Source organism: Mustelus asterias, chromosome 1 (assembly GCF_964213995.1).
Source record: "Mustelus asterias chromosome 1, sMusAst1.hap1.1, whole genome shotgun sequence".
NCBI classification, from domain to species: Eukaryota; Metazoa; Chordata; class Chondrichthyes; order Carcharhiniformes; family Triakidae; genus Mustelus; species Mustelus asterias.
The window spans coordinates 89,867,147-90,395,117 of record NC_135801.1 but is presented as its reverse complement, the minus strand read 5'-3'; the positions used below and the strand labels follow the sequence as shown (position 1 = coordinate 90,395,117).

Sequence of the window (527,971 nt, the reverse complement as noted above, 5' to 3'; positions counted from 1 at the left end):
AATTTCACAGTAACTTCATTGTAGTGTTAATGTAAACCTTATTTGTAACGAATAAATAAACTTAACTCAAGAAATCTCACAACACCAGGTTAAAGTCTAACAGGTTTATTTGATAGCACGAGCTTTCGGAGCACTGCTCCTTCATCAGGTGAGTGTAGGATTTGGTTCACAAACAGGACATATATAGACATGAACTCAATTACAAGATAATGGTTGGAATGCGAGTCTTAACAGGTAATCAAGTCTTTACAGGTACAGACAATGTGAGTGGAGAGAGGGTTAAGTACAGTTTCAAGAGCTGTGATAGTTAAAGTGACATGTCACACTAGTCGTGGGGGTTACCGATAGTGTGACTGACATGTCACACTATCGGTGACCCCCACGACTTGCCTGGGCTTGAAAAATCTCACTAACTGTCCTGGCTGGAGACAATTCACACCTTTTTAACCTGTGATTATCCCTCTCTCCACTCACATTGTCTGCACCTGGAAAGACTTGATTACCTGTTAAGACCCGCATTCCAACCATTATCTTGTAATTGAGTTCATGTCTATATATGTCCTGTTTGTGAACCAAATCCTACACTCACCTGATGAAGGAGCAGTGCTCTGAAAGCTTGTGCTACCAAATAAACCTGTTGGACTTTAACCTGGTGCTGTGAGACTTCTTACTGTGCCCACCCCAGTCCAACGCCAGCATCGCCTCATCACATCTCCCCATAGCCTTGCACATTCTTCTTTCTCAGATAAGAATCCAGTAAGCACTTGAATTTCTCAATTGAAGCTACCTTCACCACATGCTCTCAGGCCATGCGTTCCAGATTTAACTACCTACTGCATAAGAAAGCTTTTCCTCCTCATGTTGCTGTTGCATTTTTTGCCAGTTACCTTAAATCTGTGCCTCTGATTCTCATTCCTTCCACTAATGGGACAAGTGCTTCCCTATCTTATCTGTCCAGACCTTCATGGTTTTAAATACCTATATCGAATCTCTTAATGTTCTTCTCCAAGGAAAACAGTCTCAACTCCTCCAATCTATCTACATAAATGAAATTCCTCATCCCTGGAATCATTCTTGTGACTCTTCCTTTTCAAATACCTGGAGAAGCTTTTACTGACTATTTCTACATTTCTTTCTAGTTTTCTCTCATTCCAAATTCTTCCTCTTTATTTTAGTCATCCTTTGCTTATTTCTAAAATTTCCAAATCTTCTGGCCTACCACTAATGTTTGCAGCATAGTCCGTTTTTTCTTTCAACTTCCTAAATTAGCCACAGATGGTACCATCTTTACCATCTGATCTTTTAACCTATTTTCCAATTCCAATTAAGTCACCTCCCTTGCAGTTACCTTTATTTAAGTTTAAGGCACTAGTTTCACACCAAAATTTCTTATCCTCAAACTGAATGTTCTGCCATTTATCTGGCTCAGTTAAACTTTAATTGTTGAATACTAATCCCAACAGCTTCCTTTGATAAATCCAGTTTTATTATAAATAGCTCCATGACCAAACTGTTACCATAGGAAATAAGATCCCTTCAACAATGAATGTCTTCAATACATGATCCTTTGAAGCAAGTTCGATAAGTTTATTATTCTTTAAATGATTCCTTTCTAAAATTACACAAAATAATGAATTCTACCAATGAATTGTTCCAAAAGTTTCACTTGACATATTGAATCTGCAGAAACCCAAATATATCTTCCCTCCTCTCAAGCTCAACAATTGTCTAAAGATTTGCAGGTTAGGTTGATAGGCTATGCTAAATTGTCTTAGGATGTGTAGGTTAGGGGGATTAGCGGGATAAGTACATAGGTTACGGGAATAGGGCCTGAGTAAAATGCTCTGTCAGAGAGTCAGTGCAGACTTGATGGGCCGAATGGCCTCCTTCTGCACGGTAGGGATTCTATGAATTATTTTGATCTCAAATACATTGGACCGCCAGTTGTGTTTAATAAATCCATAGTTACCCTGCCCCAATGAACTACGATGTGGAGATGCCGGTGTTGGACTATAAACACAGTAAGAAGTCTCACAACACCAGGTTAAAGTCCAACAGGTTTATTTGGTAGCAAAAGCCATTAGCTTTCGGAGCGCTGCTCCTTCGTCAGGTAAGTGGGAGTTCTGTTCACAAACAGGGCATATAAAGACACTAACTCCATTTACAAAATAATGGTTGGAATGCGAGTCTTTACAGGTAATCAAGCCTGAAAGGTACAGACAATGCGAGTGGAGAGAGCGTTAAGCACAGGTTAAAGAGATGTGTATTGTCTCCAGTCAGGACAGTTAGTGAGATTTTGCAAGCCAAGGCAAGTTGTGGGGGTTACAGATAGTGTGACATGAACCCAAGATCCCAGTTGAGGCCGTCCTCATGTGCGGAACTTGGCTATCAGTCTCTGCTCAGGGACTCTGCGTTGTGTGTCGTGAAGGCCGCCTTGGAGAACGCTTACCCAAAGGTCAGAGGCCGAATGCCCGTGACCGCTGAAGTGCCCCCAACAGGAAGAGAACACTCTTGCCTGGTGATTGTCGAGCAGTGTTCATTCATCAGTTGTCGTAGCGTCTGCATGATCTCCCCAATGTAACAAGCCTCGGGACATCCTTTCCTGCAGCGTATCAGGTAGACAACGTTGGCCGAGGTGCAAGTGTATGTACTGTGCACCTGGTGGATGGTGTTCTCATGTGAGATAATGGCATCTGTGTCAATGATCCAGCATGTCTTGCAGAGGTTGCTGTGGCAGGGTTGTGTGGTGTCGTGGTCACTATTCTCCTGAAGGCTGGGTAGTTTGCTGCGGACGATGGTCTGTTTGAGATTATGCAGTTGTTTGAAGGCAAGATGTGGGGGTGTGGGGATAGCCTTGGCGAGATGTTTGTTTTCAATGAACTACCCCATGAGGTACTCAATGAATGAAATTCATCTCCTATTAGGTTGATTCCTGGGATGAAGGGATTACTTTTTTGAGAAAAGGTTGAGCAGAATGGATCGATATTCATTGGCATTTAGAAGAATGAGAGTTGATCTTAGTGATACATGAAGGATTATGAGGGGGCTTGACAGGGTAGATCCTGAGCAAATGTTTCCATTCATGGGGGAATCTAGAACTAGGGGGCACAATTTCAGAATAAAGGAGATTTAAGGAGATTAGGAGCACTTATTTTCTCAGAAGGTTGTTTATTTTTGGAATTCTCTACACCATAGAGCAGTGGAATAGCTACCTGGAATAGCTACATTGAATATAGACAAATTTTGATCTACAAAGGAAGTCAAAAGTTATGGGGGCGGTGGGGGGGCTGATAGGCAGGAAAGTGGAATTGAGGCTGTGATGAGATCAGCCCTTATTGAATTGTGGAACAGACCCGAGAAGCCTGATGGCATATTGCTCATATTCTTATGTTCCTATTAATAGACCTCAGTAATTCAGCTTAGTACACTGTGATACTCAGTGAGACTAACTTTCCATTCTGACAATTGTTACAGATATGAGATTTATAAGAATATGTTTCAAGACTGCGTCTTTAATTTAGGGTAAAATGAAGAGAGTCATGTGACCTGTTCTGAAGTCTGCCTGACAACAGAGCTAGGTGATGTGGCATTAAAGACTAAAGGAAGGTCCGGATTGTTTGCTTAAAAGAATGTGTAAAGTGTTCACACTTGAAGACAATGATTGTGTTTACTGTCATGAGATTGCTCATCTCAGAAGTCCCAGGAAGGTGTTGAGAATGTCAGATTGTAACCAATTACGCTTTAAACTGTCCATTGATTTCCAAGATAAATGAGAGTTAGGATCTCAAGGATAGCTAATCAGCATTTCTATCTAGGTACAAGACCCATAAATTCTCAATGCCATGTGAACTTGTGAGGGGGAAAGCCTTTGAGAGACAATTTGTGGGACTGGGTTACAAGTTTTCCTGAAACTCACAGGCACAGGCAGTGTTTCATGATCTGGGAGAGAGAGTGCAGCTGGAGGCCAAGCATTTCTATGGTTCACCTCACAGGAAAAGAATAGATAGAAAAGAAAAGGATAGAAAAGATCCAGTTCATGTTGATTTGAAGTGCAGTCGGAAGATTCACCTCGCTTGTGCTAGAAGGAAAGGAAAGGGACAGAGATGTAAACACTCGGAGCTAAGAACAACTTTGGACCAGACTACTTAAGGGACAGTGTAAAGTATACTTATGAAGTGGGTTTTTCAGTTGTGTTAAAAGTAGAAGAGGAAAGTTATTTTCTGTAGTTCAAAGCAGTGTTTTTCAAACTTTTTTTTCAGCAACCCATTTTTACCAGATGGCCAAGCCTTGCAACCCACATCACGTGGATGTGTAATGAAACATCTTTTCACTTTGCACAAACATTATATTGTATATTAAACATCCGGGGTCAGTTTCAGATCCATTTTCCAATTTATTGGGCCATATTCCGGCACAAAGAAGATTGGTGTCAGTATTTTGCAAACTCGTCAACATGTACATTCAAAATACATGTCCAAAATTAGGCAATACACTAATTTACTGTTCATCAGCCATCCACAGAAAATTGACTGCCATTTATTTGTGACAGATTTCTCGTTTACAGAATGCAGAGCTGACCGAATCAACATACTGCTTTTCGGTGGAAACTTAACAAGGCAGTCACCAATTATCTCTATCTGTTATTATCATCCCATCAATAAAACTCCCTGGTAGGTGGGATATGTCATATCAAAAACTACATTTTGCTGCATCCAATGAAGTCTGTGGTTAGTGTGTTGATTATCCTTTCTCTCGCACAGCCATGATTTTAAAAAAATCCCAGTGGTTTCCCTGTTTTTCAGACATCATCTCATTTTGAATTTGATTCAACAGCAAAATATTTTTATGCACACAAGGAAAAAACAATGAGTTGGTAAGTTATGTTTATTTATTAACCACAAATAGGCTTACATTAACACTGCAATGATGTTACTGCGAAAATCCCCTAGTCGCCACACTCTGGCACCTGTTCGGGTACACTGAGGGAGAATGATCAAACTCTGAAGTTATAGCCTGCCTTCATGGCAGGAAATTCGAAACTCAGGCTGAATCCATTGACCAGGCAAGCTGCAGTATTGTTGCTGCAGTATTGTTGCTGCAGTCGCAATCTAAACAAGGTTTACTGTACATTTAAAAATACATCTCATTCCTAATTCTTACCTTTTCCTTTCATAAAGTACACATAACTTGAAATGAATCAGGTGATACTAAGCTTTTCCTCTACGTCAAAAGTCCTCATGCTGGCTATGTTATCATCTGAGAGGTCTTCATTGTCATATCGCCTTCTACAAAATACACACACAACTATAAACAGAACATCCCATGTATTTTTGAACGGAATCACAGAAAATCCCGCATTTTGTTTAGCAGGATCAAGAACATGCCATGTTTTTTTAAGAGGATGACGGAACATCCCTTTTTTTTGAATAGGATCAATTTATAGGACAGTGAGAATTTATGTGGTGACCCATTTTTAACATTCCGCAACCCACCTGAGGGTCGCAACCCCCACTTTGAAAAATTTTAAAGCATAAGTTGTCTACAACAGTTTAGTTAATTGTGTTTTTAGTCTTTTTGTTGCAGTAAAAGCCTTAAAACGTGAAAACTTCTCGTGCATAATTTCAGTTATCAACTGAAAGTTTGAATTTCATTTTTAAAATTAATAGTCTCTATGGAGATTATGGGGGAGGGGGGTTTATGGCCTTGCTTGTCCCGAAACTGTAAAATCCCGCCCCCGAAGTCAATAGATATTTCCATTGTCCGCCCCTCACCGGCTCCGATTCCGTGGCTAGTGGGGCGGTAAAATTCCGGCCTGTAACTCCATTCTGCAGAATACCGAGGTTGTTCTGGTCCATTTTAAGTGAGGAGCTGTGTTGAGGATGTTATAAAATAATAGGGTATTTTGATTGATTCAATTTGAGTTTTTCTTAGTGAATAACATAATACAAATGTAAATTGTTTAATGATAGAACTGACCCAGAGCTAAGTTGATCTAACACCAGGTAGTGTTGATATGTTAGAATGAAAAATAAACAATGCATAATGGCACAGACTTTATTTAACTAGGACTTTGTTCTGAAACATTGTTGTGCTAATCTTTTACTTAACAAGAGCATAAACAGAAAATTCTGAACATCAAATGTCTCATTTGTGACCCTTAAAAGTTCCACATCATAGTCTTCAATTATATATATTTCAGTAAGGACACAATACTATCATATGAAAAGAAAGACTTAAAAATATACATTCTAGCAAATAAATTATTGGAATACTAACTGAATGTGATTTAAAGAAAATAAGCATTTAACTTTTAAACTCTTATACAGTAGCAATATATAACCCTGTTGAAAACACTATACTTCAGTAACAAAATGCTTGCTTTCAATTTTGAAATATATCACAATTTTTATATTATTTAAAAGTTCTTTGTCCCATAGTGAGCAAAATCCATATGACTCCCAGAAGCTGTTTAATCTTGGTAAGATTTCCAACAATGTGCTCCTGTATTATAACTATAAGATTTGTTTACTAATACATTAGGTCTTCAGGTGTGACATTAGCTTCCTCTGTTTTGGTCTTTAATGTTGGGAAACGCACTCCACTAATGCCGACCACTAAAATGTTTGCTATGTGTACAACAGCACTTGCCACACACAGCCAGAAGGAGGTGTCAAAGTATTCCTGAAGGATAATGAATTTAAAAACACGTTCACGAAAATTGGCAATTCGTTCTGTATGCTCATGAAGCTTCACAGCAGCAATAAAGCAAACAATTGCAAATAGTCCACATAGACCTGCAAAGAGAAACCAGTGTAAATGGAACATAGAATTCACAAAGATTTGACTGACATAGAATATCTGTATCTCTCTGGAAATTATGTATAATATGAAAATGATCCAATAAAATTAGTTGAAGTGAAGTGTTAAAAATTGCAATCATACTTAGCTGATACTGCTTTAATAATGCACTAATCTATTATTCTAATCATATGATTTGCAGTGTACTCATTTAAAACTTTTGTTTGGCTCTGCTAATAGCTGGGCTGCTTAAAGTCAATGGATAGCTGAGCGACATAAGATCAGGCATATCACAGATTCAAAATGCTGATTTAGATCATCTTAAATTGGATAGGTGTTAGGTGTGCTGCAAGGGTCTCAGCACATCATGGATGAAGGTTATAAATTCAGTCGGTGCTCTTGCATCTTTCCATTATCTAGCAACCCCTTATTGAGGTGTGCATGGGGGTATATGATTACTCAGCTTGGCTATGTTGCCTGCAAAGTTGAATAATCTACTAACTAGGCTTGCACATTAGAAATTATATGACAGGATGAGCAGCATCTTTGGTACTAAGACCAGCATGTTGTTTAAGTTTATTTATTTGTGTCACAAGTAGGCTTACATTAACACTGCAATGAAGTTACTGTATGTTGATGCCTTAAGGAAAGAAAGGGCGATTGAAGATCAACTGTTGTTCTCTTTGCTAAGTTAAGGGTGAGCAGATTCAGCAACTGTTTACTATGCTACGAGTTGAAAACATTTGCTTCTACCTAGTTGTACTTAAGTATAATACACAGTGTTAAGCAGATGTGGGCATGAGTTTAAATTATATCAATAACTACCTGTTAATCAGCATAGATGTGGGAGGGAGAGGGAGATACAGCCTTCTGAAATATTGTCAAAAGATCTTAGTGAAATCATCCCATGGGGATCCATGGAAAGGGAGTCAAGTGTCCCAACTGGCAGGGATGAGACTACCTATAGTGCCTAGTCAGCCTGGGGTCGCTGGAGTGATCTTTCTGATCCTCCTCTTCCATTTATAGTGAAGCAATGTGGAGTGATCAAAGGGAATTCTCATTTGTTCCTGAGACCTAGTATGCAACCTTAAAGAATATTTAAAAATCTTTAAAATGCTTTTTTTTGTTCTTAAGATCCGGCAACACTGACAAGCTCACTTTAATTTCTCACCCCTAGTTGCCCTGTGAAAGTGGTAGTGGGCCTTAACTTTGAAGCGCTGTAGTCCTTGCCCTGGAGGTGCTGTCCCATGTTGACCCAGCATCAATAAGGGAACAGTGATATAACTATTTAAGGCTGAGTGGAGCACAGTTCCTGACTTTAAAAAAAATGTCTTTATATATAAATATTTCAGACAAGTACTTTTAAATCATCATTTCATTGAATATGTCACCACAGAGCCCCAACCAAATAATGACATTCAACCTAACTACTTACAGAGCCTTGTGTAATAATTGCACAGATATCCTATTTAGTACCATATGGAATGTTGTAACTACAGGACCCTCACTATATAAACTGGCAGGCATTGTGTAATCTGCAATAAAGCATGTCAAAGTGTAATCTGAAAAGCACGTGAATTTTTTCCACAAGCTATCATGAGATAGAATTGCCTTCACAATAGCAGCCACTTTGGGAATACATTGCATGTGAATAATTTTCAGTATTATTTAGAAATCCTAAAATATTTCTTGAATAGATAATACAGTCATCATTTGCTGAATCATTTTAAAATTAAAATTATATTTTTAAATTGAGATCTGCATTATTAAACAGTTATAGTTTTTGAAAATGTGTGCAACTTAATAACTGCATCCATAATGGAAAATAATTCAAAATGTTCACAAACTTATCCCAGCCACTAAATTATGAATTAATAAAGCAAGGATGTATCCATTGCACTATAAGAAGAATATTTCAATCTCTGAAAGAGTTTCTTTCAGACATATGCAATTTTATGTTGAAATATTAAAACTAATTCAAGGATGGATGATTTATGAAGATATTTCATATTACCCCATAATTCATGCACCTCAGTTTATGGAATATATCACCAACCTTTAATTTCGAAGATTGTTTGAAAGGTTTGTTTTCAAATTAATATAAATGAAAGACTTAATATTAATGATGTTTAGTCATGTTAAAAATAAGATATAATAGGAAAGGAACGCCATTAAAAATATACGGTTACATACACTTACTTGCAATTGAGTTCCAGAGGTAGATACCCATTGGTCCTTTTATGGCTTGGTAAGGAATTTTCACTGCATTGTAAATACAAAACCCAAAACTGACCAAAGCAAATGCAATTGCTAGGCAGATAAAAAATATAACCAACACATGTACAGCTGCATTCAGCGTTTTCACCAACTGTGGAAAAACTGAAAAAATAGAACAAAAAAGGTTATAACAAGACAGGAATGATAGTAGTTTGTGCATGCACGTTCCTACAAAAACATTAATATTAATGCGCTAATTGAGCCTGTTGTGTGAGTAACAGTGTTATTGTATTCAAATTAAATATAGTTCCTTTGGCATTATAAGTTAAATTCCTTCACAACTGCCTTTTTCTTTCATATCTAGGTTGACATTAGAACTATTCATTATTTTCCATTATTTTGCACAAACTGCCTTTTGTTCCTCCTGCTCAGTGAGTTTAGGAAAGTAAACTCGAACAAGAAGGCATGAGGTTTGATCTGTCGTCTCAGCTGTATCGTTATCAGATGTTATTAACTAGAGCTGCACGAGACAGCTTCAAATTAGACTCCCACAGTTTATGAGAAAAACTAGCAAGGATTCCAAATCCTAAAGAACATTTTTGAATAAATGTTGCATAGGGGCTGGTATTTTTATCAGTTTCCGGATGGCCTACAGATGGAAAAAGAGAAAAAGAGACATAATAAATAGGTCAACCTTTTCAAGCTGTTTCTCCTGATGGTCAGCCACAAATTGTCATTCGGGGTGGCTGGAGAGAAATCTTTAGTGTTGTTATCTTTCGGCCTGTAAAAATGTATTTAAAACATATAGAGGAAAATCCATTGAATATCACTCGGTGGTGAAAGAGTAACTGGAAACAGGTGATGGATTGGTTTGACCATCATGAGTTTTTATGTGCATTTAGAGCTACCTAACTAACTCAAACACACAGATTTGAATAAAGCCACTGTCCCATCATATACACCTCTGAGGTTTCTCAGAGTCAGACATTTTATTAGAAATAAAGCAGTATACAGGATGTGAGAACATTGTGGTGACATTGTGGTCCATACAGCAGAGTCCAAAGTTCAAAGGAATGGCATGTCACAGAGCCCAGAAATTTCTACAGCAGATAATAGATGCGCTTGCATGACATCCTTCTGTGATGATTTAACTTGCACATTAACTCTTTATTTGAAATGTAATAATCCCTCTCTAAAATAACAATAGACGAAAGTGATGTTGTTATGGACTATAATTTAAACAGCCCTAATTCCTCTTCTCATTGTCCATCTGTAACAGAAAGATGGTTTTGATTTTTAATGCTGTCCTTTATAAATGTTGGTTTATTTGCCCCAATTCAGGATTGGCATGATCCAATCCTCTGTTAATAACACCACAGCAAACATCAGGTGAGGTAAAATAAGAGGCGGCATGGTTTCACAGTGGTTAGCATTGCTGCCTCACAGCGCCAAGAACCCGGGTTCAATTCCCAGCTTGGGTCACTATCTGTGCGGAATTTGCACATTCTCCCCGTGTCTGCGTGGGTTTCCTCCGGGTGCTCTGGTTTCCTCCCACAGTCCAAAGATGTGCGGGTTAGGTTGATTGGCCATGCTAAATTGCCCCTTAGTGTCAGGGGGATTAGCAGCGTAAATATGTGGGGTTATGGGGATAGGATCTGGGTGTGATTGTTGTCGGTGCAGACTCGATGGGCTGAATGGCCTCTTTCTGCACTGTAGGGATCCTATGATTCTAAAAAAGAGGGTTAGCTTATTTGAAATATTTTTATGGTTCAGGTCAGAAACTCCAAGTGTTTTATGGAGCCCATCTGGATCAGAAGTTTTGCCTCTTGAATTTGGCTAGGATAAGCATGACATGTTCCACTGCAGGTATGATTCAAATGACCCACCAGGGAGCTTTTATCAAACAAAGCTTGTTTAAGAATATAGTTAACACGTGTAGTAAGAAAATTAGCAAGAACTCTTATCAGTTATAAACAAGAAACAAAACAACCACTATAATGTATAACCCTTAACAAACATATCTAATGTGTTCCAATCAAACCAATCCCATAGACAAAAGATCCTTTTTGCAGGTTTAATACAGCAAAGACTAATGCTGACGTGATACTGGACTTGAGACCTTTGGATGAAGTCTGCAGTTCTTTGGATAGACTCAGAACAGTTTGAAGTCAGAACAGCTTCCCAGACCAGCGAGACTCTCTGGTCAAGCCACCAACAGCAGATTTTCGACTCCAGGAAAGCTATCGGCTAAACAGCAGAATTTCCCAAAATTCTGGTGCAGCGTTATGGATCATTTTAAATAAGCTGGTTAACTCTGTCCAGTCACTTTGCAATTCTGCATTATGGTGGGTGAGCATGGAGTCTCTCTGCTGGTCAGTTGTGGGTAAGCATTGTGTCTTTTGGGACACTTCTGCCCTCTGGTGGATTGTCAGCTCTTGCTGCACCCTGTACATAAGGCATCACGTTCACTTTTTCTGGACCAATTTGGGAACTTTGCTGCTCCATGGTTAACTTTGCCACAAAGGTGCACCTGGTCGATCAACAGCTTCCTAGCTTGGCCTTTGGCTTGGGAGAAGGAGCCCTCCAAACTGGTTCAATGTCCCTTGGAACCCTTCTGTCCTCAATTCCAGCCACACACCCTTCTGGCTTTTTGACTGGGGGAAGGCATGTTATTCCCTATCTCCTCATTGGTTTGGAACTCCCTTTCTGCTGTATTTAATGTCAGAAAGAAGGTTTCTGTTAGCCATACTTCAGTCATGTCATCAGTCTTTCCTTTCCAGGCTTCCTGTCTAGTCTTTTAGGCACTTCTGCATGGTGGTGCCTCTCCCTCACTATTTTTCCCTGCTCTAAGACATTCCTGGCCTTCGGCCTTGCTACCTTGGAGTTGCTCTCACTTGAGGTCTATGGGTGCTACTCCTCAGGACTGTCCCCAGATTTCTGCCTTTTTGCAGTTTTCTGCTGCTTTGTATTCACCTCCTTTCTTTCACTGGCTAGCACCTTGCTGGCAGCCAGATTGTTCCCAAGAGGAAAAGCAACTCCTGCTACTTGTAATTTAGGGACAAATCCTAATGTAACAGGGCCTGAAACAAGGCCACACTCTAGGTGGACCCAATGGAGGGGTGCAAACACAGGTCCTCCTGTCATTTCATTGATCAGTGCTGCGGCCTTAAGGGAGGTATCAGGCCTTAGGTTTAGTTGCCCTCCAGCATGGGTGGCCCCTGTATGACGGACTTACTCACATTTTGGCACAGGTGAGGTGGGAATACTGCCACTGAAAGGACAAAACACTGGAAGCTCTGAGGGAATTAGTTTGGCTCAGATACACAGGGAGGGACAATCTTACCAAAAATATCTAAGTGGCAAACGAGCGTGAAATGGAAGAGCATTGCACCGATTTTTAAGCGAGATAAAAATTCAATCATACCACACTCTGAACAAAAAATGAAGCAAGATCTGTTTCCTGCCGGCAGGGGGAGGGGAGGGGCAGGGCCTAAACTCATCCAAAATCTGGCAGCTTACAGCTGAGGGCGCAGTTGCACATGTGCAAATCTTTCTGTCCTGTGCAACAGTACGGAACAGAGAGATCTGTCACTGCCTCCCCCAATGAATATCACCAATCGTCATCCCCCTCTGATCTCCATTGCTGAGTATGCAGCGTTTCCCCCCCAACAATCCCGGTTGCAGAGTACGCAGCATCCCCTTAGGCCTTGCTCCCCTCAGGCCCCGCCCCCCTCAGGCCCCACCCCCTCTGGCCCCATCCTTTGGCACTGCTTGGTGCCCAGTGGGCACTGCCCAAGAGGCATATCCCTGACCGTGACCTCCCAGGGGACCACAACAGACTCCGGTCTGACCAGTGAGGCCATCGCACCAGGCCTCCATTGATGGGGGCGCTACGTGATCCTCGCCGGTGAGGAACTTCACTTGCGAGGCCACAGAGGCAAGTGAGCCCGGATGATTTCGTCCTGGACTCAGTTGTAATATTTAAGTTCTATTTACCATTGAATTTAAATATTGAGATCAGTCTCGTGCCCTTTTTGGGCGTTAGACTGATTTTGTCAGATATCTGGTGCTGGTAAGATCATGAGAGACAAGAAATTGGGCGAGAACCCAATTTTCTGCCTCTCTCGCGATCTTACTGGCTCTACCCGCCCATCGACCGCCGGGACGAGAAGGTAAGATTGCCCCCACAGAATGCCATGCCCTCTGAAGGGTAGGTTTCTTAAGTGAATGACTCTGCCTGCTCTGCTGCACTATCCATTGGGGTATTCTTCAGGACGCTACACATGTGAAGCCCTAATATGGCTTGGTCAACTGGCTTGCCTCAGCATCTCCAACATTCAGGTCTGGAATGGCCTATTTTGTTGCAAGGAGAATACAACAGTCCTCTGGGAATTCTCCTTTCAGGCTGCGGGGGCTTCTCGCACTTTCTTTGGCATTTTCTTTTCTAGATGGAGGGCATTTCTTGTCTAGGTTGCCCTGCCTATCTTTCTAATGCTCGTGGGTATGATTTGAAAAGGCTTTGCCTGAGTTTACAGGCCTTTGAGTGAGACCTTAGCTGTCTGCTCTGGAGGCTGCATCCCTGGCTGTGAGGAGTCTGGAGGCTGCATCCCTGGCTGTGAGGATTCTGGAGGCTGCATCCCTGGCTGTGAGGACTCTGGAGGCTGCATCCCTGGCTGTGAGGATTCTGGAGGCTGCATCCCTGGCTGTGAGGATTCTGTGCTCCTCTAGGTGTATTTGCAGGTTGGAGCATAGGGATTTTTCATATTCCTCCAGCAGTACTAGTCCACAGAATTGCTGGTGGTATGCCTCCAGAATTAACTCCTAGAGACTTGGGATGGCAGCCTCAGTCTATTCATAATTCAAAGAACAGTACCGTGCAGGAACAGACCCTTCGGCCCTCCAAGCCTGCACTAATCATGTTGTCCTATCTAGACCAATGGCCTGTATCTTTCTATACCTGTTCATGTGCCTATCCAGATAAGTCTTAAATGGCACTAATGTATCTGCCTCAACCACCTCACTTGGCAGTGCATTCCAGGCCACCACCACCCTCTGTGTAAAAGAAATTCCCCCACACATCTCCACTGAACCTTTCCCCCCTTACCTTAAACTTGTGCCCCCTTATGATTGTCATTTCTGCCCTGGGAAAAAGCTTCCAACTGTTCACCTTATCTATGCCCCTCATAATTTTATAAACTTCTAGGTCGCCCCTCAGCCTCCGTCTTTCCAGGGAGAACAAACCCCGTCTATTCAATCTCTCCTCATAGGGACACATTGGGAGGCAACATGCAGTAAACCTCCTGAACTCTTCTGGACAGCTGCCCTTGAATTATAAATGTCCAGACATCTCAGAGCCATTTTAGCTGTCCTGCTATTTTCTCAAAGGTGGTAAAAAAATAAGATCACAAGATGCAGGAGCGGAACTAGGCCATTCAGCCCATCGAGTCTGCTCCACCATTCAATGAGATCATGACTGATCTGTTATAGTCTTCAGTTCCACTTTCCTGCATAACCCTTCATTCCCTTACTGATTAAAAATCTGTCTATTTCAGCTTTGAATATACCTAATGACCCAGCTCTACATCTCTTTGTGGCAAAGAATTCCACAGATTCAACACCCTCTGAGAGAAGAAATTCCTCCTCATCTCTGTCTTAAATGCATGACACCTTCCTTTAAACTTATGCCCTCTGGTCCTAGACTCTCCCACAAGAGGAAACAGCTTCACAGCATCTAACTCATGCTCTTCAAATTTGGGAAGGAATCTCACATATTTGAGGGCCTCAGAGAGTGGTTCCAAGTTAGGGGGATAAGGGTTGCTGTCTGGGGGAGTAGCGGGGGGCGATATTGGAGATGAGGGGTCCCAAAAGCTCTGCCTTTATCCCGAGCTGGCTGATGCAGATGCCTTGTCTACTAGCCCTTTGTGTTAGCTTGGCTGGAATGCTTATTCAAGGCAGGAGTGTTACATTCCAGGAGTTTGATGAGTTCACCGTTGCCCATTTTAAACTGCTCAGAAACTTCCAGAACTACCATCATGTGGTCAGCTGTGGCCATTTTATCAGCTCATCAGTAAAGCCATTTGTCCTTTCTATAAGAACAGAATTTAAATGAGAAAATGGGAGATCAATAAATTTATTTTTGATTTTTTGTCTTCTTGCCTTCTCTGCGGGGCACATATAAATGTCTTCAGTTCTGAATACTAATAGCTTGTATTCTCAAGGCATGTACCCTTGATAATTGTTTTCATAAAAATCCAGTTTCATTTTTAATTTATTGATATTTTCCATTTCCTGGCAATCTGTTCCACACATTCATTTCCCTCCATGCGAAAGAATCACATTCAAACGGTCTGTTTACTTTCTCATTCGTGTCAGTTCACACCTCCCAGTTCCTTAGTTTCTTGTTACGCCCAATAATTTGTAATATTTATTTTTATTATAACTTTCAAATCCTATGATAATACCTCATTCGATCTTCTTTATAATGTGAAAATGTTCATTTTTTTTATCTTTTAGCTCAGCTGTCACATTCTCGTTATTAGTTGAGTTGCTCCCTTCTGTACCCTCTTTCTAACCTGCAAAACCAGGATGTTTCCAATGGAATACAATGACCAGAACTATACAATGCATTCAGGATGATTCTGAAGCAGTTCCCTCTATAATTGCACAATTCTTTGTGGGATTTAAGCTCTATCCTCTGACTATGCATTCTTGCTTCCCTTCTATAGTTCCCTGTTTCTAATCACTTTAGAAAGATAGAAAGCTGGTTAGCAGATAGGAAGCAAAGAGTTGGCACAAATGGGTCTTTTTCTGATTGGCAGGCAGTGACTAGTGGGGTTCTGCAGGGGTCTGTGCTAGGACCCCAACTGTTCACATTATATATTAATGATTTGGAAGAGGGAACTGAACGTATTATCTCCAAATTTGCAGATGATACAAAGTTGGGTGGGAGGCTGAGCTGTGAGGAGGATGCAGAGAAGCTTCAGCGTGATTCGGACAGGCTTAGTGTGTGGGCATGTGTATGGCAGGTGCAGTATAATGTAGATAAATGTGAGGTTATCCACTTCGGTAGCATTAATAGGAAGGCAGATTATTACTTGAATGAGTGTAAATTGAGAGAGGTGGATACTCGCCAAGACCTTGATGTCCTTGTGCATCAGTCACTGAAAGTAAGCGCGCAGATACAGCAGGCAGTAAAGAAGGCAAATGATATGTTGGTCTTCATAGTGAGAGGATTTGAGTAGAGGGATAGGGATGTTTTGCTACAATTGTGTAGGATGTTGGTGAGGCCACATCTGGAGTATTGCGTGCAGTTTTGGTGTCCTTATCTGAGGAAGGATGTCCTTGCTATAGAGGGAGTACAGCAAAGGTGTACCAGGCTGATTTCTGGGATGGCAGGTCTGTCATATGAGGAGAGACTAAATCAGCTAGGACTAAATTCATTGGAGTTTAGAAGAGTGAATCTTATAGAAACTTATAACATTTTAACAGAGTTAGACAGGGTAGATTCAGGATGAATGTTCCCAATGGTGGGGGAGTCCAGAACTAGGCGTCATAGTTTGAGGATAAGGGATAAATTCAACGTGGGCAAGTGCGAGGTCTTGCACTTTGGAAAAAAGAATAGAGGCATGGACTATTTTCTAAACGGTGACAAAATTCATAATGCTAAAGTGCAAAGGGACTTGGGAGTCCTAGTCCAGGATTCTCTAAAGGTAAACTTGCAGGTTGAGTCCGTAATTAAGAAAGCAAATGTAATGTTGTCATTTATCTCAAGAGGCTTGGAATACAAAAGCAGGGATGTACTTCTGAGGCTTTATAAAGCACTGGTTAGGCCCCATTTGGAGTACTGTGAGCAATTTTGGGCCCCACACCTCAGGAAGGACATACTGGCACTGGAGCGGGTCCAGCGGAGATTCACACGGATGATCCCGGGAATGGTAGGCCTGACATACGATGAACGTCTGAGGATCGTGGGATTGTATTCATTGGAGTTTAGGAGGTTGAGGGGAGATCTAATAGAAACTTACAAGATAATGAACGGCTTAGATAGGATGGACGTAGGGAAGTTGTTTCCATTAGCAGGGGAGACTCGGACGCGGGGGCACAGCCTTAGAATAAAAGGGAGTCACTTTAGAACAGAGATGAGGAGAAATTTCTTCAGCCAGAGAGTGGTAGGTCTGTGGAACTCATTGCCACAGAGGGCTGTGGAGGCCGAGACGTTGAGCGTCTTCAAGACAGAAATTGATAAATTCTTGATTTCTCGAGGAATTAAGGGCTATGGGGAGAGAGCGGGTAAATGGAGTTGAAATCAACCATGATTGAATGGTGGAGTGGACTCGATGGGCCGAATGGCCTTACTTCCGCTCCTATGTCTTATGGTCTTATGGTCTAAACTTTTTGGAACTGACGTGAGGAGAAATTTCTTCACCCAGACGGTGGTGAAGTGTGGAATTCACTACCACAGAAAGTAGTTGAGGTCAAAACATTGTCTGATTTCAAAAGGAAATTAGATTTAGCTCTTGGGGCTCAAGGGATATAGGGGAAGGGGATCAGGATATTGTATTCGATCATCAGCCATGATCAAAATGAATGGTGGAGCAGGCTCAAAGGGCCGAATGGCTATTCCTGCTTCTTACTTCTATGTTTCTATTCTGCTATCACACACAGAGACCCTGATCTCAACAAATTATCCACGAGGACTCCTGTAGTATTATGCAATGCATTTCACCACTTCTTATTCCTGTAAGAATTTGAAGGCATATTGAGGAAAAGTCAATGAAATAGGATTAGAATGAAATACACTGAGATGAAAAGATTGGACTGTTGTTGACACACTGGCACTGGCAGAGATACAATAGATTAGAATGGCTCCTCGATAGTAATAAATTCTATCGCTGGGAAGTTCCTCAGAGTTCCTCCCACTCTGCCAGCATTATTTGACCAAAAGCACCATGAAACCCATTTATATCACACTTTCTGTGAAATAATGGTAGCAAGATAGGAACAGCTCCAAGGAATTTCCCAGAGTTTATGAAGGTCTAACACTCTGGATAGGGAACTCAGCAGATCAGACAGAATGCTGATTCTACAGCATGCTAAGAGGGGCAGTTGAGAATTTGATGCAGTGTTGGTTTTACCTGTTGTCAACTGATTATCATTCAGGGACAGAAAGATTACTCCTTGTGGCATTTTTTTCAGTTCCACTAGTTTTTTTGATCTTGACAGTACAAAAAATGTTTATAAATTATATTTTTTAATATACAATGTGTGGAGTGCAATAATTGCTTTTCCTCTTCAATATGTAGCAAGTACTTTACAGATTTGACTGTTTTTAGATGCTCGATGTAAGTAATGTGATACAAGTTGTGCCCAAAAGCTAGTTCCTCTTAAAGTCCACTTAATTTCCTATGTAAATGAATGTCTTTTTGCATACAGTAAAGATAGTGCAATTTTGCCAGGCAAATGGTTTACTCACGTTGTTGAAACGATTAACTCCAATAGGTTAATAAGACTTTTTAAACCATTAGACATTAAAGCACTGACAGACCTACCAGCATTAAGTTAAATTACTTTTGAAACAAGCTTATGAGTTAACAAGAGAATAGTTTACACACATATGAATGCAGTAAGTGATTATGATTTTAAAACACATATTCTGACATTTTGAATATATTAATGAATGTTTTAAGGTATTGTTCATTTTAGCCAACAGCGATTTGCTGCAAAGCATCATGGTAAAAAGGCATTATGGCAAAGTCATATTCCAAGAGAATGTTTAGACCTTGGGAATATGCAAGATTTATCATTAAAGTTTCGGACGGAGAGAACATCCAGGACACTTAATCACGTTTCATGAATGGGGTTTATTCACTGACCAGGCAAGATGAATGCATGCTCAGACATGGAGTCATGTGTTAATCTGGTTTGGCAGTGACCTTTATGGGAACCCATGAGAACATTCATTTGAATTTTGGATTAGGGTCTGAGATTACTAGGCAACACAGGAACTGGGTTCAGCCAAGACAGGCGTTAACTTACGGATTTTATGGACCAATAAAATGCCATTATGTCAGAGGGTAAGATGCAGTCAGCTAAGATTTATTATTGTTGATTGGTCTATATTGAAGATGGTTGATTTTAAGCTAATGAAAGGCAGGAGTTATCGATAAGAAAACCTATAATTGATCTGTTTTGAATTGTAAATGTCAGATTTCATCGGTGAGGTCTGACTGCTCTATCTCAGAGCTGCCCTGACCCTTTGATGGTCTCCAAGCAGCTGCTGGTTAAATAAAGTTACATCTTTAAACGGAGACACTGGCTCAGTGAGTCTTGTATTGTCTGAACTTTAGGCAGTACTGGTCATCTCGGATACCCCACCAACAATCTTTTGACAATTAGAATAATCCAAAATTAATCTAATTTTAAACACTGAACGCTTCCACTATTTTTCACCTGATTTCATCTTAACCAGCAGTTCTAACTAATAGACACATTGAAGAATGATAATAATCTTTGACAATTTAATTTAATTCTGGGCTTTCTTAAAACTGGAGTGTTAATAAAAACTTGACACATTTCATAATTCTCATTGCACAGTAACCAGAAAGAAGAAAAAACTATGGAGGAAAGTTATTTTTTGATGTAACACACACAATACCTTCTTTTGTTTTTCATTGTGCTCTTTATGGTAAGAAATGACAGTGTCAGAATGAAGCATTCACAATGCAGGAATAGCATGGCCTGTTATAGCACACCTTGTTTTATATTATGAACATACCAACCAGCAACTTGGTTAAGTGAGATTGCCAATTTAATGCCAATTTGTGCTATACTGTGAAATTTAGTGTAGTGAGCCACTATGTTCACTAGGAAATTGGTTCAGGCTGTTCAGACACACATTTCACATTAGGCTTTAACCTTTTTGAAATAAAGAAAACTTTCATCCTATCATTCTGGGCTGCGATCATGAGCTACAGAGATGGAAGTTTGTTCCCCTCTGTACCTTCTTTGTAACCTGCAGTCAGGTCAGACGCCCCATCTAAATAGCAAACCAAAAACAACAAAGCTATTTATTATCTGCAAACCTGGCAATAATTACTTGTGATTTTAGAGCACCGTCCTCCAAGACCACAGTGTCGTATTTTTTGTCCCCGGAATAGTCCATAGTAAAGATGTCCCATAAACTTTGCCATCTCTGGATCAGTGGCATTTACAATATCTGCCCCAGTTTTGCACAGCATAGAAGCAGTCACCCATTGCGTTGTCCCCAGTGCCACAGTCAGCAGGATTACAGAAACAAAACTTACAATAGCAGCAATGGAAAAAAGAGCTTTCTTCAGGTGACTGGGCATCACATCAGATGTAACTTCAACACCTGTTCCTGTGAGTCTTTTAGTAAATGTGTGGCTTAGTGAGGCCTTGCAGGTGCACTTGAAGAAAAGTTGCTTTTGTACAATTTCACTTCCCGGCCAGCTTCCAACCAAATTCTGATGCTTTGAAATTTATGGCTGGAATAATATAATAATTGAAAAGAAATCAACTCAGATATATTTTATCCAGTGTTCCATTCATCACATTTTTGTTGTTTTCAGCTGTCAGTCATATTTTCCTCTAAATGTTCTTTTTCATATTTAGTGCAACTTGCCAACATAGAAGATGTAATAATCATCGCAGTGTCTCTTACTGTATATGTACATATCCCCTCAGTGTTGCTAATATATAAAGTAATTAATATAGAAAGTTCCGACCATCCCTTGTCTGATATGGTCACTTGTCAACCTATCAGTGCTTCCAGTTCAATTAAGTAAGCATCAGTAACACCAGGATATGTTCTGTGCAAGAACAGAGTGAATATCAGTATGACTGTAAAAGAAAAAAAAGAAAATAGAAATAAGATATAAATCTTTTTCTTTCACAAAATTGCATTTCTCAGTTTTTTAAATTCATTTGTGAGACGTCACTGGCTGACCAGCATTTATTCCCATCCCTAGTTGTCCTTGTTCAGAGGGCAGTTGAGAGTCAACCACATTGCTGTGGATCTAGAGTCACATGTAGGCCAGACCAGGTAAGGATGGCAAATTTCCTTCCCTAAAGGAGATTAGTGAACCAGATGGGTTTTTCCGATGATCGGCAATGGTTTCATGGTCCTCAATAGATTCTTAATTACAAATTTTTAAAAATCAAATTCAAATTCCACCATCTGTCATGGCAGGATTTGAACCAGAACATGTGCTGAGTTTCAGGATTAATAGTCTAGCGATAATACCACTAGGCCATTGCCTCCCCTCAGATGTGTTTATTGACAGGCATTGTATATCAAAATCAAAGATTCAGTGACTTAAGTTTTCAGGGTAAGGAACACTTCTTCAATTGAGGTTCTAGCACACTGGGAGATGGAGTTGAGAACTTTAATCTGCTATTCCTGATGCAGAAAATGCTGTTGCCCAAAATTAAAGTTTATGGCCAGAGTTCTCTGACCTCACCCATGGCTGGGATTCTATGGTCCCACTGCATTAAACAAAGATTTAGCGGTGAAGGGGTGTGTGAGGCTGGAGAATTCTGGCCTACTTCATTCCCCAGGATCAGCATAATTTTGATGAGCATAAGATTCGCAAGAAGTAGGAAAAATGTACAGATTTTTCCATCCCCATCAATTCATATTACTAAATCAGTTTTTTAGCAGCAGGGCAAAAATGGAACTAAGCTGCACAACACTGTCACATTCAGAATGGCACTTTCTATATGAATATGCAATTTGTTACTGATATGTACTAAATTACAGATGATACATATTACATTGAAATACACTGAAATTCAAAAATAAATTTTGGCTCAGAGTTTTACAGTTCCTTGAACAAAGAGTACACCATATTTTTTTCTTTGTACCCAGCTCCTGTTAGACAATTAGGGAGTTGAATTGTTTATAATCATGGAATCGTTTGCAGTTCAGGCCATTCTATTCTTCTGGCCACATGCCAAAATCCACCTCCCGTGGGGATATTAAAATAAATTGAAACATTGGGAATTTAAGGAATAATTATTTCAAAAATAAAACAATTAGCATGCTTATTTATTTCAGAATTTACCTTTCATTGCTTATGTAATCCAAAATCCATTCTGTTCAAATTGATCTTTCTGAATTGTTTTTCTTTTTCAATGAATAAAGTCCAGCTTCATTTTAGTTGAAGTATCTTCATTAAATATGTTAGTGCAGTGGAAATCAAACACTCTGGATCTGTGGTAGCCAAAGGCATTTTTCTTCAAAAAGTCAATTCTCATTAAAGGAACACTGTAAGTGAATGTGTAAGCTGACTATAAGTGATTCATTAGGAGAGAAGTCTTAAAGCAGCACACGTGACTATCTCCTAGGTTACTGTGCTGCTTAGTTTGCACTGCCTTACGATCCTGTGCTTATCAAGAGACATATAAATAATGAAACTTCTGCAACAAGATAGGCACTGTGTCAAATTCAGAATAAAATTATCTTTGTGATATAATCATATTATTTTGTTTAAAGGAGAACAATAACTATCAAATTCTGCAATTTCAATCCCTGTTATGTGAAAACCAGATTTTCAAAATCATAATTTTAGAAAAATGGTCTAACGAAAGAAAGTAAGGAGTCTAACAACACCAGGTTAAAGTTACATAACCAGTCTAACACACTTGACCAATCTGGTGTAAATTAAGCTGATAAATCACAAGCACACTATAGATTTGTACATCTGAAGAATATAGCTGGTCAGTGAAGTTGGTTTTGACTTTCATGTCTTTCAGGAAGGGAACTATTGTGTTTAGTCACTATGATATGAACTAATTATGAGAAGATTTAATTAATTGTAACCCAGCGTGCGTCTTATACAAAAACTCTATTATTTATATGAATACCAGAGGGATAATGTAGCAGTTCTGTGTGATCCAATACAGTGATGCGGGACATAGCAAACTGGAAAGTTTGGCAGGAATCCAGCAGCAACAGTATCTCAGTTTTCTGCTGTGTGGCTTTCAATTCTCTACCTTCAACATTGACTTTCAGAGCATCCTCCTGGTTTCTCCCATTCACATTCCCAACTACCTTGGTGCTGTCTTACTCAACTTTTGTCATTATTTTGCCTTCTTGCTATTTTTGTGAAATGATCTCTATGCACCATCCAGCACTTTTCACCATTGCATTAACGGTTAGAAGGTTCTGCACCACCAGTTGCCTGTGTTCTTAACCATATCAATTGTTCTCCCTGTGTCTTTGTTTTGATCTGTAACCCATAAAAAGGTTGGCTTACCTCCATATTCTTCCAATGAAGGGCCATAACAAAAAATGCTAACTAATCCTTTAGATTATGATGGAAATTGTATATATTTCCAGCATTTTCAGTTGTTTGCCAGATTTCCAGACAAAATGGCCATCGATTTTTGGGTTTGAACTGGGCAGACCTATTTCTTGGTACAAACAAAGAATAGAACTGGAATTCCCTGTTCGCCAGTAAGGGATTTTTTTAGAACAAGTATACATAATCTAAATATAATCGATATTCAGAAAATGGAATGATTGCACACATTTTGGGTAAGCTAGTGTTGCGACTGTTAAATTGGGTTAACAACAAGGTCATGCGTTCAAATCGTGCCATAGAAAGTTGTGAAATTGAATTCAACAAATCTGGCCATTACAGAAACAAAAACAGAAAATACTGGAAAATGCTGTGCAAATGTTACAGTGAAAATGCCCAGATGTTGTAAAAAAAAAGTCAATTAATTTGCAAGTTAAATTATATTTCTTTAATTGAGGTAAAAGCAATTACTGCGGATGCTGGAGTCTGAAACAAAAACAGAAAATGCTGGAAAATCTCAACAGGTCTGACAGCATCTGTGGAGAGAGAACAGAGAAGGGTCATCCAGACTCAAAACATTACCTTTATTCTCCACAGATGCTATCAGACCTGCTGAGATTTTCTGGCATTTTCTGGTTTTCTTTTTTTAATTAAGAACATTTTTGTGTAAAAAAAGGGCTACCATTAGAAGCTTTGTCATTTGATGCTTTTTCGATTTTTGATGCAATGTGACAGATTTGCTAAAAGTATGGGGAATAGAGGCCAAACAACAGGAAAGAAAATGCTGCCAGGATATTAACTGTAAATAACTGGAATATGAAACAACACTTTTGTATTTATTTTTAGCATAAAGTTAAGCTGAGAAAGTGAGAAACAGAGATAGAAACAGTGAGAAAACAGATAGCTGGCTTGCCCTCTTGAAGGTGTCGATCACACGCTACTGAAGACACTGGGGCTACCAAATATTGTGTAGTGAAAAGCAAAAGTACTGAAAACCTAAACAGAAAAAGCTGGGCCACACAATAATTCAACTAGCATCAAGGTGCCATCCATAGATCCATGTTAGTAATGCCCAGTGGGGGTGGTCACTTTGACCGCCTCCATCATAGCAAGAATCATAGCAACCCTACAGTGCAGAAGGAGGCCATTCGGCCCATCGAGCCTGCACCGACCACAATCCCACCCAGGCCCTACCCATCCAAAGATGTGCAGGTTGGGTAGATTGGCCATGTTAAATTGCTCCTTTGTGTCCCAAGGTGTGTAGTTTAGATGGATTAGCCATGGGTAATGAGTGCAGTTACGGGGAAAGGGTCTGGGTAAATTACTCTGTCAAAGAGTCAGTAAGGACTCATAGGGCCAAATGGCCTCTTCTGCACTGTAGGGATTCTATGATCTCTTCCACCATCTTGTCCACGGTCAGGAGGTCAAGTCTTCCCATGACCAGGGACTGGAAGGCATATGTGAAACACCAGGAATAATACTGTTAAGTTTACATTTCCTTTGTTTTCTGATTTAGTTCATTCTTCATTATGCCCTCTTTGTTTCGTTTGATGACACTTGAGGCCACCAATTGTCCTTACTGGTTGATTTAGAAAAGGCCTCAGTGGAGAGAACAGTGACTCTGACTTTGTGCTGTTACCAGCTTTATATATACACACACACACATAGTAGTGTGTAGTGAGGCCTCCGGAGGGAGGGTGGTGCTAAGACAGGATAGAGTCGGTTCCTCTTGCGGGGTGGGCTGGGATTGCTTCTTTTATTAAAAGTCTTTAGTTGCCGTTTGCATATCTGTCGCCAGAGAGAGAGAAATGGCAATGGCAGCAGCTCATAAAGTGATCGTATATGGAGGAAAGGGAGCTCTGGGAAGCAAGTGTGTCGAGTTCTTTAAATCCAAACACTGGGTATGTAGCAAATCGAAGGAACGAGGATCTCCCAGGCAGGCTGGAGGGGCGCGGATAATTTAGTGAGAGTGAAAATAATGCTGCATATGGTTTCAGATTGCAACTTGTCATTTCCCATTTTTAACAATGAATTAAACGTTAAACTGTGTCACTTGCCACCACACTGAAAACATTCCGGTTGGTTACAAGTGAAGCTCTAGCTTGGTTACAAACCGGCCATGTCTTTCAGATTGTGGTGGAGTTTCATTCCCGTCTGAATCCAATAACTTTTCTCGGTTGCAGTGGGTTGCTTCCATTGATCTCGCGTCTAATGAAGAAGCGAATGCGAATATAATTGTGAAGATGAGCGAGTCCTTCACTGAGCAGGCGGAGCAGGTAATGCATGTTATTGCAACTTACTGACAGATACAATAAAGGCACAGCAGGTAATGAGTGTTACTGTAACTTATACAATACAGGCAGCAGGTAATGAATGTTATTGTAACTTATACAATACAGGCAGCAGGTAATGAATATTACTGTAATTTATACAATACAGGCAGCGGGTAATGAATGTTACTGTAACTTATAGAATACAGGCGGAGCAGGTAATGAATGTGACTAACTTATACAATACAGGCGGAGCAGGTAATGAATGTTACTGTAACTTATACAATACAGGCAGAGCAGGTAATGACTGTTACTGTAACTTATACAATACAGGCAGAGCAGGTAATGAATGTTACTGTAATTTATACAATACAGGTAGATCAGGTAACGAGTGTTACAGTAACTTATACAATACAGGTAGAGCAGGTTATGAATGTTACTGTACCTTACTTGCAGATATGGTACAGGTGGAGCAGGTATTGAATGTTACAATAACTTACAGATACAGTACAGGTGGAGCAGGTAATGAATGGTAGAATAACTTACTAATAGATGCAGTACAGGCGGAGCAGGCAATGAATGTTACAACAGGCAGAGCAGGTAATGACTGTTACAGTAACTTACAGATACAGTACAGGCAGAGCAAGTAATGAATGTTACCATAATTTACTTGACATACAGTACAGGTGGAGCAGGTAATGAATGTTACAGCAACCTGTTGACAGATGCACTAGAGGTGGAGCAGGAATGAATATTACAGTAACTTACTAACAGATACAGTACAGGAACAGATCGTTAATGTTATAACAAATGTCACTGCCAGATCCAGGCAGAGCAGATAATACATTATATCTTAGTTATAGATTATAATGTGGATGTCTATTAATTTTAACACGCAACTCTCATTTCTATAGGTTACCATAGATGTCGCCCGTCTTCTTGGGGAACAGAAGGTGGATGCCATTATCTGTGTAGCGGGTGGATGGGCAGGTGGTAGTGCAAAGGCAAAATGTAAGTGCCTATATTTTATACTATTAAACAATAAGATATGAATGTAAGCTTTATGAGCAAAGAAACTTTTTTAAAGTAACTTCCATAGTATTCATAAATTCCATTGCATCAAATGTTCGTGAGTTCTATTATCAATCATATCTTAAGATTCTTAAACCTTCTCACACATGGCTTGAGTCAGTGATGGATTCATCTTAAGTCAAATTTTTAATACTGTACTTGTGCATGGAAACAAGTACTGTTGTCTTCATTCACCTCTAATTTACATCTGCCTAAATTTACATTGTTTGTTCATGATACACCCAAAATCATTTCGGCCATTTAGCGATCAAATGTACACTTTAGCATGGAAAATAATAGTAAATATATTTTGTAAATATTTTAGATAGTCATTTACAGACATATGTAAATAAGAATTAACGTCAACCTGTCCTACACAGTGTAGAAGAATTGAACAGTTCCAGTCCTAACCCATGGCTGCACAGCCTTATGTCAAAGAAAATATCTTTTCTGTAAAATATTTGGATTATCTTCACTGTATCCTTGTAATGTACTAAGTAAAAAATAATTGTGTAATGAATTTATGCTACCTCAGAAAACATGATTTCTTTCCCTTTGATTTTTTTTTTTTGCTGCAGTATTTCCCCTGAATACATATAACCAATTGGTGGACTAATGTTGTTTATTTCCCAAAGCTCTTTATAAAAACGCTGACTTGATGTGGAAACAGAGCATGTGGACATCAACAATCTCCAGCCATTTAGCTACAAAACATCTCAAAGATGGTGGCTTGCTGACACTGACAGGTGCAAGTGCTGCTTTGAATGGGACAGCAGGTGAGCAGACACTATGAGCTGAACTCTTCCTATCATCAGTGTTAGCACCCGCAGCTACCGACTGTTAAATATATTGAATTGGCTGTTAAATTCTGTAACATGAAGTGCCACCCCCGTATAGCATTTCTATCATTTAAATGTTTCTTGTGCACATTCACATTTGTGTACGCATTGGACATCAAGGTGGAATTAGGCTCATTAATTCATCACTCAGATCCAATTTTCATATTTGGACAAAAGTATGATAATCTTGTTTTCTGCTTTATAAATTTTTTTAAATTTTCTAAATAATTGTCATAGGGCATTGAACTTGTTTGACACACAGGTTCCCCTCCCAGTCACACACCATCCTGCCTTGGATATTTATCACCGTTCCTTCACTGTCGCTGGGTCAAAATCCTGGAACTCCCTCCCTAACAGTACTGTGGGTGTACCGACAACACACGGCCTGCAGAGTTTCAAGGAGGCTGCTTGCCATCACCTTCTCCAGGGCAATTAGGGATGGGCAATAAATGCCAGCCTAACCAATGAAGCTCACACCCCTTGAATGAATAAAAAAACAAATTCAGCCTCTTGTGGTAAATGGTGGAATAAGCATTTTGCTGGGTAAGCATTTTATAAATAGATAACAGAGCAGAAACATTGGCCTCAGTGTTTCCTGGGCTGAGTGGGATTTAAATGCTTGGGGATAGCAGTGTGAGTGGCGAGAGTTCTGATGGAACATTCTGGTAGCCTGGGTTTCCCAAATCACTGTGGAGTTTTTTTTAAACCAGTTCCAAGGTCCAGACGCCAGTATGGTTGACAGGCTGGGCTCCTGTTGTGTGGGGAACATTCCAGAAAGGGCCAAAATCAGGGACAGGCAAATGGAAATCGTGAAGCAGGGGATGGGTACAGTGTGGTTCATGAGAGTCGGGGTGATCATGGAGGCATGGGCGAGGAGGGGGTGTCAAACAGAGATAAGGGAAATCAGAGGTGCCGGAGATCATAGGGTATTGAGAATGTGATTGTTAAGGGGAGGGGGTCCTAACTGCATGGAATGAGAAACAGGGTAGGTTGGAGAGATCACAATAAGCACTCATGCTCATCTTGGCCCGGAGCAGTGCTGGAAACTGAGAAACCTGGCTGGCCAGTGTTGGAGCTGAAAAAGAGAAAATCTGAGGCATGCAGATTCATTAATATGTTTAAATTAAGCTGCCTCCTGGGAATGGGCTGGTTGCCCACCTCTGTCAAGAAGTGTGTATGTTTGAGGCAGGTTGAATTCGGGTTTGAGATTTCAAAAAGCTTTGGTGGAAAAAGCTAGTTCCAATGACATTGTAGATTTACTCTGACTTATGATTGAATTATCCCTTCTGGAAGATAGAAATTAATGAAAGAGCAATATCTACTATACTAATCCAGAATGCAGACTGGTCTGGATACAGAGTTGTGAACGTGAATCATTATGTGAAAGTTTGAGTCTCCCTCTAACCTTACCATCTCTCTAATGCGTAGGTTAGAGGGATTAGCGTAGGTTAGAGGGATTAGCAAGTAAATATGTAGGGATAGGGCCTGGGTGTGATTGTGGTCGGTGCAGACTCGATGGGCCGAATGGCCTCCTTCCGCACTGTAGGGTTTCTATGATTTCTATGATTTCTAATGGCTTCAGATAGAGTAGCCAATTTAACAAAACATATTAAGAAATGGTTGTTTTAAGTTTAAAAAAAAATGGAGCCAAAGAAATTTAAATATTTGTTTCTTCAATTCATAGAGCTGTCAATAAAATGTATGTTAAAGCAAAACCCACAAATGTTTTAATTTTAATTGAATGGCCTGACCCTGCCCTTGGATACATGATTGTAAAGTCCATTGATCGAGATCTATGTACGTCAAGGTAAATAATTTAGTTTAATAATTGTCAGAATTACACTGCCAAGCTTTGAAAACTCCAGTAGGATTTCTACACCAAAACTGAAAGAAAATCTAACTCAATAACTCCATATTTATTATAGTCAGCAGAATATTTTTGTAGAAAAATATTGTACTGATTACAAGATGGAGAAAGCGCAGAGTTTTAAAATCATTGAGCAAACTTGTGTGAGTCAAAAGTCTTTAAAAAATCTTTTTTCGTGTTTGTTACAGTTCTGAGAAGATACATAGGAAATAAATTTACAATGCTAGTGTAAGTTTAACCACTAGTTCCTGACTGATCAAGAACCACACAAGTGTGGAATAGATAAGCAAAACAGATTTATTCAATTTAATGTGATAAATTAACACTAATCCCCTTGGATTTGTGTTGCCCAGTTAGATAGAACTTATGTGCAAGCAATATGATTGGGTTAAATTACTTCATTGTCCATCCCTAAGCACAAAGCAGGCGTGCACGTTCCTCACATCATTTTAACAGATCTTTCTGGTACAACAGGTAATTCAGATACAGCTACCCCAGGCCTGCAACGTGCAGCTTGTGATTTCACATCTGATAGTAACAGCTTACAGGTCAACTTGCTACATACATCTTTAGCTAAACTTAACTGTCATGCCTTGCAGTTACATTCTAACATACATCCTGAACAAACATGTTCTGAACAATCATTAATGAAGCAAAATAATTAAGATACAATAAAAAGAGTAAAACAAGGTAAACACAAGAAGAACATTACTCAGTGACTTAAATTAACAGTCATACATTGTGAACCAGTCTTATATTTGACATCCTAAATATATTTATACAGCACATTCTTGAGTCTACTTGACATTAGCAGAGCATGGCATTATGGTTGTTCTTTCAGAGTGTACAGACAGGGATGAAAGAAGACTGAGCTCCACATTTCCTTTCTTTACTCTCCATGATCAGTGTGTTTTTATTTGGAAAGATGTGTGTGTTTTTCAACTTGAATGTGTGGTCAATATTTGAAGAATCAGCAGCAGGATTTCATGAGTTTAAATAAAGAATATTATTTATTCTCACATTCACCCCAGAAGTCTAACACTGTGTAGATCACTTGTCACTCGCAAACTCACACATGCAAAAAATATTAGGTAAAGAGGATAGTGCACTTTTACTAGTTGTAAACAAAAGAATAGTTCCTAATTCACTTGTCGGAACAGTATTAATTGCAGGTCTGTTGAAGGTGTTTGAAGGATCGTCCGCACTAGTTCACCACATTCTCTATCTCATTCCTGCACTCTGTCTCATCATTGTTTGAGATCTGAAGGATCGTCTAGATAGTTGTATATCAAGATGATTGCAGGATTCCCTCAGCAAGTTATCAAGTGAGACACATGTAGTTTCCTTAACAGGATGTCAAGTTTCTGTACTGGTAAACTCTGAAAAGAAACCAGGCTGGGAAACTTTTAAGATGTAGCACTCTCCAGGTTTAAAAAAGTGTGGCCCTACAGCCTTTTTCTTGTTGCTGATGTCCTGTAGCAGGAGTTCAGTACAGACTGACTAGTTTCTCTCTCGTTCGTGGGTTTGTGATCTGAAACACTTCAGATTTATGATCTGAAGTCAGTTTCATTCACATGATCAACCGCAATTGTCCACCCAGTTTGGAAATGGAAAGCCATTGCAATAAAATGGGAGACAGATATTGGCTTTTCACACCAATGAGTGATTAACTAATTTCTGCAGCTTTGCTTTGTGAAATATTGAGCTCAAAAACAGTGGGTCTAGGAGTCTATAGGTTTCGAGTTTTGGGTAGTTCCTTCAAAAGGAAATGTTGTTGTCAGTGGAAACCACTATGTTGGCCATAAATAAAATGACTAACATCTGTATCCAGACCTTTCAGACCTTTTTGATGATAAAAGCATTATTGTGCAATGATCTTTCTGGTTGACAGATTCTTTTTATTTGGAAAAGATTTCCTGAGCTTTGAAAAGTAGTATGATGTACAAAATATTGTATACTACTTAAAATATGCATCCAGTTTGTGATCGCCATATTTCATTTATAATATTGTGTGAATAAACAGCTGGATTTTAACCTATCTTTTACAACAAATCTATTGAGACTGGTTAAAATAATGTGAACTTATTAAAAGAATTAAAAATGCTTGGTGTTTCTCTGTCTAATGAGTTGCTAGTCTCGTTCAAACTGTTGGGCGTAGCGGGTATAGGGATGGTCATCTGTTTCCTCATGGATGGTCTTGGACACATTCCTGATGGCCAACCAAGAATAAAATAAACATTCAGCTTCTATGTACCAGCAAATGTTAATACTGGTTCCTGGATTCTGCGATCATTTTCAATTTTTACTCTCGACTTCAGGAACATTCATGAAAGAGATCTATCAAAAAGAAAACTCAGTTTTGATTTGATTTGATTTATTATTGTCACATGTATTAACATAGAGTAAAAAGTATTGTTTCTTGTGCACTATACAAAGCATACCATTCATAGAGAAGGAAATGAGAGAGCGCAGAAAGTAGTGTTACAGTCATAGCTAGGGTGTAGAGAAAGATCAGCTTAATGCAAGGTAGGTCCACTCAAAGGTCTGACGTCAGCAGGGAAGAAGCTGTTCTTGAGTCAGTTCGTATGTGACCTCAGACTTTTGTATCTTTTTCCCGACGGAAGAAGGTGGAAGAGAGAATGTCCGGGTGCGTGGGGCCCTTAATTATGCTGGCTGCTTTGCCGAGGCAATGGGAAATGTAGACAGAGTCAATGGATGGGAGGCTGGTTTGCGTGATTGATTGGGCTTCATTCACAACCTTTTGTAGTTTCTTGCGGTCTTGGGCAGAGCAAGGAGCCATACCAAGCTGTGATACAACCAGAAAAAATGCTTTCTATGGTGTGGTGCATCTGTAAAAATTGGTGAGAGTTGTAGCTGACATGTTAGATTTCCTTGGTCTTCTGAGAAAGTAGAGGCATTGGTGGGCTTTCTTAACTATAATGTTGGCATGGGGGGACCAGGACAGGTTGTTGGTGATCTGGACACCTAAAAACTTTGAAGCTCTTGACCCTTTCTACTTCGTCCTCGATGATGTAGACAGGGGCATGTTTTCCTCTACGCTTCCTGAAGTCAATGACAATCTCCTTCGTTTTGTTGACATTGAGGGAGAGATTATTGTTGCCGCACCAGTTCACCACATTCTCTATCTCATTCCTATACTGCCCCACTACGGTGGTGTCATCAGCAAACTTGAAAATCATAATGGAGAGGAATTTGGCCACACAGTCTTGGTGTATAAGGAGTATAGTAGGGGGTTGAGAACACAGCCTTGTGGGGCACCGGTGTTGAGGATGATCGTGGAGGAGGTGTTATTGCCTATCCTTACTGATTATGGTCTGTGAGTTAGGAAGTTCAGGATCCAGTCGCAGAGGGAGGAGCCAAGACCCAGGCCACGGAGTTTGGAGATGAGTTTCGTGGGAATAATGGTGTTGAAGGCTGAACTGTAGTCAATAAATAGAAGTCTGACATAGGTGTCTTTGTTATCGAGGTGTTCCAGGGTTGAGTGCAGGGCCAAGGAGATGGCATCTGCTGTGGACCTGTTGCAGCGATAGGCAAACTAGTGGATCCAGGCAGTCTGGGAGGCTGAAATTGATTCGTGCCATGACTAGCCTTTTGAAGCATTTCATAATGATGGATGTCAGAGCCACCAGCCATTGTCATTAAGGCACGCTGCTTGGTTTTTCTTTGGTACCGGGATGATGGTCATCGTCTTAAAGCAGATAGGGACCTCAGATTGTTGTAAAGAGAGGTTGAAGATGTCTGCCAATACCCTGCCAGCTGATCCATGCAGGATCTGAGTGCTCGTCCGGGTACCCCATCTGAGCCAGTCGCTTTCCGTGGGTTGACCTTCGAAAAAGCTGCTCTGACACCTGCAATGGTGACCCCAGATACAGGTCCAGCCAGGGCTTCCAGGGTGGAAGGCATGTTCTCGCTGCCCTCGCTGACGGGCATAGAATGCATTGAGCTCATCAGGGAGGGGTGCATTGGAGCCAGTGATTTTACATGCCTTTATCTTGTAACCTGTTATGTCTTGCAGACCTTGCCATAGTCGACGGGGTCTGTGTGGCTAGCCTGGGACTCTAGCTTCGTCTGGTACTGTCTTTTGGCATTTTTGATGGATCTCCTTAGATCGTGTCTGGCTTTCTTGTATAGGTCAGGGTTGCCTGACTTAAACACCTCAGACCTGGACTTCAGCAAGCAGCGGATATCCCTGTTCATCCATGGTTTCCGGTTGGGGAACACACGGATTTGCTTCTTTGGCACACAGTCTTTTGCACACTTACTAATGAAGTCAGTTACTGCAGTGGCGTACTCGTTCAGGCTGGTCGCAGAGTTTTTAAATACTGACCAATCCACTGACTCCAAGCAGTCCCGTAGGAGATTATCCGATTCCTCAGACCAACATTGCACGACTTTCTTTGATGGATTTTCCCACTTCAGTTTTTGCTTGTAAGCCAGGAGCAGGAGCACAGCTTTGTGGTCTGATTTGCGTGGGAGGGCGATAGAGCAGTAGGCATGTTTGATATTTGTGTAGTAGTGGTCTAGGATGTTTGGTCCCTGGTGGAACAGGAGATGTGTTGGTTATAACTTGGTAGTACACTCTTGAGCTTGGCCTGATTGAAGTCCCCGGCCACAATGTTCAGGATGGTATTGAAAAATGCAAGAAAGAATACAGCATGATTGACTTTTCCTCCCTTGATTGAATGCAATAAAACTGGGATCTCACTGCTGAATTGGCTCTCCTCTATACACTGGATGGAAGGTTAGGATGAACTTCTTACTGCAGACCTTCATAAATCCTTCCCTTTAAAGTCTCTTTCCTCTACTTTTCCAGCTGCTTTATTTTCTAACTCCTTCATTGCATGGTTAGATCAATCATGAATTAATTGAATGATGGAACAAGAGGTTGAACAATCTGCAACTATTCCTGCCCCTCTGCTTTGTTCTGCTCTGCAATTTTTAAATTAATATTGGAAGTGCAAATACATATAAAAGCATATTTTTTCACATTTTTGCCTATACATAGAATAGAATCATAGAATTTCTACAGTGCAGAAGGAGGCCATTCAGCCCATTGAATCTACACTGACCACAATCCCATCCAGTCCCTATGTCCATAGCCCCATGTATTTACCCTGCTAGTCTCCCAGACACTAAGTGGCAATTTAGCATGGCCAATCAACCTGACCCGCACATCTTTGGACTGTGGGAGGAAACCGGAGCACCCGGAGGAAATCCACACAAACATAGGGAGCATGTACAAACTCCACACAGACAGTGACCCAAGCCGGGAATCGAATCCCGGTCCCTGGCACTGTGAGGCAGCAGTGCTAACCATTGTGCCACCCACGTCATGTAAACTTTGATTAGCATTTTAATACATGTTTTCAAAACTGCCAACTTTTTGTTTTGTTTTGGGAGCTAATAATTCTAACAACTCCATGTGAAAACGATTTATAGCTTGTGGCACGATCCTGATGGTGAGTTGATTTTAGCTCCAGTGTGCTTAATCACACAAAAATCCAACCCAGATATTACTTGGTGAGTCTTGCTGGAATTTGTGGAAAACTGGTGAAGATGGTGTGATGCTTGTCTGTGATTCTGAATCAGCCATTGATGTTTGCTGTTCAATTTCCTATATAGAGAACAACAACATGGGTAAAGTACCAAAAGCTGCCAGTGTCATGAAACTGGCATATTGGTAGGCTTGTAAAGTTTGAAACTGAGAGTTTTTTTTAGTGCCTTTCAACAGTGAATAAAACAAAGCAGAAAAAACATTTACCATGCAGCTTTCAGTTTATGTTGGAATCATTTATTTGACGTAAAAGATTATTTCATACAAGATCTGTTTGAGAAACGGACGCTAATTGTTGTTTGAACAATGATTCGCAGTGATCTTTCCGGACCATTTGTAGTATATTTGACTGCAGTCAGGTTTAAGTTTTTAAATTCCTTTCTTTTAGGGATGGTGGGATATGGCATGGCAAAGGCAGCTGTTCATCAGCTCTGTCGGAGTCTAGCTGGAGAAAAAAGTGGAATGCCCCCTGGATCTTCTGCTCTTGCAATTCTCCCGTAAGTGTCGATAATTACAGTCCTACAAGACTCGATAATGTTCGCTTTCCCATTAGAGGAGAAAATTACTAGTGGCTTTCATAATAGCAGTTGGCATAAAGTGACAGAGGTCGAAAGCTGATATTTAGAGTGTTATTAATGTTTTTTTTAAACTTCAAAAATGCTTAAGAGTCAAAACATTTTAGTGCTGTTCAAACACCTTTTCAGTGTGTTAATTATTCAACAGTTCTCTGAGAAGGCTGTGTTTTATGTGTATATGTGTGCAAAAATGAGAGAATACACTTGTATTTATTTCATGTTTTATTGCACCCTCAGGATTTACTCAAGTGCTTGAAGCAAATTAATTACTTTTGTTACATATTTGCTGGGAGTTAATTGCTTATTAGTTTCTCGTCATCTGTGTAAGACCAGAACATGTCTCTTTAATCTGTAACGCCTCTTCTAAGCATTTTAGCTGCTGTTCTTGCCCCGAAGCCATCACTTATGTTTTTCCCTCTTAGCACATATAGGATCATTCATTCCTTATCCAAAACTCTGCTCCTTGTGTCCTATCCTACACAAAGTCCAACTCGCCCATCATGACTTTGCTTGTTGACCTAGGTTAGTCAATGTCCCCCAGTGCCTCAGAATTAAAAGTCAGAACCTTGTATTGATCATAGTTCTTGTGGAGCATTTTGGAACATTTAATTATATAAGAAGTACTATATAAATGTGATTTGTTATTTGCTTGCTGTGGCATTGGCCTTGCCTTTCTCTCTTTCTGTAACCTGCTTCAGCCTTTCAACTTTCCAATATCTCTGTGTTTCTCCAGCTCTGAACGCCCCCCCCCCCCCCCACCTCTGCTTCGCAGTTGGTTGCTCTGTCTTCAATCGACTAGGCCCTAAGCTTTGAAATTTGTTTTGAGCCTCGCCATCTCTCTCTCTTTTAAGACCCTCCTTAAAACTCTCCACTTTGTTCAAGCTTTTAACCACCACTCCTTAACATTGGTTCTTCTGCAGGGAGGAGGTTAAAGCTGAAGACCATTCTGAATAGCACAAGATGAGTTAACAAGAGCAAACGCAATTACCATGATTCTTTTTATTAATTCATGTGATGTGAGCATGGCTGGTGAGGTTAGCATTTAGTTCCCATCTTTAATTGCACTTGAGTAGGTGGTGGTGAGCCACTTCCATGGACCACTGCAGCCTATGTGGTAGGTACACCCACAGTGCTGTTAGAGCAATGAAGAGTGGCATTATGGTTCCAAGTTACGATGGAGTGGAACTTGGTCCCATGTATCTGCTGCCCTTGTCCTTCCCAGGTAGAAGCGGCTGCAAGTTTGAAAGGCGCTGTCGAAGGAGCCTTGGTGAGTTGTAGTTGGTGCACACTGTTGTCACTATGCATTGAAGGGTGAAGGGAGTAAATGTTTACGGTGATGAATGGGGTGCTGATCAAGCAGGCTGCCTTATAGATGGTGGATCCTTGAGTGTTGTTAGAGCTGCACTAATTTTGGTAAGTGGAGGGTACTCCATCATGTGGTGTTTCATCTTGATATCATGGTATGAATCGAATTATCTGAAGACTGACATCTGTGATGTGAGAAAGGAGGAGGACAAGATGGATCATCCACTCGACATTTCACTTCTGGCTGAGGATGATTGCAAATGTTTCTGTCTTGCCTTTTGCATCGAAGTGCTGGGCTCCCCCATCATCAAGGATGGGGAGGTTTGTGGAGCCACCATCTCTCGTTAGTTGTTTAATTGCCCACCACCATTTGCAATTGGATGTGGCAGGACTGTAAAGCTTTGATCTGATTGTGCGGTGGTTTAGCTCTGTCGATAGCATGCTGCTTTCACTGTCTAGCATGCATATCATACTGTGTTGTAGCTTCAGCAAGTTGGCACCTCATTTTATGTGTGCTTGTTGCTGTTCATGGCATTCTCTCTTATGCTCCTCATTGAACCTGGGTTGACCTCCAGCTTGACGGTAATGGTAGAATGAGGAATATGCAGTTCCGTGAAGTTACAGATTGTGGTTGAATATAATTCTGCTGCAGATGATGGCCCACAGTGCTTCAGGAATACTCAGTTTTAAGCTGGTAGATCTGTTCTGAATCAATGCTGTTTAGCATGGTGACAGTGCCCTCCATTGTGAAAAGGGAACTTAGTCTCCACCACAACTGCGTGCTAATTATTTCTATCGCTACTGTTGTGGACAGACTAATCTGTGATGGGTAGATTAATAGATGTCAGTAAGGAGGTCTGGTATCTAGTATCGCCCAGTGCTGGAACCACCACTTTGCTAGTTTGGCACTGTCAGGTTTGGACTGCCAGGTTGGCACTGCCCTGCCAAGTCCATGACCACCCAGGGCTGCACTCAGTGCCCCTGGAGTGGTCATCTCGACTGGCTGCAGAGTAGCAGTAATTCCAGCTGGCATGATGTCATGCCGGCAGGGGAACATTTGTCATCCCTGGAAGATACAGCGTTGGCATATATAACCGTATTTAAATTGATGGTAAAAGCAAAATACTGCGAATGCTGGAATCTGAAACAAAAACAAAATGCTGGAAAATCTCAGCAGGTCTGACAGCATCCGTGGAGAGCGAATAGAGCCAACATTTTGAGTCTGTATCAAAATGGTCATTCAGACTCAAACATTGGCTAAAGATAGTAATTAGTTTCTCACCCTCACTGGGCTTGAACCTGATTACATCGCTGGCGGGATCTGCGGAAGATTTCATTCTGAGATTTCCCCTGTGCAAATCCAGTTATGGTCCTCTCGCAAGAGTTGGTGGTCATAACGGAATTTACACCTGCTTCGAGTGGGCCATGGAAAATCCCGGCCATTATCTAGTTACTGACGTATTTCTGTTTACAAGAACTTTCCATGTGCAAATTGGCTGCTGTGTTTCCTACATTACAACTGTGACTGCACTTCATTCACTGTAAAACACTTTGGGACATGCTGAGTTTGTGAAAGGCAATATATAAATGCAAACATGCCTTTTTTCTACCCCACTGTTAACGGCAGGCAGAGATTAACTGTCTCAGTTCTACTCTGGAGCTACTTCCCTAACCATTCCCACCTCCTTAACTTTTCACATTTACTTTTCACATTTAAAGTAACTTCCTCAAAACCCATCTCTTTGGCATAGTCTTCAGGTACATCATCTAATCCCTTTCTTCCATGCTCTGTGTCCATTTCCATTACATTTATTTGTGTTGTACCTTTTTTGTGAAAGGCTAGTTGTTGAGACAGACACATTCGCTAAATTATCCTTACAATATTGCAAGCGTCATTGTCTGGGGTCAGTGATGTTTTTAATCTGTTATATCCTGGTAGCCTTGTTGAAGTAACCAATCACAATCTGCTTTCATCCTGCTTTCCAAGTGCTGTAAATGGAGCAGGCATAAGATAAATGGACTTACAACACAGACTAAAATTGCAATGCAGGAAAAATAGAATTGAATTCATTTTCAATTTGAAATGGGTCAGTGGAAGCCTGATGTGCAAGTATACTTTTACATTGCCAATTTCTGGGCAATCTGGCATTATTAGGTCTTCACCATGGTAACGTAACGTACGTATGACACAAAGGGCTTTCAACACAATTTAATTTATTTTGTAGTGTTACCTTGGATACACCGATGAACAGGAAATCAATGCCTACTGCAGATTTCAGCTCCTGGACACAGTTAGAATTTGTTGCTGAGTGAGTATCCAGCTAAATCAAATTGTCTGTAATCATTTCATGTCTATTTGTTACTATCTGGCTTTTGTTTGTCTGTCCAATGTCCAGGCTCCAGTTAAGAATTTTATTTGTCTAGCCTGAGGAAACGCTACAAATTGTACACAATATTATCAAGGACAGCTGACCTTTTGACAAACATTTCTTATCTTTGGTGACTCATTTACAGATGCCAGACTGATTGAAGGAAATTAATACCTTTCCATCAGTGACAGCAAGTGGAAAATCAAATCATCTTTTTGCATAAGTTAAGATCATCTTTTAAAAACACGTTGAAATCAACGGCTTATGCCCACAATTCTTTAGTTTTAATTAGAACATAACTTAGATTTTTTTTGTTGTGTTCCTTGAATAAAAATTAAAATGAACTATTCCATTTAAATCCTGTAAATTCAAAAAAAATTCAACTTCAGTGCATCATCCACCTTCATGCATGAGTTTAGAGTGATAGAAGGATATTTGACCACAGGAATCATCATAGCTAAGTTGGAGGATATTTGAACGCGGGAGGCATCGTATCAAGTCAGGCCCGATGTTTACCGAGTGCACTTTGCACCAGGGCTCACAGTTTTTATCTTAGCCAAGAACATAGACAATAGTTGTAATGCCCTTAGCTGAGATCAGTGAACTCAGCAAAGACCTGGAATGAAGTCTAAGATCTTCGTGGTCTATGTAGCTCAGTTCTGCACTGGACATTGAATTTACTGTAAGGCAGCGTTGTGGTAGTGTGGAATGCAAACTGGTACTGCCAAGGGGGAGGTGATGGCACAACGGTAATATCGCCAAACTGGTAATCTAGAGGCCCAGGCTAATGTTCTGGTAACACTGGTTCGAATCTCACCACAACATCTGGAGGCATTTAAATTCAGCGAAAACAAATCTGGAATTTGAAAAAAAAACTAGTCTCGGTAATAGTGACCACAGGAGATATCCTTCCCATCCTTATCTGGTCTGGCCTACATGTAACTCCTCACAACAATGTGCTTGATTCTTAAATGCCCTCTAAAATTGTTCAGCAAGCTATTCAGTTCTATGAAACCACTACAAAGGCAATGGCAAACCCAGCCCCGTCAAGATTGGGAGAGCTGTCTCACAGACTAGTCAAGCAACAGTCCAACATTGTCATTCTCACAGAATCATATCTTACAGATAATGTCCCAGAAACCACCATCATCATTCCTGAGTATGTCCCATCTCACCAGCAGGTCAGACCAACCAGAGGTGGCAAGAGGGTGATATACAGTCGGGAGGGAGTTGCCCTGGGAGCTTTGAACATTGGCCCTGGACGCAATGTAGTATCATGGCATTAGGTCAAACGTTGGCAAAGATTCCTTTTGCTGATTACCACTTACTACTTACTACCCTGATGAATCTAAACTCCTCCATGTTGAAGATTACTTGGAGAATGGAAAGGACACAGAATATAATCTGCATGGGGTACTTCACCAATGATAGCTTCGTAGCACCACTACTGACTGTGCTTGCCAATTCCTAAAGGATATAGCTGCAAGATTGGGTCTGCAGCAGATAGCGAGGGAACCAACAACAGGGAAAAACCCACTTGACCTTGTGCTTACTGATCTACATGTTGCAGATGCACTGTCCATGACCGTATTGGTAGGAGTGACCATCACACAATCCGTGTGGAGGCAAAGCCCTGTCTTCACATTGAGGATACTCTCCATTGTGTTGCATGACACTATGGCCGTGCTAACTGGGATAGATTTTGAACATAAAATCATAGAATCGCTACAGTGCAGAAGGAGGCCACTCGGCCCATCGAGCCTGTAACGACAACAATCCAACCCAAGCCCTATCCTTGTAACCCCACGTATTTAGACCATAAGACATAGGAGCAGAATTAGGCCACTCGGCCCATCGAGTCTGCTCCGCCATTCAATCATGGCTGATATTTTTCTCATCCCCATTCTCCTGCCTTTTCCCCATAAATCCTGATCCCCTTAATAATCAAGAACCTATCTCTCTCTGTCTTAAAGACACTCAATGACCTGGCCTTCACAACCTTCTGCGGCAAAGAGTTCCACAGAATTACCTTGCTAATCCCCCTAATACTAAAGGCAATTTATCATGGCCAATCAATCTAACCTGCACATCTTTGGACTATGGGAGGAAACCGGGTATGTGGAGGAAATCCACACAGGAAGAACGTGCAAACTCCACACACAGTCACCCAAGGCCAGAATTGAACCCAGATCCCTCGTGCTGTGAGGCATTTAAAATTTAAAACTGGGCATGCATGAGACTCTGTCATTAGGGTTCTGAACCAGAATCACAAATTACATTATGAAGCCAGACTAGGCCCCAACAATTTTTCTATTTTGGTATAAATGTGATGATAGGACGCTTCGCTCCAGGAGTATTTCCACTGACAAATTAGGAATATTTTATCAAAACAATCCGTATTCATAACACAATTTAAGTCTAACTCTAATAAAATGAAGCCGCTTACCTCTTAACAGTTGAACAATCTTTAAACATGAAAAGAAACAACTCTAATTTCTAACTCATTACTATTTCATTTCCAAGTAAGCAACGTTCTTCTTGCAGACTTAGAACCCATTTTTAATATAGTTAGCAATCACAAATATATTTGCTATAATGAGTGTAAAAAGGTTTGGAGTTTTCAGAGAGACGTAGAGCTTTTAGAAGCCTCAAATTCTCCTAGAACAGCCAAACTCTAATTCCTTTCTGCAAAAGCCTGTTTTTTTTCTGCCACAGATCCAGAACTGTATATAAACCACATCATCACATGACCCTGTCAATCACTCTAATCTAAAATCCCAGAGGAACTTAAGTAACAAAAGTCCATTAATTCTACTTAACATAGCCACTTACAAGGTTGAAATGAGTAATTATTCTGCTCTTCCAGGATCTGAGCTGTATTTCTTCCACATATACTGACTACCTGTAAAAAAAAAAAGCTGAACATGTATATATATTTGCACACTTTCATCACACTGTAAGCCACCTGTAGCAGCTGAATTGTATACAACCACAATATGTAACCTCGTGACCTGGCATTTCCCCCATGCTGCCATTACCATCAAGCCAGAGGATCAACCCTGTTTCAATGAAAAGCACAGGAGATGTTGCCAGAAGCAACACCAGACATACCTAAGAATGAGCTGTCAACCCAGTGAAGCTACAACACAGGACTATTTGTTTGCCAAACAGAGTATTCAGCATGCAATAAACAGAACTAAGTGATCCCATAACTAATCAATCAGATTTAAGCTCTGCCATGCAGCCATACCCAGTTGTGAATGTTGGGGTTAAACAACTCACTAGCGGAGGAGAATGATGGGGGAGCCCAGGAGGTCAGCACAAGGCACAGGGCTGAAGCATTTGCAGCAATTTAAGTTGGAACTACCGAATGGATGATCTATTTCTGCCTCCACTGTAGGTTCCTAACATCACAGATGTCAGTCTTCAGACAGTTCAGTTCACTCCACATGATATCAATAAACAGCTGAAGGCACTGAAAACTGCAAAGGCCATAGGCCCTGACAATTTTCCAAAAGTAGTACTGAAGACTTGTGCTCCAGGATGAGCCGCACCCCTAGCCAAGCTGTTCCAGTACAGCTACAACACTGGTATCTACTCGGCAATGTGGGAAATTGCCCAGGGATGTCCTGTCCACAAAAAGCAGCATAGATCCAATTTAGCCAATTAGCACCCCTTCAATCGACTCTTGGTTATCAGCCAAGCGAAGGAAGGGGTTATCGACAGAGTTATCAAGCAGCACTTTTTTTTGCATGTTCGTAGTTAACTAATCTAAACTATGAACAACAGAGAATAGATATTTTTGGAAACACTTCCTATTTCGACTGTTATCTGTAAAGGAAGAATGTGCAGAGTTACAGAGAGATGGCAGGGAAATGGTATTATGTGATTTGCTCATATGGAAAGCCAGTGCAGACATGATGGGCTGAATGTCATAGCAATTCTGTGAATAACCCACTCATTGACGCTCAATTTGGGTATTGCCAAAGCCATTAAGCTCCTGGCTTCATTACAACCATGATCCAAACATGGACAGAAGACCTGAGCTCCAGAGGTGCCTTGACATCAAGGCAACATTTCACTGAGTGTCGCATCAAGGAGTCCAAGCAAAATTGAATTAATGCGAATCGGAGAGAAAACTCACCACTGTTTGAAGTCAAACCCAGTACAAAGGAAGATGGTAAAGGCTGTCAATCATCTCAGTCCATGTGCATCACTGCAGGGGTTCTTTAAAGTAATTTTGAAGGCCCAACCATTTTCAGCTGTTTAATCAATGACCTTCCCTACGTCATAAGGTCAGAAATGGGGCTGTTCGCTAATGACCGCACAATGTTCAGCATCATTCATGACTCATCAGATACTGAAGCAGTCTGTGTCCATTTGCAGCAAGACCTGGACAACATTCAGGCTTGGGCTGATAAATAGCAAGTAACATTCATGCCACATAAGTCCCAGCAATGACCATCTCCAACAACTGAGATTCCTTGACATTCAATGGCAATACCATCACTGAATTCCCCACTGTCAACAGACTGGGGGTTACCATTGACCAGAAATTGAACTGGACTAACCACATAAGTACTATGGCTACAAACCAGGTCAGAGGGTGGGAATTCTGCAGCGAGTAACTCACTTCCTTTTGTTTTGATTTTGATTTATTGTTGTCACGTGTATTAGTATGCAGTGAAAAATGTTGTTTCCTGACTCCCCAAAGCTTGTCCACCATCAAGTCAGTGATATGATGAAATACTCTGCAGTTGCCTGGATGTGTGCAACTCCAACAACACTCAAGAAGCTTTACACCATCCAGGACAAAGCAGCCCTCATAATTGGCACCCCATCCACCATCTTAAACATTCACATCCTCCATCACTGACGGACAGTGGCAAGCAGTGTGTACTATCTACAAGATGCACTGCAGCAACTCACTAAGGGTGCTTCCACAGCACCTTCCAAACCCATGACCTCCACCACCAGCAGGACAAAGGCAGCAGATTCATGGGAACACACCAGCTGCGGGTTCCTCTCCAAGTCGCATACCATCCTGACCTGGAGCTACTTTGCTGTTCCTCCATGGTCGCTGGGCCAAAATCTTCGAACACCTTTCTTAACAGCAATAAATGCTGGCCTAGCCACATCCCACAAAAGATTAAGTAAATGATAAAAATTGTTTATAACTTTTAAAGTTTCCCTTGCAGAACTTTTCAGAACCATTGTGCTTGGAAGTACAAGCATCATAGAATAATAAGGTTGTGGTTGATCAGGATGCCATTTTGGCTGTGCTCATTGTTAGCTTTTGCACACTGACCACTGAGCTCTCAAATCCCATGTTCCTGTTCATTCCCCCTTAGTGTTTTTAATAGGCATTGTTTGTGCTTTTTGCATTATCCATTTCCTACTTGTCTTGATCTTCAGTTACTGCATCCTAACACCTCATCCCCTCTCACTTCGAGCATGTGACAACCTGAGGTGTGCATTGGACTCTTCTAGTCAGTGCAGTGTTTTGCTTGGCTAAAAGAAAGCTGTTATTTGTTATAGGAGGACATTTTCCCTCTCCTTGAGATTAGATATTTTACAACTACATTCTGATCAATCAGTAGTACAACTGAGAACTGCCCAAACTTCCCCAGCCAGAGCAGACCAACCAGATGATCAGTTTTGGGGTGCCAACTCTCCTGAGCAACAGCCTTGGACCAATCTCAAATATGATTGATTGACTGCCTTTATATTTTATGGAGCAATTTTGGGATAGTTCTCTCACTATCTTACTCAGAAGTTTGATAATCCAAAAAGGAAAATGAAAAGTATGGCATTCTCAGGCCTTTTTTAAAAGTTGAGAAAATTAATTTTGAAGCTTTGGTGAATCTCCCTCTTTTGTGTTTTAAAAAACTATTCTGTTTTGCTTAATGAGTATTTTTGTATATTTTTTCCAGGACCTTATTTAACTGGATGGATAAAGAAACCAGACCTACTTCAGGAAGCCTTATTCAGCTTATTACAACTGAAAGCAAAACTGAACTGATTCCTGCTCAACTTTAAGATGGAATTTCTATTGCAAAAGCATTAACATGGAAATCAGTTTAATTGTTTCATGAAGTGCCATTTAGCGTGTTCAGTAGTAGTTGAATTTTACCAGTCTCAATTTGGTGGGTGGCAGGGTGGGGTAAGAGGGAAGAATCAAACACTTGATTGCAACATTATTGGTTGGTTCCCATCTCATGCCAGTTTCCCCATTTAATTATTTGGACTCTCTTTTGCCACTTTACTTTTCCTCTTCTTTTCTTTAACTTTATCTCTTTTCACTGCACAATGTGTCCACAGAGTTACTTGAAATCAGAAAGTAGTTTGTCAACCTTCACTGCCCTAAACTTTCTCATGTCTTGTTTACTTGTGAGTTGGGTATACAGTTTAACGATCACCATTGGGTGCTTTTCTGTAATAAACACTGCTCAATATCAAAATGCCCTATTTAAATAACAAATTAATTTAAACGAATGGTGCAAGAACAATCCTCTAGCATCTCAGAACTCAAAGTAGGATGAGCAGGTTGAAGAGAATCTCTACTGAAAATCTGGTGACAAGAATTAATGCAACATGTTATTTTAAGTGGAGACATAACATAAGAAAGATAAATTTGCTCAATTCAGTTGAATCAATCAGAATTGCATTGAAGTGTTACCCTGATTGTAAGGGGAGCATTGATGGAGGGCTATACCAAACATTCAGAAATTTTCAAAACCTTCTAAAATGTCAAAATATGATTCATGTTTGTATTTGTAAATGATTTCAATGAAAAAAATAGTAGTTAAATATAGGAGGTGTATATTTTATTTATCGATTTCCCCAGTCCTGTTTTCCAACTAAGTGGACAAGAAAGTAACTTGCTGCGAGGTATATGCAATTATTCTAGAATAGTTACCAGAATGTTTGGGGCAGATACTTGGGTTAAGATTCTTGTTAATTATTTTTTAATTGTTTCCTCTTTCTGGGGAAATTCATCCCATTCCCTTTTCATGCCCCAGATCAGCAAGTGGAGGTAAATAACTTGTGTGGGGAAACTGTTTGGGGGAATCCATTCTTATTACATGGAAACATAATTTTAAAATTATCAAAACTTACAAAAATGTTATCTAGTGTGAAAATAACCAATAAAACCAGGGAGGTGACCTATTTGCAGGTCTCTGCTATTGCTGTTCCTTGTCTGTCTGTTATTGGTACAATAGTATTAACCCTCCTGCCAGGAAATTAACATTTTGTAACAAAAATCCAACTTGTGTGCGTTTTATAGGGTAGGAAGCTCAAATAGGTGTGAGGAACAGAAAGAGGCAAGTAGCTTTCAACTTGAAACTGCTTGAGCTTGGGAGTCCACCAGGTGGAGTGTTGAAGGAGCACAGTCACTTCTTGCCACTTTCGCCCAGAGATTCCAAAGAACAGGGAGCAGACTGTACGCCCATTGGCAGTCCTGTTTATTTCTGTTGGTACCACATGTGAACTGGCAACTGAACAACATAGCGAAAAATTTCACTCTGATGGTCTTACAGTCCATTCTATGTATCAGATGGTGATACATTTCCTTTTTAAAAATTCTTAAGCACTCTAGTTTTGTTTGCCTGTATAACTGTATGTGAGTGCTTCTATGTATGACAGTACCAATACAAACATCATACTGCTTCACACAAATGTCTTTATGTACCTTGTTGCCATGTGCACCTTGACAATGTGTTGTATAAAATGGAGATATTAAGATCACTGATATTTGTATTTGAGCCTTGTAGCCCTGCCATAAATAAAAGTATCTATTTCCTTGTTGATTCACTTTTCAATGCGTTGAAGATATTTTTGGGGTCTTGTGGGGAATGTTTGAGACCATTACACTGATTCAGCAGAACTGCCAGTCCGAAAGATGATACTTCAAATGTTAGCTGCTCTATTCATGCTTCCTAACCTATAAAATTAGAGGTGAAACATTTTCCTTCTCATAAAATAGTTTATTGCATATACAGTTCCTAATAGATGACAGTACATGCAAAGAAAGGCAATCTAATTGGACATTTATTTGCAGCATTCTCTGTTCTTGTTTCTAATTCCACATTTGTTGACTTAACTCTCTTGCTGTGTATTTTTGGGCTCTTTACTGCCATTCTTTAAAATTGAGAAACCTTATGTAGTATTTTCTCCTTTTTCACTTCCGTCTCGAGTTTTCTTGCCCAGAGCACCATCCCCGACGTAGATGACAGGGAGGTGACCTATTTGCAGGTCCCTGCCATTGCTGTTTCATGTCTGCTGACCATTGGCACAAGAGTATTAACTGTCCCATCAGGAAATTGCCATTTTATTGTAATGAAAATCTATCTTGTGTACGTTTTATAGGATAGGAAGCTCAAATAGGTGTGAGGGGCAGAAACAGGTAAGTTGCTTTCGACAGGAAACTGCTTGAGGTTGGGAGTCCACCAGGTGGAGTATTGAAGGAGCACAGCCACTTCTTGCCACTTTCGCCCAGAGATTCCAAAGAACAGGGAGCAGCTGGATCCCATTGCAGTCCTGTTTATTTCTGTTGGTGCCACGTGTGAACTGGCAACTGAACAACATACTGCAATGCAAAATTTGCATTTATATAGAACCTTTAATGTAATAAAATGTCCTGAGGTGCTTCACAGGAGCATTGTCAAACAAAATTTGATACCAAGTGGGAGATATTCTGACAGGTGACCAAATGTATGCCAAAAGCAGTAGGCTTTCAGGATCATAAGAGAAACAGAGAAATTTAGGTAGGGAATTCCGGAACCTGAAAGAACAAGATTGAAATCAACGGTAAAGACCCTTGAGAATCAGGTGCAGGGTAAAGCAGGTTACTGATTCACTATGAGCTCATTATGCACTCCTGTCTGGTAATTTCACAATGTGGAGATGCCGGTGTTGGACTGGGGTAAACACAGTAAGATGTTTAACAACACCAGGTTAAAGTCCAACAGGTTTATTTGGTAGCAAAAGCCACACAAGCTTTCGGAGCTCCAAGCCCCTTCTTCAGGTGAGTGGGAATTCTGCTCACGGGCATTCGGCCTCTGATATTCGGGTAAGTGTTCTCCAAGGCACCTTAGCGACACACGACGGCGCAGAGTCGCTGAGCAGAAACTGATAGCCAAGTTCCGCACACACGAGGACGGCCTCAACCGGGATATTGGGTTCATGTCACACTATTTGTAACCCCCACAGAGTTTCACTGGCTGTCTTGTCTGGAGACAATACACATCTTTTTAGCCTGTCTTGATGCTCTCTCCACTCACATTGTTTTGTTTCTTAAAGACTTGATTAGTTGTAAGTATTTGCATTCCAACCATTATTCATGTAAATTGAGTTTGTGTCTTTATAGGCTCTGTTTGTGAACAGAATTCCCACTCACCTGAAGAAGGGGCTTGGAGCTCCGAAAGCTTGTGTGGCTTTTGCTGCCAAATAAACCTGTAGGACTTTAACCTGGTGTTGTTAAACTTCTTACTGGTAATTTCACCCCATGAAAACTGCTCTCTAAGCTTCCATTAGCAACAAAACAAGTTCAGCCATGATCCTGTTCACAAGATAATTATGGGTGATAAAGGCCATCGAGCCCAGCTCATCTCATCCACTCTGAATGATAAACAATCATATGTATTAGGAGCAGGAATAAACCAGCAAGCCCCTCGAGCCTGTTCTGCCATTTGTTAACATCTCCTACGTTTATACTACTTTTTTTATTAGTACCTTTCGGTACTTTATTTCCAATCTAAAACACCAATTCAAATGAAGTCCAATCATGGTCCTCACGTGAGGGACAAACTAGATCCAAGCTAACGTGACATTGCATCCCATCTTGGGCTCGATCCAACAAGATCCAAGCTGACAGGATGAGGCATTTCACCTGCACCCGGGCTTGATCCAACGCTTCACCTTAGCCAAAGGCCGAGATGGCTATGAAAAATTGCATCAGGCAACACCTCAGTTTAATCTCATTGTCTATCCTGACCCTTTACTCAAGCCTAGCCAGGGCAAACCATGATCGCAGACGTCAGCATACCCCAAGTGCAATGGGCTAATCTCGTCCCCTGCCTACGTTTATGCCAGTGACTACAATTCAATTGTCTGTCAAGTGCTTTGAGACATTGTGAAAGGTGCTGTATAAATGCAGATTTTGGCCGGGATTCTCCCAAGAAAATTCTAAGCCCCCAATTTGCATGAAAATGGGAGTAACTCCCGTTGGTTTTTTCAGTGGGATTTTCAAATTGAATCTCCCTCACTCTGTGTGGGATTCCCTCTGAAAATCTGGGGCGGGGCCTATTCCCGCAGGAGAGGCCAGCAGCATAGTGCTGAGCGGGTCACTATGCATGTTCTGATCTGTCAGCACGGATATCGGCACATGCGCAGTGGCCCTGCACTGCTGGCATCCCACTCGGGCGGCACAGTGGTTAGCACCAGGGACCTGGGTTCGATTCCCAGCTTCAGTCACTGTCTGTGTACGTTCTCCCCATGTCTGCGTGAGCTTTCTCCAGGTGCTCCGGTTTCCTCCCACAGTCCGAAAGATGTGCTGGTTAGATGCATTGGCCATGCAAAATTCTCCCTCTGTGTACCTGAACAGGTGCCAGAGTGTGGTGACTAGGGGATTTTCACAGTAAGTTCATTGCAATGTTAATGTAAGCCTACTTGTGACTAATAAATAAACTTTAACTTTAACACTGCTGGCCTCCCAATCGTTGGCCAGCATTAAAGGTTTCCTCACAACAGGCCTTCTCTGTGATGTGAGAAATGATGGGGAACAGAATTAAAATTTTCGTAGGGAAATCAGTTTTACCAAAACCCATTAAACTGTTTAAAGTGGTCAGATACAGGAATTTCTGGAACTCTGGGTTGGCAGAACTGTGGCAATTAGAAGGTGGGGGGGGGGGGTGGGGGGGGGGGGGTGGCGAGGGTTTCATCACGATGTACTTTGCTATGGGTAATCGCATCTGAGAAAGCTCAGGCAGAGTGGAGGGATTGCCGAAAGACACTGGAAATTATGGCAGGGTAGGGAGAAGTGACCCTCCATTGGAGAACAGGGAATGACATTGGAATAGTTCGCATCACAGAGAAGGCCTGTTCTGAGGAAGCTTTCAATGCTCTCCTGCCTGTGCCTCCACAGCAGTTCTTTGTTCTGGAGATACTCTGAAAGGCACTAAAACTGCTACCTTAAATCTCTAATGAAGCTTCCAGGCTTCATGCTGTGGCCAAACAGTTTCCCAACAACAGTTGCACATGTATGACATTTACTGGGAGTTAAAATTAGGGAAGAATGCACATAACATATAGTGGCAGACAAACCATTCACTGCTACTTTGTTACATGCTTACAACTATAACTCCCAACTATTACGTATATTGGTGAATATACGTAAATTGGTCAGTATTTGACTGAGTACACAACTGTATGCAATATAAAGCATAATAGCTATTTCTAAGAGCTAAAAGATTTTTCAGCAAAGAACAGAAGAATCCCCAATTTAGCCTCTTGTTAATACAGTCATAGAAATAAATGCCTTTGTAACATGATTTGGGGGAATATGATTTTCTTAGTTTGCCATTAATTTCAGATGATATTGTATTTTACTTTCAAAAAAGAATTTCACCAACTAAATGAATTATTAGGTTGTAATTCCATTGAATATTTCAAATTATGTCATAAACTGTGAAAGATGAACTTGTTGTTGTTGGAGAAAAGACTAAGGGCAATGTAAGAAAATGTAAAACAAAATTGGAATTTTTAAAAAAGTATTTCAATGCTAATAGACTTGTGCGTATAACGGAATAGGTTAGTTACTTTTAGTGGTGAAAAAAATGATAAACGTAATGCATTGACCACAGTGGCCAAATAAGATCTACGTTCATACCCTAATAGAACAAGGAATCAAAAATATTGAGGACTGAGAGTTCTGATCTGGTAACAAACTTTGAATTGGTGACTGCCACTACTGACATTCCCCAGTGGAAAAAATAGTCCATTCCTATTCAACCTATCAAAACCCTTCAAAATAGTAAAAACATTATTAAAGACCCTCTTAGTCTTAGAAATAGTATTAGGATCTCAATTCTCTCCTCATATGTATAGCTTCTCATATGTGGAGTAACTTACCTCCCAACTCCCTAGAGCCTGGCCAAAAGTTAACATCTACTTTGTAACTTGTATTTTTTGCATGCTTGTGTGTGTATGTTGTTGTCCTTGAACTCAGGTCAACTGATGCAATGAATAAAGACACTCAAACTCTTGAATTATTGTACAACAAATCTCCTTTATTGTACTGTACCAAGTTACCACAAAATTACACCCAGCATCAAACTTTGTTGTACACAAAGTAACTAAACTCTGACTTACTTCTTACACACAAAGTAACTAACCTATTCCGTTATACGCACAAGTATTCAAAAGGCATCAAAACTTCACAAAATATCCAAACTAATGACTTGGACTTTGAGATACTACACATGGTGAGGTGAACTAATCAGATTCCCTCCCAAGGTTCCAAGGTCTCTGAATCCCTGACTTTTCCTACAGTGGTTTGTTCCGGGTTACTGCTGCCAATGTCTCTTTTTCTCTTCTTTTGATAGAGATCCTGTTAGCGTTGATCATGCTTCCAGTTACATACTCACCGGGAAGACACTCATTAATCATTGTCTTTTTGGTCATAAATATTGGGAATTATGCCTCTGCCAGAGATTGTAATTCTCTCAGGAACACAACACACAGGGATTTGCGTTCAATCACTCTCTGTTCAAGACTCAGCAACAGCCACTGTCCAATCAATTCCCATACTTGTTCAATAGCTGCCCATCCTGTTCTTTGCTACTCCCATAGTCCTTAGCCTGTTACAGAGTTAGCCCTTTTAACCATCAGGCTTTGTTGGTGTCTTCACTTTGCTGGCATCTTTATGAATACCAATCAGGCCTCAATGTGTATGTGACACTGGGGATTGTGACAGATTTACAAAGATTCTTAGGCAAAATATAGCCATTAAGTAGAATTCATATACAATTAGGACATTATATTTTAGAATTGAGAAATGGTTACATGCTAAGATAGCCATTTTACCCAGAAGCCTCAAAATACATACATGAGCACCACAGACCTTAATTAAAAACAGCTCTGATCTTAATTTGAAACAGACAATATTACTTCATATTGTAGCACCCACTGGAATTATTTAGTGCTCTTTCCTCTTTTTGGAAATAAGTATACTTTAGTTGCCTTAATCACGAGCAAAAGAGTAATATGTGATAACAAATATTAATAATGGTACCGTATGGGATTGACATCATTACCTATTAAGAAGGCATCTTTAAAATTTAGCTAAGCATATCATGAAAGGTTCGTGGACTTGTACAAGTCAGAATTGAACATGATTAGACACTGGTCTAATGACAGCTTGCCAATCAGTTTCTGTGCTTCTGGCCAGAATTCCATTTTTCCTCCTCAGGAGAAAGACAAAGTGGTTATCTCTTCCAGTATAATAAGTTTTGACCTCTCTCTTCATGATAATCATGTTTAGCTCACCAGTTTGTGAGTACTTACTTTGCTTTCATTGATTGCAAGGGGTTTGTACAATGAGATACGAGATTCCACAGGCTGAGTGAAGAATTATTTTGTTCTTGTAAATTCTGGTGGTAGTCAGAACAAAAGGTCAACCTTGCAGTCATGTGACTTGTAGCAACCATTCTCTTTGGTTCAGGAGAAAATCCATTGAAAATATCATTAAGAATAAAGTTTTTGAAAACATACTGTGTTGTATTTCTTTTCATGTCATTGGAACCCAACAATAGGCACAAGTGAAAATCTACCCTGTACTCCTCTCTATTTCCAGGTTGCTATACGTTCAGCTCACATTGTGGATGGTGGACGGACAGCCCTGATGCAAGGGTTAAAAGTAGCTCCTGCAGAAAAGGGCAAAGGATTTGCGTGGCTGATTCACAAATATATTCTTGAATGTGTAAGAGCAAGGTGCCCAGAGGTGGTGAAGCAGAGTTGTTTTGCAAAGAAAGAGATCTTCAGGGGATTTCCTTTGTTAGGCAAACAAGTACAATTAGCATGCAGTTATAGTCTTACATTCATCAGCAGTGTGGCGTTACTACCACATCACTCTTGCCTCTGTGTTACCAAGTCCTGGGTTCAAGTCCCACTCCGGCACATGAGCATAAAAGTTATAGCTGACAATCCCAGTGCAGTGCTGCACTGTCAATGGTGTTGTATTTTAGATGATCTATGAAACCTATCTGCCTACTTGGGTGGATGCAAAAGAAAAGATCACATGGTGCTATTTCAAAGAAATGCCCCTGGTCTCCTGGCAATTTTTATCCCTAACAAAAATTTATTCTCTGATCAATATCACATTACTATTTGGCTGCTGCATTTCTTACATTACAACAGTGACTATGCTTCAAAAAGTACTTCATTGGCTGTAAAGGTCTTTTGAGACATCTGGTGGTGGTTGTGCTAAGTGCTACATTGTCCAAGTCTTTCCCTTCATATTTTTTATTTAACACATCGAATTCTCCTGGATTATATTGCAGCTTACCAATCAGTACTTCAATACTGACCAAAAGCTGTATCACTAGAAAATACTTTCAAATGAAGTTTTTCAGAAAAAATCGATCAGCAATATAAATGTAACAGAGGGGCACAGTGAGAAAACTTTTCCCACAAAATATTTTAACCAGTGAAGAACATTAGTTCACCTTCATTTCACATTTTATTACCAACCTTTTCTCCAATATCCTTTGTTTCTGGTCATTGATTTCTTTTTGATTTTCTTTGAAATGTGTTCTCACTTTGATAAGCAAGGTGATCAATAAAATGAAGAAAAGTGGGGATGGATACTATGAACCGGTTTCTCTCTAACCGGATGCAGAGGGGTCGATATTCCTGAACAGAACCATGATTGACACAGTGCTGACAAGCAGAAGAATCATTCAGAGAGGAGCCATATTCAAACAACTGGAGGGCAACCTGGATATTTTATTGAAGTGAGATATTGTCTGGAGAGCAGACTGAAAGGAGAACACATGTGCTGTGAGTTTGGGTGCAGCTCCCTATAGACAACCAATGGGGAATCATGCTTTTGGAATCAAAATGTTTGGAAAGGATTTATCAGCTGTGAGAAGCTTGTCTCCTTTACAAGGCAATCTAATCTGTCTGCTAAGTGTAAACACATTGCTATCTTACCAGTTGTGAAAATTCTCTACCAAACAGTGGGGTTGAGAAAGGAAGGCAATATTGGAAGGAGTTGTACATAATAGAGGGGGATGTGGACCAAATTATGTCAAATAATCAGACCACTATTAACCTTAAAATAAAAGCAAAATACTGCTGGAAATCTGAAATAAAAATAGAAAATACTGGATAAGTTCAGCAGGTCTGTGGAGAGAGAAACAGAGTTAACATTTTGAGTCTGTCCGACTCTTCTTCAGAGCAGACACATAGGAAGGAATTTTATGACCTCTTTATGCCTGTTTTGTGGCAGGAAAATGTCATAAAATTGGGTGTAAGCGGCTTGCACTAATGGCGCTGGTTTTCACGGGATTTTACGACACTCAGATTTCCAGCACAGTCAGCCTCTCGCCGGAAATGGGCGAGAGGCTGATTAATTTATTTAAATATTGATTTCAATGTGTTTAGTGAGCCCGGCGCTCAATCGTCTGGGCTCACTTGCCTTTATGGTCTTGCCAGGAGAGGTTCTCTCCAGCGAGGAAAACACCTACTCCCTATGAACAGGAAACAGTCATGTTGGCCTCACCGGTGGAACTCGAAGCCATTGAGGCCCCCCGGGAGGTCGAGTGCAAGATGGGGGTGCCCCTTGGGCATTACCAGACTGGCAGTGCCATCCTGGAACCTGGGCAATGCCCACTAGGAACCTGGGCAATGCCCACCGGGCAGTGCCGGGGGCAGGGCTGGTGGGGACAGTGCCGGGGGGGGGGGGGGGGGGGGGGGGGAGGCGGGGGGGACCAATGGGGTGGATCAGGAGGTGGGACCAAAGGAGATGGGCCAATGGGGGTGGATCAATGGAGGAGGGGGGCCCGCTGCCATTCTGCATGCCTTCAATGGGTGAGGTGGGGGGGGCGGGGGGCCCGGTGCCACTCTACATGTGATCGGTGGAAGAGGAAACGGGATCCGCGATTGGTCTAGGTGGCGGGGGAGCGGTGGGGAGGCAGCAGGGGGGTGGCGGGGCTGCATCTCAGGGCGCGGGCCTCTGCGATTGCAGGGGGAGGGTAGCTAGTTGAGGGTGCCTGCAATAGCAGGGGCCTGACAACTCTCTCTATGTCTGTCAGATCCCAACTATTGTTAATATGCATGTGCAGCACCAGAGGTCTGCACATGTTCAATACCTTCCTCTGCAGGCTGTCTGGTGAGTTAATGCCCACCTACAGCCTCTCCAGCTAGAAACTGACTAGCCCATCTTTTCAGAGACAGAATGCATAAGATTGGGCGTGAAAACTCACCCAAAAAATGGATCTGGAATTCTTCCATTTTCAGACTAGCTGGACGCTTAGAAAAAATCTCGTAAAATTCCACCCATAGACCCTGAATGAATCTCCCGCTCGCCCAGACAATGCAGTTTGTTCCTCTGATTCTACCCCATAAATTCAAAGTTCTAAGACTCTATCTCCCTCATTCAGACAGTTCACAACCATCAGATTTTAGAAGCCAAATTGGAGCTCCTAGTCACTTGCGCCTTCTTTCCAATCTTGGTTCCTTAACAAGGTGCTTTGTTCTCCAAGCTCATTTCTCAAAATGGAATATTGCTGCTATTATCAGTCTGTCTGAGGTCCAGGTGATTCAGAAACCAAAATAGAGGAGCAAATCTGCAAACTTCCTGATTCTTTGTGCCTTCAAACCACAGATTGTCTACAGAGTATTTACCGTTAAACAAGTCTGTGCAGATTCTACATCGCATTCAATTGTCTTTATCTCTTTCTTGTGTATAGTCCACCTTAACTCTGTTGGAAACGTGGACCTTTAAAGAGAGAGACACACTTCCAATTTCTGGATTGCTACATTCCTTGTGAATTCATTTTCTGCAGTTCTGTACTTTAATCCTGTTGATGAAAAGAGTAATGAAGTTTGTGATGTTCTTCTAGAGGTGAAAATATTCAACAACAACTGATTTTAAATTGCTGTTTTTGGTGATTAATAAATGACTTGTTAATGAGAGATAATTTGTGAAATAGAGCACCAAGCAATTTGCAGCAATGCATGTGCTGATACTGGTTCAGTTCAGTAATTCCCTTACCCTGTCAGGGACCAATTAAAATCAATACATATCTACACTTCACTTCAAATATGTTTTAAATTACAAATTCATATTTTCATATTTTCAATTTATTAAATATATATTGAAGAATATTGACTGGGGAACAGATCTCCAGGAGTTACAGCAAGTGTACTGGACAAGCACATCACCAAGTACAATGTTTTAGTAAATGAGGAGGCACCACACAGGAAAGGAATGTGAGAGGAAAGGTCAGAGATAGCCTGGTCTGTAAAAGAGACAGGAATGTATGAGATAGAGTGACAGAGATATGGACACAAAGACAGACAGAAAGACAAAGACAAGAAGATACTGGCAGATACATAAACACAGGAATGGGCAAATGGACAGAAAGGTAGCTTCCACAAGATTGAGAACTTTAGGTAGGAATGAATGTAGAGAAGAACAAAAGCAGAAAGAGCACAGAAGAGAGAGGATGGATTTATTTTGTTCCATTTTACAGGACATGGGCGCCACTGGCTAAGCCAGCATTTCTGCCCATCTTTAGTTGCACTTGAGAAGGTGGTGGTGAGCTGTTCTCTTGAACTGCTGCAGTCCTTGAGGTATAGATCCACTCACAGTGCTGATGGGGAGGAAATTCCAGGATTTTGACCCAGCGACAGTGAAGGAATAGCGATATATTTCCAAGTCAGGATGGGTGAGTGGCTCAGAGGGGAACCTTCAGATGATGGTGTTCCTAGGTATCTGCTGCTCTTGTATTTCAAGATGGTGGTGGTCATGGGTTTGGAAGGTGCTGTCTAAGGAACCTTGGGAGTTCCTACAGTGCATTTTGTAGATGGCACACATGGCTGCCACTGTTTCTTATTGGTAAGTGATTGAATGTTTGTGGAAGAGTTAATAATCAAGTGACTGATTTGTCCTGGATAGCGTTGAGCTTCTTGAGTGTTGTTGAGCTGCACTCATCCAGGCAAGTGGAGAGTATTCCATTACACTCCTGACTTTTGCCTTGCAGATGATGGACAGGATTTGCGGGGTGGGGAGGGGTGGTCAGGAAGTGAGTTACCTGCTGCAGGATTTCAAGCCTTTGACCTGCTCTTATAGCCACAATATTTATATGGCTAGTACAGTTCAGTTTCTGGCCAATGGTAACCACCAGGATATTGATAGTGGGGGACTCAGCAATGGTAATGTCACTGAATGTCAAGGGGTGAAGGTTAGATCCTCTCTTGTTGGAGATGGTCATTGCGTGGCACTTGTGTGGTGCAAATGTTACTTGCCATTTGTCAGCCCAAGCCTGGATATTGTCCAGGTCATGCTGCATTTGGACATAAACCACTTCAGTGTCTGAAGTGTCGTGACTTCTGACCATAAGATGGAAGGAAGGTTGGGTCTAGGACATTACACTGAGGAACTCCTGCAGTGATGTCTTGGAGCTGAGATGAATGACCTCCAACAACCACAACCATTTTCCTTTGTGACAGGTATGACTCCAACCGGCAGAGATTTTTCCCTTTGATTCCCTTTGACTCCAGTTTTGCTACCATACTGGGTCAAATGCTGCCTTGATATCAAGGGCAGTTGCTCTCACATCATCTCTGGCACTTAGCTCTTTTGTTCATGTTTGAACAAAGACTGCAATAAGGTCAGATACTGATTGGCCCAGGTGGAACACAAACTGAGAGTCCATAAAAAGGTTATTGCTGAGTAAGTGCCGTTTGATAGCACTGTTGATGACACCTTCCATCACTTTGCTGATGACTGAGACTGATGGGGTGGTAATTGGCCAGGTTGGATTTCTCTTGTTTCTTGAATACAGGACATATCTGGACAATGTTTTTCCCCCTTATTGATTCCCTCACCACCTGCCTCAGTTCTAGTCTAGCAGTTCTGTCCTTTAGGACCTGACCAGTTCAGTCTGTGGTGGCATTATCAAGTCACTCTTGGTGATGGACATTGAAGTGTCCCACCCAGAGTAGATTTTGTGCCCTTGCCACCCTTAGTACTTCCTTTAAGTAGTGTTCAACATGGAGGAGTACTGATTCATCAGCTGAGAGGGAAAGGTATGTGCTAATCAGCAGGAGGTTTCCTTGCCCATGTTTGACCTGGTGTCATGAGACTCCCTCCCAACTGTGTACCATTGTGCCACCACTTCTGCTGGATCTGTCCTGCCGGTGAGACCAGTTAAGGACAGCAGGTTACTTTCCTTAAAGGGACCAGTTGTGTTTTTATAATTGTTTCATGGTCATCATTTGACTTTTAATTCTAGATGTTTGATTGAGTTTAAATTCCACCATCTGTTGTGGTGGGATTCAAACCCAGGTCCCCAGACTAACCTGGATCTCTGGATTACTAGTCCAGCGACAATATGAATGCACCACCGCCTTCCTAAAGGCAGATAGAGGGAAAGCATAATAGGATAAAGTTAGACAGGTAGACAGTAAGAGACAAAGGCAGAGAAATGAAATAGTCGGACACAGAGACTGAAACAAATAATCAGGGAAATAGCCAGAGAAAAGTCACAGAGAGACAGAGGGAAAAAGAGACAAACAGGAAGGCATTGGGTGAAAAGCAGAGGAAGACACACAATCAAAGACCAACACCTTAAAGAAATAGGTAAAGAGGGAGAGTCAGGTAAACAGAAGTCAGAGGAAAATGGACAAACTGGGAGGCAGAAAGACGCAAAAACACAGTTAGTAAGATAAAGGGACAAGACAACAAGGTAGACATGACAGAATGATATGGGAGACACAGAGACAATGAAAGAGATGGGGCAGTCAGGGTGAACTGCTCTTATGAAATAAGGGACACTTTGATTGTGGGATGAGGGGAGTTCAAAATGAAAGGGATTGGAGTCAGCGAGTTGGGACCACAATAGCATTGACAACTACAAATGTAACTTATCTTGCTGTGTCACAACGTTATAATCTCTGTTCTGCTCACTCACTTGCAATCCAGTCAAAATAGAGAAACCCATCCTGGAGGGTCATTCCCTCGCAGGCTGTCTTCGAAATATGGGACAAAAGAGGGACATGGGACAAATAGTTAAAATAAGGGACAATGTCCTGAAAGTGGAGACAGTTGGTCGTTGGATGTGTAAACCTTGTTTATATGTTGAGCATTAACCTGTATCTGTATTGTGTATATCTGTGTGTTAATCTGTGTATATATATGTGTGTGTGTGTGTGTGCACTGAGTGCGCGCTGGCCCTGGATGCCCCTGCCTCTCTGGCGCGCCCCCGGCAGTGCTGTCAATCAGCTGCTCTCCGGCCGCCAGGTGATCGATCCCAGCCTGTCAGTGAGGGAAAGGCCCGGCCGGGGAGAAGGAGCAAAGGTAAAAACAAAAGGGGGCGGTGAGCGATTCGCGGTGAGCTGCAGCTAAAGGTGTGAGTTTGAATGATGCAGCCTCCGCCTGGCGCAGGGCGGGGAGGGTCAGCTCAGGGATTGAGTGAAACTTGCGGAGGTCAGCCGTGCAGCACATACGGTCAGCTGATTAAATCCACACCCAGGCTTATCCCCGGGCCTGCCTCTGGTAGATTCCCCCCCAGTTTGCAGCCTGACCGGGAGGGGAACCAGCTGCTCCTCCTCACGCTCGCGAGCTGCTCCCCGATCGACACAAAGTTCCAAAGCCTCTGCAACTTCCAGTGTGTGAAATAGGGCAATGTCTGCATCAGTAACACTCCTTGTCAATTGTATCAGCATAGGGTGTTACTCTGTTTAAATCAATGCATTCCTTAGACTTCTGCTGAGCTGGAGGTATGTGACCACCTTCTGAGGAGTTAAAGCTTTCCATTGCTTAAGTTAACGGCACCAAATGCAGAACGAATTTCTCCAGCGAAAACTTTGGAGCTCACTTCGAATGTTTACATTTTTTGGATTCAACCTTTGGGTGTCTTCCCCCCCCCCCCCCCCAGTTATTTATAATTCTTTATTAGAGGTACTTTAGAAAAATATGACAAGCTTTTTAAAAAAATGATTCTCAGGTTTGGTTCGTTTTACTGTAAAGTGAGCCCTCTCTTGGGCAGAAATCTATGAGTGCAACCCTTAATGCACAGAACTCTTGGATTTTTAACTTTTGCCTTAACTTTTTTTTAAAAACTTGCTGCCACCAAGCTGTTTCTTAACCTAAAAGAAAATACTGCGGATGCTGAAAATCTGAAATCAAAACAGCAAATGCTAGCAACAGTCAGCAGGTTGGGCAGCATCCGTGGAGTGAGAAACAAGAGTTAATGGCCTCAATGTTTACAGAATGGCGCGTTTGGAGTGAAGTAAAGGACCCTGAAGTGTGGGTTTCCTGGACGTTCTGCAGATATTAATTGAAGATTTCTTGTACGGCAACTAACCTGACTGACAGGCTGACTGCTGGGAAAGTCTGCAGCACAAGGGTGCAGTTTAGGAGCGTGGGGAGAAAGGGAAATATTGTACATGGCAGAGAGAATGATCGTGCTAGGGGCAAATATTGTGGTGATGGGGTGAAAGATCATCATGGGAAAGAATGGAACTAGTGGAAGGTCGGGATTAAGAGAAAGATGGGGGTAACATCGTGGAAGTAGCTATGCTGTTGGGCTGGGGAGGTAGTCCTGTTTTTCCTGGCCCACAAGCAGTGCTGTAAATCTTATGGATTCAGTCGTTGTTGGGATCTCTGAAGCTTGGGAAACCTGTCTGAGATTAATTAAAAACATAGAAAATGTGTTAAGAGAAAAAGAAACCCTTGACCTGGGATTGTGCTGGAAGAAAGGCATGTAGACCCCAGCAGTGTGGACCACCTCGCTACCCAGGAATATATCGAGAATCCCCATCTTAGGGGATTCCCACTTTAATAAGCACACCTTTAGTTAATGGAGCAACTCATGAAGAAAATATTCACAAATTTCTTGTAAAAGGAGGCAATCCATGACAATACAGTACTAGAGACATCTGTCCCCAATTGTTGATTCCAGTTGGTACCTAAAAGACTGGGTGATACTAATTTTGTTATGGGCTCCCCTTCACAATTGCAAAGAGTCTTAGTATTTTCTTTTTGTTCTTGGTTTGTGGGGCATTATTGACAAGCTGTGCACTTACTGTCTGTGGTGAGTTGCCCTGAGAATTTGATAGTGGATCTTCTATTTGATCCACTCTGATAGTGTTTTGATATAACTGAATGATTGGCTGGGTGACTTCAGAGGACAGTTAAGAGTCATTCACATTATTGTGGGACTGGAGCATTTTAAATCTGATTGGTTTCCTCAGGTCAGATATCTAGTGCTAAGTAGAAACCTGATGTTAAAAGTTGCAGTATAAGTGCAAGCTAAAATCTTGACATGGAAACACTTATATTCTGCATAATCCATTTTTTTCCAGGGAAATCTTATGGAAGATATTGACTAAGTGTCGCTTTTGGAAAAAGTTATTAGCAAATTTGAAATGTGTGTGCTTGCGATGAATATGTTGTTCATAGATTGAGGTTGTAATGATTAACTAAAGTCAAATTTGTAATTTACCTGGCTTAACATGTTTTGAAATTGTACTGCTGGTTTAAACCTTCCAGTTCTAATGTGATATTTTTTCTGCTGTTGTATTAATAATGAAACATTGAAGGCTACCCTTGTCCTATGGTTCATTACAAGGATAACTGGTGTCTACTGAAAATAATAATCCTGGTTAACTGATACTCATTCTTCATATTAGCACATCACTGAACATATGCTTAACTAGAAGAGTGTTAGTTGTTATGAATGAATGTAACTGACTATTTGGAATTGATTAACTGTTGGAAAGCTTTGCTATGTAGAATAGTGTACATTAAACTTGTAAAATTATTGAAAATTCTGAGTCTTTCTGTAGGAAAATAATTACCACAAGCATACTTGTTTAAAAACAGTACATAAAAGCATTCTTTTGAAGTCCACAAATATTTTTCTTTCTAAAACTGTAGTTATTTTGTTACCAAATCTAAGTATTCATAAGTTATTGATTGCTCCTACTTAAACATGGGACAGTTGAAACTTTTATTGTTGCGGTAATGTCTTTTAGTTTTCTGGACCATATTTGCATTGGCTTCTCTTCCTGATCCCAAATCATTACCTCTGGTGTTCCTAAGGATGTATTCTTGGACCTCTCCTATTTCTCTTCAACATGCTACCTCTTAGTGTCATTATCTGAAAGCAGTGTTAACTTTCACATGTATTCTGCTAGCACTCAACTCTATCTCACCACCTTTGACTCTTTCATTGTTATATTATCAGACCGTTTATCCAAAATCCACGACTGGATGAGTACAAATTTTCTCCAGTCGAATATCGGGAAGGTTAACATAATGTTTTTGGTCCCCACTTCAAACTCTGTTGCCTAGTCATGGACTCGGTCCATGTCCCTGATAACTTTCTGCGATTAAGCCAGTCTTTTTGCAACCTCGGTGTCACATTTAGACCTGAGATGAGCTTCAAACTGAAATTTTGCACCATCGCTATGATTATTTCCATGTCTATAATATTGCCTGATTTCACTGTTGTCTCAGTTTGTGTGTTGCTGAAATCCTCATTCATGCTTTTGTTATCCCTAGGCTTGACTGCTGCAACACATTCCTGGCTGCTGTCCCGCATTCCATCCTCTATAAACTTGACGCCATCCATGTCTTAACTTGCACCATGTCCAGTTGCCCCATCACCCCTCTGTTCATTGACCTACATTGTTTCTAGTCAAGTAATGTCTTGTTTTTGAAATTCTCATCTCGTCATGACCTCACCCCTACCTATATCTGTAATTTCCCCCAGCCTCATAATCCTCTAAGACACCTGCCTCCTCTGACTCTGGTCTGTTGACCAGTCCTGATTTTAACTGCCTTAATTTGGTGTCTGGTCCTTTGGTTGTTTAGGCCCTAAGCTTTGGAACTCCCTCCTTTAAACTTCTCAAGTTCTCAGTCTCTTTTCTCCTTCACGACACTCCTTTAAAAACTATGGCCAGGATTCCCCAAAAAAAATTCCAAGTTCCCAACTTGCAGGAAGATGGGAGTAAATTCTGCTGGTTTTTTAAAGAGTGATTTCCAGAATGAATCGCCGACACTCTGTGCAGATTGGTCTAGTGTGATTTGCTCGCAGAGCTGATTATGGTGAAACTCTTGGTCCTGGAAACGTGCGGAGGCCATGATGCCCAGAGGGAAGCCCGCGAAATGGCCCTGCTGATGTTTCTCAGCCCACTGCGCTACATGAGCAGCACAGTGGGCTGGGAGATTTGCCCCTATATCTTTAACCAAGCTTTTGGTCATCTGACCTAAAATCTTGTTGCGTGGCTTGGTGCATATTTTGATTATAACTGCCCATGGGATATTTTATTATGTTAAAGGGCATCATATAAATATAAATTGCTGTTGTTTAATAGCACATTCAACTTTATAAAATGCAGGCAGTGACAAGGTGTGTACTGTCTTTTTCCCCAGAGGGTTATATGGGAATGAGTAGATTTGCTTAATTTAGTCTGGTCAGTGATGCAAAATCCTGGAAATGCTGTTAAAATATTTGTCTAATGTATCTTGAGGATTACGAGTCAGCTGTACATTTGTTTATGTACAATCGATATAGAATCATTGATTTGTTGTAACTTCAGCTTTTTATGCACTATTCTCATTGAAAAATAAACCTTACTGAATGCATGTTTCCTCGAAGCTGCATACCTCTGTCAAATCCCCTATTAACAATGTAGTCATGAAAGACTACCAGGTTCTCCAATCTGTCCACATAACGGAACTCCCTCATCCCAGGAACCATTCTTGTAAATCTTTCTGCACCTTCTTTAATGGAGCAATGGACGTTATGTTCAACATGACACTGAACCAGTGTTTTTTAACCCCAAATATAAATCCCAGGATCCTGTACGCCATTTTAACCACTTTCTCAACTTGCCCCGCTGCTTGCAACAATTTTGCACATATGCCCCAGGCCCTTGACTTCTGTGCCCCTTGTGGAATTGTATTCTTTTTCCTTTTGCCTGAGCTTGCTCTTACTACAAAAGTGTATTACTTTATACTTCTCTGCGTTAAATTTCATCTGCCACCAGCATTCCACCAGCATCTCTATGTTCTCCTTGAAGTCTGTCACTGCCCTACACTCAGTTCACAATGTTTTATATCGCCTGCAAATTTTGAAACTGTTCCCTGCACACACGTGTCTAGCTCATGAATGGAGATCAAGAAAGGTACTGGTCCAAGGACTGACCCCTCTGGTAATATCACTGTATATCTTCCTCCAGTTCATAAAACAACTGTTCACTACTCTTTTGTTTCTTTTCAGTGAACTTCATATTCATGCTGCCACTGTCCCTTTTATTCCACGGGCTTCGACTTTGCTGCCAAGCCTGTTATATGGCAGTTATCAAATGCCTTTTGTAAGTTAATGCACACTTTATTAATCTTCTCTCTTGCTCATCAAATAATCCAGCAAATTAATTAAACACAATTTGCCTTGTTCAAGTGACTATTCATTTTGTCCCAGATAATTATTTCAAAAACTTCTCCTGCCACTTCAGTTAAATTGATTGGCCTGTAGTTCCCGGGCTTATCCTTATACCCCTTTCTGAACAAGGATGTAACATTTGCAATTTTTCTGCCCTCTGGCATTGCCCTTGTGTCCAAAAAATATTGGAATATTATTGCCAAAGCTTCCCTAATTTCCACTCTTTCTTTCCTCAGTATTGTCGGACACATCTGATATGGACCTGGTGATATTTTTCCAACTATCAGCCTTTCTATTACCTCCTCTTTCAATTCTTAACGCATCCAGCATCTCAATTACCTCTTTCATTATGACTGTGACAGCATCATCTTCCTTGGTAGAAAAAGATACAGAGTAGCCATTTGGTGCCTTAGCTATGCTCTGTGCCTCAATGGTCTCACCCCTTTTACCACTCTTTTACAATTTATATGTGTATAGTATTCTTTTCGATACCCTTTATGTAGCCTCCAGCCTCCTCTGAAATTCCCTCTTTGCTTCTCTTTTTTTACTTCCCTTCTGAACTTTTTATGTTCTGCTGGGTTCGGACTTGTATTAACCTGAAGCCAGTTATACACACCATTTTTTGCTTCATCTTACTTTCTATCTCTTTCATTATCCTTTGATGGTATACTAAGTCACAATTACTGTGAACAACCTCTCTAGCCCTGGCAACTAATTTTAGAATCTGAAATGTCATTCCCTCCATTCCATGATTAAAGAAAATATATAATCTTAAAGCAAATCCCTTGATTACAGTTTGTTTATGATTTTCGAGATTCCCCTTTAATCCCCTTTATATGCCTCTATCTTTATTTCACTTGCTGTAAAATAATTTAAAAAGTGAAATATAATCAGTGCTTTTAACTTCTTGGTTTGTTATGTGAAAATTCTTTGGTCTAATTGGTTGCTCAATCTGCTTGATGACCTCACTGTTCATCAATGCCAGAGATCTCTATCAATGGTTCTAGAATTAAATAACGTGGTCATGGAGGAAATGGATGCTACAGCACCTACTAAATTGGTGGTCAGCTTTCATTGAGGTCGACAGTGACTTTGCTGCTGACTGCAAAATCTAGGCCAATTCTATTTATTACCAGAGTTCTAAACCTTTTGTGTAAAACAGCATTCCTACTTGAAGGAAAGGAAATAAATGACAACAATAGTTTAAGTAGTGTAGTTACTTTGGGCATGGTTATAGATGGTTTCAAGCAAAATCCAGATTCAGTGATGTCAGCAGAGAATACATTTCCACTTTATTCTTGTAGGTTCATTTCAGAAGTTATTTGGAGAAAAATACTTCAAATTACAGTACAAGTTTTAAAAAGGTATTTGTTTTGTTGCAGACTGACTTGCATAACATTTCTTTATTTTGGGAAATAAACATTTTTTACAGTTTGTTTATAAAATCGCTATAATATGCTGTTTCAGTCTGGAATTAGATCATGCCAAGTTTCTTGTTGGTAAATTGTAAGATCATTGCTATTGATGTAATTATTTGTTTAAGCTGATAGTATGGTGTGCAAACAAAGCTTTACATATCCTAAAATACAATATAGTGCAATTTCTTTCAATACATTATGTGGCACTCTGAGGTGCCTCATTACACATGCAATTACTGGTGTTATGACCAATCCCCAGATGAGGTTCCCTAATTTGTTAATTTCCTAAATGAGGCCCCGATCCTTCCGCGTGAAGAGGAATGACTTGGCTCCCCTTCTTTATTCAACCCCCTCGATTGATCATAAGGTTAATTTTAAATGGGATCTCTTCCCCTGTGTATACCTTTTCCCAGTCCAAATGTATTTTTTTTAGAAGGAGCCAATTTACCAGGCTTTCTTGAGCTAAAGAAAGAGTAAGTTTATTTGTTTCCCTTGGGTTTTACTAACTACGAAAAATGTAATGCACACACACTGATCAGAAATGAAAAGTTAAGAGTCCAAATAAAAGTTTAAAAAATGTACAAATTAGACTTTGGTTTGTCTGTGATATGTAGCTAGTAGTACGTTGCAGCCGATAAGTTGGGTCATTCTGGTAGAGCTGACTTTGACAGTTTTGCACTTAGCTGGACACACTTGGTTTGACAGGATAGCTGAAGAGGCTGTCCGATTTTTCTTTCGAGTGTGGCTTCTGATGCTCTTTCTCTCCTGCAACAGAGAGAGGGGTCCTTGCCCTGAACGTTGCGGGGGGTTGGTGTCTGGTTTTTCACCAACCCCAGCAGACCAGCTTTTCCACTGATTTTTTTCTTTCCTCTGTGTATTCTGGGAGGGATAAAATTATGACTCTCACTCAAAAACCATATTCTTTCATCCCAGACTGAGATATAAGCCAACAGGAGATTGACTTTTTGGGATGACTTCTGAGACATACAAATCAATATTTTGTCAATCCAACCAGAGGAAATTTAAAGTTCAGTCATCTGCATCTTTCCTATCTCCCTTTCAAGTTTCTGTTTGAAGAAGACCATGACATCTTTCAGGTACAACATTCCATTCCCTCCCATTTGGTCAACTGTAATTCACATAGGAATTTGCAAATTTTGCAATTTTCCGGAAAGTGGTCACTTTACATTGTGTCACCTTTGGCCCAGTGTCTTTGCTTGTATATCTTCTTTAAAAACACAGGTTTTCCTTTAAAAGTTCAGTATACCCCGAAGTAATGTGTGGCAGAAATCTGCTCTTTGTGACGCAAGTTATATTTAGATTGTATGTTTCATTTTAAATGTACAGTCCGAGGAGTTTTGCACGCATTGTGGCACCTCCATATACTATGGCAGGAGGGTCATGGACTCTCGAGTGTGGTCTTTGCAGCAACTGCCCCAAACAGTGTGTCTCACTGTATCGCACTGGACCTTTGAATGCATCAGTCTGCATCATTTGGTTGTGAACAGTTCTTTGCACTGGAAAACCAGCATGTTTCAGGCATACTGAAGAGCACGTTTCATTGAGCTGATGGCCTTTCAGCAGCAGTTGAAGTTTGTATTAGTGTGTCCTTGGGAACAGCTCATAGAGCACAGAGTCAGTTAGTTCAATTGGCTAGATATCTAGTGTGTGATGCAGAATAATGCCAACGGTGTGTGTTCAGTCCCTGTACTAGCTGAAATTGTTCTGAAGCCTGCATTCCCAATTTGTCCCAAAGTGATAATATGACATAAGCTGTGATTAGCAGTCCTCAGACAATGAAGACACTCTGCATGAAGAGAGGGAGAGTACTCATTTACAACACACTGCCTTTCTTATGATGCACTAAATTCTATTTTAGAGTCATTTGCAAATTTTTAAAATTTTGTCTTTCCCCAAATTATCAAGTTTTCCTAGAGGAATGTTATAATCTGCAGATTTAGTTCTATAAAATGTTAATTGTGATCATTTATAAATATGACTCTGCATCAGAAGTCATGGATCTGATTTATAAGGTACTCCAGAAGGATCAACTGTCCACAGTTATTGTTAGTGATCACTTCTCTCTTATGCATTAAGTAATTTAGAAACTATTTCACAACCTTTGTACTCAAACCTTTGACTTTAAATATGATTTTATTTAAAATTCACGGTATGCAATAACCATTGCATTAGCATGATTTACCAATTATTCAGGAAACTCTTAAATTTGTTGGTGAAATATTCTCCATAAATTTATGTCACTGCAAATTATTCCATTCACTCCTGTTAAGTGGTCTAGAATTCCATTCCATAGAAGAAATCATAGAAACCTTACAGTACAGAAAGAGGCCATTCGGCCCATCGAGTCTGCACCGACCACAATCCCACCCAGGACATCGAGTCTGCACCCACACAATCCCCCGTATCCCTACATATTTTACCCACTAATCTATGCATCCCAGGACACTAAGGGGCAATTTTAGCATGGCCAATCAACCTAACCCGCACATCTTTGGACTGTGGGAGGAAATCCACACAGACACGAGAAGAATGTGCAAACTCCACACAGACAGTGACCCAAGCCGGGTATCGAACCCAGGTCCCTGGAGCTGTGAAGCAGCAGTGCTAACCACTGTGCTACCGTGCCGCCTCTAGATATCTAGCAGACAGGCTTGTAATTTCCAAGATGATGTTTGACATTTTAAAACTTGGAACAGTTTTAATTATTTCCAATTCCAATTCCAATCCTTAAATGAGCAGGAACTATTCAGTTTTCAGCCTGGCAGTGGGAGTTGGGGCTTTTAATAGTGATTTTAAATAGATTTTTCCCATCACACACTCTGGGTTTCTAAGCCAGTAAGAGAAGTAATGGTTATCTTCATCTCATCAAATTTAACATTTGTGTAATTACTGATGTATTTGAATCAAGAGATGAAGAGGAATTAAAGTGGCAGCATTTTTCTCAAGAATGCAACTTTAAAAAAAAAATTGGCATCATATGCATTATGTTAGCATGCTGGAAATGTGGTTAAGTAATCAAAATAAATCAATCAGATTCTAAATATTCACCACATCCAACTAAATGTGGGATATTGTTGATTATCTGTAACTTTTTATGCTGGATACCACATTTTCTGAGAGTCAAAATTTCCCTGAGATGTATTCCTCTTCCATTCTCCTAGCTCTCTTATCTTTAAGAAGGCCAAATTATTCTTATTTGAAAAAGTTCCGTATTACTTTCCTCCTAGTGGTATTATAGCAATTGAGTTTATTTATTTTCTTTATCACAAATTTGTGATCAGAATGACTTTAGTTTCTCATTGTCCAAAAGCTAAAGATAAAATGCTCTCCATCATCTACATAATGGTTTCCTAAAAGTGTGCACAGTTTTAGCTGAATAGACTTATTAGTTAGTTTCTTTTATTTCCTATAAATTGTTATGAGTAATGCCTTCAAGAGATCTGATTTTTTTTTTGAAAGGGGCTGGTAACTGATGTTAATGGTAAATGCAGTTGGTCTTTGCTGTACAGTAAGTGAGAGAAACCAGTTAATTATTTTTAGGAGCATTAGCATGACATACCTAAAAATGAGGCGTTAACCTAGTGAAGCTACAACAGGACTATTGCAGGCCAACTAGTGTAAGCATCATGCAATTGAGGTAAGCGATCCCATAGGAGGACTGCAGAACTAAGCTCGGCAGTTCTCCTACGTCCAGTTGTTTAATTGTCATCCAACATTCACAGCTAATTAGAGGAGGAGGCTCCACAAATATCCCCACTCTCTGCGATGTGGAAGCCCAGCACCTCGGTGTAATAGACAAGGCAGAAACATTTGCAGCCATTTTCAGCCAGAAGTACTGGGTTGTTGATCTATCTTGGTCTCCTCTGGAAGTCCCCAGCATCACAGATGTCAGTTTTCAGCCAATTCGATTCACTCCATGTGATCTCAAAGAATGGCTGAATACACTGGATTCTGCAAAGGCTATGGGCCCTGACAACATTCGAGCAAAAATATTGAAGACTTGTGCTCCAGAACTACCCGTGCCCTAAGCCAAACTATTCCAGTACAGCTACCACATTGGAATTTATCCAGCAATATGGAAATTGACCAAGTTTGAACTGTCCATTAAAGGCAGACCACATTTAATCTGGCCAACTCCTGCCCTATCGATGTCGTCTAGATCATCAGTAAAGCAATGGAAGGTGTTGTTGACACTGCTATCAAGTGGCACTTGCTGATGTTGGGCCACTCTGCTCTTGACCTCATTACAACTTTGGTCCAAACATGGACAAAAGAGCTGAATTACAGAGGTGAGGTAAGGGTTACTGCCCTTGACATCAAGGCAGCATTTGACTGGATGTGGCATCAAGGAGCCCGAGCAAAACTGAACTCTATGGGAGTCAGGGAAATCTCTCCACTGGTTGGAGTCACACCTAGTGCAAAGGAGAGGATGCTTGTGGTTATTGGAGGTCAATCATTTCAATCCCTAGACATCGTTGCAGGAGTTCCTCAAGGTAATGTCCTAGGCCCAAACATCTTCAACTGCTTCATCAATGACCTTTCTTCCATCATGAGGTCAGAAGTAGGGATGTGAAATCATCAGGCAGCAGATACTAAAACTGTTCATCTCCAAAACCTGGATAACATTCCGGCTAGGCAAATAAGTGGCAAGTCATTGGACACAGGTGCCAAACAAAGGTCATCACCAATAAGAGAGGATCTAACTCGTTCCCATTGACAACTGCATTAATTTTGATCCAGCGGCAATGAAGGAACACCAATGTGATTTATCAACACCACACAGATTGCAGCTTACCATCACTTTCTCCAGAGCAATTCGAGATGGGAATAAATACTGGCCGAGCCAATAATGCCCACATCCCATGTATGTGTAAATTTTAAAAATAATCCACTTTCCTGTCTGCCTCCTTTAACTCTTGACTATCAGTTAAAAATCTGCTTTGAATATATTCAATGATCCAGCCTCCACTACTCTCTTGGGAAAAGAGTAATGAACTTCTGAGAGAAGAAGGTCCTCTTCATCTCTGTCTTAAATGGGAGACCCATTATTTTGAAACTCTGCTTTCTAGTTCTAGATTACCCCACAAGGATGAGCATTCACTCTGCATCAACTGCCAAGCCCCCTTAGAATCCCATATTTCAATAAGATCACCTCTCATTTTTCAGAACTCCAATGAGTAAAGGCCCAGCCTGCTCAACCTTCCCCCCCCCCTCCGCCCCCCTAAGACAAACTCCTTCATCCCAGGAGTTGGCTGAATTAATTCTCTTTAACCTGCCTCCAGTGCAAGTCTATCCCTCCTTAAATAAGAACAAACTGTACTCAATGTGATCTCAGGTTTTAGCAAGACTTTCCAACTCCCGTACACCGTCCACCTTGCAATAAAGGCCAACATTCCATATATCTTCCTAATGACTTGCTGCACTTGCATGCTAGCATTTGTGATTCATGTACCAGGACACCCAGATCTCTGGAATGCAGCATTCTGCAATCTCGCACCATTTAAATACTATTTTGTTTCGCTATTCTTCCTGCCAGATTTCATTGGCAACCTCACATTTTCCCACGTTATACTTCATCAGCCAATTATTTGGCCACCCACATAACTTCTATCCCATTACAGACTCTTTGTATCCTCATCCCAATTTATTCTTTCACCATCTTTGTATCATCAATCTGGCTACAAAGTAGTCACTGATATAGATTGCCGATGGTTGAGGCCCCAGCATGGAACCCTGAGGCTCTCTACTAGTTACAATTTCCCAATCTGAAAATGGCCCAATTATCCCGATTGTTTCCTATTAGTTAGTCAATCCTCTAACCATGATGGTGCAACAAATGTTGGTCAAACCAGTGATGTCCACACCCAATGAACTATTTTAAAAAACCCGCATGATTTGGCAAACACTTTCCCTATCATAACCATGCTGACTATGCTTGATTTTTATCAAGATTTTCCAAATGTTATACTAGTTTCTTATGGATATTAAACTAACTGGTCCCTTGGAGGGTGAGACTTAATTATGGGAAACAAGGAGATGGCAGAGACTTCGAACAATTATTTAGCATCTGGCTTCACAGTAGAAAACACACAAAGCATCCTGAGAATAGCAAAAGATCAAGAAGCAAAAAGGAGGAAGTTAAAACAATACTACAAGAAAAAAAAACACTTGGAAAACTAACAGGACCACATGTTAGCAAATTCCCAGGACCTGATAACATACATCCAAGGGTTTTAAAACAAGTGCCTGCACCGATAGTAGATGGCTGTAATCTTCCAAAATTCCATGGATTCCGGAAAGGTCCCACCAGCTCAGAAAACAACAAATGTAACACCTATGTTTAAGAAAGAAAGGTAACAGAAAGCAAAAATTCATAGACTAGTTAGTGATTGGGCAACATTGGCGAAATAATCCTCAGTGTGTGACAAATTACACTGACAACCAATTTAAGAACAGAAAGAACATGTACATTGTGCCTGTTTCAGCTAAACATAGTGAGTCATTCACTGATTCATTGGTCAAGGCAACACCTTGACCAATCAGAGTCAAGCTGCCTGATTTAAATTTCAAACAATGATTGGCAGTTATCTGTCAATCACCATTAACTGCCACATTCTCCACGGCAATGGCTCTAGCAATCAGAGCCCACTTGCCAACCAATTACTGTTTTCTTCTCATACAGGATAAATTGTTGTTCTTTCCTTTTATACTGCTTTTTTGCGACGTGTCCTAATGAGGGCAAGACAAAAAGCTTTGACGTGTCTCTTTTGTTAGCAATACTTAAATATTTTATTCTTTGTGTTAAAAGTTAGTTAGACTCCTGTGAATTTGTATAGTAACTTCCCTCCATGGGATCTAATGTGCCAGGTTTCACTGTCTGGATCGTACTTCTCCAGTATTAACATCAGCTGGGATTGTAACTATTTGTAGAAGCTTTTATTATCAGTTTTTATATTTGTCGCTTTTTTTCATATTCCCAATTTTTTCCTCTGTATTTTTTTAAGTCAATCTTTACTGGTTTCTAAAATTTTCCAATCTTCTGGCCTACACTCAGCATTGCATGTCTTTTATTTCAATTTATACTATCTTTAACTTCCTTAGTTAGTCCTGGATGGTGCATCCTTCTCATATTCATTTTTCCTCAGTGGAATAGATCTTTGTTCTGAGTTATTCCTTAGTCCCTTGCAATTGTCTTTAATTAAGTTTAAGACTCTGGCTTCAGACCCACAATTCTCACCCTAAAACTGAATATGAAATTCTATGATGATATGATCACTCTTGCCCAGAGGATCCTTTACTGTGAGATCATTAATTAATGCTGTCACATTACCAGGTCTAAAAGAGCCTACTCCTTCGTTGGTTTCGGAATGTATTGTTTGAAAACAAATGTCCTGGATACAACCTATGACTCATCCTCCAGGCTATCTTTGCCAATTTGTCCAATCTCAATGAAGATTAAAATCAGATGCAATTATTACATTACCTTCCAAACATTGTACTTGTTAATGTTTTGTAATGACAAGAGGTTTAAGTTACATCTTGGAATAACAAGCATTTTTCTCGTTGCCTCTTCAATTGTATTCACCTGTTTCTCTTTGCAAATAATTCATTTCTTGGGATTTGGAACAGAATCAGGGCTTGGACAGCATTGTAGCCACTGGATTTCCTGTTTCTCAAGGAATTTCAGGTTTCTTGTGTCCAGCATCTAAAATTCTCAGATTTCTCGATTGCTTTCTCTTCGATTCCATCCTTTCATCAATAGTAATACAAGCTCCTTTTTAACTGAGTGGGAGACAAAAACAAATGGAAATGTTCGAACCTTTTGGTTGATCTGAGTGTCATGTGCTAATTGAAGTAGATGTGAACAATAAAACTGAATTCACTCCTGACATGTACAGTTTAGTAAAGGTCAATGTAATCCCATTGTTCAACACCTACAAGCAGAGAATTGTAAGTTGTTGCCTGTCATTTTCCACACCAGAGTAATTATAGACAGTATGGAGCCCCAGGCCACATTCCTTCAAAGACTGCATTTCAGAGAGTGAAAGAGAGAAGAGTAATTTAAGGCTTTGTGTTCAGATAGCTTACTTGACATCAAATAAATTATTTGAAGTATGCTTTTAAAAAACCTATTCTGAGACCACTTATTGCATGTCTCTTTTTTTTTTGAAATATTCATTTATACTCTGGGTCCACTTCATGCTCTGCAGCTTTAGTTGCACAGTGTGGCTTCATGGATCATGTGCTCAATGGAGAAATCAATATGTTAATTACAAATTCAGAGCAGCAGAATAGGCTTAATTGAGCACAAAGTCAGGAAATGCACCGTCATTTTCTTCACAAATGGCTGTCGAGTGAAGTTTGATGAATTGTTGTAGTTCTAGGTTATGCTGTGCAAGGGATGTTGCCCCCTGAGAGATACTTTGTTCTTTCATTTATGGAAGAGATTTTTATCTCTGCCATTCCATTCTGTCACAAGTGCCACTTTGATCCCAGCTCAGGGAGCTTGAGTGACTCTCCTGATATTGTACAGCCCTCTGTTACACATTCTCAACATTGCAGAAAAATCACATTCCACCCTTCTGCTGAGATCACTTGCATCTGGAGATGGAAGAGATGATTATGAACTGCTGCTCTGGACTTAACCTGACAGATTCAGGTAGAGTGCTCTGTGGAATATGAAAAGATGATACTTGACTTTATGTAACCGATTTGTGTTTCCTGAAATACATTATCTAACTGGAAAGGGCTTTCTTCACTGTTCAAAAATACCTTTTGAGAGCTTGTGCAAGATAATGTAGCGTGCTGTTATTTCTGCATCTTGTGGAGCTTGGTCTGTGCACTGTTCCTCTATTCCTTTGAGTGTTGCAGATGAATACATCAGGTAAACTTCAATCACTGATGGTGTTGCTCTCTTTAGCTGCATATTTATTGTACAAGACAATTTATGATCATAGTAAACCATCTTTATTAAGTACAAAACTGTTGGAGCTGTAAATTTAGAACTGTTGGCTTGATCATTTGTTTTCATTCCCTTCGATGACTATAATGGTTCCAGTGCCCAAGATTAATAATTTGTCAATTTGTTCAGCACTGATTATATTTTGAGTTATTTCTAACCAGGTCCTGATTATTAGTTTATAGTGTAAAGATTTTTCATAATTAGGCTTTCATGTTTTACTTGTGGTTAGTGAATTTAAAATGCCAGTTGTAATATCATGCTTCATTTTGTTGTAGGCGGCATCTGTCACATGGTTTCAGGGTGTGGTGTGTGACTACCTCTCACCCATTGGTTTATTTGGACTGTGTACTTCGAGCATTAGAGTATAGTGTTACTTTTGTAGCTTGTGTTATCCTTAAAACCTGAGTAACCCTGTTAAGAAATAGTTGGCCTGAAGAAGTAATGTATTACAGTGTGACTTAGTGTACCTTTAAGAAGAGTTTTTCTTTTAGTCATGTATTCTGCTCTTTTTTTTTTGCTGCTTAAATAGGAGTTTGTTTATTTTTACTGGGATGTTTATGACTCTGAATTATTAGGAGAGAACCTGGTTGGCAGGTCAGGTGACAGGAGTTCTTTTGTTTTCAGTTTGAGCTGCTGTTTAGGTTGAGTTTTAGTTTTGAAAGGGGCATCAAGCTGAAAAGAAGTCTCTTTTTCACGCTCTCTTGCCCACGCTCTCCCTCCCTCTCTTCCTGGTTTTGGAAATCCTGCTGGTTAGCTAAAAGCAGGATCTTTCTGAAGGGGGGAATTGGCTGTTGATGGCTTGCCTAGAATCCCTGGTGTTTTGGGAAGCTGTTCTGACTTCAAACTGAGTTTGAGTCTATCCAGAGAACTGCAGACTTCATCCAAACATCTCAAGTCCAAAAACGAATGTGAGCGTTAGTTTTTGCTATGTTTTTGTCTCTGGTATTGGTTTGATTGGAACACATTAGATATATTTGTTAAGGGTTATACATTATAGTAGTTGTTTTGTTTCTTGTTTGTAATTGAAAAAAGTTCTTGCTAATTTTCTTACTATACATGTTAACGATATTCTTAAATAAACTTTGTTTGATTAAAAAATCCCTAGTGGCTCATTTGAATCATACCTGAAGTGAAACATCTCAGACTTATCGGAGCCAAATTCAAGATGCGAAACGTATGATCCAGGCGGGCTCCATAAAATACTTGGGAGTTTCTGACCTGAACCATAACAATAGTTAATCTTATTTACTAAATGTTTTATTCATTCGTTAAATGTTAATTGGCAGTCCTGTTTATTCAGGTCTCTAAACCAAACAAAAGTTCCAATCCATTGAGCCGGGGTCCACATTCGGACCTGAATGACCAGTAATAACATCAGCTGGGAACGTAACATGAGGAAAATGCTGGAATCTATAATTAAGAAGGTTATAGCAGGCTACTTAGAAAATCTCAATGTAATCAGGCAGAGTCAACATGGTATTGTGAAAGTGAATCATGTTTGACTAACATTTTACAGTTCTTTGAGGAAGTAACAAGCAATGTGGATAAAGGTGAACCTGTACTGTACTTAGATTTCCAGAGGCATTTGACAAGGTGCCACGTCAAAGCTTACTACATAAAATAAGAACTCTTGTTTAGAGGGTTGGAAATTAGTATGGATAGAGGATTGGTTGGCGAACAGCAAAAAGAGAGTTGGCATAATTTGTTAATTTTTGGGTTGGCAAGATGTATCGAGTACAGCATCAAAGGAATCAGTGCTAGGACCTCAAGTGTTTACGGTCTATATTAATGACTTGGATGAAGGTTCCGAATGTATCGTTGCTAAATTTGCTGATGACACCAAGCTCAGTAGGAAAGTAAGTTGTGAACTGGACATGAGTTTTCAAAGGAATATAGATAAGCGAGTAGGCAAAAATTTGGCAGATAGAGTATAATGTGGGAAAATGTGAGGTTGTCCACTTTATCAGGAAGATGGGTGAGATTGCAGAACTCGGGTGCAGAGAATGTGTGGGCCTGATGCATGAATCACGTGAGGTTATATAGGTACGCCAAGTGATTAGGAAGGCAAATGGAATATTGTTTATTGCAAGCGGAATGGAATATAAAAGTAGAGATATTTTGCTATAGTTTTTTTGGATTTGATGAGTGTGGTGTATTTTGGTCTCCTTTTATAAGCTAGGACATAATTGCATTAGTAGCAGTTCAGGGAAGATTCACTCGACTCATTCCTGGAATGAGGGGGTTGCCCTTTGAGGAAAGGTTGGACCTGTATCCATTGGAATTCAGATGAATGAGAGGTGATCTTATTGAAACATATAAAATCCTGAGGGGACTTGACAGAGTGGATGCCGAGCGGACATTTTTCCTTGTGGGAGAAATTAGATCTCGGGCCTAAGTTTAAAAAAAGCGGCCTCCTATTTAAGACAGAGATGAGGAGAATTTTTTTTTCTGAGAGTCATGAATCTGTGGAGCACTCTTCTCCCAGAGAATGGTGGAGGCAGGGTCATTGAATATTGTTAAGACTGAGTGAGCTAGATTTTTGATTGACAAGGGAGTCAAAGAGTATAAGGGGCAAGAAGGAAAGTGGTGTTCAGACTGCAATCGGATCAGCCATGATCTTATTGAATGGTGGAGCAGGCTTGAGGAGCCGAATGGCCTCCTGCTGCTCCTAATTTGTACGTATGGGCAATAGATTCTTGGTGCAGAGGCAATCCAGAGATATGGTGAAAGGAGGGTGGAAAGTGGAAGTTCAGTCATGACCTTATTGACTGATGGATCAGATTGTTTTGAGGAGCCATATCGCTTAAGCCGTCTATTATTTTTTTTATATTCTCAAACATGTCAGATCAATGAACTTCCATCAACTGGAAAGAGTTATAGATTTAACAGTTTATGAGCAAGACTCAGGAAAAACAATGGGATCGAGGGGGCTGGAGGAAAGCAAGCAACCATTACCGTCATTTAAAATTTATTTCAGTTTGACCGGATCAATGTAAGTGAGGTCAGAGTGGAAGGACGATGAAAATGGACAGATAGTTAAAAAGACAGGTAAACAGAAGCTCAAAGTCATTCTTCTAGACTGAACAGAAGTGTCAGATAGCCTACGTACATTTTGAAATCAGCACTTACTCTTGGGATTGAACAAGATCAAATGAGCTGCTGACTGATTTTGGGATATTATTAGGTTCCACGGGCATGAACAGGGAGATTGGGATGATTATAATAGCTGTGCCCTATTAAAATATTTCCTGTTGACATCCTGACCTAAACAGCTGGGGGGTGGGGGCTTGATCAGAAGCAGCTGCCGAGTTAATAACATCTGCTTGCTTGGAGGTCATGGCTGGGATTTTTAGGAATGGCCCCAGCACAAGGTGAATGCATGTGAAGGGCTCGGCACAGAAATCATACTTGGGTGAGAGTGGAAATCCGGAGCCAGGCAAGCTCAAGTGCTACCTTGTGGGACAAGGAGGTGCTGCTACTCCACCTGCCATACATGGAAATTTGAACAAAATTATAAAACTCTATTTTAGTGCTCTCTTCGATACCAGGCATCTTTGACATGGCAGAGAAACTGCCATTGATTTCCTGTTTGGACCTTGGGTATAAATAGCAGTTTGTCACTTGACAATGTCGTTGGAGACTGATCTGCATTTTAGAGGTATCCTGCCATCTTTCTATTTCTGCAACCTCCTTCAGCCTTGTATAAGTCCTCCCCTTCCCCTCCCCAGAATACCTTTCTGACTCTGGCTATTGTGCATCCCAAATTCCTTTGTCTTGCCAATGGTGACAGAGCTCTTCAACTAGGTCCAGATCCCTCCTTTCTGTTTTTCTTCGTCTTTTTTCTTGATCTCATTCTCTTATTGTCTCCCTGTTTTTCTCTCTTCCTTTGTATGTTCACCTCTCAGTTGTCCCCTTAGTTACCCCTCCTTATGTCTCTCCACCCCCATCTCTGCCTCCTTCCCTGGCATCTTGTTTTGAAACAATTAAGTACAAAGGCCCCTGGGGTATTTGTCTTGCATTAAAGTCACCATATGGGTGTGTGTTGTTCAGTAATAATCTTCCAATCTCATCAATGTGACCTCCTTTGAAACAGGTGTATCAAAACCACAGCATTCAAGTTATGGTTCCAGCAAGGTTCAAAGACATAATTTTGAAATGATTTATTTCAATGTATATGACTACTGTTATGGTATGGCTTATTGCAAATACCAAGCTGCCTCAAATCCTAGGGGAGGAGGGGAGGGGGGGAGGGGAGGGGAGGGGGGGGGGGGGAGAAACTTAAAACAGCTGCTTAAACATTTTTTTTCAATTTGTATAGTATGAGGAGAGGTCCTGAAATCCAGAAATGAGGTCCTTGACTACTTGTGATGATTTTATAATCAAGTCAACATTAAAAAACAAAAAGAAAAATAGAATTACATTTAAACACAAAATGGCTTCACACGGTAAACAATTTAAAACTGTCCCAAAATTCATAGAAACCTTACAGTACAGAAAGAGGCCATTCGGCCCATCGAGTCTGCACCGACCACAATCCCACCCAGGCCCTACCCCCATATCCCTACATATTTTACCCACTAATCCCTCTAACCTACGCATCTCAGAACACTCGGGGGCAATTTTAGCATGGCCAATCAACCTAACCCGCACATCTTTGGACTGTGGGAGGAAACCGGAGCACCTGGAGGAAACCCACACAGACACGAGGAGAATGTGCAAACTCCATACAGACAGTGACCCGAGCCGGGAATCGAACCCAGGTCCCTGGAGCTGTGAAGCAGCAGTGCTAACCACTGTGCTACAGTGCCGCCCTTACTACCTTAACTACCTTCAGAGCTATCCTTCTCCTTTTCTGCTCAGCAAATCCATATAGATTTTAAAATCTCTAAAATCCCAGTAATTTTTACCATTGTGCCTTTGTTTCCTTCTAGGTTGTCCTCTAAGGTTAACAACAGCTGGTACTTCACATCAGGCTTTGTTCACACTGCTTTCTGAGAGCTCTGATGAGCTATTCCTGCTGTCTGCTGTGCAATCTAAACAGTTATCCCCTCACACATAGTTTTCAATATCTTCTTAAATACATTCTTTCCCTTTGACCACAACAGTGTCCCACTCAGCCTGTTTGGAAATGCTCTCAACCATAGTTTACTTTAGCTCTTAGGATTTAAAAGAAAACTTATTCTACTTTCACGCACCTTTTTATTTACAACCTGTATATATTATACTTTGAACCAAAACAACCCATTGAAATCTACTCCTGTCTTGTGCAAACATGTTTGAAGTCTAGGTTCATTGCCATATCAATCACTTCTTACTGTTATTTAGATGCTTATTGCGAATCTGTCAAATGCTGTCATACTGTCAAATTCTCAACGGTTATTATCAATAGAGAAGTATTGCAATTTATTTTGTTTTTTGCACCTGGCTATACAAGACAGCATTCTATTTGTTTGATCCACTAGTTGGCCTCACTGAACTGATGATGTTAATAGTGAATAAAAGCAAAATATGGCAGGTGCCAAAAGTCTGAAATAAAAACAGAAAATGCTGGAAAAAGACAACAGGTCTGGCAGCATTTATGAGAGAAACAGAGGCCCGAATTTTCCAGAAGTTGTCACTGGCGGGATCTTCCAGTCCTGCCTTTGGCCAGTGGTGAGCTGCCTTTGCTGCTGCATCACATGCTGCAGGGGAGTGCTGAAAATCCCACCCAGAGTTAACGTTTTGTGTCCAGATGGCTCCTCTTCAGAGCTAAACATGGGAAGAAATGTGATTGATTCTAAACAGTTTAAGTTGTGTTGGGAAGGGGAGAGGTGTGGAGCAGGCAAAGCAAAATATGAGGTCAGGGAGAGGTGGGAATGAGAGGAGATTGGACAAATATGGTGAGCACAAGACAAAGGGAGTGTTAGTGGTAGTATTAAAGACTAAAAAATGCTGCTGATAGTGACAAAATTGATGAACAAGTGACAGATGGCCCTATGGTGGTGGGGGAACATTAGGACAAAAATGGATTTAAAAAGAGGTTAAGATAGAGGAGAGAGTTCATGTTCTTAAGTTGTTGAACTCAATGATACGTCCAGAAGGCTGCAAAGTGCATAATTAGAAAATGATTCAGTTTGTGTTGGGCTACACTGGAGCATTGCATCATAGAATTAGTACAGTGCAGAAAGAGGCCATTCAGCCCATTGAGTCTGTACCAACAACCGTCCCACTCAGGCCCTATTCCCATAACCCCACATATTTACCCTGCTAATCCCCAGACACTAGAGTTAATTTAGCATGGCCAATCAACCTAACCCGCACATGTGGGAGGGAACTGGAGCACCCGAAGGAAACCCATGCAGTCATGGGGAGAATGTGCAAACTCCACACAGACAGTGACCCGGGTCCCTGGGGATGTGAGGCAGCAGTGCTAACCACTGGGCCACCCCAGGCCTAGGATGGACATGTGGCCGTGAGAGCAAGATGGTGAGTTGAAATGGCAAGTGGCAGGAATGTTGGGGTCATGTATGTGGACTAAGCAAAGGTATTCTGCAAAATGGGCACCCAGTCTGCTTTTAGTCTCCCCAGTGTAGGGGAGACTGCATTTGGAGCAGTGAATACAGTGGACCAAATTGAAGGAGATACAAGTAAAATGCTGCTTCACCTGAAAGGACTTTTTGGGGCTTTGGATTGTGAGGTGGGAGGAAGTAAAGGGACAGGGGTTACCGTCTATTGAGAAGGTGCCATGGGAAGGGGATGCAGTGTTGGGAATGATGGAGGAGTGGACCAGGGGGAGCGGTCCCTGCAGAATGCTGATGGGGGGGATGAGGGGAAGATGTGTTTGATGGTAGCAGCGAGCTGCAGTTTGCAGAAATGGCAGAGGATGACCTTTGAATGCGGAGTCTAGTGGTGTGAAAAATGAGGACAGGCGGATCCTATCATAGCTCTGGGAGAGAGAGGAAGGGGTGAGGGCAGAGGTGCAGGAGATGGTTCGGACACCGTTGAATGCCCTGTCAAGCACAGTAGCACCTTTATCGAATTACATGGGGCATACGTCACAGAAACAGGCTATTCAGCCTCACCAATCTATACTGGTACTTATACTCCATGAGCGCCTCCTAACCTTCTTTATCTAACTCTATTATGATAACCCTCTATCCTTTCTCTCTCATATGCTTATCTAGCTTCCCATTCTAAGTAATTGTGAAATAGGCATTCCGTACAATTCAAAATTGTTTTGAGTTGTGTGTTAACATAAATTGTTTATGTGAGGGGAAAAAGGGCTTTTTGTGATGTAATTTGAATGGTTAAATAATTCATACCTTTGCAGGCTGAAAATCAACTGAATTAAAAGGCATAGATTAGATAAGTTTTTAAACAATCATAAAAAGATTGTTCGTTATTCCCCTACCCTTTGAGAACAGAGTGAAATAGTGGAAGGGTTCACAGTCTGATTAACAGGCTGCAATGTGAATCCAAAACCATGATGAGCTTTGAGCCAGTTAACGTGATGGTTAGTTCTATTGCACATGGGTTTTATGGGCTCTGACCCAAATGATGGGGTGAGGGTTCAGTCACCCTCAACCCACCTGATGCAGGTATCACACTGGATGAGCCTAGAATTCAAAAGCAGAGCTTCAATCTGCAATCACTGTCTGGAGAGGTGTTCAAATCTTGTACTTTTGCTGCACAGGAAAGAATGCTACCATTAAACGAAAGGCTTGTTTCCACAAATATATAAATATGTTAGTCTAGACTTCTTTCCCAATTGCCACTGATTTATTTTTCTTCCCCATCTGTATTAGACCTGGAAGAAGATGAACTGGGTCTGGCATCTGTTATGTGAAGGTTCTGTCCATTTTTACAATTGCCCAATATCCTGCTGAAAGTGACTAGAGATGTAAAGACAACTTATCTATACATGGGTAGACATATTGTGCATGCAGTTTTTATCAATTGTGTCTTAGCAACACTGAGTGTAAGAAGTTTTGGCATCTGGCGATGCTGAGTGGTGGAGTTTGAAAGAGCAAAACACTACTGCAAGCAGTTGAAAACTGACCACTGGCATCTATCTGTATGATGTGGAGATGCCGGCGTTGGACTGGGGTAAACACAGTAAGAAGTTTAACAACACCAGGTTAAAGTCCAACAGGTTTATTTGGTAGCAAAAGCCACACAAGCACACAAGTAGAGCTTCGAAAGCTTGTGTGGCTTTTGCTACCAAATAAACCTGTTGGACTTTAACCTGGTGTTGTTAAACTTCTTACTGTATCTATCTGTATGCCTTTATTAGAAGAATATTGAACTTTAAAAAAAAAAATCATAGCAATGTGGCTGAGAGGCATAGCTAATCAAAGATCCCACCAACGTGATCTTTCAATCAAAGATCCCACCAACGTGATTCTATTAACCCTGTCCACAGAAACACAGTCAAGATGAGGGGTCTGTCTTGATGTCAGTATCACAATTTGCCCATCAGGGAAACAGGAAAAGAATAAGGTGATAGGATTGGGAAATATAACTTGCATGGCATTACAGTTAGCACAGGCACAATGATCAAATGTGCTAAATATTTTGATTTTGTGAGTCTATCCCTAGGTAACACCCTCTTTATTTGCCTGTGATAAGACTGGAAAAAAAGTTGCATTTCCCTTTTTTTAATAATTAACTGCTTGGACGGTGGAGAGGTTTCATTTCCAACATCAGTGAGGGATTCCCCAGGGAAATAATGTCCTGCTCCACTTTATCTCTTTGACTTTCCAGTGGATCTCATCAAAATCAACAAATTTCTCTTTTTGGGTGGCACTGCTTTCAAAACTGTGTGGCAAATAAAGTATCAGAGTTTTTCATTTAACATCATTGTAATATGTTGCTACACTGGAGTGCTTAATGCCAGTGATACTAATTTTATTGCTGCACTTTGTTTATTGGTCTGTAGTGCTGAATAATAATTGTAATACTGTTGTTCAATGAAACTAAATCTCTTTAATTAGAAATGAAATTAAATCAATAGCACTAAACGACATAGGGTCAGACGATGTGGAGTCTGTGTGGGTAGAGTTGAGGAACCACAAAGGCAAAAAAACCATAATGGGAGTTATGTACAGGCCTCCTGACAGTGGTCAGGACCAGGGGCACAAAATGCACCACGAAATAGAAAGGGCAAGTCAGAAAGGCAAGGTCACAGTGATCATGGGGGATTTCAATATGCAGGTGGACTGGGTAAATAATGTTGCCAGTAGACCCAAAGAAAGGGAATTCATTGAATGTTTACAGGATGGCTTTTTGGAACAGCTTGTGATGGAGCCCACGAGGGAACAGGCTATTCTGGACTTAGTGTTATGTAATGAGCCAGACGTGATAAAAGATCTTAAAGTAAGGGAACACTTAGGAAGCAGTGATCATAATATGGTAGAATTCAGTCTGCAATTTGAAAGAAGGAAGGCAGAATCAGATGTGAAGGTTCTACAGTTAAATAAAGGTAATTACAGGCGCATGAGGGAGGAACTGACAAAAATCGACTGGAGGCAGAGCCTAGTGGGAAAGACAGTAGAACAGCAATGGCAGGGGTTTCTGGGAGTAATTGAGGACACAGTGCAGAGGTTCATCCCAAACAAAAGAAAGGTTATCAGAGGGGGGATTAGGCAGCCATGGCTGACAAAGGAAGTCAGGGAATGCATCAAGGCAAAAGAGAGAGCCTATAATGTGGCAAAGAGTAGTGGGAAGTCAGAAGATTGGGAAGGCTATAAAAACAAACAGAGGATAACAAAGAGAGAAATAAGGAAGGAGAGGATCAAATATGAAGGTAGGCTAGCCAGTAACATTAGGAATGATAGTAAAAGTTTCTTTAAATACATTAAAAACAAACGGGAGGCAAAAGTAGACATTGGGCCGCTCCAAAATGACGCTGGTAATCTAGTGATGGGAGACAAGGAAATAGCTGAGGAACTTAATAAGTACTTTGCGTCAGTCTTCACAGTAGAAGACACGAGTAATATCCCAACAATTCAGGAAAATCAGGGGGCAGAGTTGAATATGGTTGCCATCACAAAGGAGAAAGTGCTAGAGAAACTAAAAGGTCTGAAAATTGATAAATCTCCGGGCCCAGATGGGCTACATCCTAGAGTTTTAAAGGAGATAGCTGAAGAAATAGTGGAGGCGTTAGTTATGATCTTTCAAAAGTCACTGGAGTCAGGGAAAGTCCCAGAGGATTGGAAAATCGCTGTTGTAACCCCACTGTTCAAGAAGGGAACAAGAAAAAAGATGGAAAATTATAGGCCAATTAGCCTAACCTCAGTTGTTGGCAAAATTCTAGAATCGATCGTTAAGGATGAGATTTCTAAATTCTTGGAAGTGCAGGGTCGGATTAGGACAAGTCAGCATGGATTTAGTAAGGGGAGGTCGTGCCTGACAAACCTGTTAGAGTTCTTTGAAGAGATAACAAATAGGTTAGACCAAGGAGAGCCAATGGATGTTATCTATCTTGACTTCCAAAAGGCCTTTGACAAGGTGCCTGACGGGAGACTGCTGAGTAAAATAAGGGCCCATGGTATTCGAGGCAAGGTACTAACATGGATTGACGATTGGCTGTCAGACAGAAGGCAGAGAGTTGGGATAAAAGGTTCTTTCTCAGAATGGCAACCGGTGACAAGTGGTGTCCCGCAGGGTTCAGTGTTGGGGCCACAGCTGTTCTCTTTATATATTAACGATCTAGATGACGGGACTGGGGGCATTCTGGCCAAGTTTGCCGATGATACAAAGATAGGTGGAGGGGCAGGTAGTATTGAGGAGGTGGGGAGGCTGCAGAAAGATTTAGACAGTTTAGGAGAGTGGTCCAAGAAGTGGCTGATGAAATTCAACGTGGGCAAGTGCGAGGTCTTGCACTTTGGAAAAAAGAATAGAGGCATGGACTATTTTCTAAACGGTGACAAAATTCATAATGCTAAAGTGCAAAGGGACTTGGGAGTCCTAGTCCAGGATTCTCTAAAGGTAAACTTGCAGGTTGAGTCCGTAATTAAGAAAGCAAATGTAATGTTGTCATTTATCTCAAGAGGCTTGGAATACAAAAGCAGGGATGTACTTCTGAGGCTTTATAAAGCACTGGTTAGGCCCCATTTGGAGTACTGTGAGCAATTTTGGGCCCCACACCTCAGGAAGGACATACTGGCACTGGAGCGGGTCCAGCGGAGATTCACACGGATGATCCCGGGAATGGTAGGCCTGACATACGATGAACGTCTGAGGATCGTGGGATTGTATTCATTGGAGTTTAGGAGGTTGAGGGGAGATCTGATAGAAACTTACAAGATAATGAACGGCTTAGATAGGATGGACGTAGGGAAGTTGTTTCAATTAGCAGGGGAGACTAGGACGCGGGGGCACAGCCTTAGAATAAAAGGGAGTCACTTTAGAACAGAGATGAGGAGAAATTTCTTCAGCCAGAGAGTGGTAGGTCTGTGGAATTCATTGCCACAGAGGGCTGTGGAGGCCGAGACGTTAAGCGTCTTCAAGACAGAAATGGATAAATTCTTGATTTCTCGAGGAATTAAGGGCTATGGGGAGAGAGCGGGTAAATGGAGTTGAAATCAACCATGATTGAATGGTGGAGTGGACTCGATGGGCCGAATGGCCTTACTTCCGCTCCTATGTCTTATGGTCTTGTGGTCTTTACCAGGCCACAGGAAATCAAGCTTTAAGGCAAAAATACAGATTGATCGATATCTCTGACATATTGCTTCATTAAATACTGTACATGTACATTTTTTACAGGGAAGCCTCGATGCAACGTACTACAAATGGCAATATCTCAGATAGTGGACCGGGGCAATTGCTATTAAGGACCTGGATTGTTCTGCAGTACTGTCAGGAGTGCAGAAAAGATTTACTAGGATGCTACCGGGACTTGATGTTTTGAGTTATAAGGAGAGGCTGGATAGATTGGGACTTCTTTCTCTGGAGCGTAGAAGGCTGAGGGGTGATCTTATAGAGGTCTATAAAATAATGAGGGGCATAGATCAGATTAATAGTCAACATCTTTTCCCAAAGGTAAAACTAGAGGGCTTTAAGGTGAGAGAGGAGAGATACAAAAGTGTCCAGAAGGGCAATTTTTTCACAGAGGGTGGTGTGTGTCTGGAACAAGCTGCCAGAGGTAGTAGTAGAGGCGGGTACAATTTTGTCTTTTAAAAAATGAAGAAGGGAAAGGGTTAATGTTTTTTTGTACTCAATGTATTTTGTGCCTAAAAGGTTGAACTTTGTACCTGGAATGTATCACAAACATAACTCTTCCTTATGGCTAGCCTCCCCTTTGTTTATATTGCTCCTGGTAGTAGTATAAGCCATTTGTTCTTGGTTCCCTCGCTTGTTTATATCATTCTGATAAAACAGACAGTTAAATATAGATGTTAGGGGGTAAGTCTTTCTTTCTCGTAGGCTTGTGTATGATTTAAACAAAGGAAGCAAATGGTAGAGTGCGAGAATGGCCATTTGAAGGAGGACTCCCACTGGGACAACTGCACTCGTACTCAGTCACCTCAAAGGAAAAGCTGCGGGAAGAGCAGGGGACCAGAGGTGACACCTTGACTGCAACGACCAGGAGAATTGTGCTTTATGACCCAAGGATACCAGTTAGTCTCTGGATCATGGTTAGAGACCATCAGAAGCTGTTAAAGGAATTATAATTTATGATCAAGGACTGTTAACTGGACTTTGCTTTATGGCTTGTATTGGGAACCCTGATGTATAAATATCCACGCTTCTTGTGTTCAGAGAGAACTTTGGCTTCCGCTTTCAAGGGGTCAAGTTCTCCCATAAGCTTGTGAGAATAAAGCCTGACTGTATTTTGACTCATACCAGCCTCAAGAGGTATATTTTCCGACTTCAAAAGCATTTAGACAGTTACATGGGTAAGATAGGTATAGAGGGATATGGGCCAAATGGGATTAGTTAGGGGTTTAAAAAAAAAGGCAGTGCGGACAAGTTGGGCCGAAGGCCCTGTTTCCATGCTGTAAGCCTCTATGACTCTATACATCCTGTTTATGACTTGTCATTTGAAGAATAGGTTTTAAAAATGTCTACTTGAAAGAAAACAACGTACTACAAGTGGCGATATCTCAGATAGTGGACCGGGGCAATTGCTATGAAGGACCTGGATTGTTCTGCAAAACTGTCAAATAACAGATTTCCTACAATTTAATAGAATTACCAGCATTTCTGGTAATCATTGACTTTTTTAACCGTCTGCATATGTGGACGGAACTGCAGGTGGATCCTGTCTGGCAGAGTCTCGTGATCAGCTGAGTGATTATTAGGTATTAAGTTGTAGCACTTGTTCTCAAATTGTGCATGAATGGTTTGCTGAAGTCTCAGCAACTTGTGTGCTGCTGCTCCAGTCTCAACCTTGTGGAGAAGTAATAGCTTTTGATGTAGTTTCTGCTGTTGAGCAGATTATCTTCATGAAGTCCTCAGATCTGCATCAACCTTTCTCATGATGTGGAGATGCCGGCGTTGGACTGGGGTAAACACAGTAAGAAGTTTAACAACACCAGGTTAAAGTCCAACAGGTTTATTTGGTAGCAAAAGCCACACAAGCTTTCGGAGCTCCAAGCCCCTTCTTCAGGTGAGTGGGAATTCTGTTCACAAACAGGGCATATAAAGACACAGACTCAATTTACATGAATAATGGTTGGAATGTGAATACTTAGAGCTAAACAAGTCTTTAAGATACAAACAATGTGAGTGGAGAGAGCATCAAGACAGGCTAAAAAGATGTGTATTGTCTCCAGACAGGACAACCAGTGAAACTCTGCAGGTCCAGGCAGGCTGTGGGGATTACAAATAGTGTGACATGAACCCAATATCCCGGTTGAGGCCGTCCTCATGTGTGCGGAACTTGGCTATCAGTTTCTGCTCAGCGACTCGGCCATCACGACACACGACGGCGCAGAGTCGCTGAGCAGAAACTGATAGCCAAGTTCCGCACACATGAGGATGGCCTCAATCGGGATATTGGGTTCATGTCACACTATCTGTAATCCCCACAGCTTGCCTGGACCTGCAGAGTCTCACTGGCTGTCTTGTCTGGAGACAATACACATCTTTTTAGCCTGTCCTGATGCTCTCTCCACTCACATTATTTGTATCCTAAAGACTTGATTAGCTGTAAGTATTCGCATTCCAACCATTATTCATGTAAATTGAGTCTGTGTCTTTATATGTCCTGTTTGTGAACCGAATTCCCACTCACTTGAAGAAGGGGCTTGGAGCTCCGAAAGCTTGTGTGGCTTTTGCTACCAAATAAACCTGTTGGACTTTAACCTGGTGGTTTTAAACTTCTTACTGTGTTCAACCTTTCTCAGCCAGTTCACAATTTTTTATCAAGGGAACACCAAATACAATTTTTATAGTTTTTTAGTTAGGATATTAAAGTGACAAGCCATGCTCCAGGATTCAACAAAAGAGCATATTAACTCAGGAAATGGGTGACATCATCCTTGCAGTGTGCTATTTTCATGAATTCTCTTCTAAAATGGCCTACCGTAAACTATATTTGGTTGACCTTCTGAGTGCAGTTATTGACCACCAGTTATTGAACTGCCTTACAAATGACCTACTTTTGCTCCCAACTCGTATGTTCAAATGTATGTAAACATTAACCACATTTCTAATGGGTTCAGCACTGTAGAATGGCTGTGCATTATTTGGCAGTAACAGGTCCTGTGGCCAACCCTGGCTTTATTATTATTTGTAATGAAAGTTGTGAATATTTAGCATTGAGAGCTAAGAGATTTTAAGCAAAATATTACTCTTGCACTAGTGTGAAATGAACTAGCCTATGTTCCTTTGCATTATTTTCATTTCTATGAACTACAGAATCACCACTCCTGTAAATTAGCCATCTAATTGAACCCGCTGTGGTCCCTTGACATAAAAAATGGGCTTTAAAGATTTTTGAAGTACTTCCTGATTTATTACTATTAGCATACAGAAACATGCAGTTCATTTAAATGGGGTTCTACTGTGATGCACACCTCCAAATTGTAGTTGGTTCAGCACAAATTGATTCGGACATATTTCTATCTTGGGAACAGATGAATTTGCATTCCCACTTAGCCTCAGAAGCCCCATTGTGCAATGATTCATGGACTTTTAAAGCAATCAAAGATTTCCATTCACATCTCTACCCAATCAGCTTGGTAATCATCACCCCTTCTTTAAAGCTGTAGTGAGAACCTTTGCAGAATAATAGCGAACAAGAATTCAGGTGCTTATTATTCACTCTTTAAGCTTCAAATGCATAAATTTGCTTCTTTACCAAAGGAACTGGTCCATTTGTGAAGTTATATTTTAAGAGGTAGGTTATTTTTCAGCAGTATGGAAAAGGAGATAATTTTAAGCTTATCATTTTTGATTTGTGATTGGTGATGCTAAGTAAGCTGCTAAGATCAATGACATTTTGACCTCGTCACAGAGATCTACAGTAACTTCTGCTCCTCGTAAAATTGCTTATGTTTTGTTTAATTTATCCCTGTGGAGAAATGGTTGATACTCCTTAGGACTGAAGTGGATGCAAAAGCCTATGATTTACATGAAATGGGAGCTCTTGGTGAAGACTAGGCAGACATTGAGGTTTACAAATTGTGAATGTTGTCTTGCTTTTGTAGGCTGCTAACTTTTGAAGCATTCCAAACTGTACTCGCCACAAGAACTTGCAGCTACCATCCCAATCCCTTTTTCATTCGACCCCAGAGCGATGTTGGACAGAGATATGGGGTAAGTGTGATCATTTTGTAATATGCTTTCTTGACTCTTTAAAATTCTTTGGGATGTGGGTGTTGTTTTTTTTTGAAGCTCCATTAATTTCTGGAAGTGGTGCTTCATGATTCTACACCAGTTTAGCTCTAAAGATGCACTGTTATTAAAATCTTTTTGTGTCATGAAGTGACAATCAATTTATTGGGAGGCTTGTGTACTCAGGTGCTGCACCACACAATAATATGACCTAAATTCTCTTCACACATTGAGATGCCAGCTCACTTAAACTGCACTGGAAAATGTTGAATCAAAACAAGGTACTTTCTCAAAGGGAAGGGAAGATAGGTTGCCAGAATAAACTAGGCTGATCTTGCACACCATGGAGTTGGCAATGTTGGAGTGGGAGTCATTTATTTAAAAAATAATTTAAAACTTCGATTCCATTACTCCAGTAAACCAAATTACTTATTTATAATAAAAGCTCCACACTGGAGATTGACTGGTAGAAGGGTTGGCATGCTGTTCGATTAGCAATGAAATTTTGATTTGAACTCAGCTCAGCATGAATGAGAGTCTCCTCTTCTTACTGATTGTACTGGTTAATAGTGCACCTGAAATTTAGTATGTGCAAACTCAACACGTGTCATAAGATCAGAGATCAATATGGGACAAGTTGGCAGTCTTGGTTGAGTGACTAATGTGGAGAGGGGAAAAATATATAGCAGTGTATTAATGAGTGCTCTTAGAGTTGGGACTAAGGACACAATTATATCTGAATCTATGAACATTTGATAGTGACAATTGGTTGTAAAGATGCAAAGTGTTCTCCCCAATCTATCAACATGTCTAATCCTGAGTGTAATAATCAAAAAAGGCACTTGGTTAAAGTATTGTCACAGATCATCTATGACATTGTAACCACTGTAGATATTTTGGTACGGTAAATTTGTACTAAACTCACCACGGGAAGTTGAATCTTGCCCTTACAAACATAAGTACCCTTTCGGTGACATAGTTATTAATTACTTCCCATCAACCTCCAAGGCACTAAAAAGTAACTATTACCGTGTGGAGTCTAATTTCTTCGGCTATTTAATTATTGGAAATTTTAAAATTAGAAAACTTAAAAAAATTTTCTTCTTTGTCTTGTGTTCCTCTTTCTTTCTCTCTCTTTATTTGACTTTGTGTACCAGAATGCTGAGACTGCTCTGTTCGCTTCATAATCTTTAAAACTGATTGCTTAAAGAGATACACAATTGGTTGTCCTGTTAACTTGGATCCCAGAAGTCCTGTTTCCCTCTATGTAATATTTTTAACATATTTTGGGCAACTTTCTACACACAAAGTATAAATTCCTAAATGTACAAGGGCAGATTGAACTAAAAGAAGATGCCTTACTTAGTGAATGCAAATGTGGGCCACCTAGAGGCGGAGACAGGAGAAATGGTAAGGGGGGGAGTAAGGAAATGACAGACATAGTCAAATACTTTGCATCCATCTTCACAGTAGAAGACACCAAAATATTCCAGAAACAGTAGGCCACCCAGGATCTAATAAGAATGAAAAAAATAACGAAATTGGCACTAATGAAGAAATAGTACTGGAGAAATGAATGAGACTTAAAATTGACAAATCCCTTGGATGTTATAGCCTGCATCCAATGGTTTTAAAAGAGGTAGCTGCAGAAAAGTGGATACATTGTTTTTGATCTTCCAGAATTGCCTCGATTCCAGAAGAGCCCTCATGGATTGGAAGATAGCAAATTTATTCAAGGAGAGAGGAAATGTGAAAGTACAGGCCAGGTGGTCTAACAAACATCAGTGGAATCTATTTTTAAGGAGGTGGTAACAGGACACTTAAAAATCATAGAATAATTGGGCAGATTAATAATTAACGCAGATTTAAAACAGAAAAATCTCCTCCTGTGGCATCCACCATTTACAAGGCACAAGTCAGCACTGTGATAGAATACTCTCTCCTTGCCTGGCTAAGTGTGGTTCAGACAACACGAAAGAAGCTCGGTAGAATCCAGGTAAAACAGCCCACTTAATTGGCACCCCATCCGCCACCTTCAACATCCACTCCCTCCACCACCAATGCACAGTGACAGCAGTGTGTACCATCTACAAGATACACAGGAGCAACCCACAAGGCTCCTCGACTGCACCTTTCAAACCTGTGACCTCTACCACCTGGAAGGACATGGGCAGCAGATACATGGAAACATCACCAACCACCAGTCACAGACCAGCCTGACTTGGAAATATATCGCTGTTTCTTTAGTCTTGCTGAAAAAAAATCTTGGAACTTTCTGCCTAACACACTGGTGTACTTGCACCATATGGACTGCAGAGGTTCAATAAGATAGCTCACCACCACTTTCTCAAGGGCAACTAGGGATGTGCAATAACATTGCTGGCCTTGCCAGTGATTCACACATCCCGTGAAAGAATTAAAAAAAACACATTTTTCTAGTATGTCTTCTCTGCTGATAATTACCTTGTATTTCTCAGTCTTGTTAGTCCCTTGGTTACTTCCTATTTTTGGTATGTGAATTGTGTCTTCTACTGTGAATTTGTTCAGAAATGTATTTGTTCAGTTTGTTAAGGTACGGATCAAAAACTCCAAAGTATGTGATAAAGCCCGACTGGACCCCAACAGTTTTTCTATTTTGGCATTAGTGTGAGGACAAGATGTTTCACTCGAGATGCGATTTTGTTTTTTATTCCTTTTTACGGAATGTGGACGTTGCTGGCTGGGCCAGTATTTATTGTCCATCCCTAACTGCCCTCCGTTTCAGAGAGCATTTGAGAGTCAACAACATTGCTGTGGGTCTGGAGTCACGTAGGCCAGACCAGGTAAGATTTCCTTCCCTAAAGAACATTAGTAAACCTGATGGGTTTTTGCAACAGTCAGTGATGGTTTCTTGGTCATCATTAGACTTTCAATTCCAGATTTTTGTTGGATTTGAATTTCACCAGCTGCCGTTGTGGGATTCGAACCCAGGTTTCCAGAGCATTACCCTGGGTCTCTAGATTACTAGTCCAGTGATAATTTCACTGTGCCACTGCCTCCCCTGAGGTCGTGCTACATTTGGAAGCTTTTATCAAAGCAAACTTTATTTAACAATACAGTTTAACTATAATAAATGAATTGGCTTACTTTTACCAATTGAGATCCTTAAACATGACGAGATACAATTCTTAACTGCTCATCTATCTCTTTTAGTTCCAATTCTAGCAATATTCCTCTTATAGACTTAAGCTCCTCTTTAAAATCAGTTAGCAACACACAGACTTAAGTGCCTTGTACTTGGGCTGCCAGTCCTTAAGCTCCCAGAACACCTCTGGAGAGAGAGACCTATTTCTCCGAGCAGTTCCTAAACAGCAGCCTACAAAAAGAGAGAGAGACCTCTTGCATCTTTCAGAACCTGGTAATAACTCTGTGTTTTTCCCTGTAAGCCTAGCTCCTCCCCTTAAGCACATGACTGTCTCTGTCAGTCAACATAATCAAAACCCTACTCTGAAACCCCAGGAAAAAACCAAATGAACAAAAATACATTAACTCAGATTAAAACAAACACACCCCCAACTAAAATCAATAATTAGCCCTGCATTCTCCGCATGTGAGCTGTCTGCTGCCCTGACAAATTGGCACCATGTAAAACAGAGCTGAATTCCAAACATTCCCCCTTACAAGAAACATGATATGAATACATTTCTTAAAGGCACAGTATCATCATACATTGCTCTGCCATTTCTTCATTCCCCATGATAATTTCTCCTGCCTCTGCCTCAACAGGACCAGTGTTCACTCTGGCTACTCATTTCATTATTATGTACTTGTTAAAGCTCTTCCAATTTTAAAAATATTTTTGGCGAGGTTCCTATCATCCTCTGTATTTACCCCTTTAAATCAACATTTTAGTGGTCCTTTGCTTGTTTCCAAAACATTCTCAATCTTGAGAACAAAGGAACAGGAGTAGGCCATTCACCCCAATGAGCCTGCTCTGCCATTCGATTAGATCATGGCTGATCATCTATCTCAATGCCACTTTCCCATACTATCTCCAGATCCCATATGTCATTCATCTCCAGAAGTATATCAATTTCTGTCTTGAATATGCTCAACCACTGAGCTTTCACAGCCTTCCAGGATAGAGAATTCGAAAGACTCACCATTCTCTGAGTGAAGAAAGTCTTCCTCATCTCGGTTTTAAATGGCCTGCCCCTTATTTTGCCCACTGGTTCTGTACTCGCCACTCAGGGAAAACATCCTACCTACATCTTCAGGCTTACTATTATTCTTTGGAATTTTATAAGCCACCTTAAATCTATCCTTAACTTCCTTTGTAAGCCACGGATGGATCTTTCTTGCAGAGCTTATCATTTCTTAATGGAATGTATCTTTGTTGAATTTTGACTTGTTTCTTTAAATGTTTCCCACTTTATTTACCATCATACCTTTTGGTCTATTCACTTAATCAACTGTTGGCAGTTTTCTGCTCATACTTTTGGAATTGGGTTTGTCTTAAATTTAAAATTCCTGTTTGGGAGTGGCGTACTTTGCTTCTGAACTTAATGTTACTTCTGTTATTTCTCTTCCCTACCTCCTTTGAGTATGTGTGATGTAATGCATCAGGAACAGGGGTTTTGTCTTCTCTAAGTTTGATCCTTTTAGCAATTATCTCCTCACCTCCTTTCTGTTTAAGCCTGTCTATATGATTGAGACATGCATAACAACATTCTCTGGATAATTTGTACTTATTGCAGACTAACTTAATGGTTTCATCAATGTATCTATATTAACATATATTTAATATTGAAGAATTATTTTGGTCGAATAGCCATTAATGTTTCAAGTTTAGAGAGTGAAAATGGTGCAAATTTGCAAATGATAGAGAAATGTACAAGATTTTTATTATTTTAATTTGGGTAATATTGACAGTCATAGGCCTACAATACAAATGTGTATACCTGTGATTTATTTGATCAATTTATAACTTTCTTTTTCATTCCTCAGTCCTACATATCCTTCTTCCTTCAGTGAGCCAGATATGGGGTAAGATGAATTTTGCTGCCTTTTGTGAATGATTTGTGTATTAGAGTTGCATTTATCAGATGGATAGTGTGAACCAATACAAGAGATTAAACAAATGGCTGATTGTAGTTACGAGATTTAACCAACATTAAAATAGAACAGGGTTGGCACTGATGGCTCTGGAGCTGCATGCTGCTCTTCATCTCATTTGCACCTTCCAATTTTTCCAGTTGGATTGCATTAGCATGAAAATATCTAAAATGATTAACTCAAGAAAAGTAGGAGCTGTGTTTTTATTGTGGGATGGAAAGCGAATTGTTATGCTGCACTGTTGTTTCAAAATATTATTTTAATGAAATATATGATCATGCCCTAAATAAACCTGTTTGAGTGGTATAGCTACATCATAGTTATAGGTGATACTTTGGCTTGATGGACAGATTGTGACCATTATTGTTTCTAATATGGATGGGATGAAAAATTATTCTGAATTAAGTATTAGAATCGCAATTCGTGTCGTACCATCATAAGAATCAACAGGCAAAAAAATTGTCTTGATTCCAAACATCTCTCTGCGAACGGGTTTATGATTAAAAAATATTCTGTTGTGAAAACTCAAAACTGAAAATGTTTGTATAAATTTCCTGTCACTTTTTAATGTAAAGTGGAAAAATGTGATGTTTTTTCATTAAATTAATATAATTCACCATTTTTTGACTTCTTTCAAATATGCTTGTACATACTTCATGCAAATTCATACATAAAACCTGAACATGTACATACTGGAGATCCAAAGGAAAAAGTTAAGATACAATGAATGTCAAAACTGTGATAATTCAGAGTTTGGTCTATTTTCGTTTTGATTTTTTTTCGGTTGAAATGTAATACATGTACTGTGTTGCTATATGTGGAAATTGTGCCCTATTGGGGACGCTTGGCAATTTATCATGTATCTTTATTAAAAATGTCAAATTTTCATCTGGATGCTCCCAATAGATCTTTATTTCTGGCAAAACCTTTTTTTTTTAAAAAGGCTCTTCAGGCAAAAAGGTTGCCAACTCCTGGAAAAAAAACATTCATTTAATTCTGGAGTTTACAAGCAAACTGGCCCCAAAGTTTTATTAAAGGAGACATTTTAATCCTGTTTTTGGCACTTCATTCTGTTTAATAACATAGGAATTTATTACATAAATTAAAAACAAAATGCTGGAACACTCAGCACAGTAGACTGGTGGAAAGAGTAAAGGTTAGCATTTCAGATTGTTGACCTATCTGAACTATTCTTCCCTGCCCTTCTCCCAGAAACATGTACAACAATATTGTTTTCCATTGCTTATTATCCCCAGGCTTTAAATGTAAGGAGTGTGTTGACTAATGACTTTTGTATGATCATTGGAGTTGGGAGACTGAACTGCTCCACCTGGTGGCTATTTGAGAATAGATAAAGCTCAGCATGACTGTCAGAGACATGTTCAACTAAAGAGCAGCTGTGTAAAGGTGAACTTATGAAATGCGTTTTCGGAAAACAAAGGCCAGTTATGTATTTATCGAATGAATCGGTCTCAATAATGCTTGTTTTTTGAAGTTAACATTTGAGGCCAGTACCATTTGAGAAGGTCCAGTATTGATTTTTCGGCAGTGGTTACGAAGTACTGTATTTCTTCTGGTTTTCAAAGATGGCAGTAGAATCTTTCCTCTACCGTGATTGTCTTAAACTTAGATGACTGGCCTCTTGATATTATGTCTGCCTGTAACACCCAACTCTGTCTGTGCTGTCAAACTGCTTGGCTGATGTCACATTGGAGCACACAATTTCTTTGAGCTATATCATTTTAGGCCCATGCCATAATCTACACCATTGCCATCTTTTGCCATCTCTTTGAGTCTTGCATCCTTTGTCATGTCCTTAAGTTCTTTGGCCTTCTGTCCTCCCCTTTGCCTCATGCTTGATAGCACAGCCTTCAGCTGCCTCAGAGCCACTTTTGAGAACAGGTCTCCTAAAATTCCATCTCCATCCACCTATAAACTCTTTTTAAAACTTATTTTTTGAAATGTCACATCAAAAACAACTTGCATTAACAGAGCAAGGTTAACTGAGAAAGACATCCCAAGCTACTTCACAGGAGTGTTATCAGGTAAAGTGTGAAACTGAGCCATGTAAGGAGGTGTCAGGACTGGTGAGAAACAAGTATTAAGAAATTTGTCAAAGGAAGAGAGAGAGGTGGAGATGTCTAGGGAGGAATTTCACAGCCACAGGGATGCCTCAAACTCTTCAACAGTTGTGCATCTGTCAATTCTTATTTTAAACTCCTTGGGATATATTTATATGTTAATGATGCTATATGAATACAAATTGTTGATTTGTTGCTTGATCTGTCATTATATTTAAAGACTTGTGTCCATTGCCGGCCCTACTCTGTCAAGACCTTGTAAAGAGCTGTAATAAACTTTTGATTAAAGGTACAATTATATGTTTTAGTGTTGATGGACAGAAGTTCAAAAAAGAAAAGAGAAAGAGGCATGTATTTAGTAATGCCTTTCATGATCTCAGGACATCCCAAAATGATTTATGGTTGATGAAGTACTTCTGTGATCCCGTTACTGTTGTAATTCCAGGAAATACAGCATTCAGTTTTTGCATAACAGAAATTACACAAACACAAATCTGATAATGACCAGATAATCTGTTTTTGTGATCTTGATTGAAGGATAAATACTGATCCGAACATCAGGGAGAACTGCCCTGCTCTTCTTTACCATCATAACATGGAATCTTTTACATCCACCAAAGAGAGCAGATGGGGCCTTGATTTAATGTCACATTCAGTACCTCTGACGGTGCAGCATTCCCTCAGTACAGCACTGGAGGGTCAGTCTGGATAATGTGCTCAAGTCTCTGGTATGGGACTTGAAACCCTCAACCACCTGCCTCCGAGGCAAGGGTTGCCATCAGCTGAGCCATGATGTGCATTGACTTAAAAGTGATAACATAACTTGGATGTTAGGTCCCAAGGTTGTCTTCCACTTGTTTGACTTTACACCGTATGATACAAGTCTATCCAGGTGAGAAGTTGCCTTCGGGAAAAGGTTCAGACATCTCGAGAATTGACTTTTTATAGTATCTTTATTTTCTGTGAAAGTGGATATTCCTTCCAGAGCTATCCTAATATTAAAAAACAACTTCCCATGGTCCAGAACACTTTGCAGGTACCAAGTGTGCACAAGCAAGCTCCTGTGTGACTGACCACAATGTAATCCTCAGCGACGCAGTTGGTCACTTGTCTGAGCATTGCTGTCTGTGGATACAAGTAGCTGCAGTTTAACAGAAATTTTTATCTCCATGAAATTGCAAAAGATTATATTATTTGATTTGTGTGAAGAATAGTTCTTATTCCTCTATGTTTTGGTCTGTGTTTTGTTTCACCGGGACTCCATACTATGTTTTGAATCTTAAGTTTTGATTATCTTCTTGGTGATCCTTCCTATTACGTATATGCTTTCCACCCTCTTGTTTCTTGCAACGACATAACTTGTCTGTAGCACCTTTCTTTACGAGAAAAGGGAAAGTTTAATGTAATCTAATAGAAAATTGAACTTGATGTTTTTGAAAGGTTTCTGGAAAGCCAGGGGCTAGAAACAAATATTCATTTAAGCAACCCGTCAGATTAAATTAATGAACCAATGAAATTAAAAGAACTTCCCTCCCTCTGGCTACATGTGACCTAGTGCCATTTCCATTCCATAATAACTTCCTCAATACCCATTCTTTTTTAAAAACAAGGTTCAGTCAAGAGACTTTGGAAATATCTACTTCATGCAGCACTCTCCCTGGAATCTGAGTAAGTGCTGATGTTCCCTGTGTTTCTCAACAGAATTATACACAGTCACAGCAGGGAAGATAATTTATTTCATTCTTAAGAAGTCAATGGCATTTTGAAGATAGACTGAAACACTTGAGTTTATTTTGCACATGCTTAATTAAAATATAAACAGAATGCTGCTGTATCTTCCTTTCTGATCATTGCACAAAGAGACAATGGCAGCTCGGGTTCATTGGTCAGGACTTTCCTGTCCCACCAGCCATGGTATCAAACTTCCACCCAAAGTGAACGGACCTTTGGCTGGTTTGACCTGCCTGTGATGATTCCGGGAAAATCCCAGCCATTGTTTTTATTTTAATTATTTTTTGTTGGGATGTGGCGTCACTGGCTAGCAGCCATTTGTTGCCCATCCCTAATTGCCCTTGAGAAGGTGGTGATGAGCCAACATGGAGGAACAATAGGCCTATACCTGAGGGAAAGCGGTTGATACTAATCGGCAGGTGTTTTCCTTGCCTATGTTTGTCCTGATGCTGTGAGACTTCATGGAATTCAGAATCAACTCTGACAACTCCCAGGGCAATTCTCTATTGATTGTAAATCACTCTGCCGCCACCTCAAGTGAGTTTGTTTTCCTGGTGAGTTAGGAGGTACACAGATATTGTGATGGTGGTGTCTGAAATATGGTCTGTAAGGTATGATTTGGCAGTTGCTGGCCTAGTCTGTGGGATAGCTCTCCCAATTTTGGCACAGTCCTCGGATGTTAGGAGGATCTTGAATTGTCACCTGAGCAGGGTGCTCCCATGTCTTTTTTGGTGTCCAGATTGATACCAGGTGGTCCATGTGGTTTTCTTCTTGTTGACTTTTTCACCTCCGCTTTGAATGTGGTGAGGGGAGTGAAGGAAGGAGGGGAAACATGATCAGTGTTTTATGGTTCCTTATTGAGGAAACAAATGAGAACCATTCTTCACCTTTGAACCCCTACTGTGACTTACACACCACAGTGAGAAGTGAAGCCAAACCATCAGTGAACCCATTCCTGCAGAGGTTATCAGAATGTCTTATGGAACGTTGCACCTGGTGCTTATGAATTTTCTGCTCGTCCCCTTTCACTCCTAGTATCTGATTACTCCTCAATTACCTAAAGTCCTAAATCTATATTGAAAGTAAAATGTATTTTTCTGAGGTAAATGGCTAACTGTGTTGGTAGTGCCTGAAGCTTCATGATTGGCATTCTCTTTTTTTCTCAGCTATTTGGTGTCTCTGTGATTCAGCTTCCATACGTATGGATCTGACACAAAGCATCAACTTTCAGTATTTATTTTATATTTCTTGTTGTGCTATTCAATTTCCTGTTGCTTATCTAGACTTGGATGAGGCAGAACTTTCTTCAGTTCAACTTCAGCACTAACCTAAAGCCATCCTGCCTCATCCAATTCTTGAAAGTTGTCCTCCATACCTCCATGTCTGTCACTATAAACCTCACTGAGGCTTTCATCACATCAAGGATTGATTTCTTAAATATTTTCCTAATCAGTTCAGTGATCACAATCTGATCACGAGCATTGTCCCATTTACCTATTAAATTCCATCCGTGTTCTCATGGACTTCCATTTGCTTTCTATTGCTAGGCATTTGACTTAAGTCCTTGCCTTCAAACTCATCCTTGTCTGCAATCCTGTCTGGCCTGTTGTCCCAGAATACATCCCTTGATTTTCCAATTCTGTTCAATTTACTTCTCTCGTATTGTGCACTTTACATCCTATTTACTTTTTTCTCTTTCATGGGATGTGGGTGTCAGTGGCAAGGCCAGCATTTGTTACCCATTCCAAATTTGCCCCTTGAACTTGGCTTGCTCGGCCATTTCAGAGAGCAGTTAAGAGTCGATCACATTGCTGTGGATCATGTTGGCCAGGAAATGCAGTGAACCTGATGGGTTTGTTTGGCAATTAACGATAGTTTTATGGTCACCATTACTGAAGTTAACTTTCAATTCCAGATTCTTTTTATTAAATTAATTTAAATTTCTTCATCTGCTATGATGGGTTTTGAACCCATGACCCCGGAACATTCGCCTGGGCCTCTGGATTCCTAATCCAATGGCATTACCACCACTGTCTCCTCCTCATGACATCCCAAATTTCTTTACAGTTAATTGGTTCTCCTTTTAAATATGTTCACTGTTCCCTTCAGCAGCTTTCTCATAATTTACAGCGTGCCTCAGGTCATTTCCTCGAATCTTTCTTCCCTGCTTTCTGTTGGGTATAATCTTTGGATTTTTGTTACATGAAGGGATATAAATTATTGCCTGACTCTGCTACGGGCAGATATGTCAGGTTCTTTGATTTGTTCCCTTGACTGTTCTTGTATCATGCTTATAGGACTAAAATCTTATAGTGCCTCTTTTTATATCTTGTGTTCTTCTTGGATATGTTTTTTACTCTGAATCTACTCCTTGAGATTTTAAAATGAAAAATCAGTCAGCCACCTATTTGATGCTGTCTCCTTTTGATCCACAGTTGGTCACACCTCATTTTTCAGCTTGTCAAAGTTCATTGTGCTGAGGTTTTAGGTAAGAATATACACTAACTAGTTCTTTAAGATGTCAAAGTTGTCAACTGATTTATGTACATCCTACTACAGTAAAATGATCCTATGTCTGTTCTAATTCAATACTATTGGACACAGATGTTAATTCACGTTTTGAATTCTAACCATTGTTAGTTTTATGTGTGTTATGTTTGAGCTTTTATATTGGAGGATAATAAGTGTGACAAAAACATTGGAATTCTAATTCATTTAGACAAGTTAATTTTCTCCTTGTTATTTTTTGAACAATATAATTCTTTTCTCTGAGGCTTGGCAATGAAGGTCTTGCATTTGCTTTGCATGGTTTCACAAAATTGACTGTTTGATCCAGTAAATGGATGACTTGCTTATCCAATGATCACACACGAGTCTATATATGCTGATAAATGATCAGAAGAACATTGTTATAAATATAATGAGGGACCTGAAGCTTCAATTGTTTCTCATGCAGCATTTTCACCTTTAAAATTCCATCAAAATCCTACTCTTTAAAGGTGCATTTTGACTGGTGCTGGTTCTTGATTATGTTATTTTGGACTGGTTTCATTCCTCCCTGGATCTCTTCACGTTTCCCCAGTCATGTTTTTCTTTCAGACCACACTATCTTTGATCTTCCCAAGTTGAGTTTTCCCCCTGCAGGCTACCGGTCTAATCAAAGCTTCATTCGTAATGGCAAGGAAGCTTAAATGTGTTCTCGTTATTAGAACTCATTATTATAACTCTGAATTCAAAGTTCACTGAATATTTTTACACAATTAAGATTTTAAGTGGAGTACAAGTTTTAAATAAATTTAGTTCTTGACACATTTGCATTGCTGCCAGTGTTTGTGGCTCATAATTAGCTGCCTTTGGGAATGGGGTAGTGAGCCAGCTTTTTTGAATTATTGTAGCCCACATGGTGAAGGTACAGTCTCAGTGCTGCTAGGTAAAGAACTCCAGTATTTTGACCCCGTGGTGATGATTTTGTCTGTGTGGTGTTTGATTTATTGAGGAAAGCTCTGTCCTGGTTATTGGCTGGTGGTTTTGTTTGCATGATCCTAAGTTGCCAGCCTCCAGTATGTTGCTTCTCAGCTCCTCATTCCTAATAAGAGTCATTAGAAATGCTTTCTTTCTATAATGTCTGGCAGTTAGGAGCAATATTTGCCAAGGAGTTCTTTTCAGCTCTTCCTTTCCTTGGCAGCTAGCCTTTTAAGGATTGTTTCAGAAATGATTTTGAGATTGATTACATTTCTAGTCAATGCAACCTAAACAAGTTGACACTGTCTACATTTTTGGAATATCGCGAAGTACAATTTGGGATGTCCTTTTTCGCAGTTCTTATGACTGGTCATTCAGTAATGATTCATTCTAATAATTGAGCAGCAATGCAGTATATCACTTGTTAAGATTGCACAAAATATCACTGGCAGTTCGTTAATCCCCCTCTGACAGCGGTTTCTTCACTGAAGCATTACATAGTAAGCTTGCTTTATTCAGAGGGAAATTTAATACAAACGTTGATTTTCCTCCATTAATATGTCACTGCAAAACTTGAGGAAATGGTGAGTTAGTTCAAAGTTTCAAATTTTGCTCTATTTTTCCTTGGGGTGCAGTAAATTTCCACTTGCTGATCCAGTAATATTTCATGACACCCAAGAAAAAAAGAACAGAATAACAAAGCGCTCTCTTAATTTCTCTTTCTGTACCTGATGTAATATTGGTAGAGGCGTGGGGGGTTTTGGGGGACATTTTACAAAGCAGCGTTCCCGTTGCTGCCGGTGTATATTGAGAATTAGAATGAGTGCTGCCTGTGATTTTCTAACCCTGAGGTGTGGTGATCCTCAGGTTAACTCGCCACCAGTCAACTCTCAAAAAGGAAAGCAGCCTATGGTCCTCTGGGACTGTGGCAATATTTCATTTAATTTTTCATAATGATTGGAAAATCTTGGACTGTGTATGAATACACTTCCAATTTGCATTGTTGGTAAGCAAGGGTGACAATTTGGGACTCATAAAATTTCTTAAATTGTGCCTGCGCTGGCCCCACCCACACTTTTCACATGTTCATTGGATTTTGGAATTCTTAGAAAATGGACTGACATGAGTAAAATCCTGGAATTTCAAGCAATAAAATGGAGTTGAACTCCCAAAGTTATTGGAGGGTGGTGGGTTAATTGAAGTTACAGCATTCAGAGAGATTTTGAAGTTCCTAGCTTTCATCGGTTGTGAATTTTTTACTTTGTTGCAGACATCATCATCAGAAGGGAATTCTCCCACATTCACAAGTTTCCTCTCAGAATTTGCTTCTTCAGTGAATCTATTGTAATTTAGTGCAGTCTTTAAAAAAAATTCATTTACGGGTACTCCATTTCAGAGGGCATTTGGGAGTCGACCACATTGCTGTGGATCTGGAGTCTGGTAAGGATGGCAAATTTCTTTCCCTAAAGGACATTGGTGAACCAGATGGGCTTTTATGAGAATCGACAATAGTTTCATGGTCATCATTAGACTTCTAATTCCAGATTTTTAGTGAATTTAAATTTGACATCTGCCACGGTGGAATTTGAACCCGGATCCCCAGATCTTGCCCTTGGTCTCTGGATTGCTGGTCTAATGACAATGGACTACACCACTGCCTTCCCTCTTGGTTACTGGAGAGGCGCAACTACTTTTTACTACTTGCAGCAAATAAAAACTCAGTCAATTAAGGGCAAAACCATAAGAAAGTGGTAAATTTCTAGGTCAGCATGGCATTACTTCTGAATTCAGGCTTCTGCGAAATGATTTTCATACATTTCTCCAGTTGACAACATCTATTTGATTAGTTTTTTTTTCGATTGAACTGCTTCCAAGTTTATCAGGATTTCTTAAAGTTGTCAATATATTTTTAAATAGAGTTGCACTATCAATCACAGCTATGTTCTGACCTGTCTTGCTGTAGAATGCTACACGTGTTCAGAGGAAGTTTGAATGAAGTGAACTTCCTGCTTCCAACTGATCAATTTTCTGCACATGTATGCATCTCTATATCCCAAATATTTGGTTTAATATGCTTTTCTTTTGATACTTAGTTTGGTTGTTGGAAAGCTTAATTGAGTGGAATGGTGTTTAACTTTTTACGTATTTCCATAAACCGGACTCCAGTGAAGTCACAGCAGATTTAAAGTCTGCTTAAACTGCCGCATAATTTCCACATATGCAGAAGTTAAGTAAGGCATAATCCTATGAGCACATCTAGAGAGGACACGGATTAGAACAAGATGGATTATTGACAACTAACCATGTAGCATTTTTGAAGTCTTAAATTGCTATTATTTTAGGAAGTGCCAGTAATCAATTGTTAAAAGTAGCTAAGGAACTTTGGCATTATAGGAGAACCTTATTTTGACATCAACATATTCCTTGTTTGATGAATGATATTTCAGTACTGAATAATGAAATTCTATGAGTACATTTCATTAAAAAAAATTCATGGTTTGACAACTGATAAATAACTGAACAGGCGCAGGGAATGCTTACACATGTGCAAAATCTCTCCCAGGCAGACTAGAGGATTTGCATCAAACCTAATCTCATTAATCACCAGGCTCACTTAAAATTGCTGCTTGAGAATGGTGCTTCACTGATTTCTTGGATTTCACACAGGCCATATGCATCATTAATATTGTAATGAAGGAAAAGTGGTACATGGCTCTGGCAGTCTCAACACTCTCATTGGGAAAATTAAAATATTGGTTTCATATTTGCCAAATCAAACACACAATGCGGTACATGATCCAATATTAGAGGAATAGGAGGTTTAGAAGGAAATTAAATTATTAGCTGAGTTTAGTGGGCTATTCAGTGTTTTGTATCAGTTTTAAATATTCAAATTTAAATATACAGCATGAGAGTATAGCACTCTACAATTAGAATATTGGACTGTCAAAATTTAGGACATTGGTCAGTGATCACAGCCTTGCTGAAAGCATTTCCACAATAGGTATGTTCCATTCCTCAAAAACAATTGATGAAGGATTATACTGGCACCAATCTTTTACTCAGTCATACATTTACAAAGTGAAACATTACAACCACTCCTTCAATCAGTGCCACTTTTAAATGTGCCTATCTGAAACTCCAGGTAATATGATCAAGCTAACCAAGCTCTGCAGGGTGTACTTTTTGAGCATGCAGGTACCAGCAATCTTGGGACTTTGTGTCAGTTTTTGGTTTGGGCAGTTTGGATTGCATCAGGTGCGATAGCTCAGACTGAGGGAGGTTGTTTGGGGTCAAGAGTTGTTTGGAGTGTGGGTAAACACCGAAGCCTGAAACCAATAACTAGTTTGATGTGCCACCGTGCCAATGGAGCACCTAGACGAACAAGCCAGTAAGTTACTCTGCTCATTTAAGGATTTAAATTAATGCATGGCAGCTTATAAAAATGTCTGATTTTTGGATAGCTGGATTTGAGGTATTATACCTGTAATAGGTTATATGTTGTATTCATTCTTACATAACTCATTTGTATGATCATATTGGATATTGCATGTAGATCTATATGCTGTTGTATTGGAGAGTTTGGAGAAGAGCAACTAGTATAACTTGGAGAAACTCAATTGAGCCTGTGAGAAAATAAGGTTATGCATGGGGGTGAGGATGATTCAGTTCTTGAAAGTGCTTTGATAATAAGGATGTGATTTTGTTTTTAAAAGTTGAATGAAATCAACTGATTAGAGGACAAGTGCAAAATGAATGGCCTGGAAATTCATGGGACTCCATACAGCTGGTATATGTGTGGGCAAAGTGAAATGCATCCTCCCTTATCCATCCCGACCCCCTGCTCAAGGCTACAATGGGAATCTCCAAGGCTCAAGAACAGCAGCATTTTGAGTGAAATAAACAGAGGAACAGAGAGGATAACAAATGTGCGTTAGTAACTAAGGTGAAAATGAGAAAAAGCTCAAAGCTAAAGCTCCGTATGTGAATGCATGAAGCTTTCAGAACAAATTAGATGAATTAACAGCACAGAATGAAATTATTGGGTCTGATCTAAAAGCTGTTGGAGATGTTGTAAAGTGACCAAGGCAGGAAAATAAATATTCCAGGATGCTCAATTTTTCGAAGGAGTAGACAAAATGGAAGGAAAGAGAGTTGGTCCTGATTTTTAAAAAAAGAGGAGATAAAGATAGTGAAGAGAAACGATCTTGGCTCAGAAAATCGAAAAGTAGTATTAGTCCGGGTGAAGCTAAGAAACAATGGTGAGACTTGTTTACAGGCTGCCCCTCAGTCGTTGCAGTATAGGGCAGATACAAATCAGGAAATTGGAAGTGCATAAAGTTTATTTATTAGTCACAAATAAGGCTTACGTTAACACTGCAATAAAGTTACTGTGAAATTCCCCTAGTTGCCACAGTCCGGCACCTGTTCAGGTCAATGCACCTAACGAGCATGTCTTTCAGAATGTGGGAGGAAACCGGAGCACCCGGAGTAAACCCACGCAGACACAGGGAGAATGTGGAACACAGACAGTGACCCAAGCCAGGAATCAAACCTGCGTCCCTGGCGCTGTGAGGCAGCTATGCTAACCATTGTGCTACTGTGCTGCATATAATGGGAATACAATATTCAAAGGGGTCTTTACTCTTCAAATAGACTATGAAACCAAATTTAGTTATAGTGTGGCGGATAAGTTCATAGTTCTCTGAATCAATATGTGAAGGAATCAACACAGGAACTGAGTATTTTAGTTTGGGTATTGTGCAATGAGAAAGGGTTAAGTAATAACTTTGTGGGGAAAGAGTTTTTAGGAAAGAGACGACAATATATTAGAATTTTTGAGTGAGTTTGAAGTGATTCAGTTAAGTTCAAAATGAGGATCTTAAATCCAAATAAAGCAAACTATGTGGATACGGGAGGACAAGTTGCCTAAACTAATTTGGTAAACTATATTACAAGATATGATGGTGGATGAGCATTGACTCACATTTAAAGACTTAATACGTATTTTGCAACAAGTAGACATTCCTTTTAAGGCATAAAACCCACAGAAAATGTAATCCCACTGTAGCTAATGAGTTAAAAGTAAATCATAGGAAGAGGACTATAATGTTGTCAAAAAGAGCAGAAAGCCTGAGCGTTGGAAGGATTTTAGTTCAGGAAAGACCAAAAATTTGATGAGGAAACAAAACAGAATGAGAGTAGACCAGAAAGAGACACAATAAGATTGGAAATGTTTCCATAGGCATGTGAATAGGAAGAGATTAGAGAAAGGGCCATTTGAGGCAGAAACAGGTAAAATTATAATAAGGGAATGGCAGAGATGTTAAATGAATTATTTGTGTCTTTAAGATCGAAGACACAGTAAAAGCTTTTGAAATAATGTGAAACCAAGTGTCTAGTGAGAATGAAGAACTGGAGAAATCAGTCTTAAATCTTCCAGAATTCCTTAGATTTTGGAATAGTTCCCAGCGATTGGATGAGAGCAAGATAAGCTTTATTATTCAAGCAAGAAGGAAACAGAGGGAACTAAGGGCCAGCCCACCATAAATCAGTGGGAGGAAAAATGCTAGAATTTATTAGTGTAGTAACAGGACGCTTAGAAAATCATAATATGAATAAACAGAATCAACACCGATTTATAGAAAGGAAATTGAGTTTGACAAATTTGTTAGAGTCCTTTGAGGATACAAGTAATAGGAATGATAGGGAGAATCAGTGGATGTAGTGTATTTGGAATTTCATAAAATAATTCGTTAAGGTGCCAATCAAGAAGTTATTAGACAAAATTGGGACTCATGGGACTGGAGGTAATAATTTAGCATGGATTGATGATTAGTTAATGGACAGAAAACAGAAGGAGCAATTGGGACATTTTCAGGTTGGCAGGCTTGAACTAGTGAGGTATCACAAGGATCATTACTTGAGCCTCAGCTATCTGCAATTTATATTAATGACTTAGAAAAGGGGACTGAATGCAATGTATCCAAATTTGCTGATCGCTCAAAATTACATGGGAAAGTAAGTGGGTGGAAAATGCAAATTGGCTGCATAGGTATACAGACATTAGTATCTAGCTTGGGTTAACTAATGATTAACTAATAGCTTTTAATGAATGGGCAAAAACTTTGAGGGTGAATTACAATGTGACAACATGTGAAGTTATTCATTCTGGGAATTAACTGGATTCCGAGGGACCTGGGTGTCCTTGCACATGAATCACAAAGTTAACATGCATGTACAGCAAACAATCAGGAAGGCAAATGGTGTGTTAACTTTTAATATGAAACGATTCAAATGAAAGTATAAAAAAGTTTTACTACAATTTTCAGGTCATTGGTGAGACTGTACCTGGAGTATTGTTTGCACTCTCAGTCTCTTTACCGAGGGGAAAACATTCTTTTCTTAGAGAGCGTACAGTGAAAGTCCACTATACTGGTTTTGGGAGTTACGGGATTGTCCTATGAGGAGAGATTGAGTGGACTGTATTCACAAGAATGTGCGGTAGATGGTAAAGAAAAATATTTTCCACTAGAACACCGAGGTCTGGTCACAGAATAAGAAGGTGGAGTTGAGGTCAGTCATGATGTTATCAAATTGTGGAATACGTTTGAAGGGCCAAACAGCTTATCCCTGCTCCTATTTCCTTGTATTCGTATGTATATATCCAGTGTGAGGTTCTGGCATCCACTGGGGTGCATTGATAGCTGTCACCTCAGCCCAAGCCAATCTGACCTTTTAAGGCAAAGGCCAACTGTCCTGGGATAAAATAATTCTTCAACTACCACTGGAGGCAGTCTGCCTGGAGAAGGCAACCAATCTCTTCATCAGATTTCAAATGCTTATGTTCAGCTGAGACCTTGCGAAAAAGTAATGGAAGAATTTTCCCTGACTATCACCCCTTGATGGAAGCATGGCGATTGGAAGATTTATGACCGGAATTTAAAGATCCAGTACAAATGGGATACAAACCCAGCTGAACTGAGATTGATTTATTCTCCCTGGGCATAAGTGCGAAATTGGTTCTATCCAGCCCCAGGAAATTTATACCAATGGGTCTAGAAATTAGATTTTTTCAAGAAATGATGGATATATCCATACAATACAGAACAAAATCAATTAGTGCTGTGCTGATTGCATTAAAAATGTGATTTGATTGTACCTCACTTTGTTGCATGGTGTGTTTCCAAATGTATGTGTGTTTCTGCGTTAAATGAAAAATGGTATTTTTTTGAGAAGTTTATACCGATATGAACCATTGAGTGGAGCTGGTGACCCAAAATATACCTGTCTGCTTGGTATTTTTTAGCACTGTTGTTTCATACTGACAGTTCTTTTTTTGTCAAAAATTCAATTGGCTGAGAATCAAGCCAGTTATCACCATTTGGGTTTTTCATATTTTTGAGCAATTCATTGCCATAAATTAAATTATCTTGCTTATGATCCATCCTCACAGCACATGGCCATGATTGCTGGAACAGGGTAAGTACAATCAGTTACATGTAGATTATCACTGTGGATCACCAACAGTCGGATAGCAGCCTTGGTTTTTGAGTGGTGTTTCTGATCACTTTTCTAATACTTGGGGAAATAGATTAATCCCGCAGAGCTGACTGAAATGTGTTTAATTATAATAGGATTGCAATATTAGTCTTTGCTTCAGTTTATGTGAAAACTGTTCTACGATTATGCCGGTTCAAACCTTCAGCTTTGTACTGGATTCCTGCTGGAACCTATTGCGAAGCAGAGGAAGGCTGGAAGTGGATTAAAGTGTCATGGAGTAATTTCCACACACCACTGAAGACAGGAGTAGGGTTTAATTTTCGGTTCTTCGGAAAACGCTCTTCATGTCTTTTTACCTTTTGCTACATCATATTTACTTTATTTAAGGTCTGTAGAAGGCTACATATATGACAATAAGTACTACTGATGTCAAACACTGGGCAAGTTATCGCTCACTTGACGTCGCTGTAATCTGAAGAGAATGGGTAATCTTCAATCACCAAGATTGTGGTCTGGATTTGTACTTATTAAACTGTTAGGCTATCAAAAATATACAGAGAACAAAGAGGAACAAGATTAGAGACCATGTGATTCTTTATGCACATCCTGCCCCCTATAGAACAGTCAGTGGCAGGGACACACAACCCACTCTGTATGGTTCTTTAAATAGTACCATTGCAAAAACTAAGTAAAGATTAGCTAAATATATAGAGATGTAGTAAGACTCTAATGAGAATTACAAAGATCAAATTTTACCAGAAATAATTGTACATCAAAGAATATTGAAATTCATAGCCTTGTGTGTATGTATTGTTACGCCCATTTTAGGAGGGGTGAGCTGATTCTTCTCTTTGTCTAATCCTGGGTTGGTTATAACTGAGTTTGAATTTAAAAAAAAAAATGTTATATTGCCAATTAAGTATGTACTTGTCTGTGTATAGCTCAGTTTAAGAATTTAACGAGCCAGATTCCTCGAGTTAGCAAGTCAGGCATTAGTTCTATTACTAAAACTCATTTGGGTAAAGATAGAAATTAATAAAATGTTTCAGAATGTATGAATAGGTTCAAGTTCCTGCTAATGCAAAAATGTGCGCACAATGTTTTGATTTGATTTATTGTCATATGTATTAGTATACAGTGAAGAGTATTGTTTCTTGCGTGCGATACAGACAAAGCGTACCAGACGTGGAGAAGAAAAGGAGAGAGTGCAGAATGTAGTGTTACAGTCATAGCTAGGGTGCAGAGAAAGATCAACTTAATATGAGATAGGTCCATTCAGAAGTCTGATGGCAGCAGGGAAGAAGCTGCTCTTGTATGTGTCCTCAGACTTTTGTATCTTTTTCCCAATGGAAGAAAGTGGAAGAGAGTATGTCCAGGTGCATGGGGCCCTTGATTACGCTGGCTGCTTTTCCGAGGCAGCAGGAAATGTAGAAGAATCAATGGACATTAGGCTGGTTTGCATGATGGACTGGGCTTCGTTCATGACCTTTTGTAGTTTTTTTGTGGTCTTCAGAGCAGGAGCCATACCAAGCTGTGATACAACCAGAAAGAATGCTTTCTATGGTGCATCTGTAAAAATTGGTGAGAGTTGTAGTGGACATGCTTCCCCAGTTGTGCACAAAAGAATTAAGTATTAAATATTAAAACTTGGCCAAGTAAACAAAACCGGTAAAGTCAGAAAAATTATTCATGGATTGTTTGAATGCTTATTAACAACTAGAGAGCCACTTTCCATGGGGGCTGCTGGTATGTTGGTTTTCACTGAAGCAGTCGCTTTGCAGTTGATTCTTTTTTCTCCATGAAGATGTGATGTTAAGGTGGAATCCTCCTTTAAGAACTCTGGTTTCGCAGCAATGAGGTCTTCTGCTGGATTTTCAAACCACAAACGGGATTCAGTTTGGTTGAGAGGTTTCAGAGTGAGAGTAACAGTATTAATTTCCAATGCTGGAAATGCTCAATAATTCAGGCAGTGCGGAGAGAGGAAGAGTTGACCAGCCCCCCCCAAGTTGAGTGATGCCTCACTGGATGCTGTCAAGGCCTGCCGTGACACACTCTGTGAATCATCTGTGAGGATTTATCCTCTATAAGGCTCTGCCAGCTTTGCACATTGTCAATTCCAAAAGTGTACATCTGCTAAGTTGACCAATAAGTGTGTGCATCTTCCCGCCTCAATGTGACGGTGCATGGTCCCTCATGGGCACAATTTTGTCCTGGCGCTCAAAGCTACAGCTTTAACTATTTTCCACTTAGAGTTGTCTGCATAAGGCCCACAAGGCTATTGTCAAAAAGAAGGGATGCAGTGCTAGACCATACATTCTGCTTAGCCTCCCCTCCCCTAAACACTCCCCAAGCTAAGCAGTGCTACATCCACATGGGGATGTGTTGTAGTGAGTGGAGCAGTTGAGCATTGTTGTGGATCCTGTGTATGGTTTGCTTCATTAATGCCAAGACTTCAATTTAAGACATTTCAGCCTATGCAATACATTTAAATGCTAAACTTTTAAAGCTAACTTGACCACATTTTAAACTTAACGGGCATGGTGGGAAAGTACAAGCAGAAACAGGCCTTTTCATAAGCCAAAATAAAGCTTTTCATGGCCACAGCTGCAAATTGTTTATGAAAGTTAGAGACAGCCTGTACCAATCAATTATGTTTTCAGTTTGGGTCAAGTCTGTTTTGAAGGCCTCTCTGCCTCTGTTTTTTCACTTTCTGTAATGTGTTAATTTTCAATTATGCTCAATAAAAAAAATTCAACATATCAGTGCTATCTTTGTCTATTCTGAGGAATGAATGGACCCTATAAGCATCGAATCACCACAATGCAGAAAGAAGCCATTTGGCCCATTGTGTTCACACCAACTCTCCAACAGAGTATCTTCCCAAGCTCTTACCCTGCCCCATTACCATAACCCCCCACATTAACCTCTTTAACCCCCTTAACTTGCACATCTTGCGACACTAAGGGCAATTTACCATGGCCAATCCACCTAACCTGCATGTCTTTGGACTGTGGGAGGAAACCCACACAGACACTGGTCTTGATGCTCATATGTTAGCTAGATGGGAAGACAATGCAACTGATGTGTGCTTCTCATTATCAATCTTGAGGGCTCCATGGTATTTCTGCATTTTCAGCATTGCAAGAGCCAGGGCTGACCTTTATGGAAAACTGATGGTGTTGGAAAGGAGCTTTTTTATGTCTGCTAGGCAAGAGTGAAGCTGGTCATCATGAGGTGATGTATGTTCATAGAAAGGTCAGGCTAACTGGAGACCCAGATCCCTAACTGAGAGTGGGACGTCTCAATATAATGGGAATTAAGGTGACGCTGAGGACCGAATGCCTTGAATATGCATTAACTCTGTTGAATGATCTTACCTGCCTTGGTCCAAGTCTAGCCTCGCAGTATCACCATTGCCAGAGATGGATCTCCTTGAGGCACTTTGTTGGACTGAAGGGACACTGCCAAGAGTTCACTAAGCACTGAAGTGCAACTTCTGCCTCTTGTATGCTCCCTTACTGACTGAGATGTTTGAAGAGGCAGCACCTTCTGTCATGTGATGCTGGAATTATCTCCTGCAGTTGGCACCTCATCTCAGCAAGGACACGTGCCTCCGAGGCTTCATTGACCTTCAGAGAATGTGTACATGGTGGGCAGAATACTTAAATACTCAATCTCAGAATGAAGAGGATGGTTAAGAATAGTAGCCACACTACTGGTGATGTGGGCCCATCATGGAGGGCACTGACAGGGTGAGCACTACTACTCATCATCATCATCCTCCTTGAATATGGTGGCTGTGAGCACCTCAAGTGCATGGCTGCCTCATCTAACCCCTGCTGTGGCTTCTTCCCTGTAGCCTTGGCTTCCTTGAATTAATTGTCTACATCCCTCTCAATGTCCTCCTCATTGGAGGAGATGTGCACCTCCTCCATCTCAGCATCTGACAAGTCCTCTCCCATTTTGCAGCACCAGTTTGTACAAGGTGCAGCAAACCACAAAGCTCCGTGACACCCTCTGGGGATTATATTGAAGTGCTTCGCCAAATGTGTCCAAGCATTGGGATCACTTCTTGAGGATGCCAATGGTTTGCCCGATGTGCTCATGGCAGAATGAGATTCCTTGTACCACAGTTGCACAGTGAGCGAGTGGCAGCCTTTTGACTTGATGTGTTGCATATTGCCTATGGCCAGGGAACTCTTATAGCAACATGGGTGCAGTCAATGGTATCCTGCACTTGTGGGAATCCAGAAATAGCAGCAAAGTCCAGTGCTCTGGCTGCCTGATTAGTTTGATCTCGAGCAAAGTGCATGCAATTATGGGCTTTGGCAAAGAGGGCATGGAAAGAGCCACTCGCATAGAAGTTAAGAGTGGTAGTGACTTGCAGAGCCACTGGCAATGCATGTCCTCCCAGTCCCGTGAAGTCAACTCCTGGAGAACGTAGCAGATGTGAGTGACTTGATCAGTGGACATGCAGACATCTGCAGAAAAGTCCTTCTCGTGTAATCCTTGATCCCTTTGTAATTGTGGTTGATATCCTTATGTTATCCCCAAATTGTTTGAGGTGGCCGAGCTAATCACTCGTTACCTCTCCCCATCTTGAGGCTGACTGTTCTGTCACATATAGGTCTCCACCACCCCTCCATGCGACCATCGAGTGTCCCCCTCCCCCACCATTCACTACCTGTTCCACATCTTCTGCAGGCTGCAGATGCCACTGCTGAATGTGCCTGTACCATCTGGGGCTGAGTACTATGTGAGAAACGTCCTGGACCACCATGAATGAGGCGATGACCACGGCCTGCACACACCCTCTCGGTCAAGCCCTTGCTTTCCAGCCCCTTTCCTTGGCTCTGCCTTGTCTTCGCCTGTCCCCAAGTAGAGTCCTTGTCCTGCAACACATTGCAACCCACCGCCAGCTTTACCACTGGTCTGGAATATAGAGCATTGCCTCTGTAACCTCCCTTGAAAGTGAACTAATACTGACTACAAAGCCAGTGCGGAGTCTAAGGTACCGCAGCAATGTGTGATGCAAGGGAGGTGAACAAACCTTGAAATCCCAAGTGAAGTACAGGCTGGCTGGTGCACGTCGCTGAAATGTGGCTGTGAATCAAGCTGCCAGTTTAGACGCCAGTGTTAACTTTTGATCCAGCGAGGGGGTGTGATTCTGGTGAACTGTTTTGATAATGAGCATTCATGGCATCCCAATATATTCAACTGATGATCCCAACTTGGCGTGGCAGTAGCGGACAATCACAGCCTTTAATTTGGTTTCTCTTTCCGCTTGCCGAGTGTGTTCCACCACCTTCTGTTTTAAATGTCATGCATGCAGCATCTCCACAGTTTACAATCTCTCTCCTCGAAAGGTTATCTATGGCAACTTTACAGATAGAAATCAAAAGAATAACATCTACTTTGAGAGGGGGTAAAGTTATAAAATGATGAGACTATTAAGCCTGTGAATCTTGTGTATTAGGAATGAGTCACTTATGTTCATTAAATCATGTGACACTGTCGTGCCAGAGATGATTAAATATCACCTGGTATATTGAGAAGGGCTACCATCAACCCCACTCCTTGATAAACTTGATGCCAACCATTGCCCTGAATATTTTTCAACAGATTGTTCCCGACCACAAGTGTGGTCCAGTTGCCTGCAGATCAATGTATTGGATATCAGGCACCAAGGAGCATGATGTCCTTCTATTCTGAAATTAAGTGTAGTTTTGCATGAGTCGCACCGAGGCCTGCTTCACTTAGCTTACTGCTCCTTCAAGGGCTTCTGTTTTGCACTGGTATTGTTAAGTGCTACACCATGGTGCATATGATTGTGAAAGTGACAGCATCAGCTGTGCTGTTGCTGTTGCATTTATCACTCTGCATGCACAGCCAGGGCATGGAAATGATGGCTGAAGGAATTTTTAAAAATCAGGTGAACAGCTGAATTTTATTGCCGATGGTGCTGGAAGTGGAAGCCAATTTGGGATGATGCAAATGGCAGTGTTCCCACCACTTGGATTCCCAACGGTTCAAGAAGCTGGCATACTACGGTCTTTTCAAGGGCAATTAGGGATGGGCAATAATTGCTGGCCTGGCAGTGATGTCCATATCCTGTGAAAGAATTAAATAAAAATATGAATGTTTAGAACAGTGTATTTTTTGGTAGACCCCTTGACATTTTCTTATGAACCCCTGATGTAAAGAATAACAGTAAGAAGTTTAACAACACCAGGTTAAAGTCCAACAGGTTTATTTGGTAGCAAAAGCCACACAAGCTTTCGGAGCTCTAAGCCCCTTCAGGTGAGTGGGAATTCTGTTCACAAACAGAGCATATAAAGACACGGACTCAATTTACATGAATAATGGTTGGAATGCGAATACTTACAACTAATCAAGTCTTTAAGAAACAAAACAATGTGAGTGGAGAGAGCATCAAGACAGGCTAAAAAGATGTGTATTGTCTCCAGACAAGACAGCCAGTGAAACTCTGCAGGCCCACGCAACTGTGGGAGTTACAAATAGTGTGACATGAACCCAATATCCCGGTTGAGGCCGTCCTTGTGTGTGCGGAACTTGGCTACTGATAGCCAAGTTCCGCACACACGAGGACGGCCTCAACCGGGATATTGGGTTCATGTCACACTATTTGTAACTCCCACAGTTGCGTGGGCCTGCAGAGTTTCACTGGCTGTCTTGTCTGGAGACAATACACATCTTTTTAGCCTGTCTTGATGCTCTCTCCACTCACATTGTTTTGTTTCTTAAAGACTTGATTAGTTGTAAGTATTCGCATTCCAACCATTATTCATGTAAATTGAGTCTGTGTCTTTATATGCTCTGTTTGTGAACAGAATTCCCACTCACCTGAAGAAGGGGCTTAGAGCTCCGAAAGCTTGTGTGGCTTTTGCTACCAAATAAACCTGTTGGACTTTAACCTGGTGTTGTTAAACTTCTTACTGTGTTTACCCCAGTCCAACGCCGGCATCTCCACATCGTAAAGAATAACATCAGGGCCAGTTGCTTATGGTGACTGAATTAATCAAATTCTCCTTTGTTGATATATTAAGACAGAAATTTGCTAGTGCTTGTGAACAGTATGTGTTCAACTAGCAGGCCCAAAGCCATCCAAAGGTGGGACTTAAACTACATTAGCGTTTAGTGTGCAAGCTGCCCGTGACGACTTTGTTTGGGCGGCTCAGTGGTTAGCATTGCTGCCTCACAGCACAGACAGTGACAGCTTGGGTCACTGTCTGTGCAGAGTCTGCACTTTCTCCCTGTGTCTGCATGGGTTTCCTCCGGGTGCTCCAGTTTCCTCGCACAGTCCAAAGATGTGTGGGTTAGGTTGATTGGCCATGCTAAATTGACCCTAGTGTCAAGAGGATTAACAGGGTAAATGTGAGAGGTTACGGGAAAAGGGCCTGGATGGGGTTATGGTCAGTACAGGCACGATGGGCCAAATGGCCTCCTTCTGTACTGGAGGGATTCCATGATTCTCTCAGCGTAGGAACTCAAAGGCAAAATACTTTAGTGGGCATAGGGGGTGATGGGGCAGTCAGGGGAAATTTATAGCTTCTCCTGAATCTCTTTAATGATCTGTTGTTGGTCACTGAAGAATGCAGAGTGGGACTGTCCAGCACCTGGAAATCACAAATACATTTCCTAGTGGTATCCTGGACCAGTGTAAGGCTCCGCATTAAAATATGCATGAGGCCAAAGCCTGTTTTAGGCAGATACCTTGGACAGCTAAGAAATTGACCTGATGAATTTGGCAGTGACCCAGATAGGGTACCGGTGGTCTCACTGTTAAACCTGTCAATTAAAAATCGACTTGTGTAATAGATGCAATTTTTTTGCTTTGTGATCTTTAATATGTTGAAGCTTTGGATTCTGCACACTTTCTGTCAACTTTCCCAAGCTTAAGTTCCTATATCAACATTTTAATTGGATATCGCCGATGTAAACTTGTCACACTGGGTATATCTCTCTGCGTCACTGGCAGTGTAGGATCACTCTTATCTCCTACCAGGAGCAGCACAGTGGCTAGCACTGCTGCTTCACAGCGGCAGGGACCTGGGTTCGATTCCTGGCTTGGGTCACTGTCTGTGTGGAGTCGGCACATTCTCCCAGTGTCTGCATAGGTTTCCTCCAGGTGCTCCCGTTTCCTCCCACAGTCCGAAAGACATACTGCTTAGGTGCATTGGCCATGCTAAATTCTCCCTCAGTGTACCTGAACAGACACCAAAGTGTGGTGACTCGGGGATTTTCACAGTAACTTCACTGTGTTAATGTAAGCCTACTTGTGACAAACTTTAAACTTAACTGTGCATCTCTGTTTCCCAAGTTGTTAGTTACGGAACAAAAGATAGTTCAGGCTATTAAATAAGATCAGTTTTCGAGTTCAGGTTGTGAATGTAACCGATGCACATGCTTAGCTTTTTACAATTGAAAGCTTGTGGAGTTTATTTATCCTCAATGGAAGAGCAGTTAGAAAATATCCAACAACCAAAAAATAAATTCCACAGAAGACCTATTAACTTTTTTGTCCTTTTCTTGAACTGTACAAAATGAATCTAGTTACAAAATAGATATCTGCCAGCGGTTAATGATTATTTATTTTTAAAGTTATTTTTTTCATTAAGAGAAGTATGTAATAAATGCAAAACTAGACCTCTGCTAAATAGTTTTAGAGTACGAACAATACTGCCTGTTCGACAGTTAATAAGCAGGATGAGGAATTATATTGCAAAGAGCTGGGAGATGCAATTTACAAGCATGCCAGCACCATTTAGCATGGCAAGACTGAAAGGTAAGTAATGGTGAGAATGGGCAGTATGTTCATAGCCACCACCAGGCATAGCCGACATGGCAAAATGTAAGCTGGCATTGCAAAATAGTGACACAGGAAGTGTGTGCGCATGCATGACTGTATACATTTTCAAAATTCTGTGACGCCAGGATCTTCCCTATTGACTTAGCAAGTTGATGCAGTGATTAGTAAACCCATACAGACCAGGGAGGCTCCAGTTTCAGTACATGGTCTAAGCTGAAATAGTTGATCTCAGTTGGGGAGCAGCAAGTGCCTTCAGTAGCACTGTACTTGGAGCAGGGGGCAGGGGGTCATCCAGTGTTTCTGCTGCTGATTGCCTGATCAAGGTGCATGTGCTGGTTAAGGACTTTTGGCTTCACATTATATCTTCCAAATAAAATCAAACAATTAGTCTTTAAGATGTATCATGATCAATATCCCTATTTCAATTCAATTTGTTATAATACCGGTAATAATGCTTCCCAGATTCCCTTTCATAAAACTGTTTCCACTCTTCATATTTTTTTCACCTCAAAACATGTGACTCCTAATGGTGATGGCTTCATAAGTGATGTCAGGTTTCCAATACTTCATTCAAAGGCCTTTTTAAATGATTATTTAAACAGGAGAGCGAAGCCCTCCTGAAACATCAATAAATAATTTAAACTTTCATACCATAAGTCTAAAAACCTAGTGACTCTGCCTTGGGTTACCTGAGAATGGTCCCTTTTGCTCATTTAATTATCCTCATTGCATGCAGGGCAACAATCATTGGATAAGACTAATTTTTAAAAGATTTGCTTACTAAAGCATCATGACAATCATTTTATCTACCACTTGACCTTCCTCAGTTAGATGTGGAATTTTACTATTCCTTAGTACTCAAAATGTCTTATCATTTTGTTTGCACTTCAGATTTGTTGTTCTTTGTTTCCAATCATAACTTTGTATTTTGGTGTCATCTTTACCAGTGTTGCTGCTTTGAATTGTTTTTTAAATTCACTTTTACAGTGGTGTAACAAGGTACTCTGACTTTCTTTGACTTGTGATAATCTGCGATCGTTTTGCACTGGCGATTCCTGAAACAGTAAAATTTTTAACAAATGTACTAAAGATAGAAATTTCCCTACATGTATGACTGGAGGGTTGGAAATAGATACAGGGTGAATGAGCTTTCATGTCGACATTTGTAACGTTCACCCGAGAGACTTGCTGATCTAAGTTGTAGTATCTGGTGGTTTGCCAAGTGGATGTTGGACACTTGCCCACATGGAAAGGAGGAAAATCTGATGGCTAATTCACCGAGGGCTATTTTGAGATCTCCTGGTAAATGATTGGCACTGTAGGGGGTTATTCATTTACTCCTCCACCTTTGAAATTTTCTTGCCTTTTTTATGTATGTCTTTTTTGTGTGTGAGACATTGAGAGGGCATGCAGCGAGTGAGAACATGTCAGATTATGCAGCAAATGGTTACTGTGGTCCTGGAATAAATCCACAATCCATATTGTTTAAGTTAGTAAGGGAATGATTGTCCCATTTGGCAGAACAGCATTGTGATTTCTCTAATGCAGCAGGAGGTAGGTAAAATGAAATGTGGACCAAACGGATGATGGGCCCATTGGGGCCCCAAACTGGGGACTACTGTAATGCTGGATTAGTTGAGGAAGGAGGTCCTTGAAGATTTGCTTTGACATTAGGCAAGTGAGGAAGTATTAATAATGTCTGAACCGAAGCATTGAATTAAGATCTGCTTGGCGTTCTGGATTACGCCGACTCGGACCTATATTGACACTGACTGACTGCTATTCATGTTGTTAGTGCCTATTGACTTTTGCAAAGCCTTCAAAAGGATAAAGGAATTTAATTTTTTTAAAAGATGGCCTCTTTTGGGACTCTGAGCCATTGGTTCTTGAGTCAGTACAGTCTCTGGGTCATAAAATCTTATTGATTGATGAGATACACTCTCAGTCCAGCTATTTACCAAGTTCCCAGATTCCTCACTGCCATGTTCTCACTTCGCACCTCCAGAAAGTTACAAAACCAAAAAAAATTGATTGTAGAAAGGATGTTGCTGATGGTGGGGGAGTCCAGAACCAGGAGTCATAGTCTAAGGATGAGGGGTAAACCTTGTGGTCTCGGATGAGGAGCAATCTCTTCATCTGGGCAGTGGTAGCCTGTGGAATTCACTACCACAGAAAACAGTTGAGGCATAAACATTGTATGTTTTCAAGAAGAAATTAGATATAGCTCTTGGATGAAAGGGATCAAAGGATATGAGTAAAAGGTGGGATCAGGTTACTGAGTTGGATGATCAGACATGATCAGAGCCGAAGGGCCTACTCCTGCTTCTATTTTCTTTAATAATGAGCTGCTTGTTATCCTATTTTAATACTTCTTTTTGGCTTTTTCAATCAAGTGTATGTGGCCCTTCTTTCTTCCAGTAGTTTATCAGTCACACATTAAACAATGCAAGGAGTGATATTATTTTGCTGATGCTGCGCCAAATGGCCTCCTTCCATGTCATTGTAATTGACATCAAGTTCCAGAAAATGGATAATTACACCTGAAAAACAAGTGATGACCAAAGCACAGCCAATAGGCATTGGCTGAATTCAACAATGGACAGACAAAATTAAACATTTTGAAGGATAGGATATGATATAACCATTTTTCACAATGGGGCCAGATTGTCTCACTTGCAAGCAGCAGCTAGGTTAAAGCAATGAATTTAATTTCACTTTCCTGCTATTGATGGTGTTGCAACATCACAGTTTTGCATCTCCCAGCTCTTCTGCCAATACTGCAAAGAAATTCCTATGCTTAAACTGATTCAACTATTCTGCTGCCTCAATTGCTTTACATTTGTTATGTAACAATGATGGGCTGGATTGTGTTAGAACAGAGCATCTCAAGGCAAGACTCATTTGTTAGACATTTTTCTGCACCCTACACTCAATTTCTTTTGGAGTTGTAACTTTCTGGAGGTGCGAGCTAATAACAGGGCAGTGGGGAATTGGGGAACTCTATAAATAGTAGAACCAAGAGTGTATCTCATTATCTGTTTCTTTCCCAATCCTTCAAGTCTCATTGGTTAAACGACTGAGAAAGTGGCTAACTTAAAGTTAAATCAGGTACAGAAAGAGAAATAGAGAGGGAAAGAAACATTGAGTTTAGAGAGAAAAAAATAAGAGAATAGCAAAGTAAGAAAATAAATTAAAACTTAACATTTTTAAAATCTCTAATGACTGGCCATCTGAAGGAGTGAGAGTTTCAGGTGTTTAATTTTTGAACCTCGTTGGTTTATTGGCATGGCAATGTTTAAACTCAGGTCTTAAACCTTCATGTTGCAATGCACTAAAACTAGGGGATCCAGTTTAAAAATAAGGTATCTCCCATTTAAGTTGGGTGATGAGAAGAAATGTTTTCTCTTAGGTGGTCATGAATGTTTGGACCTCTCTTTCATGAATGGTGGTGGAGGGGGAGTCGATGAATATTTTAAAGTCAGAGTTAGGTGGATTCTTGACCAACAAGGGAGTCGAAGGTTATTGGGGGTAGGTAGAATATGGAGGTCAGATCAGTCGCATCTTATTGAATGTTGGAACAGGTTCAAGGGACTGAAAGGCCTACTCCTCCTAATTCATATGTTTGTATGAAAGTTCTATTCCACTTTGGAATACCATCATCAATTTTTGAGATGTGAAAGTCCTTCCCTAATTTTCTGGTTAATTATAATAGATGTTTCTTGTGCTGCTTCCATTTAATTTCAGATTGTATTTCGTACTCTTCACCATTTACTCTAATTTCTTCTGCCCATAATGCGTAAAGTTTGGATTTTTGGGTCATTTGGGAGAACACAGACTGTGGTTAAATTTTCATCTGGGTAAAATAAACATCAGAACTGTCACTTTAAACTACAATGTTTATTCAGTCTGTCTTTGTGATTTGCAAAGAAAAGCTACAATTTTGTATGTAAATTATTTATTGAAGCTGAATTTTAGAGCTATTACTGAAAACCTCATTTAATCTTCTTGTCCAACATCAGGGAACATTTACAAAATATGTCCAGAAATTATTTATGAAGGTTGATTTGTTCTATGGCAGCACTGTCCCTTTATACTGTTTGCTAAGCTGCAATTCAGCTGAAGATTTTCAATTTTAACAGAAAGCAACATCAAGGAAAATAAACTTTAAGGTTTTTTAATATCCCATGAATCCAGGCTTATTTAGTTTTCAGAGTGATACAGGAGACCTTTCTTGGTAGCGTTGCTAATGTTAATGTTGAAGGTGGTACTTTTAATCATCTAGATAATATTTCTGAAAAGTATATTTTAGTATTTTTCTTAATAAACTGGAAACAAATGAAAATATAGTTCAGTACGTGTAGACATTCTTTGCTATCTATTTTCCGATAAGGCATCGGGCCAGCAAAACAAGCTGGCATCTGTTTATGAGCACACAATATGTTTGTGGAACAATGTCGAATGCTTTTCCACAACCTAGGCAGATAACATCTAGCCCATCCAGCAAATCTATAAACTTTCCTGAGAAATTCTGAATACTTTATCAAAATCTTAAACACTTTCCTCTAAGTGGAGATGAGGTTGACAGATTTGTAATTTGAGAGTGTGTCCTTGCTGAATTTTCAAAGATTTAAGGTTGGGATTTTCAGGTCCCACTGCAGTGGGCTCCCCCACAGTGGATGCATGAGCCATTCAAATCTCCACTGACTTTGGCAGGACCGAGATCCTGCTGGCAGGGGGATCTGGAAAATCCCACCCGAAGTTTCTCCATTTTTCAATCCATGGGGATGTTAACAATTCCAAGCATCTTTGAAAAGTATTGTTGAAATGATTTGCAATCTCCTCTGCCACCTTTGCCAGCATCCATGAATTGAGCTTGCTAGAGTTGGAACCTGCATTAACTATGTTAAGTTCCTCATTTCTTTCTCCATGGCAGTACCATGGCCAATCGAAGCCTATTTGCCAACCAATCAGCACCCTTTTCTCCTGTAGTATAAATTATGATTGTTTGAAATTTCACATTCTTGTGTTTGTGCTGATGAGTGTTAAGAGAAAAACTTCAGCAACATCTCTCTATTTTCAGCAATAATTCCCACTTTATTTTGTGCAGGTTTGCATCCGTCAAAGTCAACTTCCCTGAAACCCAGTTTTTTAATAGTTTTCATTTGTTTTGTCCTCGTTTCAGCCTACCATGATCACTAAACGTAGAATATTGACAAATGATTTGAAGCTCCTCAGAGGATTCCCTCATCTATAATTTAAGAAAAAGTTGTTAGCGGACTTCAATAAACTCCCCTATCCATACAGATTGTCCTCTCTCTGAATCCTAGCTGATGGCAGGTAAGTATAAAGTCTCCATGATCATAACTGAGGAGTTAGTAGTAACCTTTTACTAAGTTCCACAACTGGAAATCCATCTCAATTTTATTTTGCCATGGTCTTTAACATATTCTTACGACTTTTTTTCCACTTTGTAGAAATGTGTTTTCATCTTGTGGATGGGGCTGTCAGGGCCTCATCTGGCATCCATTCCTAGTTGCCCTGAGAAGATAATAGTGTTTGGCTTGCCCAGCAATTAACAATGGCCTGGGTTTTGCTGTCAGCTTTTGCTTTATTACTGAACAAAACTGACAGCAACTTCTGCTGTCTGCACAATTGCAATTAAATATGGAAGTCTGGTAGTTACTTTCAGTTGTAACAAGTTTGGTTCCGGACTCCAAATATAGATGCAACAAGAATCCTTTTATTGTGTTTGACCAAGCTCATATGCACACAATCATTTCAAACAGTAGACCTAAAGATAACTAAACAATACTACCACGGTTTCTTTCACTTTTTGTTCTTGTTGTTCCTTTCAATTTCTAATTTTCTTGGTAATGAAAAACTCGAACTCTCGTCTGCTTCTCACCAAACCCTGTCAATGCTGATTTAATTCTGTGTTATCCTGAACAAATCCTGGAAAAGACGTATTTCCTACAAAGCAACAGATGCCAACTTGTTTTCATCCTGTCTTCATTGTTCCATCTTCATATCTCAAAACTGCCTTGGCTAACTGCCTCCCAACAATTCACTGGCTGTGAAAACAAATTAAAGGTTATCAGAGGATCATGAAATTGCAGAATGGTGACAGCAGGGAAGATGGCCATTTGGCCTGTCATGTCTGTGCTGGCCCTCTGATGGAATTATCAATCTCGTGCCACCCACCTGCCTTTTCCCTGTATCCCTGCAAACTTTTCCTTCTCCGATAATGATCCAATTTGCTTCGAAAGCCTCAATTGAACCTGACTCCATCGTACTCTGAGGCAGTGCTTTTCTACTCCTAACAACTTCCTGCTTGAAAAGGTGTTTTCTCATTTCATTGTTGATTTCTTGGTCAATTACCCGTGCCCCCTGGTTTCGGTCCTTCCAATCAAGGGCACAGTTTTCCCCCCATCCACTGCATACAGATTCCACATGATTTTGAATACCTCTATCCTTGAAAACCTCCAAGGAGAACAGTCCCAACTTCTCCACTCCTCTCTGTAGCTGAATACTACTTTGACACGTCAAATCTTAAAGAACCTTGGGAATTAACAACTTCTAACCATTTCCATATTTCTAGCTACAGTACAAATCCCAAACTATCTCCAAGTAAAAGAAACCCAGAACTGTAATCATGAGATTAAACTAAATCGTAATCTTGCAGAATGATACCCCCCCCCCCCTTTCCACAGGCTGAGCTGTTGTAGTCTTCACCACAGACATCACTGTGATGGTGTGAACATGGTTAATTACCCAATACTCCCACTCTAAGAATGGCTGAAAAAGTTGGAGCTTGTTCAAACCAGCGTAACTGAGTTTTTAGCGCAATGAATGAAAGTTACTTTCTGGTCCTGCAAAACAATTTTGCAAATGTGGAGTCTCATTCCTTCAGAAAATGAATGTTACGAACCTTTAATGTAATGGGTATGACCAGATTTTATTTGGCTTTGTTTGCAATAATTTAAATATAATTTATTTTCCTGCTATTTTGATTTCCTGCTTGACTATCTGTGAGTTTTTGATTGGTTGAAGAACCTTCCCGCTGCTTGACATAGACACCACAGATCCCCAGTTGAGGGCGCTAAATTCAAACAGATGTCGGAGGAGCAGCAATCTCTGCTGATGAGTCTGTTCATGAGGTGAAAGGCAAATTTGTTTCCTTTGCCATTCAAATCAAAATCTGGACCATTGCGTTTGAGATACCGTGGCTTGGAGTTGTGTTTTGACAGCAAAAAAGATGCACAAGTGACTGACGTTTAATTGAAATTGAGAATGGAGAAAGTCAAGGGGCAAATCTGATGAAAGATTTCCTAATGCTGAGAGTATATAGAAAAAGGTAGCTTATTGTGATTCTGAATGCAAGTTGAAAGTTGCTGTATTTATGACATTTCCACAGGTGATTGTTTTTCCAATTATAAGCCATTGAAGCAAAATAGATGCTACCGTACTTGTAGAGTGCAGTGTTTTTACTTTGTTTTCTTGCCTCCAAATATTTCACATCATAAAGGAGAACAAGCATGCCCTGAGAATTGGACTGGAATATAATCAATATTCTATTCCACATTAAAGGTCATATTTCTAACCCATTGCTGTTAGTTAAAGAATTATTGCAAGGCAAAAATGAATGCTCAGAATGTGTTTCTGTAGGGCATTGTTGCTTTCTGGGTGTAAATGGGCTGGTGCTGTCAGTCTGTGCTTTTGTTTGTATTTACTCACAATCAAGTTGTGTTCTATTTGTGCATTTAGGCTACCTGCTAAATACTTAACTGCTGGAAATGAATTAGTTGGCAATAAGATTCAATTTTGGGTCTGATAACTGCAGTTAATTAATAATCTAGATTGGAAAGATGCAAAGAAAGGATTTGTGAAATGATGAATGACTTTTGCAAAATACTTGTCAAAAGGAACAGAAATACATTTTTAAACAAGAAGCTCCAAAGCACATCATTTAATTTCAATTTGGAGACATCATTAAATGACATTTTAAAAGGATCCTCTGGGACCCTGACGTATCTTAGGTGCATTGAATCAGTTGTGCACTAGAGGAAAATGCACTGTGCTGAGGTTAGTTTACAAGCCCCATAGGACTTGCAGTGTGACATTCTATAGGGAAATGCTTTTGCTGAAACCAATTAATTCTGTAACAAAAGCAGGGAATTATTGAAGTAGAAAATTGACAGCTTAAAATTGAGTTAAAAACTAAAAATAGATTTAGACACTTGCTTAAAAGATGTGTGCAGAGAAAGGGAGCTGTCAGACTTGTGAATTCAAACTGTGTTCCAACTGGGCTTACTGCTATACCATTTCTTTGATAAAGCCAGTGTTTTGATACACTTTCTTGAGCTTGACCAGTCCTAAGCCATTCCGAGAACAAATCCTGCTGGGTTTTTCGGTACTAATTTGCAATGATTATGTTATCAGGCAAGCCAGGCAAAAGGGAGGAGCAACCATAATTCGAAACCAGGATTAGGTTGAAATAACGAGGTCACTGAATTGCAGTTGCTATGACTACAGCACATCTAAGAATACAGTACACTGCTCTGAGATGAGTCAAGCCTGGATATTTTGATGTACATTGGATTTTAGCAAATGGCTGTCTGCTTTTAACCTATTGTGGCCTCTGTTTGAGTGGAAGGGCAGAGTGACATCACAGAACTACAAAATCACTTCACTCTTTCAGAGCTGTTAATCCTAAAACACCAAGGTTTTGTATTTTGAGTGGTTACATGTAGTTATAAGGCTATTCCACAATATCATCACACAAATGTCGAAGCACTGGGGAGGGGTGAGATGGAGAAGAGCCTCCTGCAGCAATTTAGGGTTTGCTACAAAATTCAGCGTCGGAGAAGTTTATATTCATTGGAAGTGCAAAGCACATGAGTATTTAAAAAAAATCTGTTTTGTAATTATGATCTAAACCAGCACATACTTGTACTGAACAGAAAGTGAAGCACTTCTAATAAGTTAAAAATTGAGCTGGTAAGATAGTTGCTTTTCAGGCAAATGGTACAGAAAAAAGTCTTCAGTAAGAAATGGGCTTCTGTCTAACTCCCCATTGGCTGTTGTGTAATGTTATGGAAACCAACTATATTGTTCCATTTTGCATGTTGCATGATAATTTTTGTATTTCTTTGGCAAGTTCAGAAGCTTAACTGGTTTGAACTCATTGTGCCATTCTTAATGCTGCCAATAGTGAATAATAATGGTAATATTTAATCTGACTGTCAGGACTGATTTGTGTTTCTGTAACAGCAAATGGTCCAGAAATATTTTCCTACCTATTACTGGCGTTGTTAATATAATACTAACAATGGCATCTACCGAACTAAGTGGAAAATTGCCTAGGTACATCCTGTCCTCGTATCAGGACAACTCTAATCTGGCCAATTACCCACCCCATCAGTCTACTCTCAATCATCAGCAAAGTGACAGAAGGCGACGTCAACAGTGGCATTTAGCAGTAACCTGCTCATGGATGCTTGGTTTGATTTTCTGGACTGCTCAGCTCCAGACCTCGTTACAGCCTATGGTCCAAATATGATGAAAGGGGCTGAGTTCAGAGCTAAGGTGAGAGTGACTACTCTTGATATGAATCATAGAATCATAGAATCATAGAATCATAGAAACCCTACAGTACAGAAAGAGGCCATTCGGCCCATCGAGTCTGCACCGACCACAATCCCACCCAGGCCCTGTCCCCATATCCCTACATATTTTACCCGCTAATCCCTTTAATCTACACATCCCAGGACACTAAGGGGCAATTTTTTTAGTATGGCCAATCAACCTAACCCGCACATCTTTGGATTGTGGGAGGAAACCGGAGCACCCGGAGGAAACCCACGCAGACACGAGGAGAATGTGCAAACTCCACACAGACAGTGACCCAAGCCGGGAATCGAACCCAGGTCCCTGGAGCTGTGAAGCAGCAGTGCTAACCACTGCGCTACCGTGCCGCAACAGTCGACCAAGTACAGCATCAAGGAGCCCTAGCATAAAATCAGAAGTGGCATGTTTGCTGGTGATTAAGTACCATTTGCAGCTTCTCAGGTAATGAAACAGTTCATTCCTACTGTAGCAAGACTTGGACAATATTTAGGCTTGGGCTGATAATTGACTAGTAACATTTGTACCATAAGTGCCAAGCAATGACCATCACCAACAAGAGAGAATCTAACCAATCTTTTGACATTCATTAGCATTAACACTGGTGATTTCCCACCATCAACATTCTGGGGCAGGGTGAGGGGTCACCATTCAACTGAAATTTAACTGAACCAGCTATATAAACACTGACTACAAGTATGGGTTAAAAATGGGAATCCTCCAGGACATAGCTCATCTGACTCCCAAAGCCTGTTCACCATCTGTCAGGTGTGTGATAGAATACTCCACTTTGCAGGATAAATGTTGTTCCAACAACACTCAAGAAACTTGAAACCATTTATGATAGGACCAGCCCACTTAGTTAGTACCCCATTCACCACCTTAAAATTCACTGCCTCCACCACGGATGCATAGTGGCTTCAGTGATTTGATTTTACTTATTATTGTCACATGTATTAACATACAGTGAAAAGTATTGTTTCTTGCATGCTATACAAACAAAGCGTACCGTTCATAGAGAAGGAAACGAGAGAGTGCAGAATGTAGTGTTACAGTCATGGCTAGGGTGTACAGAAAGATCAACTTAATGCAAAGTAAGTCCGTTCAAAAGTCTGACAGCAGCAGGGAAGAAGTTGCTCTTGAGTCGGTTGGTACGTGACCTCAGACTTTTGTACCTTTTTCCCGACAGAAGAAGGTGCGTGTGGTCCTTAATTGTGCTGGCTGCTTTGTTGAGGCAACGGAAAGTGTAGACGGAGTCAATGGATGGGAGACTGCTTTGTGTGATGGATTGGGCTACATTCACGACCTTTTGTAGTTCCTTGCGGTTTTGGGCAGAGCAGGAGCCATGCCAAGCTGTGATACAACCAGAAAGAATGCTTTCTATGATTTGAGTGTATATGACTTGCAAGACGCACTGCAGCAACTCATTCCTGGAACTCTCCCTAACACACTGTGGGTGTACCTACACCACAATTACTGCAGCAGTTCAGAAAGAAGGCACTCCGCTCCCATCTTGAGGGCTGTTAGGGTGGGGCAATGAATACTCGGTTTGCCAACCACCCTCCTATCGCACAAACAAATCAATTTTGTTTTGTTCCAGAATTTACTTAAGATAATGTGTTGAAATTTATTGGCTTGTGTTTGACAAGAATGGTGTCTATCGACATGAGGCAATTATTTTTATACCTGTGGCTGGGGCACAGTTGCAGTTCGATGCGGAGGTTTAAAATCCGTTCAGCGTGATTCTTATGCATAAAGGTGCCTCAGCTGAGTTTGTAGTATTGAAGATTGCTGGCCATTTAAGGGAACCACATTAAGTTCAGTGGCCTGGAGAGCAAGTGTTGCATATAAAGTCTATACCATGCATGAAGCAGATTGTTGAAGGGAAGAACCTTTTTAGAGGGCAAGTGTGTGTTGCATGTGTTAAGTATTTGAATATTGTGGTTTAATTTTCTGATGATCAATTGGTGACTCGAGGACTTGAATGTCTTGTGAATATCTTATTCCAGGCTGTTACAAAATAATCCTTTTAATGATGTTTCACCACAGGTTCATCTATATCTGACTCCACAATGATATTTTTCCGCATTACATCAAGGAGGTTTTCAATCCCATTTCAAAAATTTCAGTGAGATGTTGAATAAATTACAAGTTTTTAGCAAGGTGGAAACTCTGCAGAGTATCTGACCGCTCATTTGTTGTTTTTTGTTCATTTTTTCCATTTATCTAAAACTGGTATTTCATAATTTAACTCTGTCTCTATCCATTTCTGTCTCAAGGTTCCACCTATTCCTCTCTCAAATGTGAGAAGTAATGGCAGTTTCAACGCAGAGACATGAGTCCGGAATTTGGATATAGCCTTGTTCTAAACAGCCATTTTCTCCTAAGAGTTCATTGTTAGGGAGAGAGTTCCAGGAATGGTGAGTTCCTGCAGCGCATCTTGTAAGTCATACACCCAGCAGCCACTGTGTGTCAATGGTGGAGGGAGTGAATGTTTAAGGTTGTGGATGGCGTGCTAACAAAGTGGGCTGGGATTGGCCAACCGAGATCGGTTTCAAGCTTTTTGAGTGTTGTTGGAGCTGCACTCACCCAGGCAAGAGGACAGTATTCCATTGCACTCCTGACTTGTGCCTTTTGGATGGTGGACAGGCCCTGGGGAGTCAAAAGATGGGTTAATTGCTGCAGAACTTTCCTTTTTCGACCCTTTTTGTCGCCAGTGTTTATGTGGCTGTTTCAGTTAAATTTCAAGTGGGAAACTAGAGATAGGGGTAAGGCCTTCTCCTGAGGTTTAAATTGGGTCAGATGGTGGGGTTTGAATCAGGTTTGGATCGTTAATCACCCCTTCCCCTCCACTCCACCCCAGCCCATGTGGAGCGGTGGAGAGTTCTGTATCTTAATTGGAACATTCCATACTTTTAATGCTGCCTGACCTATGCCACGGGTAGGAATTGTTTTATTCCTGGGCACTGTATTCCTTACCCCATTGCACACATTAAATCAAAAAAACTGGGGCGGGAGATAGAATAATGTGTTTACAATATATTCTTGGCATTACAAGCTGCAATGTGAGATTTTATTGATGAAACAGTTTTTACACCCTTAAAGTTCACCAGTTTTTAAAAATTCTTGCACAGTCGTAGAAGAAAGGCGAGGTGTCCATTGGTAAATTGGAAGCATAAAGCCAAGATACGTGAATGAGGTATCTTGGTTTTCTAGTGATTTGTTCAGTATGTTGGAGCACAAACAACATATGTCGGAGTTTCTGGCAGCGTTCCAGCGCACAGTTTCCATTTATACTGACCTGGTCCTGAACCAAGCAGTGTGACTTCCGCAATGGTTTTGCATGTGGGAGAAATGCATATTGGTAGTGTCTGTGCCAAAAAAAGGCTTTTGTTCTCTCATGCTAACAGTTTGCTGTGCTCTCTTGCTGGCATTGTGTCATCTGATTAATGCGCTATGTCCTAGTAAGTGTTAAAGAAACAATTTTGAAATTTATAATGAAGCTAACAGTTATAAGGGCCTGTTTCATCTTTCAGTTGAAGAATATAACAAAACATATTTATTCGAAAAAGTGGGTTCAACTTCAGTGCTATTTCATAATGTATTGTTTTGATAAATGAAGTTGTTTTCCATGTACTTCATTGTTTGTCTTTTTTGAGTTTGTCAGCTGATCTATGTGCAGATGTATTTGCATGGGTTTGGTAGTAATACATTTGGAAATGGCCCTTCATTAGATGTGTGGGTTAGGTTGATTGGCTGTGCTAAATTGACCCCAGTGTCAAGAGGATTAGCAAGGTAAATATGTGGGGTAACTGGAATAGAGCTTGGGTGGGTTTGTGGTCGGAGCAGGCTCGATGGGCCGAATGGCCTCCTTCTGCACTTTAGGGGTTCTATGATTACTCAAGTATTTGAATTACCTTTCATTTGGGTTAACTTTTAACTGGGGCCCCATTTGCATACCTCAGGTGGATGTAAAAAATCTCAAGGCATTAATGGAATAAGAACAGGAAGTGCCCTGACCAATCCCACAATCAATATCGTTAAAACAGATTATCTGGTCATTACCACATGCTGTTGTGGGACATGTTGTGCACAAATTCTTTTCATTTTTTGTGTTTTTTTTAATATATCACAGCAGTAACAACACTTCAAGAAAGTTCTCCAGTGGCTTTAAAGAGCTTTGGTGTATGCTGACATCAAGAAAAGTACATATGAATGCAAGTTCTTTTAAGACATTTCAGATTTCTCTTTGGAACAGGTTCTCTTTAGAACAACTGAAGATGAAAGATAGATGGACAATTTTGTACAGTTGGAAGAAAGAGAGGAGAATGGGGAGAGGGTCAGCTGAAAAACCAACAACAGTGTTCATGGACAGGATTTTCCTTCGCCTCCACGGTGTGTTTCGTGGCGGTGGGAGGCAGTGTGCCACTCACTGGCAGTGGGACCTTATGGTCCTGCCATTGTGAACAGGGCTTCCCATTGAATGCACCCTCGCTGCTGTGAAACCCGTGAGCGGGATGCACCGTTGGCCGGACCAAAAGATCCTGCCGGCGTAAGTGGCAGGAAGATTTCCGAAAGTGAGTTGAATAGCCTATAAACAAAATCCTGTTAGAATTCAGAAAAAATCGCAATTGCGAAAATTCAGAGATTATAAAGAATTACAATTATTAAGTCACAAAAGGAGGCCATTTGTGTCTATAGTGGTTCTCCAAACAAGCATCATGACTTTGTGCCTTTACCCTGTACCCCTACGCATGGTTTCTGTTCAAGTAATCATCTAAAGCCCTCTTGAATGCCTCGATTGAACATGCCCCCACTACACTTCCAGGCAGTGCATTTCAGAGCCAAACCACCTTATGAAAGTTTTTAGCTTGCATCACATTTGCTTCTTTTGTAAATCACTTTAAATCCAAGGAGAACAATTCCAACCTCTCCTATCTATCCTCATAATTGAAAAACCCTGAAACCATTCTTGTAAAACTCTTCTGCACTCTTTCCAACTTATTAACATCATTCCTATAGTGCGGTGCTCAGAGCTGTACATAGTACTCCAGCTGAGGTCTGCAAGTGTTTGTATAAATTCAGCCTAAACTCCTTGCTCTTGTACTCTATACCCCTATTAATAAAGTCCAGAATACTATACGCTTTATTAACTGTTTTCTCCACCTGTCCTGCTACCTTCAATGAACTATGCACATACACAGCCCTTTAAGAATTTTACCCCTTATTTTATATTGTCGCTCCATGTTTTTCCCACCAAAATGCATCAGCTCACACTTCTCTGCATTGAATTTCATCTTCCACCTATTTGCCCGCTCCACCAACTTCTCGATGTCCTTTTGAAGTTGTACACTCTCCTTCTCACAGTTTCCAATGATTCCAAGTTTTGGTGTCATTCACAAACTTTGCAATTGTCCCTGCACACCAAGATTAATAGTTATCAGGAAAAGCAAGACCCCTGGGAAATACCACTGCACACTTCCTTGCAAACCGAAAAATATCCATTGATGATTATTCTGTGCTTCCTATTTATTATTCAGCCACATTGCTACTGTTCCTTTTATTCTATGAGCTATAACTTTTCTCAAGTCTGTTGTGTGGCACTGTATCGAATGCCTTCTGAGTCCATGTATACCACATTAGTAGCTTTACCCTCTTCGACCCTTTCTGTTGTGTACTCAGAACTCCAGGAAGCTAATTGAATATGATTTCCCCTTTCGAGATCCATGCTAGCTCTTTCTAATTAACCCACATTTTTCCATGTGACTACTAACTCTGTCCTGAATAATAGTTTCTAGAAGCTTGCCCGCCACTGTAATTGCTGGGGCTATCTTTATAACCTTTTTCTTGAAAAAGGATGTAACATTTGCAACTCTCCAGACTTCTAGCCTAAGTCTAGGAACTGGAAGTTTATGGACAGCACCAATGTGATAATGGCCAGCATCCTGAAATTATGACCAGTGCCCATATAGTAGATATAGTCAACAGCTCCTTTTACTTGGACATTTTCTCCCCGCCTTTAAAACTTGTGTCACACCTGTCTTTGAAATGTCTATCACCAATGCCTCCATTTCTCTAAGTACTGTCCCATTTCTAACTGCCTCTTCCTCTCAAAAGTACCCAAGCATATCATCACCACCCAACTCCATGCTAACTACTTCCTGCCTAGATCCTTCCAGTCTGATCACAGATCTGGGAACAGCCTCAATCAATATTTAATTTCACTGTGACAACAGTTCATTATTCCTCCTTGTCTGACATGACCTCTTTAGCCTTTAAACTAATCCATCATTCTCACCTGCCTCTCTGCCATAATTCACCTTGGTGCAATTACACTCTCATGTTTCTAATTCCAGTGTAGAAATAAATCTGCAATGCTTTTTCCTTTGTGTACCAAGGATCCCTCCATGGACATCTGCTGCACACATTAACTCTTCGTGAGGTTATCTGTGAGCATAGGGATCAGCTTCAGGACGCATGCCAGTTTCAACTTTCTGCCAGTATTTTTAATTCCTTGACCACTGTTGTATTTCTTCCATTGATTGTCTGTCTGACTGAAGAATAATGGAAATGCACATTTATTTTGATCTTTGAGTAAAATTTCCCAAAGTTGTTTGAAGAGATGAAAATGAATGCCAGGCAGCAACAGGAGGAGAGTTATTGGGAGTGCAATGAAAGATGGAGGTTTATGAAGGGAGGGCTGGATGTTTAGACTCCTTAATTGCTCAATAGGAGAGCTTTAGCTTGTAGACCAAGATTTCCACTGAAGCTCCAGTCTAGGAGTGTGAGAGTATTGGCGGTGAAGGAGGTTGTTGATAGGTAGAATCCAGAGTCAATACAATGGAGGAGTTTGGTTTACATGGCAGGAAGACAGATCTACATATATGGAGGTGGAATTGAGACATTTGTGGATTTTGTAGATGGGGATTCACATTTTAGATTCATTGTGTTTGGGTAAGGAGTCATCAGAGGTTTTTGCAAGACCAGAGAGCTGCACTTAGTGCAGCATGGGATACGCATGGCAATATTTTATAACTTCCTTTATATAGTCGAGTTTTGGAGTACTGACAAAGAGAGTGTTTAAGGTGGAGGTGAAGAAGAGATGAAGCTGTGTTTCAGCATTGATGGATAAGGTAAGTACAGGAATTTGCATTGCTGTAGGGATGGAAATAAATGGCATTGGTGATGGATAGGACATGGTATGGAAACTCAGCTTGGTACCAAGTAGAACATTGTTTCACACCATTGGTTTAATCTTGAATAGGTGTGGAAATTTTGATGAGAACGTGCGCTCTCTCGAGTTTGAATTACACTGCATTTATCCGTTGTTGATCCACACACCTTGACAGAGCCTTTGACCATCATGCCTTATTCCCTGGAATTCTATTTCAAGGCTCCTATGTCTTGAAGCATCTCTCCCCATTTTCAAAGGATTTCTTAAAGCTTATATTTTGATTTTGGCTTCCTTTCTATGTCTAGAGCACAACAATCAATACTGACACTCTACTTCAGTACTGAGGCTGCTCTGCACTGTTAGGTGTGTCATCTTTTGGATGACAAGTTAAACTGAAGCCCATCTGTCCTCAAGTTTCCTGACACTGTTCAAAGATCATCAGGACAGTTATCCTGATTGCCCTGACTCTGAGAGTGAAAGAATTTCTCATCATCTTTAACTTATGAGACCACACCTAATTTTAAAATCATGTCCCTAATTTTGGAATCACCCCCAAGAAGTAACATAATTTCCACGTCCACCTTGTCAAGCCATTCAGGATCTTATATACTTGAATTAAGTCACCCCTCATTCTTCCAAGCTCCAGTGGCAACAAGCTCCGCCTGCCCAACCTTTCCTTATAAGACAACCTGTTCATTCAAGCTGTCAGTTTCGTAAACCACCTTTGAACAGCCTCCAATGCATTTACATCCTTCCTTCAATGAGGAGACCAAAACGGCACACAGTATTCGAGATGTAATCTCACCTAGATCCCTCTGTACCTTGGAATTCTGCAGTCATTCTCTGTTTAAGTAATACTCAGCAATTCTATTCTTCCTGCCAGTGAACAACTTCACATTTTCCCACATTATACTCCATCTACCAATTTTTTGCCCACGTACTCAACCTCTCTTCTTCACAACATACTTTCGTGCCTATCTTTGTGTTGTCTGCAGATTTAGTTATCATGCTTTTGCTCCCCTTGCCCAAGTCATTGATGCAAGTTGTAAAATGTTGAGGCCCCAGCACTGACCCTTGCAAGACTCCACTCATCACATCCTGACGATCAGGTGAAAAGACCCATTTATGCCCACTCTGTCTTCTGGCAGCCAGCCAATCTCCTGTCCATGCTCATATTTTACCCTTACACCATGAGCTTTTATTTTCTCTAAGAATTTTTGATATGCCACCTGATCAAATGCCTTCTGGAAATCCAAGTACAGCATGCTGCACCTTCAAAGAACTCGAATAAATTGGTTAAACATGATTTACCTTTCACAAAACCATGCTGACTTTTCCTGATTATTTGAGTTTCTCTAAATACCCAGCTATTACCTCTTTAATGATCAATTCAAATATCTTCCCCATGACAGATGTCAAGCTAACTGGCCTCTAGGTTCCTGTTTTCTTCTACCCTCCTTGAATAGAGGGGTTATATTTTCCTACTTTACAATCTGATGAAACTTTTCCGGAATCTAATGAATTTTGGAAAGTTAACACCTAGTACAGTATTAGCCACCTCTTTTAAGACCCTAGGATAGAGTCCGCCAGGATCTAGGGATTTTTCAGCCCACGGTTCCATCAGTTTGCTCAAAACACTGCTTCCCTAGTGATTGTAATTTCAGCTAGTTCCTCTTTACCATCCACCTCCTGATTTACAGCTATTACTGGAATGTTTTTTGTATTTTGTGTAGTGAAGACAGAAGCAAAATAATTGTTCATTTCATCCACCATTTCCTTATTAACTCTCCATTGTCACTCTCTAGAGTACCAACATTCACTTTACATTTTTCTTTTTAAATACCTGTAAATACTCTTGCTGTTTCTAGCTAGCTTCCTCACAAACTCTAATTTCTTTCTCCTAATGAACCTTTTAGTCATCCTCTGCCATTCTTTATATTCTGACCAATTGTCTCGCCTGCCATTCATCCTCGTGCAGTTATATGCTTTTTCCCTAAGTTTGATGCTTTCCCTAACTTCTTTCGTTAACCACGGATGGTGGCTCCTCCCTTTCGCATTTTTCTTTATAGGAGGAATATACTGAGTATTCTGACATATCCCCTTAACTGTCTGCCACTGCTTCTCTATTGATCTATCCTTTAGCCTTATATCCCAGTTCACTTCAGATGTCTGAGCTTTATTGCCCACATAATTGTCTTTATTTAAGTTTGCAATACTAGCATTAGACCTACTTTTTTTTCAAACTGGATGTAATATTCAATTTTAGCATGGTTGTTGCTATCTAGGGGTGCCTTTACTCTGAGGTTGTTAATTAATTCTGTCACATTACACAATAACAAATCGAATAAAACCTGCTCTCAGTTTCTTAGAGCAGCAAGTTCTGGAACCAAACAATCTTGAAAGATTCCAAGGACTTCTCATCCAGGCTCCTGGATTGGATTTTTCCAATTTATACATAGATTGAAGTCACCCATGATTATTGTTGTCCCTTTATCACAAGCAGCCAATGTATTTATTCTTGTATACTTTGTCCTATAGTGTAATGACTGTTCGGAAGTCTGTAGACCGCTCCTAATTATTTCTTTCCCCTCCTATTCCTCTGCTCCACCAAACTTATTCTACATTCTGATCTCCTGAACCAAGGTAATCTCTAACTGTTGTGCCATTATCATCCTTAATTAACAGTGCTACCCCTCCACCTTTACCTAGCTCCCTATTCTTCTTTAACGTCATATACCCCTCAATATTCAGGACCCAACCTTTGCTCCCTTGCAGCAATGTCTCCATCATGGTTATCAGATCATATTTATCTAGTTCAATGTGTGCTGTCAATTCATTTACTTTGTTGTGAATGTTATACACCTTCAGCTCTGGCACTGGATAGGTGACACAGCTATCAGGACTCTCGCTCTTTGCTGCAGAGAATAGTGTTCATCCCCTTCACTATATTGTCCCCTACTATCACAACATCTCTCTTTGCTTGCCCCACTTGAATGACTTCCTGTACCATAGTGCCATGGTCAATTTGCTCATCCATCCTACACTCTCATCCAAACCAGTTGAGAGAATCTGAAAACTATTGGACAATTGCAGAAGCTGACACTCCTGCGCCGCTGCCCTCTGGGTCCCCTTACCTGGCACACTCGCGGTCGGACCCTCCTATCCCTGACCACTGACCAATGTGGTGTGACTGTCTCCTGATAGCAAGCGTCCAGATTTTATTCCCCCTCCTTGATGTGTCGCAGAGTCTGCAGCTCAGTGACTCTGGTCCGAAGTTCCCAGAGCCACAAACATTTGCTGCAGATGTTTGTCTTGGATACAATAGTATGCAGGAGTTCCAATATGCTGAAGCCTTAGCACATCACCTGTCCTGCCATTCCTGATGTGTTTTAATTGATTATATAATACTCTTAATTGCTTAGTTGATTTTTAAATATTTTACAGCTTGTATATGCTTTTTTTAAACCTTGGGAATAGAATCGACCTTAACCGCTTATCAGAGATTCACTAAACAGCTAGCCTCTTGCCCTATAGCAGAGTAAGAACCAATCCTTACAGGCAGAGAAAGGTAGAAAAGCAAAAGTTCAAGGAAACAAACATCTCTCCTTCACCAAACGCTCAGTTTTGCACTAAGTTTCCTCAGCTGCACTCTTTTGTCAAGTCTGCATGAAAGAACCCTGTGTTTATGGCCAACTTGAACTGAGAAAACATGACTAGAGAAATCGGATTCAACTGGTTTGCTAATTAATTTGCTCCTTCACCTGATGCAATTTGACACAAATTTCACTCTTAAATGTGTTCCCTGTGAATAATTTTGATAAATTTTGTTATAAATTATTTGCTAAAGAAACAAAAAAGGGATGGAGGGAGATGAATGGCATTTCTGAAGATTTTGGACGTACTAAATCTGTAGCTGATTAATTTAATATATAAAGATTTAAGGAGATCCATATTGGCAGAGGAATCAGCAAACGAGGATGGAGTGAAGGGTATTTATTATTTTTTGTGTGATTATTGGATTAGTCTTTGCATCCAATCAAAGCAAAGCCATAATTTAAATGAAACAATATAACTCATTTGAGGGAATTTGACAATGAATAAAAACTTTAATATTGTATATGGTTCACAGTTGATACTTTTTGGTATCTTACCTTAAAAAAGAACATCGAGCCATTGAAGAGAATTCAGCATGCTCAACAAAGTCAATTCTGGGATTAGGGGCCATAAATTATGAAGAGAAGAGTTCGAGGAGTGAATTTACTTTTATTAGAGGAATGTCAATGATCGTGATCTTGGTGGTTGCAGAGCTAATGGACATGTGTCATTGATGGGAAGAGTTGAACTATTAATTAAATTCCAGTAAATGACCCTGGTTAAATATTTGGATGGAAGGAGTATTATAGATACAAGGAATATGTATAAGAACTACAAGAAGGAGTAGGCCATTTGGCCCCTCGAGCCTGCTCCGCCATTTAATAAGATCATGGCTGATCATTTCATGCACTCAGCTTCACTTACCCTCCTGCTCACCATAACCGTTAATACCTTTACTGTTCAAAATGTATCTATCCTTGCCTTAAAAACATTCAATGAGGTAGCCTCAACTGCTTCAGTGGGCAGGGAATTCCCCAGATTCACAACCCTTTGGGCGAAGAAGTTCCTCCTCAACTCAGTCCTAAATCTGCTCCCCCTTATTTTGAGGCTCTGCCCCCTAGTTCTGGTTTCACCCGCCAGTAGAAACAACCTCCTTGCTTCTATCTTATCTATTCTCCTTCATAATACCAAAATGGATGACCTCACATTTACCAACATTGCCAGACCCTTGCCCACTCAAACTATCCATATCCCTTTGCAGACATTTTGTCCTCAACACACTTTGTTCTATCATTCATCTTGGTGTCATCTGTGAACTTTGACACGCTACACTTGGTCCCCAACTCCAAATCATCTATGTAAATTGTAAACAATTGCGGTCCCAACACTGATCCCTGAGGCACACCATGAGTCACTGATCGCCAACCAGAAAAACACCCATTTATCCCCACTCTTTGCTTTCTGTTAGTTAACCAATCCTCTATCCATGCTAATACATTATTTGTAATGCCATGCACCTTTACCTTATGCAGCAGCCTTTTGTGCGGCACCTTGTTGGATGCCTTCTTGAAATCTAGATACACCACATCCACCAGTTCCCCGTTGTCCACCGTGCTCGTAATGTCCTCAAAGAATTCCACTAAACAAGTAAAACATGACCTGCCTTTCATAAACCATGCTGTGTCCTCCCACTGGGACAATTTCTATCCAGATGTGTCTCTCTTTCTTCACGATGATAGATTCAAGCATTTCCCCACTATAGAAGTAAAGCTAACCAGCATATAGTTACCCACCTTTTATCTACCTCCTTTTTTCAACAGTGGCGTCACATTTGCTGCTTTCCAATCTGCTGGAACCACCCCAGAGTCCAGCGAATTTTGGTAAATTACCACGAGTGCATTTGCTATTTCCCCCACCATCTCTTTTAGTACCCTGGGATGCATTCCATCAGAGCCAGGAGACTTGTCTGCCTTTAGCCCTATTAGCTTACCTAACCATGCTTCTTTAGTGATATTGATCGTTTCTAGCTCCTCACTTGCCATAGCCTTATTGTCATCAATTTTTGGCATGTTATTTGTGTCTTCCACTGTGAAGACCGACACAAAATACCTGTTCAAACTCTTGGCCATTTCCTCATTTCCAATTATTAAATCCCCCTTCTTATCCTCTGAAGGGCCAATATTTACCTTGGCCACTCTTTTCCTTTTAATATATTTATAGAAACCTTTGCTATCTGTTTTTATATTTTGAGCTAGTTAACTCTCATTTTTCTTTTCTTTTATAGCTTTTTTCAAGGCTTTCTATTGGCCTTTAAAGATTTCCCAATCCTCTAGTTTCCCACATGAGAGTAAGAATGACAACAGACCTTCCAGCCCATCAGGTTCACTTCTTTCATAGACTATATACCAGGTGGATTGCAGCAGTTCAAGATGGTGATTCACTATCTTCTCAAGGGCAATTATTAATGGGCAACAAATGCTGTCCTGTCTAGCGATGCTCATCTTCCATCAAAGAATGATTTTTTAAAAAAAACAATCGAACCTCTCTTGGACTCTTCCATGGCCTTTATCTCCCGAGGCATATTTCTGCAAAGATATTAATTTTCAAAAGTAATCAAGTAAACCTCCCAAATCGTTCATTGTTTTGATGCTTTCTACAGATGATTTCTCCTTTCTGTTCAGATTTTTATCTGCAATGAACCATCATGTTTTATTGAATATATGAATGTTCCAGTCTTTACCATAGCATTTTAATTTCTCTGCTGCTCTCAAAGTCTTTCGGGGAAATGATTTTGGCCAGATACTTTGCAAAATTTGGCGGTATCAATTAGTTGTACATGGGGACTTGGAAGAACATACAACATTGTTGCAGCAAAGAACATTCTCAAGTTTGGGATTAAAACACACCAGAGAGGAAACCTCACTTTGCATCTGAATGTGTTGCATCTGACCTGGGAGTGCTTGATGTGATGTGGAGATGCCGACATTGGACTGGGGTAAGCACAGTAAGAAGTCTCGGAACACCAGGTTAAAGTCCAACAGTTTTATTTGGTAGCACAAGCTTTTGGAGTGTCGCTCTTTCAGGTGAGCGAGGAGCTGCGTTCACAAACGGGGCATATAAAGACACAAACTCGATTTACAAGATAATGGTTGGAATGCGAGTCTTTCCAGGTAATCAAGTCTTAAAGGTACAGACAATGTGAGTGGAGAGAGGGTTAAGCAGAGGTTAAAGAGATGTGTATTGTCTCCAGCCAGGACAGTTAGTGAGATTTTGCAAGCCCAGGCAAGTCGTGGGGGTTACAGATAGTGTGACATGAACCCAAGATCCCGGTTGAGACCGTCCTCATGTGTGCGGAACTTGGCTATCAGCGATTCTGCGTTGATGTGAACATTGGATATCGAAAGTGGCAATCTGTTTTGCATTTCCTACCTTGATCCCAAGAACTGCTTTTTTAAAAAAATGGAAAAATAAAATGGTTGCTACAACTGTTTCCTTATAATTATAAAGCAGTCTATATGCTCTTGTTATTCCATGACATTGCTACACATTCAAAGTCAATGGAAGAACCTATTGGTTATAATTTGACTGATGGACACTAAGCGAACCTCTAAGTTTTGATCCACTTTGTCTTTTGCTGCAGTCGATGTAAAGTGATTAGCTACAGATAGCCGAGTATGTGGAGAGAATGTTGAAGGAAAGACAAGATGCAAGATATCAGAATTCATTTACTGTGACTGTACCTCAAATTCAAACTTATTACCTGGGTAATTCATGTAACTGTTGTATGTTAAGTGTAAAGTGACTCATTAACGAGAACAAAAATTCAAAGCTTGTATTCCAGTCTGGAACCTTACTTCCTGCCAGCTGGTACCTATATTTTAGAATTATGTGAAATAAAGAGTGGAAGAGAAACAAAAAAGCAGAGGCAATGGGAAGAACGAATTAGAGTGTGGGAGGCTAGTGGACGACCATTGGCCTGGGAAGGAGACAATTTATACAAAAATAAGTATTTAATTCCATGACAAATCAACTGTCTAGGGTAGATTTTTTGAGTGTTCATCTGAGGAATGATGGATGATGTGCTCCTGAGTGCAGATTGGAAAATTGCGGCTGCTCCTGCCTGTAATTTTCCAATCTATTCTTGTTGTGGGCCAGGTATCCCACCGCGGGTGTGAAATCTGAAAATCCACCCTACTATGTGTACTTGGTGTGTGATCATACAAGGGCACTGACAATTTGTTATGTTGTATTAGATTTAACAAGCAGTAATGTTCAGTTGATTACAAGGTGATTCCATACTCGGTATAAATTAGGTGTGGTCTGCAGCTCAGAACTGCCATTTTCTTTAAACGTTTTGGATGACTCAAGATTGAAAGTATTTCAGAACAGGACAGACAAAAGAGATCATAGAACTGTGGGAGAGATGGTGGATAATTATTGAGAAAAATGAAACCCATGAAGCAGGTGGATTAACTATAAATTTTTAAATTCAAAATACAGAATTTTTTGATGTCAGTTCTTATATATTCATCTCTTGGACTAATGCAGTTCCAGACTCGGAGCTTAAATTTATTTAAAAAAAAAAAGAAACAGCAATAATCGTTTCCCTTTTTACATAAATTGACCTTGAAGGAGATTCTAATTGGACTCAAGGAAAATAATGGAATGAGTCACATTTGTTGAGGTAATGGAGGCACTGCACATTGCATGGCAGAAATGCTATTGAGAAAGCACTGAACGACGGTGCAAAGGAAGCAAAGTATCTGGAATAGAATGGGATGAAGATGTCCGCACAATACTGTAGAGAAATTTACTGGGTTTGTACGAGGAATCAAGCAGGCTTTCGAACACACAGTTGCATTTGGCAAGGTTGTATTTAGCTGATAAGGGAGGTACTGCGTTTCGTCCAACCCCTGCCCCACAGTCTGTGGTTCTCTGAAAAGTGAACATTCTGAATAAGCGTACCCTGCTTGTGAATCTAAAGAATCTGCAGCAAAATATTTTTTTCCCAGTACAGCTGACTATGAATAAATGATGCAGACTTGAAGCAAGCATAGAATTCCAATGTACCAAGCCACTTCTTCCCACTTGTATGTAGAAATTCTGATCAAGCATAACCTTTGAATTATGATTTTTCAATCATAAAATGTTCCCCAATTGCCTGATTTGTAATGCTAAGCACACTGAATGCAGTGGTGGTACTGCCAAATTTTCACTTAGATGCAGCCACAGTGAAAGTTAAAAATCTAATCAGATTAGTGTGGAATATATTCTTGAAACAAGTTTTCAGGGTTTTTTTTTAGATTATTGATTGACTTCGTGGATGAATCATTAGGAAATCTGTGCCATTAATGCATTGTTTGCTTTTATCAGCAGTTTATTGAAATCATGATTTAAATTGCATTTATTCAAGATTGTTCATTTTCAGGCATGTATAATTGCAGTTTTAATGACTGTTGCTAAAAAAACCCCGATTTATTTTGGTAACTAATAAGTTGTATAATAGTGTTTGATTTCAGACGTTTTGTTTCAAATTTCATTGGAGAAGGTACTTAATTATAACCAGTGCGTAGCATGTGGTGTCAAATTCCAGTACTGTGGATAGTATCAGCTTTCATTGTAGTAATGCAGTTGAACCTATGGTTATTTTGGTGATATTGGTTACGTTTGCTACTTTTTTGAGCCTTCCAAGGTGTTAATTTGAGAAATATTGTAGAGACAATGCTTATTTTAAGAATTTTGTATCAGCCATACCCATAATGGGCGGCATGGTGACACAGTGGTTAGCACTGCTGCCCCTCCGCGCCAGGGACCTGGGTTTGATTCCCGGCTTGGGTCACTGTCTGTGTGGAGTTTGCACGTTCTCCCTGTGTCTGCGTGGGTTTCCTTCGGGTGCTCCAGTTTCTTCTCACAGTCCAAAGATGTGTGGGTTAGGTTGATTGGCCATGCTAAATTGACCCTAGTGTCCGGCGAATTAGCAGGGTTAATATAGAGGGGTTATGGGAATAGGGCCTGGGTGGGATTGTTGTCAGTGCAGACACGATGGGCTGAATGGCCTCCTCCTGCACTGTAGGGTTTCTATGTTCTAATAATGCAAAATGTTATCATCATGAGAGAAACCAGTAAACTCAGCTGTCTGTTAGCAGAAGATGCTTTGAATTTTTTTTGTGTGTTTTCCCAAACCCTCAGTTTGTGAGGTCCAATTTAGTAACAATTCGCAGTAAATTTGCATCATGATTAACTCAGAAGGTTAGTTTATTTCACATTCAAAACCCGAGGGAGGAGTGTTTGCACCTTCTCACTCCACTGCAAATACCTGCAGGGGCTGGAAGTGGAATAGAACAATGAATTTTACAATTAAGGATAGTAATTGTACAAGAACCACAGAAATTAATATTAGGTCACATGATTTCCAGAGTTAAAAGCCCAGAGGATGTTTCCTTCATGGTAGAGTTTAGGCATCAGGTGGGTCCCTGCTCATGGTTCAATCGAGACCATTAAGTGGGCAATGAATGCTTCCTTCCTGGGCCCTGCATGTCAAATGAAGTAAGAAGTTTAACAACACTAGGTTAAAGTCCAACAGGTTTATTTGGTAGCAAAAGCCACATGCTTTCGGAGCCTTAAGCCCCTTCAGGTGAGTGGGAATTCTGTCCACAAACAGGGCACATAAAGTCACAAACTCAATTTATAGAATAATGGTTGGAATGTGAATACTTGCAGCTAATCAAGACTTTAAGATACAAACAACGTGAGTGGAGAGAGCATTAAGACAGGTTAAAGAGATGTGTATTGTCTCCAGACAGGACAGCCAGTGAGACTCTGCAGGTCCAGGCAAGCTGTGGGGATTACAAATAGTGTGACATGAACCCAATATCCCGGTTGAGGCCGTCCTCGTGTGTGCGGAACTTGGCTATCAGTTTCTGCTCAGCGACTCTGCGCCGTCGTGTGTTGTGAAGGCCGCCTTGGAGATCGCTTACCCGAATATCAGAGGCCGAATGCCTGTGATCACTGAAGTGCTCCCCAACAGGAAGAGAACAGTCTTGCCTGGTGATTGTCGAGCGGTGTTCATTCATCCGTTGTTGCAGCGTCTGCATGGTTTCTCCAATGTACCATGCCTCGGGACATCCTTTCCTGCAGTGTATCAGGTAGACAATGTTGGCTGAGTCACAAGAGTATGTACCGTGTACCTGGTGGATGGTGTTCTCACGTGAGATGATGGCATCTGTGTCGATGCTCCGGCACGTCTTACAACTCGGCCAACGTTGTCTACCTGATATGCTGCAGGAAAGGATGTCCCGAGGCATGGTACATTGGGGAAACCATGCAGACGCTGCGACAACGGATGAATGAACACCGCTCGACAATCACCAGGCAAGACTGTTCTCTTCCTGCTGGGGAGCACTACAGTGGTCACGGGCATTCGGCCTCTGATATTTGGGTAAGCGCTCTCCAAGGCGGCCTTCACGACACATGACGGCGCAGAGTCGCTGAACAGAAACTGATAGCCAAGTTCCGCGCACATGAGGACGGCCTCAACTGGGATATTGGGTTCATGTCACACTATCTGTAATCCCCATAGCTTGCCTGGACCTGCAGAGTCTCACTGGCTGTCCTGTATGGAGACAATACACATCTCTTTAACCTGTCTTAATGCTCTCTCCACTCACATTGTTTGTATCTTAAAGACTTGATTAGCTGTAAGTATTCGCATTCCAACCATTATTCATGTAAATTGAGTCTGTGTCTTTATATGCCCTGTTTGTGAACAGAATTCCCACTCGCCTGAAGAAGGGGCTTAAGGCTCCGAAAGCTTGTGGCTTTTGCTACCAAATAAACCTGTTGGACTTTAACCTGGTGTTGTTAAACTTCTTAGTGTGTTTACCCCAGTCCAACGCCGGCATCTCCACATCATGTCAAATGAAGGCCATCCCTCCCACAGTTTTGTCTCTCCTCAGCTTGGCTCCAGTGAGATCTCACACTTAATTTGATTTTATTTATCATTGTCACTTGTATTGGTATACAGTGAAAAGTATTGTTTCTTGCGCACTGTACAGTCTAAGCATACTGTTCATAGAGAAGGAAAGGAGAGAGTACAGAATGTAGTGTTACAGTCATAGCAAGGGTGTAGAGAAAGATCAATTTAATGCAAGGTCCATTCAAAAGTCTAATGGGAAGAAGCTGTTCTTGAGTCGGTCAGTACGTGTCCTCAGTCTTTTGTATCTTTTTCCCGACGGAAGTAGGTGGCAGAGAGTATGTCCAGAGGACATGGGGTCCTTAACTGGCAGCTCTTCCGAGGCAGCAGGAAGTGTAGACAGTGTCAATGGATGGGAGGCTGGTTTGAGTGATGGATTGGGCTTAACTGAGTGTCCGGGTCTATAACAGAATGCCAACCCCTTGGCTTACCTGCAACACCAAGCAGTGGCCACCACTGCTGCTGCTGTTGCCAGTGTGCAGAGCTGCTGACCTCTAACGTTTTGGTACATAGACATCTTTGGCCCTGTATTCAAACACTCCTTATATGGTCTACTCATCTCTGACAGTTTTAATAAAGGCCTAAAGGAGAATCTGTATTTGCTGATGTTCGCTACATTCTTCATTGGAACATTAATTCAACTTGATAAATGTGGTAATTGATGAATTGGTAGCCCACTCCATCAAGTTACATTTTTGCAATGAGCCTGAAACTGTCTGGATGAGTTAATTTAGTGTTAGCAATAGATATAGCCTTCAGCTGCAAAACTTATTCCCTGTAGTGTCATTTCAGGCTTAGCCACACAATTTGACCTTTTATTGATGGAGTGAGTGTTTGTGGATGGGGTGCCGATCAAGCAGACTGCATCGTCCTGGGTGGTGTCGAGCTTGGTTGTTGGAGTTGCATTCATCCAAGTAAGGGGAGAGTGCACCATCACACTCCTGACTTGTGCCTTGTAGGTGGTGGAATGGCTTTGGGGGTGTCAGGCGGTGATTACTAGGATTCCTAGCCTCTGATCTGCTCTTTTAGTCACAGTATTGAATGTGGACATCGCTGGCTGCCCCAGCATTTGTTGCCCATCCCTAATTGCTCTTGAACTGAATGACCTGCTCGGCCATTTCCGAGGGCTGTTAAGAGTCAACCACATTGCTGTGGGCCTGGAGTCACATGTCGGCCAGACCAGGTAAGGACGGCAGACTTCCTTCCCTAAAGGACATTTGTGATCCGGATGAGTTTCAACGACAATCGACAAGGGCTTCATGGTCATCATTAGACTTTAAATTTCAGACTTTTTTAAAAAAAAAATTGTTTTTAAATTCCACCATCTGCTGAAGTGGGATTCGAACCCATGTCCCCAGAATATTACCCTGGGTTTCTAGACTACCAGTTTAGCTTCTGGACAATGGTAACATCTAGGATGATAATATTGAAAAGATATTAAAGGTGAAAAGAGCATACAGAATAGATTCACTTGAATTATAGCAATAATGGGAAGGGCTATTTTTCTGGTTGTTGAATCAGTAATAATATTTTTGCAGGGTTGCTGCGACACTTCATGCTTTGCAACAGGGAGTATTGAGGTGGAGACCGTTGTACCTTTTAAGGAAAAAATGAATAAATATTTAAATGAGGACATTTGAACTGTGGTCAGAGAACAAGGCAGTTTATTAGTTTTCGATTGATTTAAGAAAGAGTCACCACAGATGTGATTGAATTGAATAGTTCCCTTGTGTGCTGTAAGTTTGTTTGTTTACTGGATTTTGAATCATTTTAGCTAAAAGCCTGAAAACAATTACTACTTACACTTTTTGGTCTATTTGACTGCAAGGAGGCAGAGCTCACAAACAAGTGTTGACACTGCAAATGGCCTTGAACTACATTTTAAACTAAAATGAGATGAGGTGGACCTAATGCTATTGACATGCATGCAGCCAATCAGGAGGATTTATGGAAGAATAACAATGCTGTGTCCAACAATACAAATTCAATTTTCAATTACGTTTAATATTATGGGAATACAAATTGAAATACTGTTTCGTGACCTGGGCTTTTCCACCAACAACTTTTCTTTTTAAAAAGATTTTGTTTTATTTCTAAGCATACACAAATGTTGTTAATCTCCCATTTGTAGCTGTTTGGCTGTTCAACATAGAATTAAGAAGTTCACATTATCTTGAATAGTTAATATGGTTATCTGAAAAAATGAATAATTATAGAACATCGAAAAACGACAGCACAAACAGGCCCTTCGGCCCACAAGTTGCGCCGGTCGTGTCCCGACCTACCTAGGCTTATAAATAGACTTACCCTCAATCCTATTAAGTCCCATGTACTCATCCAGAAGTCTCTTAAAAGACCCTATCGAGTTTGCCTCCACCACCACTGACGGCAGCTGATTCTACTCACCCACCACCCTCTGAGTGAAAAACTTACCCCTGACATCTCCTCTGTACCTACTCCCCAGCACCTTAAACCTGTGTCCTCTTGTAGCAACCATTTCAGCCCTGGGAAAAAGCCTCTGAGAATCCACCCGATCTATACCTCTCAACATCTTGTAAACCTCTATCAGGTCACCTCTCATCCTTCGTCTCTCCAAGGAGAAAAGACCGAGCTCCCTCAACCTATCCTCATAAGGCATGCCACCCAATCCAGGCAACATCCTTGTAAATCTCCTCTGCACCCTATCTATGGCTTCCACATCCTTTCTGTAATGAGGCGACCAGAACTGGGCACAGTACTCCAGGTGGGGTCTGACAAGGGTCTTATAAAGCTGCATCATTATCCCCTGACTCCAAAACTCAATCCCTCGATTGATGAAGGCCAGCACACCATACGCCTTCTTAACCACCTCCTCCACCTGCGAGGCCGATTTTAGAGTCCTATGGACCCGGACCCCAAGGTCCTTCTGATCCTCTGCACCGCTAAGAGTCTTACCCCTGATATTATACTCCTTCATCCCATTTGACCTGCCAAAATGGACCACTACACATTTATCCGGATTGAAGTTCATCTGCCACTTCTCCGCCCAGTCTTGCATCCTATCTATGTCACTCTGCAGGTTCTGACATCCCTCCAAACTTTCCACAACACCACCAACCTTCGTGTCGTTGGCAAACTTGCCAACCCATCCCTCCACTTCCTCATCCAGGTCATTTATGAAAATGACAAACAGCAAGGGTCCCAGAACAGATCCCTGGGGCACTCCACTGGTGACCGACCTCCATTCAGAAAAAGAGCCATCTACAACCACTCTCTGCCTTCTGCAGGCAAGCCAGTTCTGGATCCACAAGGCAAAAGCCCCTTGGATCCCATGCCCTCTCACTTTCTCGAGACGTCTTGCATGGGGAACCTTATCGAACGCCTTGCTGAAGTCCATGTAAACCACATCTACCGCTTTTCCTTCGTCAATGTGTTTAGTCACATTTTCAAAGAACTCCACCAGGCTCATAAGGCACGATTTGCCTTTGACAAAGCCGTGCTGACTACTTTTGAGCATATTTAAACCTCTCTAAATGTTCATAAATCCTGCCCCTTAGGATCTTCTCCATCAACTTACCAACCACTGAGGTTAGACTCACCGGTCGGTAATTTCCTGGGCTATCCCTATTCTCTTTATTGAATATAGGAACCACATCTGCAATCCTCCGGAACATCGCCCGTCTCCATCGACGATGCAAAGATCATCGCCAGAGGCTCTGCAATCTCTTCCCTTGTCTCCCACAGTAACCTGGGGTACATCCCATCCGCCATACGCCTTCTTAACCACCTCCTACACCTGCGAGGCCGATTTTAGAGTCCTATGGACCCGGACCCCAAGGTCCTTCTGATGCTATTCAAAATTTCCAACACATCTTCTTAATGTCCACAAACTCAATCTTTTCAGTCCGCCGCAATCCTGTAGTACAACCACCCAGGTCTTTTTCCACCGTGAATACCGAGGTAAAGTATTTGTTAAGCACCTCTGCTATTTCTTCCGGTTCTGTACAGACTTTCTCACCTTCACGTTTTATAGGTCCTATACCTTCACATCTCATCCTTTTACTCTTTACATATTTATAGAACGCCTTGGGGTTCTCCTTAATCTTACCTGCCAAGTCCTTCTCGTGACCCCTTCTGGCTCTCCTAATTTCCTCCTTAAGTCCCTTCCTACAAACCGTATACTCATCTAGATCCCTATCATCGCCTAGCTCTCTGAACCTTTTGTACGCTTTCCTTTTCTTTTTGACTAGGTTCAGCACAGCTTTCGTGCACCACGGTTCCCGTAACCTACCAAAACCTCACTGTCTCATCGGAATGTTGTCATTCAGAACTCTAGACAAACATTCCTTGAAAATCTGCCACCTTACTTCGGTACTTTTCCTCGAATACCTCCTTACAATCAACGCCTCTAATCTCCCGCCTGATGGCTTCATATTTCCCCTTACTCCAGATAAACACTTTCCTATCTTGCCTGATCCTATCTCTTTCCAATGCTAGCGTAAAGGAGATAGAGTTATGATCACTATCCCCAAGATGCTCCCCCACTGAGAGATCTGACACCTATCCAGGCTCATTAGCCAGTACCAGATAGAGTACAGCCTCTCCTCTTGTAGGCTTATCCACATGCTGTGTCAGGAAACCTTCCTGAACACACCTAACAAACTCCTCCCCATCCAACCCCCTTACCCTAGGGATATTCCAATCGATGTTTGGGAAATTAAAATCTCCCATCACGACAACCCTGTTATTACTACATCTGATGTGGAGATGCCGGCGTTGGACTGGGGTAAACACAGTAAGAAGTTTAACAACACCAGGTTAAAGTCCAACAGGTTTATTTTGTAGCAAAAGCCACACAAGCTTTCGGAGCTCTAAGCCCCTTCTTCAGGTGAAGAAGAGGGGGGGGGGGGGCGGTGGTGGCACTGCTGATCAGGGATAGTGTCACAGCTGTAGAGAAAGTGGACGCCGTGGAGGGATTGTCTACGGAGTCTCTGTGGGTGGAAGTTCGGAGCGGGAAGGGGTCGATAACTTTGCTAGTGTTTTCTATAGGCCGCCCAACAGTAACAGGGATGTTGAGGAGCAGATAGGGAAACCTGAAGAAGGGGCTTAGAGCTCCGAAAGCTTGAGTGGCTTTTGCTACCAAATAAACCTGTTGGACTTTAACCTGGTGTTGTTAAACTTCTTACTGTGAATACTACATCTCTCCAGGATCTGTTTCCCTATCTGCTCCTCAACATCCCTGTTACTGTTGGGCGGCCTATAGAAAACACCTAGCAAAGTTATCGACCCCTTCCCGCTCCGAACTTCCACCCACAGAGACTCCGTAGACAATCCCTCCACGGCGTCCACTTTCTCTACAGCTGTGACACTATCCCTGATCAGCAGTGCCACCACCCCCACCCTCTTTTGCCTCCCTCTCTGTCCGTTTCCCCACCCCCCCCCCCTCTTTTGCTCCCTCTCTGTCCTTTCTGAAACATCTGAAGCCCGGCACCTGAAGTATCCAGTCCTGTCCCTGTCCCCAAGTCTCCGTAATGGCCACCACATCACACTTCCAAGCATCGATCCACACTAAAAGTTCATCCACTTTATTCACTACACTCCTGGCGTTAAAATAGACACATCTCAAACCTTTGGTCTGAGCTCTCCCCTTCTCCATCACCCATCTATTCTCCCTCTTACCCTGTCTACAATCCTTCTCTATTTGCGGGCTACCCTCCTCGCTCTCAGTCACCTCATCTGGTTCACTGATGTCCCTTCGGGAAAGAAATCTGTCATGCTTACCCAGTCTGGCCTACATGTGATTCCAGACCAACTCTTAATTGGCCAAGTAAGCCACTCAGTTATTACTGCTACAAAGTCTAAAAGGAATGAAACCAGACAGACCAGACAGCACCAGAAACGACAATGGCAAATCCAGCCCTGTCAACCCTGCAAAGTGCACCTTACTAACAACCAGAGGACTTGTATCAAAATTCAGAGAGTTCTCTCGCAGACTAGTCAAATAACAGCCTGACGTAGTTATACTCACCAAATCATACCTTCCAAACACTACCGTCACCATCCCTGAGAATGCTGGTGGGACAGACCAGCAGAGGTGGTGGGCAGCACATTTGTATACAGTAAAAAGGGATGTTAAAACGACAGCAGGTGTTATTTGCTGAGCAAGCCTAATCCCATAGGGAAACTTGCCTTGCTGATCTTGACTTTTTTTAATATTCTGAAAATGAGAGAAACCTACTAAATGCAGAGCATAGAGTTTCAGTAACACGTTAGGGATTTTGAAAGTTAAAAGATTCATTAACAGAAAAAGAAAACTTAATCTTGCTAGATTAAACATACACAGTTTAAAACAGTCTTACAGCACCTCCCCCAAAGAAGCTACTTTGTCAGAGGACACAAGTAAGCACCTTCTTGGCAACACTCCCTTATAGATTTTCTAACTCAAAATACAGTAATGTATTTTGATGCCCAAGGTGAAACTGATGTCAGTTTAGCAAAGAGGGACTTGATGGATGAGGAGCCCAGGGTCTGGTGTGTAGATATTCTGGGTCATGTCGATATCAAAAGGGAGGTGGTATTCAGCGTCTTAAAAAGCATTAAAATAGATGAGCCCCCAGGGCCTGACGGGATCTACCCCAGAATACTGAGGGAAGCAAGGGTGGAAATTGCTGGGGTCTTGACAGAAATCTTTTATCCTCGTTGGCTACAGGTGCAGTTCCAGAGGACTGGAGGAGAGCCAATGTTGTTCCATTGTTTAACAAGGGCAGCAGAGATAATCTAGCAAATTATAGGCCTGTGAGCCTCAGGTCAGTGGTAGGGAAATTATTGGAAAAGATCCTTAGGGACAGGATTTACTCACATTTGGAAACAAATAGACTTATTAGTGATAGACACCATGGTTTTGTGAAGGGGAGGTTGTGCCTCACTAACTTGATTGAGTTTTTCGAGTGACAAAGATGATAAATGAGAGAAAGGCAGTGGAAGTTCTATCTGTGGACTTCAGTAAAACTTTGACAACGCATCTCATGGTACACTGGTATGAAAGGTGAAGTCACATGGGATCAAAGGAGATGGATACAGAACTGGCTTGGCCAAAGAAGACAGAGGGTAGCAGTAGAGGGGTGCTTTTCTGAATGGAAGGCTGTGACTAGCGGTGTTCCACAGGAATCGGTTCTGGGATCTTTGTTGTTTGTAGTATACATAAATGATTTGGAGGAAAATGTAACTGGTCTGATTAGTAAGTTCGCAGACAACACAAAAATTGGTGGAGTTGCAGATACTGAAGAGGATTGTCAGAGGATACAGCAAGATATAGACCGGTTGGAGACTTGGGCAGAGAAATGGCAGATGGAGTTTAATTTGGACAAGTGAGATAATGCATTTTGGAAGATCCAATGCATGTAGGAATGAAACAGTAAATGGTAGAACCCTTAGGAATATTGACAGGCAGAGAGATTTGGGCGCTCATGTCCACCGATCACTGAAAGTGGCAATGCAGGTAGAAAAGGTAGTCATGCTTGCCTTCAGTCGGGGCATTGAGTATAAAAATTGGTAGGTCATGCTGCAGCTGTACAGAACCTTAGTTAAGCCTCATTTAGAATATTGTGTACAATTCTACGCACTGCCAGAAGGATGTGGATGCTTTGGAGAGAGTGCAGAAGAGATTTACCAGGATGTTGCCTGGTCTGGAGGGTATTAGCTATGAGGAGAGGTTGGAGAAACTTGGTTTGTTTTCACTGGAACGATGGAGGTTGAGGGGCGACCTGATAGAAGTCTACAAGATTGAGTGGCATGGACAGAGTGGATAGTCAGGTGTTCTTTCCTCAGGTAGAAAAGTCAAGTACTTGGGGGCATAGGTTTAAGGTGCATGGGGAAATGTTGAGAGGAGATGTGTGAGGCATGTTTTTTACGCAGAGGGTGGTGAATGTCTGGAACACGCTGCCCGGGAAGGTGGTGGGAGCAGGTATGATAGCGGCATTTAAAGGGCAACTAGATGAATACATGAACAGGATGGGAATGAAAGGATATGGACTTCGTAAGTGCATACGGTTTTAGTTTGCACAGGCCTGGAGGGCTGAAGGACCTGTTCCTGTGCTGTACTTTTCTTCTTTCTTTGTTCTTTGTATTTTACACAACTTCTCAAACTCTTCCAGTTTGCTGCAGAAATCCAAGAAAATTCAGAAAAACAACTGTTTGCTGAAACAAAGTCTTTCTTGGTTTGTGGATGGCTACTTTAGATTTCATACCACCAGCACAAAAGCTGTTCTCAGGACATCTCCCCCACACAGACAACTCAGCTCAGCATCTTTCTTTAAATATTCTTTTTCCCTTTCGTCTCTGGTCCCATTGTCCTCAGCACCTACTTGAACTCATCTTTTCCAAAATAGAAAAATCTTTCTTGTTTTCCTGTTGTCTCCCCTTTTGGGTCAAATAAAATTTAATAACCACCTCATTTACTTACGAGACCTTTGTAAGTTGTAAAAGTTCCTTATGCCCCTTTGAAATTTAACAGCTGAAAAGCCAAGTACATGACTGTCTCCTAATTTTTAAACTCAGCTTATTTACACACGTGCGCACACACCACATACCCCTCAACATTGACTTTGGAGCCCATGAAGGGCATTGGATCTAATATGGGCAGGGAGGCTTCTTATTTCAATCGACTGCCCTTCCTCAACTGATGAATCAGCACTCCTCCATGATGGAAACCACTTGGAGGAAGCATTGAGGGTAGCAAGGGCTCAGAATGTGCCCTCTTTGTGGAACTTCAATGTCCATGACCAAGAGTGGTTCGCTACCATCACTAATGACTGACATTGCCAAGTCCTGAAGGATATAACTACCAGACTAGGCCTGCGGCTGATGGTGAGGAAAACAACAAGGGGGAAGAAACGTACTTTGCCCACAGCATGTAGCCACAAACCTTTCGCTGCCTTCTTGGGTCTTTGGGGGGCTTCTTTCGTGCCCACTTGGCTCAAAGTTTACATTCTTCAGCTCGCTCTTTACTTCAGAGTCTATGTCTCTGGCCCTTTCTTTTAACTTGACTTAATGAGACTTATGTCTATCTTTTGTCTTCAATCTCATACCTGGGACTTTCTTTTGGGACGTGTTACACCTCCCCTGTCCTATTATTTGGGACACAGTCATTCCAGTGGCACTATGTATCAGTTCATCCTAAATGCTTTGCGCCATTTTCTCACCAGTCTTTGACTTGAAGAATGTAAAAGTAAGACCAGTCCCTGCGCAGGAGTCCAAAGGTTCATTGGGAACCGGACTTCCTAACCTCTGGAGGTAAGTATAGGTTTCTCAACAGGTCATGTAATTTAGGTGTTTAAAATAATAAAATTTGTTTACAGGGTAGACACAGAAAAGCTGGGTAAATCCAGAATAAGTGAGCATAATCTTAAAATTCAAGCTGCGCCATTTTAAAGTGAAAATCAAAAAGCATTTTTCATGCAAATGGTAGAAATTGGGGACTCTATCTGAAAACACTGATACCAGAGTAATTCATAATTTCAAGTTTGAAATTTATTTTTGTTGGATAAGGATATCGAGGGATGTACATCAAAGGCCATTAAGTGGGATTGGGTTTCAGGTCAGTCATGATTTAATAGGCTGAATTGTGTACTCCTGTCATTATATTTCTAATACAGATACTTTTTAAAAATTAGGAATTTCTTGTGCTTGTCCATAGAAATATGAATGTGGATGAAATGACCGTAATGGGATTGAAATATGGGATGTTGAATAATCTGATAAGAAATTTGTGTTATAGGCCAAATAAAAATGTTTTTTGATCTGTACTGACTTCAGAACGTTTCATTTCAAAGTGTAATTACTTATGATGAATAGTTTATCTTTGTTTTATCCTTTCACTTTGACCTTTAGTAATGGGGGACAAAAGGAAGACAATATCTGAATGGATTAAAGCACTTTGGCATTCTATTTCTTCTGCAATCAAACAAATGATTGCACTTCAAATCAAAATTAATTCATTGGCTTTGAAGCCCTCTGAGCTGATCTGAGCACATGAAAGACTCCATATAAATGCAAGTTAGTTATTTATGGCAGTTTTACTTTTCCATTTCCAGTTACTCCCTCAGGTTTCCTTGAGCGTATTCACATTACTAGTTGGTCAGGACTGTCATATTGTCCAGTTATTTTATGTATTCAGGAGCAGTATCAGTGCCTTATCTTCATGGACTCCAGTTTCTACCACAGTACAGCCACATCACATCAAAAACTCAACTGATAATGGTAAAGCTTTGTTTCTGAATAATGTTAATGTTCAAAAATGAGTTCATGTCTGAATCTCAAATCTAATCCTTCCATTTCAAATATTATTGCCTGAATTTTACATTGGCGGTGCCCCTGGAATCGGCACGGGTGGGAGCAGATGTGAAACTTACTCCCACCGAAGATCATGTTGTTAATGCAATATCATAAGACATAGGAGCAGAAGAAGACCATTTGGCTCATCGCATCTGCTCCTCCATTCAATTAGATCATTTCTGATTTGATAATCCTCAGATGCAGGTCCCTGCCTTCTTCCCATAACTATTGATTCCCTTACTGATTAAAAGTCTGTCTATCTCGACCATGAACATGCTTAACGACCCAGCTTCCACAGCGCTTTTAAGCCAATTAAGGCTTGTCCAGCTGGTAACGCTTCTGCCAGTTGGGTCTTTGTGCAGGCGGGACAAGAATGCATCGGACGTTGGGTCCAATGCAAACCTGGCGAGGGGGGTTAAAAAGAGCGGAGGCAGCACTCTGAAGGCTGCTAGTAGTTTCAAGGAAGGCTCGGTGCTGTTTCGAGACTAGAGAGGAATATCATCAGTGCCAGGCCATGGAAGGCGGAAGGGCAAGTCAGGTGTGCTAAGTGACACCGGGGCTGTCTGCCCTGGTGCAGAAGGTCACGGCCAGGTCCTTGTACTGATGCCAAGGGATGAGAAGAGAAGGCCACCTGATGATGGAGTCCTAGACAGAGGTAGCTGCCAAGATCGTTGGGCACAACGTTGTGTGCCTCACCTGGCTGCAGTGCCACAAAATGTTCAATGATCTTGTATAGCCAGCAAGGGTAAGTCCATAGATGGTATGGTCCTGTCGGGTGGCTGTTCCCCAGATGCTCAGGGATCTGAGTGTGTATGCTAACTGGCACTGAAGTCTGTCCTGTCAAGGCTGGAGTGTCAGCACAATATGTTTGCCAGAGTGAAATGGCCTGCTAACTGCACATATGGAATGGTCCTCTCGGAAGATGGAGCACTAATGAGCCTTTTTATTGATCCCTTGGGTGATGGAGTGGGGTCATCAGCTGCTTCTTCTGGGGATAGCCCTTGTCACCCAGGACCCATCTATCTAGTCCTACAGGAGCTGCAAACAGCCTTGGTACCTGGGAGTGCTACAAGCTGTAGGAATCATGTGAGCTCTGTGGATAGCAGGTACAAGCTTGTAGAATTTGTGTCCTGTGACCACAAACAATTTGCACATTTATCCAGCGATTACCCTTCCTGCTGATGAAAGGTCCTGGCTCTCCTGGCCACATGTTTGCAGTCCATAGCACCCTGGATGCGAGGTAACCCAGCCATTGCTATGAATCCTCATATCCTCTCTGCTTGGCTGCCCTTGTCTGTCTGGTAATTGATACAAGAACCTGAAGATGGCATCACTCGCTAGCTTGACACAACGGTGTATGGTTGATTGCAAGATGCCACACAAATCTCCCATTGAGTCCTGAAATGAACCAGAGAGTTGAACAACACTGTGACCTTCAATATCACTGGTATGGGGTGACCACCCATGTAGTTGGAGGCAATTTCAGGACCTAACATTTTGCTAAGGGAGTCACTGTGCCCCTGGCGATGTGTGTTCTCTTGCAGTATTGGACCTCAAATGTTTGCAGGTAGTCGCTGATTAGTGGCGCCTTCAGCATCCCATCCCACCTTGGCTTCCCTGCTGGCCCTGCACCAGCTGAGTCCATACCTTTCCTCGGGGGGGTCTCTGTCTCGGATACTGTCTGCATTCATCTGCCTCCTCTCTCCCCTGTCCCGCTCTTCTACTTCAGAGGAGGTCCCACCAGCAGAGTAGACTATCTCCATCATTGAAGCAGATGGAGAGGACCAGTGCCTTGCAAATCATGGAACGCTGTCCTTCAATCCTTAGGAAAACCTGCCTGGGAAGTCCTGAAATGCTGAAAGTGACACCTCAAATGCTAAATAACAACTGGGAATCTCGAGCAAAACTCCGTACTCACCCAGCTACAAACTCTAACAGAGAAATTGTTGCTGCTTGAGGGGCATTTTATCCCACCCTTGGATGAGGAAATGCAAAAAACGTGCTTTGCTCATGAGACAAGCTAAAAATCGCATGGCAGCGTAAAAACGCCATAGATTGGACTTCTAATGTTTTTAATTGGCCCTTTAATTTCGGCTGGTGTGCATCTGATTCACACATTTGTATGTCGACCTCGAAATCCCACGCATGTCAGAAAATGCTCCCAACACCATTTTGCGAGATTTTACGCACTTCTGGGTCGGGTGCACACCTGGCCCAGATGCACACAATTCTGGTCTGAGATTTATCTATTCAGGTTAACAGCTATTGTACGTCCCTATGTGGAAATATATGTTCAGAAATCATTGGTTTTTCGAAAGACCATTTTGGAATGTTTCAAAAGAGCACAAGGCTTTGTGAATTTAAAACAAATTATTGTTTATATTCCTTTTCTTTCCCTTGTGATGCAATTAACCTTTTAGAGACCAAGACATATTGAGTGGGATTTTCCAGCTACGTGTACCCCAAGACCGGAAATTCCTGCCCGAACTCAATGGACCTTTGGTCCACCGAATTTTCTGTTTCGCCTGCTACAATTCCTGCAGCGGGCAAGAGGGGAGAATTTCGGCCAATATTTATTTGCAAAAGTTTACCCTGCGTTGCTGGGAAATGAAGAGTTAATGTTATTTCCAATTATTCTGTATTGTCATATATCAGTGCTGAGAGTCAGAAATCCACTTCAAATGCACTGGCTGCCTCTGTATTTGTAATAACCTTACCATTGTTTAAAGGAGATTCAAAGCATTACTACTGTAGAGGCCTGATTATAGTAGTCAAAGATAATGATGTCTAGGGATTTTGCAGTTCTTGGAGTTCAAAGCAATAACAGGAAAAAAATCTAATTTGCATTACAAGTGTAAATCAGACACTTAATTTCAGAATGTCTAGTTAAGGTTCAAAACCTACAACTGCGACATTTCTATACCATGATTTTTTTCTTCATTTATTGCAGTACATATGCCCAGAATTCTGCACAAAAATATTTAATTTTTCGGGAATACATATATATCGACTGATGCACATGTTTAAATCTAACTCCATTCTGAATGATTCAGAAAATGTCCTGCATTTATGTTTATTGAGTTAGAATGCGCTGATGTCTGTGTTGTGAAAGAAGGCTTTGCACATAACAACTTGCGTCAAAGCTTGATAATCTTATAAGCACCTTTGGTCAACCACCTTCTTGGGTGTAAATTTTACATTGTGTAAAATTACAAAATGTGTGCCTTATGTGCTCGCCTATTTTGCAAGGGTTTTTTTGTTGCATTTTACTACATTGGTGTTTTTTTGATGAAGAAAATGTGTTGCCACCTAATATTTTAAAGCTGCAGTCTTCTACAGCTGAGCACTTGGGTGAATGTAGATCGTTTTGTAAATTGTGATTGTTGCTTGAATAATGGGCAATATTGTACAAATGTGCCTTACATAAATTCACAAGTGTTGGGTACAAGTCTATTTGTAACAAAGCTGTTCATGCGCTTTGCTATGCTTACAAAACAAAATTAGAAAAACTGCATACTTATAACTACAGGAGAGTACATTTTCGCATTTAGTTTTTCTCCACAGTTTTTCTTTTGCTTATAAGCAGAATTACCCTTTCAGTATTTTAAATACCTCATAATTTACTCATGGAACATCACTGCTACTGGAAATGGTTTGTGAAGTAAATACCAATAAATATAGTTTACCACATGGTGTCCCTTGAAATGCTGAAGCACATAAAGTAATTACTTAATGTTTTCAGATTAAACTAAATATACTTATTATCATATTGATTTGGTATGTTTTCAACTGCCAATTTCATTGATCAGATTTTCCTGCTCCCTCTCCCATGGTGAGTTAAATACTGTTTTGCTTATCTGCCTTTTATTGAACGCACCAGAGTTCTAAATCCCAGAAAGCGTTTGGAAAGAATTTTTAATCAGGATAAAGAAGCTTATAGTAACAGTTCACTGTATGCTACAAATAGAATTGCTTCTGTTGTAAAAAGTCATTTAAAATAAAAACAGAAGTATTGTAAAATTGCCTTCGTAAGTTTCTTCAAATTTGCTCGTGAACATGCTTGTGATTTCAACAAAGTGTTCTTAGAGAGGTGCATTACAACACATTCTGTTTCAGGTCCTTGTCTGCCAATTATATATGAACCTAGAAATTAGGAAGTTTTGCATATTAAGAGCATGTAGCACAGCTGAGCTTCCGATGTGATGGGGATTGGGTGGTCCAACGGGTGAGTACAATATTGAAGGCTTGAACTTAAATGCAGCTCATCTGTTTATTGTTAGGTTCTTGTCTGAAAACTTTTAGTCCGTTCTTTATAGGTCAGAATCCATAATGCAAACCATTGTGTAGTTCAGTACAAATTGGCAATCTTGTCCATGAGGTTAAGGCTGTTGTTTGGACTGTGTACAATTTTGACCTCCTTATTTATGGAGGGATATACTTTGGAAACAGTTCAGAGAAGGTTCCCCCGGCTGATTCCTGGGATGAAAAGGCTGTCCTATGAGGAAAAGTTGGGCCTCCTTTTGTGTTTAGAAGAGTGAAAGGTGATTTTATTGAAACATATAAAATTCTGAGAGGACTTCACAGGGTAGATTCGGGAATCTAGAACTAGAGTGCACCTAGGGGTATCCCATTTAAGATGGAGCTGAGAAGGAATTGAAGCGGGTCTTTGGAATTCTCTTCCATTGATAGGAGTGAAGGCTCGGTCATTGAATATATTCAAGGCTGAGTTTGACAGATTTTTGATCGACAGGGAAGTTGAGGGTTATGGAGGACAAGCAAGAAAGTGGGAGTTACGTTCACAATCTGATCAGTCATGATTTATTGAATGGTAGAGCTGGTGTGATGGACTGAATGGTCTACTTCTGCTCCTATTTCTTATGACATATTATTGGAATAACCGATCGAGGGTTTTCTATGTCACTAATTATGCTTCATTTTAAGACTCGTTTTTAAAAAATGCTTTTTTAAAATCCCTGGCAAAGTCAGCATTTATTGCTTGTCCCAGAATGATTGCAGTTAAGAAGATTGTGGCGTGTCACCTTCTTCAATGCTGCAATCTCTGTGGTGTAGGTGCAGTGCTGTTAGTGGAGTGGTGCAGTCTTTTAGCTTAGTGATAATGAAGAGATGACAATACAGTTCCAAATCAGGGTGGTGAATTAGTGGGTAACTTTTAGGTGGTGGTATTCCGATGTGCTTGCTCCCTTGTCCTTCTAAATGGTAAATTTCCTGAGGGGTATTATCAAAGAAGTTTTGATGAGTTGCTGCAATTCATCTTGTAGATATTAGACAATACAATAGTGGTGGCAGCTGTGCCAGTCAAGCAGACTGCTTTGTCTTGATTTTTCAAGACTCCTGATTTTCCCCTGCAGATGGTGGATGGGTTTAAGGAATTAAATTGTACTACCAATGTGGCAAAGTTATTCTAGGTTGTCGAACTCCTCATCTAGGGGGGCATCGAGTTCACCAAAATTGTAAATTTACATTTCCTTTTTAATAGGAAAACTTGCGTTAACATTAAAGATTTGATTACCTTTATGAAGGGCAGTACTTTTTATTTAAAAGCAAAATTTATATTATTTCATTACAGCAAACCATGATATCAAAGCAAACACTCGTCATTTACCTGGCCTCTGCTTTTAACTGGCTCATATCGTGGCTCTATTTTGTAAAGCATACACATTATAGCAGAGAAAGAAGTTATAAGTTACATTGACAATGCTTCTATTGCATTGGTTAGTGCAAATTATTTTGTTGCCTTAGATTTTTTTCTGTTTCCTAGCTTCTGGCTGTGTTGTATGCAAAGTTGGGCTATCAAATTTCTAGATGTGAAACTGATTGCAGCATTAATAGTGGAGAAGGAAAGGAAATGGTTGGAGACTCGGAGTCTCCACCAGTCACCATTTGCAAAACATTCAGTGCATTTCACACACACCTTCAGATCAGTTTTAGACAAAGCAGAAAAGTGGAGGATTGAAAAACTAGGCGATGTTAAATTTTGTAAAGGTATAGCTGACAAATAGCTCTTAGAAGGTAGGTTTTGCTGGTGTTGTACTGATGGTAAGCTGCTGGAGGAGAGTTTTCTGCTCTTAATATTTCCTCTCAACAATGGACCAGTATTTTTAAATGCTGTGCCTCCCTGGAGAAATGGCTCTATGTTTACATAGCACAGCAAAGCTTAGGCTAAGACGCTTATTAAAGAATCCCCAAAAAGGGGAAGCTGTTGCTGTCTGAAAATAAATGCATTAAAATTGGATGTATTAAAATTAGTCACGTTTATTCTTAATGGCTAGTTGCATGGATTATTTTTACAATGTACCCAATCATAAGTATAGTTTAATCTCTTCCATCATTATTACATTCTCAGACTTTTGAGCAGCCTGAGATGAAGTTTGCATTTGAGCAGTTACCAATATTTCTTGCACAAAACGATTTTGCTTCGAAGAGAATAAATCTCTCAATTCTCTCCCATTATTACTTGATCTTCCTTGAAGCTCCTGTAGATGGGTGGACTGACACTGCCTGGACTGCTCTTCAACCAACTTGGTGTCATGTGGGGATCCAGCAGTAAGCACCCCGAACCTTTCCTGTCGCCTCGGAAGCAATACATTGACCTTAGTCAGCATGTCCCTGCATCAATATTATGAGAGAGAACTCGATGTCGAATTGTTATGCACCCAAGGACTCAAGACATTGCACGTAGGTACCATTGCTGCTGACGAGAACCCTGAAAATTTCACCTGCTGCTTTCGATCTGTCATCTTTATCTTCAACAATCTTTTCCAAATGTAATCCACTTGTTAGCGAGTGGGCCGGTAGGAATGGGAAATGGAGCCGGCAGAAATTGGCGGGGGGGGGGATGGGGGAAAGTGAGTGGTGATGCAATATGCATAACATCAGCTCTCCAAGCAAATATTTCTTCATGAGTGGTATGAAATCCTCTTCAGTCAGGATTTTTAAAGCAAGGATAAAAATCAGGTCAGATAGGGACATTCTGTCTTGCAGTTTTCACCACATATGCTAATGACTTATAAGGAATAGAGGGTTGTAGATCCCATTTTGCGAGCACAATAAGTTGTGTGAATGCGAGCAGCAAGTTACGTAGGGACACAGACAGTCTAAGTGAGCAGAGAAAACTTTGACAGGTAAAATTCAGTGTGGGCAACTGTGAAGTCATCCACTTTGCATGAGAAAGACATTCAAATATTTTCCTTGCTAGTCTAGGAGTTGTGCAGCATTTAAGTGCACGGATACATTAATGACACAAAGCTAGCGCACAAATACAAAATTAATCAAAAAGGCTTATAGAATGTTGGCCTTTTTCACAAGGGGATTGGAATTCAAACATAATCTGATGCTTCAGTTGTATAGCTCCTTATTCAGATGCAGTCTGGAGTACTGCATTCAGATTTGTGCAACTTTCCTCAGCAAGGATTAATTGGTCCTGCAAAGAATAGAGCGCAAATTCATCAACATTATACTAGGGCTTAAGAATGTTAAGTAATCAGGGCAGATTGCATGAACTTGATTTTAATTCCCTTGGGTTTAGAAAGTTGAGGGATGATCTAATTACAGTGATACATCAGGGTCGATGCAAATAAACTATTTCTTCTGGTGGGGAGAATCCAAAATGGTCAAATAGTTAAAATTATGATATTTAGGAGTGAAGGTGGAAACACAACCATTTTTTCACACAAAAGAAAGTGGAAATCTGGAGCTTTCTTGAGATTTTTAAGACTCAACAATAGACTCTATTGGGTAAGGTTGGCACGTAATATGTAATCAAGGAATGTAACTGAAGCTGAGGCACAGATTGGTAGGAGTGACCATCGTACAGTCCTTGTGGAGACAAAGTACCATCTTCATGTTGAAGATACTCTCCATGATGTTGTTTGGCACGGTCACCGTGCTAAATTGGATAGATTTTGAACAAATCCATCAACTTATAACTGGGCATCCATGTGGCGCTGTGGGCCAACAGTAACAGCAAAACTGTACTCAACCACAATCTATAAACTCCAGTCACAATATATCCCTCACTCTACCATTACCATCAAACTTGAGAGTCAATGCTGGTTCAATGGAGAGTGCAGGAGAACATGCCAAGAGCAGCATCAGGCATACCTAAAAATTAAGTGACAATGTGGTGAACATGGGACTACTTGAGTGCTGAACAGTGGAAGCACCATGTGATACAGAGCTAAGTGATCCCACAACACACAGATCTGATCTAAGCTCAGCAGTCTTGCTACATCCAGTTGTGAATGGTGGTGGACAGTTAAACAGCTGACTGAGGAGGAGAAGGCTCCACTAATGTCCCCATCCTCAGTGATGGAGTAGCCCAGCACATCAGTGCAAAAGATAAAGCTGAAGCATTTGAAACCAACTTTCGTCATAAGTGTAGGATGGATCGTCCATTCTTGCTTCCTCCAGAGGTCCCCAACATCACAGGTGCTAGTCGTCAGCCAATTTGATACACTCCACGAAAAATAAATAAAGCACTGTATACTGCAATGCCATAGGCCCTGACAAGATTCAGGCAATAACACAGAAGCTCCCGAACTAGTCACACCCATAGCCAAGCTCTTCCAATACGGCTACAACATTGGCATTTACCGGCCATTTGGAAAATTGCCCAGTTATGCCCAGTCCACAAAAAGCACAACAAATCTAACCCGGCCAGTTACTATTGATCATCAGCAAAGTAATGGAAAATGTTGTCAACAGTGCTATCAAGTAGCACTTACTCAGCAACAAGCAGCTCACTGACGCTCAGTTTGCATTCTGCCAGGGCACTCGGCTCCTGGCCTCATTATAACCTGGGTCCAAACATGGACAAAAAAGCAAGACTTGGACAATATTCAGACTATTAAATGACAAGTATTTTCATACCACACAAATACCAGGCAATGACCATCATCAACCAGAGACAACTATCTCCTCCTGACTTTCAATGGCAATACCATTGGAATAGTGGGATCTCCCACTATCAACATCCTAGGGGTTATCATTGACCAAAAACTGAAATAATAATCTCCACTTGCCTGAGTAAGTGCAATTTCAACAACACTCAAGAAACTCGACATCATCCAGGACAAAGCAGCCCACTTGGCATCCCATCCACTACCAACACATAATGGCAGTACTGTGTGCCATCTACAGGGTGCACTGCAGCAACTCCCCAAGGCTCCACTGACAGACTGCAAACCCGCAACCGTTACCACCTAGAAGGACAAGGGCAGAAGATGCAAGGGAACACCACCATCTGCAAGTTCCCCTCCAAATCACACACCATCCTGACTTGGAAATACATTACCTTTCCTTCTCTCACTGGATAAAAATCCTGGAACTCCCTCCCTGTCAGCAGTGGGTATACCTACAACGCATGGACTGCAGCAATTCATGAAGGCAGCTCACCACCACCATCCCAAAGGATTTTTAGGAATGGGCAATACGTGCTGACCAAGCAGTGATGCCCATACCTCAGCAATGAACAATAAAAAAATTAACCATGACCTAACTGAATGGTAGAGCAAACTCAAAGGGTTAGATGGCTAACTGCTATTCCGCTGTATCTATTCTTGTACAAGTATTCATCACATTAAAGTTTCATTAATCTATGTTTAAAGCACCAGATTAAGGATTTTGTCCGAAGTGAGTTATCCTTCAATATTTTTTACATTGCTTCATTCATAATATTATAAAGTAATCAACCTTTGGGATGATAACAATATGGTTAAGAATATAGCAATTAATTTAAATTTTGCATTTAGACCAAAATGGCGCATTTTTGCGTAGTTATAAGTAGTTGTACAATCTAACGTTGACACGTTTGTTCTTGGTGGTAGATCATGCATTGATTTTAAGTTCAAATCAAGAAACAACGAGAAGAGAATTGAGAATCGAAAAGGTCTGAATTGTCCTCGTGAATTTGAGTAGAAAGAAGATCGGGCAAGTTGAAAAATAGGCTGCCAATATGCTACAATCAATTTGATCAATTTCACCCCAAGAATGGTTTTTTTAACTCGCATCTAATTATCTGATGAATCACCAGTACCCTAGTTAAAAGAAAAAGTCTTGGTGTTTGCCTTTGTATGTCAGCAGTTTGCGAGCTATCAATGAACCTCAAATCTGATTTGCCTTGCATTATTATAACCTCGGCAGAACCCCAGTTAGACAGTGATATCTGTAATAATACTCAATTTCTGTCTTGATTGGTCAGTTTAAGGGGCAGGTATATTTGGTGGGGTGACACGCTGGAACATGGAAGAATGGCATGCACAACGCATGTGTGGATGCCATATATGTGAACGCCGACAGTTTGTGGCGACTGAGGGGAGGGCAGTTGGTGGAGAACAAAAATAGCACAAGGTAAAGAAACTCAAAAACAAAGTTAATTTAATGGGGAGAGTGTTTCCATGAGGAATGAGATGCGGACGGTATGGGAAGATTGGAATAACATGGCACAGGAAGGTAGGATGAGATGAAACAATTGATTAAGTGTGGCAAAATGGCAGGGACAATTATTTGATTCAACTTGTAATTTGAAATCTATTCTTTGTGCTAAAAATTAGAATTCATGAGATTTGAATGGAATGTTTTAGAATAGCTGTCAGCTGAATTAAAAAATTACATCATATTTTGAGAGACAGGAACTACAGGCATTTAGAGACGCAAGGACTGATTAGGTACAGTCAGCATGGCTTTGTGAGTGGAAAATCATGTCTCTCAAATTTGATTGGGTTTTTTGAAGGGGTAACCACGAAGGTAGATGAGGGCAGTGCAGTTGATGATGTCTACATGGACTTTAGCAAGGCCTTTGACAAGGTACCGCATGGTAGGTTGTTGCATAAGGTTAAATCTCACGGGATCCAGGGTGAGGTATCTAAATGATTACAAAATTGACTTCTTGACAGAAGCCAGAGGGTGGTTGTAGAGGGTTGTTTTTCAAACTGGAGGCCTGTGACCAGCGGTGTGTTATTTCTCATTTATAATAATAATTTGGATGAGAATATAGGAGGCATGGATAGTAAGTTTGCAGATGACACCAAGATTGATGGCATAGTGGACAGTGAAGAAAGTTATCTCCAATTGCAACGGGATCTTGATCAATTGGGCCAGTGGGTTGACGAATGGCAGATGGAGTTAAATTTAGACAAATGCAAGGTGATGCATTTTGGTAGATTGAAAAAGGCCAGGACTTACTCAGTTAATGATTGGGCGTTGGGGAGAGTTACAGAACAAAGAGACCTAGGGGTACATGTTCACAGCTCATTGAAAGTGGAGTCACAGGCGGACAGAGTGGTGAAGAAGGCCTTCAGCATGCTTGGTTTCATTGGTCAGAACATTGCATACAGGAGTTGGGACGTCTTGTTGAAGTTGTACAAGACATTGGTAAGGCCACACTTGGAATACTGTGTACAGTTCTGGTCACCCTATTATAGAAAGGATATTATTAAACTAGAAAGAGTGCAGAAAAGATTTACTAGGATGCTACCCGGACTTGGTGGTTTGAATTATAAGGAGAGTAAGACAGACAGGTAAGGTAAGACAGCCGAACTTAGGGCCTTAATGCTTATGAGGAATTTGGATGTGGTTGCGGTGACAGAGACTTGGTTGAAAGAGGGACAGGACTGGCAGCTGAAGATTCCGGGGTACAAGTGTTTTAGGCGAGACAGAGGAGGGGCCAAAAGAGGTGGGGGAGTAGCAGTATTAGTTAGAGAACATATTACAGCGGTGCAGAGGGAGGACAATTCAGAGGGGTCGTGTGACGAGTCACTGTGGGTGGAGCTCAGAAACAGGAAGGGCGCAGTCACTATGTTGGGGTATACTACAGGCCCCCCAACAGCCCAAGGGAAGTGGAAGAACGGATATGTCAGGAGATACTGGATAGGTGCAGGAAAAATGGGGTTGTTGTAGTGGGAGACTTCAATTTCCCTGGTATAGACTGGAAATCGCTTAGAGCTGGGACTCTGAATGGGGAGGAATTTGTAAAATGCGTACAGGAAGGTTCTTTGAAACAATATGTAGATAGCCCGACTAGAGAGGGAGCTATACTGGACCTAGTACTGGGGAATGAGCCCGGTCAGGTCTTCAAAGTTTCAGTAGGGGAACATGTGGCAAATGGTGACCACAATTCTGTTAGCTTTAGGATAGTGATGGAAAAGGATGAGTGGTGTCCCAAGGGTAGGGTGTTGGATTGGGAGAAGGCTAACTTTAGTGGGATTAGGCAGAAATTGGCAGCTGTTGATTGGGAGAGGCTGTTTGAGGGTAAATCCACATCTGGCATGTGGGAGTCTTTTAAGGAACAGTTGTTAGGGCTGCAGGACAGGCATGTGCCTGTAAAAAAGGATAGGAAGGGTAGGATTCGAGAACCGTGGATAACCAGGGAAATTGAGGGACTGGTCAAAAAGAAAAGAGAGGCGTACATTAGGTCCAGGCAACTGAAAACGGAGGGAGCTCTGGAGGAATACAAAGAAAGTAGGAAAGAACTCAAACGAGGAATTAGAAGGGCAAAAAGGGGTCACGAAATGTCCTTGGCAGACAGGATTAAGGAGAATCCCAAGGCATTTTATTCATACGTTAGGAACAAAAGGGTTGTCAGGGAAAAAATCGGACCTCTCAGGGACAAAAGTGGGGAATTATGCTTAGAGCCCAAAGAAGTGGGGGAGATCCTAAATGAATACTTTGCGTCGGTATTCACAAAGGAGAGGGATGTGTTGACTGGGAGTGTCTCGGAGGGGAGTGTTGACCCGTTAGAGAAAATCTCCATTACAAGGGAGGAAATGTTAGGTTTTTTAGAGAATATAAAGACTGACAAATCCCCAGGGCCTGATGGAATCTATCCAAGGCTGCTCAGGGAGACGAGAGATGAAATCGCTGGGCCTCTGACACAAATCTTTGTCTCCTCACTGGACACAGGTGAGGTCCCAGAGGATTGGAGGATAGGTAATGTGGTCCCGTTATTTAAGAAGGGTAGGAAGGATAACCCGGGAAATTATAGGCCGGTGAGCTTGACGTCCGTGGTAGGGAAGTTGTTGGAGAGGATTCTTAGAGATGGGATGAATGCGCATTTAGAAAGGAATAAACTCATTAACGATAGTCAGCATGGTTTTGTGAGAGGGAGGTCATGCCTCACTAACCTGGTGGAGTTTTTTGAAGAAGTGACTAGAATGGTTGACGAGGGAAGGGCCGTGGATGTCGTCTATATGGACTTTAGTAAAGCGTTTGAAAAAGTACCTCATGGTAGGTTGATGCAAAAGGTTGGATTTCATGGGATAAAGGGGGAGGTGGCTAGATGGGTGGAGAACTGGCTTGGTCACAGAAGACAGAGGGTGGTAGTGGAAGGGTCTTTTTCCGGCTGGAGGCCTGTGACGAGTGGTGTTCCGCAGGGCTCTGTATTGGGACCTCTGCTGTTTGTGATTTATATAAACGATCTGGAAGAAGGTGTAACTGGGGTGATCAGTAAGTTTACGGACGACACGAAATTGGCTGGACTTGCAGATAGTGAGGAACATTGTCAGAGGCTACAGATGGATATAGATAGGCTGGAAATTTGGGCAAAGAAATGGCAGATGAAGTTCAATCCAGATAAATGCGAAGTGATGCATTTTGGTAGAGCTATACGATAAATGGCAGAACCATAAAGGGTGCAGAGGGACCTAGGTGTGCAAGTCCACGGATCCTTGAAGGTGACGTCACAGGTGGAGAAGGTGGTGAAGAAGGCATATGGCATGCTTGCCTTTATAGGACGGGGCATAGAGTATAAAAGTTGGGGTCTGATGTTGCAGATGTATAGAATGTTGGTTCGGCCGCATTTGGAATACTGCGTCCAGTTCTGGTCGCCACACTACCGGAAGGATGTGGAGGCTTTAGAGAGAGTGCAGAGGAGGTTTACCAGGATGTGCCTGGTATGGAGGGGCTTAGTTATGAGGAGAGATTGGGTAAACTGTGGTTGTTCTCACTGGAAAGACGGAGGATGAGGGGTGACCTAATAGAGGTGTATAAAATTATGAAAGGCATAGATAGGGTGAACGGTGGGAAGCTTTTTTCCAGGTCGGTGGTGACATTCACGAGGGGTCATAGGTTCAAGGTGAGTGGGGGGAGCTTTAACACGGATATCAGAAGGACATATTTTACACAGAGGGTGGTGGGGGCCTGGAATGCGCTGCCAGGCAAGGTTGTGGAGGCGGGCACACTGGGAACGTTTAAGACTTAACTAGATAGCCACATGAACGGAGTGGGAGTGGAGGGATACAAAAGAATGGTCTAGTTTGGACCAGTGAGCGGCACGGGCTTGGAGGGCCGAAGGGCCTGTTCCTGTGCTGTATTGTTCTTTGTTCTTTGAGAGGCTGGATAGACGGGACTTTTCTCTGGAGCGTAGGAGGCTGAGGGGTGATCATATAGAGGTCTATAAAATAATGAGGGGCACAGCTCAACTAGATAGTCAGTATCTTTTCCCAAAGGTAGGGGAGTTTAAAACTAGGGGGCATAGGTTGAAGGTGAGAAGGGAGATACACAAAAGTGTCCAGAGGGGCAATTGTTTCACATGGAGGGTGGTGAGTGTCTGGAACAAGCTGCCAGAGTAGTAGTAGAGGAGGGTACAATTTTGTCTTTTAAAAAGCATTTAGACAGTTACATGGGTAAGATGGGTATAGAGGGATATGGGCCAAATGCAGGCAATTGGCATTAGCTTAGGGGTATAAAAAAAAAAGGGCGGCATGGACAAGTTGGGCCGAATGGCCTGTTTCCATGCTGTAAACCTCTATGACTCATTGACTCTGTAGATGAAGAGTGAAATGTATTGTTTCTTGCGCGCTACACGGACAAAGCATGCCGTTCATAGAGAAGGAAAGGAGAGAATGCAGAGTGTAGTGTTACGGCCATAGCTAGGGTGTAGAGAAAGATCAACTTAATGCGAGGAAGGTCCATTCAAGAGTCTGATGGCAGCAGGGAAGAAGCTGTTCTCGAGTCGGTTGGTATGTGACCTCAGACTTTTGTATCTTTTTCCCGATGGAAGAAGGCGGAAGAGAGTATGTCCGCCGTGCGTGGAAGTTTGGACAGAGCCAACAGATGGGAGCTGGTTTGCGTGATGGATTGGGATACATTCATGACCTTTTGTATTTCCTTGTGGTCTTGGGCAGAGCAAGAGCCATACCAAGCTGTGATACATCAAGAAAGAATGCTTTCTATGGTGCACCTGCAAATGTTGGTGGGAGCCGTAGCTGACATGCCAAATTTCCTTAGCCTTCCGAGAAAGTAGAGGTGTTGGTAGGTTTTCTTAACTACAGTGTTGGCATTGGAGAACCAGGACAGGTTGTTGGTGATCTGGACACCTAAAAACTTGAAGCTGTCGACCATTTCTAGTTCGTCCCCATTGATGTATACGGGCATGTGCTCCACTACACTTCCTGAAGTCGATGACAATCTCCTCCATTTTGTTGACATTGAGGGAGAGATTATTATTGTTGCACCAGTTTATCAGATTCTGTATCTCATTCCTATACTCTGATAACAGTCTCTACCCTCGAGAGTCTTGACGCTTCAATAAGCATGCCACCATACAAATTGGACTCAAAGAAGGAGCAATTATAATGTTGCTACAAAACCTGAATCCTAAACAAGGATTTTTCCATGGAACAAGATTGGTAGTTACGAAGCTGTTTTCTTTGATGATAGATGCTGTGATAACAGCCGACTTCTTGGAAATAATGTTTATTCCTCATATAATATCAGCTGTAAACCTACCTTTTCAATGCAGGGGAAAATAGTTTCCAATTAATTTTCATATTCTGACTATAAACAAGTCAAGGCCAGACTTCTAACAAAATTTACATTTATATTCCTTGACCTGTTTTCACACATGAACAGCTTTATGTAACTTTTTTCCAAACTGCCAAGTTTTGATTTTGTTGAAGTCTTTAATGACACAATGATGAGAAATCCTCTATTTAAAGAACTATGGTTGCAACAAAGATACTAATGTCTCGCAAATGTTTTGTGGGAATCTGCTAGTTTATTGGTTCTTGTTGGTCATCTGATCAGTAGTATACTTCATAAACACTTTGGCGTTAGTTTGGTTCAGTTGCATTATTCTCACCACAGTTGTGGTGAGACCCTACACTTGGACACACAGGCCAGAATTTTACCATGCCGCCCACCATGGAATCAGAGCGAGCGAGGGGTGGACAATGGAAATGTCCGTTGACCTTGGGTGGGATTTTATGGTTTTGGGATGAGCGAGGCTGTAAAATCTGAGGATGTGACAGGTGCTAAATAAGAAACAGTTCATTTGTCTTTTAGTTAGTGTTTCAGAGTCTACTTTAGAGTTGCATTGGAACACTCTTGAGTTGCTGACTGCTTCTTATGTGGTGCGACAGAACTGGATTCCATGGTTATGGCGGTGGCAGCTAGTTTTTAAAAAAAATTCCTGGCAAATGAACATTGCTGAAAAAGCTGACATTTCTTGTACAACCTTCGTTATCCTGAAAAGGTGGGCTAGGCCTCTTCAGAGGGCAGTTAAGAATAAACCACAGTAGTGTGGGACTGGAGGTACACAAAAGAATGACTAGGAATAGACAACAGGTTTCCTTCTCTCAAGGTCATTAATGGAGCAGTTAGGTTTTTATGTCAATTCAGTAAGTAGCTTCATGGTCACTTTAACTTATCAGCTCTTTATTTCCAGACTTTTAAGAACAGTGACTTTAAATTCCCGAACTGTGATGGTGGAGTTTTGAACTTGCATTCTCCAGATTGTTAGCCCAGCTCTCTGGATGAGAGTTTTATAAGTACAATTCTTCCTACACAAACTCCTCCTCCTCTTCTGTCTTGTTGACTGAATTCACTTAATTGGGCCTCTTCCTCACTCTCACTTCCACTGGCAACAGCAAAGACATCCTCCCACGCAGCATCAACAGTTTCCATGTCGGTCAGTAATCTGGGCATCAGGACTTCCTTATCAACACGCCACTGGATTTGAGCCTTGTCTGATTTCACTTGCCGTGGAGAATTGGTGCATTCACAGAGACGTTTGCTGTTTCAGAGCTAACTGTTGATGCTTGTGTGGAATCTTTGAATGTGTCAGGTGCAGCTGTTTCCCCTGCTGGTGGGGTGACCTCACTGGAATAGATTCTACATTCAGATGCAGGCAAGCCACATCAATGCAGCACTAGAGGTGATTTTTCTGCCTTGTGATGCCATACTACAGTCAATATCATAGCACCTCTATGAACAGTATGTTGATAATCCAGAAAGTGCTGGAAAAACTCAGCAGGTCTGGCAGTATCTGTGGAGCGAGAAACAGAGTTGATATCCATCCACAGTACCTCAAGTTTCAGGTGGCGAGCCATTGACCGCCTGTGGGATCTTCCAGTCCCACCAAAGAGAAGATCTTGCTGCTGGGAAGAGTCGGGAAATCCTGTCCAACGTTTCAAGTACAATATGACTCTTCTATGGAATTCCCAGTTCTGAAGAAGTCATATTGGACTCGAAACAATGGCTCTGATTCTCTCTCCACAGATGCTGCCAGACCCGTTGAGTATTTCCAGCAACTTCTGTTTTTATTTCAGGTCTTCAGCATCCACAGTAGTTTGCTTTTATTGTACTAATAATCCGCGTTATTTTTTTCCTCCATGCCCTGGACAGAATAACAGCACTGCAAACACCATAGGGTGTTAGAATTGGACTGGAATTTAAATTCCCAATTGTCCAGCAGCTTTCTTCACCCACTCCTCCTCATACTAGTCTCAACTATTACTGTCATTCTTTGCTTAGCTTTATTTTCCCCACCTAAAAAGTTACAGAGATTGTATAGCACAGAAACAGAACCCCACAGATCTAAACAGCCATTTACGCACCACATGTACCTTCCTTCCCCCACTTTTCTCCATCTAACCCTACGAGCATATTCCTTTCTCCCTCGTGCATTTACCTCGTTTGCCATTAAATGCATTCTACATTTTAACCATTGTTTGTGTTAATGACTGGCGAGCATTATGCCTGGCTACAGCATCTTTAAAAAAGAAAGGGCAGTTTAATCAACAATGATGCCTTTAGTCTTGCAAAATAAAAGTTGAGGAATTTTATTATTTAGTGATCTGTCAATCCTTTCCAGTCGGAACTTTGTGCTTTGTGCAACCAGACTTCAGCGTGCAATGAGTTTTGAAGCAGCTGGCCTAGACATTCTAATTCTTAAGCAAATTCATTTGCCACTCCCAATATTATAGAATTATAGAATCATTACAGTGCAGGAGGCCATTTGGCCCATCAAATCTGCAGTGACCACAAACCCGCCCAGGCCCTATTCCTGTAATCCCACATATTTACCCTGCTAATCCCCCTGACACAATTTACCATGGCTAATCAACCTAACCCGCACATCTTTGGACAGTGGGAGGAAACTGGAGTACCCGGAGGAAACCCACACAGATACGGGAAGAATGTGCAAACTTCACACAGACAGTGAACCTAGGCCGAAATTGAACCTGGGTACCTGGCACTGTGAGGCAGCAGTGTGAACCACTGTGCTACCGTGCTGCAGTATTGTAAGGTCAGATTGGCCAGCATGGTCCGCCACCTGGCTTACTGGAACCAGATTGAGTTTGAATCAAGCACCAGATTTCAATAGTCAAAAGCCATCTGGTAACTCTCATTAACTATTAATTCGAATTAAGATGAGGTGTTTTCTTTAATTAGCCCAGATTTTCACCTCAAAGGGAAGGCAAGGCTTTTGCCATGTCAGCAGAGATTACTATTTGTGTCTAATTCAGTGTGGCACACTCTATGTGAGGTCTGAGACGTCTTTGAGCAGCAGAGAGGCTCCTCACTCAGATTAAGGAATTCTCACAGAGCTACGCAGACTGCAAACCAGGAAGTGAAAAGTGTTAAGAAACTTGTACTTTGTAGGTCGAGGGGACGTCAGTTCCCGATGAACCTCGGGCCTCCTGCATATATGCCAGCTGGGAAATGGCCACACATGCGTAGTCTGTGGTTTTGTATTCTTTTGACCAAGGACAGCTCTGTGCACTTGTGCTGGGAAGAGAGAGAGGAATGATGTGAAAAGGCAGGTCACATGACATGCTGAGCATATCCCAAGGAGTAAGATGTGGGAGGAGGGCAGGGCGCAGGCCCCACTCCAGGGAGAGCTCCTAAAAGGCAGTCCCAGGTAAGGAATAAAAGCCAGAAATAGATCGCTTTTTAAAATCCTTTCGTGGCACATGGATATTGTTGGTTGGCCAGCATTTATTGCCCATCCCTCGATGCCCGAAGGCAGTTGAGAGTCAACACGTTGCTGTGGCTCTGGAGTCGCATGTAGGCCAGACTGGGTAAGGACACAGATTTCCTTCCCTGAAGGACATCAGTGATGATGTGGAGATGCCGGTGTTGGACTGGGGTAAGCACAGTAAGAAGTCTCACAACACCAGGTTAAAGTCCAACAGGTTTATTTGGTAGCAAATACCATAAGCTTTCGGAGCAGAGCTCCTTCGTCAGATGGAGTGGATATCTGTTCTCAAACAGGGCACAGACACAGAAATCAAATTACAGAATACTGATTAGAATGCAAATCTCTACAGCCAGCCAGGTCTTAAATGTACAGACAATGTGGGTGGAGGGAGCATTCAACACTGGTTAAAGAGATGTGTATTGTCTCCAGACAGGACAGCTTGTGGAATTCTGCAAGTCCAGGAGGCAAGCTGTGGGGGTTACTGATAATGTGACATAAATCCAACATCCCGGTTTAGGCCGTCCTCATGTGTGCGGAACTTGGCTATCAGTTTCTGCTCAGCGACTCTGCGCTGTCGTGTGTCGTGAAGGCCGCCTTGGAGAACGCTTACCTGAAGATCCAAGGCTGAATGCCCGTGACTGCTGAAGTGCTCCCCCACAGGAAGAGAACAGTCTTGCCTGGTGATTGTCGAGCGGTGTTCATTCATCCGTTGTCGTAGCGTCTGCATGGTTTCCCCAATGTACCATGCCTCTGGACATCCTTTCCTGCAGCGTATCAGGTAGACAACGTTGGCCGAGTTGCAAGAGTAGGTACCGTGTACCTGTCTGGAGACTGTTCTGTCTGGAGACAATACACATCTCTTTAACCTGTGTTGAATGCTCCCTCCACCCACATTGTCTGTACATTTAAGACCTGGCTGGCTGTAGAGATTTGCATTCTAATCAGTATTCTGTAATTTGATTTCTGTGTCTGTGCCCTGTTTGAGAACAGATATCCACTCCATCTGACGAAGGAGCTCTGCTCCGAAAGCTTATGGTATTTGCTACCAAATAAACCTGTTGGACTTTAACCTGGTGTTGTGAGACTTCTTACTGGACATCAGTGAACCAGATGGGCTTTTCCAACTTTGGACAATGGTTTCATGGTCATCAGTAGATTCTTAATTCCAGATATTTTACACTGAATTCACAATCCACCGTCTGCCATGGTGGGTTTCGAACCCGGGTCCCCAGATCATTAGCTGAGCTTATGGATTAATATTCTAGCGATAATGCCACTGGACCATCGCCTCCCCACTTAAGTGAAGTTAAAGGAAGGAACAGAGTAATATGAAAAATTATACAATATAATTTCAAGGACACAGACCACTTACGATCCAACCACTGAAGAAAATGTTCAGTGGAGATGGTTTACCCAGAATAATCCACTTATCTTGGGTTACATTTGTTCTGTTGTTGTTGCATTGTTGCAAAACATTTCTCGTTCGCAGTATGCTGTGCAATTGTAGCATTCATGCAGCGTAAGCCCAGAACAGGAACCCATGATTAAGTCTGAATTTACACAATACAAGTTTAATGTTGGTATGAGTTTATACAGCTTCTCAAGTTTACAGTTGGTGTGAAACAGACCCGTTTATATTGATGCTAAACTTGTGGTGTAAATGCACCCTCGGCATTCATTATTGCCTTACCTTCTCTCAAAAGGAAGCTGTGCAGTTCGCCTAGTCGTGTGGTTTCTATTTAATTTAACACAAGCTGTTTCCCCAGTTCCTCTTTCACTTAAGAAACCACCATCTTGCTAAATAAAGCTACCGGACGTTGGAGGATTTCTTATCTACCACCTTCCCAGTCTTCCAGGCTTGTTCATTAATAGTTGCATTCTGAATGGTTAGATTGCTGGTTAGTTATATGGATTCTTTGAAAATAACCACTTTTGTGTGGAAACATTTGAAGCAATTAGCCTCCCTTTCAGAAAGGTCTTGAGAGGGACTGTGGTGTTTTACTTGCCAGGCCCCTTAGCAATGTCTTTTGTGGCTGTAAAGAACTGAAGATGGTCGTAGGAGGTTAACATGCATTTCTGAAATTTCTTGACAGTTCTCTGACAGTGGGTTAGCAGCACCCCTGAAGAAGTCACTAAAAAACAAACGCTCCTGTGAATTCTCCCAATTTTCTGCCAAGGTTACAACAGGAGATTGGGAGAACCCCATGAAAATTCTTCTCCGTTATATTATACAGGAATCAAAAATGATCTATATCTGCAATAAAAATGAGAAATATTGGATATCCTCCCAGATTGATTAGTGTTTGAAAGAAAAATTGGCTAACAATGTACTGTATCATTCTCTCTCCCGGTTATCAGTTAAATTGTTGTGTATTTGCATTTCAGATCTTTAGCACTTGTGCATTTTTTAAAAATCCTAGTTCTGTTGAGACCTTTTTAACAAAGTAATGGTGATCTTTTACCTGCTAGTTTCTCTAGCTACCCAAGTTATGGTGCTTATGTCCCCATTTAGAAAATGATGGCTAGAGCAAAAGTGAAGCAATTTTTAGTTTGGTCGCAGCCCCTTTAACTCAGCAATGATATTAACAGCCAGCTGCACTCCCAATCTAAATTAATGCAATTGTTGCAGAGACAACTGATTGGTTGTCTCTGGGTATTTGGTTTGAGGGAAGAATCGAGCCTTGCAATTCAGACACAAACCTAACCTGTGATTTGTTCAGACGTGTGTTTGGTTCACTGTTTCTTTTGAAGTTGGCTGAGATTGCTCAATTCTCCAAATTCTGTTTTTTGTTCAGGATAATTCAAATCTGAAAATGCTGTGCAACATTCAAATAGTCTTGTTTGTTGGGAATATGAAGCCTAGATTAATATGGGGAGAATGTCACCCATTTATTATTTATGTATTTGAGGAGCTGGGGTAGTGTAATGTCAACTGTGATTTTTTTTATTATTTGCTTGTTCGTCTATTACTCAGTCAGTTTATCTCTCAGTTAATGTCTGAAACAAAGCCTGGTGTTGTAAGATAATGCTGCTTTATTAAAGAGATGAAAGACATTACATCTTTTAAAGGCACAGGATAGATTTCAGTGAAATAAGGAACAATAAAATATCCAGGGCACATTATCAAGCTGAGACAAGTAACAGGGTAAATGCAAATGTTCTGTGACGTGGAAAGTGAGGATCACGTACAAAATCAGACTGAATCAGAGGCTAAAAGTACATCTATTTCAAATAGGTCGCAAAAAGACCCGAAACTCAATAGTTGTATCCAGTGAACAATCTTGTCTTTTTGTGCTCATCAAAGTAATAGCGTGAGAGGTTGGTACAAGTATTTTTGCTAATTAAGAACAAATGTGTATGCAATCTTCTCAAACTCTCACCCTGTGCCTGCTGAGTGCTAGCTATTAACTTACTGTTGGTTTTGTTTTATTAGGAATATTTTGTTTAAAACAAATGCAACAGATTCCTTTACGCGTTTACCTTGCTTAGTTGTTTCCCAAAACATTGCCTTTCTATTTTCCAATCTTATATTGCCTTCTTGCATTCATTGTGTTTTCAACGATGAATCTGTGTGCCTCTGAACCAGAATTTTTGGTCTTTGAGTTTTCTTTGTTCCTTCAAAAAATGGAAGCCAAAGCTGACTGGTAGCATGACAGCAAATTATAAAATCCTGTATAGATTCCATCAGCCTACAAGAAGAGACAGTGCACACGGGTTAGACCACTAACACACCAATCAGCAGGAACACGATGGTCCAGAACTTCCGCTTTCCAGATGGTTGTACCCAAAACGTGTGCTGGGGAACCCCTTGGAAGCCATCATGCACTGACTGCACGAAATTTACCTGGAATTTTAGACTTCTAATGCACAATTACCCTCCTTCTGGAACTTTTAAAAACTCTGTTAAAGTCAGAGACTTTGGATAGTCCCAACTAACTTACCTAAATAACCCAGGAAAAGTTTGAAGAATTAAAACCAATTCTAACTCCTTCAGTAACTAGACTGACCCCTGAATAATTCCAACTATCCCCCCTATTGACTATCCCTGCTGATGCAATCACCCAAAAAACCTCCAATCCGATTACCTGACCAGCCCCTCTTCTCCTGACCGACCTGACTTTCCTTGGACCTGGCTCCACCCCCCCACCCTAAAACTGACCCTCAACAACCCTCCTGGCCTGCAACTACCTCCCTGACCACCTGAGTACCCCCAAATACATACTGATGTGATTTCCCCCAGATCATCAGATTATCCAATTACCCCTTGACCCCCATGAATGCCCCCTTGACCTGTCTACCTCATACCTGATTATCCCCGACACACCATACCACCCGACTCCCTCATCGCTTTACCTTACACACTTAACTTCTCCGCAGAGCTTGTCAAAGTGGTTTTGGAACATTTGAACTTGCCAGAATATGGCAGCTACTTTTGTGAAAAGGGGGAATAGCTTGGATTCCCCCGACGTTTCTGCATTACGAAGTTAGGCCTCTGGAACGAATTCGCTCCACGTTCCTGAGGACTCCAGGGCAAGACCGGGCAAGAAATACAGAGCTCCAGTGCAAAGTAAGAAAATAGGAGTGGAGTGGCAATTGGACAATGATTCCCATCTTTGTAAGATTTGCCTGTCTGTACTGCAGTGTTACACGATTTTGAAATGATCAATCTTTTATACTGAATTAAATGGCTACACAATTTTTAAATGTTGATTTGTGCATTTTTAACAATGTTGAATACCATTGTAAGTTTGCTTGCCTCTCAATGGAATGGGAAAGTGTAGATTAAACTTTGTTGACTTGGGCTTTTTTTTGATATTAAGGTTGACACTCCCCATTGAATCAGTTAACACTGTGATGATGAGCATATATTAGGCTACAAAATGGATTACTGCTATAAACAGGATCAAATTCACTGCAACGCACACCCTTTTCTATTAAGATTTAACATTTGGAAATTGGTAACCTGGAGTTTTTCTGACTTGTTTTCAAGGTTGGGGAGGAATTACAGTTTTATTTTATACTGAAGCTCCTCACTGTTCTAATTTGCACACTATTTAAGCCAAATTACTCCTGTGTCACAGAATTTCCATCAAGTAATCCTTTCTTCAGTCAGTCAGTGTGGGAAAAGGTCTTTGTCACTCCAATTCTGGTTTGGGCATACAATCACCTAGTTTCTTGGAATGTTGATAAGGACTTTGGGGGGAATGGCTTATCGGATTTCTTCTAAGCATATGCCCTCTGGGTTGCGATTTTATGTTTTGCTTTGCATGTCACAATATTCATTCTTGCACTGATTTAATTTCAGTTACCTTAATTTCTGGCGCCAGCTTTTACTTGTCTTTCCATGTACAATTCTTTTTAACGATATGGTTAACCTCAAGGTTATGGAAGTAAAAATTCCCTGCCTCAGGACTCTGGATTCCTAGAGTGTCTTCCCAACAAGTTTTAAAGTTCAATTTGACACAAAATGTTCCAGGTAACTAGATATCCACTCCGGGAGGGGAAATTAAAATATGTCGAGTGAGAAAATCCAGGAATGTTGAACCATGAAGCTATGCAGAATTTAAAGTGGGAGTCTCAAATGATGGACTGATCACACAATTCACAGGGTCAGTTGGGATAATGAGATTACAAAATGGGGGACAGTTGAAGGGCGAAACTGAAGTTGATCACAGAACTGGGAAGTTAACCTCCAGAAAAAAGAAAGTTACACAGGAAGAAATCACGGAAAGACAGGTTTGTTCTTGGGATGTTACTTTCGATGCTCATTGGTTCAGCAAACCATAGAATGGCAATCCTCTGCCAGATCCAGTTGGTACTGATAAGATAAGTTCTTTAGGCTGTCCATTCACAATGGTCTGAGGCAGAAGATGAACTCTGTGTGATGAAACAATGCAACTCATGAAAGTTGCATTGCTTCTTTCCATAGTCAGGTTACGAAGAAGGTTGGAACAACTCTTTATATGATGGTAAATAAAAGCAAAATACTCTGGGTGCTGGAAACCTAAAATAAAAACAGAAAATGCTGGATAAACTCTAAGTCTGGCTGCATCTGTGGAGGGAGAAACAGTCCACGTAACCCTTCTGCAGATGGTGTCAGATATACCAATATACAAGAATGTTGAAACTAGACAAAGAACAAGGAACTGTCTTCACAAGTCCATTTGGTACCAGCCATGTATTTGAGGGCTTAACCATATTTAGACATGTTCATGAATATTGTTGCTGGCAGATTTTTAAGACACTGTTTACAATAAAATGAAGCCTTCAACGTAATGCGGATTCCTTCATGCAACTTTTCCTGCCAGTGTTTGTTACAGTAGACTTTTATCTTTGTTCCGAATCTTATGCCAGTTTGGCTCTAAATGTTTTCTTTGAAGCATCCAAACAAAGAACTGTTCCATATCTTGGGAACCATTATACTTGTTAGACCCCAACTTCAAAGTGGGTGCTGGTGATTCAACTGCAAAGCTGACTGCCAAAAATTAATACACACAAGTGACCTGATGAAACAAACGATTGCACAAAATTAGGCAGTAGCACAAGAAAAAGAACCATTCAAGATCATCTGGACATCCTTTTCAAATCATTTTTCTTGTCTTCCAGGGCAGTCTTAACTAGGTTCTTTGAGTTCTTTAATACTTTGTCCAATCACCCCACACAATTGCACTTAATGTGCAAATTTCAATATTTTTTGGTTTTCCAGTGCTTCATTTGGGGGATTTGCTAATGACAACTGGCAAATTAGTTGGACATTAGCTTTTTGTGTAACTTGTACACTTCTTGTTCTTTTCCCTTACTGTCTTTCCTCCACAGTAGATATTTCACTCTTTTGCTTTCAGGCTCAGTTCTTTCAATTATTTGTTTTCTTTCGTTGGGATGCGCAGGTGCAGGTTACTAGTTTGTGAGTATAGTCAGATCCTTGGGCTTGAATATTTAGTTGCTGTTTAAAAATGTTCCATTGAACATTTGAAAGTTTAAAGGGAATATTAGGGGGAGCTTCTTCACACAGAGAGTGGTGGGAGTGTGGAATGAGCTGCCAGATGAAGTGGTGAATGTGGGCTCACTTTTAACATTTAAGACAAACTTGGACAGGTACATGGATGAGAGGGGTGTGGAGGGATATGGTCCAGGTGCAGGTCAGTGGGACTAGGCAGAAAAATGGTTCGGCACAGCCAAGAAGGGCCAAAAGGCCTGTTTCTGTGCTGTAATGTTCTATGGTTCTATGGTTTTATGATGGTGGTGGTCAATGGTTTGTTGACATTAACCTTGTTTATTGCAACTTGAAATAAAACAAAATGTATAAAGAAAAACATTAGGAAAGATGCTCTGTTTCCTTTCTTTTTATCCTCTAAATACTCTATTTGAATACTAATGGATAACTGATCGTGTAAGATAAAGTAATATTTTGCATTGACCTTTCTCATTCCCTTAACTTTCTTATATGCCTTTGTAAGGTCGCTTCTCAGACATCTCTTAGTTAGTCTGCAAGTTGGATTGTGTGGAAAACCCTTCTAATAAATTTCTACTACTGTGGTTACAATTCCTTCAACATTGTGTTCAAAAGAACACATTGAATGCAGATTTCTAAAAGTATGAAACTAACTGTAGTTTGCTGCAAATTATTTGTGGGCAAGTCTAGCTGGAGTGAAAGGACAAGTAGAATCTGCCGAGCCTGCTAAAAACTAACAACAGTGTTCTAGATCTTGAAACTTCTTGAGGTACTGTGGATGGATATAAATTATTCAAGTTTACCAGGGGGAGAAAATGCGAAGGCCAAGTAGTGCTTACGTCGTCCCTTACATAAAAAACTTGTATAATTGTTTGATAAATGGTTATTGGTATTTAGGTTAAACAGGCCACATATATCATTAACCATAATATTTATAGAGTAATAAAAATTGTCTGGTGATGAAGAGCAATTACTTGTCCCCCAGCAGGAATCAAAATAACTTTGTCAAATCACTGGCGAAGTTGAGATTGCATTATATAGGCAGTATGGGATTTTACTTTATATTTTATATTTAGGAACATTCACTCTGAAGCATTTGGTAAGGGTTGTATGGATTGTGTTCTCATCCTTGCTCCTTGAGGCATTTATTCTGAATTATTAAACTTGTGCACGCTGTAGTTATACTAAGGACTTGTGCTGCATTTTTATTAATTTTTATAGTGAAGACAGGTTGAACATTTCATCTCAAATCTTTTTTTTAAAAAAAAATATTTTTCATGTTTCCAATGTTATGAAATTTGACCTAAAATTTGTGATTGAAGTCTTACTTAAAAGAGAGGCTAGGTTTCGTTTCACTGTTGGCATCATTTGAAATTTTTTCAAATTAAAGAATCATGAATAGTCTTAAGGACAGGAGAGGGATTCATTTAAAAAGCCCAGACTACTTCTCTCACCACCCGTCCAAGGACAGAAAGGCATTTTTGATTTTCCCCTTTATAAGTGGTGATGGATTTTCCCCAACTCTTCAGTTTTGGGTTGATTCATACCTCTATTAATAATCCTGCTGCAAATTCAAGATAAGGTAAAATAAGAGGCTTATTTTAGATGAACACAAAATGTGGAAAGATGTTTCACAATGTCTGTCTTTTTTTTGCATTCATATAATAAAGTGGGATAAGGGAAAGAAAGGAGCTCAGGGCATGATAAACATAAGAATCATAATTTCACATGAGATTAGAGTTGAACAAGTCAGTGTGTAGTCAAAGTTCTTTCAGATGGCTTTGTCTGACAGAATTCCTGGTCTTGGTCCGAGGAACTCAGTTGCAGGTTGAGCCCATTGAAGATTCAGCAAAGCATTCTTGTACCTTGAAAGTTAATTCAATGTGTGGGCAAAATAGAGGGTTCTTTCTGTACACCAGACTTTGAGAGATGGAAGTCAATCGCAGGCTGCTTGCCTGGAGTCCAGTTTTCTCTTCAGGGATGCTGTGGGAGTTTCACAGTTGTTCAACTATAATGTACCTCGCTTCTTGTAAGTGACCAGGCGACACTAGGAGTTCAAGTTCAAGATCTTTATTTGAGCTGTAGCAAGGAACTCTGCTAAAGACTAAGGACTAACAGACTCCCCAAACAAGGAAATGCATTGCAATTGTACCATCAGGCTGTTACAAGTGATTTACATACACCAATTAAAATTGTACCTTCATTCAAAGGTAATCAATATCCAATCCCAACTAATAGTTCTGATTCCTTCATTTGTTTCCCACAAATTATAATTCATTAGTATACAGTGAAAAGTACTGTTTCTTGCATGCTATACAGACAAAGCATACCATTCATAGAGAAGGAAAGGAGAGGGTGCAGAATATAATGTTATGATCGTAGCTAGGGTGTAGAGAAAGATCAACTTAATGCAAGATAGGTCCATTCAGAAGTCTGATGGCAGCTGGGAAGAAGCTGTTTTTTGAGTCAGTTGGTGCGTAAATTCAGACTTTTGTATCTTTTGCCCGATGGAAGAAGGTGGAAAGGAGTATGTCTGTGGTGCGTGGGGTCTTTGATTATGTTGGCTGCCTTTCTGAGACAGCGGGAAGTGTAGACAGTCAGTGGATGGGAGGCTGGTTTGCGTGATGAACTGGGCTTCATTTACGACCCTTTGTAGTTTCTTGCAGTCTGTGACAGAGCAGGAGCCATACCAAGCTGTGATTCAACCAGAAAGGATGCTTTCCATGGTGCATCTGTTAAAGTTGGTGAGAGTTGTAGTGGATATACCGAATTTCCTTAACCTCCTGAGAAAGTAGAGGCGTTGGCGGATTTTCTTAACTGTAACATTGGCGTGGGGGGACCAGGACAAGTTGTTGGTGATCTGGACATTTAGAAACTTAAAGCTCTCGACCATTTCCACTTCATCCTCTTTGATATAGACAGGGGCATATCCTCCACTATGTTTCCTGAATTGCTGGCTATCTCCTTTGGTTTACTGACATTGAGGGAGAGATTATTGTTATCGTACCAATTCACCAGATTCTCTATCTCTTTCCTGTACTTTCTATCATCATTGTTTGAGATCTGACCCACTATGGTGGTGTCGTCAACAAACTTGAAAATCGAGTTGGAGAGGGAGTTGGCCACACAGTCATAGGTGTATAGGGAATTAAGAGGCTGAGGATACAAATAGAAAGGGCATGTCAGAAAGGCAAGGTCACAGTGATCATGGGGGATTTCAATATGCAGGTGGACTGGGTAAATAATGTTGCCAGTGGACCCAAAGAAAGGGAATTCATTGAATGTTTACAGGATGGCTTTTTGGAACAGCTTGTGATGGAGCCCACGAGGGAACAGGCTATTCTGGACTTAGTGTTATGTAATGAGCCAGACGTGATAAAAGATCTTAAAGTAAGGGAACACTTAGGAAGCAGTGATCATAATATGGTAGAATTCAGTCTGCAATTTGAAAGAAGGAAGGCAGAATCAGATGTGAAGGTTCTACAGTTAAATAAAGGTAATTACAGGCGCATGAGGGAGGAACTGACAAAAATCGACTGGAAGCAGAGCCTCGTGGGAAAGACAGTAGAACAGCAATGGCAGGAGTTTCTGGGAGTAATTGAGGACACAGTGCAGAGGTTCATCCCAAACAAAAGAAAGGTTATCAGAGGGGGGATTAGGCAGCCATGGCTGACAAAGGAAGTCAGGGAATGCATCAAGGCAAAAGAGAGAGCCTATAATGTGGCAAAGAGTAGTGGGAAGTCAGAAGATTGGGAAGGCTATAAAAACAAACAGAGGATAACAAAGAGAGAAATAAGGAAGGAGAGGATCAAATATGAAGGTAGGCTAGCCAGTAACATTAGGAATGATAGTAAAAGTTTCTTTAAATACATTAAAAACAAACGGGAGGCAAAAGTAGACATTGGGCCGCTCCAAAATGACGCTGGTAATCTAGTGATGGGAGACAAGGAAATAGCTGAGGAACTTAATAAGTACTTTGCGTCAGTCTTCACAGTAGAAGACATGAGTAATATCCCAACAATTCAGGAAAGTCAGGGGGCAGAGTTGAATATGGTTGCCATCACAAAGGAGAAAGTGCTAGAGAAACTAAAAGGTCTGAAAATTGATAAATCTCCGGGCCCAGATGGGCTACATCCTAGAGTTTTAAAGGAGATAGCTGAAGAAATAGTGGAGGCGTTAGTTATGATCTTTCAAAAGTCACTGGAGTCAGGGAAAGTCCCAGAGGATTGGAAAATTGCTGTTGTAACCCCACTGTTCAAGAAGGGAACAAGAAAAAAGATGGAAAATTATAGGCCAATTAGCCTAACCTCAGTTGTTGGCAAAATTCTAGAATCGATCGTTAAGGATGAGATTTCTAAATTCTTGGAAGTGCAGGGTCGGATTAGGACAAGTCAGCATGGATTTAGTAAGGGGAGGTCGTGCCTGACAAACCTGTTAGAGTTCTTTGAAGAGATAACAAATAGGTTAGACCAAGGAGAGCCAATGGATGTTATCTATCTTGACTTCCAAAAGGCCTTTGACAAGGTGCCTGACGGGAGACTGCTGAGTAAAATAAGGGCCCATGGTATTCGAGGCAAGGTACTAACATGGATTGACGATTGGCTGTCAGACAGAAGGCAGAGAGTTGGGATAAAAGGTTCTTTCTCAGAATGGCAACCGGTGACAAGTGGTGTCCCGCAGGGTTCAGTGTTGGGGCCACAGCTGTTCTCTTTATATATTAACGATCTAGATGACGGGACTGGGGGCATTCTGGCCAAGTTTGCCGATGATACAAAGATAGGTGGAGGGGCAGGTAGTATTGAGGAGGTGGGGAGGCTGCAGAAAGATTTAGACAGTTTAGGAGAGTGGTCCAAGAAGTGGCTGATGAAATTCAACGTGGGCAAGTGCGAGGTCTTGCACTTTGGAAAAAAGAATAGAGGCATGGACTATTTTCTAAACGGTGACAAAATTCATAATGCTAAAGTGCAAAGGGACTTGGGAGTCCTTGGGAGTTAGGATGGACGTAGGGAAGTTGTTTCAATTAGCAGGGGAGACTAGGACGCGGGGGCACAGCCTTAGAATAAAAGGGAGTCACTTTAGAACAGAGATGAGGAGAAATTTCTTCAGCCAGAGAGTGGTAGGTCTGTGGAATTAATTGCCACAGAGGGCTGTGGAGGCCGAGACGTTGAGCGTCTTCAAGACAGAAATGGATAAATTCTTGATTTCTCGAGGAATTAAGGGCTATGGGGAGAGAGCGGGTAAATGGAGTTGAAATCAACCATGATTGAATGGTGGAGTGGACTCGATGGGCCGAATGGCCTTACGTCCGCTCCTATGTCTTATGGTCTTATGGACACAACCTTGCGGGGCATCAGTGTTGAGGATAATCATGGAGGAGGTGTTGTTGCCTATCCTGACTGATTGCGGTCTGTGGATTAGGAAGTCTAGGTTCTAGTTGCAGAGGGAGGAGCTGAGCCCTATGCCACGGAGTTTGGAGATGAGTTTTGTAGGAATAATGGTGTTGAAGTATTTCAACTATACTTTATTGGTTGTAAAATGCTTTTTCTTCTTCTTTCATTAATTAGTGATTTCATGTACCCACACCTCCTATTTAGTTCCCTCCTCTTCTAAAGGCAGTGACCAGTAGGTTGCAGGATTGGGTAAGTATCAACCCAATGCCCAAGCATTGAATGATGCAAGTGTACACGTAGAACATGGTCATAGCCCATTGCATTTGTGTTAGATCGCTGAAGTTATCCACCTATGCATTTCCCATACCCTTTCAAATTAATCTTTTCAAATATTTATCTTTCCTTTTGAAAGCTCTGATGGATGCTTCTTCCACCATTGTTTTTAGTAGGAACTCCATCCACATCTTGATAACTTTGTGTGTAAAATAACAACTTTATCTGTTCCTTTGCTGATGATCTTAAATTTATTCCCCACCTAGTTATGGATTCACTGACAACTAAAAAAAATATTTATTTACCTTGTTGAAACCCATCATATTTTGTACACTCCATTCGATTGTCTCTTATTCTTCCTGTCCTGACATAAAGAACCCAAATTTTCCTCATCTTTCCTTAGAACTGAAGTGTCTCATCCTTATACACATCTGGCTAAGAATCAGTAACAAAAATCTTGGTTGACTCTTCCTCGTGGGGATATGCTGGAAGTAACTTTCAAGTGCTCGGCTGCAACTCTAGCTGATCACCCATTTCAGAAAAGACCAGATTGAACCTGGCTAAAGCCAAAATACTGTGGATACTGGAAACTGAAACAAAAACAAACGGCTGAATAATCTGAGCAGGTCTGACAGCATCTGTTGAGAGAGAATAGAGCTAATGTTTCAAGTCAGTGTAAGATCCTTTGTCAGCAATTGAACCTAGGTCTTGCTGCTTTGTGGCTCAGTATCACATTACATGATGGATTTTCCCATTCAGTCATCAAGTGAGCCCCCTGCCCAGATCATGGATTTGTGAATCCAAATTATAATTTGATGCAGCCATCAAGAATTACCAAGTTAATAACACAAGTAATTGTTCTCACAGTACAGGAAAACACACAACCCAGAAAAGTTCCAAAGACCAAGCCCTGTAAGTTTGAAAGGTGGTTATCAACAAATCACAGCAGGGGCACACAACCTCTATCAGACTCAATTGCACAAACATTGTGTTATTGGAAAAAGCAAGGTGGTAGGCCAAGGCTCATTGCGTAGGACACCTCAAAGCTTCAGAGTAAATCGCAAAATTGTGATTTTAGTGCTGTCAAGCTGTATTGTAATGTCCTAAAAAGTTAAGAAGTCTCACAACACCAGGTTAAAGTCCAACAGGTTTATTTGGTAGCACAAGCTTTCGGAGTGTCGGTCCTTCTTCAGTCACTCACCTGATGGAGGGGCAGCGCTCTGAAAGCTTGTGCTACCAAATAAACCTGTTGGATTTTAACCTGGTGTTGTGAGACTTCTTACTGTGTTTACCCCAGTCCAATGCCGGCATCTCCATATCATGGCTAAAAAGTTGTAACAGGAAAGGAATGCGGAGGGAGATAATGAGTTTGAGATTGTGGAGGAAAAGAGTGAGAGTAGATAACTGCAATGTCTTAATTTCAACAAGGTTAGTATTTGGGATGAGGTGTTTATTTGAAGTTTGGAAATAACCATGGATCAAGCAGTCAGAAGAGCACTGAGCATAATAGTATTGATAAGAGAGAGGAAATTAAGAAAAATGAAATGGAAAAGTATTCTGCTGGAAGCTACGAATGAGAGGTTTTTTTTGTACCCTTTCTCAAGAGTGCAGGAGGTGCTGGAAGAGACATTCTTTGTATTCTATTACAACATCAGCAATTATTTCTATCGCCCAAATTAAGTTTTTCATATTTAGTCAAATATACACATAACAGAAGAATAAATATACATAGTCAAATATACATGGAACAGGAAGAAATACATACACCTAGTTAAATATACATGTAACAGAGAAATAAAGCACCGACTGGAATGTTCCAGTCCCACCGATGTAAATGGAGATTTCGACAGCTTACCGGCTGCACCGTAGGAGAGCTGGAAAATTCTGGCTAATAGTGTAATTCCATTTTGCCAATATACTTCATAATCTTAAACTTCATTTGGCTTGCCATTTAATTTTTCCTTTTTTCCCTCTCAGAACTTGCACCTTAATTTCATAGAACCATAGAGTCCCTACAGTGCAGAAGGAGGCTATTTGACCCATCTAGTCTGCACCGACTTTCTGACAGAGCATCTTACCCAGGCCTTATCCCCATAACCCCAAGTATTTACCCTGTTAATCCCCCTAACTGACACATCTTGTGAAGTCCACGCAGACGTGGGAAGAACGTCCAAACTCCACACAGTCACCTAAGGCCAGAATTGAACCTGGGTCCCTGGCACTGTGGGGCTGCAGTGCTAACCACTGTGTCACCATGCTTCCCTTGACATCTTCTCTGCAAAACCTCAATGACAATAATATCCTTCATGTGATCAGACCAAAACACACAGGATAATACCTTCAGAAGGTGCTCATTTCTTCAGTATTCCAACTCTGCCAGCATTTCCTTGTGTTTTGATTACCCCTAAAGTCGGCGCCTGTATTGTCTTGCCTAATGTTTTCTTCCTGATAATTATCATTTTGCATAAAGAAGTTTCTTCTGGTTCTTGTTCTAAATGTATTGTTCACTGGTTTATTCATCAGTTGTAAAACATGACTGTCACTATACGAATAGAAATTTTTCCTGGAAGATTTATGGGTGGCACAGTGGTTAGCACTGCTGCCTTACAGCACCAGGGACCCAGGTTCAATTTCAGCCTTGGGTGACTGTGTGAAGTTTGCACATTCTCCCCATTTCTGTGTGGGTTTCTTCCCACACTCCAAAGATGTGCAGGCTAGGTTGATTGGCCATTCTAAATTGCCCCTTAGTTTCAGGGGGACTAGCAGGGTAAATATGTGGGGTTATGGGATCTGGGTGGTAATATTGTCGGTGCAGGCTTGATGGGCAGAATGGCTTCCTTCTGCACTGTAGGGATTCTATGATTATAAATTTCAATTTGTGGAAGGCCCATGGAAGCTGTTTTTTTGATGAGTGTGAATGAAGAGCATTGAACATCCTCCTTCAACCCCACTGATGGTAATAACCATTACTTATTCATCAGAGATCCAGACTACTGCTGGAAAAGTTGCTCCCATGCTGAGGTGAAGGCTTGATGTGGAGATGCCGGCGTTGGACTGGGGTAAACACAGTAAGAAGTTTAACAACACCAGGTTAAAGTCCAACTGACAGGAAAGAAATTGAGATGAAGGCCAAGGTTGGGAACTTGACATGGTGTCATCGGTGTGTAAAAACAACAACAATAGGGTTATTGTATTTGGTGATTTCAACTTTCCCAACATTAACTGGGATATACATAGTGTTAAGGGCTAGGATGGAGTAGATTTCTTGAAATGTGTACAGGAAAACTTTTTAAATCAAACTGTGGAGGGTCCAACAAGGAGGGAAGCTGTGCTGAACCTGATTTTGGGAAATGAAGCTGGACGGGCGGTTGAGGTGGTGGTGGGGGAGCATTTTAGTGATAGCGATCACAACATGGTGCAATTTGTTATGGACAAGGAAATCGATAAGCTGCAAAAAAAAGTTTTAGATTGTGGGAGAGCAGATTTTAGTAAAATAAGACAGGGTCAGGCCAAAGTAGACGAGGAACAGCTACTAACAGGAAAATCTACAGAAGAGCAGTGGGGGGTATTCAAAAATGAAATGGGGAGGGTGCAAGCCCAACATATTCCCTCTAGGGTGACGGGTAGAGGTAACAAGCCCAGAGAACCATAGATGACCAGAGATATTCGGGATACAATGAGAATAAAAAAGAAAGGCTTTTAAAAAGTACAAGGGGAGCAAATCAGTGGATGCATGAGTGAGATACAGAAAGTGCAAGGTGGAGCTTAAGAAAGCAATTAAGAATGCAAAGAAGGGATATGGAAAAGCTCTGGCTGGTCAAAGTAGGGAAAATCCCAAGATATTCTATAAGCATATCAATGGGAAGAGAGTAACCAAGGAAAGAGGACCATAAGGGACCAAGGGGACAATCTGTGGGCGCAGCCAGAAGACAATGGTGGAGTGTTAAATGGATACTTCACATCTCTTTACCCAAGAGAGTGAGGACGATGGTATGGAATTCAGGGAGATAGACTGAGGTTCTTGAGCAAATTGACATAAGGAAGGACAAGGACTGCTGCTCCACAGCGCCAGGGACCTGGATTCGATTCCCGGCTTGGGTCACTCTCTGTGTGGAGTTTGCACGTTCTCCCCTGGTCTGCTTGGGTTTCCTCCGGGTGCGCCGGTTTCTTCCCACAGTCCAGAGATGTGTGGGTTAGGTGCAGTGGCCATGTTAAATTGCTCCTTAGTGTCCCGAGATAGGTTGGAGGGATTAGCAGGGGATAGGGCCTGGATGTGATTGTTGCCCGTGCAGACTCGATGAGCCGAATGGCCTCCCTCTGCACTGTAGGGTTTTAATGGTCTTTCTATGGCTTTGGAGGTGTTTGCAGCCTTAAAAATGGATAAATCTCCAGGTCCAGATGAATTGTGCCCGAGACTGCTGTGGGAGGCAAGGGAGGAGGTTGCAGGGGCTCTGACCCAAATTTTCAGTGAGAGACTATTGTCGTCGCACCAGTTCACCAGATTCTCTATCTCATTCCTGTACTTGAAATTTCTCTCTGGCCACGGGGGAAGTGCCAGACGACTGGAGAATGACTAGTGTGGTTCCACTATTTAAGAAGGGTGTAGAGATAAACCAGGCAACTATAGACCAGCGAGTCTCACATCAGCGGGAGGAAAATTATTAGAGAAACTTCAGAAGGCGAGCACCTATCTTCACTTGGAGAGGCAAACCTTGATCAGGGATAGTCAACATGGATTCGTCAGAGGGACGTCATGCCTAACACATATTTGATTGAATTTTTTGAGGAGGTGACCAGGTGTGTAGACGAGGGTAGTGCAGTTGATGTAGTTAATGTGGATTTCAGCGACTTTGACAAGATCCATATGGGAGACTTGTGAAGAAGGTAAACTCACATGAGATACAGCGTAATTTGACAAAGTAGATTCAAAGTTGGCTCAGTTGTTTGATTTGATTTATTATTATCGCATGTATTAGTGTACAATGAAAAATATTGTTTCTTGTGCGCTATACAAATAAAGCATACCATTCATAGAGAAGGAAATGAGAGAGTGCAGAATGCAGTGTTACAATCATAGCTAGGGTATAGAGAAAGATCAACTTAATGCGAGGTAGGGCCATTCAAAAATCTGATGGCAACAAGGAAGAAGCTGTTCTTGAGTCGGTTGGTACGTGATCTCAGACTTTTGTATCTTTTTCCCGACGGAAGAAGGTGGAAGAAAGAATGTCCGGGCTGCTTTGCCAAGGCAGTGGGAAGTGGAGACGGAGTCAATGGATGGGAGGCTGGTTTGCATGATGGATTGGGCTACATTCACAACCTTTTGTAGTTTCTTGCAGTCTTGGGCAGAGCAGGAGCCATACCAAGCTGTGGTACAACAAGAAAGAATGTTTTCTCTGGTGCACCTGTAAAAGTTGTTGAGTGTTGTAGCTGACATGCCAAATTTCCTTAGTCTTCTGAGAAAGTTGGCGGGCTTTCTTAACTATAGGTCGGCATGGGGCACCAGGGCAGGTTGTTGGTGATCTGGACACCTAAGAACCAGAAGGTCTCGACCACTTCGTCCCTGTTGACGTAGACAGGGGCATGTTCTCCATACGCTTCCTGAAGTCGATGACAATCTCCTTCGTTTTGTTGACATTGAGGGAGAGACTATTGTCATCGCACCAGTTCACCAGATTCTCCTAACTCATTCCTGTACTCGGTCTCGTCATTGTTTCAGATCCGACCCACTGCGGTGGTGTCATCAGCAAACTTGAAAATAGAGTTGGAGGGGAATTTGGCCACACCGTTGTAGGAGATGGGGGGGGTGATGACAGAAGGCTGCTTTAGTGACTGGAAGCCAGTATCCAGTAGCATACCACAGGGATCTGTGTTGGCTCCCCAATTATTCGTCATTTATATAAATTACATTGATTATGTGAGGGGTAGGATTAGTAAATTTGCGGATGACACAAAGATTGGACGGGTGATTAAAAGTGAGACGAAGTGTCTTAGGCTACAAGAAAATATAAATGAAATGGTCAGATAAGTGGCAGATGGAATTTAACCCTAAAAAGTGAGAGGTGATACACTTTGGAAGGAGTAATTTGATAATGTACTCAATGAATGGTAGGATACTTGGAAGTTGTGAGGAACAAAGGGACCTTGGCGTGTTTGTCCATAATCTCTGAAAGCTGAAAGGCATGTTAGTGGGGTGGTGAAAAAGACATATGGGGCACTTTATCAATCGAGGCATAGGTTACAAAAACAGGGAAGTTGCAATGGAGTTGTATAGAACTTTGGTGAGGCCACAGCTAGAGTACTGTGTGCAGTTCTGGTCATCACATTATCGGAAGGATGTGACTGCACTGGAGGGGGTGCAGAGGAGATTCACCAGGATGCTGCCTGGGATGGAACATTTAAGTTGTGAAGAGAGGTTGGATAGGCTTGGGTTGTTTTTTTTTTGGAGCAGAGAAGACTGAAGGGTGACCTGATCGAGGTGTACAAGATTATGAGGGGCATGGAGAGAGTCGATAAGGAGCAGATGTTCTCCTTAGTTGAAGGGTCAGTCATGAGGTTCAAGGTGAGGGGCGAGAGGTTTAGGGGAAGGTGAGGAAAAACATTTTTACCCAGAGGCTGGTGACAATCTGGAATGCGCTGCCTGGGAGGGTGGTAGAGGAGGGTTGCCTCACACCCTTTAAAAAGTATCTGGATGAGCATTTGGCAGATCATAATGTTCATTTGATTTGATTTATTATTGTCACATAATAAATCAAATCAAATAAATGTTATGATGTGCCAAGTGCTATTGGGCTATGGGCCAAGTGCTGACAGATGGGATTAGGTGGGAGTTCAGGTGTTTCTAATATGTCGGTGCAGACTCGATGGGCCGAAGGGCCTCTTCTGTGCTCTATGATTCTATGACATGATCTCGCCCAATTATGGGTTTAAGCCAGGCAGGCAACTGGGGAACCCTTGTGGAGTTGTCGGGTAAGGCATTAGAATATTCAAAGAGACAATTATTTGTGAGTATAATCCAATATTTTGATTTTAATAGAGTCTGCATAAGCTGTAGTGTCAAATATTGGATCTGAAAAGAGAGGGGTAGAAATAAGAGAAGAAATTTTAAAAATATTTGGGTCTAAAATTATAATGACTAGGCTAGGCAGCTTATCATTATTTTGATGTCATGTGGCAGAATAATTGGCATCAATTTGACTTCATAATTATATGTCATTCTGTTTGATTTGATTTCCTGAAGTGCATTGATTTTGCTTACCATGAGGAAGAGTATAACCGAAATGAATGGTGTTACAAGCTATAGTTTGACTGGCATTCAGCCTAATTTTGAGGAAAATATTATCATTTTTAAGAGAAATTCGAAGGGTTCATGTTCTTGTACATTTGGGGTCAAATTTGAACTGAAGTGGGTTCAGTTGCAGGTCGGAAGTTAAAACTCTGAAAGGTGATGTCGGGTTTGGAACGCAATGAAATTCTGCCCAATTCCAGTTAAACCTGGGCAGGTTTGCAGGCGAATGGAGAACTCTCCGTGGAACTGTCAGGTAATTAATTAGAACACTCAAAAAGGCATTTAACTCTGAATTTAATCCAGCGTTCTGGCTTTAACAGCCAGAGCACAAGCTTCCTGAGGAACCTGGGTCAGTGAGATGAGTACAGAGGGGACCTAATGACATGTGGGGAAGCCTTTAAAGAATGAAAATGCTAAGCTTGTAGCCAGCTACAATGAAAGACTTGTGCTTGCAGGTTTTATTCTCAGACTGAACTGTCTCGTGGGTCATTTTTCAACTTTTTGGGAATAACTTTAACTCATTTGGACTTTACTTGCCTTCATCTCAACTTCCTTATCATTAGCCTTCAGTGTGACATTGGGAGTAACTTATGCAACAGTGGCATTGACCTTTGCTGAGAGTAGCCACACCAGCAGCAAGAGCACCCGGAGCAATAGCACCAATAGCAGCTGCCTTCTCTGGAGCCCCAGGCCACAACACAGGACCAAGGGGTGAACCTGGACCTCAAACTCGAAGGAGGCCTGACTTAGAGCATAGGATCTACAGGCAGAGGATCAGGTTCCTAAAGATGATGGAGCAACAGTGTCTCAGCAGGCTCAGTCTTTCATAGCAGGCCATTGCTGTCATCTGCGGTGACCTGGAGGGAGGCCTTTTTTCAGTGGCCTAGTTGACATGCATTGCCAGTGGTTGTCAGGGTCACACCACAGCCTTGCAATTCTTTACCTCTGGCTCCTTCCAGGAATCTGATCTCTCAAATCTGCTGCTACCATGGCCATTCACGGGTCACTGATATCTTGTCTCTCAGGTCTGCCACTTAAGTGAAGTTTGCCACAGATGAGGTCATTCAGGGTATAGGTTTTACTGCAGTGCTGGATTCTCGCAGGTTCAGGGAGCCACTGACTGCACACATGTAGCAATCATGGTGCCTTTAGATCAGTCGAGTATTTATAGATCAGTATTCTGATAGTTTGTGGCCACTGGAAGGTAATCATTCGTGTCTGCACTAAGTATCCATGGAGCTGCCATCATTCATTCATTCCGCAGCAAGTTCTCTCTCCTCCCAACCGAAGTGGCTTGTTCATGGGAGACTAGGGATACCCTCTGAAGATCTGGCTGCTGACTCCAGTGAGGAACCCTACCAGTGAACAAAGGAGAGGTACAATAGGAGTCACTTAATCACAAGGGCAATAATAGAGCAAGTGATCGGGTTGCTTAAGATGTGGTTCAGGTGCCTAGATACACCTGGAGATGTTTTCAATATGCTCTATTGAGGATCTCCAGAATGATTGTGGTCTGCTGTGTCCTTCACATTGCAGAGAGGCATGAGCCTGCAAGAGAAGGAAGGATTGGCATCCTCTACCGAGGAGGAGGAGGGGCCAGATGCAGGCATGGTGCCTGTGGCCACTCACCTGACTGCCAGAGAAGCCAACAATGTCCTCAGCCAGGAATACTTTGTTTAATCTGGGTGCATGAGGGCAGCTAAGAGTTCTAGCAGAAACCCTGTGTCCCTTCTCCGAACACAGTTCCATCCAACGGTCAACAAATTATATTTTTATTAATACCTTTAATGGAATAAACCATCTCGAGCCATTCACAAGAGCATTATAAAAGCATGACACTGAGGCATGTTAGGAGATATTAGGTCATATGACTGAAAGGTTGGTCAAAAAGGAAAGTTTTAAGGGGTGTCCTGAAGGAGAAAACCTGGCAGAGGGGCAGAGATGTGTATTGAGGGTATTCCATCCAGAGCCTTGGCAACTGAAGGCATGGTCTTGAATGGTAGAGCAATTGAGAATGCACAGATGATCTAAATTAGAAGACCGGAACTACCTCAGAGGGTTGTGGGGCTGGAGGAGATTAGAGATGGGGAGAGGCAGGCCACAGAGGGAGTTGAAAGAAAGGAGGAGAATTTTAAAAAGAAGACATTGCTCGATTCCCAATGTAGGTCAGTGAGCACAAGGGTGATAGGGGAGCAGGACTTGACGTGTGTTTAGACACAGGCAGCAGGGCGAGGAGGGAAAGTTGACTTTTTTCACATTCACAGCCCATCCCCTTCATAAAGGCTGGTCATACTGTTCACCTGGAGGTACTGTCCAGGGTGACTGGGAGAATGCCACAAAATGGAGACTAGAAGAATGAGGTCAAAAAAGGCATTTCATTCATTGAAATACAAAAAACATAATTCCATTAACATTGCTATACACGCCAAAGCCTATCTCCTGTACAAGTATTATATTTTGCTTATTTGCTTCCTCTTATTTGCAAAGCAGGCTGCCCATTCCCTTGTTCTAACTGCTCAGATACCTGGAGTGGATGTGCACTGGGTTTTGGAGTCTGTTAGGGCTCTGCCAGAGACTTGCTGCATCTGTATCTGCATAGTGGTAAACTCTTCCCCACGACGAGCTTGGCACCACACAGGAGGGAGCAGGGATTGGCTCTGACAGGATGGTGGACTGGCATGTGCGAGCACTTTAAGAAGATTCCCTACTGTCATGTGCCCTTTATCCATATTCCTTCTCATGGCCCACCTGTACTCTGCTGCTCGCCAAGAACGGGAGAGCACTTGGCTGCGTTTTGGTAAAGAGCTGAACAGTCAAGGCAATACTCTCCTACATCCAAAATGTTTGCACTACTTCATGTCTGTCTTCACTTCGGAAGATACAAGAACTCCACCAGAATTAAAGGTCTAAAGGACTAAGAAGAATGAGGAATTGAAGAAAATTAGTATTGGTGAGGTTGTTTGAGGAAGTTAATAGGACTGAAGGTTGATAAGTCCCCAGGACCTGATATTCTACATCCCTGAGTGTTGAAAGAGGTAGTTATGGAGGCAGTAGGTACATTGGTAGTTTTCCGAAATTCTATAGATTCTGCAACAGTTCCTGCAGGTTGGAAGGTGGCAAATGTCACCACACTGTGTCAGAGAAATTTCAAATAATCAGTGATTTTAAACAGTAATAAAACTCAGACTTGTAGACTAACAGAGCATGCAGAGTCTGCATAAAGACACATAATCACAGTAAGAGATTTAAACAAGTAAAAGTATTTCAGATGTATTTTTAAAATGGTCTGCGCACTTTAGCCAAAAGCAGGCTGCCTAACAGCATGATGGGCTGAAGATTTAGTGCGATGAATCACATTTTTTGGAACAATGAAACCACAGAATGTGTTTATCCTTATCAGCATAAGTTATGGGCAGTATGGGTTCCCAAACCCATAGAACAAATAGAGCTGTTCAATTTGTACTGATAGACCGTACTTCTCAGACATGGGCATATCAACTGTCTGACTTGATCATTGACATAATTGAGAGTTGATGAGAACAGCACCTTTGAACTCTATTGCTAAGCGACAGGGGGAAGAAGCATCCGGATTCTACGGGCCAATGAAATCCCATGATGTCAGAGGATAGAATGTAATTGGCTAAGGTATATGAAAACTGGTTCATAACTAAAGGGAAGGTGGGAAAAACAAACCTGGAAATGTATAATTGTCCTGTCTGATGCATTGTAACTTCAGAGTGGTATTGGAATGCGCAGGGCCTCCTCTCAGAGTTGTTGGACTGCCCAATGCTATTTCTCCCAGCGATCATTGGTCAAATAAAGATGCGTCTTTAACCAGGATACTGACTTCGCGAATCTTTGTATTAGCTGAAATTTTTGGTAAAACCTAGTCTCTGAAAAACCCGCAACACTATGTAAAAAGGGAGGAAGAGAGAAAGTGGGGAATTGCAGACCTGTTAGCCTTGCATCAATGGTGGGGAAAATGCTGGAATCTTCTATCTAAAGGATGTGATAAATGGACGCTTGGATAATAATGATCTCATTGGACATAGTCATGGGCATAGGATTTATGAATGTGAAATCATGTTTGACAAACCTGTTGGACCTTTTTGAGGATGTTACTGACAGAATTGATAGATGTGGAGATGCCGGCGTTGGACTGGGGTAAGCACAGTAAGAAGTCTCACAACACCAGGGTAAAGTCCAACAGGTTTATTTGGTAGCACAAGCCACAAGCTTTCAGAGCACTGCCCCTTCATCAGGTGAGTGGGAGTTGTGTTCACAAACGGCATATATAGACGGCCTCAACTGGGATCTTGGGTTCATGTCACACTATCTGTAACCCCCACGATTTGCCTGGGCTTGCAAAATCTCACTAACTGTCCTGGCTGGAGACAATACACATCTCTTTAACCTGTGCTTGGCCGTCTCTCCACTCACATTGTCTGTACCTTTAAGACTTGATTACCTGTAAAGACTCGCATTCCAACCATTATCTTGTAAATTGAGTTTGTGTCTATATACGCCCTGTTTGTGAACAGAACTCCCACTCACCTGATGAAGGAGCAGCGCTCTGAAAGCTTGTGGCTTGTGCTACCAAATAAACCTGTTGGATTTTAACCTGGTGTTGTGAGACTTCTTAGCCCAGAATTGATAGTCAGTGGATAGTGCACTTGGATTTTCAGATGGCTTTTGATAAAGTACTTGCAGGAGATTGGTTAGCAAAATTAAAGCACTTGGGATAGAAGGTATATACTGGCATGGTTTAAGGATTGGTTAACGGGCAGAAAAAAGAGTAAGAATAAACAGGTCATTCTCACATTGGCAAGCTGTGACTAGTGAGGTACCACAGGCATCAATACTCTCCTCCAGCTGCTCACATTATATATCAATGATTTGGATTTGATAATCAAATGTAATATTTCCAAATTTGCGAATGGCACAAAACTGAGTGGGAATATGTGTTGTGAGGAAGATGCAAAGCAGCTTCAAAGGAATTTGGACAGACTTGGTGGGTAAGCAAGAACATGGCAAATGGAGTATAATGTGGAAAAATGGTAAGGTTATCCACTTTGGTGGGAGGAACAGATGTGCAAAATATTTCTTAAATGAGGCGAGATGAGAAAGTGCAGATGTACCTGGTTGTCTTTGCAATAAGTCACTGAAAGCACACATGCAAGTGCAGCAAGCAATTAAGAACAAAGAAAATTACAGCACAGGAGCAGCCCTTCGGCCCTCCAAGCCTGCACCGACCATGCTGCCCGACTGAACTAAAGCCCCCTACCCTCAGGGGACGATATCCCTCTATTCCCATCCTATTCATGTATTTGTCAAGGCGCCCTTAAAAGTCACTATCATATCTGCTTCCACTCCTTCCCCCAGCAGCGAGTTCAGGCACCCAGCACCCTCTGTGTAAAAAGAACTTGCCTCGTACGTCTCCTTTAAACCTTGCCCCTTGCACCTTAAACCTATGCCCCCGAGTAATTGATTCTTCCACCCTGGGGCAAAAGCTTCTAACTATCCACTCTGTCTATGCCCCTCATAATCTTTTAGACTTCTATCAGGTTCGGAAGACTAATGGTATGTTATTAGGAAGACTAATGGTATGTTAGTCTTTATCGCAAGAGGATTTGAGCAGAGGAGAGGCGAAGTGTTACTTCAATTGTATGGAACTTTAGTTAAATCACAGATGGATTACTGGGTGCAGTTTTGGTTCCCTTATTTAGGAAGGATATTATTGCCATAGAGGGAGTGCACGAAAAGTTCACCAGACTTGTTCCTGGGATGGAGGGACTGTCCTGTAAAGAGAGATGGGCGAACTCAGTGGTTGGCTACACTCTCAAAGAATGAGACGTGATCTCATTGAAACCTACAAAGTACTTAAAAGGATAGACAGGGTAGATGCAGGTAAGATGTTTCCCCTAGTTGGGGAGCCTAGAACCAGGGGACACAATTTCAAAATAAGGCGGAAGCCACTTAGGACCGAGATGAGGAGAATTTGCATTACTTGGAGGGTTGTGAAACTTTGGAATTCTGTACCCTTCAGGGATGTGGAAGCTCAGTCATTAAGTGTGCTTAAAGCAGAAATAAAAACAACATGCTGTGGATGCTGGAGATCTGAAATACAAACAGAAAATGCTGGATAAGCTCAGCAGGTCTGGCAACATCTATGGAGAGAGAAACAGAATTAATGTTTTGAGTCCATATTACTCTTTTTCAGAGCTGAAGAGGGGTTGAACCGTGATGGATTATATAGTTGGAGAGGTGGGTGGAGGAAGTGAAGCTGAATAGGTCAGGGATAGCTGGAGCCACGGAGAGATTGACAGAGATGTCATGGAAAGAAAAGACAAAGGGAGTGTTAATGGTAGCATTAAGGACTAATGAAGTTGCTGATAGTGGCATAAAGGTATGATAGTAGAATGTGTTAGTAGGAGAACAGAGGTCAGTGCTCAGTGAAAGCAAAACTGACAAACAAGTGACAGGTGGCTCTGTGATTGATGGTGGTGGGGGGGGGGAGGGGGCAGCGACTGGGTGGGTTTGGTGGTGGATGTTTGTGATGGTGGTTTGCATTAGGACAAACAGAACAAAAAATGGATCAAGATGCAGGGGAAAGTTCACAGTCTGAAGTTGTTGAACTTAATATTGAGCTCAGAAGGCTGTAATGTGCCTAATAGGAAGGTGAGGTACTGTTCCTCCAGTTTGTGTTGGGTTTCACTGGAGCATTGCAACAGGCCAAGGACGGACATGTGGGCAGGTGAGCAAGATGGTGAGTTGAGATGGCAAGCGACAGGACGGTTGGGGTCATAGTTGCAGATTGAACAACTAGTCAGTGATAACATAATGTAATTTACATCGAAGGAATTTGTAAATTATCTTAAGAGCAATGGTATGCAGCAGTTAAGGACTACCCCATATCATCCATCCATTAATGAATTGGCAGAGAGGCTTGTACAGTCACTGAAGCACGCTATTCAAGAGTCAAAAGATGGAAGTTCTTTATCTCATGTCCTGTTTGAACACTGCTCATGCAGCAACACAAAATTTGCCAGCATTATTGTTCTTGAGAAGGAAACTGAGAACTTAATTTGATTTACTCATATCACCTGATATTACTACCACAATAGTAGAGTGCCAACAACAAGCACAAGTTACTCGCTGTGAACAAACATCAAAACAGAGGAGAATCCAGAAGAAAGAGTTTTAGTGAGAAACTACTTTAAGTGACAAGTGGGTATGTGCAACCATTCTAGCTAAGGCGGGTCTGATTTCTTATACCATACAACTTGATGTCAAGAGAATTTAGAGGTGATATACAGATCAAATCCTCACTTCAGAGGGTGAATTAATGGAATCTGTCTCAGGAAAACTTACATCAGACCCCAAAGTTGTGAAATTCCTGAACCAAAAATTAGCTCAGAACTGACTTCAGTTTCTACTTGTGTAGAACAACCCACACCTATGGAAGCTGACGAGCAAGCAACTTCACAAGATAAAAGGACCTGATATTAGTGAAGAACAGACTACCGAGGATAAGGAAGATAAGACTCCAGAATGCTGTATCTTACTGAAATGAAATTGACATCCACCAAAAAGACTTTTGTATTAACTGTTCATAGGTTGCACTGTCAAGTATTATGTACATATGTTTATAGTAAGTGTCATTGTTTAAAGTTTGTTGCACTATTGAAGTAAAGGAGGAGGGATGTTATGTATTGTAAACCAATGCATCTCTATTTGATTAGTCACGTGTAGTGACATCAGTGATATTCGCAGCCTTTTCCCTCTCTGCCATCATGGGCTGTAAAAAAGCAACACCTATCTCATAAAGTCCAACTAACTGATTAAGTAACCCACCTTGTGTCAGCCTTTTCATCCTTTTATCTTGCTGTACAAGTGAACTGACCACATTAATATATAACTTAAAGTGAGTGTTGATCCTTTAGAGAGTGGCAATGGGGAGCTAACAGGAAATAATAATAAGGAAATAGCAGCTGAAATTAACACACATTTTGCCTCTGCCTTCACTATAGAAGATAAAATAAAATTCCAGTAATAGCTGTAAATCGGGGCTGGGTTAATATGCAGGTACAGCAAGCAATTGAGGCTAATGGAGTGCTTCATAATGAGAGGAATTGAACATAAAAGTCAAGATGTTATGCTTCAGTTATACAGACGATTGGTGAGACCATATCTTGCATACTGTGTGCAGTTTTGGTATCCTCATTTAAGGAGGCATGTAATTATTTGGAGGTGGTTCGGAGGAGCTTTATTATATTGATAGCTGGACTGAGCACATTGTCTTATGAGAAATGGTTGGACAGACATGGCTTTCTTCCACTTGAGTTTAGAAGAGTGAGCAGCGACTTGATTGAAGTATACAAGATCCTGAATCGTCCCAACAAGGTGGAAGTGGAAAGTTTCCTTATGTGGGTGAGTCCAGAACTAGGGGGCACTGTTTTAAAATTAGGAGTTGCCCTTGCAGGACAGAGTTGAGGAGAATGTTTTTCTTTCAGAGGGTTGTACAGCTTTGGAATTCTCTGCCTCAGAAGGCTGTGGACGAAGGCAGATTGAATTTGTTTAAAGCAGGGGTAAAAACCACAAAAGGCGACAAAGGATGGCCATCCAAAGATCACCTAAATTCACTTGTGGATGGAAACATTCCCCTGTCTCCAGAGGGAAGAGAAGGAACTTTACAGACTGATGTTTACTCATTGCCTTTTCCTGACAAAAATTCAGTCGGGTAGCAGTTTCAAATTGAATTGGTCATTTAGATACAAAGACACTAGCTGTCTCAAATTCTCAAGATGTGAAAACAAGGTTGATGACTTCGAGTGAAACCCATCTGCAGAACAGCTCCTTGCACCACCACCACCATGATGTATAATTGACCTAGCCAGCCCCCTTATCTGAAAAAAGGATTTTGGACATAGCGAGACATCCATGTTTGTTGCCTGCTTCTGAAAGAAGCTGTTATGCAGATGGGTTTCACTGGAAGCCATCAACCAGTTGTTAGAAATCCAACCAGCTAAGGTAATAAACAGCAATACATTGAAAGTGGAGGAAGGGCTCTCCCCAACCTGTTCCAACTTCATCTACATCTGAGAACAAACCTCTTGGAAATTCAACTGCAAAAGGCTTCACAGTTCTCACTTACAAGACCTTCACTTTAACCAACAAATCAACTCATCTAAGAAACTACTGGCCTGCCAAGAAAGAGACTGAGACATTCATGAATTGCAATTGTATTTTCTTGTTCTCATCTATGTCTGTTTGTTGTGTGAGTGAGTGTGTGGGTAAGCCGAGTGAGTGAGACATTGCATTTTTAAACCTCCAGGAAAGTGTCTGATAAATAACCTTCATTTTTAAATTCACAAATAGCTTGTCTCTGGAATTATTTAACATGAGACAGTCACTCAGAAGGTAAGAAAGCACTATGATCACAGGCAGTTAGCAGGAATTCTGTCTATGACATTAGATTTTCATTATAAAAGGTCTAAATATACAACACTTCTGTGTTGTTAAGGTTTGAATGAACAACATTTGTCTTTTTCCTGTACTAGCTTGATTCACTGGCTATTTTATTCCAGCTGATTTTACAGAACCAAATGTAGGTATGAAATAAAACCGTTGTTAATAATGCTTTGTAATTTCTTATGCTTTATAAAATTATTATAATATTTAATACTGACAGTCACAGATTCCTAGCAAAATAAGAAATATTAACAAGGCATTAGCAGTCACAATGTATGCTATGCAACATCGGAGTGCCTGTGATTTGTACTGGAAAGGAAAGAGGTCAAGAATACACTTCTGTTCAGATTCACATTACTGAGGCAGACATATAGACCTGCTCAGACTGAGGAATGATCTTCTCTTAAATTAAACAATCTATTAGGGACGTCCAACAATAACCTGAAATTAGCAGTTCAATATTTTCAGAAAATTTTGTTTTATGGCACTCTATTTTGTGTACTTTCTAACATTTTGGAGTACATATTTTTTGACATGTATAGTACTTTATAGGAGAGCATTTACCCTAACAAACTTGACCAAAAACATTTATAATAGATGACTCATGAGCATTAACAAAAGAATGTGCTGGCTTCTGAACAGGTTAATTTGCTGTATGACTTTTTTTTGTCTATAAGAATTGGTGACATTAGCAAATGTTTTTATAATTTTTCTTTTTGTTTGCTATTTTGACACAAGTGTCAAACCATTTATTTTAAATGGGTTAACACACCCATTAAAATAGTGGAAAAATAAATGCTTTAAAATATGTTGTTTGCCTGCCAAAAGTAACATGTATGCTCCAATCTCCAGTGAATCAATGATAATGTAATAGTACATACGGGAGGTTTCAAAATGGTTCTGATTACAGTAACTGCTACATAGCCTTTTGATCTGCATTAGCACTTCACTGTCTGCAAAGCCATGATCTTGTGTCATTTGCCATGTTGTGCTTAAAGAGTCAGGATCCTTGGATCTCATAAGGGAAGAGATGATCCATTAAGTACACAGCCTGTGAATTGCAATGTTTGGGAAGTGCCATACTATTTGTAATTTATTTTATTCTGCTTCATGTGATTATTTTGTTCCTTTACTGACATGCAACTCTTTAAAATTGAGGTAAAATCAGATTAAAAGTAATCAATTTTACATGGACCAGGATTATCAACCCAATGCCAGGTTTTCAGTAATAGGTACAACTAAATCAATTTTATGAAGCACAGGTCATTTACTATTATCCACTGAATACCAGGATGCCAATTTCTTATCAGCTCATATTAATGCTCGTATTTACAAGGTCGAGGAAATAGTACATGGAAACATGTAATCAATATAAATAAATACTAAATATATAAAATCATAAAGAGAGCTGCAGACCAATGTGAATTAAACAAGCTATATTGTAATAATTGGGGGTACCTAAGTTATGAATGAGTTTGAAACCTAGACTATATATATGTGGAAGATGTATAATAGGCGGCCAACCCCTGTTCACCTGTTTTAATGTGGAGATGCCGGCGTACCTGTTTTATACCACTGCCAAAGTGGAAAGTTCTAGTTAAGATTAGAAGATATGAAATTATTGTATTTTTTATTCACTTTTGACACATTGAAGAGAGGTGGGTGGGTGCAAGATGCAAGACGTTTCTAAATACATGCTTTAATCAACTACCAACACTATGTTATAATTCAATATTTTAACGTCAATTCGCACCAATATGTTTATCAAATTATCAAATAATTGCAAACCTAATTTGAACCACAGAAGACTATATCATCACAATGTTGTTAAAATAATGCCAAGAGAAGAATAAGAATATACCTCATACAAAGGTATATGCTGTCTGCTGCCTTCCCTTTTTCACTCCAAACTTGGATGGTTATTATGACTTTGGTCTCAGTGTAGTGATCAAAATGTAGACACAGTCAAATCAGACTTTGTATTTAACCCAGCAAGTTAACTTGGTTGAGGTTAAGGGGGCAGGGTGGGTTCATGGAAATTCTTAGACAAGTGTCTTAGTTGTACAGAGGAAATATTGGACATTAAAGTTGATCGTTTAATTCAGATATGCTCCTACAAAGAGGCAACATACAGCCTTACTGGGCCTTCAGGCAATCCATCCAGAAACACCCAGAACATCTGCCACATGTGAGTACACAAAACACAAGTCCACCCTTACAATTCTGTAACATTCAATAATTGGACACAAACTATTCAGCTAACAAGAAGCATATGTGCACTTTGCTTTTAAGCAAAGCAATGTATGGATGATATCAGGAGACCCTCAATTGAAACAGATTTTTTCCAAGTCTTCTACATACTGTTACCTACAGTAACGATGGGCATTATTCAAGAAATTCAAATCAGGTGGCAGAATGCTTTTCATCCCCTCCGGCTTGTTCTGCCATAGATCTACTAGAGATTATTAAGATAGTGCCTGTGCCTTTAGATATAAAACGATTTCATACATTAATGAAGTTTAATTTGGATGGAAATGAATTCAATATGGTATATATCCTGAATTTATTCCATTTCAAACTGATATACACACTAGCAGAAAAATAGTTTCAAAACAATGTTGCAGGATTTCCCCATCTTAAAGTGAGTGTTGTGGAAAGAGATGAATAGAAAAGAGAACTGAAACATTTCTTTCCCACTTTAGCTTCAATTATTCAGCTTCTTGATTAAGTGTCATTCATTTTTGGCAACAAAGACTGAATCCCAATTATAGCCCCATGTACTTTATAGGATGTGTGCACAGGTACAGGTAGAACCTTAGTTAGGCCGCACTTGGAATATGGTGGTCAATTCTGGTTGCCACACTGTGGCGGATGTGGAGGCTTTGGAGAGGGTACAGAAAAGACTTAGCAGGATGTTGCCTAGTATGGCGGGCATTAGCTATGAGGAGAGATTGGAGAAACTTGGTTTGTTTTCACTGGAGCGACGGAGGTTGAGGGGAGACCTAATAGAAGTCTACAAGATTATGAAAGGCATGGACAGAATGAATAGTCAGAAGCTTTTTCCCAGGGAAGAGTCAATTACTAGGGGGCATAGGTTTAAGGTGCGAGGGGCAAGGTTTAAAGGAGATGGACGAGGCAGATTTTTAACGCAGAGAGTGGTGGGTGCCTGGAACCTGTTGCCGGGGGAGGTAGTGGAAGCGGATACGGTAGTGACTTTTAAGGGGCGTCTTGACAAGTACATGAATGAGATGGGAATAGAGGGATATGGTCCCCGGAAGGGTAGGGGGTTTTAGTTAAGTCAGGCAGCATGGTCGGTGCAGGCTTGGAGGGCTGAAGGGCCTGTTCCTGTGCTGTAATTTTCTTTGTTCTTTGTAAGAAGCTGTTTCAACTTGCACCACACAGAAGTTATAATATTTATGTATGCCAAATCTAGAGTTTAAGGCCTGACCTGGAAGTGTGTGTCTGACTTCCACTTTGGAGCCAGGTTGAGCTTTGACATCAACTTACGTTGCACAAGATTGGTGCTGGTGTGAAACAAAGTTACGGCTAAACTTCCAGTGCACTGTGATATTGTAGAATAGAGCAAGGGTTCTTAATTGGACATCTGAACTCCTGCCCAATGGCCTAACTCTGGTTTAACTTTGAAATGGTTTACTTAAAACATATGAAGTGAGAGAGAAACAAAACCACATCAAAATAAAAGGTAACAAGTCTTAGTGGTGGGAGACAGGCAGCATTAACGACGCGCGTGTCCAAAGGCACCAGACTTTCAACCTGTACTGTAGCTATAGAAATATGGCCACTTATTGCAATCCTCAGATGTGTGCCAACAAAACTGTGGACAAAAATACTTATAATGACAGAATAGCACGGGGCTGTGGGTTACTTATCGAGGCAGCCACCCTCAGAGAAGGGCAGAGACAGAGCCTCACTGCCCATTTATGCAAAGTAAAGAGTTGCTGTGGGTTTTGGTGAGGGCTGACAGTGTCCCTGCTAATAGTGGTGCAGTGGTTAGCACTGCTGCCTCACAGCGACAGGGACCTGGGTTCAATTCTGGCCTTGATTGTCTGTGTGGGGTTGCTCGTACTCCCCGTGTCTGCACGGGTTTCCTCCAGGTGCTCCGGTTTCCTCTCACAGTCCAAAGATGTGTAGGCTAGGTGGATTAGCCATAGTAAGGGTGTGGGGTTATGGGGCCTGAGTGGAATGCTCTTTCAATACAGACCCAATGGCCGATTCGTCTCTTTATGCACTGTAGGGGTTCTATGGTTCTAAGTAAATTAAACAAAGATAATAAATATATATGTTTAATTGTATGACCAGTTTTTATAGAAAAAAACATTTATGTTGTGTTACAGGGTGTCGGGGGAACTTTTCTAGTGTGGGTGTGGGGGCCTCAGACGCAAAAAGTTTGCAAACTCTTGGATTAGAGAATATTCTGTTGAGTTCCCAGAGCGTGTATGCATGTTGATATGTGAGTGTAAAGAAAGGTTATAGATATTTCATTATGATATGCTCTGGAAATTAGTCTGTCCCAGATGGCGCCAGCTGGGATGAGAATCGAAGTTCATTGAGAATCTTAGAAGTGAACATGAATTGCACCATTTGTTTGCAACAGCAGAGTGTTTCAAGTAGAGTACAAGGACTCTTTTCAATTTCTGTAAGAATTGAATTCCAATAATCAACAATAGTTGTCATTATTTAAGTTACTGATGAATCTCCCAGGGCATTGCACTGGTGTTAAACGTGCTATTAGATGTAAAGTGTTAACATATACTGGTGAATTGTCCTTGGGATTTTCCACAACGAGTTGGAAGGGGGGGGGGGGGGGGGGGTGGAAATACTATTTTATAACAACTTAATAAGCCAAATTCTGTTTCTTATTGCATGATATTCTAGAATTTTTATTAGTGCTTTGAGGATCAGATTGTTTGTTACTCTGTAAAGACTGTGAATGAATGGCCTTTACATATAGTAGGGGTGGTATTTAGCATGCACAGATTTGTTGCTCAGCTTTGATAGAACTGGCAGGTTGCTTGTAAACTTTGCCAGCACGACAATTAGATTGTTGGAGTTTAGCATCAAGAGATGGGAAAGTGGGAATGTCCTTTAGTTTGGTATAATTGTAGAGGGGGATCTCTGGGTTTAGCTGAAGTGTGGTGAGAGTGTCCAAAGTCTGCAAGAATTAGGAGACGCAGTGACAAGTTTTGTTCAATGCTGGAATCCTTCGGTATGGCAGTATTAAGGAAAGGGGAGAGAAGGGAAGGTCTGAAAACACCGAAAAAAATAATTTCTAAGATTTCTGTAAACATTGTATTTAATGCTTTGTGATGAATTTTGCAATATACTCCTTCTGTGGCACTTCATCTTTTACTTTTTATGTATTTCTTGTTGCCTTTACAGCTGTCACTAAGGAGAATGTTTACATTTTCTAACAACAAGCAAGGGATTTTAAATCCAAGCCTTTTCAACAGAAGCTTGCAAAATTTAATTCATTTGGAAAAAAAAACAAATTTGATTGAAGTGCACTATTTCCATTTGTCTCATTTTCTACAATTTAAAAAAATAAATAGCTTTTATTAAAAATTTGAAGTGTTACTAAAACTTATTATCCGGTTTGCACTTAAATCCTTCCCAATCACAAACTGTTGAGAACAGAGATACAAGTTGGCATTTCCACTGGATAATAAATAGTCAAAGATTTATAATTAAAAACAAAATCAGCAACTTCTCTCGATTTGTAACCTGAACATGATCATGTTCGAATGAGACTCTTTACTTTCTCTGTCGGGCACCACTTTACTTGAAATAATTGTTTCCTTTTCAGGAAAGATAAAGGAATGATGCTTAGGATTTGATGATTCATGCTGCGAATTTCTGAAAACTGCACATGCTCAGAATGCATAGATGTGGTTGGATAATCTTTCAAGTGTTCGGAAGAAAATGGTTTAGTTGAAGGCCAAACTTTTGAGACAGTCTCAGCATTTAAAGCATTTTGAAGAAAGATGATCAAACACACGAGTATTCACTTGATGTATTTAATCATGTTATTGTAAGATAGTAATTTTTCATTTTTGAATTTAAACATTTTCAATAATCGATGAAAAAAGTCAGATAGCATTCTTGAAGGACTTGCTGTAGTTTATGTATATATGTTGACATAGGATTTTCTTTGTTACGTTCACATAGAATTATAACATTTGACCTGAATTTTAATAAAAGTGTTTGCATTAAAGAAGGGCAGCATGGTGGCACAGTGGTTAGCACTGCTTCCTCACAGTGCCCAGGGACCTGGATTCGATTCTGGCCTTGGGTGACTGACTGTGTTTGCATGTTCTCCCCACAACTGGGTGGGCTTGCTCTGGGTGCTTTGATTTTCTCCCACAGTCTAAAGATGTGCAGGTTAGGTGGATTGCCCATGCTAAATTGATCTTATAGAGGTCTGTAAAATAATGAGGGGCACAGATCAGCTAGATAGTCGATATCTTTTCCCAAAGGTAGGGGAGTCTAAAACTAGAGGGCATAGGTTTAATGTGAGAGGGGAGAGATACAAAAGGGTCCAGAGGGGCAATTTTTTCTCACAGGGTGGAACAAGCTGCCAGAGGTAGTAGTAGAGGCGGGTACAATTTTGTCTTTGAAAAAGCATTTAGATAGTTACTTGGGTACAATGGATATAGAGGGATATGGGCCAAATGCGGGAAACTGGGATTAGCTTACGGGTTTTTTTAAAAAAAAGGGCGGCATGGACAAGTTGGGCCGAAGGGCCTGTTTCCATGCTGCAAATCTCTATGATTCTATGACTCTATAAATTGTCCCTTAGCATCCAAAGATGTGTAGGTTAGATGGATTAGCCATGGTAAACATGCAGGGTTACAGGGATGGATAGGAGAGGAAGGGCTGGACGCGATGCTCTTTCAGAGAATCGGTGCAGACTCAATAGGTCAACTAGCTTCTCTGCACTGTAGGGTTCTATAGTTAAAGATGTAATTCAGAAATCATGAAGAAAGTAAGGTTAATGTGGATGGGAAGCATGTGTCAAATGGAGAAATTTTAGTGTTGATACATTTCAAGAGCCAGCAAGAGGGTTAAAAGGTTTGGTGCAGAATTGAAGCATTTTATGTGCAGACATTAACGTTTGCAAAATCCATCGGGGGTTACAGGCAGTGAGGTAGCCAAAATGATATAAAGTGGACCCCTCGCAGTGTTGTTCATAGCTTTTATTCTGAGCAACACACAATAATTGTTATGAGGGCCATTTACCTGTAATAAATTAATAGATTAAATAATGTTTCTTTTAATCAGAATGCTATGGGTATGTTGTGTTATTTTGGGTTTAAATTCCATGCATATTTGATGTATTGTTTCAAAAGGCGAGGAGGGTGGATGTTAGTCCTGTGTTTCAGGGTGGTAATTTTTAAAAAATACTTTCCTGGGATGTGAGCGTCATTGATTAAGTTGTATTTGTTGCCCATCCTGCCTTGTCCTTGAAGACTTTTAGTAATAGTTTCCTTTCATGTTATTAAAGTGATGTAATTAGTTGTTTTACAGGACAAACATTACTTCATAGGAACTTTATTTTGTTCAGAGTCGACATTTAGCTCATGTCAGATTGTTTTTCGTGTGCTTAATTTCTCCTTAATGTCAAAGACTCTACATAACCGTCATGTACAGGCATGAATCTGAAACCATGTTGGCTCTGCTGGGTGACAGCAAAACCTGACAGGACTTCTGAAGTCCCAAAGCAATAGACACTGCAACTGGTTAATTGCAAATGGGACACTGATGGATACTATGAAGAAAACTTTGGCCTAGGCAACCCCCTGGCCTATTTAAACAGTGGCAAGAGGCATCAGCACAAAATTTATGTGAACGAAAAAGAAAAGTTACAGTCAAATTCATTTGAGTAATTTCTCAATTTGTGATTTTTTTTTTATACTGTCAGTGCCACATGGGAAATCCTCTGGGGAGGTATAAATGCTGGTTAACTAGCTCTGACAAATATTTATCAGGGTAATAAATCTTTTATGTTAGTGAATTAATAATTTAGGCAATTATTAAAACAAATCAAATCAACTTTAATCATGCTACACATTCCAATCGGCAGACATCGTAAGAGTTTTGTCACTCTTGGACCAGGCTCAATTTACACCTTGAAGCTAAAAATCAATATTACACACATCATTTCTAAATCTCAGCATGTGCCAGCTGTGGATGCCTTCTGATGTATGTGGAGGCACTGGCACTGGACTCAAGTCTTGATGAATTTTCTACATCTTGATGAAGCCCTCAGTATGCAGAATAAAATTTCTGCATCTCCTATTCAGGCAATGGGCAGGATTTTGGGCAAGGGTGTGCTGTTGAGGGTGCTGCAGATGGACAACAGAGGTCAACTTGTCAGGAAGCATTACCAACATACTCTAGTGTGTAAACAGAGGCTCCTCGACCTCATGGAACAGCAGTATCTGTGGAGGTTGAGATTGTTATGGCAGCTGTTCTTTCATGAAATGTGGACATTGCCGGCAAGGCCAGCAAGAGTTGTCCATCTCTAATTGCCCTTGAATCGAGTGGATTGCAGGGTTACTTAGGTGGGCAATTAAGAGTCAATCACATTGCTGTGGACCTGGAGTCACATGTAGGCCAGATTGAGAAAAGATGGCAGATTTCCTTCCCAAAGAGACATTAGCTTTTTACGACAATCATTGATAGCTTCATGGTTACTATCACTGATACTACAGCTTTCAATTACAGATTTAGAAGTTGAATGTGAGAACCCTCACGAGGTCCACTGGGAATGACTGATTGATCTCCCTGTGGGGCTTGCTGCATGTGTGTTCCCCTGGTAACAGGCAGTGGCCCACCCAGCTGGAACTCATTACCTGAGTCATTTCTAAGACAGACCCAGGACTAGGCTGCTGACCGGCAGTCACAGGCAGGGACTAGTGTGTGTACACCATGGTCGTGGTTTTACTTTGCATTCTGTAATAAATTATATTCCTTTCCAATCAGGCTTCCTGCGTTATGACATTGAATTTAAATTTCACCAGCTGCCAATTTGGGATTTGAACCTATGTCCCCAGAGCCTTAGCTTCGGATTACCCGTTTTAGAGATTACGTTATCACTATGCCACCAAAATGTAAAAATATATATTCCTCATCGCACTATGAAGCTCCAATGTGATACATCCCCTTGGCTTCAGCTGAGGTAGAGACAGGTTGCTTTGAGTTTTGATATGTTTGCCAACTGATGGTATCTGGCTTGTGGAACCCCTGATGGCCCTGCTAAAGACTTATTCCCCTGACTGAGAGGAGGCAGTGCGATGGGTAATGGTGGGGGTAACAAATAAATGTGGGAGTGCTTTGAGTGGACTTCCCATTTCCATCCCCCTTTTTGCCACCATCCTTTTCTTGTAGTAGTGGTGCGTCACTGCTATCCTTCTCTGAGACAGCAGCTTGGGCAGATTACTGACGTCTTCCAAGGGCATAACTAATATATCTGTCATCCTGTTTAAGAAAGCAAAAATGTTGAAATCTCTAATTCTCACATCTCTGGTCAGGACGGGCAGGAACGGATTAGGTTGTCATGATTCAGCATCCAGAGGCAACCACTCTATCCATGGAAGACATTCTATCAAAGGCCTCTGGCACAATCCTCAAATGTTTGGCCTGGAGTCCTCTATCTTCCCGTCTTGTGGACAACATAGCTAGCACATCAAATAATATCTTGCACATGGGTGGCATGGTGGCACAGTGGTTAGCACTGCTGCCCCACAGCGCCAGGGACCCGGTTCAATACTGATCTCAAGCGACTGACATTCTCCCTGTTTCTGCGTGAGTTTCCTCTAGGTGCTCCGGTTTCCTCCCGCACTCCAAAGATGTGTGGGTTAGGTTGATTGGCCATGCTAAACTGACCCTTCATGTCAGGGGGATTAGCAGGAAAATACCTGGGGTTATGGGAATAGGGCCTGAGTGGGATTGTTGTTGGTGGAGGCTTGATGGGGCTGAATGGTCTCCTCCTGCACTGTGGGGATTCTATAATTTTTTTGCTGACTCTCTCATTTTTTTCTTCATTGATGGTCTCCAAATTTCAGCAGCTAAACAGATGTTGATGAAGGATGCAGATTCTCCACAGCTACCCCTGCCACTAGTGTCTGCTCGTGCTCATTTATGAATTGTAATTCACCGGGTGAGCTCCCACCCAATTCTCTGACAGGACCGTCGGGAGGCTGATTGTCTGTGCTGGTGCCCGTTAATGATGTGTTCTGTGAAAGTATAAAAGGAATGAGTTGCTTTGAGGAATCCTCACCATTCCTGGGCAGCAGCTGCTGTTCTTTGCATGGTGGCTCATATGATTTATTTATGGGAATGTAAAAATGTTGCAACTCTGCACAGTTAAGGTAATCATATTTCATTCAATACTGAATTCAAGTCAGGTGGAGGATCGCATAGATTAATTTTGTCGGCCTGCGACACTTAAATCCGAGCCTTTCCACCTCCAACAATCATGATGTTGATCCTGTTATGTCCAAAGCCTCCTAGCTCTTTGGCTTAACGATTTGTGGGACCCCCACCTCCAGTCCTCTCCCTAGTATTTTGCACTTGCTTCTCGTACAAAGGGACATGAACATTTATCATTTATAGAACATAGAACATTACAGCGCAGAACAGGCCCTTCGGCCCACGATGTTGCACCGACCAGTTAAAAAAAACTGTGACCCTCCAACCTAAACCAATTTCTTTTCGTCCATGAACCTATCTACGGATCTCTTAAACGCCCCCAAACTAGGCGCATTTACTACTGATGCTGGCAGGGCATTCCAATCCCTCACCACCCTCTGGGTAAAGAACCTACCCCTGACATCGGTTCTATAACTACCCCCCCTCAATTTAAAGCCATGCCCCCTCGTGCTGGATTTCTCCATCAGAGGAAAAAGGCTATCACTATCCACCCTATCTAAACCTCTAATCATCTTATATGTTTCAATAAGATCCCCTCTTAGCCGCCGCCTTTCCAGCGAAAACAATCCCAAATCCCTCAGCCTCTCCTCATAGGATCTCCCCTCCATACCAGGCAACATCCTGGTAAACCTCCTCTGCACCCTCTCCAAAGCCTCCACATCCTTCCTGTAATGTGGGGACCAGAACTGCACACAGTACTCCAAGTGCGGCCGCACCAGAGTTGTGTACAGTTGCAACATAACGCTACGACTCCTAAATTCAATCCCCCTACCAATAAACGCCAAGACACCATATGCCTTCTTAACAACCTTATCTACTTGATTCCCAACTTTCAGGGATCTATGCACACATACACCTAGATCCCTCTGCTCCTCCACACTATTCAAAGTCCTCCCGTTAGCCCTATACTCAACACATCTGTTATTCCTACCAAAGTGAATTACCTCACACTTCTCCGCATTAAACTCCATCCGCCACCTCTCGGCCCAACTTTGCAACCTGTCTAAGTCTTCCTGCAAACTACGACACCCTTCCTCACTGTCTACCACACCACCGACTTTGGTGTCATCAGCAAATTTGCTAATCCACCCAACTATACCCTCATCCAGATCATTAATAAATATTACAAACAGCAGTGGCCCCAAAACAGATCCCTGAGGTACACCACTTGTAACCGCACTCCATGATGAATATTTACTATCAACCACCACCCTCTGTTTCCTATCCGCTAGCCAATTCCTGATCCAATTTCCTAGATCACCCCCAATCCCATACATCTGCATTTTCTGCAGAAGCCTACCATGGTGAACCTTATCAAACGCCTTACTAAAATCCATATATACCACGTCCACTGCCTTGCCCCCATCCACCTCCTTGGTCACTTTCTCAAAAAACTCAATAAGGTTAGTAAGGCACGACCTACCTGCCACAAAACCATGCTGACTATCACCTATCAATTCATTACTCTCCAAATAACTATAAATCCTATCCCTTATAATTTTTTCCAACATCTTGCCGACAACAGAAGTGAGACTCACCGGTCTATAATTCCCGGGGAAGTCTCTGTTCCCCTTCTTAAACAATGGGACAACATTCGCTAACCTCCAATCTTCTGGTACTATACCAGAGGCCAACGACGACCTGAAGATCAGAGCCAGAGGCTCTGCAATCACTTCTCTTGCCTCCCAGAGAATCCTTGGATAAATCCCATCCGGACCAGGGGATTTATCTATTTTCAGACCCTCCAGAATATCCTGCACATCCTCCTTATCAACTGTAATACTGTCTATTCTACTCCCTTGCAACCCAGTGTCCTCCTCAGCTATATTCATGTCCCCTTGCGTGAACACCGAAGAGAAATATTGGTTCAATGCTTCACCAATCTCCTCCGGTTCCACACATAACTTCCCTCTGCCATCTATAACTGGCCCTAAACTTGCCCTAACCAACCTTCTGTTCTTGACATACCTATAGAACGCCTTAGGATTCTCTTTAACCCTATCCGCCAAAGTCTTCTCATGTCCCCTTTTAGCCCTTCTAAGCTCGCTCTTCAACTCCCTCTTAGCCAATCTAAAGCTTTCTAGTGCACTACCCGAGTGCTCACGTCTCATCCGAACATAAGCCTCCTTTTTCTTTTTAACCAACAAAGAAACTTTTTTGGTGCACCACGGTTCCCTAGCCCTACCAATTCCTCCTTGCCTGACAGGGACATACCTATCACAGACTCGCAGTAGCTGCTCCTTGAAAAAACTCCACATGTCGGACGTTCCCAGTCCCTGTAATCTCCTAGTCCAACCTATGTTTCCTAATTCTCTCCTAATAGCCTCATAATTACCCTTCCCCCAGCTAAAACCACTGGCCCGAGGTTCATGCCTATCCCTTTCCATCACTAAGGTGAACGTAACCGAATTGTGGTCACTATCACCAAAATGCACACCAACTTCCAAGTCTAGCACCTGGTCTGGCTCATTTCCCAGCACCAGATCCAATATAGCCTCACCTCTAGTTGGCCTGTCTACATACTGAGTCAAAAAACCTTCCTGCACGCTTTGAACAAAAACTGACCCCTCTAACGAGCTAGAGCTATAACAATTCCAGTCAATATTAGTCAAGTTAAAATCCCCCATAACAATTGCCCTATTACTTTCACTCCTAAGCAGGATTGACTCCGCAATCCTTTCCTCAACCTCTCTAGAACTTTTAGGAGGTCTATAAAAGACTCCCAACAGGGTGACCTCTCCTCTCCTATTTCTAATCTCCGCCCATACTACCTCAACAGATAAGTCCTCATCAAACCTCCTCTCTGACACTGTGATACAATCTCTGACCAATAATGCTACCCCTCCCCCTCTTCTACCTCCTTCCCTACTTCGACTAAAACATTTGAACCCCGGGACCTGCAGCATCCATTCCTGCCCCTGCTCTATCCATGTCTCTGAAATAGCCACAACATCGAAGTCCCAGGTACTGATCCACGCTGCAAGTTCACCCACTTTATTGCGAATACTCCTGGCATTGAAGTATACACATTTCAAACCCTGCTCCACCCCACCTCTGCAATGCCGTGCATTGCAGTCCCCATCCATGCATCCCTCACTTTCAGCCCCACTACTCAGGATCCCTCCCCCCCCCCCGAATCAGTTTAAACCTCCCTGCATGGCCTTAGCAAATTTACCCCCCAGGATATTGGTCCCCTTCTGATTAAGGTGTAGACCATCCTTCTCATAGAGGTCACACCTTCCCCAGTACGAGCCCCAATTGCTTAAGTACCTGAACCCCTCCCTCCTGCACCATCCCCTCAGCCATGAATTCAAACCTTCCCTCTCCCGATTCCTCTCTAAACTATCCCGTGGTACAGGCAAGAGTCCAGAGATAACCACTCTGTCAGTCTTGGCCTTTAGTTTCCACCCCAACTCCATAAATCCCTGCCTAATATCCCCTTCCCCTATCCTCCCTATGTCGTGTGTCCCCACATGTACAATAACTTGTGGTTTATCTCCCTCCCCCCTAAGAGTCCTGAATACCCTGTCAGACACATCCCGGACCCCAGCCCCTGGTAGGCAACACACCAACCCTGAGTCCCTACCTTTAGTTCCGACCCTCCTATCTGTCCCCTTAATTGTGGAGTCCCCAATCACAAGGCCCAGTCTTTTACAGCCCCTAACCACCTGAGCTTTCTCACTCGGCTCACCCCCAGAGATCTGCTCTCTATGCTCAGTTGATTCCTCCTCAACTGTAGCCTCCAGCACCGAAAACCTATTATGGAGGGGAACCGCCCCAGGGGATTGTCTTCCCGATTGCTTCTTACCCCTCCTCCTGGCATTGACCCAAGCCTCATTTCTAGGAGTTACTATTTCTCTATAACTCCTATCAACTTCCACCTCCGCCTCCCGAATTATGCGGAGTTCCTCTACCTCCCCCTCCAGCTCCTTTACACGCTCCTCCAGAAGCTGCAATCTAATGCACTTCTTACAACTAAAATCTCCTGAAACACTACTGGATTTCCTCATCACATACATCCCACAGGAGATGCAGCATACTGCCTGAACTGCCATCCCTGAAGCCATTACCAGCAAGAAAAAAAGAAAACAAAAAACTTCCCCACACTTATAATTAGGTTAGAGGAGGATGGAAGGGTGGGATCCTCTACCAGTGTAGAGGATCGGGTATCTCCTCTGCACCAATTTATAGGGCTAGGGGCCCGAGAGAAAAAAAAACTACTACTGAGGGGGAACCTCCCAGGTAACTGACTTTTAAAGTTAAAATAAAAACCCTTCCCAGACTCCTTTGCTGCCCACTTCTAGTTTTCACTTTAAACTTGAAAAACTGCTGTTAAAGTAAAGGCCAAAAAAATACACACACTAGCTGACTAATTAAATAAATAAACAATTCAATTAATCCAATTAATCTCTTACCAGCACTGCTGCTTTTCAATCACCCCTCTCAGCTTGCTCCAGTGGATCAAAGGGTCATCTGGACGTGAAATGTCAGCTCTTTTCTCTCCTTACAGATGCTGTCAGATCTGCTGAGATTATCCAGCATTTTCTCTTTTGGTTTCAGATTCCAGCATCTGCAGTAGTTTGCTTTTAACATTTATAATTGGTTGTACAGCATGTGTACATTCCATGAGGGACTATCTTTTTTTTCACCAAAAATATACTTCATTCATAAAACTTTCAAAAGTTCATCTCAAAATTAAAAATTAGAGTGAAATAAATTCAACTTTTCTACCCACAGTATGTTCCAGTCTGTCTCAATACAATTGCAGTACCATGATATTTATAGTATACATTACATGTCAGACATATTGCCCAAGGGCAAACATTCCAAATGAAAATTACAGAAAGTGCACAGAATTTAATTTTTTTCCACGCAGCGTGTTTCACTCTGAGGTGCCTGAATACTATTTAAATATTCTTGGTATTAGCAATGCTTTAAAGTTTATTTATTAGTGTCACAAGTAGGCTTACATTAACACTGCAATGAAGTTACTGTGAAAATCCTCAAGTCGCCACACTCCGGCACCTGTTCGGGTACACTGAGGGAGAATTTAGCATGGCCAATGCATCTAATCAGCACGTCTTTTGGACTGTGGGAGGAAACCAGAGCACCCGAAGGAAACCCATGCAGACGCAGGGGGAACGTGCAAACTCCGCACAGTGACTCAAGCTGGGAATCGAACCTGGGTCCCTGGCGCTGTGAGGCAGCAGTGCTAACCACTGTGTTGTCCAATGCACATTCCATATTTGGCATACAGCCCAAGGGATTCCGTACTGTTTCCAGCCCCTTGGTGTACTGTGGCTCAAAGACCTTAGACGGTGACCTTTTCTCATGACAACTTCGTGGTGGCTCGCCCAGGATTTAGTGCGTGCCTCAGCATGTAGTCCTGGACCTTGGAATGCTCAAGTCTTGGTCGAGGACATCTCGTAGCATTGGACCAGTATGTTTTGCGCCAATCAAAGGGCATCTTTTACTGCTAGGGAAGAGGACTTCCTTCCTCATCCAAACTGCATTCAACAGTGCCTCTCGAGTAGTCCCATTAAATCTGGGCACAGCTTTTTCCTTCCTTAGTTCCATTTCTCAACTTGAACTTAACAGACTTTAAATCTCTTCCACCATTGCAGCTTGAAGTGACGCTTTAAATTATTGAGGTGAAATTGTGAAATGCTGACCTATATGCAGCGTTTGTGCAAAACAGTGCATTGGATCATTTCTGCAATGTGTAGGCCGATTGGAGCACTGTAAAGGAACGTATCTTGTTTCCCATCATTTAAGCTAATTGAGGAAAATTGGGTGAGTTCCTTTTACTGATGATGACACTGATCTGCTCACTTTTCCAATATTTACTACTCAGGTGATCCAGTGCACCTGGATACAGATCCAGGAAAATCTATACTTCAGACCAGTGGAAACGCACATGGACAAGTGGTGACTTTCTCTTCTGCAATTTCCATCATTTTTATGATTCACCTTCAGTGAAAAATGGCAATCCTCTGAGTTGAGGCATTTTGATTTTGCAATCTTTTATTTTTCTACTGTTTTTACGGCTCCCCTCACCAGTACGTATTTTGTGTACCTCTGTTTTATGTTATTCCTGTTGCCACAAATCACATTTCGAAAATCAAAATGGTGACTTGTCTGGTCTGTATGGCTCAGATATTCAGCAGATAAACTCATCCTTCAGGGAGTCCTTTGTATCTGTTACTGCTGCTTACATATGTCACTTTAATTAACATTCATTAGACTACATTAGTATATGTAATGCAACTTGTTCTCACTCGGAGAGATTTGAATAACTTGGATTAACATCTGATTAAGTATCTCAATTTGCTTTCTATTGTGGGTAATTTTAAGGATTTTGGTCTGGAAAGTGAGTGAACACACCCACCACTACATTACTATCTATTGCTCCACAGTAGCTGCCAAGCAGAATCGCTGTTAAGTTTAAAAGCTCTTTCGACATTAAATGCCTGGAGGGACAAAGACCAATGTACAAAGGTGCTACAAATGCTTTTACACTGGTATTTCTCATAAGAGTGCACATGTGACCAAGTCTCCTGTCCATTGGTTTAGCATCAGCTTATCTTGTCAGCTGGGAATGGTTCATGACTGAAGATGAAAGCGTAGGATGCTGGAAACAATTTTTTCTCTTCCATCCTAAACGTGCTACAGTTGGCGTGCAATTTGGAAGGCACCTTATTGTGACAACAGTGCTCATTGCTGCAAGAACTTCGATTCTAATTCTTATGTTTTAGAATATAACATTTAGTTTTAAAAATTTAAGTTTTAGCAGCAGAAAACTGGCAATTTTGAGAAAATAATAAACAATGCTGAAGTGAATGCAATTCAAACAAGCTTTGAGTTAATTGCAGTTAAAAACTACCCTGTTTATCTTACAAGGTCATAGTTGATAGCAAAAAACTCAAACAGTAGGTGTACCATTTCTGGACTTCGTGGAAGAGCCAGTATGTCTATTGCTATCTCCGTAAAAGAAGCTGAAAGTTGACAATCCACAGTGGTTCTCACAGAGCCTTGTGGTAGAAAACAGTCAATTTGAACAGTTAGCTTAAGAGAGAGATAAACAGAAGCTGTGAAAGCAGACTGGGAAAATATTTCATAGGATAAGTGAACTCTTGGGGGTGGCTGTTTGGATTTCCTCATTAAATGTCCCTAACAGGATTGTATCACCCTATAACTGAAAGGGAATATTTCACAGTATGTTGGGATGTCAGAACAGTGTCTGAGAACAGTGATATTAATATCAGAGGAATTAGGTGTGAACCAAACTGAAATGTTAAAGTTCATTTTCTCCTTGGTATTTACCAGTTATCAGGCTTGGAAACTCTGAATGTTCAGTACAACTTTAACTAACATGTCATTTTATTGACTACTTTTTGATTAGAACTTAATTTATTTTGATTAGTTTCATAGCTACTTTCATATGGTCTCTTCCCTGTGAGCAGTTTATGACTGCTACATGTCTCTACCCGATTGAACTCTTCCATCATTTTAAAGACCGCTTTCAGGTTACCCCTTAGCTTTCTGCTTTCTAGGCCATTCAGTTGATCTCACCATGTCCCACAGCACCTTCAATCCGGAGGTCTTTACCACTGAGGCTGCCTCTGACCACTTGTTTACTGTACACACCACCTACATCTCTTTAACCACTTTCAACTCCACTCCTTTTTGGATTTGCTCCTGGAAAATACAACTGCACTTGAAAATTTGTAACTGCTTCAACTCTGGCTCTTTAGTTATCACAATGCCTTTATTGCTATTAATTTGCTAAAGCACTATCTTTGATGACCTTGCCTCCAGAAAAACCTTCACTAACTAATTAACATTCCCTGGTAAGGCCCACAACATTCCCTTCAAGTCCAGGGGGGTATTGGTGGGCTGGCACAAACTTAAGCAAACTTAGTTGAGCAGAAGTTGGTTATTCTTTGGCGAATAATTTATCTCCTGATTCCCTAAAGCCTTTGCATCATCTACAAGGCACAAGCCTAAGAATGTTCTGCGATTCTCTGGATGAATGTTGCTCCAACAACACTGAAGAAGCTTCACGCCATTCAGGACAAATCAGCTAATCCACTACCAAAAGCGTTCACTCCCTCCAGTACAGGTTCACTCTATTTCTTGCATATTCATGTGCTTATCTAAAAGCCCCTTAAACACCCCTATCGTAACTGCCTGCACCACCACTCCTGGCAGCACGTTCCAGACACGTACCACTCTGTGAAAAATAATTTGCCCCTCACATCTCCTTTGAATTTTTCCCCTCTCACCTTAGGTGCATGCCCCCTAGTATTAGTCATTTCAACTCTAGGGGGGGGGAAAAGATTCCGATTGTCAACCCTATCTATGTCTCTCATAATTTTATAGACTGCTTTCAGGTCTCCTCTGAGCCTCTGCCATTCCAGAGAAAACAACCCTAGTTTGTCCAGATCTCCTTATAGCTCATGCCCTTTAATCCAGGCACAATCGTGGTAAACCTCTTCTGTATCTTCTCCAAAGCCTCTACATCCTCCATAGTAGTCCAAGAAGGTAGCTCATCATCACCTCCTCAAGCAGTAAGGAACGGGCAATTAACCTTGCCAACTATACTCGTGTGCTATGAACAAATGTACTTGTATTCAATTGTTGCTGCTGTACTTGAATGTTACTGCTGTTTTTATTTGTTTTTTTCATGTCACCCAAATTTATTGACTTATCAGCCCTGGAATTTAATCACTTATCTGATAGTCTCCACTTTCTTCAGCATTCCTATTTCTGACTGTTTGTTTATATAAACTAATCAAGCTTTATGACTCTTTTCCCATTACTGATGTCGCTTTGAAAGATTTATAATTCCAGGTTTGATGTTGTTTCTTTCCCATTGAAAACTAATACACATATCTCTTAATTATGTATTGTTAACATGCTTTTAAAATGGATCACAGGCAATAAACAAATGCTTTTTTAAATTTTGCTTTGATTGCACCCATTCATGAACGAAAAATATTAATTGAATTAACAATCTTTGAGGATTTTCATCTTGATTTTCTAAAGCTGAATTCAGATGCAGCTTTCAACATTTCTGTTCCAAAAAAATCTTTTTATTATCTTTACTGGTATGGAATGAATTGATTTATCCAATGAAGAAATTCAGTCAAGGGAACCTATTAAATTTGAAAGCTTGTTTACTCTTCTTCTCCTCCTAACTCTTGGGGTAGTTGTGCATAGAAATATGCAAGACATCACTTGTCTTTGAAAGAATCCTGCGGGAATACTCTCCAGTATTTTTTCACAGAGCGTGCAGCGAATGCTTTCTTTAAAAAAACTGGTCTGATTATTGTTAGACAAAGACAGCAGCAATATAGCATTAATATGCATGCTGAAACTGTAGTTTAGAGATTTGATGTGCGTGGGTCTTTGTGGCATTGCTCTTAATTGATATTTTAGAACACTCATGTTTACACATTGTGTGAAATTAACTTTGCTGAGAATTGTGTGTAGTGTCATGCAGCTCAATGTGTGCTTTTGAGTCTGGACTTGAATCAGTTGTGCCGAAAAGGTGAAGGCTGGAATGGAAATTGAGATGGTTAGTCGCCTGCCAATTATTGGGTCTGTGTGGCAAATCATGTTTTCTTGCACTAATGTTTCACCAGCATAGAAGTACAAATTACGCTTGCAATGCTGGCATGGCGATAGTGACGACAATCTTACCTGCCTCATTAATGGATTGCTTCCCGACACTTTTACCTTTTTGAACCTTGCCTGTGTTATTTTTGCAGAAATGTTTTTATCACAGATTGACGTTACATGCTATTATTTATTCCGTAGATTAGTGATTATCATTCTTTAAATTGTCCTTTTAAAAAACAATAGTAGAAAGTATGCTTTTCATAATTCATCACTAATTAAATGTTCAGCTTTGGCATGTGTGATAATTTTATTAGCTGCTCATTAATACATAAAATAATTAAATTCTGCTTTTGTTTCTAAATGGAGAAATTTCATTGTTTGAAATTACAAAATGTAGTTTGGGGGTCCGGTTAAATATGTACTAACATGACATGAATCGATTTCCCCATAAGTGTCTTCTCCTGTTCTCTCTTCAAATTTTAAAATAAATTATCTTTCTGATATTTGTACTTCTGCTGGAGGAGATTCAGACTTGAGGAATTCCCATGACAGATTTAATACTAAGCTATTGACAGACGTATGCAGTGTCATGTAGGTTCACTATTTTATGTGTACATCTGTCAGATCATCTGTTACTTAGGAGTAGCTGATGATTTCCGTTATTGATTATACAATTATTGCTTGTTCCCCTTCTGGATGTATTGCTTAGAGTTATGGTGTGTGCCTTTGAGCCTGGACTTGAATCAATTGTGTAGAAAAGGTGAAGGTTGGTATGAAACCAATAGTTGTCACCAATATTGCGTGGCATTGACAGAATGTGTCTTTAATTCTTGTAAAAAAAAAATGCTCATTTTCACTCAGGTGCAACATTGAAAACTAATATAGTAGGAATGCAGATATAAGTACTCGCTCCATATTAGGACCTTTTTTTGTCGTTGATGCTCTTCTGAACCCATTACTCTCCAGCCAAGTGGGTACTTGGATCTCCTTTATCAAATTGCTTCTCCACAATTGTGAGAATTGCATCCTTTTACTTAGTCGTTCACTTCCTCAGAACAAATGAACCTAGACCTAAGTGTCATGATTTATGCATTTCAGGTTCTGTGGTTACCTGCCAGCTACAGTGGAACTTGGGTTGGGGGGGCAGGGAGGGGATTATTTGACAGAAAAAACATATTTTGTTCTCTTTTACACGTGCTTTTTGAATGAACCAGTTTGATCTCCTATTACCAAAAGGCAGAAATTAATTCCTTCCTTGGGTTTTATGTGAAAGGCACCTTTGCTGAAATGTAGTTTTTGTTGACTTTGCTGACAGCTGCTGTGCAGTAGTTCAATGTAATTGGTTTACGGTCTACTAAAATTCCTTGATCTCTTTGAATTCCAATCTTCACCATTCCAATGCTGTTTATCCAGTGCATGTGTTACTTACTCTACTTCCCTAATGCATAACTTTGTGCTTGTTCCCATTACATTTCATTGGGTATTAATATGCCCACATACTTAATTGTCCAACTCACTCTATAATTTCTGTCCAAAGATGTGCGTAAAATGAAATTAAATAATAGCCCGGTATTTGCTGTTGAAATAATGGTGAGGCCAATGGTGCTTACTGATATTTGTGCTCAAAGGGGAGGTTAGATGCGTGGAAATGGAAAAGTTGCTGTTGGAGATACACAACTTCCATGTTAGCTCTGTGAACACAACATCTTGCTGCCTGGCTCCCCATTCAAATGTGTAAAACAGTATAATTTTTAAAAGGTATTGTCCTTGTGGGACAGAGATCATCGAATCACAGAATCCTTCCAGTGCAGAAGGTGGTCATTCGGCCCATTAAGTTGGCACCGCGACAAATCCAACGAGGCCCAATCCCCATAACCCCACATATTTAACCTGGTGATCCCCCAACACTAAGGGGAAATTTTATCATGGCCTATCAACCTAACCCGCATATCTTTGTACTATGGGAGAAAACCCAACCAGACGTGGGAAGAACGTGCAAACTCCACACTGACAGTGACCCAAGGTCAGAATTGAGCCCGAGTCCCTGGCGCTGTGAGGCAACAGTGCTAACCACTGTGCCACCGAGCTGCGCCTTGAGATTTTTTTTCTCCCTGAGGATTGTGTGACTTTAGAACTCTTTGCTGCTTTGAGGCTATCCGAAGAAAATTGCTTACTGAATGTGCTTTGACTTTAAAGGCAGCAGTAGAAATCGCTGTGTCGATGGAACTGGCTGCAAAGAGGCTTTACAATTAGGTGCAGGAATGAAGGTTCACAAGTTGGGAACTGCCCAGAAGAAGTCAAAACATCAACAAGCATATCACAGAGCGGCACGGTAGCACAGTGGTTAGCACTGCTGCTTCACAGGCTCGGGTCACTGTCTGTGTGGAGTTTGCACATTGTCCTCGTGTCTGCGTGGGTTTCCTCCGGGTGCTCCGGTTTCCTCCCACAGTCCAAAGATGTGCGGGTTAGGTTGATTGACCAGGTTAAAAATTGTCCCTTAGAGTCCTGGGGTGCGTAGGTTAGAGGGATTAGCGGGTAAAATATATGTGGGGGTAGGGCCTGGGTGGGATTGTGGTCGGTGCAGAGTCAATGGGCCGAATGGCCTCCTTCTGCACTGTAGGGTTTCTATGTTTCTATGTTAGCACTGCTGCCTCACAGCCCCAGGGACCCAGTTTGATTCCCGGCTTGGGTCACTATTTGTGCAGAATCTGCAGGGGTTTCCTCTGGGTGCTCCGGTTTCCTCCCAAAGTCCGGAAGACATGCCGAAGCAGTACTCATGTGACTACCCAAAGTTCACCTGTGTCACTACTCTTAAAGGGAAAGTTGAGAACTACGTTTTTATTTGTTATTACCTCCAGAAACTTCAGAGATAGTAGAGGGTCAACAACCATCTCGAGGGTAAAACAATGCTCATCTCAACAAGGAGGTCAAGTGTTCGTGCGTATTTATGCCATGAGTGAGAAATGGGTACCAGCCATAGTTTTAGCAAAACAGGCCCAATTTCATACATGGTTCAAACTGAAGATGAACTAGTTTAGCGATGCCATGCTAACCAATTATTCTCATCTCAATGATTTCTCAGAATCATCTCCAGAAGTAGCACTTTCCTCAGTCCCTAGTGTTGTGAATGCTACAATAGAAGACTGAGTTGAATCAGGTAAAAGCGAAATATTATGAATGCTGGGATCTGAAACAACCGGGATATTGGGTTTATGTCACACTATTTGTAACTCCCACAGTTCCATGGACCTGCAGAGTTTCACTGGCTGTCTTGTCTGGAGACAATACACATCTTTTTAGCCTGTCTTGATGCTCTCTCCACTCCCATTGTTTTGTTTCTTAAAGACTGGATTAGTTGTAAGTATTCGCATTCCAACCATTATTCATGTAAATTGAGTCTGTGTCTTTATAAGTTCTGTTTGTGAACAGAATTCCCACTCACCTGAAGAAGGGGCTCAGAGCCTCGAAAGCTTGTGTGGCTTTTGCTACCAAATAAACCTGTTGGACTTTAACCTGGTGTTGTTAAACTTCTTAATCTGAAACAAAAACAGAAAATGCTGGAAAATCTCAGCAGGTCTGTCAGCATCTGTGGAGAGGGAATGGAGCCAACGTTGAATCTGGATGACCCTTCGTCAGAGATGTTCAGCTGAGATTTTCCAGCATTTTCTGTTTTTGTTTCAGATTTTGATTCAGAATTGGTTCCGAGAGAAGTATCTACTGAAGTACCAAATCATACTTCTAGGGTGAAGGACAGCCAAATTCCAAAATATAGTATACAGCAAAGAGGAGTAGACATCCTCCTGATCGACTTCCTTATTGACTGTGTATAATGTGTGTTTATGATGCATAGTATTGTGCCTAGTGTATTATTCATCCTGTGTATAATATCGTAGTAATTTGTTGTCATGACCACAGAAGTAAAGGGGGAGGGATGTTATTTAAGTTGTTGCAGATTGCTTTAAGAGCTGATCACATTATTTAATCGTGATGTATTAAGGTATTTACAGAGGCTACTGTCTTTCAGTTTGTACTGTGTGCCGTGCAGAGAACATTTCTTTGATTTGATTTATTATTGTTACATATATTAGTATACAGTGAAAAGTATTGTTTCTTGCGTGCTATACAGACATAGCATACCATTCATAGAGGTGGAATGGAGAGAGTGCAGAATGTAGTGTTACAGTCATAGCTAGGGTGTTGAGAAAGATCAGCTTAATGCAAGGTAGGTCCATTCAAAAATCTGATGGCAGCAAGGAAGAAGCTGCTCTTGGAGTCAATTGGTGTGCGACCTCAAACATTTGTATCTTTTTCCTGATGGAAGGAAGTGGAAGAGACTATGTCCGGGGGGTGTGTGGGAGTCCTTGATTATGCTGGCTGCTTTTCTAATGCGGTGGGAAGTATAGTCAGAGTTAACGGATGGGAACTCGATTTGCCTGATGGACTGGGCTTTGTTCACGACCCTTTGTAGTTTCTTGCAGTCTTGGGCAGAACAATAGCCACACCAAGCTGTGGTATAACCAGAAAGGATGCTTTCTATGGTGCATCTATAAACGTTAGTGAGAGTCGTAGCTGACATGCCGAATTTCCTAGCCTCCTGAGAAAGTAGAGGCATTGGAGGGACCAGGATAGGTTGTTGGACACCTAGAAACTTGAAGCTCTCAACTATTTCCACTTTGTCCCTGTTGATGTAGACGGGCATGTCCTCCACTACGCTTCCTGAAGTTGATGTCTTTCTCCTTCGTTTTATTGATATTGGGGGAGAGATTATTGTCTTTGCACCAACTCACCAAATTCTCGATCTCTATCCTGTACTCCATCTCATCATTGTTTGAGATCCAATCCACTATGGTACTGCCATCAGCAAACCTGAAAATCGAGTTGAGGGGGATTTGGCCACACAGTCATAGGTGTACAAGCAGTGGTAAGGGGGTGAGCACACAGCCTTGTAGGGCACTGGTGTTGAGGATAATCATGGAGGAGGTGTCATTGCCTATCCTTACTGATTACGGCCTGTGGATTAGGAAGTCTAGGATCCAGTCGCAGAGGGAGGAGCCAAGTCCTTGGCCACGGAGTTTGGAGATGAATTTCGTAGGAATAATGGCATTGAAGGCTGAGCTGTAGTCAATAAACAGGAGTCTGACAAAAGTGCTTGTCCGGGTACCCCACCTAGGATAGTTGCTTTCTGTGAGTTGACTTTCGAGAAGGCTGATCTGATGTCTGCGATAGTGATCATGAATACCGGTTCAACCAAGGCTTTCGGGGTGGAAGGCATGCTCTTGCTGACCTCTTGCTCAAAACGGGCATAGAATGCATTGAGCTCATCGGGGAGGGGTACATTGGTGCTGGCGATTTTATATGACTTCATCTTGTAGCCTATGATGTTTTGCAGACCTTGTCATAGCCAGTGGGAGTCTGTTTGGCTTGCCTGTGACTCTAGCTTGGTCCGGTACTGTCTCTTGGCAGCTTTGGTTCTCCGCAGATCATATCTGGATTTTTTATATCGGTCAGTGTCGCCTGAATAAACCTTGTGGTTGTTAGTTTGAATGCATGTGTGCAAACCATATCTTTTCTTTTTGTTAAAACCCACAACCCCTAACATAGTTTGGAGATTACAATCAGGAGTGGATGGGAATGTAGAACTCAAAACACAAACAGTTCAGCCATGATCTTATTAACTGGCAGAGCAAGCTCAAGGAACCGAATAGCCTACTTTCTATTTTGTGTGAGTGTAAGTTGCTATGCTTTTATGGTCCAAACAAGGTACATTTCCTTCAAAGTTAAAACTGACGTGAAATGACACAAGGAGCCTGTTTTGGACCTATTTTAAGGTCATACATATTTAACCTGGCCTGGAATGGCTGTCAAATCATTAAAACTTGTCATTCTTACTGCCAATTAACCTGTCTGGCATTGAAAATTAACGCTTACAAATATGTAGTCACATCTTTCAGATTTAATTGTTGGAGATTTTAAAAATATAAGACTAAACAAAAATTAAAATGTTTTCCTTTTTTTTGCTTTCTCTTTTAATCCAATTTTTCTTTTCCTCTCTTTGTTCTCTTTCTGTCCCTGATTTGAGATTAAATTCATCCCTCTAATGTATACTTGCTTTACACTCCTCCTGCTGTTAATTTCACAGTCCTTCAATGAAATTAGTTAAGGAGCGAGACAATAACTTTCCCTATTCACTGAGGTTTGAAATGCTTGTTTTTTCTCACTGTTGTTATCACGTATCATGTTCAGCAACTTGCCGTACAAAATTTCTTTTGAAATTAGATGGACAAGGGCAAGTCTTAACAAATGGCAAGCACTGTTGGATTCATTCTTACAGAAAGGTATGGCCATTAATTTCACAAAGTCTTGATATCTTTGCACTGAGCAATAGTGAAACTCTTGGCAATGTTTGTTAGAAGCAAATGGCATTTATGAAAGGCTGATGACACTCTGGCAGATTTTGGGGAACCAGTGAACAAATCAATTAAAGGGTTACCAACAACCCATGAACTTGCTTTCAAAAAAGATGCGGACTATAAGATTGCTATTGGCCAATTTCTGACCAGTGATATTTCAAATGGCCATCATATGTTGGCTGCTGAGATTTACAACAACTATGTGTTTACTACTACTTAATTAAACTTGCCCAGGAGGGAAATTTATAAATTGTCTATATTCAGATTAAGTACAGTAATAAAGAGAGGTAAGCTGGTTATAACAAAGACCTACTGCATCATATGTCCATGACTTTGACAGGGGGTTCAGAATTCTGATGTACTTTGAATGCTGCCTTGTGGATTTGTGGCTTAAACTGCAGTTTGTTACAATCTCACCTTGATACTTTTTTCTCATTTTTCAGAGTTGTATTTGATTACTGTTTTTATGTTGCAAACACTTTTAAGCCGCAACATATCGTTTAAGGATACCTTGGGGGTGATTCTCCCATCCCGTTGTGCAGTTTTTGTAGTGCAGTGGGCCAGGAGACTCGAGGAGAGGCCATTTCGTGGGCTTCCAGCTGGGTGCCACAGCCTCCGCGAGTCTCCGAGTGCCGGATTTCTGGGGCTGTCGGCTCCGTGCCAGAAATTGGCGTGGAGCTGCATAACGTATGCAGATTCTAATTTAAATACAATTTAAATGCAATCAGCAGGCCCAGGACTGAAATCTCTGGGCCCACTAGCATCTCCCCCTGCCCTGCCAGGAGTGGTTCACTTGCGGGGAGCTGACAGGCCGACCCTGTTGGAGTGAAGGGGGGGTATCGAGGCCCCCCCAGAGAGCCAGACATCGAGGGGGGGTCCCTGGGCATAGCCATTTTGGCAATGGCAGCCTGGGCCCCTGGTGCTGCCCAAGGGGCAAAGTGCCAATGCCAAGGGGGCACCTTGGCACTGTTCACTGGGCATAGGGCAATGCCAAGGGGGTGGGTCCTAATGGGGTTGGGCCTGAATTGGGGGCAGGGCCTCTGGGAGGCGATCGGTGGAGGTGGGGAATCCCGCTGCCACTGCATTTGGGTTGAGTGACAGAGGGACGGAGGCCAGCGGTTGGGGCTGGTCATTGGGATGGTGGAGGTGGTTGGGACTGCTTGTTGGGGGTTGGGGGGGGCATCGGGACTGCAAGGGGGTGTCGTGTGATCGGGGTTCTGCGGGGGGGGGGGGAAGGGAGGGGTCGAGGTGGGTTCGGGGGGACGTTGAGGTGGGCTGGGGGACTGGGTGGGGGCAGAGGTGTCAAGGCTGGCCCGGGTATTTTTGGGGGCTAGAGATTGGGCTGGGGCGGGGGGAGTCGGAGGGCCAACGATTGAGAGGCCGGCAGTGCAGGGACAGTACGCATGTGCCAATCTCAGCAATGACAGATCTGAGTTTATTGATGGAAAGCTTTCCCTATCTGTTCTCCGGCGGTTGTCACTAATTCCAATAGTAGTTTTTGATTGATTGTAAGTTTGTGATCTGTTGCATGCAAATGATGTTTAAAACTCCACTGTAGTTTTAAAAAGAAAACATTTCAAAAGCGAGAAGGAAAAGAATAGCAGAATCTATCTTCCAAACACTTCTTATTAATCTTCCCTTATTAATACCCTTATTAATCTTGCCACTTTTCTATGTGATTACTGGTGCTTGCAAGATGAATTCTAATGTGCCATAGCCCAGAAATGTAGGTAATTTTTCTTAGTAGCTAGGCAACCCTTTAACTGTGCTTTCTGTTGAACGGAAGGATCGAGGATATCAATCCATCTGTCTCACTGGATGGTTGGTTGAACTTCTAGAATGTAACCTTGGTTACCCCTTCTCTTCCTCTGAGCTCCAAAGCTCGCAGGAAATTGGGATGCAAGATATTTTGGAAGCTCACGAGTAAATTTCTGACCTGTCACATCACATGCCTTGCAGATGAGGAGAAAGCTTCTACCATTGTTACAGATGTCCTGATTCATGGTTTGTCCATTGTAATATTAATAATTGGTGGTCCAATCCAGTGCTTGATGTATGATAGCTGAAAACCACACGGGGGCATATTGTCCATCTGGTTCATGTTAATTGTACAAATTAAGGAAAGGAGTCTGCAGCAAGGATTGGGAGTGGGTGGGGGGGTGGTGACGGGCAATGGGGAAGAGATGGGGGTGGACATTATTTCGGTATTTACAGCTGCACATTTAAAGAGGCATTAAATGGCACAGGTGCTGGGTTGTAGAGTTGGAACCTATACATTTGTGATGTAGCGTGCCTCCAACAACATGGGTTCATAAAAACCATAGAAACCCTACAGTGCAGAAACAGGCCATTCGGCCCATCGAGTCTGCACCGACCACAATCCCACCCAGGCCCTACCCCCATATCCCTACACATTTACCCGCTAATCCCTCTAACCTACACATCTCAGGACACTAAGGGGCAATTTTAGTATGGCTAATCAACCTAACCCGCACATCTTTGGACTGTGGGAGGAAACGGGAGCACCCGGAGGAAACCCATGCAGACACGAGGAGAATGTGCAAACTCCACACAGACAGTGACCCAAGCCGGGAATCGAACCCAGGTCCCTGGAGCTGTGAAGCAGCAGTGTTAACCACTGTGCTACCATTGTTTCACCTTATGAATCAATCTAAAACTCCAGTAAGGATTGAATTCTGGTTTTCTCCTTCATCAACTGCCTGTAACAGTCCAGCTTTGTACAAAGATGCTGGAAAACACTTCTGTTATCAAACAGGTTGATTGCCATGCTAAATTGCCCCTTAGTGTCAGGGGGATTAGTGGGTAAAATACGGGGATAGGGCCTGGGTGAGATTGTTGTCGGTGCAGGCTCGATGGGCCAAATGGCCACCTCCTGCACTGTAGGGATTCTATGATATTATACCTGAAGAAAATGGAAGTGGTGCATCAACTGCCATCTCAAGTCATTTATTCTGTACCTTCCATCAGGGTTAGGAGTACTGTACTGCAATATGTTTATCTGGGTAACATTCATCCAGTGATGGAATAATGAACACAGATTTCCAACCTTATCAATGTCTGTCCTGTCATTGATGAAAAAAGTTTGTAGTTTCACCCCCATATTGAATCCAAATCAAATGTAACATGTTTTTTCACATAAAATTTGGATGTTGTCTTGTCAACACATTAGGCAGCAAGAAAGTTTCACACGAGACTCTTGACTCCATTTCTAAAATCATAGCAAGAAAAGATCTCAGAGACAACTGGATTTGGGACCAGGCTTGTGAATACACAGTTTTGATGGGTGGCAGATCCCTTCACATTGTTCTGTACTCAAGTTGAAGGAAGAAAGCATTTGGTGAAAGCACCTTAAGGGCATCATTAATCTCGAGCCTTGAGAAACACAGCTTCATTCATAGTTAGTTCCAGCTGAGGATAGAGTAGTATGGAGAAATTCAAAGAACTCTGCCCATACAACCCAAATGGCAGCTCCAAGAGTAGAATGTAGCCAGAGGATTCAAATAAGTTATATGTGTGGCAAGATCTTGCCTGAACATGGTGAGCCATCAGTGATATATTTTAATTTTCTTTTACTCCGTTCTTAAAATTACAAAGCCAATGCTCAGAGTGGATTGGACAGAACCAAATCTATGCCTTGCTTGCTCCAAACACCAAATTTAAAGTCCAACTGAATTCAATTCGTGGTCCCCACAAGGGAGACAAACAAGATCAAAGCTGATAGGCCAAGGCATTGCACCCATCTTAGGCTTGATCTGACACTTGATCTTAGCCAAAAGGTCGAAAAGCAATCAGTGGTATTGTTACAATTTGTGCTGTTAAACGTGCATTTGCAGTAAAGCAGACCTGCATCTTCCATGGAGTAAGTCATCCTTTGGTGTGCATGTGTGGATGACATATATAAAAATGTGTTTTCATTGTCTTGACCCATTTCTTAGAGGACAAAGTTATGTAACAGAAAATGATACGGTTTCATAAAATGAACCATAATATTTTAGCAACAGCGTACAGAATCAGAGAGGGCTATTTCTCACTATTAATTTAACATAGTGGGTGACAATGTTGAAAAATAATTCCTCAGTGTTGACAACTCTCATTTTGAGCAATATAAATATTAAGGAGATGGTCACCAGTTGCTGTTTAGCATGTTTCAGCCGTTCTTAGGAAGATGGCAACTATTCAAGTTGGCATGGTGAACAACACAACTCACCCTAGAATGTACGTGTGCCACACATGAGAGAAAAACACGAAGGACAAATTACTTCCAAAAGAGCACAGATATAAAGACACCTTAGATTTCTAGAGTAATCTAAAGTAGAGAGATATTGTGGCATTCTGCAGGAAATTGAAAGACTTGGGCCGGAATTCTCCCAAAAAAATTCAAGTGTCGAATTTGTGTGAAAATTGGAGTCATTCGCGCTGTTTTTTTCTGTGGGAGTTCAAAGAAAAGTCTCCCACACTCCGTGCACTGCAGAAGCCACCAGCATGAATGTTAATTAATTTCAGGGGGCAGGGCCTATCCCCACTGGAGAGGCTGACAGCGTGCTGAGCGGGCCACTGCGCATGTGCCGATTTGTCAGTGTCGAGATTGGCGCATGTGCAGTGGCCCCGCACTGATGGTCGCTCAATTGCTGGCTTCCCTCCTTCCCCCACTGGTCCCTATGCAGAGCGGCAGCAGGACCCCCTGCCCCCACCGATCACCCTCTAGGCCATGGCACTGTCCCATGCCCAATGGGTGGTGCCAAGGTGCCCATTGGGCAGTGCTAAGGGCCTCAGGCTGGCACTGCTAGGGTGCCAATGTCCAGGGGGCACCCCTTCTTCCCGACCCTCTGGGGGGCCCCGATTTCCACCCTCTTCACTTCAGCGGGGTTCCCCGTTAGTGGGGAGCTACTCTGAACCCTGCTGGAGTGAACCACTCTGGCGTGGGAGGGGGAGGCTAGTGGGCCCACTATTCACATTTAAAATATATTTAAAGTATTTAAATTACTTCCGTGCCTTCCTGCCAGTTTCCGGTGTGGAGCAGACACTACCGGAAATTCGGTGCTGGCAGCCGCTATTGGGGCAGGAACGCAAGCGCGAATCCGGCGCATCACCCTCTGTGCTAAAAACCTAGCACAGCGGGATGGGAGAATCGCGGCTTTGGATTTTAAAATAAGTAAATTAACCAATAAAATATCATAAAAATATACTTCCACTTCAAGTTGAGCCTGAGCTTATAAAAGGCTGATCATCTATCTGACTGCACAAAGTTAAAGCAATCCAGTCACCATGACAGTTTTATCATATATTGCACTTAAGGCTGTTTTGGAATACCTGTTGGAGGGCTGTCCTCTAACCTCTGGTTAGTTGTGAAGAAAAGAGATTTTGATCTAGAAATAATATCATCATCTTGTGTTGCTGCACCTTCCCTCGCTGCTATTCCACACAGGCTTTTAGATTTTGGGTGATAAGTTGAATGTAGGAGGGTTCGCAAGCGACATGAAGCCTGTCAGAGGCTGCGATGTGGACATTCTGACCCTGGATCCTGGAAGTAATGTGAATTATGCTGCTATTTAAATGTTAAGCTTGATGGAATGCTAATTGTCACTTCTTACGTACAAGAAATTCTGAAGCTAATTTAGCCTTGTTTTGTCTAATAGTTTGGCAGGTTGAGAAACAAATAATTAATTTTCATCGCGCAGAATCAGTTAGAGGAGAGAGCTATTTCTTTTTCTTTCAGTCTAATATTTTTATATATTGGAATAAGTTTGCTTCTAGTCATCTGAACACCCGTTTCTGGAGTAGACGTTTGGACTTCAGGACTAATAAATTTTCATAAAATAAAGCATGTTAATGAAATTATGTTGTGGAAGTAAATGTCTCCAACAAAATCGTGTTCTTTAAAGAAATATCCATAGCTGGTTATGTCATGTACTGTGTTGCTTTGGAACAAATTTATTTCACTTTCTGGGCTCTTGAAATCCTGTCATCTCAATTCAAATATGCATCGACTAAATCTGTCTTGCAGTTAGAGCACAATAACTTGAACTGGTATAACCTGATTTTAGAAAGTATTTGGTGTGGCATTGTTCTTTTTGTAATAATCGGCATTCAGATGTTAACAGAGGGTCAAGTCTCCATGCAGCCATGTGACCTCAACAGGAAAAGGGGAGAGAGAGGGGGTCATACAGGGAGGCTCCCTCTGGCAGTGACTGAAGTGTATGCAGTCAAAGAGTTAATGCTTGTCAATGCATCTGCATGCTACCAAAGAGGGAATGTTAGAAACTCCAGTATGTTTTTAGCTCTTAGATTACTTTGCCAAACAATCTCCTAATGATGGCCTGAGTATAATAGGATGCTATTCCAGACCCCCAGGAGGCTCCCTGTTACTGATAGAGTTTAGCTTCCTTGTATTAAGATGAAAATTTATGAGGAGGAAATCATTTTACTCATCTTTTGGAAAACAACAATCAAAGCTTTTTCTAAAAAACAGAATAGCTATCTCTTGAGAGCTGTCTCACAAGATGCAGTTACTTCATTTTGTTCTTTTTAAAAGATTTATTTATTTTCTACATCTGTATTTGCAATTGGATTCTTCGGAGTTTAACAGTTCGATTGAGTTGCACAGTGCAGTCGGTATTAAAGATGCCCTTTAAGAGTGAGTGAAGCAAATGTGCTGCTTAAAGTGTTAGTGTTAGAAAATGCAGCACTGCAGTGTGGAATATTCCTTGCAGGAGGTATTTTAGTTCAGGCAGCTGTTCAACCACCTATATGCTAACAAGTCTTGCTGCCAGGTTCCTGAGGGGTCCTTGCTGGGAAAAATTAAAACCAAACCTCAGACCTCTCTGTCAGCTTGAAGAATTATATTTTTGCCAGTCTTTGGAGCGGACAGGAAATGACCCTTTCACAAACTGATTTTTTAAAAACAAGTTTTTCTGCCTAGAGCTATCCGGTCTTTCTCTTGCAGTAGAGGGCTCCCAGAGCATTTCCCAGTGTGTTCTGCTGATAGCTTGCCTGCACTGTAGCCTGGAGCCCATGTGCACTGTATGGATGTTGATGTTACAGTGTGTAGTTTGATTCTCTGCAAGCATCCAAGATGTCCAGCACACCTCATGACCCTTTCTATTCCTCTCCTTTTGGACCATTTTATAGGAGACACACGCCTTACGTGGTGCAGCCAGACTATCGGATATATGAGCTGAACAAGCGGCTGCAGACTCGGACAGAGGTAAGTCCTTCAGTTTTTAAAAAAAAATAGCACATAGTACTTCAAATGTGGTTTTGGGATAATTTCGCAGGAGCTCATAACGCTGCGTGAAGTATTCCATTAAATGCAGAAACACATGGCTGTGATTATTTTTGTAATTAAATTATGTGGCCTCATTATCTCTTGATGCAAATTAATTGTTTAACTTGATAAAAGCTGCCGCTTCTTCGCAGAATTTAATGAAGCCAAGAACTGAGGCATTTGTTTTTTTTCCCCAAAGCTGATCCTCCCAACGTGAAATTTTCTTGGTTTGAGAAGGGGGCGAGTGTTTGATGTTGAAGTAAATTTTGATGGAAGGAAAGTATCCCACATTACTGAAGGGAAACATTTTAATTTGTATTTGCATTGCAAAAGTACCTGTGTTTCCACTGAAATGATCACAAGCACGCAGTGGGAGCGTATTGCTGGATCAATGACAGCTGGTTGTCTGATACTTACTGTAAGTAAGAGGTGCTTGGAATGGCTCTTACTGCTGTATTAGGGACGTTAATAAGAAGAGGGTGAAATGGAAGTTTGTATTTCCCATTGTGCTGCCACCGAGCTCAGTTAGTTAAATTTAAGGAAGTGACGGGCAATTTACAATAAACCAACAGTCCCGTTAATTAAGAAAATCAGACTGTCGTAGGTCTTTTGTTGGACAGTTGTTCATAAATTTACCTTTTATATGTCAAGGCAAGCAAGATATTTATTGCAGAACTGAATACTGTATGCAAAGTAAATTATATATGTAAAGTGATGGATTGTAAACATTACTGTGTAATCTGAGGCGATGGAAAGCTCAGGTACTGGTTGAAATTTATTTTGGCACTGAATAAATCTGAGTTTTTTTGCTTGTTGGATGTATTTATGTCCAGTGGCAGGACTTTTATGCTGATTTTTAAAAAAACAAAGCAGGATCCTCTCGCTCATTACATGGATTATACTGCAAGTCAAAACTATAATGAGAGAGAATTACTGTGTTGGAGTGATTTGATGAGCTTTCGTAACATTTGGAGGCTTCTGATTTGTAAAATTGTAGCATTGCACGAAATCTTTCTGTTTTTGAATAGTAAGGGTTACCTGAACTGGAGTCTGTGTGCAAAACATTGCTTCAGTGATGTGTTAACATTCTGCATTCAGCTGCATTTCCAGTTCTTGTTACTGGAACAGCCTCTGTAGTTTCACTTTTTCAAAACACCTGATTGTTTTGATGCTGGGTTGACTTCTGTTTAATTTACTGAGTTTTGAAAGTGAAGTTTCTTACTATTTGTCTCTCTCTATTTTTAAATGTTGATTTTTCAACAGGGCGAGTAGCAGTAGCACAGTGGTTAGCACTGCTGTCTCAAGTTCAATTCATGGTTTGGGTCACTCACTGTCGGTGCAGAATCTGCATGTTTGCCCCGTGTCTGTGTGGGTTTCCTCCGGGTATTCTGGTTTCCTCCCACAGTCCAAAGACGTGCTGGTTAGGTGCATTGGCCATGCTAAATTCTCCCTCAGTGTAACCGAACAGGCGCCAGAGTGTGGCGACTGGGGGATTTTCACAGTAACTTCATTGCAGTGTTAATGTCAGCCTACTTGTGACACCAATAATAAATAAACATCTCTAACTTCAGTACTTGGTATTGTGTATGTATACTTAGTTTTATTAATGTATTGTAAATTGAAACCATTGTTTTATGCCACATTCTTGTTATTGTAGAAATATTTAATGTTTTAGATATATGTGGGATACACATTTCTCTCCACGACTCATTATTGATGCTGCTGAAATTGATTAATTTGTATGATTTTCCATTTAAGGAGAAGAGCATAGGAAAGTGTGAGCATGAAAACTGAACTTTCATAGCTTGGCAAGTAATGCACAAAAAATACATGTTCGTTTTGGTACACACATTCAATGAGGAAATAGCTGAAACAATGTTTAGTTTAAAAAAAATGTGTAGTAGTATCACAAGTGGTTGCAGTTGTGCTTGCTGTGAGTTGCAGTTTGGGAGTGTGAACAGCAGTTAGGAGGTGTTGATGACAGATTGCTTTTTATTCTCCTTCAAGCTAAATGAAGTGATGGCCAAGTTCAGCAGTTCCCAAAGTACGGATTAGTAATTATTCAGCACTGCATCAATCTTTATTAAATATAGCAGATTTAATGATCTTGCTATAATAGTTTAGATGGTATTTAATAAACAATCATGAAACGCTGCCTTGTGATGAATTTTTATTTCCATGATTATTGCTCTTTTTTGTTTTATCACAAATAGATAAAAAGAAACTGAATATTTTTAATTTGAAATTTGATGGAAAGGATTTTAACAGTACTTCAAACAGTGTCTTTTCACCTTTGAAATTTGGATTTCCATTCGGTTGGAGTCAAAGTCTCCACAGCGATGCAATTCATTCTTCCTTTTTCTTAAAAAAAACTGTCACAGTTTAGTACTTTGAAAGCCACTTAGTTTGAGTCTTTGTCCAATTTTCCTTTCCTCCACCCTGGTGAGAGAACTTTGCTGTTTGCCACCATCACAGATGCTCACCACATGGGTACTTGTGGCGTGCTGTGTTAGTGCATTGTGAGGTCCCAAAATGTTGCTGTAAATCTCTTTGATTAGTAATTGTAAATATGTGAACTTTTGTGGTCTCTGTCCAGCTCAGTACAAAACGTTCCTTTTACTTCAGGCTGATTTGTGTTCATTGGGTAATCTTGCTCGTAAAGGAAAGAACAAAGCCTTACAACTTAGAAGTGAGGAGCACTGTATTGTTGAAGGCGGGTTATTCTGAATTAGGGACTGAGCTGACATTTTGGGGAATTCATCATTTCAATCATATACATCATATATATAATTACCTAGTGATCTCCTGATGGTGCAACTGGAACAATACCATACCCCTGCTCCATTTTTTTCCTGAGACTTTGGGCCAATTTTAACTTTATGTAGGGACATGGGTTTTGACTGAGAAATTCTTGCCATTAGTTCTGTATTTTTTATTTGTTCTTGGGATGCGCGTCACGTTGGGCAGACCTATGTTTCTTACTCTTTTGATTCCACACTAATAGTTGTGTTGACCACTTTAAAGCAAATTTACAGCCAACCACCTAGGAGTCACTTGTAGCTCGGGCTGGCAGATCCCCTTCCCTGAGTTGTGCTGGTGAACCAGTTTGACAATCTGATTCTTTTTCTTGGTTATGTTTCTGATACCATCCCACAGATCATCAGATTTATTGAATTCAATTTCACAATTTGCCTCGATGGGATTTCAACTCCTGACCTCTGGATTTCAAGCCCAGTATCGTGACAATGAAGCCACAATGCAGCCACTGTTTCATTTAACCCCTTCGGTTCCCAACAGATCCAGTTTTTTTAATCCTGTGCCCAGGTGTGGCAAACTGGTTGGCAGAGTGAATGGCTGACTGACCTTTCACCATTAGAACCTCCGTTTAAACCCCCATTTATCAGTTGGATGTAAGAGTCTTGTGTGCAGTAGATTTGGGGCAGGCTGTGAGAGGTCACAGGGTAGAAAAAAGCTCACTCTGCTGTACTATGGGGTGCTGTTCCAAGTTTGGAGCATAAGGATTTTGTTGATGCAAAATAGGCATGATTTATTTTGTAGCAAGATTTGATTGATAACATTGAAGCCTTTGCCTGGGTATAGTTGCGGTGTTTCCAGAGGCCCGAGAAACCCAGCTGTAACACTTAAGTTTGAAAAGTTGGGTTGCCATGAGGCACGCAGCCTCATTCTAATACTTAATGTGTTAACTTGCCTCCTTGGAATAGGTTGGTTGCCTACCCCATTGCCAGATTCAAAGTCATTTGATGTTTTACTGTTAGAATTCCATCTCAAGTGTCTGAAATGGAAAGATTTCCACTTTCCGGTTCAAAAGTGTCTCTCCATGATGAGCACAATAATCTGAAACAATTGATTTTATAAAACTCAAACCTGAAATTCCACATATGTGCACCCACATGTGACTCTTTAAGGTGTTCTTCCTCAACAAGTCAGGAAGGAGACTTTTGAACAAATATAATTAACTCCAGGCCCTGGAGTCTGACAGTACCCAGAAAAGTAAACCTGCCGACAGTGCTGAGAGAGTTAAGAAAGAAAGGCCTTTGTGAGTTTGTAGATTTCTGACCCAGGGTAATAATTTGGCTTAATTGAGTACAACATGTTTTTTGTTGTAAAATGAATGAAAGGTTTGGGATCATGAGAAACTCTAACCTCCCCCACTCCATCTTTTTTCCAATACTCTGTAAAACTACCGTACATCTCGAAACATAATTTAATAAATTCATCACAAAAAATTCAGCGTTTTATAATTTTTGTAGTTTCATGAAAATCAGCATAGCGAACGATGGAATGAAAGGGAGGGTGCTACATTTGAGATGACGCATGTATGAAATGTATCCGTTGGTCTGAAGTCAGTACACACTCATGACTGATGAAGTTGAGATTTTCTGCTGGGTAAAAGAAAAGAGAAACTGTTAACATATTTTTGGTGTGCTGGTTGTGTACAAGTGACCAGTGGGTGTACAAGTGGGTGACAAATAACACGTGCTTCTGCTTTCACAGATGAGCAGGAGAAAATAAAATTGAAAGCATAAAATTTCAAAATTTAAAATAAGATAATGTTTTACAGTTCACCTGGGTCTAGAAAAACTAGAGCAATTTATACGTAAAATAAAATCATGGATGGAGTGCTAATGACATCATAACCCTCAGAAGCAAAACTTAATGGTTTGTGAAGTCACCTGAACTATAAGTTTGTGTGGTAATTCTAAATGAATTCTGATTTTTTTTATTTTCATGTAAGACTTGGTAATCACTATGACCCAGCCATTAGTATTCTGCCTCTTGATTGTATATGTTGAATGTGCCAGTGTTTGGTAATTTACTCATTCTACATTTAAGCCACTGGGACATTGGAGAAGGGAGGGATGGAATTTCCAACATGATGAGGAGGGCAATGTTGGGGGTTGGGGTAATCGTGTTGTTACAAGGAAACAATCGAACTGAAGTTGTTGGATCTTTTTCCTGTTGGGGACATAAAGTCATGTCAACCGAAAACAAAATCTGAAATACGAGAATCCTCCTCTTGTCCGCTCCCATCCGCGACCCCATTCCTGAAAAGATTTTTACCTGTGGAAAACAAAGTGACCTCATAAGAGCATCCGGGATTCTGTTGTATTTTGTTAAGGCAGGGAGCTTGTAATTGCCGGTGTAATCGATGTAAATTACATTGATCAGTCATAAATGTCAATTACAAACAGTACTGGTTCCAAAGCTAAACTCTGGGGGGGATCCCACTCAATGCCCCATACACACCATCCCCCAACCTTTGCAATCCGGCATAATTCCTCTAACAAGTACCTAATGTTTTCAGCACTTCTACCAGCTCCCTGTCCATTCCAAGATTACACCAAGTCCCCACAGCTTTGAGCCTAATTTATAAAATTTTGTGTTTTGCCTTGTCAATTGTCCTTTGGAAGTCTTGTTACCCAATGTTCTATGATTTTCCCACAGTTCACTTCGGTTGCCACTTGCTCAAAGGAGTAGCGTAGTTAGGGCAGCGTGGTGACAGTGGTTAGCACTGCTGCCTCACAGCGTCGGGGACCCGGGTTCAATTCCGGCCTCGGGACACTGTCTGTGTGGAGCTTGCACATTCTCCCCGTGTCTCCTCCGGTTTCCTCCCACAGTCCAAAGATGTGCAGGTTAACAAAGAACAGTACGGCACAGGAAACAGGCCCTTCGGCCCTCCAAGCCTGTGCCGCTCATTGGTCCAACTAGACCATTCGTTTGTATCCCTCCATTCCCAGACTGCTCATGTGACTACGGGCGGCACGGTAGCACAGTGGTTAGCACTGCTGCTTCACAGCTCCAGGGTCCTGGGTTCAATTCCCGGCTCAGGTCACTGTCTGAGTGGAGTTTGCACATTCTCCTCGTGTCTGCGTGGGTTTCCTCCGGGTGCTCCGGTTTCCTCCCACAGTCCAAAGATGTGCAGGTTAGGTTGATTGGCCAGGTTAAAACTTGCCCCTTAGAGTCCTGTGATGCGTAGGTTAGTGGGATTGGCGGGTGGATGTGTGGGGTTGGGGGTAGGGCCTGGGTGGGATTGTGGTCGGTGCGGACTCGATGGGCCGAATGGCCTCCTTCTGCACTGTAGGGTTTCTATGATTTCTATGAATCCAGGTAAGTCTTAAACGATGCCAGCGTGTCTGCCTCCACCACCCTACTTGGCAGCGCACTCCAGGCCCCCACCACTGTGTAAAAAACGTCCCTCTGATATCTGAGTTATACCTCGCCCCTCTCACCTTGAGCCTGTGACTCTCGTGATCGTCATCTCCGACCTGGGAAAAAGCTTCCCACTGTTCACCCTATCTATACCCTTCATAATTTTGTACACCTCTATTAGGTCTCCCCTCATTCTCCGTCTTTCCAGGGAGAACAAGCCCAGTTTACCCAATCTCTCCTCATAGCTAAGACCCTCCATACCAGGCAACATCCTGGTAAACCTTCTCTGCACTCTGCACCTTCTCTGCACTGGTTAGGTTGCTTGTCCATGCTAAATTGCCCCTTAGTGTCAGGGTAAATATGTGAGGTTACGGAAATAGGACCTGGGAGGAACTGTTGTCGGTGCAGACGCGATGGGCCGAAGGCCACTTTCTGCACTGTAGAGATTTTATGATTCTATGATTCTGAGATTCATCAGATGGAAACACTTGATTTGATTGATTATTGTCACATGTATTAGTATACAGTGAAAAGTATTGTTTTTTGCATGCTATACAGACAAAGCACACTGTTCATTAAGAAGGAAATGAGAGTGTGCAGAATGTAGTATTACAATCATAGCTAGGGTGTAAAGAAAGATCAACTTAATAAGAGGTAGGTCCATTCAAAAGTCTGATGGCAGCAGGGAAGAAGCTGTTCTTGAGTCGGTTGGTACGTGAGTTCAGACTTTTGTATCTTTTTCCCAACGGAAGAAGGTGGAAGAGAGTATGTCCAGGGTTTGTGGGGTCCTTGATTATGCTGGCTGTTTTTCCGAGGCAGCGCAAAGTGTAGTCGGAGTCAATGGATGGGAGGGTGGTTTGCATGATGGATTGAGCTACGTTCACAACTCTTGGTAGTTTCTTGCAGTCTTAATCAGAGCAGGAGCCATGCCAAGCTGTGACACATCCAGAAATGATGCTTTCGATGATGCATCTGCAAAAATTGGTGAGAATCATAGTGGACGTGCAAATTTATTTACCTTCCTGAGAAAGTAGAGGCATTGGTGAGCTTTCTTAACTATAGTTTCGGCGTGGAGGGGTTGGGACAGGTTGTTGGTGATCTGGACACCTAGAAACTTGAAGCTCTCGACCATTTCTACCTCATCACTGTTGATGTAGACAGGGGCATGTCCTCCACTATGCTTCCTGAAGTTGATGACCATCTCCTTCGTTTTACTGACATTGAGGGAGAGATTACTGTCACACCGTTTCACCAGATTCTCTATCTCTATCTTCTACTCCATCTCATCATTGTTTGAGATCCGACCCACTATGGTGGTGTCATTGGCAAACTTGAAAATTGAATTGGAGCAGAATTTGGCCACACAGTCATTAGTGTATAAGGAGTATAGTAAGGGGCTGAAGACACAGCCTTGCGGGGCACCGGTGTTGAGGATAATTGTGGAGGAGGCGTTGTTGCCTATCCTTGCTGATTGTGATCTGTGGATTAGGAAGTCTAGGATCCAGTTGCAGAGGGAGGAGCCACGCCCTAGTCCATGGAGTTTGGAGATGGGTTTTGTTGAATGGCATCTGCTGTGGACCTGTAGCAGCGATAGGCGAAATATAGTGGATCAGGCAATCTGGGAACATCCAGTCAATGTCCTTTTGACTGCTGGTTGCTAGGTTATTGTTCGACAGGTTATCCTGAAATTTCCTGTTGATTATAGCTATCATTTTTCACTTCTTAAAATAACTCTAATGAGTCTGTGGTTGCTTGTGTCTCTAATATGGGCATCACATTATCCTGTATCCAGTCCACTGTTGTTTTCCCTCTGCCTATGGCTCCCTTGAACTGATGTGAAATCTCCTTCTTTGTCTCCCTCATCACTCTGTATGTGATGTATCCCTGGAGATTGATTTATTTTTCGTTCTGTTAGGCTGCCCAGAGCTTCCATCTTCGTTATGTTAAAGTAATTTTGCTTTAAGTGTCTCTGTTTTGGAAAGATGTTTCTTGTGAATTCCCTGGTAAATGTTTGAGGTGTGATGGAGCTGCCTTTGAAAAACATTGAGGGAAGCAGCACCTTGTTGTACCATCACAGAACAATGTGCGACCATTCTCATGCTGGTTATGTAGCAGATCGGAAAAGGGGGTGAAACTACAAAAATGCCTTACAAAAGAAATTGTTAATTCAGAGCATTCTGTAAGCCAGCAGTCTCTGTTGGTGAACTGTAGACCTACAATTACCATTATTTTCACTTCTGAATGCTAATCATGGTTGGCCACTGAGTGTTTATTCTGGTACATGTACTGTCCAACAGGATTTCAGTCAAAGTTCTGGTAGTGATCTGTATGCCTATGTTTTAATGTAGCACAGGTTCACTGTGACAGGTTTGAGTGTTTCCATGTTGAATGTGAATCAAGACTCTCGGTTCTACCCCTTGTACATTTGTAGACATTAACCCCTGCCTGTTAGGGAGCAAAAGCTATCTGCCTATCACTGATATTGGCATCCTGTATTTATGATGCATGTCCAAGCAGTGGTAAACTCAACCATAACCAGGAGCATACCATTAAAGTAAATTGTGTTTACATTGAGATTTTAGGTTAAGTAAAACCACAGAACAAGCGTGTGGAATATGAATTTTAGCTTTAGTATTGATGCAACAAACGCTTACTGACCTGAGAATTTGATTAGTTTGTGCACTCTAACTGTCTGCTCAGACAGTGTGACAGTGTGCTCGGGTGACCAAGTTTCAGTCGTCTTTACTGTAGTTAAGCAGATACCTCTTGCTTGGCAGAACTCCGGGGCAGTATACTTTGACACTGGAGTTTCTTGCATGAAATGTGTGTGCATGTGCCTGCCTACATGTGTGTATGAAGAATGTTTGACGGTGTTCTACAAACAATTGAATTGATCCCCATAACGTTAGTTAGTTGCACTGCATGCATCTCAGTTTCTGCAGACAAATTGCTGCTCTTGGCTCAGGTAGAGACAGGGGTCGGGGGTGGGGGGGGGGGGGGGGGGGTCAGCAGTGCGTCTAACCCGAGAGTACTTCACAACCAGTAGTTGCTACCTGCAATAATGCATTGGCAGAGGCTGTTCAGGATCTGAGGATTGCTTTTCTCTTGTCAGCCAGGACATGCTTTGGCAGCCTCCTGGTTATTAAACCAAGAAACAGGGTTGGAATTTTTTTTTAAAAAACTAGGTGGACCATTTTCAGTAACTTAATTTCATACAGATTTCCTGTTGTGGAAGAATCTAGGACGAGGGGCCACTGTTTCAAGATAAGGAGTGGCACGTTTCGGACAGAGTTGCGGAGAATTTTTTTTCTCTTGAGGGCTGAGAGTCTTTGGAACACCACTTCTCAAAAGGTGATAGAAACAAAGTCTTGGAAATATTTTAAGGCAGAAGTGGATAGATTCTTGGTAAGCAAGGGGATGAAAGCTTATCAGGGGTAGGCTGGAATGTGCAATCGAGGTTGAAGTCAAATTAGCCATGATCTGACTGAATGACGGAGTGAGCTCTTTTCCTAATTTGTATCTTGGCCTCTATGTAGAAAATTATGTTTTCAAATGTTAATTTAATGTTTTAAATAGCAGGACAGTGGACCCAATAGCCAGGTGGCCTTTTCTTATTTACTTTGTCTTTTTTGTGAATATGGGATCTGAAAACATTATCCAATCTGAGAAGAACACCCCACACTGCAATATTTTGGATATTTCTATTCCGAGTGCAATACAGTTAGTAGAGTAGTGAATATATTTGATCCTGAGACATTCAGGAAACACTTACTGAAACACGTGATGTAATAGTTGACTTATTCCAAAAGACCCAAACAGTCTGCAATGGGTAATTGTAGATTGGAGCTGCGCTGTTTAATTAGCTTGGTGTCTTATTGTTAAGTTTCACAGATGTTAGACAGTGCTTGTAAATACAGGGACACTATGATTATTTAATGTAGTAGGAAATGAAAGCCCTTAGGTGAAAGTAGTGAGGCCAGTAGGTGACTGATGTGCATAATGTCCCCCCACCTGCAAGTCCCCCTCCAAGTCACACACCATCCAGACTTGGGACTATATCTCCGTTCCTTCACAATCGCTGGGTCAGAACCCTGGAACTCCCTGCCAAACAGCACCGTGGGTGTAACTACACCACATGAACTGCAGCAGTTCAAAATGTTGGCTTACCATCACTTCTCGAGGGCAGTTAGGGATGGGCAATAAAAATGCTGGCCAGCCAGCGACAGCCACATCCCATGAAATAATTTTTAAAAATGTGTGCAAGGTGTTATGTTGAGAAGCATAGAAAATGTGCCAGAAGAATTTTTGAATTTATGCTGACATAAGTAGAATCTTGGGTTCGCGTACCATTGAGATTGATCTCTTTTTTTTAATGCCAGTTCAGAGAATGCAACTTTGATCGTTTATGACGGCAATCAGATCTTGGGCTGAATCTGATTTCTGCAGATATAACAAAAAACACATTAGTCAGTCAAAGCCAATTGGACTAAAATGTGAAAAAGCTACCAGACTGTTGATATTATGTTGGAATTTTCTTACATTTTGCTCAGTATTATCAGCACGGTGGGTGCTTGGGCTGACATAGACAGGCATTCTAGTCTAAGCAAAAAATGACATTCCATTACAGCTGTACAAGGCAAGGAAAATATCTCTGGCTTGTTCATGTGCTGTTCCGTTTGCCGTTAATGGCCTGGAAGTGAATAGCAACGAATTAATGTAGGAGAGAGAGGACAGTGAATACTGTAATGGAATGTGGATAACAAGATAAAATGCGCTGAATGTAATCTGTATCTTGTAAATAAATAAGCAGATATACATGGACAACATGAATACCAAACTGTTTGGAGTGGGAACATGTTTTTAGTTGGCTAACTTTATTTGTGCAGAACTTCTTAATACTTGCTGCATGTGTTACGCATGTTCCTTTTTATGCCGATTATGATATATAGTGACGTATTGAAAAGGCTTGTTAAAACATTTTTTTAAATAAGTGCCTACTTTAGCCTGATAGAAATACAGAAGCACTTGATATATAATGAGTGATTTGCACATTTAGACCTTGCCTGTGTTCTAAGTCCTTCTCTATGTTCTGATGATGTGAGCAAAAGAACTTGAATGTTGAACTGTCATTTCAGGTTAATGGCCACATCACTCAAAACTAGCAGAATCAAAATGCGACAAGAAAAAATGATAAAAACACACATTAACCTTGAGCCCTTGGCTTTATGGGATACTTTTTTCTCTTTTAAAGCTAAGATGGTAAAGGGAAATGGTTAATGTACATTTATCACAACGCCCTTTTAATTATGCAATGCAAATATTAACACAAGATCATTTAATCCATTTTATGAATCTCCTTTGTCCATTTTTAACTAAAATATTAACCCGTTTATGTGGCAGATATGAGTCTCATAGAAAATCATTAAGCATTTGCATACTCATATTTATGTTCTCTAATTTTGAGGTCTATGAATAATTGGACGTTGCACTCTACAAGTGACTTGATTAACCGCATGATGAGCGGTTTGTTACCAGATGGTTCCCAATGACAGCTTTGTAATGTGTGAAGTCTCTTCCAAATTGAAACAGATTTTTCTTTTATTGGATTTTTATTTTGGTCAGAATTAATGTTTTGGTGTATTTAATGACAATTTTGAAGGGAGGGTGAATGCAGTGCACATGAGTCCCAAGGGGGGGGCAGGGAACCCAGGGACATGCTGACAGGGTTAATCTTAATGGGCAGACCTCATTACCTCAGGTTTTCTCACTGGTCCATAAAACCCTGACTCAATCCACTCACTGGTTGGAGGTTAGAAGTGGAGATTTGGTAGCTGAGTACCCGGGTAAACAACACAGGGCTCTGGCCTCGAATCAGTAGTAATTAATTCAACTGTCTGCAGCAAATTATCAAAATATTATTTAAAGACACACATGCAATTTCTATATAAGCAGTGAACAGTGAAAATTTTCCAACTATCACTTCTTCACGCAAGGAACTCTACTGTCAGTGTATGCTGCCCTGGAGTGGAACAAGACGCATCTGCTTAATTACAGTGAAGAAAACTGCAACTTGGTCATTTGAACAGACGTACTAGGGCTAAGAAGGCTTGTACTCTCGTTCTCCTGGGCCACAGGAAACCCTCAACTTATATTTAATGACTTGGGGCTTGGGCCTCATTTGATTCACGGTCCAGCTCCCAGCAAGTCTGGCCTGGCAGAGAAACGATTAATGTTCCCCCATCAAGCTGTCAGTAAACATTTCGAACTGATCGAGCAACTCAAGACAGGGCATCCATGAGGCACTGTGGGCCATCAGCAACAGTGGAATTGCATACAACCACAATCTGTAACCTCATGGCCTGACATGCCTCCCACTCTGCCATTGTCACCAAGCCAGGAGGTCAACCTTGGTTCAACGTAGAGTGCAGCAAGGCATGTCTAGAGCAACATCATGCAAAACTAAAAATGAGGTGTCAACCTCGTGAAGTGACAACACAGGACTACTTGCATGCAAAACCACATAAGCAGCAAGTAATAGATAAAAGTTAAGCAATTCCACAATCAGCAGATCAGATCTAAGCTCTGCCATCCTGCTACACCCAGTCATGAGTAGTGGTGGACAATTAAACAGCTCATTGGAGGAGGAGGCTTCACAAATATCCCCATCCTCAATGATGGAGGAACCCAGCACACAAGTGCAAAAGATAAGGCCGAAGAATCGCAACAATCTTCAGCCTAAATTGCTGAGTGGATGTTCCTCCAGAGATCCTCGGCTTCTCAGATGTCACTCTTCAGCCAGTTCAATTCACTCCACGTGATAACAAGAAACAGCTGAAGGCACTGGATACTGTAAAGATTTTGGGCCCTGATAACATTCCAGCAATAGACCTGAAGACTTGTGCTCCAGAACATGCTGCACTCCTAGCCCAGCTGTTTCTGTGCAGCTACAACACTGGCATCTGCCCAGCAATGTGGAAAATTACCCAGCTGTGTCCTGCACACAAGAAACAGGACAAATTCAACCTGGCCAATTACTGCCCATCAGTCTATTCTCGATCATTAGTAAAGTGTTGGAAGTACTATCAAGCTGCACTTACTCAGCAATAACCAGCTCACAGATGCTCAGTTTGGGTTTCGGTAGGGTCACTCAGCTCCTGACCTCATTATAGCCTTGATTCAAACATGGACAAAAGAGTTGAATGCTAGAGGTGAGGTGAAAGTGACTGCATTTGACCAACTGTGGCATGAAGGAGCCCTAGCAAAACTGGAGTCTGTGGGAATCGGTGGGAAACTCCCTGCTGCTTGGGGTCATACCTGGCACAAAAGAAGATGATTGTTATGGTTGGAGGTCAATCATCTCAGCTCTAGGACGTCGTTGCAGAGTTCCTCATGGTAGAGTCCTAGACCGAAATGTCTTCAGCTGCTTCATCGATAACCTTCCTTCCATCATAAGGTCGGAAGTGCAGATGACTGAACAATGTTCAGCACCATTCACGACTCCTCAGATGCTGAAGCAGTCTACAAGTTCAAATGCAGCAAGACCTGGATAGTATCCAGGCTTGTGCTGACAAGGGGCAAGTAACATTTGCGCCACACAAGTGCCAAGCAATGACCATCTCCAACAAGAGAGGATCTAACCGTTGCCCCATGACATTCAATGACATTACCATCGCTGAATCCCCCACTGTCTACATCCTAGGGTTACTATTGACGAGAACTGGACTAGCCATATAAATACTGTGGCTATCAGCGCAGGTCAAAGCTAGGAATCCTGTGGCAAGTAGCTCACCACCTGATTCCTCAGAGCCTGTCCACAAGGCACAAGTCAGGAGTGTGATGAAATAATCTTGTCTGGGGATGTATGCAGCTCCAACAACACTGAAGAAGCTCACTGCCATCCAGGACAAAGCCTGCTTGATTGCTACCCCTTCCACAAACATTCAGTCCTTCCACTGCCAATGAACAGTGGCAGCTGTGTGTGCCATCTACAAGATGCATTGCTGGAACTCACCAAGTTTTGTTAGGTAGCAGCTTCCAAAACCATGACCACGACCACCTAAAAGGACAAGAGCATCAGATACCGGGAACATCACCTGGAGGTTCCCCTCAATGTCACTCTCCATCCTGACTTGGAAATATTTCACCGTTCCTTTGCAGTCGCTGGGTCAAAAGCCTGGCATTCCCTCCCTAACGGCATTGTGGGTCAACCCAGTGCATGTGGACTGCAGCGATTCAACGAGGTAGCTCACCACCACCTTCACAAGGGCAACTAGGAATGCGCAATAAATGCTGGTCAGCCAGCGACCCCCATGACCCACGATTGAATAAACAAAATGTTGGCCAGATCAGGTAAAGATTTCCTCCCCTAAAGGACACCAATGAACTAGATGGATTTTTACAACCATGGTTTCATGGTCGTCATTACATTTTAAATTCCAGATTTTTATTGAATTCAAATTCCATTGTCTGCCATGGTAGGATTTTAACCCCAGGGTCCCTAGATTAATCGTTCATCAACAATACCACTAAGCCACCATCTCCCCCTCCATAAAAAGGAGAAGCTGTCTTCTGTACAATTACTTGACTCTTCTTGACTTGTATCCATTTCTGAGCACAACGTTCATTTTTATATGCAGCCTAATGACACCCAGTATTACCTCTGCACCACCTCTCGATTCCTTCGTTGAATTATCAGCCTGCTTATCTGACATTTAGTGCTGGTTGAACATAGATTTTCTCCACTTAAATATTGGGAAGACTGAAACCATTGTTTTCGGACCCTGCTCCAAACTCTGTACCTTAGATACTGACTCCAATCCTCTCCCTGGTAACTGTCTGAGACAAAACCAGATTGTTCACAATCCTGGTGTCATTTTTGATGCTGGGGTGAGATTCCGACCACACATTCACGGCACCATCAAGACTGCCTATTTACACCGTTGTAACATCACCTGACTTCGCCCTTGTTTCAGTTCATCTGCTGCTGAAACTCTCATCCATGCTTTTGTTATCTCTTGTTTTCAGTCTTCCAGTACACTGCTGGCTTTAAGACATTTTATGTACCTTTAACATGAATTACACTTGAACAATACTAACAAGAATAATCAATTGGCAACAGTACACAGATCAGAGCACGATCTGCTTGAGTTGTCCTTCAGAATTTGTTGTCTGGGACGCTGATGAATCAAAGAAAAAGGAAACATGCAAGCAGCCTTTTACATTTTATGTCGATAGAATTGTATTTAAATGCAATCTAAAATTAAAGTCAACAGAAGAAGTTGGGAGGAATGGAATGTTGTCAATAATGCATTGAACTCCATTGCAACTTTCCACTATGGTCCTGACCACGTCTGCTAATTTTGAGTTTCAGGCATTAATTTAAACCTTGTTGCTGCATTAATCAACAGATCAATGACACTGTCAATGTCCCTTGTCTGGAACTAAATACACAGGTACCAGTGTAGAAATCCAAAGTAGAAAGCGGTTTTCTAGTTTAACTTTTCAAATTTTGAATACACATTATATACTCTCCAAAAAAAACTACTTAAATTAACAAAGGACTGTGCCAAGAGAAAACACTTTTCAAAGCTATCACCTTTACTAAAGTCCGTGTCTGTGAAATCATGGCATGCTGTTCTATTAAATTTGATGTGGGGATGCACTTTATTAAGGAACATTTTAAATTTCTTTAAACATATTTTATAAGGTGGTGGTTTTTGTTTTAAGAATTAGAACCTCTTAAACCTTGTATATTTTATGTCTGTTGCCTGCCTTGAAACCCAATAATGCAATAAATGCATCTAACAGTCAGCCAAGAATTAACAAAGGGAACATGTGTAATTGATTTCAGCGGGCGAGTGGTGCCAGTTTGCAAATGAACTGGAAATGTCTGCTGCATTTCCCTAACTGTAAAGAAATGCATTTCTTATGTGTTTGCTTTATAAAAACTCGAACATCACAAATGATTTAGTCCTATGATTTAGATTTTTTAATATTTCCCCCTTTGTTGTGGGACAATTTTTAAGACAGTTTTGTAATCAAACCAATGTTAATAACACTGCTGCATGGTTTTGTTTAGTAAATTATTTCTAAGGTTTCTGAAGTATTTTGTTGCTCAGTAGTATGAGAATAAAGGTCTTGAATGTCAAGGTTTGTGGTAGATGGACCAGTACAGTGGCTCAGTGGTTAGCACTGCTGCCTCACAGCGCCAGGGACGCAGGTTCGATCCTGGCTTGGGTTACTGTCTGTGCGCTGTCTGCACGTTCTCCCCGTGTTGGCGTGGGTTTCCTCTGGGTGCTCCGGTTTCCTCCCACAGTCCAAAAGATGTGCAGGTTAGGTGCATTGGCCGTGCTAAATTATCCCGCGTGTACCTGAACAGGTGCCGGAGTGTGGCGACTAGGGGATTTTCACAGTAACTTCATTGCAGTGTTAATGTAAGCCTACTTATGACACTAATAAATAGACTTAAACCTTTCACTGGGCCATCGCAGTCGGAGCCAGCAGACCTGGAGAATCCCCCACCTCTCCCCGGTAGACTTCAGCAGTTGAAGAAATATTGTGTGTTGCACATTTTTGTAGTTATTGGGAGTAAGGACAAGCTGTGAACACTTTGGTTATAGCACTTATATGGGATAAGATCTTCAATCAGGCACTTTAAATCAAAATTTATGTTGTTGCTAAAATCCAGAATTTCTTTTTCCAGGGCCACATTTAAAATATGCTATTTCACAAGCTGTGATCCATTTGGTTAGGCAGAAAACTGATGCATGTCCTACAGCAGCCAATGGCAGTGAAAAATATCCAGTAGGGAGGGGCACAAGGGTTGAATAGCCAGTAAAAGGAAATGAAAAGATCAGAAATAGCTGTTTGATTCATTTAAGAAGGAACTAACTGAAAAAGAATTTATAGCAGATAAAGAGAGAAAATAACAAAGTGTTAGATAGTTGTGAAATGTAAACTAAATTAAATTAAGAAGCTGAATACAATAGGAAGCATAAAAAAACAGCCAATTAGCAGTAACCTGTTGCATCACTTTACTGTGTATGATTGCCGTGTGTTTTTCATCTTTAATTCTCACTCCACCAGGTTTTCCGTTCTGCAACATTGAGTGCCTTCAGCCCCGACTATGTGATTCACATTGCCCTCTACCCATTGCTCAACAGTGGTTGTGATCTGGTGACTGAAGGTACCAGCTGCCATTAACTGCTGGCATGTGGGAGGGTCCTGATTTCAGCACTCTGGCAATGTGTGAATAACGTTTCACACTTGGGAATCCCAGGAAAATGTAGATTTCAGTGATACACAATACAAGGAGAAACAACAGTGCTTTTCAAAAATAAACCTGGATTATTCTATGCAATCCAGAGTACCTGACATATGAAAACAAGTGTGCCAGAATTTTTCTGCTTGTCCCTGATCTCTGCAGGCTTCGTCAGAGGTTGAAAAGCATGGGTGATACTGTGATGTGAACAAGTGATGAGATGTGGGATTCTGATCCTAATTGTGCCAGTTTTGGGAAACACCCAGCAAAGGTCAAGTAATTCCCCACAGGGAGGAAAAGGACGTTGGTTTCTTTATTATCTTGGGCACCTCGTATCATAGGCTCAGCAGCTTTGATAAGCTTGGGAACAGTTCTGCAATTCATTGTTTCAAATAGGGGAAGTGAGTGCAACAGAGGAAGAAAATCCTAACTTAGATTGGGAAAAAAATAACAAAGCAGAATGAAATGTAATACTATGTGGTGTTATTGTCAACTCCACCTCTTTTGTAATTTCACGTTTGTTTTTAAATCTTCAGATATTTGTGGTTAGAAACAATACTTTTTTTCTAGGTTAATTAAAAACAGCTTTTATTGTCAATGTAACTGTGTACATGTCTTCCAGTCAATGGTAGTGGGGTCTGCCTTGGCGATGGGGCACTGGATTCTAACTCTAGAAAGTAGAAAATATTTTATTGGGCCTTATCAAGCGGGCTGAAGGTTCACATTTCTTTCTGAGGAGAGGGGACGACAGTCAGGATTCCAGTTCCTTCTGCATTCGCACCTTTAATGTTCCCTCTGAAGTGTGCGGTTGTGTAGCAACCCAAATGTTCTGACACGAGCTGTGCATATGTTAGCCCTTTAAATAATCTTGTGCGCATGGCATGAAAAGACTTTTTAGATTCTGTACATCGAAACAACTTGGCTGCACACCACAAAACAAATTGCATGTGCCATACTAGATCTGCCTCCAGTAATGCACGTGGCAATCAGGTTATGTAAATTAGACAACTTCCCCATGATATCGTGAACCATTGGCAGGGTCAGCTCCTGAGGTTACTGTGGGCCAAATTTTAGCATTTACACTGAGACCTCCAGCCAATGGGTTTATGGACTCCCACCTTTGTTGTCGTGGCTTCAACCACTTGATTGACTGCACTGGGAGTGGGATACAAATTGCTGGAGATTATACACAAAGGAACAGATGTGATTTTGCTGTCAGCAGCGTTGCTTAAATATGGTACTCGAGTCAGACTTTGAATGATGGCTTTCGTCTACAGGGGGCTTTCCATGTGTTAACAGTATCAGTGACCTGCTGCCCTTTTGCCAGGCTTAACTCAAAATTGAAGACAGATACTTGCAGCATTAAGAGTGTCATCCTCCCTGTACCACCTTTTAAAAAAAAAACACTGCAGGCCCTGATGAGTAAGGCCAAGTTTCTCTTTAGATGCAAAACCCAAATCGCATTGTTTTTGTTGAATCAGTGTTGTATGTGAGTAAACCATTCAACTTTTCCAGTCGGCTCCAGCATTCAATAAGATTAGGACTGAACTTCCTTCACAATTCCACTTTCCTGCCCACTTGTCAAATCCCTTGATTCCCTGTGAGTTCAATGTCCTGGAGTTACCATTGATCAGAAACCGAACTGGATTAACCATATAAATGAAAAGCAGGTCAAGTGGGAAATTTGAGGCAACTAACTCAGCTTCTGACTTTCCAAAGCCTGTCCACTGTCTAGAAGGCACAAGCCATGAGTGAGATGGAATACTCTCCACAGCCTCCAACACTGAAGAGGCTCAATACCATCCAGGATGGAGCGGCCTGCATGATTGGCACTTGATTCACCATTTGATCATTCAGTTCCTCCACCACTGATGCACAGTGGAAGCAATGTGTATAGTCTATAGGATGCACTACAGCCACTTACCAAGGCTCCTTCAACAAATCCTTATCCTCTTGTACTTGGATCTCCAAGCAACAAAGGTGAACATGTCATTTGCCAACTATTTGTTTGCTGTAACTGCATACTAGCTTTCTGTTCCTTGTACCAAGCATACTTAAATTAGTGTCTCTGAACATCAAAATTTAAAGTTTCATGTCCTTTAAAACTATTCAGTTTTTATATTCTTACTACCAAACTGAATAATTTCACATTTCTCCTCATTATATTCCATCTGATACCTCGTTGCCCATTCATTTAACCTGTCCATATTGCTTTTTATCCTGCTTGTGTGTGTCCCTCACGGCCTACATTCCCAACTAACTTTGTACCATCAACAAACTTAGATACGTTACTGTCTGTCTCTTGCCCAAGTCATTAATATAGGTTTAAGAAGCTGAGGCTTCTGCGCTAATCATTGTTCATTCCACTCCTAACAGCCTGCCAACCTGAAAGTGGCCCATTTCTCCCTACCCTCTGCTTTCTGTGTATTAACCAATCCTTTATTCATGCTAATCTATTAACTCAACTCCATGAGCCCTTGCATATTAACTTTGGTTTGTAGCATGTTATTGAATGCCTTTTGAAAATCCAAGTTGGTACATCTATTGGTTCCCATTTATCTGCATCCCCAAAAAGCTCCAATGAATGTCAAACAGGATTTCTCTTTTGTAAAATGATGCTGACCTTGTCTGATCATACTGTGACTGTTTAAAAGAAATTGTTTATGAAAATTTCCTTCATAATAGGTTCCAGCATTTTCTGATGACTGGTGTCATAATAACTGGTCAGTGCTTCCCTATTTTTTCTGCCTTTTCCAGCAGTGATACCAGTGTTGACTACCAATCTGCTTGAGCCACTATTGAATCTATGGAATTTCAGAAATTCATAACTAATGCGTCCACCAACTCTGTACCTGCCTTTTTCAAGTCCCTAGAATATAGGTCATCTGATCCTTGGGATTTGTTGGCTTTTTGGTCTTTAAATTTTTCCAATATTTTTTCTTTGGTATTAATTACTTGAAATTGCTCAATCCTATGAGTCCTTTGGTTATCCTCTATTTTTAGAATGTAATTAGTGTCTTCCTCCTACTGTAAAGACAGGCAGAAAATATTTGTTCAATGTTTCTGCTATTTCTTCATTCTCGATGGTGAGTTCTTCGACCTCTTCCTCGAAGGGACCTTATTTTAGGCTGCTCCGCTGTTTATATGTTGGGGCAACATGGTGGCACAGTGGTTAGCACTGCTGCCTCAGCGTCAGGGACACGGGTTCAATTCTGGCCTCAGGTCACTGTCTGTGTGGAGTTTGTACATTCTCCCCATGTCTGCATGGGTTTCCTCCGGGTGCTCTGGTTTCCAACAGAGCACCCGGAGGAAACCCACGTGGACACTGGGAGAACGTGCAGACTCCACACAGATTGTGACCCAAGTCGGGAATCAAACTTGGGTCCCTGGCACTGAGGCAGCAGTGCTAACCACCGTGCCACCCATAATATGGTGAACATAGTCAAAGTTCCTCCAAAATATGATGATAAATGTTGCATATTGCTGAACAGATATGATGCTGAAGATTTTCGTCTTGCACTCACCCAGAGGACAAACACAAGAATGCCAAATTTTAAATGACCACAACAATTTATACTACAGGCAAAAAGGGGCACTGATTTATTTGTAAGTTGATTCTTGATTGGCTGAGGCATTGACATGGAACAATCAATGCAAAACTATAGGCTCCCCATGTTTATGGAGGTGATTCAAAGGAGATGCAGGGCTTGAGCATATTCCTTTTGTTTGCAGAAAACTGGTCGCTGTGCAACAATGTATTTTGCTTCTCGTGGACAAAATGGTGAAAAGATTCCCAAGCTGATTGTCAGCCTGTTGAACCGCATTACAAACGCTCCTTCTGTGGCCAGCGAGTCTTGGCTTCTGATCAAGAGACAGGGGCCCCACCACTAAGCCACCAGACCTCCTGATGATGCAGTGAATGATATAATATCAATTCGGCAAACCTGGTCTGACCCTCCTGTGACTCTAGATTCACAGCAATGTGGTTGACTCATAAATGCCATCCCTCTGAAATGGCCAACCAAGCCACTCTGTTCACTCGCAAATAGGGATGAGCAAGAGATGCTGGGCTTGCCATTGACACCACCATCCTGTCAAATAATTTTTAAAAACTGTCATCCCACAAAATTTCAATGGATGAACATTCAACCAATTAAAATAGTCCGGACAGCCAAAAACTTTATTATTACTTTAGACTTTAAAAAAAAAGTCATAAGTGCAACTTGGGGCTTGGAATTGATGTTCAATTATTTTCACCTCACTTTGTGCCACTAAATGAGGTTTCCAAATTGCAAGTGACAATAAATGGCTGCGCTGTACTGAATACCTGGTCCCACTGTGCTTTGTAGTCAACAGGATATCTTGCATCAATCCATATACAAATGGAAGCAGCTTGTGTGGTTGCAAAAACAATCTGTTGGACAGTAAACCGGTGCACCCAGAAGGAAGTAGCAATCATACTCCCACCCTTTTCCTGTGACTTGCGCAGAGTTCCTTTCAGGCAACAGTGATGTGCTGCTCACGAATAGCTGATTTACTTTTGAGCTACTTGTCAGTTTAAATATTGTAACAACGTGGAACATGTGGGAGAATGTGAGTTTTATGTTGGAATAAGGAACTAAGTTATCTAAAGCGTCAGGTAATATCCTGGTACTTTGATTAACTTGAAGTTATTCAATTAATTTAGTTTGTGTTGGGACTGTGCTCTTTGGAGATGTCCATTTGTAAATAGAACAAAAAACAATGAACAGTACAGCACAGGAACAGGCCCTTAGGCCCTCCAACCCTGTGTCGATCATGGTGCCTGCCTAAACTAAAACCATATGCACTTAAGGAGTCCCTATCCTTCCATTCCCATCCTAGTCATGTATTCGTCTAGGTGCCCCTGAAATGCCACCATCATTCCTGCTCCCACCACCTCTCCGGGCAGCACGTTCCAGACATTCACCACCCTTTGTGTAAAAAGAAACTTGCCTCGCTCATCTCCTCCACACTTTTCCCATGCACCTTAAACCAATGACCCTTTGTACTTGATTTTTCTACCCTAGGAAAGAGCATCTGACTATCCACTCTGTCCATGCCACTCATAATTTTGTAAACCTCTATCAGGTCGCCCCTCAACCTCTGTCGTTCCAGTGAGAACAAATTGAGTTTATCCAACCTCTCCTCATAGCTAATGCCCTCCAGACCAGACAACATCCTGGTAAACGTTTTCTGTACCCTCTCCAAAGCATCCACATCCTTCTAGTAATGTGGTGACCAGAATTATACACAATATTCCAAATTAGGCTTAACTAAGGTTCTGTAGCATGACCTGCCAATTTTTATACTCAGTGCCCCGACCGATGAAGGCAAGCATGCCGTGTGCTTTCTTGACTACCTTATTCACCTGCGTTGCTACTTTCGGTGATCGATGGATATGTACACCCAGATCTCTCTGCCTATCAATACTCCTAAGGATTCTACCATTTACTGTATAATTCTACAAGCATTGGACCTTGCAAAATACGTTACCTCACATTTGTCCAGATTAAACTCTATCTGGCATTTTTCCACCTAAGTCTCTCCTCATAAGCCAATCCTCTCAACTCCGGAATCAACCAGTGAATCGCCTCTGTACCCCCTCCAGTGCCAGTATATCCTTTTTCAAGTATGGAGACCAAAACTGTACACTACTCCAGGTGTGGACTCACCAGCACCTTATACAGCTGCAACATAACCGCCCTGTTTTTAAACTTCATCCCTCTAGCAATGAAGGACAAAATCCTATTTGCCTTCTTAATTACCTGCAAGCCAACTTTTTGTGATTCATGCACAAGGACACCCAGCTCCCTCTGCACAGCAGCATGCTGCAATTTTTTACCATTTAAATAATAGTTAATTTTGCTGTTATTAGTATCAAAATGAATGACCTCACATTTACCAACATTGTACTCCATCTGCCAGACCCTCGCTCACTCACTTAGACTATCTATGTCTCTTTGCAGACTTTCAGCATTCTCTGCACACTTTGCTCTGCCACTCACCTTAGTGTCATCTGCGAACTCTGACACACTACATTTGGTCCCCAACTCCAAATCATCTATGTAAATTGTAAGCAATTGTGGTCCCAACACTGATCCCTGAGGCACACCACTAGTCACTGATCACCAACCAGTAAAACACCCATTTTTCCCCTTTGCTTTCTGTTAGTTAACCAATCCTCTATCCATGCTAACGCATTGTCCGTAAAGTCTTGCACCTTTATCTCATACAGCAGCCTTTTGTGTGGCACCTTGTTGAATGCCTTCTAGAAATCCAGATACACCACATCCATCGGTTTCCCGTTGTCCACTGCGCTCATAATGTCTTCAAAGAATTCCAGTAAATTAGTTAAACATGACCTGCCTTCCTCAGGGAATCTGTGGCATGTTGATCAAAGCAAATGACACATCTTTTCAACAAGTCTAATTGCAGAATCCTCAATCAGCCATGCAGAATTTAACCAGAAAGTATAAATTAGAATACTTAACTCAATGTAAAATCATGTGCAGAAAGTGAAATAAAGGAAGTGGCAGGAAGCTGGGATGAAGAGAGATAAGAGACAAAGAAAAATCAAAACAAACACTTAAATGCTAAAGGAATGAGAGTCTACACTTTTAAAAGTATATTTTTAAGACCTGAGACATTGTTTGGCATTAATAAGACTTGACATGCTGTTAAAACTTTGCATACACATGAGAATAACAGCCCGAGCTTTTTCTGGGCTGTTTAGTGAGTAACTAATATCCTTCATTTTTGTGGACGATTAGTCTTTTGGCGAAGTACTGAGATGGCAAAGCTTGTGGAAGAGCAGAGCAAATTGGACAGCAACTACACCAAGGCTGATATCCAAAGATACTAGATACTGGAGGTGGCATAGGCGTATGTAAGGTTTTAAGCAAAGGAGACAATTAGGTGGAGACAGAGGTAAGCAGTATAGGGAGATGGAGTTAAGCCACCTCACTAATAAACATGACCTGGGGTTTAAAACTCAGCATAGGATTGAGCCGGCTGTCATTTTACAATTGGTCTGAGCTTGTGACTTATTGAAGATGTGATTTTGGAGAAGCAGTTTGCATTTGAAGAGTCAAGGGAAATGTTGGAGAGGATTGCTGGTATTCCTCAATATGCATTCAAAAGCTGCCCCTCTGTTTGTGGATGATATTACTTGTATAGAAGGAGAAGCAGGGGGTCAAGGATAGATATTTAGGTGACTTTAGAGACTGAAGTGCTGGGGAAAGAAAGACGTCAATCCTGGGGATGTCCTCTAACTATGTTTGAGTAGGTATGAATGGAACCATGCAATGGCAGTCTCGTGAAGCTGAATGATCAAGGGGTAACATTGGATAGCATGGTAGTGGTATTGAATTCTGTGAAGAGCAAGAGTAGGATAAGCTAGGGTTATAGTCTCAGAGGATGCTGTTCATAGATTAGTCGATGTGGAGATGTTCATAGATTAGCCCAGGGCTATTTGAATCTTTTGAAAAGCGTGAAAGTCAGAATGGAAGAAATTGAATAGGGATTTAGGTGAGAAATAGGCATGGACAAAGGGTCATCCTTACTAAAAACATTAGCTTTATTCTCTATCCACAGATGTAGTCAGACCTGCTGAAATTTTCCAGCATTTTCTGTTTTTGTTTCAGATTCCAGCATCAGCAGTATTTTGGTTTTATCTTAGAAATATTTAGAATTGACAGGCAGGAAAAAACTAGCTGGCCTATCAAGCCTGCCAAGTATTCAGAGCTGGAGCATCAGGTTCACAACAACTTGCATTTATACAGTGTCTTTAACATAATAAAATGTCCCAAGACATTTCACAGGAGCATTATCAAAATTAAAATTGACACCAAACCACATAGAGACATCAGGACAGGTGAAAGCATCTTATAAAGGATCACTGTTAGAGAGACAAAGGTTTAAGGAGGCAGTTCCAGTACATAAGGCCTAGGCAACTGAAGGTGCAGTCATCAATGGTGGAGCAATGGAAATCTGAATATGCAAGTCCAGAATTGGAGGAGTGCAGATACCCAAGTGAGTTGTAGGGCTGGAGGAGATAGAATTGGATGTGAATTTTAAAATCAAGGTGTTCAGGCCTTTCAATGTTCTGTCAGTTTCAATGAGATTCCCCCCTCATCCTTCTAAATTACATCGAGTACAGACTCGGAGTTCTCAAACTCTCCTTATACGCCAAGCTTTTCATTTCCGGGATCATTCTTATGAACCTCCTCTGGACCCTTTCCAAGGCCAGTACTTCCTTAGATATGGGGCCCAAAATTGCTCTCAATATTCCAAATTTGGTCTGACCAGAGCCTTATGCAGCCTCAGCAGTACATCCCTGCTTTTGTATTCTAGTCCCCTCGAAATGAATGCTAACATTGCATTTACCTTTCTAACTACCAACTCAAACTGCAAGTAAACCTTACGAGAATCCTGAACCAGGACTGCTAAGTCTCCGTGCTTCTGATTTCTGAACTCTTCCCCATTTAGAAAATAGTCCATGCCTCTATTTTTCCTGCCAAAGTGCATAACCTCACACTTTCCCATGTTGAATTCCATCTGCCTCTTTTTTGCATGAACGTGAGCCATGTGTTATCTTTAAAGCCATTTATCTTTTATATATTGTAGTCTTTTCCCCAATCAAGAACTGGCTCAGCTTCCTAATCATAAGGCATGTGGAAAGTCAGCACACAACCAGCAACACATTGTAGAGGGAGGTATGAAACAACACACTTGAGGACCTTAGAGCGGAAATGGAATTTGGAAATGGCTCAACATTAGGAGGAGAAAGAGGTTGATTTTTTTTGGAGATGGGTGAAGATGGTGGTTTTGAAGGTAAGTGGGATGGTTGTTTAGGAGAGGGAGCCACTGACCAAGTTAATTAACCTGGGGATGAGGAAGAGGAATTAAGTGGACAGGAATTGAAATTTGTTATATAAAAACAAGCTCCTTACTTGTTTTTATATTGTTCTGCATAATCTCAGTTGATTGAGGTATGTTTATGTTAATAAACCCAAGGTGTGTGAGGGAATATTAGGTATATTGTATGTATAAATATACAAAAATTTGGCGTGAGCAGCAATGACTTTGAGAAAAGGATATGAGTCATGAAGCTCGTTTCAGAGGCAAACAGCTCACAGACAATTAGATGGAACTGCGGCATGGATCCTGAAGTCATCCATTGCGACCACTAATTGTAAACCTGAGAGAGTAACACCATGTGGGAGAGGTGCTGGAGAAGGATGAAATGGTTGACTTGTTGAAGGCTGGAAGAACTTTAAAGATGACAACAAAGAGTCAAGCGCTATGATTACAATCACAAGCACTGTTGTTACTGTCTCTGACCAGGACAGTTGAGCGCTGTAGTCATACCTGACTGAAGAGATTTGAACTAGTTGGGTGGAGCTCTGATTGGCAACAACTGGTTTGTGGAGATCTGAGAAAAGGGGTGGTCATTGGCTCGAATACAAGAATGGGATTTTTAAGGGGCAAATGGGTGATGAAGAGGTGGAAGCAATACCAGTAGAAAGGGGACCATTTTATAATCACATGGACTGGAGTGGTTTGCGATGGTGGCTCACCACCATCTTCTCAAGGGCAGTTAGGGATGGCAATAAATGCTGACTTGGCCTATGATGCCACATCCACTAAAATAATAAGATTGTGGCAAACAGTGGACCAAGAAGAGATACTAGATCATCATGACATGGGATAAGGTAGCTTTATGTCCTTCTGTCAACCTGCGCATGCTAATGTCTGTAATGTAATTAGTTAACTTGCGAGTGGGGAAATTCACTTTTGATATTTAAGTACTGCTCAACATGCTAAGATATGAAATGTTGTAAATAGCAATTTCACTTAGTCAGATGACTTGGTCAATTCTTACATTGCAATTAGGAGCAGAAGTAGGCAATTCAGCCCTTCAAGGCTGCTTCGCCATTCAATCAGATCATCGCTGGTCTCTTCCGGGTCTCAAATCCACCTCCCTACCTGTTCCCCATATCCCTTTTAATCCGTTTCTTTACCAAAAATATATCTATCTCCTTGAAACCATTTAATGATTCAGACTGAACTGCACTATGGGGCAGTGAGTTACACAAATCCACCACCCTCTGCGAGTTCCTCCTCATCTCAGTTTTAAATCTACCGCCTCTCAACCTATACCTCTGACCTCTTGCTCTAAATTGCCCCAGAAGGAGAAGCAGGGGGCCAAGGATAGATATTTGGCCTTCAACAAGTCAACAATTTCATCCTTCTCCAGCACCTCTCCCACATGATGTTTACTTTATCAATCCCTTTTAGTAATTTATATACCTCAATCAGATCCCCTCTCACTCTTCTGAACTCCAGCGATTATAAACCAAAAATTGTTTGATCAATCCTCAAATATCAACCCTTTCATTCCCGGAATCAATCTCATGAACCTCCTCTGAACTGCCTCCAATGCCACCACATTCTTCCTCAAATAAGGAGACCAAAACTGGGCGCAATACTCCAGATGTGGTCTCACCAAAACCCTATACAATTGCAACAACACTCCTCTGCTTTAATGCTCCAGTCCTTTGGCAATAAATGCTAACATTCCATTTGCCTTTTTTATTGCATGCTGTGCCTGCATACTGACTTTCTGCGGTTCATGGACAAGGACCCCCAGATCCCTCTGCCCAGATGCATTTTGAGTCTGCTTTCCATTTAGATGATTTGCCTTTCTGTTTTTTCGGCCAAAATGGATAACTTCACACTTAGTCGCATTAAACTCCATCTGCCAAATTTTGGCCCATTCTCCTCGCCTTTCTATATCCATCTGTAAAATCTTTATCTCCTCTTCACTGTATAGCAGCTATTACTGCAAACAGCTGAGCATCCCATGTGGACTGACAAACGGAGTACACTTAGTGACTTTTAACAGTTTTAAAGTGCCAGATTTTCCAACCATAAACAGTCATGTAGTGAGGAGATATTTATAAAAAATATATGTATATGAAGAAAGAGAGCCGCTCCTGGACACACCTGTCACACTCTCTGCATTCAGATACTTCAGGTATTCTCCTGAGGTGCTCCAGAATGATATGGACCATGCTAATGTGCAAAGGGGCAATGTACTCCAGAGTCATCTGCTGTATATTCTCTCTGCTGTCATGTTTTCTGTTTACTACTTTATCAGATGCTGTGCTTGGTTTTGAGAACTGAATGTTCACAGTGTGTTTCAGTCTCATGCTTCAGTGCTCTTTTGAGACTTCCTTCATGTAGATATAATTGAATAATGGCAACCTCTGATTTTAAGTGCCCTTTCATAAACCTGTAATAGATACTTGTCAAAGTGGCCATCTTACACTTTGAATCCCACTGAGAGAAAATGATTAACACATGGTTTTGAAAATGCATTTTTGATAGGTGTCTTTCTGTAAGTAATGAGCAAATCAATTTACAATGTTTGTTTATTACGATTGCATCACAGAAGAAATCAGTGCATTCTCAGAATCTGATTGAACATATATTCGACAAATGCATGCTGCTTTCTGAATACAGCAATCAATCATACACTTAATCCACCTTTGAGAACAGATTGATTTAACCAAGAAGTCAGTGGAAAAGCTTATCTCTCTGATACTGTAATCACGTGCAGGGTCACTGTAACAACTGCTGGGAGTAGTGGCAGCAATGACCGGAGGTAACCACATGGCTTTTCACAGATGCTGCTTCCAGAATTTGAGTGAGAGAAGGTAGAAGTGGCAGAGGAGCTATGTATTCTCTTTGAATGCGGTTCCTTCATTATTCTCTGGCAAGCAAACCTTCAATAGTTTGACAAGCAGCGCATGTTTCACCATGGTTCAAGGGTGACATTATTTCATTACATTCTCACATTTATTCTCCTTTTAGTAACATTAGTATTCACAAGAATGCTGTATGATATGCAAATAAATATAACATAATTGCAACAAGGGAATTCAACGTTAGTTCTCAAAGTGTTCATCAGAAAGTGAAGGGAGACGCTCTCCCCTGAGTTCACCTGGGTCCAGGGAATTGAGTTCTACCAGCATCTCCAAAACCTCATCTTAATCCCTTGGGTTCTGATATGGCCATGGAGATTGTTATGTTGTTGCATTGTGATATCCACATGCTGTGTCAATGCATGTGTGAAGGAGAGTTTGTTACATTTCAGAGCAAATATAATGATGTATTCTGTTGCCCCCATTTCGGCAAAGGCTTTACATTTCCATCCTTTGCTGGCAAAGTTCCAGCCATATCCTTGCTCTGTTCTGCTGTTTGAAACCCACACTGCAGGAGACTTTGTTTTAGACTGAGATATGATTTGCCGCCTTGTTTTAATGCCATGTGTAAAGTACAGGGTATTCCACTTCAGCATCTGCGGGTCAATTTGATACGGCTTCGTTAGGCCGAAGAAGAAATTGTTTGGTCATGAAACTAATTGTTTGTGACTGTACCATCAGTGTATGTACAAGAACATTCATTCAAATTTCAAGTGAGTAAAGAGCCATTTTGTATGTGTCATGTGACTGTTTTTGCTATTTTTTGTGCATATGATCAGTGTATTCTGTTCTCAATTACTGCCTCCCAAGCTGGATAATTTGGTGATGCCAGTAATCATTAATACTAACTCTCTTTTACTTCCTGGAAGCTATAGCCTGGAGTCCATTAAAAACAATTGGAAGTGAACCCTAGCATTTTGAAACTTAAGAATTAAATGAAATGCATGTTGTTGAATAAAAATGGAAAAAAAGTGCACAGTGAAGTTAGCTTTTTAAAATCTTGTTCAGTGTCTGTGAAATTATTTATTTATATGAATCTACCGTTCTGTTGCACACAGCGATTCAGACCAAGTGCAGTATTAAGGCCACGCATGACGAAATATGAGAGAACATTGGCAGGGGCGAAAGGGGGAGCAAAAGTATGAGAACTGCATCAATGGGTGGAAAGCTAGCAAAATCTGGTTGGGTTGCAGGGGGAGGGAGTGCTGAACAAAACTCTTCTTCCTCTGCCATGGGTGGTGTTTCATCCCATTAATGGAGGTAGTGGGGATGACCTCATGCTGTGACTGATGTCCAGTTTCTTTTTCAGGGTTGGGGGGGGGGGGGGGGGGGGGGTGTTGGTTTACACAGCTATATAGATCTCAATTAAATAGATGTAAAATCACAGGCAGCGAGTGCAGGGGAGTTGGGCTGCGTAGTTTTTGGCTGCGTTTTTTGAGAGGCTTCACAACGAAAGTGGGATTGGAGAATGGTCATTAAAGGTGAATGTTTCCTGACAAGATCTTTCAGATTTCACATTGCTGCAAGTATATCGAAGAGAGACAATGCCTCGGTGATGGTGCTTTTTGTTCATCTGCTGAAACATCACAACTAAGGGCTTTACAAATTAGCAAATAGCTTTGGGCAGGACATGTCTCTACTTTATGAGGCCTGGTTGATTATTCAGCTGCACAGGTAAGTGGGGTTTGAGATGGGACTGGTCTGATTGGGGAGGGTAAGGAAAATTGATTATTTAAAAAAAAAAGCAAATAAATTTCTTAAAAAGCAAAGTCACTACAGAATGGATTTAGTGTACAATGTGAGTGATAGTCACGTGCCAGTTTAAAAACAATTAGACTCCAGTTGCAGGCACTGAGGGCAAAGGGTTGCTGGCTGAATCATTTTAAGTGTGCATTCACTTTGAAGTATACGGGGGAGGGGGTGGGGGGCGACATGCCACGCCATGTGGGAAGGAGAGGATGATAAATTCACCAGGGCCACTTGCCCCTCCACCTTTAACACACATGAAGCCCCTGCCCCAAACTCCTTGTCAAACCTTTTTAATATACCAGAGAAAATGGGGTGACCTGTGAGAATTAAAGAATCAATGGTTTCTAAAACTTCCCAAGTGTGTAAGTATCTTAAAAAATAAGTAAGAAATTAAAATCATGTGGGGCATAGATAGGATGAACACACACTCTTTTTCCCAGAGAAAAGGAATTGAAAACTAGAGGGCATAGGCCCAAGGTGAGAGGGGAAAGATTTAAAAGGGACCTGAGGGGCAACTTCTTCACGCAGAGGGTGGTGCGTATATGGAATGAGCTGGCAGAGAAAATGGTTGAGGCAGGTACAATAGCAACATTTAAAAAGCATTTGGATAGGTACATGGATGGGAAAGGATTAGAAGGATATGGGCCAAACGCAGGCAACTGGGAGGGCATCATGGCTGGTTTGGGCTGAGAGGCCTGTTTCTGTGCTGTATTGCTCTGTGACTCTATAACTCTTTGCCCTGTGGCTACCTGGCCACTCGGAAAGCACCATTAACCCATGGACTTAGAAGACAGTTTGTTGAAATAATTAAAAAATAATTTTAAGATAAAGTTGGATGAATGTGTGACACATCTAACATTGAAAACTCCAGAAACAGCATCATCTACAGGCATAACAGGTACTACACAGTATTATTGGTTTTCCCATTGTGACAAGATTCTTGTGCAAGTTATTGATGAAACACAGGCTCAATATATTGAAGTTTGTGTATAATAGATATTTGGCCTTTGGCATATTTAATATGTCTACAACACCTGTTAGTTATATGGAAGCCAGTAAATAGTTGCATCATCAACACCAGATTCCACACAAGGTGTGCCAAAGTTACTGTTGTGCGGGTTTATGCAGCAGCAGAGATGGACACAGAAGAGAAGGAAGTTTCAGGATGAGGCACGAACCTATGATATCAAAATACTGATTGGTGACTTCAATGCTAAACTCGATGGCAACTGGCAAGGACTGAACAGTATGACCAGACCCCATGGATCAGCAAGTATGCTTGATAGAGATGACAAACATCTGCTGGGCTTCTGCAACAGCAATAGGCTCAGCAGCTTCAAACATAAGGACGTTCACAAAAAGAATCGTGGTCTCCAGGTAGTATTACCCTGAATGAGTTTGACTACATATGCATCAGCAGGGGTTGGAAGACTTTCTTACAACATGTTTGAACTTGTCGAAGTGCTGATGTAGGATTAGACTACCACCTTGGGTCAAGACCACAGACTCCTTCAATATCATTACAGGAGTATGTCAGGCTGATGTTCAGCTGTTGAGCTGCAGTGCTGTCACCAAACCCAAAAGTGGAGCTGGGGTTGGGCTGGTTGAGGATCTCCTGATTGTGTTCCACCTACCTCCAGCACCTCATCAGTCAATAGCATCCTTGACCTAATTTGGTACAGTGGGGTTGCTTCAGTCAGTTCCCATGCTTGACTTGTACCTTGTAAATGGTGGAGAAGCTTTGGGAGTCAACAGCAGAGTTACCTGCCACAAAATTTCCAGCCTGATCTGAGCTGCTCTTTCTTGCTTTGAAATAGTTCATGTGTTATATACAAAATACCCGAATGTAAGTGGCTATTAGACTCAATCATTGGAAAACAACAAATTCTCCATTTTACCATGACACAAAATGATGAAAAATCCACTGGTAGAAATATCCAATATTGAAGTAGTACCCTCTGGAGGTGGTACATTAAATCAAAGCTTTTCTATGTTGTTTCAAATACCATCTTTAGGATAAAGGATGAAATTAACTGTATGAAAATACTAAGTAGTTAATTGGTTGATTGGGAGGTTTTAAGAAGGTCTCATTATTCTAAATGATCATGAGAATGAATCATGTGTTAGACATCTGCTTTAGTGGAGATAATTTCTTGGTAATAAGTCTTTAAGTTATGAAGTGAAATTGGAAGTCGGGTCCATGATGGAATGATTCATTCTGCTTAATCTTTCACTGCAGTGTAATAAATCTGGAATAGATTAAGAAAAGTAGGAAAGAATTTGAAATGTTTCCTCCAGAAGATGTTTGCTTGGTCCCGCATATTTGTTCAAAATAAACAGCTGTTAGATTTACTATATATTCTTCCTCCTTGTCTGTGTTAATATTTCCAGTTTTTATGTTGTTGTCAGTATTGTCCAAATCCACATGGAACTGCTTCCTTATTGTTCCAGTAACTAGCAAAGAATAAATAGATCTACAAAGGATGTAAAACTAGTGAACCATCCCCCCTCCCCCACACAAGTATTCATGGTAATAACACTTGGCTTTGAGCAGTTTTTTGTTTTGCTCTGGATGCATTGAGATCGCCCACAAGGCAGCTCTATACATGTACAGGGGGTGACTCTAAACAGTTCTCTGCACCGCACCTTATCAATGGAGGAATGTAGTGTAGATTTACCAGAATGATACCCAGGCTCCTAGGGTTACATTATTAGGAGAATTTAACCAACTGAGCATCACATTCCCTAGAATTTAAAAATTTTGAGTAGATCGTAGTTTTCAAGATAGGGTAATTAGTGAAACTATTTCTGCTGGCTGAGGTGCTCTGGACTAGGGGGCATTATCTTAAAAGTAGAGCCAGACCTTTCAGAAATGAAATTGGGAAACATTTCTACACACAAACGGTGGTAGAAGTTTGGAATGATTTTCTGCGGTGGCAATTGATGCTAGATCAAAAAGTTTAAAATTTAAATCTGAGATTGGTAGTTTTTTGTTATCCAAAGGTATTAAGGGATATGAGGCAAAATGGGTATGTGAAGTTCGATTGAAGATCTGCCATAATCCCATTTAATGACAGATTCAAAGGGCTAAGTGGCCCATCTCATAGAAGAATGATAGAAACCCTACAGTGCAGAAAGGGGCCATTTGGCCCATCGAGCCTGCACCGACCACAATCCCACCCAGGCCCTACCCCCATATCCCGACATATTTTATCCGCTAATCCCTCTAACCTACGCATCTCAGGACACTAAGGGGCAATTTTAGCATGGCCAATCAACCTAACCCGCACATCTTTGGACTGTGGGAGGAAACCGGAGCATCTGGAGGAAACCCACGCAGACACGAGGAGAATGTGCAAACTCCACACAGACAATGACCCAAGCCGGGAGTCGAACCCAGGCTCCTGGAGCTGTGAAGCAGCAGTACTAACCACTGTGCTACCGTGCTGCCTGTGTCCCAGTGCTCTGATGCACAGCTCCAGTCATGGAGTCCTAATATTTGTGGGTGGGAGCATTACCCATTGGCTCATGTTAAAATATTGAATACAAGTTTGTAAAGTTCGGAGGTCCAATTACCGTACCCAGTGAAAACTCCAGCCTTGAGGGAGCAAACTCTGGAATGAAGCTTGCTTTGTTCGGTTTTAGTCGAACTCCGGTAGAGTTGAATCAGGACCTGTCTTCTGAGTTGTACTTCCCTTTTTGCAGTGGTGTAAATCAGAAACTGCTTCAATTGATGTAAAAGAAATGACACTATAATTGCACTGTATTCATCAAAATCAAAGAAGGTGGAACCACATTGAAGGACAGAGGTCCAAGTGAAATACAATGTTCATGTGTAAAATCTTAGTGATCAGAATCATTAAAAGATCAAAAAGATGTTGATGCTGTACAGCAGGAGTGCACAATAACATACAAGTTTCCTCACAGATTTTTGCCTTTAGGATTAATTCCTGGAAGCAGTTAATGGAATATATTTTAACGTCACAAATTGAACCTATTACCTGGGACTTGCTTAACATGCAAATGCCATTGGTGACTGTAGTCAGACAATAGCAAGCGTGGTAAAGTGTATAAACTGCTTTTTGGATGCAGGATTTCAACAATAAATATAACAAATAGTCAATTGGTAGAATAGAACATGAATATTGCTGAAAAAAGATACATGCTGTCAAAGCTTTTTGTCTTGTACTCCTCAGGACAAGACGAGTTGTAAAGGGAACAACAATTTATATGGCATGAGAAGAGAGTACTGATTGATTGGTAAAGGCATTGCCATGAAGAATGCATCAGGGAACAGTTCACTGCCGAACTTTTGTTCAAATTCAAACTATGTGGGCTGACTGACTCGTCAAGACATTGCCATGGTGAATGAACCTGGGAATGGCTATTGTTTGCTTGAAAAAGTTGCAATGTGTGGACCTGCTCCTTCTGGATGCAAAGGACAGGGCTCTGTTTGTGAATATATGGAGCTTCTAGCATGCATAGGTGAACCACACTGGTGAGCCTGACTGTCTTGAATTGATTGTCAGTGTATTCTTAGCACAATTGTTTATCAAGTGCTGTCCAATCGCTGAATCACATTTAATATTGGATACCATGGGAGGGATTTTCCAGGCCCACCCAGCACTGGGATTGTCCGGTCTCACCTCAAATTTATGGACTTTTGACTGGGCTGCCAAATTTCCTGCAGCAGGTCCTGCTAAGACGGGGCTGGTAAATCTCAACCTGTGTTTTGAGGTTTAGAAGCATGGATGTGTTCAGTATTTGGTCTGTTAAGAACAGCTGATGGTCGTGCTGTTTGCTATGATCCTCCAGTCTTTGGGACATACATCTCACATACCTGGCATCACACCAGCACTGAAATTCATATACCACATTATTCATTTTTGTGAGAGGCAGAATGCCTTTTTGGTTTGATGGCAGCATCCTGTGAGTGGCAAGTATCACTCATGTTGCTACTGCATTGTAGCAGCACTAAACAGCTAGTTTCACCCATTGCTCAAATTTTTGAGACACCTTGCCTTTCCAGGGTGATCTGAGGTACACTCGGCACTCTTCACGAACAAAAGTGGTGGCCTCATATCCAATCATAAGTTCCCATGTCAAATAGTGAACAATAATCTGATCAGGGTAGCCATTATCCCACAGGATATCTTTGGCGTGCCCTATTTCAGCATAAAGCTTACACATTGAGCCCCTTTGGGGCTTGGGGCCCCTTTTATGAGGTTGCTGACTTGGTCAATCTTTTAACATGTGGAGCTGTAGGAATCTCAATGCGAATATTAACCAGTGAAAGTAGGTTTGCGGTAGACTGTGGTACGGAACCCATTGGCAGATTTCTCAATTAGCTGATCGAGGAAAGGGAGCTCATTTGACTGCTCCAATTCAAAGGTGAATTTGAATACAGGATGGAGTCCATTAAGGTGCAAGGACATTCTTATCATATTTGCTATGATTCAAATATAGCAAACATATCATCTGTGTTGGAAATGCATTCAAACATACAAAATAGGAGCAGAGGTAGACTATTCGCCCCCTCGAGCCTGCTCTGCCATTCAACAAGATCATAGCTGATCTGTTTGTGTTTCAAGTTCCAAATTCTCCATCTACTCCTGATAATCTTTGATTCTTTTGCTTAACAAGAATCCATCCTCTACCTTAAAAATATTCAATTACCTTGATTCCACTGCCTTCTGAGGTAGAGTTCCAAAGCTGCACAATCCTCAGAAAAAAATTCTCATAACATTTTTCTTCATAAAATGCTTCCTCAGATAATATGCAAGGGGTATTTGGGCATACACGGTGCTGTTAAAACTCAACTCAACTCAACTGCTGAGTTAATAAGTTTAATTAATATTGATTCAGGCAATGATAGTGTGCCTGGATTGCCATGATGTAGTGAAGTGGTGTAAATATCTATGGCTTCCTTGATGGTACATTGGTGAATAGGCTAGCATTGTCAAATAAGCACATGGAGATGGCATTGCTATCGAATCGCAAGGATAACATTAGAACCATTTTAGATATAATGGGAAATTTGCTTCTTAAGTAGTTATGACCTGTTATAGTCATCTAAATGCAGCACCTCAGTTTCATAATCCCTCTTAGAAAGGAGATGATCACTGGAAAGAGATAGCCTGGGGTTAGAGATTACACCATGATGCCTGGAATCCTGCTCTAAGGATATACAACCTTTATTGATACCATCCAAATGTAATTATCTGACTACTGAACAGTATCTTCCTGTAATCCTATGATGGAAAGATTTTAAAAGATAAATCAAAAATAGTTGGTGTAACATAAAGGCTTTGAGCATTTCATCATGTAGTAATAGCATCTTTTCATAGTGCCTGCAGCACATAAGGAATTCAGATCCTGACAGAAACCAGAGCCAAAGTGCAACATTTTCTACAGTGCTCTCGATCCCAAACTTATATGTTGACTTGGAAAATATTCCCAAATCTTTTATTTCATAGTATCTCTACTTTTCAAATCGATTTCGTTTTCATTCTAAGGAAGAAAGTCATGCAATTGAAGAAATATTGCTGCAAAGTAGATTCAGTTTGTGTACATAGATGAATTATATTAATCATCTGAACTTTAGAACCTAGCTGCTATTAAATCTTTTAAGTTTACACATTTTAAGAAGTGTGTTTCTTTCCAATTTCATACAAGAATTAGTCTGGCTGAACAATTTTGACCAAAATCGAATGAATGATTGCACATGGTTACCCAATTAAACAACATGCCCTTTTCTGTGATATCTGTTACTTTTGATTGTTTCATTTATTCTGATTATAATTGTATTTGAAACAGTATAAAAAGAAAATTAAAAATCACACATGTAACACTGATAAGAATTATCGACAACACTGAATTTTGGAAGATGTGTGTTACAAGTTGAGGATAAAAAGTGTAGAACAGAACTTTAAGTCAGTGGTGTTCAAGGCATGGGCTATGGTAAAAATGTGTCCTGTGTGATCTGATTAGCAAAGCTTCTGTTCGCTCCTTTCTTCACTGTGTGGTTGTGCCAATTTTATCACCCTCAGATTATTTGCTCTCAGATTATGGAAGCTGGTCCCTGATTGCTGGATTGTGATCATTTAGGAAGCAGCTTTTACCAGCTCAGCAACAACTCCTTGCATTTATATAGCGTCTTAAAAAAGTAAAATGTTCCAAGATGCTTTACTGGAGCATCATCAAACAAAATTTGGCATCGAGATACAGAAGTAGATGTTAGGATGGGTGATCAAAAAAGTATTTTCTAAGAAGTGTAGTCAAGGAGGGAGGAGTTTAGGTGGAAAGGAATTCCAGAGCTTTGGGACCAGGTGGTTAAAGGTGTAGCTGTTGTTGTTGCAGCAAAGAAAATCAGGATGTGCAAGAGCACAGAATTGCCACTTTTCCTGCATCCTATGCTGCTTTAATGGTCTCAGCCAAATCTTTGTAGCTGCCTTGCTGGCAGAAGAAATTCTGCCAATAAGGCAGCTACTTACGAAGCAGTGATTATATTCCCTGAGTGTACCATAAAAGTGGTATATGGTTTCTTGCTGGGCAGTGGATTCAGAATAATAGATAGCTGGAGGGTACACTGTCTGAAATTAGTCTGATGTACCATTTATACATGACCAAACTTCAAATCAGTTAAAGACGATTTAGATGCTTGTGGTCTACTCTGCATTGCCTGGATTTGACGACACAAATCAGAAGATATCTAGTTTGGACGATGTGTTGGAAAGCTGTTACCAGATTGATGAGGTTTAGAATGATGCCATAAACCAAAACTGCAGAGCCCATAAAGTAGATTTACAGATTTAGAGTTGTAACACAGCATCCCAGATGCGTTTGTTTATTAGCACTTTGTATAACATTCTGTTGAGGTTAATTTGTTCCTCAATCTTGTTTGCAAGTTTGTATTTTCTGCTGAATTGCAACTGTATTTGGCCATTCACATGGAAAAGATAATGAGACCCAGTATTATTAAAATCCAAGATAAAGAAATTTCTCACCATGCTTTTAATCATCATTGGCTCTTTAATGTTTCCTAATTGTGTGGATTTACTAGTGAAGTTATTAATTATTTACAGTGTAGATAATATTTTTAAATCAACATACTTGCGCTGTTGGCTGAACTTCCCACCAACTTTCCTTATCCACCCCATCTCCAACTTGCAAGTGCTTTGATTACTCCATTTTCCTGCATGAAGAACAGTCCGAGAACTCAGTACTATATCTCATTGCAAGTTCTAATTGCCAATGGGAACCAAATTCAAATTAGTTTGTGACTTCTGTGTACATGTGTCATGAAAAAGCTGACTTTTGTGAGCCTAAGTTACAGCAGATTTCTAAAAGCCTAAAATCATAGAATCCCTACAGTGCAGAAGGAGCCCGTTTGGCCCATCGAGCCTGCACCAATGACAATCTCACCCAGGCCCTATCCCCGGAACCCCATATATTTACCTTGCTAATCTGCCCTGGGCAATTTAGCATGGCCAATCAATCAGACATGGGGCGAACGTGCAAACTCCATACAGATAGTGACCCAAGGCCAGAATCAAAGCTGGGTCCCTGGTGCTGTGAGGCAGCAGTGCTAAACATTGTGCCACCGTGCCACCAGACATGGCTATTTATTATCAATCTTTCTTAAAGCTTTGAAATTATTTTAGGCAATTTCAACTATCTCTAGTCTTTTCCAAGTAATAAATCTCAAGAAATAACTTACATTTGTTTATGCTACAGTATCAGATTGGCCCAAAATGTTTTGCAGCCGGATAAACCAAGCTGGAAAGTGGGTGGATTGTCTTAACTAGTGAAAATTGATAAATAGAATTATAGAATACATTGAGTTCTGTCATTCATCATTCTGAATTTACAGTAAATAGCCCAGTTTTTAAAATCTACGGAAAGGTCGGTTTCTGCCTCACATCAGCCCCATCAGCTTTGGATTTTGCCTGAGAGGATTTGAAATGACTTAATCTTTCTGCAAGTTTAAAACTGACTTCCATTATTCTCACTTTATATTTTTGAAGTATCGTCACTTTTGAAAGATAGGAAACATTGTACAGATACCGTGTCTCAAATCCAGCTGTACAAAAACCGTCCATTTTCAGAATGTGCCATGCATCAATTTTAATTGAGTAAAATAAAAAAAAGTAATTGATTTGGACAATTTGGTGAGGCGCTGCATTGGCAAGGTGTGGTACCAACTAGTTATCCTCTTCACCGGTTTATTCCTGCACTGCAAGCGACCTTTGACCCAATCCTACCTGATTCATCTTGACCTGAACTGCCCGACACGAAACCTTGCAAAATCCAAAATCCGGCATGACATTGGTCCCAAGGTTGCCAGTTTTGAGACACTGCACCTCTTATGCAGTAAATGCAGATAAGTGAATACTTTGCCCTGCAGTATCAGTCTCTAATGCAAAAGTCTGAGATCATGTACCAATCGATTCAAGAACAACTTCTTCCCTGCTGCCATCAGACTTTTGAATAGATCTAATATTAAGTTGATCTATCTTTTTACTCGAGCTATGATTGTAACACTACATTCTGCCCCCTCCCCTTTCCTTCTTCCCTATGTACTCTATGAACAATATGCTTTGTCTGTATAGCACGCAAGAAGCAATACTTTTCACTGTGTATCCCAATACATGTGACAATAATAAATCCAATCAAAATCTTCTTGCGCAACGTGGTCTCCTGATTGGTGGAGTAAGTCAAGTATTGAGCACAGTGGCACCTGAAGGCTGCAGTGGCTCTACAGAGTGGGAATTTTGAATCTTCTGCTGTATGGAGACCGCGTTGCTTCTGGCATTGAATGCTGTGAAGGAAATAAAAATGCAATAAACGTAATTGGAATTGGGTGGATTGTCTTAACTAGTGAAAATTGATAAATGGAATTGTAGAATAAATTTTGAGTTCTGTCATTTATCATTCTGAATTTACAGTAAATAGCCCAATTATTTGCACTTATGGAAAGGTCGGTTTATACCTCACATCAGCCCCACCAGCTTTGGACTTTGACGAGAGGAATTGAAATTATTTGGTCTTTCTGCAAATTTAAAACTGACTTCCATTATTCTCACTTTATTTTTCCTGCACTGGGAGAAGTTAATTATGAGACCTTGATGAGGTGCTGTAGTTATTTATAGCACAAGCTCCTTTCACACAGCTCTGAAGAAGAGTTGTATAGACTCAAAATGTTAACTCTGTTTCTTCCTTCACAAGTGAAGCTAGTATCAGTGCTATCTTCAAACACGTCTGCATGCTTATCCACTACCAGACAGACAAGAGCAGCAAAACAAAGAGAGGAGCACAAGGCTTTGCGGCAATGGCTGGGTTCCCCAGCATCCAGGATGGTATAGACAGCACGCATGTGGCCATCAGGGCACCAGCAGGAGAGCCGGGAGCTTTCATCAGCAGGAAGGGTAACTATTTGATTACAGTGCGGGTTGTCTGTGGCCACAGGACACAAATTCTACAAGTCTGTACCTGTTATCCAAATAGCTCACATGATTCATATAACTTGTGGCACTCCCAGGTACCAAGCCTGTTGGTGGTTTCTACAGGATTGGATGGATAGCTCCTGGGTGACAAGGGCTGTGCTCTGAAGAAGTAGCTGATGACCCCACTCCATCACCCAGGAACTGAGGCAGAGGAGAGATATAACAGGAATCATACATCCACAAGAGTGGTGGTGGAGAGGACCATTGGGCTGCTCAAGATGCACTTCAGATGCCTGGACTGATCCAGAGAGCTTTGCAGCATTCTCCAGAGCGTGTCTCCCTCACAGTCGTAGCATGTTGCACCCTGCAAAATTTAGCTCTGATGAGGGGGGACCCAGTGGAGGCTGAGGAAAGCGAGGCAGCTCCACAGGCCCAGGAGGATGACTCCAGTGAAGGCTCGGAGGAGGAGCCCGGTAACCTATAATGTTAGGACATAAGGTGAGAAATGATGACCTAATGTCCACCAATGTGTGATTTTCTGCATTGGTGCATGGTACTGAAAGACAGCATGGCGCAGGTGCAGGAACAGCATTTTCCAGGGTGTCTAATGTAGGGTCCTCCGGCTCACCAGCTTATGCAGATGACGGATCTGCGAAAGGAAGACACAACATCAGTGACTTCAATCATCATCACTGCCATACAAGCTAGGTGGCCTGCTGAGAGAATGGATAGATGTTGCATGGTAACATCTGTATTGGAACTTCAATGCACACTCTGGCTGCAACAGCTCACTTTCTGATGAGAGGAGCCTGTGATATTTTCCATTCTCATGGCGCACACATCTGGGTCCTGTACTTTTGTTGACATCCCAGATCCTCATCCTACCAAGCCTGGGGGTGAGAACTGGGCAGTGGCACTCCAGCTACTTTCATTCCAAGTCAGGATTAATAGATTGGAGACTCCCTCTCTGCTTTGGCTGTGCTCTGCAATTTTGTGACTTGTTTTCTCCTGACAGGAAATGAGTGCTCATTAGTGCTCCATCTTCTGTAAGGTCCATTCTAGATGCCCCCATCCCCACCTGGGCATTTAAGCCATTTCATTCTACCATATCTCCCCCTCCAATGCGCTGCAGCCTGTTGTACTAACAGTCCAGCCTTGGCAGAGCAGGCTTCAGTGCCAGTTGGCAAACACACTCAGATCCCCGATTAAAACTTTCCGCACAGCTCCATGCCACCTCTGCACTTACCTGGGCCATGTGCAGAAGATCTTTGAAACTTTTGCAGCACTGAAGCCAGGTGCGGCGGACAACATCGTGCCTACTGATCTTTGATTTGATTTATTATTGTCACATGTATTAGTGTGCAGTGAAACATATTGGTTCTTGCGCACTATACAGACAAAACATACCGTACATAGAGAAGGAAAGGAGAGAGTGCAGAATGTAGTGTTACAGACATAGGGTGTGGAGAAATATCAACTTAATTGAAGGTCCATCCAATAGGCTTTCTTAACTATAGTGTCAGCATGGAGGGACCAGGACAGGTTGTTGGTGATCTAGGCACCTAAAAACCTGAAGCTCTCGACCATTTCTACTTCATCCCCACTGATGTAGACAGGGGCGTGTTCTCCTCTACGCTTCCTGAAGTCGATGACTTTCTCCATTGTTTTGTTGACATTGAGGGAGAGATTATTCTCGTCGTACCAGTTCGCCAGTTCTCTATCTCTTTCCTGTACTCTGTCTCATCATTGTTTGAGATCTGACCCACTACAGTGGTGTCATCAGCAAATTTGAAAATTGAGTTGGAGGGGAATTTGGCCACACAGTCATAGGTGTATAAGGAGCATAGTAAGGGACTGAGGAAAAAGCCTTCTGGGCACTGATGTTGAGGATAATCGTGGAAGAGGTGTTGTTGCCTATTCTTACTGATTGCAGTCTGTGGGTTAGGAAGTTCAGGATCCAGTGCAGAGGGAGGAACTGAGCCCCAGGCCATGGAGTTTGGAGATGAGTTTCATAGGAATAATGGTGTTGAAGGCTGGGCTGTGGTCAATAAATACGAGTCTTACATAGTGTCTTTGTTATCTGGATGTTCCAGGGTTGAGTGTAGGGCCAGGGAGATGGCCTTTGCTGTGGATGTGTTGCAGTGATAGGCGAACTGTAGTTGATCCAGGCAATTTGGAAAGCTGCAATTGATTAGTGCCATGACTAACCTTTCGAAGCACTTCATAATGATGGATGTCAGAGCCACTGGATGATAGTCATTAAGGCACGCTGCTTGGCTTTTCTTTCGTACCGGGATGATGGTTGTCGTCATGAAGGAGATAGGGACCTCGGATTGGTGTAAAGAGAGGTTAAAGATGTCTGCGAATACCTCCGCCAGTTGGTCCGCGCAGGATCTGAGTGCTCGTCTGGGTATCTCATCCGGGCCAGTCGCTTTTCATAGGTTGACTTCTGAGAAGGCTGCTCTGACTTCTGCGATGGTGACCTCGGATACAGGTTCATCCAAGGCTTTCGGGATGTCTCTCACTGACCTCTTGCTCAAAACGGGCATAGAATTCGGTGAGCTTATCGGGAGGGGTGCATTGGTGCCGACTATTTTCATATCTTCATCTTGTAGCCTGTTATGTCTTGTAGACCTTGCCATAGTATGCTAGCCTGGGATTCTAGCTTGGTCCAGTACTGTCTTTTGGCATCTTTGATGGATCTCAGTAGACCATATCTGGCTTTCTTGTATAGGTCAGGTTCACATGACCTGAACACCTCAGACCTCTCTGACCAAACCTCCTTCGTCAGGTAGCACAGCCTTCTCTTGCCATCCCTAGGCATCAGAATGTGGTGCCTGCAACTGACCACCTACACTTGGTCAGACAGGCACTCATTGGTGAAACGGGGGGCACTTAGCCCATCTCGTCATGCCCGCCTGCTTTCTATAATCTGGTGCTAATGCCATTACTGTTCACAAAATACCTTGGCAGGTGTTGAAGTGAGCTCCCTCAGCCTCCCCCACAATTCCTGGCAATCTTCAGGGAGCTGCCTCCTCCAGTTTTAAACCCCTGGCCCCACTGCGAGCTCAATCAATAGATGTGGTACCTACTGAGAGAGTTTTAATTGGCCACCTCGCGTAATATCATGTGAACTATGCAATCTTGGGTGGGAGCAAATTTCACATCCATTTCTGCCCAAGCTGACTTTGGGTGCACCCCACTCTTATCAGTTGCTCAAAATAACTGGACCTTGCTGGACTCCTGGAGGTATGCTTAAGACTGTTTTGGATAGAGGACAAAAAATAAGAGTCAGAGTGGACTGCAGTGATGTCTCCTCATGATGCTTGTAATATAAAAGCAAAATACTGTGGATGCTGGAATCTGAAACAAAAACAGAAAATGCTGAAAAATCTCAGCATGTGTGATAGCATCTGTGTGGAGACAATAGAGCCAACATTTCGAGTCTTGATGACCCTTCGACATAATTAATAAATAATTATGACTTATGGTAGTGGAGACCATGGGAATTGTTTTAAAGGAAATAGAACAAATGAGTGCAAAGAAGAGCAAATTAACACACTAGCTGAAGAGATGCTGTAAAAATAAACACACCTTAGGACAATATAATGTCCAGGAACAAGAACAGAGAATGCTGGAAAAAATCAGCAGGTCTGGCAGCATCTGTAAGGAAAGAAAACATTATTGTTTCAATGCAATAACGCCCCCCCCCCCCCAAAAAAAAACATCAGGACAGATGTGTTGTGTTCTTAATGTTGCTACGTCTTCTTACAATCTCTCTCAGCTACAGTTTAATATTTAACACATTTGTCCCTCTCTTTTGTTCTGGTGAAGAGTCAAATGGGCTTGAAACATTAACTCTGTTTTCTCTCCCTGCAGATGCTGCCAGACTGCTAAATTTGTCTCTGTTCTTGTTTCAGATTCCAGCACCTGCAGTATTTTGCTTATTATGATGTCCAAGAAAACTGGTTTTGATTCATCTTTCTTTGAGTTTGCCAAGATAAGAACAATCACTTATGTCCAAAAGTTATTCATTTAAAGTGATAGGGTGCAGAGTAAGGATATTTTATGTTCAACCGTGAAGGTGTGGAATCAATCACCTTACCCAATTTGTTATGGTTTGTGAAATTTATAACTTAAGTAAATAATTAAACACACTTGTTAATGTTTTGTGTGGTGTTGTCAGTGGGGAAAAGTTTTCTCCATGTGCTTTATGTAATATAAACGTAACAACCCTTTCTTTTTATTTTACTACAATACATGCACAGAAGAAATTTTCACTTCCCGTGTTTAAAATTTGTAACAAATCATTGTTTGTTTTTGCTGTAGTTTGTGACAATTTGCAACAAGGACATATTAGGAAACACTGCACTAACTGGATCTAACATAATTGAGGCCCCTGGTGTAAAACTAAGTTGACTTAAAATAACTGGATTGGATTTTGTGGTCAGGGGCTCATAAATGGCGCCAGCCATTCATTTTATTTGCAATTGCCAAAAGATTTTTGGAAAGGGTTTTGGATTAAAACTTGGTGAAAATTAGATAGCTAAAAATCAGAATGACCTTTCTCGTGGATCTGGGATTTGTGAGAACAGGGCAAACATTGTGTACTGCATTAATCAATCACATTGAAGAATTGAATGGAGTGTCAGAACATTTAATTTTATGTCAAATTAGCTACAGGTAGCAAAATAGAGAGGAAATGAAAGATTGAATTCATGTAGGGTGGTTAAAAGGGACAGAAAAAGTATTTAAAATTCTTTTTTCCAAATCTCCAACAATAATTAAAATCTGAATAAATCAGACTCCGTACTCTTGGGACCAGAGAGGTCATTTGGAAGTAATTAAGACTTAATGAGTCATTAAAAGGTTACTCATACTGAAATGATCAAACCTGGTCGTTCAGTGCATTTGAATAATTAGTCTGTTGGTGAGATATCATGATTGCACAGTAGGACAGGGCATCATGGACAGCAATTTCCTGATGTTTGCACTTAACTTGTGTTGTCATGAACACTGTAATCACAGAAAATGCTTAATTTTCAAGGACTAAGAACATTCTGGAAGAATTTGTCTTTTAAAAGACACTTCTGTCAAGGATGAATGCAAAAACCCTGATTGCTTTTCTTGGAAGAGACATCCATGTACAAGGAAAGCTAATTGAGCAGCTTTCAAGAAGCTGGAAACCTCTTGATCCTGGTGGACTGTGTACAAAACGGGACACATGGTAGTTCATGGTTCTGTCAGCAAACACGCCTGAAAAACTGTTTAGAAGTTGGTTTTGGTTTAAGAAGGACCAACTGCTGGTGAAAAGAGGGCAGCAGTCTTTCTGCAATGCACAGCGACTCCACAGCCGGAAGTCAGTAGAAGCTGCTTGTAAATTATTCTACATGCTGGGATTGGGTACTTCAAGTGTTCCTTAAGCCCACCTGAAAAGCAGTGCAAGAGACATCAATTGTTTCACAGATCAGTGCAGAGGGAACAACGTGTAACCCAGACGCAATTTCAAGGACTTCTCTACCTTTCCTTTTTACTTGTACCCATTGGCTTTGGGTATCTCAAAAGAATAATTAGTATACTTACATATTTCATTCTATATTGGGCGGCACGATGGCACAGTGGTTAGCACTGCTGCCTTACAGTGCCAGGGACCCGGGTTCAATTCCAGCCTCAGGTGATTGTGTGGAGTTTGCATGTTCTCCCCATGTTTGTGTGGGTTTCCTCCCAGGTGTTCCGGTTTCCTCCCACAGTCCAAATATGTGCAGGTTAGGTTGATTGGTCGTGATAAATTGCCCCTTAGTATCAGGAGGATTAGAAGGGTAAATATGTGGGGTTACAGGGATAGGATCTGGATGGGATTGTTGTCAGTGTAGGCCCGATAGGCAAAATGGCCTCCTTATGCACTGTTGATTCTATGTTAATCAGCTTTGCTTTTCTATCTGTAAGGGACTGAGGAAAATTTGTGGGGAAGACATTTACCAGTATTCTTTGTCCTTTGTGGGTTTCAGTGTCCTGTTTGCCGGGCGGGTGCTGTGAACAGGATGCTGTTGGTTGAGTGATGTGGGCTGGGCCAATGGGATTGCTCTGGGGGCGGGAAGAAAAAAGGTGCCAGGAAGTGAAGCAGCTAGAGAGCTGGAGAGGGAGAGAGCTGAGAGAGAGCTTTTCCCAGGCAGTGAGAATTCGGTTTGGAGTGAGAGGCAGCCAGGCGTTCCCCTGCCTGTTCTTTTCATTACTGCCGAGGAGGATAGCCTTCAGCGCACTCGACCTACGTTGCTGCACAGATAGCCCGCGGCACCTCTGCCTCCTGCAGCATCATCTTCCACACGTGTGTCTCTTCTGGACTGTGTGTGTGTCGTGAGTAACTGGTGGGGACTATACAATCCAACTGGAACAGTATCTACAAATGTGTTACTGAGGATGAGTTTCCCCATGTGTGCACCAACGGATGGGCCCCAACGGTTATAGATCAGAGCTCACTGTTTTATGTCTGTTAATTATAATTGTTATTAAATTTATTTTTGATATTCCGATTACAGTACTGACATTTATGGGTAAACAGGGAATTAGCCAAATCAACATCAACCGCTAGGAATTCGGGATCCTGTTGATTGAATATTTAAATAGTAGCCCCATATAGTGGTCAGCAGGGGGTTACATATATGACAAGACTGGTTTTATAATAAGTTTATTTCTCGAAGAATCCTGGTTAAAGTCAGTTTTATTCAGGGTAACAGTAGTGAAGGTGAATAATTGACTATTTCGGTGAGTGAATCAAACTTTTAAGCTATTGGTGTGACCTGTGGAGTAGTGGGTGGTCATACTGTGCATTCCTCCCATCCCAGTGGTAAAAGTGTGTGCGCAGTTGTGACAAGTTGCTGTACGATCCCCACATTAATGACAATGAGCACTGTTAGCCTCACCATTATTTCACCCCCAAAGTCTAGCTCTGTTGTTCAGGTGACCAACTCCCAGAGGATCTATCAAAAAGCCTGAAATGCTCAACCAGCAGAAAACAGTGAATAAGATTCAATGTCTTTGGTAAATCAGATCCAAAGTCAAAACCTCTGAAACCTCTTGTTTTATCGACAAGAAAGTTGATGGTTATTGGGAAACAGGCAGGAAAATAGTGTTAAGGCCACAATCAGATTGGCCATGATCATATTGAATGGCAGAGCAGATTCAATGGGCTGAATGACTTACTCCTGCTCCTATTTCTTATGATCTTATAAACCTAACACCGGATCGGAGAGAAGAATGAACATGGGTGAAAAGTAAGGTGGGTAATTTTCCCTGAGGAACGAAACATAGGGTTCTGCCATTCCTCCGCATGGGAATATTTTCAAATGTTTCAGCAGTTAAATATTTCCAGTCCTGTGCACAAAAGGGTTATTATTTTGGTATTCGGATGCTGGAAGTGGCCTCACTATTACCCATTTCCAATAAAAGCAAGTTGCACATAAAATGCAGCTGAGTATCACCTGACTTCGAACAGGATGCCTTCTGCACTACTTCTGTTGTCATTGCATCTAAGAAGGTAATGTGTTATAAGCTTTTAATAAAAAAAAAATGTTTTTTTAAGAAAGTAAGAACGTTGTAAGTTTATATTTGTAAAAATTAATTAAGGAAGAAGTAATGAGATAACTCAATGTTGTGTCCTTTGGAATTAAAGTTATATTGCTATACAGAGATATATGGAACCATGAAAGCTTGTCACAAAAAGTCATACAATTTAAGTCAACATAATTCATGAAGTGGTAACAATTTAGCTTTGGTAACAGGTTATTCTGTAATACTGGATGTTTTTTTTTACATCAAACGGGGTCAACATCTGCTTTGTGAATTATACAAAAACATTCTTGTATTGAAGTCAGGTTAGGCTGCAGTGTATCCCATCATTTGTTCACCATTTCCATTGTCGTTGGGTTATGAATTGACTGTACCTGCTCATTGTTGCTTATTTACTGCAGTGCATATCAAAACCTGTGGATTCTTTTCGTAAATCCTAAAGGCTGTCTTCCTGTGATCCTTTCTACAAAGTGCTCTGACACATCTATAAATTATTTTGACAAGGGTGATATGTGGAAATCAATACCAGTTTATCAGGTGTCATCAAGTGGACATTCATGCTAGTTGGCCTGATGTAGGACCTCTTCAAGAGGCCCTGTGTAATTGAATAGGGCTGAGGCCGCAGAAAGTGCCGATTGCTAACTGACACTAATAAATATCCTCTCAACAGCTTTGCTGCAGCCACATTTGATGTGTACACTGAACACAAAATCACAACTCACCCTAGATTCTCTTTCAGAAGGGCGACTGCTTTCATGCTCAGTCCTTTATCAAGTGCTCTTTCCCATGTTGTCTTTGGTTCTGTTTATCTTGACTGCTTATTTTATAGCCAGGTTAACAAAAGAGGATTTGTTGCCCAAGCTGAGATTATAATGGAAAAATACACCTGAAGTAATTTTCTTTAGAATTTAAAAGTAAGTATTTGGCTGCTGTCTTGTATCAGTTTATTGAGTTGAAGCAAAATTAATTTCCTTCGGTGTTAGCCATTTCAATCACTGAATATTTAAATTTGCACATCCAGTATTCCATGAAGTCCAGCTCAGCTAAATGATTTAACACTTTAGATATTGTATCACTAATGTGCTGACAGTGTTGATCAATGAGTGTGAGAAGAGCTGTGAAGGTCTTTCTCAGGGCTGAAGGAATGTGCAGAGTGTGGATACCAGTCAGGTATTCTGCTGCGGTGACATCAGTTTTAGTGTCACTGTAGTTAATTATCTCATTACTGGACTATAAAGCTATCAGTTGTACTCAAAGAATGGAATAAATTAATTAAATTAAATAAAGAATTATAGTAGTTAACTGGGCTAGAAGTCATGTTGCCCTGACCATCGCAAGAGAAGCAAAATATTATGACCTGGTACAGCTGCATGATTTAATGTCAGTGTGACTGTTGTAAGTAATGTGATAAAATATGTTGTTAAAAAGCTTAATTTTCAGTGTGTAAATTTATCATGGGTATTTCTTTGTGCGGTAGGAACAAAATATATCATTGCTGTTTCCTTACGATTCCTTTGCTCTCCCCAGGGACTCTGGATAAGAATGGTTTAGTGAGCCAGTGTCACTCTAGGCTGGTTGCTGAGAAGTAGTTTCTCTCTCTCTTCCTCTGGGAGACGCTGAACTTCTTGTCTAATGCTATTGGAATAAGATTGAGAACTTTGTGTTGCTGATCAGGAGCCTGGGCAAGTTTTATAAAGTGCTTTGACATCACATTATCTGGGAAATAATCGTACTGGATGCCATTGCCTTAATATTCAACATCAGATTGATAATTGACTCCTACCGATCATTTTTTTGTTTAGAAATCATTTCTGGTTTTGAAATGTACATGTATAAAACATAATTGTATTGAGGTGCAAATACTTACTTGGGTATGGGGAAAATAACACCAAAGTTTGCAGATTCCACAAAGTTTGGAAAACAGTGAGGAGGATAGTCGTAGACATCAGGTGCACATAAACAGGTTGGTGAAATGGATAAACAGCTGCTCGATGAAATTTAATGCAGAGAAGTGTGAAGTAATACATTTTGGAAAGAAAAATAAAGGGAGGTAATATAAACTAAATGCTGCAATCTTAAAGGGAGAGCGTGCAATTAGAGGGATCTTTGGGACTCATATTTTGAAGGCGAAGGTGGCAGGACCAGTTCATGAAGCTGTTTGAAAAGCAAGTGGGATCCATGGCTTTATATGTACAGCATAAAAACCATGAAGTTATATTAAATCTTCATAAATCAGTGAATGGACATCAGCCGGTATTGTGTACAATTCTGGGCACCACATTTTAGAAAGGTTGTCAAGGTGCAAGAGATGTCACATAGGGGCTTTACTGGAATGGCTGGGGATGATGGGCTTTGCGCCGATTTTGACAGACTCCTGCTGTCTTCATGTTGTCTTTGGAAAGTTTCAATGTCGGATCATGCAAATGAAAATCCTGCTGACAAAATTAGCCACATCCCCAGATCAAATTAATCACCAGGGTGAGTTTGCATTATTTGCACTCGTTTGCAAGCTTTCAATGAGGCTGTTAAAGTGAAGTTTTTTTTTTAGGTTCAAGGGCACGTTTTGATGCAAAAAAAAGTGCTAACTTCGAAAACATTTCCTGATTTCGCTACTGCGTGGACAATTTGATGTGTGATTATGCAAATGAGTCTGAGCAGTAACTTGAGCCATAAAATCAATTTGAAAACTAATGCAATTTGTGCCCGGATTGCTGACTGCTTCTAAAGCAGAAACTCTACTCCAAGATATTTAATCTATTTTAGATGTTGTACTTCCCCATATTATCATAACATTTCATACACTCTGCTTAGAAAGTTGATGACAATGTCAGTATTGCTGGAGCAGATATTAGATAATAGGAACTGTAAAATAAAAAATTGAAGAGTTACACTGATAATTTATAGTGCTCACACTTTTTAAACATTTGTTTTTGGGGTGTGGTTGACCTTGGCGCCACTGTATTTCATGTCCATCCTTAGTTATATCGGACTTTTCCCTTGAACTGTGTGGGTAACGCTTCCATAATGGTGTTAGGTTAAAGCCACCAAGATATTGGACCAGTAGCGATAAAGGAACACATACAAGCTAAGCTGGAGTGTGACTTGGATGGGGAGCTTGGAGGTGATGGTGTTTCCACAACATTGCTACTTGTCTGCTTCTTGATGATAGAGGTAGGGGAAAGGAACTACATTTCTATCAAAGTAAGTCAATGATTTGCATCCTGTAGATTGTCCATATTGCATCCACTGTGGCGACTATTGAGTCTAGTGGTAGAGATATCATTCATAAGAACCATTTTGTCTGAAGTGAGTCGCATTTAGTATTTGGTGGTTGTACCTTTTTTTCTGCTTTTCTTCCACTTCTGCTTTTTTTTAACCTCTAATTTTCCTTCACTATTTTGTAGCATGTTTAATTCATTGCTCCAGAAGAACTTGTTTTAGATTTATTTGTGCGGGTAAACATGTCCCCTAGGGGAAGCCGAGATTAAATGTAAAGAATGGAACCTTCCAATTAGAGAGGGATTAGTACTTTTTCCAGCTTGTGTTTTTTACAGTTTGTCATTGTTATTATTTGCAACTTTTCTCAGTTTGGTGACAACATTGCTTTCTCCTCCTTTAAGTTATTCTGCGTTTGTGGAATGTGGATGCACTGCCGTTGTGAAATGACAGAATGTTGTCTTTGAAGTCTTCATCAGTCAGGGCATTGAGTATAGAAGTTGGGAAATTATGTTGCAGCTGTACGGGACGTTGGTAAGGCCGCACCTGGAGTATTGTGTTCAGTGCCTTGCTATAGGAAAAACGTTATTAAACTGGAGAGAGTGTAGAAGAGATTTACAAGGATGTTGCCAGGACTCGAGGGACTGAGTTATAGGGAGAGATTGGACAGGCTAGGACTATTTTCTTTGGAGTGTTGGAGACTGAAGGGTGATCTTATAGAGGTGTATAAGATCATGAGAGGCATGGATAGGATGAATGCACTCTCTCTTTTTCCCAGGGTTGGGGAATCGAGAATGAGAGGGCAGAGGTTTAATTTGAGAGGGGAAAGAATTAATGGGAACCTGAGGAGCAACTTTTTTTTGCATAGAGGGTAGTACATATGTGGAATGAGCTGCCGGAAGAAGTGGTTGAGGCAGGGACATTGACAACATTTAAAAGGCATTTGGACAGGTACATGGATAGAAGAGGTTTAGAGCGATATGGGCCAAATGCAGGCAAACGGGGTTAGCTTAGATGGGCATTTTGGTCGGCATGGATCAGTTTGGGCCAAAGGGCCTGTCTCTGTGCTGTAGATTCTATGATTCTAAGTTGCAGTGCTCCCACTTTTGTCACTGCCAGTGTGTAAAGTGCAGAGTTATTTCCGTCTCCTTTGAAAAATAGTGAAGGATTTGGGAAATGTAGAGTGGAAACATTGGGATAAATGTTCATCTTCACCACTTGGGCGACATTCCATTGGAACAGATTATGTCCATTGTAGAACCCATGATAGCACTCCATTGTTGAAATGGAAATAAAATGGCTTCTATAACCACTGCACACATTGAAGGCACACCTCTAACTGTTCTCTCTGAAATGTGAAAAAAATACAGTGCCTGAATTTTAAAAATGACTAATCTTCAGATTGAGCATATTCTGTGCATAGTTTTATGTTCTATCTACATCAGTTGAATACTTTGCACTGATTGTCCCCTTTTTGAAAATTCTTTGTCCACAGGATAGTGACAACCTGTGGTGGGACGCCTTTGCTACAGAATTTTTTGAAGATGATGCAACATTAACACTTTCATTCTGCTTGGAAGATGGACCAAAGAGATACAGTAAGATGGCTTTTTATCTGACTTGGACTAACTAGTATCAGTGTTCTGAATTGTTCTTTGAGATAGGAGATTGGAGGGCAAAGAAAACCTGCCCATAAGTCATTTTATTCACCATCACTATGTTGATCTTTTAGCTCCTGTTCAGACTCCTGTTGCTTGGTTGTTGCCTTTATACCATAATTATAGTTTTGTTATTCTGTGGATGAGGGGTTCATCTACAACCATGAACATTCATAGATCAGTAAGGAAATTTATGTTCCTTCCATGCATTTTTCAAAATAATTAATAGTTAAAATAGAAGTAGTTTTCCTGTATCAAAATTTAGACTTGTCTACGGAAGAGCAAGCAGTGATTTTGTTCAGGAAAAATTAAGTTAAAGTTGTTTTGGGTTTGGAATAGCTTATTTGAGATGTAAAAAAAATCAGTCATTGGTTAAAATTATTCTAATCTTTTGGGGTGCTAATGTTATCTCGACCAACCTAACCAGTTTGTGACTTCAGTTTCAACCAAATGCCAAAACGACTCGATTATCATATAACCAGGAAACTACCGTTCTTATGTATTTAAAAAAAAGCGTGGTGGCACACCACTCGCTCTGACAATAAATAATGAGCATCCATACAATTTAGGGAGATTTTTGTGTTCCACAGTTCCATTTTGCAGGTGCTGTATCATGATGGGATGCCCCAACCACCCTCAATTTCAATCTAAAACATCCATTCAAATCTGTTGCTGTACAATTGGGGAAAAAGAACAAGGATTTTGTTGGTCAACACTTATGTGGCACAAATGTTACTTGCTACTTGCAGCCCAAGCCTGGATATTGTCTAGTTCTTGTTGCAGTGTATCATTTATTAGATGTACTATTTAATTCTAATTATTGTACTCTCAGTATCTTGTGTCTTTGTGCACTATTGAACTTGTAAGTAAATCATGAGCCTTTATGCAGTGATATGATATCAGAGTGTCCTCGCCCTTTGAAAGACACAGTAAAATATAGTGACCATCCCACATAATGTCAAGTGAGGAAAATACTTCAATTTGGGATTCATTGTTAAATCTGGGTACACTAACCCACGTTCAGTATGTTCCAATTTTGTAGGTCATTCAGTCTGCTTATTTCAAAAGGATTTGGGGAAAGCCAAATGCTTTTCTTGTACTATATCCAATTACCACCTCCACCTCAGCCAGAAATGATCACTTGTACAATCAAAAATATTTTTCTCCCAAAGTACCATCAGTGTTTTTTGATACTCAGTGAGTAGCATCAAAGTGACTGTAGTTACATCAAACAATGTCTACGGCAAAGCACAGGAACAGGTGATGGAGAAGCAGCATACATTTGCAAGATAACTCCATGTCTACTGTGAGATTGCCACACTGTTGGGCTGTCTGGCTGGCCTCAAGACCCAGAAGTAAGTTAGAATAGTGAAGAAGCTGTAACGGGCAGAGTATTTCCAGTTCAAAATGTTCATCTGCATGCAGTCCATCATATTTGACACCCAAGTGTCTGCTTTATGCCTGTAAGCTTGTTTTACTCATTATTCTTAATGAATATTTTGTTTGTCTTCACAAAAGAGGGAAATGAGGGAGGGAGAGAAATATTGGAATGAGGTAGACATAGTGGATGGAAATTTTCCATTTTTTTGGCGAAGTGTCAACTTGGGCGGGAAAAGTGGAGAGTAGCCTGCCAGCAGGCTGGGCTCATCCTGACAGCAGATAAGGTTTGTAAAAAATTGGGTGCTCCAATTTTAAAAAGAAGAAATGGACCCCCACCCGGCCCCCTGCGGACTGTACTCAACCGTGTGCCTCTGGCATGTTCTGTTTGCCAGGTGCAGGTCATGGGGGAACGGAAAATTTCCTCACCAGTGAAAGATGAAATATGAAGGGATTTAGCATCTTTGAAAGGAGATAAATTGCCAGAATTGGCAGAAATGCATCCCTGGCTGCTAATAGATACGAGGAAGGAATTAGGGCTGGCATTGACTATTTTACAATCCTCCCTGACTGTAGACTGGTGGAATGTGTCATTGCTTGAAAAAGTGAGGGAAGGATGAACCAAACCTAACCTCCATGATGGGCAAATTATTGAAAAGATTCTGGGAGAGACTATAAATTGTCATTTAGAAAGGCTTAAATTAAGAGAAGTCTGAAAGGATTTGACGAGGGACATGCCTGATGAACTTGATTTAATTGAGGAGGTAACAAGTCGGTTGATGCGGACAGTACATTTGATGTTGTCTTAAGGATTTTAGCAAAGCTTTCCTCAACATACCCCATGCAGACTAGCCAAAAAAGATAAAAGCCCATGGGATCCAAGGGAAAGTGATAAGTTGGATCCAAAATTGACTCAGTGCCAGGAAGCGAAATGTTAGTGGTAGATGGGCATTTTTGTGACTGCTCTGCAGTTAGGACAGTACTATGTTCCTTGCTGTTCGTGGTACAGACAGAAATGCAAGGGATGTGATTAACAAGTTTATAGATTATATGAAAATTGGCCACATGGCTGAGAATGAGGCAGGAAGTGCAGACTTCAGGAATCTGTCAATGGTCTGTTCAGGTGGGCAGAATGTTGCTATGTTTCTAAAATGGATACGGTGCAAGCAAATTTCTAGGCCATCATGTCAAACACAACTTCAGTAAAAACGTGGTGATAAGACACACTACATCATTTTTGAGCACATCAGTCCGCTTTGTGTCATGTCGGAAGCCTAAAGATCTCCCCCAGTGTGTTTAAAATGTCAGCATTATCAACCCTCTGTCTTCAACAACTGAGAAAACCAGAGAATTCTGTTACATTTGTACTCTGTAACGCAAAATTAGACAATGTTTATAATGTTGGAGATCTGGTCTGATATGAATGACAGGACGTCAGGGTGGAGAATGCTTGTGAACTATTAAAGAAAAAAAAAGCCCAATATTTATATTTTGTGCATATTCCATTCATTGATGAGGGTAAGAGTTAAACAAACACTTAATGGATTGATTCTTTGTCGGGCTTGGATTGAACTTTTCTCAGCTTAAATATGGTTTGTTTTTAGATTTGTTGGAAAATAAATAGTCCTTTACAGAGGTGCAGGTCATGTGTATTTAAATAATAAATTGGAGGGAAAGAAAAAGCAAACTGATCAATGAGGTTTTATATTTCATGACCTATTAGTCCCATGATTAAAAATAAAATCATCCTTGAATGGGGTTAACTAGTTCAGTGACTGAACAAGTTAATTTCTATTTTTCATGTGGAAATTCTCGATTTGTTTATGTTTAGTGAAACTCATTCCATGACCCTTCCTATTTGCAATTAGGATCATGAAAAAAAATCAGCTCCATGACCTTTTATCCGAGTCTGCTGTGGTCTTATGGACCTGCAACTTTGTCCATTTTTCTGTGACTGCCACAGAATTGTGGCCTTGGACAATGAAGCATCTTGCTGAAAGGAAACAATTACTATGTGACGATGAGTTTATCCTTGAGAATGTTCTGATTATGAATACTTAGCAACCTCATCCCCATTTAAACTTATAAATCTTACCTCTTTCTAACTGGAGCAATCGTTGGTTGCTAGATCATGAAGTTTTTGGTACTGGGTGCTCAGATCCTAGAACTCGCCCAATATCAGTCTCCATTCCTAACTGCAGCTTTATATAGTTGGCAAATATGGCTGATCCGATGAAGACACTGCATATTGTTTTTTATACAATATTTCCACTTAAAAATAAGTTTATTTGTTTAAAAACTACAAAACTGCCCCGAACAAGAGAGGGCCATCTGAATATTCCTTTAACACAAGCATTCACGCTCAGTTCTACTATCCAAACCTGTGCTGAATTCATTTTTCGTCAGACTGATCTCCATGAAGTAACTTTAAAGACATTGCAAGAACATGACAGCATGTTTCCGTTACTGGCAAGAACATAATTGTCCAATTTATATGTTCGAACCTTTTTGGCCAGCAGATGCGTGAGAATATTTTTGGTTTGTTGAAATATTCTTAAGATGTCACATTTATAAAAACTCTTCTGTAGCAACTACTGAAGCCTCTTTAATGCATTAAATATGACTTTTTATCTTATTTGGCACCTCCACACTGTCAGTTGGTTATAATATCCCCATCAGAAATACATAGCATCCTTGTGAACATCTGAAAAGTGAGAAGACACCTTGACCTCTCAAGACCAGTCCCGTTATCAGAATTCTGGTGAAGAGCCAACACCTGAAATATTAATCTGTTTTCACTATCTTCCAGTGCTGATGGACCTACCAAGTATTTCAATCATTTCTTGACTTTTCTCCTTTTTATTTATGAGAGGAACGTGTGTATGACCTCGGACCTGTTTGTTGACAGAGATCTCTCTAATAAAATATCATCCCTTCCCCTTGCATCTGAATGTTTAATCTAGTCTCTTCTCTATAGGAAATAGCTGGCAGAGCAATTCTAAGACTTCACATTCTCTTTATGAATTCCTTGAATTGCATTTTTGTTCACTTTTTAAAAAATCATGATTGTACACTTTGTGATTAAGTTTTATTTTATTAGAGCAATGGCTATTCGGGATAAAATGTGCTTGATGTAGAAAAAAGAAATTCCTGTAAACCAAGGTACAGATGAGTACTGCAGCTGCAAAGATAGAAAATAAAAGTTTTAGGCAGTAGAGGCTGACTTTTTTTTCTGTTAAGGGAAGCGTTTCTCAGTGACTAGAAAGAATGGCCTATTTTTATATAGCTGACAGCTGTTTTACAGTTGAGGAAAATATCTCTGGACATTAGTGTTGACAGTGTTCAGTTCACCTCCTTAAAAGTCAAAGATAATTCTGCAAGGGTCCTAAAATTGCACCCTAGAGCAGTGATAACAATAGTAGTTAGGGTGCAATTAGGTCCATTCATGTTGTCAGGTATCAGATTTGTTAGTTGCCTTATCAGCCGGCAAGACATAGAAGCTGGAGGGCAAATGGCAATTAATGTCCAGTCAAATCAGTTGGTGTCCCATTCCTTGTGAACTGTACTCTAGATAAGATGTTATGCCATAGACTAAAATGCTTGTGTTGTCAATGTAATACAAACCTTTTGTGATAAATATCTCTCCTATCTTTCCAGTAGATCTCAATGTTTTGCTGTTTGTGTATGTTCCCAAGTGTAGCAACATAAATATACAAGCACTGGGTTGCGAGAATAAATCCTGAATGCAGAATGTACAGATTAGCTGGAACTTTAACTTATGAACAATGAATAGGCTCTTTAGATATTGTAAATTGCATGAAAGTTGTAGACTTGTGGGAATAAACAACACTTTATCAGAAAAAAAAGTGTACGTAAAGGCTTTAATACATCGACTGTAAATTACCTGAACAGGACAAGAATTATATTATAATGCATCACAGCTTCTGATCAGAGCATTCTAAATGACGAATGCTTATTTTCCTGTTCGGTATGTATTGTACATTTGTGTTTATGCATGTATATACAGATGCCTACATTTTGCATTGTATTTCAAGTATTAGGACATGTGAACGTGCCAGTGTTGCAATCTGATTGGTGAACATGTCATATTCCAGCAGCTACAGAGAATAGATTGCAGTAATGAATTCCTTGCTTTTTCAGGTGCATCACTGGCTTTGCTCAATTTGGAACAAGATTAAAACATCCCCACTGTTCTAACTGGTACTGTCTTCTCCCTCCGTTTCAGTCAGTTCCTTATGTAACTCAACATTTTACCCAAGAGATCCACTCCCTTAAGGTATGCAGTTCTCCATCTCATGCTGTATTCTTACAGAAATGCCTACCTTATTTATTCAAGGCATGTGAATGTCGCTGGCTAGGCCACGATTTATTGCTCATCCCTAATTGCCCTTGTGAAGATGGTGGCGAGCTGCCTTCTTTATCTGCAATGAGAGTTTTAACAACACCAGGTTAAAGTCCAACAGGTTTATTTGGTAGCAAATGCCATTAGTTTTCGGAGCGCTGCTCCTCGTCAGGTGGAGTGGATATCTGCTCTCAAACAGGGCATACAGAGACACAAAATTTATCTGCTGCAGTCCATATGCTGTAGGTACACCCGCAGTTCAGTTAGTGAGGGAATTCCTGGACTTTGACTCTGAAGTGAAGAAATGGCTATATATTTCCAAATAAGGATGGTGAGTGATTTGAATGGGAACTTCCAGGTAGTGATGTTTCCATGTATCTGCTGCCCTTGTCCTTCTAATTGATAGTGATGGTGGGTTTGGAGCGTGTTCTGTCAGGAGCTTTGATGAATTCCTGCAGTACATCTTGCAGGTAGTACATACTCTGCTGCACGTTGATGGTGGAGGGTGTGAATGCTTGTGCATGGAGTGCCAATCAAGCGGGTTGCTTTATCCTGGTTACTAGAGCACCCATGCCTGATTTGTGGTTTGTGCAGCAGAGAAGCTATGACAGACTGTGTGCCTTTATCTCAGGCTGACAAATAGCATGTAAGAGACATGATTATTTCAAGTTGAGAAAGTTGACCCACTGTGGTGGGAAAATGTTCTTTATATGCGAACAGAAGTTGTACCAATTGTAATAATCAACTCCCATCATTTCAATCATTCTATGTATTTCGTACCTATGGTAGAGCAGCACATGATTTGAACCAACCTTTGCCTCACCCTCATCCACCTTCAGCAAGATTGAAGGAGGATCCACAAAATGGAAATCTGATCTAAACTGCGATAACTTAACGGTTATGCTTTCAGGTTTTTCTACTGTATAAGTAGATGTACAGTAAAAAGACTCACAACACCAGGTTAAAGTCCAACAGGTTTATTTGGTAGCACATGCCACAAGCTTTTGGAGCGCTGCCCCTTCATCAGGTGAGTGGGAGTTCTGTTCACAAACAGGGTATATAAAGACACAAGCTCAATTTACAAGATAATGGTTGGAATGCGAGTCTTTACAGGTAATCAAGTCTTAAAGGTACAGACAATGTGAGTGGAGAGAGGGTTAAGCACAGGTTAAAGAGATGTGTATTGTCTCCAGCCAGGACAGTTAGTGAGATTTTGCAAGCCCAGGCAAGTCGTGGGCGTTACAGATAGTGTGACATGAACCCAAGATCCCCGTTGAGACCGTCCTCATGTGTGCGGAACTTGGCTATCAGTTTCTGCTCAGCAACTCTGCGTTGTCATGTGTCGTGAAGGCCGCCTTGGAGAACGCTTGCCCGAAGATCAGAGGCCGAATGCCCGTGACCGCTGAAGTGCTCCCCAACAGGAAGAGAACACTCTTGCCTGGTGATTGTCGAGCAGTGTTCATTCATCCGTTGTTGTAACGTCTGCATGCTCTCCCCAATGTACCAATGATCTTTGGGTAAGCATTCTCCAAGGCAGCCATCACGACACACGACAACGCAGAGTCGCTGAGCAGAGACTGATGGCCAAGTTCCGCACACATGAGGACGGCCTCAACCGGGATCTTGGGTTCATGTCACACGACCTGTAACCCCCATGACTTGCCTGGGCTTGCAAAATTTCACTAACTGTCCTGGCTGGAGACAATACACATCTCTTTAACCTTTGCTTAACCCTCTCTCCACTCATATTGTCTGTACCTTTAAGACTTGATTAGCTGTAAAGACTCGCATTCCAACCATTATTTTGTAAATTGAGTTTGTGTCTTTATATGCCCTGTTTGTGACCAGAACTCCCACTCACCTGATGAAGGGGCAGCGGTCCGAAAGCTTGTGGCATGTGCTACCAAATAAACCTGTTGGACTTTAACCTGGTGTTGTGAGACTTCTTACTGCGCTTACCCCAGTCCAACGCCGGCATCTCCACATCATAAGCCTCTATGACTCTATGTAGGCACAGTAAGAAGTCTCACAACACCAGGTTAAAATCCAACAGGTTTATTTGGTAGGACAAGCTTTCGGAGTCTCGCTCCTTCCTCAGGTGAGTGAGGAGTTGTGTTCACAAACAGGGCATATCAAGTCTTAAAGGTACAGAAAATGTGAGTGGAGAGAGGGCCAAGCACAGGTTAAAGAGGTGTGTACTGTCTCCAGCCAGGACAGTTAGTGAGATTTTGCAAGCCCAGGCAAGTTGTGGGGGTTATAGATAGCATGACATGAACCCAAGATCCCGGTTGAGGCCGTCCTCATGTGTGCGGAACTTGGCTATCAGTTTCTGCTCAGCGATTGTGCGTTGTCATGTGTCGTGAAGGCCGCCTTGGAGAAGGCTTACCTGAAGATCAGAGGCTGAATGCCCGTGACCGCTGAAGTGTTCCCCGACTGGAAGAGAACACTCCTGCCTGGTGATTGTTGAGCGGTGTTCATTCATCCATTGTCGTAACATCTGCATGGTCTCCCCAATGTACCATGCCTCGGAACATCCTTTCCTGCAGCGTTTCAGGTAGACAACGTTGACCGAGTCGTAAGAGTATGTACCATGTACCTGGTGAACGGATGAATGAACACTTGTCGACAATCACCAGGCAGGAGTGTTGTCCACTCACATTGTCTGTACCTTTAAGTCTTGATTACCTGTAAAGACTTGCATTCCAACCATTATCTTGTAATTTGAGTTTATGTCTGTATATAGAGTCATAGAGGTATACAGCATGGAAACAGGCCCTTCAGCCCAACTTGTCCATGCTGCCCTTTTTTTTTAAAACCCCGAAGCTGGTCCCAATTGCCTGCATTTGGCCCATATACTGTAGGGTTTCTATGATTCTATGATATCCCTCTATACCCATCTTACCCATGTAATTGTCTAAATGCTTTTTAAAAGACAAAATTGTACCACCTCTACTACTACCTCCGGCAGCTTGTTCCAAACACCACCCTCTGTGTGAAAAAATTGCCTTTCTGGACACTTTTGTAGCTCTCCCCTCTCACCATAAACCTATGCCCTCTAGTTTTAGACTCCCCTACCTTTGGGAAAAGATATTGACCATCTAGCTGATCTGTGCCCCTCATTATTTTATAGACCTCGATAAGTTCTTGCAAGGAAACAAAGTAAGCCATGCCTTCTGTGGCAGAATTTAAAATTACCATTGAAGGATTCAAGAAAACAAAAATTGCAAAAGTCTTGGCAACCAGTAAGGACCATTGACAAGCCGGAAAAACAATTATCCACAAAGCTTTTAAAAGCATTTTTTCTAACTTCATCTTAAATTGCTGAATTACAGCACCAATCATACACCAGTACCTCACCCTGGTGTATAGCAAGATGAATTGTTACAATAAGCAACTACCAGATAGCCAAAATATATAACTGGTTGAGCTTGTTTTTTCAGGCTGTGCAATTACCTGGTACCAATTTATATAACATGAAGCACGATGAGTCAGAAAATATTGACAGTGCAAGTGAAACGTCCTTGTTTAGAAATACAGTCCAAAGACTGTTCAATGATTTAAAGAAATTAACATGCAAATATGTCCTGTTTGTGAACACAACTCCTCATTCACCTGAAAAAGGAGCGAGACTCCGAAAGTTTGTGCTACCAAATAAACCTGTTGTACTTTAACCTGGTGTTGGGAGACTTCTTACTGTGCTTACCCCAGTCCAATGCCGGCATCTCCACATCATAAGTAGATGTAGGGCAGTGGTAGTCAACAAACATGAAAAGGTGCTCATCCCTCTTTGAGAAAGATGACATTGCTGTAATCATTGAGAAAGTATTTTTGATAGTTCTGAATTTGTTTCAACGAGTCATAGATTCAGAAAAAAATATTTGGTCATAATTTATTAAATTCAGGTTGTGTTATGCCCAGTAAATGCATGTCCAGTCTTGGTGTTTAACACATGAACAGTACCCAGTGTGGAATTTCTGGAATTGACTTTTCTTTTAAAAATGGACAATTAAATGCTGCAAAAGATGGCTGCCGGAGGTCATCTGACTTGGTGTATGGATTCAAAACTGCCACACGACAGGACAAAATCGCACATTCTAAACAAAGGAGATGTCATTACCCTTCTCCTGAGACCATGTGAAAGTTATTTCCTGACTTGAATGGGTTGCTCTGAAACCAAGATGGCAATTGTCTCAACTCCCCTTCCCCCATGGTGAATGTCTGCAAACAACTCCCCAAGTTGTGGCTAATCAACCTAAATCCAACTCCATATTTGAAAAACATGACTGTAATAAGCCACATGGTAAGACAGCAATGTTGGTCTCCCTATTTATTTTTAAAGTACTGTCTGCAAAAGAGACAGCAGCAAAGCTAAAACAGAAGCAGTAGACAGGGCCGCCGCACCTATGTCTTAAGAACCAGAGCCTGTAACATTGCAAGGTCTCCAAGTCTGCTTTATTTTGAGACCACCAATAAAGCAAACTGACCTGATATCAAAACTACAAGTAATTCACTTCATGACCTGCAGAAAGTCCACATCTTTGAAAGAATCCTTCAATAACTCTAGTATATGACTTGGGCGGCACAGTGATTAACCCTGCTGCCTCACAATGCCAGGGACCCGGGATCGATTCCTGGCTTGGGTCACTGTCTGTGGTACAGTGATTAGCTCTGCTGCCTCACAACGCCAGGGACCCGGGATCGATTCCTGACTTGGGTCACTGTCTGTGCAGAGTTTGCACATTTTCCCTGTGTCTGCGTGGGTTTCCTCCGGGTGCTCCAGTTTCCTCCCACAGTCCGAAAGGCGTGCTGGTTAGGTGCACTGGCCATGCTAACTTCTCCCTCAGTGTACCTGAACAGGCACCGGAGTATGGCAACTAGGGGATTTTCACAGTAAGTTCATTGCAGTGTGAATGTAGCCTATTTGTGACACTAATAAATGAACTTAAAGTTTAAAAGGCTATCGAATTCACCTGGATTATACTCTGGGAGCAAAAATGTTTTCTTCATTAGGACTTCCATGTGCGCTTTCCAAGATGAGCCATTCATGTGAATTACAAACTATATTTTGTTTTGAACTTGTAAAGTGTTCTATTCATTTGAACTGCAGTGCGTGTGTGTTTGTTTAACAGAGTGTGATTAGGTAATGGATGACATAACGTTAGATTTTTGGGGTCCACGTGAATAAATAATCCTCTGGGGCGGCACGGTAGCACAGTGGTTAGCACTGCTGCTTCACAGCTCCAGGGACCTGGGTTCGATTCCTGGCTTGGGTCACTGTCCGTGTGGAGTTTGCACATTCTCCTTGTGCCTGTGTAGGTTTCCTCCGGGTGCACCAGTTTCCTCCCACAGTCCAAAGATGTGCAGGTTAGGTTGATTGGCCATGCTAAAATTACCCCTTTGTGTCTTGAGATGGGTAGGTTAGAGGGATTAGTGGGTAAATATGTAGGGATATGGGGGTAGGGCCTGGGTGGGATTGTGGTCGGTGTAGACTCGATGGGCCAAATGGCCTCTTTCTACACTGTAGGGTTTCTATGATTCTATGATTCTTTATTTAAACTACAAAAAACTTGCTGCTGGTTGTTCAAATTGTCTACACTCAGTGGTTAAGACTTCCTTTTGAAAAAATCAGACTGACTACGCACCATGGTGAAGGGAACAAGGATTTCAGTAGTTCAGTCTCTCCTGTTCATAATAATTATATAAATCTAGGAGCACCCTAAGCACAGTGTGTTCAGGAATGATGATAAATGTATTTAAATTTTTACTTGTGGCAGTATGCAAATGTTTTGGAGGTTTCAATCTTTTGTATCGGTGAGGTTTAAAATTGTTGATATGTTGCAAAGTTTTGACGATGACTATGTTAATAACACACAGGGCGGAACCATCTCCTCTTCATCCCTGCCAGAGTGGCAGGCCATTAGTGGGCCGGGAATCTGTTGAGTTTTCCAGCAGGCTTTGCTGGGGTTTTCCGAATGTTTTCCTGCCAATGAGGAAGGGCAGCCAGGGTGTCATGACAATTCTACCAAAGGAGAGATTTCAAATGAAAGGGACCACAACATTGGTTAGAATGGATTAATTGGGCATGGACCTTTGAGCTGCACCAATCACTAGAATGGAGAGGAAATCTGGGAAGGCGATGGTTCCACCTCTCACCTAGAGGTCTTGATTCAGGATCTGATGGACTGCAGTGGGGTGAGCTTTTCCAAGTATGGGAGAAGAGGACAGTCTCTCCAATGAAGCAGGCGTAGATGGCGTTAACCAAGGAGCAGCAGGAGTATCGTCCCACCAATGTGGAGACAGCTCATCAGGAGGATCTGGGACCTCTTGGGAGGGGGGGCGGGGGGAGATGGGGAAGGTACATGCTGTAACATTTTTAGGTGTCAATCCCCACACTCTTACTTTCCCATTGTTCTCATGTGCAGCATTCTTCAGGTCAACACGCCTACAGTTCCATTCATTCATTTCTTGACGAGTATCTCACATCTCCATCTGAATAGCCAAAACTCAAAATCTATCCTCATCCTCTCGCACCAATGACGTGCAGTAACTCTCCACAAATGATGTCCTTCCTCACTAGCTGCACAAACCATTACCAACACTCATGACTCTCTCAGTGGTAACCAGGCCAACTGAGAAGGAGTAAAACCAGAACGTTCCGGAAATGAAAGGTCATTGACCGGAAATATTAATTCTGTTTGTTACAATCCAGGTCAGAAACTCCAAGGTATTTTATGAAGTCCGCCTAGACCATACGTTTTGCTATTTGGCTAGGGTAAGCATGAGATGTTTCACTTCAGATATGATTCAAATGACCCACTAGGGAGCTTTTATCAAACAAAGTTTATTTAAGAATGCAGTTAACACATTGAAAATTAGCAATAACTTTTACCAATTACAAACAAGAAAGAAAACAACCATGATATTGTATAAACCTTGACAGCTAAATATTGTTCCAACCAAAAAAATCCTATAAACAAAACACCTTTTTTGTGATTAGCACAGGAAATAAGAATGCTCATGGGATTTTGCAAATTAGTCCTTTGGTTGGAGAATTGAAACTCTGACTTCCCAATCTTGTGACTCCCAGCAGACCTCAAGGTAGAGATAATGCCATGGCTGGCCTCTAGTTTTTTTTCCCAGCAAATTACTTCAAGAGACAGGGACGCTCTTGTTACTAGCTAGCCAGCCACCAAGAGCTAAATTTCCAATACCAGGGAAAGTCACAGAAACACTGTTATCAGTCTGGATTCCACACAGCTTCTAACTAAAAAACAGCCATCAACCAAAACTGAAAGTAAAGAACTCTTGGGAGAGGGAAAATAAACTGTCCCACCTGACCTGTCAATCAATCTTCCCTCAAGATTTCAAAAGGTTGTAAACTCCCAGAAAGGGCATTAGGCCCAGATTAAAAAGAAACAAAACCCCATTTAAGCAGCAATACACGGACATCTAAACAGACAGCTTGGTGCCTGCTTATAACTGCAGAGAACATGATTAAAAATATATTTCTGAAAGGCACAATGCCATCACATGTTTCTCTCTCCAAAGATGCTCCTAGACCTGCTGAGTATTTCCAGCATTTTCTGTTTTTGTTTCCGATTTCCAACATTGGACGTGTTTTGTTCTTGTGCCTCTGGGATGGAAGTCTTCTTCCAGGAGCCTGAGGATAGCAGCCATGAGTTCCCATGAAAACCTGAGCCTCCCAAGGCATTGGTGCTCAGACATGTGGAAAGAGCTGGTCCTCTGCCTGTGGATCCTGTGTTGGGGTCATAGCTCTTTCCATCTGGACCTCTGCATCCATCCCATTTGCAGAGTTGAATGTGGCTGAGGATAAGTCCACAGGTTTTGGTGTGAATGTTGCTGTTGCTGATGATATTGATCTTATTGGTCCTCTTGGTCCTCATGAGAGTTGCAGAGTAGATCTGCATATGCTGCTTCCATGTCATGGTGAAGGCTAATAGCAGGAAGTGCTAGATAGGTGAAGTCCCTTAAGTCACTAATTACCTGTTAAGTACTGAAAACACTCTTTGAGAAGAAGTGCAGGAAATAGCAGCTTCCCACCTGGCCGTGTCTACAACTCTTCAGTTTTATTGATCAGTGGCTTCCCAGCCTGTCAGTTTCACGAAAGTAACTCTCCCACTCGGCACTCACTTTAGCGTCCATGGCAAGTTGTTGTTTTAGCCTGAATTCTTAATTAAAGTATAATTTAATGAACTTCTTGAATATTTAAATACCTTATCTGAAGCTGCATAGTCGGGTGAATCCTGGATGTGGGCAGATGGGTGAGATGATGTTGGGCACCTAACCTTCCATCACTTTTAAAGGATTTAAGTTACCACATACACCCATAGGCACCTCCCCTTGCCTGGGAGAAACTCCCCCCATAAGATTCAGAAAAGATTTATTTTGGGCAGCTTGGCAATAGGAAAGCTGCAATTGGCCGATAAGTAGTCTGAGGAAAAGGTAGGGTTTCCATTCCTAATTACTAACTGGTGATTCCTTCTGGAAAGTGGGACTGTGAGTGCAGCCACTACCCAATTGGTTTCCATGGTAAAGCCCTCCATTGTGGCACCACATCCGAGCATGAATGGGTGGTTCCTTTAGGAGAGGAATGGGGTCAGTTGTTGATTTTTAAAATAGTGGAGTATCTGTGCTGCCCTGCAGCATTCGGTGTTGTTGCTTTAGGCCACTTTATTTTTCAGTGCTGTTGTTGCATCGTAAAACCTGTACAGTAATGATATATTAGTAACAAGTGCATTAACATATTTCACAGCACCATTTTGAGTGCTGTACAGTGCATCATTTCATAAAGTGCTGTGAAATATGTCAATGCATCCTTCATTAACTGTCCATCAGAACTACTCATTTGTGGCTCAGGCCCCACCTCTATAAAATTATTGTGTTATGAATCAGAAAGGATTGTGCTATTTTTACATTTTTTCTTTTGAAGTTAACTTGAATGTCATTTCAACTGTAAGATAACTTTGAATTTCCGAGCCTGCTGCACTGCAACTTGTTCGGTTTGTTGAGACAGACAGTGTGTTACTCAGTGTTTGTTATTAAATGAATGGACTGGATTTAATTGTGACAAGGTTAGCACTGCCACAAATAACATCAATGAAAATTTAAATTGAATAATGGACTGTAGTGTTACGCTTTACTACTGTACACATGCAAAATATGCAGCATTGAAATGGTAGTTTTTAGAGGGGACAATCCCATTATTCATAATCCAGTGCAGACTGGATAGTTTTAGATTCAGTGAGTTGTGCCAAAAATCAGACTGTTAGGAGTGGGAAATGTGTAAAAATTTAAACTACAATTCCACACATGGGGAATGATTCCTGCTTTCAGACTTTTCTGGTAAAATTGCAATTCTGGTTATAAATACCACTTTTATGTTTTAGCTCGAGAAAGGGTACAGAGAAAACCGGTCCTCACCCGAACCATTATGTCAAAAGCAGAGAAAGGTCAAGTGCTGCCTCTCTGGTGGTGGAAGGGGCATCTGAAGATCAGACACTGTAGGCTTTGCTTCCATACCTAATGGTGGCTTCTTAAGGCAGAATACCTGGAAGCTGCTTGACTGCTATCTAACCTTAGCTATAATGTGTGACCTGTGAAAACTTGGTGATGAAAAAAAGAAAATATTGCATTCACCCAAAGAAATTTTTGAAAAATATGTTCATTAATCTGACCAAGTTTTTTTTCACACTTTGAATGTTGATATCATAATTTTTAGTAAGGTTGTAAGACTTGCTGGAATTACATAACTTGCTGATTTCCCATTGGTCTTGAACCATTGCTAATTAACATTCTGTGGATTTCACTGTGCTTCTAGATCCTTTTGTCAAAATTCTAATATTTATACTTAAAGCCACCATATTTAATTTTTTAAAAAACATTGATGCCTGGAATTAGTTGGTCATTTGCCTGATGCATTCCCTTGTACTGGGTTTCTTTTGGATAAAATGCACTTATTATAGATTCCAATATTTGCTGAGTTCAAAAGAGCTCAGACAGTCACTGCCTCTCAGAACCAAACCATTTGCAGGGTTGATATGAGAAAGGGAGTTGACTGGCAGCCTTGAGTGGGCTCTGTGAATCAAACACATCAGCTGTAGCACTGACAGACCAGTGATGGGAGATGCAATGAAGCTCTACCACTTGGCAGTTGATTGGCAGCTCCTGATGTTGGAAGCTGTGATTGTAAAATTCTGCTCCCCAAAAAATAATCTGTAAAGGAGATTAAAACCCCATTTTTTCCCGATTGTATTTTACTGAGCCTGCTGATATTGATTTTGGATCTGTATTGCAAATAATTTAATAGTCCCAAATTATATTCTTTCTTATTGCTTTATGTCAATCTGAGAACAGTAATTAAAACATTGAATGCCACCTTGAATGTTGATAGTCTTGGGATATAAATGCTTAAAATCTAAAAGAAATTGGTTATTCAACTCTGCTTTGCACTGAAAGTTGTGTCAGCTTAGAAATTAATTCCATGCAACATAATTCAAAATTGTACTTTGTCATCAATGAACCTGAATATGAAGAAGCAGAATTAAAAGTGCTTGGAATAACTGTTTCAAGTTGCAACATTTTTTGATAAATCATTTAAAATACTAACCTGGTATATATTTTTATTCAGTGCAGCAGAATGGCAAAGTAGACCTTCAAAGGGTCAACTCAAATAAAAATGATCCATTTTCTTGCTCGATTCAGATTCTGAGCACAGTTCCTTTCAGAGCCTCTGTGCGAAATAACAATGCAATATATGGTTGGAAGATTTTTTTTCTCCATTTCTTCGCTTTTGAACACAATGTGCTCTGTAATTGCTGGAAACCTGAAACCCTGTGTAACATCCAGTGTCAACATTCAAGCTTGGTGTTGTCCCCATTAAGTTGCTAATTATAAACATCAGTATTTTAGCAGACATTTTTGGGACCCATAATTAGAACATTTTTCTGCATTTGTATGTCTGCAATTGATTTGATGAGAACCAGAAATTATGTTAGCATGATATATTTTAATGAAGTGTGTGAATGTTGAATTCTTATTTTATTAAACTTCAATTATCTAAAGCTGGGAACATTGATTAGTTGTTATGCTGTACATGGAGGGTTTTAGTGGGCTAGATGATATATCATGAAAGGATCTTTACTTTCCTTTTTCACTTTAATAAGATAAACTTCACCTCATGTCTTTACCAGATATTCTTTAACATAATTATAAAACAATTCTCTGGTTTGATTTCAATTCAATAAAATTGCTACAATTTTCTCTGCTGTTCAAAGCAGACTTGTATTAATTCAATGTCACTTCAATTACGTCAAAGTTATAAATAGGAATGGGTCCTTAACTTGCAGATAACATGGTAAATACTCCTGCATTGGTTTCCATGATCATCCAGGAGTTGATCTTTGAGTCAGGCTGACCTGCCCCAGAAATACATTCAGGTAGGGGGAAGACATTTGATCCACCTAGCCTACACATCCAATTATCCCTTCTCTTTCCTCTATATTGCTTTAAAGATGAATAAGCAGAAATTCTTTCAGATGCCAGGTGCTTGTCTTTTTAAATTGTGTTTTAGCATTTTTTAAAAATAAATTAATTTTACGCAAGGTGAGCAAGGTTACATCCTAAAAGAATATTAATGTATAATTCAGAATAATGTATAATTAAGAGTAAAAAAAAGAATTTATTTATGTCTGAAGTAGCAGCTGTGAGAGTTTCAGAGTAATAAATAAAATCACCATCTCTGGGGAATCAGCAAGTTTTTCTCACTTGCAAAGTGCTCTGTGGCGCCAATGAATCTTTGCAAACAATATCCACAACAGTGCCGAATTTGTTGAGCACTTGGTCATTCAAAGTGTTCTAATTCTTTTCATGTGTAGAAAGATATCCTTTGTTTAGATATTTCTGATCCATGTAATTATGTTTCCAGTTTGTTCGGGTCCTTCCTTGCTCATTGTGCTAGCATCTAATTTGTAGCAATGCTGCCTGAACAAAGAAACCCACTGATAACCTAGTGGTAGCCCACTCAAAGAAACCCTTTCACACGATCAGCTGCCATTTCAAAGCAAATCGAAATGAGGTTTCCCCTCAATAAAAACTGACACCAGCTATTGCCCCTATTCAAAGTGGACAGACATAGAAAAAAGATCCCTTAGTTATCCACAGTTTCTCTTATGAATATTAAATCACTCGCCCACCATGAAATTACCCATTCAAGAAAATTATAGGTGTTGCCATTTCATACATCTTGATCATCTGACAGAATAATAAGAAAAGTAAAGCAGTAATGAAAACTCAAGTCAAACCGTCAAAGTCACTTTCCAAATTTAGGCTTATATTTTGCCAAAATAAAAACAAAGCATCTGGCAATACTTAAACATTCTTTTTACATAGAGTAAGCTATGCAACATCAGCTTTAAGCCCACAATAATGTTCCTAGTTCTTTACCATTTTTACTTCCAGTCCAAATCTTCTCATCTATGCTCAGATGATAGAAACATAGAAAATAGCAGCAGGTGAAGGCCATTCAGCCCTTTGAGCCTGCAGACGCCATCTCCCTGGCCCTGCACTCAACCCTGGAACACCTAGATAACAAGGAACCTATGTCAGACTCCTATTTATTGACTACAGCTCAGCCTTCAACACTATTATTCCCACGAAACTCATCTCTAAACCCCGTGGCCTGGGCCTCGGCTCCTCCCTCTGCGACTGGATCCTGAACTTCCTAACTCACAGACCACAATCAGTAAGGATAGGCACCAACAATGCCTTCACGATCATCCTCAACACCGGTGCCCCACAAGGCTGTGTTCTCAGTCCCCTACTATACTCCTTATACACCTCGGACTGTGTGGCCAAATTCCTCTCCAATTCGATGTTCAAGTTTGCTGACGACACCACCATAGTGGGTCGGATCTCAAACAATGACGAGACAGAGTACAGGAATGAGATAGAGAATCTGGTGAACTGGTGCGGCACCAATAATCTCTCTCTCAATGTCAACAAAACAAGGGAGATTGTCATCAACACAGGAAGCATAGAGGAGAACATGCCCTGTCTACATCAACTGGGATGAAGTAGAAAGGGTTGAGAGCTTCAGGTTTTTAGGTGTCCAGATCACCAACAACCTGTCCTGGTCCCCCCATGCCGACACTATAGTCAAAAAAGCCCACCAACGCCTCTACTTTCTCAGAAGACTAAGGAAATTTGGCATGTCAGCTACGACTTTTACAGATGCACCATAGAAAGCATTCTTTCTGGTTGTATCGCAGCTTGGTACGGCTCCTGCTCTGCCCAAGACCGCAAGGAACTATAAAAGGTCGTGAATGTAGCGCAATCCATCACGCAAACCAGCCTCCCATCCATTGACTCTAACCAGCCTAGGCTGGTTAGCTTAACTTCTGTAGTAGGGAAAATGCTTGAATCTATCACCAAGAAAGAAATAGGGAGACATCTAGATATAAATTGTCCCATTGGTAAGACGCAACATGAGTTCACGAAGGGAAGGTCATGTTTGACTAATTTGATGGAATTCTTTGAGAACATTACATGTGCAGTGGATAATGGGGAACCTGTGGATGTGATGTATCTGGATTTCCAGAAGGCATTTGGCAGGGTGCCGCATCAAAGACTGCTACATAAGATAAAGGTGCATGGTGTTACGGGTAATGTATTAGCATGGATAGAGGATTGGTTAACTAACAGAAAGCAAAGAGTGGGGGTTAATGGGTGTTTTTCTGGTTGGCGATCAGGACTAATGGTGTGCCTCAGGCATCAGTGTTGGGACCGCAATTGTTTACGATTTACGTAGATGATTTGGAGTTGGGGACCAAGTGTACTGTGTCAAAATTCGCAGATGACACTAAGATGGGTGGAAGAACAAGGTGTGCAGAGGACGCTGAAAGTCTGCAAAGAGATATAGATAGTCTAAGTGAGTGGGTGAGGGTCTGGCAGATGGAGTACAGTGTTGATCAATGTGAGGTCATCCATTTTGGTTGGAATAACAGCAAAATGGACTATTATTTAAATGGTAAAAATTGCAGCATGTTGCTGTGCAGAGGGACCTGGGTGTCCTTGTGTAGGAAGTTGGTTTGCAGGTGCGGCAGCTAATTAAGAAGACAAATGGAATTTTGTCCTTCATTGCTGGAGGGATGGAGTTTAAAAACAGCAAGGTTATGTTGCAGCTGTATAAGGTGCTGGTGAGGCCACACCTGGAGTAGTGTGTACAGTTTTGGTCTCCTTACTTGAGAAAGGATGTATTGGCACTGGAGGGGGTGCAGAGGAGATTCATGAGGTTGATTCCGGAGTTGAGAGGGCTGGCTTATGAGGAGAGACTGAGTAGACTGGGGCTATACTCATTGGAATTCAGAAGAATGAGGGAGATCTTATAGAAACATAAAAGATTATGAAGGGAATAGATAAGATAGAAGCAGGGAAGTTGTTTCCACTGGCGGGTGAAACTAGAACTAGGGGGCATAGCCTCAAAATAAGGGGAAGCAGATTTAGGACCGAGTTGAGGAGGAACTTCTTCACACAAAGGGTTGTGAATCTGTGGAATTCCCTGCCCAGTGAAGTAGTTGAGGCTACCTCATTGAATGTTTTTAAGGCAAGGATAGATAAATTTTTGAACAGTAAAGGAATTAAGGGTTATGGTGAGCGGGTGGGTAAGTGGAGCTGAGTCCACAAAAAGATCAGCCATGATCTTATTGAATGGCGGAGCAGGCTCGAGAGGCCAGATGGCCTACTCCTGCTCCTAGTTCTTGTATTCTAAAGCAGCCAGCATAATTAAGGACCCCACTCATTCCGGGGGACATTCTCTCTTCCACCTTCTTCCGTCGGGAAAAGGATACAAAAGTCTGAGGTTACGTACCAACTGACTCCAGAACAGCTTTTTCTCTGCTGCCGTCAGACTTTTGAATGGACCTACCTTGCATTAAGTTGATCTTTCTCTACACCCTAGCTATGACTGTAACACTACATTCTGCACTCTCGTTTCCTTCTCTATGAACGGTATGTTTTGTCTGTATAGCGCGCAAGAAACAATACTTTTCACTATGCTAATACATGTGACAATAATAAATCAAATCATGATCATGGCTGATCATCAAACTCGACAGCCTGATCTCGCCTTCTCTCCAGATCCTTTGATCTCCTTCGCCCCAGGAGCTATATTTAACTCCTCCTTGAAAATATATAATGTTTTGGCCTGAACTGCTTTCAGTAGTTGCGAATTCCACAGGTTTAGCACTCTCTGGGCGAAGAAACTTTTCCTCATCTGTCACAATCATAAAATTGTCCTAAAAGATTTACCCTGTATCCTTAGGCAATGATTCTCTTAATTATTCTCTTAATTCCTGCCTGCAAACCTCATAAAGCAAAATTTCACCAGTCAAGGCCATACTAGCAGCCTAGGAACTTAGAAACTGGAGTAAGTGATTTAGCCCTTTGAGCCACCTTTTATGATCATGAATGACCTGTGACCTAATTCTGTATGCTCACCTTTCATTTGGCTATAAAGAAACTAGCTGTATTAAGCCACTATCAGAATGATGGGTAGAATTTTATGGATTGCCATTCTGAGAGTCAGTGTGTAATGCTTTACTGCAGACGATTGGAAGATCACTGCCATTTAACACACACTTGAACATTGATTGGCAGTGGGCAGGACTTCCATCCGCACTTAGAAGGAAGTCTGCCCGTGAGATTGGTGACAGTTCTCCAGCCTGTCCAGCCACAGCGCTGCAGTGGCCAGAAGAGGTACTGTAGTGCTCTGGCTGGGACTTACCTTGAGGTAGGAGGGTAGGGAATGTCCTGGGGGGGTCAGATGGGGATGATTGCAGCATCGGGTAGGAGGGGCAGGGAGGGCCATAATTCCAAGGTCCCAAAGAGGAGGGGGTCCCAAATCTGAAGGGGCCTTCAGATTGAAGTGCCTCTCCAACCCTCTTTGTAACCGAGATGGAGAAAAATTTATTTCTCTGTTTCCTACCCTATTTGCACCCGCTCCCTCAGCCTATAAATTGAGGCTGTGGGAAAGGGACATTAAGTGGCCATTTAAGGACCTTAATAGTGAAAGGGTGGATGTCCCGCCCTGCCTGCCCAAGTGTGAAACTACATCTGGGCTGGGGTGGACAGGATCCCAGGGGGATTCCTGTCCATACAATTTTACACTCCCTCCTTCAACTCAAGACCCACCTTGGAGCGGAGAATAAAATTCTGCCCAAAGTTTTTTCTCATGTCTCATTGTGATTCACTTGGTTGAACTTTGTGCGACTTCAGTGCAACTTCTGAAATCTTGGTTTCAGGATTCATGTGGCTTTCAACTAAATATGACAGCACAGTGACACAGTTGTTAACACTGCTGCCTCACAGCGCCAGGGACCCGGGTTTGATTCCCGGCTTGGGTCATTGTCTTTGTGGAGTCTGCATGTCCTCCCCGTGTCTGCATGGGTTTTTTCCAGGTGCTCCGGTTTCCTCCCACATCCCGAAAGACGTGCTGGTTAGGTGCATTGGCCGTGCTAAATTCTCCCTCCGTGTACCTGAACGCGCGCCGGAGTGTGGCGACTATGGGATTTTCACAGTAACTTCATTGCAGTGTTAATGTAAGCCTACTTGTGTCTAATAAATAAACCTTTATTAAAGTTTTGCAGGGGTCTTCTGTCATAACTTTAGTGGGTGATACCATTTTTCTGGGGGTTCTGCCAACTTCCTGTCAACTTTATCACAGGACAGTGGGAAAGTCCCTGTTGAAATTCAGGACCTGGTCATTAACAATTTTTCCAAGTCGTGTGGCATCACTTTGTCCTCACAAGAAGGACAGTGGAATGACCGAGAGGCACATATGAAGCAACCACCCTACTTTCAATTAAAATGTTGTTTGCTGAATCAATTACGTTTGCAATGCTTCATTCAGGCAACACAAATCTATTATTAGCAAACTCTCCTGAGTTACCTTGCAGAAATGCATTTGTCATTTAGAAGAGAGTGCAGTAATGGTAAATACAATCACTGATAGATGATAAATGCAAAATTTTCTCTATACCATCAGCAATCTACTTTAACAATAATACATATAAGTTCAAAACAAAGATTGATCAGCTCATTCCTTCCACAGACCAAATGTAATTTTCATGTCGTGGTCTTGACCCAATCTGACTGACTGCAGGTAAAGCCTCCAAGAAGTTATGTGAACTTCTCCCTGAGCTTTAAAAGGAATAACCGCAGAATATTTATCCAACTCCAGAAAGCACCCACACAGCTCGGACTAGTTGCAGTCCAGGGGTAATTCAATCATCGTCTCAAACTACGAGAACCATTGAGTTTCGTAAGAGTGGTTGTTTATTCTTATTATCATCATCCCTATCTTCAGGGAATGGTTTATGCAAATCTTTTTCAATTCGTCCATAGTCTCTTCTACATACTCACTAAACTAATTTCTAGTTTAACCGTGGATAGTACTCTGTGGTTCTCACTTTCTCTTCATCGTTATTTATTGGGTGATCTTGTTTGCTGCTTCTCACAGAAATCCAGACCAGGAGCAGTATTCAGATCGAGTGGGTTAGAAAGTGGTGGATATAATTGGTCCAAGGGATAGGGGGTTGTGGGCAGAGGTGGTGAAAAAGTTTTAAATTAAAAATGATAAATCATGGGGGAGATCTGCCCTATTGTTTTTGGCCTGTTCTAGTGTATTTTGTACCAAGCTTTGAGGAAAAATTGCAATTGTGCCAACAAGCTTTATGCAAATACACAATTCCCATGATGTGTTAAGCTACTGTTGGACTGCCACTTCCATAGGGAATAAAATACTTTGGGTGCGCTTTGAAGCAAAGTATAACTCAGCAAACAGTCTCACATCATGTGTGATATAAATCCAATCTGAGAGAAAGCCTGGTTTAAAAGTGTTCAAGCAGGTTGTTGAATCTGGTGGGTATTTTGGAAATTACAATTGTGTTTTATAAATGGGAGAGGAGATGCAGCGCATGAGTTCTCTAACATTTAAAAAGTTGCTGATCGGAGCTGATAGCACAGGGCTCTCGCTGAAGGGAGAGAATGCAAGTTATATTCAGACACACGTCACTGCAGAATACAAGTCTCGCTGATTCTCATTCATCCTGCACAGAAATAGGTATGTGACTGAGTGTCTGATAGATACAGTTAGAATTTATTATGTTAATAGCTCGAGTCGTTACTGACAGATCAATAACCATGAGTACCTCGATCCGTTTTGTGTATCTGTAAGGTCCAGAATGCTTCTGCCAAGTTTGAAAGTATGGAATCTGTAACTGCACAGAAAGCTGTGTTTTTCCTGGGTCAAATGGCCATAGGAAGATTTACACTCCCACTGAGTGAGAATGCTGCCAGTTGTGTAATTACCCGTCAGTGCTGGTACTTAACTCTGAAGTCATTTTACTTTTGAGGCTTTTGTATTCAACTAAGAATGTGTCTCTCCTTCTACATAACAACTCATCGCTTCTCTATTTTAAAGAGTTTAAAAAATGATGTAGGTGACACTAATAACATCCTGATCATCCAGTAACAAAAACTGATACTAAGTCAGCTTTGACTATAAGAGCTATCGTTACCATTAATTTTATAGCTCGAGTTAGTGGCTCACCAGCAACAAATCACATTTCAAACCTAAATTTTTAAAATGGTTTCTACTATAATAATGGAAGTTTGAGTTCAGCAGAGACATTTTTGTTAATGGTGCTGCCTTTTATCTTGCTTAAAGCTCAGAAAACGCAGGGAAGTCCAGATACTCAGGTTGTTGATTTCTATTAAAAAAAACAGAAATACATTGAAGCTTTAAAAATTTGATTTTCTCCTTAATATATGTCCCAGAGCCCAGCTCTTAAGAATATTGTTCCCAAAGCAGTCCTTTATGAAGGCATTCAAATTCCTCAGGAGAGGTCAATTTTAATAACACATGATTTTGTGTAATTATGTTACTGACTTCGGCACTTCGCCCCAGGTTCCTGCTAATCACAGAGCCAGACCCCCAGGGGCAAAGAGCAAAGATCACCAGTGTAAATATCTTAAGTCAGGCATTCCCCAGTTTAACTTCACTGTGAAAACTTGGTCCTAAAAATAATTATTTTTTTTCAACAAATAGATTTCCATAGATGAGGCCCTGTCTTGTATATCAACTGGCCAAAATACTGTGCAAAACGTTTTTTAATTTCCTTTCACAGTAACACCAGGGGTTTTGAAAATTTTTAATGTTTGAACCTCATAAATGGTGAAACTAAGGAGCTGAATTTGATGATGATGGGAAACATGATGGGCAGGGTTAGTTAATTATGCGGAGCCGAAATTTTGAAATTACAATGGCGGATTCAAATGAAAAATTAAGTCAGCAGTGTGGCATTGGTGGGTTGGACCTCACCAGCCTGTGGAGATTCCAACTTGTACTACATTTGCATGCAATGAACGCTCATTATATTAAAACTTTTTTGAAATGAGGCCCCCAGTTACAAGATTAAGTCAGCAGCGCACAGGACTCATGGCACCTGGTTCATGTTCGTTTAAAGGTGGCTTTGTGCAGTTGTGTCTACGGTTATCTTTGTTGAACACTATGGCCCAACGCGGCAAACCCTTGCATTAGGATGACAGGGAGGAGCAGCACTCCTCAGATGAGGATGAGTTTGATGAGCTTGTGAAAGAGGACATGAATGTGCATGAGCCTTTAATGGATGTCAGGGCCACGGAGATACCTGTCAGGAATAATCTCATATATATGATATTCTGCAAAGATTGAGGGAACTACATGATCATTGTCTCATCACCGGGAAAGGTTTGCTTGCTTTTTATCCTTGCCAGACTCCCCAACTGCCCCATCTCTAACCGCAGGAGTTACCTCTGCATTTACGTCCTCCATCACCTAAACGAATGAGGGGGGTGGATGTCGGTCACACACATGCACTTCTGAAGACTGCTAGCTAGGAGAACTGAAGTATTAGTGGGCATACATCAAGCAGTCTCTCATGACCGATTTCAGAACCTGCTCGATTGTTACTGGCCCTCCACCTAAGGCAATTCAAATGCCCATGTGGAACGTAATCTCAGATTATCCCCTTGACCCTGCGTACCATGGAGTGTCAGCAGAGCCCACATGTTTCTCTGTGTGCTGCAGACTGGCAAACCTTTAAAATGAACACAAACATGAATGTTAAATAAAGACTTATCACACAAGAATAAAGTGAAAATAAAAACCATGTAATATTTAGATGAGACCAAGTTAATTTTATGAAAACACATCTTTGTGAGCTCATAAATTCTTAAACTTTCTTTTCCTACCACTACGTCTTGGTGTGATGTGTGATCCGCACAGCTTCAGCTGAGGCGAGGCAAGCTGCTGACCCCACTTCCTCACTGCTATATGAAACTGAGTGACAGATTGGAGTGCATGCAAACCGATTGCTTGATCTGGCTGTTCATGGGAGTTGCTACCCTCTTGGTGAGGCAAGCATGTACGCATATGCTTGAGACATGGTGTGTATGGACTTGTCCATACCCCACACACAGCTACACGTAACCTCTGTCAGCTCCATCATATGCTCTCCTAACCTCTGCGTCGTTTCCAGCCAGCTCTTTGTGTATATGTGACTGTTTCCTGGTATCCCTGGCATGTCTCTCCATAGTAAGAAGTCTCGCAACACCAGGTTAAAGTCCAACAGGTTTATTTGGTAGTAAATACCATAAGCTTTCGGAGCGCTGCTCCTTCGTCAGATGGAGTGGAAATGTGCTCTCAAACAGTGCACAGAGAAATTAAGTTACAGAATACTAATTAGAAGCTGTAGGGATTCGCATTCTAATTAGTATTCTGTAACTTGATTTCTCTGTGCACTGAGAGCAGATTTCCACTCCATCTGACGAAGGAGCAACGCTCCGAAAGCTTATGGTATTTGCTACCAAATAAACCTGTTGGACTTTAACCTGGTGTTGTGAGACTTCTTACTGTGTTCACCCCAGTCCAATGCCGGCATCTCCACATCATGTCTCTCCATGGCCCTGGCATCCATTAAAGACTCATGCACATTCATGTCCTCTTCGACAGGCTCATTGAATTCATCCTCATCTGAGGAGGACTGGAGGCCCAACACCAGGGTGCGACTTAGCGGGGGCCTGTTCCCTAACAGTCCATCCAGTGTTTGAGAACTTGATAGTCACAGCCTCCCTCAGCTGTTGGGATGTACCTGTGCTGTGCTCAGACCTGCTCCTGAATGCAACCTCTTTGTGACCCAGGTGAGTATACCTGTGCTAGTGGAAGGTGCAGGAGAGACAGGTGACAGTGCATCCTCTGGATCAGTGGTGGAATCTTCACCCTCCTGGAGTGTTCTGGATTGGGGGGACTTGCCAAGGAAAACAAAAAATTTGATTTTGTTTTGTTTTGATTTGATTTATTATTGTCTCGTGCATTAGAATACAGTGAAAAGTATTGTTTCTTGCGCGCTGTACACTTTAAGGTTCCACAGTGTCTCTGAGCAGAGTACAATTCCTCACTTAGCGCTATGTGCCCATAGGCCAGCACAACACTTGATGCATTCTCACTCTGATGTATTGCCAATCCAGCATTACTGTCAGATACAGAGTGGCCACCCTGATTTATTACAATCTGGAGTTCTTCTTCTCAGCTAGAGTGAGGGCCTTGGGATCAGGAAACCTCTCCACCCATCTTCATCCTTCATTCAGGTTTATGGCTAATTTGTCCTGCAAGAGAAAGTGGAGAATTAGTGACATGACAGATACCAACTAACTCCCTTGTCTGCATGCGCCCCCCACCATGCATACAGGCTCATCAATGTATTACATAATCACTCACTGTGGCAAAACTGTCACAGTTTGATCTCAAATACCATGCAACCCAGATGCTAGTCATGTATTAACCCAACTAGTTTAGCTGCGCACTTAAACAAATACATAGGGCAATCCTGGACCACCATGATACTCATCTTGGTGATCTTGGATGGACCCCAGAGTTGCTCCTCCTCTGTGATCTCTGCCCAGGTCACTTTGGTTAAGCAGGTGGGTATCCTGTTGCTATTGCTCAGGAAGAACAGTTCCCGCTATTCCCTGATGGCCTGGCGGAGAATCTACAGGGAGGCATCGCTAAAGCATGAGACAGTCTATGTCTTGGATCTGACATCTCCATAGTGACACTGTAAGGAGCTTAGACTTGCTGAAGGAAGTGGTTCCCGGACAATAAAGAATAATAAGGAGGAGGTGGTATTGAGGGGACCTGAGGGTGGTGAATGAATGCACAAAACAAATGACATAAAGGTGAACAAGAAAGTTGGAACCATGATGCAGATCCTCTCTGCAAGTTCTTTTGTAGCCCACCTGGACCTTCTGTATCATCACTCGATGGCAAGATCCTCCAGTGGAAATCACTCTCGCCACATAGTCAAAGGAACGAAGAGTTTTTAGGCAGGTCGAGGAAACAAATGACAGAAAGACAAAGCCGGAGAAATTTAAATACAAGGATGAGAATTTTGAATCTGAAGGTTTGGGAGGGGGTAAGGGTGGGAGCAGTCTCGAACCAGTGTTTGTCATCTAGTACAATATTTGTCAGCTAGGGTCAAAAAGCAAATGGGAAAGGGAAATGAGCATGAACTATAGTTTGTGGAGGATGGGAAATCAATTAAGAGGACACTGGAGTACTCAAGTCTGGAGGTGACACCAAGGCATGATTGAGACTTTCAATGCAAATGTACTAAGGTGGACAATGTAATGAAGAGACAAAATATTGTCCTTATGATTGAGAGGATTGGAGCCAGTTAGCTCAGTTGTCCAGATGACTAATGTGGTTTAGAATAATGTCAAGTGTGGGTTCGATTCCTGTTCTGGTTGAGTCAGACATGGTAGCTGTGCCTTCACCCTGCCCCTGAGAGTGGAAGGAATGGGAAGCCAGCACTGACAAAAAACTGCCAAGCAAAACATGTGCAGATAGTGAGCCAAGGACTTGCCTTCTGGCAGAGCACCTATGACATGATAGTGGAGAGGATATGATCTTGAATGCCTAAATTGGGGTCAAACAAGTGGCTGAAAATCTAATTCTTCTATGAAGGAGGATTGCTTTTGAAGGCAAGATTGAAGAGTGCAAGCAGAATCATTTTGAATCAAGGGAGCAGCATGAGATCAGGCTGGGAGCCAGCAGGAATTGATTAGCAGTAAAGCAGAAACTGATTGGAGCTGGCCCAGTCGTAAAAACAGCAGAAAGCAGTCACTAAGTGGCGACCACAAGAAGTCCAGAAAGCAGTGATGAAATAGAATTCTGTCTCGGATGAGGTATTTGGAACTCTACACAGAAGCAGAGAGCAGAGGAAAGCAGCTCAGTCTTATTGATAAAAGAATAGTAAGTGTTGTAATTACTGGGAACAGTACTGTGGTGTTAATTAAATGCAGCGGCAGTAACCAATAATGAGACAATTAATATCCATATGTATTTAAACATTACTGGAAAGTAGAGGTTAACCGTAATTGTAAAAGTGGCCATTTTGCTTGTGGGAATGTTCTTGGCTAAAATACTTATGATTGATTTTGTCAACCTCCCAATGAATGTGTGTGTTAGGGATGTGGAACTGTGAGGTACGGTTACTACGTGTAATTAGCAAATTCAGCCTTGGAAATTTCTTTTGTTGACTATTTCTGGCAAAATAAAAACCCATTCTTTTAGAACATAGAACAGTACAGCACAGAACAGGCCCTTCGGCCCACGATGTTGTGCCGAGCTTGATCTGAAACCAAGATCAAGCTATCCCACTCCCTATCATCCTGGTGCGCTCCATGTGCCTATCTAATAACCGCTTAAATGTTCCTAAAGTGTCTGACTCCACTATCACTGCAGGCAGTCCATTCCACACCCCAACCACTCTCTGCGTCAAGAACCTACCTCTGATATCCTTCCTATATCTCCCACCATGAACCCTATAGTTATGCCCCCTTGTAATAGCTCCATCCACCCGAGGAAATAATCTTTGAACGTTCACTCTATCTATCCCCTTCATCATTTTATAAACCTCTATTAAGTCTCCCCTCAGCCTCCTCCGCTCCAGAGAGAACAGCCCTAGCTCTCTCAACCTTTCCTCATAAGACCTACCCTCCAAACCAGGCAGCATCCTGGTAAATCTCCTCTGCACTCTTTCCAGCGCTTCCACATCCTTCTTATAGTGAGGTGACCAGAACTGCACACAATATTCCAAATGTGGTCTCACCAAGGTCCTGTGCAGTTGCAGCATAAACCCACGGCTCTTAAACTCCAACCCCCTGTTAATAAAAGCTAACACACTATAGGCCTTCTTCACAGCTCTATCCACTTGAGTGGCAACCTTTAGAGATCTGTGGATATGGACCCCAAGATCTCTCTGTTCCTCCACAGTCTTCAGAACCCTACCTTTGACCCTGTAATCCACATTTAAATTAGTCCTACCAAAATGAATCACCTCACATTTATCAGGGTTAAACTCCATTTGCCATTTTTCAGCCCAGCTTTGCATCCTATCTATGTCTCTTTGCAGCCTACAACAGCCCTCCACCTCATCCACTACTCCACCAATCTTGGTGTCATCAGCAAATGTACTGATCCACCCTTCAGCCCCCTCCTCTAAGTCATTAATAAAAATCACAAAGAGCAGAGGACCAAGCACTGAACCCTGCGGCACTCCGCTAGCAACCTGCCTCCAATCCAAAAATTTTCCATCGACCACCACCCTCTGTCTTCGATCAGACAGCCAGTTACCTATCCAATCGGCCAACTTTCCCTCTATCCCACACCTCCTCACTTTCATCATAAGCTGACCATGGGGGACCTTATCAAACGCCTTACTAAAATCCATGTATATGACATCAACTGCCCTATCTTCATCAACACACTTAGTTACCTCCTCAAAAAATTCAATCAAATTTGTGAGGCACGACTTGCCCTTCACGAATCCGTGAGCAAATTTACAATTGTGCGAGAAGTAGCAAAGGTGAAACCTCTCAGATTTATAATTTTTCTGTACGTAATAATCGAGGAATTCTTACCCTAGTGTCCCATTGGGCGACATCAATCAAATAAATTTGAATTGATTTTAGCCAATCATTGTGCGGGGGCGAAGGAGCAGGTAAACAATCGGTTCGGTCAGTGCGGTCTTTATGAGTTACTTAGTAACACCCTTCCCCATCTTCTGGCTTCTTTTCTGCACTTACCAGCATTGAGATGAGGAACATTGTGGAATGGAGAGTCATGGCAATCTAAGGCACCACTTAACATCAAAAATAGATTGTTACTGACCCATTTTTCCGCATGTAGGGTCAAAAACATTTCCTAATCCACTCTGGTGAAATCTGTGATCCAGAGCAAGCATGATATTTTGAGACTGAGGCTGGAATTTTCCACCCCTTTCCTTGTGGCGGAGGTGGCTTGTCATTGGCTGGCGGTGGGATCTTCCAGTCCCACAGAAGCCTACAATGTATTTGCATGGCTCATCCACCCCGCTGCCGGGGAACCCATGGTGGAAGTCAACTTTGGCAGGACTGGAAGATCCCATCAGCGGGAAGAGCTGAAAAATCCTGCCCTGTGTCTGTTAAGAGCCTATCATATCATTGTGTATCAAAGAAGCATTGCAATAATGACTCTGACAATGCAAATTTCAAATTGTGCTTGAAGATAAATTCAAACTTCCTAACTAGCTAGCATATTTAAATTCTATTAGCTAAATTCCATGCTTGCTGCTTTTCAAATAAGTTACGTTGTCACGTGATGGTTGCATGCAGTTAACATGTTTCCCCTCTGCTGTGTTAGTGGAGGGGTTAACCTGTATGCTGGTGTCATTTCACAACCATGTTGTTAGAATTATTGGAATTTATTGATTGTTTGGGAGTTTTCTCATAATCTCTGGCCATTGTGTAAAGTGTCTGAGTAAAGCGCCTTGGGACGTTTCATTATGTTGAAGGTACTTTATGAGTGTCTGTTACATAAGTCAGAGTGCACATACATGGTGAATGCTGATTGACATCACTTCATTTAGTGATTTTATACATTTTCGACAAGTGCACAGGACCATAAGGAATAGAAGCAGGAATAGGCCATTCAGCCTAAAAGGTGAAGGTGGGAAAGTCTGAACGGAACCAGTAGAAATGGCAGAGGTGCTGAATTAGTATTTTGCCTCGGTTTTCACAGAGGAAAAGGACCTGGGTGGATGTACTGCGGGCTTGCGGTGGACTGAAAAGATTGAGTATGTGGACTTTAACAAAGAGGTTGTGCTGGAATCTTTGAATGGCATCAAGATAGATAAGTCGCCAGGTCCGAATGGGATGTACCCCAGGTTACTGTGGGAGGCGAGGGAAGAGATTGCAGAGCCTCTGGCGATGATCTTTGCGTCGTCGATGGAGATGGGAGAGGTGCCAGAGGATTGGAGGATTGCGGATGTGGTTCCTATTTTCAAGAAGGGGAATAGGGATAGCCCAGGAAATTACCGACCGGTGAGTCTAACCTCAGTGGTTGGTAAGCTGATGGAGAAGATCCTGAGGGACAGGATTTATGAGCATTTAGAGAGGTTTAGTATGCTCAAGAATACTCAGCACGGCTTTGTCAAAGGCAGATCGTGCCTTATGAGCCTGGTGGAGTTCTTCGAAAATGTGACTAAACACATTGACGAAGGGAAAGCGGTAGATGTGGTTCATGTGGATTTTAGCAAGGCTTCTAGAAAAAGTGAGAGGGCATGGGATCCAAGGTGCTGCTGCCCTGTGGATCCAGAACTGGCTTGCCCAAAGGAGGCAGAGAGTGTGTATAGATGGGTCTTTTTCTAAATGGAGGTCGGTCACCGGTGGTGTGCCCCAGGGATCTGTTCTGGAACCCTTGCTGTTTGTCATTTTCATAAATGACCTGGATGAGGAAGCGGAGGAATGGGTCGGTACGTTTGCCGACGACACGAAGGTTGGTGGGGTTGTGGATAGTCTGGAGGGATGTCGGAAGTTACAGAGGGACATAGATATGATGCAAGACTGGGCGGAGAAGTGGCAGATGGACTTCAACCCAGATAAATGCGTAGTGGTCCATTTTGGCAGGTCAAATGGGATGAAGGAGTACAATATTAAGGGAAAGACTCTTAGTACTGTAGAGGATCAGAAGGACCTTGGGGTCTGGGTCCATAGGACTCTAAAATTGGTCCCGCAGGTGGAGGAGGTGGTTAAGAAGGTGTATGGTGTGCTGGCCTTTATCAATCGAGGGATTGAGTTTAGGAGTCCGGGGATAATGATGCAGCACTATAAGACCCTCGTCAGACCCCACTTGGAGTACTGTGCTCCGTTCTGGTCGCCTCATTACAGGAAGGACGTGGAAATGATTGAAAGGGTGCAGAGGAGATTTACAAGGATGTGGCATGCCTTATGAGGATAGGCTGAGGGAGCTCGGTCTTTTCTCCTTGGAGAGACGTAGGACGAGAGGAGACCTAATAGAGGTATGTAAGATGTTGCGAGGCATAGATCGGGTGGACTCTCGGAGGCTTTTTCCCAGGGTGGAAATGGCTGCTACGAGAGGACACAGGTTTAAGGTGCTGGGGGGTAGGTACAGGGGAAATGTTAGGGGGAAGTTTTTCACACAGAGGGTGGTGGGCGAGTGGAATCGGCTGCCGTCAGTGGTGGTGGAGGCAAACTCAATAGGGTCTTTTAAGAGACTCCTGGATGAGTACATGGGACTTAATAGGATGGAGGGGTTATAGGTAGGCCTAGAAGGTAGGGATATGTTCGACACAACTTGTGGGGCCGAAGGACCTGTTTTGCTGTAGTTTTTCTATGTTTCCAGCCCTACAACCCTCCATTCAGTAAGAACATGGCCGATCCACTTCAATTGCTGAATATCCCTTGATCCCTTTGGTATCCAAAATTCTGTCCATTTCTGTCTTGAATATAAACTCAAAGACTGACCATCCACAGTGATCTAGAGCAGAGAATGCCAACCTTTTGGGTGAAGAAATTTCTTCCCATCTCAGTACAGAATGGCAAACCCCTTATTTGTGGGGAGGTAGTGGTATTGTCACTGGACTAGTAATCCTGAGACCCAGGGGACTCAGGTTCGAATCCCACCATGGCAGAAGGTGAAATTTGAATTAAATTTTTTTTAAAAATCTGGAATTAAAAAATCTAATGATGACTATGAAACCATTGTTAATTGTCATTAAAATCCCATCTGGTTCACTAATGTCCTTTAGGGAAGGGAACCTGCCATTTTTACCCAAGTGACTCCAGATCCACAGTAATGTGGTTGATTCTTATCTACCCACTGATCTGGCCCAGCAAACCACTCGGTTCAAGGGCAATTTGGGGATGGACAATAAATACTAGCCCTGCCAGCAGTGCCCACATCCTCTGAATGAATATTTTTTTTAAATTCTGACACTGTGATCTCTGCTTCTGGACTTCACATGCAGGAGAAATATCCAACATCTATCCTATCAATTCCTGAAGTATGTGTATGTTTTAGTAGGATCACCTCTCATTCTTATCAACTCTGGTGAATATAACCTCAACGCTCGATTGTTTTCAGAGTGCAAAATAGACAAAGAAAGCATGGACAGCATTAATACCTCAGTTCATAATTCTTGCATCTGCCCCTTTAGTCTTCTGTTTCATTAAGCCAAGTAAACAAGTAAAATGCATTCCTGCTTTGCTCCAAACTTCTTTGGAGCAGTATACTATCTTACCATGACTAAGCCAACCCCTACACCCCTACTGGTACCCCTGAAACTATTCCGTTTCATCCATTCATTACTGAGGTTGAAACCGACTTGCCAGAATTCAGTTCCTGCAGGGAGATAATTTTATTGACTGACATGGGTTTAATTACCCAGATCAGGGCTGTTCCACAAAAAATATAAATACATATGTTTTATAAACATAATGCAGAAAATAGATATAGATATCACATTGGGTGCACATTTATAAGTGGAAATATTCAAAGTATGTCATTCTTGGGATAAAATTGTGTTTTCTTAAATGGCATTTAGATTGGAAGAAAATAATTCCTTTGGGTACAAGTGTTAAATCAACCAATGAAATGCTAATGAGAAACCAGTCTTGTGTAACTTTGTTAATAGGGCTAACACATTCAATTGATATCATAGGGAAAGATGCTCTGATGGCAGCATATGCATTCAGATATCCAAAAGAAAGACTTGTATTTATATAGTCCCTTTTCTCAACTTCAGGATGGCCCAAAGTACTTTACAGCCAGTGAGCTACTTTGTATTGTGGAAGATGTGATAGACAACTTTGTGTACAGTAAGTCACCAATAAATATCACAGGTAATTTAGGAGAAACCTGATTACTCAGAGTGGCTACATTATGGAACTCACTACCACATTGAAAGGTCATGGCGAATAGTATTGTTGCACTTGAGGGAAATTTGACCAGTACATCACGAAGACAGGAATAAAGCTGATAGGGAGGGAGGAGGCTTATGCGGAACATAAACCCCTGCATTGGACCAAATGGGCTGTTTCTGCACTGAAAATGTTGAAGTAATTCTAATCAATGTAATTTCCCTCATCGCTATCCATTTTGTTTTCCTTTCTATTAGTGCCACTCGTACTTGAGTTTCTCATGTTAATGGAACTGATTCCAGCCACTGTAGATTAGTAGAACAAATTTCTATCAGCAAGAATGCCAACAGGGGAGAAGCATGACCTATATTGACACTTACTCAGCAAATGTTAACAAATGGATTGGGGGCCCCCTGTATACTAAATGCCAACAAGAAACATGAGTTGTTACCCATATATATAACAGGGACGGAGCAGCACGGATAGGAATTTGGCTAACAGACAGAAAGGAGTCTGAGTTAACTGGTGTTTATCAGACTAGAGAGATGTAAATTGTCCCTAGGGGTTGGTGTTGGCAGCATTGCCTTTCACGATATTTACAATGATCTATATCCTTCTATAGGAAACATAATCACACTTTGGGAGGTTGTAGAGTGTTCAGTAGCTGAGCCAGGCAGATGTCAATTGAGTGTAAGGTTGATGGTGAAGTGATATAGTCTAAAGGTGAGGAAGTGTTCACTAACAATAAAAGTAAGAAAGGAATGAAAGAATACTGATGCTTAGTCATCCCACATCATTTTATGGTCACTATGTGTCTATAATATAAAATGGTATGGGATACATGCAATGAAAATATTGTGATTCCGGTGATAAATTGCTTGAGCTTTGACTCTCAATTTATAATGCAATTTTGTTTTAATCATCCATTGTTTCCCATCTGAATAACGTGCATGTATGGAGTCACTGAGGATGAGGGTGTGGGTTCTCACTAATGACTGTCTACGTGCTGAAGTATCTGGGGTGGTCCTGGGTAAGATGGGGTTCTGAAAACTCATTGCTTGTCCTCTTGTAGTGTGTGGCAAGAGAGGAAGAGAAAATGATGAAAACAAAAATATCAAGAATGATTGAAAATTGCATTTTAACAAAAATTATACGAGGTTAGAAGGCAGGACATTGGTTTTTATGAATTTGGTGTCCAACCTTTTCCAAACAAACTTGTTTAAATCTTACGATATCATCAGGTTTTGAACATGAACGAATCATGTGGTTTTGTTTTCAGTGAGCTGCCACATACCTCAGGGAGCCAATTCTCTCCAATTGTGTATTCCGTCATCATGAATCCAATTAAAGAGTCAGCATTCTTCCTGCTGTCTGCTCTGTGACTCACTTCTGAAAGCAACATCTCTCTCTGGAATAATTTGGCCATCAGGATGGGGGGTGGTGAGTGAGGAGGTGGTTTGCTCATTTATTTCTGAGACTGCTGCTTAAAATTGCATTTGTTATGCTGTCCTATTTTTAATTTGCTTCCACTGTAAGTATTGGGGGGCTGATTTTGTTATATAGCACTGCTCACTTGTACTTAGCATAATAACTTTCCTTGTGCCAGTAACTCAGATTTTCTATTTTAATTGGTAAATCATATCTCCAATGGCTTTGGAAGAGTTAAAAAAAAAACATGCAGTGTGTAGTTTTAATTCCTAAGGCAGTGGTTCCCAAACTTTTTTCACTGGGCTGCACTTTCGGAATAAAAATTTGCTTGCGCCACGCCGAAATTTTTATTGATAAGAAATACATTCAAAAACAAAAAAAAACAACTCCTAGCAGTGCTTGATTCACAACATAGAACACAACTACTTTATAAAACGATCATGGGACATCCAGAAAGTATAAAACAATGCTTGTTTAAAACATGTTTAAATGTTTCTTTGATTGTCCTTGAATCTTCCCGCCACACTTGCCATCCTCTCTCCAGGACCAGTGTGGCGCGCCGCACCCTTTGGGAACCACTGTCCTGAGGATAAGTGAGTACAATTCTGAAAAGCAATTGGCACAATAGTAACATCAATTATTGATATCATTGGCATTGCCGACCACCCCACTTCATTGCATGAGAACATATCATTGCGATATGGTGCAGTATAAATGAGGAGATTATTACTGTTGTCCACAAATATCTTCATGGCACCTAATGTGATCTCAAAGGGAAAGATTTTGATAACTACTGCTACTTCGAGGAGACAGGTACAAAGTAGCTTTGCTTCCAGCTAGCTGGCACAATGATGGGCCTTTTAGAAAGCTTATGTCAGATTTAAAATGCAATTCATAAGTGACTTTCATCAAGTAGTTTTCATTTTTTTCTTGTATGGAAATTAAACAAGCATGTGCAAATAGTAATCTGTTACCTCAATTTCTTACTAATTACATGAGATTTCCAAGCACACTTTATAAATGTGTTACTTTCAACAGAAATTAGATTATTGTAAGGCAATAATATGGTTGGCTTTTGTGGAATCCTTCCTATTTCGCAGCATTAACAGGCTAATAGGACCCTAATGAAATTGTAACAAGAACCTGATTCAAACACATATCCAGAGTTCGAAAAGTCTGCATCAATTACTTATCCCATTGTATTTAGTTTATCTTTATATCCTATTAAAGATGGAGGTCAATTTGGGAGCTGTCGGAAATGCTCTTCCAACTAATGCATCTTCTGCCATCATAGGTGATTAAACTCCTGTCCTTGCTAGTGAGAGATATAATATTCAGGAGATAATTAAACAGTTCCAAATAAACTCTGCTGATCACCTCTTCATAACTTCCTTGTCCATATGCATTAAGATTCAGGCTTGGGTTGATAAGTGGTACGTGACATTCGTGCGACACAAGTCCCAGGCAATGACCACCTTCAACAAGGGAGAATCTAATCACCTCCCCTTGAGTTTCAATGACATTACCATCGCTTAATACCCCATGATTACTCTCTTGGGCCAATTGGACCAGCCATATAAATACTGTGGCTACAAAAGCTATCTACAAGGTATGTCAGGAGTGTGATGGAATACTCTCCAGCTTCAATAACACTCGATGTTTGACACCATCCAGGATAAATCAGCCCACTTGATTGGCACCCTATCCACCACCTGCAACATCCATTCCTCCACCATCGATGCATAGTGGCAGTAGTGTGTACCATTTCCAAGATGCACTGTAGCGATTCACCAAGGCTTCTTTGAGGACACCTTCCAAACCCGCAACATCTGCTACCAAGAAAGGCAGCAGATGCATGGGAACACCACTACCTGGAAGTTTGCCTCCAAACCACTCACCATTTTGATTTGCAAATATATTATCGTTCCTTCTCTCTAACCTGGTCAAAATCCTGGAATTCCCTCCCTAACAGCACTATGGGTCTATGGGTGTATTTCCAACTTATGGATTGCAGTGGTTCGAGAAGGCAGCTCACCAGCACCTTCTCGAGGGCAATTCGAGATGATCAATAAATACTAACATAGAAAACTACAGCACAAAACAGGCCCTTCGGCCCCACAAGTTGTGCCGAGCATATCCCTACCTTTTAAGCCTACCTATAACCCTCCATCGTATTAAGTCCCATGTACTCATCCAGGAGTCTCTTAAAAGACCCTATTGAGTTTGCCTCCACCACCACTGACGGCAGCCCATTCCACTCGCCCACCACCCTCTGTGTGAAAAACTTCCCCCTAACATTTCCCCTGTACCTACCCCCCAGCACCTTAAACCTGTGTCCTCTCGTAGCAGCCATTTCCACCCTGGGAAAAAGCCTCTGAGAGTCCACCCGATCTATGCCTCTCAACATCTTATATACCTCTATTAGGTCTCCTCTCATCCTATGTCTCTCCAAGGAGAAAAGACCGAGCTCCCTCAGCCTTTCCTCATAAGGCATGCCACTCAATCCAGGCAACGTCCTTGTAAATCGCCTCTGCACCCTTTCAATCTTTTTCACATCCTTCCTGTAATGAGGCGACCAGAACTGAGCACAGTACTCCAAGTGGGGTCTGACGAGGGTCTTATATAGCTGCATCATTATCCCCGGACTCCTAAACTCAATCCCTCGATTGATGAAGGCCAGCACACCATACGCCTTCTTAACCACCTCCTCCACCTGCAGGGCCGATTTTAGAGTCCTATGGACCCGGACCCCAAGGTCCTTCTGATCCTCTACAGTACTAAGAGTCTTTCCCTTAATATTGTACTCCTTCATCCCATTTGACCTGCCAAAATGGACCACTACGCATTTATCTGGGTTGAAGTCCATCTGCCACTTCTCCACCCAGTCTTGCATCATATCTATGTCCCTCTGTAACTTCCGACATCCCTCCAGACTATCCACAACCCCACCAACCTTCGTGTCGTTGGCAAACGTACCAACCCATCCCTCCACTTCCTCATCCAGGTCATTTGTGAAAATGACAAACAGCAAGGGTTCCAGAACAGATTCCTGGGGCACACCACTGGTGACCGACCTCCATTTAGAAAAAGACCCATCTACACACTCTCTGCCTCCTTTGGGCAAGCCAGTTCTGGATCCACAGGGCAGCAGCCCCTTGGATCCCATGCCCTCTCACTTTTTCTAGAAGCCTTGCTAAAATCCACATGAACCACATCTACCGCTTTCCCTTCGTCAATGTGTTTAGTCACATTTTCGAAGAACTCCACCAGGCTCATAAGGCACGATCTGCCTTTGACAAAGCCATGCTGAGTATTCTTGAGCATACTAAACCTCTCTAAATGCTCATAAATCTTGTCCCTCAGGATCTTCTCCATCAGCTTACCAACCACTGAGGTTAGACTCACCGGTCGGTAATTTCCTGGGCTATCCCTATTCCCCTTCTTGAAAATAGGAACCACATCCAATGCTGGCCTGGAGTCACATGTAGGCCAGACCAAGTAAGGATGGCAGGTTTCCTTCCCTAAAGGACATTAGTGAACCAGATGGGCCTTTACGGCAATCGACAATGATTTCATGGTCACTGTTAGATGTTTAATTCCAGAATTTTTATGTGGTGGGATTTGAACACTGGTCCCAAGAGCATTACCCTAGGTGGCTGGATTACTGATCCAGTGACAATACTACTATGTTACCGCCTCCCCTAATTTGGTGTTTCAAGAGATATTTACACATTTCATTGCAAAAGTTTGTCCACTTTTAATTCACTTATTATATTTATAGGTAACAATTAGTTTGCTTTTACAGGGGATATGTAGAACTCTCGGAAAATACAGGACCAGAAAATACTTTGCAGCCTTTCTGGCAGGTTCCAAAAATACTTAAACTCTCAGGAATAATTTTTGTCATTCCCTCCATGAGAAGTAAATTGTAAATCCATATAGAACCACAGAATGGTTAAAGTGGTCGTTCGGCCCGACACGTCTGCGAAAGTTACTCACCCAGTTTCACTATCCTGCTCTGTAGCCCTGGAAATTTTTCTCTTATAATTGTCCAGTTCCATTTTGAAGACTTCAATCTAATCTACCTCCACCACACTCTGAGGCAGCACATTCCAGACCCTAACCACTGGCTGCTTAAAAACCTTTTGCTCATGTCACTGTTGCTTTTTTTTGCCAATCACCTTAAATCAGCATCCCCTCACTCTCAACCTTCCACTAATAGGAAGTTTCTCCCTATCTACTTTGCCTACGTCCTTTATGATTCTGAACATTTCTATCAAATGTCCTCTTAATATTCTCTTCTCCAAGGAAAACAGCCCCAGGTTCTCCAATCTATTCATATAACTGGATCCATTCTTGTGGAACTTATTTGCACCCCCTCTCATGCCATTACATCCTCCTCAGAGTGTGATGGCCAGAATAGGACACAATTATCCAGTTGAGGCTGAACCAATGTTATATATTTAACATCACTTCCTTTTTTTTTGCTCCATACCTCTGTTTTTAAAGTCCAGGATCTATCTGCTTTTTCAACTCCTTTCTCAACCTGCCTTGTCACCCGAATTGATTTGTGCACATATACCTCCTGGACCCCCTTGATATTTGTACCCTTTGTTTTGTGTCGCTTCCCCCACTCCTTCCTACCAAAATGAATCATTTCATACTTTTCTGCATTAAATTGAATCTGCCACTTGCCTACTCATTTCGCCAGCCTGTCCATGTCCTCTTGAACTTTATCACCATCCTCCTCACCATTCGCAATACTTCCAGGTTTTGTGTTGTCCTCAAATTTTGAAAGAGTGCCCTGTGCGCACAAGTCTAGGCCATTAATATATATCAAGAAAAGCAGTGAACTTAATTAACACTGAACCCTGAGGAACCCCACTATAGATTTTCCTCCAGTTTGAAAAACCAACCATTCACGAATACTCTGAAGGAAAGAACCTATCTCTACTTGGAGAGGCAGGGTTTGATCAGGGATAGCCAGCATAGCTTTATCAAAGGGTGGTCATGCCTAACAAATTTGATTTAATTTTTTGAGAAGATGACCACGTGTGGAGATGAGGGTGATGCAGTTCATGTAGTTTATATAGATTTCAGCAAAGTCTTTGACAAGGTGTAATCAGCAAGTTTGCGGATGACACGAAGATGGCTGGACTTGCGGATAGCGAAGAGCATTGTCGGGCAATACAGCAGGATATAGATAGGCTGGAAAATTGGGCGGAGAGGTGGCAGATGGAGTTTAATCCGGATAAATGCGAAGTGATGCATTTTGGAAGAAATAATGTAGGGAGGAGTTATACAATAAATGGCAGAGTCATCAGGAGTATAGAAACACAGAGGGACCTAGGTGTGCAAGTCCACAAATCCTTGAAGGTGGCAACACAGGTGGAGAAGGTGGTGAAGAAGGCATATGGTATGCTTGCCTTTATAGGACGGGGTATAGAGTATAAAAGCTGGAGTCTGATGATGCAGCTGTATAGAACGCTGGTTAGGCCACATTTGGAGTACTGCGTCCAGTTCTGGTCGCCGCACTACCAGAAGGACGTGGAGGCGTTAGAGAGAGTGCAGAGAAAGTTTACCAGGATGTTGCCTGGTATGGAGGGTCTTAGCTATGAGGAGAGATTGGGTAAACTGGGGTTGTTCTCCCTGGAAAGACGGAGAATGAGGGGAGATCTAATAGAGGTGTACAAGATTATGAAGGGGATAGATAGGGTGAACAGTGGGAAGCTTTTTCCCAGGTCGGAGGTGACGATCACGAGGGGTCACGGGCTCAAGGTGAGAGGGGCGAAGTATAACTCAGATATCAGAGGGATGTTTTTTACACAGAGGGTGGTGGGGGCCTGGAATGCGCTGCCAAGTAGGGTGGTGGAGGCAGGCACGCTGACATCGTTTAAGACTTACCTGGATAGTCACATGAGCAGCCTGGGAATGGAGGGATACAAACGATTGGTCTAGTTGGACCAAGGAGCGGCACAGGCTTGGAGGGCCGAAGGGCCTGTTTCCTGTGCTGTACTGTTCTTTGTTCTTTGTTCCACATGGGAGACTTGCAAATGCACATGGGAAATAGGGTAATTTGATAGGTGGACTCAAATTGGCTTAGTTGTAGGGTACAGAGGGCGATAACAGAAGGCTGCTTTAGTGACTGGAAGCCAGTGTCCAGTGGTGTACCATGAGGATCAGTGCTGGGTCTCCTATTATTTGTAACTTATATTAATGACATAGATGACTACGTGGGGGGTAGGATTAGTAAGTTTACGGATGACACAAAGATTGGCTGGGTGGTTAACAGTGAGACCGAGTGTCTTGGACACTCGGGAAGATATAGACGGGATGGTCAAATGGGCAGATAAGTGGCTGATGGAGTTGAACCCTGAAAAGTGTGAGGTGACGTCCTTTGGAAGGAGTAATTTGACAAGGATGTATTCAATGAACGGCATGACCCTAGGAAGTTTTGTGGAACAAAGGGACCTTGGTGTGTTTTTCCATAGATCCCTGAAGGCAGAAGGGCATGTTAGTGAGGTGGTGAAAAAGGCATATGGGATACTTGCCTTTATCAATTGAGGCATAGATTACAAAAGCAGGGAAGTCATGTTGGAGTTGTATAGAACTTTGGAAACTTGGTGAAGCCATAGCTGGAATACTGAATGCAGTTCTGGTCATCACATTAAGGAAGGATGTGATTACACTGGAGGGAGTGCAGGGGAAATTCACCAGGATGTTGCCAGGGATGGGACATTAAAGTTATGAAGAGAGGTTAGATAGGCTTGGGTTGTTTTCATTGGAGAAGAGAAGACTGAGAGGCAACCTGATCGAGGTGTACAAGATTGAGGGGTATGGAGGGTGAATAGGGAGCAGCTGTTCCCCTTAGTTGAAGGGTCAGTCATGAGGGGAAGCAAGTACAAGGTGAGGGGCAGGGGATTGAGGGAATGTGAGGAAAATCTTTCTTACACAGAGGTTGGTGACAGCCTGGAATGTGCCGGCTGGGAGTGGTAGAGGTGGGTTACCTCACATCTTTCAAAAAGTACCTGGGTGAGCATTTAGTGCATCATAACATTCAAGGCTATGGGCCATGTGCCGATAAATGGGATTAGGTAGGTCAGGTGTTTCTCGTGTGTCGGTGCAGACTCGATGGGCTAAAGGCCTCTTCTGCACCCTAAGATTCTGTGAATATTCTCTGTTTCTTGTCACTGAATCAATTTTGTATCCATGTGTCTTTTATTCTACAAAATAACTTTATTGTCAACTCCATTACGTGGCATATATTCCTGAGAATAGAGGAGGCTGGAAATAAATAACATTTGATTTAAAATCAGGGGTGTTGACATTATTAACAAGGGAGTTATCACTTCATCTGTGTAAACATTTGGAGAGGAATAAGCACATTTTATCACTCGTGTAGCTGTCCTCTGTGGAAGCAGTGTAGTTATCTTCTGGGACTTTAGGGAAATGATAGGAGAAGGTTTAGGGTTGCAGAGTTTTCCTGCAGTAAATTAAATCAAATGCTGTTGGTTGATGATACAATGCCTACACTTTAAGGTTATTTCCAATAAACCAAAGTTCCTGAATAAACTATATATAGCTGATTTTCTTCTGCCTGTTTTCCAGCCGAGAAACAAATGCAACACAAAAGAAAAGGGGACATTAATCCCTGCTTCCTCATTCTGTGTCTGAACAACAGTGCTTATATTTTCACAGTGGCTTGTTTGCTACAGTGGCACAATGGTTAGCACTGCTGCCTTACAGCGCTAGGGATCCAGGTTTGATTCCAGCCTTGGGTGACTGTATGTGTGTAGTTTACACATTCTCCCCGTGTCTGCGTGGATTTCCTCCCACAGTCCAAAGATATGCAAGTTAGATGGATTGGCCATGATCAATGCATGGGGTTACGTGATTAGGGCGGAGGATTGGGCCTAGGTAGGATGCTCTTTTGGACAGTCAGTGCAGACTCAATGGGCCAAATGGCCTCTTCTGGATGGTAGGGATTCTATGATTCGATGATTTACCTGCCTTTGAAGAAGATACAATATAAATTAGTGATGTCAAATGCTTCTGCATACAAATTTACTGAAATAGCATGGGTACAGATTGGGACAGAATGCCTCCACAAAATACTGGCTGTACTGCTTCCTGAACTGCCACTTATTCATTATGGCCTCTATCCAACCTGCAAAGTTCTTGAGGGAGGCAAACAGTAAACCTCTAAAAACATAAAATGTTGTGAAGCTTCTCTCCAGTCTCAAGCAATTGAACTAAATAGACTATTAGTAGCCTACTAAGGCGAAGGTGCTAGGAAAGCTTGAAAGGTCTGAAGGTGGATAATTCACCCAGACCGGATGTACTACACCCCAGGGTTCTAAAGGAGATAGCTGAGGAGATTGTGGAGGCATTGGTAGTGATCTTTTAGGAATCACTGGAGTCAGGGAGGGTTCCAGAGGACTGGAAAATCGCTAATGTAACACCCCTGGTTAAGAAGCGAGGGAGACAGAAGATGGGAAATTAGGCCAGGCCAGTTAACCTGACCTCGGTCGTGGATAAGATCTTGGAGTCCATTATTAAGCATGAAATTGCGGAGTAAGAGGGAGGTCGTGCCTTACAAATTTGATGGAGTTTTTTGAGGAAATGACAAAAACGGTTGATGAAGGAAGAGCCGTGGATGTCGTCTATATGGATTTCAGTAAGGCATTTGACAAAGTCCCACATGGCAGGTTGGTTAAGAAGGTTAAGGCTCATGGGATACAAGAAGAAGTGGCTAGATGGGTGGAGAACTGGCTTGCCTGGCTGGCTGTAGAGATTTGCATTCTAATCAGTATTCTGTAATTTGATTTCTGTGTCTGTGCACTGTTTGAGAACAGATAACCACTCCATCTGACGAAGGAGCTGTGCTCCGAAAGCTTATGGTATTTGCTACCAAATAAACCTGTTGGACTTTAACCTGGTGTTGTGAGACTTCTTACTTGGCCATAGGAGACAGAGGGTAGTGGTCGAAGGGTCTTTTTCTGGCTGGAGGTCTGTGACCAGTGGTGTTCCGCAGGGCTCTGTACTGGGGCCTCTGCTATTTGTGATATATATAAATGATTTGGAAGAAGGTGTAACTGGTGTAATCAGCAAGTTTGCGGATGACACGAAGATGGCTGGACTTGCGGATAGCGAAGAGCATTGTCGGGCAATACAGCAGGATATAGATAGGCTGGAAAATTGGGCGGAGAGGTGGCAGCTGGAGTTTAATCCGGATAAATGCGAAGTGATGCATTTTGGAAGAAATAATGTAGGGAGGAGTTATACAATAAATGGCAGAGTCATCAGGAGTATAGAAACACAGAGGGACCTAGGTGTGCAAGTCCACAAATCCTTGAAGGTGGCAACACAGGTGGAGAAGGTGGTGAAGAAGGCATATGGTATGCTTGCCTTTATAGGGCGGGGTATAGAGTATAAAAGCTGGAGTCTGATGATGCAGCTGTATAGAACGCTGGTTAGGCCGCATTTGGAGTACTGCGTCCAGTTCTGGTCGCCGCACTACCAGAAGGACGTGGAGGCATTGGAGAGAGTGCAGAGAAGGTTTACCAGGATGTTGCCTGGTATGGAGGGTCTTAGCTATGAGGAGAGATTGGGTAAACTGGGGTTGTTCTCTTTGGAAAGACGGAGAATGAGGGGAGATCTAATAGAGGTGTACAAGATTATGAAGGGTATAGATAGGGTGAACAGTGGGAAGCTTTTTCCCAGGTCGGAGGTGACGATCACGAGGGGTCATGGGCTCAAGGTGAGAGGGGCGAAGTATAACTCGGATATCAGAGGGACATTTTTTACACAGAGGGTGGTGGGGGCCTGGAATGCGCTGCCAAGTAGGGTGGTGGAGGCAGGCATGCTGACATCGTTTAAGACTTACCTGGATAGTCACATGAGCAGCCTGGGAATGGAGGGATACAAACGATTGGTCTGGTTGGACCAAGGAGCGGCACAGGCTTGGAGGGCCGAAGGGCCTGTTTCCTGTGCTGTACTGTTCTTTGTTCTTTGTTCTTTAGTACTTGGAAATGCATGGTAAAATAGGGCTGAGTCAGCACGGCTTTGTTAAAGGGAGGCCTTGCCTGACAAATCTGTTAGAAATCTTTGAGGAGGCAACAAAGAAGTTAGACAAAGGAGAGTCAGTGGACCTGATTTATTTGGATTTCCAGAAAGCCTTTGACAAGGTGCCTACAGGAGGCTGCTAAATAAGCTAAGGGCCAATGGTGTTAGAGGCAAGGTACTGGCATGGATAGAAGATTGACTGACAGCCAGAAGGCAGAGAGTGGGGATAAGGGAGTCCTTTTCAGGATGGCAAACCGGAGACTGGTGGTGTTCCACAGGAGTCATAGTTGGGACCACAACTTTTCACTCTATACATTAATGATTTGGAAGATGGAACTGAGGGCATGGTTGCTAAATTTACAGATGATACAAAGATATGTGGAGGGGCAGGTAGTGTTGAGGAAATGGTGAGGCTGCAAAATGACTTGGACAGGCTAAGAGAGTGAGCAAAGTAGTGGCAGATAGAATACAATGTGGGAAAGTGTGAGGTTACGCATTTTGGTCGGAATAATAGAGGTAAACTACTTTCTAAATGGGGAAAGGCTTCAGAAATCTGAAGCCCAAAAGAACTTGGGAGTCCTGGTTCAGGACTCTCTTCAGGTTAACATGCAGGTTCAGTTGGCAGTTAGGAAGGCAAATTTAATGTTAGTATTCATTCCTAGAGGGCTAGAATACAAGAGCCGGGATGTGCTGCTGAGGCTGTATAAGGCTCTGGTCAGACCCCCTTTGGAATATTGTGAGCAGTTTTGGGCCCCATACCTCAGGAAGGATGTGCTGGCCTTGGAGAGGGACCAGAGGAAGTTCACAAGAATGATCCCAGGAATGAAGGGTTTGTCATATGAGGAGCGGTTGAAGAGTCTGAATCTGTACTTGATGGAGTTTAGAAGGATGAGGGGAGATCAAATTGAAACATACAGAATACTGAGAGGATGTTTCCACTCGTGAGAGAGACTAGAACTTGAGGGCACAACCTCAGAGTGAAGGGACGCTCCTTTAAAACTGAGATGAGGAGGAATTTCTCCAGCCAGAGGGTGGCGAATCTGTGGAACTCATTGCCACAGAGGGTTGTGGAGGCCAGGTCATTGAGTGTCTTTAAGACAGAGATAGATAGGTTCTTGATAATTAGGGGGGATCAAGCGTCACGGGGAGAAGGCAGTAGAATGGGGATGAGAATCATATCAGCCATGATTGAATGGCAGAGCAGACTCAATGGGCCGAATGGCCTAGTTCTGCTCCTTTATCCTATGGTCTTATGGTATCTGCTGTTAGTTGGACCTTCTTTTGTACAGTTAGGTTTTTGAGTTGTTTGCGTTTCTATATGCTGAAAATGCAAGCTGAATGGATCACAGCAAGGGAATCATATTGACAGATTGTGAAGTTAACAGTGCATACAAGTATAAATTTGAGTGGATGAATTCTTTGTCAAATTGGATACAGAAGGAGAAATAGAGAGCAGGAAAGAAAGACAACATTAATAAAGAGAAAAAAGAATCGGACAGGAAAAGTACATTAAAAAAAAACATCTTTAATATCTCAAACAACAATTCTGACATGGAAGAATGATAATCCACACCTATAATTATTCATTTTCAGTGGCGGAGAGGTTGACTAACAGTAATTAACACATCTCATTGTTAAATTGGTATTTAAACTCAAAACAATGACAACTTTCAGTCATGAGTTTAGTTTGTCTCTAGTGCCCAAGTACAGAAACTTCATGCCGTTCACTGCATTTGAATGGAGAGTCACTTAAACGCTGTCTTCATTAAACTAATGGCAGGGTCCCACATCTCGGCCAAGAGCTCTTGGATTTTCATGTTTATCTACTGTTATCTTCTATTAACCCCACCATTATTTTGACAGAAAATTAGAGGCAATTATGTAGCTAACTTTAAAATTCACACTGCACCAACTGTGTCCAATAAAAACCTGAAAAACGAAATCTGAAAGTAAAAATGGGACGTGCAGTGGAAATGCACTGCAGGGCCAACCAACATTTGTGAAGAATAAAAATATGGGTAACTGTTGTGAATATTTTCATGGCAATGTCTCTTTATATTTCAGCTTTCTAATACTTCAATTTTTAATTTTTTTATTTTAACGTTAACTAGTTATCCTTCTACAGATAAGACAGTGGACAGCACAAAAGCCACAGCTTTTCACGACGCATTTGATCACCTGTGCCTATCTTCGTTTAGAAACTTCAATCTCATTCTTAAACAGAAAGATATCCAGCTGGGTTTTTTTTTGGATTCATCAGCATACCATTAATTTCTTTTGTTGGCAGTATTTCCCACTTATCAATTACTCTGGAGAGTGGGGTGGAGGGCATTCTAATCTCTAGTCTTGCTGGAGGCTTGCTAATTTTGTATTCATGTCGTCTGGTTATTCTGTTGCAGCCCAAGTTAAATGACCTGCTTAAATCCAAATTATCTATTCCTTTCGTGTTTGAGCTTGTGTCATTTGAGTAGCTTATTTTTAGAACAAATCACTGAAGATAAAGTTTAGGGGTCAGAAATTATTCATCACCATGAGGGCTGAGGCAAATTATGAATAGCTATCGCTCCGGTCTAGGTAAGTACGTGGGATTCGCCTCCAGTGGACAGAGCTCTGCCCCCTCTATCCCCTGATGTGTTGATTTGTTTGGGTATGTGCTAAACTAGATTTTCCAGACTCTTACGGGAGTGAGAGATATTCTGGATTCTTTGGAAACCTACAAGATCGTTCCATGAGACTGTGTCCTAATGGCTGGGACAAATAAATGGAAACTATATATTTTGATAACTTATCATTGACCCTTACATTGACTTGGAAAATCATAAAATCATGGAATCGTTACACAACAGAAGGAGGCCTTTGAACCCCTTGTGTCTGTATTGGCCCTCTGAGAGCGCCTAGTTCCAAACCCCTGCCTTTTTACGTGGACCCGCAATTTTTTCCTTGAAAGATAATAATCAAATTCCTCCTTCAGTCCCTTGATTGAACCTACCTCTGAGGCAATGCTTTCCAGATCTTAACCACGTGTCTCATATTGCCATTGCTGCTTTTGTCAGCTACCTTAAATATGGGGCCCTGGCTCTCGATCTTTCCACCAATGCGAACAGTTTCTCCCTATCCTGTCCAGATCCCTCATGACTGAAAACCACTCTGTCAAATATCCTCTCAATCTACTGCCAGGAAAACAGTGCCAATTTCATCAACTTTTCTTTATAACATGTTTCACATCCCTGAAACTATTCTCATGAATCATTTCTACATCCTGTCTGATACCTTGATATCCAGATACTGATAGTCAAGAGGCAAAGGAGCAAGTTTGCATATGATCTCAGTAATACCAGTATCTTCGATAGCTACATTGTCCCAATAGATGTCTGGAGGTTTTCACCAACAGAGCTTCGGCATGAAGGAATATATAGAGCTGGATCAATTCTTTTTGTCCCAAATTTGCAGGTTTCCAAATACAGACAAGTTACCTTAAGATGAGGGTTCTCTGGCTACAGGTTGATAACCACACATTGAATTTTAGGCAAGGCAGGGAGAGAGAGTGAGCTAGGGTAGCCTTCATTCGCAGCTGCTTCTCCAAAAAGACTGGGTTCAGAGCCAGCGTGTTCAAAACTTAAAGTTTGTCTCTGTCCTCTGATTTCCAGTAAGTCACTAGGCTTTGCCTTTTTTCAGTTTTTTCCTCCTGTTGATTAAAGTGATTGCAGTTCAAGGCAAACAGATCTTTCTCAAGAACCATGCTGATCAGATGATTTATTTGAAAAGGCATTGTTGCTCACAGTCCAAAGCTGAGCTTGTGAACTTATGACCTTACTGGTTAAAAAAAAAATCCAAGGGTCAAAATAATACAATGTCCTTCCAAATCTTAAAAGGAAAACTCCAATTTGTGAAGTTATGGTTTTCCCAACATTGTTACTGCTGCCCCATCATATTTTCACACCTGAAACAATCCAATCTTATTTGCTACACGTTACACATTCACATACATGCACTATAGCCCTAGTTTAGACTTACTACTGTCCCTCTTGCACTGAATGCACCTAATATCCTACTATTTTCTACTATGGTACTATCTGTCTCTCCCAATGTTCTTTGTACCTTGGCATCCCTCTCTTGCATTACCTCCTGGTTCCTAACACCCATGCTAAGATAGGTTAAACCCTCCCCAATAGAATTAGCAAATCACATCACAGGGAAATTGGTCTTGACTCTGTTTAGGTGCACCCCGTCCGGCCTTAATAGGTCCCCCATCTCCCACTGTCCCAAGAATCTAAGTGCTCCTTCCTGCATCATTTCACCAACCAAGCATTCACATGCTCTCTCCTCCTATTTCTATACTCCATTGTGCGTGGTACTGGGGTAATCTGGAGATTGCTATTTTTGAGGCTAATTTCCCACTTAGCTGCCTAAATTCTGACTGCAGGGCTGCATTCCTCTTTCTGCCAATGTAATTGGTACCAATTTGGACCTTTCTGGTAGCTGTTCATTCTCTACCTCCAGGTTGCTCTGCAGCTATTTGGTGAAAAGCTGAATAAAACTGGTTATCTGCTTCATTGCTAGTCTGCATTTTCGTGGAACTTTTACATGTTTTTGTGGTCTGACCTTTCCACCCCAGTCACACTTTTATCAGTTCTGCATCCATGCCTTTTAGTTGTGTTGAGCTTTGTACTGTACTGTGGAACAACATTCCTCCTCTCCTTAAGTGGGGCATGAGCTACACTGACCAAATCGCATCTGCTTTCATTCCATTGAAAAATGCAGATATTACTGATGCTTTATGTAATTGTTCAGGCCCACATTACATATCACTCATGTTTTGCTTTGCATACCTGTTACAATTAAACATTACTTGGAAGTGCTAGAATTATATCCCTGCGATGTAGCTTTGCTCGGCTGCAATGAGCTTTTCTCTGAATCCTCACAAAGTTTTGAGGTTCTTCTCAGATCCTCATGATGTAATGTTGAGCAGTGTAAGTCGAACAAAGGCCAGAGTTCTCAGGAATCTCACATCCCATTACCACTACCAGCGAGAACAGAGAATTTGGAACCAAAACTCCATTCACTGCAGCAGGACTGGAGAATCCCAGCCGTGGGCGAGGTCAGAGAATTCAGGCCAAAATGTTTCTTGAAATACAATGCACTTGTCAGTGACTGTTATTTAAAGCAAGGTGCCAAAATATCCTCTCGTTCAGGGACTTTACTCTTCAACTGCAATTCAAACCTTGGCCTGCAGCAACGAACTTCAATACTCCACAAATAGAGACACCAGATCATCTCATTGTATCTTTTATTATTCCTGACCTTCAGTACTCTGATATAAATCATAGTAAGTGGAAAATCAGTTAAGAAGTGAGATTCTGCATGTGCTTCAATAAAGTCTGATTACCTCCATAGGGAAATTTTAGACTCAGTCACTGGTATTACAAGAATTGCCCTTTCAATTTTAATTTAAACATCAACCCCTTTTGCTCTGAATACCTTTCTTATCCAATATTTAACCATCAACATATCCCAATAGTTCATTAAAACCAATTAACTAAATAAATGTGAAAACGGATGCTGTAAGTTTTAAGTCATGGTCAGTATTCAATAAAGGTAACTATGATGCTCTGAGACATGAATCAGCCACAATGGACTGGGAAACATAACTGAAAGGAATGACAGTGGACAGACAATGGCAGACATTTAAGGAACAAATAGGTGAACTCCAGAAGTTGTTTGTCCCTTTTTGGCACAACAATGGTAAGGAAATTGTGGCCAAACCATAACTTACAAGGAAAATTAGAGATTCAAGGAAAAAGCATACAAATTGGCAAGAAAAAGCAATGAGGATTGGGTGCAGTTTAAAATCAACAAAGGAGGACCAAGGCATTGATTAAAAAGGGAAAATAGAGTATGAAATTATGCTAGCATGGAACATAAAAACTGACTGTAAAAGTTTAAAGTTTATTTATTAGTGTCACAAGTAGGCTTACATTAATACTGCAATGTAGTTACTGTGAAAATCCCCCAGTCGCCACACTCCGGCGCCTGTTCAGGTACACTGAAGGAGAATTTAGCATGGCTAATGCACCGAACCAGCACGTCTTTTGAATTGTGGGAGGAAACCGGAGCATCTGGAGGAAACCACAGACACTGGGAGAATGTGTAAACTCCGCACAGGCAGTGACCCAAGCTGGGAATAGAACCCAGGTCCCTGATGCTGTGTTGGTTCCTTACAGTCAGAAACGGGAGAATTTGTAACGGAATGGCCGAGGAACTAAATTCATACTTTTCTTCTGTCTTCACAAAGGGAGACATGAATAACGTACCAGAGGTTCTGAGAGAAACAGATCTTAGTGAGGAGCTGAAGGAAATCAACATTTGAATTGATTTTGGGAAAATTGATGGGATTGAAGGTGGGTTCAGAGCTGGATAATCTTTATCCCAGAGTACTTAAGAAAGTGGCCCTGGAAATAGTAGAACCATTGGTGGTCATTTTCCAAAATTCTTTGGACTCTGGATTGGTTCCCACAGATTGGAGGTTAGCTAATCTAAGTCCACTATCCAAAAAGGGAGATAGAGAGAAAATGGGTAACTATAGGCCAGTGGGCCTAACGTAAGTACTGGGGAAGTTGCTAGAATCCATTATCAAGGATTTCAGAACTCGGCATTTGGAAAGCAATGGTATAATCAGACAAAGTCAGCATCGATTTACAGAAGAGAAATCATGTTTGATGAATCTATTGGAATTCTTGGAGGAAATCATAGAAGAAATCATAGAAACCCTACAGTACAGAAAGAGGCCATTCGGCCCATCGAGTCTGCACCGACCACAATCCCACCCAGGCCCTACCCACATATCCCTACATATTTTACCCACTAATCCCCGCATCCCAGGACACTAAGGGGCAATTTTAGCATGGCCAATCAACCTAACCCGCACATCTTTGGACTGTGGGAGGAAACCGGAGCACCCGGAGGAAACCCACGCAGACACGAGGAGAATGTGCAAACTCCACACAGACAGTGACCCAAGCCGGGAATCGAACCCAGGTCCCTGGAGCTGTGAAGCAGCAGTGCTAACCACTGTGCTACCGTGCCATAACTAATAACCGTAACTAATAGAGTTACCCAAGGAGAGCCAGTGGATGTGGTTTATTTAGACTTTCAGAAGGCTTTCAACAAGGTCTCACATAGCAGACGACTATGTAAAGTTAAAGCGTAAGGGATTGTCGGTAATGTCTTGAGACCGAAAGAAAGCTGGTGGCAGATAGGAAGCAAAGAGTTGGCATTAAATGGTCTTTGTCTGATTGGCAGGCTGTGACTAGGGGGGTTCTGCAGGGATCTGTGCTAGGACCCCAGCTGTTAACATTATATATTAATGATTTGGAAGAGGGAACTGAATGTATTATCTCCAACTTTGCAGATGATACAAAGTTGGGTGGGAGGGTGAGCTGTGAGGAGGATGCAAAGATGCTTCAGCATGATTTGTACAGACTGAGTGTATGGGCATATGCATGGCAGATGCAGTATAACTTGGATAAATGTGAGGTTATCCACTTTGGTAGCAATAATAGGAAGACAGATTATTACTTGAATGGATCTAAATTAAGAGGGGAGGATACTCAACAAAATCTTGTCCTCGTGCACCAGTCACTGAAAGTAAGCGCACAGGTACAGCAAGCAGTAAAGAAGGCAAATGGTATGTTGGCCTTCATGGCAAGAGGATTTGTGTACAGGAATAGAGATCTTTTACTGCACTTGTATAGGGCGTTGGTGAGGCTACACCTGGAGTATTGTGTGCCGTTTTGGTGTCCTTATCTGAGGAAGGATGTCCTTGCTATAGAGGGGGGTACAGCAAAGGCCGATTCCTGGGATGGCAGGTCTGTCAAATGAAAACTTCAAGTTTTTAGGTGTCCAGATCACCAACAACCTGTGGTTCCCCCCATGCTAATACCGTAGTTAAGAAAGCTCACTAACGCCTCTACTTTCTCAGGAGACTAAGGAAATTTGGCTTATCTGCTACAACTCTCACCAACTTTTACAGATGCACCACAGAAATCATTTTTTCCGGTTGTATCATAGCTTGGTATGGCGCCTGCTCTGTCCAAGACTGCAAGAGATGACAAAGGGTCACGAATGAAGCCCAGTCCATCTCTCAAACCAGCCTCCCATCCATTGACACTGTCGACACTTCCCGCTGCCTTGGAAAAGCAGCCAGTATAATCAGGGATCCCACGCACCCTGGACATTCTCTATTTCACCTTCTTCCATCGGGAAAAAGATACAAAAGTCTGAGATCACGTACCAACTGACTCAAAAACAACTTCTTCCCTCCTGCCATCAGACTCTTGAATGGACCTACCTTGCATTAAGTTGATCTTTCTGTACACCCTAGCTATGACTGTAACACTACATTCTGCACTCTGTCCTTCCCTATGTACTGTATGGTTTCTCTGTGTAGTGCACAAGAAACAATACTTTTCACTGTACACTAATACATGTGACAAATCAAATCAAAATCAAATATGAGGAGAGACTAAGTCGGTTAGGTTTGTATTCATTGGAGTTTGGAAGAGTGAGAGGGGATTTCATTGAAACTTGTAAAATTCTAACAGGATAGATTCAGAAAGAATGTTCCCAATGGTGGGGAAGTCCAGAATTGGGGATTATAGTTTGAGGATAAGCAGTAAACCTTTTAGAATTGAGGCGAGGAGAAATTTCTTCACCCAGAGGGTAGTGAATGTGTGGAATTCACTACCACAGAATGCAGTTGAGGCAAAAATGTTGTCAGATTTCAATAAGAAATTAGATATAGCTCTTGGGGCCAACAGGATCAAGGGATATGGGGGATATTGAATTTGATGATCAGCCACGATCATAATGAATGCCGGAGTAAGCTCGAAAGGCTGAATCGCCTACTCCTGCCTCTGGTTTTCACGTTTCTATGTCTTATTTTTTTTACTGCTCATTGATCTGTGCATAAACACAGTAAATCAAGAGATGTCCAAAGTTTCCAGTTTTTGCTTTGATGGTTTGTAGAATGGCGAGACTCCATTTTGAGATGGGGGATAATATAATTGTATTTTAACCCACCCATCAGAGTTGAGTAAGTCGAGCTATATTTGTTTACACAAGTTGCATTCCCCCTCACCTGTTAAACATTTGGTTTTAATTGTGTCAAGTATTATCGTTTCATGCTCCAAATTCTTCTTGTGCCAATTTAGCTTTCCCTTACTGAGGAGATGGGCTCCCTCACCTCTACCAGTATAGTGTTTGATTATTGGGATGTGTACAATATTAGCTGTGCAACAGATACCATTTCTGGTTCAGTGGTGGCAGTCATTCCCAGAAGCAGTCTGAACATCTTCAATACTTGTGTTCTGATGAAAAGTCATTGGGCAGCATGGTGGCACAGTGGTTAGCACTGCTGCCTCACACTGCCAGGAACTCACCTCTGGTCACTGTGTGGAGTTTGCATGCTCTCCTGTGTCTGCATTGGTTTTCTCCATGTGCTCAGGGTTCCTCCCACACTCCAAAGATGTGCGGGTTAAGTGGATTGGCCATGATAAATTGTCCCTTAGTGTCAGGGGGACTAGGAGGGTAGATATGTGAGGTTGTGGGGATAGGGCCTGGGTGGGATTGTTATTCGTGCATGCTCAATGAGCCAAATGGCTGCCTTCTGCACTGTAGATTCATTGATTCTATGACACTATGATTCTACGACCTAAAACATTAACTCCTTCTTCCCACAGATGCTGCTGAATAACTCCAGCATATTTTTGTTTTTGTTTCCGATTTCCAGCATCCCCAGTATTTTGCTTTTGTACTTTTACAGGAGTTGACTCTCACTGCCCTGTACTTGCTAAAAAACACCTAGGTCAGGGGGCCCAGGCCCATGTGATTGTTCAATCTCTCCAAAGGCGGACCAAGTGAACAATGAGACGATAAGATCAGTTATGAATTGCTATCTGTTTTATTTCACAACACGTGGGCACACACTTTACCACTTTTTATCATAAAGATGTGGTCCCACTCAGTTTCACATTGCTTCCTGTGTATCAAAATATGAATGAATTCAAATACACTATTCCACAATTGTACTCGGGTTCTCGGAGTTATCTTAATTTTGGTACAACTATCTGCCGTACCAAACTGAACTCTCAAATTTTGCCTGTCGGCTCAGGGCAGAATCTCTCCTGCCAGCTTCCTGTTTTTTTTCTTAAGTTTAGCTCAGTCGCAGCACTCTTGTTGTTTATAATCCCAAGGACCATCTCCTCCTCCCAAAGATGTGCTGGTTAGGCGCATTGGCTGTGCTAAATTCTCCCTCAGTATACCCGAACAGGTGCCGGAGTGTGGCGACTAGGGGATTTTCACTGTAACTTCATTGCAGTGTTAATGTAAGCCTACTTATGACACTAAGAAATAACCTTGAACTTAAAAAACTTAAACAATATGCCTGGTGACCTGAAACATGGTACAATGCCGCCAGGTTTTTCCTCTTATTCTTGAGAGACAGTTAACCTCTGCTTGCGAATTCTCCGTGACTGTTCTGCTGAGACGGACTTATCCATTTGGAGAATCTGGGCTTGCAAGTGACACGTGAATCAGCGTGCTTGAGTTACGGTGTACTCTTGCACCATCCTGCACCAAAAAGTTCACTATAATAATCTGTAAATCTAAATGCCATTCCCTCACCTAGAGTGCTAGATATCCAACAATCCTGTCAGTGACCTGCTGTCCTGTAACCAGGTATTGGGAGGCTCTTGTGAGAGAGACAGAAGAGAGAAAAAAAGACAAATGCTGAACGTCTAAAATGAATTCCCAAATGCACAAAAGGTCTGAAAGGAACTCTCCAGAACTGTTGACCTCAATGAACTGGATTCTTTCTCATTTCAAATGCTGATGGACCTATGCAGGAGTCGCGGAGAGTGTTTCAGCTTCCGCTTGTCGAACATGTGAATAGTGAACTACTTGTGCTGGGTGCATTACCGACCTGTTGCATGACCAGAGTGCTCAGTTATTTATTCCTTACTCCGTTTTGCTTCATTCCGACCTCAAAGTGGCACCATCTTGCCAACTGGTCTTCTCGCAACCTTTCTCAATACTGATCACTTTGAGATGGCTGGGTTAAGTCTGCAGTGGCTCTCTCCTCACCCCACTCTCGCCTTGTGGCAAATTTAGTTTAATCCAAAAATGTGGAACTGTAGAATGCTAGTTATCTGAATTTAATGGAGTGAGTGGGAGGAAGCGTACAGCAATGTACAATTGGTCAACGTATGAACATTACTGAAAGTATTGCAACAAATCAAATGGAAACACCAGGCAAAACAGTAAATGTGTTTTTTTTCTACTGGCACCAGAGGTATGCTAAAAATCCATTAAATGCAGATACACATTCACCTGGAAAACCGATTGATGTAATGTCACAGCCTCCATTGGGGGTACGGGGTTGCCTTCTGTATCTGTGGATCCTGAAATTGTCTCAAAATGACACAATGAAAAAGAAAGATATGCTTGAAGATTCTTTTTCACACGCCATGAATTTGGTCAGGTTTTGAATAATTCTGATCGAGTCAGCTGACATTTGCAATAAACAGAAGATAGCAGTGATGGGTAACTGTGTTAAATTTGTTTGCCCTTGAGATATTCCTTCAAAAGTCAGATATTTCTGGCAGTCTCTTCTTTCATCACAGACCGTCTACCATTTGTTTACAGTTTTGAAACTTGGCCATTCATATGTGAAATTGCATGGAGTATTTCCCTGTAGATTTCACCATCTAATGTATAATAACCTGCATCAATCACCTTTGACCTCTGGGATGGCCATGTTATCATCATCTGGGGAGGCAACTTTTTAAACCAGAAAGTCATTCTGTTCAGAGGAAGTTTATGTTTTTTTTAGTGAAGGGAAAGGCTGTGAATGAAGAGTACTGACGATGTTTCCTCGTCAATGTTTATGTGGTGAAACAAATGTTAGTTGATAGTACTTTTAAAGTGAAAATTCACATTCTTCAGTCTTTGAGTTCAGACCACCCAGAAAGCAGACCTCCCTGAATTTCGATAATCTTATTCTTGCAGACAGGAAGACAGATGAGCTGGTCTGAGATGGGGAAAGGCTAAATGTGCATTTTAGTGTCAAAACATGAGATCTAATGGGGTAATTTTTATTTTATGCGATAGTGTAAAATGAACAACAGCGACTCTTCAGGTCAATTTTTGTTTCTCCTTTGTCCTCAGTGGAAATGAAAATAATTAACAGTGTGAAACTGGCTGGTGAATCTTTGTCACGCATTATCACACAGCATAATTTTGTAACTTTGAAAGTGGCAGCATGTGGCGCCAGAAGAGACCAGAGCAACCTGGTGACTTACCAGATGGTTGAATTGTGTAAATGCCTCTACTGTTGAATAGTCTGTCAACATTCATTGCTGGAATCACAAATGAAGATGGACACTTTAAGTGCTCGAGGTGGATTGATGTTCATGAAATGCTATCTCACGGGAGTCAACACCTTCAGGTATTAGAGGAGGAAATTTTAGGTTTTGGATTGGACCAAACGCAAATATTTTGTAATTTTCAGTTTTCCGTTCAAGCCACATTGGATTGTGTTTCCTTTTGTCATTCTCTGTTTTTCCAATAATTCTCCAATGATGATCAAGCTATTTGTGTATCTGATTCTTAGTTTTCTGTGAACTTCAACCTTGGGTCCAGATTTTACCCGCATTAGTGAACCTCTCCATCGTGTCAGAAGTCCTCAGAATGACTAAGCCCCACCCCTGAGCACAGCATGTCCCATTTTCATGGAGATGGGTTCGGAGTGTTGCCAAATTTTGCACATGAGCACATCACGGAGGCAGCTGGCCAGTTAAATTGTTAGCTGTCTCCATTGATTTCAGATTTTGGCATCTCCGCTGTCTGGATCCTAAAGTATGCAGCGCAGACCTGGTGGGAGGTGGTCTGCTGGAGAGGTGAGCTACCCTGCAGAGTTATATATTGGTTTGTATTTACTGGCCCAGAAGTGTCAAGTAAGTAACTCCTGCAGTCTACTCACACCCAAGGGAATGGGAGGGTTGGACTGCTGGTCTGCCAGGGCAATCTTTTGATGCCATCACTGCCTGTTGCATCCAATTACAAGAAAAAAAAAGTTTCTCAGAAGTGTGCGTAGTGCTTTGTCAGAGGGAGCATAGAGGGTGGGCATGGCACCCTCTCACATAGAGACATTAGAAGCCCATCAAAGTGAGCAACCCAAGCCCAGATGGAGGGCTGAATTTCCATGCCTTCATGGTAGGTGCAGATGGTTTGTGAAGGTTAGCTGGGTATGTGATCTCTCTTCTCCTTTCCATCTCTTCTACCAAGCTTCCGGTTAGAAAAGAGTGGGGCAGCTGGCCCCATTCCTTTAAAAATGGCTCCTTTGTGAGACACTTCATTAATTAATTCATGAAAAGGAAAGGTAAGGCTAGAAGGGTCATGAGCAACTCGGTATACATTGCTATAATTCACTTTTTTATGGTTGTGTGCACTAACCATGCACATCATTTTATCTGTGAATACTGCAACAGTGTGATTGAGTGACGGGCTCTGCAAATACACTTGTTGTCATGAATATAGCTGCCAATCCAAGCTGACATGCTGTGCTCAACAATAGACGAAGGAGCAGCACTCCGAAAGCTAATGGCATTTGCTACCAAATAAACCTGTTGGATTTTAACCTGGTGTTGTTAAAACTCTTACTGTGTTTACCCCAGTCCAATGCCGGCATCTCCACATCTCAACAATAATTGACAATGTTGTCGGCTTACTCCATCTTATTCAGACTGTTCTACTGCTGCACTGCGCAAGTGTGAAAGATCTGGTCAACAGTCCACAGCATGGGCACATCCGGAGACTCAAGTGGCAGTGGGGCAAGTGGATCGGATAATGAGTGTGGCAATGTTGGTTATTCATCCATCGAGTCTCATCAGCTTAGTAAATCATTGCCCCTTATCTGCATCAAGTGGAGGTGGCAAGACAATGCCATGACTGTGTCTTGAGAATCCACTGGATGGTTTAGTTCAGCACATTTTTGATTAGGAAGCATCAGTGACAATTCTCCCATAGGTAAAACGCACGATGGGCTATTCATTCCAGGATAATTTAAAAACTGGGCATTTACAATTTTGAGACTTGTGTGATACGTCAATAACGTCACCACAAAGGCATTGAGGAATTATCACTCATCCGACAACTCTTTTTTTGCGCCAAGTTACCTGACCCATGCCAGGCCCACCTCCGAACCCTCAGCACCTCTGGGCTCACCCACCCTGACTCCAATTCCAACCTGATTTCCCACCAACTGAAAAATCAGATCAGTTGGCAGCCATTTATAATGTTCGGGATCAGAGTCGGGAATTCTTCCATCTCTGCGCATCTCACCTGGGGCTAGAATTTGGGCCCTGGGGTCATTAGGGTTTTTAAAAAGAATTATACTAGATATTTTGTATTAAAAAGCGAGAATGACTGTTTAATGCCTGTGAACCTTCAACAAGAGACCAAATGAGATCTTCCAAATCAATAAATTGATTGAACAGCATCAAAGTATCCCTGCAGGATACCGAGCTTAAATAAAGGCAAATACTGGATGCTGGAATCGGAAACAAAACAGCAAATGCTGGAGAAATTCAACAGGTCTGACAGCATCTGTGGAGAGAGAATAAAACCAAAGTTTCGGGTCAGGATGACCCTTCGTCAGAGCTCGTGAAGGGTTATCCTGACTGGAAACATTGGCTGTATTTTCTCACCGCAGATGCTGTCAGACCTGCTGAGATTTTCTAGCATTTTTTGAAGATATCAAGCTTACTGCTGTTGGCCATGGATAAGGTAGTGGTGGAAATGGTCACCACACATTTTGAAGAGAATACCATTGGAAAGGAAGGACTTTCAATTAGATAGTGCCTTTCACACTCCAAGATGTTTTCTCACCAATGAATTATTAGAACCATAGAACATTACAGCACAGAAACAGGCCTTTTGGCCCTTCTTGCCTGTGCCGAACCATTTTTATGCCTAGTCCCACTGACCTGCACCTGGACCATATCCCTCCACACCCCTCTCATCCATGTCCCTGTCCAAGTTTTAAATGTTAAAAGTGTGCCTGCATTCACCACCTCATCTGGCAGCTCATTCCAAACTCCCACACTCTCTGTGTGAAGAAGCCCCCACTAATATTCCCTTTAAACTTTTCCCCCCTCACCCTTAACCCATGTCCTCGAGTTATTTTCTCCCCTAGCCTCAGTGCAAAAAGCCTGCTTGCATTCACTCTACCTATACCCATCATAATTTTATACACCTCTATCAAATCTCCCCTCATTCTTCTACGCTCCAGGGAATAAAGTCCTAGCCTATTCAACCTTTCTCTGTAACTCAGTTTCTCAAGTCCCAGCAACATCCTTGTAAACCTTCTCTGCACTCTTTCAACCTTATTAATATCCTTCCTGTAATTAGGTGACCAAAACTGCACACAATACTCTAAATTTGGCCTCACCAATGTCTTCTACAACCTCACCATAACATTCTAACTCTTATACTCAATACTTTGATTTATAAAGGCCAATGTGCCAAAAGCACTCTTTACGACCCAATCTACCTGTGACGCCACTTTTAGGGAATTATGTATCTGTATTCCCAGATCCCTCTACTCTACTGCATTCTTCAGTGTCCTACCATTTACCTTGTATGTTCTACCTTGGTTTGTCCTTCCAAAGTGCAATATCTCACACTTGTCTGCATTAAACTCCATCTGCCATTTTTCAGCCCATTTTTCTAGCTGGTCCAAATCCCTCTGCAAGCTTTGAAAACCTTCCTCACTGTCCACTAGACCTCCAATCTTTGTATCATCAGCAAACTTATTGTTTGAGGTGTAACCATTGTTCTTCCGTAGGCAAACATGGCAGCAATTTGTGCACAGAAAATGAAAATTCAGAAAGATTCAACAAACAGTCCTGATATGTAACCTCATTGACAGAGTTTGTACTATAGTAAGGATCAATGCTGATGCAAATTGTTAGATCCAGTATAAGAGAAATTTCTATTTTTGAAAATTAAAATTAAGTTCTAAAAATGTTGAACTTAAAATGAAAATTCCCATTTCCCACTCCTAAAGGCCATGGTGTTTTGCTGAGGTCCAGTGCCACAAGTGCTGTCTGTTTGTTGGTAATTCATCAAAAGTCCATTCCTGTAATAAGACTTCGGAGGCAGAAGTCCCTTTACCAAAATCCCTTTATTTATAAGTCTGACAACAGCATAGAGTGCTATCTGTTAGCAGTCTACACTCGGAGTCCCAGAGGAATTGACACTCCTGGTTAAGTATGAAGTAAGTGGCTCCCTAATTGGCCCATCAATTTGGCCCAGTTCATATTCTAACAGGCCAACCTCAATTGCCTGATTAAAATTATTACAATTACCTAAACTAGGCAGTGTAAAAATCAATCCAGGTTCCCACTCCTAACTGTTGTCCTTTGATCTGTACTGGAAAGTGTATCTGTACGTATTGGGTGAGAACTGAAGGGAGATTGGCACTGATGTTGCAGCTATATAAAACCTTGGTTAGGCTGCATTTGGAGTATTGCTTGCAGTTCTGGTTAGCACACTACCAGAATGACGTGGAAACTTTGGTGAGAGTGCAAAGAAAGTTCATCAGGATGTTGTCTGGTCTTGAGGGTGTTGGCTATGAGGTGAGGTTGGATAAACTAGGATTGTTTTCATTAGAAAGACGGAGGCTGAGCAGAGACCTGATAGAGGTCTACAAAATTATGAGAGGCATAGTCAGAGGCTTTTTCCCAGGGTGGAAGTGTCAATTACAAGGAGGTACAAGTTCATGGTGAGAAAGGGAAGTTTAAGGGAGATGTGTGGCGGAAGTTTTCACGCAGAGAGTGGTGGGTGCCTGGAACGTGCTGCCGGAGGAGGTGGTGGAAGCAGGCACATTAAAAATATTTAAGAAGCATCTGGATGCGTACGTGGATAGGGAGGGAATAGAGAAATACGGACCGAGTAAGGGCAGAAGGTTTTTTTTTCATTTAGTTGGGGCATCATGATCGGCACAGGCTTGAAGGGCCGAAGGGCCTGTTCCTGTGCTGTACTTTCCTTTGTTTTTTGATGTGTACAGCGAATGATCGCATTCTCACTTTATACATGATGGATGACCACTTGGGCAGGATACCAGGGAGTTGCCAACATGCATGAAATTGAATTGCAGGAAAGAAAATTATTAATTTTTAAAATAATGTTGTTTTAACTTCCAAAGGAATTACTGCTCTTGTACTGAAGCCGATTGACCATTTAGGTTTTACGTGCATCATCACTAAAGCGTTTAGTTGATATGCTGCAGTCATGCTCACATGAAGGTTTGTAGTCGCTGATTACTTAAGGAATTCCTTATCTGTCTCAGCTTTGTTGCTGTTCAAATTATTCCTGGTTTGCTGAACCTGATGATAATCCCCCATTTTTTTTGTAAATTATTATTTAAAATAGTCGCATGTATAAGCGGGGATTTTCCTTCTATGTGCCATATTCTCCGAAATGGGAAAAAGATTAGTTACAATAGCCACTTTTAAGTACTTCAGCCAGCCTATTTTATCTTTGTTGCCTTTGAAGCTCTTTTGGGTTTGTACAGGTTTGTCAACAATAAGGAATGGACAGTGCATAAGATACTGTTGTGAATTTGAAACTCAAATGAGACTGAGGATATGTGGGCTAAAGTATGAAGAAAATAAGTCACATCAGGCCAATATTTCTGTTACCTTAAACTCCTAAAAATTCCACTTGGTTTCTTCAAGGTTTCTCCATGAAAATAACAAATAAAAAAGTATTTGTTTATAGCATCCCATAAAGTTCAAAAATGTATTTGAATTTTATGGATGGCAAAAATTAGCTCAGCAAAATTCCATATTAGTTGCTGCCTGAGTTACTCTTAACAGATCTGAGGAACCTCATTTTTCTCCTACTTTTATAAGTAGATCTGGTGATTAATAAATTTCTGAAAGTAAATATTTGCTGGAAAAATTCCATTCTGTGCTGTGGATAAGTACCAGATGTATTTTGCACAGGCGCAAAACAAAACTGCTTTAATCCCATTATCATATCTTGTTTAAAAATGTTGCTGTTGATTGAGCTCATTATTAAAATGGGATGGAGAGATAATGAGATACAATATAATAGTGTCTTCAAGGTCTATCCTAAATGTTGTGCAAAATTGGAGCACTGCAGGAAGCAAGTTTAGGCCTTTTTAATTTTAATTCCAAGCTACAGCGTCAATGAGTGTATTTCCATTTCAGGTGAGATGAATAATGTGAAGTGATTTATTAAGTGGTATATTTACTCAATGTGAGTGTGAAATGATTCAATCTGTATGTCTGTATTTGAGAAAGTTTATTGTTTGTTGTTAAGGTTTTTTAAAAGTCTGACAAAATTTAGGAAAAAGTTATGTAGCCTATTTTTGAGAACAAGTTCCTCTTTTTAAGTGTCATGCCAGTGTATAAAGATATAATTATCCTTGTTCCTTTTAAAATGGACCCTGATGAACCATAAGATGGCTGCTGAGGAATCCTCTGACATTTGCAACTTCAACAGCCTAGCCAACTTTCTGAAAAAGTTCCAAATTTGATTATAACAGGCAAGGATCTCCCTTGAATGGACATGTCTCTTCTGTGGAATTTCATACCTGCTATTCTCAAGGCTTACTCCAAAACACAGGGACACTAAACTCCCAGATCCAGTGACTCCAGGTCTACCTTGTTTAAAAAGGAGGACCTTCAAGATTGAGTATCCACAATGAAGTGCCAAAGACTAATATCTACCTTCTGTTATACATCAATGGTTTTTCACCATAGGATTGAAGCTGCTCCTTCACTATGAAAGACTATCATTTGATTTCCATTATCTATCAATGGTTATTCATCATGAGATCGAAGTGGCCCTTTGATTTTGAAATTCTTTCATTCAAAAACTGAGCGCATGGCCAGGCAGTCTGTAGAATATTGGCAACAACATACAACTGCAAAGAAAAACTGTCACCTTTTCAAGACCTGCAAGGTTTACAGTCTTTTGAAAAGTCTCATCCAACCTATTTTGAACAGCGCTGAGTTTGTCTGTAAGAAATTGATCCTCTGGTTACAACAGCCATCAGGATCTGTCGACATGACCTGAACAGTCTTTAGTCCAAGGGGCCCTGCAGTTAATCCAAGTTTGATCCCAGCCATCTGAATTTACCTGAACTTCAATTCCAGAGTGGGAAAAGATCTCTCCTTAACTGGGCTCTCAAAGACACATGAACTGCTAACTATTCTGTTTGGCTTTCCTTAATTAACTCTCATTTGTCTATGTGACTCTTAATGTTACCCTGCTTAATGTTTCTAGAAGTTACCCCATCACTGAAGTTAAACTGGCCTGTAGTTGTTGGGCATAACTTGACACGCTTTTTTGAATAAATGTGTAATGTTTACAATTCTCCTGTCCTCTGTCACTGCCCCAGAGTCTGAGGAATTATGACCAGCACCTGTGCAATTTCTACTCTCATTTTCCCTCAGTATTCTTGGATGCATCTCATACGGTTCTGGTGCCTTACCAAGTACAGACAACCTTTACAATGCCACCTCTTAATCAATTTTAAAGTATTCTCGTGTCTGAGTTACCTCCTCTCTCCATGGTCTGGATAGTATTTTTTTCCTTGGCAAAGACAGATATAAAGTATTCATTTTCATTTCAGCTTTGCCCTCTTCCTCCATGGGTAAATCCCCTTTTTGGTCCCTAATCAGCCCTCTTCACCTTTTTATTGTTTACAAGCTTATCAAAGACTTTTAGATTCCCTTTTTATGTTGGCTGCCAGTCTCTTTTTATACTCTCTCTTTGCTTTTCGTATTTACTTTTTCACCTCCCCTTTGCACTATCTATATTTAACCTGTTTCTCAATTGTATTTTCTACCTGAGGTCTATCATAAGCACTTCTTCTTCATCTTAATTTCTATCTCTTTTGTCATCCAGGGATTTCTGGATTTGTTTGCCTTGTCTTTTCTTTTCGAGAGAATATACCTTCACTGTGCCTGAACTATTTCTTCTTTGAAGATAGCCCATTCATTAGCTACTTTTCTCCTGCCAACCTTTGACTCCAGTTTATTCAAACCAGATTTGTTCATACTCTATTGAAGTTCACTTTTCCTCCAGTTAATTACTCTTAGTCTGGACTTTTCTCCATAGTCCTTTTCTGTTGTCAGCCTAAAGCTTATGATACAGAATCTCAGAATCTTTACAGTGCAGAGAGAGGCCATTCAGCCCATGCAGTTAGCATTGGCTCTCTGAAAGAACATTTTATCTACTCCCACTCCTCTGCCTTATCCCTGTAACCTTGCACATTCTTTCTTTTCAGATAGCAATCCAATTTCCTTTTGAATTATCGAACCCGCCTCCACCAGCCTGTCAGGAAGTTCATTCCAGATGCGAACCACCCTCTGGGTGAAAACATTTTTCCACACCTCACTTCTACTTCTTTTGCCCATTATTTTGAATCTATGCCTTCTAGTTCTGGACTTACTTTTGAAAGGGAACAATTTCTCAGTATTTACCTTGTCCGTGCACCTCAGGATTGTGAAATCAAATCACCTCTCAGCCTTCTTTTCTCAATGATACAATGATCACTGTCCCCTAAATGTTTTCCTGCTGATACTTGGAGCGGCAGAGTGGCACAGTGGTTAGCACTGTTGCCTCACAGTGCCAGGCTCCTGGGTTCAATTCCCAGCTTGGGTCACTGCCTGTGTGGAGCTTGCACATTCTCCCCGTGTCTGCGAGGGTTTCCTCCTCCAGTCCAAAGATGTGCAGGTTAGGCGGATTGGCCATGTTAAATTGCCCCTTAAAAGTGTCAGGCAGACTAGCAGGATAAATACGTGGGGTTATAGGGGTAGGGCCTGGGTGGGATTGTGGTCGGTGCAGATTCAATGGGCTGAATGGCCTTTTCGCTGCAGTAGGGATTCTATGATTCTATTTGTCCCTTGTCATTCCCAAAAACCAAGTCTACCCATGACTCCTTTCCTGTTGGACTGGTAATATACTGCTGTGGAAAATCTTCCGAACACTCTTCAGGAAACCTCGCCGCTCACTTCTTTTCATATTACTACTATCCCAGGCAACAGCTTGATAATTTCCCAGCATCCGCAATACTTTGCTTTTGTATCAGCAATTACAATATATTTGATCTGAAAATTCTAGTGTTCAATATTTTTGCTCTTTAGTTTAGAAATACCATCGATTCTTGCGCATTCTGAGATGTAGTTTGCACGTGTAGCCTGCTGCTCAACTTTGGTTGTAGAAATCTGTTGTCTGTTTGTACTTTGGATTTTTTTGTGATCTGAAAGATATGTGTGGATTTTTTGATTTGATAAGAAAGAATTGCACATCATGGAGTGACAACAACTTCAGTATAGAACACTTGCATTTTAAAGAAATGGATGAAGCTGCTGTGTGTTAATTCATCATTAAAATACTTTCAGGCATACCAGCAGCACTCTTTTTGAAAAATGAATGTTCCTCACACAGATTTGCTATGGGATTTAATGAGTTCAGAATTTTCCCAAGTGCTAATTTCATTTTTTAAAACTGCAATAAGAAGCAAAGGACTGCTGTCTCTTTCTTTGATATGAATGCCCTAGATTATCGTCACAGCTTAAGAAAGAGGTTAAATTTAGTGCTCTGTATGGTATTGTGATAAAAGCAGAAATTGCTGGATGAACTCAGCAGGTCTGGCAAAATTTGTGGAGGAAGAAACCGAGTTAATGTTTCGAGTCTGTATGACTCCTCTTGCGAGCTGAAGAGGGATAGAAATGTGATGTATTATATAGTTGTGGGGGGAGCGTTGGAGAAGTGGAGCAGAATAGAAGGTCAGGGATAGATGGGAGCTAAGGAGAGACCTTTATTCTCCTCTTAACACATTCTACTATTTTACCTTTATGCCACTATCAGCACATTCTTTAGTCTTTAATGCTACCTTTAACACTCCCTTTGTCTTGTGTCCATGACATTTTTGTCAATCTCTCCTTCACTCCCACCTATACCTGATCTTGTATTACATAGAAATATATAGAAACCCTACAGTGCAGAAGGAGGCCATTCGGCCCATCGAGTCTGCACCGACCACAATCCCACCCAGGCCCTACCCCCACATATTTTACCCGCTAATCCCTCTAACCTACGCATCCCAGGACTCTAAGGGACAATTTTTAACCTGGCCAATCAACCTAACCCGCACATCTTTGGACTGTGGGAGGAAACCGGAGCACCCGGAGGAAACCCACGCAGACACGAGGAGAATGTGCAAACTCCACACAGACAGTGACCCGAGCCGGGAATCGAACCCGGGACCCTGGAGCTGTGAAGCAGCAGTGCTAACCACTGTGCTACCGTGCCCCCTGCTCCACATTCTGCTCCACATTCCATTCTGCTCCATACAAAGCAATGAATTCAACTCATATTTCTCTCTACGTTTGAGATCTGGAAATGTGGAGGGAAAAGAAAACACATTGACAAGAGTCCAGGCACTGTCCATAGAGAGTAATGCTGAAGAGAAGACTTGTTCTTTCCTTGTGACTGGCTCAAAAACAATAATTCTTGCATTTTGATACAGAGATGATGTATATTCTGTGATTCCTAAATTTCATATCAAGAGTAAATTAGTGGGAGAAAACTAAGTTTTAAGATTTTTACTGGTCCGGCCCCCTTAACTGAATTGGTTACACCAGACAGAATCTGAAATAATGGAGATGTATTCATGAGAATGAAATAAATCAGTAATGAACTTTATAATTACAATGGGTATTTTTTAACTACCTTGGAAAAATAGAAGGTGATAACAAGGGCTTGGAAATATCAGAGATTTCATCAACTGTTGCACTGCATTAATGGGGGTTGAATTCCCCCTGGTTTAATTAAACCATAATTTACCTACCCAGAATTAATAAATATTTTAGAAAAATAGAAGTATGTCTCTGGGTAACTAATTATTTTGCAGACAACTGCCCCTGTGCTGATCCTTCTATTCAAAATTTCTATTTCACTCTCGAGATGTGGCCAAAATAATGATGGTATGTTTGCAAATTTAATATGCCCGCAGCATTTAGTCATCTTTCAAGCACAACTTGAATTTTGCTTTGAACAGAAATTAATTTCTGATACCTTTATGTTTTATCAAGAAAAATGTTGTTAAAATTAAATCACTTGTCTTTTGTTAAATAGACTCAACAAACAAACTAGTCAAAGAACATTTGAAAGCTGATTAGAATTGGAATTCAATGAATTTTTTTAATGTGCTGATTCTAATTTGGAAAAGAAATCATTTCTCATCTAGTATGAATCATTCTAGTCACTATTTCTGCAAAGGTACAACTTAAATCATTAGCTCTTTATTTACTCTGTTTGGAGACTATGCATTCAAATGCTTTATTCAAACTGGATCCCTGGGTATTTACAAGCAGACTCCTGAGGGACCCCAAGGTTATCAAATTCCTGTCTATCTCATCAATTTTCTGGATTTGCCGTCTTGGGTGCATGTTATTTCTACTGCCATCTATGTTGCACTAACAAAAGAATTCCGTAACGATAGCTGAGGTTTCTTCTAGAGGCTGCGACATTGGCTGTGTCACTTCAGGAAAGTTTGAAAACCCCTTTAAGCTTTTATGTAGACAATTGGCAGATCAATAATTTTCAAGGATGAATGGTACTCCCAAGCAGAGGGTTCATGTTTAAATCTGAGCCTCAAATTTGGCTTGCTCTAATAGACTAAGCTTTGTTATTTCTTGTCTGGATTTCTGAAGGAGGAAGACCAGTTAAGGTTAGTCCTTATCTCGGGAGGGACGACAAACTGAGTACTAGTCCATTTTCCCCCTAAGATTGCTGATTATTTTATGTACAATAATATGACAGTGTTGACAGTAATGCAGTTTTCAAAAATTCATTTACGGGATGTGGGTGTTTCTGGCTCGGCTAGCCTTCATTCTCCATCATTGATTGCCCGTGAGAAGATGGTAGTGAGCTGCCTTCTTGAGCCGTTGGAGTCCATGTGGTGTGGGTGCATCCACAGTGCTGTTAGAATGACAGCATTGACAGTAATGCAGTGTCCCAGACTCTTGCCTTTCTTTTTTAAGCAGGCAGAGTGACAGCAATGTGGTGAGGTAACTAGAAACGTTATGCATTGCAGCTAAGAGGTCTCTTTCCCTCTGCAAGAGTTCAGTTTATTCGGGTATATTCTGTCATTTTAATAATGCATACTTTCCTTCAGATGACAGCGAGTATCCCAAGGAGGTTAATTATCTTTTGTGAAACATCCATGAAGTCAGGTTTTATTGTTGTGGTTGCAGATTATTGTACTTAACACAGAGTAGATTTTCTGCTGTAGGAACCTGAACATTGGACAAAGCCAATACAAGTTAAATGATGCTCCATATTGTCCTCTACATCTGGCAAGACATTTTTGGTATTTCACTTCAGGAGTGATTGGCTGATAATTACGTTACTGAATGGCAAACATTGCTGAGTATTTCTGTAGGTGGATACACAAAGTTGAATGTACTATGAAAAGTCTACTTGCTACTATAATTGTGTCACTTACATCACAACAAAGTTGAAAATTCTAAAACCATAGAGTATAAGTTTATCAATTAAAGAATAACACCAACTTGTATTTATATATTGGGTGGGATTCTCCCAAAAGAATTCTAAGTGTCAAATTCGCGTAAAAACTAGAGTAAATCCTGCTGGTTTTTTCAGCGGGGGTTTCAAAATGAATCTCCCACATGTGAATTTCGTGAAAAATAAATGGGCGGGGCCTATTCATGGCTTGGAGAATTGCCCCCATTATGTCTGAACATGTTAAGAAGGAACTGCCGGGTGCTTCACAAACTGAAAGTAAGAGGGCACTTTGAGCAGTAGAGGGAGATATTAAGATGGGTGACCATAATCTTAGACAAATAGATGAGTTTTGAGAAGGTTCTGAAAGGAGGAGATGGGAGTGACAGAGAGGGGCTGCAAAAGAGATGGGCTATGATGGCTAAAGGCTCTGCCACCAGTAGGGGCACAGAGAATGGGGGAGCCAAGCAAGTTCATAGTCTTTGGACTGAAGACCTAGGAACGATAAGGAATTCCAGTGATAGGATAGGACAAGATAATAAAGGAAAGTGAAAAGGAGGACATTAAATTTAGTATCTTGAAATTAACAACTTTCATAGATCAGGGAGGACAATGGTAGGGCACGTGTAACTTAATGCAGGTTGGACTGGAGTTTTTAAAGTGTGGAGGTCACTGGGCTTTCGAGTAGTCTGAAAGGTGACAAAAGGAGCGTTAAGGATTTAGGCAGGAAAGGAATTGAGGTGGAGGCAGGTAATGTGGCAGTTGATAATTTCTGCCCCCCTCCTACCTGATTTGGTCAGTTTAGCCAGATCCTAGTCAGTGTATCTTATCCTCAACAGATTCACATCCACCAGGAGCTGTTTGAGATTTAACAGATTTATTTCATATTAGACCTTTAAAGTCAGCTGATTAATCTCAGCTGCATATTAACTAAGGTGGCAACACAGCAGGGGTGAACTCCCTCAAGGCTTCTGTTGTGCTGCCACCATAAATTTGGTGGGAATTTGGCAGAATTTCTGTTTCACCCGTTCTGTCACCACTGCATCTAAAACTGGTATGCCACGTAGCTCTCCACATTATTTCTTATTATTGAACCTTGTAGGACAGAAGGAGGCCATTCAGCTCAGCTTGTACTGGCTCTTTAATGGAATTTTCCAATTTATTCCCATAACCCAGCTTCCTCTACTGCAAAATATTTATCTTCAAACAAATATCCAGAGTGTCATTTTAAAATTCCTGTGGAATCTGATTCCACCACTCATTCAGGTAATGCTGTCCTTGTCAGAACAACCCTCTCGTGAAATAACGTTTTCCTCATTTCCCCTTCAGTTCTTTTACCACTTATTTTTAACCTTTGGCTATGAATCCACCTGCCAGAGGCTTTACCCCACTTGTCTTATTCAAACCTTCATAATTTTATGACCTCTGTTATGGACAGAGTTCGTAGGAAGCAGCTGTTCCCCTAGGCTGAGGGGTCAATCATGAGAGGACATGGTTTTAGGGTAAGGGGCAGGAGATTCAGAGTGGATTTGAGAAAAAACCTTTTCACTTGGAGGGTGACGGGGATCTGGAATGTGCTGCCTGGGAAGGCAATGGAGGCCAGAAACCTTACAACCTTTAAAAAGTATTTGGATGAGCTGTTAGCACATCATAATGTTCAAGGTTTTGGGACAAGTGCAGGAAAGTTGGCTTAGAGCACCTTTAGTGGTAGTTGATATCAGCGCAGGCTCGATGGGCCAAAGGAACTTTCCTGCATTGTATGAGTCTATGGGAGGGATTTTCCGGCCGCGTTTGCCCCAAGACCAGAAAATCCTGCCTGAGGTCAACGGATCTTTGCATAGTCCTGTCCCTCCCGCTATGATTCCCATGGTGGGTGGGATGGGAAAATTTCTCCCAATGACTCTATTAGATCTCCCCTTAACTTTAACTCTAAGGAGAACAATTCCAGCTTCTCCAATCTCTCCACATAACTGAAGCCTCTCATTGCTTGTCTCATTTTGGTCAATCTCCTCTGATCCCGATCTTCTCTCCCCTCACCCCCAGGCCTTGACATCCTTCCTAAAGTGCGGTGTCCAGAATTGTACATGATACCCCAGCTAAGGTTTTAGATTATTTCCTTATTCTTGTATTGAGTGATACAAATTATTCACTTTAGAAAGCCAAGTATTCCAAATGCCTCATTGTCTTATCAACATGCCCAGCCCAGCTTCAAGGTTGTGAATGATTTTGCAATCTAAAAAACATATTACATTCTAATTTTGCACATTATTATTCTGTGATGACATTTTGTTCAAGAGTATATATTAGCAGTGTGCGTGACTTAATTACAGAAAGCAGTTGAATCTGTGATTATCCCCAAACTGAGTATTTAATCCTCATTGACTATGTGAAGTTTCAGTTGGGGGCAAAATGCTTCTTTGCAGAAGAGGCAGAGGGGAATTAATGCACCCCAGAATATTCTGCAACTAGCATGGACCACATTTGCTGTGAAATTAGTATCTTTATTATACTTCCCCATCCCATGCCATTAAATCTTTCCCAAGCCATTGCTCTGATGGCATATCTATCCCATTCTTTTCTTTCTACTCTTTTCTTCCCAATCTTTATCCCCACCCCACCCCCCCTTACCTCTCCTTCCCATGTTATCCCCATTTCCATTTGTTGTTTCATTTTTCAATGAAAACCCAATTCCATCCCCCTTATCATACTAACAATGCACCCCCTCCCAAGTTGTCCTCCCATCCCCCATGCCATTTCCCCATCCCTCCCTAATCCATGCAGCCTGGCTCACTTTGTAGTTGGTCTTCTCTTAGCTTCGACTGGGTTTCTTCGCCTCCTACACGCCACCACACTCCTCAACCCCCACCTTGCAACTTGCTGCTGCAGCCACCAACTATTAGCAGGCACCTTCCAGTCCTCTGTGTGCTCCATGTTTCTCTGTGTGCAGAAACTTCCACTCACCAAATCAATGCCCCAACCAATCAGAACAGTATGGATAGACACAAACTGCGTATTAGATTGTTATAGATTCCTGGCAGCCAGTCAGATGCCCATTCTTAAATATCTAATGGTGGATCGTGTAAAAATAATGCAAATGGAAAGAATGCAAAGCTGGGAATGGAATTATGTAAAGTATAAAATCTGATCCACGCACAATTGCTCACTTTGCAATCACTTATTGCACCCGGAATGGTGAGTAAAAGGGGCACAAAATACCTGACCACGTAATGGTACTAGTGGTAACCCATCAAGGCATCTAATGGTTTAAATCTTATTGACAGTGAGATAAATAGGAATATTATGTCTTGCTTGCAGTGCTGATGTTCACATCGTTAGGAAGTGTCAGGAAATGAAATGTGCATGCTTTAGGAATACTCTGCAGTTTCCAAAGTCAACATCTGTGGCACAGAGCTTTTGCTCATGTCAAGCAAGACCCTTGTGAGCCACCTGACAATGCAAATATCTCCTCAGCAGATTTCTTGTGGTTTTGAAGCCAAAATCGTGCTATTATCTGTCTTTTTCAAATGGTCAAAGCAAAGTGTCTCATTAGTGAGTTATCATTCCCCTTTTCTTGTATTCATTCAGTTTACAATGGAGTTATGATTTGGACTTTTGGGAGAGGAATGTAGTACTTTTTGGATTTTTTTGTTGCTGATTTTTTTTCTTAATTTACACCTGTCATTAACACATCTTCCTAAATAAAGCACTCCATATTATCCTGCAAGTCATTGGAAAGCACATGAAGTATTGACAAGGTTTCAGCACAACTAGGGGCACTGTCAAAGGATCTATTCAAATTCTAACTTTCATAGAAGCTACAAATCCTATGTAAATCCTGAAATGTTTTGTCAAGCGATACTTAAAATAATGCTTTGGGTTAGTTTGGAGATTCTCCAAGTATATTATCTCATGGTTATTAAGCAGGACTATAGATGTGCCAGACAAAACAGCAAATGCCTAAAGTACATGGGTCGTACCTGCCATTATATCAGCTATCGTCTGTGCAGGCCTTCACAAGTCTGGCTGATTAAGGTGGTGAAGGGATGCTATATACTCCCAAGTCAGGGTCATGTGCAATTTACAGGGGCACCTGCAAGTCTTCTACCCTTGATCTTTTAGATGGTAGAGCTTGTGGGGTTGGAAGATGCTATTGCATTGCATTTTGTCGATGGTGCATATGGCAGCCACAAGATGCCATTGGTGAGGGAGGACTGCTTAAGATGGTGAATGAAGTGCCATTACATTCCTAACTTATGCCTTGTAGATAGTGAGCAGACTTTGGGGAGTCAGGAGTTGAGTTATTCGCTGCAGAATGCTGAGCACCTGACTCATTTTTGTTTCCACAGTATTTATATGGCTGGTCTGTTCAGTTTCTGGTTAATGATAATCCCCAGGGTTGGCGATAATATTAATGCAGTTTTATGTCAAAGAGAGATGGTTCAATTCTCTCTTGTTGGAGATTGTCATTACCTAGCATTTGTATGTCTTGACTATTCCAATTGATAGACTGGCCTCCAGCCTTCCAACCTTGGCAAACGTGAACTCAGCCAGAACTCTTAGAATCACTGAATCTAAGAAGGAGGCCATTTGACCCATCAAGTCTGTAACAACCACAATCCACCCCGGCCCTTTCCCCATAGCCGCACGTATTTACCTTGCTAGTCCCCCTGACACCAAGGGACAATTTAGCATGGCCAATCAACCTAACCCGCACATCTTTGGACTGTGGGAGGAAACCGGAGCACCTGGGGGAAACCTATGCAAATATTCAGAGAACATGCAAACTCCACACACAGTGACCCGACACTGGAATTGAACCCAGGTCCCTGGTGCTGTGAGGCAGCAGTGCTAACCACTGTCCACCGTGCCACCTCCAACTCTGTTGCTTGTACCCTAACCTGCACAAAGTCCCATCCACCCACCACCCATACTTGTTGACCTACATTGGCTCCCGATCCGATAACACCACTAAGTTCAAATTCTTATTCTCACATTTAGAAGTCCTCTGTGGCTTTGTCCCTCCCTATTATTGTAATTTCCTTCAGCACTGTGACTCTCTCCCTTCGAGAGCTCTGGCTTCTTCCAATTCTACTTGTGCAGCCCATTATTTCATTCCACTATTGGCCACTGTGCCTTCAGCTGTCTAGGCCCTTAGTTCTGGAATTTCCTTCATAAATTTCTTTGTCTTTTTTTTAAAAAGCTTCTTAGGACCCTACCTCCTTAGCTGCACTTTTAGTCACCCTTGCAAATTTCTTAGTGTCAACTTTTTTTGATTACACTCCTGCTAAGTATCTTGGGATAATTCACCATGTTAAAGGTGCTATATAAATGTAAGTTGTTGGTGTTGCTCACTAATTTCAGTGCAGTCCTATTTATGAAATTGTACAATGAGTATTGATCACCTGCCCATTGCCAATAGGCTCCTGCTTACTTGTGAGCTCTGTCTCAATCTGTGCTATCTTCTCAGACTAACAAATGCACACTTTGGGATGCATGTAGCCGTTTGCGAGTGTGCCAGCACTGCCTTGTATGCTCTCTCAATCAGCAGGGGAGAAAGTGGTGTAGTGGTATTGTCACTGGAATTGTAATCCAGCGGCCCAGAGCAAGACCTGGGAACCCAGGTTCAAATCCCTCCATGGCAGATGGTGAAATTTGAATTCAATTAAAACTCTTATGATGACCACAAAGGCATTGTTGATTGTCATTAAAATCCATCACTATTATCCTTTAGGGAAATAAATCTGCCGTCCTTACCTGGTCTGGCCAACATTTGATTCCTGACCCACAGCAATGTAGTTGACTTTCAAATGCCCTCTGAAATAGAGAGCAGCTGAGGGTGGACAATAAATGTTGGTCCAGCTAGCGACGCCCACATCCCATAAATGAATAATAAAAAAGATGGACCTAATTTCTTCTTTATTTCTGTTCTCTGATGTTTGATTTGATTTATTCTTGTCACATGTATTAGTATACAGTGAAAAGTATTGTTTCTTGCGCGCTATACAGACAAAGCATACCGTTCATGGAGAAGGAAACGAGAGTGGGGCAGCACGGTGGCGAGCACTGCTGCCTCACAGCTCCAGGGACCTGGGTTCGAGTCCCGGCTTGGGTCACTGGCTGAGTGGAGTTTGAAAGTTCTCCCCGTGTCTGCGTGGGTTTCCTCCAGGTGCTCCGCTTTCCTCCCACAGTCCAAAGATGTACGGATTACGTTGATTGGCCATGCTAAAGTGCCCATAGAGTCCCGTGATGTGTAGGTTAGAGGGGTTAGCAGGGTAAATGTGTGGGGTGTGGGGATAGGGCCTGGGGTGGGATTGTTGTTGGTGCAGATTCGATGGGCTGAATGGCCTCCTCCTGTACTGTAGGGATTCTATGAGAGTGCAGAATGCAGTGTTACAGTCATTGCTAGAGTGTAGAGAAAGATCAACTTAATGCAAGGTAGGTCCATTCAAAAGTCTGGCAGCAGGGAAGAAGCTCTTCTTGAATCGGTTGGAATGTGACCTCAGACTTTTGTATCTTTTTCCCGATGTGCAAGGAAGTACAAGGTGCCTTCAAGGAGCTTGTGATTTCCAAGTATTTCTCCAGTTGAAAACTATTACCGTAAATTTTTTGCCGTTAAATCATTTAGTCAAAAAAATCAAAGTGAAGGAGCGTATGCACATTGACTGACATCCTGGATGCCTGTAAGTGATCGGTATCATGCATCTAGATTGTGTTAAAGTGATTGATGTGTGAACCCCTTGCAATGTGTTAATGTGCCAAGGCTTTTAGCTGCAAGTCACAGCTTGAACATTTTCCCTGGTAAAATATGGCCAAGCAAGAGGCAGGGTTGTAAGGTTATCTGAACAGTTAGGCATGGAGTTTAAAAGCCTTTTATCTGTATCTGTTCCCATAAACATTTCAGGTACGGTACAGATTACTTTTCGGGCATGGATTACATTGTTCAGCACATTTAAAAATGGGCTTAACTGTAATTGTCTCTCAAACACTTCCAAAAAATCTAATAAAAATATGTAATTCTTCACTTTTTCTGTGCTAAAATGTCCAAGGTGCCTTGAAGCCAATTGAGCTTAAATTTTGTGCCATTGTATCATTCATTTAAAAAAAAGAGTTTTATTGAAATTGAGTTTGAAGGACCACGACCAGTTAACACTTGCATGCAGGTAATGCAACTTTTCTTGTAAACCACCGGAAAAACACGTACTAATTGTATTCCCTTTTCAGAGACTCTTTGCACATAGAGCTACACTATTCTATTTTTGTTCCATAGCCACTGGGCTTCAACTAGCAAAAGAGGAAGATCCTTGGCAAGGTGGATGTATTTAAAGCACCTTCTTTGCATCCTGGTAGTTTCTGTAAACAGAAAAAGAAAATTTTGAAACAAACTGATGAATTGGTGAGTAAATGCAGCACAGGTTGTGTGATATTGATCACTGCCCTTAACTGGGTTAGAGTTTCCAAGGCTAAAACATCTGACAAGATTCCTGCTGCATTCTTATGATCCTGACTGAGTACTGTATGGATATCAGGTCAGGGTGAGGACATGATCAGCTTAGCCATAATGCTTGCCACATTGGATTTCCACCTAAAGGATGGAAAATTAGGGACAAGGATGATAGAGCAACCTGAAAAGTATACTTCAACGCATTAAGACATCAACCTTGACATTCTGTTTTTATTACATGCATCCCTACAAATGAAAAGGAGCTGTGTGCTCACCCTATTGTTTACAGCATAGTCTCTGTACACCAAACAGGCAGCCACTTTTAAATATGTAATGAAATGCACGTTCATACCCAATAAGGAAATCAGCAGAAACCAATAGAAAATATATTCCTGTGTGAGTAAATATTCATTATATATCATTTGGAATTCAAGGATTTAAATGATTTTAATCAGAACAGAAAAATAAGGATTTGATCCAATTATTTGTGAAATTCAATATTTCCATCCATGCTTTTTTTATACTGCTGTTTATAATGAACGAAATGGTGAAAATCATTTCAAAAAAATGTTAGCACCGTTTTTCTATTCAGTGTTTTTAAAATTCTGCCTGCTTCAAAGGCAAGACCATATGTCTAACTAGTTACTATAGTGACAATTTATTTCCAGATACTCACTGAAGACAATGACAGTACAGTGCTAGCTTGCAGTGCTTGAACCTGTAATCATCTTTTATTATCAAGCTTGATGAATACTTTTTGATGGTTGTTTTTTTGTATTTAAAGTTGTGCGCATAAGTGGTTTTGAATTTTCTGTGCTGTTGTATTTTTCTTAATGATAAATACCTGAAACCTAAAGTGAATAAATGATACCTAGAGTGTCTAGTATGCTAATTCCATCTACCCCTGTATAAAATCATGGAGAACAACTGTCTTTTTCTAGCTTCTGAGCATAACTGCACAATGCAAACCTTTAGTTTAGGCAAATCAGCAGAGCAAATCAGTTCAGTTCAAAGATTAATTTTAAAATTCCACGTGCAGAAGATGTACCTGACAATTAATTCAAATATTTTGTGTAGATTGACCTCTGGAAGAAGTGCATTGACAATGCGTTTTTTTTTAATGAAAGCAAGTTTTGCCTGAAAGTACAGTTTCCAAAAAAATGTAAGTCTTAAGTTGTATCACAGTGTGATAATTGTCATTTAGAGCTGCTAATAAAATAAAAAGTATTATGGAAAGATCCAAATCTCACATCTTCACACTCGCCACAAGTGATGGGTTATGATAATATAAACATTAATTTCACACTTCTAGTGGGGAGCATAATCACCACGTAAAAATCAATGTTGGAAAACCACAGGTTATTCATCTGAAGTGTGATCTCAGCTCTCTATATCCTAAAAATGCTTACTTCAGCTGTACCTGTGGTCAGCAGTGGTCGTGAAATGTTCTAGGATCAGTATGGTTACTTTTTCACTAATTGTTCCTTTCAGATCTTTCCCTGTTTTAAGATGATTTGTCCCTTCCGTGGTTATGGTTTAGTGAGTTGAGATTGGCTGAAATGGCTATGATTCATGGCTGAGTCTTGACCGAGATTGTTGACTGATTTGCAACTGTGAAGGACATTATAACCAGGTCTGACATTGTCCTCGCTCACAGTCTAAATGCTCACATATCCACTGGGTGAGGTGGAGTGGGGATGGGGTAGGTAAAGGAGCCTTTCCTTTCAGTCATAGAGGTTTACAGCATGGAAACAGGCCCTTTGGCCTAATTTGTCCATGCCGCTCTTTTTTAAAAAAACCCGTAAGCTAATCCCAATTGCCCACATTTGGCCCATATCCCTCTATACCCATCGTACCCATGTAACTATCTAAATGCTTTTTAAAAGACAAAATTGTACCTGCCTCTACTAATACCTCTGGCAGCTTGTTCCAGACACTCACCACCCAGTGTGTGAAAAAATTGCCCCTCTGGACACTCTTGTATCTCTCCCCTCTCACCTTAAACCTATGCCCTCTAGTTTTTGACTCCCCTACTTTGGGAAAAGATATTGACTATCTAGCTGATCTGTGCCCCTCATTATTTTATAGACCTCTATAAGATCACCCCTCAGCCTCCTACGCTCCAGAGAAAAAAGTCCCAGTCTATCCAGCCTCTCCTTATAACTCAATCCATCAAGTCCCGGTAGCATCCTAGTAAATCTTTTCTGCACTCTTTCTAGTTTAATATCCTTTCTATAATAGGGTGACCAGAATTGCAACAATATTCCAAATGTGGCCTTACCAATGTCTTGTACAACTTCAATAAGACATTCCAACTCCTGTATTCAATGTTCTGACCGATGAAACCAAGCATGCCAAATGCCTTCTTCACCACTCTGTCCACCCGTGACTCCACTTTCAAGGAGCTATGGACATGTACCCCTAGATCTCTTTGTTCTGTAACTCTCCCCGATGCCCTACCATTAACTGAGGAAGTCCTGCCCTGGTTCAATCTACTGAAATGCATCACCTCGCATTTAAATTAAACTCCATCTGCCATTCGTCAGCCCACTACCAGACGTCTCAAAGTGTTTTACAGCCAATGAAGTATCTTTTGAAGTGTAGTCACTGTTGTAATTTAGGAAACCTGGTAGCCAGTTTGTGCTCAGCAGTGTGGCAATGACCAGATAATCTGTTTTTTTTTGTGTTGATTGAGAGATAAATATTGGCCTGCTGAGGCCTCAGTTTAATGTCTCATTTGAAAAATGGCACCTTCAACATTGCAGTGCTCCCTCAGTACTGCACTGGAGTGTCTGCCTTGAATTTTCTGCTCTAGCAGGAGGTGAACATGAAATCTTTCCTTTTGTTATCCCCCAGACTCAACAATTGCAACGTCCTCCAAGCCACCCTTCCACTTTACACTCTCCATAAACATGGGCTCATCTAAAGCTCTGCTATTCTTTAACACACACCAAATTCCCTTCACCCATCACCCCTGACCTTGCTGACCGATATTGACTTCCAGTTGAGCAACACCTCGATTTTATAATTCCTATACTTTTTTTTATTCTTTCACGGGGCTTGGGCATCGCTGGCAGGCCAGCATTTTCATTGCCCATCCTTAATTGCTCTTGAGAAGGCTGTGGTGAGCTGCTTTCTTGAACTGCTGCAGTCCATGTGGTGTAAATATATCCAAAGTGCTATTTGGAAGGGAGCTTCATGATTTTGACTCTGCGACAGAGAAGGCATCGCTCCCTCCCTATCAACGTAATCTTGTCCAACCTCACAGCGCTCCATGATATCTGGGCTTCTCTAATTCAGGCACCATGCCCAGTTGTTTTCACTCCTCCAATGGATTTTGTGCCTTTGGCACTAAGCGCAGCAGGTCCTTTCTTTCACCTTCCAGATACATTTTGTTAATGCTTCTATTTCACTTGTTCAGAAGCACTAAATAAATACAAATTGTTGTTTTAGTTCTGGAATAACTTAATTTGGGATTTTATTTTCTTAAAATGCAATTCAAATATGTCTTGTGTGAGAATCTGTTGCATATCTCTGGGATAGATTTAAGCCACTGGTGTTTCCTTAAAACTCACCCCTCTCGGCTGCAAATTTGCGGTGGATTCTTTCTGAATTTCTTCAGATTATAATCTTGTTATCTAAATTTTGACTGCTCTTTGGTTGAGGCGATATATAAATGCAGTTAATAGAAATTCAGCAGTTTTAGTTAGAAACCCAGTGCATCTTTGGATTGGATTAAAAGGCACTGATGATAATGTTGGAAAAATTTGACCGAGTTTTGCAATATACCTAATGAAAAATACAGCTTAAACTTCTGAATTACAAGAATGTAAATATTTAATGAAGACATACTTAAATTCTCATCTCAGCAGAGATACTGTTCTCTAAATGCTGTTCCCATAGAGTGATTATCCCTCATCCCATAACTAATTGTCCATGCCTCAGCCAACTGAGGGAATGTGTTGATGTATGACTCATGCTCACATTATTACAATCTATTTCCTTCACTTATTATCTTCTCGTTTGCCTGGAGAATTTTTTAAGGGTGTAAAACTATATGAATACTAATGTTTATCATCATCTGACAGGCATCTTCCTGTACCCTATGGAAGCCTTTGGGCCAACATCTGAAGCTCTCTCTCTGCTGTCAGACTGTATGTGAAGAAAGGGAATTATTACCATTTTGTCAGTGGCATTATTTTCAACTGAAAGTGTTATCTCAGTATAGTAACCAATATGGACAGGTGTCCTTGGCTTAATTTTATGACCACAGTTTGCCAAAATATTTTATCTGGCAGATATATAATATCTGTATCAGTCTGTTTGATTAATCCCTTGAAGACTTTAATATTTTAATGGAATTCACATCCACGACCCTTGTGTCTGATATGTGTGAGCCCATCACATTCCTGAGCGCTGCCAGAATTTTTTTACTCAACATACAATGTGAACATTTGAAGTACTGGAGAAATCATTTCAAAAAAGCAAGGCTGACAAAAAAAAAGAGGATTGCCGTGGACAGTGTGATTGTTCACTGTTGAGGAAGGGAATAGGAAATCTCCACATAATAAGCATAAGAAGGACTAACTTTCCCACAGAAACCATTCCCATTCAATTTGTCATGATTTTGTGAAAGGTTCAGAAGCTTTCAAAGAACTTTACAAAATTCATAACTTCTAGCTTGTTTCCTTCAAAGTCACCTTCATCTGGTGAACTGGCACCTGTCATCCAGTCCCCCAGTACAGTACTTCACATGTAGCCTGCCTGCCAAATCTAAATAAATGATCATGGGTCAATTGGCCTTGTTATTAAGTCAATTGATCCTGATAATGCTGTAAGATGTTTGGCGTAGGCAGCAGGGTGAGAGTGGGATGTTGGATGTTTTACACTTGCGTGTTTAAATGGTGACAAGTGTTACAAATGCAGATGTTGTTACTACTGGTCAGCCAGGCCCAGAGCAGAACCCTGGCTCGCTGGACTATGACTTCTATTTTGTGTTTAGAGACATGGATGAACCGAGTCACAGGACTGCCAATTAACTTTTAACAAAAATAATAAAACATTTATCAAACATGAAAAGATTGAATATAATGCAATACTCCTTCACCCCACCTGTGCTTTCACATATATACATAGATTTTTAAGGATAACACAAGTTACATAATATATCTTACACTATAATGTTCTCAGTAAGTTAACAGTTCATGTAAACCTACAGGCCAACTGTGGTCAGACACACTACATTCTGAAACCAAGTGACAGACACCACCCAACACAATTTCTGTGGATTTAGAACATAGAACAGTGCATCAATTCTCCTCATATGATTATCACACTGTGAGCCAACTGGTCTTACTGGAACTTTGGCTTCCACCTGAGTGTTTCCAAATTCCACTCCCAAAAATCACGTCTTGGAATCTTCCCCCAAACAACAGTTTGGCTGAAATTTTAACGTCCAATCTGCCATAGGAATCAGAGCAGGTGAGGGGCAGACCATGGAAAGGTCCGTTTACCTCGAGCAGGATTTTAATGGTTTTGGGACGAGAGAGGCTGTAAAATCCTGCCCTTTCTTTTGGATGCCTTCACCAAGAACCCACTTTCAGAATTTCAATCTGCCCTTCCGATATTCTTCGGCTCTGGAACACCACACGCATTCAAGCTTCCACACAATTTCTCAGATACACAGCCACACTGACAGAACACCATTGCTTCACAGCCTGTAAGGTGTCACTCAACTTCTGGAGTAGAATTTTCCACGCAACCTGCCATATGTTTTGCGACGGCAGAGGCAGCCCGCCATTGGCCGGCAGCGGGATAGTTTGGTCCCACTGTTGTCAATGGGTTTCCTGTTGAATGCATCCCCTTACCACTGGGAAAACCCCACCGGGGATGTGCCATCGGCAGGACTGAAAGAAAATTCCAGCCTTGATTTATCTCTGATATCTGGTTTCTCATTTCAAATCTGGTTATTACAGCTGTCACTTTAGCTCAGAGCATTTTATCTGCCTTTCACTTAAATTTTCCCGAACAGGATATTGTTCAACTTTTTTTTTGTTCCTTTAACCTAACTGTCTTCCTGAGACATTCTTTTTGTCCCAATGCCCTGGTTTGTAGAGCAGCCTATTGTCTAGCTACTGCCCCTTACTCCATTGTCCTGCGTCTCTGTTGGCAGTTTCTGTGAGAGCTGCGTTCTTCTCATATACCTGGTTCCAATTGAAGGACAAGTGCTTACACATTTCAGTGTAGGCTCTGGTTGCTAAGCAACAGCCTAGTCTTTGGTTTCGCATCGTAAATCCTTTACTTAAAATGCAGGCACAGTTTGAAATGTGAACAGTTGGGGTCCAAGCACAGATCTCTGCAGTAACCCACTAGTCACTGCCTGCCAATCAGAAAAAAGACCCATTTATGCTCACTCTTTGCTTCTTGTCAGCTAAGCATCTTTCTATCCACCTAAGCCAATGACAGTCTCAGAATAAGGGGCAAGCCTTTTAGGACTGAGATGAGGAAGAATATTTGGAATGCTCTACTGTGGAGGCTTAGTCATTGAGTATGTTCAAAACTGAGATCGATAGATAGTAAAAACATCAAGGGATATGGGGACAATGCAGGAAAATAGCGTTTGAGGTAGAAGATCAGCCATTGGAATCATAGAATCCTTACAGTGCAGAATGGGGCCATTCGGCCCATTGAGCCTGTACCAACTCTGTGACAACAATCCCACCCATGCCCTATCCCAGTAACCCCATGTATTTACCCCGGTAATCCCCATGACCTCCACATCTTTGGACACTAAGGGGTAATTTAGGGTGACCAATCAATTTAACCCACACATCTTGAGTGTGGGAGGAAACTGGAGGAAACCCACGCAGACACGGGGAGAACATGAAACTCCACACAGACAGTCACTCAAGGCTGGAATTGAACCTGGGTACCTGGAGTTATGAGATGGCAGTGCTAACCACTGTGCCACCATGCCCCCATAATTAGCCGTGGTCTAATTAAATCACCAGAGTAGGCTTGAGGGGCTGAATGGCATTCTCTTGCTCCTATTTTCTTTGTTCCAATGTGCCATTTTAAATTTTGAATGTTTGTGAGGAACTTTGCAATGATGCTCTGAGCAGGAATCCAGATTTGTGGATGTCTGCTGCATAACTTGCTCTTGAGTCAAAGAATAATTACCGCCTAGCTGTTCATCCTTTCTATTGAGAAAGTTGGCAAGATGATGGTGATGAGGTGCATGCATGGCAGTGTGGGTGAAGTTTATGACTTCTTGCACCCTGAGGAAGGCCTATAAAGGGGTAAATACTCATTTTCTTTCATTTTGCTACACCCTTGTTCACAGTAGAAGAAATGTGGATGTTCGCCCTGGGGCGGAAAGCCTCAATAACTTCCCAGTAAGGCAGTGGACTGGGAGATTTTCTGACTTCACCTGCTACAGCCTGGAAGGAGCCAGTTGCACAAGGAAAGTACTATCCATGTGGTGGTTCAGGGCTCAAGTTGCATTTACAGCAGGTGACATAGCTCGCTGGTAATCTCCATTATGCAGTCACATTCCTTTTTAATAAAGTTGAGGTAGAAGAAGTGCCTCTTGATGACCCATTGTAGGAATCGCCTCCTATATTTTGATTTGATTTATTTGATTTGATTTATTATTGTCACATGTATTAACATAGTGAAAAGTATTGTTTCTTGCGCGCTATACAGACAAAACATACCGTTCGTAGAGAAGGAAAGGAGAGGGTGCAGAATGTCGTGTTACAGTCATAGCTAGGGTGTAGAGAAAGATCAACTTAATGCAAGGTAAGTCCACTCAAAAGTCTGACAGCAGCAGAGAAGAAGCTGTTCTTGAGTCGGTTGGTACGTGACCTCAGACTTTTGTATCTTTTTCCTGAAGGAAGAAGGTGGAAGAGCGAATGTCCGGGGTGCATGGGGTCCTTAATTATGCTGGCTGCTTTGCCGAGACAGCGGGAAGTGTAGACCGAGTCAATGGATGTCATAATTTCTTCCCTTTCAGTATTCTCCCAGTTACTCCTCCTTGATCCAGTATTTCTGTCTTCACCCTCAACCTCCAGCCTCTAAGGAGATCCTGCAGACTACTCGAAGCAGCAGTGGATCTTTTTTGAAAACACTGAAAGCAGTACAGCACCAGCAAAACCTTTAGTTACGGAAGTGAGAAAATAAATCAAAAGGCACCCAAGGTAACAGACAACTGAAAAGAGCACTGCAGCCACTAACCTGTATGCAGTAGATGCTCTTTTAAATAAGCTTTAATGAAGCACTCCTTTGTAAGGGGTGCCCAACAGGAGCCAACACTGTTCCTCCACTATCTCTTTTGAAATTGGAAATCTGGTGGAATATTATTCATGTTTCTCTTTCGTTTAAGTTTATTTATTAGGGTCACAAGTAGGCTTACACTAACAGCGCAATGAAGTTACTATGAAAATCCCCTATGCGCCATACTCCAGCACCTGTTCGGGTACAATGAGGGAGAATTTAGCATGGCTAATGCACCTAACCAGCACGTCTTTCGGACTATAGGAGGAAACCGGGGCACCTGGAGGAAACCCATGCAGACACAGGGAGAATATGCAGACTCCACACAGTCAGTCACCCGAGCCGGGAATCGAACCGGGGTTCCTGGCGCTGTGAGCAGCAGTGCAAACCACTGTACTACAGTGCCACCCCCCCCCCTTCATTCCTTACTTCTCTTTAGATATTCCAGTACATAGCCCAGAGACAGGATGTAGTAAAAATCATGTTTAATACATCCCAACAATGTATATAATGTTGCATTGCCCATTGGGATTAACCTGGGGTGAATTCCTGAACCTAGCTTCATTCAGTAGTTTACAAATCAGGTTCTTAGTACTGGCACCGTCACTCATTCAAGAAGGCAGTCATTGAGGCTGAATGATATGTGATTCTGTATCGTAATATTAAAAAGCTCATCAAAGCTATTTTTAGCATCAGTTGTATTTACTTTCCAAAAGCTGCAGAATAATCTTCTTCGTGAATATTAAGTTGAACAGCAGTCTGACAGCAAATTCAGAACACCTCCTCTAATACCCTACGGCAAAATAAATATAGAAAATGCTGGAAATGCTCAGCAACTCAAATTGCACCTGTGGAGAGAGAGAAACAGAATTATCATTTCAAATGGGTTGTCATCAGAACTGGATTAAGTTAGAGATGTAATAGATGGTCAAATATAGAGGTGGGAAGAGGGGTGAAGGCAATGAACAAAATAACAAAAGGGAAGTTGATGAAAGGTGATGGTAATGGGATAAAGAAAGAAATAAAATATGCACCGAGAAGAGGTATAAATGCTGTTAGGGAGAGCAGAGAGAGTCAAAACAAAAGTCCTTTATTCTCTTGCCGTATGTCCATAAGCAGCAGTGTTTTTAATTGATTAAAAATAGGCTGTGGCATGTTTTGCCCAAACCCTCAGTTTAAGAAGTCTAATTTTTAAAGTGACTCTCAGCAAACACTCCATATGATTAAATCAGAGTGTTAGTTTATTCACACATTCAAACCTGGGGAGTGATTACAACTATACACACAGACACACACAGTAGGGGGATGGAAACCCCACATCCAGAGTCTAGAAACCCCACATCCAGGGGGGGGGGGAGGGGGGGCGGTTCCTTCATGGAGACGTTCCAGTTCCAATGGGTTCCTTCATGAAGTAGTTCCAGTTCCAATGGGTTCCTTCATGAAGTAGTTCCAGTTCCAGTGGGTTCGTGGCAGAAGACAAGTGGATGGCAATGCAATGAGATGAGATTGCTGTACATAGACTTGGTCTGTTTGGAGGTGATGTTCAGACGCTTCCAAATAAACAGGCTTCAAGGGGCTGAGACTTCCTGCAGGTTGCTTGGTCATCCTTTTGTTCAGCAAAGTTCATCCTTAAATAAGCAAAAAAGAATAAAGTTTGATTTACATAGTTTAGGATTTCTTTCATGTCTTTTGAACGTGTGAGTGGGAATAGCAGTGGTAATTATTCTAGAGAAGGTATAAATGGTTAGCAGTGGTATCCATGGGCAGGTTGATTCCCACAGTAAGAAGTCTCACAACACCAGGTTAAAGTCCAACAGATTTATTTGGTAGCAAAATCCACTAGCTTTCAGAGCGCTGCCCCTTCGTCAGGTGAGTGGGAGTTCTATTCACAAACAGGGCATATAAAGACACAAACTCAATTTACAAAATAATGATTGGAATGCAAGTCTTTACAGGTAATCAAGTCTTAAAGGTAAATTGAGTTTGTGTCTTTATATGCCCTGTTTGTGAACAGAACTCCCACTCACCTGACGAAGGGGCAGCGCTCCGAAAGCTAGTGGATTTTGCTACCAAATAAATCTGTTGGACTTTAACCTGGTGTTGTGAGACTTCTTACTGTGTGTACCCCAGTCCAACGCCGGCATCTCCACATGAGGTTGATTCCAGCAGACATGTACCAGAACCCACCCACATTGGTACTGGAAGCTGTGTAACCCATGGAATTAAGGTGCACAGGGTAGAGGATACCACCGAGCATAATGTAAGGCATTTTATGGTCTTATCGTTTTCTAACCAATTCCACTGTTTGATTATGCCTAGTTATGAATCATTTCATTATCGAAACTATGGCATTCACTTTGGGTAACTGAACATTGTACTGAAAAAATGTATTTGTCGTCAATATTTAATCTATAATATTTTCCTTTATTATTAAGAATTATTATGTATTATGAAAATAACAAGCTTATTGGGTCTACTTGTACAAGATCTCTCAATGTGGGTTCATGCCAAGGGCCTGCTTCGATTGAGAAATCAGAAATCCGAGGTACCAATAACTTTTGTGTACCTCTAGAACTTGTCTATTGGAGTATTTGTTATATTGATGCAGTTGCTAAAAATGAAGAACATTTAACCCAAGATTATTTGATTTATGGAAAGATCCTAATCTTTCATGTGATATTAGCGATTTGCTTAACTCATTCAGTTATTCATATACCCAAATCTTGATTTTCAACTATTATTAATAATTTTTCTTTTGTTTTAAAATACAATTTCTGAACAAGATGCATTTTCCCTATGAAGTGTGAGGCAAAGTACTTTGGTATTTCTGCCAGTCCCTGCACAGCAGATTCGTCTCATTTATCCTACATCTATCTTGATTATCCTCTTTAAATATTTGTTTGATGTGAGAATCCTTTAGATAAGGCGATTCTTGAATAGTAATCTATAGTGGCTTGTAGCATGTCATCCTGTGGTAAATCCAACATTTAACTCCAGCAGAATTGGTAATTCTTAGCCTGAGATTCACGAGGAAAAATGATAGCTTCTTTCTTTATATCAGCATATCAAATTGATTAGCGAAAAAGACAAAGTGAACCATCAGATCAGCCTCATACCATGGTGATGACTAGGCCCATCGTGGCAGGATTGCAGCACAAAAATCAAGAGCAATGCTCATTGCAATGCTGAAGGAGTGTTACACAGTCTGAGGTGCTGTCCTTTGGATGTGAAATTAAACTGAGGCCCTGTCTGCCTCCTCTGGTGGATTGAAAAGATCCAATGGCACTTTTCCGATGAAGAGCAGGGTCCCTTGTCTTCCTGGCCAATATTTATCACTCAATCAACATCACAAAAGCAGATTATCTGAGCATTATTACGTTACTGTTGGTGGGAGTTTGCTGCATGCAAATTGGCTTTTGTGTTTTTACGCGACCACAGTGGCTTCATTTCATACTTCATTGATTCTATGAATTCCATGACAACACTTCAAAAGTACTTCATTGGTTGTAAAGAGCTTTGGAATATCAGCTGGTTGTGAAGATGGTATATAAATGCTCGTCTTTACTCTTTCATAACTACAGGTGTTTGATATTGGGATTTGTGTTGTCCTGCTAATAAACCTGCTTGTGAAGCTCTCGAATGTCCTGTTACCTGGAACTCCACGCATAAAAGATGCACAGTTAACTGTACTGCTCTGAAGTATTGTTTTGGACTGTAGGGAATCTCTGACTCACCTAAAGGCAGCCTAGTGGCGTCTCTGGACACACAATTGCCAGTTATTGAATGGACATACTTTCCAATTTTCTTTAAAAATTGAACAGTGTCCAAGTTTATCAGTAGTTACTTTCCTAATGACAGAAAGCAGGATTTGAAGACTGATGTTTGACATGGTTAATTGATTTTGCTATCTCTGCAATAATACTGGGCTTTTTAAAAAAAAAATGTAAACAACTTCATACCTCTGATGATCAAATTTGAACAATTCAGATTTATCCAAACTGACTCAATTGTCATCACTTCCTGTTCAGAAATTGATTCAACCCACACCACTAACTGAACTGAGAGGATTTTCTTCTTCTTCTTCCATCATATCAATTACAAAGCTGACCGAGACTGTGCAACATCCTAATGCACAGATATCAGAATGTAATTAAATGTGTACAGGAGTGGGTTGCTTCACTGAATTTTGCAACGCTACCAATTAACAGAATGTGACTAACTTCAGCCCGCAAAGTCAGCAATTTGCAGGAAATGCAGCACCAATTAGACTCCAAGCAACATCGTCCAGCCATGAACACTGTGATTGATTGTCCATCTGCCCAGGGTTTAACATTTTCTTTTAATCCAAATGACTAGGTTTTATACTTTATATCGTTTTAATAAAATATTCACTCTGATATTCAGTGTTTTTTATAACACAATAAGCTAAGCACTACTGAATTGCTTTAAATGTTATTACCAGTAGTAAAAAAAAAGCAGCAGGTGAAATTAATTCCATATTTATTCTTTTGGGGTTTAACTCCATAGCCCAATTTGAGTTTTGCTTCCCCTCACATTACCCCCATTCCTAGGCCAAGGATTTCACATAAAGATCCAGAATAAATTATATTAATTTGATCAAATATCGAAGGGATTGATAGATGACAGACTATTAGCTTCAAGATACATTTGTACCTGAAGGTACAAATTTCTGCTTTTGTGGCATTAGCACATTTGTAATATTTGATAGAGGTTCGATGTCATTGTTGTATTCTGTGAAATACTCCTTTCTCCAGCACTGATGTGCTGTATATGAAAGCTAGAGGTTAAATTCTGATTTTATTATTAGAAATATTGGGAAAGGAGTAAGCCATTCAATACCTCAAGTTGTTTTGTCGTTCAGATAGATTGAGAGTGATCTCTACTTCAACTCCATTTGCCTTTCTTTGTTTCATACCCCTTAATATCTTTCTCTCACCAGGAGGTAGGGGAAATCAGGCACAGGCACTCTGCGTAGCTTTTGTGCACGTGCTGGTGACCGTGATTTTATTTTTAAGTAGTAAGCTTATATTGGCAATTTTATAGTATATATGCTGTGAGTAATCCTAATCATTCATGGGATTGTGGGCATTGCTGGCTGGCGCAGCAGTTATTGCCCATCCCTAAAATGTCCTTGAACTGAATGACTAGCGAGGTCATTTCAGGGGGCAGTTAAAAGTCAATCACATCTGGAGTCAAATGTAAGGACGACAGATTGTCTTCCCTATAGGACTTTTTTTTTGCAATGGTTTCACGGTCATCATTAGACTTTTAATTTTTATTGAATTCAATCTCACCATCTGCCATAGTGGGATTTGATCTCCAGTCCCCAAAGAATTATCTCTGGTTTCTGGATTACTGGTCCAATGACAATGCCACTACATCCCCTTAAGTTTTCCTTAATTCTAGAACTGAAGTATATAGACACAGCTTCTGTGAGTGCTTTTCATACCGTATGCATAAGAAACAGGAAATTTAAGCAACTGCAATCACTCTGATGGACTGATTTTCCTCTGCCCTTTTAGATTCTTGCTTTCGTATGCCATATTTTCTAATGCAGATAACTACCATAATTATTAGCATCAACTTGATAGGGTGCCTGCATTAGCAGCTGAAAAGCAATATGTGATTTGGGAGGACAGACCTGTACTTAAATTCATTTCCCAAGTTTCTGCAAAGATAGTGCCAGAGGTCAATCTGGGCGAAGACATTTTTCCATTATCATATCCTGCTGCACACAAATCTGTGATATGTTTCAGTATGTAAATGTGGGTCGGATGCTTGGTTACTATAGTGATAACACAAATTATGTTAGCTAAGCTAGTCAGTTATTATTACCCTGTCAAAGCATAATATTGCCCAATCCTAGTAGAAAGAATGACTTGCTAGCTTTTAGTCAATCCTCCTAATATCGTCCGCTTTGGCTCAGTGTCAATTTCTGTCTGATTGCAATTCTGTGAAGCAACTCTGGCCTTTTCTTTAATGTTAGAAGCACTATGCAAATACAAGTTGTGCTGTTGTAGTTACCATCATATGACAGTGACATCTATTTAGTTATTAACATGCTAACATGTAATAGCTAATTAAACTGTGCAATCACAATTTTTGAAATGCATACTGGGTTGTAAGATATATAATTAGTGAGACAAAAAATCTTTCTATATTGCTATTAAATCAGAATGGGGTGAACTTACTGGTCTGAATTGAAATTTCTAGGAATAGAATTGCAGTTGAGTGCCGCTAAAAGACCGAACCTTAAGTGGGAGCCGGGCAGAAGATGTAACAGAATCAGTCATGAATCTTCCACCTCAAGTTTTCATGGAAGTTTCACTCAAGTGACCTGACTAAAGTTGGAGCTAACCCAAAAAGAAACAAGTCTTGTAGTTCTGATTCCATAAACTCCATTCCTGTCAGCACCGCTGTACACTTCGAATATGAATTTGCTGAAACCTTCATTGTAGTAAAGACCAATCCATAGCGTATGTCATCATTATGGTGTAGAAATTATAGTAAATGACCTATGTTTTTACATAGCCGGGGCTACATACAAACTTATGAAATAGGAGCAAGGATAAACCATTTGGCACTTGAACCTGAACTGCCATTCAATATTAATCTTGGCTGATTAACTCCACTACCTTCCTGTCCCCTATACACTTTGACTCCCTACACCCTATACAGTTTGACTCCCCTGTCAATCAATAATCTATCTGACCCAGCCTTAAAAAACGATTCAATGACCCTGCCTTCACTGCTGTCCAGAGTTCCACAGACTCATGACCCTCTGAGAAAAACAAATTCTCCCTATCTTAAATGGGAGACTCCTTAACTTTAAACTGTCTCCTAATTCTAGTTTCTCTCAAAAGATCCTTTCAGCATACATTCTATCAAATTCCTCAGGATTTTATATATTTCACTAAGATTGCCTTTCATTCTTCTAAACTCCATGCCCAACCTATCCAACTTTCCTCATAGGAGAACCCCTCATTCCAGGAATCGGTTAAGTGAACCTTCTCTGAACTGTTTCAAAAGCAATTATGTTATTTCTTAAATAAGGGGACCAAACTCTCTACACAGTATTCTAGATGTGGTCTCTACACAGTATTCTAGATGTGGTCTCACCAATATTGTATACAACTGTAGCAAAAAATCCCTACTTTGATAGAATCCTTACAGTTCAGAAGACGGCCATTCGGCCCATTGAGTCTGTATCGACCACAATCCCACCCACGCCCTATTCCCATAACCCTACACATTTACCCTGATAATCCCCCTGACATGAGGGTAAATTTAACATGGCCAATCAACCTAACCTGCACATCTTTGGACTGTGGGAGGAACCGGAGCACCTGGATGAAACCCACGCAGACATGGGGAGAAAGTGAAAACTTCACACAGACAGTAACCCGAGGCCGGAATTGCACTGGATCCCTGGCGCTGTGAGACAGCAGTGCTAACCACTGCCACTGTGCCGCCCCTTAACAATCCCACCCAGGCCTCGTCCCTGTCACCCCACATATTTATCCCACTAATCCCTCTAACCTATGCATCCCAGGACACCAAGGAGCAATTTAGCACAGCCAATGCACCTAACCCGCACATCTTTGGACTGTGTGAGAGGAAACTGGAGCACCTGGAGGAAACCCATGCAGACAGGGGGAGAATGTGCAAACTCCACACAGACGGTGACCCAAGCAGGGAATCAAACCCAGGTCCCTGGAGCTGTGAGGCAGCAGTGCTAACCACTCTGCCCACCTGCAGCCCTGATATTCCATTCCCCTTGAAATACGTAACAACATTCCATTTGCCTTTGCAATCATTTGCTATACCTGCAGACTAACTTTTGTAATTCATGTATCAGACCACCCGGATCCCTCTATACACCAGAGTCCTGCAATCTCTCTCCATTTAAATAAAATGCTGCTTCTTTATTCTTCCTACTGAAATGAACAACTTCACATTTTCCCGTATTATACTCCATCTGTCCAGTTTTCTAAACTGCTGCTTGTCTCCCTGAAGTTATACACTTTCTTTAAATTTGATTCTGTCTTTAGCTTCCTCAGTTAGCCATGGATGGTACATTCTTCACCTAGCCTCTTTTCTTTCTCACAGGAATGTATCTTTGCTGAGTGTTACGAAATATCTCCTTAAATGTCTGCCACAGAATTTCTACTGACAACCTTAATCTAATTTCCCAGCTCACTTTAACCAGCTCTGTCTTCATGTCCTCGTAATTGCCCTTATTTAAGTTCAAAACTCTAGTCTTAGACCCACTGCACTCTCCCTTGAACTGAATACAACCATCTCTGAAAATGTTGAACTTTATCATAATTCTTGTATCCCCAATGAGGCCATTGGTGAGATTGTGTTTGCTAAATTAACATACCGTTGTGACCTGGTTGGGCCGAAGGGCTCAGAATTCAATCGTTCAGTGTGTTTTGACAGAGTTCGCACCAAGTTCCTGAGGTCTCAAGCATTGACATAGAATACTTTGGAATAATCTGATTACATCAATTGTACTGCTTTACTTTAAAAATATGCAACAACACCTTATATTTGTATAGTGCCTTTAGTGTGATAAAACATTTCCAGACACTTTGCAGGAGCATTATAAAGTGAATTTTAGTGCTGAGCCAAATGAAGTGATATTACGAATGCCAAAAGAAGAAAGAGCTGTTTATGGAGGATATACTAGAGGTTCGGGCCGAGGCAGCCGAAGGTAGGGCCACCAATAGTGGAACAATTGCCGCGTATACTTGTGTAAAAGACAATCATTCCTGTATAAAAGTCGACCCCATGAATTTTGGCTTAATAAAACAGAAGTTTTCATATAAAAAACCTCATATTAAAAACAACCCTCGTCTTTCAGGAATCAACTTACACTGTGATTATTAGTTACTTACTGGTAATTAATATGGTTCATTAATTTAAAGATACATGTGGGAACTTTTAGAATTTCCTCCGCTAATTCTAATGGCAATCTCCCAGCAAGATTAATGTGTACGTCATGATCTATCATGATGCCTATGAGAAAGAATAATAAGTACACAGATCAATCTAAAATTAAACTATAACATTCACTGACAAGACCAATAATTGTGTAGCAGGAAAAGAGCTTAATAATTTGAGAAAATAATTAGGGATTAGAGAAAGAAATTGAATTAGGTAGAAAGGATGCTGGAGAACAAGTGCGCCAGTGGACAAAGACCGAGCAAGTGGTCTCACCTGAAGAAAGAAATGGCAGAATGGGTTAATGAACATCGATAAAAGAGTCAAATAGCTTTACGGTTGACAATGCGACCAAACGCGCTCTCAGAAACTAATAAAGATGGTATTCCAGATTTCAAGGCTAGTGCTGGATAGTGCACAGGATTCACGAAAAGGCACGACTTTGTTCTCCATCAGAAAACAAAAAATTCACAGCATCTGCCTCCTGAACTCGACACTAGAATTGTCAAATTCCACTGGTTTCCCATCTGACATCGAGAGAAGAATGCTATTGATTGGCCTGGGCTGGAAATATGTATGAAACACCGATGAACTTCAACAAGCCATATACAGGGCTGTCCTTGCAAAGTCGACTGGCAATGAGAAAACACGATTCACAGTAATTTAATCTTATGTGGGAGATGGCTCCAAATTAAAGCTACTGGTATGTTCAAGTGCAAATCTTTTCCCAAATGAAATTTATGAATGGTGTTGCCGCCCATGTTTGAGAAAAGCTGATTGGGTGAAGGTGGTCGTAAGGTGTAGCTCAATGAAGTGTGGAATTTGAGTCCAAGAGGGCATCACAAAGACAAAGGTTCACTCCTCTGGGACTTGTATTAAAATCTCACTTTATCAATGATGTAGACGTGATGTGAAATCAACCAATAGCAGCATGACAGATATTCCTGTTGCTCAGTCCCTGGGTATATCAGCAAACCTCTCAAAGACAGCATCTAAATGACGTGGAACAATTGGATTTTGGAAGAAGCAAAGAAGTTAACTCAGGGTCAAAATATGCTAATTTAGCAACCTGGTACCAATGGGCATAAATGTATGAAAATAATTTGATCTTAATATTGTCAAAAATTCATTTCTAGAATATGCTCTTGACAGTACCGGGGACGATTACTTGTGGAATGATGATATTGTAGTTACCCGTGCTACCGATGATGAGAAAGATCCACATGATTGTCATACAGTCAGGCTATTAGGACAAATCATTTGATGGTTCAGAAAATAGTGATCAGCATGATTTTGAAGGATTTCCATGTGAAGTGTATATGATCCTTGGTCAGACTCCAGATTATGGCGGGGTGGGGAGAGATGTTTTGGGATTGATCAAGTTTTGTTTAATATAGATTGTCCGATGGCTACGACCTCGCACTCTATGTTTTCATAAAATACATATAGATATTCTCACAACTAATTTCTGAAATTTTAATAAACTGGACAAAGACCCTTTTTAAAATGACTGAAGCTACTTTTTTCTGTGACCCTCAAACAACAAGAGCTAATATGTGAAACTGACATCTTGCTATTTCTAAAAGGTCCTAATGACCCCTTTTGGGCCGCAGAGACCAAATTCAAATTCCATCTACATTTCATAAGCCAGGTCAGACAAACTGGAGTCAATTTCTCTGCAAGGGTAAAGAACCCTGCAATCTTCCTTTAATACTAAATGTTTGAAACTTTAACAATCTCATGGATGCAGAAAAAGGAATGCACATCCTTTGTCAAAGCCGGAGTGCAGAGATGGAAGCCATGTGACATGAACCCCCCAGCTGGGAGAACCAGTAATTTTATCTTGTGGGATGGAAAAACCTCAGTGTGCCATTTTTCCATCTACCTAGCAGCAGCACAGAAATGGGGCTCTGCCAGGCTGAATACTGGGCTCTACCTACACTGTTTCTAATGGAGCCTCTGTACCATCCCCTACAAGACTAATTCAACACTGCATGCCTACCTCATTGTGTAAATCGTCGCTATTGGAAAAGTGAATTATCCAGTATCAGTTTTTGGCCTTTTTTAAATTCATTTACAGTGTGAGGGCATCATTGGTTTGATCAGCATTTACTCCCATCCCTAGTTCCCCTTCAGAAGGTATTGGTGAGCTGTCTTGAACCGCTGTAGTCCCTGAGGTGTAGAAGCACCCACAGTGCAATTGGGGAGGGAATTCCAGGATTTTGACCCAACGACAGTGAAGGAACGGTGATATTTTTCCAAGTCAGAATGGTGAGTGACTTGGAGGGGAACTTCCAGGTGGTTGTTTCCCCAGGTCTCTGCTGCCCTTTGCCTCCTAGATGGTAGTGGTTTTGGAAACTGCTGCCTCAGGTACTTTGGTGAGTTCCTGCAGTGCATCTTGCAGATGATACACATGGCTGCTACTGTTCATTGGTGGTGGAGGGATTGAATGTTTGTGGAAGGATAGCAATCAAGCGGGCTGCTTTGTGCTGGATGGTGTCGAGTTTCTTGAGTGTTGTTGAAGCTGCACTCATCCAGGCAAGTGGAGAGTATTCCATACACTCCTGACTTGTGCCTTGTGGACAGGCTTTGGGAGTGTCAGGAGGTGAGTTGCTCACTGCAGGATACCTAATCTTTGACCTGCTCTGGTAGCTACTGTTTTATATGGCTCGTCCAGTTCAGTTTCTGCCATCCTCTGTGAAGGAATGCATCATTGGACTTTGATTCTGGGTTCACATGAAACATTATTTTGTGGTCTTTGCCCTATAAATTCTCTATAAATCCTTCTGTACTGTACAAGTGCAATGTGGCAAACTCTCGCATTTTGAGTGTGTGTAAATAAACAAACCCTTGTGGTGTTCTTAATAGAAAATTGGATCACATCAAAACTGAGGGGTTGGGAAACATGCCATTGTTTATAAAGGAGGATGCAAATCAAAGCACTGTCCTTCTATAGATAGACAGGTGCTGTGAGGGGAAATCAGGGCTGTTTAAGTGAACCCCTCTCCTATCTGTAACAAGATGCATTTTGAGATTCAAGACGCTTATTAAGTGAAGAAAGTCACAAAATTCCACATCCTTGGAACAAGGAAACAAATCTTTACAAGTTGAGAAAGATAAGACTGTTTACAATATCTATCTTGTAATCTAATATTAGGGGTAACTAACTATGAGGTGCATGTTAATTAACAGTTCAACTGTAGTTAAACACACCATACTGAAGAATAAATGACTGATGCGACCAAAATAGATTCCATGGATTCTCAACTACCTACCCAGATGTTTGTCACATTATGAGCCAACCAGTCTCTCTGAAACTTTGACTTTCTCATAAGGGTTTTGAATCTCCACATTTGAGGATCTCGCCTTTCCTCCAAAAATCATTCCCACTCGAATGGTTTCAAGAATGGCGCACCTCGCAAAGTTTCACTTAGAGTTATAGAGTCATAGAAGTTTACAGCATGGAAACAGGCCCTTAGGCCCAACCTGTCCATGCCGCCCAGTTTTTACCTCTAAGCTAATCCCAATTGCCTGCGTTTGGCCCATATCCCTCTATACCCATCTTATCCATGTAACTGTCTTAATGCTTTTAAAAAGACAAAATTGTACCCAACTCTACTACTACCTCTGGCAGTTTGTTCCAGACACTCACCACCCTCTGAGTGAAAAAATTGCCCCTTCCGGATCCTTTTGTATCTCTCCCCTCTCATCTTAAACCTATGCCCTCTAGTTTTTGACTTCCCTATCTTTGGGAAAAGATGTTGAGTATCTACGTTATCTATGCCCTTCATTATTTTATAGACCTAAAGTTCCAGTCTATCCAGCCTCTCCTTATAACTCAAACCATCAAGTCCTGGTTGCATCCTAGTAAATCTTTTCTGCACTAGTTTAATAATATCAATACATTGTAATTCCCTTTATATAAGTTAAACACAGTTGTTTCAGATCCAAGTTTCTCGCTCTCAAATGAATGTGAAATTCTATCCTTAGAATCTCTATAGTGCAGAAGGAGGCCATTCAGCCCATCGAGGCTGCACCAGCTCTCTGAAAAAGCACTCCACCCAGACCCTCTCTGCTCTGTCCCCATAATCACATACATTTACCAAGGCTAACCCATGTAACCTACATATCCTTGGACACCAAAGGGCAATCCAGCATGGCATATCCTCCCAACCTGCACATCCCCGGCCTACGGGAGGAAACCAGAGGAAACCATGCAGACACAATGAGAACACGCAAACTCTACACAGACAGCTACCCAAGACCAGAATCGAACCCGGGTCCCCAGCACCATGAGGCAGCAGTGCCAACCACCATACTGTTCCGATCATGTTATGATCACTACTTCCTATGGGATCTTTTACTTTGAGGTAATTTATTAAACCTATCTCTTTACCCATTTCCGAATCCAAGATAGCCTGTTCCCTGGTTGGCTTTATGACAGATTTCTCTAGGGCACTTTCCTAATGCACTCTATGGATTCACCCTCAATCCAGATCCATCCGATTCACAACTTAAGGTTGATTTCCACTTACATATGAAACCTCGCCAGTATTTTGTCGCATGGATATTAGCCTTTTCTCCTCTTGTTCCAAATGCTGTCTTCTTCCTGTGAGCTTCGGTCCCAAGTTTTCAAGCTTGCCTTCTGAGATCACTTTGCCTTGAATCTCCAAGTACTCAAGCTTTACCTTCCAAGCACAATTTCAGATCCTTGGCCATGCCAAGCAGAACACTGCTACTCTAAAGAGGTGCCTTTACCCCAATGGCCCGCAGTTGGGAGTTGCCAACCTTTGGCTGCCATCTCGATTCTTCAGGGCTTCTCTCATGTCCGCTTGGCTTAAAGTCTTCTCCTGCAGATCCTTCTTTAATTTGGAGCATCCTTTTCTGCTTGTTTCTTTCAACTTAAAGGACCTATTTGTGTCCCTGTCTTTCATTTCTTGTTTGGGACATCCTGTTGCGACCTTTCTCTGTCCCCCTCATGTTCCCCACTCCTGGCATACTTAATAGATAATGACATTCCATATCAGGTCATCTGACCTGCTTTTATGTGTCATTCTTCTTTCTTTCTTCTGCGCAGGCTCACAATGGGCAGCATGGTGGCACAGTGATCAGCACTGCTGCCTCACAGTGCCAGGGACCCAGGTTCGATTCCCGGCTTGGGTCACTGTCTGTGTGGAGTCTGCACATTTTCCCTGTGTCTACACAAGTTTCCTCTGGGTACTCTGGTTTCCTCCCACAGTCCGAAAGATGTGCTGGTTAGGTGCATTGGCCATGCTAAATTCTCCCTCATTGTACCCGAACAGGCGATGACTAGGGGATTTTCACAGTAACTTCATTGTAGTGTTAATGTAAGCCTACTTGTGACACTAATAATTAAACTTACTAATAATTAAACTTATAAACTTTAAACAATGCCAGTCCTTGGCCTGAAGAATGTAAAAAAGATGCTTGAAACCTCAAACGTCAGATCAAGGTAAGTTTAAGTTTCATCACAAGTGTTAAAGTTAATTTGTTCTGATATATATATTTATATTGTGTTGGATAAAACAAATATAGTTTGTAATGTTACAAAATAAATAAATGTTAAAGAATAAATATGATTTCTTCAGTGTTTCAGTGTTATCTGTTGCAATGGTCTTTTTGGGGCCCAAATCAAGTGCATATGTCAATTCCTCAAATACAATATCAGTGTGAAAGTTAACCCTGTGACTGTTGGCCTAAAAATTTCCACCTCAAAAATTTGAATTTTACATGAGTATATATGGTAAAATTAGGGGTTTTCAAGGTGCTACAATTGGAGGTGCACAAATAACTTGGCGGGTTGTAGGGCTGGAGGAGATTATACAAGTAAGGGCAAGGCCCATGGAGCGATTTGAAAACAAAGATAAGAATTTGAAAATAGAGGGTGGCACAGTAGTTAGCATTGCTGCCTCACAACGCCAGGGACTTGGCTTCGATTCCTGGCTTGGGTCACTGTCTGCGCGGAGTCTGCACGTTCTCCTTGTGTCTATCCGGGTGCTCTGGTTTCCTCTCACAGTCCGAAAGACGTACTGGTTAGGTGCAATGGCCATGCTAAATTCTCTCAGTATACCCGAACAGGCACTGGAGTGTGGCGACCTTGGAATTTTCACAGTAACTTCATTGCAGTGTTAATGTAAGCCTACTTGTAACACTAATAAATAAGCTTAAAAAATATATATTACTTTGTCAGAACCAATGCAAGTCAGTGATCCCATATGGGTGATGGGAAACCGGACCTGGTACAAGTTCGGGCATGGCAGCAGAGCTTTGGATGACCTCAGGTAGAACGTGGGAAGTCAGCCAAGAGTGTGTTGGAATAATTAAATTTTAGATGTTTCAGCAGCAGATATCGAGAGGTAAACACAGAGTCTGGCGACTTTACAGAGTTAGAAATATATGTTCTTAGTGATGGCATGACATGTAGACAATAATTCCATTTGAGGTCAAATAACCATCAGACCATAAGAAATAGGAACAGGAATAGGCCATTAGGCCCCTTGAGCCTGCTCCACTATTCAATAGGATCATGGTTGCTCCAACATTCCTCATATCTACTTTCCTGCCCTTTACACTTAAACCTTGATTCCCTTACTGATCAAAAATCTATCTATCTCAGCCTTAAATATACACAAGAATTTTGTAGCAAGTAGTTCCAAAGACCCTCAACTCTCTGAGAGAAGAAATTCCTCCTCATCTTCATCTTAAATTGGTACACTATTCTGACCCATTATCCTGTTCCTAGACTCTGCCGTGTGGGGAAACACCCTCTCAGCATTTATCCTGTCAAGCCCCTTTCGAATCCTTTGGGTTTCAATGAGATCACCTCACATTCTTCTAAATTCCAATGAGTAGAGTCCCACCCTGTTTAACCTTTCCTCATAAGACAATCCCTCCATACAGGAGATCATCCAAGTGAATCTTCTCTGAATTTCCTCCAATGAAATGTCTCTCCTTAAATCAGGGGACCAAAACTCTTTACTCCAGATGAGGTTTCACCAGTGCCTTCTATGGTTGCAACAAGACTTCCCTACTCTTACACTCCAATCCCCTTGATAAGGGCCAATATTGCAGTCTTCCAAGTTATTAATATATGTTGTAAACAGTTGCGGTCCCAGAACTGATCTCTGTGGAACTCCACTAGTTACAGGTTGCCAGCCTGAAAAAGAACCCCTTATCCCCACTCTGTTTTCTGCCCATTAGCCAATTCTCCATCCATGCCAATCTACTAGCTCCATACCATGGGCTCTTATCTTATGACTTAATCTTTTGTGAGGTACCTTGTTGAACGCCTGCTGGAAGGCACAATACAATACATCTGCTGGTTCCCCTCTATCCACTCTGGCTGAGACTTCCTCAAAAAATGCATAATTAGTCATACACAATTTCCCTTTTATGAAGTCATGCTGGCACTGCTTGATTAGATTATGATTTTCCAAATGTGCTGCTATTACCTGCTTAATAATGAATACCAACATTTTTCCAACAATAGACGTCCGGTTAATCGGCTTTTAGTTACCTGCTTTTTGCCTCCCTCCCTTTCTGAAGAGGGGTGTCACATTTGGCAGTTTCTACTCCTCTCCTGTGCAGCAGAGCCCATCATGGTGCAATGATTTGAGCTTTTACCGCTTCCCCCTGAGAGGCCATTCCCCCACAACAAGATTCAAAGCAGTATATTTATTCTGCAGGGCAATGGTCACAGGGGGCCCCTGCACTATCTGCCTAGTCCTCTAACTCAGCCTGGTGGTCACCCATTCCTTTTCTGTCATGGCAGCTGGTGGAATTTAAATCCAGTTAATGAATCTGGAATTGAAAGCTAGACTCAGTAATGGTGACTATGAAGCCAGCCTTGATTGTTGTAAAAACCCAAGAGTTTACAAATGTCCTTCAGAGAAGAGTATCTGTCGTCCTCAGACCCGTCTAGCCTACATGTGACTCCAGACCCACAGCAATGTGGTTGACTCTGAAGCGGCCTAGCAAGCCACTCAGTTGTAAGAATATTTTTCAAAATTAAAATATGAAAATGGGCAGCCTCAACAAATCCTTTTGCATTTTTACTTTCATGGAAATGTTTAATAACCTATCCTGTGTTCAGCCCCACAACTTAGATGACATTGGCTGCAATGCCCACAATGAGCTACTGTGCTTATTGCAATATATTTTCATTATTTTTCCAGAAAATTGTCCTGTAGATTCACTATTGGAGGCCTGGGGAGCATGAAAGTTTAAACATTAAGCATTGGGTATCAATATTGCTATTGCAGCGAGTTCCGGACCCATGATTTTGGGGGGGTTGGCTTTTCCAGTTGTGCTTCACATTTATGAGCGTACAACAGAGTGACACTCGTGCTACACGATGTATGAGATTTAAGCAATGCTCCAATGCAGCTGTCCATTAAAAATCAAAGTAGGAATTTAACATAATACTTTCTAACAGAAAATAATTGCATTAAAACAGGAGTGAAGAGCAGTGCATCTGACTTCCAGCACAAAATACAGTAATGCATTGGCTCATTTATGTGATGGTTATTATTCCTAGCATTTGAGAAAAAAATCCTTTCCCTTTAGTGTGTTCACAGTTTTCTCTTATTTGAAGCTTTCTCGGTATGGCATATCTGTACCTAAGACACAATATAAATATATATTTTTAATGGAATTGCTATTTTTAAAAATTGCTCCTGTAGTATCACTTCATCTAATTCACATTTACATATGCTGCTTGCAAACTCCAGACCTCTGTGCACAGAAGAATATTTTGCTGCATAAACAGGCTCTATTTTAACCCTTTACAGTGAGGTAGTATTTTTCAAAGCCTGATTTTCTGTCACATTTCCAATATTTTATTTGCTGATCATCTTGACCTACAAAATACAGTGGGTAGAAATACTTGTATTCAAATCATTGCAACTAAAACATGAAATTATGGGGAAAAAATTGACAATGTAATGTGATTCTTCTGGATTAAGTCATGTAGATGTACTGAATTTTTTTGCTAGATTTCTATGTTTTCTTAATATCTACAGGAAAAGCAAAACAAATTCAGATAGCCTCACATTGAATTGCAAAGATGTCCTCCAACGATTAGCTATTTAAAACATTCTATGCTGGGGCTAGAAATTTCTTTGTAATCAATAAATAATTTCTAAATTAATTTTTATTAATTATTGCATCAGTATAATTAACACAATTTGTGATCATCACTAGGCATCAGGAGCATTAAACAGAGTTGACATTCACACAGCCTGCACTGACCCAAAAACAGAATTGAAATTTTGAGACAAAATTAAACAAAGTGTTTGCCAGAATATAGCAGATGCCATGTTGACAATTTTATAACCCCAGACTAATCTTGAACTTCAAATAATGGTTTGAAACCTTGGTGTCATTGGAATCCCTCAATTAAATTGCCATCTTTTATTCATTCCTCAGTATCCATAATTCTCAAAGGTACCTTATCTGTGTACTTCCTGGTTCCATATCCTGGTTGACTGAATGTTGGAGTTGATCAAATGCCCTCTTGGGACTTCACTAACAACAATCTGTATCTTGCCAGTAGCAAGTGCTTAAGCATGTCCTCTGAGAACAACGTGTGGGTATTTAAGAAGGTAACTCAAGGCCAGCTAATATGACAACTGGGATTAGGCACTTCAGTTTTATGAAAAAAACTGCAGCAGTTCATAGAATTATAGAATCTATAGTGCAGAAGGAGGCCATTTGGCCCATCGACAAAAATCCCACCCAGGTCCTGTCCTATCCCCATAACCCCACTTATTTACCCTCCTAATCCCCCTGTCATTAAGGGGCAATTTATCATGGCCAATCAACCTAAGCCACACGTATTTGGACTGTGGGAGGAAACCAGAGCATCCAGAGGAAACTCACGTAGACACGGAGAGAATGAGCAAACTCCACACAGTCACCTGAGGCCGGAATTGAACCTGGGTCCCTGGTGCTGTGAGGCAACGGCGCTAACCACTGTGCCACCATGGTTAGCACTGGAAAACAAAAGGTTCAGGAGTGATCTTATTGGAATACTCAAAATTCTGAAGGGTGCAGGCTAGCTGAATGTTGATGTGTTTAATATAATGATAACACTGAGAGACTGTAGCCGAAAATTGAGGAGTGTAAGGGTCAAATTACAATATAGAGTTAACTACTTTATCTGGAGGGTGTTGAGCTTAAGGAGTAGACTGATTGCCAAGGGAGACGGTGGGCTCTCATTGTCTCAGTACATTCAAGAGGGAGTACCTGGTTAAATAAGTTTGTGGTGAAAGTAATTGTGAGATACTATATTTCCTGAATATTGGGACAAATTTTTCCAGCTCTCTGCTGCTATAATTATCGGAGGCACAGAACTCATCAATGAATTGTGACTAAATATATGAAACCACCCAAATGTTGCTCTTCATTGTGTTATCTACCAGTTCTTCAGAATTGATTGAAGTTGTTGTGCTGAAGGTTGAGATTTAAATTCTTGACATATTTGTGCTTGAGAAATGTGCCGTGATATATTGACGACAGTTATATATTTTTACTGTTTTCATCCCTAATAACCTAAGTAAAATGCCACATTTCATTTTGCACCTGAGAACTGACTTCCTTCTGTAGGAATGCTTCTTTGGTAAGGAAGGGAGAGCTCTTTTGAGTATGTTCTGTCTGTCAACGTTGAATGGTTAGAATTAATCTCCGTATTGGTAATTCATACTAGTTAATCAGCTTCCCTGGCCCCAGCTGCCACATGTTTATGTAGTATCACTCAGTCAAAGCACTTACTTTAACCTGAAGTGAAATTTCACATGCTTCAGCTTAAATTGCTGGCATCTTTCCTGATGTCTCTGAGGAAATAATTTAATACAGTGGCATAAATTAATGTGACTAATTACCACAATGTTAATTATTTGTAGATTGTACATATATGGATACACATTACTTAAGAGGCATATGCTTCTTTAAACATTTAGTGAAACAAGTAATTGCTAATTTCATCTCTTGAGTGCTCCTTTCAGCATACTGTGTACACACAAGTCTGAATATTTTCAAAAACAGTCCTATGGGAAAGCATGTTGTGCGCCATCAATGGCAAAATCAAAACTGTAGTAATGCAAAAATCCTTCTGGGTTTCATTGTGAAATAATTCCAGCCTTTTCAGCTCACAATTTATTTACATAAAGAACAATTACACTATTTGCATTGCTGTGATTTTTAGGAAAACAAAGTGGTTTTGAGAATATGTTTAATAGTTCATCCAGTATTATAAATATTCTTTTAATCAGATTAAAACATTTTCAAATTTTTACACATTATTTATAACTTTTAGAAAATACCAATGAGTACAATCTAATTCAATACCTGTAGTGACAGCTATCTGTTAAGCACCTGAAAGCAGTTCGTCCAAGTGGTATTAATTACCATAATAGGAAGCTAAACTAGCTAGCGATTCATCAGAGGGTCAAAAAAGTGATAGGCTTTTCAAACTGCATGATCAGTAAGGGACGCGCAAGGAGACAGGTGATTGCGCTTGAGTGAGATGGAAACCGAGCAAGTAGCCAATTGGGTTCACATGGAAATTCAGTGCATGGGGAAAAGAGGTATGTATAGAAATTATTCTGCGTTAACTAAATGAGTAATTAAATTAACTGAAGTACCAATGGCAGGACAGGTGTTAATCTGCAACTGTGAAAGGTGGAATCTTTTGGACGCCAAAGTGATCCAGGACAAATCCTTCAGGAAGTTTTAGCAGCGATAGGAATTCCAGATCAGGATTATTGATCTGGAAGGGGAACTGCAGACACTGCATAACGTAAGGGAGGAGGTGAAATACTTGGACACTTTGTTCCAGAAGATGGTCAACCCTCTTAGAAAAAGTTTGCCTGTTTTGGTCACCAATCAGGGACAGGAGGATGGTGACCATGAGTGAGGCAGGTAAAGGACTGAGCAGACAGAAGTGGAGTAGCCTCAGACTTTTCAATTGTCAAACAGGCGTGAGGGACTCACCACCTGTGTGGAGGTCTCCAAGGTGAATGAGCAGACTGGCCATGGCACCATGGTACAGGAAGCCAGTCAAGCAGGGCAGCAAACAGGAATGTAGTGGTAGTAAGGGACAGTTTAGCAAGGGGGGTTAACATGGAACTCTGCAGAAAAGAGCAAGAGTCCGCAAGGCTGTGTTGTCTGCCTGGTGCCAAGGTTTGGGACATCTGCTCAGGACTGCAGAGGAACTTGCAGTGGGAGGAGGAGGATGCAGTCCCTGAGGTCCATGTATGTACCAATGACATAGACAGGACAAGGAAAGAGGTTCTGCATAGTCAGTATGAGGAGCTAGGTACCATATTATGAAGCAGAACCTAAAAAGTAACATGATTTCTGCATTATTAGCTGAGCTATGTGGAAGTTGGGTTAGGGCAATAAGGTTAGAGAAATGAATGCATGGTTCAAGAACTAGTGTGGGAGAAATGGGTTCTGGATCAGTGCACCTGCACTGGGGAAAGTGGCATCTACAGTTGGTGGGGTGAGTGGTTTTGTGAATTGCATAACTGGGGAAATAGAGAAGGCTTTAAACTAAACAAGATGAGGGTGAGGATCTAGCTTGGGTAAATGACAAATCAAGGTATACATTTAAGGCAGGAGAGCATATAAGTAATATGGGAAATGAGGGTCATAGAATAGCAGAAAGAAACAGAGAAAAATACCTAAGAATACACCAATAGTCACGATTACAAAGATAACAAAAAGGCTCTGTATCTGAATGCGCGTAGCATTAATAACAGAGTAAATTAATTGATAGCGTATTACAGATATGTGACTGCATGATGACCAGGATTGGGTCCTAAATATTGAGGGGTATATGACATTCAAGAAGAATAGGAAGTTAGGTAAAGGTGGAGGGGTAACATTGTTGATCAAGGATGACATTGGTGCAATGGTTAGAGATGACTTTGGTTTAGGAGATCAGGATGTAGAATCAGTTTGGGTGGAGATGAGGAATAATAGGGAAAAGAAGTCACTAGAGGGCGGCACGGTAGCACAGTGGTTAGCACTGCAGCTTCACAGCTCCAGGGACCTGGGTTCGATTCCCGGCTTGGGTCACTGTGTGGAGTTTGCACGTTCTCCTCGTGTCTGCGTGGGTTTCCTCCCACAGTCCAAAGATGTGCGGGTTAGGTTGATTGGCCATGCTAAAAAAATTGCCCTTAGTGTCCTGAGATGCATAGGTTAGAGGGATTAGTGGGTAAATATGTAGGGATATGGGAGTAGGGCCTGGGTGGGATTGTGGTCGGTGCAGACTCGACGGGCCGAATGGCCTCTTTCTATACTGTAGGGTTTCTATGATTCTAAGCGGGAGTGGTCTAAGGCCCCCTTAACAGTAACCACAATGTGGGACAAAGTATACAAGAAGTAGTATTGGGTGCTTGTGATAAAGGGACAGCAATGATCATGGATGATTTTAATCTCCATATAAACTGGAAAAATCGGATTGGCAGTGATGGTCTGGATGAGGAGTTCATAGAAACTATTGAGAGAGTTTCTTCGAGCAGCACTCTGGAACCAACCAGAGAGCAGGTTTTATTAGACTTGGTATTGTGTAATGTGACAGGATTAATTAATGACCTCAGAGTAAAGGCACCCCATAGGTAGCAGCGACCACAATATGATTGAATTTTACATCCAGTTTGAAAAGAAGAGTGGATCTAAGGCTACCATTTTAAACTCAAATAAGGGCATGAAAGCTGAGCTAGCTGAAGTGAACTGCGATACTAGGCTACTGGAGAGATCAATAGAGAAGCAGTGGCAGACATTTGAAGGAATATTTCAGAATACTCAGACTAAATACATTCCCACTATAAAGAAAATTTCTGAAGGGAAGACCCACCATTTGCGGTTAACAAAAGAAGCTAAGGAAGGCATCAGATTTAAGGAAAAAACATGCAACTGTGCAAAGATGAGTGCCAAATTGGATGATTGGTTAGAATATAAAGAATGGCAGAGAATGACTGAAAGGTTAATCAGGAGAAATAAATTAATATGAGAGTAAACTAACCAGAAATGTAAAAACGGATAGCAAGAGTTTCTACAGGTATTTATAAAGGAGAAGAGTAAGTAAAGTGAGCGTTGATCCTCTCGACAGTGATAATGGGGAGTTAATAGTAGATAATAAGGAAATGGTGGATGACATGAACAAATATTGTGCTTCTGCCTTCATTATAGAGCATCCAAAAAATATTTCAGCAATACCCAATTTATTGGACTTCTTTGAAGGAGTAACATGTGCTGTAGCTAAAGGGGAACCTGTAGACATGCTGTGCTTCCAGAAGATGCCACATCAAAAGTTCTTATGGAAAATAAAGCTTCATGGTGTAGGGGGTAACATATTGACTTGGATAGAAGATTGGCTGGCTGGCAGAAAACAAAGAGTATGCATAAATGGGTCTTTTTCTGATTGGCAGGATGTGATGAGTGGAATCCTCAGAGGTTCTGTGTTGGGGCCTCAATTTTTTACAATTTACATCAATGACTTGGATGAGGAGAGTGAAGGTATGCAAGCAAAATTTGCAATTGACAGAGTATGTTGTGAAGCAGACATGAGGAAATTGCAGATAGATATAGATAGGTTGAATGAGTGAGCAGAAACCTGGCAGATGGAGTATAATGTGGGAAAATGTGAAGTTGTTCATTTTGATAAAAAAGCAGTATCACTTAAACTGAAAATGGCTGCAGAATGGCTGTGTTTTAGTGTATGAGTCACAATGTTAATATGCAGGTACAGCAAGTAATTGAGAAGGCTGATGGCATGCTACCATTTATTATGAGAGGAATTGAACATAAGAATAAGGATGTTGTGCTTCATTTGTTCAGGGTATTGATGAGCTCACATCTCAAATACTGTGTGTAGTTTGGTCTTATTTAAGGATCTAAATGTGTTGAAAGCAGTTCAGAGAAGGTTTACTAGATTGATAGCTGGACTGAGCATGTTGTCTTATGAGGAAAGGTTGGACAGACTGGGCTTATTACCCCCGGAGTTTAGAAGAGTGAGAGGTGAGTTGATTGAAGTATATAAGGTCCTGACAGGGTGGACATGATGTTTCCTCTTGTGGGTGAGTCTTGAACCGGGGGGCACTGTTTTAAAATTGGGGGTCACCCTTTTAGAGCAGAGATGATCTTTCTGACCGTTGTGCGACTTTGGAACTCTGCCTCCGAAGGCAGTGGAAATAAGGTCATTGATTTTTTTTAAGCAGAGGTAGATGGATTCTTGTTGGACAAGGGAATCCGATGTTATCGAGAGGAATGTTAATTTTGTAACACAAACAGATCAGCATGATCTTATTAAATGGTGAAGCAGATTCAAGGAAGCAAATGGCCGACATTTGCTCTTATTTCATATGTTTGTGTGTATGTTTGTAAGAGCATTGCTGGAGTTTCTGAAGGTGCGATCCCCCACAACTTTGGCAATCACACCATTTCTCAGGAGTTTCTGCTGAAGTGAAAGATGAGAAGATCATAAAAATGTATATTTTAAACCAGTCACAGAAACAACGTATCAAACAGAAGAATGCTGATAAATGATGGTTTTGTTTATACAGTGCACAGACTTGAAAAAAATGTGCCCCTGTCCCTCTGAAATGCAAAATCAGTTTACTCGCAATAGAGCTTTCTGGCAATAAAAGTTCATTGCAGGGGATGTTACCTAACTCTGGTGAGCAACCCAGTTTGGTTATTTCTGAATACTGGGAAGGCAAGAAAAGTGAAGGGATCGAGGGAAGAGCACAGAACCACATTGCAGCATCAAAAAAATGATAGTATAGAAATTATACAACAGTGAGACGGAAAATAGATTCCAGATCCATCCAATTCTACAGGAATTGCAGACCATTAAACTTAACTCCCATCCTTGCAATTATCACTCTCATCTGTTGCTTTGATAAATCTGCTGAGGTCATTGAAGATCAGGTTTGAAATGTCAAGAGTAATACTGTAGTCTAATCGGGGAGATCAAATCTGGAAGCACTGTATGTTGCTGTGGCAGTGGAGAGTCAGTTGTTTCCAGACGGATCTCCTAAGTTTACTTATAGGGACTTCTGGTGTAAGCAGAAATCCAGGATATTATGGAATTTTTACACTCCAATAAGTCCCCGTTTTAAGTTGCCTTATTCAGCGTTGTTCAGCCTTAATGTTGAGGATATAATGAGGTCTGTTCATAATAATATCAGGACTTCCCCTTCCACTTCCTATCGCTGGAGCCTCTGTAATGTCGCTTAACCCAATTGGTGCAATTTCAGAGTGATCTCTCCTGCTCCTTAACTGTCTCCCTTCAGCACTATCTCTCAATCTCCAACCTTTCTGTTCATTGCCTCCCTCCCTGACTCTCCCACTCGCAGTTTCTCTCGTCTGCTTCCCCCCCCTCACTGCCCCTCTCCAGAACCTTTGCTCATAGCACGAGTTTGAGAGAGGGAAACAGTGAGCAATGAAGCAGTGAAAGGCGGCAAGAGGGAAAGTAGCGGAGTGGGATTGGAACGGGAGAGGGAAATGGTGAGTGGAAGATAGTCAGGAAGCGAGAGTGGCTGGTAAACAGGAGAGAGTCAGGGAGTGGGAGAAGTGGCAAGCAGGAGGATCAGTTAGAGGGAGAGGCATCAGTTGGGGGATAAGCAAATTAGCATATTGCTTTTAAAATTTAAGTTTATTTTATTTTAAAAGTTATTTCATTTACAAATATCGGAATTTAGGGATGTACAGTGTTTCAACTTACAGGGTATTCTGTCTAATGATTTTTTTCCGACAAAATGTCCTACAGAATCTAACTACAGCTTTTACATTGGTTGTAATGGGAAAATCTGATTTGTTTAAAGTTGTTTTTAAAGTCACACTTTTCAGTAACACAACTACAATAAATGAGAATTGCTGTATGTATTAAGGCATCTTGTTGGGACTCAATTTGACTACTTTCTACTTTTAAGTTGCCTGCTTAATATTTTATTCCAAACTGACTTTGCTTTAGTTCAAATAACCTCGTATCTCAGCCAGGTTTGTTAGGCGCAGCAGGGCTCATTTAAATAAGGATCTCATTTGGGATTTCTTAGTGGCTCACTTGTTAGTGACACTGCCTCAATTTGAAACTGAGCCATATACTCAAAGGGAAGTTTCCATAATCAACTTGTGGTCTGCACTGAGATGACCTTTGTTGCAACTTTGGGATTTCCAGAATGGAGATGTGGGGGAAAAAAATTGGTTAGGTTTCTTGTTCCTGATCGCCGTTTAATAACTCCTGGTGAAAGTATCCTGGTCAAATTAGTTAAAAGATGAGTTCAGACATCACTTTGATGCTTGACAGTAAACAGCTTGACAATAAAAGCCAATTACTGCTGATGCTGCAACCTGAAACTATAAACAGAAAAGCTGGAAAATCTCAGCTGGTCTGGCAGCATCTGTGGAGAGAGAATAGAGCCAACATTTCGAATCTGGATGTCCAAACTTGAAACGTTAACTCTATTCTCTCTCCACAGATGTTGCCAGACCTGCTGAGATTTTCCATTTTTGAATAGCTTGCCTACCTCACTGTAGGTTCCTACATGAATTATGGCTACTGAATGAGAGATTAAGGGAATAATACAAATTGCTGGAGTTATATTGGAAGGGGGAGGGGGTGGGGAAACAAAAAAAGTCAGTGGTTTCCTTCTATTTGTTTTACAGTTTTGTTTTTCCCCAAGCGCACATATCATTGTGAATATTTAATTAGAAATCACATTTATTCTCTTGGTGACCTTTGATAGTATTTTGCATTTATTGTTCATGCCTCACGTTTTGTGTTCATAATTTGTAGAGCTAAACATTATCTTAATTAATCCATTTACACAAATGTAGAACCAATGTAGAAATACAATATATGTGTTTTCAGTGTACTTGAATCATGAATGGCAGCCACAATTGTGTGTAGTTTAGTTCTAATTTGACCTGATACGCTGGGAGCAGCGATAAGCTGCCACCTTCATCCTGATTGACACAAATTAATTTTCAGTTAGAAGCAATTACTCTCTATGTCGCAAGTAGGACAATTCCAGTCAGATCGGTGAGGTTATATGTGCAGTGCTGCATTTCTGCTGGCACTCTCGTAGCTCTGAATCCATTCTTAATCTTGACGATCCTTGATCAGTGTACAGTACTTCAAGCATCTGAATTTAACAATGTCTTGTGAATTCATTAGACTCAGTCAACGTTGTTGGTGCATCACTATTATCTCTCCCAGTAGGCTTTGGTCACAGCTTTGTGCTCTGAAACAACCACGACTCAAGTTTCTATAGAACCATAGAATCCCCACAGTGCAGGAAGCGGCCAGTCAGCCCATTGAGTCTGCACCAACCCTCTAAAAGAGCGTCCCACCCAGATTTGTTGGAATAATTGAGTCCTGAGGTAATGAAGGCAGGATTGAGTGTTTCAGCAGCAGATAGAACCAACACAGGGACCAAGCTGGCGATGTTACAGTAAAAGAACAACAAAATTAACAAGAAAAGACCGAAAAATCTGAATTGAAATCTGTGGAATACTACTGGGAATATCCTAATCCAGCAGGTGCAGCCGATGTCTGACATTACATTCATTAACAGCTGCATGTTTCTCGATTATTTCTGATTTATTTTCTCAATTAACAATTTATTTAGAATGTTAAACTAATTTTTAAAATCTTTTAAACGATAAAGACTGTTTTTTCAAATAGACAGTTGTGATATCAGACCTCATTCGAGTTAATTAATTGATCACGTTCAATCTGGATACTCAAGTGCGTTTACAGCTCCATTACACGGGTAATGACACGGGTGAGGTCCCTGAGGATTGGAGGATAGCGAATGTGGTCCCGTTGTTTAAGAAGGGTAGCAGGGATAACCCAGGAAATTATAGGCCGGTGAGCTTGACGTCCGTGGTAGGGAAGTTGTTGGAGAGGATTCTTAGAGACAGGATGTTTGTGCATTTAGAACGGAACAATCTCATTAGTGACAGACAGCATGGTTTTGTAAGAGGGAGGTCGTGCCTTACAAATTTGGTGGAGTTTTTTGAGGAAGTGACAAAAACGGTTGATGAAGGAAGGGCCGTGGATGTCGTCTATATGGATTTCAGTAAGGCATTTGACAAAGTCCCACATGGCAGGTTGGTTAAGAAGGTTAAGGCTCATGGGATACAAGGAGAAGTGGCTCGATGGGTGGAGAACTGGCTTGGCCATAGGAGACAGAGGGTAGTGGTCGAAGGGTCTTTTTCCGGCTGGAGGTCTGTGACCAGTGGTGTTCCGCAGGGCTCTGTACTGGGACCTCTGCTATTTGTGATATATATAAATGATTTGGAAGAAGGTGTAACTGGTGTAATCAGCAAGTTTGCGGATGACACAAAGCTGGCTGGAATTGCGGATAGCGAAGAGCATTGTCAGGCAATACAGCAGGATATAGATAGGCTGGAAAATTGGGCGGAGAGGTGGCAGATGGAATTTAATCCGGATAAATGCAAAGTGATGCATTTTGGAAGAAATAATGTAGGGAGGAGTTATGCAATAAATGGCAGAGTCATCAGGAGTATAGAAACACAGAGGGACCTAGGTGTGCAAGTCCACAAATCCTTGAAGGTGGCAACACAGGTGGAGAAGGTGGTGAAGAAGGCATATGGTATGCTTGCCTTTATAGGACGGGGTATAGAGTATAAAAGCTGGAGTCTGATGATGCAGCTGTATAGAACGCTGGTTAGGCCGCATTTGGAGTACTGCGTCCAGTTCTGGTCGCCGCACTACCAGAAGGACGTGGAGGCATTGGAGAGAGTGCAGAGAAGGTTTACCAGGATGTTGCCTGGTATGGAGGGTCTTAGCTATGAGGAGAGATTGGGTAGACTGGGGTTGTTCTCCTTGGAAAGACGGAGAATGAGGGGAGATCTAATAGAGGTATACAAGATTATGAAGGGTATAGATAGGGTGAACAGTGGGAAGCTTTTTCCCAGGTCGGAGGTGACGATCACGAGGGGTCACGGGCTCAAGCTGAGAGGGGCGAAGTATAACTCAGACATCAGAGGGACGTTTTTTACACAGAGGGTGGTGGGGGCCTGGAATGCGCTGCCAAGTAGGGTGGTGGAGGCAGGCACGCTGACATCGTTTAAGACTTACCTGGATAGTCACATGAGCAGCCTGGGAATGGAGGGATACAAACGATTGGTCTAGTTGGACCAAGGAGCGGCACAGGCTTGGAGGGCCGAAGGGCCTGTTTCCTGTGCTGTACTGTTCTTTGTTCTTTGTTCTTTATTACAGTGGGGGGAGGGAAATGCTGCATTTGAACTATTCTGGGAGCAACATTAGCCAGAAGTTGAGGGTGACATTAGAATCTGGAGTTTTTGCTCAGCTATGCTGCATGTAATTTGCCTGAAATCAGTCAATCCAAGGCAGAAAATTATGGAATTTCAGTACCTTTATGTCCATGTTACATCCAGCGTAAATCAAATTCTCATGATCTTTTGCACTGGTTTAAATGAACAACACACAAAGCTGGTCCTGGTCACAAAATTGACTGCACTCAGATTGAATTAATCACCATTCTGAGTTTCTGTGAATGATGTCCATTCGTGGGCCTTTGAACAGGCTCTTAATATTTTTTTAGGTTTGGCACAAGGACACTAATAAGCACCTTTTAAAAGTTTTATTTTTTAAATTTCCTGGGGAACTGATTACTGTACACCAACATAACTGGTGAATGGTCTGTATATATAGTTTTGAAGTCATTTCCAGTTGTTTGAAATCCGTTTACTCATAGATGGTGAATGAGACATTCCACAGCGTTATTTTTTGTGATAGATCTATTTTCAGCTACACCAGGTTATTAATCTGAAATGTATCAAACACTGTATGTAATACATTCTAAAAGACTGCATGGTTGCATTCGTTTGTGGAAGATTTTCTATTTGTCAGTATGCAAATAAACAGGAACTTGAGCAATTAAACCACTTCTTAAAACAGGCACAATATGTGACCAGATCAATGATTGGTCCCAAGGCATTGGCCATGTTCTTTTTCTTTCATCAGTACCAGCAGCAGAAGTAAGCCCAGACTTGTCTGAGAAAAGGCAGCATGAAACATCACCATCCTTATACTTCGTAAGTCCCACAGCATCGAAGAACAGTGAATTTAAAAATAGATCAAGCTGATAACTTTGAGAGGATTGAATATAATCTCCCTGTATTTGTTCTGTAATATAACTGGCAAAGTAATAAAGGTAGCTTGCGGGCTTTGCTGGAAGAATGCTGGACCCATGGGCAGCAGGATGGTGCAGCGGATTAGAATGATGTCCCTCCCTTGCACAGGCAGTCCTAAGCTCTGAGTTTCAGATATGAGGAGGTTAGGATCAGCAGGAAATTAACAGGAGACTCATTATCAGGTTAATTTTTCACATCTATCAGTTGGTGGTTCCAAATGGCATTAGCTGCCTTGGAAGAGTGCCCACCTGTCCTCTCTGCCTCAGTTGGCACAGGGTCTTGGGAAACCAGAGAAAAATCGCTTGCTTGAGGGAAACTGGAGAAAGAGAATGCAAAACCCTTGCCAAAATATGGAGATTAAAATAGTGACGACCTACGACTTACTGGACTTTAAAGGGAGGAAGAGTCCACGGAGGGTGGGAGGTTCTGTCTAGCCACATAAAGCATGCTGCATTTTGGATGTTCAGTGTTAACAGTAATCAACGGAAACTGGAGAGGAAACGAGAAAGAAGGTGATGTGAAATTATAAAAGGGAGAACAGAGATAAAATTATTGTTCTGTATACATGTTAGCTTCTAACAGCTGACACAAGTCAGACTGTGTGCACGAGTGTGTGTGCGTGTGTGTAAATGTGTCAAACACGATCTTGTTTCCATTTGGTTTAATTTGATGTAAGCATGTCAATAGTTGTCAAGTTATAGTGATTCTTAACTGTATATATTCTAAATATTCCAATATCTTTTAAAATGCATCCACTCTAAAGGTGGGACAATATTTGTGATTTGTGTATGCACAAATACAATTTTTTATGGCGCATTGCAAAAACAATGAGTGCGCATCCAAATCTTGCATTGAGAGTCATATTGTATTTTTTATATGATTGTCTTTTTTCACTTTAAGCAGTTTGGTGATTCTCGGGTTAAAATCCACCGGTCAGCTCCCCTCCTCAAAGGGGAAAGCAGTTTATGGTCATGTAGGACCATGGTGACTTTACCTTTTATCTTATTCTGCTCATAGTGAACTAAAGAATGCCAGAGCAGAGAGGCAGGCCATTTGGCCCATCAAGTGCTGGGGCTTTTCTCCATATCCAATCACATTCTTTTTTTCTTCCTGTATAGTTTATTATTCCTCTTTCTCGAGCAACTGTCTAATTCCCTTTTAAAAGAATTAATGAACACTGCTTCATCAGTGATTTGGGGCAGACTCCAGCCAATACCTGTGTGAAGATTTTTTTTCTAATCATCCCTTTTTTTGTGACCATCATTACTGACTGGCTAAATAATGAAAAAGATCCATCATATTATATCTTATAATTCCCTGGCTGAGAGTTAAGCTGTCAAACTGCCCTTAGCCTCTGTCAGTGCCACTCTTTATCAGGCTGTTAGAAGTTACACATGCATTTGAGAATAATCATCACTTCATTTTCTTCTTCTTAATTTTTCCCTCCTTCCTTTTGATAGAAATCTACTTTGTAGTCCCAGCCACGATTAGGATCACAAAGACCAGAATTTTAACTGCCAAGGGGAGGCGAGCATGGGGTTAAACCCTCCAAAAGTGGTGTTAGGTTGGAAACGTGACACAACCTTACCCACTGCAGGATTTGACCTGGGTGGGCTTGCAGGTAAGCGGGGAATCTCTGTGCAGCCATCAGGAAGCTCACTAAAAATGCAAACAGGTAATTAACTGGGTCACTGAGGAGGGGTACAGCATGGTGACCTGTTTTAATAAAATGGATGTGCTGGGAAGAGTTTAAAGAGTAAAATTGCTAAGCTTGTGGCCAGCTGTAATGAAAGGCTTGTGCTTGTGGAATTGGTTCTGAGTGCTTGGAGGGCCCATTTCCACTTTTTGGAAGTGCTTTGAACTGCCTTGGAGAGCATTCACTTTCATCCCAAGTTCTTTCCTGTCAGCCTTCACTGCAGCATGGGATCGACTTGTGTAGCTGTGGCATGGGCCTCTGATGAGCAACAGCAGCACCAGGGGTAGAAATACGTAAACAGCAGCCTTTTTGGCAGCCACACACATTCACTCCACAAGACAGAGTGGATGGGCAGAGAGGTCGAGCTCCAAGAGGGCGATAACCCCATCACAGCGTCTACAAGCAGAGGATTAGCTTTCTCAATGTAACAGAGTAACAGTGCCTCAGGAGGTTCAGGCTTTCACAGGAGATTGCTGCTGCTTTTGTCGCCTCCTGGGACAAGATGGACACACGTTGCTAGTAGCTGTCAGGGTCAGTGCACCCCTCAATTTCTTCACCTTCGGCTCCTTCTGGGGGTCTGTGGGACTCATCTTAAGGCTCTCTCAATCTGAATCATAGGGCGGAGTTATCCCATCCTGCCCATCACGGAAATCGTAGCGGGCGAGACACGGACCATGCACAGGTTCATTGACCTTAGGCGGGATATTCTGGTTTTGGGGGTGAGCAGCACCAGAAAGTCTCATCCGTAGAGTTTTACAGCACAGAAAGAAGCCCTTCAGCCCTTTGTATCTGTGTCACCCTCAAGATGGCGCTGGAGCGAGGCGACATTTTGCAAGCTGTGCCCAACATACCTTCCAATTCTATCTTTTACTTTCATACTATGCTTCTAAAACTTCATTCTAACTCTTTTACACCCTAGCTATGACTATAACACTAAACTCTGCACTCTCTCGTTTCCTTCTCTATGAACGGTATGCTTTGTTTGTATAGTGCGCAAGAAACAATACTTTTCACTGTATACTAATACATGTGACAATATATAAATCGAATCAAATCATTCATCAAACACTTATCTCTCCAAATGCCATTTTCCAGCACTTGGTCCGTAGGCTGTCTGCTGCCATCCATGCATTGCCTAGGTCACTGATGTCTTGTTGTTAAAGGCCATCACTGATATGCAGTTTAGCACGGGTGAAACTGATTAAATACAGAGGGCTGCTGGCTTTACTACAGATGCAGGATTCCCAATGGTTCAGGGAATCAGGTAATAATCACAGCAGCTTCAGATCAGTCAAGAGTATTTATCAATTGCAAGGGACTCTACTCCCTCAATATTCAGATAGCTTGTGACTACTGGAAGGTGATCATATCCAGGGAGCTGTCATGATTCATTTGTTCTGCACCAGCCAGTTCTCTCGCCTCCACAGTCTCAGCTAGCTCCTAGAAGACTGGGGATACCCTCTGAAGACCTGGCTGCTGAAACCCATAAGGAACCCTACTAGTGAAGAGAGGGGCGATGAACAAGATCTGCATCACTGACAGGGCAATGATAAAACAAACGATTGGGTTGCCAATGATTGTAGTTCAAGTGCCTGGAGATATCTGGAAGAACCCTTCAATATTCCCCATTGATAGTCTCTGGAACGATCTGCTGTGTCCTTCACAACATCACATTGCAGAAACGAATGGAGCTGTAAGAAGTAGTAGTTGTGGAGTGCAGGCTCCAAAAAGGAGGAAGGGAGGAGCGAGAGAAGGAAGTTGAGGAGCCAGGTGTGCTCATGGTGTCTGTGGTCACACACCTGCTTGCCAAAGCAGCCTGTGATCAACTCATCCAAGTACATTTTATTTAATCTGTGCGCATGAAGCCAGTTGAGAATGTCATCAGAAACTCTGTGCACACTCCACCACCTCACAGACATAATTCATTCCAACTGTGAGTCAAAAACCATCACATTTACACGATTTCCTTCTCCTAAAGCAGGAGAGCATGTTAGTGATGAGGTTGAGCTACCAAGGCAACACTTTGCTCCATCCAGTGCAGAGTAGTGGACTGAGCTAGCAAGTCCTTGATCTGGGCCAGTATGCACTTGGTTGCCTGTTACACCTGGAGGTGGTTGTCAGTACTAATACAGTGGTAGCTATGTTAGAAATGTACTCCTCCATCCTTTCTGCCTCTGGAAATGCTGACAGAAGCACAAGTATTTCCCATTGCTGCTTTACAAGCTCTCTCTTCATGGATGAGCCCAGAGGATCAGAATTTATATCCAGCTGAGCAGGGTTTGGAGCTTGTGGCATCTGACTGGAACTCTCCACTGCTATCCTTGTCTTCATCACCTGTTGCTGTCCACATGTGACATCCAAGTGATCTTGACTGCAGTACATCAAGGTGTGTATATCTGTGCTGGTAGAGGGAGTTATGTGATGATGCATCCTCAGAGTGTTCACTCTCCTGTGTGGACTTCTCAGCCAGATTATGTGATTTACTTCCGGATCTCGTCACTCCAGTGCCTACTGGTTGATCCCTTACTTGATGGATTATGAAGCATATGAATCCATTCCCCCCTGCTATCAGTATTTTCCCTGGACCACAAATATTTTATATCTGAGAACGTCTTTGGTAAAATTACACATGCATTAAAGATATTTTGCGTAGTGATAGAGGTGTTGTTTGACTGTTGCGAGCAGGAATTGAAAGGTCTGTAACTGGATAGAAGAATCTTTGTTGAGGTCAGACTGGTGACTGAGTAATTGAATGATGGCACAGCACGTACTGTAGCTGGACTTGTACTATAAATAGGATTTTTTAAAGGAATCTTTGTCCTTCAAGAAAGATGGCATCCTGTGCACAGTGATGGAATTAAGGTGTGCAAATCTGTGGCATCTTTTGCAGAGAAGATAAGTAGAGAGAAAACTGGTCATGTCAGTGAGAATCTATTAATGTGATTGTTTCATCTTGCATGAAGGAATGGTTGCTTAGTAACAACTACTTGGTCTATCCAGAAAGTATGGCTGGAACTTCAATGCAAAGACAAAATGCTGAATAACAGAACAAAATCGACAGTGTCCCAATTTGTGGCACAAATCGTGAAATTTATTAATTTGCAAACTTACTTTGGCATTAAACTGTATTTTGCATATTGTTGATTAACAAGATATACGATAGCAAATTGTTTGGAACTGCTAATCTTTTCTTTCTCATATTCTCAGCTCTCCTAAATGTGGTAACTGATGCTGGGGGTTGGTTTTACAGTCCCTAGGAGCTCTCCAGTGCGAACTTAAATGGTGAAATTTGGCATGCTTACCATCAGTCATGGGGGTTCAGAGCTGTGGTGTAACTAAATCATGATGAGAAGCAAAACTCTTTATTCTTCCGATGCCTAGCTTTTGGATATTGAGGTCAGTTGTAGGTAAATGAGATTAGTTCATTTACCAATGATCAGATAGATGATACACGTTCTTGATACTGTAGTCCATCCTACACCACATGGTGGACTTATCCATTGGTTCTGCCATTCAGAAATAAAGAACCAACTTGGTTATTTGACCTTATAAAATAATCTTTGCTTCTAGACTCTTAATCCAGAGAAGGTGACAGAATTTTTTAATAATATATTCATTCATGGGATGTGGCCGCTACTGGCTGGGCTGGCACTTATTGCTCATCCCTAAATACCCTTGAGTTGAATGACTTGGTAGGTTATTTCAGAGAGCATTTAAGAGTGGATCTGGAATCACATGTATTTATCTATTACATGTATGTATTTATTTAACCTAGATTTAGCGAGTTCTCATATTACAGTAACAACCTGACCAGGAGACTAACATCATTGCATCAATAATTGCACAACAATACAATTCTTATGAGTACTAAAACAAAAAAATACAAATTAGCAGTGAAAAGAGAATTGACAGTATAGCGAGCACAAGTATTGGTCAAAACAGCCTTAACCCTTTGGTGAAAGGTATCCACAGTAATGAAATTTGTTATTGCCAGTTTTAGTTGCATCTTGTTCCAGTCATTGGCAGCTGCAAACCGAAATGAATTACGACCAAAGACCGTGCTCACTCTTGGAATTACCAATTTGATCAAGTCACATGACCTCATTATAAAAAGAGGCAGTAAAATTACCTTTCATATAGGCAGGTATTTTCCCTTGCACGATTCGATAAATTAACAGAAGCCAGTGGAGTTGGTGCCTTGTGTAGAATGAGGGCCAGTTGATCAGGGAGTACAGGTCACAGTGATGGGTGTGAAAAAGGCACCAGCCATAAATCTAATTGTAAAGTGAAAGAGGATGTCTAACTTAGCAAGAGGGGTTTTGGAGGCCATTTTATAAATGAGGTCACCATAATCAAAAACAAACAGGATAGACATCTGAACTACTGTTTATCTGGTAGAATGAGTAAATCAGGACTTATTGCGATATAGAAAACTTAACCTTGGTGTGATGATTGTCCCTATAAGGATCACATGACCCAGGAAACAATCAAGGACCAGTTTGGAGGTTCACCCCAGTAAGGAAGGGTTTCTGTTCCAGAGCCATCTTGGGAGTTGGCTGCTGCCATGATACTGCAAGCCTCTGTAGAGCCTTTACCTATAAATAAATGTGTTGTTTTTGCCTGAACTGGTGAACATGAATCATTACATTGGCAATGAGGATAAAAATGAACCTCACCCTGAGTATACAGGTTCCATTGAAGTTGGGTGAAGTTGAGGCTTGAATAATTACAAAAATGCCCATATTTAGATGGATAGATCCTTTTGATGCCTCTGTGGAGGACTGGACACAATATATAGAGCTTTCGGGCTATTACTTTCAGGCCAACGAAATAGAGCAGGAGGGGAAGGAGAAGGCAATCCTCCTGAGTGCATGTGAGACCCAGGCTTGCAATTTGGTTCACAGTCTCTCAACCCCTAGCATGCCTGAGTCCAAGTCATTCAGTGAGATTGTTGAATTGGTAAGTCACATTTCCATCCAAAACCATCAATCATGTTGCAGAGATTTAAGTTTAATTCAAGAGGAAGAGCAACAGGGGAAACTATTGTGACTTATATCACTAAGTTGAAGCAAATCTCTGAGCAGTGTAATTTTGGAGCCACTTTGAATGATTATGCTATAGAACAGATTAGTCTGCGGCTTGAATAATGAGGCTATTCAACAGAAGTTACGAGCAGAGGCAGATATAAATCTTGAGTAGGCATTAGAGATAATGCTGGTAATGGAAAGCGCTAAAAAGGGTACATAAGAGTTACAAAGCACGCAAAATGGCACCACTCATCAGTTAGGGCAGGAACCTGCAGTCAGCAGTGGCACCAAAAACGAACATGTAGTACTGAAGTGGGAAGCAAATTCAGCCACAAATAAAACAAAATTTAGAAGAGGGCATTTCCTACTGTGATAGATCAACATGCGTTTAGATACTTGAAGGAAGGAGCCCAGCCATTGAATTTAAAGAGTACTTCAGCAAAGTTAACAACTTACTCAGGAGAAGCCATAAAAACAATGGACACAACAGTACTGGTAAGCTATGCAAACAGTCTGCCCAGCTCCCATAATAATAGTGTCAGACGAAGGACAAAGCCTTCTGGGCTGCCATTGGCTTAAGAAAATCAAGTTAAATTGGGCTGAGATTTTCCAAGTGCGGAATGAGGACTGCTGGAAATATGAGAGCATCTTCAGCGATGCGTTAGGCAAGATAAAAGATATGCAGGCCAAGATCTATGTGAATCCAGGGGCAATTCCTTGATTTTGTTTAGGACAAGACCAGTACCATGTGCCTTACAAGGAAAAGGGGATACTGAATTAAAGAGATTGGATGAACTGGGCATTATCCAGCCAGTACAATTCACGGAATGGGCAACACCCACAGTCTTTGTGTTGAAGCCAGACAAGACCGTCCACGTCTGTGGGGACTACAAGTTAACAGTTAATCTGACTACCAAGTTGGATAAATATCCAATGCCAAAGCTTGAAGACCCGTATGTAAAGCTGGCCATAGGTCAATCTTGTACAAAGCCGGGTATGAGTCACACATATCAGCAACTTAAATTAGACAACGCTTCTTAAGGTTATATCATGAAAAACACACAGGTTTGTTCCCATATATGTGCCTGCCCTTTGTTTTGTCATCAGCATATGCTATTTTCCAGAGGACAATGGCAAGTTTGTTGCAAGGGCTGCCATGAGTTACAGTGTACCCTGATGATCTGATAACTGGACAGAAGCCGAGCACTTAGCCAACTTAGAGGAGGTGCTAAAGAGATTTCAAGAGGCTGGAATTTGCCTCAAGAAGGAGAAATGTACTTTTCAAGCCACTGAGGTAGCCTATCTGGGGCGCCATATAGATGCACATGGATTAAACCGCATGGAAGGCATGATCAGAGCCATTAAGGAGCACCAAAAACACATCTGAGCTCAAGTCATTTTTAGGAATGGTGAATTACTACAAGCGGTTTTTACCACATTTTGCAATGTTTTTGGCCCCATTGCATATGCTACTAAAGAAGAACCAGTTTTGGTTTTGGAAGATGCCGCAGAAAGAAGTTTATAACACAGTAAAGCAATTGCTGAATTCGTCAAACTTGTTAGTACGTTTTGACCCATGTAAGAAATTGGTGTTAACCTGTGATGCCTCTCCATATGGCGACGGTGTGGTGTTGTCCCATGAGATGGACAATGGATCTGAAAGGTCAATAGAGTACGTCTTGAGAACACTTTCAGAAGCTGAAAAAGACCATTCACAAATTGGGAAAGAAGAATTATCAATAGTATTTGTTGTCAAGAAATTCCACCAGTATTTGTACGGTAGGCACTTTTTGATCACAAATCGCTTTTGGGTCTTTTTAAAGATGACAAGGCTATTCCGCCAATCACATTGGCAAGAATTCGGCATTGCACATTAATCCTCTCTGCCTCCAGATATACCTTCGAGCACCGGCGTGGAACACACACAGTGAATGTGCATGCACTTTGTCACCTACCTTTGCAAGAGAATGTTGCACCTCCCCCAGTACTGCAGGAAATTGTCATGGCATTGAATTTCTTGGACACATTGCCAGTCTCGGTGAAACTCATCAAGAATTAGAGCTGTCGGTATCCACTGCTGTCCAAAATGAGGTACAGGATACTAATTGGTTGAGATAATGAGCCACTTTCTGAAGAGATGAAACCCCATTTTAGACCAAATGTTGAGATGAGTTACCAAATGGCACCATACTTTGGGGAGCAAGAGTAGTTAGAACTTCACCACCCTCAATGGCATCAAGCACATTAGGCCGCACTTTATCATCCAGCATTCAATGGACTTGCTGAACTAAGCACCATCCGAACAAAGAACAATACAGCACAGGAACAGGCCCTTCGGCCCTCCAAGCCCGTGCCGCTCCCTGGTCCAAACTAGACCATTCTTTTGTATCCCTCCATTCCCACTCCGTTCATGTGGCTATCTAGATAAGTCTTAAACGTTCCCAGTGTGTCTGCCTCCACCACCTTGCCTGGCAGCGCTTTCCAGGCCCCCACCACCCTCTGTGTAAAATATGTCCTTCTGATATCTGTGTTAAACCTCCCCCCCTTCACCTTGAACCTATGACCCCTCGTGAACGTCACCACCGACCTGGGGAAAAGCTTCCCACCGTTCACCCTATCTATGCCTTTCATAATTTTATACACCTCTATTAAGTCTCCCCTCATCCTCCATCTTTCCAGGGAGAACAACCCCAGTTTACCCAATCTCTCCTCATAACTAAGCCCCTCCATACCAGGCAACATCCTGGTAAACCTCCTCTGTACTCTCTCCAAAGCCTCCACGTCCTTCTGGTAGTGTGGCGACCAGAACTGGACGCAGTATTCCAAATGCGGCCGAACCAACGTTCTGTACATCTGCAACATTAGACCTCAACTTTTATACTCTATGCCCCATCCTATAAAGGCAAGCATGCCATATGCCTTCTTCACCACCTTCTCCACCTGTGACGTCACCTTCAAGGATCTGTGGACTTGCACACCCAGGTCCCTCTGCGTCTCTACATCCTTTATGGTTCTGCCATTTATCGTATAGCTCTTCCCTACATTATTTCTACCAAAATCCATCACTTCGCATATATCTGGATTGAACTCCATCTGCCATTTCTTTGCCCAAATTTCCAGCCTATCTATATCCTTCTGTAGCTTCTGACAATGCTCCTCACTATCTGCAAGTCCTGCCAATTTTGTGTCGTCCGCAAACTTACTGATCACCCCAGTTACACCTTCTTCCAGATCGTTGATACAAATCACAAACAGCAGAGGTCCCAATACAGAGCCCTGCGGAACACCACTAGTCACAGGCCTCCAGCCGGAAAAAGACCCTTCCACTACCACCCTCTGTCTTCTGTGACCAAGCCAGTTCTCCACCCATCTAGCCACCTCCCCCTTTACTCCATGAGATCCAACCTTTTTCACCAGCCTACCATGAGGGACTTTGTCAAACGCTTTACTAAAGTCCATATAGACGGCATCCACGGCCCTTCCCTCGTCAACCATTCTGGTCACTTCTTCAAAAAACTCCACCAGGTTAGTGAGGCATGACCCCCCTCTCACAAAACCATGCTGACTATCGTTAATGAGTTTATTCCTTTCTAAATGCGCATACATCCTATCTCTAAGAATCTTCTCCAACAACTTCCCCACCACGGACGTCAAACTCACCGGCCTATAATTACCTGGGTTATCCTTCCTCCCCTTCTTAAATAACGGGACCACATTAGCTATCCTCCAATCCTCTGGGACCTCACCTGCGCCCAGTGATGAGACAAAGATTTGCGTTAAAGGCCCAGCAATTTCATCTCTCGTCTCCCTGAGCAGCCTTGGATAGATTCCATCAGGCCCTGGGGATTTGTCAGTCTTTATATTCTCTAACAAACCTAACACTTCCTCCCTTGTAATGGAGATTTTCTCCAACGGTTCAACACTCCCCTCCGAGACACTCCCAGTCAACACATCCCTCTCCTTTGTGAATTCCGACGCAAAGTATTCATTTAGGATCTCCCCTACTTCTTTGGGCTCCAAGCATAATTCCCCACTTTTGTCCCTGAGAGGTCCGATTTTTTCCCTGACAACCCTTTTGTTCCTAACGTATGAATAAAATGCCTTGGGATTCTCCTTAATCCTGTCTGCCAAGGACATTTAGTGACCCCTTTTTGCCCTTCTAATTCCCCGTTTGAGTTCTTTCCTACTTTCTTTGTACTCCTCCAGAGCTCCCTCCATTTTTAGCTGCCTTTTTTAATGTCTGGCCTAAAAAAGCATGATGTGGAGATGCCGGCGTTGGACTGGGGTAAACACAGTAAGAAGTTTAACAACACCAGGTTAAAGTCCAACAGGTTTATTTGGTAGCAAAAGCCACACAAGCTTTCGAGGCTCTGAGCCCCTTCTTCAGGTGAGTGGGAATTCTGTTCACAAACAGAACTTATAAGACACAGACTCAATTTACATGAATAATGGTTGGAATGCGAATACTTACAACTAATCCAGTCTTTAAGAAACAAAACAATGGGAGTGGAGAGAGCATCAAGACAGGCTAAAAAGATGTGTATTGTCTCCAGACAAGACAGCCAGTGAAACTCTGCAGGTCCACGCAACTGTGGGAGTTACAAATAGTGTGACATAAATTCTGATTCTAGGATCGCATGATAAAGACTCAGGAGGAAAAAAGCAGAAATATTTATGTGAAATAGTGTGACATAAACCCAATATCCCGGTTGAGGCCGTCCTTGTGTGTGCGGAACCTGGCTATCAGTTTCTGCTCCGCGACTCTGCGCTGTCGTGTGTCGCGAAGACCGCCTTGGAGAACGCTTACCCGAATATCAGAGGCCGAATGCCCGTGACCGCTGAAGTGCTCCCCAACAGGAAGAGAACAGTCTTGCCTGGTGATTGTCGAGCGGTGTTCATTCATCCGTTGTCGCAGCGTCTGCATAGTTTCCCCAATGTACCATGCCTCGGGACATCCTTTCTTGCAGCGTATCAGGTAGACAACGTTGGCCGAGTTGCAAGAGTATGTACCGTGTACCTGGTGGATGGTGTTCTCACGTGAGATGATGGCATCTGTGTCGATGATCCGGCACGTCTTGCAGAGGTTGCTGTGGCAGGGTTGTGTGGTGTCTTGGTCACAGTTCTCCTGAAGGCTGGGTAGTTTGCTGCGGACAATGGTCTGTTTGAGGTTGTGCGGTTGTTTGAAGGCAAGAAGTGGGGGTGTGGGGATGGCCTTGGCGAGATGTTCGTCTTCATCAATGACATGTTGAAGGCTCCGGAGGAGATGCCGTAGCTTCTCCGCTCCGGGGAAGTACTGGACAACGAAGGGTACTCTGTCCACTGTGTCCCGTGTTTGTCTTCTGAGGAGGTCGGTGCGGTTTTTCGCTGTGGCGCGTTGGAACTGTTGATCAATGAGTCTAGCGCCATATCCTGTTCTTATGAGGGCATCTTTCAGCGTCTGGAGGTGTCTGTTGCGATCCTCCTCATCCGAGCAGATCCTGTGTATACGGAGGGCTTGTCCGTAGGGGATGGCTTCTTTAACGTGTTTAGGGTGGAAGCTGGAGAAGTGGAGCATCGTGAGGTTATCCGTGGGCTTGCGGTACAGTGAGGTGCTGAGGTGACCGTCCTTAATGGAGATGCGCGTGTCCAAGAATGCAACCGATTCCGGAGAGTAGTCTATGGTGAGCCTGATGGTGGGATGGAACTTGTTGATGTCATCATAGAGTTGTTTCAGTGATTGTTCACCATGAGTCCAAAGGAAGAAAATGTCATCGATGTATCTAGTGTATAGCACCGGTTGAAGGTCCCGTGCGGTGAAGAAGTCTTGTTCGAACCTGTGCATGAAGATGTTGGCATATTGAGGTGCAAATTTGGTCCCCATGGCTGTTCCGTGTGTCTGGATGAAGAACTGGTTGTTGAAGGTGAAGATATTGTGGTCCAGGATGAAGCGGATGAGATGTAAAATTGCATCTGGAAACTGGCAGTTGTTGGCGCTGAGCACTGAGGCCGTTGCAGCAATGCCATCGTCATGGGGGATGCTGGTGTAGAGTGCTGAGACATCCATTGTGACGAGGCTGAGGGAGTTCTTCCACAAACCCCAAGAGGCCAACAACGAACACAATGAGACAGCCAATGAACTGGAACAGCCGACAGAGAGATCCGCAGTGCATCCGAAGAGGAAAGAGTCGAATTGGACTCCTCCGGAAGGCCGCTGCCCTCGACTTGACATGTATGCCCAAGCCGTCAGGAGGTGCGTCAACACCAAATTCATCAGCCGCACTCACAAGACAGCCCCGAACATCACCCAAGCACAACGTAACGCCATCCACGCTCTCAAGACCAACCGCAACATTGTCATCAAACCAGCAGACAAAGGAGGGGCCATCGTCATACTGAACAGAACGGATTACTGCAAAGAAGTGTACCGACAACTCAACAACGAGGAACACTACAGACAGTTACCTGCAGATCCGACCAAAGAACACACCCGTCAACTCAACACTCTGATCAAGACCTTTGATCCGGACCTTCAGAACACCCTCCGTGCTCTCATCCCACGTACTCCCCGCGTTGGAGATCTCTACTGCCTCCCGAAGATACACAAGGCAAACACACCCGGCCGTCCCATCGTATCGGGCAATGGGACCCTGTGCGAGAACCTCTCCGGCTATGTCGAGGGCATCCTGAAACCCATTGTACAAAGAACCCCCAGCTTTTGTCGCGACACGACGGACTTCCTACAGAAACTCGGCACACATGGAGCAGTTGAACCAGGAGCGCTCCTCGTCACAATGGATGTCTCAGCACTCTACACCAGCATCCCCCATGACGATGGCATTGCTGCAACGGCCTCAGTGCTCAGCGCCAACAACTGCCAGTTTCCAGATGCAATTTTACATCTCATCCGCTTCATCCTGGACCACAATATCTTCACCTTCAACAACCAGTTCTTCATCCAGACACACGGAACAGCCATGGGGACCAAATTTGCACCTCAATATGCCAACATCTTCATGCACAGGTTCGAACAAGACTTCTTCACCGCACGGGACCTTCAACCGGTGCTATACACTAGATACATCGATGACATTTTCTTCCTTTGGACTCATGGTGAACAATCACTGAAACAACTCTATGATGACATCAACAAGTTCCATCCCACCATCAGGCTCACCATAGACTACTCTCCGGAATCGGTTGCATTCTTGGACACGCGCATCTCCATTAAGGACGGTCACCTCAGCACCTCACTGTACCGCAAGCCCACGGATAACCTCACGATGCTCCACTTCTCCAGCTTCCACCCTAAACACGTTAAAGAAGCCATCCCCTACGGACAAGCCCTCCGTATACACAGGATCTGCTCGGATGAGGAGGATCGCAACAGACACCTCCAGACGCTGAAAGATGCCCTCATAAGAACAGGATATGGCGCTAGACTCATTGATCAACAGTTCCAACGCGCCACAGCGAAAAACCGCACCGACCTCCTCAGAAGACAAACACGGGACACAGTGGACAGAGTACCCTTCGTTGTCCAGTACTTCCCCGGAGCGGAGAAGCTACGGCATCTCCTCCGGAGCCTTCAACATGTCATTGATGAAGACGAACATCTCGCCAAGGCCATCCCCACACCCCCACTTCTTGCCTTCAAACAACCGCACAACCTCAAACAGACCATTGTCCGCAGCAAACTACCCAGCCTTCAGGAGAACTGTGACCAAGACACCACACAACCCTGCCACAGCAACCTCTGCAAGACGTGCCGGATCATCGACACAGATGCCATCATCTCACGTGAGAACACCATCCACCAGGTACACGGTACATACTCTTGCAACTCGGCCAACGTTGTCTACCTGATACGCTGCAAGAAAGGATGTCCCGAGGCATGGTACATTGGGGAAACTATGCAGACGCTGCGACAACGGATGAATGAACACCGCTCGACAATCACCAGGCAAGACTGTTCTCTTCCTGTTGGGGAGCACTTCAGCGGTCACGGGCATTCGGCCTCTGATATTCGGGTAAGCGTTCTCCAAGGCGGCCTTCGCGACACACGACAGCGCAGAGTCGCGGAGCAGAAACTGATAGCCAGGTTCCGCACACACAAGGACGGCCTCAACCGGGATATTGGGTTTATGTCACACTATTTCACATAAATATTTCTGCTTTTTTCCTCCTGAGTCTTTATCATGCGATCCTAGAATCAGAATTTATGTCACACTATTTGTAACTCCCACAGTTGCGTGGACCTGCAGAGTTTCACTGGCTGTCTTGTCTGGAGACAATACACATCTTTTTAGCCTGTCTTGATGCTCTCTCCACTCCCATTGTTTTGTTTCTTAAAGACTGGATTAGTTGTAAGTATTCGCATTCCAACCATTATTCATGTAAATTGAGTCTGTGTCTTATAAGTTCTGTTTGTGAACAGAATTCCCACTCACCTGAAGAAGGGGCTCAGAGCCTCGAAAGCTTGTGTGGCTTTTGCTACCAAATAAACCTGTTGGACTTTAACCTGGTGTTGTTAAACTTCTTACTAAAAAAGCAGTCAGGAGGGACCCTGAGACCAGAATCTCAATTCATTCTGGGCTACAGGACCACTCCACATGCAACAACGGGACTGCCACCAGCAGAGTTGTGAATGAGTCATCATCTCGGAACAATACTGAGCCTTGTGTTTCCAACCTTTCCAAGGAGGGTGGAGACCAGCCAGTCAGAAGACAAACCATGATTCATGTAAGTCAACATGGCCATTTTCAGTGGATGAAGACGTGTATGTGAGGAAGTTTGCAAGTGGGTCGAGTTGGTCCCTGGAGTCATTGTATCCAAAACTGGATCCCTGTCTTATCAAGTGGACGTAGAAGGAAGGATCATCCAGAAATATCTAGACTATTTGTGAAAGCAAGAGTTACCCTAGCAGCCAGTACTGCCATCAGGACCTTTATTGTCATCTGGGAATGTTGTTGACTATTTCAGCACCGAGCTATCAGCTCACCCTGTTACAGGCACAACTGACATCCCCATGGAAGCAGATGGAACTGTGCCTGAATTGACACCTGTGATTGTAGTTTCTACTGACAGCAGTGGAAACACCCCAGACAGAGGAGTTACTCCGCTCCACTAGGAATCAGAAACCACCTGAAAGACTTAATTTATAATGGACTGGATTCATGGATTAAATGTTCAATTATTGCAGACTAAGTTGATTGTCAAAATAACTTGGCGGGTAGGGGAGATGTGGTGATTATCTCTTTAAGGGCCACATGACCAATCAAGGACTAGGTTGGGGATTCACTCCAGTGAGCAGGGGTTTCTGTTCCAGAACCATCTTGGACACAGCTTCAGCCATGAGGCTGCAAGCCTCAGTTTCGGCTTTAGCTGTAAATAAATGTGTTGTTGCTTTTCCCTTAACTGGTGAACAAGAATTATTACACTTAGCTTGCAAACTGTCAATGTGGGAATTAAAAGTCAATGCATGGTTCAGCCAGATTGTATGAGAGATATATATATAAAAAGTGGAAACTTGCTCTGTTGTTCAGATTGGTAGGTTAACGAGCTGTTCATACTGGCTGTTGAGTCTAAGTTGTCTAATTCCTTATCATGCAATTGGGACCATCAGGTTGTTCACTAAAATAACTACAATTCTTCTTACACGTTCTAATTAACCTACGTATATCAGCATGTACCTTAATTAAGTAAGGTTGAATGACAAGCCCGATACAATGGCTTTGGTATCTACCAGTTGAATCAGTTGGCTAGATGGCTGATGTGTGGATCCGATTAATGCCAACAGCACAGAGTTCAGTCCCCATTTCAGCTGAGGTAGACTCGGGACCTGCCTCTTCATTCATATAATAAAAAAACTCTCAGCACTTCGACATGTTTTGCTGAATACTCGCCAAGGATCTGCCTTCAGGCAGAGAACTCGAGAGGAAGGCGATCTACAAGTTGCTCCCCCACTATTGTAGAGGCTTCGTCTGAGCATGGGCCCCTTTTTGGCTAGCTATGGCTGTCATCACCTAAGAACAAGGATTCCAGTAGAGAGAAAAAGAACTTTAAGGGGTTTCCGGTAATATATAACATCAAGAATTTTTAAACTAAGTGTATTTCTAATTTCTGACACCAGACAGTGGCTGATGGTATAAAAGTAGCCCTACATGGAGGAGTGATAACAGTTATAACCCTGAAGGTGGAAAGGTGCATCTTCTGAAAATTCAAAACAGGAGAGCAAGAGAAAATCTGCCTGGCTGTAATTTATCAGTACCTCAACAAGAAGCATTGAATTTGTATCATATTTCAGTCAGTGATAGGTTTTTACTCAGCTTGCACTTTTTCTGCACTATTTGCAGAATCATTCCTAAGCAGGATTGGACATCCTTTGGCAATATCTGCAAAACGATACAAATCTGAAATTATATAGGTCAGGATTTTGCATCAGTGATAAATAACAAAACTGTCAAGTGTTCATCATCTGGAAAGGACAGCGACTTGAGGAGTCTGCACATGTGCAGTTAAACATTGAAAAACAGAAGTTTCTGTCAGTGATTCTCTGCTTTTCAATAGGGTGCGCTGTTAGCACCCCTGTAGTCTTTAGTCAAATAAATATCACTGGACTGACAGAATGTTCCCTTTTACACTACCTGTGGCATTGCACAAATAAAAAATTGCCCCTTGTGAAATGAGATGCAATTGGGATTTAAAACTAATTTTATATTTGTGGAATAGCAATTTTTTCCATTATAATTAACAATTACAAATTTAAAAAATCATATTTGCTTATGATATTTCAACTTCCACATTAATCCCATGTGTACGTTCCAATCATTTGTTTTGGTCTCGAAAATATAATTAAAAGTGAAGGGTAATCAGTGCATTTACTTCTGTCTATGGGTTCATTGTCTATGAGAATACCTCAGTGCGATTGGTTGATTTCCTAAATTGCTGGCATCATTGTTGTTGAATGTCTGGATGTCCCTTTATGTCAGATCCAAACAATCAGAGAGAAAGAGGTCATCTGTGCCACAAGGATTGCTAGATTTTTATGGGAAGGTTTTTTTTTCGGTCAGCAGCAAGTGCCAATGCTTTATTGCTGACCACGAAATACAGTTCCTACAGTGGTAGTTGACAACAGATGTTCAAGGTGCAAGCATTGTAATGGATAAAATTTGACAAATTGACCTTCTTGTTTGAGTACACAACAAGAACACTTCCATAGGCTAACTGCAGTTGCTAAGTAATCATGTCACGCTATTTTGTAATTGAAAAGCTCAGTCTGAAGAACCCTGGCCCATATGCAGAACATCACCAAGATTGAAAAGAGCAAAATAGAAGACAGGGTAAATGATGCACAGGAGATGAAGCTGGAGAAATAGAAGTGGAGATTGTAAAAGAAAGTTTCACAGCAAAATAAATTAGTATCCCAGTTGTCTGCAGGTCAATAGTTAATAGGCAAGAACTGCCAACTTTATGTAGCCTCATCATTATTCTGCAGCAAGGCAGAATGACAGGGCAAAGATGATGATCCTGATGGTGATTCATTCTTGAAGAAACATGTTGTACATGTCTCTCTTTTTTGAAAGAAAGGACAAAAGCTTCAATAACCAACTTTTGCACCTTGTTCCAATTATACTGCAGGGGAGCATTGTGCTGATGTGCTCACACACATCTGACCTTGCATAATCCTTTATAATCCTTTTCGAGTGTGAAAGACCCTTGAGCCATGGGTGATCTGTATGATTCTTTCCTGCAAGGCATAAGGAATGGTAAAATGTTCTCTGGAACACCTCTCAATGCAGAACATTCAGTGGTAATAGTCTCCAGTCTGAAAGATAAATCATAGAGCATTTCTACACTGTTATAAAATAGAGCAACAATCTTGTTAGTCGTTTTATCCTCGTATGAGTTGTCCCAACTTTAATCCCTGCCGAACATAATGTTGGAAAACATCTCTTCTTTCTTGTTAACATCTGTTTCTTTTTTTGGTGCCCAAAGTGGTGATGAATGTGGAAAATGCTGTGGGTTGAAACTTTCAGTAGGAGAAGAAATGGAAAACTATGTATGTTTAAAAGTTGGTGTTTAGAAGAATGTTCATAGTTGTGGGCATTGCGGGGATTCGGTGGACTGAACTCTGTTACAATCTATAACAATGTCCAACCCCACAGTTAATACCTATTTGTAGCTATCTTTTTCATTTTTTGTGTGGGGACTCAGCCAAGACCTCATAGTAAAGTGATAATCACCTCTCATTCCAAGTTGTCATGTTTGCATAATATCAAAAAGGAAGTCATTAGATCAAATAATATTGAAATTAAAACAACTTCAATTTTAAAAATAAATCCGTACTGCAAAATGAAGGGCAAACTTCACACCTTAATATACTATTTGAAACCAATGTCACTTGTACAATGATTTTACTGAGATTTTTATGCAGATAGATATGCAATATGACAATGTAAGTTTTATATTTTTTTTAAACCTGCTTGATATGTATTGTATTTTCAAAATATGGAAACAACCAAGAACGAGGAGACTGAGTAATCCTTCCTTATTCTCTTCTCTTTGTGATTTTCTCTTGCACAGCTATCGGAAGAACCCTTATTCCTCGATATTTCAGTACAATCTTTGAGGGGGGAGTTACAGACCTTTACTATGTTCTTAAACACTCGAAGGAGTCCTACCACAATTCATCCATCACCCTAGACTGTGATCAGTGTACTATGGTCACCCAGCATGGCAAACCCATGTTTACAAAGGTAAGAGAAAGGAGGTAGGAAAAATAAGGTAGTATATAGAGGGTGATAACCAACCACCTAGAATATGTTGAGCGATTTGTCATTTCAGGTACTAACGTGGTAAGCTGGGGAGGTCACACACAATTCATATTGAACCAGATAATCATTGTCATTGTCCAATGGCAGCAGGGAAAAGAAACTCCACTAAATCCCATGGCTCATCTCGACCTCCACTTTTTTTACCCACTTTTGCTCTTTATCCAAACGCTTTAGAAACAAATATGAGGGCAGAGTTTCCCTGAGGTGATTATTCCAGCATAATTTGCCCAAAGTCATCAAACTATTGCAAAAGATCGAAGAATTTCAATTGCAAGTTGCTTGCAAATAGAGTTTCTGCGATTTTCTTTTTGCACTGGCTTGAAAAACATTGGACTGGCGGCCAGCCACATCAGTAAAACTGACTACTCACCAGATCAAATTGATCACCATTTTGTTTTTCTGTTAATTGTATCCTTTTTCAGCCCTTTGAAGTGTCTTAAAATTAAGCTTTTTTTCTAGACACAAGGCCGAATAGCACCTTTTAAAAGAACCTGACAACTGTGCACCAGTTTAATGAGAAAATAGTTTTTGTTGCATATTGGAGACGTGATACACAGGACAGATTTTGGCTAAAAATGAACAGAGCTTTATTCGTGGTGTGTGATCTCTTCTATAGTTGCTGCTTCTCTCTTTTTCCCCTGCTAGGTCTATTACATCATTTCTGATGCATACATTGATATAGCAGAGCTCCAGGGAGCCAATAGGAATAAATACAAAAACATAACATTTCTGTATGATTTTTTTTAAAGTAATTTTAATTTATTTAAAATGAGGTTACACACAGGTGATGACTGGGCACTTTTTTGTGATAAACATGTTTTCAGTTGTATTAATAAAACTGCACAAGGTTTCCACGCTGCAAAATATCAAGGAATTTTTAATGAAAGGGGGAAAAAACAGTTAACTTCTAAGATGCTGCAGATTGCCCTGGCTCATGGAAAATTTTACGTTTGTGATTATGCAAAGTAGTTTGAATGGAAACCTGAACCAAAGTTTCGCTTTGGGGAAACTGGCACAGTTTTGAATGCATTTACCCCTTGGATTGCTGGTTGTGCTTAGAAGTGGAAATCTGACCCTTCTGTTCTTGGCATGGGCAGAATGTAGTTTTCTTTCTTAGCTGAACTGGATGTGGGGAGGCTTGGGCTTGTTCCCAGGCCTCCGCTCTAACGGCTGTTTCACAGGCCGTGGAGTAAGGCATGAGAAAGGGAAGGTGACTTCACCCTAACTGTTTTCTATTTATTTCTGTGGAAAGTCCCAGCGAAGTCTTGACTCACAACAGTCTTTTTTTTGCTTTGAGAGGGAAGATGCTGGCATTAAATTGTGTAATGGAAAAATCAAACCGAAATACATGCGGATGAATTCTGGAATCTTGCACATAGGAAAGTACATGACTGGAAAGGACCTGCAGTCTACTCACATAGCCACAAAAAAACTAATGCCACTTGATCACCGACTCTTTTAAATATCTGTGCAATTCTTCCTTAAAATTCTCCACACTCTCTGCTCTGCTTCCAATTTACAAACTTCATTTCACATGTTCACTTCTCTGCATAAATTAATTAAATCTCCAATTCCCAGTGTGCCTTCCTTTTTCTAAGCTAAAGATGTGCCCCAGGCTCCAGAGTTTGTGGCAACTTTGAATATATTATTGGGGTTAAATTTCTCTATTCCCTTAAGCATCCTGAACACTTGAATATTATTTTCCTTGAGACTCATTCTCTCCTTGTATCTCAAGTGATTTAAATTAGGTACTGACTTGGTTAAAATGATTTTTTTTAAAATGTTACCACACAGTGGCACAGTAGTTAGCTTTGCTGCCACACACCGCCAGGGACCCGGGTTTGACTCCGCCCTTGGGTGACTGTCTTTGTGGAGTTTGTATATTCTCCCCGTGTCTGCATTGGTTTCCCCCGGGTGCTCCAGTTTCCTTCCACAGTCCAAAGATATGCAGCTTAGTGTGATTGGCCATGCTAAATTGCCCCTTAGTGACCCAAGATATGTATGTTAGGGGGATTAGTGGGGTAAATATGCGGGGGTAAGAGTCGGTGCTGACTCGATGGGCCGAATGGCCTCCTGCATTGTACGGATTCTATAATTTCTATGATTCTATTCTATTCACAGGTACAGCAGTCAGTAAAGAAGGCAAATGGTATGTTGGCCTTCATAGTGAGAGGATTTGAGTATAGGGATAGGGATGTTTTGCTGCAATTGTATGAGGCCACATCTGGAGTATTGTGTGCAGATTTGGTGTCTTTATCGAGGAAGGATGTCCTTGTTATAGAGGGAGTACAACGAAGGTTTACCAGGCTGATTCCTGGGATGGCAGGTCTGTCATATGAGGAGAGACTAAGTCGGTTAGGATTATATTCACTGGAGTTAAGAAGAGTGAGAGGGGATCTCATAGAAACTTGGAAAATCCTAACAGGGTTGGACACGGTAGATTCAGAAAGTATGTTCCCAATGGTGGGGGAGTCCAGAACTAGGAGTCATAGTTTGAGGATAGGGAGTAAACATTTTGGAACTGAGGTGAGGAGAAATTTCTTCACCCAGAGGGCGGTGAATGTGTGGAATTCACTACCACAGAATGTAGTTGAGGCCATCCACATCTGTGAGGGGTGTGTCGAGCTACGGTTCCTGAGGGACCGTGTTAGGGAGCTGGAACTGCAGCTCGAGGATCTTAGGCTGATGAGGGAGAATGAGGAGGTGATAGACAAGAGCTATCATCAGGTGGTCACACCAGGGCCACGGGAGGAGGCCAAGTGGGTGACGGCCAGGAAGGGTAAGGCTAGGGTGGTTGAGAGCACCCCAGTGGATTTGCCCCTGCACAACAAGTACTCCTGCTTGAGTACTGCTGGGGGGGACAGCCCGCCTGGGGGAAGCAGCAGTGGCCGTGTCTCCGCAGTGGAGTCCGGCCCTGTAACTCAGAGGGCTAAGGAAAAGAGGAGGAAGGCGGTATTAATCGGGGACTCGATGGTGAAGGGGACAGACAGGCGTTTCTGCGGAGGTAGGCGGGATTCTCGCATGGTGGTCTGCCTCCCTGGGGCCGGGATCCAGGATGTCGCTAGTCGCGTCCCGGAAATCCTGAGGTGGGAGGGAGAGGAGCCTGAGGTAGCGGTACATATTGGTACCGCTGATGTGGGTAGGAAGGGAGAAGGGGTCATGAAAAGGGAGTACAGGGAATTAGGGAGACAGCTGAGAAAGAGGAAAGCAAAGGTAGTAATCTCAGGATTACTGCCTGTGCCACGGGAAGGTGAGGGCAGGAATGGAGTGAGGTGGAAGATGAATGTGTGGCTGAGGGAGTGGTGCAGGGGGCAGGGATTCAGGTTCCTGGACCATTGGGACCTCTTTAGGGGCAGGGGTGATCTGTATACAAAAAACGGGTGGAACTTGAATCACAAGGGGACCAATATCCTGGCCGGTAGGTTGGCTAAGGCTACTGGGGAGAATTTAAACTAGATAGGTTGGGGGGAGGGGAGCTAGAAGAGTTGACTAGGATCAAGGAACTAATTGATGGGGGGGAGGATGCAGGGGTAAGGGGAATTACAAAATTAATGGTAGAGGAGAGGGTGCAAGTGAATGAAGGCGGTAATTTAGATAAGGGAGTAGAGGGAGAGGGTGTTCGCGACTCATCAAAGCGGGTCCAGATAAAAGCTGGAATAAGGACACTTTGCCTGAATGCACGAAGCATTCGGAACAAGGTAAATGAGTTGATGGTGCAAATCAGCACAAGTGGGTACGATCTAGTGGCCATTACAGAAACGTGGCTGAAAGGTGACCAGGACTGGGAGATGAATATCCAGGGGTATCAGGCGTTTAGGAAGAATAGACAGGAAGGAAAAGGTGGTGGGGTCGCGCTATTAATAAGAGATAATATCAGGGTAGTACTGAGGGATGACATAGGCTCTGAGGAACAAAACGTGGAATCATTATGGGTAGAGATGAGGAATAGTAGAGGGAGAAAGACACTAGTAGGTGTGGTATATAGGCCCCCAAATAATAATGTTGAGGTAGGGAGGGCTATAAACAAGCAGATAAGGGATGCGTGTAAAAACGGAACGGCAATAATCATGGGGGACTTCAACATGCACATTGACTGGCAGACTCAAGTCGGTAAGGGTGGAATGGAGGAAGAGTTCTTAGAATGTTGTCGGGATAGTTTCCTTGAACAGCATGTTACGGAACCGACGAGGGAACGAGCTATTTTGGATCTGGTATTGTGTAACGAGGTAGGTAGAATTAAGGAACTTATTGTGAAGGACCCTCTTGGGTCTAGTGACCACAATATGGTCGAATTTCTGATTCAGATGGAAGAGGAGAAAGTTTGGTCCCAAACCAGTGTCCTCTGTTTGAACAGAGGGAAATATGATAGGATGAGGGATGAATTGGCTAAGGTAGACTGGGAGAGCAGGCTGGCAGGTAGGATAGCTGAGGAACAGTGGAGGATTTTTAAGGAGATCCTTTTCAGTTCTCAGCAAAAATATATTCCAGCAAAAAACAAGGATTGTAAGAAAAGGGAGAACCAGCCGTGGATAACGAAGGAAATAAAGGAGAGTATTAAAATAAAAACAGCTGCGTACAGAGTGGCCAAAAATAGTGGAGAAACAAGTGATTGGGAAAAATTTAAGAAACAACAAAGAGAGACTAAGAAAGCGATAAAGAAAGGAAGGATAGACTATGAAGCTAGGCTAGCAACTAATATAAAAAATGATAGTAAAAGTTTTTATAAATATATAAAAAGGAATAGAGTGGCTAGAGTGAATGTTGGACCCTTGGAGGACGAGAGGGGGGAGTTAATAGTGGGAAATGAGGATATGGCTGAGTCTTTAAATAAGTTTTTTGTGTCGGTCTTCACGGTGGAGGACACAAATAGTTTGCCAAATATTAACGATAGAGGGTTGGCAGCAGGAGAAATACTTAATACAATTAATGTTACCAGAGAGGCAGTGCTGGGTAGACTAATGGGACTGAAGGTGGACAAGTCCCCGGGTCCGGATGGAATGCATCCCAGGGTATTGAAAGAAATGTCAGAGGTAATAGTGGATGCGTTAGTGATTATTTATCAAAACTCGTTGCATTCTGGGGTAGTGCCGGTTGATTGGAAAACGGCTAATGTTACGCCGCTGTTTAAAAAAGGAAGGAGACAAAAGGCGGGTAACTATAGGCCGGTCAGCTTAACGTCTGTAGTAGGGAAAATGCTGGAATCCATTATTAAAGAGAAGATAGCAGGGCATCTGGATAGAAATGGTTCGATCAATCAGACGCAGCATGGATTGATGAGGGGAAAGTCGTGCTTGACGAACATGTTGGATTTTTATGAAGATGTGACTAGGGCGGTTGATGGAGGAGAACCGGTGGATGCGGTGTTTTTGGATTTCCAAAAGGCGTTTGATAAGGTGCCCCATAAAAGGCTGCTGAAGAAGATTAGGGCACACGGAGTTGGGGGTAGTGTGTTAAAGTGGATTGGGGACTGGCTATCCGACAGGAAGCAAAGAGTCGGAATAAATGGGTGTTTTTCCGGTTGGAGGAAAGTAACTAGTGGCGTGCCGCAGGGATCGGTACTCGGGCCGCAACTATTTACCATTTATATAGATGATCTGGAGGAGGGGACGGAGTGTAGGGTAACGAAGTTTGCAGACGACACAAAGATAAGTGGAAAAGTGAATCGTGTGGAGGACGGAGAAGATCTGCAGAGAGATTTGGACAGGCTGAGTGAGTGGGCGAGGATATGGCAAATGGAGTATAACGTTGATAAATGCGAGGTTATACACTTTGGAGGAAATAATAACAAATGGGATTACTATCTCAATGGAAACAAATTAAAACATGCTACCGTGCAAAGGGACCTGGGGGTCCTTGTGCATGAGACGCAAAAGCCCAGTCTGCAGGTACAACAGGTGATCAAGAAGGCAAATGGGATGTTGGCCTATATTGCGAGGGGGATAGAATATAAAAGCAGGGATGTCTTGATGCACCTGTACAGGGCATTGGTGAGGCCGCAGCTGGAATACTGTGTGCAGTATTGGTCCCCTTATATGAGGAAGGATATATTGGCATTGGAGGGAGTGCAGAGAAGGTTCACCAGGTTGATACCGGAGATGAGGGGTTTGGATTATGAGGAGAGGCTGAGGAGATTGGGTTTGTACTCGTTGGAGTTTAGAAGGATGAGGGGGGATCTTATGGAGACTTATAAGATAATGCGGGGGCTGGATAGGGTGGAGGCGGAGAGATTCTTTCCACTTAGGAAGTTAAAACTAGAGGACACAGCCTCAAAATAAAGGGGGGTCGGTTTAAGACAGAGTTGAGGAGGAACTTCTTCTCCCAGAGGGTGGTGAATCTCTGGAATTCTCTGCCCACTGAGGTGGTGGAGGCTACCTCGCTGAATATGTTTAAAGCGCGGATGGATGGATTCCTGATCGGTAAGGGAATTAGGGGTTATGGGGATCAGGCGGGTAAGTGGTACTGATCCACGTCAGATCAGCCATGATCTTATTGAATGGCGGGGCAGGCTCAAGGGGCGAGATGGCCTACTCCTGCTCCTATTTCTTATGTTCTTATGTAAAATGTCTGATTTCAAGAAGAAATTAGATATTGCAGAAGTGGCTATGTTTAAAATAGCCAGACACTCATGTCATGCATTTACTTTTTGTGCAAGTATGCAATATTTTTCTTCTTTAGTATTTTCGGACATTAGAAATGTTGTAAAATGCTTTAAAATGTGCTATTTTATGCTAATTAGCTAGATTGTTCTGTTTTATGTCATATTGCATTATATAGTTACCCCATGAATGCTGATGCAAGATAAAATTAATTTAAATAATTATTTTGACTTTGAAAAATGTTACAATATTTTAACACAATTATCATATGTCCCATATTCTGAAAATTAAGATGTTTGTTTTTGTACCTATCTGCCATTTCTTCATTAACATAACGACCATGAAACTTTCTTGTTGCATGTGTTGGTTCAAAAAAATAGTGTAGCACTCGCAGTGGGTTCTCAGTAAATGCATGACATGATGTGGTGCGAAACAATATTGAACAGGGGATAACTAGTTCAGTTACTGCACTGTGTGAGCTAGCTGACTACAGCAAGGACACAAGTTAGGAGATGAGCTTTTGCCTCAGCATCCCTGGGCTAAAGAGAGGAAATCTTAGCAGCGTTTCCACTGCTGAACATAATTCTCCAACTGCTGCTGAAAACTGTGTGGGTATAGACATAGGTTGAGGTCAACACTGTCACTGCATTAAATCCAGGACTCGTTTGCTCTGGTTATGGCTTGGCAGCATGGCAGTTATTGTCAAAGGGAACACTATTATCTTATTCTCTACAATCCAACTGATCAAATACATTATTGTTGCCTTTTTGGTAGATAAAAATGAATATAGTTTTTAAAAATCTGGTTACATCCTTAATTTTGATGTGATTCTGTGCATTCGTTCTCTAGAAATTTCATTTTCAGAAATAATCAAGAGCCTTTTTAAAATATTTTTTGGCTCTTATTAAAGGAATGTTGCAAGTTGGACCTGCAAATTTAACGAGGTAGTCCTTACCAAAGATAGGAACAAATGTTTCACACAATTTTCTCTTTGCTACTAAAATTTACAGTGTAAGAATCATTTTGCTGATATTTAAATGACAATTTTAATTAATTTTTGTTAAAATCAATCTTTGGGTTTTTTAAGGAATAAAATTATAGATTTCTGTAGCTTCAAAGGTGCTTGTTGTATATTTAAATTATTGAAGACTTCATCTTCAGGTGTAAAAACTAGCATCTAAATTATTCATCATTCATGCTTAAAATGCTGCAATACAAAGTGGCACTTGCCAATTCAATTGATATTGGTTGTGCGCCTCTCACTGTGGAAGGCATGACGTGCGGAACTGATTTTCACAAATATAGAAACTATGGTTTCCACTTATCATTTGAAACGATGGAATATATTTATGAATTTTGTTACACACAATGAAAAAAGAACGAGGAATTGTAGCAATTCACACCGGATAATTAGTTTAGTATAATAGTCACTACTTCATTATATAAATAATGTTTACAAAACTCCCCTTTCAAGCCCTGCAATGAAGTATTTCAGTGGATTGCATGCCAAAGCCATCACTAATCTTTTGATTAGTGTCACTGGGATCTGTGTCAATTTGTTTACTATTTCTAGCACATATTATTTCACTAAAGTTCCTCCTCAATGATAAATAAGTTGATTGGTAAGACCCTAATAAATGAAAGCAACTTTGTTTTAGTATTGGGATATGGGCATCACTGGCAAGACCAGCTTCTATTGCCTGTCACTAATTGCCCTTCAGAAGGTGGTGGTGAGTTGCCGTCTTGCACTATTGCAGTCCAAAAAGGCAAAGGTATAGACACTTCCATTGTGCTGTTGGGTAGGGAGTTCCAGGATTTCAACTCAGTGATAATGAAGGAATGGCAATATATTTCCAGGCCAGGTGTTGTGGGATTTGCAGGCAAACTTGGTGGCAGTGGTGTTCCCTTGCCCTTCTCCTTTGACATGATAGAGGTTCTGGGTTTCAGATGTTAATTAATCCACATCTAAAAGCATTGGCTCGCAGGATTAAGGAAAATCCCAAGGCTTTTTACACATATATAAAGAGCAAGAAGGTAGCCAGGGAGAGGATTGGCCCACTCAAGGGCAAGGGAGGGAATCTATGTGTGGAGCCAGAGGAAATGGGTGAGGTATTAAATGAGTACTTTGCGTCAGTATTCACCAAAGAGAAGGACTTGGTGGATGATGAGTCTGGGAAAGGATGTGGAGATGGTTGAGTCGTGTTGAGATCAAAAAGGAGGTGGTATTGGGGTTCTTGAGAAACATCAAGGTAGACAAGTCTCCAGGGCCTGATGGGATATACCCCAGAATATTGAGAGAGGCAAGAGAGGAAATTGCTGGGGCCTTGAGAGAAATCTTTGTATCCTCACTGGCTACAGGGGAGGTCCCAGAGGATTGGAGAATAGCCAATGTTGTTCCTTTGTTTAAGAAGGGTAGCAAGAATAATTCAGGTAATTATAGGCCAGTGAGTCTTACATCAGTGGTAGGGAAATTATTGGAGAGGATTCTTCGAGACAGGATTTATTCCCACTTGGAAATAAGTGGACGTATTAGTGAGAGGCAACATGGTTTTGTGAAGGGGAGGTCGTGTCTCACGAACTTGATCGAGTTTTTCGAGGAAATGACAAAGATGATTGATGAGGGTAGGGCAATGGATGTTGTCCACATGGACTTCAGTAAGGCCTTTGACAAGGTCCCTCATGGCAGACTGGTGCAGAAGGTGAAGTTGCATGGGATCAGAGGTGAGCTGGCAAGGTGGATACAAAACTGGCTCAGTCAAAGAAGACAGAGGGTAGCAGTGGAAGGGTGCGTTTCTGAATGGAGGACTGTGACAAGTGGTGTTCCTCAGGGATCAGTGCTGGGACCTTTGCTGTTTGTAATATATATAAATGATTTGGAGGAAAATGTAACTGGATTGATTAGTAAGTTTGCGGATGACACAAAGGTTGGTGGATTTGCGGATAGCGATGAGGACCATCAGAGGATACAGCAGGATATAGATCAGTTGGAGACTTGGGCGGAGAGATGGCAGATGGAGTTTAATCCGGACAAATGTGAGGTAATGCATTTTGGAAGGTCTAATACAGATAGGAAATATACAGTAAATAGCAGAACCCTTAGGAGTATTGATAGGCAAAGGGATCTGGGTGTACAGGTACACAGGTCACTGAAAGTGGCAACGCAGGTGGAGAAGATGGTCAAGAAGGCATATGGCATGCTTGCCTTCATCGGCCGGGGTATTGAGTTTAAAAATTGGCAAGTCATGTTGACGCTTTATAGAACCTTAGTGAGGCCGCACTTAGAATATAGTGTTCAATTCTGGTCACCGCACTACCAGAAGGATGTGGAGGCTTTGGAGATGGTACAGAAAAGATTTACGAGGATGTTGCCTGGTATGGAGGGCATTAGCTATGAGGAGAGGTTGGAGAAACTTGGTTTGTTCTCACTGGAGCGACGGAGGTTGAGGGGAGACCTGATAGAAGTCTACAAGATTATGAGAGGCATGGACAGAGTGGATAGTCAGAAGCTTTTTCCCAGGGTGGAAGAGTCAATTACTAGGGGGCATAGGTTTAAGGTGCGAGGGGCAAGTTTTAACAAGAGATGTACGAGGCAGATTTTTTACACAGAGAGTGGTGGGTGCCTGGAACTCGTTGCCGGGGGAGGTAGTGGAAGCAGATACGGTAATGACTTTTAAGGGACATCTTGACAAATACATGAATGAGATGGGAATAGAGAGGTATATTCCCCGGAAGCATAGGGGGTTTTAGTTAAGTCAGGCAGCATGGTCGGTGCAGGCTTGGAGGGCCGAAGGGCCTGTTCCTGTGCTGTAGTGTTCTTTGTTCTAAATGGGTTTTGATTCTCAGTTCAGCAGTCTTGAGTCATGTTGTAAACTAAGGATTTTAATCTTACGCAGGTTAAGCTGCATGAAAATATTTTTATTACTGTTCTTGAAGTATGGTGTGCATGTGCACTAGTCTATTGTTCTCCTTCCCTGCATTACAAGTTCTCGGGGTCGATAATTCAGGAAAAGTGCTGTGTGATATTTAAGCACATCCTTGCAATCGGCAACGAGCAGTCAGCAGACAGGTCACACTGGGCTGCTCTCGGTAGACCTCTGAGAGCATCTGAAGCTAGTTACTTTGGAGGGATGGGAAACCTTAAAAATTTTCAGTCCACAGTGTGGAGACTTTCATGAATGCAGACAATGCAGCTCACACTTCTTAAAATAATAAAAAACGAACTGGGCATTTTCACAGTGAAATTGGGAATAATATTTAAAATGATCAGACTATAAGAGCAATTTAGATTTAAGCTTCCCTGTTGGGAATGTGAATAAAGGCACTGCCCAGAGCTGCATCAAGATCTTCTAATCCCAGCTTTGAGTCCCCATCTGTGTGAAATTAGCTGTCTCGGTTACGGTGATACGGATTGGCCTCAAATCCCTGGGCCAAGAAGGGGAAAATTAGCTTTGATCCCCATGTGCAATTCTAAACCAGTGACCACTGCCAGAAAGTGTGTATTTATGAACAGATTCAGACTCAGCCAGGAATACATGCATGAATCAGGGCTTACACATAGGGAGTGATGACTCAAATAGGGTACTGGAGGGCTACTGGTTTCTTTGGAATTGTATCCCAGAGAGTCGGCATCTGCAGGGAAAAATACATTAAATCATTATTGATCAGTTGTTTATTTGGAAAGGGAGGAAAACAGGGAGTAGAATTACTGCGGCGTCCTTTCACATCTAGTACCTCCACTTGAATCCAGCCCAGATGATTGAAATTAAAGCCTTCTATTTCTTGAATATAAAACTCTGATGTGGAATGGGCTCAATCAGTCTCACCCATTTCTTCGCATTTACAAATCCAAGACACGTTGCGCTGTAAGTTCTAAGCACCAGGGTGTGTATTTTAGGGGGAGGGGAGAGGATACCCCAAAGATGTGCTGGGGAATCCGCTTTGGAAGTTCACAAATAAGGGTTTGCAAAGAAATTACCAGCAGGTGCAAACTTCTCCTGAGCAATTGCCCGGCACTGGAAACCAGCCCCAAGGGACGATATCCCCCACTTCCACAGCAACTCCCCAACCCATGAGATTTCCCACTGCCAGCTCAACTCTCAACCCTCCCCCCACCGAGGCACGACCTAAAAATGACACAACACCCTATCCCCCAAGGCACCACCCTTCATGCCTTGATGCCTGACACCTCCTCCTGCACACCCCCCCCCCCCCTCTCTACCCCCCAAGGCCTGAACCCTCCCTCCTCCAACACGAAGATGGCTGGAATTGCGGATAGCGAAGAGCATTGTCGGGCAATACAGCAGGATATAGATAGGCTGGAAAATTTGGCAGAGAGGTGGCAGCTGGAGTTTAATCCGGATAAATGCGAAGTGATGCATTTTGGAAGAAATAATGTAGGGAGGAGTTATACAATAAATGGCAGAGTCATCAGGAGTATAGAAACACAGAGGGACCTAGGTGTGCAAGTCCACAAATCCTTGAAGGTGGCAACACAGGTGGAGAAGGTGGTGAAGAAGGCATATGGTATGTTTGCCTTTATAGGACGGGGTATAGAGTATAAAAGCTGGAGTCTGTTGATGCAGCTGTATAGAACGCTGGTTAGGCCACATTTGGAGTACTGCGTCCAGTTCTGGTTGCCGCACTACCAGAAGGACGTGGAGGCATTGGAGAGAGTGCAGAGAAGGTTTACCAGGATGTTGCCTGGTATGGAGGGTCTTAGCTATGAGGAGAGATTGGGTAGACTGGGGTTGTTCTCCTTGGAAAGACGGAGAATGAGGGGAGATCTAATAGAGGTATACAAGATTATGAAGGGTATAGATAGGGTGAACAGTGGGAAGCTTTTTCCCAGGTCGGAGGTGACGATCACGAGGGGTCACGGGCTCAAGCTGAGAGGGGCGAAGTATAACTCAGACATCAGAGGGACGTTTTTTACACAGAGGGTGGTGGGGGCCTGGAATGCGCTGCCAAGTAAGGTGGTGGAGGCAGGCACGCTGACATCGTTTAAGACTTACCTGGATAGTCACATGAGCGGCCTGGGAATGGAGGGATACAAACGATTGGTCTAGTTGGACCAAGGAGCGGCACAGGCTTGGAGGGCCGAAGGGCCTGTTTCCTGTGCTGTACTGTTCTTTGTTCTGGTTGCCACTCCAAGAAAGTTCAGGACCACTCATTAGTGCCCCTCATTAGCATGAAGTTGACCACCACAGAGCCCACAAAGATGTGTGATATGGAAACTTAAATTTTCAATTAGTCCACTAGGTAAGCTTTGCTAAGTTTGGGTCTAAGGGAGCATGTTGGAGCAAAGCAGAGGAAGATTTATTTTGCATTGCAATGTATTGTACAAAATCCGACAGACTATGACAATATCAAATACCTGAAATAAGAATTGTTTCCATTGTGGAGGCACAAATGCACTCAAAAAATAATATTTTGACAGAAAATGTTAAAAACTGAGATTTAAAAAACTTCGGTTTTCTGGTGCCATGTAGTAGTTCCATGTGATGTGCTGAACGCTTGCTAGACTCTTTCTTGTTGATCCTCTAGAGACCATCTGTGCTGGGAGCATTGATTATAACGCGTCTGCTGGAATTAGATCTTTCTGGTTGCCATGCCAACTAATCAGCTGGTTCTTGTTGCCATGGTAGTAAAATGTCACAGCTCAAAGAACCGCAACAGGAATTGAGCAAAACAGCAAATGTTTTCTTAATTGCAGTCCTCCAAATATCAAAGACACTTTTTAAGAACACGATGAAAGAGAAAATCTGCCAAGTACATAAATAAGTCAAAGTTTGGTGAGAAAGACCATACTCTTTGATTTTAAGGCTAAATGTCACATTTATTCATTCCTTTACTTTATTGAAAAAGTGTTCATTTGTATGATTGTTTTTTATTCTTAACTCCTTTCTTTCCTTTTAAATCCTTGTTGCCAACCTGACAGGTTTGCACCGAAGGGAGATTGATTCTGGAGTTTACATTTGATGACTTGATGAGAATAAAGACATGGCACTTTACCATCCGGCACTACCGAGAATTAGTCCCACGCAGCATTCTTGCCATGCATGTAAGTAACATCCTTTTATTGCTCCTCTGAAGTCAAATGCCATTTTTCTGTCAAAGCCTGACTTTCAATACTTCTGTGTGACCCCTTAATGTATACAAGTCAGAATCCTTGTATCTTATTACCAATAACACAGCAGCATCACTTGATGTTCTATGACAGTTTATGGATCAAAGAAAATGGAAAATATAGTCAGTGAAATAGGTGCTATTTAAGAAAAACACTACAACACCAAAGTGCCACCTTTACATTTCAAAAGTACCGAATTGATTGTAAAATACTTTGGTACGTCCTGAGGCAGTGAAAGGCATTATATAAATAACACTTTTTCAATATATAATATCTCTTTACAATTGAAACTGATCATAATTTAGTACATATTGTTCAGTTTTTACGTCAATGAGTACTACCCAGTTCCCTAAAGGCAAAGCTAATGAGTGAGTTGCAGCCATACTTGGGACTAGAAATCTAATAAGTTCCACGCTGGTTAAATATTCTGTATGTAATAAGGTACCGCACAAAAGGTTAATACATGAGGTAAGATCTCATGGGTTTGGGAGTGACATATTAGCTTGGATAAAGGATTGGCTAACCAAAAGAAAGCAGAGAGTGGGGGTAAGTTGGTCTTTTTCTGGTTGGTAAGCTGTAACTAGTGGGGTGCCACAGGGTTCGGTTCTCAGGCCCTAACTATTTACAATCTATATTAATAACTTGGATGCAGGGATAGAAGGTACTATAACTAAACTTGCAGATGACACTAAAATAGTGGGAAAGCAAGTTGCAATGAGAAAATAAGAAATTTGCAAATGGGTATGGATGGGTTAAGTGAATGGGCCAAAATTTGGCAGATGGAATTTAACGTGGATAAGTGTAAGGTTTTCCATTTTGGCCAGAGGAATAAAAAGGCAATTTATTATTTAAAAGGAGAGAAATTGCAAAATATTTTGGTGCAGAGGGATTTGGGTGTCCTCGTGCATGAATTGCAGAACGTTAGTAGGCAGGTGCAGCAGGCAATAAGGAAGACAAATGGAATTTTGGCATTCATTGCAAATGGAATAGAGTATAAAAGTAGGAAAGTGCTGTTGCAATTGTATAGGGCATTGCTGAGACCACATCTGGAATACTGAATTGAGTTTTGATCCCCTTACTTGAGGAAGGACATAAATGCATTGGAGGCTGTTCAGAGAAGGTTCACGAGATTGATTCCGGGGATGTAGGACTTGTCTTATGAAGAGAGATTGAACCATTTAGGCTGATACTCGCTGGAGTTTAGAAGAATGAGAGGCGATCTAATTGAGGTATATAAGATGCTAAAGGGGATTGACAGGGTAGATATAAAATGGATGTTTCCCTTTGTCGGGGGAACGAGAGGCCATAATTCTCGATTGTGAGGCCCTAATTTTAGGCTAAGGGCTGACAGATTAGAAATGAGGAGGAATTACTTAATTCAAAGGGTCATGAATCTGTGGAATTATCCACCCCAGAGTGCAGTGGATGGCGGAATGCTAAACAAATTTATGGAGGAAGTAGATAGGTTTTTCATTCGTAGTGGGATGAATGGTTATGAGGAGAGGGCAGGAAGTTAAAGATGAGGCCAAAATGAGATCAGCCATGACTGTATTGAATTGTGGAGCAGGCTGAAGAATTGCCTACTCCTGCTCCTATTTCTTATGTTCTTAGGTTACAGGTGATTATATGTTTAAGGGGAACCTCCATCACGTGGAAAAGTGTTTGCTAAATCAGTTTTATTTGTCAATGCACAATGTGAGGAAGAAACCCATTGCATTTGTTCCTTAATTCCTGTCAATTAATGTTACCTGACTCTCTTTTCTCTTCCCCCATCCTACCCAAACTATCCCTGCACAAAAAGGTTCCAAAAATACTTGTGAAGAAAACATACTTCAGTTATTGCTTGGATTCTGTTAATGCAGAGTAAGAGGCCCATTTGGTAATACCTCCTTGTTCATTACCATGTTACTAATTTATAAATGTGTTTTTATTTTCTCAACAATGAATCATGTTCATCAATTTTGAATAAAGTTTGTGTACTCCTAAAAACCTCAGATTTGTAAAAGTTATCACTATTATTTTATATCATTGATGTATAAGATCACCTGAAAATATGTTTCTTTCTCTGTCCATGCTCTCTGACTGTTAATATTGTATTCGTTTGTGGAAACATGTGGCTACTGAATTGCAAGTAAACCATGACTGACATTCTCATTCAGTGTCATGGTAGTACTCTTTGCCTCTGAGTCACAAAACTGTGCATTCAGGCCCTATTGAAAGATTTGAGTGCTACATTGTGCAATCTTCTTGATCAGATGATCAACTGAGACTGTGTCTGGCCAGCATTTACCTGGGAATTCCTGAGCCCTAATTGACTGAACTTCAAAATGTCATTTATTGCAGGAAAGTAATCCAGACCTTTAGGTGTCCTGAAGATGTGCTCAGAAATGTAAAATTTCAAATTATTTTTCCCTTTTTCCCCTGCTGGAATTAAGTTGGGATGAGAGTGATTTTAAGTTTTATGTTTGCGCATTTTGTTCAAAAGGCACCTGAATCAAGAAAAAAAAGTGTGTTTACTTTTGAAAGCCAAAAGTATTTATTACTGCAGCTCACTCCTTGAGCTATCATTGGCTTTAGTTTGTGCTTTTTGTGAGCAAGTGTTTGCTGACTCCTTTGACATCCTGCAAAGCCCCACTTCTGCATTGAGACTTGGAACAGTGAATCCACCAAAGAATCAGAAAGAAGCTTTATGCCTTTTGTCAAACAAATAAACAAGTTACATTCCAACACCAAAACATTGCTATTAAGAACAGCACTGGTAAATTTTATTGCATGTTGCAAAATCTGCTAGAATGATTAGATTTACAGTGCATAGGAAATTATACTGTTTTAAGTTTCAACAAAGGACTTTATTGCATTCTGTTTTAACTTTACATGGGATATCATGCTTTGTAACATCAAACATGTTAGTAAAAAGGAAATTGGCTCAGTTTAATGCTGTTATATTTGAGAAACAATTTATATCTTTATGTCAGCTATTTATCTCTCTTATCGTGATGCATTCTTTATACACATCTCTTTATGACACAGTTATGTGAAAAAAAACATCTTGGTTGCTCCAAAAAAAATTGCCAAATTTTAATTCGAGTGATTTTGTTGTCGTAATTTGAATTTCAGTAAGTTAAATAGCTGTCTAGCTCACATTCTAACAGTCCAAGGTTTCAAATCACATGGGAAAGTGGTACACAGAGTAATTACTGAACATTGTTGCAGATGTATAGCAGAATCCATTGAAAAAGAGACTCCTAGTTTTGCTTTTTAACCAGATGCTGCTGCCATCAACATTTAATGATCTGCCTGACACATCACATCTCCCTGAGAGGATACTAGCTGGTGCGTTCTCTGTAACATATTGTTTCACAGCTTGAAAAGGCATCCATAATCAAGGCATGTAGTCAACTATCAAAAAGAAAAACAGAATGAATTACTGAATCATGATCAAGAGAAGATTCCTTCAGTGCGCCCTGACCCTTCCCACCCCCAGTGGATTCTTCTGGATCTATTGTAGTAGAATTTGGCCATGAACATTGATATTGCTCTAAGCAAACAGATGAAAGGCAGAATGTTCTGCAAGTTCACGTTCATTATTTCTTGATTTGTATCACTGTGATACTCACCACCAAATAGCACAGTCCATGAACTGCTAGTTTCTATTTATTTGGCTTTCCTGTATCTAATTCTTATCTTCAATATTTATCCAACTGATATTGTACAAAAGATGGATGAATATGTGGAAACGTGACCATTCTTGTCAGTAAGTTAATCTATGAGAGGTGTGCACTACTACACACTTACAGAATAAAACATAAACTCAATACATTTGATGTTTAAATCTCAGCATGTAGAATATGAAATATTTATCTAAAATTGGGTGGATGTATGCATATATCGGGATAGTGGAGCACCAAATGTAGGAATTAGAGAAAATGTTGATGTATTCAAGATTTCGTTCTTCCTCTCTTTCCCACTGGTTTTCTGACACTCTTCCACACTGGTGACTGAACTGTTTTGGTAATAGTTGCAATGTTGTTCAAAGGAAACATGAATTATTATCAATTCTATTAAGTCTTTGAAAAACAGTGCTTGTTCTTTTGATTTAAGAATGATTCCAAAAGTACATTTGCCTTGAATTCTCAATTTAATACAGTGCATGTGAAGTCAAGTTCATTTTACAATAACTGCAGCTAACTGTTATCAGTGCCAAATTCTCCCTCAGTGTACCTGAACAGGCACTGGTGTATGATGACTAGGGGATTTTCTCAGTGGCTTCATTGCAGTGTTAATGTAAGCCTACTTGTGGCACTAATAAAGAAAAACAATGACCTGTATTCATTTTCTCCCCACTTCAGAGGGAAGTAATCGCCCAACTTTCTGGTTAAACTTTAGTTTCTTAGACACTAAATTTACTAATTTTTCTAACCAAACTATTCAACACTATTGATGCTCTTAATTGTCAGTAATAATGATCATACAATTACCCAATTGTCATAAAAATCAGGGAAGGAAATCAGCTTTACCTGATCTGACCTGAAACACTGCCAGGTGATTGACTCTTAACTACCTTTCACAATATCTGAGCAAGTCATTCCATTGTATGAAACTGCTACAAAGAACAAAACCCAATCCAGTCAATCCTATAAAGTTTTCCTTACTGACATCGAGGGTTTGTGCCAACATTGGGAAGGCTGATCCACAAGGTAGTCAAGCAAGCAGCCTGACAATCATACTCACAGAATTGTACCTTTCAACCAACATCCCAGCACTGTTCCATCACCAGCCCTGAGCATGTGATGTTCCATTGGTAGGCCAGATCCACCAGGGTGGCAGCACAGTATGCAGTTGGGAGGAAGTGCCCCTGGCAGTCCTCAACGTTGACTTCAGAGCCCATGATATCAGGCCAACACAGGCAAGGAAACATTATCACCCATTGCCCTCCCTCAGCTGATAATCGATACTCCTCCAGTTTGAACACTAATTCGAAGAAGCACCGAGAGGAGTAAGGGCACATAATGTACTCTGGGTGGATGACTTCAATGTCCACCATCAAGAGTGCCTAGGTAAGGTTGTTTTGATCATGCTGGCCATGTCCTGAAGGACATGGCAGCCAGACTGAACCTATGGCAGGTAAATATGTACATGACCTTGCCCTCACCAAACGACCTGTCACAGATGCACCTATTTGTCCATGACAATATTGGTAGGAATGACGACCACATAACCCTGGTGGAGATGAGAACCTGTCTTCACATTGAGGACAACCCATATCATGTTATGTGACACCACTGCAGTGCTAAATGATTCAGATTTAGTACAGATAACAACTCAAAACTAGCTTCCATGAGTTGCTTTAGATCTGTCAGCAGCAACAGATTTGTATTCAATCACAGTCTGTAAATTCATGGCCTGGCATTTCTCTCACTCTACAATGACCATCCTGCCATGGGATGAACCCTAATTCAAATGAGGCGTACCAAAGTGAATACTAGGAGCAGCACCAAGTTTATATAATAATGAGGAACCAAGCTGGTAATGGCAAACCACAGGGCTGCATCCATGCTAAACAGTGGAAACAGCAGGCTAGAGACGGAACTAAGGGCTCCCTCAATCAATGGATCAGATCAAAGCTCTGCAGTTCTTCTATATCCAGTTGTACATGGTGGTGAACAATTAAACAGCTAACATCAGAAGGAGGCTTCATTAACATCCTCATCTTCAATGATGGCAGAGCTTAGCGCAAATGCAAAAGTCAAGATGAAAATGTTGCCACCATTATCAACCAGAAGTGCCGAATAGATAGCATACCTAATTTAAGAAAATTATAAATTTAATTTTTTTTTAAAAACAGGTCACTGATCAGGTTTTACTTTGTGGTCAACATATTACTTATAAAAGCTGAAATGGAAAGGATGAGTATTTTTCTTGATTCTGAATGAGAGATGGAATACTGTATTTTTTACAATTCTTTTTAAGGTTATTCAAAAATTTTAACTTATTCTACAAATCTTAATGTTAGAATTCAGTGAAATGAATGTGGGATAATTTTGTACAATGCAGGCTCTGTTCTAACTTAGCAATGAGACCCATCAGTCACTCATAAGGACGGTCAACTTTATGGCTTTTCCATTCTGCCTCTTGATGCTATACAGTGGTTCTTCAGTAGGCTTGTTGAAGGTTTCAGTCCATTGTAAAGTCAGTAAGCTCCTGTCTTGGCTCTGGAAATACTACCATTCAGGTGAACTGATATCTGGCTCTGTATGGCTAGATTAAGCAGTATGTGTGCATTAAGGTAATCGTAAAGGCCGACTGTTTACAAATGTATTTGACCTGCTTATCCCCACTGTTGAAGGATTAATGGATAAATGCATTGCCTGGTGTGGCACTGAGCTATAGGGTTTAGGAGAATCTTTGCTAATGTAAATCATGATGTCAGTAGGAACAGTACGAGTGGCCTTCGGAAAAAAGAATACTCAAATTCTTAGCAGAACCCTATTAAATACCAGTTAATAATTCATTCCTGATATGTGCTACATAAATAGGTGAAGTTGTTGGCTTTAAAGCAACTTGCTTTCATTTGATCAGATATTGTATGTTCTAACTTTATTGCTCTTTTCAGGCACAGGATCCGCAGGTGCTGGAACAACTGTCCAAAAACATCACTCGTATGGGGCTGACTAACTTCACTCTCAACTACCTCAGGGTAAGATCAGTAAACTTCAGATCCATTTGATAAATGCCAAAATCAAACTCATTTTCAGAGTCAAATCTGAGTTGCCACATCTATTAATCTTCATTTGAAAGATGATTACAACATCTAAAGGTGGGTAATCAGCTTAATTATGCAATGAAGATGGAGCTAACAGCAAGAAGTTGGTATAAATTGGTGTGGGAGAAACACATGCTAATGGATGATAATTTTATAACAATTGCAATACTTGCATTATTTTCAAGGCGACTGTAATTTAAAATATTCTGCATAGAATATCATCTTTTTCAAAAAAATTAGTGAAAGAAATAGAAACTATTAGCAATATCCTAGTTAGTGTTGCACTTTTAGGAGTCAATTATTTGGGTTTTTTTATGTATTTGCGTTTATATCTTGCTTACAATTATATTTTACGTGGGTGTTGTTACTGGATTTATTATGAGCATATATATTTGTGCTAATAAACCAAATCTGATAATTCATTGTGAATATTGTTTATCAGCTAAGTTGATTAAATTGTCTGTAATCAATCTGAAGAGTTAATTATGACTCTTAGAATAATAACTGTAAATTAAATAGGATCTTTAATTGAATACGACAAATAGGAAAGCAAGATATAAATTTGCTATTTTGGAAGAGGTCAGAATCGAAGGCTAGGTTTTTCTTAACCATGTGATCTGAAATCTGTTGAGGAGAGGGAGAATGGAGCAGGAGAACCTGCTGGTGGATCCTGGTCTTTGAAAACAGTGGCTGAAATTTTCTTATTTGCCCCACCCAAGCAGGGAAATCAACTAGCTGACCCTTTACAGTTGGGAGCAGGTGGTAAGGGCAGGGAAAGCAGTTTATTTTCTTGTCTTGCTGCCATGGTATTGCCGACCCCAGGTAAGTTCAATACAGGGGTGGCAGCAGGAAGACAGCTGATGGCTCTGATGGAGGGAGGAAGCCTGAAAATAGCCATCTCTCCCTCTCTTCTGACTCCAAGACTCCCAACAAGATGGATGAGGCCTTGTTCTGAGCCTGTTAGAACTAAAAAAAACATTTCTGCTTCCTTTAATAGCAGCTCCTTTGTTCCACTGTAGCCCTGCCAGTTGTCACTGCCTGGCAATAGAGGGCTCCTCCTGCATCATGTATGCAAGAACCTGCCCTGCATCTTTAATTCAGACCAAGTTGTGTGTAGTAGTGGGCAGCTCCTCCAGCAATGGAACTACCTGGAAGATCAGTCAGACCAGATTCTCTACCATAGGCTGGAAATGATAGTCTAGAATTTCCATTGTTGACCCTCAATAGTAGTGGCATTGAATCGAGAAGCCAGTTGTAGAAAATGTGTTCCTTCCCACCAGAAATCCACCAACCTTATGCCATGGTGTGGTTTCTAAGAGTGAAGGAAGTTGCTATGTAGTAAACTCCCATCTCAAATTGGTATCAGCTTCAAATGAATAATGTGAAATCAGAGTCTGACATTGTTAGGGAATCATCTGCAGTGATAGCTTAACCAAGCGCACAGGTAAGTAACTTAAATCTTTAATATGTAAGTCATTTTTTGACCATTTCAGTATTTTTTTCTGTGGCACTTCTCATGAGCCTTTGTGCCAATTGTTCAATTTTTTTTGCCCCCCAGCACCATTACTGCAACCAATGGGTTTCTCAATGGGAATTCCCCTATCTGAGGTGTTTGGAAAAAGAAGAAGAGGATCTACAGAGGGATGCCAGGCAGGTCAGGCTGCACAAGAGGTGCTTTGTGCCCACCTGTCAGGTTTCTGACATCTGCATTTGCAGACAAATTGTGAACATAACTTACTTTGACAGTTAATTAGTGCATGTGGAGGTCCCACTTCCTAAAGGAAGCTGAGATAGTAGACCCAGTGGCACCATTCACCATTTGCATGAATGCCAAATAACCATTTTCAGAATGATGACACTCAATGTGTCATGCTTTCAGTGGCACTACAGAAAAGGGAGGCATTCTGGGGTGATTAGCAGCCAGAACACCCAGGTTGGCCATACCTGGTAAAATGCCACCAACCACACAGACCCTGGGGCACTACCTTTAATCACTGCAGAAAACTGTCTGCATTGGGTTTGGGTCAGCAGAGAAACAGATAAAGAGCTGTGTCTGAAATACAAAGAGTTGTATAAAGCTCTAGTTGGAATGCATCTGGAGCATCACATTCAGTTCTGCGAAGTGTATCTCAGGAAGGATAGATTGGCCTTGGGGGTGCCATGGAGGTTCTCCAGAATAATTCTGAGGCTAGATGGGTTAAATTACGAGGACAAGTTACATAGACCATGTTGTATTCTTTGAATACACTTGAAATTTAAGGGGTGATCTAATTGAGGTACCTAAAATCATGAAAGGAATTGATAGGTTGGACAGAAACGATTTAGTCTGTGGGCTGGAGGTTGGTGGAGGGTCTGGAACAAGGGGGCATCATAAAATTAGGGCTTGGTAGTAACATCAGGATTGATGTCAGGAAGCATTTGATGCACAAAGGGTATTGGAAATTTGTGACTTTTTTCCTCGCAAAATGTTGTTGAAGCTTGGTCAATTGAAAAATTAAAACTGAAAATTTCAAAACTGATGTTTATAGATTTAGGCAAGGCTATTAAGAGATATGGAAACAAGGCGAAAAAATAGAGTTTTTCTCAAAAATGGCAGAATGGGTTCAAGCAAGAACTTGTAGTTCTTCCCATGTTTCATTTTGGTAGGAGCACTTATGGCTGTCATTCAGCATAAGGGTAGTGATTCCAGTTGCAGTAATAGTCAGCTTGGCCTGAAACTTGGCTCTACCTCCTTGCAGGAATGCTGCAATGCAGAATTATGGTGACGATGTTGTGGACATGACCATGATGTTGTGGACAGGTAGTCATCATCCTTGCAGTCACCTCCACTTCAAAGAGTCAAATTTTGGTCTACTAAGTCATTTGCCTGCATGTTCATAATTGTAACTTGAATTTCCTTTCCTTCATTTTTGCCTGCCAATTCTTAGTCCCTCCCCCTTCAACCTTAGCAAAGGCAGCAAAATTTCTATCCTCCGATTCTGACATTCTTCCTTATTTCCTTTTAAATTTCTCTTTTACAGTTTTCCACTCCCACCATTAATGTACTCTCTTCAGTCATTCAAATATAAACCTGAAGCTAAACAAATGATCTAACCTCAGAAACTTGGGTGCAGACAGTACACTTCCATTTGAGTCTGTCAAAAACCTGTCAATAACTATTCCAGTCTAGACTGTTTCAATTCTGGGTTACTAGGAAATAAATATTGTTTGGCAAGTATATTTCACAACTACTTAAAATAGTAACACTATTACATTTTATTATACCATTATAGATAAGTATGACTGTTTCTTCACAAATACTAACATGCTTCTCAAATAACTTAACCTTTTGAGTACCACTGATAAGTTTACTTCATGCACTCAATACCATCTATAGGCTAGGAAGCAGTAGCTACGTTGACCTTGTTGCTCTTTTGGATTTTTTGACCATTATTTGTTACTTCAGAAAGAATTTGGAAATAGAGTTAGTTTAAAATATTCTTTCAATGACATATATATTAACTCCAGTTCAGAAGAAGTACATAAGATGTGAAGCTTTATATATATATATATATTATATATGTACTAGCTTTTCTGTTTCTTCTTCTTTGATTACCCTTACTCAACAATTCGTAAATGCTTAGAAGCCTGATTCTGTCTATGGACAGAAAATAAAATGTGAAGACAGAGACGCAGGCAGTCAGATTGTAAAGTGGTTGCTAGGCAAGGAAAATCTATGAGAAGATCAGAATAATTATTTTGTTTATTAAGCAAACTGACTCATCAATATGGAAAACTGTAAAAGTCCATTATTTTATATTATTACATGATAATTTGTACTAATTAAACTAATTGAACTTGGTAACTAATACAAATGCAAAATACCGTGGATGCTGGAATTCTGGAATTTAAAAAAATGCTTGAAATAGTCTGCAAGTTTGGCTGCATCTGTAGAGAGAGACAATGTTAACCTTTCAGAATGTTTGCTGTGTATTTCCAGCATTTGCTGCTTTTATTTGCCTGATAACTGTTGTTCTGAATCTTCACACACACTGAAGTAAAACATCTTTGATACATATTGTGTCAATGAGTCTTTTCATAGTCGATCTTTAAAGAGATCAAAGATGCACACATGATAAAGACTTGAATAGCCACTTCAGTTGCACCTCTTAAGTTATTTTGTCATATACGCAGATAACAGCATCTACATTTATTCGGCATTTTAACATATTAAAGGCATTCTACAAAAATGTTATCAAGCAAAATTTGACACAGGACCACATGTGATTTTAAGATTGATAAGCAACAGCTTGGTTAAAAAAAATAGGTTTTGAGGAGCATCTTGAAGGGGAGAAATAGAGATTTCAGAGTTTAGAGCCTTGGTAGCTAAGATGTGGCCATCAATGGTGGAACAAATTAAATTGGGGGAACACAGAGATCTCAGAGGGTTGTAGGGTTTGAGGGGATTATATAGATGTGCAGGATTTGAAAGCATAGATAAGAACTTTAAAATTGAGGCATTGTTGGATTGGAAGTCGGTGTCGGTCAGCAAGCATGTAGGTGATGAGTGAACAGGACTTGTTGCAAATTCAGGAACAGATAGCATAGTTTTGGATGAGTTCAAGCATAGGGGGTTGGAAGTAAGGAGGCCAACCAGGAGAGCTCATCTTCGTCAAATAAGACGCACAAGATTGTGAAAGGCCTGTTTCAACCTCTGGAGACAGTTTACAGGGAAAATGTTGGAGTCAGTGGCTACACAATGAATTTAGTCATGCAATGAATGGTTTTGGTTATACCAGTGTTTAATTGGAGGATGTCTCTGCTTATCCGGTACTGAATATTATATAAGCAACATTACAATTCACAACTGGTGGGAGCGGTAAAGTGATGTAGAGCTGGCTGTCACTAGGCTTTGTATGGAACATGATGTGTTTTAGTATTGTCTCACCTTGAAGCATCATGAAATGAGGGAGCCAAAAATATCCTTAAGCGCAAAGGAGCAGGATTAGGCTATTCAGCCTGTTGAGCCTGCTCCTCCATTAATTTACATCATTGCTTATCATCCACCTCAATGCCACTTTCCTGCTCTGTCCCCATATCCATTGATGTTATTAGTCTATCGATTTCTGTCCTGAACAAGCTCAATGATTGAGCATCCACAGCCTTCTGGGATAAAGAGTTCCAAAGATTCATCACCCTTTGAGTGCAATACCCCTCATCCCAGTCTTAACCTGTCTGCCCCTTACTCTGAGATTGAGTATCCTATCTACACCTCCCCTGTAACATCCTGTAAGAATTTGGTAAGTTTCGTTGAGATCACCTCTCGTATTCTCAAATCCCTCGAGAATAAGACAATCCCGCTATCTCAGGGATTAGACTGGTGAACCTTTGCTGTACTCCCTCTGCGGCAAATATATCCTTCCTTAGTTAAGGAGGCCAAAACCTACACAATGTTCCAGGTGCAGTCTCACCAAGCCTCTATACCATTGTAAAAGACGTAATTTCTCCTGGACTCAAATGCCCCTCCAATGAAGGCCAACGTACCAGTTGCCTTCCGAATTTTTTGCTGCACATACCTACTAGCTTTTAGTGATTTATGAAGAGGAAATCCAGGTCCTTTTGAACATCAACACTTCTCAACATCTTATCGTTTGAGAAATACTCAGCCTTTTCATTTTTTCTACCAATGTGGATAACTTCACACTTATGCACATCATATTCCATCTGCTATGTTCTTACCCATTTACTTAGTTTGTCTAAGTCCTCTTGAAGTCTCCTTATATCCTTCTAACAACTCACATTCCCAATTGTGTTATCAGCAGGTTTGAAAATACTACATTTGGTTCCCACACCCAAATCATTTATATAGATTGTGAACAGATGTGGTCCCAGCACTGATTCTTGTGGTACCCCACTAGTATCAACCTGTCATCCTGAGAATGACTCATTTATTCAAACTTCCTGTTTTCTGACTGTTAACCAATCCTCAGTCCAAACCAGTATATTACCCCAATCCCATGTGATCTAATCTTGTTTACTAACCACCTGTGTGGGATCTTATCAAAAGCTTTCTGAAAATCCAAATTAAAAAGAAATATCGGATATGGGCATCGCTGGCTAGGCCAGCATTTATTGCCCATCCCTAAATGTGCTTGAGAAAGTGGTGGTGAGATGCTTCCTTGAACAGCTGCAGTCTCTGTGGTATAGTACATCCACCCTGCTGGTAGGGAGGAAGTTGAAGGATTTTGACCCATGGCGATAAAGGAGCATCGATACATTTCCAAATAAGAATGGTGAGTGATTGGAGAGGAATTTCCAGGTGGTGGCGTTCCAATGTCTCTGCTGACCTTAGTAGCTTTTGTGGGTTTGCAAGATGCTGCATAAGGAGCCTTGGAGAGTTCCTGCAGTGCATTTTGTAGATGGTGTACACGGCTGCCATTGTGCATTGGTGGTGGAGGGAACAAGTGTTTATGGAAGACTTGCCAATCCAGTGGGCTGCTTTGTCCTGGATGGTGTTGAGCTTCTTGAGTGCTGTTGGAGTTGCACTCATCTGGGCAAGTGGAAAGTATTCCATTACATTGACTTATGTTTTGTAGATGGTGGAATCGGGAGGTGAGCTATTCAACACAACACTCCTGACCTGCCATTGTATTTATATGGCTAGTTACGTTCAGTTTCTGGTCAAAGGTAACACCCAGAATGTTGATAGCGGAGGATTCAATGATGGTAATGTCAAGGAGTGATGGTTAGATTCTCTGTTGTGGGAGATGGTCATTGCCTTACACTTGTGTGGTGCAATTGTTACTTTCCCTTTGTCAGCCCAAGCCTGGATATTGTCCAGGTCTTGCTGCATTTGCATATGGATTGCATCAGTCTCTGAGGGGTTGCAAATGATGCATAACATTGTGCAGTCATCAGCAAACATCCCCATTTCTGACCCATATAGACCATATTCACAGGTTCTCCTTTATCTACGCCATAAGTAACATCCTCAAAACACTCCAACGAGTTTGCCAAACATGATTTTCCTCTCATAAATCTATGTTGACTCTGCCCAATCATATCATCATTTTCCACGTGTCTAGTTATCACATCCTTTATAATCGATTCTAACATTTTTCTAACAACTGACATCAAACTAACAGATCTATAGTTCTCTGTTTTCTCTTTCATTCCCCCCTTAAATAGAGGATTCCATTTGCTAATTTGCAGTCTGCAGGAACTTTTCCATAGTCATGGTCGGCTTATGATGAAAGTAAGGAGGTGTGGGATAGAGGGAAAGTTGGCCGATTGGATAGGTAACTGGCTATCTGATCGAAGACAGAGGGTGGTGGTGGATGGAAAATTTTCGGACTGGAGGCAGGTTGCTAGCGGAGTGCCGCAGGGATCGGTGCTTGGTCCTCTGCTCTTTGTGATTTTTATTAATGACTTAGAGGAGGGGGCTGAAGGGTGGATCAGTAAATTTGCTGATGACACCAAGATTGGTGGAGTAGTGGATGAGGTGGAGGGGTGTTGTAGGCTGCAAAGAGACATAGATAGGATGCAAAGCTGGGCTGAAAAATGGCAAATGGAGTTTAACCCTGATAAATGTGAGGTGATTCATTTTGGTAGGACAAATTTAAATGTGGATTACAGGGTCAAAGGTAGGGTTCTGAAGACTGTGGAGGAACAGAGAGATCTTGGGGTCCATATCCACAGATCTCTAAAGGTTGCCACTCAAGTGGATAGAGCTGTGAAGAAGGCATATAGTGTGTTAGCTTTTATTAACAGGGGGTTGGAGTTTAAGAGCCGTGGGGTTATGCTGCAACTGTACAGGACCTTGGTGAGACCGCATTTGGAATATTGCGTGCAGTTCTGGTCACCTCACTATAAGAAGGATGTGGAAGCGCTGGAAAGAGTGCAGAGGAGATTTACCAGGATGCTGCCTGGTTTGGAGTGTCGGTCTTATGAGGAAAGGTTGAGGGAGCTGGGGCTGTTCTCTCTGGAGCGGAGGAGATTGAGGGGAGACTTAATAGAGGTTTATAAAATGATGAAGGGGATAGATCGAGTGAACGTTCAAAGACTATTTCCTCGGGTGGATGGAGCTATTACAAGGGGGCATAACTATAGGGTTCATGGTGGGAGATATAGGAAGGATATCAGAGGTAGGTTCTTCACGCAGAGAGTGGTTGGGGTGTGGAATGGACTGCCTGCAGTGATAGTGGAGTCAGACACTTTAGGAACATTTAAGCGGTTATTGGATAGGCACATGGAGCACACCAGGATGGTAGGGAGTGGGATAGCTTGATCTTGGTTTCAGATGAAGGTCGGCACAACATCGTGGGCCGAAGGGCCTGTTCTGTGCTGTACTGTTCTATGTTCTATGTTCTATATAGCATTTTGAAAGATCAATGCATCAACTATCTCTATAGGCACCTCCTTAAACACTCTGGAATGTAGCTCATCAAGTTCAGCTGGGGATTTATCAACCTTCAATCCAATTAATTTTTCTTTATTAATATTATTATTTTCAGTTCCTCATTTTCACAAGCCCCGTGGTTCCCCAGTATTTCTGGGAGATTTTCTGCATCTTCCTCTGTGAAGACAGACACACAGTAATTGTTAGTTTCTTCGTTATTTTCCTATTCTTCATTAAGAATTCTACTGCTTCCACCTGTAATGGACCCACATTTGTCCTTGCTAATCTTTTCCTTTTCACATACCTGAAGAAGCTTTTACAGTCTGCTTTTTATGTTTCTCACTCGTTTGAATTCATATTCTCTTTTCCCTTCCTTAATCAGTTTCTTGTCCCCTTTTTCTGGATTCTAAATTGCTCCCAATCCTTGGGCTTACCTCTTTTCCTGGCAACCTTACAAGATGCTTCCTTTGATCTCATGCAATCTTTAACTTATTTGATTCATTTTCCTGTTGGTTTTGTGCTTAGGGGAAATGTATATTTGTTGTAGACAAATCCTTGGTTAACAGCAGAGTAATGATGCAGAAGCAGGAAGAGAAACTATTGCAAGCGATTTTCAGGCTACAGCTGGTTAGATAAGAATAGTGCTGGGTGAGGACAGGAACCCAACTGTCCTACGGAGGAGAAATTTTGGAGGAAATTGGTGTTGGTCAACTATGCAAAAGGATGCAGGCAGGAAGGGGAGAAGTAAGTTACCATGATCACAATCAGCTAGGATGTCATTTGTGACATTAAGTGATGGCAACCTAGGCTAGCGAGTGAGCCGTATGAGTGGCCCTCCTTCATCCCAGTAGGCTGCAAGATTGAAATTGGGCTTGTTTACTAATCATTACCCCATTAATTGGATTGAATGCATTTAATACACACCAAATATTTCATAACAAGTTATAGAAAATGCTTAATCATTCATATATTAATAGAACTATCAACTTCAAATGTTATAGACAAAAGTAATATTTACAATTTGGGCACAGAGTGAGCTCACGCCTCTTGCAGTCAATGTTTTATTCAATCAGCACCTCACTTCATATGCATATCACTTCAGTCATACAGCAGGAATAAACTACGTGGATGAAAACCAGCATAATCTTGTGGTGGATATTGGTCAGCAAAACGTCTTGTGGGCCGCACTCAGAACCCTGATGGGCCGTATGCAGCCGATGGGCCGCATGCAGCCCGTGGGCCACAGGTACCACTGAGTAAGAACCATTTAGTACTGTGGCAGGGATAGAAACCTGAATAGAAGTGTTCAAAGGAACCCATTTGGGAGGTGACAATGTGTTCAAGAATCTTAGAGAGGAATGAAAGGTTGAAGATGGGATTGCTTTTGAGAAATTGGTGATGACAGCAGATCTGGAGGAGTGGAGAATAGTACCTGAGGAGGAGGGAACTGTTAACATTATTAGCTTTCATTGGAGTCAGGAAGGCAAGGCGAGTGGTTAGAATTTATTGGGCATAGGGTTGAAGGAGCAGGAGGCAGGTCTGCTGGATGAGGTGAGCTTGGATAGGGCATGAGGGGAGAAAGAAAAACTAGAAAAGGATGCAAGTTCGAAGAGAGGATAACTTGGTGGAATGTTTGGTTTGTGGATTAGGAGGAGAAAACAAAAGAGGCAGCTGAATGGATGGTTTTAACCTTCATGACAACAATCCATGAGGACCTCACACTTGTTAGATGTGTCAGTGCAAAAGATAGGGTTCAGAAGACAGCTGGTAGTGGAGGAGGGAAGCTAGGGTGTTGCAGGGATAGTGAACCATTTTAGCAGAGGAGTGCAGGACCCGATAGGGCTTGATGTGGTCCAGCCAAATCTGATTGGCATAAACATTCAAGTCTGCATCCTTTTAGGGATTTAAGGAACTAGCAATGAGAGCTGTACCAGGAAAATGATCAAGGTGAGAGAGGTAATGGTTTTACTGTAAACAAGGACAACTAGGGTAGAGGTGAGAGTGGGATTGAGCTGATTGACAACTCAAAAATGTCATGACGAATAGAGGCCCAAGGCAAGATGGTTTCAAAGTGTTCAACATTTGGTGGACCCAAGTTGGTTTATCAAGTCTGTTGCATTAACTGTAAAGCAGAGCTGCAAGCACTGGACCTTTGGTTCCAATGTAAGTGTCAGGATCAGCCTACAATGAGCATGGGAATTAAAGCAGGTGCCCTTATTTCAGTTTATGGCAATTCATAGCCTACAGAGATAGCCAGGGAGCAGAATCAATGCTGGTCAGCCATTCAGCTTTATATTAACAAATTTGAAGTATCCAGTGACAATCATGTGTAAAGAGTTTTCTTCTCCCTTACGTTGGCTGTGTTTTTCAGCCCCACATCAGGAAATTGATGCTCCATATTTCATCCAGCCTATTGACTCCCCAGTGGCTGGTGAAACTAGCTATTGAAATCCCACACATGGAATCACCACAACCAGCGTTGCCCTCTTCTAAACTGGGACTCATGTATTATGTGACGGAATTTCAGCCCCAAACAGTGATGCCTGGATCCAGTATATCTGGGTTTCCGCCTAAATCTCCAGGTTTTCAATACATTCCCACTGAACTTAGCAGATCTGTAATTGTAGAGAGAATATTTTGTGTCAGTTTTTGCGAAGGATGGAAGTGTGACGAAAAGCCGCAATTGGAGATAAATATTCAAAGAGAAGCTCTTAAAAAGGCTACTGGAGCTGTAACAAAATTGAGATTTTTTTTCTAATTTTCTTTGAAGCCAGTCATAGGTCATAAGCAGTTTAAAAGATGACTGTGGATTCCTGCACTAAGCTTACTTGAACAAAATGTTACAACTTTTGTCAGTTAGAGGCAAGAGAGAAATATAATTCAACTTTAACTGTGCTGCATGTTTGGTTCTGTTTTTGAATTTGGAAGGCCAGATATTTAAAGTCAAAGAAGGCTTGGTATTAATTTCTGGGATATATAAAAAAGGACTGTTAATGTCAGAAGATGGGCGGCACGGTAGCACAGTGGTTAGCACTGCTGGTTCACAGCTCCAGGGACCTGGGTTCGATTCCCGGCTTGGGTCACTGTCTGTGTGGAGTTTGCACATTCTCCTCGTGTCTGCGTGAGTTTCCTCCGGGTGCTCCGGTTTCCTCCCACAGTCCAAAGATGTGCGGGTTAGGTTGATTGGTCTTGCTAAAAATTGCCCCTTAGGGTCCTGAGATGTGTAGGTTTGAGGGATTAGCGGGTAAATATGTAGGGATATGGGGGTAGGGTCTGGGTGGGATTGTGGTTGGTGCAGACTCGATGGGCCGAATGGCCTCTTTCTGTACTGTCGGGCTTCTATGATTCTATGAACAGTTGGAAAAACTTGAGAGGGAGGATAGTATTATGCATATTTAAAAAGTACTTTCAAAAGAGTTGCCTTGCTTATTATTTTAATTTAGATTGTCTATAGAAGATTGTCCATTGTAAGTAGATACACATTTTATGACTTTCATGTGTGCTTGTTCGTCTTTTGTAAAATTAAATTTGGCTGATATTTAGACTTGAAACAAGATCAAATGTGACGGTGTACCACTTTTAAAGACTGGCCTGAGATCTTGTGAAGGCATAAACTAAGTCCAATAGCTGAAAGCAATTACACACAGGGTTTTCAGTTTATATCCTGGACACATTACTGAAGGCTGAACTCGACCTCATTATAAGGATGAACACTGTGAAAGATATGGGGAGTTAGGATTTGGCCAAAACGTACTGATCTGGCAATTATAATCCTGGCTCCTCACACCTTAATCGGCCCATCCAGATCCTTCAACTATCCCCCAGTGTGTTGGCAGGAGCAGGGCAGAAGCATTAGTCCTGCCTGCTAACCTGCTTGTCCCGTAATTCCTATTGTCGTTTACGTTAAAACCCAAGAGACTCCTAGCAATGGGGGAGAGTATTTGTGCTAAAATATTCTTTAAGCTTTGGATCCTGCCAGCAGTTCGAGAAATTCTTTGCTCAGCAGAGCAGCTGATCAGGTTTCCCACAACATTTAGATACCCTAAAGACTGAACATGCCCTTAATTTACTCATCCAAAGGACCAACAGCTCTAAAGTTAGGCCTCTCTATTTGTCTAAAGGGCTCTTTAATAGCCCGCATGTACCTGCTGTATTGTTAGCTTTCCCTGCCATGTGATTGCACTTGTCTCCATTGTGCACTGCCAGCACTTAAGTTTTAATTGGAATTGCGTGATAATCAGCAAAAAGAAAGAAAGCAGAAATAGCACCCAGTTACTATTCCACCATCAGGAACAACATGCCACCATAAAAATTCTACCCATGGTCTCTATTTTAATAGCAGTAACAAAATCGTGATTGGAATTGGTGTTTGTTTATGTATATTTTTAGTTCAACTTTATAAACATTGCAGGAAATCTGCAGCATGCGAAGGGTAACTAAGCACACAGCTTAAATACTGATTAAAAGATTATAACATTATTTTGGTGTTTAAAACTTTCTGAGAGTGAATAAGGAATACTGGGAATATGTTTATTCAAGATTGACAGTATCATGCAGTGCCCATTGTACGGTACAGTCTCCATTTTGCACATACTCTAGATTTTACTAAGCTGTTTTTATTTAGTTAATTTCCCCAAGGTAATTTCATGCTGCATGACATCAAACACCAAAAATCTGTATTACTCTGATTCAATGCATTCCAGAGCTGCAGCTGAACAACAACAGTCATGTTCCATTATATTTGTGTATTTTATCTATACATGTTATCTTCCTCCTGTTTTGAATCAGATTTATTTTTATTCATTCATGGAATATGGGCGTCACTGGCTGAGCCAACATTTATTGCCTATCCCTAGTTGCCTTCAGAAGGTGGTGGTGAGCTGCCTTCTTGAACCGCTGCAGTCCCTGAAGTGTAGGCACACCCACACTACTGTTAGGAAGGGAATTCCAGGATTTTGACCCAGCGACAGTGAAGGAGCGACGATATATTTCCAAGTCAGGATGATGAGTCACTTGGAGGGGGAACCCTCCAAGTGGTGGTGTTCCCAGATATCTGCTGCATTTGTCCTCCTAGATGGTAGTGGTCGTGGGTTTGGAAGCTGCTGCCAAAGGAACGTTGGTGAGTTCCTGCAGTGCATCTTGTAGATGGTACACATGGCTGCTATTGATGGTGGAGGTAATGAATGGTTCTGGAAATGATAGCAATCAAGGGGTTGCCTTTTCCTGGATGATGTCAAGCTTCTTGAGTGTTGTTGGAGCTGCACTCATCCAGGGAAGTGGACAGGATTCCATTACACTCCTGACTTGTGCTTTGTAGATGATAGGCTGTGGGAGCTAGGAGATGAGTTACTTGCCACAGGATTCTTAGCCACTGATCTGCTTTCATTGCCTCAGTATTTATATGGCTAGTCCAGTTCAGCTTCTGGTCAATGATAACCCCCACGATGTGGGGGATTTAGTGATGGTAATGCCATTGAATGTCAAGGGATGATGGTTATATCCTTTCTTGTTGGAGATGGTCATTGCCTGGTCCTTGTGTGGTGCGATGATGATGGCTTTGGGGAGTCAGAATATTCATCTAGCTTCCTGTTTAAGGGCTTTCAATACAGTATTGCTTTTAATAGAAAGTATTCAACTTGCTCTTTGGGGGTAAGTTATTGTAACTTGAGGCTTGTTGAATCTGTAGTGTAGAAATTTTACCTGTGGCTATGTTCATCTGCTTCAGGGGATTAGGTTAATAAATTAGGCAGAATTCAAGACAGTGTGAAGTGCAAACAATATTTTAGAATGACTGGATTTAATGGGCTAAATGGCTTTTTCTATTCCACGTTTCCTTACGTTCCCTTCATTCATTTGAGGATGGTGAGATTTTCAGTTGCACTGAAAATATCACTCAGAAAATAGTGCAAGAAGAAAATTCGTAGTAGGCATTCTACTTGCTAATCAGCATTCAACATTGAGATTTCATATGAGTAAACTGGGTATAAAGTGTGTTCCTGTGTTTTGAAAGCTGTAAAATTATCTCTGCTGTTGAAGTGTTAATACCAAGCAAACATTACATTATCACTGTAAGAAACTGACTTCCTGCAATACAGAAAAGTAGCGTCAGGGATGTGTTTTATTTTGCTTTTAAAAACATAATAGTTAATAGAGGGTGGATGTCCGGTTCGTCACTATTGTACTATTAAAATTGTTATCTGAGTTCAGTTACACAGATGAACCCTACCATTCCTTTTGCAGGAAAGTAACCAGCATGACGCCAGTAAACCCAGGAAACTGGTGATTATCTTGATAAATTCCGTTGCAAAATAATGAATTGCATGCATGTATGCCAAGTCCAAAGCCAATTCTTATATATTTATTAAAATATTTTCAATGTGTGTTTTTGACCTGGAATACTAGTGCAATCATGAGACATAATTTTGAGCTTGTACAGATTCAAACGGGCAGTGAGTAAAGTGACCAGGACTCTCAGTCAATACTGCCGATGAAAGGCATGAACGTTTTGATGATCAAGCACCATTTACATTTAATAGGCACACTGCGCACACATTTCCTGCACTGATTGGCAGTTTACTGATCAGAGTTGAGTGGGAAATCCAGCAGTCTTTTGGAGCCAGACTGGCTGAGGACCCTTAAATAGTGAGGCCCAAGTTGCTTAGGAGAGGAGTGGAGAAAAGTAGGAAAAAAGTGGGGAGGATGTTTATGAAGGCATAGAAACATTAGTTGCTCATCCTTGTTCCAAAATATCCCCAATCTTTATGAAATTCCTTTAGTGGCTGCTTGTTTGACCCCATTCTGTGCAGTTTCAGTGGACAGGCTTCAAGCAGTACATTGACAGATAGAAGTGGTATCGTTGTTCTCTCTACATAATGTTACACCAATTAGCGCATATTTAAAAAAACTCTCAGCCATTTCTGACAGATGTTTAGGCCAGTATTTTGCAACCTAATATAAAGATGGTGGAATTTATTTTAACAATTTTAGTCTAACCACAATCCCATTCCTGCTAAAATATAGGATTGTAAAGTAACAAAGATCATTGCCATAGGGTGCTCTACCTGTGTGTCTGCTAGCGCTTCAGGTGGAGGACTTGCCCAAGGGGGAAGAAATTATAGCCTTAAATCTACATATTCTTTAATGGTTAATCACTTTTAAAAGATGCAAGCATTTATTTAGTCGGTACTCCCTGTGAGAAACATTCTGTGCTCTAAAATTGACTTGTATGAACACCTTTCTTGCAACCATAATAAATTCAGAAAATGCTGGAAAATCTATGGAGAGAGAATAGAACCAACGTTTCGAGTCCGGATGACCCAGAGCTCTGACCAAGAATCATTCAGACTCGAAACGTTGGCTCTATTCTCTCTCAGTAAGAGTTTTAACAACACCAGGTTAACGTCCAACAGGTTTATTTGGTAGCAAATGCCATTAGCTTTCGGAGCACTGCTCCTTCGTCAGATGGAGTGGATATCTGCTCTCAAACAGGGCATACAGAGACACAAAATCAAGTTACAGAATACTGATTAGAATGCGAATCTCTACAGCCAACCAGGTCTTAAAGCTACAGACAATGTGAGTGGAGGGAGCATTAAGCACAGGATAAAGAGATGTGTATTGTCTCCAGACAGGACAGCCAGTGAGATTCTGCAAGCCCAGGAGGCAAGCTGTGGGGGTTACTGATAGTGTGACATAAATCCAAGATCCCGGTTTAGGCCGTCCTCATATGTGCGGAACATGTTGAAGGCTTCATCATGTTGAATGACATGGTGAAGACGAACGTCTCGCCAAGGCCATCCCCACACCCCTACTTCTTGCCTTCAAACAATCGCACAACCTCAAACAGACCATTGTCCGCAGCAAACTACCCAGCCTTCAGGAGAACAGTGACCATGACACCACACAACCCTGCCACAGCAACCTCTGCAAGACATGCCGGATCATCGACACATTTGCCATCTTCTCACATGAGAACACCGTCTACCAGGTACACGGTACCTACTCTTGCAACTCGGCCAACGTTGTCTACCTGATACGCTGCAGGAAAGGATGTCCTGAGGCATGGTACATTAGGGAAACCATGCAGACGCTACGACAACGGATGAATGAACACCGCTTGACAATCACCAGGCAAGACTGTTCTCTTCCTGTGGGGGAGCACTTCAGCGGTCACGGGCATTCAGCCTCTGATCTTCGGGTAAGCGTTCTCCAAGGCGGCCTACACGACAGCGCAGAGTCGCTGAGCAGAAACTGATAGCGAAGGTCCGCACATGTGAGGACGGCCTAAACTGGGATCTTGGATTTATGTCACACTATCAGTAACCCCCACAGCTTGCCTCCTGGACTTGCAGAATCTCACTGGCTGTCCTGTCTGGAGACAATACACATCTCTTTAACCTGTGCTTAATGCTCCCTCCACTCACTTTGTGTGTATCTTTAAGACCTGGTTTGTTGTAGAGATTCGCATTCTAATCAGTATTCTGTAACTTGATTTTGTGTCTCTGTGCCCTGTTTGAGAGCAGGTATCCACTCCATCTGACGAAGGAGCAGCGCTCCGAAAGCTAATGGCATTTGCTACCAAATAAACCTGTTGGACTTTAACCTGGTGTTGTTAAAACTCTTACTGTGCTTACCCCAGTCCAACGCCGGCATCTCCACATGTATTCTCTCTCCACAGATACTGTCAGACCTGCTGAGATTTTCCAGCACTTTCTGTTTTTGTTTCAGATTTCACAGTTTTTTGCTTTTAACCATAATAAATTGTTGTGCATTTTAACTGTTCCTGTGCCTGAAAGAATGTCTGGTTTGGATCAAGTATATGTATAACTTAGGGGCAGTGATTGTATTTTGAAAAGTTTGGCTTCTAAAACTTTTCACATTCTGCCATTATAACAAAGTTGTAATTTGCAGTATTACCACTGAAAAAGCATACCCACTGTTCCTGCAACAGTGCTGAAAAATTTCACTTGGCAACTTGCACAGGTTCAAGTTGCTTTTCAACTTTGGTAACTTGTCTATTCTAGGAAGAGCACCATCACACTGCTCCATCTGTCTTCAATCCTTACTTGCATCTTTATCTAATTTCCTTTGGCTTCTGATCCTTTCCTTCCCCTATCCTAATTTCCTGTCATTTCAAAATGTCTATTTTATCCATTATTAGATTCAGTTCATTCTGGAGGGTGAGGTTGTAATCACATATGTCCTAACAACTAGCTTCAAAGTGGCATTGAGAGCATGTGTGTCTGCCTCTTGGTCAGGATAATGTATGACCTGAAGAGAAGTGCACAGCAGAATAAATGATCCAGCTGCAGCTTCATACAACCCTCATGACGAGCTGCAGAGGAAGAATCTGCCATGTATAGCTGAACCATTTAATGCCATTAAAATTTGAATGAATAAATGGTCTTTCTTGTTTAGTCACTTAAATGCATAGGATGTATACAATGACTGTTAAATGCATGAATACCTCTCTATGTTTGAATTAACCATTTTGTATTCCGTAAAAAAAATAACAAAACCTTAAAATCCATTCTGCACCTAATAAAATCAGGATGTTAAGACAGGATTAAATTTTGATCTAAAGCAGCACCTAATCTTCCCAGGTCTTTGCCACCACAACTATTAGAATATAAGATGTAGGAAGGTGGAAAGGGCCATTCAGCCCATTGACTGTGTACCAGAACATGCTTCAGGACCAAGTTATTTTTTCTCAACTTCCAAATTAATTTCTCTGACGACTCCGGGAATGACTTAAATGCAGATATTGGACGAGGATGAGACTGGACTCAAATGTGATGCCCTCCTTGACTGAAAGTCCTCCAAAAATACACAGTATCCAGACAAACACATGAAGATAAATTAATAAATTTCTGAAAGACAGCTAAAAAAAAATTGGAAGTTACTTTTGGAGTAAAATGGTAAGGAAAACAAATGGAATGAACTTATTCCCCAAGTTTAACTCATTACACTACAACATTGGGGTGCTCGCCCACTTTTTCTGTGGAGCTGCATTTAGATTCTTTTAATTAAAATAGTATCCTTAGCTAAACATTTCTATTATCAGTGGAGCAACATAGTACATCCCGTCGTGAATAGTGATAGGCAATCAAGCACCGAATGGGAGGAAGTAGTTCCATGAACATTCCCATCCTCAATGAGGGTAACCAAACATGGTGCCAAAGACAAAGCTAAAGCATTTATAACCATCTTCACCCGATGTGCAAAAAGAATGTTGCTTCTTGGCCTCTTCCTGAGTCCTCGCCATCACAAATACCAGTTTTTATGCAGATATATTAATTCCATACATTAAGAAATGACTGAGCATATTGGACACAGCAAAGGCTAAGGACCCCAACAAAACCTTGGATTTAATGCTGAAGATCGGTGTTGCAAAACTAATGTGCCATTCGCAAAGCTGTTCCAAAACAGTTACAACATTAGCATCCACCAACAATGTCCTGTTCACATACAGCAGGTCAAATTCAATCTGCTCTATTACTATTCAATCAGCTTATTTAGAATGAACAGCAAAGTGATGGAAGGAGTAGTTAACAGTGCTATTAAGGGCACTTACTCATCAGTGCTCAATTTGGGTTCCGCTAGGGGCCCTTCAGCTCCAAACCTCCGGGTGCTCTGGTTTTCTCCCACAGTCCGAAAGATCTGCTGGTCAGGTGCATTGGCCATGCTAAATTTTTCCTCAGTGTACCCGAACAGGCACCAGAGTGTGGCAACTAGAGCTTTTTCACAGTAACTTCATTGCAGTGTTAACGTACGCCTACTTGTGACACTAATAAATATAACCTTATTAGGTTCAACATCAACAAAAGCGCAGAGATGCAGAAATAAAGTAAAAATGAGTGCCTTTGAAATCAAGACACCATTTGATCAGTAGTGATACCTTCAGTAAAACTGAAGTCAATGGGGATTGGGGAAAACTCCATTAGTTGGAGTAATACCTGGCATGAATGAAGATGGTTGGGGTTGTTGAAGGCCAATAATCTCAGCCCAAAGGCATGGCTGATCGGGTTCTTCAGGGCAGAGGCCTTGGGTCAAATATCTTCATTTGCTTCATTATTGATCTTGCCTTAATCAAAAGGTCAAAAGTGGGAATGTTCACTGATGATTGCACAGTTTTCAAGTCCATTCATATTTCTTCAGATAATGAAACAGTCTATTCCCTGGATCGGCAAGTATCAGGCTTTGGCTGGCAAATAGCACATAACATGCACGACGTACAAGTACAAGCCTATGACTGTCTTCACAACGAGGGAAAGTCATACCATCTTCCAGCGGCTTTACCATAACTGAGTCTCTCACCAATAACATCCTAGGGACATGATTGACCTGAAAGTTAACTGGATTAATCAGGTGGCTACTAGAACAGGACAAAGGATGAGTATTCTGCAGCAATTGGCTCACCTCTTGACTTCTCAAAACGTCTCCAAAACCTAAAGACAAAATGCAGTAGTGTGATGGAATGCTCTCCATTTGTCTGGATGGTATTGAACATCCTGAAGAGAGATATGTTGGACATATTGGTAAGTTGAGAATTAATAATCATACTTGTATCTTGGATCGAAAGACTCTCCAAGAAACACAAAATAGCTTTGGGGTGCTGCAGAGTATACATGGCTTTTCTTTTGCTCCAATAGCCTGAGTATTATCTATGGGAAATACTTCAGCAAGGAAATATATGACGAGGACAATATCAACCACGAATGATTAAAGTATAATCTAATTTCTAGTATAATATATCTATAGGTAGTAAGTTTAGGAAGGTATAGAGTTTTTAAAATTACTCTTTAAAGGCTTTGAGAACAGTTAAATCAGGAAGTTCTGTTTGTGAAAAGCAACTATGACTGTTTATATAAATAGGCTTTTCAAAGTCTTCAAGAACAGAGTATATCATGAGATCTAATAATTGATATTTCCTTTTAACATAGGCAAACTATGGTATATAGAGAAATATGTTTTTCAGTTGTCATTTGGAGGGTTTGAAAGATACAGAAACCAGAAATGTACTCTCTGTAAACAATTAGATTAATTACCTTTGCTGTATATAGGTCAAATCTGTTCTGTATACGCCATATATATTTCTCTATACTCATGCTTACTCATGGTGTCATTGAAAGACAAACAGGAAGAGGGTTAACTATTAATTATTCCTTAACAGATTTAAAAGGGACCTGAGGGGCAACTTTTCCACAGAGGGTGGAATGAGCTGTGAGAGGAGGTGGTAGAGGCGGGTATAATTACACCATTTAAAATACATTTGGACAGGTACATGGAAGGAAAGGTTTAGAGGGATAAGGGCCAAACGCAGGCAAATGGGACTAGTTCAGTTTAGGAAAGTTGGTCGGCATGGACAAGTTGGGCCGAAGGGTTTGTTTCTGTGTTGAATATCACTATAACTCAAGGGGCCCAGCTACAACAGCACTTCAGAAGCCCAACACCATTCAGGATAAATCAGTCTGCTTCATTAACGTCCACCACCCCCCCCCCCCCCCCCCCCCCACCACCAGTGTACCGTTTTGGCAGTCTCTACTATCTGCAGGATGCATTGTAGTAAGTTGGCAAAGTTTCTTCAACAGAGATTCACACATCCACCACCAAGAAAGATATAGGTAGCAATTTTTTTGGAACACCATTAACTCCCAAGATTTCTTCCAAGTCACATATCATTCTGACTTTCCAGTTTATATTGCCATTCCTTCATTGTTGCTTTATTAAAATCCTAGAACTCCCCAGTGAACAGCACTATAACAGAACTACATAAGCTGCAGCAGTTCAAGAAGTAGACTGAACACATTCCTCTTCCAGAAAATAAATCCGCATAAACCTCATCAACTGCAATATCCTCATAAACCTGCTAACTCATCAAAAAACTCAAGCAAATTAATTGAACATGATTTCCCCTTTGCAAATATTTGGTGGCTTCCCATATTAATCCATTTTTGTCCAACTGACTGTTAATTTTGTCCCAAGTTATTGACTAACAGCTTTCCCACGACTGATATTTAACTGACTGGCTTGTAGTTACTGAGTTTATCCTTGCACCTTTTCTTGAACAAGGGTGTAAACATTTGCAGTTTTCCAGTTCCTTGGCACCACTCCTGTACCTAAGGAGGATCAAAAGATTATGGTCAGTGCCTCTGCAATTTCCTGCTTTAGTTCCCTCAATGTTCTTGGTTGCATCTTGTCCTGTCAGCCGATCTAATACCTCTACTTCCTTATCAGCTTTTATCTTGGCCGATTTCTCAATTGCCTCCTCTCACAGTATAACTTGAGCAATATCTCCTTCCTTAGCAAAGATAGATGTAGAATACTCATTTAATACTCAGCCTATGTCCCCCTGCATCCATGTGCAAATTCCTGATAAAGTTTGAAATTGGGCAGATTCCTCCTTTTACGATCCTTTTACTATTTACATGCCTAGAGGAGACTTTTGGATTCACTTTTATGTTGGCTCCCAGTCTCTTCCCATATTCTCCCTTTGCTTCTCTTATGTTTTTTCACTTACCCTCTGAACCTTCTGTATTCAGCCTCATTCTCAATTGTATTATCCACCTGATATCTGCCATAACTACCTTTCTTTTGCTCCATCTTACTCTCTATCTCTTTCATCATCCAGAGAGCTTTGGATGCTGTTTACCCTATCTTTCTGACTCATGGGAATGTACCTTTACTGTAACCAAACTATCTTCTTGGGGGCAGCTCATTGATCCATTACAGTTTTGCCTGCCAATCTTTGATTCCATTTACATGGGCCAGATCTGTTCTGTTCCCATTGAAGTTGACTCCACCCCGATTAATTATTTTTACCCTGGATTGCTACTTGTCCTTTTTCATTGCTAATCTCTTCCGGTCTTTCCCATTACTATTCCAGTCTATATATGGCTAATTAAAGTCCCCCATTATAACTACTTTATGTCCTTGTACCCCTCAATAATTTCCTTGCAAATTTGTTTCTCTATCTTTTGCGTTTCTACGATAGCTGATAAAATGGACTCCACAACGTTGTGGCAGCTCTGTTGTTTCTTAGCTCTAACCAAATCAATTCTGTCCTTGAACCCTTTCGGACATCCTTTCTCTACACCATTGTAATGTTCTCCATCATCAATACTGCTGCCCTTTTTTTTCCTCTTTCCTAACTTTGCTGAACACCGAAGTAAAATTCAGAGAATTTCCACGGTTCAGTTTAGGAAACTGATTTGAAATCTACCTTTGCTGCACACATTTCCCAGGGATTGAGAAAACTGCTGCAGAAACAGAGGCTGGAACTGCCTGCTCCTTAAGGTAATTGGTTGTTTCAGGATTCCTTGTGAATAAGGAGTAAACTTCTGCTCCCATCACAAGCCTCCTCTGCCCCACACCCACCATCCAACCCTGAGCTCCCCCCACCACCTCCCCCAACCCTCCTGAACAGAGCCCTCTTCCTAACTGTCAACTCTCAAACTTGATTTCTGACTTCCCCATCACTGATTGCTGGAGACTGTCCTCCTGGCTGCAACTTTCTGTCATTGTTATCTTTTCCAGCCATCACCGGAGGTGTCCATTTCACTGTTTGCTGGGTGAAAGAAAGAGCCATAAGGTGTTAATTAAGTTCTACTGTTAAGAGCAGCAGAACCTCCCTGTATCTGGCCTTGTTGGATTCTTCAGCCATGTTCCATTTCAGCTGCATCCTTCCACCTCCCAATTAATATCAGGATTGTACTCCTTTACACAAGCTATCATTATATTGAGAAGCAGCAATATGTAATTAATTGTTAGTGAACTATCTGGTCACTTACTGCAGAACACAGTAATATACCTCTGGTAATCACAATAGTTTGGTGAAAATATATCACTGTCACATTGTTATAATCTCATGTTGCTTCAGTGGAGTAATGGATTCATTTGCCCCAAATATAACTCTACCTCTGTCGCACAAAAACAGTGGAATAAAATCCTGCATTTCACCAAAGTCAATACAAATTGGTGATGTGGCAAGATTGTTAAGATCATACCAATAATTTCAAAGACAATTGATAGGAATCACCAAGGAATCCGAAGTAAAACTGTAACAACTGTTATAATTACAACTTTTTGGTCCCCACTTTTCCCACTATGATCAGCAATATTCACACTTAGCTAACCACTTTAGTCAGGCTCTCATTACATAGTGCAAGTATAGTGTAATGTATGTAGATTATTAACAACACCATAACATTATGTTAAATGTGCATACTGGAATGAAGTCACAGATTATCATTCAGATTTAAGCCTCTGCTGCTGACATGGAGGAAGTGAGGTGGGGTGTGGTGGGGGTCATTGCCAGAATTACTTTTGCCATGGCTCCCTCCTTTTCCTTGATCCAAATCCTGGTATTGTCTCTCATGTTCCCCACCCAATTCTTTGTGCTTGCTTGTATCTCTGCCATTACATCCTGGAGGAAACTGTAAAATAAAACTGTGTTTATCAGCTGGCTGATGCAGAGCAGTGCTTGATGACAATATAAGAAGCTGGTTGTATGAATATGCAGTCACATTCCCATGTTCTGTTGTAGACAAGCATGTGAATACTGTTGAAATGTTCCATGTCTGAATGCTGAAACCTTAATTTGATGGGAAATGATGTGTCTTTATGCTGTGGTCGGGATTTGGGTAACAAACTCAGACTTTTTATGGTGACTTGTGCTGCTTACCATGTTACTCATGAGGAGTTGCTGATACTTTCTGTCCTTGTAGTTAGGATACAAGACTTCAAACTATCAGTTGTTTAATGGTCAACTGTTAGCTTCAGCCCTTTGGAATTTAGTTCATTCTAAAATGACACACCTGGCAATGGAAGTTCAAAACCAAGTGTTGTGGTAAAAGATTGAAATCACTCAAGTCTATAAATTGTAGTAATAGATTTTTATTAAGTTTATGATTCTTTTTCTGGGTCAGTTAATCATTTTTATTTATAGGAACAAAAAATGGTTGAATGAGGAACTGTTATGCTGGATGCAGCTTAGATTTAGAATTAATGCAGACAAATGTAACATTGCCCATAGGAAAAGAAACGGGCAACATGCATAATTTATGAATGGTGTTCAAACAATGATGAAAGCGAAGCATTCAATATGTCAACCACTGCAGAATCATAATCAACAAAAGCAGCAAAGTTTTAAACTATGTAGCCAAAACAGTAGGATACAAGTCACTTGTAGTCATGATCAAGCTCTCATCAAGCTGTGCCTTGATCACCATATCCAATACTAGTCATTAAGAAACAAGAGAACCATCAAGTTACTGGACAACATGTAGAGAAGAACTATGAGGCTTAATCCATAATTTTGGATGTCTGAGTTTGAAGAAAGTCTGGGGAACCTGGTCTTATCACCCTTGAAAGAAAGTGTGAGAGAGATATGTAAGATAGTAAACAGTTTAGAAAAGATAACTTCAAATAAATGCTTCAATGCAAACTGAGAGTGTGGCACAGGTTCTAACTCATAAAATATATGCATGATCATAATCAACAAAAGCTAGGTCACTAGCAATCACTAGATTATTCTTTGTAATCAACAAATAGAATGGACAGTTGTGGGGGCAAAAACACTAACCATTTAAAAGCCATTTGGATAGCCACAACAGGAAAACTTTAGGCTCTTTGTGGATGGATGGAATAACATGGACCAAATGACCTTTCTTATCTAATAATTTTGTGATTATGGAAACAGTTGAAATTGGAGAGAATTATTTTGTGCAGTGGCTTGGGAAATAATGAATACAAAAGTTAACCAATTAGAAAGCAGGCAAACAAGAAATGCTTAACCAATGAAGAAGGAGGAAACTGACAATCATGACTATGACAGACTTGGCCTATATCATGGACACAAGATAGATTGTTTTGATGCGATAACTAAACTCAATATAGTGAGATATTTTACATTGTGAAAATAAGATTATAAGAAATAGATGACAGAATGAGCCATTGAGCCTGCTCCACCATTCATGGCTGATCTGATTGTGGCTTTAACTCCACCTTTCTGCCATCCCGTCATAACCCTTGACTCCATTGTAGGTCAAAAATATGTCTAGATAAGCGTTCAATATATTCAATGGCCCAAGCTCTACTGCAGTCTGGGAAAGAAAATTTCAAAGACCCGCAACCTTAGAGAGAAGAAATTCTTCCTTGACCCCATTTTAAATGGGTGACTCCTTATTTTTAAACTGTGCCCCCTAGCTCTAGATTCTCCCACGAGGGGAAACATCCTTGCAGTATCCACCCTGTCCAGCCCCCTCAGGATCGTGTGTGTTTCAATAAAATCACCCCTCATTCTTCTAAACCCCAATGAGTATAGGCCCAACCTATTCAACCTTCCTTCATAAGACAATCCCTTCATACCAGGAATCAGCCGAATGAGTAACATGGTAAGCAGCACTAGTCACCATAAAAGGTGAATCTTCTCTGAACTACTTCCAATGCAAGTATATCCCTCAGCACTCTAGGTACGGTCTTTCCAGTGTCCGGTATAGTTATAGCAACACTTTCCTACTTTTATGTTCCATCCCCCTTGCAATAAAAGCCAACATTCTATTTACCTTCCTAAGTATTAATCATACCTGTGTGCAAACCTTTTGTGATTCATGTACAAAGACACCCGGATCTCTCTGTACTGCAGCATTCTGCAGTCTCACTCCATTTAAATAATATACTGCTTTTCTATTCTTCCTTCCAAAGTGGACAACTTCATATTTTCCCAAATTATCCTTGCATTTGCCAGATTTTTGCTCACTCACTTAACCTATCTATATTCCTTTGCAAACTCTTTGTATGCTCTTCACAACTTGCTTTCCTCCCTATTTTTGTATTGCCAGCAAATTAAGCTACATACAGTTGGTCCCTTCATCTAAGTTATTACTATAGATTGTAAATAATTGGGGACTCAGCACCGATCCCTGTCACTCCATGTTGCCAAACTGAAAATGAGCCATTTAACCCAACTCTGTCTCCTGTTAGGTGGCCAATTTCTATACATACCACCCCAACGTTATCAACTTTATATCTTTTGCAGTAACCTTTCATCTGGAACCTTATCAAATGCCTTTTGGAAATCCAAATGCACTACATCTACTGGTACTCCCACTGAGTTCTCCTCTTTTGTCCATCATTGATCCTGTCGGCAGGGGCATGGGAGAATCCTGCTTCTGTTTTATAAAATGCTCCCAATCTTTTGCCTTCCACTAATCTTCGCAGTATTTTTTGTATTTTCATTCAATTTGAATGATCTTTAACTTCCTTAGTTAGTCACGGGAGATGCATCCTTCTCAGAGATATTTGCTTTCTCAGTGAAATACATCTTTGTTGAGAGTTGAGGAATTCAATGTCTGCCATTGCTTTTCTACTGCCTTGCCTTTTAACCGATTTTCCCAGTCCATTTTAGCCAACTCTGTCTTCATAACTTTGTAATTGGCTTTATTTAATTTTAATATTCTGCTTTCCGACCCACATTTCTCACCCTCAACTGAGTATGAAAATCTGTCATGTGATGACCATTCTTACTTTGAGGATAGCTTACTGTGGGAGATCATTAATTAATCCTGTCTCATTATACATTGCCAGATCTAAAATAGCTTGTTCCTCAGTTATTTCCAGAATGTATTGTTCTAAAAAACTGTCCCAAAACATTTTATGAACTCATCCTCCAGACTACCTTTCCCAATTTGATTTGTCCAATCTATATGAAGATTAAAATCCTCGAAGATTATTGTTGTCTCTTTCTTACAGGTCACCATTATTTCTTAATTTATACTCTTTGCTGTAGTGTAGCTACTCTTAGGGAACCTGCAGACTACTCTCACCAGTGACTTCTTTCCATTGCTATTTCTAGGGGGGCGATTCTCCCAAAAAGATTCTAAGTATTGAATTCATGGGAAAAATGGTGTAAACCACTATTGTTTTTACAGTGGGAGTTCAGACTCAAATCTCCCACACTCTGTGCACTGCAGAGATCACAATCATGAATATCATTTAAAGCTCAGGGGTGGGGCCTATTCACTCCAGAGTCTGAGAGTTCTGGGCCTCGACGTATGTGCAGTTGCCCCAAACCTGTCAGCCTCCCGTTTGCTGACCAGCTCGATTGCTGGCCAGCCCGGGCCCCCGGCAGTGCAGTGCTGCCCCTACACCCTCCCCCCCCACGACCATTCCTGGGCCAGCCCCCCCCCCCCCTCCTGTCCCGGAGCACCCTGATCTCCAGCAGCCCTCCCCCACCCCAAGGCCGCCCCGATCGTTGGCCTCCCTCCAGCCCGACCGATTCTGTCTGCAGAGTGACAGCGGGATCGCCTCCGAGGCCCCATCCCCAGCTGGCTTGACACCCTAGGCCCCACCCCCTTGGCACTGCCTGATGCCTGATGGGAAGTGCCAAGGTGCCCCCTGGGCATGCGCACTTTGCCACTTGGGCAGTGCGGGGGCACAGGCTGGCACTACCAGGGTGCCCATGCCCACCCCCCCCACACCCGACCCCTATTGCCCCCCCTTCACTCCATCAGGGTCTCCCGACAGTTCCCCAAAAGTGGGGAGCTACTCTAAACCCCGCCAGGGTAAATGTATGTTGTCAGGGTGGGAGATGCTATCAGACCCGGAGAATTCAGTCCCGGGCCTGATAATTATGTTTAAATCACATTGAAATAAGATTAAAATAACTAACCTGGTGTTCCTGCCAGTTTCCTGCATGGTACCAACCGTGCCGGATATCCGGCGGTGGGAGATGCGTGTGCATTGGGAATGCATGCGCGAATCCTGCAAATCGGCGCACGTACAAATCTCCCGGCCTGACTTGCCAAAAAATTAGCGGGTTGGAATGGGAGAATCGCCCCCCCCTTATCTATTTTCCCAATGACAGATGTTAAGCTAACTGGCCTATAGTTATCTGTTTTTGACTCCCTTTTTGATAAGGGTTTTACAGCGGCAGATTTCCAATCCTCTGGGACTTTCCCAGAATTTTAAGGAATCTTGGAAGATTATTACCAGTGCATCCACTACCACTGCAGCTACTGACTTTAGTATCCTAGGGTGCAACTCATTAGGTCCAGTGGACTTGTAGGCTTTTGACCCCATTAGTTTCCCTAGTGCTTTTTCTCTAGTGATAGTTATTGCATTTATTTCTTCCCCTTTAACTTTTAAAAACTTGCCTCACATGAACCCCATCCCTCACCAATTAGTTCAAAACTCTCTCTAAAGTCCTAAGTATATGATTCGCCAGACGCGCAGGTCCCAGCATGGTTCAGGTGAAGGCTGTCCTAACAATACAGCTTCCTCTTTCCCCAGTACTGGTACCAGTAGCCCATGAATTGAAACCCATTTCTCACACATCAATCTTTGAGGCATGGCATTCAACTCTTATTTACCCTATGCCAGTCTCCTTGTGGCTCTGGTAGTAATCTCGAGGTTAGTACCTTTATGGTTCAGCTTTTTAATTTCATCCGTAGCTGCTCATACTCGTTCACGCTCTTGGATGCCAAGAACAGCACCGATCCCTCTATTTATACTGTTCCTGGCTATAACTTTGTTTTTCCTCCCTCCCCCCCCCCCCAACCAAACCTGGATGACCCCCTCCATCACTGTGCGTTGTCAATTTGCTCATTCTCCCTACAGTACTTGCTCTCATCATTATGGAAGGGTGATAGCTATTTTCTTATGATACAGGACTTTATAGATGGCATTATTAATATTTTATATTTATTTAAATCACAGTCTTTGGTTTGGATTGAACTTTACATAACTTGAATGATAAAGTGCACATCTGAAATTGCATTGATAATTCTCTTGCTGGCTTCTTGTCATAGAAACAGGAGTTTGAAAGTTGCCAGAACATTTGTGGATTAATGTTAGGTCACAGAATATTTCATGCCATCTTCTGGTGAGAAGCATATTTTAACCTTGTGTATATTTTTGTAACTCTGAATCACTGGTGCTTCAGTTTGATTCATCTGATATCCTTGTGATACCAGATTTGACTTATCTTCGATTTATCCTTGTGTTTGACGAATAAGCACGTTGTTGGCACCTTTATCCATCAAGCTACTTTTGGAGCAAAGAGTAAAATTCTCTTCTTGAACTGGATTATAAGACACCCTGGTAGTAACTGGAGAGATAAAACACGCTAATACTGAATGGTAATGTGTTATCGAGAAGGCTATTTGGGCTTTAGGCCAACTACTATGTAGGATTTCAAACAAATCTGTTTGCAAGAAAGTGACAATGAGGCACAATTTCTAGCTTCATAGTTACTTTATACCCATTAATGTAGGGCGGGTTTTCTTTTTATTCCTGTCACAGCAGCTGTTAATAAGTGGAATTTGGTTGTAACTTTGCATTTTATGTTGTATGAAAGAGATACAGGTTTTATTGTTGTCTGCCAAGTGTTGACTGGTTTTGAGTAAGTGCAGCTTACGAGTGACAATCAGACTGTTCACAACTCATTCTGAATAAGACAGAATCTGTATCCCTCATAACTGGGGATACACCATTCAAGATTTGGGTGTGATGTTGCCTGAGCATCATTGAACTATATCACAGAATGAGAGGTGCATGTTCAACTTCACCCCTCCATTGAGATTCTGATCTCTGCTAGATTGCTGTGGAGAGAGAAGACACCCTTTCACAAAGGAGGAGTGGAAATTGGAAATGCTGAGCCCATTTTGTTTCAGAACATGTATGACTTTGTAGGACTGGAAAGAGAAGAACGGAGAGGGGAATTTAGATGACTATCTTTCAGATGTGTACATTAAGATTATTATAGTGTCTCATAATACAGTGGGTTTGGAACAATAAACACTCACTTCTGATAAATAGATTCAAATGAGCCCAGACTTAATTGAACCAAATATCCTATGACAGATGGCTAAAAACGTTAAGGTATTTACACATGAAGGTCACAATTTGTTTCTAAGCTTTGTGAGGCCACAACACACAACTCCCCATACTAATTGTTAATTCCATTCAGATGCTTACTGAGGACAATGGATTCTGAGTGAATCACATTCAATATGGTTAGTAAGAGAAATGAAAATGTTCATTAAGTAGGAAATGCTGTTTGAAAGTTAGAACTGAGACCCTTTGCTGGTGACATCTCCCTGCTCTTTGGGAAGCATAATGAAAATTTAGTAAAACTATAATTTTGTGTTCATCTTATTTAAATGCTGCCCTATTTTTATTTCCTTTTACAAATCTAGAAATGTAAGAGTTGAAGGAAAGTCGGAGGAAAACATTTTATTAAAGTATTCACATTTTTGTAAATGAAACCCATAGTCTCACCATTACTCTTTGACATTTTGAAAAAAATCAGCAGTTTCGTGCTCATCTGGAAACCTAATGGCTTGCTCCCTTCATCATTGTTCTCCTGTTTGCAATGGACTGGTTCTGGGGCATGCTAGGACAACCCCATAATCCAACCGTCGAATATTATAGGATCATCTGTGTCCCTTAATTTAGCAAAATGTGGAGCAATTGTGTCAACGACAGTTGCTTTGGAGCTGCCCAACTCCAAGTGACCAAGTTGGGAAAGCTTCATGACAGCTGTATGACTTGTTTGATGTTACAATTCCTTTTCTATCTGCACACCTCGTGTTTGCAATGAAACCATTTTTTGACACACAAGGATATTACTAACTTATGTTACCAGACCATTTGAGCAGAAGGGGAAAGATTTTCTAAAGGACGGAGCCTCATCTGAAGTGGGTTTCCAACACCAGACCAGGACTACAGATTCTTCTCAGTATAAAGAAAACAGATTTTCATCAACATCACTATTATGGTGTAAATGCATCCTTAATAAAATAAATACATTTTGATTTTTAACAGTATGTTAAAGAAGTTCATGGCAAGGCCTATTATTTTTCAGCTGTAAAAGAAGCATCTGAAACAGAAATTACCTCCAAAGGAATTTATTTCTTTTTACATTGAGTTGAGTAGCAGTCAAAGATGAGTCTAATCAAAAGGGGATGTATGGAACAATGTATAAGGTTTGTTACAAACCTGCATAGTTTTGGGTCAAATTTCCTCCAAAAGAATCTGGGTTGCATCGAAATCACTGTACCTCTAATTTCCACCCAGTTATCTTTTTGAAATTGCTGCCAGTTTTAAGAAATTTTAATCAACAATACATTAGCCAATAATATTGCAAATTGAAGGATTAAACACACTATTTAAACAATAACGTGTCTGGAGTCCTCAGATAATTTCAGGCCAATCTAGGATATAGCAAAATAATTATCTTTCATGTAAAGTAATGTTGACCTGTGAAATGGTTTATTCAGAGGTACTCTGATCTAAGGACATAACAAATGGGAGCGGGAGTTGACCATTCGACCTGACAAAACTGCTCCGCCATTCAATAAGATCATGGCTGATATTATTGTGGCCATAACTCCACTTTCCTGCCTGCAAATGCTGCCAGACACACACACACACACCATCCTTGATTTCCTTATACATCAAAAATCTGTCTAACTCAGCCTTGCATATATACCATGAGCAGTGGTGGCTGGGTCATTGACTATATTCAGGACTGAATTGGACAGGTTTTTGATATACAGAAAAGTCGAGGGTTATTGGGCGGCAGGAAAGTGGAATTAGGCAAGTATCAGATAAGCCATATCATACCTGCTTAAATATGTGTTTGACTTTTCTTATTTTTAAACACAATAAGGCAGTGTAACAGTATATAATTTGTTCTCATTTTCCCAGTTGTGTGTTATTCTGGAGCCAATGCAAGAACTGATGTCCAGACACAAAACATACAATATCAGCCCAAGAGACTGTCTGAAAACTTGCTTATTCCAGAAATGGCAGCGGATGGTGGCACCTCCAGGTAAGCTGACAGTGTACCTTGTATAATTAAATATGTATTAACAGATGATTGGAGGAGAATTAACTTAATAAAATTAGGTAGCGCTCCAATTTCAGTTCCACACAGTATCACATTTACTGACTTCCAAAGAAGTAGTTTCCTTCTAGAAACCCAATATAGTTATTTAATGCATAGTTATTTAATGCATATATTCAGTTTTGCAGGCTGTTAGATTCCAAAAGGCAGGTAATGAAGAATAGTATCAGAGGCAATCTTTACTCAGTCTACCACTTTTTAAGAAATGAAACATTATAAGCATACACCATCTAACTCCACTACCACCCCAGTTTCAGTGAATGTCTCTTGGCTCAAGTGAAATCCCAATTAATTATTTCACCTGCAACTAATTAAACACAATTGATATACACTTAACACAGGTAAACAAGAGCCATGTTTACATGAGCTACATTGCACACTTGAATTGATGAAGTAATCTAGAAAATGACTGCTGTGATATTCATGGTTAAAAATCAATGCAGATTTTAAGAATTGCACATCACCTGGTATGAAACATGATTTGTTTCCTGCAATAAAAGTGATCTGTCTTCTCTCCATATGTGTCAATGGTAGGTCAGTTGTTAGCACTCTCATCTCCGAGTCAGAAATTTACAGGTTCAAGTCCCATTCCAGAGACTAGAGCACAAAATTTAAATTTACACTCTCGTGCAGAACTGAGGGAATGCTGTGCCGTTGGTGTCAGCTTTCGAATGAGACATTCTCAAGTGGGTATGAAAGATCCCTAAAAATGTACGGGTTAGGTGGATTGGCCATGATAAATTGCCCCTTGGTGTCAGGGGGACTAGCTAGGGTAAATTCATGGGGCTGTGGGGATAGGGCCTGGGTGGGATTGTGGTCGGTGCAGACTCGATGCACTGTAGGATTCTATGATCCCATGGTAGTATTTCAAGAAAAATGGAGGAGTTATCCCTCAAGTCTTGGTCATTTTTTATCCCTCAGCTAACATCACTAAAACAGAATATCTGGTCATTGACATTTCTGTTTGTGGGTATTTGGTGTACATAAATTGCCTGCCTTCCTTACTACATTACAGTTGTGACTACATTGTAAAGAGTACTTCATTGGCTGTAAAGCACTTTGGAATGTTTTGAGGTAGGGAATGGAGCTACAGAAATGCAAATTTGTCGACACTTGCTTGGGCTGCTTTTCCAATAGTCAGCAAAGTATCTTCACATATCGTGTGCTTCTCCTCTTTTTTTTAAATGGGAAGAGCATTCTCCCATTTTATAGGGAAACAGTAATAGTCTTACCAGGTAATGCATCACCCACATGGAGACTCATAATCAGTGTCTCCTCTGTACTTAACTACCCTGGTGATAGCAAATAGAGATTATTGCTAATTTAATTTTGCTTAATTTGGATTATCTATTAATTCAAATTGAAGTCATGCAAATATAATGCACCTTGTATCGTTCTATTAAAATTAATTAATTTGTACCTCTGAATATTCAGTGTAAAATAAAGAATAAACAACTTTGAATTAGGGCGGCACGGTAGCACAGTAGGGCGGCACGGTAGCACAGTGGTTAGCACTGCTGCTTCACAGCTCCAGGGACTTGGGTTCGATTCCCGGCTTGGGTCACAGTCTGTATGGAGTTTGCACATTCTCCTCGTGTCTGCGTGGGTTTCCTCTGGGTGCTCCGGTTTCCTCCCACAGTCCAAAGATGTGCGGGTTAGGTTGATTGGCCATGCTAAAAAAAATTGCCCCTTAGTGTCCTGGGATGCGTAGATTAGAGGGATTAGCGGGTAAAATGTGTAGGGATATGGGGGTAGGGCCTGGGTGGGATTGTGGTCGGTGCAGACTCGATGGGCCAAATGGCCTCTTTCTGTACTGTAGGGTTTCAATGATCTCTATGAACTACAGTAGGTTGTTTGATGGGCATTCAAGACTCATTCCGAGCAATGGGGAAGGTGATTTACAATTGGTCTTAGCCAGAATAATCTGAACCCAGAAAACACAGTGTTTTGAAGCTGCACACTGCCTGTTGGTTGCAACATGCCCCATCAGGATAGTCCCTAGAAATATGTTACATTTTCAAAGAAATAATTCTTTGGTAAGAATAATTTTGCAATAGAAAAAGGGAGGATATTTTTAATAAAGCATTGCTCTACATTTTACAACCTTGAAATAATTGTTTATTTTCCAAATCTTCCACCGAAGTTAGCATGCTGATTAGGGCTGCCATTGGTGACTTTTAGGTTTGGCACTGAAACATTCAGTTTCTGCCCCTGTAGATTGCTTTTTGAGGAAAATTGAGTCCAGGGAGTGCCGAAAATAAAATCTCTTTGCTCAGCTCTGAAAATGCTGTAAAACCAACCAATCCAATTTGGAGATTTTAAAAATTAAATCTTTGGCTTATGAATATATATATGTATATATCTAAATACATACATTAACAAATAAAAACTGGGAAGGTAAATAAATATTCACACAAACTACGAGTTGTTGCAGAAATACTCAAAGGTAATAATTAATTGGAATTTATTTGATGGTACATCAGATGAGGTTCATATGAAGTAATTCAGGTAAAGCTGAACAAATCTCTTTTCAGGGTATGTAGGATTTTTGCTGCACCAAGCATTTAGTAAATACACTGGTTATTTTGATGTTAGCTAATTTTTTTAATAAAGTTTATTTATTAGTGTCACAAGTAGGTTTAACATTAACACTGCAATGAAGTTACTGTGAAAATCCCTAATCACCACACTCCGGCACCTGTTTGGGTAGACTGAGGGAGAATTTAGCATGGCCAGTGCACATAACCAGCACGCCTTTTGGGCTGTGGGAGGAAACCGGAGCACCTGGAGGAAACCCATGCAGACACTGGGAGAAAGTGCAGACTCCGCATGGACAGTGACCCAAGCCAGGAATCGAACCCAGGTCCCTGCTGCTGTGAGGCAGCAGTGCAAACCACTGTGCCACTTCTGTTACAGTTTACATTTGGTATCAAACTTGCTATGATATTTCTATGAGCTTGGTGACAGATTCATTATGTTGCAACATCAAATTTGTAAGCCTATGAAATTTATGGTTCATTGCTGCCAAACGTAAAATTGCCCCATTTAAGTAGGTATTCTGGTGCTGCAGTAGTGGTGTGTCAGAACAGTGCCCCACAAACTAACGTGAGGCACTTGGTGTGGGTCAGTCTACTCACTAGCACAGGTCCAACTCCCGTTCGGCCAGTAGACCATGTTAATAAGAAAATTTTCATGTATGCATGATCAGGTGAAGTAAATCACACAAGCTATTGATTACTTCAGTTTGTTCCCCAAGCTGCTTCAGGCAAGCAGAATCTGCTGACAAATAGCCACTTTCACATCTAATCTAGTGTTGTGAGTAAATTAAGGTTATTTAATGAGCATAAGAGTACGAAGAACTTAATGCTTAAAATTTCTTTTTTAAACCAAAAATTAAAAGCTGAAAATGTTGGAAATACTCAGCAGGTCTGACATCACCTATGGAAAGAGAAAACGAGTTAATGTTTCAGGTCTGTACTCTTTCATCAAGGTAAAATCAAAAGGCTTGAAACATCTATCCACTTGCAAATTTGAAGACTCCATTCCTGTTGCCTTGTTCAACAGAATCATGGATCAGAGAATTGGTTGCAGAAGCCAGCAGATACCAATTTCCCCACCACTAAAATCAGTGATCTATATCTCTGGAGCATCACAAATCAGGCTTGCTCTCTAATCCAAAAGAGAAAACCAAACCAAAATCATTCTTGCAGTTTTAGGATTATAGTGCATTTGGTAAATGTCAAAGAAGTCTAATGTTTCTGTAATTCTTTGGTATTGTAGGGTCTCTGTCGTACAAAGACTGATATTGATTGTTTTTAGTTATGCATTGCCTGCAGACTTGTGAGGAGGTTTGACATTGTCACAGTCTTTTCATAATTTACATAACTGCAGAATAAGTCTACATTATTAAAGGCAGTTAGTCTGTAAACTGTTTTCATTATGTTTTCATCTTGTATCTGCAAGTATGAAGAAGATGTAGTGATTTGAGAAGTGTATAATCGTACAATATAAGTGGCATGGTGTCTCAGTACATTAGAGCACCAGCTCACACTGTCACAGTGGTGGTGGGATGAAAGATGTGATCTCCCACGCTGCCCGGTTTCTGATCTCAGCCGTGCTGTCTTGGGAAGGTGCTGAGCAGAGGGTAGATGCCTCCCCACAGAAGGAGAGGTAAAATTGGAGGGACTGTACATGTTCCCCTAGCCATTCTTGTGCTCCCCCAGGTGTCTGCCTCAGAATGGCACTGGAAAGGCTGCAAACAGATCACTTGCCTGCCCTTTTGGCCACAGAGGCCACAAGGGACTGAGGAGAAAAATGGAAGAAATTCATTCTCTCACAAAAATTACAAAACAATTATATATACTTTTTCGTATATGAACCGGTAAAACCACTGAAAGTAACAACCATGTAAGAGTAAAATACCTGTCCGGTGATGCTGTAATCCTTCAGGTCGAACCTCACAATCAGCTGTTATACCCTTTCTCCTACGTCACACCGCCTCAACCCCACAACCTCGCTCAGCGCGCCCAGCGCATAACGGTAAGAAAACAAAGTTTAATTACTTTTTAAGTCATTCGAAGTATATATTATATAAAATAACGTAGATGGGGGGGAATAATGAGGCTATTCCAATCTTGGTGGTTCAAATAGTTTTCACAGTCCTAATGACAGCATCTGGGGCCCATGATTTGGACCACAGCCCTGTAAAGACCTATTCAATTTTGATGAATCTACATGTAACTAACAGGTGACCTAGTACAAGCTATATGTGGAGGAAGATTTTGTTTGATCACTTTGTGTTGTTAACATCACAAATAGGGAACATTTCCTATATTTCTACTTCTAGTAAAATTGTAAAAGCGTTCTAAAGGAACATGTTTAGACTTTTGCTAGAAATAGTGATTAGAAGAAATCTTTGCCTTATGTTTGTTGTAAGGTGTTGGGCATTGTTCAGAAGGTCTTATCAAGGTATTCGTAGTCTTAAGTAGTTCAAAAGCAAGTATTTATTAACTACTAAAAATTCTATATAGGTACAGTAAAGGTCCAAGCTAGGAGCTATTTCTGTGCTTCTTGCATCTACACATGGCTCTGTCCAACACCAAACTGACCCCTAGATGTGGGTCATGTGTTCTCTTACACCATTGTGTGGGCAGTACTGTACTCAGTCCCACATTTCCCCTTGATGTGCCAGAACCTTATACCACAATGTTTACACCATTATTATTGTACCACAATTGGAGGAAATCTCCCTTGGTCGGCCCTTGACCAATGATGCTCACTTCATATTCCTGTGGTTCCATATTCGAGACTCAGCTTATATATCTTGGACATTAGATGGGGATCCTTGCAGAAGCTGAACACCTCACCTCAGCAAAAGCTGGCAATTCATCTCTCTCACCACATGTTCATCTCCTCCTGGCTTAATGAGGAGTAGCATTGTGACGGGTGAGGGGCAAAGACAATACCTGTTTATTTACCAACTTGGTTGAAATCTGAAAATGAACAAAGAGAGTTAAAACAAGAGCAGCTAGAATAATTTGCTAAATTTGTCATAAGTTTGTCATAAGGAAAAGTTCACAAAAGTGAATTAGTTTATAGTGGAGGAAAGAAATTTTAAAGGAACATGATCAAGAAGCACGGACAATATAGAAGTAATTCTGAATTGCAAACAGACCTCCAGGACGTACATGCAAAATTTTGTAAGTCTAGACATAGGAATGTTTTCCTTCACGGTGTAACTGAAATGTGAAAAAAAGATGTCCATCAAAGGTATTTGATGCTATTTGAAACACCTCCATCAAAAAAAGAGAATAAAATGATCATGAAGAATAGATTGAGTACTGTCTTCTTAAGAAGTTTTATCACTTATTCACCTCCCTTAGGATATTAACTAAACTGGGCGAGTCCATATGTTAAGTTGTAACTTATTTGGAGGAAGAAGCAAGTTAAAAGACCTTTCCTCAATGTATATTTTTCCTATGTTTAAAATAAACCAAAAAGAATATCAACAAAGGAAATTCATTAAAATACAGTATCTCCATTTTAACTAGTCTAATAAAAATGTAATCCAAATTAGTCAGAAAATGGTGTTAAAGATGAGGAATTACTGGCAAGGAAAATACCATCAATACAAACTGCATGTCTCTCCAAATGAAATATTTTTAAAATTGCTTCCTGGTAGGAAAATTCTTCACTTTAATTCTGGTCTTCTCCTTTTTGAAGATCTGATATTTAAAGTCGGGAAACCATTAGAGAGCCACCAAACTGACGTTAGGAAATCAGCATTTCTGACCTTCCCGGATGCCTATCGTTATCCAGTTATGATTCTGAAGCCAATTTGTACTAATTGAGTACTGATATTCAGTTAGCAAATACTGAAGTTAAATCACCGACCACTCCAGATAAACATCCAGGAATTGAAATGATGATGATCTTCAACAATCTGATCTAGCTTTGATGGAATAATATGATAGAAACATTTAAAAACCAGTTAGTTTAATGAATTACATATTGTGTAAATTAATGAACACAATAAAGGGAATTAGTTTTCGGAGAGAATGTCTTGAGATAGAATCCATTCATTATAGTTTGACTGGCCAGGATTCTGCAGCTTTATGCAATATGTGCCTTCAACATGTTGCGGTTGACATAGCAGCTCCTTATTTTTAGCGAGTCAGGAAAAGGCAAAATGTAATCAGTGTTGAGCTCTGGAACACTAATATGATCCAAAAACTCTGACCTTGATTCTTTTTGTGTTTTTTTTGTTTTATTTTGTACAGCGGAACCTACCAGACAACAGACAAACAAACGAAGGAAGAGGAAGAACTCAGCAAGCAGCACCTCAAACAGCAGTGTAGGAAATACCAACAGTACAAACAGCAAGAAAAAGAGCCCCGCAGGGAACTTCAGTCTCTCCAGTCAGGTACCTGTAAGCATCTCCTTTCACTTCTGTGTATGGGCTATATTAACTTATCCATTAGTTACTCAAAAAATATATATACATTGTTGAAATGGTTGTATTGATCCTCTTTATTGTGTCAGCTTTTCTCAGTAATTACCTGCTAATATCCAGAAAATAATCCTAGTGTAATATAGTGGGCCACATTTTCATCCAATTTCACCTGGTCTCTTCCAACATAGATCTTTGAAATCAAACTTTCTCCGATAGTGTCAGTCTTATTCCATCAGCACCTGTGTTTTATGTGAGATAAATGAATCCCAAATGTATAAGATTGAGTGGAAAACAAAAATATCTTTGCAACAGCAAAAGTGGCTTGGTAACATTGTAGATACTGTGATCCTTTCTTCTCTAAAATAAACAGTTTGTAAAAATAAACATGGTACGTAAGACCATGGTTGTGAACAGTGGAAACATGTGTTAATACTAGTGCAATGATGATTTTTTCTTTCTTTCACGGGCCTCATTTTATTTCCTCAATAACCTTAGGTGATTCACCAAGACCAAATTCTAGCTCCCAAACAAGGCAATGTGCACCTCAACAATGTTTAACACAGCCGCAGAGGGCTGTAAAACCAAAAATGATGGAATGCCCCCTCAACACATTCATATTCCATGAAGATATCTTAATCCAGAAACTAACCTTCCTGAAACCAGCCGCATTTCATGCATTCGCAACCTTCAAATTAACGCACCCCCTCCCCCCCCCCCACCAAAACCTTTTTAAAATCCAATGAGACTGAGCAGAATAATCTTTAAAAACATGCACAGGCGGACATTAAAAACTGGGAAAAAATCTAAAATTATGTTTTTAATAAGCGGCTCCAACAATGTAATTGAGACCCACGGTATCCTCCCTCCTCTGGCAGCAGCTACAGCAGGGCTTCATCCACGTCCTTCAGGACAACGTCTCCCCCATGGTGGCTCCTCCTGAAATGCCAGCGTCCTCTTCGCACAGTTCAGCACAGCGGCTCCACATGACATCCTAGATGTCGTCTTCCACTGCTCCAGAACAGGTAAATCCCCAGAAACGCAGAAGGGAAAAAAATACAATTGTTTATATTTTAAATTATATTCACTCAGCACATAGCTGAGCAATACACATGAATAAAGTCCCAGATTTCATCCCCCGTCCATACTGAGATAGCTCTTCTAAGCCAGGTGGTTGTAGGGGTGCTATAATTAGACTCAGCATCTCTGGGGAAGCAACGTCAACAATTTGTATTTGTATAGTATTTTTAATGCAATAAGTTGACCCATGGTGTTTCACAGGAGTGTTATAATGCAAGATCTGACATCAAGTCACATGAGAGATATTAGGACATTTTAACTCATCTTGGTCACAGAGGTAAGTTTTAAGGACCATCTTTAAGAAGGAACGATAAGTTGAGAAATGTAGAGATTTTAGAAGAGAGTTTAAGAGCTTAGACCCTTGGCAGCTGAAACCTCAGCCACTAATGGGTGAGTGATTATAATTGTGGATGCTAAAGAAATGGGAATTGGATGAGGACAGACATCCACAGACATGACTGGGGGAGATTACAGAGGTAGGGAGGGGAAAGGCCATGGAGAGATTTGAAAACAGGGGATGAGAATTTTAAAATTGGGTTGCTTAACCTGGATGAATGGGATTTGGTGCATGTTAAGACATAGGAAGTAGAGTTTTGGATGACCTCAAGAATATTGGAGACCAGCCGTAAGTGTGTTGGAATAGTCAAGTCTAGAGGTAACTATGACATGGGTATGGCTTTCATTGGCATTTGACTTGATGCAGGAAGGAGTGTTGTTACGGAGGTGGGAACGGCACACTTCAGAAACGTGAAAATGTTATGGCATAGAAGGAAGCCATTAATCCCTTCATGTCCATGCCAGCTGAAAAGCAATCATTCTACATCACTCCATCTTTTACAAAAGTTTTATTTCATCCAAAAAACTGAATTCAAATTGAATCCAACTCATCGTTCCCATGAGAGGGACGAACAAGATCCAAGCTGACAAGATGAGGCATTGCACCCGTCCTGGACTTGACCTGATGCTTCATCTTAGCCAAAAGGCCAAGATGGCTTTGAAAAATTGCAACACCTCGGTTTGACCTCATTGGCTACCCTGATCCTTTACTCCACCTTAGCCTGGGACATCAGTATGCCTGATCATTGACTTAATCCTATCAAGTCTGCTCCGAAGTCTTCACCATCATGGCTTCACTGCTGCCCGGGCAGTAGACATAATTCCACCTTCCAGTTCTTGGTCCATAGCCTTATTAGGGTACGTCAACTGCATATCCAAGTGCGAATATGCGGTCAGAGTTCACTTCAAGGTCAAGTATGCCAACAAGTTTGCAAAAATAGTCTGATTCAGCCTTAGGCAACTGAAATGGTAGTTTAATAGTAATGGTGCTAGAATTGTAATCCAGAGGCCAGGACTAATCCTCTAGAACCATGAATTGAAATCTTATCATAGCAGCTGGGGAATTTAAATTCAATTAATTAACAAATCTGGAATAGAAAATGTGAGTCTCATTAATAATGATGCTGAAATTCCTGGATTGTCATTTAAAACATATCTAACTTATTAATGTCCTCAGAAGAAAATCTGCCATCCTCATCTGCTCTGGTCTACATGTTACAGCTCTATGGTTGCCTCACAACTGCCTTCTGAGATGGCTTAACAATTCACTCAGTTGTGTCAAACTCCTACTGAAAAGTTCAGTAAAGATAAAATCAGATGTTTCATCTGGCATCATCCTAGGTACTGGAAATGCTAGAGGCATTCTGCCCAGATGACCCTGCAAAATCCTTCTGGAGTAGCATCTGGGGATTTGTGCCAAAATTGGGAGGACTGTCCCACAGATTATGCAAGCAACAGCCTGATAGAGGCATACCCACTGAATCATACCTTACAGCCAATAAACATATCTTATAGCCAAGGTCACAGACCCACCAGAGGTGATAGCACAGCAGTACATAATAGTGAAAGAGTGGTCCTAGGATGCTGAACATTGATTCCAGACCCCAACATTGACTCCAGCCCCCTTGAAGTCTCATGGCATCAGGTCATATGCATGTAATGAGATCTCCTTCTGATTATAACCTCCTACCCTCCTTCAGCTGATGAATCAATGCTCCTCCATGTTGAACACTATTTGGAAGAAGCACTGAGTGCAGAGGGTGCAGGAATTGCTCTGGAAGGGACACTTCAATATCCATCACCAAAAACAGCTTGGTAGTATCACTACAAGCTGACTGATTCCTGAAGGAATAATTGCCTGACTGGGTCTGGAGCAGGTGGTGAGAGAACCAACATGAGGGAAAAATCTCTTGATCTCAACTTCACCAATCTACCTGTCACAAATGCATCGTAAGAAGTCTAACAACACCAGGTTAAAGTCCAACAGGTTTATTTGGTAGCAAATGCCACTAGCGTTCGGAGCGTGCTGCTCCTTCGTCAGGTGGAGTGGGAGATCTACAAGGAGCAGCACGCTCCGAAAGCTAGTGGCGTTTGCTACCAAATAAACCTGTTGCACTTTAACCTGGTGTTGTTAGACTTCTTACTGTGTTTACCCCAGTCCAATGCCAGCATCTCCACATGATAAATGCATCTCCCCAGGATAGAACTGGAAGGAGTAACCGCCAGTGTCCTTATGGAGACAACATTCCACACTGAGGACACACTCCACTCCATCATATTCTGTACTACTACCACTGTGCTAAATGTGATAGATTCAGAACAGACATCATTCCTCAAAACTGGGTAAACATGAAGTATTGTGGGCCAACAGTAACAGCAGAGTTGCATTTAACCTCATTGCCTGGTACATCCCTCATTGTACCATTATTATCGTGCCAGGAGAGCAACCCTGGTTCAATGAAGAGCACAGGAGAGCATGCAAAAAGCAACACCAGGCATACTGAAAGTAAGGTGCCAACCTGGTGGAGCTACAACATAGGACTACTTGCATGTCAAACAGTGAAGCAGCATGCAATAGACAGAGCTAAGCGGCTCTACAACTAATGGATCAGATCAAAACTCTGCTGTCCTGCCACATCCACTTGTGGATAACAGTGAATAATTTAACACCTGACAGGAAAAATATCCCCTTCCTGGGCAGCCCAGCACATCAGTGCAAAATACAAGGCTGAAGCATTTTCAACCATTTTGGGCCAGAAGTGCCTAGTGAGTGATCCATCTCCGCATCCTCCTGAGGTCCCCAGGATCACTGATACAGCATTTAGCCAAATCCGTGCACTCCGCGTGATATCAAGAAATGGCTGAAGGCACTGGACACAGCAAAGGTTATGGGTCCTGACAACATCCTGGCTATGGTACTGAAGACTTTAGGGCTAACTGCTTCCTTATTCAAGCTGTCTCAGTACAGCTACAACATTGACATCTACCTGGCAATGTATAAAATTGTCCAGATATGTCCTGTACACTAAAGGTAGGACAGGTTAAGTCGAGGTACTCATTAAGAGCTCATCTACAAGAGCTGTTGAGGTAAACAGGCTGCCTTGGGCAACCAAATGAGGAAGTTGAGTGAGGAGCCAATCATGCCCATCCCAGGGGATTACCTCAGTCTCATAAAAGGGTAAATGGCATAGAGAGATGCTCAACAATTGGGAAACAGATGCCTTGTCGCTGCACAGGTGGCAATGAGTGTGGGCAGTAAACGATTGGACAGTGCAGGGGTTGTCACCCTCCTTGCATGGAGCTTAAGAACAGGGGAAGGCTAATAAGGACAATTGGATGGCCACCTGACCACAAGGAAGCAGCAATTGGCAATGGGAGCACAGCCTTTAGGTCTTGGGCCATGGGGCAATGAGGAGTAGCACCCTTTGTAGTACTGCCCTAGCTAACGATGCCTACGTGCCAGGAAAGCACAAGAAAAAGAGTGGCGCCCCAGCCATCAAGAGGATAGGGAGTGGAAAGATAGGAAGGAAAGGCAAAGAGCCCATACCCTCAGATAGGATCTACTGTCAATGGTGGAGATGTTTCAAGATAACAGAGAACCAGTGTAAATGATCTGTGCTCTCGCCGCTGAAGTCCTCGCACTTTGCAGCACTGGTCTGCCGGTAGCTGTCAAAGCCATTGTGATCCTGAACTTCTTTGCTTCTGGCACCTTCCAAGGATCAGTTGTGTGCCTTGGTGGCATCTTGCAAACAGCAGCACACCACTGCACCTTGCAGGTTACTGATGCCCTATTTGCCAAGGTAGCACAGTACATTTGATTCATGACAAACATGGTCTCACAGACACAGAGGGCAATGGAATTTGCTCCTATCACAGGATTTCCCCATGTGCAAGACATCATTAGTTGCAGTCATGTCTTTATCATGGCAAGTGACTGGCCAATGGATAACTCCCCTGATCTTCTTTAAAATAATGCTATAGAATATTTACATCTACCTTAACAGGCAAATGGGACCATGGTTTAACATTGCATCCAAAAGACAGAACCTTCAACAGTGCAGCACTGCCTCCATAGTGCACTGGAAAGGAGTGGGACTTTGTTATCTCATAACTTTAGTTTACCACCATCAATAAAAGGAGTCACACTTGTGCCTGCAAGTGTCATTATTTACGTAGTACAAGAAAGGAAACAGTGCAGTTACAGCAAGAAGACACCCCATGATCCACTGTACTCCAAATGACAAGGTCTCCTCTGCACTCGGCCACTTCTATGCAACAATCCCCTTTGAAGGCACAGAGAATTTGAAGGCAGCCTATTCATGGCTTACCACTGAGTTGCATATTGCAGACATCCTCGTGGAGCTACGAGAGGAAGCTACACCCAAATCATTGCGGAGCCCTGCTGCACAAGCTTCTACTGTCAGAGCTGAGGTTGAGGCACTTTGTGAGGAGAGGGACTTTCATCCACCTTTATGACATCCTCAGTCCTTAGTGGACACTTAAGATGGCCAAAGTGGAGCACCAGATTGGGTACAACTTTCATCCCCTCCAAACAGTCTCTGTGTCACTGAGTTGTCCAGGCTACAGTGTGTAGCATGCATTCTGTATACATCAATGCACATGCCCTGCAGACATTGCAATTGCAGCTGCATGTGGCTCTCCATGAGGTTGATCACTCTCCATGAAGGAGCTCATGCACACATAACCCAGAGTCATTGCCGCCTCCAATCTTTACCCTGCACTGCCTCAGGGAATGCTGACATGTGGGAACACTTCTGCTCCTTCTGGTATAGATGGTGCCACCATTCCTGTAACTTCTGAGGCCTTGCAACTGCTCCCAGCTAACAGGGCTTGATTTGTCCTCCGTGCTCCAAGGGAAACTGGCCATAACTGCCATTGCCTCTGGAACCTCCCCCAGACATTAGTGCCATGCTTTTCATCCAGTGTCACCTTATTTACACTTGCGTGAGGATCCACTGAGGTGAGAATATTTGCACTGGTGAATGGTATGCTTGTAAGATATGATGATGTTTCTTTGGTTCCTTGATTGGTCAATGTGGGCTGTTGACGGAGAGGGAGAAGGTTTCGTGGGTTGGACGTCTGCACTTGTTGGAAACACAAGAAGAAATCATGAGAACGAGCCTGGAAAACCGAGGTATCTGCAGTGCTGAGGCTTCCCAATGCAATTATGCTGCTGTCTGGAGGTTCCTTGTCCTCTTTAATTACCACTTACACCATGAGTGCCTATTTCGCCAGGGCAGACTTACTTCTGGTCCATGATCCTGGTTATCTCAATTGCCCAATACTCAGTGGTCATATTTCTATGTTTACAGGTTCTCAGCAGCTTTGAGCCAGTCTGAAGAGTTATTAATTGTCCTCTAGGCATACCCTCCCCTGTATAGGGTCAGCATGCATCCTGAAGCTCTTCAGCTGGTGTAATCTACCCTGAGTGTTGAGTTGCACTTGCCTTGCCAGAACATGAGAAATCATTGAACTTTTTCCTGCATTGAATCCAGCTCCTTCTCTCAACAGTTTTGCCAGTGGCAGTGATTTCTACCCAGTCCTGTTTGGTCAATATGGCTTCCTCCTGCCACCCTCCAGGAAGAGGATCTCCCTCCTCTCCCTACCAGCACCCACTGTGACCTTGGGGTCGGCATCTAAGGGCTGCCTGGTTCTGGGTTTCAGGACTTTGGCTAAACAGGGACATTGAGATGAGAAAAACAACCCAAATTTCCCTCAGGATGTGCACCACGCACTTACACCACTTAAGTGAATTTAAATTGGGCCTGCACTTTAGTTGACCTGCCTCCATTCCCAAGGCTGTTAATTGACTATTAAACCTGTCTCTACATGATTTAAAGGATCACCACTGTGAAATTCGAGACTCTTTCCTGTTTGTGGTCTGGAAACAATCTGTTTCCTGCCCATAATGCAAAAATTCAGCCTCCTGAATTTACAGTTGGCCAGAAACTTAACTGGACTCACTATATACAAACAATGCCTACAAGAGCAGGTCTGAGGCTGGGAATTCTGTGGCAAGTCATTCATCTTCTGACTCTCTAAAGACTATCTACTAGACACAAGTCAGGAGTGTGATGGAATACTCCCCAGTTGCCTGGATGAGTGCAGCTCCAACAACACTCAAGAAGCTTAACACTATCCAGGAGAAAGCAGCCCATTTGATTAACACCCCATACACCACCTTAAACATTCACTTCTTCCACCATCGATACACAGTGCCTGTGCTGTGTACCATCTTCAAGATTCACTGCAGCAATTGGCCAAGGCCCCTTTGACAGCACCTGCTAAACCCATAATCACTATCACCTAAAAAAACATAGGAATGCAAACCACCTGAAGGTTCCTCTGCAAGTCACTCATCATCCTGACCTGGAACTATAATACCATTCCTTCACTGTCACTGGCTCAAAATCCTGGAATTCCCTTCCTAACTGCACTGTGGGTGTATTCGACACCACGTGGACTGCAGCGATTTAAGAAAGTGGCTTACCACCTTCTAAAGGGAATTAGAAATGGGGAATAAATGTTGGCTGAGCCAACAATGCTCATATCCTAAGAACAAATTTAGAAAAACAGTTGCCAGGAGGATATGTGAATTTGGTGGCTATGGTGCGGAGTTTGTATTGGGATAGTGAAGAACATGGCTTTGCTCATCTAGTACTGGATGTCACGCAACAGAGAATGTGAAAGGGTGAAAACAGGTAGAGGTGAGGTGGAGTTTGGTCTCATCAGGGTACATATGGAATGATGTGGATTCTGTGTTTCTGGCTGATGCCATCAAGGGGCAGTATGTAGATGATAAAAATGAACAGGCCAAGGAAGGATAGATCCTTGGGGGGCACCAGAGATAATGGTGTATAGGTGGGAAGAGAGGGTGATTCTATGTAGGCTATGATTAGACAGATCAGAATAGAACCAGTGCAGTTGCACCCAGCAGCTATGGAGGAAATGCATTGGGGAAGCGCATAAAAGGTTGTGGTCAGGTCGAAGCAGGATAATTTACTTTGTTACAGTAGGAAGGAAAACTCGAGCCACAGTTTCTGCTCCTGACCACTATTCAGCGACGACTGTTGGAGTAGCATGTGAGTGAATGTCAAAATCATACTAATTACAAAAAAACCCAAAATTGTATTAATTCACACAGTTCACTAATCCCATTGTATAAACAGAATGCTTTCTCAGGACTGTTGTGATCATGTTTATTTCACAATTGATCAATGAGCGAATAACTGCGATTTTTAGTTATGAAAAAAATCTGTGGTGATGGTTGAGACCAAATACATTCAATCACTTTACAATCATGATAATAAGGATTAATGTAAAGTTGTCATTATTTATATATATCTGATCATCTATTTCTTACATTAATGATATTGATAAGTTTACAATTGTTTTTGTATTTTAAGCAGCTTTGCTTGCTGATTATTTGCCTATATATGGACACTTCACAATGAAATTATCAGTTGAATCTCATCTTGAAACAGAAATCAGGAACTTATAGCATCATCAGACAATTAAATGTGCTCACTCTGCGGGTTAAAGTACTTTACTACTCTGCACAGAGATGTAGTGAGATAATGAGGGGCTTCACCATAGCTCATCATATGCAGAGCAAGTTCTTGTTCTCTGGGCTTTGCATGTGCATGTCTAATAGAGACGGAATTACAAAGGAGGGGAAGTTGTCTGTGAAATCATTCTTGACAATTCTTAAATGAAAGTCTGGAGTGTTCATATACCTTTTATTTACCTGGGTGATGGCAGTTAGTGGAGGGGTTTCACCGGCCCCATTCGCCAATGGCGGGTATCCCGATTCCTGCTGAATTAGGTGTCAGGTCTAAAATCGGGATTCCTGCCAGACGTGCACGTTATTGGGATTCACCTGCCTGCCCTGCCGGCCCCAATTGTGTTTCCACCCAGAATGGGTGGCAACCTGATAATTATGCAAACCCACTAATTGTAATACCATTAGCGTCACCAACATGGACATGCCATTCTGGACCCCGAGGGTCTAGGGGAGCGCCACCAATCACTCAGAAAAGATGGATACCCCCCCGACCACCCAATCACAGGTCCCCCCCACGTACACATGAGGGTGACACAACCCCCCACCGCCTCCTCCCCCTCAGAGCTCCCCCACTCAGCTCCCCTTCCCCATCAGGCCCCCACTCAGGGTCCCCTTCAGGCCACATACCTTGGCATTTTCAACAGTGCACTGCCCATCGATTCCTGGTGCTGACTCCCTAGCACCTTGGACTCAGAGGGAGCTAGGTCCTGTGACCATTTGCCCCTCTACCACTGCCAAGCTGCAGAGGATGATCCCTCAAGAGTGCAGAGGGTTGGGTGGGCTTGTGCGGGGGGCAAGGGCTAACCTCACCATTCTCCCCTGGGATGGGTATCTCATGGCTGGTCTGCCCCTTCTAGCCCTGGCAGCCCTGTGATCAACATCTGGATTCCTGCCTGTCAACTGTGAAAATTCTGAAGTGGCCAAGTCACTTTAATCTCCAAGCACCCTGCTCCCGGCAGCCTTTAATATCTTTGCAGCACTCCATTCTGCAGTAAAGATTTCCCTTTCTCCCTGTCAGAAGCTGAAGGTGAGAACAGACCCCTTTGAATGGGGTCTGAGGGGTAGGGGGCCTGATTTGGGGTTTGAGAAGGAAGGGGGATGTGGGGGATCTGAGGGGGAAGGAGGGCCTTGGGGATCTGAAGGGGAAGGAGGTTGTGGAGAGTCTGGGGAGGGTGTAGGGAGGGGGTCAGGTCACACTCATGCCTCTGTGGAGTGGAGGGGTGAACCCGTTATTTGTGGGTGGGTGAAAGGATGCCCCTCTTTGCTGAACAGTTGGTGGTGCTCCCCTGGTCAGTGGGGGATGGGGGTCACCATTTCATTTTTTGTGGGGAGGGGTGCTTGTTCTGGAAAATCTTTTCTGGAGTCTTTCCATGGCTCTGAGATTCTTGCTGTAAAAGGATGCAGACAACAATAATGCAATGCCTTGAAAAAGATGATGTGGAGATGCCGGCGTTGGACTGGGGTAAACACAGTAAGAAGTTTAACAACACCAGGTTAAAGTCCAACAGGTTTATTTGGTAGCAAAAGCCACACTTTTGGCTTTTGCTACCAAATAAACCTGTTGGACTTTAACCTGGTGTTGTTAACCTTCTTGAAAAAAATGAACAGCACTTAAAATTCCACCTTTACAAATCTGTGTACCTGGCACCATTGGATCTGACTATTCAGCCATTCTATCATTTTGAATATATCTCCTTTCACTATAATTTACTGTTCCTTGGACATTGCATAGGCCATCACTCTACCAATCTCCTTATTATACTCATGCATTCTTCCTAAAAATATACATATTTCCTAATTTAGTACTATTTAATATGATTATTCTTCAGACTGTGTCAAAATAGTTTTTCTAAATCAAATGTCTAAACGGCACAAATCTTTGGGGTTAGACTGCTATCCAAGTCTCACCAGTTCTTTTGACTATTTGACTATTTCTTGGCTTACAGTCTCTCAATCATCTCTGAATTTGTACATGTAATTCTCTGACACTTCTTTGTGGACAGGGTGGAATCCCTCTAATTCACTTGGACACAATTCATAATTTCAAAAAATTTTGTGAAGTTAGGATGAGTGACTCCATTACCTCCTCTCCAACTTCCTTCGATATTCTGGATATACTCCATGAGAGCCTGGTGATTTTCCTTCTTTTGGTCCCATTAGCTCTTTGTATGACTGAAATTCCTGGTTTGAGCAATGACCGAAAAGAGTAACTTCCACAGGGGGTTTGATCCACCTGGTTTCTGGTCCATTTTTGATATGACCCAACCAACTATACCCCTTCCCCACCCCTTGCATCCACAACCAAATATGGGACGGGAATAGAGAGGAGGGTGGGGGGTTAGATCTTGGATTGTTTGCAAATTTTCCTGACCCAGTTTAGGCTTTCTGGAAGCCATAGCTGCTCAAAGGATCAAGACGTGGATTCCATACTAGACCTTAGAGAGAGCCCCAATCATCAAAAGGAGTAACGGTATCAATCGCACAATTCTTCTACTTAGGTGTGTACAAAAGCAAGCCTTTTTCCATAATGCTGGTGCTATAGACATGAAGATAAGATGAATTGAATTATTATTACTGAGTCCCTCTTCTGCCCATGACCCTGATTGTTTTTAGTTTCTCATTTAATTTGTCTCCCTTCGCATCCTTTCCTTTGTTGAAATGAGTCATGTTGTGTTTCCCAAAACCCCAATTTATGAGGCCCAATGCTAAAAATAAGTCCACAGCAAATTCTTTCAGGTAAAACAAAACTAGGATTTATTAACACATTCAAACCTGTGGGATGGATCACGGCACACATTCATAGACACAAGCACACAGGGTAGAAAGGAAGAGAAAGGAATGAAAATAAGTAAATTATTTATGAGTTACTTATATTAAAAAAAAATCCAAAAGGTATCAGTAATTCATGCAAGTAAGAGTCCAGTAAGTCAATGTCCAGTAAAGGTTCTTTTAAGTGGCTGTGTCTGGCAGAATTCCTGGTCTTGGTCCAATGAACTCAGTTGCAAGTTGAAGCTGCAGCAAAGTATTCTTGTATTCTGGGAACGAGTTCACTCTGTGGGCGAAATATACGATTCTTTCTAGAGATCTGACTTTGAGAGAGATGGAGGTCCGAGACAAGCTGCTATCTCTTCTGAGGTTAAATCACAAGTGAAGACAGGATTCAAAGGCTGTATAATTAAAGCAGTTCAAACAGCTTATGTCTTTGTCATGTGACAGGATGGTTTAGGTTGAACCATTCAATTAATGATGTATGTTCAGGACCTTTCTTAAAACCCATTGTACTTCGAGCAGGTAACTGAATCATTAGCACAATGTTGGAGGTGAGTTATAAATAGCTCTGCCTTTGGCCAGAGCTGGCTGGTGCAGACATCTCATCATCTATTCCTTTTGTCCTGGTTTGGCTAGAGTGTTTATACAATGCAAAGGGAGTGTCCCACTCCAGCAGTTTGAGTTGGCCTTTCTCCATTTTAAACTGCTCAGAAATTTCAAAACTATCATCATGTGGTCAACTGCAGCCATTTTATCAGTCCAGCCATATTGTCCATTTAAAAAAATAGTTTAAACAAGAGAATATGGAAAGGAAACAAAATTGAAGTTTTTTTTTCATGCCTTCTCAGCATGTTAGTAGGTCTTAATAACAGAGAAGGTGAACCACATCAAATGCTCATTTTGACATTGAAATCACTAAGAATGTTCTTTTGTTTGACAAGAGTAGCAAGCTGTTTAAGTTATGAGACAGATAGCAAACTAATTAGTATAGTGAGAAAGGGGACCAAATTCAAATCATTCAAGAAGGCATTTTTATATTGCTGGCTTGCAGCTAACCGAAAGTACAGCTTTCCCGCTGTCAATCTAATTTGGGAATATAAATAGGACAGACAACCTGCTTTACTTTGGGAGTAGCAGAAAAGTTTTTATCAAAGCCTTTTGAATGACTCCTTGTTACGATTCTTGGCCAGACCCTGGGACATGGGGGAGATCAAGTTAGAGACCAATAATGTTCTGTTCAAAGTAGATAAAGGTTGAGATTCATGACACCTGCTTTTGGAATAAAGCCAGAGAAATACACGGGTTTTGAACGAACAAAAACAAACTTTACTATACAAGTTCCGAAAGATTAAACAATTTACAATATACAGTATACTTCTTAACATTCAGGGTAAGTATGAGGTACATGTGAATTAATAGATGAACAGTAGTCAGATACACCACACTACAGAGTAAATGACCAGTGCAACCAAAACAAATTTCATGGATTTCTCAACAAATCATTCTGTTGTTAATCCCACTATGAGTCACCCAATCTCATTGAAACTTCATCTTTTTCACAAAAGGTTTCCAATCTCCACTTTTGAACATCTCCCCTTGGAATTCTCTCCAAATGTTTCTCCCAGTTGGATGGTTTGAACAATGGCCCACCTCATAGAGTTTCAGTCTTGCCATTCGAGATTCCTTCTCCCATGATTCCTGATTACACACTACACTAGCTTACAAGCACACTCAGATCTATGGCCATGCTTAGCAGAACACTACTGCTCCAAAGGAATACCTTTGCCCCAACGGTTCTTTTAAAGTCTGCTCCTTGCAACTCTGTCTCCAGTTTGCAGCCTGTTTCTCTGCTCTTTTTTTAAAACCTAACGAGGACCTGTTTTTATCCTTTTTGTCTTCTGACAAGTGTTAAGAACAAAGAACAATACAGCACAGGAACAGGCCCTCCAAGCCCGCGCCGCTCCCCGGTCCAGGATTGAATCCTGAATCCAGGATCCCCGCCCAATTTTCCAGCCTATCTACATACCAAAATCCTATCCACCGAGCTGTCCCTCACAGCTACGATGCTTTGTTCATTACAACCTATTAACTCACCCCCACCCCCCATTCCAGACCATGTGATCTCCAGGGAGAGGCGAAAACCCAGAGTGAAAAACCCCAGGGCCAATATGGGGAAAAAAATCTGGGAAATTCCTCTCCGACCCCCTGAGGCGATCGAAACGAGTCCAGGAGATCACAATGGCCCTGATCGGGAAATGCTTCCCAACCCTAGTCATTTCCACTTCCACGAACACCATATGAATTCCCTGCCCCCGAGACAGGTTCCCAACTATCCACAGTCTCGCTCTGTACTGGCACCAGCAAGATGATCATAGAATGAAGCCTTGAAACGAGAAACAAGGAACAATTAGCCCGCGCCGCTCCCTGGTCCAGACTAGACCACTCTTTTGTATCCCTCCATTCCCACTCCGTTCATATAGCTGTCTAGATAAGTCTTAAACGTTCCCAGTGTGTCCGCCTCCACCACCTTGCCCGGCAACACATTCCAGGCCCCCACGACCCTCTGTGTGAAATATGTCCTTCTGATATCTGTGTTAAACCTCCCCCCCTTCACCTTGAACCTATGACCCCTCGTGAACGTCACCACCGACCCGGGGAAAAGCTTCCCACCGTTCACCCTATTGGCTGACAGCTTGCCTCAAAAATCTGATCTGGTGACCTATCACAACACTGCAAGAGGGTCTCACCCTTGTTACTAGGCAGAAACCAATGTAACAAGTAATGGTACATTCTGTACCTTAAATGTTACAATCGCCACCAACTCTACTTTGGCACACAGGGACCTAAAGACCAATGGATTTCATGACATGCTGGATTCAAAAGGTTTTAACTTTTGGACCACCCTGGGTGAAAAGCCAATTTATTTTGCCTGACATCATGATGTCAACAGCAAAACTGCCCAATGAAAATGCTAAATTGAAACAAAGACCTGCAATTACATTATTATGTTACATCCATGTACAGAAACTGGATCTGTATATTTCCAAAGCTAAAAACAGAGGAGTCAGAGTGGGATGAACCTTGGGCTTTGGTTAGAAATAAACCAGAAATAAGGATGGGATGGCTGGAGATGAAAATAAGAATGAAAAACAAGCTTGCATTAAAATAGCAACTTTCACGTCCACTGAAATGTTTCACATCTCAATTAATTACTTTGGAGCTACTGCTGTTTTGTAGGTAGTGCAGGAGCCAGTTGGTTCTCAGGAAGATCCTGTAAATTACAAATTAGATACCTAACTAGCCAATTTTTGTGGTGTTGGCTGAAGGATAAATGTCGGCCAGGACACCAATGGAGCTTCCCCTCTTCAAATGGTGCTATGGGATCATTTGCTTCCATCTGGGTGGGCAGATGTAATATTTCATCTGGAAAAAGACAGTGCAGCACTCCCTCAGTGCATCACTGAAGTATTAGTTTAGATTTATGTTCTGAAGTCTCGAGACCCATAACATTATGATTTGGGGATGAGTGAACCAAGGTGGACAGAATCGAGGCTTGATCTTTGCAGAAGGCCTGGTTAAAGCAAGAAGCGGAAGCATGCGACACAGCAATTGCATTTCACTTGTGAATCAGAAGCCACAGTGCACTGTGAATCTTTGAGATATATTTGTGCATTGGTTAGGATGTTGATAGAGAGGAGTGAAAGAGACTGCCATTTTCCGTAAGCACTCCAGCTAATGTCACACACCGGCCAGGATTTTCTGCTCCCATTAGTGTCAGGCGGGTTTGTCGACAGGAGTGGAAAATATCGCTCGAAGTCCAAAGTCGTGTTTTACGTCAGCATGAAGGGTTACTGCAATTATCCCCTCCCTGTCAGTGTTGGGTCACGTTTCATGCCGTTCAATGTCGGGAACATAATTATAATACATTTGAATCTAATTATTGGGCTCATAGACCAGAATCATACCTTCCAAAAAAAATCCATCCTTTGCCAATTTCTGGGAAAATCTTGTCAATCATTTTAGAAAACATATTTGATGTGTGATGGGGTTTGGGCAGAAGCTGAATGAATATAAAATAAGCACACAAAAATGACGGAAAATGGCTAAAAGTGATTACATTGCATGTTTCTCACTCTACATCAATAATAAAATATCAGTCTTTTATTATTGAGAAAACAAAGTGTGAAACCAGGACCCACAGTACAAAAATAATTGAAATAAATCAAGTACTACCAGTCAGTGGACATCGAGCTTGGGTTTTAATTATCTGTACAGTACATTGTAGATGGGAAGTTCCATAGTTTTGATGTCCTGGGACTAATGAGTTGGAGTGGGAAATGGTACATCATGATCAGTTATTAGTGTCTCCACAAAATAAGCTTTTCAAATTGAATTTGATTGTAGAGCATGTCCGTGCTGAACCTCAATTGCAGGTTGTATTACTGCCCTCTGCAGGGAGTTTCTGAATCAATGAGTTCAGGTGCCAGCGGGTATTATTGAGGGTAACGGACCTTTCAAGTTCTTGTTTATTTTTCGCGTATTCTAAAAAAAATCTTTTGTTTACATAATTTCTTTTTGTGACTCAGTCAGTGTCCCTGTATATTTTCCTGATTAGCTGCAATGCTTGCTTCCCCACATGTATTAGTTTTTTTCTCTGTTAATGAGATGAGTGAGTTTATTCATCAGTGTATTGCTAATTAGTAAGAGGCTGTCTTCCTCCATGCTGACATCCTGTTTATTGTAACAGCTGGGCAAATTGGAACATTTTCTGCACAGATTGTTGTATAGTTCCAATATGTTTATAGGTGACAGACTCTTTGGTAACAGATGGTAAATTTAAGGCTTGTTGGCAATCAGCAGGTTTTTGCTAATGACTTAATTACCTATGCAAATTATCTCATCAGTATGCACATTGTTATCTCTCTTTTTTTAAAAAAAACTTACCTAAATTAATTACAGTAATCAAGCAGTGAAACAACCACTAGATTGCTGGTGGCTGGAGGATTGAATGTCTTGCCAACTTTGGGAACAAGCTGATGGATTGCTCAAATAAACCTATTCGGCAGTTAATCATTCTCAGAGATGCAGAATCTCACTCCTGGACATGTGTAACAGTTCAAAAGGTTAATAACCTACCATTCTTATAGCCTCACCTCCACGCCAGTCCTATGTACAGTAACTATTGTGTTTGCTTTGTTTATTCATTTATTTTACTCTTCAAAATACTAACGAATGCAGAAATGAGTTTCCATCTATTGTTAATACATTTTTACTGAAAGGCAAAATCTATTTGAAATAGTGAGTTTGTGTTCCACTGTACTTTTTTTTGCCTGTTGAGCACCATGTTTGTGAATGGATTGTTTTAATCTCTTTGATTCCTTGATTGTTTCTTGATTAGTTTTGCAATAGTTAATTCCATCAATTGCTCCATGTTGTATCCGTGCAATGTGCTAATGTGCTATGCATGGCATGATTCCACACAAGTGAGTTACCAATTTCAACTGTGGGATCAAGGAGTTGCATTAAAAGGGGAAGACTAGGCACTTCCTCACAAGGAAGTATGGTAGACTGAAGAATGGATCGCATTGTGCAATCCTATAAAAGTCCTAGCATTCATGTTGACTGGCACAAGTAAAGCTGAAAGTGGGTTCTTGGTAAGAAACTTTTCTGGCCAACACATGATGATGGGGGGTAAAAAAATAACCTTTTTTAAAAAAAATGCATGGGAATTATATGAACATTAGTCTTATTATAGACATACTGCAGATCAAGTTTTTTCTGCTATTTAAAGACTAAAATATAGATTCATACAAATTTACAGCTGAAAAACCATTCAGCCCAACATATCTTAGACAAAACTATCCACTCAATATCTTTTCATTGGCTTGTTCTAATATTGATGCGCTTTGTTTTTCAAAACATAAATGTTCCTAACCTCTCCTTTGTTCTGTGATAATTTTATGCCCTCTAGTTACTGACCAATTTTCCCCTTATTTTTTACTAAATTTTAAAAATATTTTTATTTTTCTTCTATCCTTACTTGGATATGCTGACTTGATTTTTTTAGCATAGAAACAATGATCATATTATTTACTGGGAGGCAAGAAAGGTAAGGTTTTGTCAAAAATATGGAAGAAGCCAACAAGGCTGGGGAGGTTTGGTTCTTGCTAAAACTTAATGGCAGCACCTCATTATAATTTCTTGAATTTGTTTCCCAACCAGCAGCTGGCCATATTGTGGGGGGGTATAGGTACACATCACCACCAAGGGAAGAAGGACAGAATTAGACATTAGATACAAGGTGGGGAGGTTGGCAATCAGGAGAGAGGAGGCTGAAGGCTTTCTTGAGGAACCATGGAGAGCACTCCTGCTGCTTCTTGCCCAAAAGTAGTGCTGGAAAAAGTACTTACTTTGCCAAGCTGGCAACTTCTACCTCCCCTTCCGCCTAGGGAGCATGTTTGGCAGTATCAAACTTTCAATTGGGTTCTGAATTGCATTGTGCGTGCCCAATTTAAATACGCGAATGAAGTGGCCCACTTTGCCATTGTTAGTCACTCAGGTGCTGTAAAGCATGACAATGTAAAAACAGCATTGAAGGGTCAGGGTTACATTTCACACCTTTGATGTTTTAACCCCTGAATTCATCCCACTTGTCTTGAGTTAGTATCAAAGCCAATTGGCAGGATGTAACAGCTGTTCACGCCAGTGCGATCTACTGGTTCCATCAATGCTGCACCCCCACTGTGGGTTTCCCGGTGGCGTGGGGTGGATTCAATGGGAAATCCCATTGTCAGCGACGGGGAGGGGGGCAGAAAATCCCACCCATTGTGTCTGTTTAATAGGGCTTTAAAAAGGCAGAAAACAATACAGCTTAATTGCATCTGCAGTTTAACTTGACATTTGAAACAACTAATTTCTTGGTGTGTCAGGAATGAATAATTTGTCTAAATAGTTTTGTCTAAACTATTGTGAATGAGCTTTGTGAAAAAAAATCAATTGATTATATTTGTTCTAGTGTTTGAAGGTGCTTTGAGAACATAAAAAGAAATCAAAGTAAGTGAAGTAAATAATACACAACTTTGATAATGATGGCAACTGCGTAACCAGCACCATTTTCTCAGTCTTTCTTAAAACTGTCCTCAATCACAGAAGCCATACAGGCTCCGCTTCAGGGCGTACACCACATCTATGGCCGTCACCATTTTGTGCTTGGCGTGTTCAGTGTAGGTCACCGAGTCCTGATGACATATTCCGGGAACACCTTCACGACCCCGTGGACCTCCTCGTTGATCAGGCCAGAGATGTGCTTGACGCTGCTGCAGCGAGCCAGGCACCAAATGGCTTGCTTGGTGATGGCTTGGATATTGTTGCGGAGCATTTTGTGGTGCTGCTTGGTTCCGCCTTTGCCCAGCCCCTTACCACCTTTCCCGCTCCTCAACATGATCTGCGCTGAGCGATCAACACCACCTTCTCAAATGTGGGTGGGAAACAAATGCTCGCCTTGCCTGAGATGCTCGCATCTCCTGAAAAAATAAAACAACTTAATTGGCAAGAGCTGGAACAGGCCACGAAATAAAATAGAACAAAAAGAAACACAAGATTATGATGGATTTGTGTTATTTGCAATCCTATTAGTTGCTTTGTTTCCTATTTTGCCAAAATAATTCTTCTATGAAGCTGAAACAACATTGAATATGTAAGGTATGATATATTATAAGCCAAAAATGTTTTCTGTTTTGAAGAGAGTTGAATTTTTTTCTCAAAAGTATTTATTTTTTTCACAGACAAGAATATTACTGATTGGCTATTTTTCCACCAGAGACAGATCTTTCTCTGGGATTTATTTTTGATTTTTTTTTAAGTAAATATAGCAGACAGTGCATTTAAGTGAACAAGAGCAACATCCAGAGTGGTATCAATGGCAGATTTCAAAGATTCAGCCAAATACAGGGGGCAATTCTCCAGCCCCCTGCGCTCATGCACAGACCGTTCTGGGGCTGGGCGGGGGGGGGGGAAGGGGTTATAGTGCGTTCAGCACCAGAGAGAACACCCTTTGGGATTCTCTCTGCCCCTGCCACAATACAATAATCTGGTTCTCGCCAACTGAGGGTGTGCACCAGATAAGTATATTTAAATCTCATTTAAAATGCTGAATTCTCTGTGCTCCTGGGATTCTCCGATCCACGAGGGCAGTGTCAATATGCAAAAACGGAAACCAGTCGTGACGGCCATGCTGGAAGGAGGGGTCATGGAGTGCCATTGAAGCCCCCAGGACATAGACAGTGCCAACCCTGCCAGGGTCCCAGTTGGCAGTATGAAAGAGGGAGGGGGATCTGAAAAGTTGAGGATGGGGGCGGGGGGGGGGGCCTGGAGGAGGGTGGGGGAGGGGTTTGGGTGGGGGGGACTGCCTGAAGGCAGTGAGTGGGGGGGGGTGTAGAGTTGTCTGGAGAAAGGGTGCCCCAATGTTTCAGGAGCTGGCCTTGCCAGCATCTTTAGGTTCCCCACTCCAAAAAAATTCTAAATGTGGCAGAAATCAATGAGAAGCTCCCCAGCCATCAAAATAATTTTGAAGTGTGGTTGACTTGCAAACTGAAGCGCGCCAACCCTTCCAGCGGGAATCTCAGTTTTCCCAATGGGGACAGCAATTTGAAATTTTTTGGGAGAATTCCACACAGTATTTCTTGTGGAAAGTCTGTATTACATAAGGTTAGTAAACCCACAAAGAGTCAATGATGATGACTCTCAACTTGAAAATACCATAATTGGCTGTAAAATTACATGCAAATTATTTGAAAATGTCTACCCAGCTCCAATTCAAATACATCACAATACGTGCTCGGGAAGTGCGTAACAAACCAGAACCCGGTTACATTTAAGGGAACATTACACTGATAACATATAAAGTAGGGTGTTATGATACTGAGAACTGACACAGTAAAAAGTCGCATTTTCTACATGCAATCAAATTTTAAGTTTGTTCAAATAGACTTGAAATAATTCTATGTGGAAATGTAATTGGAATCTTCCCTCCGTTTGTACTCCCGCCTAAATATTTACTGAAAAATCATTTTTAGCTGAAAGGTTTCATGTTTCAAACATTTCCACCAAACTGCTCTTCATTTAATATTGTAATTCTACAAATCTTATGCGCCCACATTTCTGAAAAAGTACAAATGCATTAAATTGTGTGCTATCTTTCACAGCCTTTGTTTGTTAAAATAGTAACCAAATTGTAGTGATCAGCAGGATTTTGCATATGTATTTTCATGTATATGAGAAGCATACAAGGTCATTGAGGTCCGAGGCCCTGCTGAGAATTGCTCAGATGTCATCTAGTGCTAATCTGTCGGAAGTTTGAGATTAACACATGGAGAAAGAGGATTCAACAGTGGGCATTGATGATTTATGGAAGATACGTAATTAAGTGAAAGCAGACCTAGTACACTGCAAATGACACAAGTTATATGTTTGTACAGTGTTTGATCTTTTCATCTCAATTATATTTTTCTTGCATTGTAATGTTTCAATATACTATAAACAGCACAAATGCACCATCTAGTGGTCATTGACTAAACAGTGTTACATAAAAACTTTGCTTCAACCTCTGAGGCAATAGGTTAAATGAGTTTAAAAATCAGATTTTAAAATGTTTAAGAATAGGAACTGCTCTGTTTGAACATTTAACAGTATTCATGATGTGGAGATGCCGGCGTTGGACTGGGGTGGGCACAATAAGAAGTCTCTCAACACCAGGTTAAAGTCCAACAGTTTATTTGGAATCACGAGCTTTCAGAGTGCTGCTCCTTCATCAGTGATTAGACTCACCTGATGAAGGAGCAGCGCTCCGAAAGGTCGCGATTCCAAATAAACTTGTCGAACTTTAATCTGGTGTTGTGAGACTTCTTAATTTGACAGTATAACATTAATTAACTTCACACATACTATATACTCTTGTTGAATTGCAAGCAGAATAGTTGATTGACAGATTTGTTAGTTAAATAAAAAGTAAAGTTTGTCTTGACTAATAAATCAAATCCAAAATGATGGTGCATGTTTACTTGATGCACCCACATTTCAGTTTGCATCAAGTCTTAGGTATTCAAACAAAATCTCTGCAGTATTTTACCACATGATTGTTTGTTCCTGTTATAGGATGTTATGGTGGTGGGTGAACCTACACTGATGGGCGGAGAGTTCGGGGATGAGGATGAGCGACTGATCACTCGATTAGAGAATACGCAGTACGATGCAGCGAATGGTATTGATGATGAGGAAGATTTCAATAACTCTCCGGCACTGGGAAGTAACAGCCCCTGGAACAGCAAAGCCCAGTCTAATCAGGAGAGTAAATCAGAAAATCCCACACCACAAGCTTCTCAATAAACAGGAACATATTACTTTTATTATAAAATTTTGTGCCCCCCCCCCCCCACCCCCACCCTTCTTCTTTCTCCAGGCTGCACCTGAAAGTTTCTTGTTTGAAAATTTCTGCATTCAGCAGTATTAAAATATTAAGACCTCTACTTTGATTTAGTGAGTTCATATTTAAAGCTTTAAAAACCCAGCTGGTATTATAAGCCATGCAACCCATTATATTTTGTGGGCATCTTAATGTGACATGTTTGTGGTTTCTTTGAATTGTTCTTAAGTTTGAACAGTTGCTATCAAGGAAATCTGGTAGTGATTATCATTTATATACAGGTTTTGCAAGAACCTTTGCTGGTCCAATTTTTGCTTGTGTATTTATGTAAGCTTTTTGTATGGGGACTAACAGACAATTTAGAGCAGAAAATATTTCATTCACATAAATGTTCAGCACAGTATGTGAAAGTTAGAAATGAGTCCTTGTGTCATTATACAGATGTATTTTATGTATGCTTTGCCATTAATTAAGTGTGCCAATAAACAGTGGTAACATGGATGCACATGTCTAACAGTTAATCACAGTTGTCATTTTTTTCACTAAGAGGTTTATGCAGAAACAATTGTAATATGTTGGCAAATTGATAGATGTTGCAGAAATGCAAGAACTATACAATATAGTGATGACCTGAATGTCCTTTTTCTGGACTCCGAATCTAACTCTTAATGCTGAAGCTAACAATAAGCAACAAACACAGTGAATTGGATATTATTATAAGGGAATGAAAATGGTTCATATTTTGTATGTACCATTCACAAGCTTGGTAGTCCTACTGAAAATGCCGCTCAGATATCTACAATGAAATTCCAGCTGTGATATTTTAAAAACTGGAAACACTTGTAATTAAATATTTTGGACATTATGCACAGTGCAGATCCATGTGCAATTTTCTCATATTGATGGCAAAATCAAATGCCCAAATAGTTAGTTGCAAAAACATATTTTGCAGAAGATAATCTTTCCAAGCTGTTGAAGGAAACAGGACCAAATTGGATAATATAGTTCCATTTTATTTGGCTTTAAATTGAAAAACTTAATTGAAGGTCCAGGGCTCAGAATACAGAAGATGATGAGAACCAAGGCAAATCAACAAGTGGGTGAGACCAAGCTCAGGTTTAAAAACCTGTGGAATGTGTCAGTCGAACAGTGAAGATAAATGAGGACCTCAACAGTTTTAAGATATGGGGTGGGGATAATGATAGAATGCAATGCATCTTGATTTTAACATAGTGAAGGAAGATGCATGGAGAAAGAAAGGCATCTCAGGTGACATACCACCAGGTGATGGTGGTCCAATGTATCTGCTGCTCCTGTCAGTGATGGCAGTGATCATGGATTTGGAAGATGCTGCCTAAGGCGCCTTGCTGAGTTCCTACAGTGTATCTTGTAGTTGGTGCACACAGCTGCCACTGTTCATCAGTGATGGAGGGATTGAATGTTTGGAAGTGGTAGCAATCAAATGGGTTGCTTTGTCCTGGATTGTGTCAAGTTTCTTGAGTGTTTTTGGAGCTGCACTCATCCAAGCAAGTGGAGAGTATTCCATCACACTCCTGATTTGTGCCTTGTAGATAGTGGACAGCCTTTGACCTGCTCTGGTCACCACAGTATTTATGACTAGTCCAGTTCAGTCTCTGGTCAATGCTAACCCCCAGGATGTTGACCGTGGGAGATTCAGCAATGGTAATACCATAAGAAATAGGAACAGCTGTAGGCTGTTCGGCCCCTCAAGCCTGCTCCACCATTCGATAGGATCATGACTGATCTGACATTCCTCATGTCCACTTTCCTGCCCTTGATTCCCTTACTGACCAGGATGGTGACTTCCTACCTAAATATACTCAAGGACTCTGTCCCCCAACTCTCTGTGGCAAGGCACCACCACACTCAGAGAAGAAATTCCTCCTCATCTCAGTCTTAAATTGGCACCCCTTTATTCTGAGACTATGCCCTCTGATCCTAGACTCTCCTATGAGGGGAAATACCCTCTCAGCATTTACCCTGACCAGCCCTGTCTTCAATGCAAGTCGTCATCATTCTATTGCAGCGTTTGACCATGGCTTTAGTGCGCTGCCCATAAATGTAAGCACCATCATGAGGTCTTTTCGCTGGTACCACATTATTGATCTGATGTTAGACCCCATGGTGGGAGAGCTGTTCCCTCCCTTGTCCTGGTTGTCCCCAAAGTGAGATGCTATGAGGGCATCCCTTGCCCCATGTGAGCCCTGTGTTTCTACTCCCAGAAGAGCAATGGGCCCAGCCTCTCCACTCTCTGCAGGGTGCTGGTCCTGGCCTATGAAGCAGCCTGTCAATGTCACTGTTGCTTGTTGATCGCAATAGAATAGCCAAATTTACAGACTCCATAATTCTCCAGAATCATAAACTGAAAAGAAGAGAACATCAAAGTGAGCAATGAGCATTCCTGACAATTCTCTGACCCTCAGCCCTCTATGTATCTGGGACATCCACCATGCTCCTTCCCCTTTCACACAGTAGCCACATCCCCACAGTTGTCCCTCAACTCTAAAGAGTCTCAGTGGCACCTAAGCAAGCAATGGACCAGCATTTTTACCCTACAAGGGACCTCAACAATGCCCACTGAATGATGAGCGAATTCACCATAACGCCTTGCACTGGGGTCCACATTAGTGTGATTTCTCTAATGTAGGCATTAGTATAAGCTTTGGATTTCAGTGCTTGAGGGTAATGTTTCCAACTCTTTTGAATGAAGCAATTAAACTAAATTAAACTGAGGGACAAGATAAAAGCGGCAGCCCCTTAAAGGGGAACTGCCCGAAACAAAAACAAATCACAAATGAAACTTAAATCAAATTTTGATCTAATGTTTTAACAGGGTTGCTAAGGCACCCCAGTCTCCGCAATGCCTAATGTGCATGGGAGGCCTCGATGGTGCCTTTAGATACCGCATGCTCCCTCTTCAGGGACACCCAGCCGCGAATGTAGCCACAGTAGAGGGGCAGACAATCTGGTCAAATGACCTCAGTCGCCTGCTGTCTGGACTTATTAATGGAAAGTTTGGCCAGGTCCAGGAGCAGGTTCATGAGGAGGCCTTCCAAGTACCCCTCCCCCTCCCCACTGGGTGTTCACAGATTAGGAGCATGAGGCTGAAGTGCAAACAAAACTGTAACAGAAGGTTTTTTAATTAACTAAAAAGGGAGTGCAGCCTAAACAATCTATTTAAATGTGGTCCACAGACTCCACAAGACCGCAAAAAGGGCAGGTTCCTTGGGAGTCCATGAACAGGTTTAACCCTCAGTTTTATGGGACTGCTGCAAGCAACACTTTCCACCCAGGTCCCCAATGTTAATGGGGAGGACTCTTCTGTAGAGGGACCTCTGCCACCGGACAGCAATAAGGCACGCCATGGCATGTCCAGGTGATGGGCAAGGGCCAGGAAGTGAAGGGTGTGTAGCAGCAATCTATACAGGAAATCCCTCTGTGTGGTGGCAAAAGGCATGGACAGCATTTTCGTGAGACAATGCAGACTGCGTGGATTCGGGAATTGGGGCCGCTGTAAAATTCCATCCCAACAGAGGTGCGCTCAGACTGAAGGCCATTACACAGTTGTGCCGCCTCGAGGCCACGAATGACATCGGGTCCAAGCATGATCATTTTGAGGTCATGAATAGCATGAGTTGTGAGCTGGACACGCACCGCCATGCGAGGGCAATGCTTCCAAAGAATCATAGAATCCCTACAGTGCAGAAGGAGGCCATTCAACCCATCGAGCCTGCACCGACAACAATCCCACCCAGACCCTGTCCCTGTAACCCCACATATTTACCCTGCTACCCCCCGTGGGGGGCACAAGTTCAAGCTAAGGGGGGAAAGATTCAGTGGAGATGTGCGGGTAAGTTTTTTACATAGAGGGTGGTGGGGGCCCGGAATGCATTGCCAAGTGAGGTGGTTGAGGCAGATACATTAGCAACATTTAAGACTTATCTGGATAGACACATGAACAGACGGGGAATAGAAAGATATAAGCGGTTGGTCTAGATAGGACAACGTGATCAGCTCAGGCTTGGAGGGCCGAATGGCCTGTTCCTGTGCAGTGCTGTTCTTTGTTCTTTTGTTTTTTGTATCAGGCAAGACACACTAACTCGTGTGAAGACTGTAATTAGCATGTCAACCTCATCCTTAGAAGGCACCCTCATTCCCCAGCTCACAGGGGCTACAGATTAAACAAGCCATCCATCTTTAACAGCCTGCCACCCAGACACCAATGCCTGACAGTCAAACCTCCATAACCCGTGAGCTTGAATTTCCATGCAGCTCATCCCCTTCATTTATTTCCTCCACTTTGGAGGAAATAATAGCAAATTGGATTATTATCTAAATGGAAAAAAATTACAACATGCTACTGTGCAAAGGGACCTGGGGGTCCTTGTGCATGAGACACAAAAACCCAGTCTGCAGGTGCAACAGGTGATCAAGAAGGCAAATGGGATGTTGGCCTATATCGCAAGGGGGATAGAATATAAAAGCAGAGATGTCTTGCTGCATCTGTACAGGGCATTGGTGAGGCCGCAGCTGGAATACTGTGTGCAGTATTGGTCCCCTTATTTGCGGAAGGATATACTGGCCTTGGAGGGAGTGCAGAGAAGGTTCACCAGGTTGATACCAGAGATGAGGGGTGTTGATTATGAGGAGAGACTGAGCAGATTGGGTTTGTACTCGTTGGAATTTAGAAGGCTGAGGGGGGATCTTATAGAGACCTATAGGATAATGAAGGGGCTGGATAGGGTAGAGGTGGAGAGATTATTTCCACTTAGAAAGGGAACTAGAGGGCACAGCCTCAAAATAAAGGGGGGTCGGTTTAAGACAGAGTTGAGGAGGAACTTCTTCTCTCAGAGGGTGGTGAATCTCTGGAATTCTCTGTCCACTGAAGTGGTGGAGGCCACCTCGTTGAATATGTTTAAATCACGGATAGATGGATTCCTGATCGGTAAGGGAATTAGGGGTTATAGGGATCAGGCGGGTAAGTGGAACTGATCCACTTCAGATCAGCCATGATCTTATTGAATGGCGGGGCAGGCTCGAGGGGCTAGATGGCCTACTCCTGCTCCTATTTCTTATGTTCTTATGTTCATCCTCGCACTGCTGCCTGAGTGTGGGGTTAAAATCTCACTGTGGCCATCCTCCCCACAGTGAGAGGGTCTTTAGGACTCATGAGGCTGGGAAGCACCCCTTTTTTAAACCCACCCCCACTCTGCCTTTGCAGCCTGGTCTCTCATGGAACCCCCACCTCAATAACCTCACAGTTGGCCCTAGTGCTGACCCTCTGTATTCACCTCCTCACACTCACTTGCCAGCTCCCACTTTGGAAGAGCACTCCCTCAGCAGCGATATGGGCACAAGCCCAGCAAGGTGGACATGGGTAGTGCTGCCTGCATGCCAGCCACCAGGTCCCTTTAAATCAATGGGCACCCTGACATGAAGGGGATGTAAGGCCTGCAATAGACCCTCCCCTCCCAAAATGACAATACTGAAACACCCCGGCCAACTTTGAGTTTATCTAGGTCCCCTGTGTTCCCTCAGTTGCTCCCTCTGTGACTGGCACCAAGAAAGTAATGGTGACCCGAGCGCTCACCTCCGATATCCCTTTGGCGGTGAGGTCGCCAGATTCACATTTTTATAAAGCAGTTGTAAATGGCAGCGGTGTGACGTCACACTGGTTCCCGCTGAATATTCCGTACGGTGGGATGTCCCAAAGTGAACATTCGCTAATGACATGATAATGTATTAAAATGAGGTTCTCGGGCTTCCACAGCATTTTTCACATTACTCTGGCTCTGTGTGTGTGTGTGTGTGTGTGTGTGTGTGTGTGTGTGTGTTGGGGGGGGGCGGGGTGGGGGTTGGTTGAAAATCAGAAACTGCAATCTGGCTGGAGAGAATCGTGTTTTCCTATTCTCGATGAACATTCTGCCTGTGTCGCCGTTCTGACGGCTAACACGGGCTCAAAATTGCACCTCGAGTGTATTCTGCATTGGTCTCAGCTGACGAAAATTAGGAACATTCTATATTAGCAGTAAACCATTCCATATTGGCATTAGTCATACTCATGGTTCATTTAGTCTTCTTTGGCTGACTGCTATATAAAATATGTTTGAAAGCTTTTGCTGTGTAATTATAGAGAATAATAATTGAAATAACAATCTCTACAGGATAAACAAGCAGCCTACTGAGCTTCTAACATTGACGTTTGGCTCCCTACAGGTATCATCCTACAGATGTTTTATCTGAAGATATACTGTGTCACAATTCCCCATGGTGGTAGATAATAATGCATAAATAATTAAGTTCATTCAATTTTAGAATATTTGAATTAGGTTTCTCCCGTGTTGAATTTTAGCTATTTCTCTCTGTGCCGTGATGTAGTCTCTAAATTTTAGATATCAGTTTTGTATTGTTAGTATCGCTATATCTGCAGCTAATATATCAAAGCATTTTTAAAATTTGTTCATGGGATGTGGGTGTCATTGGCTGGGCCAACATTTATTGCTCATCTCTGATGGCATCTTTTAAGAGTCAACCACTTTGCTGCTGGGGTGGAGGCACAGGGAGGCCAGGCCAGCTAAGGATGACTGATTTCCTTCCCTAAAGGACATTGATTCACCTATGACATGCTGTTAATCAGTTTCTATTTAATTACGCATTTATTTCACAATGTACTTTCCGTTTACTTTATCCAACTCTGTCTCTGGTTGCAAAAGCATCCTGGCGATGGCATTGTAATGATGTGGAGATGCCGGCATTGGACTGGGGTAAACACAGTAAGGAGTTTAACAACACCAGGTTAAAGTCCAACAGGTTTATTTGGTAGCAAAAGCCCTTTCGGAGTGCTGCCCTTTCGTCAGGTGAGTGGGAGATCATGGGAGATCATCTCCCACTCACCTGACGAAGGAGCAATGCTCCGAAAGCTAGTGGCATTTGCTACCAAATAAACCTGTTGGACTTTAACCTGGTGTTGTTAGACTCCTTACAGTGGCATTGTATACAGTGTGAGTTTTAATGAAATCATAAAGAAGCAATGCAGTTAATTTAGCTCCTGTGCTTGGATTATCAGTCGTGTATGGAAAATGAAACAATAAAATGTAAGTAATCCCTTGGGGAACAAATTATGATATTATCAATTTAGATATTGTAAATTTAACAATTTTTCCACATGCCAAATATGACCACTTGATGGTAATAAGGAGCATTTAAATAACGGAGGCACCTACTCTGTCCCAGAAAAAAATGTTGAGGTTGCGAGGACATTTGGAGCTTACCAAGACTGGGACAGATAGATTTTTAATAGGCGCGGGTATAAAAGGATATGGACCAAAGGCAGGAAAATTGAATTAAGCTTGATCAACCATGATCGAACTGAATAGTGGTACTGGCCTGAGGGGCTGAATGGTCTACTCTTGGTCCTATATTCCTTAATTTATTAAGGAGTAAAAATGTGGTTTATTTAAACCGGTTCTTCAACCAGCAAGCAGTTAATTGCATGATCGTTAATTATACTTTAAGCTGCCATATCTGTTTGAAGTAACACATAGCTTTAAGAGAAAAGGACAAAGTTCCAATGTGCCTGGCATCATTCCAAGAGCTTTCGTCACTTAGCAACTTAGCAGATTAGTAACAAAAGATATTTAATATTAGTTAAAGTAATGCACATCTAGTAATTAAATTAACCAAAAGAGGAAATCTATATAGGTATATTAGTTGTTCAAATATAGAGTAAGTCACCATGCCATAAGGGAACACAACTGAAGTGAAGTTTAAAAAAATCTGAAACAAAAGACAAAAGGCATGAAATAAAATGGAAAGTGTTAGAAAAACTGTGGCTTCTTGAACACTGAATCATGAAGCAGCCACACGTTTTGTTTACTAATTTCAGCTCTAAACCAGTTGAGCATTTCCAGTTTATATTTGGTTGATTTGAATATTTGGATACTTGCCTTTATTAGCCAAGGCATAGTACATAAGAACAGGAAGGGTATGATGGAGCTGTACAAAATGCTCATTAGGCCAGAGCTGGAGTAGTGTGTACAGTTCTGGTTGCCAGAGCTGGAGTAGTGTGTACAGTTCTGGTTGCCACATTATAGGAAGGATGTGATAGCAGTAGAATGGGTACAGAGGAGATTCACAAGGATGGTGCCGAGGCTATGAAGAGAGTCTGGTTAGACTGGGGTTGTTTTTCTTAAAGAAGAGGAGGCCAAGGGAGACCTGATTTAGGTATACAAAATTATGAGGGACAGATAGGATAGATGGGAAGAAACTATTCCCCTTAGCAGAGGAGTCAATAACCAGGGGACATAGATTTAAGGTAAGGGGCAGGAGATTTGCGGGGTTTGAGGATTTTTTTAACCAGAGGGTGATGGGAATCTGGAATTCATTGCCTGAAAGGGGGTAGCGGCAGGAACTTCACAACAATAAAGAAGCATTTAGATGAGCACTTGAAATGCCATAGCCTAAAAGGCTATGTACCAAGTGCTGGAAAATGAGATTAGAATAGATCGATGATGCTTGAAAGTTGTGCAGACACAATGGGCCAAAGTGCTTCTTTCTGTGCTGTAAAACTCTTTGACTCCATGAAATCACCTGTAAAAATAACTTTCCGATTTAAAGCATTTTTATATCTTTATAGAACATAGAACAGTACAGCACAGTACAGGCCCTTCGGCCCTCGATGTTGTGCCGAGCTTTGTCCGAAACCAAGATCAAACTATCCCACTCCCTATCATTCTGGTGTGCTCCATGTGCCTATCCAATAACCGCTTGAAAGTTCCTAAAGTGTCCGACTTTATGATCTATGTACTGTAGAACACACCAACTGTTAGCTATGCTTTTCCTACGTTGGAGATATTTAACCAGAATAGTTAATTTTGTTAGCTTTCAACCTCCCACGGATCAATCTCTTTAACTTCCCTGGTGACCTTGCTATCATAATGTTTTTCTTATATGCTCTAACTTATCTGAACACTCCTTGTCCTTGTGTGTTGTATTCAGTACAATTCTCTGGGATTAATCATACTTCTAATATTCCTACTATATTACATTTCCCTGTTGCCACTACAGTCCCTGGTAATTATTTCTAATGTTTCTTTCTTCATTGTGCCCTGCTCTATTATCAAGAAAACACTTCCAATTATATAAGTATTATCTTTACAATTCACATGGACTGGCTAAGGAAAGAGTTCCATACAGCAAGACTGGACAGTTTGTAAAATTTGTCTCATGTGGAGAATGCAGGCAGACTACATTTATCATGTATCTAAAGTTGCCCTGTGGCGCTGGTGGTGAGCCTTCGCCCTGAACTGCTGCAATGTTAGGGGTGGTGATACTTTACATGATGTTGAGGAGGTAGTTTCAAGATATTAACAAAGTGATGATGAAGTGAGGTGGCATATGTCCAAGTTAGGATAATGTGTAACTTGGAAGAAGATTTGAAGTGAATGGCAAACTCGTTGGGGTCTTTTAAGAGACTTCTGGATGAGTACATGGGATTTAATGGGATTGAGGGCTATAGATAGGCCTAGAGGTGGGGATGTGATCGGCGCAACTTGTGGGCCGAAGGGCCTGTTTGTGCTGTGGCTTTCTATGTTCTATGTTCTATGTTCTATTCCCACAATGCTGTTGACATTGTTATGGTTCAAGTTAGAAACTCCAAAGTGTTTTATTAACCCACCTAAATCATAAGTTTTGCATTTTGAATTTGGCTAGGATAAGCATGACATGTTTCACTTCAGGTATGATTCAAGTGACCCACTTGGGAGCTTTTATCAAACAAAGTTTATTTAAGAATATAGTTAACATGTGTCGTAAGAAAATTAGCAAGAACTTTTATCAATTACAATCATGATAATGTATAACCCTTAATGAATATATATATAAGCTATCCCAATCAAAACCAAGCTCCATAGAAAAAATACCCTTTTTGCAGGTTTAACACAGCATCGACTAATGGCCACGTGATACTGGGATTGAGGCCGTTAGTTGAATTCTGCAGTCAAATGCTCTTTAGATTCAGAACAGTTTGAAGACAAAACAGCTTCCCAAAACACCAGAGAGACTCTGGTCCAGCCCCCAACAACAGCAGATTTTCACCCTTCGGGAAAACAGGATCTTGTTTTCAGCTAACCAACAGAATTTTCAAAACAACAGGGGAGAGGGAAAACACTTCTTTTTAGCTTGCTGTCCCTTCTAAAACTAAAAACTCAAACCTGCAGCTCCAAACTGAAACTGAAAATGAAATCCCTGTCACCTGAGCTGCCCACAGTTTTTTCTCCTCCCAACAATGACATCACGTAAGACTGTGAGCATGAATTAAAAAAACACTTAAAGGTACACTAATATCACAGTACTGAGTATCCAATATCTGTTAACTATTCTGATCTCCCAAGCAGCTTTACAAGTTTGTTTTGTAGCTGCTGCTATCTTCCAACAGTATCCTGGTCTGGGATTTAGTTAACAGTATGTCATTCCTGATGTCATAACCACTTCCGCTTTCACTCCTTTTGCCCTTTCTCATGTGATTATAATTAAAATTCGAAGTGCCAATTGCATCCATGGAAAACTTGTGCAAATTAGCAGTCAGGATCATTGGTGAAACCCACCATCAACTGACAATGCTGCATCTACAAGCAGCCTGTTAAAGAGCCTCCTGTTAAAATTGGGAAGTTGTGCATCACCGCCAGGATGATCCTCTGATAGACAGTGCCACATTATTTGAAGAAATGTCTGATCACCACAGCCAACCAGCCCCAAGGTTCAGTGATGCCTCCCTGCACGATCTCCTCCAGACCATCAGGAAAGATGGAAAGTGTTCTTTCTTGGAGATGGCAAAAGAAGGCCTTGGTCCCACCAGACCAAGGTGGCCTGGATAAAGGTGGCAGAGGATGTGAGCAACCATGTAGTCATGCACCCAACCTGGATGCGATGCAAAAACAAGTCAACAAACTATTCCGATCCTCAAGACTAAGTGCCATTGCCACATCTTCAATAGAGATCTCTCGCATGATCATCAGTAATGTATGTATGTGAGTGGGCAGCTATGCCAAAAGAGTGAATGTGTGATCAACCTTAGTACCACATGGTAACTGAGGTCAAAGTGTGTGGAAGTTACCTTTTGTGTGCATTTGGATGCAGCATGTAAATGACAGGACCGGACAGATATGTGATGGGGATGCACTTGACATGTCATTAACTTTGCATTTTGACATGCAGAACCATCAACACTGTAGGGATTCTCTGATTCTATGATCAGACCCACAATGCCAGGGAGAAGAGACTCACAGCAGGTTGGTTCCTGAACTCAGTCTCCTCGCAGCAGCTGAGGAGGAAGCAATGGAGATCGCTGTCGAGGAGGGAGAGCAGTTGTTGGCAGATGGTGAAGCTGGACCAGCCAGGAGAAAGGAAGCAGAGGCAACCTTCATGCTGGTGATATTTGGGCACACAAGGTAGATGCGATGGAATGTGAAGCTCTCAAACTGCGATTATTCTTAATCTGATTCTTTCTGTTTTCCAATACAGATCATCACCATCCAAGGGCCAGACTACAGCCCAAAGACTCCACCTCTGGATACGAAGAAGCCAGTGCCCCAGAGGGTGCACTGTCACTTGCCTCAGTATCTACTTGCACAGTTACAACCACACAATCTTCGCAGGTGTCACAAATAGATCTGGGAGCAGAATCTGGTGAGCACACATTAGACACATATCAGCAGCTGAGGGAAGATGTGGCAGCTGACATTCAGAAGATTGCTGGGGATCAGGCCCTGCTAAGATCAATGCCGATGGTGGGCTTCTGGCTAGGGCAAGAAGAAATTAGTTGGAGATGCAGCAGAGTCTATGGGAAAATATGATGGAGATGCCAGGAATTCTGAGCAGCTTTGTGTGAGGTATGGAGGAGTCCATACCTGCCATGAGTTCTGCCATTTGAGCGCAGGCTTCATCCATGAAGAGGATGGCAGTGCTTTACACAGCTAAGTTGAGCATTTGTTCAATATGTGCTCTGACCTACATTCCATTGTTCGTGTTTTGGAAATGCCGGCGTTGGACTGGGGTAAACACAGTAAGGAGTCTAACAACACCAGGTTAAAGTCCAACAGGTTTATTTGGTAGCAAACGCCATGAGCTTTCGGAGCGCTGCTCCTTCGTCAGATGGAGTGGAAATCTGAGAGCAGATTTCCACTCCATTTGACGAAGGAGCAGCGCTCCAAAAGCTAGTGGCATTTGCTACCAAATAAACCTGTTGGACTTTAACCTGGTGTTGTTAGACTCCTTACTCTATTCCATTGCTCTCACCATGGGCTCAGTGTAGCAATGGCTTGGTGAGATGAGGATGAGGCCCCGGGATCTCCCTTTAGGAGCAACTCCCACACAAGGAGACAGTGAGGTACGTTCACGCACCTAGATGGAGAAAGAGTGCATGCCCTTGGGGCTTCAGCTCAGGACACTCCCATCATAGGCAGTGTCTCCTCATCCCCTAAATATCTATGATGTTCTGACTCCAACAGCTCCAGAAGATGAGGCCTCAAGATCACATGCCTCCGAAGGATGCCTAAGGCAATGAAGCATGACACTGAGCAGACTGCCCCCATTTCTCCTGCTGATGTCAGAGTTGAACCAAGGCATAGTGGTAGCAAAAGAAAACTGAAGAAAGTATGAGCGCTAAGGTGGCACAAGTGATTTTTCCATTTCTGTCTCACTTGTTAAACGACACACAATATGATTTGTTTTCTGTAAATAAAGGCACCATACTCCTAAAGAACCATAGGCTGTTCTCCCCTTTAAGAGAGAGGGCTGATTGGTGGTGATTTAACCTGAGGATCACCACACATCAAGCAAGGGGCAAGGTTGACAAGGCAGGCCTTCATGAATAACCTCATCGGATACAGGAATTGAACCCATGCTGTTGGTGTTGTTTTGCATCACTAACCAGTTGTCCGGCCAACAGATCTGTAATCCTTTGAAATTATTGAGATTTTGGGGTCTGTCACTGTATTATTATGTTAAAGGTGTTATATAAATATAACTTATGGTACAAACACAATTGTTGTATTTAAATAATGTTACTCTTGAGCTTCCTGTAACTCTTGATTTTTAGCTTACTATGCTTGTGTGGCACTAATGTTACTTAGAATCATAGAAACCCGACAGCACAGAAAGAGGCCATTCGGCCCATCGAGCCTGCACTGACCACAATCCCACCCAGGCCCTACCCCCACATCCCTACATATTTTACCCACTAATCCCTCTAACCTACGCATCTCAGGACACTAAGGGGCAAATTTAGCATGGCCAATCAACCTAACCCGCACATCTTTGGACTGTGGGAGGAAACCGGAGCACCTGGAGGAAAGCCACGCAGACACGAGGAGAATGTGCAAACTCCACACAGACAGTGACCCAAGCCGGGAATCGAACCCAGGTCCCTGGAGCTGTGAAGCAGCAGTGCTAACCACTGTGCTACCGTGCCGCCCATAGTACCTGCTACTTATCATCCCAAGCCTGGATGTTGCCCAGGTCTTGCTGTGTACTAACATGACAGAATGGTTATGCACCATAGAAATGTTAATTTTTGCTGTAGCATCAGATGTTGGGAGCATTGAGCACTGCTGTGAAGTAAAACTGGCAAAACTCCAGGGAGCTGAAATCAGCAGTACTTCCAGTGCATTCCCAGCTATATGGAACCTGGCCCAAACAAGGAACTGATGTCTGATTGGAGACGGGGTTTGGGGAAAGTATGTGTGTGTGGTGGAGCAGTTTTCAGAAGGAGAAAAGGATTGCCTTGGCCAGAGAATCGCTTTTAGTGGCAGCACTGCTGACAATGCATTCAAGAACTTGAGAGGAGAAGGAGGTTGAAGACGGGGCAGTGGTTTGCAAGGACAGAGGGGAGAGGGAACAAGGGTGTTTTTTTTTCTGAAGAGGGAGGTGATTACAACAGGTTTGAAGGGAAACCTGGTTCACTCCAAGAACAAATATTTTTTTTTCTAAAAAACTGCTTTGGCACGATTTGATTCACATGAGGGCCTAATTTAAAAATTCCTTTCTGCTGACAAGCCCTGAATTTGTCTGAGAGTACCATTATACTAGTGTAAGCTTCAGGGAGGCACAGAATTTCCTCAAGGCTGACATTGTTGCTATAATAACAGTTGATCTTGGTTTTCTATTGATCTATTAGAAATAAAAGCAACATGTTGCATTTATTTTTATAGATGAATAATATCTGAATTATGAAATATAACATGTCCAAAATTAACAACAATGTGCAATTTTAAATGTAAGTTTTTGGAGTTGCAACTTTCCAGGATAGCCGATTATTATGCCAACCAGTCTGGAGGAACTTGTGCCATCCTGAAGATCTCATTGTTTCCAACAACACTTCACAAGAGCAACTTCTTGGAGCAGTCATCTCAGGCAAATTCAGAAAAACTGTACAAGATTTATGGGTAATGTAAAAGGCCTAATTTAGAAAGAAAATTGTATGGAGTGGGACATTATACATCAGCTATCTGGATATAGAAATAATGATAAATTATTTTCAATGATATAGTTATGGTCCATTCATCTATGGGGAGGCGGTGGCCATGGCAGGTGGTGGAATTTAAATTTAACAAAAATCCAGAAATAAAAGCCTAATGATGACCATGAAACCATGTTGATTTTTGTAAAAACCCATCTGGTTCATTAATGCCGTTTAGGGAAAGAAATCAGCTGTCCTTACATGCCTACAAATGACTCCAGGCCCACAGCAATGTGGTTTGACTTTAAATGCCCTCTGAAATGGTCCAGCAAACCAC

General features: G+C 41.5%; 3 protein-coding genes across 17 annotated transcripts; 2 read left to right on the top strand and 1 right to left on the bottom strand.

Annotated features, from left to right (window-relative positions):
- Positions 1-6,528: 6,528 nt before the first annotated feature.
- Positions 6,529-20,363, bottom strand: clrn2 (clarin 2). The gene is made up of 3 exons (XM_078217391.1): positions 20,111-20,363; positions 8,998-9,177; positions 6,529-6,794 (listed from the first exon to the last, which is right to left on the bottom strand). The coding sequence occupies exons 1-3, from the start codon at positions 20,361-20,363 to the stop codon at positions 6,529-6,531; spliced, it is 699 nt and encodes a 232-aa protein (XP_078073517.1).
- A 4,716-nt stretch (positions 20,364-25,079) lies between these two features.
- Positions 25,080-47,018, top strand: LOC144495202 (dihydropteridine reductase-like). The gene is made up of 7 exons (XM_078215268.1): positions 25,080-25,237; positions 25,520-25,612; positions 26,521-26,617; positions 27,313-27,453; positions 35,347-35,455; positions 39,064-39,147; positions 45,141-47,018. The coding sequence occupies exons 1-7, from the start codon at positions 25,145-25,147 to the stop codon at positions 45,244-45,246; spliced, it is 723 nt and encodes a 240-aa protein (XP_078071394.1). The 5' UTR covers positions 25,080-25,144; the 3' UTR covers positions 45,247-47,018.
- Positions 47,019-59,678: 12,660 nt separating this feature from the next.
- LOC144495152 (LIM domain-binding protein 2) lies at positions 59,679-513,678 on the top strand. Of its 15 annotated transcripts, XM_078215224.1 has the most exons (14): positions 59,679-59,794; positions 90,929-91,037; positions 96,042-96,080; positions 240,657-240,732; positions 294,484-294,586; positions 430,999-431,171; positions 444,783-444,905; positions 451,585-451,668; positions 453,293-453,388; positions 483,821-483,944; positions 488,469-488,558; positions 490,799-490,947; positions 491,847-491,993; positions 512,891-512,979. In XM_078215224.1, the coding sequence occupies exons 2-13, from the start codon at positions 91,018-91,020 to the stop codon at positions 491,964-491,966; spliced, it is 1,197 nt and encodes a 398-aa protein (XP_078071350.1). In that variant the 5' UTR covers positions 59,679-59,794; positions 90,929-91,017; the 3' UTR covers positions 491,967-491,993; positions 512,891-512,979. The 15 variants fall into 15 exon arrangements, with proteins under 15 accessions (XP_078071350.1, XP_078071286.1, XP_078071247.1 ...); XM_078215160.1 differs by lacking the exon at positions 491,847-491,993 and having other exon boundaries at positions 490,799-490,941; positions 512,891-513,678; XM_078215121.1 differs by lacking the exon at positions 491,847-491,993 and having other exon boundaries at positions 512,891-513,677.
- The last annotated feature ends 14,293 nt before the right edge of the window (positions 513,679-527,971 follow it).

Coding starts and splice junctions, on each gene's coding strand:
- clrn2 (XM_078217391.1), bottom strand. CDS start 20,363: ATGCCCAGTCACCTGAAGAAAGCTCTTTTTTCCATTGCTGCTATTGTA. Junction 9,178..20,110: donor ACGGTGCTCTAAAATCACAA/GTAATTATTGCC, acceptor CTATTTTTTCAG/TTTTTCCACAGTTGGTGAAA. Junction 6,795..8,997: donor CCTCTGGAACTCAATTGCAA/GTAAGTGTATGT, acceptor TTCTCTTTGCAG/GTCTATGTGGACTATTTGCA.
- LOC144495202 (XM_078215268.1), top strand. CDS start 25,145: ATGGCAATGGCAGCAGCTCATAAAGTGATCGTATATGGAGGAAAGGGA. Junction 25,238..25,519: donor TCTTTAAATCCAAACACTGG/GTATGTAGCAAA, acceptor TCTCGGTTGCAG/TGGGTTGCTTCCATTGATCT. Junction 35,456..39,063: donor TCTGCTCTTGCAATTCTCCC/GTAAGTGTCGAT, acceptor TTTATTTTGTAG/TGTTACCTTGGATACACCGA.
- LOC144495152 (XM_078215121.1), top strand. CDS start 91,018: ATGTTGGACAGAGATATGGG. Junction 453,389..483,820: donor TACAGAGGGATGCCAGGCAG/GTCAGGCTGCAC, acceptor TCATTTTCCCAG/TTGTGTGTTATTCTGGAGCC. Junction 483,945..488,468: donor GCGGATGGTGGCACCTCCAG/GTAAGCTGACAG, acceptor GTAATCCTTCAG/GTCGAACCTCACAATCAGCT.